At 39.8% G+C, this 530,902-nt stretch overlaps 9 protein-coding genes across 16 annotated transcripts; 4 read left to right on the forward strand and 5 right to left on the reverse strand.

Annotated features, from left to right (window-relative positions):
- Positions 1 to 751: 751 nt before the first annotated feature.
- On the reverse strand, positions 752 to 25,670 carry LOC307128525 (phospholipid scramblase 2-like; the record flags this gene model as incomplete). The annotated part of the gene is made up of 11 exons (XM_079820439.1): positions 25,649 to 25,670; positions 25,410 to 25,434; positions 11,415 to 11,506; positions 11,222 to 11,276; positions 10,932 to 11,137; positions 10,694 to 10,855; positions 9,362 to 9,523; positions 9,237 to 9,269; positions 4,770 to 4,801; positions 1,137 to 1,246; positions 752 to 1,002 (listed from the first exon to the last, which is right to left on the reverse strand). The coding sequence occupies exons 2-11, from the start codon at positions 25,420 to 25,422 to the stop codon at positions 752 to 754; spliced, it is 1,116 nt and encodes a 371-aa protein (XP_079676565.1). The 5' UTR covers positions 25,423 to 25,434; positions 25,649 to 25,670.
- Positions 25,671 to 47,555: 21,885 nt separating this feature from the next.
- On the reverse strand, positions 47,556 to 50,500 carry LOC307128526 (phospholipid scramblase 1-like; the record flags this gene model as incomplete). The annotated part of the gene is made up of 4 exons (XM_079820440.1): positions 50,301 to 50,500; positions 50,055 to 50,216; positions 47,723 to 47,884; positions 47,556 to 47,585 (listed from the first exon to the last, which is right to left on the reverse strand). The coding sequence occupies exons 1-4, from the start codon at positions 50,376 to 50,378 to the stop codon at positions 47,556 to 47,558; spliced, it is 432 nt and encodes a 143-aa protein (XP_079676566.1). The 5' UTR covers positions 50,379 to 50,500.
- Positions 50,501 to 55,246: 4,746 nt separating this feature from the next.
- On the forward strand, positions 55,247 to 69,129 carry fubp1 (far upstream element (FUSE) binding protein 1). Of its 4 annotated transcripts, none has more exons than XM_079820379.1 (19): positions 55,247 to 55,438; positions 56,026 to 56,119; positions 58,137 to 58,172; positions 58,285 to 58,324; positions 58,448 to 58,494; positions 58,606 to 58,677; positions 58,769 to 58,826; positions 58,924 to 59,086; positions 59,408 to 59,506; positions 59,597 to 59,698; positions 59,781 to 59,883; positions 59,971 to 60,213; positions 60,323 to 60,483; positions 60,918 to 61,063; positions 61,143 to 61,219; positions 61,317 to 61,460; positions 65,300 to 65,359; positions 65,647 to 65,804; positions 66,098 to 69,129. In XM_079820379.1, the coding sequence occupies exons 1-19, from the start codon at positions 55,346 to 55,348 to the stop codon at positions 66,104 to 66,106; spliced, it is 1,905 nt and encodes a 634-aa protein (XP_079676505.1). In that variant the 5' UTR covers positions 55,247 to 55,345; the 3' UTR covers positions 66,107 to 69,129. The 4 variants fall into 4 exon arrangements, with proteins under 4 accessions (XP_079676505.1, XP_079676504.1, XP_079676507.1 ...); XM_079820381.1 differs by having other exon boundaries at positions 55,258 to 55,438; positions 61,335 to 61,460; XM_079820378.1 differs by lacking the exon at positions 66,098 to 69,129 and having other exon boundaries at positions 65,647 to 65,928.
- Positions 69,120 to 92,308, reverse strand: miga1 (mitoguardin 1). Its single transcript, XM_079820382.1, has 16 exons — positions 92,224 to 92,308; positions 91,302 to 91,462; positions 87,811 to 87,979; positions 87,448 to 87,560; positions 85,433 to 85,568; positions 82,605 to 82,741; positions 81,984 to 82,104; positions 78,049 to 78,149; positions 74,969 to 75,078; positions 74,365 to 74,437; positions 72,842 to 72,928; positions 72,666 to 72,764; positions 72,422 to 72,556; positions 72,277 to 72,330; positions 71,755 to 71,871; positions 69,120 to 70,197 (listed from the first exon to the last, which is right to left on the reverse strand). Exons 2-16 carry the CDS (start codon positions 91,398 to 91,400, stop codon positions 69,979 to 69,981), a joined length of 1,770 nt encoding a protein of 589 aa, XP_079676508.1. The 5' UTR covers positions 91,401 to 91,462; positions 92,224 to 92,308; the 3' UTR covers positions 69,120 to 69,978.
- Positions 92,309 to 99,092: 6,784 nt separating this feature from the next.
- On the forward strand, positions 99,093 to 167,889 carry usp33 (ubiquitin specific peptidase 33). 4 transcript variants are annotated; one of them, XM_079819290.1, is made up of 25 exons: positions 99,209 to 99,440; positions 126,523 to 126,608; positions 128,819 to 128,872; positions 130,541 to 130,603; positions 135,869 to 136,021; positions 136,451 to 136,556; positions 136,646 to 136,715; positions 136,798 to 136,911; positions 137,024 to 137,102; positions 140,990 to 141,398; positions 141,788 to 141,925; positions 142,081 to 142,193; positions 144,243 to 144,296; positions 145,716 to 145,888; positions 148,979 to 149,049; positions 149,236 to 149,269; positions 149,354 to 149,399; positions 150,575 to 150,755; positions 153,088 to 153,214; positions 155,229 to 155,398; positions 160,849 to 160,930; positions 161,018 to 161,126; positions 163,257 to 163,359; positions 163,531 to 163,599; positions 166,221 to 167,889. In XM_079819290.1, exons 2-25 carry the CDS (start codon positions 126,525 to 126,527, stop codon positions 166,376 to 166,378), a joined length of 2,760 nt encoding a protein of 919 aa, XP_079675416.1. In that variant the 5' UTR covers positions 99,209 to 99,440; positions 126,523 to 126,524; the 3' UTR covers positions 166,379 to 167,889. The 4 variants fall into 4 exon arrangements, with proteins under 4 accessions (XP_079675418.1, XP_079675416.1, XP_079675417.1 ...); XM_079819291.1 differs by having other exon boundaries at positions 140,990 to 141,392; XM_079819292.1 differs by lacking the exon at positions 144,243 to 144,296 and having other exon boundaries at positions 99,093 to 99,440.
- A 492-nt stretch (positions 167,890 to 168,381) lies between these two features.
- On the forward strand, positions 168,382 to 215,994 carry zzz3 (zinc finger, ZZ-type containing 3). Its single transcript, XM_079819778.1, has 12 exons — positions 168,382 to 168,568; positions 185,777 to 187,259; positions 193,249 to 193,387; positions 193,501 to 193,648; positions 195,427 to 195,554; positions 197,932 to 198,003; positions 198,235 to 198,336; positions 199,473 to 199,568; positions 203,063 to 203,212; positions 205,440 to 205,574; positions 205,995 to 206,095; positions 213,996 to 215,994. The coding sequence occupies exons 2-12, from the start codon at positions 185,842 to 185,844 to the stop codon at positions 214,138 to 214,140; spliced, it is 2,634 nt and encodes an 877-aa protein (XP_079675904.1). The 5' UTR covers positions 168,382 to 168,568; positions 185,777 to 185,841; the 3' UTR covers positions 214,141 to 215,994.
- Positions 215,995 to 218,538: 2,544 nt separating this feature from the next.
- On the reverse strand, positions 218,539 to 349,174 carry ak5 (adenylate kinase 5). Of its 2 annotated transcripts, none has more exons than XM_079819387.1 (14): positions 348,793 to 349,174; positions 345,536 to 345,689; positions 344,956 to 345,123; positions 336,484 to 336,656; positions 330,012 to 330,125; positions 308,953 to 309,144; positions 266,724 to 266,814; positions 252,609 to 252,685; positions 241,668 to 241,710; positions 235,575 to 235,619; positions 232,609 to 232,772; positions 231,031 to 231,147; positions 224,964 to 225,158; positions 218,539 to 219,214 (listed from the first exon to the last, which is right to left on the reverse strand). In XM_079819387.1, exons 1-14 carry the CDS (start codon positions 348,850 to 348,852, stop codon positions 219,149 to 219,151), a joined length of 1,659 nt encoding a protein of 552 aa, XP_079675513.1. In that variant the 5' UTR covers positions 348,853 to 349,174; the 3' UTR covers positions 218,539 to 219,148. The 2 variants fall into 2 exon arrangements, with proteins under 2 accessions (XP_079675513.1, XP_079675512.1); XM_079819386.1 differs by having other exon boundaries at positions 345,503 to 345,689.
- A 1,387-nt stretch (positions 349,175 to 350,561) lies between these two features.
- On the forward strand, positions 350,562 to 409,291 carry pigk (phosphatidylinositol glycan anchor biosynthesis, class K). The gene is made up of 11 exons (XM_079819803.1): positions 350,562 to 350,716; positions 352,484 to 352,537; positions 353,943 to 354,034; positions 354,360 to 354,495; positions 354,836 to 354,947; positions 355,026 to 355,122; positions 360,849 to 360,966; positions 364,676 to 364,786; positions 368,829 to 369,001; positions 386,353 to 386,428; positions 406,675 to 409,291. Exons 1-11 carry the CDS (start codon positions 350,633 to 350,635, stop codon positions 406,789 to 406,791), a joined length of 1,170 nt encoding a protein of 389 aa, XP_079675929.1. The 5' UTR covers positions 350,562 to 350,632; the 3' UTR covers positions 406,792 to 409,291.
- Positions 409,292 to 420,931: 11,640 nt separating this feature from the next.
- st6galnac5a (ST6 (alpha-N-acetyl-neuraminyl-2,3-beta-galactosyl-1,3)-N-acetylgalactosaminide alpha-2,6-sialyltransferase 5a) lies at positions 420,932 to 499,279 on the reverse strand. Its single transcript, XM_079818469.1, has 5 exons — positions 499,116 to 499,279; positions 498,184 to 498,375; positions 441,354 to 441,766; positions 424,311 to 424,418; positions 420,932 to 423,021 (listed from the first exon to the last, which is right to left on the reverse strand). The coding sequence occupies exons 1-5, from the start codon at positions 499,128 to 499,130 to the stop codon at positions 422,775 to 422,777; spliced, it is 975 nt and encodes a 324-aa protein (XP_079674595.1). The 5' UTR covers positions 499,131 to 499,279; the 3' UTR covers positions 420,932 to 422,774.
- Between the last annotated feature and the right edge of the window lie 31,623 nt (positions 499,280 to 530,902).

Below are 530,902 nucleotides of genomic sequence, written 5' to 3' on the forward strand. Positions count from 1 at the left end.
TTGTGAAATAAACAGTTATGGAAATGTAGAAATTAAAGTTAAAGCACAAATCTCCTCCCGAAGTTCCCGAAAATGTCCGTTGGTACCTCAGTGACTAATTCGCTCAGAGAAGTTGTCAATCTCAGCTGCCAATCATAATGTCACACCCCTATTTTAGAGCATTAAATAACTAACTAAAACCAAACTTATTTAAAGAACGAACACTTGAACTAACATACTAAAATAATTAAAAACTGCCTTGAATAACAGAAACTATCTTTGAAAAAAATTTATTTGAAGTGTAAGTGTTCTTCCACACCAAACTCGCTCATCTATGTCTTTATGGAAGGGGCCATCCCCAAACTGTTTCCACAAAGTTGAGAGCATGAAATTGTCCAAAATGTCTTGGTATGCTGAAAGAGTTTCTTTCACTGGAACTAAGGGACCAAGCCCAACCCCTGAAAAACAACCCCCACACCATAATCCCCCCTCCACCAAACTTTACACTTAGCACAATGCAGTCAGGCAAGTACCGTTCTCCTGGCAACCGCCAAACCCAGACTCATCCATCGGATTGCCAGACAGAGAAGCATGATTCGTCACTCCAGAGAACACGTCTCCACTGCTCTAGAGTCCAGTGGGGGCATGCTTTACACCACTGCATCCAACGCTTTGCATTGCACGTGGTGATGTAAGGATGTTCCTCTCAACACTATAACAGAAGTTCATAGAGATGACTGAGGAGAACGCTCTACTTGCCAGCCTTGATGGCTTATGGAGGTATGCCATAATTTCCTGGAGCTTTTCCGCACACTAATGAGTTGGTGGCCTTGCCGAGCTGTATTAAAGAGGGTGGAACATCAAGCTCTTCAGTGACAGGCAGAGGATTGATGTTCTCAACTACTGTGTCAGTAACAATATTCTGTTTCGAGTAGAGTTTCCGATAGTGCTCCGCCCCTCTCTTCAGCGCCTCGGAGTCAAATGCAAGTTCACAATGTTTATTTAGAAGTAATAAAGAGAGGTCTAGGCAAAGCACATATATCACACTCCACAGAATCGAGACCACACGCGGCGTCCAACGACCTAATCCACTCTGGTGGGTGACCGGAGAGAAATCCTCACATGAAAGATGACTGACGAAATACACCGGAACACACCGGAGTCACACCGGAAAGGCAGGGCAGAGTTCTCTCGAGGACAGTTCTCGTACATCCACAGGCGTGTGAATTCCGGGCATTGACAAGCCTCCAGATGCCTGCGACCGAACCTGAGAATCGCTAAAGAGAGAAACATAAACAAGAACCTCCGACTGGACCGACAGAGTGACTGAGACCAACCAAGACAATGAGCACGCGACGAGAGACAGGACAATGTGCTATAAAAAGGGAAATAACTGATGAGATACGACAGGTGAACAATTAGCGAAACGAGTGGGAGGGGCCAGTGAACCCGTGAGGAACCACCACCAACAGGTAAGAAAATACATACACACACGATCACCCAGGAGTCCTGACAGGTTGGTTATGATGTCGCTTGAGGTGGACTTTAGGGGTGCAATCTTGATGATGTGTGGGCCGAGGGCCTTCTTTATTCCATCATAAGCAGTTCCTTGTTAGTGTGCTGATCTGCAAAAAGATTTTGATCAGAGGCAGGGATTGTCTCGTGAAGTGGTAACTGAATTCTGCCACGCACAGACTTGGCACTGCAAGCTATCAAGCAAACAGCCGCTGCTATTGGCCATTCAATGGCAGCGATGATATCCAGAGAAATAAGCATTTTTAACCAGGACACGGGCAGTATCCATGCATCGCCTATCAGTGAAGTCATACCTGCCTTACCCTCGATTTCCAGTTTCATTTTGTAGAAACCATGGAAACACCAAAGACGCTTTAATATATTATATGTTTTATTAGACAAGGGAACAACTTTTTGGGTACATTTATAGAAGGAAAACGCTTCGGTTACTAACGTAACCTCGGTTCCCTAAGATGAGGGAACGAGTATTGCGTTTGCTAAACGCTATGGGGGAATTCCTTTCCTCAAGATATTGAAGCAAATTTTTATCCAAAAATACCTTATACACGCAGTGCAGCTGCACAGCTCTCAGCAGGAAGCAGCTGCGTGCTGATTGGCTGTGCCGCTGCAACTGCAGCAACCTATGGCGAGACCGCGGGGCGGGACGGACCAATCAGGTCCTTCTAAATTCCCGCCACAAGGGGCAACAGAATTTGCATAGCCAAGGGTATATAAGACCCTGTCTCGCAAGGTTAGTCAGGTTAATCGACTGAAGCGACTCCTGAGCAAGCAAGCACGGTCAAGCAAACGCAATACTCGTTCCCTCATCTTAGGGAACCGAGGTTACGTTAGTAACCGAAGCGTTCCCTTACGAGAGTACTCTCGTATTGCGTTTGCTAAACGCTATGGGGGACCAATGCAAAACGCCGTGCTTGCTTAACGGCTCTAAAGCCGACGACACCAAACCCAGGCCAACCTAGGTGGGCCCGTAATATGATATCATGAAGTCCCAATATGAGCCAGACCTGAGTCAGGCCCTTAATGTGAATGACACATGAGATAAGTGTAGTAAAATATATGTATAGACCAGACATAGTCGGGCCAAGAATAGTGAATGGCCAGATAATTCGTGCCGTATAAGGAATGTGCTATGACTTATACAATATTTAACCCAGACCGGACTTTTCGAGCCTTAAGGGGTTAAATCTGTTACACAGCAAGAAGCCCAGCCTGTAAGGCTGGGACATCTAAATTATAAAATCTGATAAAAGTGGACGGGGAGGCCCAGCCTGCCGCCGCACAGATATCATTCAGAGAAATGCCAGTAGACCAAGCCCACGAAGAGGCCATGCCTGTAGTAGAATGGGCTTTGATGCCTAAAGGGCAGCTGAGATCTTTAGACTCATAAGCCAGTGAGATAGCATCCACTATCCATCGTGACAAGGTCTGCTTTGTAACCGCGCACCCTCGGGTGCGGCCGCCAAAGCATACAAAGAGCTGTTCAGTTTGCCTAAGCAGCAGAACGCTCTATGTATATCCTCAGCGCTCTGACAGGACAGAGCAATTTAGCATCTTCTTCATCTAACGATGATGAAAGTGCTGAAAGTGAAATGACCTGTGCTCTGAACGGAGTTGAAAGCACTTCAGGTACATATCCATGTCTTGGTTTGAGGACGACTTTGGAGTCGTTTGGCCCAAATTCCAGACAAGAGGCGCTCACTGAGAGCGCGTGCAGATCACCCACTCGCTTAACTGACGCCATCGCCAACAGAAAAGCGGTCTTTAGTGACAGGAGCTTTAAGCTCACTGAATGCAGAGGCTCGAATGTAGAGCTCTTCATGGCATCCAGGACCCTGGACAGGTCCCATATAGGGACTGAAGGGGGGCGAGGTGGGTGAAGCCTTCTAGCCCCTTTAAGGAAGCGAACAATGAGATCGTTCTTTCCCAGTGACAGTCCGTTCACTTGAATGTGATATGCTGCTATAGCGGCCACATAACTTTGAGCGTGGAGGGGGAACGACCCACGTACAAAAGCTCTTGTAAAAAAGTCAGCACTTCTGACACTTCACAATCATGCGGGGTCAGACTTCGTGCTTTACACCAGTCCGAAAAGACTGACCATTTGCCTGAATAGAGCCGCCTGGTCGCGGGGGCTCTAGCTTCAGTAATAGTATTCAATACATTTTCAGAGAGGTTCTCATGTACCCGTTGATGGGCCAGACATGAAGCGCCCATAGATTGGGACGGGGATGCCAGATCTGCCATTCCGCCTGCATGAGGTCTCTCCTCAGCGGGATCGGCCACGGAGCTGCATCTGACATCTGACTCAGTGGTGAGAACCAAGGTTGACTTCTCCAAAGCGGGGCTATTAAAAACACAGCGCATTTGCTCTCCCTGATCCTCTCTATGACCTGAGGTAACATTGAGATTGGGGGAAAAGCATAAAGAGGAAGGTTGGGCCATTCGTGGGCCAACGCATCCTTGTGCTTGGAGAATTATATTCGGCATTGAGCATTGTCTTGTGAGGCGAAAATATCTACTGTTGCCTCTCCAAACCTGCCCCAAATTGTCTGAATCGTATGTGGGTGAAGAGACCACTGTGCTGGGGACACTTTGTCCCTGGACAGCATGTCCGGACCCAAATTCAGAATGCCTGGCATATGAGTTGCTCTCAGCGAGCTCAGGTTGTGCTCTGCCCATATTAGGACTTTTTCCGCCATAGTGCAGATCGATAGATTTCAGACCGCCCTGGCGACTTATATAGGCTATCACCGACCTGCTGTCCGTTCGGACCAGGACATGGTGGTGCTTTATGTACGGAAGGAAAGCTCTTAGCGATAGCGCGACTGCTTTCATCTCTAGACAGTTTATGTGAAGGCTCCTTGTAGTGAAGGTTTGTATGTGGATGTGGGAAGGAAGAAGACAGGGGTCGGCTTTCTGGGACTCGTAAGTACGTTTTATTTACTCTTTGGTCAGTTAGCAAGCTGCTGTGCACTTCGCATCACAATATTCATTTAACTCAAAACTTGTTCTCTAAATCGTCGGTTTGGGCAGTTCCTCTCTGCGTCTCTCCACTCTCTGTACACGAGTCCCAGTGTATATCTCTCTCTCTCTCTCCACTCTGCTGTGCGGCTTTTATGCGGTCTCTCCACGCCAATTACTGCAATGAGACACAGGTGTTTGTTATCTGCACTTGACCTACTTACTCACCGCTCGGTCCCGCCCTCTCTCTCCCGCTGCAGACCTCGCGAAACCACGCCCCCTCCGCCACATACCCCCACCGCTTGTACCAGACCGGGAAGTCAGTCTGCAGAGAAAAAGGGAGAGAAAAGTTAGGAGCTTGAAGGAGCGGCCCACCACACAGAGCAGCCTTTATCTGGGTAAAAGCCTGCTGGCACCGCTCCGTCCACTGAACTGTATCTGGTACCTCTTTTTTAGTTAGATCAGTCAGCGGGCTAGCGAGGTCCGAATAATTAGGTACAAACCTTCTGTAGTATCCCGCTAGCCCCAGGAACTGTCTAACCTCCTTTTTGGTCTTAGGTCTTGGACAGGTCGCAACCGCCGCTGTCTTATCAATTTGGGGACGCACCTGACCATGACCCAAGTGGAAGCCCAGATATCTTACCTCCACCCGCCCAACCGCACACTTCTTTGGGTTCGCCGTGAGCCCCGCCCTTCTCAGCGACTTCAGAACAGCCCGCAAATGCTGCATATGTCGCTGCCAGTCCGCGCTGTAAATGATAATATCATCCAGGTAGGCAGCGGCATGCATATGCAGCGTGCGGCCGGAGAATCCTGTCCATCAGACGCTGGAACGTGGCAGGGGCCCCAAACAAACCGAAAGGAAGCGTGACAAATTGGTGCAATCCAAACGGCGTGGTGAAAGCGGTCTTTTCTTTGGACATTGGTGACAAGGGGATCTGCCAATATCCCTTAGTTAAGTCCAGTGTCGAGTAAAAACGAGCGGTCCCTAGCCGATCAAGCAGTTCGTCAATCCTTGGCAGTGGATACGCATCAAACTTCGACACCGCGTTCACCTTACGATAATCCACACAGAAACGGACCGAGCCGTCAGGTTTAGGTACTAACACAATCGGGCTCGCCCAGTCACTGTTGGATTCTTCTATCACCCCCATATCAAGCATCGCCTCTAATTCTTCCTGAACTACTTTTTTCTTATGTTCAGGCAATCGATATGGCCGGCTGCGAATCACAACTCCCGGCCCAGTCTCAACGTGGTGCTGTATGAGATCGGTGCGACCCGGAAGGGGCGAGAACATGTCAGTGAACTCCGCTTGTAAACGTTTGACGTCAGTGAGCTGCGAGGGCGAGAGGTGGTCTCGCTCTGTGAGGGGTGCACGGTTTCCACCGCTCCCTTTATTTAACCCTTTAAGACCTAAGGGTATTTTTACAATTAATTTTCCGCCTGGTTTTATTTACTAAAAAAGCTTGTAAAACATCAACCCTGTTGTGCACAGACAATTGACACACCTCTTTTTTTTCAAGACAAGTTGCACTGTCAGTATATTTGTGTTGCATTGATGTCACCTGAATGTAAAATAAGTTATGGGACCATAAAGACAAATGAAAACATAAAACGGAAATTGAATCACTCAAATATTTATTGAAAACACACACAAATAAATAAAAGCTAAGCATATTTCCTCTGGAAAACAGTTTGTTCAAGTCTTTGGAGTCCTGGAACTCAGGAATAAACATGATAACTTATACAGAACCAAAACTATTTACATTTTTCCAAAAAAAGTCCAGGCGTTTTTGGCCTCTTTGGATTTTGGATATTTACTGGTGCCAAGCCTCAAAACAGTTCCTATCAGGAACTTCTCCTCAAACTTTCTCCTCAAACTTTTTCCTCAAACTTTCTCCACAAAACTTCAGCGCGTCTCTCTCTCTCTCTCCTCAACACTAGCCGTGCGTCTCTATCTCTCCACAATAACAGAGCTGTGACGCACGCCTTATTTGGGTCGCCGTGGAAGTGGCGCATACCAAGGGGATTGTGTTTGTGTACAGGAGAGCACGTTGCTCACGGGCTTGTAGACTGTGGAAATAATGTTCCCAGCCGCCTGAGTGCAGGGGGCCGGAGAACACAGAATAGCGGCGAACACTTTAATTTTGTCGCCGGGAAATGGTGCATGTGTACAGGCGAGCGCGTTTGTTTGCGGGCTCGTCGATTGTGGGAATAATGTTTCCAGCCGCCTGAGTGCAGGGAGCTGGGGAACATAGGGAAGTGCTTGAGTGTAGGGGTACAACTTTGATGTTGGCACACTGCCTACAGATGAACTCGCAACACTGTGTTTGGATAGTGTTACTGTAAAGTGGACGCATTGTTGCGGATTAGTCCATGTGCACGTTAGCGGTAGGGCTAATGGATAGTGCGTGCTCTGCAGGCGCGGGTCTGCCTAGCCACTAGAAAGCTCTGATTCATTGTAAATAATGTGTGGTGGCGCGCACTGTATGATGGGCGCCACTACATTAGAGTACTCGCGGCGTACACCACCAAGCGAATTCACAGAGGTAAACGCATAACAGGATTAATGTGCAACCAAGCATGTTTGACCACAGGCTAGTTATTGCAATATTATATCTCCAGTCACCTGAACTAAGGGAACTGGGAGAATATCAGGTTTATTGAGTGATTTTGTGGCACTGAATTAACAGTGCTTATGCAGGAGTGCACACTATGTAGTGGACACATTACCTACAGTGTTGAACCACTCCAGCCGCCTGAATAGGGGGACTGGGAGAAGTGATATTTGAGGGAAAAAAGGCGCAGGCTTGGCAGCCATTTTACGACACCGTTATGCTCTAGACGGAGAGTGCGTGTTATAGGACGCGCTCTAGTCAGCAAACGCGCGCTGTGCAGAGAGTGCGCGCTGCCATATAAGGCTGTTTACCTTTGGCAGCAAGCGCGCGCTGCAGCGAGAACGGCTGTGACGTAAGCGGGTTCTCGATATATCCAGCAGCATGAGTTCGCTTGTCTACTCTAGTATTCTCTGTCCTCTGCCATATCAGGGCGGCGGAGCGAGAGAGAAGGAAGAGTGAGGAGAGCTTAGGTTGAGTTCACTCGTGTGCAGAAGTGCACATCTTCTGTCCGCGGCGCTATCCGTGCGGCGGCAGTATATCATTCTCTGTCCGCGGCCATTTTCAGGGCGGCGGAAGTGAGAGAGGAAGGCGAGTGAAGAGCCCCGTATGTCCGCGGCGCCATTAGCGCGGCGGGGATATAACATTCTCTGTCCGCGGCCATTTTAGAGCGGCGGAGGGGAGAGAAGAGCTCCGTATGTCCGCGGCGTCATTAGCGCGGCGGGGATATAACATTTTCTGTCCGCGCCGCTTCTCAGCACGACGGAACGAGAGAAAAGGAGAGCTCCGTATGTCCACGGCGGGGATATAACATTCTCCGTCCGCGGCGCTTCTCAGCTCGACGGAACGAGAGAAAGGGAGAGCTCCGTATGTCCGCGGCGGGGATATAACATTCTCTGTCCGCAGCACTTCTCAGCGCGACGGAACGAGAGAAAGGGAGAGCTCCGTATGTCCGCGGCGCCATAGAGCGGCGGGGATATAACATTCTCTGTCCGCGGCGCATTTCAGCGCGACGGAACGAGAGAAGAGGAGCGCTCCGTATGTCCGCGGCTTTATTTGAAGCGGCGGAAGACCAATGTTCTCTGTTCGCGGCGTAAAACACGCGGCGGACACGAGAGAAGAGAGGTGGAGAGCTAATAAGCTCTTAGAAGTGGCGTTGCCAGCAACGCACACACGTACACACATATACATAGTATAAAGGATATTTTGGCGCCGGATGGCACAGCTGGAACAGACCAGGTTGGAATCCGGCGTCCTCAGGGCTGCAGGGATTCCGCCGGTAGCGTTTCGACGGTGGGCTTCGATCCAGAGCTGAAGAAGAATTAATCTGACTAACCTTGCGAGACAGGGTCTTATATACCCTTGGCTATGCAAATTCTGTTGCCCCTTGTGGAGGGAATTTAGAAGGACCTGATTGGTCCGTCCTGCCCCGCGGTCTCGCCATAGGTTGCTGCAGTTGCAGCGGCACAGCCAATCAGCACGCAGGAATGCTGAGAGCTGTGCAGCTGCACTGCGTGTATAAGGTATTTTTGGATAAAAATTTGCTTCAATATCTCGAGGAAAGGAATTCCCCCATAGCGTTTAGCAAACGCAATACGAGAGTACTCTCGTAAGGGAACTAATTATTGTATACAGTATTTTCTCCATAAAACCCTTGACCCTTGAACCCTTGTTGCATGCGTATTGACAAATGCAGAAGCGCAGAGGATAGAGCAAAACAAATCACCGGTCATAAATTAGAAGTCTAAAACGAGATTTTTTCTCTTTTTTAAAAAAAGAGAAATGGCGGAGGATTTCAATATAAGAGAAGGGGGGCTTGGGTTTGTTGTCCATCCCTATCCACGAGAGGCGTCAAAGCTTGCGATGCTTCTGTACATCGCGTCAAAGGTTACTCTTTCGCCATAAGTCGAGCTGACCGCAACCTTATGATTTGAAATTATTTGTTTCAGTCTATTTAAGTCTATCTAAAACGAAGTATATCGTTAAGAAAAAGGTGGATCAGACTTTTCAGTTGTTTTTGTTGGTTCTCGTTAGTGGTGGTCTCGTTTTGGTTCATTAATAAAGAATGTGAATATTATGGATTTACCTTTGTTATCTTTTGTGCATGGTCACCTCAAGAAACACTTAAATAGTATACATGGTACAGGTTCTTGACTCTTTTCATAATACAGGCAGTCCTGAAAATAAATTGAGTTATAATTAATAATAATAAATAGAAAAATGTATTATATTAAAAAAACTGCAAAACAATATTTTTAACAATATTTACAATAAGTATGCAGGCCCCCAAAAGTATAGCTTTCATTTTGATTTCCAGGTTGCTTGGAAAACTCAGCACAAAGTCTGCTCCGGCATTTGGTCCACTGATTGAGAAAGGTTTGAAGATCTTGCCAAATGATCTGTCTACCGCTGCCTCATTCAAAGACACCAGCTGTGGTCACAGTACAAGACATGTATTAGCAACACACATGCACCCATTTAAGCCATTCATGCAAAGTGGGTTACTAGCTAGTCTCCTCTAAAGTATGTTTTTTGTCCCTTTTCACTTTAATATTATATTTTCACCATAATATTTAAGTATATTATTTATCTAAGATAAAGGTTTTTAAAGGAGCACTACACACTGAAAAAGCTGCTTGTTCAGCTTCCATTGCTTAATTAAAGGAGTAGTTCACTTTAAAAATGAAAATCACCCCATGATTTACTAACCCTCAAGCCATCCTAGGTATATGACTTTCTTCTGTGCATCCATCCTTCATAAACGTACTCCTCACGGCTCCGGTGGGTTAATAAAGGCCTTCTGAAGCGATTCGATGGGGTTTGTAAGAAAAATATCCATATTTAACTATATAAAATAAAACATCTAGCTTCCGCCAGACCACCTTCCGTATTCAACTCAGACTGTATTCATCAAAAGGAAGAAAGTCATATACACCTAGGATGGCTTAAGGGTGAGTAAATCATGGGGTAATTTTAACGTGAACTAAAAAAGCTAATGAGCTGTCGGGAAAATATATGAAATTGAATTGGATGAATGAATATATGAAATTTAATGCTGAATCATGTCATGGAGCCATTTAAAATTCACCTTACTTAATACTTAATTGGGTCACCTAAAATGACTAAATTCCATGATGTTGAAGTTACATGTACAAATTATGTTTGTTTAACATAATTTATTAATGTTGGACCAATGTACAAGATTAAATCATGTAAATCCAACACACTTTTTTTGTGTATTTACAACTTAAGCTTTATTCTGCTATCCTTTATAAGAATGCATGTTAGCTCTGACATTTAAAACCAAAGAAACGTGTGTGTGTGGGGCGGGGTCAGGTTGTTTCCTTCATTGCGGGGATAAAATTTCCCCAGAAATATAGCACAACCTGAAAATCACCTACAGCCAATGTGGGTCAAGCAACAAGGAAAATGGCTTAGTAAGCATACTAAAGAGCATTATAAATATAATCTAAAAATGCTAAAAGTTTTATTTGGTGGCGAATGCTATGTTTAATGTTACAGGATAGAAAATATCTTTGGTCAATCTATAAACAATAAAAGTCAATTGAATGTATATTCAATGAGTGTATATGTGCATCACCTCAAAGTTTTCATCCGTGCAGCAGGTACAAGGTACACATGGTCCCGCAATCTTAAATGCCGGCTCACCTCGTTCATTCTCAACGGTGAATTTAGGTAGGCAAATATGACAGTTGTGTCGAACATGTCCGATGGCAACGCCCGGTGGAGACTGAACCTCCAGCTAAAATATACATACAACATATAATATGCAGAACAACATATTTAAGGGCTAAACAAGATAGAGATAACATTCATACCTCATTGCTGCAGCAGTTGCAAACATATGGTCGCACCAGTCTGATGATCTCTTGATTTGAGTCATTTAAAACATTCATTATGAAGGAACGTCTTCCAGCACAGTAAGTCCTGTTACAACAATCGTTCTCCTCAAGAATACTAAAAATGTTCTTCCCAGTGTAATCCTTCACCTCGTATCTGCTGTTAGACTTAATTCCAAAGCAACCTTTAAGAAATGAAAAGGTAGCAGATAATGGCAGTGCTTGTTTGATTTAGCTGTATTTAATTTATGAAATGCTTATGAACAAACCTTCTGCAACACATTCACTCAGACTTTGTTCTTTGTGGACAAACAATTGATCAATCTAAAATAAACATAAAAATTAAATTAAAAAAATGCATGCAGGGAAATAAATGCATTTGTCATAGTAACATGACCATGATGAATTATAAGCATTAATAATAATAATGATAAATAATAAGCATCTCCAATCTTTTCTGACCCAGGTCAAGGTCTCCAGATGAGAAGGAAAGTGGTACGGGTCTGGGGAAGGTATCACTACGGTGTCCTCTAGAAGAGCATAACCATAACCATCTGTATGCATCAAACACCTTTGTTAAACAGACGAATACACACTAAAATCCATTGTGCATTATCAATGTCATCCTTCCTACACAACATTCAACCAGGTTTATTAACTTAATATCTGCAGATCACAACTTTCATGTTCACGCCTTTAAGTTTTATAATACACTGATGCATATTTTAATGCAAGAAACATTGCATTAAAACTTAATTATTTGAGTCAATGCACTTACTGTTACAAACAGAGTTAGACACGGATAACAGAGGCAGGTGAAAGCAGAGTTTATTTCGGAACCAGGAAGTGAGCAGGTGCGGTGAGAGTCTGAGTGAGAGTATCTGGTAATGCTGGATAGGTTGGTAATACAATACGTCTTGGGATCTTGAACACAGGAACAATGGATCGAAGGAGACAAGGACCAGGAGACAGGACGAGACGAGGAGACACTCAGGGTTCGTTGGGGATCAGGTAAAGAGTCAGGTGAGTCCGAGGAAGCAAGCATGAAGGGTCATGTGCAAACGATACCGGACAGTGACTGAGTGTGAGCGTGGTGCTTAAGTGCAGGTGGTGATTGCAGTGATGATGATGTGCAGGTGTGTGTGCTCAGAACTCAGGTGACAGGGATCGTTGTGGTAGTGAGGGGGTGGAGCCTGGTGTACATGTAACATTAAGCCCCCCCCCCCCCCCCCCCCCCTCCACGGCCGTCTCCTGAGGGCCGAGGACCCCGACGCCGTGGTGGTCGACCTCTACCCCGCGGTGCCGGTCGATCAGGGCGGGTAGCATGGAATGTCGCTAGAAGATTCGGATCAAGGATGTTATGCCTGGGTACCCACGATCTTTCTTCAGTGCCGTACCCCTCCCAGTCTACCAGGTACTGTAGTTGACCACCACGACGCCGGGAGTCCAAGATGTCCTGGACCTGATATGCTGCGCCGTCGTCAACGAGAAGTGGAGGGGGAGGCTCCGGAGTAACGCCAGGCTCTGGGGAAACAGAAACAGAGGGGTAGTGAGGTTTTAGGAGAGACACGTGGAAAGTGGGGTGAATCCGGTACTGAGGGGGTAGTTGGAGCCTATACGTCACCGGATTGATCTGCTGCAGGATCTCGAAGGGGCCAATGAACCTGGGACTCAACTTCTTGCACTGCAGACGCAGTCTGATGTCCCGGGTGGACAGCCAGACCTTCTGCCCCACCTGGAACGTCGGAGCGGTGAAGGTCGGCTGTCAACCTGCGTCTGCAGAGTCCCCGTTGTAGCTGGTGATGGGCTGAGTCCCAGACCCTCTCACTCTCCCGGAACCAGTAGTCAACCGCAGGGACGTCGGAGGGTTCCCCAGACCAGGGGAAGAGGGGCGGTCGATAGCCGAGTACACACTGGAAAGGTGTTAGGCCGGTGGTGGGTTGTCGAAGCGAGTTCTGTGCGTACTCGGCCCATCCTAGGAACTGGTTCCAGGAGTCCTGGTGTCCGTGACAGAAGGTACGGAGGAAACGGCCAATCTCCTGGATCTTTCTTTCCGTCTGCCCGTTCGTCTGAGGGTGGTATCCGGATGTGAGGCTGACGGTCACACCTAGGAGTGCGAAGAAGGCCTTCCATACCTTAGAAATGAATTGAGGACCTCTGTCAGATACAATATCTTCGGGAATGCCATAATACTGGAAGACGTGGTTAAACATGGCATCCGCTGTCTCTAGAGCTGTGGGAAGTCCTCATAGTGGGAGCACCCGGCAGGACTTCGAGAAGCGATCGACCACGAGGATACATGTGCAGTTCTCAGAAACGGGCAGGTCTGTGATGAAGTACACCCCTAGGTGTGACCACGGACGGTTGGGAACGGGCAGAGGCAGGAGTTTCCCAGCTGGCAGGTGTCGAGGGCTTTTTGACATGGCGCATTCCCGGCATCCCCACACATACCTTCTGACATCAGCTGACATGTGTGGCCACCGGAAGCGCTGGCGTAGCAGCGAGAGGGTTTCATTGACCCCAGGGTGACCAGTGCCCAGTGAAGTATGTGAGGAGTGAATCAGAGGGATGCGTCGTGATCGAGTGATGTATTGCAAGCCCGGATGACAGCCCGGCGGCACATTGGTGGAGACATTGGTAGAGGGCAGGGTCTCTTCTGACCATGAGATGGGACTGAGGAAGAGCTTCGTGGGGAGAATGGGTTCCTCTTCTTCTTCAGAATGCTCATCTGGGCCGTGGATGCGGGAAAGGGCATCCGCCTTGATGTTCTTGGCCCCTGGCCGGTAGGAAATGTGGAAGTCAAACCTTGTGAAGAAGAGTGCCCAGCGAGCCTGTCGGGGGTTGAGTCGTTTTGCCTCTCGGAGATACCCCAGGTTCTTATGGTCAGTCAGGACCAGGAACGGATGTTTGGAGCCCTCTAGCCAGTGTCTCCACTCCTCCAGTGCGAGCTTGATGGCCAGAAGCTCGCGGTTGCCGATGTCATAGTTAACCTCCGCCGGGCTGAGCTTGCGGGAGAAGAAGGCACATGGATGGAGACAGCTGGGGTTCCCCTGCTGCAGAGAAAGGACCCCACCCACCCCGGTGGTAGAGGCGTCCACCTCCACGACAAAGGGAATCTCGGGATCAGGATGGACCAGGAGGGGAGCTGTCGTGAAGGTGTCCTTCAGGGTCTGGAAGGCTTGGGTGGCAGATGGGGTCCAGGACAGAGACTTGGGCTTGTTGCGGAGCAGGCTGGTGAGGGGACTGGCGATGGAGCTGTAGTTTTGAGTGAAGCGTCTATAGAAATTTGCGAAACCCAGGAAGCGTTGTAGTTCCTTCACGGAAGTGGGAGTTGGCCAAGACCGGATGGCTTCCACCTTCCTCTCATCCATCCGGATGCCACTGTGATCTATGTTGTACCCGAGGAACTGCACAGTGGGCTGGTGGAATGAGCATTTCTCGGCCTTGAGGTAGAGCTGGTAGTTCCTCAGGCGTTGTAGGACCTCCGCAACGTGGTGGCGATGGTCGGCCATGCTCCGGGAGTAGATCAAGATGTCATCTATATATACCAGCACGAACTTGTGGAGACACTCCCGGAGCACCTCGTGGATGAAGTCCTGGAATACGGAGGGGGCGTTGGTGAGTCCATATTAGATTAGATTAGATTAGATTCAACTTTATTGTCATTACACAAGTACAAGTACAAGGCAACGAAATGCAGTTTAGGTCTAACCAGAAGTGCAATAGCAGCAAGTGCAGGATATATACAATGGTTGCGTAAGTGCAGGACATAAAAATGTTCTGAATATATATAAATATGTATAAGTAGAGAGATGGTTATTACTATAAGTAGAACTGAATTTACAGATGAATATATACAGTGAATAAATATACAGATGGCTATTACTATAAACAGAATTTACAGGTGAATATGTACTATGAATAAATATACAGATGGCTATTACTATAAACAGAATTTACAGGTGACTATGTACTATGAATAAATATACAGACGGTTATTACTTGAACAGAATTTACAGTTAGAGGTATACAATAATATGTTAGGCTAATATGAGGAATATAGCAGTGGATTAAGTTAGTACAATAAATTATGGACAGAGCTATCCGAAAGAAAGTGTAAAAGTGCAGTGGAAAGTGGTTGCATATTCCAGTTAGAAGTACGGTGCAAAATGCAAATGTAAACATTGTTACTGTAAATACAGTCGGCAGTGCAAATGAGCATAATCCAGTTACGGTATGGTGGTGCAGAATGCATAAGTAAACAGTTGTTACTGTAATAAACAGTCAGTAGTGCAAATAACAAAGTGAAGGCAGATGTGAGGTAGGAGAGTTATCAGTTTATGAGGGAAGTGGATCAACGGGGGTTTGAGTTCAATAAAGAGACAGCTCTGGGGAAAAAACTGTTCTTTAGTCTGCTGGTCCTGGTCCGGAGGATCCTGAAACGCCTGCCGGAGGGCAGGAGAGAAAACAGTCTGTGGGCTGGGTGAGAGGAGTCCTTGAGGATGCTGCGAGCTCGATGCAGGCAGCGTTTCCTCTGGATGTGTTCGATGGCAGGCAGTGGAGTCCCTGTGATGCGCTGGGCAGTTTTCACCACCCGCTGCAGTGCCTTGCGCTCCGCAACAGAGCAGCTCCCATACCACACTGCCACACAGTTGGTCAGGATGCTTTCTATTGCGCAGCGGTAGAAGTTCACCAGGATGGCCGAGGAGAGCTGATTCTTCCTCAGTGTCCTCAGGAAGAAGAGGCGCTGGTGAGCCTTCTTGACCAGGCTGGAGGTGTTGGTCGTCCACGACATGTCCGCCGAGATGTGGATCCCCAGGAACTTGAAACTGGAGACACGCTCAACAGCCATTCCATTGATGTGGATGGTGTCGTGTGTGCCTCTTGACTCCTTCCTGAAGTCCACGATGAGCTCCTTCGTTTTGGTGGTGTTGAGGAGCAGGTTATTATCAGCGCACCATGTGGCCAGGTGCTGGATCTCCTCCCTATAGGCAGTCTCATCGTTGTTGCTGATGAGACCAATCACCGTAGTGTCGTCCGCAAACTTGACGATGGAATTAGTTCCATACACAGGCTTGCAGTCGGAGGTGAAGAGGGAGTAGAGAAACGGACTTAGCACACAGCCCTGTGGTACACCAGTGTTGAGTGTGATGGATGTGGAGCAGGTGGATCCTGATCGAACATTCTGGGGTCTGTCAGTTAGGAAGTCCAAAATCCAGTTACACATTGAAGTGTTGATGCCCAGGTCTCCAAGTTTGGCAATTAACTTGGATGGGATGACAGTGTTGAATGCTGAGCTGAAGTCAACAAACAGCATGCGTGCATAAGTGTTTTTACTGTCCAGATGGGTGAGCACAGAGTGCAGTGCCATGGAAACGGCATCCTCTGTGCTCCTATTGCTGCGGTAGGCAAACTGGTGTGAGTCCAATGTGGATGGTATAGAGTCTTTTAGGTGTTCCAGGACCAGCCGCTCAAAGCACTTCATAATGATGGGTGTGAGTGCTACAGGGCGGTAGTCATTAGGGCACCTCGGGCTGGAGTGTTTCGGCACTGGCACAATGGAAGTGCGTTTAAAGCATGATGGTACAGCTGCTTGGGCGAGAGACAGGTTGAAAATGTCTGTAAAAACCCCAGCGAGCTGCTCCGCACATGCCCTGAGCACACGTCCAGGGATGTTGTCTGGTCCAGCAGCCTTGTGCGCGCTGATCCGGCTCAGTGCCTTGCAGACATCTGTGGTGGAGAGTGTGATTGGTGGGTGGTCAGCTGAGGGTTTGAGCTTGGTGGCAGTTTCTCTGTTGTCTCTTTCAAAACGAGCATAAAAGTAATTTAGCTCATTCAGGAAGTTGACATCAGTGGCTGCGGGGGTGGAGTGGGGGGGTTTGTAGTCACTGATGGCCTGGATGCCCTGCCACATGCGTCGAGGGTCAGAGTTGGAAAAGTGACCCTCAATCTTAAGCTTGTAGCAGTGCTTGGCCTTTTTGATGCCCCTCTTCAGGTTTGCCCTGGATGCGCTGTAGGCTTGTGCATCTCCTGATCTGAAGGCAGTATTGCGTGACTTCAGCAGGAGTCGTACTTCCCTGTTCATCCAAGGCTTCTGATTTGGGTATGTGGTGATCTGTTTCTGGGTTGTAACACTGTCGATGGTGGTATTGATATGATCCAATACTGAGGAGGTGTAGGAGTCAATGTCCGTGTGAGCGCCACTGGTGGCTTGAGAAGCAAACATACTCCAGTCTGTGTTTAGAAACCTTTCCTGGAGTGTGGAGTCTGCCCCCGCAGGCCACACCTTGATGGTTTTCATTGATGGCTTCACGCGGTTGATGAGGGGTGAATATTTGGGTCTGAGAAACAAAGAGAGGTGGTCTGACTGTCCCAGGTGGGGGAGGGGTGTCGCAACGTAAGCTCCGGCCATGTTTGTGTAGACATGGTCTAAGGTTTTGTTTCCTCTGGTGTGGCAGGAAACATGCTGGTGAAACTTGGGTAGCACTGACTTTAAGTTTGAGTGATTAAAGTCACCTGCAACAATAAACGCAGCTTCCGGGTGATCAGTCTGTTGTTTACTGATGGCTGCGTGAAGTTCTTTCATAGCAAGCTTGGCATCAGCATCGGGTGGAATATAAGCTGCTGTGATAATAGTGGAGGTGAACTCCCGCGGTAGATAAAACGGTCTACATTTAACCATGAGAAACTCCAGGTTAGCTGAACAATGACTCCCAACAATAGCAGAGTTTGTGCACCAAGCTTTGTTAATATAAATGCACAATCCACCCCCTCTGCTCTTCCCAGAGCCATCTAATGTTCTATCCGCCCGGAGTGTGTGGCGTCCCGCTAGCTCGATAGCGGTGTCCGGTATTCCGCTGTTTAACCAGGTTTCCGTGAATATTAGGACGTTACAGTTCAAAAGTTTCTTACTGTGTGTGATGCTGAGTCGAATCTCCTCCATTTTGTTCACTAGCGACCGTACATTGGCAAGGAAAATGCTGGGTAAAGAGAGCCGATGAGGAGTAAGCGTTAGCTTAGCACGCGTTCCTCCACGTCTCCCTCGCCTTTGTTTACGATCACGCCGCCGTCTGCGTGCACTTCCGCCCGGCCGGGTAGAGTGCAGAGTCACCGGTGTCTTAGCGATCTCAGGAAGGAGTTGTAGATTGTCCATAAAACTGTCGGAAATTCGCAAACCAATATCCAAAAGCTCAGCGCGGGTGTACGATGTAAAGGCACAACTGTTCTGTGCGAACAGACCCGAGAAGAACAGGAAAAATACCGCAAAATTGCAGAATCTGGAGAGACGCTGAGCCTCGCGATCTACTCGCGCCGCCATCTTGGTCATATGGCATCACTAGGTACTCGTAGTGACCAGTGGTCGTGACAAAGGCGGTCTTCCACTCGTCCCCCTCACGTATCCGGATGAGGTTGTAAGCGCTGCGGAGGTCCAACTTTGTGAACACAGTGGCACCACGGAGATGTTCCAGGGCAGCTGGGACGAGCGGAAGGGGGTAACGGAACTTGACAGTGATGTTATTTAAAGACCGGTAGTCGATACAAGGCCGCAAGCCTCCGTCCTTCTTTGCCATGAAGAAGAAGCTCGAAGCAGTAGGGGGGTAGATGGACGGATGTAGCCTTGCTCCAGCGCCTCCTTGATGTACTCCTCCATGGCCTTCTCCTCCGGGAGAGAGAGGGGATAGATTTTCCCCCTGGGCACTGGTTCACCTGGCAGCAGATCGATGGCGCAGTCCCATGGCCGATGGGGAGGCAGCTTGGAGGCCCGTTGGGGACAGAAGACGTCTCTGAAGGGGGCGTAACAGGAGGGGACATCCACCGATCGTCTCTCTACCGGACTCTCGATGGAAGTGGCACAGACGGGGATATCTTGGGGACGCGGAGAGGGACGAATCGGTGGAGATTGGAAGCAGTCCGGGAAGCAGCTATCGCCCCACTTCAGGACCTCTCCTGTCTTCCAGGAGATGACTGGGTTGTGCTGCTCTAACCACGGGCGCCCTAAGATGATGTCAGCGGTGGATTCCTCCAGAACCAGCAGGTGTAGTCGCTCCATGTGGAGGATTCCGACTTGCACTCCGATGGGACCCACGGAGCGACTTACCTGCCTCCGACTGAGTGGTCTGCCCGTTACCGACTGGACCTGGTAGATCGTCGAAGTTGCAGACGTGCGGAGCTTGAGCTGACGGCAGAGGGTTCCCGAAATGAAGTTCCCGGCTGACCCAGAATCGAGGAGGGCAGTAACTGAAAGGGAGATTCCAGCAGCAGTAAGGTTCACAGTTGTGGTGAGTGGCTTCATTTTAGAGAGTGAAGGAATGATTGCACTCACCATGGGTCTAGGAGGACGGACTGGGCATTCTGAGATGTAATGCCCAGGTAGACCGCAGTAGAGACAGAGATTCTGGGTCAGCCGTCTCTGCCGTTCAGCTGACATCAGCCGGGAGTTCTCCAGTTGCATGGGCTCGGGGTTGGGTTCTGGAGTGCTGACATCACCTGGTCGGCGGAGGAACAATGACGACTGGCCCTGGTGCTCTTCGATGCACGACTGCTACGAGAGGCGAAGCGGATGGAGAGTTGGATGAAGCGTTCTAGCCCGATGGTATCCTCGTATGCAGCGAGATGCAGCCGCACCCGAGGATCCAGACCCTGTCGGTAGGTCGTAAGCAGGGACTGCTCGTTCCATCCACTCGCAGCAGCGAGGGTTCGAAACTGTAGAGCATTCTCATTAACTGTGGAGGTACCTTGTTTCAGATGGTATAGCTGTTCTCCGATCGACGAATCCCATGATGGTTTCCCAAAGACCTCCTTAAAGTTCGACAGGAACCCCGACAGGGTCTGGATCACTGGACTGTCTGTGGACCACATGGACTCCGCCCAACGGAGCGCTTTACCGGATAGTTGTGATGTGATAAACGCTACCTTAGCGCGATTGTTGGGGTATAGGCACGGCTGCATCTCCAGGACCAGCGAACATTGCAGAAGGAATCCGTTGCAATCCTCCGCCAAACCAGAGAAGGGCGCCGGTCTGGCCATGGAACTGGCGTACTCGGGGGGCGAAGAAGTGGTTGTGTGGATCCCGGAAGTGCTCGCCGGTGGAGGTGCAGGTGCGCTGGTGGAAAGAGCTTGCCGAACGGCGTCGACGAGCTCTTGGAATGGATCCGGGGTGCTCATCCTGGTTCGCTGTGTTGGTCCGGTATTCTGTTACAAACAGAGTTAGACACGGATAACAGAGGCAGGTGAAAGCAGAGTTTATTTCGGAACCAGGAAGTGAGCAGTTGCGGTGAGAGTCTGAGTGAGAGTATCTGGTAATGCTGGATAGGTTGGTAATACAATACGTCTTGGGATCTTGAACACAGGAACAATGGATCGAAGGAGACAAGGACCAGGAGACAGGACGAGACGAGGAGACACTCAGGGTTCGTTGGGGATCAGGTAAGTCAGGGGTGTCCAAAGTCCGGCCCGCGGGCCAAATGCGGCCCGGGGATGAATTTCAAACGGCCCGCAGTGCGTCTATTAAAATTTATTATATGTGGCCCGCCACGGATCATTTACAAATCATGCAGTTTCACGATGTCGCCGCAAGGTGGCAGTACTAGACTTTAGGCCAGGGAAACGGCGCCCAAAAGCAGAACGAAACAGCGCTACTGCTTGTGCTCTGCGCAACTCGCGAGCTCTGACTCTGAACAAATGTGTTTACCTGCTGAGAGTCTCGACCACGCGGCCACTAAACAGCCTTCCGAAGCCCGTGAGAAGCGTTCGAGTTCAGCGCTGAGGTCTCCGGTACTGAATCTCTCTGTGATTTGATTTAATTTAAATCCAGTTAAATAGCGCTGACTTAATAAACAACACTAACGTGCAAATCAGCTGAGCCGATTCAAAATCATTTTCAAACAACAATTCGCATTTCGAATGTATCACGGATTTACTGTGGTAACACCTGTAACCGTGGTCATTTGTCAGAAATGTCGGTTAATATCTAATTTTATTTAATGTGTAATGTAGACATGTATTAAATGAGTAATAAAGGCCAAATTGCAGACTATTTTTTTGTCATAAACTTGCAGTTTTGTGCATTTGTATTTATGTCTACAGACTAAATACCATTCTATTTATATATATATATATATATATATATATATATATATATATATATATATATATATATATATATATATATATATATATATATATATATATATATATATATATATATATATATATATATATATATATATATATAATGCATGTATTACTTTTTGCCTTGTGTGCACTGCAAAAAATGCTGTCATTTAGTATTTTTGTCCTGTTTCTAGTTTAAATATATCTAAAAATTCTTAAATCAAGATGTTACGAGATAAGTTAAATGACATTAGATATTTTTTCTTGTTTTCTGGAAAATAAAATTTAATTGAAGTGAGTTTTTGTTTAAAACAAACAAATATATCTGCCAATGGGGTAAGAAAAATAATGTTTCTGTTTTGAATCTTTAAGGAAGATTATTTTTCTAATCCATTGGCAGATAATTTAGTTTGTTTCAAGCAAAAACTCAATTCATGTTTATTTTTCCCCCAGGAATCAAGAAAAAATATGTAATTTTCCTTAGTAAAAGCATCTTGATTTAAGAACTTTTTGATATTTGGACTGGAAAAAAGACAGAAATACAGAAAAGCATGTTTTGTAGTGTGGTTTTACCTGTGGTGATCTAAATAGAGCAATTATTAAATTTAAATAAGAATAGAGTTCTAACTCCGTAATAATATTAAAATTTCACCCATTAAAACTTTTTGGTTGATGAAAGTTTTACAGATATTGTTAAATATCTCTCTCTCCCTCTCTCTCTCTCTCTCTCTATTATATATATATATATATATATATATATATATATATATATATATATATATATATATATATATATATATATATATATATATATATATATATATATATATATATATATATATATATATATATATATATATATATATATAACAGAAAAGGGACCGGCCCCCGGGTATGTCCACAACATCGGATCCGGCCCCCTTTAAACAAAGTTTGGACACCCCTGAGGTAAGTAGTCAGGTGAGTCCGAGGAAGCAAGCATGAAGGGTCATGTGCAAACGATACCGGACAGTGACTGAGTGTGAGCGTGGTGCTTAAGTGCAGGTGGTGATTGCAGTGATGATGATGATGTGCAGGTGTGTGTGCTCAGAACTCAGGTGACAGGGATCGTTGTGGTAGTGAGGGGGTGGAGCCTGGCGTGCATGTAACACTTACATTTGTCTTTCATCTTTTTGTGAAATATTATAAAAAAGTATTTTTAAAAAGTATATTTTTACTGATATAATATTAAATAAAACTCTTAAATGTACACTTAAAAATAAAAGACATGAAACATGAACATGAACCAACAACAGACATAACAGACCCCACCCCCTCCTCTAAAGACCCAACCAAAACCAAAAGGTCCAGGAGGGTGGTAGAGTTGAGGAGATCATGGGGGAGAGAGGGTGGGCCAGGATCGTGAAGCAGAGGGGCCATGGAGCAACGGCGGACCAGGGCCATAGTGCAGTGGTGGGTCCGAGCCGTGGTGCAGTGGCGGGGCAGGAGATCAAAAGACAGCCCTCTTGATCGTGACAGTTCCTGACCAGCTTACGTGGCCGTGACAGGGGGCATGGACAGTTCATGACCGGCCTCCGTGGCTTTGGCATGAGGCACTGAAAGTCCTTGAACGGTCTCCATGGCTGTGACATGGCTCAGAGAGCGCTGTGGTGGTTGGCATCGCCTCCGGAGAAGCTGAAGTAGTCACTGCCACCTTCGGGGAAGTGTATGCAGCCCACACACAATGACGGTGGCCATTACAGGAAGCAGCCCCCCTCGAAAAAATCTCTAGGGGAGACTTAAACGGCCATTAAGCAGCCATGGTGTGACGAGGCTCTGCCGTGGTGGCCATGCTGGCTGATGGCTCTGGCTTAGCAGGCATACGCTGAAGGGAATCTGGCATGGCGGCCATGACGTGAAGATGCTCTGGCATGGTGCCATGACATGAAGAAGCCCTGTCATGGCGGCCATGACGTGAAGAGGCTCTTGCGCGGTGGCCATGAAACGAAGACGCTCTGGTGTGGCAGCCACGACGTGATGAGGATTTAGAGTGGTGGCCATGATGTGTCACGACTCTGGCATTTTGTGTACTGTGGGATTGCAGGGTTGCTCATCCACAATTCCCACCGTAAATGAGGAACCCCTCAATAACAATTCAAAGTCAATGTACAGGGTCAGATTCCACGGTACAGTGCTCTCAGGGATTAAATAAGCAATGTGCTCATTTAGTCCATAATGGAAAATGTCCTTGCGTGCCTTGTTATTAAAATCCACTTTGTCAAAAGTCCACAACACTACTCAACATATTCTTAAAGGGTCCGGTCACCTTGACGAAGATGCAATAAACAAACTGCTGGGTTCATTAGGTCTAGCTTTCTGTAATAAAGTCCACTAAAGGTGAGCTTGACGACCCCAAGTGTAGTATTTATTTAACATGAACATATACAAGATAAACAAAGACTTGGCTTGACTTGACATTCACCAAACAGTGTTTACAGGAACAAAGCTAGACAAGAGACAATGGTAACATATACAGTACACATGGACTAATGACGTAAGACACACCTGTAAACAATCAAGACAATCAACCAATAAGAACATGACACATAAGACATGGGAAACATTAGGCTTGTTTGAGATTAACTACACTAGCCTGCCACTGGCTGGCAAGATCTGCCAGTTGCAGGTGGGGGAGGAGTACAGACATGGCCTTCAGGTTGGACACTTTGTGCTTTGTGTAGTGTACTGAACCAACCTCATTCATGGCAGACCACACCAATTTTCTTTTCAAATATAAGCAATAGGTTAATCAGAACGTTTTCTTCCAAACTGCTCACTACTGTTTGGTTCATTGTTAATAATTCACATGTGTGTCTTGTTAAGTCATTAGTCTGTGAATATATAGCCCTCATGTTACCATTGTCTCTTGTCTAGCTTTGATGTTGTCCATGAAACCCCTGTTGGTGAGTGTCTAGTTCATGTTTAAGTTACTGTTTTGTCCCATGTCAAGCCAAGTCTTTATTTATTTTTGCAGCTCACAAATGGATTTAATAAAGCGACATTCCATGGACCCTTGCTGAATATATTGACTTTGCCTTGTTGCTGAGCGGTTCATCATTTACTGTTGGAATTGCGGATGAGGAGCCCTTCAATCTTGCAGTACCTGCCACACCAGAGCCATGTCCTGCAATGGCAGCTACGTCATAGTCCTGAGCCTTTGGCCAAGATGGCCACCACACCTGAGCCTTAGGCCAAGATGGTCGCTACGCTTGAGCTAAACTTCGTCTACACTCGCCTTCAGAGGACTCTATTACAATGATTAAACTTCAAAATAAAAGACATGAAACATGAACATTACAATTTCATTTTAAAGTACATTTTAAATAACTTTGTTTTAATAATCTTTAAAGAAGTACACTTATTATAGCCTAATGTGTTGACTAACATGCTAAAGTAAAGCACATGCAACGTAGGGTCAAATTCATTATAATTTGAACAGAAGTGTTATTTGATATTAAAATATATATTTTAAATGTATATTTAAAGTTAATATATTTTAAATGTACTTAATTGTAACTTCGTAATTACAACATGTAATTGCAAATATATTTAAATACGGACCCACTTTATATAAGGTGGCCTTAACTACTATGTACTAACATTTTAATTAATCATTTGATACAATGCACTTATTGTGTACATACATGTTTTTACATTGTACTTACATTTAAAAAAATACCTGCATGTAATTACATCTGTAATTAATTTCTGTAGTTACATTTGTAATTACACAGTTGACACTTCCCTTACACCTAACCCTACCCTTAAACTTACCCATAACACCACACCTGTCCCTAACCCTACCCGTATCCCATCTCAATATCAGCAAAGGTGTTTTGCAATACAATTTGAACACAGTAAGTACATTGTACTTATTTTTTGATGTAAGTACATAGTAGTTAAGCCCACCTAATATAAAGTGGGGCCTTAAATACATAACATACAAGTTTAATAGAAATTACATTATATTTTAGTTTACTATGTCAGTACATTTAACCTCACACTTTAATACTTCAAAGACAATAGAAGGAATTATGAAATTACACATTAAAGTTAATTACATTCTACTTAAGTAGGTCAAAAAAGTACTCTTAAGTTCTACTACTGCATTCAACATAAATTCAAACTAATAAATTTTCATTTTCTTTTTAAATGTTTTTTTCTTCTGTAATAAATAACTCTTTTCAAAAGGATGCTAAAGTGTACTTTTTATATATCTTGCCTTAGCCATAGTCTGAATCCACACAGTGCCTGTTGTAAACAAACAAAACAGGCATAAATAAACATTCCCCTTAACAAACTCACCTGACAATTCCATATTTGATTTTATCTGAAAAAAGAGGATAAATAAATAAATATTGTTTAGAGTTAAATGTCCTTCTCTTTCATTATTTATTTATTGTAAATACATAAATAAATGGTAAAAATGCCACAAACATTATAAAACTTTAAGACTTAATAAAGACTTTATAAAACTGAGCATTCATTTATAAAATACAAAATTCAAATCAATGATCGTATATTGTGAAATATGCCATACACACCAGTGTGATACAAATCGTCTGTTCGGCAGTGGCACTGTTAAGTAAAGGACAAACTCATGACAAACAAGTAGGCCTACCTACTTAGTTGTTGGCCTATTTTTGCCAGCATGGTGGTTGAACAGTGGTTTGAAGGTTTGACCCACTTTCAAAATCGTTACTTTTGGTTTTAACAGCTTGAAAATATTTCTATTAATTCTATTAACTTTATGTAAGTAAATACATATGCCATAAATAATTGCAGGCATTTTTCTCTTGATCCCTGGTTTGCAACTGTTGGAAATCAGTTTTGTCAAATTTCTAGACATTTCCTTGCAGCATAAGTGTCTGCATTGTTCCTGTTCCCTGCCATTTGTATGTTGAAAGATGCTGTGTCCCAATTAGTCTACTTATACTATAAGTATGTACTGTTTTTGTGAAGATAAAGTACATACATTTGAGTGTGTAGCAGAATAGTAGACAAGCTTTGGGACATAGTACTTTGTCATAACTGTGTCTTTAGCCGCTCTGTCTTTTACGTGCATCCTGTCACCGTTAAAATTGCACTGTCAATCATCTTGCCACAGTTTAAATCCTCCATTTCAATTTAATTAAATTTCCCCTACCATTTTGAAGAGAAATGTAGTATCACATTGATCTGCCAGTGGTGGGTCTGAAGAACTCTCCTCGTGTATTTGTAATTTGCATAATGATGCATTTAAAAGTGAATGACCAAACATATCTTTACAAAAGTTTAAAATGCTGTTTCAGATTAAATATAATGTGGATAACACTGAATAAATATATTTTCATCAGACTGAATACTGATATTAAATCACTCAAACCCCTTTATCTAAACGTATGTACTTAAAGGGTTAGTTCACCCAAAAATGAAAATTCTGTCATTAATTACTCACCCTCATGTCGTTGGACACCCTTAAGTCCTCCGTTCATATTCGGAACACAAATGAAGATATTTTAGTTGAAAGCTGATGGCTGAGAAAGGCTTCAGACAGGCCTCCATTGGCATTCAGTACATTGACACTTCCAAGATCCATGAAAGGCACTTAAAACGTTGTTACAAAGTCTATCTCACCACAGTGGCTCTACAATAATCTTACGATGCGACGACAATAGTTTTTGTGCGCAAAAAAAAAATCAAAATAACACCTTTATCCAACTTGTTCTCGACTTCCGTGTGTGCCTCCACGACGCATGTGCGAGAATATGACGCAGATCCGGCGTTCGGACATATGACCCAGAAGCGATTTGTTTACGAGCAGAGGAAGACGCGCGTGTCTAAGCTGTTGGATTCTACATTGATCGTGCTTTAGGTCTCGGCGTAGTGCTCAAAATGGGGCTCAAGTGTGTATTTCATGGATTCCCGCACACCGGCGCTACGTCATATTCTCGCGCATGCGTCGTGGAGGCACACACGGAAGTCGAGAACAAGTTGGAAAAAGGTGTTCTTTTGATTTTTTTTTGCGCACAAAAACTATTGTCGTCGCATTGTAAGATTATTGTAGAGCCACTGTGGTGAGATAGACTTTGTAACAACGTTTTAAGTGCCTTTCATGGATCTTGGAAGTGTCAATGTACTGAATGCCAATGGAGGCCTGTCTGAAGCCTTTCTCAGCATCAGCTTTACACTAAAATATCTTCATTTGTGTTCCGAATATGAACGGAGGTCTTACGGGTGTCCAACGACATGAGGGTGAGTAATTAATGACAGAATTTTCATTTTTGGGTGAACTAACCCTTTAACCGCGGACATCCGCCATGTTTGTAGTTTTTTATACACTTTTTTTATTTGTGTTTGTAGTTCTAATCAAATCCTCATCTTTTTATCCATTTATTTTTTCCAGTTTCGATTAGTTTTCATTGGGTTTTGCTGAAACAAACAGATTTGAACAGATTTAGTACTTTTTTATATACAGGTGCTGGTCATATAATTAGAATATCATCAAAAAGTTTATTTATTTCACTAATTCCATTCAAAAAGTGAAACTTGTATATTATATTCATTCATTGCACACATACTGATATATTTCATATGTTTATTTCTTTTAATTTCTATGATTATAACTGACAACTAAGGAAAATCCCAAAGTCAGTATCTCAGAAAATTAAAATATTGTGAAAAGGTTCAATATTGGAGACACCTGGTGCCACACTCTAATCAGCTAATTAACTCAAAACACCTGCAAAGGCATTTAAATGGTCTCTCAGTCTAGTTCTGTTGGCTACACAATCATGGGGAAGACTGCCTTGACAGTTTTCCAAAAGACGACCATTGACACCTTGCACAAGGAGGGCAAGACACAAAAGATCATTGCAAAAGAGGCTGGCTATTCACAGAGCTCTGTATCCAAGCACGTTAATAGAGAGACGAAGGGAAGGAAAAGATGTGTACAAGTAAAAGTGTACAAGTAATAGGGATAACCGCACCCTGGAGAGGATTGTGAAACAAAACCCATTCAAAAATGTGGGGGAGATTCACAAAGAGTGGACTGCAGCTGGAGTCAGTGCTTCAAGAACCACTACGCACAGACGTATGCAAGACATGGGTTTCAGCTGTCGCATTCCTTGTGTCAAGCCACTCTTGAACAACAGACAGCGTCAGAAAGCGTCTCGCCTGAGCTAAAGACAAAAAGGAGCTGCTGCTGCTGCTTTGCTGCTGAGAGGTCCAAAGTTATGTTCTCTGATGAAAGTAAATTTTGTATTTCCTTTGGAAATCAGGGTCCCAGAGTCTGGAGGAAGAGAGGAGAGGCACACAATCCACGTTGCTTGAGGTCCGGTGTAAAGTTTCCACAGTCAGTGATGGTTTGGGGTGCCATGTCATCTGCTGGTGTTGGTCCACTGTGTTTTCTGAGGTCCAAGGTCAACGCAGCCGTATACCAGGAAGTTTTAGAGCACTTCATGCTTCCTGCTGCTGACCAACTTTATGGAGATGCAGATTTCATTTTCCAACAGGACTTGGCACCTGCACACAGTGCCAAAGCAACCAGTACCTGGTTTAAGGACCATAGTATCCCTGTTCTTAATTGGCCAGCAAACTCGCCTGACCTTAACCCCATAGAAAATCTATGGGCTATTGTGAAGAGGAAGACGCAATATGCCAGACCCAACAATGCAGAAGACCTGAAGGCCACTATCAGAGCAACCTGGGCTCTCATAACACCTGAGCAGCTAGTGCCACAGACTGATCGACTCCATGCCACGCCGCATTGCTGCAGTAATTCAGGCAAAAGGAGCCCCAACTAAGTTTTATGTGCTGTACATGCTCATACTTTTCATGTTCATACTTTTCAGTTGGCCAAGATTTCTAAAAAAATCCTTTCTTTGTATTGCTCTTAAGTAATATTCAAATTTTCTGAGATACACTGTAAAAAGAATACTGTGAAAAATACAGTAACTTGCTGGCAGCAATTAGCTAGTAAGTTGCTGTATTTCATTTCACAGTATTCTTACTGTAAATGTAATCGCAGTAACTTTAAAATTACTGTACATTTTTTTACAGTAATAATCACAGTACTGTATTTCATAACTACTACTGTAATGGGGATTACTGCATTAATTTTGTGTACTGTAAAATAAAGACACTGTCACAAATGCCAATTATTTTCTCACTTTTAATTTCAAAAATTCATAAAATAAAAATAGTATAGCATCATTTTTTTCAATGTTACAATTTTTCTGTGAACATTTAATTTCATCACTTTTCTGAACATACAAAAAATACTTTTCCGAACAAACAAAACAATCAATATTTATTAAAATGTTTGGATAAAATTACTAATGTATACAAATTTTATGATTTAAAAACAGCAGGATTTCAAACCTATATATTTTCTGAACATATACATTTTTTTCAATAAGTTAACATTTCTCTGTGAACAATTCATTTCATTTCAAAACTTTTCTGAGCAAACAAAACAATCAATATGTATTCAAATATTTGGGTAAAATTACAAATCTATAAAAATTCAATGATTTAAAGGGATAGTTCACCCAAAAAGTTAAATTGTATTATTTATGTTAAAATATTTTGAAGAATGTCGGTAACCAGACAGTTGATGAACCCCATTGACTTCCATAGTAGGAAAAAAAAGTACTATGGAAGTCAATGGGACCCATCAACTATCTGGCTACCGAAATTCTTCAAAATATATTTCTTTGTTTTCAGCAGAAGAAAGAAATTCATACAGGTTGAGGGTGAGTAAATGATGACACAATTTTCATTTTTGGGTATCTATCCCTTTAAAAACAGCAGGATTTCAAACCTGAATATTGTTTTTCTCCAAGAAGTTTTTTTTTTTTTTCATAACTTTTATTCTTTTAAAACTTGACCTGGACTTCCTGGGCTGGAGTCTTCTACCTGTAGAGGAAGAAATTAATTATTAATGTAAAAGTTTAAAAGCAAGACAGATAGGTTGATGACATATACATAAAAGTTTTAAATAAATATTAGTATTTTTTATATGCTTTGTTGGTGGTTTAGTATCCCCCGGGGCTAATATTTTTTTATAGCTTGAATAAAATATTTTCGTTAACACAAACTGTAACATCTGTAAAAATAACAACCTATTTTTAAAAGATAAAATATAAATATTCTTATGGAGTTGCAACTCGACTCTTATTAGACAGTATTGGTTTCTGTCATTTGCCATTACTTTAATATTTAATTAAAGCTGCGAGCAGCGATGACGGGCCCAAGCCGGTGGCACCGCCACCCCGGTGGCATCAGTTTAACTGTGCACGGCAGGCAATAGGCATTTAAAATGGGAAAACATAAAAGGACTATGTCAAAGTCATCTGAATTCACCACATTAACAGCAGCAGTTGGTGCTGCTATGACCACAAACCACAACAGCCACATCTATGAGATCAATTAAATTTATATGAATTTCATGTCAGATTATGTCAAAGGTCAAATTGGAATGAGTTCAGAATACCATTCGAATGCTGATGTTGTTTTATTCTAACACTTCTCTTCATGTGTTTTTGAGCTACCTTAGCTACCGTTTGTGCACCAATCTTATGCACCATAAAACATGCTTTAATTTCAATATGGGTGGTCCAATAAATTTTTTTTAATAAAAAATGTATAAATGGAGCCAAATCACAGAAACTGCAAAGATGATTTTAATATCAGTGTCAGGTAAGAGTAAGATGCGTGTCTACATTTTATGGAAGTTTATTATAAATAGCCACTTTTATAAAATCATGTGAAATTTATGTTTTAATACATTTATATTATATCAGTAAATAATTAATTTAAAGACATGTGCATCATACGTGATCTTGGCAAACACATCACATGACGTTTTTATTTCAAGTGATAGTTATTTGTGATAGCCTATATGAAAGGGTTAAATTATGATCAAGAGAGAAAGTCACACACACACACACACACAATGATAGAGTGAGAGTGAGGGGGAGGGGAAGGACTGAGAGAAAGGCACACACACAAACTCACAGGGTGAGAGAGAGACCCCCCCCCCCTCCCCACACACACACACAGATAGAGAGGGGGAAGGGGAAAGACAGGCAGATGGCATTCCATAGACTTAATGGTTTGTATACTGTACAAACTGTACATTCTATCCCCCTACACTACCCCTAAGCCTACATATCGCACACACACACACACACACACCATAGCTGTCAACCCTCCCGTTTTTTCCGGGTTTCTCACGTATTTTAGCTCTTTTCCCGCTGTCTTCCCGTTTTAGTATTTTCCCGTAAAATATCCCGTATTTTTACGTTCTGATTGTGTTAACTCAGAACACGCAACTATCTGGTTTAGTGCCAGAAGACGCGAATGAGAAGTCGCGCGCACTGTGAGAAAATTTTCCGTGCACTCATCCGAGAGCGCGCACACGTCTCTCAGCGCGCAAATATTGAGTTCTCTTTCAAGTCTTGCTCTTGAATGGACAAACTCACGCAAAAAGTATGTCAACATATTGATGAGTATTCTAGCAGACATAGTCTGTATATGGCTTAAGTAAGCTTTATACAGTCCAGAAAAGACGACGCATATCCGAGGTCTTAAAGGGGCAGTAGCCTTTACTGCTGTCTGTTTAATGTCAAACAAAAGACAAGGGCATCACTCACTGCTCTTGATTGAATAACGTTTGTAAGTTTAATAGGATTAATCTTTAATTTATACAGTCATATATGCAATGTTATTTTACATTTGATCAATTTCTGTACCTGAAAACTAATGTTAGACGTACCTGAAAAACCTGAAAAGCATAGTTTATTTTATTAGTATCTTTGCTCAATAGTATTTATTTGTGCTGCTGCTTGTATTTAAATGATTTGTTCTTATTATTTTCTTTTGTTTTATTTGACAGTAGTCCTTTTTTCCCTGAACATAGCAAATACTGAACCGTACCGAAACGGTGAACCTTAAACCGTGATACAAACCGAACCGTGAGCAATCTGTACCGTTACACCCCTAGCGTAACGTATGATAAAATGACTGAAAAAAGGTTGGGAAACACTGGCTTAGGCTACTATCGAAGAAGAAGAAGACAGTTGCAGCCGCGGTTGGGAGGAAGAGGGAAAAAGTAGCGGGAAGTAAACTTCAAGGAGAGTATAGTAATAATAAATGATAATAAATGGAATAAATAAATAATAAATGAAAATAATAAATGTTATATTTACCCATGGCCTTCCCTGTTATACAGAAATGTAATAGTTATCAAACCTTCCTTAACTGTATAAATAATAAATGAAATATAGATGAATCATCATTAAAGCTACAATTTTCTCTGTTCCCGTTGTTCTTTGATGAACATTAATGACAGGCTGACTCCACAAAATGACTCTAATTTGCCTCTTTGAAAAATAATTCTCTAATTTAACCTTATTACTATACTAATTGTAATATAAATAATACAAATATTAGAAGAAAAATATTTTAAGTGGTCATTATTGACAATAAATATTGCACAACTAGTATTTAGTACCAAAAGATCTCCTCAAAATATTCAATAAATATTATTGAACTAAAATATAGAACATTTATTTAATTGAAAAATAGTTAAGGTGTGTGGTCACATTTGACCATCAATTAGTATGAGTATGACCAATTAGTATGGAATACCTGAAGGCTAAGTACAATAAAAAACATTAACATTAATGTTAACATTGTTGCATTACTCTCCATTATAAAACGATCCTGTATGGTTGATGTAATAATCAATGCACACTATGCTGTACTGTTTACCAAAACTTGCTGCAAACCCCTGTTAAGTGGAGCTGTTGTGTATCAAGCCATTCAAATGTATTGACACAGCGCTAGAAGTATTGAGATTTATGTGAAGCACGACTGCGCGCGCCGCCGGGAGATGATAGAGCATGTCGCAACTCCGTATGGTTTTTCAACACTCTGGCTTTAACTGTTATGCCATATTAGCGCCAAAACGCTATTTATTGTTTGAATTTCGCATTAAAACTTTAAAAAATGTAAAAGCTTAGACATTGTTTAATATCAAAAGCAGGTTTGGCAATTTGGCGTGAGATTAAGTTGGGCAGCGTGAGAGCGTGAGACAGAGCCTGAAAGCGTGAGTGTCACGCCAAATGCGTGAGAGTTGGCAACCCTAGGCAAAAGAGAACTCGATGTGAGCAGGAAACTGACGCGAGTCTATCTATGCATCGAGTGTGTGTGTGTGTGTGTGTGTGTGTGTGTGTGTGTGTGTGTGTGTGTGTGTGTGTGTGTGTGTGTCAGTGTCCCTTGAATAGCTGACATGAGACGCATCCACACAGACAGGACACTGACACACACACATACACATACACATACACACACACACAGACAGGACACACACACACACACACACACACACACACACACACACACACACACACACACACAGACAGGACACTAACACACACACAGACAGGACATTGGCATACAGCGCGCTCTCTTGTGTCTTGTCGCGCTTGGAAGCATGTACATGAATAGGAGCGTGATCATGTAACGCTAAGCAAAAATGGATATAAAAACGGACGCTGTGTTATTTGCGTTAAATATTTTTAATGCGTTAAGCTTCCGTTTCACGTTGACCGAGTTTGGTGGAGATTGAATAAAATCACCTACGAGGAGAACGTAAAAACTCAGACCCTGAATTATACAAATATTCACGTTCAAACAAAAACTTTCTGTGAAAAAAAGACACTTATAAACAGACACTTGTAGAAAATAATGTGAATTTTTTTTAAAAATAAATTTGAACTATGTCAGTAAATAATGAATTTAAAGACAAATGTGTCAAAAGTGATCTTTGCAAACACAGCACATGACCTTCTGTAAAGCACATGTATAGAAAACACACTCACACTCCTCTGTTTTAAAAAAAGAGTTCTGTCTGAATGAGTACATGAAATCACGGCTGTCAGATGATAAGAATTGTAACTCAAATGTGATTTAGAAAATGAGTTCTGTAGTGATATAGTGTCATAGTTCATGTCCACATTAACCACTACGTTGTAATACCAATAGCCATGTCATCATACACATTTGTGTCCTCATAAATCACATAAGCAAGCACAGAGAGAGAGAGAGAGAGAAAGGGAGTTTCAAAAATAATACAACACTGCCCCCTTTTGGTGATAGAGGGGAGGGCACACAAACAGTCAAAAACATTATTAAACTTTGACATGTTGCCATGGCAGCATTATTTGAAATATCAGGAATTCATTCATATGTCTCTATCTGTCATGTTTTCACATTATACTGATGAAGTTTGAAGTCAATCGTGTGAAAATAAGATGGTGATTCAAAGCATTTTTGAAAGTGACACACTTCCTGCTGCCAGTTGGTGGCGCTATAACTTTGACTCACAAAAGTCATATCCATGTGATCGGCCTCTTACAACGAACACACAGCTGAAGTTTCATCCAAATCAGTCAATGTTTGCACAAGTTATTACACACTTCCTGTTTACCTTTTCTCGCCATAAATTCGTTGCTTCGCCACGGCCAAACCGTTTAAGATATCAAAAATCCGTTCGCAATTTAGCATCCTCTGTGTCTTGACTTCATGCTGACCGAGTTTGGCACTGATTGAAACAATGGCCTCGGAGGAGTATATTAAATTCCAGAGCATGTGTTTTCAGAACAACCCATATTAGCTCACTTCCTGTTGGGCTGACACGTAACTTAGAGCACGAAAGTTGTTTGGCCCGATGAGGTCTATATGTGTACCGAGTTTCATACATGTACGTGCAAGTGTGTTTGATATATAGACCAAGTTTTCAGACCCCACTTTAGGGGGCGCTGTCGAGCCCCCCTGCCACGCCCGGGTACCAGCTTCAGCCCGGCTCTGATGGCCGCGCATTCCGATGTGTGTGCAAAGTTTCAAGAGTTTTTGAGCATGGTAAGGGCCCCAAAAGTGCCCGAGAAGTCGATAAAATAATAATAATAATAATAATTAAAGCTGCGAGCAGCGATGACGGGCCCAAGCCGGTGGCACCGCCACGCCGGTGGCATCGCCACGCCGGTGGCATCAGCTTAACTGTGCACGGCAGGCAATATGCATTTAAACAGGATAATTTTTTTAAATCGCTCGAATATGTCACATTTACTGCAGCAGCTGGTGCCACTATCACCACAAGCCACACCCATGATGTAATTTAAATGTAGATGATTTTTAATGTCATGGGATGAAATAGATCTCTTTCAAATATGTGAAAAGTTATCTTTTCCTGCTCAAAATGTTATAAGTCCAGAAGGCCAGTATATAATTCAAGGTATTTGTATAGTTCTTTTTTTACTTATTCACAAGTGATAGTTATTTGTGATAGTCTATGATATGAAAGGGGTAAATTATCATCATCAAGAGAGAAAGGCACACACACAAACTCACAGGGTGAGAGAGAGACCCCACACACACACACACACAGGGTGAGCCTGAGAGTGAGGGGGGAGGGGAAGGACTGAGAGAGAGGCAATCTGCACATTGAACAAGATTCACAAGATTTTAACAACAAAAAGAAATAAAATCTAAATGGTGGGAGAAAGTTTTTTTTTACTTCAATCTCTGAAAACATTATTTTGAATATATTTGAAATCACAGATGTTGGGTGATGAGAATTGTAACTCAAATATAATTTACAAAAACTAGTCCTGTCTGAATAGTGATATGTCAGTGAGATCAGCTCGGGCGCGCATACCGTCTATGGGTGATGTCACGTATTTTGCGAAATGCGCAGTTAGGTGATGTGTCGCCCTCCACACGTTGCGAAACAGACTCCGAAATGGGGAAATGTAAATTTGTGGACTCCGGGTTGGAGTAGGATGAGTTTAAACAATGACCGCAGGGTTTTTCTATGGTTTTTCCTGCATAGCGGCCGCCTCCGTCACATTTCGTGCCACCTCCGTCTGTCGACAAAACTCAAGACAGGCAGTCACTTGCTCAGATTAGGCATGTCGTGGTAATTAAATAATCATCAGAAATATATATTGTCACATGATCTTTCAGCAATCATTATTAGTATTTTATGATTTGCTAGTACAAAGTCATCTAAAGCCATTCCATAGCTGAATGTCTTTCCTCCGCTGTAGCTGTCCATCATTCTCCGTTCAGCATTCAAACTGCGCGTCATGTTTGGTTACAGTCAGTCAGCTGCTCGGTAAAGCTCACTCCAAGATGATATATTCCCGTTGTAATACTTGATATGCAGATAAAATAATTTATCTTCCTGGAGTTTATCTAGCGGTTTCTGAACGATGTTGTGCTCCCTACCCGGGTGACAACACAAGGCATCACACGCACAATAACCGGAATTTAAAACTGTGAAGAAACCGACCGATATACATAGTAGACTAGGATTTGTGCGCTCAACGCTCATCGTCTCTTTATGCCGTGAACTTTTTAATGTGCACTCGCGCTGCACTGCGCCCTCTGACTCCATGTTGCTTTAAGCGCATCATTCTGCACCCGGGATGCGCATAAGCGCATTGTGCCACGCCTTCATATATTTTCATAGTTTTGTGCACTTAAAGATGATTAAAAAAAATCTTGTTCTCACGTATCTATCATATATTTGTTGCCCCTTTACAGAGCTGCACATTACGTTTACAATAAACTATAAATCTTGAAATGTTATATTATTTGTGTAGGCCCATATAATTATTTACATTCATATATAAATTAAATATAAATAGTTTTTTTTATAAATGTATTTAATAAGAACACAAAGTAATTTGTACCTTTTCATTAACATTTTTAGATTTTATAAAATTAGTCCAGAGATGTTTTTTCAAGAATTACTTTTTGTAATTGCAAATTTTTTTAACTATCCACTCACCTAATTTAATATATATTTTTGTTATAGCTTATGATTATATATTTTTATTTTATTGCTCAACAGTAGTTCTCATCGCCGATGAGGTCTTTAAATATTTTGAGAAGGTCTTAAAAAAGTATAGTATAGTCATTCCGTTTCATGTTGACCGAGTTTGGTGGTACTTTAGTTGAGTATTTGTGCACATTTATGTGTGTGCGTGTGTGGTCAAACTGCAAACACAAAACAATTCACAATTATTATCTAGTAATGTTCACATCACCAAATACGTTTCTAAAACATTGTAACATCAGCTTTGTGTACTAAGCATTAAACTTTGTTTAACTAAATGCAACATATTTTACAGGCAATACAAACTGTAAATGTCTAAAACAAAACAAATATATAACATATAGGCGTTTAGGCGCTAATCGCAAATAGCGATCTTCATAGTGATACACAAACCATCACAACACTTAAACAACATAACACTACTCACCACGCTGGGAATATAATGTAAGATAATAGTTTTAGCTGGAATTATTAAATGTTCAAATCTTCATTTGAGATCAACATGGCTTTCTCACTCAGTTCTCTAAGTTCAGTTTGTTTTTCCCTGCACTTCTTCCTGCACGATGACATCACTTGCGCTCACCGGAACAACGTCCTTAAAGGGGCAGCACCCAACATCAGAGATTACCAGTCCACACACACACACACACACACACACACACACACACACACACACACACACACACACACACACACACACACACACACACACACACACACACACACACACACACACACACACACACACACACACACACACACAGAGACAAATCCCTGAAGAGATGGAATGTTTTTTTTTTATCCTGTTTCAAAACTAACACAATGCTGCCATCTTGTGTTCATTGAGGGGAGGGCACACACAGGCACAATACATTACAAATAAATATTTATAAAATATATATATATATTCATCTGAAAAATAGTATAGTCATTAAAAATTAATCTAAGTTCAATTGCCAAACATACAATCTTAATTTAATTGAAATCAAAATAAGATTTTACAAGATATGAGAGAATTTCTGTTCCCCTTTTTTGTCCTTATTTAATCCCTCGCCATGGCAACACCGTTTGAGGTATCCAAAATCCGTTCACATTTTAGCATCTTCCGTATTTTTGTTTCATGTTGACCGAGTTTGGTGGAGATTGAATAAATCGCCTACGAGGAGAACGTAAAAACTCAGACCCCGATTTAACCAAAAATTCACCTTAAAACCAAAATATCTGACTTCCTGTTGGTCGGAGCTAATGACTGTAAATTAGAAAGTTGTCCGGCTCGAAGAGAACAATATATGTACCGAGTTTGGTGACTGAAGATAAAACTAACCCCCCCACTTTTGTCAAAAGGTGGCGCTAGAGAGGCCCTCATCCCCGCCCATTTCTGATGCTTTGCCAATGTGTACTGACTGACATCTCTGATGTGTGTGTTGAGTTTCAAGCAGTTTCAAGCAATTTCAAGCATGCTAAGAGCCTCAAAACAGCCAAAAGATTATTAAACTTTGACACGTTGCCATGGCAACAGTATTTGAAATTTCAGGAATCCATTTCATACGTCTCTATCTGTCATGTTTTCACATTATACTGATGAAGTTTGAAGTAAATGGGGTGAAAATAAGATGGTGATTCAAAGCATTTTTGAAAGTGACACACTTCCTGCTGCCAGTTGGTGGCGCTATAACTTTGACTCACAAAAGTCATATCCATGTGATCGGCTTCTTACAACGAACACACAGCTGAAGTTTCATCCAAATCAGTCAATGTTTGCTGACGTTATAACACACTTCCTGTTTCCCTTTTCTCGCCATAAATTCGTTGCATCGCCACGGCCAAACCGTTTGAGATATCAAAAATCCGCTCGCAATTTAGCATCCTGGATATGTTCTCCTCATGCTGACCGAGTTTGGCGATGATCGAAACAATGGCCTCGGAGGAGTATATTAAATTCCAGAGCATGCGTTTTCCGAACAACCCATAATAGCTCACTTCCTGTTGGGCTGACACATAACTATGAGCACGAAAGTTGTTCGGCCCGATGAGATCTAAATGTGTACCAAGTTTCATACATGTACGTGCAAGTGTGTTTGATATGTGGACCAAGTTTTCAGACCCCACTTAAGGGGGCGCTGTCGAGCCCCCCTGCCACGCCCGGGTACCAGCTTCAGCCCGGCTCTGATGGCCGCGCATTCCGACGCCTGTGCGAAGTTTCAAGAGTTTTCGAGCATGTTAAGTGCCCCAAAAGTACCCGAGAAGTCGAAAAAAAAAATAAATTAAAGCTGCGAGCAGCGATGACGGGCCCAAGCCGGTGGCACCGCCACGCCGGTGGCATCAGCTTAACTGTGCACGGCAGGCAATATGCATTTAAACAGGAGAATATTTTAGAATCGCTCGAATGTGCCAAATTTACCGCAGCAACTGGTGCCACTATCACCACAAGCCACACCCATGATGTAATTTAAATTTAGATTAATTTTAATATCATAGGATAAAATAGATAAAAGTTATATTTTCCTGCTCAAAATTTTGTAAGTCCAGAAGGCCAGTATTTAATTCAAGGTGTTTGTAGTTCTTTTTTACTTATTCACACTAAAGTAGGGATGAAACGGTATGGAAATTTAACATCACGATTATAGTGACCCAAATTATCACGGTTATCAATATTATCACGGTTTTGTTCAAACAAGATGAAAGTGTTCAAAAAGAACAGATGCACACACTTAAAACATTTCAACAAGTTTTATATTTGAAATTAAACAAACAACAAATAACTAAAGCAGCTCTAAGCACTTTTTTAAGCTAGATTCTGTGGAATTTCTTTACTTAATGGCCGTCGTCAATAGCAACGCATAACGCATAAATAATAATAATTTGTCGTAAATATAATCTCTAATATTATCTCTGTAAATATATTCTCAAGAAATATTCTCATCAGTGTTCAGCTATGATGCATTTAAATCTAGCATATTTTGTGTTAGAGCCCAAACAGTATCCTAGAGAAATAATGCATATCCATATTTCCATATGATTTGACAGTTTATTTTATTAAATATCAAAATGTGTGCATCATACCTGACACCTAGATGATCACTTTACAGTCAGTTTTATGACTGTCATTCTCTTTAAATGCTAGTGAAGTTTGGTAACGTTATACACGTTTCAATGTTGTATGTAACTTTGCAGACGGTCCCTAACTTCGCCAGCGTTATGCCAGTCATATCAGATGCGCTGTGGTTCTGCTGTGTTTTTTTAAACCATTTTACCTAAATCACCAAAATAATAAATGTTATATTTACCCATGGCCTTCCCTGTTATACAGAAATGTAATAGTTATCAAACCTTCCTTAACTGCATAAATAATAAATGAAATATAGATGAATCATCATTAAAGCTACAATTTTCTCTGTTGCCGTTGTTCTTTGATGAACATTAATGACAGGCATCATCAGTGCTCCTGTCACTTTAAGAACAGCCGCGGATCTCACGCGCTGTCCCGCGTATCTCATTTCCTCACAACTCTTTAAGTTCATTTAAGACGTTATTTAACTAATTTAAGACTCGAATATGAGAATACTCACAATCCTCTGTGTTATGGTTTGTTCAAGAGCAAAAGAGAACTCGATGTGAGCAGGAAACTGACGCGAGTCTATCTATGCGTCGAGTGTGTGTGTGTGTGTGTGTGTGTCAGTGTCCCTTGATTAGCTGACATGAGACGCATCCACACAGATAGGACACTGACACACACACACACACACACACACACACACACACACACACACACACACACACACACACACACACACACACACACACACACACACACACACACACACACACACACACACACACACACACACAGCATACCGCAGCATAGCCATACAGTTTAAGTTCACCCACACTTTATATTAATAAAAAGGTTTACAGTGCAAATACTGTTGTTGCATATACTGTGCATAAAATTTGAAAACATTTGCAAAAAACACCACTGTATCATTAATTTTTTTTTTAAACCTTTAAGTAACCATTTTTTAAACATCTATAAACATTACTTTTACATAGATAGACGGACCAGATATTCCTAACACTTTGGGAATACTTAAGGGTTACTAGTTGTTTTGTAAACTGTCTATAAACATTATCTGGATGGTTATTATAAAGTTGCAACCGATGACTATAATACCTTGTTAAATAGTTAATAAACAGTACCAGTAAAACGTGGGCAGTACCAGTAAAACATGTAAACAGTACCAGTCAAACATGTGGGTTGTCCTGATACTGTACTTCAAAATGTAATAGTGTAAAAATTGCCACAGAATAAAGTAATTGTTCAAGATCTATTGGTAACTCATAAAAATAATGTCATATTTGCATAAACTGTCACTACCGTATATATCCCGACACTAGCACGTTAAGATAAGCTATGAAAAAAATCATGTTCCTCTGCCTCTTTCTGGTTAAATAATGTTTATAATAATTGTTAATATAGCAAGCTATATTAACTATTCCAGGTTATTTATGCATAGCATAAATAATAGTTAGTATAGCATGCTATGCCACTTTCATCAAAACATATTACAAAGCTATAGCAATCTCATGTAATTTCGTCTGTTCGAAAAAAAAGTTGCACTAACTGTTCGTTACAAGCAGCATTTGCCGTCAGGCAGGTAACGATAGCTAACATAAACATATTTTTGCTAGCCTACCTGCTGCAAACTTACACTTTTTTTGTACAAGACAAGTAGAGCTATTTTATCCAGTGTAATTTATCACATACCACTATCTTGTTTTTTCTTATCCTCCTCTTCCTTTCTGTTTTTTCTTTTCTGGCTTCCTGAAGCATAAAATTCCGCTTAAAATCCGAAGATTTTGTATTTTGCCGCAGCAGAGATCGCGTGGTTGGCTGGCTGCTGTCAGCGACTTCTGAGAGGGGCCCCTTAAGGGGGATCCCGATAACAGTGTCATTGCACTTTACTGCATTGACTATCAATGGGGCGCTCACACAGTTTGTCGTTTCATTTTATTCTTAACCTGTCGCTGTCTTGGGGCCCCAGGCCAGCTCGAGGCCCCAAGCAATTGCTTGGTTTGCCTGCCTTGTCGCGACGGGCCTGCACACACACACACACACACACACACACACACAAACACACACACACACACACACACACACACACACACACACACACACACACACACACACACACACACACACACACACACACACACACACACACACACACACACACACACACACACAGAAAGAGAGTTTAAAAAATAACACAACACTGCCACCCTTTAGTGAGGGGAGGGCAGACAGAGAATAAATATTCAGAAGAAATATATTAAATAAAATAAATATATTGATCTGAAAAATAGTATGATTATTTTAAAGCTATTTGGTTACATTTTAATAAAACATTGTTTTAGTATGTTTTTAAACACACACACATACACGTTGTAATACCAGTGTAATACCCATGTCATTATACAAATTTGTGTCCTCATAAATCACATAAACGAGAGAGAGAAACAAGTTTTTTTTTTATCCTGCTTCAAAACTAATACAATGCTGCCATCTTGTGTTCATTGAGGGGAGAGCAGCACAGACAGATACAGAATTGATTATTTAAAAAAATATTTAAAATAAATATATATATTCATCTGAAAAATAGTATAGTCATTTTAAATTAATCTAAGTTCAATTACCAAACATACAATCTTAATTTAATTTAAATCAAAATATTATTTTACAAGATATGAGACAATTTCTGTTCCCCTTTTTTTGTCCTTATTTAATCCCTCGCCATGGCAACACCGTTTGAGATATCCAATATTCGTTCGCATTTTAGCATCTTCCGTATCTTTGTTTCATGTTGACCGAGTTTGGTGGAGATTGAATAAATCGCCTACGAGGAGAACGTAAAAACTCAGACCCTGAATTACATAAATATTCACCTTAAAACCAAAATATCTGACTTCCTGTTGGTCGGAGCTAATGACTGTAAATTAGAAAGTTGTCCGGCTCGAAGAGAACAATATATGTACCGAGTTTGGTGACTGAAGATAAAACTAACCCCCCCACTTTTGTCAAAAGGTGGCGCTAGAGAGGCCCTCATCCCCGCCCATTTCTGATGCTTTGCCAATGTGTACTGACTGACATCTCTGATGTGTGTGTTGAGTTTCAAGCAGTTTCAAGCAATTTCAAGCATGCTAAGAGCCTCAAAACAGCCAAAAGATTATTAAACTTTGACACGTTGCCATGGCAACAGTATTTGAAATTTCAGGAATCCATTTCATACGTCTCTATCTGTCATGTTTTCACATTATACTGATGAAGTTTGAAGTAAATGGGGTGAAAATAAGATGGTGATTCAAAGCATTTTTGAAAGTGACACACTTCCTGCTGCCAGTTGGTGGCGCTATAACTTTGACTCACAAAAGTCATATCCATGTGATCGGCCTCTTACAACGAACACACAGCTGAAGTTTCATCCAAATCAGTCAATGTTTGCTGACGTTATAACACACTTCCTGTTTCCCTTTTCTCGCCATAAATTCGTTGCTTCGCCACGGCCAAACCATTTGAGATATCAAAAATCCGCTCGCAATTTAGCATCCTGGATATGTTCACTTCATGCTGACCGAGTTTGGCAATGATCGAAACAATGGCCTCGGAGGAGTATATTAAATTCCAGAGCATGGGTTTTCCGAACAACCCATTATAGCTCACTTCCTGTTGGGCTGACGCATAACTATGAGCACGAAAGTTGTTTGGCCCGATGAGGTCTATATGTGTACCGAGTTTCATACATGTACGTGCAAGTGTGTTTGATACATGGACCAAGTTTCTAAGTGTGTTCTAGGGGGCGCTGTCGAGTCCCCCTGCCACGCCCGGGTACCAGCTTCAGCCCGGCTCTGATGGCCGCGCATTCCGACGCCTGTGCGAAGTTTCAAGAGTTTTCGAGCATGTTAAGTGCCCCAAAAGTACCCGAGAAGTCAAAAAAAAAAAAAAAAAAAAAAAAAAAAAAAAAAACAAAGAATAATCTGAGGAAGAACAATAGGGCTCTGCGCCCTTTCAGGGCTTGGGCCCTAATAAAAAAAAAAAAACAAAGAATAATCTGAGGAAGAACAATAGGGCTCTGCGCCCTTTCAGGGCTTGGGCCCTAATAATAAGAAACAGAGGAAGAACAATAGGGCTCTGCGCCCTTTGGGCTTGGGCCCTAATAACTGTCTACATGAATAATATTATAAAATTGTACATGAATATCCCACATTTCTGCCACAATACCATGTTTACAGTTAGTGATACAACAGTGAAATTTATGATAAATGTTTGTGAGTTGTGAATGGAAAAGTATTCTAACTGGCTGGTGTTGTCACACAATGTTCCTCCTGTTTTTCATGTCAGTGTTGTTGAATCACCTTGTGTTGACGCTGTAAAACTGCATGATTTGAAAATGATGCTTGGAAGGCCTAAAGGGATAGTTCACTTTAAAATGAAAATGCTATTATCATATACTCAACCTCAAGTTGTTTCGAACCTGTATGAATTTCTTTCTTCTGCTGAACACAAAAGAGGATATTTTGAAGAATGTCGGTAACCAAACAGTTAACTGGAGCCAGTGACTTCCATAGTATTTTTTTTTTCCTACTATGGAAGTCACTGGCTCCAGTTAACTGTTTGGTTACCGACATTCTTCAAAATATCCTCTTTTGTGTTCAGCAGAAGAAAGAAATTCATACAGGTTTGAAATAACTTGAGAGTAAATTTTAAAGTGAACTATCCCTTTAATAGACAAGTTGCGGGCCACCCCTGACTTTCAACCACCAACTAATTTACCCACCCAAACTGGCTTCCAGTTATTCCAAGGTATTCAAGGTAACAATTAAAAGTCTCACCTGGTATTAGTTGTTCTGCCAGTCATACTCAATGAATTCCCTGATGAATGATGCCACGTGTGGATTGAGGCACTCGGGGGTTTTTTTGGACCACCTTCCCAGTTCGTCTGCTAATCTGGACCTTTGAATTAATCAAATAAAAGACGTTATAAATGTAATTTCGCTAGACACATATTAATACAATATGCTCCCAAAAGTCGGGAATGGCACTTCAAATTAGGCTATTAACAATCTAACGTTATAGTTTCTGCAGCTTGAAGGCAATGAAGTTCAGAAAAATCATGAAATTATAAAAAATATGTTAAGTAAAGTAGGCTACCTTAATAGCTGCTACCTCTAGCTGCGTTTTCTCGGCCCGCTTAACTTCAATGTCTGATTCCTCAGGCGGCAACAGCAAGCAAGAGAAAAAAACGAGAGATTATTAAACGGCTACCGCGCCAATAAATACAAAAAATTACACCATTTTAAATTACTGTCATTTCACAATGCTAACGTTAGTCTTTAATCAAATTAAAGACGTTAAAATGTAATGTTGCCGGATAAGACAAATCTTAATACAGTACAGCCCATGCCATGCTCCCACAAGTTTGAATAGCATTTCACCAATCTCGTTTTTGGGGGTTTACGTTCAGAAAAATCATGATGAATCACTATGAAAAATATGTTAAATAAGGCCTAACGTACCTCAGCTGCGTTTTCTTTCAGCTCGAGACCGTCGAGAGTAGGCAGGCTTGGCTCACTGCCTCACGCGCAAGTGGTGACAGAAAAAAAAGTGATCATTATGTGACGTATCTGCACCAAAAGAGATCACATACACAATTTAATTTTTATTTAACAATGCTATCCTTCTATAAACTAATGACGTTATCAAATGTTGCCAGACTAGAAAATATATCGAAATCATGCAGAAATATATATTTGTGGTAATAAAATTATAAAATACACACAACATGAGACGAGTTTACTAGGAAGTGTGCTGCTCATTACTCTTTTCTCTCTCAGTGCATTCTTAAAGTTGAACAAACAGGTGACTTTACAAGAGTAAACTTTGGAAATAAATTATGTTACCTTTCTGAAGTAAAAATTCAGATGAAAGTGGGGAATCTCGTCTTTCCTTGGCTGAAAAAAAATCTTCAAGAAATTGCTATATTGTGATTCACAGGAAAAAAAAATTACTGTAGAATTCACCCGCCGTTGAAAAAGGACCATGATGCTTTGCAGATTTACAGCAACATGCTGTATACAGGTTCTACAGTAAGTATTTGCTCATTTTACAGTAATAATGCTGTGAAAACTACAGAAATTTGTTACAGTGTACTGAATTTGGGATTTTCCTTAGTTGTCAGTTATAATCATTAAAAACACAAAATTAAAAGAAATATACGTCTGAAATATACAAATGGGATAACTTTTCTAGCGGTGAATGAGAGTATACATTAAATATAATAGCAAAAGAAAAACTCAACTTTACAGATTTCAAAAAGAGAGAAAGATGTGAATTTTACCGTCACTCCCATATACGCTGTATTAGAAACACCCTCACAGCAGCGGTAACTCGTTTTTGTAATTTGATGCAAAATTAATATAATACAAAGTATTAGTGTTATAAATGTACATACATTTAAAAAAAAAATTAAATACAAAAACCTTTGCAGGATTTACGATATTGATGACATTAAAACACATCATCACAGTCTGTGAAAAGGGTCTACTGTGGTGAGGATGGTGACGAGGGTGATGACTTGCTGGTGCAGGAGATTGATGAATGGGTGCAGGTGGTGAGCCGGAGGGATTCTGGGAAGTGTACTGTTGAGGTGACTGAGCTGCTGACTGTGACAATACTACATATACTAGAGAATATAGATGTTAATTATAAATTGTTTATGTAATGTATTACCATTTTTATACTGTAGAATATTAAAGCTGTAAACATTGCTGCAAGTACTTTACTGTGAAATGGAAAAACGGTGTTGAAACTATAAAATTACAGAGCCTGCTACCAGTATTTTACTGTAAATTTATGGGTACATTTTTTACAGTGTATCGTCTATTTATGGACTCTGTGCCAATCAGTTTGGTGCGTTGAAATAACCTGAAATAACCATAACCTGAAATGTTTTTCACATCACCAGTAGAATTAAGAACTTCAGCTAGGTGTTTGTGGTTACTGTGGTGTTTGCTTCACTTTCAGATAAAACATGTCACCTTCCTATAAGAGAGGGCCACAATCTGTAACAATTATGTGCAATTTGTAAGTTTTGAATTTAAGGATTTAAAAAAAATAAATAAGCAGAAGAGATTTATACACCAGAAAAGGAGATGATTTAATGTTAGAAATTTGCGATGTGAAAGTATGTTTTCACATCGAGAGAGATACGGGAGAGATACAATACAAAAAAATATATATTGGCCATGATTCTTCTCTCTTCAGCCTTTATTGGTATTGAAAATTTGGTCTTAAAAGTCTTTTGTTATTTTTGTCTTCCATCTTGTCTTCTTTCTGAAGTAGGCCTACTGTAACCAAAAAATAAAAAGATGTGTTACATGCACAAAAAGATGAAAAAAATGTCATAACTATACACTTACATATCTTTTGTGCAAATAAAAATACCAGAATACTCCTCTTCACACTATTATCAAAATACACCAGTGCATTTGCCACTCACAGTTTCACGTTATTGTAGCTCTTCATAATACATGCAGTCCTAAAAATGAAATGAGTTATAATTAATAGAAAATTAGTAATAGTAAATTAATAGTATAATAGATTAATAGTAAATATAAAAAGTATAAGAACACTGGGAAGTAAGTAACATTTTTAGGTATTTTTAACAATATTTACAATAAGTATGCAGGCTCCCAAAAGTGTAGCTTTCATTTTGACTTCCAAGCTTCTTGGAAACCTCAGCACAAAATCTGCTCCTGCAGTTGGTCCACTGAATGAGAACGGTTTGAAGATCTTGCCAAATGATCTGTCTATCGCTGCCCCGTTCAGAGACACCAGCTGTGGTCACAATATAAGACAGGTATTACAACACACATTTCATTTTTGGGTGAACTATCCTTTTAACAAAGTTTTGGTTGCAAGCTAAATGTTTTCAGAAAACAGCACTAGCTTTACAACTTAAACTTCACTCTGCTACTGTTCAAGAAAGCAACAAGACCATGCTATGACATTTAAAACCAAAGAAACGTGTTTGTAGGTCAGGTTTCCCGTCATTGTAGGATACATTTTCCCCAGAAATATACCTTAACCTGAAATCACCAACAGCAAATGTGGGTCAGGCAATGAGGAAAATGGCTTAAAAGCATACTAAAAATAATTTTCTAAAAATGCTAAAAAGGTTTGTGTTAAAGGTTAGAGGACAGAAAATATCTGCTCACACTTTATATTATGTGTCTTTAATGACTATGCACTATCCCCAAAAAATATTGTTAGGTAAACAGCACTAGATTGACAACAAGCCTGACTTGCTCTGTGAGGGGGGAACAGTCAAGGGTCTTGACTGCTCGTCGAACCCTATTGGTTCGCACAGATGCGTTGTCTCGCCATAGGTTCATGCGGTTCCCGCAGCCAAACCGATCAGCTTGCTTATAGCTTTGCACTATGTTGGCTGTGCAGCTGCACTGCGTTTCATGGTACATGAACAGTGTTGATCCTGGATTGATCTGCAATCGTGATGTTCGTAACATGAGGCTTCTCATGCTTGCATTGTGATCTGTAAACCCTCCAAATTAATCTTGTTACCCACCCACTCAGGATCAACTTATCCAAGAGTGTACTGTCCCCCAGCCAGCGAATAACGTTCCTGGAAACAGTTTTCGACTCTGCCCAAATGAGGGCCTGGCTTGCACCAGAACGCACTCTCACCATTCAAAGCCTAGCTGCGTGCCAAGCTGGTGTAAGTATGGGTCTTGTCTCGAGGAGGAAGGTCATTTCAATTCCCTGCACTGCAGGCACAGTCCTTTCTGTATAGTGAGGTTGGCCTCTAAAAGCCCAGACCACTAGATACTCCTTCCGTGGGCTCTGGGCCCATTTTGACGGGCTCAGCTCACGGGCAGCGGGATGCGCCCCTGGTTCGCACAGATACGCCGCCTCACCATAGGTTCATGCAGTTCCTGCAGCCCAACCAATCAGCGTGCTTATAGCACTGCACTATGGTGGCTGTGCAGCTGCACTGCGTTTTAAAATAAAGGCTTGAATATTTAGAGAAAATTTGTTTTCCCGTAGACGTCTAGCGACGCAATACTCGTTCCCGTTATTCTCAGGAAATGTGTCTTTAATGATTATGAGATTTACGTGAGTAACTGAGATGTTAGCTATTTAGGTTTGTACATAGCATGGACTCACTAACTTTAATTGTAACTTAATGAGAGTATGACACCCAGAAAATCCTCTCAGGATACCTGGAATCAGTGTTACAAGTACCCCAGGCATTTACATTTACATTTTACCATTTTTCTAGCATTAAAACCATCAAACCGATGAGAGTTTTGGATTCTTCCAATGTTTCTCTATGGCACTGAAACCTAAAGATGTCTGAGTTCCGGTCCACGTGCAACTGATACTCAACTGCCATTGGCTCATCTGCCTTTCGAGGGCAGGGGTTTACCAATAGGTCAATTCCACGTAAAACACTAGCAACACTAGCTTAATTATGCAGAACTTTAAGGCTTAATATAATTTAAACGGATGAGTTCTAAAAAAAAAAAATCACCCCCTTCACAGTTGTCATGAAGGGCAAAATTAGCTATATAGGCCAAAACCACTTTTTGTACCAGGGTTTTTTTTTTTTTGCTGTAGAGTTAGGCATTTTAACATGGGGGATCTATGGGATTGACTCCCATTTGGAGCCTGTCTCTAGCGGCCAGGCGATTAATTGCAGTTTAAGTCACTTCCGTGTTAGATTCAAGAGAGAGACCCCTTGAGTGGGAGACAGATAAGGTTAGCGACAGGTTTTGTGTTATGGTTAGGTTTAAGGGTTGGTTAGGTGTAGGGTCAAAAGTGTAATTATAGATATAATTTATTACAGCTATAATTAGGTTTTTTAAGTACAATTTAAAAATATGTATGTACACAATATGTGCATCGTATCAAATGATTAAGTGACCAAATATAATTTGGTAATTTAAAAGGCTACAAGTCAATGGAAAGTTGTGCGTTTGTAGATCACCTCAAAACTCTGATCCGTGCAGCAGGTACAAGGTACACATGGTCCCGCAATCTTAAATGCCGGTTCACCTCGTTCATTCTCAACGGTGAATTTAGGTAGACAAACATGCCAGTTTTGTCGAACATGTCCGATGGCAACGCCCGGTGGACACTGAACCTCCAGCTGAAATGTAAATACAACATGTAATATGCAGAACAACAACATAATTAAGGGCTAAACCATATAGAGATAACATTCATAGCCTACCTCATGGCTGCAGCAGTTGCAAACATATGGTCGCACCAGTCTGATGATCTCTTGATTTGAGTCATTAAAAACATTCATTATGAAGGAACGTGCTGCAGCACAGTAAGTCCTGTTACAACAATCGTTGTCCTCAAGAATACTAAAAATCTTCTTTCCAGTGTCATCCTTCACCTCATATCTGTTGTTAGACTTAATTCCACAGCAAGCTTTAAGAATTTAAAAGTAAGGAGATTAGGGTGTCGCTCATTTGATTTCACTGTATTTCATTTATGAAATGCTGATGAACAAACCTTCTTCAAGACTTTCTTCCAAAGTTTTTTCTTTGTAGACAAACAATTGATCAATCTAAAATAAACATGAAAATTACAGTCTTCTTGCAGTGAAAATCACTTTGAAATAAATGCATTTGTCTAAATCAGAGTAACATACACATGAATAATTATTAATATTAAAGGGATACTTCACCCAAAAATGAAAATTCTGTCATCATTTACTCACCCTCAAGTTGTTCCAAACCTGTATGAGTTTCTTTGTTCTGCTGAACACAAAAGAAGATATTTTGAAGAATGTTTGTAACCAAACAGATAGAGCAGTGGCGGCTGGTCAATAGAGGGCGCTGGGGCGCCGCCCCCATCAAAATTCCAGAAATATACATGTATACAAAAATTATATAAAAATGAAATAAAAATAAAATAGTTTACTCATACGACGTGCCGGCTGTTAGTAAGAGCCTCAGCATTTAATAAAAACTGGCTTTGATCGGTTAACTATTTTATATGTTCTTCAATATGTTTCATGCGGTTTCATGCGCGAGGGACGCCGGACAAATGGATGTCTATCTGAGTATAAAAATACACGGGCACCATGTGACCTGAAGCTGATCTCTAATTGGTTTCTTAAAGATCCTCCTCCGGACGCAGGTCGCTGCGTCCCTGGCGAATCAGAATTGGATGCGTGTTATTTTATCCAATCTGGGGTGCGTTTCCCAAAACCATAGTTGCTAACTAAGTTAGCATCTTTGATGGTTGCAATGCAATTTCCCATTGCCAACGACCTAAGTTGCTAACAGGTTAGCAACTATGGTTTTGGGAAACGCACCCCTGATTCGTTCTCGTCACCTGTCATTCAACTTTACGCTCTTGGCAACTAAAGCGAAAGTACTGAAGTTTTGTGGACAACAACGGGGGTAAGAGACCTCAAATATCTAACTGAACAATGCAAACGTCATGACACTACTCAGATGACTGACTTTGATCAGAGAGTCATTGAGAAATTTGCTGGCCAGAAAGAAAGGAGAGCAAAATGTATGTTTAAGTAGTTAACATGCTAGTCTGTTGTTGCTGTTTTCTTTTGTTTTTCCTTTCCTCATTCAATTATATGTGGGAAATGAATGTGTAAAAAGATAAAAGTGAAGACACTGTTTTCTCTTTAATACTTGAATTTAGTCAACGTGCATCTTGATACTGAACCATAAGTTCAACCCCCCCCCCGAAAAAAAAACGCCCACCCAAAAATAATTATCACCATCCGCCACTGAGATAGAGCAACCATTGACTACCATAGAATTTTATTCCCTATGGTAGTCTATGGTTGCTCTATCTGCTTTGTTACAAACATTCTTCAAAATATCTTCTTTTGTGTTCAGCAGAACAAAGAAACTCACACAGGTTTGGAACAACTTGAGGGTGAGTAAATGATGACAGAATTTTCATTTTTGGGTGAACTATCCCTTTAATAAGCATCTCCAGTCTTATCTGACCCAGGTCAAGGTCTCCAGATGAGAAGGACAGTGGTAAGGGTCTGAGGAAGGTATCATTGCGGTGTCTTCTTGTGGAGCATAAACAGCTGTGAATGTATCAAACAGTTTTGTTAAACAAATTTTTACAGACTGATATCTATTGTGTATTATTTATAAAAATGCATGTCATCCTTCACAACATTCAATCAGCTTTATGAACTTCAGAGAACTTCAATACACTGATGCATATTTTTTCAATGCTAGAAAATTTGAATAAAGTAATGATTTTATTCAGTACACTTTCATGGTCCCTTGTGAAAAATGCTTCATTGTATTGGATGTGCACTTGTAGTGTACTTAAAATCCTGAAAGTATAATTGTTGACAAGTTAAAATATTTTACATGTACTAAATAGCAACTTCATCATTTCAAATGTGCAATTACAAATAGACACAAGTTTAATAGAAATTAGATTATATTTTAGTTTACTATAAATGCCTGTCAATATGGCAGTACACTTTAGACAAAAGTAATTTTGAAGTAAGAAGTACAAGTAAGATGTACATAAGTCCTACTAAAGTGGGTCAAAAAGCACTCTTAATTTCAGCTGCATGATATAACTTCATTTAATTGGAAATAACATGCAATATGTAAATGCCATGTGTAAATTCACACCTTTTCTTTTAAAGTATGTTATTTCCGTGAGTACTTTAAAAATAGCTAAAGTGTGTACTTCTTATATATCTTGCTTCAGTCTGAATTCACACAGTGCCTGTTGTGGTCAAACAAATAAAACGGGTATAGATAAACATCCTCCCTTAAAAAACTCACCTGACAATTCCATATTTGATTTTATCTGGGAATTAGAAAGGACATCAATATCGTTTATACACTGTTACATTTTTTTATTATTATTTATATATAGAAAATCAAATGGTAAAAACGTCATAAACCATAAAATTGCATTCATATACAAATATTTAAATGATCGTATATTGAGAGATAAACAATACATACCAGTGAGATACAAATCTTTTGTTTCGGCTGTGGCTCTGATAAGTAAATGTTTCTCTCATGACAAACAATCTGTACCTACCTTTTTTTGTCAGGATGGTGTTTGTGGTTGAACGGTGGTTTGACACACTTTCAAGTTACTTCTGGTTTTAACAGCTTAAAAATGTTCCATTAATTCTGGTAATTTTATCTACCTATAATTGGAGGCCTTTTTTCCTTGATTTTCTTGTTTGCAACTGTTGGATATCAAATTTCTAGTCATTTTTGCAGTTTGGACATCCAGGCTGTATAGCCTAATGCAATTTACTATTATTTATAGTGTAGGTGCTTGTCTTTGTAAATGGGCGTGTGTTTCTCAGCAGCCTCTATTTGTAACTTGTCACTTCATAACACTCAACTGTGTTTCTGGAACTATACTAAGCCACAACGTATAATTGCATTTGTTGACTAGTTCTGCTTTTCATTTACATTTTTTGAATTGGGTTTTGTTGAAACAAACAAATGTTTTGAACAAATTAAGTACTTTTAAAATAATAATAAAGAATTTTACTAAGCGTCATAACCAAAGCATTGCATAAATTATTTTATTATAGCAAAAGTGTAGTAACCATGATTTTTGGTGGATTGATTACATTTGTATAACCACAGAGTTACAAATACCATGGTCAAATTATTTTTGGCAAACCATGGTTAATTTGTGGTTACCATGGTTTAACTATAGTAACCATGTTTTTTTGTAGTAGGCCTATAACCATGGTTAATTTTCATAAGGGTTTGTTCGATCAGTGACTTGCTTGTTCAATTTATATTCCAACATATAGTAATTGCTGAAACATGCTGACCTGAGCTTCATGTGTGTCTGTTTTTTTGTCTGTAGTAGGCCTATGTTGTTGTTACATTGTATAGTTTACGTATTTAGAATAATTTTTACGTTTGTGCTTTCTAAAGTACTTTGAGCACTGGAAGTGCTATACAAAGTAAAGATATTATCAGTAGTAGCAGTAATAGGCCTATCAATAGTCATGTCAACATGGTGAGCTGGGATTCAAGTCGGCAGTAGTGAGGACCCTGGACACACTCTCGACATCTTCTTCATCATCTACCTTGACACTGGCATGGGCCGGCACCGTCAGCTGGTCAATGTCACAGAGCTGGCCACTCCTCTTGGGCAGCCGTACTGCAGCACAGGCTCGGCTAAGTGTTTAGTGGTGAGGACTGTACCAGCACCTTCAAAGGCAAGGTCAAGGTGACACCGCTCTAAAAGCTCCAGAAGAACCCCAAATTTCAAAAGGCTTTCAGGTTGGTGGATAAATTTTAGACAATTGAATTTGAATGTATTGAATAGAATATTTGGAGAGAGCAAACTTAGCAATTATCCCAACAATCTTTTTCCAGTCAGCTGGGCGATGAGTGGAAGGTGAACTTGGAAGTGCAGTAGCAGCTAGAGGTCTTCAAGTGTGTGATGTAAAGTCAATCATGTGAGACATCAGTCAAGCAGGTCAGGAGCAATTAAGAAGATTGTGGGAGATGAGACCCTCAGCATTAATTGTACGTAAACCGGTGGGTAATAACTGGATATGTGTCAGAATATTATGTCCATGGATTCAGCAGCCCAATTAAATACCTGTCTGTCATTAATGTTACAGTAGCCTAGTCAAACAACTACAGATGTTAAACAAATAAATAAACCTACTGTATCTGAATTTTTTTTTTTTTTTACATTTACTATTGTTTTTGTCATTTGCTAATTTGCTTCTTTGTTCTTTTATATGGCCTAACAAAATTAACTCATATCATATTCAATTTCTCATATTAGTCTATGCTCATATTGCCCACCTGCACATACCAGCTGATACAATAGCTAGTCTTGATTTGGGTGCATGGTTACTCTGCATTTTAAAGTTGGAAAGGGTTTTAAATCTTCTAAATCAAGTAAAATTATTAAAGTCAACTTTAATCATATAAAATGTAATTTCCAAACAGCAAAATTGTGGCCAGTGAAAATGCTGACTGGCTAGTAACTTTGGAAAACCACTAGCCACAGTAGCTGGTGAGCAAAAAAGTTAATGTCAAACCATGATGATAACTGTAGTAATAATAATTATGTTATTTATTGTAGAAACAAAGTAGTAGCCACAGTACGTTTTGGGAGGAACGGACTTTTATTCTATTTCCGCTGTAGCGTGCCGACAGGAAGTTGGATCAGGATCGAGGCGGCTGCAGTCAGTTCTCTTCATCACTCTCGCGCGTAACGGCCATCTTCCTTCAACTCGAGAAGACTCTTCCTGCAGACATGGCCGACTATTCTAACGTGGCTCCGCCGTCCTCAAACTCCGGTGGAGGGATGAACGATGCTTTTAAAGACGCCCTTCAGAGGGCCAGACAAGTGAGTGATTCGAAAGAGTCTGAAAATGTTCTGTATCTTCGAGCCTTCCGCGTAAAAAAAACCAATATGAAGCTCAACGAGCTCGTTTGCTAATGCGAGGCCTCGATGCGTTGCAACAAAGAGGTTTCAGTTTCGCGTTTTTCTTCTTTACTTCCTTACTTCAAGGTTTAACGAAAGAAGAGTGTCCTTTTATAAAGAATACGTTTGTTTCACACATGTTCTTTTAAACTAAAGAGCAAACGAGTAGTTTTACCTCCACATTATTAGATATGTACGTGAGCTGTAATTTACATACACACAAACAGGCACTCATAGCTGGAATTATGCCCTATGGGATGGCCTCAATACATTCCATACTTCGTTTCGTTTCAGCCATTTCTGTAAGTAAGCAAAGTTTCTGCTAATATTTAGGAAAGCGAAACATTGTATTTCGTTTTTCGGTGCTGCTGTCTCGGAACTAGTTTTTTTCCCCCAGGACAACAGAAGGGACTCTGTGCAGGCCTCATTCTGTTAACGTAACAGCTTTGTTGTGATTACACAGGATAATCGGATACCGTTTAACTTTGTAATTTACAATTTCTTTTTAGATAGCTGCAAAAATAGGAGGTGATGGTGTACCCCCCTCTCCGTCCTCCAATGAGTTTAGTTATGGAGGACAGAAGAGACCCCTTGAAGATGGAGGTAAGTGCATAGGAACCAGGTTTTGACTTTATTGTTGTGCATGTTGGTCAGTGTAAGCCACATTTATTACTCACCTTTTCATCCCTCTCATATTCTTAACTTATTATCCCAGCTGATTGAAGTCAAATGAATGTGCTTAGTTAAATATTTTAGTTTTTGTGTATTTTATATTTTGACCCAAGCCTTCACCTTTAAGTTAAGCCCCCGCCATGTGTTTGTTTCATAAAACACAACATCAACATTTTTATACTATTTTTGTCGTAAAGTCAGTATTAAACAAAAGTTGCTGTTGCTTTCAGAGAAAACTCTGATAATTTTTATATTAGTACTTTTGAGGACTGTTTGCATCTGCTTAAAATAAAATTAACAAATATTTAAATCCTAACTACATTCGAGCACTACGTCGTGTCCACAACTTTCTGTAAAACTGCTTTGAAAGAGTTAAACCAAAAAGACGACGAATAAAGCAAATGCAAGATTTCTTACCAAGAGATGTACAAAAAAAATGTGCCTGATCCATACAAACACAAAGGGTGCTTGGATGTTCTCATCGAGCTGCTTCAAGTAACTTTTCCAGATGCATTTTCCTATCTTTTTTGTTTTGCAAGTGCTTACTCTAAGCAGTTCGGCAATTATAAATCTGTATAACTATATTATAAATCTAATAAGTAAAGCCACATTTGTGGTATTTTCCTCACTTAAGTTCAACTTTGTGGCTTTATATGTTGCAACGCTGAAAAATAAAATGTTCCATGCCAGTCGTTCAATGGCAGTTGATACAGCAATCCATTTCAACATATAAAATAAAATAAATAATATAAAATGTTCACATTCCTTACTAGTCAGTCTCTACTGTTGTATCAGTGTTCTAAAACATATGTTCATGCATACTGGGTTGTGCGATCTCTAGTTAAGAACTGTTTTTAGTTCGAACTTTTAATAGGTAATGCATTTGGATAAATATTTTTTTTTTTTAAATTCCAATCAAGCAAAAAAAAATTATTTATTTAAAATAACAAATTTTTTTGGCCTGAAAGTAGGGGTGCACCGATATTTCGGCCACCGAAAATGTTCGGACGAAAATGGCATTATCGGTTTCGGGCCGAAATAAAAAAAACTGCCGAAAATGAATGGCACCCGCCCCTCCCATCCGTGCGCAAGTGCTTGTTTATACTTTCGCCTGGCTCCGCTGCGCGAGCCTCCGCTGACTGCGTGCGCTCTCCTCCCCAAACGGACGAGGCGTTTATACTCGACGCGCTCACCGTTGTACTATTAAGTTTCACTCACGGTCGAGCTGTTATCACGCGACGCGTCTGCCTATCAAAGATTAAGCATGTCAGCGGTATGAGAACAAATAGAGACGTATCCAGCTGAACTGCCTATTGACAGAAGCGACAATCCCCTTGACTACTGGCGCGTGAACGAAGGCCGCTTTCCATTGCTTGCGCGGATTGCACGCAGGTTATTTATCTGCCCCAAGCACCAGCACAAACAGTGCACAGACAGACTATTCAGTGCAGCATCTCATGTTCTTAATGAGAACCATTCTGTGATTTTCTGTGCAGTTATTCAAATAATTGTGGATCTTTTTTGCACTACTGTTAAAAAACTATTTTATTTGATGGAACAAAACTTGAAGAATAATATTATTTGTTATTATTATTTATATTTATTGTAAAAAATAAAAATATTTTAGGTTTTATGTAACTTAATAAAAGTTTGATTATTTTATTGGTTTGTGATTTCAGATCCATTAAATTCAAGCTATATATATATAATATATATATATATAATATTTTACAATACTTTTTTAAAAGAAGCCATTTTCAGTTTCGGTTTTCGGCCAATATTTTCGGTTTCGGCCCAGAATTTTCATTTCGGTGCATCACTACCTGAAAGGACTTTTCATATGCATTTTTTGCGGTAATAGCCTGATATGTAGTAATTATATGGTTAGTGATGCTACGAAGTTGGTAGCATTGTTTTGGTCTAAACTTGGCCTTTTTTTCCTCTTCAGATCAACCAGAAACCAAGAAAGTTCCACCAAGCGATCGTAAGCATTGATTGTTCCACATTGAAATAGTTAACACATTTAATAGGTAATCAGTTCAAAGATGTGGCTGTTGTTTGCTCATCTCATAACTTCATGCTTTTATTTGCACCAGCTTTTCAATCTGTAATGGGAGGCATGGGTGGCCCACCAAGGTAAATGTATTTCTTTTTAACAAAGTATTAAATGCAACACCATTAACCTGTATTAAAAAAAAAAATCATATTAAGTACATTTATGCTGTGTGTCTTCTAATGATGGCTGTCATGTCTGTGCAGGTCTATATCAGAAGAATACAAGGTTCCAGATGGCATGGTTGGCTTCAGTAAGTTGACCAATTCGTTTTTTCAAAATTCATATCCAAGACTAGAGACATTTGAGGACTTGCTTTTAAAATTCATCAATAATGCAGTGTTAATTAATCACTCATTTACAGTCATTGGAAGAGGAGGAGAACAGATTTCAAGAATCCAACAGGACTCAGGCTGCAAAATACAGATTGCTCCTGGTGAGTGAAAATGCTGTGCCCCTGACATTGTGCAGCTGAGGCTCTTTGGGGCATAAATGAAAATACACTCTTTCTGCATTCTACCCAACAGACAGTGGTGGCATGCCTGAGAGGTCAGTGACATTAACAGGCTCGCCTGATGCCATCCAGTGAGTATCTCCCCATTTTTAAATTTGTTTTCATGGTTAAAATGGGTATGGTATTTTAGAAATGGGTACAAAACCAAATGTACATTTTCCATAATAGGGCTGCAAAGAGGTTGCTCTCAGAGATTGTAGAGAAAGGCAGACCTTCTCCAGCATTCCACCACAATGATGGACCAGGGATGTCTGTTCAGGAGATTATGGTCCCAGCCTCTAAAGCGGGTCTGGTTATTGGAAAGGGAGGAGAAACAATCAAACAGTTACAGGTAATGTGCACAGATGTGGTTTATGTAGTGTTCATTCTTTTTACATGTTTTTTTTTTTAGACATTTCAATACTAAATTATCTGAATCCTGCAGAGAGAGGGGGGAAAATCTATGCTTTCACTATTCCTTGACCTATGCTCTCACTATTCTTTAGTCCCTCCCTAGCTTGTACTATTCTGAACAATGTCTGAAACATTTCAGCAAGTTCTTGTTTATTGCCTTATTTATGAATTGCTTGTTGTATTCCTCTTTTGTGAGTCTCTTTGGATAAAATCTAAATGATACAATGTAAACTGTAATTGTGCAACACTTGTTTAACAGGAACGTGCTGGAGTCAAAATGGTCATGATTCAAGATGGACCCCAAAACACAGGTGCTGATAAACCACTCAGGATCTCCGGCGATCCTTTTAAAGTTCAGGTGAGTACACTGAAGCATTCACATTGCGACGTTGAATTATACTGAAAATAAATCTAAATATTTTTAAATGGTATGTGTTGATCTGTACAGCAAGCTAAAGACATGGTGATGGATCTGATTAGAGATCAGGGTTTCCGGGAACAGAGAGGAGAATATGGTTCTAGAGCTAGCAGTGGAGAAGGTGGTCTGGATGTAAGTACTGTTTGATGAGATGAACCTAATGTTTTGATGAATCTAATGTAATGCTCTATTGAAACTTTGGATGTTGCTTTAGGTCCCTGTGCCAAGGTTTGCAGTGGGAATTGTGATTGGCAGGAATGGTGAAATGATCAAGAAGATTCAGAATGACACTGGAGTGAGGATTCAGTTCAAACCAGGTGAATAATTTTATATGCACATCAATGTAAAAACAAAAACTAAATCGGTTTCAGATCTTTGACACAGAGGCTTGTTTTTTGCTTCAGATGATGGCACCACACCAGAGAGGATCGCTCAGATTATGGGGCCTCCAGACAGGGCACAGCATGCAGCAGATATCATATCTGACCTACTGAGAAGTGTGCAGGCAGGAGGCCCCCCTGGTCACGGCGGTGGGGGCAGAGGAAGAGGCCGCGGCCAGGGAAACTGGAACATGGGCCCTCCTGGAGGCCTGCAAGAATTCACTTTCACTGTGCCTTCCATGAAGACCGGCCTCATTATTGGCAAAGGCTAGTTGCTGATAATTACTTTACCTTTGAAAGGATATGCAATTTATGTCATTAATTGAAGAAAAATTAGAACATTTTGATAAATTTTTTTCTCTCTCTCTCTCTCTAGGGGGTGAAACAATTAAGAGCATCAGCCAGCAGTCCGGAGCCAGGATAGAGTTGCAAAGAAACCCTCCACCTAATTCAGACCCTAATATAAAGATATTCACAGTCCGTGGATCACCCCAACAGATTGATTACGCCAGGCAACTGGTTGAGGAAAAAATTGGAGTTGAGTGTCTTGGTTTCCTAACAATAATTTTTTTTGGGTGGACATGAAATTCTGCGCAGACAAATTGACAAATTTATGAGATGGCTTCAACTTAAGTTTAAATAATACAAAGACTTTATCGTTCATAACTTCTGGAGAAAAAATTAACTTTCTAATGTGCATGTTTCGACCTGCTGTCGCGCATACTATTAAATGCCGTATTCTTTGAAAGGCTACACGTTTGACTGTGCACGTTAGCGTGTACGTATACTTTGGGCTTCAGTTCCACCCTCAGTCAAATGTCATGAAGATAACAGAAGTTGTTTTGAGGGGCAGGTTAATGTTTTTGATTAAAGATTATGAGGGCATATGAATTAAGTACTGCAACATTCTGTAAAAAATGAGAATTGTCCATTTTGATTTCATACTGACTGTTTATTTTGGTTTATCATAGGGTCCAGTTAGCCCTATGGGTGGCCCTCATGGTCCTCCGGGGCCCCACGGAGGTCCTTCTCATGGCCCTCCTGGTCCACCAGGACCTCCTGCTCCCATGGGCCCATACAACCCTGGGCCCTATGGCCAGGGCCCTCCTGGCCCACAGTAAGCACTTTCTGCTTCATGGTGTTTAGCATGTATCAGTGTTTTCACTTGTTCTTAAGGAGTAAATTTGTATCCTTAGTGGTCCTCCAGCACCTTACCAGCCTCAAGGTTGGGGCAACGGATACCCCCACTGGCAACAAGGGCAGCCAGATCCCAGTAAGTGCCCATAGATATGCTACTCAGTGTTTTCCTCGTTACTAGTCAGCCATTACCATTTCAGTTGTCTGTTGGATGAAAAATTAATCTGGCCAAGGTGTTGGTTGTTCTCCAGATAAAGCAGCGGCTGATGCTAATGCTGCTGCATGGGCAGCCTATTATTCTCAGTACCAGCAGCAGCCCCAGGGCCCCATGACACCCACCTCAGCAGCCCCAGGCACAACCCAGTCCAACGGACAAGGTATGTCTTAACCTGCACTCCACAAAACCGCCACCCTTCCTTCACTCTAGACCTACAGTCTATTGTACAGTAGTACTTAGTAGCCTTTCAGTGTAGCCATCACTACACAGTACAAATTTCCTTTTTTTTTTATTTTTATAAATGGTCTTTATCCGTTGATCTGGGGTGGCCTTTTTTCGATTAGAACTCATGGACAGGGCAGTTTCTGGGACACTCAACCTGTTTGTGCAAAGTGCGCCACCTAGCCAGGTGGAGGACTTTCTGCAGCCTTTGAAAGAATGGTTTTCAATTTCTCAAATTGTACCATTTTTAACAGGTGACCCGCAAGCTCCAGGTCAAAGTGGACAGGCAGATTACACCAAGGCCTGGGAGGAATATTACAAGAAATTGGGTATAAATATTTTGCCAAATGTAGCTTCCGGTTATTTTTTATCAGGTTAAATAGCAGCAGGGCTTGAATAGCCAATCAGTCCTGTTTAACCTATGGAGTCTTGCGAGGGGAAACTAGTGGAGAATTTTGTTTTTGGTGCTTGTCCACAGATATATTGGTCTCAAACCCTGCTGTTCAGAATGAGGAGCTGTAGTGTCTCAACAGGTAGAATAGGATTAACACATTGAAAACATGAACGAAATTGTACTGCTCAGTTTTGTATATACCTATTATGGATAAATATCTGCATTTCCAAATTTTTGCCTGATATCACGGTATTTCAATGCCAGTTGCACTTATAAATGGGGCTGGGCGATAACAATTATCGCAATAAATGAGAATTAAAACGGCAGTGCAGCGTGATCTTACTAGAGCAGGTGACTTGTTTTTTTACTGATCGGTCTCGTATCATGTGGCTACTAAACAGCGCTGTGAGATCCAGTGAGAAGTGCTTGAATTCATTGAACACTCAGTGATTTAAACCAGATGAAACTGCACTGACAAACACAAGAAACATTGTGCCATGAACGATCCAGTTAGGCTTTTCAATCCACACATCACCATCTTTTACCATGGATTTACCATAGTAACACTAACCGGCCGGCCCACATTGTACAGCGGCCCACCGGGAAAATTCCCGGTGCTCCTGGTATTCACATGGCAGAAAAAGGGTATTCATATCAAATTATATTAATGTATAACACATTTGAAAAGATACACGTTCGATTGTACACATACATTATGCATTTGTGCAGTTGAATTTATAGTACAAAATGTCTTTGGGCTACTGTTTTTCATAACAAATACCATATAAACCACATTTTACCATGGTAGTGAGGTGTGTGTGTGTGTGTGTGTGGTTTTTACCCATGGTTGTCATGATCTAGAGATGAACGAATCTATGGATGACCAATGGTTAATTTTAATAAAAGTAGAGTCCTATCTCAAACAGCCAGAATATAAATTTTGCCCTGAGGTTTTTGATTTTTACAGACATGTTCTTTGTTAATGAACCAATTTGCATCATGACGCAAGCTACTGTCTGTCAAGTGTGCATTTCTAGAAGACAAAACATACTAATATTATTATTGCAGCCTGGCCTGCATACTGCACTGAAGATATGCATCAAAATATTACCCGTAGAACATGCATGAAATTAAGAAATAAGTAATAGGGGCGTAACGGAACACACAACTGATGGTTCGGTACGCATCTCGGTTTTGAAGTTAGTTTGGTACAGGTTCGGTACAGCAGGGGAGAGAACTAAATATAAAATTGCTTTTTATTTATTTTAATTAAACTGTGGTTAACTGAACAAATTGTCTGTCCTTAAATTAATTCAATTATAACTAAAAGTTTCTTAAATATAATATTAAATATAATTTAAAAATAACTATATAGGGAGCCCTTACTTGCACATTTCTATAATATTAAAGGTTAACAACAGAGCAAAACTATTAGCCTAAATTCAGTTGCTATTTATTTTTAGATATAATATCAACACTCAAAAAATAACATTGTATGCAAACATGTAAACATACCATAAGGCAGTTTTTGCATTAACTTCTAAATTATAAAATAGATTTTACTCCAATTTGTTGTTGAAATATAGTCATTTATACACAGTGGCTGTCATTTTCATGACTGATTTATTTCAACATTCATTAATCAAGACATCACTTTATATACCCGTGTTTTACACAGCCGTGTATTATGTTTTTTTTAATCCTCTCATTTACACATTGTTGCAGCCAATAAAAAGTTTGGTTTTGTTTTTAATGTCGAAGTAGTTATATTTTGTTTCTTTATAAAGTTAATTTAGAAAAATGTTTGAAGCATTTTTTTGTTTGTTAAATTAAAGTTTTTGTTTTTTAAAGTGACGACCAAGTGGCTGACAGTGAGTTAACCCAACGCTTTAGCCTCTCAAATCAACACTTGTCTTGCTTATAATAAAATCTATAGATATAAAACCCTTCCAGCATCACAATGTTAGTTTAAACATTTACTATCACCACCACCACCACCACAGTAAAAAGGCATTTTTGGCAAGCTGAGGCAGGCTTACACCTCTCTGCAAAATTAATATAAATCCGATCTTTAATTCCCGCGCTATATGCACATTTAATGGAGTTAACGTCATCGAAAGCAACAGATATGAGCTGCATTTTATTCATCAGCTCATTTCAAGATCAAAGACTGCAATATGAGAACAAGCGACCTAAGCACTGGTAAGAGCATTTAGTCTCATTAGTTTTAATGAAGATGATTGTGTTTTTGAGCATCTAAGACTTAGCCTATTTTCAGTTTCACTTGCGGCAGTTTGCGTGTTGGCTTGCTTTACTCATTTGCGGCGATGCGTTGCATAGCGCCATACTCTAAACACTGTGCGAGCCAGTCTTGACAGTCGCGGTCTCATGATGTTTCCAGCAGCGCAGCACATCTCATTGTTTCTTTTAAATAATGAATGTCTAAAATATAAAAGGCCCGAAACCCAGCCCGCGTTTGAGGTATAATGTGAAAATTGGCCCGAAGCCCGGCCCTAGGGGCGAAAAAGGCTGGGAAATTCGGGGCTCTAGTTTACAAGCTATTTTTTATGTCTTGCTGCCGTTTAAACACTGAGCGATTACATGACGCATGTTTCAGTAAGTTGTGATGTATCCTCAACATACCTTCAGCTGCCGCCGCTTGAACTGACGTGCCTATACAGTGATCTATCATATCAAAGAGCGTCAAAATGGCATTTATCCTTTGAATTTCGTGATAAAATGGACAAAATACTTGTATGTTCCGCACATAAAACAAGCCTACTGTTGACTGTTAAAGATTGCATTTCGATACCGTTCGGTACACTCATGTACTGTACTGGAAGTCATGTACTGAAACGGTTTGGTACACGTGTGTTCCGTTACACCCCTAATATTTATTAATATTTATTTTAAGGAAAAAAGACTAAAAAAGTATTGTTTTAAGGCGTATGTATTTTGATGTAGAAAACATTTTATTTTGAATATTCTACCTTAGATTTGTGAAATGTTCTGACAATAAAGAGTTAACTGCCTAGTGTCTACAACTTTCTCTCAGGAGCAAAAATATGCCTCAAAATAAAAAATAAATAAAATAAAGATTTGATATGTATCAAAAGAATTATCAGTATCGACTGATATGAAACCATTTGAATTTTGTTGCCATATCACCCAGCCCTATTTTTAATTATTAAATTTGAAATTTAATTGAACTGTTATTCTAATGACAAATTTAGATTTATGTATAATGAATTTGGTGGTAGACTTATAGTATAGTTGCATGTTTTTATCAGAATTGTCAGTAGATAATTGACCAATGTGTCATCTTCACTGTGATTGATTTGCGTAGGCTCATGATTAACGTCTGTTTGATCTTGTCTCTTCAGGTCAAGGACAGCCTCAGCAGGACTACACGAAGGCATGGGAAGAGTACTATAAGAAACAAGGTGAGACATGGATGTGAATGTAGATGCCTCGATTTTTTTAAAAGTTTTGGGCAGCTGCAACTCTTTCACAGTCCTCTGCAGTAGAGCTGCTGTGGACTCAGCTGCCCTAGAGTAAAGTTGTGGGTTTCTGTCCCGGCTATTGGAGGATGTGTGGCCGGGGTCGTTCCCCCACTTACAAACAAACATTGTCATGGACTTCATTAGCTTTAACCATGTACTAAGTGGTGATTTATTGTTCCTCAGCTTCATCTTCTATCTTTAATGCTTTGGGTTTTAATTACTCTCAGGTCAAGCTGCTCCCCAGGCAGCGGCAGCAGCGGCGACGACTCAGCCAGGAGGTCAGCCAGATTACAGTGCAGCGTGGGCAGAGTACTACCGCCAACAGGCAGCGTACTACGGCCAAGGCGCCCCTCAGGCGATGGGAGCTGCACCCCAGGCTCAGCAGGTACACTCCCGCTAAAACTCTGTTCTCTTCAGATGTGCATGTGTACGGTTTTTGTCAACCACCACCCCCCCCACCCCCTTTTTTTTTCTTTTTTTTTTTCTCTAACTCTTACTTCCACAGGTGCAGCAGGTTTCCAGACAAGTCGTCGATACAACACTTAACCAAACACTTTCCTCCTCAAACAGGCTTCTTTTATCTATTTTCTTTTATTTATTTTTTATTTTGGGAGGGTGTTGCATAAATGTTTCTGCTCTTAACATGTTGTGTATTTCTTATGTATTTCTTCTGCACAGGGCCAGTAATGTGAAGTGGACATAAAGTAAATGCTACATTGTCAGAAAAAAACCTTTGTTAAATGTTTGGATGCAGACGCCATGATGAAGATCTTAATTTCATTGGTTTGAGTGTTTAACCTAGATCGCAGACCGGCTCCAAAGTCAAGTATATATATATATATATTTTTTCCTTTTTGTTTTGCCACTCTTGTAAATGAACGGTTTGTTTTTAGTCGGGTAATATTGGTCATTCCAGCTCCTGTATCTCCTGTATCTCATGTAGTTTTGAGACTAAACTATAGTCATTTCCATGTAAATCATCTCAGTTTTAATGATATGCCTGTTGTGTTTTGCAATAAAACAATGAAACCTCCTGTGTTGGTAAGTGGGGTGCAAAGGTGGGGAATGTCTTGTGAAAATTTCATTTTGGGGGGGGTCTTGTATGCAAATTTACAGAGAGAAAATGTTGCGCTTTTTTTTTTCTTTTTTTTTTTTTTTTTTTTTCTCTCCAACTGTCTATATTACCCTTGATTTTTAGTTTGATTCCTGGTCTATTTTAAAGTCACAAGTAAGAGATCATTGATCATTTGACATTGCTTGTTTGACAAATGGACAGCTGTTTTTTTTTATTTTTACTGGTCATTGCTGTGGATGTAGGTGTAGGCAGGTTATCTAAGGCAAAGTGGCTTGGTGTTGGCAAGGTATGTGATTAATTCAATAACTCTTCAGTGCTGTAGTGTTGCTCATCCTTGTACTGCATTTCACCTGGTTTGTTGAGGTAGTCTGCACTGTTAATGAGAGACATTTCCTCCCTCACAGGCAAGATTAGGAAGGCGGTAAGCAAGTATGCGTCTTTACATAAACTGTTCCTTTTATATATATATATTGTGACTGCAATCATGTTGCAAGTATTTTAGTTTGTTCTCCAAGTTTGCTGCTTTTTTACAGGGCAGGTCAAGTGTTCTGATCAACAGTTATGCCTTGCGAAAATACTTGTCCCCATCATATATTTTTTAAATGTCTAAAATCCACCAATTGTGTACATATTTATATCAATATTGCTGGCATTTCTAAAACGTTTTGATACGATTAAAAAAAGCTCAAATGCGAACGTGGACTACTTTTTTGTCTGCCCATTGTTTGTTAGAATTTTTCCAATATAGGCCTGTAGGTTTTTGGAGACTCTGGCCTTCCACACCAGTGAAATGAGCTCTCCACTGTAAGTACAAAATGTACATGACTTTGCGGCCCAATTTGTTTTGCTGTCAATGCATTGTCTTTGACTGACTGTAGCGCAATGTATTTTAAATATCTAAATGTTGCCCTTTTGGGGTAAGTATGTCAGGGCTGTAACTTTGACTTTACATGCATTCAAGATAATGACTACCCTTTTTCACATTGGACTGTTATTTTTGCCATAACAGCATTGTGTGATATTTACAAATTGAGTCATTGCCATGTTGACACTGCTTTTAGTCTCTCAGACTTTTCATATGAAACTGTGAACTGTATCACTGTGTTTTAAGTCAGGACGTCTGTAGAAACCGCATCCTTTTTCCCATCTGACTTAACACTGATTAGACATTTTTGTGAATTGTACTGCCAAGTGTTTTGTACTGCATATAGACCCATAAAGACCCTCAGCAAATGACCTCTTTCAGATGTTAAGTAATATTAATGTCCAATATCTAAATCTGTGCCTGACCTGTTTGTGTGATTTGAGGTCATTGAGGCTGTCAATTTGATTCAAGTTCTTTTTGATTTGACTGTTCATTAGTGAGCAGTGCAATGTCTAATTTTGCAGTGTCATCCCTGACCTTGCACCTTAGGTTCTGCAGCAATAACACAGGTAAGAATATCCTAAGAAATCAAAATAATTGAACCTGTGATCTAGTGCAATGCTTTTCAAATATGAAACTGAGGTCGATATGTGCGCTTTTTCAATTAAGTATGTCTCTTGTAGTAAATAGACTGGCGTATGCTACAAATGTCGGAATTTAGGTCTGAAGGAAGTATGTTTTTGTCCATATGAATTGCATGGCATTGACCTGTAGCTCACAAAACCAATGTTTTTCCTCTTTTGACAACTTTAACTAGAATTGTTATGCTTTTCTAAATGAACCCAATGTGATAAAAAAACAAAAAAAAAGATTGCCAATTTATTAGCTTCCTGGTAAGTCTGTTTAGTGTGGTCCTGTTCTACTGTTAATACAATGCATGCAGATGCAAAATGAACCAGAGCTAGTCCTATGAATGCACTCTGATAACTGACGTATACTGTATGTATGCTCATGTTTCATTGGTTTGCAAGCTTTCTTAATGCCCCTCTGTAGTGCTAATGTTTGTCCCACATTGCTGCCTTCATTCTCACTCACAGTGTTGAAGATGCTGCAGGCGTAGTTCGTAGAATCAGGTCCTAGTTTGTCCGTAAGGAGGAATCCTTTGAGTCTGTGCCTCCGCTGAACGTAGACTGTTCAAGGGCTCCAATTATAAGGTAAAAATATATCATGAGGAATCTGTCATTGCAAAGTCAATGTTTCTGTTAGTTTAGGGTGATGCCAGTTAGTTTTGATTATAGAAATGTAGCCATGTTTCTGTATTATTGGTTGAGTAATGGTTCTATGAAATGTTCGAGTACATGCTTTGCCTTTTGTTGACAAGCGTAGGGATTTAATGTACATCAATGCTGTAAAGGTGGACCATGACCAGACCAGGAACCTTTTTTTGTTTTGTTTTAGTTTATATATTTGCCAGACTGGTTTCAGTTAGAGTTTCGTTAAACCTAGTCTTTGTCCATTGCTGCATATCTTTTCGTATGCATGCAAGATGTGCTTTCCTTTGAGCAAATTGTTCACAACAGAATTCGTGGGGGTCTAAAAACGAAGAGAAAATCGGAGGCTAGCTGAGAAATTTGGAGCATGCCTTTGAGGTAAAACAAGCTATCATGAACTGTTAAAGCTGTTGAATGTACTTCTGATTTTTGCTGAGAATTGTTGGTCTGAAATGTTGAAGATTGTTGCCAGTGTCATCAATAAAATTGTAATCTTTACAAAATGGCTTAGGTTTTTATTTATCATGTAGTGATTTCAGTGTTTCTGTATACAATACATTAATACTGGATTACTTAAACACAAGCAAGCCTTAAGCACATTACAGGACAAAATACTTGAAATTCAGGTCACAATACAATATACTCTTTGTAAGGCTTATATTGCAAGTCATTACATGAGCTTTCACAACATTCATGTGCTTCTCATGGCATCACTAAGAATGTCTAAAATTCAATAAGACAAATAAATAGCATCCTTTTTCAAATCTTATCAAAATACTTCCAATAAAGCTTTCAAGTCTCAACTTCAAGGACCTTAATTCAGATTATTCATTGTGCAAATTCATAAGTCAAATTACGGTAACACTTTATTTTGATGGTCCCTTTTGAACATTATGTTGCCTATAAGTAAATTTGCAACTACATGTCTACTAACTCTTTATTGTGATGGTCCTCCGACAGACATTCTACTGACTATAAGTAACTTTGCAAGTACATGTCAACTTATTCTAACCCTAACCCTACCAGTCTACTTATACTCTACTAACACTCTAATGAGAATTAGTAGACCTGTAGGTGCAATGTTATTTATAGTCAACAGAATGTGTTAAAGGGACCATCAAAATAAAGTGAAACCCAAATTACTACTGGAACACATTGAAGACATGTAAAAAACATCTCCCGCTTTGTCCACTTCATTTTAAACATTACACAAACTTTACACTGCATTGGCATGGCACTAATAATGACTTGGAAAACAATAGTCATACTCATGTGCTCTGGACTCAGCAAATGTAGGAGATAAGTACATGTCCATTAAAACGTGGGGGATGTGACATACGGGTGTAGCTCACTGAACCTGTGCCTCCAGCAAAGCACTGGGTACCAGGTGCAAAGGTGTGCCACTACAGCCGTTTAGGTGATTGATCATGTCGGTACCCAAGTACGACAGAAGCAGCTCAGAGCGACGGTGAAGCAGGTGAAGGATATCTTCAGATAGAGTGTCCAGACTAGAGTAACGCACTTTATCCAGGTCAAAGATGTCCTTCAGGAAGAACAGCACCTGCTCCTATGGTACAAAAGATAAACCGTTTTGTTCCTGAATTACTATATTCGATGAAGTTGAAGGCATTTGGTGAAGGTTATACCTTGGTAGTCTCACATGACCATCAGTATTGAATTTGGCTCTGCAGCGTTTAATCCATCCCTAATCAAAAACACCAGAACAAGCTAATCAACGTATTCAGCTTACTAGACGATTACAGGTAGGTGAGTTTGATCTAAACTCCTCTGGGCAGATTTGAGCAACCATATGCTACTTGGACAAAGCTAGCAGAATCTTTTATCCATGGGTGTCTAATCCTGCTCTTGGAGGGTCAAGGTCCAGTAGAGTTCAGCTTTAGCTGGTTCTGGTGTGTTTAATTCAGTGTTTCCCAACCCTGTTCCTGGAGGCACACCAACAGTACACATCTTGGATGTCACCCTTATCTGACACATTCATTCCAGATCTTGGGCTGCTTTCCAGTTTGTTCTTTTTATGCCCTTCCCTCGCTAACTTCCCTCCATCTCGTTGACTCGGATGTACGTCTTTGCTTACATTGCATGAGTGCCCAATACTGGCTGAACCCCTTCAGCCCTTGATCACTTGGAATCTGCTATGGAGTTGTTTATTTACTTTTCCCACCTTATGAATTTGTTTAATTCAGCAGTATATGTATATAGATGTGTTTGGGTTGTTTAAAAAAAAATAAATCAAATTAGTTTGTGGTGGGGTAAATTAAACACGATCTGCAGTGACGTGAACGCAAAGTGGAACGGAGCCCTAAGATGTGAGGATGCACACATGAGAAGCACCCTTGGATTCCCTCCAGGAACAGGGTTACTAGCAACTTCTAGTCAGGAAGGTTAGAGCTAAACTCTGCAAAAGTGGCTCTCCAGAAGCAAGATTGGACATCCCTGCTTTTATCCAAAGAGATTCAAGGACGATCCCTCTGGACCAGGGGTCTCCAATCCTGCTCCTGGACAGCCACCTTTCTGCAGAGTTCATCTCCAACCCTAATTAGATACACCTGAAGCAGCTAAAATGGGTTGACTTGGCCACCTAGATGCTAGCAGATGCATTACAATTGTTCTGTCAACAAATGTATAAGTTGTTTCCTTCAGTGCAACTCTTGTAAAGGTTAAAGATTCAATGCCATGATACTTGGCAAATCCATCAAGTTCTTGCTTTGTGCAGTGCAAAACTTGAGCATCCTAATTCTAGCTAGTTGCGCAGAAGGCAAGCCAAACAAACTCAATATGGGGATTTCTCACCATTTCTTCCCAACAGTGTAAATTATGGGACATTCTCTAATCACATGGTTCTTTCAATTCTGGCCCTGGAGGGCCACAGTAATGTAAAGTTTAGTTCCAACCGTATCTAACACACTTATCTGTAACTTTAAAGTAATCTGGAAGACTTTGATTAGGGTTAGAGCTAAACTCTGCTCTATCAATTTTATCATAAAAATAAATGCCATTGTACTTTAAAATGTGGTGACATATGCATCAGGCGGTCAGTGTATGTAGGCATGCCGTTTGAGACTGACATGCTTTAGGATACAGAGGTCATCAAATTGCACCTCACCTTGAAGAAGCCGCAGAAATCGTGCAGGGAATTTTTTGGACCTAGAAACCCCCAGGCCAAGACAGGACTTATGTGTTCACACACTGCATAGAAATGTGCAATGAAGCCATCTTGAACCTGCACACATAAAATTATATTTAAAATACCGGCTAAATAAAAAAAAAGTAGCTGTATGGATTTAAAATAGGCAAATGCTTAAGAGTTTATGAAAAGAGTACATTTTATTGCAAGGAATTTTATTTCGATCAAGATGTGCATCAATTTTTGGTCAAGATCTTGTATTGACAATACAAGAGCCCAGCACTCTGTAAAGTCACCTCCAGCACATCTCAAACACTTTCAATCATTGACTCTTAAGCATTTGCCTATTTAAATCCAAACAGCCAGGCAGTGTAAGATCTTACAATTTAGATTCACATTGAATTTAAAATTAAAAAAAGAAAAAAGAAGAGAGAGATGAAAGTGTGAACATATTTCAAGTCAAACTGCAGGCCTTATACTGGTTGCACGTCTCAACAATACCTTCACATGTTGCCTCTTCTGCTTCAGAACGGACCAACAACTTGATGCAACAGCCTATGAAGGTACAATAAAGTCTTATGAAATATCATTTGTAACTGAAATGTCATTATGTCGAACGATCAAATGCTAGAAATTCTGTACACACTGTCTCTTTGAAGGAATTGTTGAGCCAACGATTGTTAACCACATTTTGGATTGAGACTGGTGGATTCTCAAGATCCTCAAATGAATCCATAAGGATAAAGTCAAGAACGATGTCATAGAAGTTCAGATGTTTAACCTGAAGAGAAAAAAACCCAAACTTCTTAATCAAGATGAGGTGTGTTAAAAATTTGACTGAAAATACATTTTCAGGACAGGTCTTGTATCTCTTTAAAATGAGATCTCACCCCTCTTGCAGAAAGCTCCATTTCCGTGTTCTCCCAGTGGTCTGTTTGCTCCATGAAGCTGATCATTTCTTCAAACACCTCATCAAATCTCTTTGGGCTCTGCAAACCACATAACACAGGTCTGTTAGGTTGGGGACTGTTCATATATGATCACATGAAACAGAAAGGACACTCACCTTTCTTGCTTTAACAATTATTGAAGACAATATCCTCTTTCCTGTGTCAGCCAGAAATGCTCTAGTTACTCTTTCACATAAGATGACCTGAATAAAAATAAAAGGTACAGTTTAAAAGTTTTCCCTATGCTTGTTGACTTAATGTCTGCCACATGCACGTCTGTGAAGTGCACAAGACCTCAGGATGTCATTTTAGGTTTCAGAAGTGTCCTCTTGAATGCCCCCTTTATGGCGTCATCCTTGATGTATTTCTGCCAAGCCCACAATGAGGAGAGTGCCATGGAAGACTTCAATAAGACAGTCAATGTGGCATTATGTCACAAAAGTGTGGACTCGAAAGAAGACTGCGAGGGCTTTAGGGTTCCGTTTGGACATGACTGCAGACTACTTAAGACTTTGCCCCATGCAAGTATTGTTGGGTATCATTTGAATTTTAACGATTCCGGTTCTGCTTAATCGATTCCAATAAGGTAACAACAACATGGATAATCATTCACATTTATTCTAAGTCTTATTGCAAAACATTTAATTGTAGCTGAATACCATGAACAAAAATCAACAGGCTATTTTGCCTATAGAGCGACACATGTCATAATCTGAAAACCATGCCCACCGGGGGGAAAAATAATCCAACGCTCTCCATTGACTTTGTATTGCATGAAGCATTCCTTGTCATTTCTGACTTATAACAAAACACAGAACAATGTCTAGAAGCTGATATGTGACAAAGCGTACAACAAAAAAGCTACTGCTGTCACTTTAAGAGCTGCACAGATCCAATATACTGTTACACTGGTTATTCACCTAAGACATAACCGACTGTTTACGAGAATATTTTGACATTTCTGTGTGTATGTTTCCATTGAAGTGCAAAAAGACGCGGAAGAGAACTCAGTATTGCAAACTATACAGTATGAGGCGGCTTTCTGTGTGCACATCATTTTGGCGCAGCACAGAAAACAACGCGCGAGTCTTCTTGCAATTGAATGGTATAAAATCACATTTAAAATCACTTTTCTGTGTGTGCACTTTGGATGTGTGTGCAGGACAGAAAACTGTGCGTGGGTTCTCTTGCGCTTGAATGGTTGAAAGTCATATTACAATGCGCATGCAGGAATTGATACACAACCCCGAAATGCAAGACCATTAACATGAACTGAATTTAATACTTAAGGCTGTCAATTTAACACAATGAAACAAGCAAATGCAGTAAACCCTTCGATTTTAATCAAATGATATATATTCATGGCAACAAAAAAAAGTTAAATTACAATATAGAATTAAACATTGCAACATTACAATAAAAACTACCAGTATATAAAGTCTTCAGTTTGATATTTGATAGAAATTCCAAATTGTTCCAAAACTAAGTCTAATAACATTTATTCATTGACATTTCTGAATAGAACCACTACCTAGTAACATTAAAAATAGATAATCCAGAAAATAGTACTTAATATTCAATGGACCAAAGCCCACAAAGCTGAATTTTGGATTCAAGAGATGAGAAAGGAATCCTTTACCTGACACGCCTGCCGTATACAGTGCAGTTTGGCCAGGAAGTCAGTGTCTCCAAGGCATTCAAGCATTTCTGTTCTGATTTTAAAAGAAGATTACCAATGAACAACACAGTCTGCATGAAACAAGCTATATTTTCAGAAATAATTGCAAACTAATGCAGATTTTTTTTAAACTGATCTGTTCAGACTTCTGATTGGATGAGCCACATTCAAATAACCAATACACACGTATATGTGAACATGACTGAACTTTGTTAAAACGTCTATGTCGACAATATTATCTACAGCTAGTCTAGTGGACTATATGAATTAAATAATTTATTATTGTGATTATCATTGTTACATTTATACTTGCGCTAAAGCAATCTATTGTATAAAGTGGTAAATAAATAAACCAAGTGCAGTTCATGCAAATTTATCTCTATGATCAGATGCTGTTTTCTCACCGATTTTGTAATTGAGAGGAAAGCATGCAGCACATATTTACATATTAATCTAAACGCCACTCTCAGCAGCATGTGCGGTGTAGGGATGTTCATTTACAATATACTGCTTCAAGAATACTTTTCTGAAGAAATTCGCCATGGCCTTGACACACTTGACTCACCGTAGCACTCGACAGGAGATCTTGCCCTCCTCAGCCATCTGCAGGGCGTCCTCATAGAAGGGGTGATATGAGAGTGCATGGGCAATCCTCAACTCTCTGTGCTCAGATAACTGCAACAGATTGCAAGATTTAAGATGATTTTTGTATAATTCTTTCAAAATTGTATATATTTTATGCGTAATATGTTCGATTTCTTATATTTCTTCCAACCAGATTGAGTGTGGACTAGGGATGTGCACCATGACTAATTTTATAGTTTAAATAGACATTTTGTAATCAACTTGTCAAAAGATGGTCTATGTAAGCAATCCACTTAAAATAGCTATAATAATAATAATTAATTACATTTATATAGCGCTTTTCTAGGCACTCACTCAAAGCGCTTTACATATAGAAGGAGGGAATCTCCTCAACCACCACCAATGTGCAGCATCCACCTGGATGCGACGGCAGCCATATTGCGCCAGTACGCCCACCACACACCAACTGATTGGTGGAGAGGAGACTGAGGGATGATACCAATCGTATATATATATATATATATGGGGATGATTAGGAGGCCATGATGGACAGAGGCCAATGGGCACATTTTTTTGGCCAGGATGCCGGGGTTACACCCCTACTCTTTATCGAAGGACATCCTGGGATTTTTAATGACCACAGAGAGTCAGGACCTCGTTTAACGTCTCATCCGAAGGACTTAAAATAGCTCACTTAAATGGATAGTTCACTCAAAAATGAAAATTATCTGCTGACAGCTGGTTATTTCAGTGTATACATTTTTAAATCTTGATATCAAAAATCGATCTCTTTGCTTCAGAAGGCCTTTAACACCCTGGATATGAATGATAAGATGATAAGAATATCATGTACACCTAGGATGGCTTGAAATCATGGGGTAATTTAATTTTTTGGGGTGAACTATCCCTTTAATCAAAGAATCAAACAGTAAAAACCCACACTGAATGCTGCTGTAAAATAGGTCATATCACATGGGCAGTGTAACAAAATATTTAAGGGTATTTTATAAAATAAATACAAAAGTCACTGTTTGAAAGTAGGCAAATGCTTAAGAGATTGGATCATTATTGCAGTGATTATGTTTCAAGCATGTTATATGTTAGGCAACAGTTCTTCTCTCGCATTGTCAATACAAGATTTTAATCAAAAAAATTAATGTTGTGATTTTATTTCCATCAAGAGGTGCATCACTTTTTGGTCAAGATCTTGTATTGACAATGCAAGAGTCCAGCACTCTGTAAAGTTACCTCCAGTACATCCCAAAGACTTTCAATGAATTTAAGTCTGGACTCAATTCATGTGTTAAAATGATTCTTCATGCTCTCTCATAACCATTCTTTCACAATTTGAGCCTGATGAATCTTGACATTGTCATCCTGGAATATTAGATTAGATTAGATTCAAGTTTATTGTCATTACACATGTAATGCAACGAAATGAGTTTGGAGCAAGCCTCCGAGCCGCAGCTATTTAAAGCGCCGCATATGGCCATGATGTGTCTTCCAACATGGCTGTTTAAGAAATGAAAAGCTACACACAATTATGGTTAGAAGAAATGTTGCCAAACATATAACATGCTAGAAACATCATAACCAGGGGCGTAAATCACGGGGGGGACGGGGGGGACAGGACCCCCCCAATCTGAGGGCTGTCCCCCCCTAAAAACCATGCTGAGTATTGTAAATAATATAATGATATATATTTAAAATAAATGTGTAAATAGTAAAACAATACAAAAGCAAACGGGACAAAAAATGCGCTTAAGTTTAGAAACATTTTGAGTCCCCCCTCCCCCTTGCCCCACAGTGGTTTGATCCACCGCACCTCAACTAACGTTACCCATAGAACGTAAAAAAACTACCACCACAAGTTTGGGGCGAGAACAAAGCTCTTCAGACAGCAGTTGTGAAACTCTAGTAAGCTGTCAATGCTATTTTATTCACTTTAAACATCAGATGAGGTGACTCTTTTCTCTTTAATACAGATTAGGCAACTGCTCAATACAGCACGAGCCGAACGAGAGTCAGATTTTATTCATCACTAGAGCAAACAGCTGACAGACAAGATGATCGCGGAAGTTTTGGTTTCAAAGCGAAATGTAAAAGTGCCTATTTAAGGGAGTGTGTCATTGTACTGTTTTCTTGCTGTGTTTTTCATTAAGAATAATAGGCTAATGAACCCATAATTCAAGCAACCCGCCCTCGAATTGGCGCAAATATATGCGCACGGCGCTCTGTCAGATCTGTGTAGGGTTTTGCTCAATATGATAAGTGGCAGATCAGAGGGCTTGCTGCAGTTGAATATCTAAAGATCTGAATATCATAGTATAAAATACTATGTGGAGGATGCAAGATAATTTTATATAATATGACTGTGTGGTGAACCTTACTCATATTTAAACAACTATTGCTTTGTGTTGTTGGTCAGATAAAATGTCAGAGAAAAGAAAAACGGACATTAGATAATTTTTCAGTGCACCAAACGCCAAATAAGCACAAATTGTTTTTTTTATTTTTTGTGTGGTACACATATCCTTACAAGTACGATTTTGGCTGTATTATTTGTGTCCCCTTCAAAAATTGCTCTTGAGAAATTTCATGTTTATCGTCCCCCCCTACTGTTAGATAAAATTTACGCCCCTGATCATAACCACTGAAATAATGATCCAATCATAGACTCTTAAGCATTTGCCTATTTAAATCCAAACAAAAAAAATGGTAAACGACTAGTATTTCCCCTGGCGGCTAGTCTCGCACTTCCCTAGTGTCTAAAGATGACATGTTTCACAGGGTGATCAATGGATGGGGAAAAGGGGGGCAGATTTAAATTACCTAGGATTATTACCCTTAAATACTCTTGCAGTACCATGGTCAAGTAGTGTATGATACAGGTCCAATACTATTATACTTTATTTTTGTAGACTACACATGATGGGATGTTAATGGCATATTCATATTCATGTTGAATCCCATAACAAATGAAGGTCTGAGATGTTAGGAGGGTTCAAACTGTCCAGCATGTGCCACACGAGCTGACTGGCACAAAGACTTTCCTCTCACCTCTGCGGCAGACACGAAGGAATCTGTCGAGGCGATGCTGATTGAATCTTTGAGACAGGTGTCCTCAAAGTCCTCCCGCACGGAGAGATCCATGTGCTTGTCTGCCAGAGGAAATGAGGGAAGATTAGACTGAAGTGCCCTTATCTCACATGGATGAGCAAACTGGCATAATTCCAAAACAGCAGACAGCATAAACAAGAAAGTCACATGGAGAGATTCAATGGAATTGAAGGACAAACGTGCCAATGGGTTTACATGTGGAAGGGTGTGAATTGAGCGCATAAGACCTTGAGAGCTTGGGAGTGGGTAAGAGGTAGACCTGTAAACAGCTGTAAGGAAACTTTGGACCATGACCAGCTTCTTTATTTAGATACAGAACATGAGATGAGCCTCAGTCATATGCAGCAGCACAAAGCCGAATTTGCACATCTCCTGTGTCCAGTTCGTTGTTTGATGAAAGACTTAAGTTCACTCAAAAAAGAAAATTCATTCAAACCATCATTTGTGTTCCACAGAAGAGAGCAAGTCACAGGTTTGCGTTGACATGAGAAAAACCAAGTCACCATAGTCCATTTACACTTGCGGCTAGGGTTGCCAACTTCGGCAAAGGAAAATAAAGAACAATCTTGGTTATTTATAGAAAAATAAGTGACAGTTAATGGGACACTCAAAATATAGTTATTTACAAGGTATAAGTGTTCAACACTTGCAGTTCAGTTCCCTTGGTTCTTTTTGTTTGGACCCAAAAATAATTGATGCATTATTCCTGGTTCGCTTAGCATTCAATTCACAGGCATTTTTAACACTGAACCTAAATACACATTACAAAACTGTCTTTATGACCTACATTATGCAACGGAACTTACCGAACACTCAAAATAATGCTGTGTGCTGAACGTGCTCATTGTATTGCGCACACATTATGGTACTTTGACCAGAGGAGAACTCATGAAGAGCTTGTCACCCTGTAGCCCAAGACTGGTTTCCCATTGAAGCTAAGCAGGGCTGAGCCTGGTCAGTACCTGGGTGGGAGACCTCCTGGGAAAACTAGGTAGCTGCTGGTAGAGGTGTCAGTGAGGCCAGCAGGGGGCGCTCACCCAGTAGTCTGTGTGGGTCCTAACGCCCCAATTAGAGTGACGGGGACACCGCACTGTAACAAGCACTGTCCTTCGGATGAGACGTTAAACCGAGGTCCTGACTCTCTGTGGTCATTAAAAATCCCAGGATGTCCTTCGGAAAAAAGAGTAGGGGTGTAACCCCAGCATCCTGGCCAAATTTGCCCATTGGACTCTGACCATCATGGCCTCCTAATCATCCCCTATCCTGATTGGCTTCATCACTCGGTCTCCTCTCCACCAATCAACTGGTGAGTGGTTGGCGTCCTGCCGCAATATGGCTGCCGTCGCATCATCCAGGTGGATGCTGCACATCGGTGGTGGTTGAGGAGATTCCCTCCTTCTATATGTAAAGCGCTTTGAGTACCCAGAAAAGCATTATATAAATTTAACAAATTATTATTATTATAATTATTATTATTGTGAAATGTGTAAAGAAGTAGCCTAGAAATCTAGACGCACCCTAGCGGCAGGAAATGTATTTTGCCGCGAGTGTAGTCTAGCAACTCTCGGTAGACCTGAGAGCTGGAAAAACCAAACTCTGGTCAGGCCAATCACAGTGTGTGTAGAGTCAGTGGGCGGGCTTAACATAATGACGGCACATCACGGAGGTTCTGCGTGCTACTCGTAAACAAAGAAGCTGACGAACAGCAGTCTTTTGAATCGGCTTTGGCCGCAACTCTGGAAGACTTGGAGTTAAGCTTTCCTTTGAGAAAAGAACAAAGAACGGCACTAAAGTCATTCTTAAGAAAAGAAGATATGTTTGAAGTTTTGCCTACCGGATACGGCGAAAGTCTATCAACTAACGTTAGTTCGGCTTCACCTTCTTCTTCGCTCTGATTGGTTGTGGCGCTCATGGCGCTATCCAATTGCGTGCAGAGGGAATTTGAAAGACAACCGTTTATCCCGCCCCTCGGATTGAGCCCTGTCAATGGTGAGTTTCCAGACCCAACATCTTGATGTGGGTCTGGCTTGTCAGGCTAGTAAAGAAGTCAAAACATCACCAATAATTCCTCCGTCACACACACAAATGAAGATTTGCAGAATGAAGACGCAGTCGTACTGAACTGTAATGGCAACATCTATGACGAGGAAAAACAGGTTTGCTTGAGCATTCGGTCCTTTTTAGGGTTGCATCTTGTGACATCACATCCTGTTTTTGGGTCGTTTAGATGTCTTTGGTGCAGTTTGACTGAAATATAAACGCAACATGGACCAGAGTTCATTTGGAAGCGGACCGAGACCCATCTTTTCAGGGGTCTTGGTCCGCTTGTTTGGTTTGAATGGCACACTTAATTCAAATGAACCACACAGACTAATCGTTTTTGATGGAACCAACAGTTATGTCATCGTCCAGCTCAGTTCAGTTCTCATACAATAGTCTCAGAGTCAAATCAAAAATATTGCAGAATATTAAGTGTCCCCAACTAAGTAAGCCAAAAGGCGTCAGTGGCAAGGAACCCAAACATCGGTGACCAAAATGGAGAAAAAACCTTGGGCTCACTCTGGGGACCAGGGGCCCGTTCTTCGTACCTCGCTAACTCAGTTAGCTGGATTTGATTGTTGACGATTTGGCGTGATCTTGGATTGTTTGGTTCTTCGAAGCTCATCCTGGACTTGCTGTCATAGTAACAGGTCCGTAAGCTTAAACCTGCTCGGGAGCAGGCTTATATCATGTAAACAGGATTAGATTACATCTTGAGGTGATACTTAAAATCTGTCCCAGCCACTGCTACTTTATTACAAGAGTTAATTACTGAACCAGGGGCAATAATAATAATTTTAAATAATAATATAAAAATGTTATATTGTATATGTATATGAGAATGTATAATGTTGTGTATAATACTATAGACACAGCCACTTGATTGAGCGATTTATTTGTGATGGAATAATTACTTTATATAATTTTGTTTTTATTGGTTTACACACATGTTGTACAGTTACTCTGAGCCGTGCATTAAGTGATCAATATATTACGGGAGTGGCTTGATGCAGCGCAAGAGATGATTATTTTATCTTGACCCATAAGAAACAGTCACGTTACAAATCTGCTTCAAATTAAATTACAACATTGAAATAAAAATTTAAAGGGTGTAAAAATACTGTATAAAATCGTGAATATAAATAATTGGTAATCATGTTACCAATAAAAAAACATTTATCATTTATCTATTATAACTTTTATGTTGGTTTGGTCGTTTGGCTGTTTCCATATAACGGTTCAGAACTTCGTGGGGTTTTTTTTGTGTAATTTGTCAAGTTTTTTGCCAGGTGGCTTTTTAATTATATGATGTCATTACGGTGCTGTCTTGACGCCAGCCAATCGCTGCATTGCTGATCATGGTTTCGAGTATCGATGCATCTGCCCTCTTCAGGGAAAAAAAGAACGCTCAGTAATCTTAGATCATTTAATCCAGATATTTTAATCCAATCCGCAAATTCGTTTGAAGAACCAAATTAGCCAGAGATCAGTTATCACGATTAAAAGATCTGGGATCTGTCAAATCATCTTAGATGTATTAAGCGAGGTACGAAGAACAGGCCCCAGTTCTCCTCTCCTCTATCATTATTTTACTGCTCGTAAACGCAAATATCTAATCAGACATCACATGACAGCAACTCCATGCATTTAGGCATGTTGACATGGGCGGTTTCTTAATTCCAAAAAAACACAAAGAAAGTATTTGTACATTTGTACAAGGATAAAGTACATTTTTAGAGTACAGTCTTGGTTAACAGAGCCAAGCCCAGTAATAAATGTTGCACAAGACCATTAATTCACACTCACCTATTGACTGTCTTTAGTTTAACACTCACCGTTAATAGGACGCGTTGAAGGGTCTGTCATTCCCAGAGCTCCCTCAAACTCCTCCTGGAGCCGATATGCTCTCTGTAGCAGAGACTCCAGCTTTTGGATGAAATCTGCACTGATGATGTCCTAATAAAGAGTAAAAATCATGAATATAGAGTTTCAGCTTAGGAAACATGACTGAGTAAACTGCACATTAACAGTGCTTTTACATTATTAAGAGTTTTTAATTGAGCATTAGAGTCAAAGGTAACCTAGATGCAAAACTAGGGGAAATGAGCATGAACAATTAAATTTGCAATATCAATGAATTACAAAAATGCCTAGTATTGGCTGATGACAAATATGGTACCAATATCCAGCTTAATTTAAATATATTACACTGCCCATGAAATAAGATTATGCTGCTTGATATTGCAAACTGGAATTTGTATCATATTAGTTTAATTATTATTGTAAGCATTAGTTTGTAGAGCAAATAGTTTTACTGCACTTTGTTATTTTTCTAGTTATTTACCTATGAATCGGATGTCTCACACATTCACAGAAAATAGATTAGGTCCGCATTGCAAAATAGGGTGGATATTATGCATGCCTATTGAGCCTACACAGTGGTTGGTGAGTAATACCTCCAAGCTTTCTTCTGCGATGGCATCTCCAGCTCCCAGCTTCACAGACGCACAGCTCTCCTCATCTTCCGCTTGCCTGCTGCGGAATGTTAGTGCCTGCTCCCAGCGCCGCAGGGCTTCCTCGAATAACTCCATTCCTGTGGGAGAACAAAAATACATATATTCGACCTGTGTATTCATCTGCAAAAACTCCCACATCAGATTTTGAATGACAGTTATGATTGTGAACATACATGATTATCAATCAATCAAAATGTTATTTATATAGCACAATAACTACAACAGTAGTTGGCCAATGTGTTGTACAAGAGGATAAATAAATATAATAATGCAATAATAAAGGTAGTTTACATAGGAAACACTAATTTGAAATCTTTAAAATCAATGTAAAAAAAAAAAATCAAATACAGGGAAAAAAAATTCTCTCAACTTAGATTTAAATTCAGACTCTGTGGATACTAGTCTTAAAGATAGAGGAAGACTATTCCACAATTTTAGACCAATAATAGAAAAAGCACTGTCACCCCTCGTCTTAAGTCTAGATCTCGGAACCAACAGCAGTCTTTTATTAGATGACCTTAATGATCTAGCAGAGTTATTTAATTTCAGAAGTTCAGAGAGATATTCTTATATATAAAAACAAAAAGCAGAATTTTTAAATAAATTCTGTAACAAAACTGGCAGGTAGTGCAACACTTGTAATATTGGATGATTAAACTTCCGTGTTCCAGTCAACAGCCTGGCGGCTGCATTTTGGACCATCTGAAGACGATTAATATTGGATTGGCTCATCCCAATATAAAGAGGATTAAAATAGTCAAGTCTCAATTAAATAAACGAATGGATCACTCTCTCATTAATGGATTAAACTTTTTTTCTTTTTAAGATCAACATCAGGTGTATGTATGCTTTGTGGACAATGAGCTTTTTCTGGGCTCTTATTTGTGTCTTAAAGGCCCACTGAAGTCCCTTGAAACGCGCAGCATTATTCAATGCGTTGAGGTAATTTCCACTGAAACAGGAAGACAGGAACATATTGAACAGCTCCTCCCCTTTTAATAAAATGGCCAGTAGCATTTAGTTTATATCACAGCTCAGCCAGAGCCGTTGAGCTCGTTAAAGCCGCAGTTTCCTTCAAATCTCTAACCATTTCTCCACCTAATCTCCTCCATATCGCGCAATAAGAAGCATTCTGTGCAGAATTCAAAGGATCTGATACGTTTTCTGCCGACTTGTGCAAATGATCTGCTCTGTGCTATTGTGTCTCTGGACCAGAGCAGACTGTGTGTGAGTCAGTTCGCTTCATTCGCCCCAATGGAAAGCATATTTACACTGTCTGAATCGTTCCCTATCCTCTATATAGTGCACTATGTGCCATTCACTATTTAGAAAATATTAAATGTTTGAACAAGGGACCAATTTTAGCTGCAGCGTCTAATTATAGAGTAGGGGGCGGGATGCTTCAGATTCTAGAGAGCATTTGATTGGGCAGAAAATCTGATGCGAAGCTGTAGTGCAGAGTGATGTCATCAAAACCATTGATCCATGATGGCAGAAGTGAGAGACTAAGTTTTGAATGCTTATATCTTCTAAATGCAAATAGCCTATTGCTCAATAAGTGACAAAATAACGGCAACATTTTCCTATTAACATGTTGTGATGTGTATAGTTACGTCGTATACGAAGCGATTTTCTAGGCCGATATGGCTAGGAACTATACTCTCATTCCTGCGTAGTAATCAAGAAACGTACCATGGGTGTAGCAGGTGCAATGATATTACACAGCGCCTGAAAATAGGCTAACTTCCGTCAACATAACCAATGTGACAACCTGCTTGCACTATTTTCAGGCGCTGCTTATCATTGCTTTTTCTGTTTGTCTTAGTACACGATGTAACTATACACATCACAACATGTAAATAGGAAAATGTTGCCGTTATTTTGTTACTTATTGAGCAGTAGGCTAGCTGGAGCCGTTTACCTCCAGTCTTTGCTCTAAGTTAGGCTAGCGGTGGGTGTGTCAGACAGAGTTATGGCACGTGCGGAAATGAGAATGGTATGTATGGATTTATCTAACTCTGGGGGATACGGTGAATAAGCTAAAGTCCCAAAAAGTTGGTGTGTTCCTTTAAAGTCCCAGTGAACTGGAAGTTGCAACTGATTTTATTTCAGTGCTGACATATTTCCAAGTGAAACAGAATATTGAATAGAGGGAAGGGTTTTACTTCAGCGCTCCTCCTCTCCATCTCTCGCTCATAGCAGACAAACAGTTGGAGGGGATAAGGATAAGGATATTAAAACCCAAGCCGTCAAACTGCCGTCATCAGAAAGGGAACGCCATTCCAGAACGGAAGTTACTTTTCAGATTTTGATTAAAGATTACCACGGCAAACATTTTTCTTCTGTGTATTAACTTGCACGGATTAATTGTTCACCCTAAGACCTGTACTGTGTTCTAACAAAGTAAATAAGATCGATTTTGATTTCATGAGGACTTTAAGAAATGTGATAACTTGCTTTTATACTTAAGTTTGAAAGTAGGAGTACATTTCATGAATTCTCAGCTCTTAAGACTAAAATGGCACTTTGAGAAGCTTAATGAATACGGGCCCTGATATACTAAATCAAATATTTACATATTCATCTTAAATGCCACACAGGGTGGGCGGCAATGATATGCTCACTGTCAGTACATCGCAACAAAGGTATTTTGAACTTTTTTTGACCCCTGAGTGGAGAATGAGAAAGAACTCTGCAGTGAGTATATTGGGGCCTTAATGAGACTGAGGAGAGGAGATGCATCAATTCTGCTGGGTGCTGATTCTTACCCATTAGGTAGAGATTCTCGGGTGTGGCAACGGGGATGCTGAGCAGATTACAGACGTCACCGTCATCTCTTGCTCCGTCCCAGCAGCTGGAGCCATTAGCACAAGTGGAACTACTGGAGGAGTGCCTGCTCCTCACCTGAGAGACGATGTGACATTTTAACATCTCAATGGTGAAAAAATGCCAAAAGGCGCACACATTTTACAAGACTACTTTTTGTCAATGCAGGGCTCCAGATTAATACTTAAGAGCAGTAGCACTGGTGCCACTAAATTGGTGGTGGCACAAGCACCTGATTTGGTAGCGCTGGGGGGATTTTTAATCATAATGTTAATTTAATAATAAAAAAAAATTATTGTTTGCATTAATATGTGCAGTTACTAATTATATTACATGCTTGTTTATTGGAAATTTGACAGTAAAGAACTGAGCTTGAATTAAGATGCAGATAAAATGTACTTTTATTAACAACAGTAATGTGCAAAAACCTAATTTAAATATTCTACTCTTATTAACACTAGAACCGCCAGAGGTCGCTGTATACCTAAAACCGCCAGCGGGTAAAATTTACCCTACAGATGATTACTGTTTTGAAACGGCTAAAAAAATGTAATATATCACTGTATTATGCCACTGTCTTCACAAAGTAATGTATAGAGTCATGAAATTATAATTTTTAGTCATCAACTATGATTTTGTCCTGTTGTTTTGTGCTATTTTAAGCAGGTTACACTAATCACTTTTTGGTGAAAAGGCGAAATCAGCCTGCAATGACAACGAGAATTTGAGGGAAATAAATACATATTTGGGTGGCGTAATATTATAATAAAATGTCATGAATCTCATATTAAGATAACCCATGTTATTTAAATGACTAAAATATCCTAAATAGACAATAAAGAGCGATGATAATAATCCACCGCACTGCATGTGCAACGACAAATCGAAGCGCAGTTTCACCTAATTAATTATTCATTTGTATAGCCTAGTTATATCATTTATAATTTGAAAAAGAGAACAACACCAACATTGCTGTAATCATGAAACATTTTTTATTCATTATATTATAGATCGGAAATATATTTTTTGCAGGAAACGGGCAGACTTGAATAAAAAGCAACACGGTACCAAACAATTAGTACACAATAAAAAATAGCCAAACAAAAACGTATAATTAATCCAAAGTTTGAACATTTCTAAATAGGCTAAAACATCTTAATTTGATCGTGCGTTGTGTGACTGCCTACACGTTGCTCAAACACAGCGCGAAAATAAAGGATTTATATAGGGGTAAATTTGACCCGCTGGCGCTTATAGGTATGAATGCCCCATTTTTTAATCTGGTTTTATCTAAACAATTTTTAAGAACAGGGGATTGTAAATAACAAAATTTTAGTAAAAGTCAGTGACTGGGAGACTTGGATATTTTATTGAAAAATCTTTTATGTACATTTGAAAAACAGCCATGGGTAAATTTTACCCTGTGGCGGTTCTAGCGTTAAATGAACCATTATTCTTTTATACTGAACAGTGATTATAAAAGGAGCACTTTTTACTTGTTTTCTGCGTAATTCAGTCACAATTTGAAGAAAAGTTTTTGTTTTTCATGAGACTAAGTAACTTCCTACTTTTTTTCCATGTATTAGGGAGTGGAAATTGCCACGTCAATAAGTGCCCCTCTGCTGGTTATAGTGATTATTTCATGTTTTTTTTTTTTTTTAAATAAAAGTATTTGTTTGCCACAAAGTGTTAGTATTTCTACATCCTTAAAGTTCTTTAAAGCCCTCTATAACTTGTTCGTTCATGGCACAATGTTTCTCCTGGTTTCCACGTCAGCACTGTTTGAGCTGATATGGTTTATAACAGAATTCTGCGCTGAATTTGAATGCTTCTCACTAGATCTCGCTGCAATGTTGTTACTTCTGCTCAGGTCTGCTTCAGGTCTGGAGCCCTGCAATGGCTTTTTTGGTGCATATTATACCACCATCCAAAGATGACAATAAAAAAGGTTGCTTACGGAGACCAGGCTTTGCAGGGAGCCCGAAAGCCTGCCGTACAGGCAGCCACTGGAAACCACATTACATGAGTAGCGGTTCTTTGAGTTCAGAGGCAGATTTTGACAGTCAACATCTAAAATAAAAGAGAACAGCCACTATACAATTACACAATGTCTTATGTTCTACTATAAACATACTATTAAAAAATGTTTGGTTGGTAAGTTTCATGTTTCTTAAAATAGTCTCTTATGCATACCAAGGCTGTACTTATTCGTGATACAGTGAAAAGAGTAATATTGTGAAATATTATTACTATTTTAAATAGCTGTTTCTATTAACCAACATTCCATGTCGTTTGGAGGTGATTTGCGATCTGTTTTTACCTTTTTTCAGGGGGACAGTGGTGAGGAACTCAAATGTTTCCTGCTCAATGGGCGAACTGGCTTTTTTCTTGCCCTTCCTCCTCCTGAAGCGTCGTGCGAGGAAAATGAGGGACACTGCGCCGAAGGCAGTGGCAGCAAAGAGCTTCTTGGTGCCGGTGCTCAGACTCACCTGCTCAGAGAGGAAATGGAGAGACATAAGGCAACGTTTAACTTTGGATCAAGAGCTCAGCTCAAGGCACACAGAGATCAGAGTGACAAATGCAGACAGGGTGACAGCAAGGATTACATGACTGGACATGACCGGCTGACATTTGGCTGGCCATGTGTTGATTTGCCTGAGGGATCTGATCTACTGAGCAAGTTTAAGCTAATCACAGGCACATATTACTATTAAATAATGTCTGTGTGAAAGACGTAAACATGGCTAAAGAGCAAAATAAAACCATTTCCTCAATTCATGGCTTCCATTAGAAAACAAAGAGGAACTTTCAAAAGCATGTAACATGTAACAGGACCTATTATTAGCAAACAACTCTGTCTTATTTATCCTGGCTGCTATGTGAAGCACAGCTACCCATGTCTCCTACAGCTTTACCTACTTTGGCACCAACCCTTAGCCATACAATGAAACCATATAGTGATTATCAGGCAATCAAGTTCCATAAAAGTTCCACATACGTTTTCTGAAGGTATAAAATGGAGAGCCTGATCACACCAGGTTTGAATATGTGCAAGCCTAAATGAGATTTGAAAGCTATGGCAGAGATTTAAAATGTTTGTCTGTTTGTCACACAAAGCTATCATACAGCTTCAGATGACAGTGCTTGACTGAAATATAGTGCCACTTTTATGTGCTTTTTTTGTCCTTTTTAGAGCTTGGCAGCTTATCCACGACTGTGAGCTCATTGCATGCAACTCACGTATCCCAACACTTAAGATCAAACAGGCTCAGCTGCGAAATCCAGGACATAGTAAACATGACTAATTTGATGTTTTGCTTTCTCAAAAAGGAGATCAACACCATGAAAATGTGGTGAAAAGTCAAGTATTAAAGCTCATAAATTAAGCTGTGCATTTTCACATTTATTACTGAAATAACTAACTGAATGCCATTTTCACAAATGTTATTTTATAGGCTACATTTATGTCATCAACAATACAGTAAAACAGTAATATTGTGAAACATTATTAGAATTTAAAATAATTGTTTTCTATTTAAATAGATTTAAAAATGCTATTTATTCCTGTGATGCAAAGCTGAATTTTAAGCATCATTACTTTAGCCTTCAGTCACATGATCTTTCAGAAATCATTCGAATATGATTGATGATGATTATTATTATTATTAATGTAGAAAACCATTTTTGCTGACTAACATTTTTGTGGAAACAACGATACCATTCAAAAATTTGTAGTAAGAGTAAAAAAAGGAGAGTGAAATTAATATTTTATTCATCAAAGATTAAATATTGATTAAACTGATCAAAAGTGACAGTTAAGACATGTATAAAATGTTACAAAATATTTCTATTTAATAAATGCTTTACCACATTTAATAAATACATGTCTGTTCATTTACCTTTCTACTCAAAGAATCCTGAAAAAAGTATTTTCATATTCATATCAATAATATTTTCAACATTGACTATAATAAGACATGTTTCTTTAGTATCAAATCGTCATATTAGAATTATTTCTGAAGGATCATGTGACACTGAAGACTAGGGTAATGATGCTTAAAATTCAGCTTTGCACAACATAGAATACATTTCTTTTTTAAATATATATTTTTTTAAAAACAGTTATTTTAATTTGTAATATTTTGCAATATTAGTGTTTTTACTGTATTTTTGATTAAATAAATGCAGCCTTGGTGAGCATAAGAGGTTTGTTTCTACACACACAGAAAATAAAAAAACGTTCCCTAATATAAAATATCCCCTCTATAAAAAGCGGTAAAACTTTATAATAACTTTCAATAACGGTATCATTGAAGCTAAAGTGTGTACTTCCTGGTGTTAACACCGTTTCTGGGAAGCAACCTACAAATAGCTGGCTTATGCCGCCTTCCTGTGCTATCAGATATTTCATACTTCCCACTTCTGAAGTCGCGATTATGAGTTTATCACATTAAAAGTTTGACTAGAGATGGCGGTCATGTCCAATTTATTAACTAGGAAGCAAGTATTAACGATAATTCCGATATCTCGTGAAGGCAGAATTATAGTCCTTGAACATTTTATTCTTCTTGAGATCACAGCCATTGCAAACCACAAGCATCCAATGAGCCAATTAATTCCACATTGACAATCAAGTCCTGCCCCTTTTCTTGTTTGTAAAATAAAAATAAAGTGTATTTAAAAAAAATAATAATAATAATAATTATATATATCTGAGCCCAGGGCTGCATTTCCCCAAAAGTATTGTAAGCATGAGTAGTTTGTAGAACCATTGCCACCAATGGACTCTATGATCAACTTAAAGGGTTAGTTCACCCAAAAATGAAAATTCTGTCATTAATTACTCACCCTCACGTCGTTCGAGACCCGTAAGACCTCCGTTCATATTCGGAACACAAATGAAGATATTTTTGTTGGAAGCTGATGGCTGAGAAAAGCTTCAGATAGGCCTCCATTGGCATTCAGTACACTTATACTCCCAAGACGGATAAAAGGCACTCAAAACATCGTTACAAAGTCCATCTCACCACAGTGACTCTACAATAATCTTACGATGCGACGACAATAGTTTTTGTGCACAAAAAAAATCAAAATAACACCTTTTTCCAACTTGTTACTGCCTTCCGTGTGTGCCTCCACGACGCATGCGCGAGAATATGACGCAGATCCGGCGTTCGGACAGATGATCCAGAAGTGATTTGTTTACAATCAGAGGAAGACGCGCGTATCTCAGCTGTTGGATTCTACATTGATCGTGCTTTAGGTCTCGGCGTAGTGCTCAAAATGGGGTTAGAGTGGCATTTCATGGATTCCCGAACCCCGGCGCTACGTCATATTCTCGCGCATGCGTCGTGGAGGCACACGCGGAAGGCAATAACAAGCTGGATAAAGGTGTTATTTTGATTTTTTTTTTTTTGCGCACAAAAACTATTGTCGTCGCATCGTAAGATTATTGTAGAGTCACTGTGGTGAGATGGACTTTGTAACGACATTTTAAGTGCCTTTTATCGGTCTTGGGAGTATAAGTGTACTGAATGCCAATGGAGGCCTATCTGAAGCCTTTCTCAGCCATCAGCTTTCAACAAAAATATCTTCATTTGTGTTCCGAATATGAACGGAGGTCTTACGGGTGTCCAACGACATGAGGGTGAGTAATTAATGACAGAATTTTCATTTTTGGGTGAACTAACCCTTTAACTCACAATGCTTTTGAGAAACGCAAGCCCAGGTAAACAACCCTGTATTTAAAACCAATAAGCTTGTAAAACAGAAGTGTCTGGATTTATTTATGTCCACTGTTGGTCAGATTACCTGTGGAAGAGAGTAATAAACTGACAGTGGCAGGTCCACAAAGTGCAAAGCGGCCACCTTCATGGACACGCCTGAGCTTCTGAACACGTCTTCCTTCATGATGTCATAATCCCTCAGGACGAATCTTAACCACTGCTCATTCTCCACTTCACCAATACAACCTAGAGAAAGAAACACACATCACTTTAGTGTATGTTATATGTAAACCAGCATGACAGCATCTATCAATGGAAATGAGAAATGACCACCGGACCAGCCAAAACATACACATGTCTGGTTCACTATCTTTGTGGGGACTTTCCATAGACGTAATGGTTGTTATTCTGTACAAACTCTATATTCTCTCATCTTACACTAACCATACCCCTAAACCTACCCATCACACAAAGCTTTCTGCATTTTTACATTTTCAAAAAATATTCTGTATGATATATAAGCTTGTTTCCTCGTGGGGACCTCAATTTCCCCATGTCCCCATCGGGATAGAAAACATGTACATAAATATATATACACACAATTATTTTAATGAGCTTTAAACTATTATTCTCTATTGACCATATTATGAACTCTACGCAACAGCCCAAAACATTTAATCTTGCCTCATGAGAATCAAGTAAACACGCTTGCATTGTACAATAAAGACTTTTAAACCAACCAATAGAGGATACCGGTCATGTTAACGGCGTAATTCAATGTTTGTTAAAAAGAACAAAAAACAAAAAAACAAAGGAGCATGGCCATACAAAATATGACCTTTGTTAAAAATGACCCACATTTATCATTTTTAATGTTTTGCTCGTCTCTCGTAATGTTTAACTCTTTTAAACACACAACAAGCAACATCATACATTCTGTCAGTAATGGCACTGATGTGGACTATAATCTTAGGACAACAACACTATAAACATAGGGTGATGCTTACATTTTTTCTGTCCTCTATCAATGCGAGACCTGCGCGTGTCGTATGTGCGTTGCGTTCACGTGGAGGCGAACAGACAGACGCCGCTAGAACTCACTTCCGGTACCACTGAGAGTTTTCAAAATAAAGGTTTTCAAATTGAGTTGCTAGGGGGGGTCCGTGGAAAAGTTTAGAGAAAGTAATGAAAGCACTAGTGTTAAAAAAAGTAAGTAAATAAACTAAATATCTAACTAAATAAACAGACCAATATGATTAAAAATAAATAACATTTTTATTTAAACTAATAAATTAATACATTTGATTACAATAAGTAAATAAAACTGAATTTAAATGAATAAATAAATACATTTAATAAATATTTAATAAATGTTTTAATTAAAATGTATTTAAATAACTAAACATTATTCAAATGATTAATACAATTTGATAGGCTATAAATAATTCAAATATTAATACCTTTAATTAAAATAAATTATTAAAATAAATTAATAATAACAATTTGAGTTAAATTAAATTAAACTACATAAATAAATACAAAATTTTAAAATAATAAATTAATACATTGGATTAAAATAAGTAAATACAATTTTATTTAAATTAAATCAACAAATAAATTAAAATGTGATTTAAATAAATGGAAAAAATGAATACATTTGATATAAAAATAATGAATTAACACATTTGATTAAAATAAATTACTAAAATAAATCAAACTGGGTTTAAATAAAAATAACCTACACAAATAAAAATAAAAACATTTGATGGAAATAAATAAATGATTAAAATAAGTAAATTAATTTAAATAAATAAATAGAAATATATGATTTAAATACAAGCCTTGATGTTATTTTAGACTCAGATTTAAGTTTTGACTCCCATATTAACAAGGTAACAAAATCTTCATTTTTTTAGCTAAAATAAGACCTTCTTTAAACCAAGAAAAAAGATGCAGAAAAACGAATCCATGCTCTTATCTCAAGATGACTAGACTATTGTAATGCACTTTTTACTGCATGGTCTCCCACTGTGCTTATAATAAATTATGTCCTATGTGCTTAGCATTCCCTGTCAGATATGTTGTGGATAATTATTTTAATTTTTATGTTGGTTCATCATATATTTTGTATTTTATCCTGTATGTTGTATTTTACCTTTTTTAATCTCTTATGTTTGATGCATGTTTTTTATCGAACAGGATTTTTTTTTAATGTAAAGCACTTTGAACTGCATTGTATGCCTGAAAAGTGTTATATAAATAAATGTACTATTATTATTTTAAATAACTAAAAATAATAAATTAATACATTTGATTAAAATGACTCAAATAAATCTATCATGGCTTGGCTTTGTGAACGAAGATTTGGGAAGGACATCCACGTCTTCTACAGGCACGCTGGTGGCTGACGAGGCCTATGCGGGACAGGCAGGTCCTGCCACAGCGGCTGCAGGTCAAGGTCTGGTCCAGGATGGGTACTGAGAGGACACCTTTTTTCCTTCTTTTCCTTTTGTCCTCTATAGTGGCCCTACAGGTATCTTCAAAGAGGGAGGTGGCCTGATGGACTCCTCCAGGAGTTGCGATTAGCTGCTTGTGTTGCCCACTGACGGTGATCGATGCAGCAAGCAGTGAGGGACTTCTTAAGGGAGTCTTTGTGGCTCTTTGTGGCGCTTTCGTGGTGCCCCATTATTGCGGTAACCAGAGGACAACTCCCCGTACAGCACAATCTTTGGTAGGTGGTGGTTCTCCATCCTGGAGACGTGCCCTGCCCAGCGGAGTTGTATCTTGAGGACCATGGCCTCGATGCTAATGACCTCTGCTGACTCGATTACTTCAGTGTTGGCGACAAAGTCACTCCAACAAATGTTGAGGATTGTGCGGGGGCAGCGCTGGTGGAAACGCTCGAGGAGTCTCAGGTGATGACGGTACGTGACCCAGGACTCTGCGCCGTACAGGAGAGTGGGAAAGCACGGCAGCTTTGTATACACTGACCTTCGTGTCTTTTTTGAGGTTGTTGTTGTTCCAGACACGTCCGTATAACCTGCTGAATGCACTGTTTGCCTTGACCAGCCTGTTGTCAACTTCTTTGTCGATCCTGGCACCAGGCGAGATCACGCACCCCAAGTAGCTGAAATGGGGGACAACCTTTAGTTCTGTTTGTTCGATGGAGATGCTTGGTGGATGGTACTCTTTTTGTGGTGCGGGCTGAGGCAGAACTTCAGCCTTCTTTAAGCTGACTTCGAGGCCGAAGATCTGAGCAGCTTTTGCGAAACAGGACGTGATTCGCTACATAGCTGCCTCTGTGTGCGCAAGGAGGGCGGCATCGTCAGCAAACAGCAGCTCCCGGATCAGTAGCTCCATGGTCTTTGTGTGGGCCTGCAGACGCCTCAGGTTGAGCACGCTCCCGTCCAGACGAAAGCGGATGTATATGCCATCAGAGTCGTCGAGGTCCTCTGTTGATCATGCTGAACAAAATGGTGAACAGTGTCGGAGCAAGAACACAGCCCTGTTTCACGCCATTTGCAATAGGAAAAGGCTGCGAGAGGTTGTTGCTGTATCTGACTTGTCCAAGCTGGTCTTCATGAAGCTGGATGATCAGGAACTTCAGTGGACAGCCTAGCTTTCCCAGAATTTTCCAAAGTTCCTGCCTACTCACGGTATCGAATGCTTTTGCCAGATCCACGAAGGTGACGTACAACGCTTTATTTTGTTCCCCGCACTTCTCCTGAATCTGCCTCAGGACGAACACCATGTCTGTGGTTCACCGGTTGGCTCTGAAGCCACATTGTGTCTCTGGAAGGTGATCTTCTGCTATCGCGGGTACCAGTCGATTCAGCAGTACCCTTGCAAGAATTTTGCCGGCGACGGACAAAAGTGTTATGCCACGATAATTGGAACAGTCTGACTTATCCCCTTTGTTCTTGTACAGAGTGATGATGACTGCATCACGGAGGTCTTGAGGAAGTTTTCCCTGCTCCCAGCAGCAGACAAAGAATTCATGGAGTTTGGTGTGCAGTGCTGGGCCTGCGTTCTTCCATACCTCAGGAGGGATGCCATCAACTCCTGCAGCTTTTCCACTCTTCAGCTGTTTAATGGCTTCCTCAGTCTCTTGTAATGTTGGTACCACATCCAGTTCAGTTTTCACTGGTTGTTGTAGGATGCGGTCAATTGCTGGTTCTTGGACTGAGCGGCTAGCATTGAAAAGGGTGTGGAAGTGTTCAGACCAGCGGTTCAGGATCGAGTGCTTTTCGGTGAGCAGTTTTTTTCCGTCAGCACTCCGCAGGGGGCTCTGGGTTTGGTATGAGGGAGCATATACTGCTTTTAGAGCTTCGTAGAATCCTCTGTAGTCACCAGTATCAGCGCAAAGCTGAGTCCTTACTGCGAGGTTGGTCCACCACTCGTTTTGTATCTCTCGAAGCTTACGCTGGAGGGTGCTGCATTCCAGGCGGAAGGCTGCTTTTTTATGTGGGCAGGACGGTTGGGCCAGGTGGGCCTTTTGTGCTGATCTCTTCCTTGACAGCAGCTCCTGGACTTCTAAGTTGTTCTCACCGAACAAGTCCCTGTTTTGCTTTGTGGAGAATCTGAGGGTATTTTCAGATGTTTGCAGAACAACAGTTTTGATGCGGTCCCACAGCACTTCTGGAGCTGGAGGCGGATTCACAAACCTGTGACACTTGTCTGCGGTTCGTCTGACACTGAATCTCTCTCTGGCCGGTGAGGTTTATGGTGCGTTCACACCGGACGCGATTCGCGCGAGTGATTTACATGTTAAGTCAATGCAGAGACGCGTAATGGCATTCTGTGGCGCGATTTGCGCGAATGAGGAGGCGAGATTTGCGCGATTGAGGCGGCGCGAATGACGCGAATTGAGCGCTTTGAATGCGTGAATCGCGGGAATCGCCCAAATCGCTCAAGTTGAAAAATCTGAACTTGGGGGATATTTCGCGCTACGTTAACCAATCAGGAGCTTGCTCTAGTAGTGACAACAATGAGGAGAAAATCTGTATATTAATATCTGGTTCAGACAATATGATTATCACTGTGATAACATTAAATGACATGAAACACAACCCAGTCTCTTTTTGTTAAATGCAAATTTATGTAAGATCAATGATACAAAAGTATAAGTAAAAGGTATAATAAGCTACACATGAAATAAAGCAAACAATTCAATCAAACATTCAAAGTCAGTGCTAGTAGGCTAACGTTACAACTGTAACGTACAGTTAGCCTAAAAATAAAAAAGTTATGAAACTTCACTTTGCCCTCAGCCTAAACGATTTGCCAGGGAACAAATTATAGATCCACGAGACCAAAGATCGGCCGTTACAAGACGAATTATAGCTTGAGACACACCACAGAGACATCAGAGCCAGCGGCAGACGGCAGAAGGACTGGCAGAGGAAAGGTTGCCCTCGCCGGCGTTGACAAGCGCTGACCGCCGCTGATCTGCTGGAGCTCACAACTCTGAAAACGCCAGATAAAATGTTCAAATAGGCACTCTTTATATAAATAAACCACAGATTTGAGCTTTAAACAACTACATTATCAACTGAAAAAGTCTTAAAACTACGTTTTGTCACACATTAACAGTAGATTTTAACAAAAAAAGACATGTAAACACAGCCCATGTCAGCCATTTCTCAACGAGACGAGCCGCTGGCAGAAGCCCCTCCCATAACGCAAATTTGCATCTGTTGTGCAGTGAATGTCACACGCGATTCGCGCGAGTAAACTCAAAATGTTCAAGCGTCCACCTTCGCGCAATTAGCGTGAATTATTCGCGCGAATCGCGCCCGGTGTGAACGCCACATTAGTGTTCCTTTTAAAAAAATGTGTTACGTCCATGTTCATTTCAGCCAGTTAGCCAGTGAGCTGCGACGCTGGTGAAATACAAAAGCCCGCCAATCTCTGATGACAACGACGAAGAAGAAGATTTATATTCTTCTTCGTTAGTTTTTATTGGCAGTTGGCAGTGATGCACGATGCATTACCGACCGCCACCACACACGGTAATAGTGCTTTTGTTTCATATTTTGCCGCTCCAGTCTGAAAGACTGAGAGGAAATGAAACAACGTCTAAGTAATTTTTTTTTTACTTAATTACTTTTTTTCCCAATTAGCCACCCCCCTGCTCCGCCCATGGGTAGCAGGTGCCATGGATCGCTCATGATTAGCGCGTAGCTTTAACCTAGTAATGACGGACCCCGGTGCAGCCACAAATATCATAACTATCTATAGGCCTACTGTAATTAAGACATTCAAGAAATGTATTAAAAAGAAAGACGCTTTCAGCCTTACTCAAAGGCCGCAGAAACAGGCCAGTGGGTTTGTTACGCACGTCAATCCATTCTCCGCGTTCTTATTTCACTTCTTATGTATTAAATATAGCTACAGGCAATTAGTTTATGAAACCTTGATCAAAATTAAAATACAATTTGTAGAAAACGAAATTCACTTTAAAAAAATGATTTCTGCGAAACAACACTCAATAAAAATCATGTCTGACCCCACTCCATGTCTCCAGACATATTGCGCGTCTTATAGGCTATTGGCTACTCATGCCGACGGAAGTGCCCGTGAATTCTTTAATATTTATAATTTTTGCAGTTTTTTTTACCACTTCGTTATTTTGGCTCTGAATTTTTTTTCTTGGAAATATGAACTGAATTTAGAAATTAAATTTGAAATTAAAAACTTTGCGTTTAATAAACAAAATACATTTTTGAAGCGTTTGGAGTGGAGTAGGCTACATGCAAAACGTAGCCTATTTAGATTCATAGTTAGGCTATATGTTTAAATATTAGCCTATTATATTATTGTTTTAATTTCATATGTTGATGATGAAAAGTGAGCAGCATGAGTAAGATAGGCTATAAGACGCGCAATATGTCTGGAGACATGGAGTGGGGTCAGACATGCTTTTTATTGAGTGTTGTCTTGCAGAAATCATTTCTTTAAAGTGAATTTCGTTTTCTATAAATTGTAGCCTATTATAATTTTGATCAAGGTTTTATAAACTAATGGCCTGTATATACATAAGAAGCAAAATAAGAACGCAGAGAATGTATTGCCGTCCGTAACGAACCCACTGGCCTGTTTCCGCGGCCTTTGAGTAAGGCTGAAAGCATCTTTCTTTTTAATACATTTCTAGAATATATGTATTACAGTATAACATACAATATATTACAGTAGGCCTATTATAGATAGTTATGATAGCCTATTTGTGCACCGGGGTCCGTGATTTCTAGGTTAAAGTTATGCCACTGATGCGTCCATGGGACCTGTTACCCGTGGCTGTTATGAACTGCAGGCTACATCAATAAATTACAATACTTTCGTGCTATGGGCACTGCCACTGATACAGGCAGCGGAAGAGCCTATTTTACTCTGAGCTTGCTTCTGCTTTTCAGACATGGAAGTGTGACAAATGCACATGGGCTATATGAATTCTCTAATGTGGATACAGGCATATTTTGTAGACATTACTGTACAATGTCCTTATTAGGAGAAAATATATGTCGTTTTAACGAGAAAAATATATCGTTTTAACAAGAAAATTGTCGTTTTTACGACATAAAATCTCATTATTACGAGAAAATTATGTCGTTTTTAGGACATAAAATCTCGTTATTACGAGAAAAGATGTCGTTAAAACGACATAGTCTTGTTATTACGACATAATTGAGTGGGGAAAAAAATGGATTTGGCAGCAAGGCGTCACCGTAGAAACTAAATGTTTCACACATTTATAATATTAATTTTAAATTGGGTATTTATATATGGAAATATATAGCTTCCATTTAAATTTTAGGATGGGATTGGAGGTCTGTGGCATCTTGAAAAGCCCTGGTGTGCATCGCTCTGTGACCGCTCGGGGGCGTCTGGGCTGGGATAGATCCCGCTCTGTCTACAGGGGATCAATGCGCCTGCTTCTGTGAGTCATTCCGCTCGTGCACACTAGGCGGCGCCGCCTCTACCCGATGCTTCCCCATTCACTCTCAGCTCTGCACAACCGGAAGAAGCTGTTTGAATGTGTCATACCATGTAGCTCCAGTCTGAAGTTAAAGAGTCCGATGCCAGGCGTTTGAAAACCCGCTGTCTGCAAACGGAAGAATACTACAGTTATGTAGCTGACAAAGCCGAGAGACCGCCATCTTTCAACCGCCAGTCTCTTCATCTGCAGAATCGATCCATATTTAAACCATCGTCCATTTCCCCAGAGGTGAGCTACTATTATATCAGCGGCTGTGTGCGAACTGAAATATGGTGTATTTAAAGATTTCCATCCAGCTGAGTGAATATTAACCGGCGCATTGATTCTGTGCAGTAATAACTGTGATGTTGTGATATGAGCTGATGCAGGGGCAGAGCTGTCAGATGATATGACTTTAGCTTTAGCCCGCCGCATTCACACGCCTTCTGTCTGCTCTCCATTCACATTAAACGCCTCATTCACTGACAGTCTGCAGGGATTTCAGCTGTTCTTGTGGTTGTAACGATAGAAAGATGTGTAATCGTAGGAAAAACTGCGTTGAAGTATGTGCGTGACAGGCAGCAAGCTATTTGCTAACTAGCCTAGCGAATATTCTGGCTTATGCTGACGCGTTGCTGGAGTGACGTCACACACAGCTGTAGAGGCTCTTTACTGTACATTAATATCAGGCTACTGTAGATTTACATTAAGCCCCTCCAGTGTGCCCCCCCACCCCCCGTAACTGTTTGTTACATATATAAAGTGTTGTTTTGTATTCTTTAATATTTGTAACACTCTTTTGTTAATAAAAGACGTGACTGTACATTTAATCCACAATGCTATCTGAGTATACTGAACAACAACATAATAATAATAACAATAATAATAAATAATAATGGTATTTATAACTACTAATAATTATTCACTATCCGGAATTCCCAAACTAAATTAAGTCGGTTAATGGTAGGGATGCACCGAAATGAAAATTCTTGGCCAAAACCGAAAAAGAGGCCGAAAACCGAAACACCGAAATAAATTATGTCAATTATTAGTACCATTGCATTTATGGCTATGACTGTGTACCAACTTTACTAAAATCAAGGCATTGCAATTGCATAAATTAATATTAAAGTTTCAAAGAATAAATCAATTACAAATTATGCCAATATTTATTTAGCATATTGCAACAATGCACAGTATAAAATAAAACTCAAACTAAAATGTTTAACTTGACCCCACTCATTTGTACATTAAATAATAATGTACAGGCCTACAGAAAGGTTTTAAAATTAAATGTTCTCTCATAAAAACAAAGTGCATTTAGGTCTAGTGCATTTAAATTTTTCTCTGTAGGACCACTACAAGAAAGTGCATTCAGAACAAGTGCAACTGCTTAAAGATACAACTATTTTCTCTGTAGGCCTTCAACATAATAGTGTATCAAAACATAGACTGCCATAGCCCATATGTTAACTGTAGAATAGGGGTGTAACGGTACACAAAACTGTTCGGTACAGCAGTTTTACAAAATGGTTTTTTATTTATTTTTATTGGTTTACTGATAAAAAAAGTATCTGTCCTTAAAGGGTAACTAAACCCTAAACCAACTTTTTTTAGGTAATGATCTGTAATAATGGGGCTTTATTAATGCTGTTCATTGATTCGAGTAAATGTTTTGACATTTGAGTATAAAATGTTTTAATTCTATAAAATATGGTGTAAAACCGCCAAAGTGCTGCCCTCTTAAGGTTGAACGGTGGCTACTGCAGTTGAATTTTCCTATTGGACGTTGTGGTACATTCGTGACGTAGGATGGTACCTCCAACGGCTCTCTATCCGCGCCCCTGACACGAGCTCACCACGCCCTCAGAAATGTTTCCCCCAATCACACGATGAGAACGGCTTCACTCCAGTATGAACTGTCATATTACATGAAGTAGAAACATTATGAATGAAACTGACTTGACACTTGCTTTAACATTGTATTGAAGAAAATACGGTAAAATAATGCAGTTGTCAGTATACGTCAGGCTTTTCTTGCGATATTATTGCCGCCCGTCATGTGTACAGATCATTTTCATACATGAGACGCGCTTTCAAACCTTGACACGCAATTGGTTGCCGCGGACGCGGTAACAAACAACAATACTGTAACGTGCTGGTGTATATAGTCTAACTTATTTGAGGAAATCTGTTTATAATAGGCTTTTAGGTCTGAACTTATTGGTCCTGCGGTGCTGCGCTGATTCAGTTAATTTGAATGAAAATGCATTGTATGTATATCAGATATCTGATCTATTTTTAGTGGCATTCAGTGTAAGGGTTTGACTGTTCATAGATTAGGTCAGTTCTCTTGCGCTGCTGCTTCACTAGCATCGTCGGCATATGGAGTTAACGCAGTTTGAGCAGCGGCTCGCATTGATAAGGCTCTGGGTCTGTGTCTAAAGACAATTCACCCTTAGGGCTGCAGCTATCGATTCTTTTTGTAATCGATTAATCTAGCACTTAATCGATCGATTAATCGATTAATCAGATAAAAAAATCTGTGTTTTTTAAACCACCAAAACAAATAATGCATAACGAAAATGAAGAGGAAAAGCAATTTAATTTATTAATATGCACAACAGGTTTCATGCTGTAATCTAGCCCTGACATCAAAGTAAATATCTTTTATGTAGATTTCTACACCTGCAGCATTTACCATTAGGCTACTAACAAATAATATATCATTTCTGGGGTGAGCCTATTTGCTATGGTAACCTAGCAACCTGTGTGTGTGTGTGCGTGCGTGTGCGTGAGGCTTCATTGCAGTTTGGTACAGCAGAAATACATACATTTATTTTCAATAGAACGCTGCATTTGGCTTGCATCACTTGCATTGCGGTGCATTTTAGGTGAAGCATCCGTTCGAAAAATCGCGTCACAACATCACGTCCCGGTGTATACAGTGAACGCAAGCTGAAATTATTGTTGCGTGGCTACATAAAAGTTTAAGCATATGTGATGCATTGCCACGACTGGTCTGACTGGCGCGAGAGAGAGGAGGGTGCATGCGTGTGTATGTGTTACTGATTTTCTACTATTAAAGTTGGAATTTTTCCAACAAATGCAAAAAGTGCATTTCTTTGTGATTTTAAAATACTTGATGGAAACGGTTCACTTTCAGCTGTTATTGTCTATGGAGCAGATTTATTTTTGTTATACATCAGATACAGATACATTAACACAGTAGTAGACCTACATTACATTTATTTGGATGCATTAATGAGAGAGTGATTGTGTGTGTGAATTACTCATTCCGTCTCTATTCATTATGAAGCTGTGGTTTGTAATTACTTCAAAGGTATTCAAATGTATGCCTATAACGGTTGAGTTGAGTTTCTAAGCTACTTTAGTGACTTTACTTTAGTCACAGGACGGCGTTGACACTGCGTTTCTGCGCTGCTCTCCGCGCGCGATCTTCACGCGAAAAGAGGTCTACCTTCAGGGCGCGCGCTCCTTGTCAAAGACGCGACACGGCTCAACTCTCCGTGTCACAGGAAAAAAAGCTGAGCACTGAACGGATAAGGTTTCCGTATTGTTGTTTTTGAATAGTGCACAATCACTTCAATGTTCAAACTGGCAAGGCTTTAAAAGCATTTACTTGACAAACTTTATGAGGACGAAAGTGAAAGCGATCTGGCTTCGGGGCTTGCGCACGCCGTGTGTGTGTGTGTGTGTGTGTGGCAGCTATAAGAACGGTAATCAACTTACATAAACTGTGTAAAACATGCAGTTACTATAGTGATTCTGGGCATCTAGAATCTAAACTAAATTCAAAATGTATCACGCGCTATGGTGTGCTTCCTAAACATTGAACAGCGGTCCGTGTGAATCAGATCCCTGCGCGTATAGTGCGCATAGGAATTTAACGAGGCTTTTAGGCAGAATTTTTGCCTCGATGAATTTTTGTAATCGAGTAACTCGATGAATCGTTTCAGCCCTATTCACCCTCCTCCAATTCAGGTGACGGTAGGAGAAATGACCGCTCTGTTGCAAAGCTGGCGTCACTCCAGTCATTCTCCATCTTTGCGACTCGCGAGTCAGACAGCTGTCAATCAATCCGTCACTGCGGGTCTCAGGTGCACGCCCTCCGCTCAGCCCCGCCCTCGGTTCGTCCCCTCTGTCTTCGCTGGGCTCTGCCCACTTTTCCAGCATTTTTCAAAATTTGCCAGTGGGTGGAGTTAAGCTCTGAGCAGGGGTTTAGTTACCCTTTAAATGAAATAAATTATAACTAAAAGTTTATTGAAGATATTGCTGTAAACTATATAGGGAGCCCTTACTTGCACATTAATATTAAAGGTTAACAACAGAGCCAAAACTATTAGCCTAAATTCAGTTGCTATTTATTTTTAGGTCTAATAATTAACACTCAAATAACATAGTACGCAAACATGTACGCAAACATGTAAACTTCACATAAGGCAGTTTTTGCAATAACTTCTAAATCTAATTATAAAAGTTTTTTATCCAATTCGTTGTTGAAATATAATCATTTATACACAGTGTCTGTCATTTTCATGACAGGTTTATTTAAACATTCATTAAATAATCAAGATATCATTAACTGGTTCAGTAGAATATAATGAATATAAAGGCTAATATAGGTCATATATTTAGTGAAACAAGTTGATTTTATCTAGTGAATAAAATTCTGTGGACACTGAATGACTGCCTGAGGTAAATGTTATGCTAAAGTTACATGACATTGTTTAGTTTACAGTTAACTAAACGACTTAACGTCTTTTCGCCGTTGAAACACTGATTTAGGGCTGCACGATTCTTGCTAAAATGTGAATCACGATTTTTCTCCATGGGAATTGAGATCACGATTCTCTTTACACGATTCTCATTAGGGCCCAAGCCCAAAGGGCGCAGAGCCCTATTGTTCTTCCTCTGTTTCTTATTATTAGGGCCCAAGCCCTGAAAGGGCGCAGAGCCCTATTGTTCTTCCTCAGATTATTCTTTGTTTTTTTTTTTTTTTTTTTTATTTTTTTTTTCGACTTCTCGGGTACTTTTGGGGCACTTAACATGCTCGAAAACTCTTGAAACTTCGCACAGGCGTCGGAATGCGCGGCCATCAGAGCCGGGCTGAAGCTGGTACCCGGGCGTGGCAGGGGGGCTCGACAGCGCCCCCTAAAGTGGGGTCTGAAAACTTGGTCCATATATCAAACACACTTGCACGTACATGTATGAAACTTGGTACACATTTAGATCTCATCGGGCCGAACAACTTTCGTGCTCATAGTTATGTGTCAGCCCAACAGGAAGTGAGCTATTATGGGTTGTTCGGAAAACGCATGCTCTGGAATTTAATATACTCCTCCGAGGCCATTGTTTCGATCATTGCCAAACTCGGTCAGCATTACGTGAACATATTCAGGATGCTAAATTGCGAGCGGATTTTTGATATCTCGAAAAGTCTGGCCGTGGCGATGCAACGAATTTATGGCGAGAAAAGGGAAACAGGAAGTGTGTTATAACTTGTGCAAACATTGACTGGTTTGGATGAAACTTCAGCTGTGTGTTTGTTATAAGAAGACGATCACATGGATATGACTTTTGTGAGTCAAAGTTATAGCGCCACCAACTGGCAGCAGGAAGTGTGTCACTTTCAAAAATGCTTTGAATCACCATCTTATTTTCACCAGATTTATTTCAAACTTCATCAGTATAATGTGAAAACATGACAGATAGAGACGTATGAAATGGATTCCTGAAATTTCAAATACTGTTGCCATGGCAACGTGTCAAAGTTTAATAATCTTTTGGCTGTTCTGAGGCTCTTAGCATGCTTGAAATTGCTTGAAACTGCTTGAAACACAACACACACATCAGAGATGTCAGTCAGTACACATGGGCAAAGCCTCAGAAACGGGCGGGGATGAGGGGCTCTCTAGCGCCACCTTTTGACAAAAGTGAAGGGCTTCGTTTCATCTACAATCACCAAACTCAGTATATATATTGACCTCATCGAGCCGGACAACTTTCTAATTTACAGTCATTAGCTCCGACCAACAGGAAGTCAGATATTTTGGTTTGAAGGTAAATTTTTGGTTAAATCGGGGTCTGAGTTTTTACGTTCTCCTCGTAGGCGTTTTATTCAATCTCCACCAAACTCGGTCAACATGAAACAAAGATACTGAAGATGCTAAAATGTGAACGGATATTGGATATCTCAAACGGTGTTTCCATGGCAAGGGATTAAATAAGGACAAAAAAGGGGAACAGAAATTCTCTGTGTCTGCTGCTCTCCCCTCAATGAACACAAGATGGCAGCATTGTATTAGTTTTGAAGCAGGATAAAAAAAAACCTTGTTTCTCTCTCTCTCTCTCTCTCTCTCTCTCTCTCTCTCTTGTTTGTGATTTATGAGGACACAAATTTGTATAATGACATGGGTATTACACTGGTATTACAACGTGTATGTGTGTGTGTTTAAAAACATACTAAAACAATGTTTTATTAAAATGTAACCAAATAGCTTTAAAATAATCATACTATTTTTCAGATCAATATATTTATTTTATTTAATATATTTCTTCTGAATATTTATTCTCTGTCTGCCCTCCCCTCACTAAAAGGTAGCAGTGTTGTTCTGAGGCTCTTAGCATGCTTGAAATTGCTTGAAACTGCTTGAAACTCAACACACACATCAGAGATGTCAGTCAGTACACATGGACAAAGCCTCAGAAACGGGCGGGGATGAGGGGCTCTCTAGCGCCACCTTTTGACAAAAGTGGGGGGGTTAGTTTTATCTTGAGTCACCAAACTCGGTACATATATTGTTCTCTTCGAGCCGGACAACTTTCTAATTTACAGTCATTAGCTCCGACCAACAGGAAGTCAGATATTTTGGTTTGAAGGTGAATATTTATGTAATTCAGGGTCTGAGTTTTTACGTTCTCCTCGTAGGCGATTTATTCAATCTCCACCAAACTCGGTCAACATGAAACAAAGATACGGAAGATGCTAAAATGCGAACGAATATTGGATATTTCAAATAATGTTGCCATGGCAACATGTCAAAGTTTAATAATGTTTTTGGCTGTGTGTGTGCCCTCCCCTCTATCACCAAAAGGGGGCAGTGTTGTATTATTTTTGAAACTCCCTTTCTCTCTCTCTCTGTGCTTATGTGATTTATGAGGACACAAATGTGTATGATGACATGGGTATTACACTGGTATTACAACGTAGTGGTTAATGTGGACATGAACTATGACACTATATCACTAATAATACAGGACTAATTTTCTAAATGACATTTGAGTTATAATTCTTATCACCTGACAGCCGTGATTTCATGTACTCATTCAGACAGAACTCTTTTTTAAAACTCTTTTTTTGAGTTTGTTTGTGTGCCTTTCTCTCAGTCCTTCCCCTCCCCCTCACTCTCACTCTATCACTGTGTGTGTGTGTGTGTGTGTGTGTGTGTGTGTGTGTGTGTGTGTGTGTGTGTGTGTGTGTGTGTGTGTGTGTGTGTGTGTGTGTGTGTGTGTGTGTGTGTGTGTGTGTCTTTCTCTCTTGATGATGATAATTTAACCCTTTTTATATAGGCTATCACAAATAACTTTCACTTGAAATAAAAACGTCATGTGATGTGTTTGCCAAGATCACGGATGATGCATATGTCTTTAAATTAATTATTTACTGATATAATATAAATGTATTAAAACATAAATTTCACATGATTTTATAAAAGTGTCTATTTATAATAAACTTCCATAAAATGTAGACACGCATCTTACTCTTACCTAACACTGATATTAAAATCATCTTTGCTGTTTCTGTGATTTGGTTCCATTTATTAATTTTGTAATTTATTTTTTATATTGGACCACACATATTGATTTCAAATATATTCAAAATAATTTTTTCAGAGAGTGAAATAAAAAAAACTTTCTCCCACCATTTAGATTATATTTCTTTTTGTTGTTAAAATCTTGTGAACCTTGTTCAATGTGCAGATTGCCTCTCTCTCAGTCCTTCCCCTCCCCCCTCACTCTCAGGCTCACCCTGTGTGTGTGTTTGAGTGTGTGTGCGTGCACGTGTGTGTGTGGTGTGTGTGTGTGTGTGTGTGTGGGGGGGGGGGGGGGGGTGTCTCTCTCACCCTGTGAGTTTGTGTGTGTGCCTTTCTCTCTGGGAATGATAATTTAACCCTTTCGTATCATAGACTATCACAAAAAACTATCACTTTAGTGTGAATTAGTAAAAAAGAACTACAAACACCTTGAATTAAATACTGGCCTTCTGGACTTACAAAATTTTGAGCAGGAAAATATAACTTTTATCTATTTTATCCTATGACATTAAAATTAATCTAGATTTAAATTACATCATGGGTGTGGCTTGTGGTGATAGTGGCACCAGTTGCTGCGGTAAATGTGGCATATTCGAGCGATTCTAAAATATTCTCCTGTTTAAATGCATATTGCCTGCCGTGCACAGTTAAGCTGATGCCACCGGCGTGGCGGTGCCACCGGCTTGGGCCCGTCATCGCTGCTCGCAGCTTTAATTATTATTATTATTATTATTTTATCGACTTCTCGGGCACTTTTGGGGCTCTTACCATGCTCAAAAACTCTTGAAACTTAGCACACACATCGGAATGCGCGGCCATCAGAGCCGGGCTGAAGCTGGTACCCGGGCGTGGCAGGGGGACTCGACAGCGCCCCCTAAAGTGGGGTCTGAAAACTTGGTCTATATATCAAACACACTTGCACGTACATGTATGAAACTCGGTACACATATAGACCTCATTGGGCCAAACAACTTTCGTGCTCTAAGTTACGTGTCAGCCCAACAGGAAGTGAGCTAATATGGGTTGTTCTGAAAACACATGCTCTGGAATTTAATATACTCCTCCGAGGCCATTGTTTCAATCAGTGCCAAACTCGGTCAGCATGAAGTCAAGACACAGAGGATGCTAAATTGCGAGCGGATTTTTGATAACTCAAACGGTTTGGCCGTGGCGAAGCAACGAATTTATGGCGAGAAAAGGGAAACAGGAAGTGTGTAATAACTTGTGCAAACATTGAATGATTTGGATGAAACTTCAGCTGTGTGTTCGTTGTAAGAGGCCGATCACATGGATATGACTTTTGTGAGTCAAAGTTAAAGCGCCACCAACTGGCAGCAGGAAGTGTGTCACTTTCAAAAATGCTTTGAATCCCCATCTTATTTTCACCTGATTGACTTCAAACTTCATCAGTATAATGTGAAAACATGACAGATAGAGACATATGAATGGATTCCTAATATTTCAAAAAATGTTGCCATGGCAACATGTCAAAGTTTAATAATGTTTTTGGCTGTTTGTGTGCCCTCCCCTCTATCACCACAAGGTGGCAGTGTTGTATTATTTTTGAAACTCCCTTTCTCTGTATGTGTGCTTGTTAATGTGATTCATGAGGACACAAATGTGTATGATGACATGGGTATTACACTGATATTACAACGTAGTGGTTAATGTGGACATGAACTATGACACTATATCACTACAGGACTAATTTTCTAAATGACATTTGAGTTACAATTCTTTTCACCTGACAGCCGTGATTTCATGTACTCATTCAGACAGAACTCTTTTTTTAAAACAGAGGAGTGTGAGTGTGTTTTCTATACATGTGCTTTACAGAAGGTCATGTGCTGTGTTTGCAAAGATCACTTTTGACACATTTGTCTTTAAATTCATTATTTACTGACATAGTTCAAATTTATAAAAAAAAAAAAAATTCACATTATTTTCTACAAGTGTCTGTTTATAAGTGTCTTTTTTCACAGAAAGTTTGTTTGAATGTGAATATTTGTATAATTCAGTTTCTGAGTTTTTACGTTCTCCTCGTAGGCGATTTATTCAATCTCCACCAAACTCGGTCAACGTGAAACGGAAGCTTAACGCATTAAAAATATTTAACGCAAATAACGCAGCGTCCGTTTTTATATCCATTTTTGCTTAGCGTTACATGATCACGCTCCTATTCATGTAAATGCTTCCAAGCGCGACAAGACACAAGAGAACACGCTGTATGCCAATGTCCTGTGTGTGTGTGTGTTGTGTGTGTGTGTGTGTGTGTGTGTGTGTGTGTGTGTGTGTGTGTGTGTGTGTGTGTGTGTGCAGGCCCGTCGCGACAAGGCAGGCAAACCAAGCAATTGCTTGGGGCCTCGAGCTGGCCTGGGGCACCAAGACAGCGACAGGTTAAGAATAAAATGAAACGACAAACTGTGTGAGCGCCCCATTGATAGTCAATGCAGTAAAGTGCAATGACACTGTTATCGGGATCCCCCTTAAAAGGCCCCCTCTCAGAAGTCGCTGACAGCAGCCAGCCAACCACGCGATCTCTGCTGCGGCAAAATACAAAATCTTCGGATTTGAAGCGGAATTTTATGCTTCAGGAAGCCAGAAAAGAAAAAAGAGAAAGGAAGAGGAGGATAAGAAAAAACAAGATAGTGGTATGTGATAAATTACACTGGATAAAATAGCTCTACTTGTCTTGTACAAAAAAAGTGTAAGTTTGCAGCAGGTAGGCTAGCAAAAATATGTTTATGTTAGCTATCGTTACCTGCCTGACGGCAAATGCTGCTTGTAACGAACAGTTAGTGCAACTTTTTTTTCGAACAGACGGAATGACATGAGATTGCTATAGCTTTGTAATATGTTTTGATGAAAGTGGCATAGCATGCTATACTAACTATTATTTATGCTATGCATAAATAACCTGGAATAGTTAATATAGCATGCTATATTAACAATTATTATAAACATTATTTAACCAGAAAGAGGCAGAGGAACATGATTTTTTTCATAGCTTATCTTAATGTGCTAGTGTCGGGATGTATACGGTAGTGACAGTTTATGCAAATATGACATTATTTTTATGAGTTACCAATAGATCTTGAACAATTACTTTATTCTGTGGCAATTTTTACACTATTACATTTTGAAGTACAGTATCAGGACAACCCACATGTTTGACTGGTACTGTTTACATGTTTTACTGGTACTGCCCACGTTTTACTGGTACTGTTTATTAAACTATTTAACAAGGTATTATAGTCATCGGTTGCAACTTTACAATAACCATCCAGATAATGTTTATAGACAGTTTACAAAACAACTAGTAACCCTAAAGTATTCCCAAAGTGTTAGGAATATCTGGTCCGTCTATCTATGTAAATGTAATGTTTATAGATGTTTAAAAAATGGTTACTTAAAGGTTTAAAAAAAAAATGTAATGATACAGTGGTGTTTTTTGCAAATGTTTTCAAATTTTATGCACAGTATTTGCAACAACAGTATTTGCACTGTAAACCTTTTTATTAATATATAGTGTGGGTGAACTTAAACTGTATGGCTATGCTGCGGTGTGTGTGTGTGTGTGTGTGTGTGTGTGTGTGTGTGTGTGTGTGTGTGTGTGTGTGTGTGTGTGTGTGTGTGTGTGTGTGTGTGTGTGTGTGTGTGTGTGTGTGTGTGTGTGTGTGTGTGTGTGTGTGTGTGTGTGTGTGTGTGTGTGTGTGTGTGTGTGTGTGTGTGTGTGTGTGTGTGTGTGTGTGTGTGTGTGTGTGTGTGTGTGTGTGTGTGTGTGTGTGTGTGTCTTTCTCTCTTGATGATGATAATTTAACCCTTTTTATATAGGCTATCACAAATAACTTTCACTTGAAATAAAAACGTCATGTGATGTGTTTGCCAAGATCACGGATGATGCATATGTCTTTAAATTAATTATTTACTGATATAATATAAATGTATTAAAACATAAATTTCACATGATTTTATAAAAGTGTCTATTTATAATAAACTTCCATAAAATGTAGACACGCATCTTACTCTTACCTGACACTGATATTAAAATCATCTTTGCTGTTTCTGTGATTTGGTTCCATTTATTAATTTTGTAATTTATTTTTTATATTGGACCACACATATTGATTTCAAATATATTCAAAATAATTTTTTCAGAGAGTGAAATAAAAAAAACTTTCTCCCACCATTTAGATTATATTTCTTTTTGTTGTTAAAATCTTGTGAATCTTGTTCAATGTGCAGATTGCCTCTCTCTCAGTCCTTCCCCTCCCCCCTCACTCTCAGGCTCACCCTGTGTGTGTGTTTGAGTGTGTGCGCGCACGTGTGTGTGTGTGTGTGTGTGTGTGTGGGGGGGGTGTCTCTCTCACCCTGTGAGTTTATGTGTGTGCCTTTCTCTCTGGGAATGATAATTTAACCCTTTCGTATTATAGACTATCACAAAAAACTATCACTTTAGTGTGAATTAGTAAAAAAGAACTACAAACACCTTGAATTAAATACTGGCCTTCTGGACTTACAAAATTTTGAGCAGGAAAAGATAACTTTTATCTATTTTATCCTATGACATTAAAATTAATCTAGATTTAAATTACATCATGGGTGTGGCTTGTGGTGATAGTGGCACCAGTTGCTGCGGTAAATGTGGCATATTCGAGCGATTCTAAAATATTCTCCTGTTTAAATGCATATTGCCTGCCGTGCACAGTTAAGCTGATGCCACCGGCGTGGCGGTGCCACCGGCTTGGGCCCGTCATCGCTGCTCGCAGCTTTAATTTTTTCTTATACTTTAAAAAAAATGAATCAATTTTAAATAAAAGTAATTAGTTACAATTAAATTAAAATGTAGAAACAACAAATGTAGACAGACTAGATGTAAATATATGCTTATTACTGTTTATTTCTATTTTTATGATTATTTAATATCTTGCCTTGTGGAGAGAGGGTTTTTGTTGTCTTATTTCGTTGTTTAATTTTGTTTTTGCGTTTTTGTAAAAAATGAAAACTATAAATAAAATATTTTTAAAAAAATGTTATAAGAAAACGCTTAACGTGGCTTAATGTACTAAGACAGTGTTACAGACATCCCAACCTGAAAAAAGTCACCCCCCCCAAAAAAAAAAAAACCATGAAGGAGGAAAATTATCCCGAATTTCACCACAGAACATGACTTTACTTGTATATTATAATATAATATATCATTAATATATAATTTCTATAGGCCTATGCAATTATTTGTAAAAAAAAAAAAGTAAAATTATGTAGATCACTTTTACTATTTACATAAGCTGCTTATACTATTTATGTAAACTGCTTTTATTTATATTTCATTGCAACTTTAAACAGGTCTAAGGAGTTTGTTTTCATGTAGCCTTGGCAACTAGCCGACCTGAAAAATATGCACATGAAATGAAACTTGTTTAACTCAAACATAACATGTCAGTAACATACTGTACAGCGTGCAAGATTGTCATTATGTTTATACTTTATACTTTCGTTTTTTGGGGCACTCTCCCTCTGCCATGGCGCTCCAGTTTCTAGATGCACTAAACTGATTAATTCGGTTCGGGAGAAGAGATAAAAGCCCGTCCACACTGACAATTGATTGGTTGACTTACCGAAACAAGCCAATCAGGATGCTCTCCGTCTTACATGCGCTTCATTAGGTGCACACCAGCACACACACGCAAGGTCTCTCGCTCTCTCTCCCTCTCTGCCGTGCGCGCGTGCACAGTTTGCGGTTAATTTTTACCTCTTACCGCTACAAATCTGACTCCGTTTAGGTCTGCTCTGCCGTCTTGTTACACGTCAGTAACAGCGAAACATGGCCAATGAGGGAGAGGAGAGAAGTGGAGATTTATGATTGATTGGTTAGTGTTTTGTTATTGTGTGAGTGTGACAAGCTCTGGTGTGACCAATAACGCGTGAACGCAGCATGATCTGAGGGAAATACACGGAAGTGAATCGCCAACATTAAGAAATGAGATCGCATTTATGTTTGAATCGAGATCGTGATTTTTTTTCGATTAATCGTGCAGCCCTACACTGATTGAGCGATTACACCACATATGATACGTGACAGTAAGTTGTAATGTATCCTCAACACACCTTAGATGTTCATTCATGTTTATTCTTAAGGAAGAGATGATCAATCGCGCTCCCAGATGATCGCGCTCACACGCGCGCGCCGCTGCTTGAACTGTGATGTGATCAGCGATGCCACATTAAAGAGCATCAAAACGGCATTTATCGTTTGAATTTCGTGATACATGTTGATCTATGTTGATCTATACACTTCAACTCAGATTGAAGTGTGTTCCGCGCTTAAAACATGCCCACTATTAAAGATTGCATTCGGAAACCGTTCGGTTTCAGAGTGAAGTCTGGTCCTCTTCTCATCGAGAACATGAGCTGCTGCACTGAACAGCTCTCGCTGTCAGCGCTTGTGCATGGAGCAGACGTGGGTGTTTCTCATATATACTGAAATACGTACACACCGCAGACATGTTGCTTCAGACAAGCACGTGCAGGTCGCGGTTTCTGTTTGCGTCATCACAACATTTCGGCCGTGTTGTTTCGGTGATAAAAGTCTTTCGGTGGCCGAATATTCGGTGCATCCCTAGTTAATGGTCATGCAAGTAAACAAATTTAATATTTTATTTACAAGAAGTTTTTTTTTATTTTGATTTGAGTTATTTAAAAAATATTTATTTAATTATTATTAAGATTATTATTTATTTTATTTAATTATTTAATGGGTAGCCCCAGGGGCAGCAAGGTAATGTCAGGGTATATGTGGAAATGTTTTTAGAAAATTTGTTTAAAAAAATTATAATTAATAAATAAAAAATAAGGTAACATAAGATTTAAATAAATAAATAATTAAAATAAGTAATAAAATAAAGTTAAATAAGATTAAAATATAGAATAAAATAAGTAAATAAGTGAGTAAATAATAAATACAGTATAACAGTACTATAGTAATTAGGGAAAAAACATGATGATGCAACTTAATTGAAACACAAAAATCAATTATTAATTGTTTACAGAATAAATGGGGTCAGGAAACTATAGATGCTTTTTAAACAATAGGCTAGGGGTCCCTCACACAAAGATGATCGTATTTGGAGGTCCGCTCCGTGGCATCTAAAAGATTGCATTTCTTTTTTTCTTTTTATAAACTCATTAGCCTGGATTTCCCTAACTGGGGTTCACAAGGGAACTGTAGGGCAGTTCCCTTGTGAACCCCAGTTTGGGAAATCCAGCCATAGATAATGTAGCAGACTAGCAGTACTATTCAATAATAATGCACATGGATTTATTGTCTTATGCTTACAGGATATTTTCAGAGCAGTTAATAATATTTTCTTGGTATCTCATCTGACAGTTGAGCTATCTGGCCTTATTAAAACTCCCACCTGCTCTTTTTGCATCCATTTATCTGGGTAGTCTTGTAAACAGCCTTTTTTGCAAAACTGGTTAGTCAGTAGATTTTTAAAGATAACATTTTATGATCTTATTTTTGCTTTCGGTTTGTATAAGGTAAGAATGCTGTGAGATGGTAAATATGCGCAGGCCATACAGACCATATACACATGCTCTCTCGTGTCACATGTCATTATAGAATGAGTACTAAAGGCTCAGATAACTTTTTTTTTTTATGTCAGAAGTACAAGACATGGCAGTGTTATTTGTGTGTGTGTGTGTGTGTGTGTGTGTGTGTGTGTGTGTGTGTGTGTGTGTGTGTGTGTGTGTGTGTGTGTGTGTGTGTGTGTGTGTGTGTGTGTGTGTGTGTGTGTGTGTGTGTGTGTGTGTGTGTGTGTGTGTGTGTGTGTGTGTGTGTGTGTGTGTGTGTGTGTGTGTGTGTGTGTGTGTGTGTGTGTGTGTGTGTGTGTGTGTGTGTGTGTGTGTGTGTGTGTGTGTGTGTGTGTGTGTGTGTGTGTGTGTTAGCAAAACATGTCTTGACCTTCGCCCTGGATTAGCCTACACTCAGTAACCACTGAGACTTTTGTGCGCAGTTTAGAAAATTAGTGATAGATGATGGATGACTGCTTTTTTTTTAATCTAACATTTACAGAAAGTAAAATGATTGTATATTGTGCTTAAGTATATTGAATGTGCATTTGTATTATATTTATAGATAAACCCTAACGCTAAAATAATTAATTGGTTTGAGTAGAGCCAACTCAAATTAAACAAATTAGTGTTTACTGTTTAATTTTTTTATGCTAGTTTAGAAATCTGTATTATATTGCTGTTCTCATTCAACAAGTGCTATGCTAATGCTATCAAAGCATTGTGTAACCAATTAGCAAGGTGGCATTTATTGAATTAGCTAGTTAAAGCTAGTCATGTTTCCACTGCTAAATGTCAGATTACAAGATATTTTTAACTGTATAAATTAACTTACTCAAATATTTTAAGTTTCGAGCAATTAAAATGTATGATTACAAAATAAAAATCTGCAAGTTCTGCTTACTTAAACCTTACATTTCTTAACTTAAAAAATTGGAGGCAAATGATTATTCAGGTTTACAGTGTAGATAGATTGGTTTTGATTTGGTTTTCAAAATAAAAGTTTTACTTTAAAGTAAATTTTAGTTAGTCATGCTTTAAAGATTTTTTAAAGTTAAGTACTTGATTATATTTTGAACTCTAGTGTGTTATTTGATATTCAAAGTTTATGTATTTTAAATTGCAATTTCATCATTATGTTTAATACATGACAAATTTCAATACAAATGGCATTGCATTTTAATTTACCACTATTGTTTGTCAGTACAGTCGCCAGTAGTACACTATAACCATATTTCAAAGATCAGTAATTATGAAATTACATATAAAAATGTCTTAAATGTGTCAAGTGAGCACTCTTAAGTTCAACTATTTGCATTTAATATACAGTGAGGAAAATAAGTATTTGAACACCCTGCTATTTTGCAAGTTCTCCCACTTAGAAATCATGGAGGGGTCTGAAATTGTCATCGTAGGTGCATGTCCACTGTGAGAGACATAATCTAAAAAAAAAAAATCCAGAATTCACAATGTATGATTTTTAAACTATTTATTTGTATGATACAGCTGCAAATAAGTATTTGAACACCTGAGAAAATCAATGTTAATATTTGGTACAGTAGCCTTTGTTTGCAATTACAGAGGTCAAATGTTTCCTGTAGTTTTTCACCAGGTTTGCACACACTGCAGGAGGGATTTTGGCCCACTCCTCCACACAGATCTTCTCTAGATCAGTCAGGTTTCTGGCCTGTCGCTGAGAAACACGGAGTTTGAGCTCCCTCCAAAGATTCTCTATTGGGTTTAGGTCTGGAGACTGGCAAGGCCACGCCAGAACCTTGATATGCTTCTTACAGAGCCACTCCTTGGTTATCCTGGCTGTGTGCTTCGGGTCATTGTCATGTTGGAAGACCCAGCCTCGACCCATCTTCAATGCTCTAACTGAGGGAAGGAGGTTGTTCCCAAAAATCTTGCAATACATGGCTCCGGTCATCCTCTCCTTAATACAGTGCAGTCGCCCTGTCCCATGTGCAGAAAAACACCCCCAAAGCATGATGCTACCAAGTCAAGTCAAGTCACTTTTATTTATAGAGCACATTTACAAAACAACAGGAGTTGTCCCAAAGTGCTGTACATGACAAACAAAAATAAGAATTGGGCTAAACAATTAAAACATAAAAAGGGGCCCAAGGATACATAGGACTAACAAAATAATATTAGGAGGTAATACAATTCAAGACCACCCCCACCCCTACCACCCCCATGCTTCACAGTAGGGATGGTGTTCTTGGGATGGTACTCATCATTCTTCTTCCTCCAAACACGTTTAGTGGAATTATGACCAAAAAGTTCTATTTTGGTCTCATCTGACCAATGACTCCTCTGGATCATCCAAATGGTCATTGGCAAACTTAAGACGGGCCTGGACATGTGCTGGTTTAAGCAGGGGAACCTTCCGTGCCATGCATGATTTCAAACCATGACGTCTTAGTGTATTACCAACAGTAATTTTGGAAACGGTGGTCCCAGCTCTTTTCAGGTCATTGACCAGCTCCTCCCGTGTAGTTCTGAGCTGATTTCTCACCTTTCTTAGGATCATTGAGACCCCACGAGGTGAGATCTTGCATGGAGCCCCAGTCCGCGGGAGATTGACAGTCATGTTTAGCTTCTTCCATTTTCTAATGATTGCTCCAACAGTGGACCTTTTTTCACCAAGCTGCTTGGCAATTTCCCAGTAGCCCTTTCCAGCCTTGTGGAGGTGTACAATTTTGTCTCCATTGTCACCATGGACAGCTCTTTGGTCTTGGCCATGTTAGTAGTTGGATTCTTACTGTTTGTATGGGGTGGACCAGGGCCGTTTGAAGGAATTTGGGGGCCCCAAGCAAAATGGACATGGAGACCATTGAACATTTTCAACAATTAAACATTTGCAAAAAAACACCATTGTACCATTAACATTTTTTTTGTAAACCTTTAAGAAACCATTTTTAAAACATCTATAAACATTACATAGTTAGACGGACCAGATATTCCTTACACTTAGTTAAGGGTTACTAGTTGGTTTGTAAACTGTCTATAAACATTATCTGGATGGTTATTATAAAGTTGCAACAGATGACTATAATACCTTGTTAAATAGTTAATAAACAGTACCAGTAAAACATGTGGGTTGTCCTGATACTGTACTTCAAAAGTGTTACTACAGTGTAAAAATTGCCACACAGAATAAAGTAACTGTTCAAGATCCATTGGTAACTTATAAAAATAATGTCAAATTTGCATAAACTGTCACTGCCGTATATATCCCGACACTAGCACAATAAGATAAGCTATGAAAAAATAATGTTCCTCTGCCTCTTTCTGGTTAAATAATGTTTATAATAATAGTTAATATAGACTGCTATATGAACTATTCCAGGTTATTTATGCATAGCATAAATAATAGTTAGTATAGCATGCTATGCCACTTTCATCAAAACCTATTACAAAGTCAAGTCAACTTTGTTTATATAGCGTTTTTAACAATGCAGATTGTCATCAGTTCATACAAAGCTATAGCAATGTCATTAAATACGATAAACAGTGATTCTGGAACAGATCTGCGTCTTCCTTATCCCGTTAAAAAACATATTACAGTATGTAAACATATTCCGTCCGTTCGAAAAAAAAGTTGCACTAACTGTTCGTTACAAGCAGCATTTGTCAGGCAGGTAAGTTAGCTAACATAAACATATTTTTGCTAGCCTACCTGCTGCAAAATTACACCATTTTTGTACAAGACAAGTAGAGCTATTTTATCCAGTGTAATTTATCACTTAGGCAAGGCAAGGCAAGGCAAGGCAAGTTTATTTGTATAGCACATTTCATACACCGTGGCAATTCAAAGTGCTTTACACAGAAATGAAATAAAAATATTACAGTTATAATAGGAATTAAAAGAAATAAAAAATAAAGAAAACATTGAAAGATAAAAATAAAGAGTATAATTAAAAATAAAAATAAGAACAGGGTTAAATTTAAGCATATAAATTAAAATGCAAGCAGTTCGGACAAAGCACGTACAGTGGCACAGTGCTCATTCTGTAAATGCACAGCTGAAAAAATGTGTTTTGAGTCTGGATTTGAAAGTGGCTACTGTTTGAGCACATCTGATCTGGTCAGGAAGCTGGTTCCAGCTACGGCTGGCATAATAGCTAAAAGCAGACTCTCCTTGCTTTGAGTGAACCCTTGGTATTTCTAATTGACTTGATCCTGATGATCTGAGTGATCAAAACCTTACCACTATCTTGTTTTTTCTAATCCTCCTCCTCCTTTCTCTCTTTTCTTTTCTGGCTTCCTGAAGCATAATTCTGCTTCATGATGACTGCTGAGGAGGTTTTGTAGAGATTGCGTGATTTGGCTGGCTGCTGTCAGAGGGGGACTACTGAGAGGGGCCTCCTTAAGGGGGTTCCCGATAACAGTGTCATTGCACTTTACTGCATTGACTATCAAAGGGGAGCTCACGCAGTTTGGCGTTGCATTTTATTCTTAACCTGTCGTTGTCTTGGGGCCCCAAGCAATTGCTTGGTTTGCCTGCCTTGTCGTGACGGGCCTGGGGTGGACAGGTGTCTTTATGCAGCTAACGACCTCAAACAGTTGCATCTAATTTAGGATAATAAATGGAGTGGAGGTGGACATTTTAAAGGCAGACTAAAAGGTCTTTGAGGGTCAGAATTCCAGCTGATAGACAGGTGTTCAAATACTTATTTGCAGCTGTATCATACAAATAAATAGTTAAAAAATCATACATTGTGATTTCTGGATTTTCTTTTTTAGATTATGTCTCTCACAGTGGACATGCACCTACGATGACAATTTCAGACCCCTCCATGATTTCTAAGTGGGAGAACTTGCAAAATAGCAGGGTGTTACTTATTTTACTTTTTTTTTTTTACTAAATACTTATTTTCCTCATTGTACATTCAAACTAGAATACATTTTCTTGCAAATCCCATGCAATTAATTTCAGAGAAAATTACATTTGTTTTACACCCAACTGACCATGTATATTTATTTAAAGTGTATTATTTCCATATACAAGACAAGTACTTTTTAAAAAAGTTTTTCTCAAGGGTACACTTCAAACATGTTTTTGTTTGACGCTATGCAAATTGGCATTGTATTGTATTGTATTGTATTGTATTGATAACATATCTTTGTGCTTCCTATTGTTTTTATGGTGAACGTTATCAATAATTTCTGTTATCATTGAGATGTTTTCACAATATATAAAAAGTTTGACACATGGTCAGAGAGTGATTGATGCATTGCTGTTGATATTGTCCTGGTCTAACTCATTTCTGGCATAATAGACTACTTATTCTACCCAAGAGTGTGTAATATAGTGTGTTCATTTAGTCCGTTTAGCCAATATGGCATCTGTCCAGTGTATTTAACCCTGATAAAGATGTCTCTTTTGCGTAAAGTGACAGATCATATATACTGCAGAGATGCACCAAACCTTATATTGCTTTTTCTCTGTGGTTTTATTATGTTAAAGAACTAAACATTTATTCAAAACCTTATTGAAAAAAGTAATTTGTGTTACAGTTGTGTTGGAAAATGAACAAAGCAATTAACTGTTTTTGTTTTTGGTGAACTTTGTGTTTTAAAACTATAAAATAGGGGTGCTCCGATCGATTGGCAACCGATCTCGATCGGTCGATAATCGCTGTGGGATGATTGATCGGCGGTCTCCAAAAAGGCCGATCTCATGAACCGATCGCATGCTGACGACACATAAAACCCGCACCTGCCGTGAGAGCTAGGGCATGATATGCAGCGACACCGTCTCATTCTCTTTCCAGCGCGGGTAAAATAATTATAATGCTGAAGGTGAGGTACAATTCATATTTCTATATTAAATAACTTATGCAGTCATTTGAAAACTTTCTGTGGGACGTAAGTTCACAAACAGCACGCGTGAATCACCGCGTGCGCGCGCTCTCTCTCTCTCCCTTTCAAAATGCTCAAATGGCTTCACATCAGCGCATCGCATGTGCACTGAAATCGCTGCTCAGTTGACACAGGATTTGCCACTTTGCACAATCGAGGCAGTGTCGCATCGTCACTAAAGTTTATCATTTGCATTTATTTTTAAGTCTTGCCAGTGTTCAAACCGCACTCGCGCGCACGATCTGGAGAGACACACACACACACACACACACACACAGGCCATCTCACAAAAAGCTTGCGAGTACAAATTGTGCTGAAATGGTCAGATACACACAAATGTATGTACTAAATGACCGTCTTGACGAGTATGCACGTAAACCCCGTCGTGTCTCGCGAGTGAACGTTTGTGCAACTGCATGTAACCGTATCCGTGTTCGCTCTTAAAGTGACAGCTGTCGAATAAACTGCTGCTGTCTCTGAGTTTCTCTTTGTCTTGTGTTGTTTGATGAACCTTTTTGACACTCACTGCTCTTGAATGACTAACTTTTGCAACCTTAAGTGTAAGGATTAATCTAATTTAATTTATTTAGGGAAGACCAATATTAATTTACATTTGATTTCTTATTAAATGTCTTTAGTATTTCTTACCTCAATACTAATGTTAGACCTACCTGAAAAATTGTTTTTAAAAACAAAAATGCACTGCATGATCAAATATTTAGGTGAGATAATTATATACATTTATTATATACATTTATTTGGGAAAGATGGCCTACAGTAGCCTTAAGTTCTCATTTTCTAAAATAAAAGCTTGGTGGTTCTTCAAGATCTTGACTCAGTTAATTAAGAGTTAGTTTCATGTCTACAAATGGTTCAAACTCTGCAAGGTTATAGATAAAAGATTGCCATTCCCCTGTCATTCTGTGATCGGCAGTGATCGGCAATCGGCAGATCATGATCTTGGTGATCGGTAATCGGTGATCGGCCCCAAAAATGTTGATCGGAGCATCTCTACTATAAAATGTTTTAATGATGGAAAACGGGTTTTAACATATGAATTTAGCTATATTGCTTAAAATAAGCAATTGTAAAAGAATATTTTAACTAAAAGTGACACTTTTTTGGACTTGGTCCATGCTCGTCATTATCTGTATGCAAGCATTCATTATCTCTTTATTTGTGTGTGTGTGTGTGTGTGTGTGTGTGTGTGTGTGTGTGTGTGTGTGTGTGTGTGTGTGTGTGTGTGTGTGTGTGTGTGTGTGTGTGTGTGTGTGTGTGTGTGTGTGTGTGTGTGTGTGTGTGTGTGTGTGTGTGTGTGTGTGTGTGTGTGTGTGTGTGTGTGTGTGTGTGTGTGTGTGTGTGTGTGTGTGTGTGTGTGTGTGTGTGTGTGTGTGTGTGTGTGTGTGTGTGTGTGTGTGTGTGTGTGTGTGTGTGTGTGTGTGTGTGTGTGTGTGTGTGTGTGTGTGTGTGTGTGTGTGTGTGTGTGTGTGTGTGTGTGTGTGTGTGTGTGTGTGTGTGTGTGTGTGTGTGTGTGTGTGTGTGTGTGTGTGTGTGTGTGTGTGTGTGTGTGTGTGTGTGTGTGTTTTATCTTGTGGACATTCCTGGGCAAAAAAAAAGCCCAAAATGTCTAAACACTAAGCTTTTAATTGTCTTAACCACAAATTATAGTTCAGGAAATTAACCAAATTTAAGCAAATACACTACTTAAAAAGCCTTTGCTGTTTCAGAAAAACATCAAAGACAGAATGAAGTTGTGTGTGGAGCAGTGTTGCCACAGTTACTTTGAAAAAGTAATCTGATTACTGATTACTCATTTTAAAAGTAACTAAGTTAGATTACAAGTTACTTTATTAGTTACATTCAGCAGTTGCCGACAACACCCCTGCCGCCTCAACATAAAAATGACAACCATTTTTGCCAACACTCACTTTATTGGAAGTGCATTTTTAACATTAACAGTCAAAAATGTATCTCCTGACATTTTAAATTGAAATTAAAAAATATTTCCTGAAAAAAAAACATGTTTTAATAAAAAATTTAATAAAAAGACAGTCTTTCTTGACTTCACTTAACATAAATACTCTCCCCAAGATGCAAGGAGAAAGCAAAAATATATATTTTTACTAAGGAAAATGACAAAAATAGTAACTCACAGTGACTTGGATAAGTTACTTTAATCTGATTACTGGTTTGGAAATAGTAACGCGTTAAATTACTCGTTACTGGAAAAAAGTAGTCAGATTAGAGTAACACGTTACTAAGTAACATGTTACTGGCATCACTGGTGTGGAGTGATGAATCACGGTGTGCTCCAGAGCGATGTCTTTGAAAATCTGCTGAGAAATGTAATAATAAATGCATCTCTATCACAGTGAATCATGGAGGAAAGGAATAATCAAACATTTTCTTCCATGTTGTAATTTTAACAGTAAAGCTCATTGTGCAGCACGTTTGACAAAAAAAGTTTGTTTAATTTCAACAATGATTAAAAGTTAAATTACATTAATGTTTTATATCTTCAGGCTTCATTTGATTACCAGTAAATACACACCACATAATTTGTGAAAAAATATATATATTAAAATTTAAAATTGTTTTTATGAATTGTATTAATTAGACATGATTATTCAAATGTAATTAAACGATTAAAATGGAATCCAAAAAACTTAAAACGGAAAACAATGTAAAACAATGGTAAAAATAAAAAAACAAAAGTAATAAAAAAAGTTAAAACATATTTCATAGGGCCTTAAACATGTCCTAAACATATGTTTTTGTTAAACTTTTAATAAATTGTTGTTCAATTGTATTCAATTATTTTCATTAATTATACATGCTTTTTGATAACATTTTTTTTTAACCATTAAAATGGAGTCCAAAAAAAAAAGAACAAAACAGAATCCAGAAAAATTCAAACAGAAAAAAAGGAATTAGGAAAAAAATAAAAAGGGAATCCATAGGACCCTAAGGAAGAGACTGTGTCATTGAGCCTTTTTAGCTGCTGGTGTTGGTGAGATACTTCACTGTGTAATTCAATGCTTTGGAGTACAGGAGAATATTGCAGAATGGCTTGCTTCCCAAAAATGAAATGTTTTTATATAAAGAGGAATGATCAGACGTTATTTTTCAATGCTCCTACACAAATTGCATGCATGGGCAACCAAGAAGTGGCTTGAGAACAAGTCCATCAGGCTCATGTTTTGCCCTGGTCAGAGTCCAGATTTGAACCCTATAGCCTAGTGAATATTTGGTCTCATATCTCAAACAAACTGGGAGACCTTTTTCAACTTCTCATGAACTCTTTGAAGCCATCAACATTGAGTGGAACTGGAACAACACTTCAGGACTTCTTCCTGTAAAAAGCTGTCTGCTAGTTGGGGCTAATCCATACTAAGTTACTTATTTATAGAAAAATAAAAAAAGATTTAAGATGGTGCGAGCCCTGGTCCATACAGGTCCGAGTCTGATCACTCGACAATGAACCAACAACACCTCAAATACAAAGGATACTCCATCCGGTGACAGCGTGGAAGTTATTTTTAGTTAGACACGTACATAATCAGTAGATATCAAACGTAACCATGCAATACTATCACATATAAAAAACATTAGGGCTGTAATCAACCAAAGAAAATCTTGGTCGACTGAAGTCCTGAAATTTTCGACTAAAAATTACGTTAGTAAAAAAAAACGTTAAATTAATTAACTGCGCACTGTGCGCAGTACTTTGTAGCCTTGTTGTTTGCCTAAATTAATTATAAATAAACATAAACTAGTAGGCTATTTGCAGTATATTAAATAGTTTTTGACCTGATTAATTTGCACTGAAATGAGTCTGACACACGTGCACCTGCGCAATATCATAGTACTATATTTTCGGAAATCATAGGCAATGTTGTCAACTAGTGATATCATCACAAAAACAATTGTCTAAATTATGTTGCATATTCCTCAAAAGTTCTTGTCATATGTATTATATTAACTGACAGACACTCCGTGGCAGTTCTACATTGAGTTGCACCCTGGGCAAGACCGCATTAGATTTTTTATATATCCTCCTTTATATAGTTCACCGTAGAGATGATAAGGACACATAACCATGTCCTTCATGATGTAGCCGTTTGACAGCTTTGGCTGACGTTGTCCTTGTGGTAATGGTCGTGTAATAACTTTGGTATGCTGGCAATAAACATTTTTGTAAGTGTGTCTATAATGTGATATGCTAAACTGATTTTATTTCGGGTGCGGGTCGGGTGTCGGTTCTATTTTAAGCGGGTCGGGTGCGGATTTTAAACACAAAAGGCACGTCCACGTTAATAAAAAAGGAATATTTATTAAACAAGCCAGATCAAGAGCAGAAACGAAATAAAGTGCATAACTGAAAAATAAAGCACAAAACTAATACAAACAGTGGGCACGGAGCGCATCGCGCATTAGGCTCCAAATAAAAAATAAAATAATAGTGTCCAAATCCAATAAATAATGCTAGAAATAAATTTACAGTTTGCACCATAATAAAAGGGACGAGGCAATTCAAAACAGACGAGCCAACCTAACGCAACCTTACCGTCTTTAAGTGATATGTTTGTGGTCGAGCTGGGATATGCAAACTGTTGCTTGCTAAATTTGCATTCAACTTTTGTCCCATTTTCTATTTAAAAAAAATTCTGCCACACTGCCAATGTCTTTGTTGACATGGTAGAAGAGGACTGACTAGGATATCGCTCTCACAATTAAATAAATAATATACTGCAAAGTAGCCTACTTCAACCTGTCTCCCTTCTCCAGTGGGTTGGGCTAATCCAAAATAAGTGAAAACAAGGGGGGTGTTCTGAAGACAGACTGTTACCTGTGAAACAGGGGTGCTCTGAAAACACCCCCATTAGCAATTAGTGCATTCCACCTGATGAAATGAAAGCGGCAAAACTGATGAATACAAACGAATCCAAAGTGAAATGAAGCGAACAAATGCAATGTCTTGCAATGACATGCTTTATTGTTTGTAAGTTCGATCCGGTTTAGCTCCACGTAAGCCTATGTTATTTATCACGTCATATCATTACATGCGTGAGTCGGTGGGCGGGGCTACAGAATTAGGCATTGGTCTTGAGGTGGCATTTCACTGCACTCTGACGTCACGGGGGATGCACATTCGCCGATCGATCGTTTGCTGAGCCAGCTGTCAATAAAGCTTTTATTTGACTAACAAGGAAGTTTTCAGCTCTGAAACTTACAGGATATTCTTATATTACGATGACATTTTATATATCAAAAGCTCAAGGAAAATTTTATTTCTCAATTCATGACCCCTTTTAAAAAACAAAGGGGAAAAAAATCACTCACTGCTCTTGACTGAATAACTTTAATAAGGATTAATCTACTGCAAGACCCATGCAGTGCTATTTTGCATTTGATTGTTAATTTTCTCTACCTGAAAATTTAGACTTACCTGAAAAACATTAAAGGTAGTGTTTATTTTATTTGGATGTTTGTTCTAATGTATTTGTGCTATTGCTCTCATTTTTCTTATTTTTTCTTATTTTATTATTGACAGTTTACTTGTCTTTAACAATATTTGAAATGTATATGAGTTAGGCTAGTAGTTTATTATTTATTAAGGTTATGGGTCAAAAGCAAAGAAGACAAAACTAGGCCTATTTTATTTATTACTAAAAAATGTAACCACTGGCCCAATCGGGTCAGCAGAACAAGTCCTTGGCGTTGAGCCCTGCAGTGATTTGTGATTTAAAATCAAGAAGACCATTAAAAGACTTGCTAATTTTGGCTTGTCCTATTTTTTATGCTCAGGAGTGTAGGCTATATCTTGGTCATTTAAGATGCATTGCTGTTTTCATCAGGTTTCATTCGGGTTTCGAGGGAATGCTCTCTGGTTTCGTTTGAGAGACACACCGTGACTTTTTGTTTACACTACAAATGCAATGCGTTTATAACAACTTCTGGTGTGCTTTTTTAATAATCAAATCCTAGCTGATATTGAAATGATAGTTTACTAATGTGTTCATCTTTCTCTCTTTTTTCCAAAATAGTGATGTCTGGAACATCAGGCAATGACTGCCCACACTTGGAGTGTGTGGGGGAGATCACCAAGGAAGAACTCATCCAGAAGTCTCACGTGAGTCTATACCAAGACCCAGTCACACCCTTTATCACATCATTGCTTCCGCCCATTTCTTATAGCTCAAATGTATTGTGCATTATTGAGAAAGCAATGACCCCTCTTTTGGAGTTCACAACGTTGCACTAATAATGCGTCGCTTCCTTACAAATAAGAGCTTAGGCTATAAGCAGTGCATGCTGTCGGGTGGAATCAATGTGCAATTATACATTATAGCTGTTTAAAAGCATCTGAGGTTGATGCACCACTAATTGCTTGCCAGCAAAAGATAGAATGCATGTTTTCAGTAGTTTTTTTTTCTACGTTAATGTTGCACAGCTGTGAGCTAAAGTCAGTGAGATATTTTTTTTAATGTTTTTGAAAGAAGTCTCTTATCCTCACCAAGGCTGCATTTATTTGATCAAAATACAATAAAAACATTTATACTGTGAAATAGTATTACAATTTAAAATAACTGTTTTCTATTTTAAAAGGTAGTTTATTTCTGTAATGGCGAAATTTTCAGTATCATTACACCAGTCTTCAGTGATAATACATCATCCTTCAGAAGGCATTCTAATATCGTTTTTTTGTTCACTTTAGATTAGGGTCCAGTTCCCAATGCTCCAGTTTATTAAAGGCAAAAGTCGTAGTTAATAGTTAATTACAAATTTTGCCTTTAATAAATTCCTAATTACTGCTTATCAATAATTAGTAAGGTAGTTCTTAAGTTGAGGTATTGGATGAAAACTATGCAGAATAGGCTTTTATATGTGCTTTATAAGTACTAATAAACAGCCAATATCCTAGTAATATGCTAATACAAAACTATTTAATGGTGAGAATTGAACCCTAAACTAAAGTGTTGTCCATTTAAAAAAATGAACTGATTCTAATGTGCTAATTTGTTGCTCAAGTAAAAACAAATGTTGTTCTGCTTCATATTTTTGTAGTTATTTTTTTATTTTCTTTCAGGATTCTTAGTTTAGGGTCCAATTCTCACCATTAACTAGTTGCTTATTAGCATGCATATTACTAGGTTATGGGCTGTTTATGAGTATTTTTAAAGCACATATTAATGCCTTATTCTGCATGACCTTATTCTACACCCCCTAAAGGGTTAGTTCAACCAAAAATGAAAATGATGTCATTAATTACTCACCCTCATGTCGTTCGACACCCGTAAGACCTCCGTTCATATTCGGAACACAAATGAAGATATTTTTGTTGAAAGCTGATGGCTGAGAAAGGCTTCACACAGGCCTCCATTGGCATTCAGTACATTTACACTCCCAGGACCCATAAAAGGCACTTAAAACGTCGTTACAAAGTCCATCTCACCACAGTGACTCTACAATCATTTTACAATGCGACGACAATGATAATTGTGTTATCATCAAAATAACACCTTTATCCAACTTGTTCTTGTCTTCCGTGTGTGCCTCCACAGCGCATGCGCGAGAATATGACGTAGCGCCGGGGTTCGGGAATCCATGAAATGCACACTTTAGTCCCATTTTGAGAACTACGCCGAGACCTAAAGCACGATCAATGTAGAATTCAACAGCTTAGACACGCGCGTCTTCCTCTGCTCGTAAACAAATCGCTTCTGGGTCATGTGTCCGAACGCCGGATCTGCGTCATATTCTCGCGCATGCGTCGTGGAGGCACACACGGAAGACAAGAACAAGTTGGATAAAGGTGTTATTTTGATTTTTTTTTTTTTGCGCACAAAAACTATTGTCGTCGCATTGTAAAATGATTGTAGAGTCACTGTGGTGAGATGGACTTTGTAACAACGTTTTAAGAGCCTTTTATGGGTCCTGGGAGTGTTAATGTACTGAATGCCAATGGAGGCCTATCTGAAGCCTTTCTCAGCCATCAGCTTTCAACAAAAATATCTTCATTTGTGTTCCGAATATGAACGGAGGTCTTACGGGTGTCGAATGACATGAGGGTGAGTAATTAATGACAGAATTTTAATTTTTGGGTGAACTAACCCTTTAACCCTACCCAAAACCTAAAATGAACAACTACCTTACTAACTATTTACAAGCAGTAATTAGGAGTTTGAGGCAAAAGTCGTAGTTCATAGTTAGTTAATAGTGAGAACTGGACCCTAATCTAAAATGTGACCAAAATATTTAACATTCTAAATGTCTTTACTCTCACATTTGATCAATTTAATGCATCTTTACCGAATAAAGTATACATTTATTTGTTTACAGGGTCAGTGTCAGGACTGTAAAGTCGGGGGACCAAACCTTTGGGCCTGTCTAGAGGTAAGTTATTTTTCTATTAATTGTGTTTAAAACGGATGCAGATATTAAAATACTGCAGCTATAGTGATTTGTTAAGTATTTTGATGTTATACCTTATAAATCGCATTTAATAAATGGTTTGTGTATATATATTTATATATTTAGTGCTGTCAACGTTAACGCATGCGATTTAAAACATTTTTCCAGTTTAACATGTTAAAAATATTTAACGCAGTTACCGCAGCATCGATTTGTTTTTTTCTGTCATCCTTTGGCTATCATTACAATTTATGATCACGCTTTTATTAATGCAAATGCTTTTGAATCATTCAAGTGCGTCAAGGCAAAAGAGAACTCGCTGTCTGTTAACGTCATGACCATAGACTGTAAATGTCATGAGACAGAATGATGCGTGCCAGTAGCATGAGCACACGCAATGCACAAGAATCGAGTTCTCTTTCGTGCTTGAACAAGCAATAACACACAGAATTATGTCAAAATGTCCATTTTGTCGAGTATCCTCATAAGAACAGTCTTAAATTAGTTGAATAACGTCTTAAATGAACTTAAAGAGTTGTGAGAAAATGGGACGCGTGTGACAGCGCGTCCGATGCGCGTCATGTTCAGCAGCGGCAGATGTTAAAGTGACAGCAGCCACTAATGATGTCTGTCATTAATGTTAATCAAAGAACAATGATAACAGAGGAAATTACTCACTGCTCTTGCCTAAAGAACTTTTGCAAATGTATTAAGCATTAATATACATTTAATTCATAATTTATGCTATGCAGACTGTTTGATAACTATTCAATTTCTATATTTCCTACCTTTTAGACAGGAAGGGCACAGGTAATTATGGCATTTATTATGTTTATGTGAGGATTGTTTTAAGTTCACTTAAATTAAAAGTAGTTTTTTTTTACGCCTAATAAATGTTAAAAAATGGATAGCTTTCAATTACACTGTAATGTTGAATGGCTATAATTAATGTTTAAAAATGGGGAGAAAATCTATTTCATAGAGACTTCAGTAGCAGTATTAGTATCAGCGATACTGGCCTTCATTCATAAATAGATGCCATTAAACAAATATTTTAAATGTACTGTCATTTATGTTTGTATGCATTAATTTGGAGATTAACTGAAAGTATTACATTATAAAATATATTTAAACGTATAAAAAACTGAAGTGTTATTAGATGCGATTATTCACTGAAAAAATGTGATTAATCTAGGTAATTTTAATCGATTGACAGCACTAAAAAATATACACTGATCAGGCATAACATAATGACCACTGACAGGTGAACATCACTGCACCTGTTAGTGGGTGGGATATATTAGGCAGCAAGTGAACATTTTGTCCTCAAAGTTGATGTGTTAGAAGCAGGACAATTGAGCAAGTGTAAGGATTTGAGCGAGTTTGACAAGGGCAAAGTTGTGATGGCTAGACGACTGGGTCAGAGCATTTCCAAAACTGCAGCTCTTGTGGGGGCTCTTGTGTGTGTATATTACATTTATATTTATTTTTTTAAATAACAAAAATGACTTTAAAAATGACTATCCATCTGCCTGGGTGAAAAAAAACATGTCTCTTATGAATGGTGACGTGAAATTCTTAATTATTGAATGCTAGTTTATAATGCAGGCTGCAGAGTGTAATTTCTTTTTATGTTTATGACTCGTTCAGAACGGCTGTTCATATGTTGGCTGTGGAGAGTCACATGCGGATCACAGCACTGTCCACTCTCAGGTTAGTCATCATATTCTCTACCATTTCTTAGCTGTGCAATAATTATTCAAAATCATATTTTGAAAATGTCTAAACATTTTGTGCATGAATAACTACTTTATTTTACAGTGTCCTTGTTACACTTGTTACATGTAGTTACTAATAACTATAAATTATGCATAATTACACGCAACTAACCCTAAACCTAACCCTATAGTAAATACATGTAGCTAATTACTATTACTCAGTACTTAAATGTGTAATAATTACACTAAATAAAATATTTAGGTTTCACATTATTTTAAGGTGTCCATGTTAGTTTAATGTACTTACAGCATGGGACGTTTTCACCCATAGTGAGCTGTCATTGTACATTTCAGACATGTGTGACCCTCATAGCATTACAGCTCTAGGATTACATTTGTATGTGGATTTAGACGGGTGGATCTGATCACATTTGTCACTCTGTGTTGATTTCAAGGCTGTTATTCTGAATGTGACCTGAATGATGAAATGAACCACTGAAGTGTGTTTTGAATCCCAGCCTGGCCTGTGGCTGAACTCCTCCATTATTAATCAGCACTCCAGTGGGGATCACCTATCCCACTAAAGCCCACTCTGATTACCCATTACCGAAACCCCACAATGCTGTCTGTGTGAACACCACTGAGAAAAGAAGACAGCCATCAGACATAATTCCTTCACAGTAACCTGCATTTATTGCAGTACACAATGCAGGCCATGTTTTTTCTTCCACAAAATGGTTTTCCTCTAGCAGGGGGCTTGTGGGTATAGAGTACTGCAGTGATGATGTATTTTTGTAGACAAACTCTGAATATCATCACCCTGGTTCCCTCATCAAAAAAGCCCAATAGGATTTTTTCATTGGCTTTTGGATTATTGCAGAAAATAAGCTCTTACACGTTTGGTTCATCAAAATAATCTTCAAAAATGAACACAACTTTTATGATTTATAAAATATATAATAATTTTAAATTGGAATAATTTGCAAGATCACACTATTATAAACACAACAAGGCTGTGAATGCGGATTAGTAAGTAGATGAGTTTTCATGTTTGGCTGGGGATGTTTAATGTCCCCAGCAACCTCTGTAGTCCCATTTAGCCAATTGCAAGAGAGCACCTTTTTCAAGAGTAAAAGCTTTAAAGTAATCACATTCATAAAGGGCTATTACTGATGTATTTTATGTCATAGAATAAAACTCATCTTAACTCTATAAAGCACTTTCAAAACCATACTCTAATAGTACAAGCATAAAATAACTACATAAAACACAGCCATATCATCCATCATGATGGACTTTAGGTTGACCGATAGTGGATAGTGGATTTTACAGATAACGAAAACAAGGTTGCACCACATTGGCCGATAACTGATTAATCAACTGATAGTTTTTTAAAATAGATACTGAATAAAAACAAGACAAAAAATAGTGCTGAATTTTATTATAGATTGAAAAGCAGGTCTGTAAGAGCCAGAAATCTTGCTTTTTTTGTAGGTGACCAAATACTTATTGTCCACCATAATTTGCAAATAAATTCTTTAAAAATCAGACAATGTGATTTTCTGTATTTTTTTTTCTCATTCTGTCTCTCATAGTTGAAGTGTACTTATGATGGAAATTACAGGCCTCTCTCTCATCTTTTTAAGTGGGAGAACTTGCACAATTGGTGGCTGACTAAATGTGTGTGTGTGTGTGTGTGTGTGTGTGTGTGTGTGTGTGTGTGTGTGTGTGTGTGTGTGTGTGTGTGTGTGTGTGTGTGTGTGTGTGTGTGTGTGTGTGTGTGTGTGTGTGTGTGTGTGTGTGTGTGTGTGTGTGTGTGTGTGTGTGTGTGTGTGTGTGTGTGTGTGTGTGTGTGTGTGTGTGTGTGTGTGTGTGTGTGTGTGTGTGTGTGTGTGTGTGTGTGTGTGTGTGTGTGTGTGTGTGTGTGTGTGTGTGTATACACATTATACATTGGTCATTCATGTTAGTTCATAGTTCAACTAATGTTAAGAGACACAACTTTAAAATCGAAAAATGTATTAGTAAATGTTGAAATTTTACCTATTCTCTTAATGAAGAGAATGAAGAACTTGCAATAAACTAATCAGAGTCTCATCTCCCATTCTCTTTAAAAGCCAGTTGCGCTTGCATCATGGTGGATTCGCTATTTACATGGTGGAATTTGTGAGTGGAAAGACTGAACACTTCTCCAGAGAGGAATCCTTTTATTTTTAATATCTGCCACGTTTGTGTTAGGGATTGGCAAAAATACTGCATGTGAATATTTGGGCTAATAAAAAAAAGAATATTCGAATATTTGTTTATTAAAATGACGTTATTTTGAGAAAATGAAAAAAAAAACACATCACATCACACGTCATAATTTCTGAACAGGCTTACGATTAGGCAATATATACAACAAGCTTAAAGGGGCTATATGCGTTTTTCTGAAATTTAAACTCGCGACTGACACCTGTGGCCAAAAAACAGAACTGCTCTCATTTTCTGCTCGCTCTCGCAGTGGTGGTGACGTCACATCCGCAGACAGCGCGGGAAAAGACGACCCGCCAGAAAATATGAAAAATAGGATACAGACTTATAGGTGCACCCACTGTGAGCGGACAAGGTGTCAGTATGCTCATCAGGAGATCTTTGAGTCATAAATGGTAAAATAAAAAGGCTATTGTTACGTTTATTTTGGGGAAAAAGTTGCATATAGCCCCTTTAAGTTATAGCTTAAGGTTTTTTTTTGTTCGAAACATTAAACAGTACAACAAAAAATAAAGGCCTCAAGAACAAAAGCATTATAAGCAAGCAGCATGAGTGAAAAAACCCCACTAATAAAGCAGACTGTGCCAGTTAATGTACTCATATACACTTGAGTCGGTATATCTAGTTATCGGGTGTAGAAAAAAACGATAATATCATGTGGATGATATTATTCTTGGGTGAGAGAACACGCCCCGCTGACAGACTGACAGCACTGTGTTTTCTGTTCTTAAACCTTTGACTAAACTTAAAGGGTTACTTCAAAGATTAGCATTAAGCTTTGTATCAGTAGAAACCCGGTAGTATATTCAAATGACAGTGCTTCCCTCCCTATTGTCCCCCTGAGACGAGAGATCTCTGTATTTTTTGTCTGGAAAAAAACCTCAGATGACGGAAAAATCGTCATTTAGCTTCATCGGAGGGTTTTTTTGTCCAGAGGCTAGAGACTACAGCCAAGTAGGAGCTAGTTTCGCATTTTTTCAACCCGCCCATAGGGGTGGGATCTCACTCACAGAATGTAAAATGCGCACGGCCCATTAGGCATTCATAACGAATTCCTATGAAAGTTAAGCTTCCATAGCCATGAAATAAAAACTCGCCAGACTGGACACGCACCGTGAATGAATGACAGTGCGGCCATGAATATACAAAATAACAAAACATGTTACAGTGACAAAGAAAATAAGAACTGAAATCAAATGCGCTTCTGATTTGTTAATGTTTCTCTTCTTAGCTGCATGAATGTATCAATTTGCTTTCTCACGCCACTAACTTTAAATGTGCAACTTCGCTGTATAATGAATGCATAAAAGCGACCAGCTGGATATAAACTGATGCAAACAGATGGTAACAATCGTGACATGAAACATTTGGGTCAGACTTGCGTGTGTTTTTGTCACATTGTTTTAACCGCTTGATGTGCTAGTAATGTTAGCGTCCTCTTAGCCTCGACGGCTAACATACTGTTGTTCTCCACTAATGCAGCATCTAGTCAACAAATGTGAAAAACGCATACAGTAGCGTATTGTATACATAGTTTCATTGTCCGTTTTAAATTCGTATCTGAAATGTTCCGCTCGTCTCGCGTGTCAAAACAAACTCTGTGAGGCGTCAGTGATTTTTTTTTTGGCCTCTAGAGGTCACTCTCGTGGAAAAACTATAGGATTGTTTTTTGCAGATAACCGATAACAAACACCAAAGAGAATAACGTTACATTCACACAGGGCGTCGACGCTTGACAGAGTCCGAAGCTTGGTTCTGCTGCAACCGTTATAGTGACAACAGCCAATCACATACATTTTCAGGTGTTGTATGAAAGCAATTGGCTAGCGTCTGAGCTAGGGTATTTGCATTGATGCTTGAAAAAGCAAGCAACGCCAGACTTCCCATATACGCTTCAGAAGAGACTGTGAAAAATAAGAAAAAATAATGAGCTTGTTTTTATTTCAGGCATTTAACCAGTGCTAATATGCTAACTCGTTTATGGGTTTTGGCCTACAAAAACACTTCACCGCAGCACCGCCTGTTAATGAGAAATGCCTGATAGTCGTGCATGTGTCTTTGTAGACGCATAAAGATTATTATTATTTTTTCGATCGTGTAAATTCCCAGTGTCATCAGTCATGAGTGTATTGTACGTACCACGATTTATAATGTAGATGAGTTTTCTATTGTGTTAGCCTGCTATGCTGTGAGTTAGAATTGATATGGGCATGTGTTACATCCTGTCCGTCACTGTAATGGTCGGAGTGGCAGATGTTGGCAGGGCTTGTCTTTGGCGCAGCTCTCATAAATGTTTTATCTGCCCCTGTCTGGCTGCAGTTGCACCAGTTGTAGTGCCGCAGTGAAAGCCAATCCAGACGCATGAATAATGCAGAGAGCCTTTAGACACCGCTGTGTGCGCAAACCTTGGCCTAACGTCACCACTCTCCATTTCCCCTACTACATTTTCATTCTTGTAGCAACACACTTCTGTTTCACCCTAAATTTTGATTGTCTTTCCGTTACATTATATGTGGAGAAGGAGATCTGCACTCAAGCTGCCTTTATTTGAGGAGCAGAAAGGCTCTGATATAGTCGCTTTGGCTGAAACCAGTAGCGGATAATTGGCTGAGGCTATTCAAACATTTACTTATTATTATTGCAGATACACATTATTTACCCACCCCTTTCTCCTCCTCATTCTCATTCATCTTCTCCTCCTTTTCCTCCCCCTTCTCAAAGCTGATATTTATATGGTTACCAATATATCAATATATTGTGCATCTAGTTATTGCAATTGGTAACACTTTAAGGTGATGTAGTTACACATTACTACATGTTCTTCTTATAGTAATAACAGTAAATTATGCATAATGAGTAAGTACAATGTAACCCTTTTTTCAGGACTTTTTCTTTATATGTGGTTTAAAGTTGTGGTTTATTTTAATTTTTTTGCATTTGGAATGTTAAACACACATACATTTTATTTTCATTCACTTGTCCACCTAAACACCATGCCTTTTTCTTCCAGGAGACGCGGCACAACCTGACGGTGAATTTGACCACTTTGAGAGTGTGGTGCTACGCCTGCACCAAGGAGGTTTTCCTGGAAAGAAAACTGGGCCCACACACACACTTGCCCAGCGCTGCCAAACCCATCTCTTCAGTACAGACCCCCAGTCAGGTCAGAGCTCTAACACAGCTTGCTTTGAATGCAAAGCAGCAAAAGTAGTGTGAAAGTTTGGTTCTGCATAGATAAAATTCTACGTTTGTATATGTATATATATATATATATATAATATGTATATGTATAAACAATATGTATATGTTTGCAAGAAATACAAGACCAATCTCGGAATGCAAATAGATGTAAGACAGAAGACTAATCATAATTCAGTATGTACATTTTACAATGACATAATATTTGTCAGTTGGAATGTTCAGCATGCAAAACAACCTTTTTTTTTTCAGTCTTTTATTTTATTTTAAAAGGCACACCTGTTAATTTTTAAACCACAGATTTTCTGAACATCGTTTAGGGGCAAACCAAACTCAAGTAATCTTATTTGCCACTTTGCATAATCATTTGCTGATCATCTCTCTGTTCTCTCAGGATCCCAAAGCTCCTGGTAGCCCCACCTCCCTGAGAATTCCTCCAGCGGGAAACTGTGATGACCTGGACATGGAAACTGAGGAGGAGGACGAACTGAGGACCAGAGGTCCTTATTTTCTCATGTTTAGAGTTTTGTGCATTTGCTCTGCATTGTAAATGCTGTTTTTAGTAACCTGATTATCTGTTTCTCCTCAGGTCTGACTGGACTGAAGAACATTGGCAATACCTGCTACATGAACGCAGCACTTCAGGCGCTCTCTAACTGGTAAGAACCTCAGAAAGCGCTTATGTGTTCTGATTGTTCTCTTCCAGTCTCTTCCACTCTCGCTTTCTGGTTTCTCTTCTAGTCCTCCACTGACTCAGTTTTTCCTGGACTGTGGTGGTCTGGTGAAGACAGACAAGAAGCCAGCGCTATGCAAGAGCTATCAGAAGCTCATTACAGACCTGTGGCACAAAAACAGGTACATTCCTCTTGTGCCATTTTCCTATTTTATTCTAATTTTAAAGCATTTTTTTCCTCAAGAAGCAAGTTTTCATTATAACTTTCATTGCTTTTGTTTTGCGTGGTTTCAGGAACTCCTATGTCGTTCCCACAAATCTATTCCAGGGCATTAAGGCTGTAAACCCAATGTTTCGTGGTTATTCTCAACAGGTATGTTTTGTTACAGTGATTTGTTTAAAAGAAAATTAGGTTTTTTTTTTGTTTTGTTTTTTTTTACTCAGCAAGGATACATTCAAATTGATTGTTTATTGAAACTTGTCAGTAAAGACATTTATAATGTTTCATAATTCTATTTTAAATAAATGCTATTTTAAATAATCCTGACTTTTTAAAATTGTAATTATTACTCTATTTTTTTATCAGATAAAAGCAGCCTTGGTGAGCATAAGAAACTTCTTTCAAGAACATAAAAAAATATTACATTACATTAATGTATTTCAAAATATTGATGCTATTTTGCAAAAAAATAAAATAAAAATAAGACACTGAAAATAATTAGCTTTAAATGCTACAAGTGAATTTAGGCATGACAACATCATAATGTGTATCAAGTCATTAAAATGGAATTTATAGACGGTTTCATCGGACGCACACACGTTGCCACGTTACGCGCCTGGCCCGAAGTTAACTTTTGGTCGGCGTTTGTTTATCGGTCTGGCAAGGGGATAGTATGGCGCACTACTCAGTAGAAACACATTTTTGACATACTATTCTTGGAAAACATGATATAAATATTAACGATCAAGCCGAGAGAATATGACACCAGCGCATAAACAGTGTGTGCGACTCAACAAAAAGCCTTAAATGCTTCATAAATATCCAGTCATACGAGAGCAGCGTCTAATGTAATTTACTTGTTATTTATTTAGCTTGTTATCAGAAATAATCTACTCTAGAAGTAACTTATTCTGGATGCGTTTACACTTGACATTAACATGCGATCACTGTGATCATCAGCCAATCGACACAGCGAGTTTACATTTGTTCACATCAAGTGGTCGCCATCTGGATAAATGATCGCATTTATGTTTCCCGCTAAATATTTAAATGTGCATTTATCACGGAGTGCAAAACAACTTTCGCTTTGTCCTCTATTAATGGCAGTGCCCATAGAGCACAGGATTTTTTGTGATGCATTCATATACAATCAATCTCAAATAAGGTACTTTATCTACAAGTTAAGTTTGCCAACATTAATCGTATGTTATGAAACAAAGAAACATGTTATTCCGATGCATTGCATGATTTAAGCATTTATAGATACTGTACAGAAAACGGCATTACATGGTCCTTAAAGGGTTAGTTCACCCAAAAATTTTTATTCTGTCATTATTACTCTCCCCATTATTACTCTCCCATGTCATTCCAAACATGTAAGACCTTCGTTCATCTTCGGAACACAACTTAGGATATTTTCTTCTTCTCTACGGTCTTACGGGTTGGGGTCGACATGAGGGTGAGTAATTAATGTATGAATTTACATTTTTGGGTGAACTAACCCTTTAAGGGGGGTGTTTCCCCCACTCTATATTGCAGACAGAAATGGGAGATTATTTATAATAAACATGCTGAAACAATAAAAACATGTAAATTAAGATAATGTTGCCCAATTAAAATGAAAGATGATAGCGCAAAAGAAAGATAACGCAGCCTCTGTTGTTATTGATTCTTTGCGGACGTCTACCGGAAGTTAAGTTTGGGCCACACAAGCACGCATGCGCAGTAACGTTTGTTTATGTTGTTGCTGTTGAAACTGTCTATAAGCCAAAATGTTTTGGAATTCTGCTTTTATAGTAAAACTCTGTTAGGCAGCATGCTATGTTTTATTGTATTTTAATTTCCTCCTCCACCTCCACCTCTTCCTCTTTCTTGCTCTCCTGTTCTTTTTTCGCCTCCTCCTTTCACAAAGCTGATATTTATATGGTATTAAATTGTATTTCACAATTTTCATTGTTCATTTGATTTACATTTTAAAAGATTTATTCAATTATTCATGTTTTTTAGGGCTCTAGAATTCCTTTAGAAATATTCATAGAGGACTAGCCTCATCCTGACTAGCCCAACTTAGTCATGAGTTTGTGGCGGGACTATCCTTTCATTTCGACCAATGACAGATGAGGTCGAACTCAAACGATCCTGCTAGCAGAGGGAATTGCATCTGTTAGAGCCTCTGTTTCACTTAGAAAAGAAAAGTCCCAGTTTTATTCTTGATTATGAGAGATTGTGTTCTCCTATATGGAGCACAAACTGATTCAGAGTCTCTCTGTATGTCTGATCTCCTCCAAACTGTGGCGTACATCCATTGTCATGCCTGGCTGGAGAGGAAGGCCGTTTGGAGAATTAGAGTTGAAATGAATAGGCTATCACAGGCTTTTCAGAGATTGTAGGAAGCATTAATCTCATTCTCAGACTTTTTTAAAGCTCAGCTAGATTGTGGACATTGTTTAACACTATTATACAGCGAAGGCCTTCTGGTCTAATGTGCTGTGTACTGTTGTTGGAAACTTGTTTGCCTACAAGGATTCTTAATACCAGGATGTTAGAATGGCAGTTGGCCATGTTGCCATGTGGATGAGCTAGTAATGACTAATGTTCTCGTAAGCTTCAGCTGTTCCTATGGCGATGGGGTCCCTGGCTAATCTGTGGTTTTCCAAAGTGATGTTTCATGAATGTTGCATTCTTTAGATAATACCTGGAAATTTTTGGTCAAAGAGTCCCTGACCGTCAATGTTCAATGTGTCAGAGAACATGCCAGGATTTGAACGCCACGTTTAATGGACAGGTCTACAAAACGAATTTAATTGAACCCAGTTCACCCAAAAATTAATATTCTGTAATGTACTGGCCGAGATATTGGGACTGGCAGATATATCTGCTTATTTTTTTTCTCAGCAACCTCCTGTTATTGGGCAGATAGACTTGCAGAATAATTAATGGTTGATTATAAATTGGGACTTTCGCACCAGAGGAACATTTTCATATTTCTTATAACTGTTGGCGGAAGGACCTGTGTTTTGGCATGTTCACACATTAAACAATTTTAGTTATCAGAACGCTTTTTGGGGGGGACTAAATTAGCTCCTACTTCAGAGTAGGATCTAACCAACGCGATAGGACCATCAGTGATGTAAGTGTACGTTGACTGGCCGAGAACACCGCCACACGCCATTTAAAAAAAAAAAAACAGTGTAAACACAGTTTACATATGCTTACTTCACGAAAATGGAAAACAGCGATAGATAGGCCGACGATGAAGTACAGGGGGGGTATCGTGCCCACGAATGAAGAATTTGCTCCCACCGTTTAGTTAATTCCCTCATTTTAGTTGCATTATAGGGAACATTTTACTATATTCAAACAAGGAAACAAATTAGTACCACATGACCATGATTTAACTGAAACTAGGGAAAAAAATTATAAAATTACCCCACAAGTTAATAAAACACTGGGACATGTTCTTAATTTGTGGCCACAATAACTATTTTTCTTCCATGTGTCATGTGCAGGGCCATGTAAAATAATGTGTTTCAGGGACTGGAAATGTTTGATTTTGTGATGCTTCATCCACACCACTGGATGGCAATGTAAGTCCATGATACTGCTACATTGGCCAGGGCAACATAAACAAAAAATACTGAGTGCACCTTTAAAGGCAGGTTAACACCAAGAACAATAACTATAAAGATAACTATGATTATTTTAGCCTTCAAGCCAACGCACAAAAACGTTCTGTTTATTATAAGCATGCATCGTCTGCTGTTTCGAACTGGGTGGATTCTGGTTGTCAAGGTTTTTCTTTCATTAGCTGGAAAAAAAAGCATTCTGAAAGTGATTCTAATGATATTGTTCCTCTGTATTGTTATCAATATAGCTGTGGTGTCAACCCTATTCTTACAGAATTTTAACGATTATTACAACTTTAAAGTTATAATTATAGTTATATGCCTTAGCGTGAATGTGCCTTAACATAGATTTTGTTAAACATTCCTTATTTTACTCTTATTTTGTAAAGCATTAAAATCTCTCTCCATCCTTAGGACTCTCAGGAGTTCCTGCGTTGTCTGATGGACCAACTCCACGAGGAGCTCAAGGAGCCCATTCCTGATCCCGAGGACCCAAACCAGCCTGTGGCCATGGATGATAGTCCCGACGAGGACAACCACAGCCAATCAGATGACTTCCAGTCCTGTGAGTCGTGTGGCAGCAGCGATCGTGCTGAAAACGAAGGCCCCAGAGTCCCAGAAGACATCAACGAAGCTGAGATGCTGATGTCAGAGCAGAACCAAAACAACCGGGACTGGCAGAAAGAGAAAAATCTCATCAACAACCTGTACCGTGCTGGTTCCCATTGCGACCTGGATAAAGACGTGGACACAACCACCGAGCCAAGGCCTATTATCAGCAGCCAAGGAGCCATTAAAGCTCAGGGCCGAACTTCAGGTGAACGTAAGGCCATTAATTAAATGCAGTTAATCATACTAACATGTCAGACTGACAAATTCACTGAAAACATTTTTTTTTCATTCTTTGCTCAGAGGTAAAAAGTTTGAAATGGCTGCTCAATGGTAGACTGTTTGCGAACATCCCAAAAGCATCTGATCTCAGGGATGTGGATATGTTTGCATCAGCTCTGCAATTTGGCACTCCAGCGTTTTCATGATTTTACTTACCTCGATGTAATGAGGAATTTTTGCCAGATTTTGTTTGCAATTACATCAAATACATTCATTCTTTAATTTCGACTGATATATGTCATGACCTTACTTGGAATAAATTGTGGTCTGTGGTTGTTTTGCTTGCTTTTATTGACTTAATTCTGTTTCCTCTTTGTTCAGATTCAAACCCTGAAAACCATGTCAGCAGTACCATCAGACCGCAGAGTCCCAGTGGAAATGAGGGAATCACATCTAGACTGTCCAGCAGTCCCCCTAAATCGTCAATGTGGCCAAACCTGAGCTCCACTCATAAGAAAGGTAGAAGAAATCACTTCGGGAATATACTACTTTTTTGGGTTATGTACTAGTTTAATTAAATGTATTCTTTTTCTTGTTGTTAGCTCATTTTCATAACCTGAACTGAAAAAGATTTGGCATTGATCCTAAATGGTTGCGGTATGTTGTGTTGACAGTACCCTCGTTCACCCCACCTAAGAGCAAGCGGCAGAGGAAATATCGCAGCATCATCTCTGAAGTGTTCGACGGCACCATTGTCAGCTCAGTTCAGTGCCTGACCTGCGACCGGGTGAGTGACGTGTGTTTTTCACACAGACATGCACCCGAACAACCTCACTTTGACAAAGTGAACGCAAGCATTTGATCCTTCAGTTAGCAGGGAAAGGCATTTTAAAAATAACAGAGGACAAATTACCTGTGATTAAGCTGATATGAAGTTCCTGCAAATAAGCTGCTACACTTTAATTTAGTATGATGTTATTATTAGTGACACTAGAAAAAACAAGTTCAAGGTTTGACAGGGCCTGCATGGTTAATAAACAGAGATATAAACTAGAGGTTGTAAATTGTCAGAAAACCCTAATCATTTTGTGTAAATATTATATTAGGACGGCCTTAACTACTGTGTACTAACATTTAAATGAATAATTTGATACAATGCACTTATTGTGTACATACATGTTTTTACATTGTACTTGCATTTAAAAAAATTGCCTGCATGTAATTACATCTGAAATTAATTTCTGTAGTTACATTTAGAATTACACTGTAGACACTTCCCTTACACCTAACCCTACCCTTAAACTTGCCCATACCAGCAAACCTGTCCCTAACTTTACCCGTATCCCACCTCAATATCAGCAAATGTGTTTTGCAATACAATATAAATACAATAAGTAAATTATAATAATTTTTTGATGTAAGTACATAGTAGTTAAGGCCACCTAATATAAAGTGGGACCAATACTTTTAATGTAGTTTTGTAGCAAGTGTATTGTATGAATATTCTACCATTTTAAAGCTAATTATTCTTAAAACAGAATAGTCTTAAGAAACATATAACACATCAAATGAGAGTATTGAGCCATTGACTTGAATCATACAGTATATATATATATTAGGGGTGTAACAATATTCAAACCAAACCAAAAAAACACAATACACCACCCATGGATCGCCCCCCACCCCCTGCTGCCCCGGCCCATTGTTGAGGTTGACCTCACTTTACCTTATGTCACAAAAAAAAAATTCTTCCTTGACATTTGATTAAATAGTAAATAGGGGTGTAATGGTACACATGTTCTTCCCGCGAATACAGCGTTGTAACCTAACCACTATTTACCACCAATAATCACCATAAGCTCCGCATTTTGTTACTTAAAAAAAAATAATTCCACAAAAGCGCAGTTGGGAGTGGAAAGTTCTGCTCGGTATCTACTGACGACACACAAATTAAAGCACACAGACGCAGACAGATAATTTCCATAATGATCAACACAATCTACTAAGAGCAGCGCAAATTAGCGTTTGGTTTAAGACCTGCTTTTATTTTGGCTGTAAATAATGGCACAAATACCTGTAAATTGACTAGCTTAAACCTTAGTAAATCACCTTGCATGATTTACTTAAATACTCTCCTCCCATAAATTTTACGTCTGAAAGGGAAACTCCTACAAATGCAAATAACCAAGTCCACACCAGTGGACTAATTTCAGTGTTAATTTTTCACTGCGTGTCTTTAGTAAATACTGGCAGTAGTTTTTTTAACGCCAAAAGAGGGTTTGTCTGGTGGAAGCTGTTAGTAAATCTGACCCAAAGTGTCGAATTCTGTCCTTTTTATCACAAAATTAAAAAAAAAAATGTTTTGACGCTCTTTAATGTGGCGTGACAGATCACTGTATAATCTCTTCCTAATAGTTACAATAAACATGAATGAACATCTGAAGGTATGTTGGAAGATACAGTACAACTTAAATGTATCATATCTCGTGTAATCGCTCAATCAGTGTTGCAACTGCGGAAAAAAATCAATGAAACACCTTGTAAACATAAGCATTTACCTCAGGCAAGTCATTCAGTGTCCACAACTCTTTCGCTAAATATATGCACTATATTAACCTATATATTCATTATATTTTACTTAACCTGTTAGTGATGTCTTGATTTAATGTATGTTTAAATAAATCTGTCAGCCACTGTGTATAATGATTATTATTATTCAACAATGGATTGGAGTCGCAACATGTCCTTTTTTAATTATAATTGAATTAATTTAAAGACACAGACACAATTTCTTCATTAAACCACTGTTTAATAAAAAAAGCAATTTTATGTTTAGTTTTCTCCCCCCTGCTGTACTGAACCCGTACCGAACCGTGTCTTCAAAACCGAGGTACGTACCGAACCGTCAGTTTGGTGTACCGTTACACCCCTAATGTATAAAGTTTGTATGTATGTATATGTGTGTGTATTTATTTATTTATTTATTTGAAAGAAATTAATATTTTTAGTGCTCGAATTTCGGCGTGGGATTTTACGGGTATTGCGCATAATTTTAATCACTCTCGCAGGTCTCGCGCTTATAATGCAGGTAATTCCTACAAACATTTATTCACTTTAGCATGTAGGTTGCATGAGTAAATGAATCCACACAGATTATAAGATCAAATCAGTCATTTTAAAACTTTTCTCTCTCTCAAAATGCGCTTAACATCACCACATTACATCTGAGCAAGGGAGTTGGGACAGTTGACGGAATTGTCTCTTGCACAAACGGGGCCAGTGTTGCATCATCACTAAAGTTTATCATTTGCATGTCTTTTTAAGTCTTACAAATTTTTTAAACTATTTTAAACTATTCGGTACTCACGCACTCTCTGAGCGATGGCTTTCTCTGCGCGCATACATACAGTAAAGCCGTACCACAAACAGCACACGAGTAACAAAACGTGTTCTTTTTCACGCATTTAGTGCTTTAACAGTCAAAATTAAGGTCTTGGCGATTATCCTCTGAAACACAGTCGGTTATGTCTTAAATAAACATGTCTAACAGTATAATGTATCTGTGCATTAGCTCTTAAAGTGACAGCAGCCTAATATGTGTCTGTCATCAATGTATTTAATTTATAAAGGACTAAAAAACTCTCCAGTATTGTTTTACATTTGATTAATTTATTCAGTTTCTTTAGTATTTCTGTGCCTAAATACTAGTGTTAGACCTACCCCAAAAACTATTTTTTCTTTATTTAATTTGTATCTTTATTCTATTGTATATATTTGTGCTACCTTTATAAAACACAAATACAATGAGTGCGCAAACATTTAGGTGAGATTAATATAATTTAAAAAATTGTCTAATTGTTAAAAAACAATTTAAAATAATAACAATACTATTGTTTTTACTGTATTTGGGATCAAATAAATGCAGCATAAGAGATGACTTTTAAAGACATTTTAAAAGATCAAACTTTTGAATGGTAGTGCACATTATATGTACTTTTTTATGATTATGTTAAAACGGTTTTATCATATGAAATTTTTTTTTAATTTGTAGTATTCACTTCCTTATCTATGCAGATGTAAGTAATATTACATTAGTTAAATATTTTATTTATAATGTTGTTAATTAAATCAAGACTGCTTGCATATGAAAGAGGAAATAGAGGAAATTGGACAGTGTAACAGTTTTGTTACAAAAGAGTTATTTTCATCTCCGTTGTTTTAATGGCTCTGTTATTGTCGTGGCAGTAGTTGCAGTTACAGATTAGCATTTTAAATTAGGCTCCTCTGTTGCTCGACCTTCCTTTCTCAGGTATCGGTGACTTTGGAGAACTTCCAGGACATCTCTCTGCCCATCCCAGGGAAAGAGGACCTTGCCAAGCTGCACTCTTCCTCCCACCAGACGGCTCTTGTCAAGGCTGGTTCCTGTGGAGAAGCCTACGCCCCTCAAGGCTGGATTGCCTTCGTCATGGAATATATCAAGAGGTATTATTTGTGTGCACTTTTCTCTTATGTGAGAGTGTACACATAACACACCCACACACACACACTTTAGAACTTAAAAAGAGCACTTATTATGGAAATAGTGCGAACTGAATGTTCATTGCAATTAAAAGTGAAAATGTGTAAATCATGCATACATTATAAATCTTTAAATTATACTAAATGCAATTAGTTGAACTTAAAGTCGCCCTGCAGTCAATCATTTTATCCTTTAAAACTCATCTTTGATAATCAGAATTACATATTTAATGAATCTCTTATTTACATCGTCTACGGTTTAAAAATAAATAAATAAAACTTTAAAGGGTTAGGTCACCCAAAAATTATACTGCTGCCATTAATTACTCATTCTAAACCCTTAAAGGTCCCATGGCATGAAATTTTCATTTTATGAGGTTTTTCAACATTAATATGAGTTCCCCTAGCCTGAATATTGTCCCCAAGTGGATAGAAATGTTGATCGGTGTAAACCCGAGTTCTGGCTGTCTTTCTCTGCCTTTGAGAAAATGACAGGCCAGACGAGCCAATCCTGAAGTCTCCTGGTTTGACGTCCAAGCAGGAACGGTTACCTCCCTTTCCTCCGCCCAGAGAATCTGGCACGCCCATGCGAGCGCCATATTATTGTCCTCGGCTTGTGAACGAGTGAACGCTGGCAGTTTCTCAGTGTTTGGATGTACAAATGAAAACAGAAGTCTTTTTTCAGTTCCTTCTGATCTGTGATCAGTGATTTCTTATGTGTAGCTAATTATTTATTATTCGTGCACACGCTGCGGCTTCTCTCTCTCCAGACAGAACGGTGTTTTCGTGTTTTCTATCTTGTGAGTCAGTGTTTTTGTACGTCCTCGTCGCGTCTATCGGTTCTAAAATGTGCATACAGTCATAAGTTTCTGCTCAACATCACATCTCTTTAGAGATAAACCTCACGCACGCCGAAGCTCGGGCTGCACTGGCCGGTGGCCTTCAACATCCCCGACCCCCAGTACTGCATCTGGCCCACAGCGGAGGCACCAAACGCGGCGCGAGTTTAAACAGACGGGGGGTAAGCGTGAGCATATCCGGGCTAGCCAGCCATCCCCACAATAAACTGGATTACATTCGATTAATGCTGTTGTGTCTTTGTTTGCACTGTGTACTCAACGCGCGTCACTGACGCTTTTATTTTATTTAAAAAAATAATGCTATTATCAACACTTACTTTTAACTCGTTCATCTCGACAGCTGTAATGGTACTTTGCATGTGTTACAAAGTTGGTAATAATGATGAAGACGGACTCGGTGTGACTGGGACTCGTGTTTATTCAGAACACATATTCAGACTAATAACCTGAAGTATATGCTGTAACTAAAACAGTTCACTGAACTGAGACTGACAGAACCGATGTGAAGTGAACTCAGGTCCATCCGTCTCTCTGGCAGCAGCTCGTGCCTGCTCGTGCCTCGTAGACCTCGTTAAACCACACCCCCTCCGCTCATATAAAATGCAAAGATGTCAGCCAATCACAACAGTGGGCGTTTTTACTGAAGTCTCACAGCAGACACGCCTCTTGAAGCAGGGCATTCAGCCACAGGGCAAACAGCAGTATAGAAAAAATGCCTTTTATTTCTAAATTATGACATTTTATGATGTAAAAGTCATACTAACAATATAAGTACACCTCAGGAAACATTATAAAATAATAGAAAAATGCCATGCCATGGGACCTTTAAGACTTTCAGTCATCTTCAAAACATGAAGATATTTTTGATGAAATCCGAGAGATTTCTGCCCCCTCATTAACAGCTATTCAACTACCATTTTGACGCTTCAATTGAATTGAGTAGTGTAGCACAAATTATCTGAAGAGACGCAATCGCTTTATATGATGAACAGATTGAATTTAGGCTTTTATTCTCATTCTTGACAGAGTAATTCTAGACTATATAATCCATTCAGAATTTCAACACATATCAGTAATTGATATGATTAGCCTTTGGCTTGACTACGTTATCAAACAGCTAATAATGTGTTGCTAATGTTACACAAACCATGTTCCTGTTCGCCATCTCAGAGTCAGACAGTTGCCTTTTAGCTGCCTTTTATCTGCCTTCATCCTTAGAAATAATGATAGGAAAAGCCCCGCCACGCACGTTGACGAGATTGGTTACATGGTTGTGACGGAAAATAAATATCTTTGTGATCTTTAGTTTTTGAGACTATCTTTGGAAATTTAAAGGAGAAAATACTCTGTAATTATGTTGGCTGATGATTTTGCACATGGTTTATCAATTTTAAGCAATTTACAAACACCACACAGACAAATTAAAAACTTGATTTTCACCACAGGGGGTCTTTTAAGAGTGTTTTTTTTTTACCCACTTAAGTAGGAATTGCCAAGATGGGCATTTTGACATCATTTTGTTTGAATATGTCTGTTCAAGCACAAGAATACGTGAAAGAGTATTTGTCTGTCTGAGACACAGATTTCTAGGCTTGTGCTTCCCACGCAGCGTGCGAGTAATGAATTGAGTTCCCTTTCACGTCTTCTTGCGCTTGAATATTTAAATTGGCAAGGCTTAAACTGTTCACATTTCATGTTCTTACACCTTTGCATTGTTAGAATTCATAAAAAAAAGTTACTGGCCAACTGGCGATTGACACGGTTTCATATACTCGTCAACACAGATTTGTACTCGCATTTGGAGCTTGGCGGGTGATTAAAGGGTTAGTTCAACCAAAAATGAAAATTCTGTCATTAATTACTCCTTCGTTCATCTTTAGAACACAAATTAAGATATTTTTGATGAAATCCGTGAGCACTGTGACACACCCCTTACGGCACTGATCCTACCTTTTGTTCACACGGCACGTTCCGGGAGTAATCGCGGCAATGTTACTAGGTCCCCATGCCGGGATTGGTCCCGGGTTCAATCCCTGGACATGTTTGCGTTCACACAGAAGGTACTCTAGCAATTGTATGGCAATTTTATGGGATCAATGCTCTGTGTGAAAGGGGCTGATAATATTGTAGACCAAAGAAAATGACTTCACTTGTTTGTTTTGAATGATTGATTATTTTTGCTTCTTGATTTTAGTTGGTTCTGGGGTCCTGTGGTCACGCTGCAGGACTGTCTGGCTGCCTTTTTTGCCAGGGATGAACTTAAAGGTTTGACGTTTTTCTCTCGCGCTCAAAGCTTTATATGTCATCCAAACTAACCAATTGCTGATCTAAAAAAAAGAAGATAAATATGGAAATCTTTCACTTTATAGAACTGAGTGTTTATATTTAACACATCAATGGTGCAATTCTTACTGACTTTGTGTTTTTTTTTTTTGTGTGTGTTTCTTTCAGGAGACAACATGTACAGCTGTGAAAAATGCAAGAAGTGAGTATGAGCTTGTTGTCGAACTTCTTGAATATGATGGCTGCAGAAATTAAAGTGTTAATGTTGTCTCTTTGGTTGTTTCAGGTTACGGAATGGGGTCAAATTCTGCAAAGTTCAGAGTTTGCCAGAGGTAAGCGACCAGATGAGCTATTATGGTTATTATACATGGTTCAGAAACAACATAATTTAATTCCGGAGCTTGAAAAAACAAACACAAAATGCACCACAAATGAAGGCCACTATGTCTTGGCCTTGTATCAAGGCTGCCTGAAACGAACACAAAACTTGGACCCTTGAGAAATAATAGTAATAACAATGGGTAATAAGGTCTGCTGAGTCATCCATTTCCTACATCCAGTGGATTTATGTTTGGAGAGAGTCTAAGGATGCCTTTAACCCACAATATCTGCTGCCATCTGGTAAATATGCTCAGGGAGCTGTAATGGCAAGCGCAGCCATCTTATGGGAGTCATTAGATATGATGATTGTTCAGTACATCTGTTGAATGGCCAAAGCAGTTTGCTGATGGAAACCCTCAACTGGGTGTACTAAACAGCCATGCTGTAAAATAGTGTTGTGGTACTCAAGACTGGTCTCGAGACCATTTTTTGAAGGTCTTGGTCTTGTCTCGGTCTCAACCTTGACCTCATTTGTACTCAGCCTTGTCTCGGTCTCAGACTAAGAGGACTCAAGACTGGTCAAGACCACAACTGCAAGGATATCACAAATTGTCTGTGCATTGTCTGATTTATTTGTTAACATCATTTACGTGGTCGGATGTAAAACTTCCTGCTTTAAATGCAATCACTAACTCATTTCTAATTTGATTTCATGCTGTTGTGCCACAGTGCCAGGTAAAAAATGTCATCAAAATTATTACAAATGGCCACAAAAATCCAAGATATGATTGCAAAAAAGTACTTGTATGAGTGCTTTTTTTAATATTATAAATATGATATAATTAAGCGATATCAGCAAGAGTGCTGCTACATTTCTACATTTCTCAGGCAGTAGATATGGATCTTTCAAATGAATTTGAGGAGTGCTGGTCTGGTCTTGGTCTTGTCTTGGTCTCAACCCCTCAAAGTCTTGGTCTTGATCTCTACACACACTGGTATTGACTCGGTCTCGGTTTAGGTGGTCTTAACTACAACACCACTGTAAAAATTGCCCAGGTAGTTACATTTTTATATGAACAGGCATGGCACATTCTTGCAGATTTTTTTTGTAATTTTTTTTTACTGTAGGAAACTGACAGCAGACTTCCCTGCTTTGTTCAAATTCTCTATACTGTCTCCCCAACAGATTTTGTGCATTCACCTCAAGCGCTTCAGACATGAGCTTATGTTCTCCACCAAAATCGGCACTCATGTGTCCTTCCCTTTGGAAGGCCTTGAAATGCAGCCCTTCCTGGCCAAGGACAGCTCCGCCCAGACCACCACCTATGACCTGCTGTCTGTCATCTGTCACCACGGCACTGCCAGCAGTAAGTCAGAGCTTTTCAAGATGTTCATAAAAGTATTATTGTCATTTATAGTAGTTATAAAATGTAGTATTTACATGTTATTATTCATATTATTATCATTTTAATAATTATAGAAGCTTGTTTCCACCATGGAATAATTTTTTTTTTTAAAGGTAATTGCGACTTGGGTTCATATAACTTGCAATAGTGTTTACATCCCACAATTCTTAAAAAAAAACAAACAAACAGATTTATAGATATAAACTCTCAATTCTGGCTTTTTTTCTTGCAATTGTGAGTGTATTTCTCGTAATTCTGACTTTATTTCTAAAGTTAATTCAGAGTTGATAACTTTGTGAGAAAATGTCAAAATTGTGAGATATGAATTTGTAATTGCAAGAAAAATAATAAATACTTACCCACATAAATTATTTTACATTACTAGAAGAAATTTGTAATTGTTTTCAAGCAGTGAAAGTTGAATCTCTTTTTGATCACTTGTGTCATTTAAACCTGGAATAAATACACTACACCACTAATGGCTTGTTTCCACCGAGCGGTACAGTTCAGTATGGTACACAACTTTTTCCTTTTCTATTGTCAGAAGTTGTGAATGGTACCCTAATTCCGAATCATACAGTACCACATTTTTGGCACCCTTCTGTCAGGGTACCTAGCACAGTAGTCAGGTACTAAAGGGTGGAACTAGATTCACTGCAGAATAGGGCTGGGGTTTTTAAGTGCAGTTTTTCTCCAGGTATCAGCATGATAACAAATGTGATATTCCTTTTATACAAGTTTACTAAACAAGAAGTTATTATTAAGTGACTTGCATTTTAGAAACCATATTGCCTGTTTTCGCTCTATTTGGCCAAAAAATTATTTAAAACAAAGCCACAGCACGGTATATGCGTCTCTGTGCAACACGTGTAGTGTTTCCTTTCTGAATGAATCCGCTACTGGCAGTTTTAATTTCACATTGAAAGTATCTTTTCATGTTTTAAATAATTTCAAATATCAATATTCAATGTTTTATGTTTAAAACATCAAAACATTATTTATGCATTTTTAACTGCAGGTTATTAATTTGTCACCTCTGAGCTGCATTTAACAGTCTGTGTAAATGATCTAAATGCCACTTCAGATGCAGCTTCTGTGTTTCCTCTGCATTGCAAAGATGAATTATGTTGATACTCATTTAATTTGATTGGTAACAAATTAACTATTGTGTCTTATTATTAAAATTAAATTTATGAAATTGCCACAAAATATGATGCATGCATATAATTAGGTTTAAAAAGTAAATTTGTAAAGGTAAAAATGCCCATGAAAGGTAAAAATCAATTTTAACTTTTTGAAAAGATAATTTCTGTCACCTGCTATGAAATGACCACCAGACAGAATATGAAGAATATCAAAAACTTTAGTCAGCTGTCCTAAACTTGCCAAGGTACCACCACAGTAACACACTCAGCAAAATATCGATAAAATCCCAGAAAATATCGATTATCGATATTGTCAATATCGCACACCCCTACAAAGCGGTATTTATTTAGAAAAAAATGGATGTAATTTGAAATCTGAGACATTGTTTTCATATCAAAAGTAACAAAGCACAAAGATTATTGCGATTTATTGGATGGGAGGCACGCTATAATGTTCCGTTCATTCATCAACTGAAAACAGGATAGACTAATTGATTCTTGTGATTTAAGAATCGATATTGGTTCATAAAAATGAGAATCCATTACAATTGAGAAATCTATACATTTTTTAACCCAGCCCTACTGCAGAATCGTCACTTGTGCTTGCTTTTTCGGCTGTGTTTTTCCTTGCTGCCTTGGCTCAAATAAAGCGTGTCGTCGTCTTGTGAAAACAGCCACATGCTGAGAAGCAAGAACAAGATCTGCTGTATGTTGTCCATTGTTGTTTTGTGTGTCGCTTTCTTCTTCATGCGAGAATGACTTGGATCGCTATACCATGCATATCATAAGCATACTGTTGGCGGTGGAAACGCAAGCCTGATTAGGGTTTACGGTCCCGAATAGAACTGTACTGCACTGAACCCTACCGCTCGGTGGAAACAAGCCATAATACACAATTTTTGCAGTCTGATCGTAGATCACATGTTTATTGCTTATCGCTGTGCGCCATTCGGAAGACACACTTTCACCCAGAAAAATAAGAAATGGTCAGACAAAGAAGGGACAGTGGGATCAGGAAATGTCACCAGTCTAATTCAAACTGGCATGAGCACTACAGCTCAGTGTGTCAGTTGATGTGAGCTAATCTCCTCCAAGGGTACAGCTCTGACAGGACTGATATTTTTAATGTGCTCTTTGTTTTGTTGAAGGTGGTCACTATATTGCCTATTGTCGGAATGAACTGAACCAGCAGTGGTACGAGTTTGATGACCAGAGTGTTACTGAGGTGTCTGAGTCCTGTGTTCAAAACGCTGAGGCATATGTGCTCTTTTACAAGTAAGAACATACAGTACACACACACATATACAGCCCAAACCAGGATTTTTTTTTCACTTAAATCATATTTTCTCACCTCTGGCCAACAATATTCAGATTAAGAGACAACAAATTATTTATTCTTTAATTGTCCACTTTTTAAACTATTATCCTTTATTCATTAATCTGCCCTAACAATAATGCTACTAGCAGCACCCATCATATTCAGACTACATTATTTCATACATCACTACATTATTTCAACCCCATCACAGTAACCGAGTTAATGTTAGTAAGATCACTTAGTCCTAGTATATGTAAATATTAGTGCTGTCAAATCGATTAATCACATCTAACATAAAGGTTTTTGTTTGCATAATATATACACTATAATCCCAAACGTATTGGGACCCCCCTCCAAATTACTGAATTTAGGTGTTCCAATCAGTTCCATGGCCACAGGTGTATAAAATCAAGCACCTAGGCATGCAGACTGCTTCTACAAACATTTGTGAAAGAATGGGTCACTCTCAGGAGCTCAGTGAATTCAAGCGTGGTATTATAACAAAGTGGAAGCAATTGGGCACAGCAGCAACTCCCACGTAAAATCACAGAGCGGGGTCAGCACATGCATAGTCAATAGCTATAGACCTTCAAACTTTGTGTGGTCTTCAGATTAACTCAAGAACAGTCCGTAGAGAATGTCTTGGAATGGGTTTCCATGGCCAAGCAGCTGCATCCAAGCCTTACATCACCAAGTGCCATGCAAAGCGTCGGATGCAGTGGTGTAAATTTCGCCAGAGCAGTGGAGACGTGTTCTCTAGAGTGACGAATCACGCTTCTCTGTCTGGCAATCCGATGAACGAGTCTGGGTTTGGCGGTTGCTGGGAGAACGGTGCTTGCCTGACTGCATTGTGCCAAGTGTAAAGTTTGGTGGAGGTGGGATTATGGTGTGGGGGTTGTTTTTCAGGGGTTGGGCTTGGCCCCATTAGTGTCAGTGAATTAGTTCCACTAATGCTTCAGCATACCAAGACATTTTGGACAATTTCATGCTCCCAACTTTGTGGGAACAGCTTGGGGAATGGCCCCTTCCTGTTCCAACATGACTGCTCACCAGTGCACAAAGCAAGGTCCATAAAGACATTGGGTGAGTGAGTTTGGTGTGGAGGAACTTGACTGGCCTACACAGAGTACTGACCTCAACCAGATAGAACACCTTTGGGATGAATTAGAGCAGAGACTGCGAGCCAGGCCTTCTCGTCCAACATTAGTGCCTCACAAATGCGCTTCTAGAATTATGGTCAAAAAGTCCCATAAAAACATTCCTAAATCTGGAAAGCATTCCCAGAAGAGTTGTAGATGTTATAGCTGCAAAGGGTGGGCCAACTCCATATTAAACTCTACATGCACATGAACTTTAATAACATCCCATTCTTAATCTGTAAAGTCAGGCGTCCCAAAACTTTTGACACACACACACACACACACACACACACACACACACATGAAAAAAAGTATAACATAATGTAACGATAGAAACTAAGTATTTTCTAAATAATATTTAGACATTTATAATAACTTTTATAAAATGTGACTTTTAAATTTTACGATGACAATCATCATATTTGGGGGGCCGTTGCATCTAAAATATTGAAAACCACTGACCTATACAACCCATTAAGATTGAATGGCCAAGAATGAGAACGTGCAAATAATAAATTGTATTTATTTTTTTAATGTTGCTTTATTTTAACATTTATGTTGCATTACTAAATAGTGTGTTAAAACTATGAATTAATGTTTTCTGCTTAGTATCCTCTTAATTATCATTTTATTGATTCTTTTCCGGTATTTCCTGGTTTCGTAATGAACAAACAATATTTTAAGATGCAGCTGTCTTTTAGGCAGAAAAGCTCAAGGTTGTGTTGAGCAGGACAATTGGCCTTGAGTTTGACTGTAAATCTCTGTGCTGTGGTGAAGCGTGCGTGTTGGCAGTTGTTAAATGGCACTGATGTAATTTGTGTGTGTGTAACAGGAAGAGTAACGACGAGTCTCAGAAGGAGAGGCGGAAGGTGACCAGTCTGCTCAACATGATGGAGCCAAGCCTCCTGCAGTTCTACATCTCCCGCCAGTGGCTGAACAAGTTCAAAACCTTCGCTGAGCCAGGACCCATCTCCAACCATGACTTCCTGTGTGCCCACGGAGGTGAGGACCACTCTTATTAAAGGGTCATGAAATCCCCTGTTTCAGCAGCTGTCAGTTCTCACCACAGTTTTGAAAAATGTATAAAAGTGGGCGTGGTTTAGCAGCGGAGTGGAGGGGGACGAGGGGAGACCGGGAGACTGACAGCACATCGTCTTCTGATTCAGACAGTTTTATTTTGTTCTCATTAAAAGCATCAAAGCTTCCCACAAATGCATGCTGCAAATTACCATTAAGTTACACGCAACACAATACATATATATATATATATATATATATATATATGTGTTGCATACCTTTGATAACTTTTTTAAGGCTTTTGTGGAGTTTTTATATGCCGTTTGGTCGGTTAAATGGCCTTAAAGAACAGTTACACTCACAGTGTGGATGAATCGCATTTGTGTGAAAACTCAGGATCTATTGAAGAGAACGTAGGCAATGTAGAAACCCATACAAAACAAATAAAACACTCGTTTTTCATCCATTGCGATCTCACCGTTTGAAGTGCCAGTCAGAGGAAAATGCCTATCAACGCGTGCTGTCATGAATTAAGCAACGCGTCTTCTCATAAGACAAAGGCACGCAGACTCATGAATAATTGAGACACCGATGAGTCATCGCTGTACTATAGTACGAGAAAACATCACAACCTATGACGTTGACATGAAGACGAATTTAAACCAGGAAGTTGAAAATGGAACTAGTTTTCTCCCACATCAAAACTAACAGATGGTAACATTGTCTTCCATGATGTTCAACACACATACTTCTGTTAAAATCTCAGAAAATTTGGTTTAGGGATTCATGACCCTTTAAAGGGGTCATAACATGATAAATCAAATTTGCCTTGACATTTTTACATATAAGAGGTCTTTGTACCATTTTAACATTCAGCAAGTTTCAGAGCTTAAAGCAGCACTAGGTAACTTTTCAACCTTTATAATATATTTTCAAACCTCTTGTGATGATACATCGACTTACAATAGGTTGAATGACACGTCTGCCATAGCATGACGGGGTCTGTATCGTTTTTAATTGTACTTTTAAACTTCGGGTTTCGGGTAGTAACCCGAGAACAAAAAGAACTACAAAATTCGACTGCTTTACGGCATATACGTCACTTCCACCGACACCCCCACTTCCTTAAATTCAGACGTGCGAGAAAAACTATCATTTGTTTGCCGAATGTTATAGTCATGGCCGAAGCAGCACAGAAAAATAAGAAAGCAAAGGTTTTGTCGGAGGAAAGCAAAAAGAGGAAACGAGAAAGTGATCGGATTAAAGGCAGGACGAGAATCAACATTGGGCCAGCGTTTGCTCGTTGGCGTGAGCTGGAGGAGGAGGGGCTACATTCTTGCAAGTAAATACATAAGACGAATAAAATCATATTTTAGGATACCTAACATGTCTGTGATATTGGTTTATTTGTCTTTCCTCGAGCTATAATGCAAATCGATTTTTCAAATTTGCAGATTCATCTATGGTAGCTTGATATTATAATATTGACGATATATGGTTACTACCTACCACTCAAACATTGAATTGAAGTATCATATAGATTCTGTAAAACGGGAACCAATTGACTAAGTTACTATAATGACGCTGGCTTGTAAACGTGAGCATCGCGATCATTTGGCGTTTGAAAAAAATAAAACCCATGAAATTGTATTCATATGACATGCTGAAACATATGCCACTGTACCTGGGATGAAGACATTTCACACGCGACGCAAGCAGAACACCTGCATGTGAACTCCTCCTGCAGTGTTCAGGGCTATCATGGTTGTCATGTCAACAAATGCACTTGCGATGCATCCCCTGATGTAGAATAGTTTACGACAGTAGTAGAGGACAATACTGTTTCCCAACTGGAGGGGGACCCCGAGAGCAAAACCTACCTAGTGCGACTTTAAGATGTGGGTCCTCATTATAAACGAAGCATTTGTTTAATCAAGCTCTAAAACTCGTTTTGATATTGCAGTCACTCAGGCAAATACATTTGCATATGACTGCCTACAGAGCAAGACATTGACGAATAGTTATACATCTCTGCACCATCAATGCCCACTGACATTCAGTCGCTTAACAGCTGACATTTGCACACACTGATTGTGATCATCATGTTGCTTAAAAAGCGGATACGACCCAGTCTGTCAGCAACAGGACAAATTAAAGCGTGAATAATCGTTCGCTTTAACATGTTCAGTTTAAACCGCTAGTTTACGTCTCTGTACAGATTTCAGAAGGATCCCAGCATCAGAAACAAGTGAATGGATTATTTTAATGGCGTCCTGGATCGTGTTGGACGATTATGTTGGTTAAGAGCATTTGACTGCAGTTTGTTTTGTAAACGCGTAATGGAGCGTTCGTAAAGAAACTTTTATTGAATGATGAAGCAGCCAACTGTATTGTATTTGACAGCAGCTGCATCATCAAGGATGTGATTTTTCCGTATTGATACAGATTTCTTTATTTTTATTTTTATTTTTTAAGTTTGGGTCGCTTATAACGTGCATTTTATTGTGGCATTTCCTTCCTTCTTTTTTGTCTTTACCCGATCACATGCTCGTTCATAAAGCAAAAGTAAATGAGTTCATACGTTTTATATGGATATTTATATGGATGGTTTTCAAAACACTTTTACTCACATGTAATAGTGAGTGGGTGTTGATGCTGTTTCCTATGCAGTGATGTTAGCCAATAATAATATTGGCCGTTTACTGACAAGCCTTAAAGGAGCCGCCCCTTAAAATCTGATCATTTCAGACAGAGGGTCAGAATGAAGGTTGAAAATAATATATAATCTATATTGGTAACACTTTACAATAAGGTTTTATTAGATAACATTAGTTAACTACTTTTAGTTAACATGAACTAAGAATTAACAATACTTCTACACCATTTATTAACCCTTAAAGACCTAGAACATCTTTGGGGCGCCTGACTTGCCTCTACTTTTCTTTGATTTCCTCACCGATTCTAGCACTTAGCATCAAGTGTCATATATCATTTGAAACAGGAGAACATGTAGTTTCCATCTAGCTCATTTAAAGTCCCAATTTTACAGATATTTAGTCTGAGAATGGATTAATTTAATAGAATTTTAAGAAAAATGGCAGCAAAAATGTTTTTACTGTGAACTCAAACAGAACTGAAGTTTGGATTTTTTTTCCTTTAGAAAGTTAGACTTGGTTGTTTTAGAGTTCCAGATTAAATGTTGCCTACATGTAACAATCCCTCAGCAAGTCAGCCATTTATTATAATATTATTCTAGGTGTTTTTGAGTGAAAACAGGTGTATTTTATTTACTGACAATGTAGATGTGTCCAAAAAAGTTCAGGGAGTAAAGTAAATAGAAAGATTGTTATATAATAACAGAACACTGAAACGGTGTAAAACACAAACTGCATACAAATAGAGAAATATTCTAACTTTTGTGTGCTGTGCTATGTGAGAGAGTGCTCTTTATTAGCCTGGATGCCAGCCGAACTTAGCCCCACCCACAACATTTTTACTTGGGCAGTTCGGTCTGGAATTGATCGGTAGAGAAGTAATTATGCCCGAACAGAAACTGTTCGGACCAATGAAATTGTCAGGGCGGGCTTTAGACGATGATGGACAGATGATCAACAGTAGTGTAATCATCTACGTCATCAAAAGCCGCTTGGGTTGAGTTTGTTCTAATCCTAAACGGAGAACTTGTTCGTATATGCATTCACCTTTACTATTTCTCTCAGAAATGATGATCGTTTTGATAAGTACTCTGTGTATCCTTAAATTATTTTTTTACAACACCGGCAAAGATCGTACACTAATCTTGTTCTTCTAACGTCAGGCTACTTATTCCAGCGTGCGTGCAGACAGGGTTGCCAAGTTTTTACAACAAAACCCGCCCAATTGCTAACGTTCCTCAAAACTAGCCAAAAACAAGCCCAATAGCTTTCCAGGGGGGGTTCAAAAAAAAGGCATTTGGGGGGTAAAATATGTGTTATTTTGGCAGGGCTGGCAGCTAAAAATCGCATTCCTGGGTTTGTATATCACATAATTGGGGTCGCTTCAACCCGCGGACATGGCAACACAGTGCAGTTGAGTTCTGTTGACATTTGACAACTAACGTTATGCGTCGCTCGGTCGCTCCGTTGCTCTGATTGGTTGTAGGTCTATCCAATTGAGATCTTTCCTGGTTCGGTTGAAACACGCCCCTTAATCACAGCCCAACGGAGCAGTATCAGACTCATATTCTGACTAGAATTGAGTATGACGACGTCAGGCTAGCTCTTTATGTGTTTATTTCAGTTTATTTTCAAGGACGCAAATACACACCCACTTTCACGTTGTGTCAGAGAAACATGTGATTGGTGGTTCAAAAGACCAAACACTACAGTTTCAAAAGTTTCAACGAATCTGGGCACAGGGGGGGTGGGACTAATGATCAACAATCGATTCTGTTTGGCTCAGGGGAACAACTCACATGCGTTTCCTTGGCGAATCAATGCTGCAGATTTTGATGACGCACCCACGCTCACCACGGAGCTTCTGGATAATCAATCAGCTGAAAGGCTGAGATTCTCCTCTTTACGGTGCATTTTACAGCATACAGATTGGATTAGCGGTTTAAGAGTTATTAAACATTTTAGAACGATAGTTGTTTTTAGCCGCGGGCGGCTGTCTCAGCCTTTAAGGGTTAATCTTAGTTAATGTTAATTTCAACATTTACTAATACATTATTTAATTCAAATGTTGTATTTGTTAAAAAGATTTGGTGCTCTCTGAACTAACATGAACATACAATGAACAACTGTATTTATTAACTAACATTGACAAAGATTAATACATACTGTAACGAATGCATCGCTCATTCTTAGTTCATGTTAGTCAATACATTACCTAATGTTAACAAATGAGACCTATATATTATATCCGCATATATATTTGTTTTAGTTATTGTGCAAAAAAAACTTTCTTAACATTATAAGTGAACCTCAAGAAACAAAAAATATGTAATGACCCTTATAAATTCTGGGCCTTTCCTACTTCCTACCCATTGTAAAGTAATTTATACACCACAGACTCCCCACCAGATATAATTTCAGATTCTACCAACATTATAGAGGTCAACTGCCGCCACATCCTTTCACTGATTATGTTTGTTTTTCCTCTCTTCCTCTTCTTTTTACTCTACTAAATTTGAGTGCAGTAAGATCTTAGCGAATAGATGTGAATCTCTTCAGAAAGCATTTCAAACTCAAAGGCCTTTTCCTCCCCATGATCTCATTTGTTTGAACTGATTCAAATGAATTTAAAGGAAGGATCTGATAGAGGAGATTAATTATTTATAAATCTTCTTGAATGCAGTTTCGTGTTGACTTTTAAAGGATAGATACCCTTTTTTTGAGTAGAAAGCAGATTATTTGACTGTTATGTGACCTCTTATTTTTCTTCTTCTTCAACAGGTATTCCACCAAATAAAGCCACATCCATTGATGATCTTGTTATGATGCTTCCCCAAAGCGTATGGGATCATCTGTATAGCAGGTAAGGGTTTGTTACTGCTCTTTTCAGGGCTTCATGCGGAAGTTCAAGTTTATATTAAATGCAAATTGTCGGCATGCTGTTGTTTAGGTACGGAGGCGGCCCCGCTGTCAATCACTTGTATGTCTGCCACACCTGCCAGACCGAGATCGAGAAGCTGGAGAAACGCCGCAAGAATGAGCTGGACATGTTTGTTCGGGTAGGAGCCGCAGTTTCAACGTAGATTTAAAGGGATAGTTCATTTACTCACCCTCAAGTTGTTCCAAACCTGTATACATTTCTTTGTTCTGCTAAACAAAGAAGATATTTTGAAGACTATGGGTAACCAAAAAAGAGTCAATGGTGCCCCACAACTGTTTGGTTACAAACATTCTTCAAAATATCTTCCATTGTGTTCAATAGAACAAAAAATTTCACTTAAGGGTGAGTAAATGACAGAATTTTCATTTTTTTGTGTGGACTATCTCTTTAAGGGACATTTACAGTGAAGAATGTCTGGTCTTTCAGTTAATCTAACGCCTGGACTGTTATCTGTGCACACACCCACCATCACGACCACCACACAACCCTCTCCTCCAAAATGGTAGTCATTATTTATGCATGAGAACAAAAGTCCTTGATTTCAGCCAGAGACACTCAGCTTGGCTCAAATTAAAGGCAAACAAAGGAGGCCAAAGAAACTATAATGTGGACGTTTATGTAGGGATGCACCAATATTAAAATTCTGTCTGATACGATAAGCCTATTAGCGCTGGTTATTTTGATCATTGATTAATCTGTCATACCCATCAGCTGGATTTGTAATAAATGCATCGGGAAAACATGTGAATCATTACACTCTTAAAGGGATAGTTCACCCGTAAATGAAAGTTTTATGTTTATCTGCCTTTTACGCATACGCGAGGATCAGCGTACAAGTGCGCGTGACATGAATTTTGTCATCATTTTGTACTTTGTGCGTACCTTTTTTTTGCCAGTATTTACATGGGTTGTAACTTGTGGCGAAAGATTCCTCAAAAGATTGCCCCTCGAGGTCCACTTCCCTCAGTTTTGCTCCAACCCTAATCAAACACACCCGGACAAAATCAAGGGGCGTGTCTCAATCAGCTCCCTTGTTCAGTAGCCGGGGCACTGATCAGGGAGTCGGGCATTTTAAGGGCTGCCTCAATCACAGAATCCTTCCTGGGATGCACCTTCGACTACACTTTTAGACAAGCACTTGCGAATTTCCCTTAGCACTTCCCCTCGGGGGAATCCCCATTTTGAAGTGCGTTCCACTTTGTGAAGTGGACGAGGAAAGTTTATTTGGACAGACCCTTGCTCCCTGGATTTTGACTGAGGGAGCAAGTCTAATTCATATGTACACTTCAGGCAGCTCCATATACCTCAATGCAACACGATTGTGACGTCACCGCATATTACGTTTAATCTACCCCACCACCAACAACTCTGAAATATTCATAATTTTTTTTAAATATTTAAAACAACCCAAACGCACCTATATGCATGTAGAATTCTGCATTAAACAATTTCGTAAGGGGAAAAAAATAAATAATAAATCAACTCCATAGTGGATTCCAAGTGATCAAGGGCTTAGGACGTTCCAATTCAGTATTGGGCACTCATGCAATGTTAGCAATGCCCAGCACGGCTTTACCACACCATGTTACAGCACAGTAAGGCTCTTGCAAACAGAAACAAGTATACTACTACATTGAAATTTCAGCACCTGATTTAGCGGACTTCGCTTTTTCAATGAGCATTAGCGGTACATGGGTGGAGCGTTCACATGGGCTGTGAGCAACATAGCTCTGCACATGTATAGAGCGGAATATTGAGCAGAGCATCTCAACGTGCAGTGATGGCAGCTAGAGCGAGAGTAACACTTGAGCGCTGAACACTGAGGGGAGGGAAGGCTTATATTTTCTGCCTTTTTCTCTTCCAGACAAAAAAAGAAAATTCGGTGCATCCTTAGTCTTCAGGATTGCTATAAAGTTATAGGCAGGTGAGATTGATCAAGGTTGAGGCGAAACTCTGCAGGAAAGTGGACTTCGAGGGCCAGATTTGAGAACCCCTGGTCTAGTGCATGTTCACAGTGGAGTGGAATGCAAACACGCATTGTGTGAACGGCGCTATAGAAAGCAGTTGCTTATGTAAGCCATTGACGGCAAGGTAGCTTACTAGGATTTGGAGCAGAGCTTCTGTCTCAGTTTATCCTGTTATTGTTTAAAGGCAGTGGGGTGGGAAGATATTTCATGAAGAAACGCTCAGGTAATGGATTCTTTCTTTCTATATCATGGTCTCGTGCTCTCTTCTGTCCTTCATGTAGCTCAATAAGGCGTTTCAGGAGGAGGAGTCTCCTGTGGTGATATACTGTATCAGCATGCAGTGGTTCCGGGAATGGGAAGGCTTTGTCAAAGGCAAGGACATCGGTAAGTCATTTCTCATCCCTGCTGCTGATACTTCTGAAGTATCTGAAAGTTTGAAATTGAATATTAACATCATGTTCTGTGGTTATTGATCAATACGGAATTCTTGAAGAGCTTTTGGCCGCATTTCACTTTTGGTGCGTTTCCGATGATGGATGGTCTTGTGTCTTTCAGATCCACCGGGGCCAATTGACAACTCCAAGATTGCTGTAAATAAAAATGGACACATCACATTAAAGCCAGGTAATGTTTACCATCTGGATCTTTTAAAGTCATCATGAAATGGCGTTCCTCAAAATTATAATTTTCAGAGCAAAACTGGATAACCAATTCTGTCATTTACTCGCGCTCATGTCATTCCAAACCTATGATTTTCTTCTGTAAAACATACAATGTTGTCCAATGTGGTTTGGACCGCAACATTCTTCAGGATATCTTTTGTGACTCTCGGAAGGGAAAAAATTATAACAGGGCTTAAAGTTTTCCGACACAATGCGGTGTTTGGTTTGGTTTTGTTTTTTTCACAGCTTAGCTTTCACTGTTAACCAAACTAAGATAACCAATCAGAAGTAGAATGGAGGTGAGTCCTGTAACAAGTGTTGCTAGATTGGGAAGGTAAAAATGGGCTTGGGCGGGTGGACGGTTTGAGGTCAGTTTGGTGGTTTTCAAAAATCTAAATTTTATAGTCTAATTTTATTTGGTTATTTGTTAATAAACAACTCAAGTGTGCATGAACTCCATAAAATGACACACACTGACCCACGAAGAGTCAGCCGGCGTAGGTGTTGACATCGCCGACGAGCACGCACTTTCAGCCAACAGCGATCAGCAGTCAGACGTGCTCATTCATGACTGACAGGTTTTTAGCGTGATAATTTGTAGCAGTATATTCAAGTGATCGCTGTGCTAAAGTGGCATAAATATACAGTAAGTTGTTTCTACAATAAAGAGTGGGAGAGTAATCAAACGTGGATTACACCTGTGGTGGGAGATGTCTACTCGAAGACTCTTTATAAAAATATCCAACTCTGAGAGCACAGTTGAATGGCTTGAATTGAAATCGAATATGGAACTATATGACTCCTGTCAATCATCGTGTGCACACTGACCAGGACATTTGCAAGTTTTAAACCGTCTAGACTGCGCTCTACTCGTCCCTGACAGCTGCTGAAAGAGGTTTGAATCAACGATTAATCAGTTTTGACTGTGCTAAGTGTGTTATGTTCTATGTACTTCACGCCGTAAGGTTACTGTAGTTCTGACAAAGGTAAGCACATTGTTGTTGTTTTTTGTTGATTGGTATAGCAATACAATTCTATCACATTATTTTGGCAGTTAAAGTTTTGGCCGTTTTTAGTTAGAACAACTAACTAAAAAACTAGACTAACTAATATAAATTTCAAAGATTATTAAATACAATTATACAATCAGTATACAAGAACAAATAAGCAAATTAGCTGTAGCACAAATTATTCAAATGAACAAAGTTCAGAAATTGAAATCAAATGTAAAATAACAGTTCATAGCTTTCTTTTGGAAACATCCAAAATACACTTTTAAAGGCACAATATGTAAGGTTTGTGTATTAAATTATCCAAAAACCATTAAGACAATGTATATTTTGTTGACTTGTGTACTTGCATTATCCCAAATGTTTCCAGAAAAAAATCCAGAGAAATAAGCGATTTTAACCAGGACATGGACAGTGTCCTTGCATCCTCTATCAATGACATAATTTTACCCTCAATTTCCATAGAAACGCTTTAATATATGATGTGTTTTATTAGTCAGGGGAGCAACTGTTAGGATACGTTAATCGACAGAAAACCAATTATTGTTCATTGCTCAACACAGTTATTCTTATTGACTAACTCATTTTCTTGATTTACCGCGAGTACCATGTTTTACAATGCCTAATATTGATTGATCACACAGAGTAGCATTATAACATAACTTTTAACACACTGAAAGTATCAAATATGATAAAACAGCGTTGCATGAGCAGAAAAAGCAGAAGCGTTCATCTGCGGCATAATAAAAGCTCTGCACGTTCAAGGCATCATCAATCTGTTTTGAATAAATAAATATTACATATTGTGGCTTTAAGTGTATGTTTTATAGCACTTTATCTATTTGCGTCTGCAGATTTAAATTGCAGTACATATCTTTAAAGGCAAATCAGGTTTTTTTTGGAGTCAGAAATCTCCACTTGAGCAACATTTATATACACCAGACTTTACCGTTTATATTCTGAACGTTGTTACAGGGGGGTTTGTTAATATTAAATTTGCCTGGTTTTTATACAACATTTTATTCCATTGTATTTTCTAATTTATGGAGTGATTAAAAGAGAAATCCAAAATTCCCTCTGTAAAAACCTTTTGACACTTATATTTCAAATAAAACAAAAAAACTAATTTTGAACCTGACTTCGTCTGTTTAGATTTTTGTTCTAGAAATGTATGCATATTTAAATAGAGAGTGCCTCATTTGCATATTTAAACAACATTTCATAAAACTTGTCAAATAAAAAATGTTTGCAATTCTTCCTTCCTTGCCTCGAGACCTAATCGACTATGTTTACATGAATATTTTGGGTGAATAGGAGGGATAGAAATCTCTCGTCTGTGTTTCAAAGATGAATGAAAGACTTGTAGTTTTTGGAATGACATGAGGGTGCGTAATTGATGACAGAATTTTTTTTTGGGGGGGAAAGCAAGAACTGTGATCACGATTAAAATATGATTAATTTTTGCAGTCCTACAATAGTGTGCTTATGTTACTTGTGTCAAGTACCAAACATCTTTGATAAAAAAATAAATTAAAAAAAAACATGCATTTTGCTTTTTTTTATGTTTTAACAGGTGCTGATTCCGGCCAGATATCAGAAGAGACCTGGAACTTCCTCTATTCCATCCACGGAGGTGGGCCGGTGGTGACTGTGCGGCCCAGTGTCAGCCATCAGGAGTCGGAGAGTTCTCAAGCAGAGGAGAAGATCGAAGTGGAGACGCGATCGGTGTAGTTGTGCTGAGATGCCGTCAGGCAGCGAGGGGACCGAGACACGCTTATTATTTTGCACTTCACTTTTGTTTTCAAGCATTCTGGCAAAGGACCTTACAACATCACCTCAACTTACACACTCTCAATACCCTTTATGACTGTTCTTTATAGCAGACGGATGGATTAAACCTCCTCCAGTGTGCTTAACATTTGTATATATCGTGCTTATCCACTTCCTTTTGACACTAGAAACCAATTAGAATTGAGACACATTTTCACAGTCCATTAATGCATTAACTGCATTCATGACAGAATTTGCTTCGCCTGAACCAAATAGACCATGATTTGTGTTCCACTGCATCTGTACATATTTTTGAGGTACTGCCTCGCTTAAGAAAAATGAAAAGTTGTCTTAGTGGATGAAAACTTCATGTTTTGGGTATGAAGGGATACTAAATGCTACGTAGTCTCAGGAAAGAACATTTTTTTTGTTTTGCACTGTACTGTAGATTCAAAAGGTGCATGCTTCAGCTCTGATGTTCCATATGTATTTGAATGTACTAGTACTTAAAGAACACAGGTTCCTGCACTAAATGTTATTTATTCCAGAGGGGTATGATTATTCCGGCATTCATGGACGTTTTCTTTGTTTGTACATGATTCGACAAGCTAAAGTAGACGAAGCAGAATGCACGCTAATAGGAATGATGTGGCGCATTATGCTGGCAAGAAAATCGATTCCTCATTTTTATTTGTGTTGCATAGCTGGGTTGCATGGAGATGCAAACAATAAGGTGCACATTTGAACACATCAATGGCTGTCTTGTTTAAAAATGAAAGAAGAAAAAAAAATCTGATCAATTAAATCCTGCTGCCGCACATGTGTACATTCAAGGCATTATTTAATGTATAGAAGGATGTGATGTTTTTCAATATTAATTGTCCGCAGAGATGAAAGCTGTATCTGAGTGGCTACTATTAAACCCAAAACTTGTGCTGTCGATATCTGTCATCATTCGTATGAGATGAAATGTAAGAAATGTATTTGCTATGTGAATGGATAAATCTCACAAAACATGTCCGGGTAGTATTTCACCCCAAAATCAAAGGATAAAATAATAAATTATCATTATGCATAAAGAACATAAAGCCTTTTTGGCATTTTCATGAAAATTAAGCACATTTGCAGTTCAGTTGTTTGTGATTTTCTGTATTCCCATTAATCTCATTATTCTCATTACAGTAAAACAGTAAGTTTTTACTGAATTGTGTTAACAAATTGCTGTTACAGTACCTCACCGTTAGGAGAATTAGATGTTCATGCTTGATGTCATGAAAATGTCTGTGTTCATTTTCTTTTTGGAGCATCGATTTCTCATTTTCTTATTTTGGTTTTGGGGAGAAATATGACTTGTTTTGGCAGGGTTGGCATGATTCACACAATGTTGTAGAACAGGGTTTTTCAGACGCCAAAGACCCCAAATATGTACATATCTGTTCTAAAGTATAAAAGGCATCTATGCAATTCTATATACGCAAAAGCACTGAAGTATATTTGTCCACCACCATGTCTCTTTAGGGGCTCCGTAACTTTCTATTAAGTTAGATTATTATTATTTTTTTTTCTATTCTTATTGCTGTACTGTTAGATGTATGATTTGTTTACTCGTTTTAATCAAAATATATTTGTATTATTTATTTAAATATATTTTCTCTAAACATTAACATGGACCTCCTAGCATGCCCTGAGTGTCCCTGGACCCCAGTTTGAACCCCCCTTAGTAGAAAATGCTTGAAAAATAAATACCACTGATGGCACTGCCTTACAGGTCAAGCCATTCTTTTGACAGTGAACTTAATTCATTGACATCGGTCAGATATGAAATTAAAGTAGTTTACTGAGCCCTAAATAACACTGGTGCATTACTAGCCATTATTTCTCTGGCTCGTAGACAGATCAATAGCATATAATACTTCAATCTTCAGTACAATATGCTGCACATCATCAGGCTGAAATGGTCGGTCAGATCGGTGCTGACAGCAGAGCTCTTGAGAGCCGGTCATTATGAAAGCAGCGAGCGTGTGGGCCGCGGCTGCTGTCCTGTACAGTATCGCAGTGAGCGGGATTGTGGGATTCACATTCACAGCAGCACCGAGAGAGAAAAAAACATGGCGGCTGCCGAATGTGCAGCAAACGATTTGCGGAAGTGAGGTAAGTGTAATTCTGTAGCTTCATAAACCCTTTTACATTGAATTATCCGTCACTCAAGTCCAATTCCCCGAGTTTATCTCGAAGTTAAAGCAGACTCTGGTGCAGGAACCACTCTGAATGTAGCAGTTCGAGCGGATTTGATGGGCAAAGTTGTTGCGGCTGATCAGTTGTGTATGTGCACGCTGCCCCCGCTCCTCTGCACTGTTACGCTAGCCTGTTAGCTTCAACATTTAGGCCTTGTATTTTCAAAAGTCATTTAAACACATGCTCTGCTGGTTGGGTTTATTTGATACGGGGAAACAACACATTTTCCGTTTGTAAGCAAGTGTTGTGAATGTGCGTTAAAGGGGTGCGCCAAATTCGTTAGCATTAGCATGCTAAAGTGAGCCTCTGTCATCTTTATTAGCGCTCTTAGCCAAATGCTAATTAGTGAATGAGTTGTGGAGAAAAACCCCCGAATTGTTTGTTTCTCACTGTTGCGTGGCCGTTTACACGACAAGTGTGTTTTATTATGTATAGCGCAAAATGAAAGTGCAGTTGCGCTTCCTGTGAATGCAGTAGTTAGCAGGTGAGCTAATAAAACCCTGCGGACACATTTGTTTTGTTCAGTTAAACGGTTAGTTAACGTATGTCCATAAAACATGTTTTTATAAAATATTTTATTGAGTGTATGAAGCAAACGTGTTGCGTTTAAGACTCGTTGAGATGCGCTTAGAAATCAGCAGAGCTGGAGAAACTTGCACGGGTGTTTTGGAGAGGCACAGCCGGGCTGCACATCATGCCGAGCCGCGGATGCGGTGTTACCGCCGGAGAGGCCCGTTAAAAGCAATTTAAGGAGATAATGTTTCTTCCTACGGCTGTTCTAGTTAAATGGCGGTGAGTTAATAATCTGCAGTAGTGCTTAAGTCACTGTTTGTTTGTTAGTGTGTCAGGTTTATGAAGGCTAACCCGTTACTGAGGAAAATATCTCATTCTGAGAACAGGTTTTAAATGAGGGTTTATCATTTTTTCAATCACTGAGCCAAACTGGGTTCTCTGAAACCACTGCGACGAGCAATTTAGAAAACATGCTGAGCTGCACAGAGGGCGAGTGCTTTTCTCCGCGTTGTCATTTGGACTGAGCTGGGCTAGGTTGTGATAGTTCATTGGCGAGCACGTGTCAATTTAAAGTTCTTTACCACGCGCGCGAGTTGAAAGATTATTCAGGAAGTTTCAAATTCTTGATGCGTGCGACGAAGTATGCGAGCAGAATCACAACAACATTAATGTCTGTAAAAACAGCCTTTGACGCTTATCTCACTCCTCTGGGATGTTCCAGCTCCTTCCTTTGAGTTTCTGTTGTCACCTGCCAGTGGCTGAGGTGGTATGTCTGTTCTTGTTTTAGGCAAGGTGTGATGTACGAAACAATGTCTCGATTATAATCTGTCGATTATTTCGTCAATTAATCGGATAGTTGTAGTCATTTTAATTAAAAAAATAATTAATTTGAATCCATTCTTCCAAGATTATTTCACATCCTGCACAATGTGGAATCAAACTTTTTTTTTTTAATCGATTTTATTGATCAGTTGTTGCAGCCCTTAAAGTAGGCAATAAGGTATGAGAGGCTGTGCTGTGTCACAAATAAGTCACAGCTGAAGGGCGTTGTTAGGCACGATGCAAAGCAGAGTATTAAATATTAAAGCCAAAAAATATGTATCAATATAAAGCTGAAAGTATACTTTTTTTTATGCGAGCGCATGCACACAGTCGAACGCACAGCCTATACTTATTTTGACTCGTACGCATGCACAGATGTTTGACACGTGCAGTTTTGAGCAATTTCTCGCCGGTTATTAAAAAGTATGTGCGGTTACACGGTTACTCTTCGGATGATGGAATTCCCATCACGCACACTGTACGCAGACCTTGTGTATGCGTAAAAAATGGAGTATACCTTGGACTTAACTTTCATTAAAAAAAACGACTAAAAGCCCTCCTGCTGGAAAAAATAGTCCCTGACGTGAACAGTTACATTATCACACCGTTAGATGGCGGCAAAGACTGTCTTTGAGTGAGTCAGTCAGTAGCAAAGACTTTTATATTGAAAGGATTGAAACGTGTTGTGAACACGGAGGAACCAAGACGCAACTGACAAATGCTTTGACTAGTGCTGTCAGTGTCAGGGGCATGTCCGTCATGGATATTATGAAAATACTGTTACGAAAATTATACAAACGTGACATGAAAACATGTCTATGGAAACATGTAAAACAAAAAATAACTGCTAGATTATGATGCATCAATGTTTTTGAAAAAGAAACATCTAAAAACAAAATGACCGTCTCAAATATCCCAGTCAATATTATCGGGCATTGCATTTGAGCTGAAACGGTGGAAAAAACACCACCCTGCAGAGCTTTGCTTGCGGGTTAATAAACTCAACCAATCAAATCCTATATTAGATTAATCCGATATATACCCATTGCAACTAGGGCTGTTCTGAAAACTAGTGATTGGGCAGGCCGAGGCTTTGTGAAGCACTGAAACAGTTGAAGCAAATGTGCCATATTGTTTTGAAGCTTCGAATCAATCCAACACCCGTCTCTACGGCTACACTTAGTGGTCACTTACATGTGTTGATCTGAAATAACCTTGTCAATGATCTATGAAAAAAAAAAAAGTTTTTAACATCTCTCTGACAACATGATCTTGGTTTTGTAACCTGTAGCCTCCTCATTGTGAATAACTATAGTTTTTTTGGTCATGAAAAATTAAGATTAATAAAATAAATAAAGCCACAATGTGTCACATTTGTTACATAACATTTTTAGTCAAAAATATGATTTGCTATGCTGTTGAAGGACTTAGCCGACTTCTTTTTTTACATATTTCTCCAGCCTTTGAAAAAATCCTCTCACAAGGTTGCTGGCATGCACAAATATTTTTGCAAGTACATACAAATGAGGGAAAATAACTACTATCACAAAATCTCTCTCCTCTCACAAAAACCCACAAGGTGAAGATGGATTAACTTCACTTTTAAACTGTGTGGAATTAGGTTCATACAGATGTGTGACTGTGTGGTTTGTTCTCGCCCCTTTCAATCAAACGCAGTTTCGACATGCGCCACCTGATGAAACGCTTGAAACTTCATTTAGCCATAGTCACGTGACATGGGTGTTTCGCATCACAGTTTGGAGCAGTGTTTCGAAACATCTGCGCTTCGGGATCTCGACAAAGCGACGAAATGTCAGTTTCGCGTCAGCCATCCCTACCGAAAACCATTTTTTGAGTTTCAAAGCTTTGGTAGTAATCAACACTGAATTTTCAGAGGCAGGAATCTCGAGATTCTCAGCGGCGCGCCTCACGCGTGCAGGGTTTATATGCTCCGAGAATGATCCTGATCGTCGTCGCCACATTCGAGTACTCTTGCCTATTCCTACTTATAATGGTATAATTTTGTTCCAAACCTGTGTTGTAATTTTTTTAGCAAAATGTGAATTTGGTAAATAATCTTTTGGCCTTCATACAGTGACAGTTCAGTAACAGAGACACGACTGTCAAGCTCCAAAAAAGAAGAAATAAAACTAGTCCATATGATTTGTGCTGTATTTTTCAATTCTTCTAAAGTCAAATGAAGTCAGACTGAAGTTTAAGGGTGTGTTCACATTAAAACGAACCCTGGGGCGATTGCTCTGCTCTGTGCGTTTCATTTGAAGAAGTGTGAATGTTGCCATCCGAACCAAACAAGCGGACCGAAACCACTGAAAAGATGAATCTCAGTCCACCTCCAAAAGAACTCTGGTGCGAACAGGACAGGACAGGACAGGACAGAACAGGACATGATGTCACAAGATTTGACCCGAAAAACGACAGAATGCTTAAGCAAACCTGTTTGTTCTCATCATAGATGCTGCCCATCACAGTTCGGTACAGGTGTCAGAACTGCGTCTCCTTGCAGCAGATCTTGGTTTTTGTGTGTGACGGCAGGGTTCCTGTCACTGTTTTGACTCCTTTACGCATTTTATAAGCACATCACGCGTTCTCAAAATAGCATCATATGTAGCTACGCACACACAACAGCATTGTTTTGGATGTTTGGGAAGTTCCGCCACAAAATATGTCATAAAAGCCGACCAATCAGGTTGTGAACATGTCCCTATACTTTAGGTTTGGGATCTTTAGGTTCATTGTTAAAATGCCAGTGTGAACGGTAAGCGGACTAGGACTAAGGCTGCATTTACACTGCAGGTCTTGCATTGGATTTATTACCACATATGAGTGAGGCCTGAATCCGATCTGAGGATATCGGAATTCATGCGTTTTTTTACTGCTTACACGTTCACATGTCATATCCGATCTGTGCCACATGAGAAGGACAAATTGAAATTGGGTCACTTGAACCATGCAGTGTAAATGGGGCCTTAATGTTTTGGGGCTTTCTGGTCCGGACCAAATTATCTAAGTGAACTGAAGTACAAGTGTGAACACACCCTAAGTTTACTAAAGAGTCAAAACTAAATCTCATTCATGATCATATTGAAAAATGGTGCATTTATGTACAGTGCCAGCATTGAACTCATTGATGTGTTTTAAATGAGTAGGTAGAGCCATTGAAAACAGACTTAAATTTAAGTCCAAACCAGGGACATTTGGAATATAGTGCAGTCATATTGACTACTTTTAATGTTGCTTTCATGATGTCCTACTAAAAAGATGAACAGCTGGTTTGGAACAATATGGGGATGAATGCATAATGTGTGACCTACTCTTTCTACTTTTAACTGTTCTGTTTTGTATTTGGACAATGCCAGACAACATGAAGCGTCTCCATTGGCTGTCATAAGAACAATAAGAGCCGCTGCACAGATGGGCTGCTGGAGTCTGAGTGATTTCTCCAGTGTGTCTTCAGTGTTAACTAATGCTGCCTGTAATCCAGAGAGTCTGGTTCTGTTAAAACTCAGCAAGGCCAGAACTGAGATCTCCATTTGTGATTCTTTCTTCTTTTTTTTCAGATTGAAATTTTCCATTCATTAAGCTGATTTTATTCAGAAGAGATGTATAAGTTTTGTCTGAAAGTGCTGTTTGAAGGGACTCGTGAATTTATTTAGTCCTACTCATGTTCCAAACACTTAAGCATATAGTGACCTGTGACTTTTATACTTCAAAAAGAACCATATGACAAATTTTTACCTGAAATCTTGTCTTCTGCTGTGGCTCCTACATTTCAATTGCGCCTCCACATATTTAAACCTGCCGTGTTGCATTTAGTTAACGCCGTGAACCGATGTGACATCTTAGCATGTCCGGTTTGAATTATATACACATACGCAACTGAAATATTGTTGAACTATCCCTTTAAAACAGTGGTTCTTAACCTTTTTTTGACTTGAAGACGCCCCATTGTCCAACACAATATTCAAAGGCAGTGCAGCAGTGATGATATATCTTTGTTTGACAACCTGGAAGTTAGCATCACAGTGGTTCCCTCGACAAAAAGTTCTGGACAAGTTTTTTTTTCCAGAAAATAAGCTCTATGACCAATAAAAGTTTATGATTCTTACACATTTTGTTCATCATGATAATCTTCACAAATGAACAACTTTTATGAATTTTGAAGCCTAAATTCTATCGCCAGATGTAAAAAGCTAAATGTAGCCTTTTTCAACTAACTACACCACGGTCACTATATTTCAGCAGCACGGTCACTGTTTTTAGTCTTTATTTCAAAGCATTTTCCATGATAGTGTGATTTGATGGCTTTTAATGTCTCCGAACTCTGTTGCCCAATTTAGCTAATTGTTGGCATCCACCTTTTTCAATACAAGTAAAAGCTTAAAAAGAAAATCACAAAGGGGTAGTAGCGTTGTCAAAAGTACTGGTACTGAAGTCGGTAGTAAAATAAATAAAAAAATGTGACAATACCAGCATTTCTGCATCGAATACCAGATATATTCAGTATCTGCTCATAGGCGGCTGCTTTTAAACGCTCCCGTGTTTGTCCGTGTAAGCGCTCTGTCAAGAGTTTCAAATGTTTCTATTTACAACATGTAAAAAATAGTGATGCACCGATCATGATTTTATATGGCCGATACCGATTTTTTTTTTTCAAGCAAACTGGCCCGATTTGTTTTTTTTTTTTTTTTTTTTTTTTTTTTTTTTTTACACAATAAAATAATGAAAGTATACTACATGAACAAGATGTTTATTTGTAGGCTGTTTAACAGGCTATATTGGCTTTTGGCCAATGAAAACAAGTGCGCAGTCTGAAATCAACGGAAATTGAATTGGGTTGAATTTATGTTAAACAACACAATCAACACATATTTAACAATCCAAACAAAGATGTTACTTAAATTAGCATTTGTTTTTTAAATTCAGTGTAAAGAAAAAAAGTCTTTACCAGTGAAATTAAATAAAACCAAAGTATATAAATACATTGTTCCAAAATGTTAAATCAAATAATGTTTAGTGCAACGAAAAAAACAAAGATAGTCTTATAGCAGGTGCTTTTTAAATCAAATTAAGTCAATGTGTAATTTTAAGGTAAATTAAAAATGATCATCCTATACAGAACTGATAGTATTTAATTTCAAAAGTACATGCATGTTCTTCTTTACAAAAAGAAGCATTTTGGCTTTGTCACAAGTTGTTTTGTTTCTCATCCGATCCAACACGCGAGAAGCTGAGCTGAACAAACGCTCACTATCTACGCTTGTGCAGGGCACGGAGATGTAAGTGCCTCGTCTCTTCCCTCAGTTCTCCAGTTTCCGTTTGTAACACACAAGTGACATGTTCGCGAATGACTGCAATATAGGAGTATGTGCACGCGGGCGCACTTCCGGAAAAATCGGCAGAAAAATACAAAGAAAACCGTCCGGTTGCCGATCGCGCGCTAGAATTAAAAACCGGCCGGTTCCGGTGCATCCCTAGTAAAAAAGAGATTCATTGTGCAGTGTAGATGGCTTTTTTGATTATAGTGGGAGTTTTCGCAGCAGTGTAGCCTGGATCTCAGTGATCTATGTAGGGAGTAGGGCTGCACGATTTGGGGAAAATATCTAATTGCGATTTATTCCAGTTAAAATTGCGACTTTGCGATTTTTCAAATGCAGATTTTTTTTATACATATGAAAAGTGTGTATAGCCTATAACATTTTGTGTTTATATATTAATTTGACTATAGGGATGGAATGGTATGAAAGTTTGGGTCATTATAATCATGATATGAAATTATCATGATTATCAATATTATCACTGTTTTTTTCAAATGAGATGAAAGTGTAAAAAAAAACAGCTGCATACACTGAACACATTTCAACAAGTTTTATATTTGAAAATCAACAAATAAAACAAGCAGCTCTATGCACTTTTTTAAGCAAGATTCTATTATGTGGGATTTCCTTCCTTATAATCACCGTCGTCAATAGCAACGGCGCACATCCACGTATCACGGATGCGCTCTCTTGTCTCATTCAAATGCCACTTGTGTCTCTGTTTTTGATTGTATTGAAAATGAAATCCGAGGACTTTACTATTAATACGACTATAATTGCTAGAACTTCTTGTGATCATCTTGTCTGGACAATTATTTTGTACACTGTAAAAAATGGATTTATAAACGGGTAAGATTTAAAACATTAATCTCAATTCAATATGTCCCCGTAATTATTTATGTGGTAAAGAAAATCTGTGTAAGAAGTGTACAATTAATATATTTAAAAATGATTATAACAATATAATAAAAATAATAATTATTATTATATTTTACAGAACTTATTTTTCAAAAAAAAAACTGGTGGGTTACCTGGTAAAATGCAGACAGCCTATGACTAAAATCATTAGAAAGATCTAAGGATTTATTGTAAAAAAAAATATATATATATATATTATATTTAGAGAAGTTTTATTTTTCTTATTTTTTACCCACAAGTTTCCTTCACACAGGAAGCCAGAGGGCGCCCTCGAGCAGAAACTCCACATTTGCCTCAGAGAAGTAATAGTTTTCAGGAAATCCCTAATGTGACGCTAGCGCTGTAGGCTGAATAAAAATAAGATAGAAACGCTTTGACTAATTAAACATGAAGACAGTAGACACGACTTTATCAAGATATTGTGTATTTGAGTTATTCAAGCCTTCTTGGGTATTTTCCTAATAATAAAATATGCTGTGCTAATTGACAGACTTTATCACTGTATATAGAATACTATACAATAATGCATTGTCTGCCTCATTCTGTGATAAGAAGCCACATCAGCTCACAAACACTCGACTGACCATATGAAGTGAGTTAAAACGTGTTATTAAACGTTTTATTTTGTTGGACAACAGGTTTATGAACACTTCGCAGTACTAGTTTGACGTGTTGCTTTTTCAAATACACATTATAAAGCGACTTAAACTCGCAGTGCTTTCAGACGGAGCAGCATTTATTACTGATCACAGAGCTACTCTTCACTGACACACTGTGCATATGTTTATTTAATTAAAATCGCAGCCTTTGCATTTTCATAATTGCACATAAGCCAAATCGCGATTGCTGTTTGATTAATAGTGCAGCCCTAGTAGGGAGCGCACTTTGCTCGCTTTGTTTTATAACCCTTATATAATTTAAATAAAAAAGTATTGTTTTTATGCTGCTCAGTACACTGCAAAGTTTCTGGATTTACAACTGTATTTAAATGCACTATTGAGTCTGAAACTGCAATGTTTGACCGTGATATAATCATAGCAACAGACGGGACAAAACAATATGATACTGTATGTGTCTTAGAGTGTAAATGTAATGTGTATGTGTTTCTCTGTCCTTCAATTTTTTCACTTGATCTTTTTTATAAACAATGTTTACTACATTGGCTACAATGCTGAACCATGAAATTTTACTGGTACTGTGACACCCCTACAAATGGGTATTATTATCGATGTATTTTATGTTATAGAATAAAACGTAAGAATATCTTGAGCTTGTATTGACCACAGACCTTATTTCTGGCATTTAACCAAAAAACAATTCAAAAATCCCATTGACTTTAGTATGATGGAATCAGAAGTGCTATAATGCTAACTCATTTCAAAACACATCTCCCAGCAGCGCTCTGTTGGCTACAATGTTTTATCTGGTATGTCTGCTTTCGTTTTGACAAAGCTTTTAATAACAGAAACTGGGCGTGTTGATATTAAAAGTAATTAACCACAATTCATGTTGTGATTCCAGAAGATTTGAGATTGTAAATCTGTATGTTTTTCAAACAATATTGAGGGGAAAAAAAAGAAACCGTTTGAGAGGGGTCCCTTTTCACTGTTGCACTGTAGTGAGGACACAGCTGAGATCGCATTACAGCCTGGCTGAATCCGAAATCGCCCCCTATACCCTCAAATAGGGCATTATTACACCATTTTTCTAGTTTTAACAGCTGCTCTTCATACTCAGAATTTACACATCTTTTGAAGTATTAGTAAGTTATAGTCCGTTATCGTAAGCCAATGCGATATGCGTATCCCAATAAATACATTTACAAAATTTATATTTTCGATATCGTGCAGCCCTAATTTGAAGTTAGTTAATTTAAGGGTGTTTTCACACCTATAGATCGTTTGTTTTTTTCCGAAACAAGGACTTTTTGAAATAGTTTCGAATAGAAATTTGTTTCGATGTTTCATTTTCTTCTTGGTTTGGTTCGCTTTCACAAGGCAACATTTCAAAGCGTACCAAAATGTGTTTATGCAAGTCACATGCGCATACAACTGTCCTCTTATAGTTTCCTCTGTGTCATCCATCAAGATGATTGACAAGGTCGCTCCATGAGTTTATTGTGGCTTTATTTGTAACTGTCGAGACACACGCAAACACTATACAAATGTAGCTGTCGTTCCTGCTGTTAAATTATACATTCGTATTAATACTGCAGCAGATTCAAACACGCTCTCTCTGGATATCCCAGCGCTGTCTAGAGGTTAACTGTGTCAAGACAAACACAGTCCTGAGAACCACTGCTTTTAGAAGTCGATCTTAGTGAATTTTCTAATGTTTTCTAACACAATGAAATGCTTTGGATGCGCTCCGTTACATCACTCATCGTACTCTTTTATTTAGGGTTTTACTCCTTTATTGGGCATATCAGGAGGAGCAGCGCAACCTGCACTTACTCATATTTGAGTTCCCAGATAACCTCATTATGCACAAATGAGTCATGTCAGAGTTGTAGCATGTGTGATGACATTAGTGGTGACTCCTCCATGAGCAAGAGCTTTTCCCTCTCATTTTACAATCGTAATGACTATGAACGTTCTTCATAGTAAAAAAAAAATCTGTTTTTGATTTGAATTCTTTTCATATTAATAAATTGCAATAGAGGGAAAAGTATACAAAGCGGATTCCTTTTAATCTATGAGCCTGTGTGTGTGTGTGTTTGTGCCAGCTCAAACCACAGGTTTGGATTTGCTGTGTGGAAAAACAGGTCTTTTATTGTCTTTATAGAGAGAGGAAAATAGAATGTAGTAGTTAAACTGTAACGGAAAATTATGTTTTCTAACCATTTTAGTGCTTTTCGTATTCAGGCCTGACACCACCCCATCTGTCTGTTTTCCGTCTCGTCTTTTATATGCATGGTCAAATCACATTAGGCACTCACCAGGAGGCTTCAGTGGAGTGTGAATAAGGGCTGCGTGTAAGACTCTCCTCAGGTGCCTCTCATTTCTCAAGCAAAACTAATGTCAGCAGTGCAAAATCTTATTCAAAGCCTCTCGTCATTCAGATCACACTAATTTTACATGGCAGCGATTGTGTGGACTGGAGGAGCTGCTGTGGTCTTTTTTAATTGAAATATCTACACTGTAAAAATTTGTTTTTAAGTCGTAAATAGTCGTAGTTTGCTCAGTCTTTCCTCAAGTTACTTTTCCTTGTAATTGTGACATTTACTAGCAATTTCGAAGTGAAAATTGTTTCAAATTAAATCCTTCACCCATTTTTTTTCAGTGTTTTCTACTTCAAGGACAGGCTTTTTGAAAGTGTTCTGGCTGTAATAAACCTAAAATTATTCCCTTTCCCCCCTGCATATGTACTAGACGTATCCTCTTGCACGGCCTTAGCATAATGGAGGCAATTGAGAAATTTGATACAGAGTAATCTAATTTGTCACACACTTCGAGCTTATATTTGACTTTAGTACTGCACTAATTATTGAGTAATGCAGACGACAGTACCAGCCAGCGCTCTCTTCAGTCTCCTGTGAAGCCCCCAGCTGAAATCTGGTGTGTTTTTACTGCTGCTTTGCAGATTTTGTGGAGTTCACTGGCCCCATTATCCCATATCAATGTATCATGTTCAGTTAGCGCTGGTCTTTAGACCGACTGCATCATTAGTCATACCCAGGGGCCAAATTTGACTTTTTGCCACACCTGCCAATGGCTGGTGAATTGAGAGAATTTACCAGTAAATGTTATTTCAAATTATATTTTTTTTTTATTGTAAAAAAAAACAATGGAACATTTAAAACAATGATAGTTTTCATCAAGCATGCCGCATGCGTCCTGAAAAGTGAAGTCAAAGCGTGTCATCACCTCCAGGTGGTTGGTCCCAGTATAGGTCATAAACCCCACCCCCTCTATCTATTCTACTGGGACACGAGACAAATTAAACAATCAAATAGCACATAAAATAAATAAATTTTTTCCAAAGATGTTTTTTCTCATTTTAGGAAGTTTTTATCACGCTGATGTAGGGCTGGACGATTAATTAAACTGAAATTCAGAACCTCTAACCGACAATTTTCCCATGTCGTTTATTTCGTTCTGGATTAAAAAATACAGGATATATCTAATCTATCTATCTATCTATCTATCTATCTATCTATCTATCTATCTATCTATCTATCTATCTATCTATCTATCTATCTATCTATCTATCTATCTATCTATCTATCTATCTATCTATCTATCTATCTATCTATCTATCTATCTATCTATCTATCTATCTATCTATCTATATATATATATATATATATATATATATATATGTGTATGTATGTGTGTATTTTTTAGCACTTATATAATTTGCACGTGCTGTTCTCAGTACACAAGTCCGCACAGACACACAAATCAGAAATTAGACTGTGCTGGCGAAAATTACGTCTCGGACTGTGAGCGGAACACATTTGGCTTTATATCAGTGAGCTCTTGTAAACTTGTGCAGTTATATTTTGGTGCTCTATGAATGTTAATTTTGGACCCTGGTAAAAGGTTTCTGTGGAGCACTGACTGCTTAATTTGAGATGCCCATGATCTGCCTTTCTTGATTCAAGGTTTGTGTTGTAGTGGCCATTGTTGGAAAGTACTTTTATAGCTCACATAAGAGGCAGCTTAAATACAGACCATCCCCCTTCACATCTGCAGCTTTAGCAATGCACCAGGGAAAGCCCAGCCAGCACATGTGTGATAAGTAGATTGATAGCTTGTGGGAAACTCTCAGAAAACCTCTGAATATCAAATATATTTATAGAATATTAGATAACAGTAGATCATAGCTAGCCTGTAGGTTGTTCTGCCTTTGGTGTATGTTTGACTCTGTTTTACCAAACCCAAAAACGGCAGACAGCAAAACTGCAATGCGCGCTTAGAATAAACCGAATATGTCCACTAATATAGTTATCATTATCATTATCTTTGTAGTTGTCGCTCTTGGTGTAAACATGCCTTTAAACTAGAGAGTAGGGTTGCCAGCCGTTCCGTATAATACGGAATTGTCCTGTATTTAAGACATCAAAGTAGCATTTCGTATTAAACCCATACGGAATGCAGTTTGTCCCATATTTTGACTTATGCCTACCTGAATATGAGAGACCATGGTCTACCAAACTCTACATTGAAAGTTAATCTTCTTTCTTTTTCTTTTTTGGACAAGAATTGATTTACGAACAAAGCCCTTTGAGGAAGGCTGGTCTGCTGTCTGGTCGCTCTCGCTTATAGTGAGAGAGGGACAAGTCCCTTTCACTGTCTGCGTTATGATTTCAGCAAATCAATTTTGGCAAATGCAGACAACTTTATTATTATTATTATTATTATTATTATTATTAATGAGCGCTAATATCCAGCCACGCAAGAAAACATGCAATCTACCTGAGGGAAGACGTGAATAAGTCATCTATTTCTGTTGTAAGTTAGGCTAAATTAAGAAAAATATTTTACATTTTAGTAATTTTCAGCGTATTCTTAAATGTGGACCTTATTATTGGTAGTCTTTTTGCAAAAAAAACCCCACGAAATTATCCAAAAAGGTCTCAACTACCCCTAAGCCTATACTAATAAAGGGCCGTTTCACACAGAACGCGTTTTGCTTTGAAGAACGCGAGCAATGGAATGGAGCAAAACGCAAAGGTCTCAAGAAGCGTTTTTTTAAAAGTGGAAATTCTTTTAACTTGAGCGCCGCATTTCGGGGACGCTTCAAAAGACGCAAGTGTGATGGTCAAACATGTCCGTCCACCCCATTCACATAGAAAACCGATGGAAAAGTAGCGCAGTGGAATGGAAAAACATGTTCTGTGTGAAAGGTTCCAACAACATTTTAGTAGGGATGCACCGAAATGAAAATTCTTGGCCGAAACCGAAAACCGAAAAAGAGGAAACCAAGGCCGAAAACCGAAACACCGAAATAAATTATGCCAATTATTAGTACCATTGCATTTATGGTTATGACTGTTTACTAACTTTACTAAAATCAAGGCATTGTAATTGCATAAATTAATATTAAAGTTTCAAAGAATAAATCAATTACAAATTATGCCAATATTTATTTAGCACATTGCAACAATGCACAGTATAAAATAAAATTCAAACTAAAATGTTTAACTTGACCCCACTCATTTGTACATTAAATAATAATGTACAGGCCTACAGAAAGATTTTAAAATTAAATGTTCTCTCATAAAAACAAAGTACATTTAGGTCTAGTGCATTTTAAATTTTTCTCTGTAGGACTACTACAAGAAAGCGCATTCAGAACAAGTGCAACTGCTTAAAAATAAAACTATTTTCTCTGTAGGCCTTCAACATAATAGTGTATCAAAGCAAAGACTGCCATAGCCCATATGTTAACTGTAGAATAGGGGTGTAACGGTACACACAACTGACGGTTCGCTACAGCAGTTTTACAAAATGACTTTTTATTTATTTTTATTGGTTTACTGGAAAAAAAAAGTATCTGTTCTTAAATGAATTAAATTATAACTAAAAGTGTATTGAAGATATTGCTGTAAACTATATAGGGAGCTCTTACTTGCACATTAATATTAAAGGTTAACAACAGAGCCCAAACTATTAGACTAAATTCAGTTGCTATGTATTTTTAGGTCTAATAATCAACACTCAAATAACATAGTACGCAAACATGCAAACTTCACATAAGGCAGTTTTTGCAATAACTAATAATCTAATAATAAAATTGTTTTTTCTCCAATTCGTTGTTGAAATATAATCATTTATACACAGTGTCTGTCATTTTCATGACAGGTTTATTTAAACATACAGGAAATAATCAAGATATCATTAACAGGTTAAGTAGAATATAATGAATATAACGGCTAATATAGGTCATATATTTAGTGAAAGAGTTGATTTACTCTAGTGAATAAAATTCTGTGGACACTGAATGACTGCCTGAGGTAAATGTGATGCTAAAGTTGCATGACATTGTTTAGGCTAGTTTACAAGCAGTTATATTGACGTCTTTTCGCTGTTGAAACACTGATTGAGCGATTACACCACATATGATACGTGACAGTAAGTGTTAATGTATCCTCAACATACCTTAGATGTTCATTCATGTTTATTCTTAAGGAAGAGATGATCGATCGCGCTCACAGGTGATCGCGTTCACGCGCGCGCGCGCCGCGGCTTGAACTGTGATGTGATCAGTGACGCCACATTAAAGAGCATCAAAACGGCATTTATCGTTTGAATTTCGTGATACATGTTGATCGATGTTTGTGTGGGAACTCACAGTGAAGTCTGTTCCTCTTCTCATCGAGAACATGAGCTCTGGCTGTCAGTGCTTGTACATGGAGCTGACGTGGGTGTTTCTCAAATATACTGCTTCAGACAAGCACGTGCAGGTCGCGGTTTCTGTTTGCGTCATCACAACATTTCGGCCGTGTTGTTTCGGTGATAAAAGTATTTCGGCCGAAAACCGAAAATGCACTTTTGGGCCATTTTCGGCCGAAAATTTTCGGTGGCCGAATATTCGGTGCATCCCTACATTTTAGTTCTAATTTTGAATTTGTTCAGACGTTCAATTATACTTTTTTTTATTTTTATACTTTAGAATTAAATGCCATGTACCTTGAATTGTTTTATTTTTAAAGTGTATCTTATTGTTAAGGGAGGTTGATGGCCTATTTAAAATGTCTTCCACACTTTTCATATTGTTCCCACAGCCCTGGTTTTAACTGAACCTTTGTGCAACTATGTTTTAATATCAGAATATTGATTATATCTTGTGAATGGAATATAATTGTAATGTAAAATGTTTATATCACTGTCCCTTATTTTCCTATAAAGAACCAAGATTGTCCCCCATTTTTCTTTGCTGTAGTTGGCAGCCCTACCAGAGAAATGTTTGTGCTACAGACATGAATGATGCTTCAAATTGTGCAGTTTTACTGAGGAGCGTTGTGCTATTGTGTTTTTAACGCAAGCAACAACAAAAAAAACCCACAGACTTGCATTAAAAAAGGGGTTTTACACAACACATCTTTTTGACTTGAACCAGTAAAGAATCACATAGCAGCACCTTGGAATTCTGGCGGCAACTTTTACACAGGCAAACATCACTCACATTTTCTTCAGAGATCTACTTAATATTTTTCACTAGCATAAAAAGCTATAAATAAAGATGTCTGTCTCCTTTTCCTGTGGAACTTTTGCTTAGAAACATTCCTGATAATCAATGAATGTACTCTAATTCTTGACACATCAGTTATACTGTTCCTGCTCCATCTCAATCCATTGGTCCACTGTGAAGGAACATCCAGCAAACAGTTTAGCTCACATCTGTAAACTGCAGCTAAAATGTTTTTTACTTCATTTTTCCATTTTTGGCTCTTTAGTCCGTCATGTGTTTTTCTTTTTGATAAATCATCGTAATGTGTGTGGTTTTTTTTGTTGTTGTTGTTTTTTGACACTGAAATGAAGTTATCTAGCTGGCTAAAAATTGCAAGCTTTTACAGGCAAGAATGATTTGTGCTCAGAATGTGCTGAAAATTATAAAAAGATCACTGTATGTCACTGTGTGCAGCAAAAATGTGTTTATGAATTCATAAGTTATATTTATAGCTGAGACACTTTGAGCTTTTTTGCTTGACACAGTACATGTTGTAAATTGCTGTAACTACTTTCTCTTTTTGTTAAACTAACCAAATAGCTTATTAAAATGTAAATGTAAATATAAAATAATCTATTTCTGACATAAATATCTTGGTGTTAGTTCACCCAAAAATTAAAATTAGCCATTGATTTACTCACCCTCAAGTCATCCTAGGTGCATATGACATTCTTCTTTCAGACAAATAAAAGTTTTATTAAAAAAGTCCTGGCTAATCCAAGCTTTATAATGGCAGTGAATTTTGCTCTGTTTTAGAAGTCCATAAAAGTGCATCTATATCCATCATAACTGCTCCACATGTCTTCAGGGGGTTCAAAATGCTTATGCTACATCTGAGGAGCGTAACTGGTGTGCAATGTTGTCAGACATAGTGTAAGCATTTTGAACTGCGGGAGGCCTCGCACTTTTTCCATAAGTTGAATAGGGAAGGTGATTGGCCGGAAGCTTGATAATTTACTTTATAAAGTTATAAATATGGATATTTTTGTTACACAAACGCATCACTTTGCTTCAAAAGGCCTTTATTAACCCCCGGAGCCGTAGATGCACTTTTATGGACTTCAAAAACAGAGCAACATTCACTGCCATTATAAAGCTTGGATTAGCCAGGACTTTAATATAACTTTTATTTGTCTGTATGAAGAATGCCATATACACATAAGATGACTTGAGGGTGAGTAAATCATGGGCTAATTTTCATTTTTGGGTGAACCTTTAAGAATAAAATGTATAATTGCCAGGGCAATTAAAAATCTTGATTTGTTTTTTAATTATAAACAGTAAGAATAGTCTCAAAAATAGTTTCTAACTGTGAATCTGAATGGTTTGTAATTATTCTTCTGGTTGTGTCCCTCAGGTGCCCACATTCTGCTGCTGAGGAGAGAGCACCACGATGAGGAGACAGTAGGCACCCACCATAGTATGGCCGCGTCCCGCTCTTCGCGCGTCACAAGATCATCAGTGGGGATAAATGGATTGGATGAGAACTTTTGTGGTCGAACCCTCAGGAACCGCAGCATCGCCCAGCCGGAAGAGAGCTCTCCGCCTCCTGTGCCCAGAGCCCGCTCACCCAAGAAGAAGCAGGACTGTCAACAGCACCAGCAAACCGGAGCACAGGTCGGAAAGGTAGCCGAGAGCAAGGCGGAGGGTGAGCCCTTGCCCGCCTACGGAAAACGGGGTTTGCCAAGCTCCGAGAAGGACGAGTCGGACAAATCGGACTACTGCGAGCGTCCGAGGGCCGGGGGTGGGTCGGAAGCCTCCCCCGCCCTGAAGAGGGCCAAACGCTGCCCTCGCTCAGGTGAATCACAGGGGGTAGAGGAGGAACCTTCTCTCAAACCCGAGAGCCCTGATCCCGCTGCACCGAAGGAAAATGATGAGTGCGCCAAATCAAACGCATCCACGGCCCCTCAGCTCAGCCTCGACAAAGAGGCAGAGTGGAAAGAGGACAGCCTGGCGGAGAAGATCATCCTTCCACCACAGGCTGGTGAGAACGTCAAGGCCACCAATGGCCTCGCCGAACTCTATAAGGAGGACTCAAAAGTTGCAGCCTTACCCGCAGAGCCCTCTCTCTCCCCTGCCATGCTCAACAACAGTGTTTCACTGTTAAATGGCAGCCAGGCTGCACCCTCATCCCCCGACCCTATTGTGCCTTGTAGATCCCCTCATCCCAAGCAAGCCAATGAGTCCGACAGCCCTCAGATTGACTGTGAGAGGAACTGCACGCTCGAAGACGCTGCCGAGGCCGTGCTGTCCCGGGAACCCGAGATGGAGGTAGAGGTGGACGTCGTGGGGGACACTGGGCAGGCTCAGGACGAGCTCGCGAGAGAGGAGAGCACCAATGGTGGCTTTCAGGCTGAGCCGCAGGACCCTTCTGACAACTGCTCGATTATCTCAGGAGAAATGGCGATGCTGGCTGCCTCCCAGCTGGCCACAGAGCCCCCCTCCTTTACAGAGCCTCAAGAACACCGATATACCCTGAGGACTTCACCACGCCGCGCTGCCTTTGGTAGTGGGCTCAAAGCCAGCTCCCCCAAACCCAGTTCCCCGCACATAGACAATGGTTTGCTGAAGGAGGAGGCCACGCCGGTTCCTCTTTTCTCGGAGGACACCAGCCATAAAGACCCTCCCCATGATGCACTGGGGTTTTCTAGCGAGGCAGACAGTGAACTCTCAGAGAAAGCAGGCGTCAGTGGAGAGATCGGAGTGTTGGATAGTAGCGTGTCACGATCCACCAAAGAGCTGCTGGCCGCTCAGGCTGAGGAAGATGAGGAGGAGGAGGAGGAGGATCCAGATGTCTACTATTTTGAGTCTGATCACTTGGCTCTCAAACACAACAAAGAGTATGTTCTGGTTTATGCTATCCTGTCTGAAGTCATTATTTTCATATTTGTGCTTTATCTTTATGCCCTTTGGTTTTCATTCATTTGGGGTGTTTGCTATGGCAAGCACTATTGTTACTGTTCCTCATACTGTTCCTGATTTGAACAAACCCCAAACCCAAAGTATTAAACTTCTTAAATCTGAAGGATTAAAACAGGATTGTAACAAACATGAATCATGCTGCTTGTGGAGCCAAGTACCTTTCAGTTAACTGACAGATGGAAAAATCCTGTAGGCTTGAGGTGCGTCACATTAGCAAAGTTTTTGCTAAATTTTGTGGGCAAAAAAGGTCTATTATTCATTGTCAATGGTCTAGCAATGTATAAAGCACAGCTCACACACAAGTCATTTTCAAACCAAGCATCTTTCTGTTGGTCATCGTGGCGAATCCGCATAACAAATTGAAACCAATTGTGAAATCTCTGTGGGGAAATCGTTCACCCTTATGCAAATTTCCTAATCACATGAATAGGGGCCAACGATTGTAATCATTAGTGTGCCTGTTATTATTGTTTTTCTTCCGCTCTGGCAGCCCATAGAACCACAAACTTGGCACACAGACAGAGGACAGTCTGAACTGTCACCATAGCAAATTTGGAGTCTCTATCTCAAACTCTCTAGCGCCACCAACTTTCCAAAGTTGCACTTAACATTTATTTTAATATGTTGAACCATAAGGGCTAGAAACAAAATAAAATTTTCCTCTGATTCCTTGGCTCAAGACGATTCAAATGCTTCCCTCATGAAAATACTTTCTGCCATTTTTTTTTTTCTGAAACCTTTTTTCTTCAAACCCCTCCTAGGCCGTTTCTCTGATTTTCATGAAAATTGAACCAGATCATCTTCAGACCATGCCAACAAAAAATTAAGGAATTCAAGTTGATTTGTCAAACCGTTCTCGAATAATGTGCAAACGAATTTGACAAAGAAAACTGCATTTTTAATGCGAAGCTATATCTCCAAAGTGCATTCTGACCAAACTTTGGTGTGTGTAATGACAACCATGACCTGAGGGTACCTGCACCGTTTCGGCGTAGTGCCACTTAGTGGTTAGTACATATGAAAAAAAGGCTCTTTTTGTGTATAACTTATGAAATGTTTGGCCAGAAATCATATAGATCTTTAGAGTCGCATGCCTAGTCGAACGATACCCAGTTTTTCCAAATTGGCCATTTTTTGTACATCAGCCATTTGTGTCAATAGACAAAACCGTTTACGAATACTGCAAAATTGATGATATGCCAAAACCACTCTGAGGCTGTATCTCTGTAATGCTTTGGCAAATTGACACCAAACTTTGTATGTGTCATTGTCACCTTAAGGCTAATTTTTACTTTTGCGTCGGACCTGCGCCATATCCTCTACGTCGCAAGTTACGCGTTGGTTTTCATTTATACTTCTGCGTTGTTGTCCACCGTCAATGTGCAATTACACATGCAGACCGCTAGGAGGCAGTGTCCACAGGCATTTTGATGGTAACCCACAGTATCAAGGCAAATGCCGAAGAAGAAGCTGCTTGTTTACATTGCCATTGCATGCGTTTCAATCAGCTCCCTAGTTAATAATAATAATAATAATAATTAATCACATTTATATAGCGCTTTTCTAGGCACTCACTCAAAGCGCTTTTACATAGAAGGGGGGAATCTCCTCAACCACCACCAATGTGCAGCATCCACCTGGATGATGCGACGGCAGCCATATTGCGCAAGAACGCCCACCACACACCAGCTGATTGGTCGAGAGGAGACTGAGGGATGATACCAATCGTATATATATTTGATACCAATCGTATATATAGTTCAGTAGTCAGGGCACTAATCAGGACATAAGTCAATGAGCTGACTCCCTGATCAGTGCCCTGACTACTGAACTAGGGAGCTGATTGAGACGCACCTGAAGTATCAGCAGCAGTGATGGCGGCAGATAGCGGCTTTTCTTGCGGCTTGAGTTGTTGTATCTAATACAAATTAAGCATCTCTAGTTGATTAGTAGAGTTGCATAAGAGGCGATCTGACTCTGGAATGTGTTTGTGAAATCATGCAGAGAGCTTGTGGCGCTGTTTTCAGTATCGGTGGCTCGTGCAGACGAGCGCTTCAATCGATTGCTATTGCGGAGACTATTTATTCCGTTGAAATCACAAAACGAAATGCACCCATTGTGATGTGTCCCTGTTCTTGATATACAATCACTGATTAACATATTTGGTTTTAATGAGAAAATAAATAAATATACACAGCGGATCTATGTATTTATTCACTAACATAAAGAATCTCTACACTACATAATATTGTGTTGTATAGCAGATTTAAGGATTAATCTATCATCCCCTCCTATTGCAGATTTTTAAAATGTATTTATTGACCTGAGGGAGGACAGACCAATCACGGTGCTTGCGGTCCACGTAGAATTGATGCGTTGTTAAATTTTTGGAGAGGTGCACGTCAGGGTACGTCGTAGGGTACGCGCGCATCACACAGCCTACGGCGTACACTCGACGCAGAAGTATAAATTGGCCTTTACTCTGACCTCACCACATCAATTTCGTAACAGCACCACCTATTGGTCAGAAGTCATAAACCATTAAATCACATTACTAGTGATTTATATTTATGATTTTTCAGCCTGAAATCATCTTAATATGCATTTAATTGTTCATTATTGCAGTGAACAACAATCTGATGTTTCCAGCCATGCTGGCATGCCTTATTGTTCCTCCTTTGTGCTTTATGCTTGGCCCCTTAATGGCTGTTTGTAGTTATATTTCGCAAAACAGTGGCAAATGTGACTGCACCTTTAGATTTAAGGATGGACCTGAGCCATTTCTAAAAAACAGAATCTTTATCCGAATCTGTATACATCTTTAGATGGTGAGATCCTTTGACTTTAGCCAATAAGAAACCTCCTAGAACACCCTAGCAATCACATAGTAAAGCCTCCAGAGCCAATCAGAAAACTTTTAGCGGATGCATAATAACGTTCTGGTAACCATTCTCGGCACTTTAGAGGCATACTAGTAGGTTTTGAGAGGACAAGTACCACTAGTCCTTTTAAGGTTTTAAAATTTTTGTTTGCAGATTCAGTGTGTTTTGTAGCTTTAAAAGTAGTAGCATACTGCAGTGCTTAAACTTGTGTTGTTGTCAAAGCCAAGCAGTTCAAGTTTTGCTTTGTCCTTCTCTTGTTTTGATCTCTTGTCTTTTTAGTTTTCAAAGTGTTTGTGCTTTTGTCATTTGAAGACAGGGATGTTGTCCCAGACAAACATCTTTGTGTTTTCCTGCTTAACTCTGCATACTTGTTTTCTGTAGTGTAATAGTCGACTGCGCTAGCAGAAAATGAGCAACAGCTGCTTTAATCTCCAGGACGGTGGTTGGTAATAAGCGAGGGGAATCCTGCTGCTGGTGGACAGGTTGTCCTGGGTCGTGCTCATTCAGTGTGTGCCCATCTCACAGTGTGAGTGCAGGGATCAGGAGCAGCCAACTGGATTGGCTTGTCTGTCAATAGAAATGAAAAGAGAATGGCGTCACATCAGTTTATGAGGCCTTTCTAATTTATTATTTTTGTTGTTACATTGAATCGTTCTCATTTCTTATATTGGACAGTTTTTAATCCTCCTTTTTAATTATGATTTTTTGTGTGCTTAAATTCAAATTATAGATACATTTATGCAGATTTTTACTTTTTTGAAGAACCAAATGAGGTTTGTTGCTTATCTGTGCAAATCTGTTTTTTTTTCTTCTGGCTGCTAGGTGGTTAGTGTAAGTGTATGGCGAAACGGTACCTGGTGAAAATGGTTGTCTGATTGTTTAGAAAATTTGCACTCTACAAGTAGCATCAGATTTGAGGTCTCAATTGATGTGGAGAGTTAGGGGTTTGTTTTAAACCACAAAGTATGAGAAAAGGGGATAGAGATGATCGCCTTAACAAGCACCACTAACAAGGAAGGCACCAAACAATAAACCCCTAGGTGTCTCACATTAAAAGCTACTAAGCTGGAAAGATCTATGGAAGTTTATTGAGAGCAGTATTAGTACAGAATCCTAGTGTGTGGTATTCAGTACAGGTTAAAAGGCACAGTATAAGTCAATATGGCCTGAAGCCCATATCACTGTATATCTGTTTAGTTTTTGTCTGTTATTAGTGATCTAGCCTGCCTTTAAGATGGTTGACCCATAGGTGGCAGTGAAATGCCAGCCATATGTCAGTTTTGGGCTCATTGCCATCCTTGGCTGCTTTCCCCAACCTGCAGTGCTACATGCCTGTCTTCATTGTGCATTTGAATCGAGAGGCTGTTAACAGCTCCTCTGCGGTCTAAATTATTAGACGGCAAGGAAATTGTAGAAAAACTAGTCAGCTGCCCTCAAGTAAGGCAAATCAAATCGAGCAAGTCCTCTAAATGAATTCTTTTTTAAGATTAAATGCTTACTGTCATCAATTGGTTTTCATTCATGTTAGGCTAGACTGATTATTCAAGGTCTGTTGAGCTTCTGAATGAGATTACTTCTAAGCAGTAGGCAGAAACTCCCACTCAGAAGAGCATCTTTGTCTAATTTGCTTTTTTTCCTCTTTGCCTTTTTTTCGTGTTCCTATTTGTGGATCCTATTTTCCTGAGGGCGCACAGGGAAAAGGTCAAAGCTCTGTAGCGCGCTGGCAACGTCATCTTCATAACTGACAAGATGAATCGGGAAAAGCTCTTTCAAATGCGAGCTTCTGAATCCAAAATCATGTTTCTTCTCTTTTGTTAGACACTGTTAGACACCTATTATGTAACATGAACCTGGTACAGAATAGTGATTGTTGGCTTGTCCTACCTCTATACCCAACGATTACAGTCATACATCATCATTTAATGGTAATGTTTTATTTTCATATAGTCATATTGATATAGAATCACTTTTTGGAGACAAATTGTGCAACCCTACAAAGAAGCACTGCAAAGTTTTTTTTTTTTTTTTTTACATTTTATATTGCATTTTTTAATCAGAAAGATCACAATTAGATCAGATTGTGGACCCCTAATTCACACATACAATGACTTAATATTTATAATTCTCTTTTTTCCTCTTTGCCTTCTTTTCGTGTTCCTATTTGTGGATCCTATTTTCCTGAGGGCGCACAAGTAAAAGGTCAAAGCTCTGTAGCGTGCAGGCAACGTCATCTTCATAACTAACAAGATGAATCGGGAAAAGCTCTTTCAAATGTGAGCTTCTGAATCCCAAATCATATATTAGAGGCACAAAATCCTATGTTTTTTTTCCCTTTTGTTAGACACCTATTTTGTAACAGGAACCTGGTACAGAATAGTGATTGTTGGCTTGTCCTACACATATATATATATATATATATATATATATATATATATATATATATATATAATCTCTGTCCTTTGATATAGAATTATTGCTAGTTTTATATATATATTATATATATATATAAAACTAGCAATAATTCTATATCAAAGGCTAGCAAGTTTCTACTAAAAGGGCTTTTTAAGGCTAAATCTCCAATCTAGTTACCCATTCTAGTGTTTTTGTATTATTATTTAATTGAAGTATTTTGTTATTCTTTGTTGAAAATGATTTGTGTAATTTTTCAAAATGTCATGCTTATTTCTGGAAAAAATGCACTGCTCCGATTTAGTTTGACCTCCTGAGATGGACCATCAGTATTTTAATTTTATATTTGAATATCTCCCGCTGGAGGCACAAAGCCCGGTTCCTGCATGAAGCTGTCAGTCATCACCCACCCTCCGTGTGACAAACAGCCAATATTTCTATTTATAGAATATGTATTTCTATGGAAACCATTTACGGGAACTTTCTTTAGTAAAGCTTGTGGTTGTGCTGTACTAAAACTAAATAATGAAGGCATAACTGCTGAAAGTTTGATGGCTAGATGCATAGCATCAGCTGTTAATAATGTACGAAGCATCTCCTCTGTCCTACACGTTAGTTATCAGAGGTTGCTCCAGACCATCAGCGTACTGGAGGCCCAGCGAACCCAAGCCATCCTGGACCTAGAGACGCTGGCACGGCATCAGAAGGAAGCCCTGTCAGACCCCATCGCCTTTGTGGACCAGCTACAAAAACAGGTACAGAAGTTTCCTCCAGGCCTTTTGTTGCTGTTTTCTGAAATGGCTGTTATACTTGGTCCTGTATTCTGGTTTGCGAATGTAATTCTTTTGATCATCTGCTTTCGTTACAGGTGGAGATGAAGTTGCCTCGACCCCAGAGAGTGGTCCAGCTCCCGGACATTGCGTGGGACCAATACACCTCAGGCCGTGGCGACTTTGAAAGGGAGTTCTGCGACAAGAAGCGCAAAACACGGCAGTTGCAGTTAATCTATGACAAAGGTGTGTACCAGTTTTTTGTAAATTATATTGTGTGTGTGTGGCTGTTTTTTTTATGAATGGGTCCCAGGTCCAATGAGTAGGATGTATAATAGAAGACCTTAGTGAGCCCAAAATTACACTGTAACGAAACTGTAATATGGATTAATGCGATAATCCACTACAATTGCCAATATAAAACGGAATGTGGAAACCTAATTCATACCTAAAATTACTTAATATTACATCTTAAAGTTCATATTTTTTGTAAATGTCATGGTGGTGCAAAAATTATTTTAACAAAACTGCTTTAATTTTTTTAATTGGATTAAAAAAAAAATCCCTTCACAAGTCCTCTGTTGTGAAATGTAAAACAGCAAATAAGTAGGGTGGGGGGACCAAAGTTTTCTCTTTTGTGTTTGTTTTTTTATTTAAAGAAATTACATATATAAATGATTAAAATGGATTTAAAGCTACACTATGTAACTTTTCCGTCCACTAGAGGTCGCCTGTTCAAAACAAAGGCGTAGTTTGATGACGCCACGTTTGAGCGCAGAATCTCGGGACATGTGGTCTTCACCTCACAGCCGGTGGGAAACAGTCAGGATAGGACTCGGGCAGAAATCATGTTCATGGATGCGATTATTAACATTACTGTAGTCTGAAGCAGAGCAGGAGCGAGTGTTGTGGAGCTGAGCAAGGCCGCAGGAGCGATTGAAGAGCAGGACTGTTATTATGGCATAGTCGCTGGCGGGACTTTTATTATGACACGGTTGCCGGCGGCACTTCCTCTTCTCCAGTGCTGAGTGTGAGGTAACGCAGCTCTGTTTATCGTATTAGATATATCTGAGTGTGTTGAAAAGGAAGTTATGACGTTCGCTCGGCGGCTGATATGACGCAATCGACAGGCGACTCCCTCACACGCATAGCTCACACGTCCCGGCTCCTTGGTTAAAATAGCAATTTTCGCACGATTTACAAATAGTTGAAAACATTTGGGATATTCTAAGTACTCAACTGAACAAAATATATAACACTGGCCTAGTGGTTTCTGGATGTTTTACTGCAAAAATCCTACATAGTTCACCTTTAAGGGAATAAAGGGAAAAAGGAAGAAATATGAATGATAAAAGAAGTGCTAGATCTAATTATAGTCTATATAGTGGTGAAGTAATCCATGTAAACTCTGCAAATAATATTTTATTTAAAAATATTCACACATTCACTCTTATTAGTATGTCTAATATGTCAAAAATGTACAAAAAAAACATTCTTGTCTCAGCACATTCGGTTATGAATGACATAATTTAAGTGTTTGCATATTTTCAATTCAAAATAGCATAATTACATTATAAAATGTGAGTAGTTTGCATCACTGAATGTTACTGTGGGTCATTACACCTGTCATGGGTCATTTCATCGTAAAACAGTTGTCAAATATTAAATGTTTAGCTTCTTATATTTTACCATGAATGCACTCTTTCACTGAAAAAACTAAAAGTGCCACTTTGAAACACTCATCTTCAGTGAATTTTAAGCCCTGTCTTCTTTGAGCTGATTGGCCATCATTTTGATGCTATTAGACCCCTGAGGTCTCCCATCCTAACAACAAACAGAGTGGTGTGTAATGGAGAGCAGCATTAAGAAATATCAAATTTTGAGGGGGACAATTTGCCCATTTCCAGTAGTTTGGGGGGGACTTGTCCCCCTTAATGCCTATGGTGGTTATGGCCCTGTATGATACCAACACGTAAACTATTGGGAATTATGCCTGAATTAAAACTCTTTTTGTCTTTCTGTAGTGGGGTTGCCTGCTCGACCAAAAAGTCCTGTGGATTCCAAGAAGGAGGGAGACTCCTCATCCGTCTACTCCTCCTCCCTGCCGTCAAGTGACGGTCCAGAACATAGCATGTCCAGTAGCAGAACTCAGGTAATCTCAGATTACCGTCATTTGTATTCTGTAATCATTTGCACCATCTTGACTCTATGAACCTCCATGTTTTGTTTTGTAGAGGAAAGCCTGGTTACAGATTCTCTTTTATGCTTTGCAAATTTTTTCCCTATGACCTACGATTTCACCATGTTTCATCACACACCGCTGCATCCGATACATAATAAGATCAAGCCCTAACATTTAACTTGACATATTTCTTGTTATATATGTGCTTTAGCCCTAGGACATGAACTCAGATGTGTTCTGCATGCACAACATCTTCCCTTCCCTATCTCCATTCATATTCATTCTGCTTTAACATTTCAACATGGAATGGACTGCAAGCGTGCTGATGACAAATGACTGTAAAAACATAGCTCTTTCATAAAGCAGACCAGGAAAAAACATTGAGACACACTGTGTTCAAACAAACTAGCTTTCAAGCCAGTCAGTTATTTCCATCTATTTTGTTCAGTATGCCCATGTTCATGCATACAACCCATGTAGAGAAAAGATGGTATCTATGGAAACCAAGAAATTTAAAGCATTTCCATTGGTCTCTCGGTAGATAAAGTAATTTTAGTAGATCTCATTATTCAATCCAGTTGCCAATAGAGTGCAACAGTGTGTTTTTTTTTAGTGCTACTTAACTTTGCTTCTGGAAGTATTTTTTCATTCATTTTTCCCATAGGGATTTTTAAAAACAAGTCTCCATTAAAGTGTTACAAGCCATGAGGTTTGACAGGTTATGGGAATCATAACATTACAAACTTTGATTTGAAGCAACAAAAAAAAGGTGAAAGTCAGACAAAAATACAAAGGTACAAGATTGAGTACAGGCATTAGTGAGGGTAAGAACTACAATCCTATGAAGCATTGCGAATCACGTAATTGAATTAAAAACGATGAAGAAATTTTAAATTATTCATTAATAAGGATATAAAACATTATTTACTCACCCTCAAGTTGTTCCAAACCTGTATGAGTTTCTTTCTTCTATTGAACACAAAAGAAGATATTTTGAAGAATGTTGGTAACCAGACAGTTGTCATATTAGGGGAAACGATACAAAGGAAGTCAATGGGTGCCGTCAACTGTCTGGTTACAAACACTTTCTGGAAGTAAAGAAACTAATACAGGTTTGGAACAACATGAGGGTAATTAAATAATTTGTGTGAACTAACCCTTTAAGATTAGTTTATTGCAAAATATGCATATATCTACAAACATATAAGTATTTTGAGAGCATAGGGAGAACTACTTAATTACATTATTCGCAGTGCTTCATTGGAGTGGGCGGAGCTAAGGGCTCTTTTGGTGTAATTTGGTCACCGTGATGCATTAATTGGTGTAATTCTCTTTATAGCATCATGGGTAATGTAGTTTTCACCACAAATTCTGCTGTTAATCACGATTACCTTTCACATGTAAGTTTAAAATATTCTTGCTGACCGCCCCCACCCTCAGCGTTTTTTTTTTTTTTTAAGGCCACCATTATTTTAGAATATATCACTTTATTATTTCTATGGTGATGCATTATGCTTGTCACGTGACACACCACAGCCATATAGCAGCTTTTCTTTTTTTTATTCAAAATATTCACAGACTTGTTTGTAGTATTTCATCAACTATCTGATATTTCGATTCTCAAATACGTTTACCGGTAGTTAAATGTTTTGTTGTTTAAAAACCTTCATAACGATCATGTTAGTTGATATATAACACATGATGGGCGCCGCCATGTAAGTTTGCTCTGCAATTCAGAGAATCATATCTGTCGGATTTACAACATTCATCCACTTCTCCCGAAATACATGAAAGTAAGGCCGGTAAAGTGTGAGAAGAATAGAGTAAATTATATAGTTAGTTACCTATACAATGTGTGTCTGATAAAAATAAAACACCTCGTCAATTTACAATTGAAAGGATTGTTATTGCCACTTCCGTAGGCATCGGTGTGTATTTTACAAACTATAAATGTATTTTTTTGCTAGTACTTCTGTATATTTAAAATGTCTGAAGCCTTATGTTGTTGAAAACACTGAATAGCTGTGATATGTGTTGAGCACGTCTGTCTCTGGCTCAGCGCCAGCCAAAGCACAAAAGCTCATTTGAATTTTGCAGTTGATCATGTGATGCACTGAGCGTTCTAAACACACCGGTCTGATCGTACACGTCAAAGGGTTAATTTAAAAATGAAGTTGAAATAATGCGAACTGATGGCTTAAGCAAAAGCATAGCAAGGTTTTTAAATTGTTTAAAATCAATTTCCCTATGGAGAAAAATGGAGTTGCCATTATCATTTTAATATAACATCAAAACGTTAATGTCTATGTTTGTTTTTTGCTTTTTCTGACTGATTGTATTTGTACAGTTGATCAGAGGGAGGCTGTGCAACCAGAACAAACCTGACACATTCAACCAGCTGTGGACTGTTGAGGAGCAGGTATGAAGCTACCCAGGAGCTCTTAGTGGGCGTGAACTTTTATGACAAACAACTGAGAATAGTTTAATGTCCCAACAGTTGTTAGCACTCTTAGAAAGCTACTTGTCCATGCAATATTATCGGACTGAAGTTAATTGTTGTATACTAGATTGTACATTGTACATTTTACTGAACAGTTTTGTGTAGCTCTTGAGCTGTAAGGTTTGGCTTCACATCTCGTGAATCTTGTAGAAAAAGTTGGAGCAGCTGCTTTTAAAGTTCCCACCTGAGGAGATCGAGTCTAAACGCTGGCAGAAGATCGCAGATGAACTTGGCAACAGGACCGCCAAACAGGTGCGTCTTCAAGCCCTGCTCTACACCGTCACCCTCTCTGAAGTTTGATGGCCATTCAAGTCTCTAGTCAACTTTTCTCTGCTCAGTAAAGCAGTCATCCGATTAATATCCTTACAGCTCCATTTAATGGAGACTCTATTATTTATAAGGTTCCCACAAGTCCTTAAAACATCTTCAATTTAGTTTTACCCAATTTAAGGCCATAAAAAGTCTTAAATACCTTAAATGGTATAAGAAAATTATTAATTATATTTTCAAGAGGTCTTAAATTTGGCGACAGAAAAACAGGAATAACGATATGGCTTAATGTGATGATTAAACAAGGCTAGGATTTCATGAAATAAAAATATGAACGCTTCACAATTAAAAGTCAAAATGCTGGTGTTTTTATATGAATGTATCTCCGAGCTGTCTCCAGAAAAGTTTAATCTTAACTCCGTATAATGCTTAATTAAGTAGCTTTGTATACCGGGGTTACCAGAGTAACCACTGTATTTCTGCCATTCCATAAGCACCACCTACTGTCAGAGAATGAATTTGCATTTTCAATCAGTTTGTCTGCTGTTTTTGTTCAGACCAAAGCGAAAATCGAACCGTATTTTTACAGCTAATGTGCATTCTAAAAATCTAAACAATTAAGATTGTATGATATTGAATATAATTGATACTTTTTACTCATCCTTTTTCTTAAATCCTGGTTTAAAGGCTGAAATGTGTGGTTTATCATTTTTATTAAACGTTTTGTTATTGTGTGAACCTGTATTTGAACTGTAAATCATGTTTTTACAGTCATTTTATAGTTTAATATGTTAACCTACATACATTGCCCTACTGCTCATTTGGTAATTATTTTATTTTATTTTATTTTATTTGTGCTGGTCTTAAAAAGCCTTACATTTGATTTTGAAAATCATGCACATACCCAGTTGTCTTTTTCACTAATCTTACAAGAGACTCTGAACATGTAGTAATTGTATTTGTGCTGGTCTTAAAAAGCCTTACATTTGATTTTGAAAATCATGCATATACCCAGTTGTCTTTTTCACTAATCTTACAAGCCATGGTAGGAAAGCTTAACCAGGGAATTTAGGGCAAGCTCTTTTTGTTTACCAAATCTTTGTTCTTCTTCTTCACAGGTTGCTAGCAGGGTACAGAAATATTTCATAAAACTGACAAAAGCTGGTATCCCAGTACCAGGCAGAACACCCAATGTGTGCATGTACAGCAAAAAGGTAAATTGGTCTTTTTATAATAAATATAATGAAAGTTTTTACACAGAAAGTTCTTTAATGGATGTTTTTTCAAATGTTCCACCAGGAATAATCTGTGCATTTTTTTTATTTTTTTTTAATCAAATATTGAAATGAAAAATCGAATATAATGTTTGGGTCCCACTTTATATTAGGTGGCCTTAACTACTATGTACTTGCATCAAAATAATAAGTACAATGCACTTATTGCGTTCATATTGTATTACAAAACACGTTTGCTTCAGACTTGCACCTCTGATCCGACCAATTCCGGTTGAGTGTACGCTGGAGTGCTTGTCTGCCGCTGCTCTCCGGTGTGTTGTTTTACCGTCTGCTGTGTTTTACGGGTCTTCTGTGGGACATTCCCTGTACGACTACTTAGATGCTGTGGGATTACATGCTCTCCTCCTTCCAGGAAAGCCTGCTAAGATCAATCTTGAGGTGTTGGAATCCGGAATCTTTCTGATTATAGTTTTGTTTAATTTGAGCCAGTTTGTGTAAATGGGTTGGTTCTGGCTTTTTTGTTTTTATTTTTCCATTGTTTTAACTAACTGGCCTTTTATCTCGATATTCCCACTTGATTTGTCCGCTCGGCCGTGCATCAGCACAAACAGGATGTATTTTTATACTGCCTCGTAACTCTTACGCCTGAATTCAAACTCTCATCTGTCCGCAGAAACATATGAACTCTGTTCCCTTTTTAGGAATCACGCGTCGGCCCCATTATGTTCATCTGGGATCTCATCGTATCTACGAGAACTCTCATACCAGCCATGTCTTTAATAACTGCATCCCCTCATTCTGGTCAACTACTCGTCACTATGCCAACAAGCTAGTGGCTGGGAAGGGCGGTATCAACCTTGACCACAATCACTCGCTAGAATGCGCATTCATACAAACTGTCAACTTCTTCAACAACTCTAGCCTCCTCTCCGGTTACGTTTGCACTACTCAATGCCAGATCACTTTCAAATAAAACTTTTATTTTGAATGACTGTTTTATCTCCAGGGACTTGAGCTTTTTATTCTTGACAGAGACCTGGCTAAAGGCCTGGGATGTCGCCCCTTTTAGCAGAACTGACTTTTACATCTTTTGAAGTGCCGCTAATGAAGTTTATTGAAACCTCTCCCATGTTCTGTGCACTCATCTATAGAACACCTAAATATGATAAGGACTTCATTGCTGAATTTTCAGAGTTTTTTCAACATTGGTACCACAACATTCACATTTGCTGTTAATCACAACCTTTAGTCAAGGGATTTCTGTGTATGGTGGATTCCTGTCGTTTGATGCAGCTAGTTTCAGATCCTACTCGCATAAAAGGTCATACCTTTGATCTGTTATTAAAGGAACACTCCACTTTAAAAAAAAAATAGGCTAATTTTCCTACTCCCCTAGAAATAAACGGTTGAGTTTAATATTCATTTATATTCATTCAGCCGATATTACGCAGCACCTGAAAATAGTCCCCAGCATGCTCCCTGTCACGTTGGCTATGTTTACGGAAGTTAGCCTATTTTCAGGCTCTGCGTAATAATAATAATAATAATAAACTTTATTTTATATAGCGCCTTTAAATGTTACATCTCAAAGCACTTTACATAAAAATATGAATTAAAAAACACATAACATTGCAGGCAGTAAAAAATAAACAAAATAGACAAATTAATCACATAAAAGCTATCCTAAAATAATATGTTTTAAGTAAAGATTTAAAAACACTAAGGGATTCTGCATTCCTAATCTCAGAGGGCAGGGAATTCCACAACTTAGGAGCCAAAGAAGAAAAAGCCCGATCACCCATAGTTTTTAGCCGTGTTGTTTGGACATTTGTAATAAAATTGTAATATCATTGCGCCTGCTGCACCCATGGTACAGCAGCAGCAAAGTTCCTTGATTATTACGCAGGAATGAGAGTATAGTTCCTAGCCATATCAGCCTAGAAAATTGCAACTTTTAATTTTCAATTACAGAAGAGTCAAGTTTTAAATAGGAAAAATATCGAAACTCTTTGGTCATTTTTGAGCTAACGGTCTAATCAGATTCAATGATATATGCTTCGCTAAGTTAAAAGTGCTACCGCCAGACCCAGATATCGGCTGAATGGATTCGAAAACAGTAAAACTCGACTGTTTAACTCTAGGGGAGTTGGAAAATGAGCCTATTCTCAAAAAAGCGGAGTGCTCCTTTAACCTCAGGCTTTCATGACATGTGATCAAACTCGAGGTGTTGGAATCTGGAATTTCTGATCATAGTTTTGTTTTATTTGAATCTCTGCAGACCGGTTGCCCCCATCATTTTGGCCATAATAAATAGCGCTCTGATCAGCGGAGTGGTTAAACATGCTGTGGTGCAGCCTCTACTGAAAAAAAAACAAATCTGCACCCTGACATTCTAAATAATTATAGGCCTATTTCTAAATTGCAATTTATCTCCAAATCTCCAATTCTGGAAAAGGTAATTTATTTACAGCTTTTTTTATTTGACTGACTGTAACATGCCCGATACATTTCTATCAGGATTTAGGACATTTCATAGTACTGAGACTGCTTTGTTAAAAGTGACAAATTATATATTGTGCTCCTTGCATTCTGGAGATGGGGTCATCTTAATTCTCTTAGATCTCAGCGCAGCATTTGACACAATAGATCACTCCATGTTATTAAATCACCTGGAGAGAGTGGTTGGCATCCAGGGGGTTGCAGTAAGTTGGTTTTCCTCATATCTCAAGGGTCAAACATTTTCAGTTAATATTGGTAAGCACAACTCATCTTCAACATTGATCACATGCAGGGCTCCATTTTGAGTCCTCTGCTTTTCTCTCTATACACGTTTCCTCTTGGCTCTGTCTTTCAGAAATATTATATCTCTTATCACTGTTATGCGGACGATACACAATTTTATCTTCCTGTCAAGTCCAGCAATGGAAACTCCCATCACAAACCTGATTTCCTGTGTGGAGGAAGTGAAATTGTGGATGTCAGAAATTGTCCTAAAGCTAAATGGGCATTGAGGCGATTGCATTTGGATCTTCATTGTGTATCGCTAATATTGAAAATCAATTAGGCTCCCTTTCTCTAACATTGCACGACAGAGTAAAGAACCTAGGCGGTATCTTTGATTCAGACTTATTATTTGACAAGCAGATTCATTCTGTTGTCAAAGGAAGCTTCTTTCATCTTAGGTCCATTGCCAAATAGACCCTTTTCACAGACTGTGATGATTAATTTTAACGGTCATCAATATCGTAAGGAACAGCATTTACATGAAATGGAAATATTTTGTGATAATGTCTTTACTGTCACTTTTGATCAATTTAATGCATCACTGCAGAACAGAACAGCATTTGTTTGAAAAAAATCTTACTGATCTCAAACTTTTTGAACAGTAAACAGTAAAGTTTTATCATACAATTACTTTTAAAATGCTTCATTAGTGCATATTTAATGGCAGGGCATGTTGTCTGTAATTGCAGGCCTCCAGTAAGCGACAGCACCACCTCAATAAACACCTGTACAGGCCCTCAACGTTCCTCACCTCATACGAGCCGCCCGTCTACATGGATGATGAGGACGAGCGTTCTCACTACTTCAACAGCCTCCAGGATAACAGCGCGGATGATTCGGTCAGTTCCAGTTCAACTCCAGTTAAATCAGAGAGCTCCCACTTCAGGGTGGGCTGTTATTGATCGGTCACTAATCATCAGAGTAATGCATGTGTGATTTAACAAGTGAAAGCCAGCGTTTAATTTATCATATCCAAGCAAATTGATTTAGAAGCGGAGAATGGAAAAATAAATACGCGAAATCGATGGATGAAAAAAAAAAATGTTTCTCATTTGAAAGCCATGTTTTCTGTTTCAAGCCATTTGTTTCATCATAGTGACTTCCGTTCTTCCCCTCTGGCAAACATATGATGGCCTTTCTCAAACAGGAAATCCATTAAAGACTGCAAACTGGCATTTCCACAGTTGGGATTGCTTGATGTTTGATCATTTGATAATGATGTGCTGCCTTTTGACAAGCACTGCTGCCAAAATCATTAGAGACGACTCGATGTTTGCGTCTCCTCGGCTGAACTGTGTGTTGAGCGACTGTGAACTGACTGCAGTGGCTTGACATTTTCTCTGTCTCTGATATGTAACCTTTACGCGACACTGGTCAGCAGACCCTGCAGAGAGCATAACCAATCATCAGTGAACCTTACATGCACCAAATATAGACTTACTACAAATCATGACATCACAAGCCCTGAAGCCTGCATGGAAAGATTGGGAATTAAAGGAACACTCCACTATTTTTGAAAATAGACTCATTTTCCAACTCCCCTATAGTTAAACAGTTGAGTTTTAGCGTTTTCAAATCCATTCAGCCGATCTTAAGGGTCTAGCAGTTGCACTTTTAGCTTTTCCATTCAATAACCTAAACCCATTTAAATTGTCATTATTACATTGCAATGTTGATTTGTATTGCTGTGGTGATCATGCAGACAGTGATCACACCTGCAGTAATAAAATGACACAAATTAATTTTGAGTATAGCAAGGATGTATTAAATTGATGAAAAGTTACAGTAAAGACATTTATGATGGTACAAAATATTTTTATTTTAAATAAATGTTGTTCTTTCTATATGGAACTTTCTATTCTTCACAGAACTAAAAAAAATTAAGTTTTCACAAAAACATTAAGCAGCACAGCAGTTTTCAACATTGATGATATAATAAGAAATGCATCAAATCATCATATTACAATGATTTCTGAAGTATCGTGACACTGAAGACTCGAGTAATGACACTGAAAATTCAGTTTTGCGTCACAGGAATAAATTACATTTTAAAATGTATTGAAATAGAAAACTGTTGTTTTATATTGTGAAAAATATTTTACAATGTTACTGTTTTATTGTATTTTTGATCGATTAAATGCAGCCTTGGTGAGAATAAAAGACTTCTTTCAAAAAAAAAAAAAAGAAGACAGACACCAATCTTTTGAACTTTAGTCTATATTGTAGTTTTATTAATGCCATATAAATACTCTTAAGACAGTTAATTTCACACTATCTCTGTTGTGACTAACTGACAGTGAAATGTAAATATTTTCTAATTATTTGTCGGCTCAAAAATATTATAATTATTTGGGAAAAGTTTCTGATAATACTTGGATTAATTGTCACATTTACATTTTATTTATATTGTGACATTGAAGAGATATCAGGAAATGAGGGGAGAACCGGATCAGAAAATGTATCCCCTACCTGACCTAAAAAAAATAACAAAATGTGTCATTCACACTTTTTGTAGACCGTTATTAGTAGACTGTCTGCTTAATATCTGCTAACACTTTGTGATAATCCCTAAAAGACCCCCTAAACGGGGTCTAAAACGTTTTGAACTTTTCTACTTTCAAGCACTTCCAGAGGTAGTCGAAAACACATTAGACAGGATTGCTTTCATAGTGCAAACGCTCATGTGGTCGAATGTGTTTGAACAGCCACAAAAGACCACATTTATTCTATAATTATTCTATAATTTATTCATCCTCAAGCACCCTAGGTGTATATGACATTATTCGTTCAGCCAAACACAATCTGAGTTATATAAAAAAAATGTCCAGGCTCTTCCAAGCTTTATAATGGGAATGAATAGTAACTCAGATTTTGAAGCTCCAAAAAGCACACCATCCATCATAAAAGTGCTCCACACGGCTCCAGTTGGTTCATAAATAACTTCTATGGTGAAGTGATGCATTTATGTAAGAAAAATATCCATATTTATAACTTTATAAACTATAATCACTGGCTTCTGGTAATGGCCGTACGCTGTAGCGTTCTGACCCTGCTGTGATGTTTCAGGATGAGGAAGGGGTGCCAGTGGAGCTGAGGCACCTGCCGGAGTACAAGGAGCTGATGGAACTGAAGAAACTCAAGAAACAGAAACTACAGGAGATCCAGGCTGAGAGCGCTCTCATGCAGCACGTCGGCTATAAGGTACACATAACATTTACTAGTCCGTCTCCATGCTGATTTTTAAATAATTTCTGTTGGAAATGAAATTTACTTCACCCTCATGTCATTACAAACCTGTGACTTACTTTTTTGTGCGGAAAACAAAAAAAGATATTTTAAAGAGTGATGAAACGCTGAGAAATTATAGACAGTATCTTGTCTTGTGTTCCGCGGGAGAAAGAAAGTCGTACAGGCTTGGAAACAACATGAGGATGTGTAAATTACCTTTTTTGAGTGAATATTCTAAGCGATAAAAGCCGTCACTCTTTCACAGAGCCATAAAAGCCCTAGTTCTTCATGGCTTTCCTAGACAACTGTATAACAACATAGTGTGACTCTTTGTCATGTTCACCAATTTGTTTGTGCTGTTTTTTTTCACGTTTGCATGTAATTCTCGCTCAGTGTGACTTGTGTGGCATGGAGCCCATCCAGGGTGCACGGTGGCACTGTCAGGACTGCCCGCAGGACAACGCCGTGGACTTCTGCAGTACCTGCTCCGACTGGTGAGTTACAGCCCAACTAAATAGACATGAAGCTGGGGATTTTTAGGTACCTCACAGTGGGATTGGATTTAAATGTACAAAGCCACAATGCGATAGCTAACTGACTCTTGTTGCATCTGAATTTTTCACAAATTCTCAGTTATGTTGACTCTGTGGCTGTATGTATGTGTAGGGCTGGGTATCGTTCAAAAATGTTCAATATCGATACCGATACCTTGACTTCGATACCGGTTCCTGAACGATACTTTTTGCGATACCAATTCAGGGTTTTTCCTGGGTCAAAAATGGTCTTCGGTGGTGGCTGACAGACATGGTCATCCATACACACACACGCACGCACGCACAGTAAAAAAGTACCCTACCCACGTGATCTGCAAGCGCAATACTGACAATACATTTTACATAAATTCAAAGAAAGTTTGTAACTTTTGCTTATCTTATTTTGATCTCACATGAAAAAATACTGTAGTATATTATAGTAAAATTAGCCTACTCTAGTAAATACTATAATGTTTTTGAACCGTACTATAGTAAATATACTACAGTAAATTAACAAAGTGTAGTAAATACTATAATATACTATAGTATTTTTTCATGTGGGATACCTTGATGTTTGGTTTTGTTCCTCATTTTTACACTATTTACTGATAATTGTTTTGGTATATAATCATATCAATATTAAAAAGTAGTAATAAAAAAATGAACAAATAGCCTAATTTTCTGCCATATACAATTTCATAAAATGATCAGCTAGCTAACAACAACTTTGTTCTGGGTTCACCTCACTCCAGTCTAAACTAAATGATTTATAGGCTATTTATTTTACTACACATTATGAACATAAATAAGCTGAAAGACTGTGAATAATTACAACCAACTCTTACACCCACTCTTGCTAAATTGTGTAAGCACACGTGTTCTCTTCAGATGTGTTCTGAGTAAACGATTCAACTGATTCGTGAGTTCAGTGTTAAAATGATTCGGTTCAAAGGAGTCATTAGGTGGCGAATCGGACATTAGCAGACGCGTTGTGTGCGAATCCCGTCTGTTAGAACATCGCGAAAGATTTGTCAACACACAGAAAACACTTCATAACCGGATAGGATTTGTTTCCCGTTTATTGAAAGTATGGTTTATGTCAGCTGGTCAGAGAATCAGTCAATGTTTTTTGAGCGCATTTCACACCCAGCGGTAATGAAAGGAAAACATCGTCTGATAGCACCACGTGCAACATGGATTCGGTCTTCCGACCTTTTGATTTTGATTAACGTAATATGTGAAATATTAGAAAGCTAAGAATGCTTATTTTGAAGACAGAGAGCTCTGATCGTTCTCTCTGTCACTCAGTTACAAGCGCAGCATCTATTCTACATCATTCATAAATCCCAATAACTCATCAAATAAAGCTTTGGCGGGACAAAAATTTGTTTTGGCGGCCGCCAAAAAAATTTCAATGTAGGAAAAACCCTGCCAATTGCATTTTCCAGTTTTAACAAGATTATATTACACATTACCTAAAAACAAACTTTGGTTTTATTTTTTCAGTTTGTTGTCTTTTTTTACATACTCAAATACTCATAGGGTACTGGGGAGCAGAATGGCTCGCGCTCAAGTGCACATAAAGGTGGCCGCAATGCACTGGCAAAAGTAGCCTAATGTTTATAAATGTAAAAATATCAAGGAGACATTCATTTTAATTGATTATTAATAAACTAGTGTTTTCTGAGTCCGTGTTTGGCTGCAAAGATGAAGTTGACAATGCTGACTCTTCATCTCCGCTGTAGTGAACACGCACGTGCCTATTGAGGGAAATGCACCTTTCATTTGGATTACATAATCAAAGTATTTGTTTTAGTTTTTATATGCTGAGTTTCGCTTCATTTATGTGACGCGCTGCAGTTCTTCTTGCAGTCGAATACGGAGCAACTTTCTGCTCTTTAGTTTAACACTTTTAACACATCTATGTGGGTTGGGACGCTTACCCCCTATTTACACTGCACAGGTCTGCGGCGCATCACGGCTCCGACAAGGTTTTGTTCCGTCCTTGTGCCGCGTTTGGTATAAACACAAGCATTGAGTGTGTCCGCAATCAGCTCCGTTGGCCCGTGCAAGCCGCGTCCCTGGGCTTAAGCTAGTGTTTTTCTGCCACAGCCAATCATGCTGCATGCTTATTGGCTCTCTAACGAGATGAACCCCTTAGGTATCGAAATTTGGTATCGAACGACAAGATCTTTTTACTCGATAGTATCGAGGCAATTCGGTCTGAACCTAAAACGTAGGGAAAAACTTCAAATCTGCAGAGTCGTCTCTGTTGTACTCACTGTTGTATAGCGAACGCAAGGCAAGTTAAGGCACTTTCATCTAATTTGAACAAAACCGTGATAATATTGATAATCGTGATAATTTTGGTCACTATAATCGTGATATGAAATTTTCATACCATCCCATCCCTACAAAAACATATCTGATTTGATGTGAATGTAAACAGTCATTTTGGTCAGCATATGCTGTTTCACTAAACCAAATTATTATCAATTAACAATTATTAAATTGTGGCCTTATAAGAGTGCATTAGTGCCCGCCCACTTTTTCAGCGTCATTGGTTCCAGAAGTAGCCTGTTTTTTCCATAAATTTTTAACTACATTTAACTACACCATCCAGCTAGGAGGTGAATCACAAAGCAAAATTTTTTTTTGAAAATCAGATAAAGGTACAAGACAGGGTACTTAATCGCTTTATTGAGGGGAAAAAACTACAATCCCATGAAGCATTGCAAATTACATAAGTATTTCTATGTATATATTCCAATAAACGTAAGTATTTTGACAGCATAGTGCGACCGACTCTATTACGGTCTCACTTTTTTGGCGCAACTTGCTCGCCGCAACTCGTGATTGGTGGAATTTTCTTTGTTTCATGGGTAATGTAGTTTTTCAAATATGATTGTTTTAAAAATAAGTTGAAATAATACAAGTTGATGGCTTCATGAAAAGCATTTGGCATCGATATACCTTGGAACTCACAGTAGACTGTCTATAAAGGTTTTCAAGTTAAGTTATCCCAGCAGTCGTCACCACCAGTGTGTCCTTGAGCAAGGCACTTTACTCCATGTTGCTCCAGGGGTGATTGTCCCTATAATAAGTGCACTGTAAGTGGTTTTGGAGAAAAGCATCTGCCAAATGCATACATTTAAATGTCATCAAGCCTTGTTTATACTTTCGCCTGGCTCCGCTCAGCCTCCGCTGACTGTGCGTGCTCCTCCCCAAACGGACGAGGCGTTTATACTATTATTTGAAACGACAGAGGGCAACTGAGTAATTGTTCTATAACCAATCAGGAAACAGCGCTGAGAAAAAGTAATGTACACAGGTGGCAATGGTGCGATCCTAGGAACATCTCCATTCTTTCGCGATCCTGCTCGCCTCACTTGGAACATTTAACTATCATTTGCCGGCCTTTCTACCTGCCGAGGGAGTTTTCCTCGGTCATCTCCACTGCCGTTTATATTCCACCACAAGCAGACACGGGGCTGGCTTTATCTGCCCTCCATGATGTGACCAGCGGCTTCATAAACAAACACCCCGACGCTGCTTTCATCGTCGCGGGTGATTTTAACAAAGCTAACCTAAAGAAAGTATTGCCAAACTTTCACCAGCATGTCTCCTGTCCCACACGAGGAGCAAACACACTGGATCATTGCTACTCTCCGTTTAAGAACGCCTACAAAGCTCGTTCACAGCCAGCTTTTGGCAAATCGGACCATGCCGCCATTTTCCTCACACCGGAATATAAACAAAGGCTCGTTCAAGAGCCCCCGGTGAGGAGGGAAGTCAAACGCTGGTCATCCCATTCAGAGATCACGCTACAGGCAGCTCTTGATGACGTCGACTGGGACATGTTCCGCGCGAGTTCTGAAGACGTCAGCGAGTTCACAGAAGTGGCGCTCTGCTTTATCAACACACTGACAGAGCAAGCCACACAAACATTAACTATAACGTCCTTCCCTAATCAGAAACCGTGGGTGGACAGTTCAATTCGCACTGCAGTAAACTCGCGCACCACCGCTTACAATGCCGGTCTCCTAACGGGGGATATGAGGGAGTACAAAGCTTCATGTTACGCCCTCCGGCGCGCCGTTAAAGCCGCAAAACTCCGCTATAAAGACAGAGTGGAATCTCATTTCCAACTCAACGACTCCCGGCGGATGTGGCAGGGACTGAGAACCATCTGTGCTTTTGGAACTAAATCCTCTGCAGAGGTGAGAGCTGATCCGTTGCTGGTGAACGAGTTAAACTCTTTCTACGCTCGCTTTGATGGTAATCGCGGCAGCGCGACTCCGGCGAGTGACGCGTCAGAGAGAGTCCCTCAGAGCAGCAACGGTCACGTGATCTCTGTCTCGGAGGACGAGGTTCGGAGGGCACTCAAACGTGTGGATGTCAGGAAAGCTGCTGGGCCGGATGGTATTTCAGGTCGTGTTCTGCGGTCCTGTGCTGATCAGCTCGCAGGGCTCTTTACATCCATATTCAACGAGTCCCTTGCTACATCTGTTGTCCCCACCTCCTTCAAACGATCCTCCATCATCCCTGTACCTAAGATCAGTAAACCCTCTTGCCTAAATGACTATCGTCCAGTGGCTCTCACATCTTTAGTCATGAAGGTCTTTGAGAGACTCATTAAAAACAACATTTGCTCCTCCATTCCTGACACTTTGGACCCTCTTCAGTTTGCCTATCGTCCCAATAGATCGACTGAAGATGCCATTTCTCACGTCCTTCACTCCTGCCTCACTCACATCGACAGCAAAAGTGGGAACTATGTCAGGCTGCTATTTATTGACTATAGCTCAGCCTTTAACACCATAGTTCCCATTAAGCTAACACACAAACTCCTGGATCTAGGCCTGAATTCTTCTCTCTGCCTCTGGATAGAAGATTTCCTCACTGGCAGACCCCATGCGGTGAGAGTAGGCCAGTTCACCTCCACCTCCATCACCCTGAGTGTTGGAGCTCCACAGGGCTGTGTGCTGAGTCCCCTGCTCTACTCTCTCTACACCCATGACTGTTTGTCCACACACCGCTCCACCTCGATCATCAAGTTTGCTGATGATACTGTTGTCCTGGGTCTCATCTCCAACAACAATGAGACGGCATACTTGGACGAAGTGGAGCAACTGACATCATGGTGCCAGGACAACTGTCTCTCTCTGAACGTTAACAAGACCAAAGAACTGATTGTGGACTTCAGGAAGAGACAGCATCGGTCATACTCCCCTCTCATGATCAGCGGGACACCGGTAGAGAGAGTGAGCAGCTTCAAATACCTGGGTGTGAACATCTCCGAGGATCTGACCTGGACTACACACATCCAGACACAGGTGAAAAAAGCCAGGCAAAGACTGTACCACCTGCGCCAGCTGAGGAAATTCAGGGTTTCACCAGCCATCCTGAAAACTTTCTATCGAGGGGCGATAGAAAGTGTCCTGACTCAGTGCATCACAGCGTGGTACGGGAACAGCACCAGTCACGACTGCAAAGCCCTGCAAAGAGTGGTGCGCTTATCCGAGCGCATCTCAGGCTCAGCTCTCCCGTCTCTGCAGGACATCTACACCAAACGCTGCAGAGGTAGAGCTACCAAAATCATCAGAGACATTAATCACCCTGCAAACTCTCACTTCACCCTGCTGCCATCTGGTAAGCGCTTCCGTAGCCTGATGGCAAAAACTGAAAGACTCAGGAGGAGTTTCTTCCCCCAGGCCATCAGACTCCTGAACTCAGTCACGTGACTTCACTTCACCCCGCACACGCATAAACATACGGTTTTTTAACATTAACATCCACATACTGCAATTGCACTGCACTTTACTTTCCTATTGTTACTGCGTAACAACCTGTAATAAACCTTGCACATTATACTTCTTTATATATACATATATATATATTTTATGTTAACCACTTATTTTTAAGTCTACAGTTTATCTCACTTATCATATCCACATATTTTTTATATTTTTATTTATCTTATTTCCTATTTTTATCTTTTACTTGATTTATTTATAATTCTACTTATGTTAATACTTTTTATTCTAATTTTATTCTATTTCTATTTTAATTTCTTGTAACTGTTATTTGCACTGTCCATGGAGCGGACCTGTTTACATTTCACTGCCAGTTGTATATTGTGTATATAACTGTGTATGTGACAAATAAAACTCTTGAATCTTGAATCTTGAATCTTGGCAATATTTATTTTAGTACACTCAGTAAACCTTGATATTATTACTTGTGACATTAGAACAAAATGTATGTACACATGTACATTTTGTAGGCTCATTTTGTAAATATAAGCAACTAATTTGTACGTGCAAACTGGGTGCAGGTGTGATGAGACGTCATGCTCGGCTAGATTCACCTCAAACTCGTGCATCTTCAAATGCAGAGCCGTGCGGGAAGTTACAAAAAATTTGCTGCTCACCGCTACGAGAAATGGGGTCTTGCGCACTACCACCCACTCCGCAATGACATCATTTTTGATGCGCGCTTGTGCGGAAGCGGCGAGTATAAACCAAGCTTTAAAGACCCCTGTTGTGAAAATGTGTTTATATGTCTATGCGGTATTTTTAATATGCTTTAAGACAAACCATGAGCAAATTCATAAGTCAACATCATTGATAAGATTTTTCTTAAAACTGCAGTGAACCAAAGACGCAGTTTGAAATGGCAGTTCTCTGACACAAATGCTGTCATAACCTATTAACTATGTTGTGAAGCAGTGGAGTCTCAAGAGGAGCCAGGTTATCCTGGTAACTTCTCACTTTTTGCTGACAATACAAAGGCAGAGTACAGTAACTTCAAAATAGGGGTCAAAAGTCAAGTTTGAGCTCAAGATGTAGATGATTTTCATTATTAAAACATCTAATTGCCAGATTTCCAGTGTCCTACCTATAATTAATTTGGCTGGACAACTAAACATCTTTTAAGTCATTTTTCTCAGTTCACTCTAGTTAAGGTCTTTTTCCTTTGTAGGGCAGAATATTACGATGTTATGTTGAACTATAAGCCTGTTGTTCAAAGGGTTTCAGACTGAGATGGCAAACGGGAGCGATACATTCTTAGCTGTCTGATAACGTAGTCAAGCCAAAAGCTAATCATATTAATTACTGTTATGTGTTCGACGTAGAGAGCGATACATAAGACACATTACATAATACTGATATACATCGACTTGTAGACGAGTCTGTAGAATTCACTCTTCCACTTCTTCTTCTGAATCAGTTTCTGGTTAAAACATATATGGCTGAATCAAACCAGTATTTCTATTTGTCATTGTGCAGAGTTTACTACAGTAAAATTGAGTGAGTGTATCAGGTAGTCTGAGCTGGGGCTAATTTGGGACTATTGGGATTATTCATGGATCTGCGTATACTAAATGAAGCAAGGGTGTAGAGTTAAAAGCTATTTCAAGGCATGAAGAATTTTTTTCAATGGGAAAAAAAACCTTTAAAATATGTAATTTTGATGATCAAAGATGACTTTTGTGGATAAAATTATTGAATACAGGGGGACTTCAATTAAATCAAAATCAATTACCTTATGGAGAAAATGAATGAAGTTTTTACTTCTGGAACCCTAGTGTTGAAAATGTTGTGGCCTGATAAGTCAAGCATTGTTAGGAAAGAAAGACTTGAAAGACAGTGATGGTACTATTTATCCTCTGTTTAATGACTTGTTTTCAGGAATGTTTTATTTGAAATTCTCTTGAAATCTCTTCCATTTAAGATTCCATTGAAGAACAAAAGGCGGCTTTGCACAATTATTTTAGTTTGTGCACAAAATTTCCACAGTTTTTACGTTGGCACAACGGTCTTGTCCTAACCACACACCTTTCTGTTTGCCCTTTCAGTTTGTTCAAAACCGAGACCCACAAGCCCACACACCGACTGGAGCCAGTCTGCCAGGCTGAAACCTTCCTGGACAAAGACTACTGCTTACCGCAGAGCACAGGCTACAACTACCTGGACCCCAACTACTTCCCTGCCAACAGATGACAGGGACGAGCTCCAGCGTTAGTAACCAGGGCTGGGCCACAGCCCCCAGGGCATTCTGTGCATGGCTCCATCATCCAAGTCAAAGAAATGCTTAAGTCTGGGCGAGAAGGTACCGTAGATGTGCTGCACCTCGCCCCGACCCGCTGCTGGAGGGGGGTGGGGGAGGGTTTGTGGGGGGGAGGGGGCAACACCCTGCCGCGGTTTTCAAACCTTACCAGGTCTCGTCAAGTAACACTATCTCAAATCAAAAGAAACGAAAGGAAAGAATGAAAGGAAGAAAAGGCGCACCGACATTCCCAATCCCAGGACATTTAGAAGGCAACTCGACGTCTCCCTTTGTTCCGACCGTTTGAGTGACAGGTGTCAGTGACGCACCTCTCAGAGGAGTGTTCGGCTCTGGAATCATCGGCGGGAGGGCGGCTCGCGTTAAAATGCAAAATGTCGTCTGTAGTTGAAATATTTATAAGTGAAGCTTTGTGTGTGAGCTCTTTTTGTGAGGCGGGAGAACAAGGAATGGAACTTGGTGCTGAGACTGTCGTCTTTGATTCATACCAGGTTTTTAACCAATCGAGGAGATTCGCTCACAACTCCGACGTTCTAAGCGGAGGGAAAAAAAATCCCAGCTGACAGACCCCATACGTGTCTCTTGCCATGGGCTACCATTTTCACTAGAAGCTGCTCTTTGTTTCCTCTTACGACCGTTACATGATGTTGTCACTTTATTTACGTTCATTTCCTGTTTTTTAAACGCCGAATTGGAAAAACCCACTCCACTTAACCCGAAGCACTACAGCACGGAAAAGACCAGCTGAGATCCGAAAGGCGATATTCACGCTCTCTGCGCTCGTGGAGAGCTTTCTTTTCTTTTCTCTCAATGTGTACTGTTGTTGATCATGTGGAGTATTCAAATATATGGTGAAAAGTAGCCAGTGGTAGTTGCCGTGTGCCATTTTTTTTTTCTTCCCTGGCCACTTGTTTTAGAAGAAGAAAATAAAGAACTTGTGGCACGTTTGATCTTTGTGAAAAACTGCCCAACCATCATCACGCCTTTAGATCCCTCTAATTTTCGCAGTTTCCTCACGGTCCATGAAAAGATTGTATTTTTATTAATCTATTTAAAAGACAAAGAATAACAAGAAATCGAGTCGGTGGTAGTTGTCGCGCGCGCGACACTCCCACGTTATTTTATACACATACGTTTTGTTGTGCTTTGAGTAGACCATTTTGTATTGGGTTCTGTTCTGTTCACCTCCCCTCCCTTGACCTGCTTCAGTATCTGTGTATAACAGTCTGTTCTTAAATAATGTAAAAAATGTTAGAGGAGAACTGTGGAAATAAAAGTATGTGAAAAGTCTTTCTACACCACACGACTCGGGTATTATGATTTAACTTTCTGGTTCATTGCTGTTCTTAAACTCTTATATGGCGTTATATTACACGGTTATGAAGTTGTTCCTGATTAATGAATATTGGAATATCAAAATATTCACTTCAGTTATATGAACTGTTCTCTGTTAGTGGTCCACTAATATCTTAAAAGAGCAGGGGTCTCATTTATAAACGTTGCATACGCACAAAAGAAGGCGTACGCCGCTCTCTACGCAATAATTGCAAACTTGATGGGAAAATGTGCGGTCCTTCACGCCAGCTCTGACCCAGGCATACGCACAAAAACGGGTGAAATGAGAAACGGCGACACCGTCGGCAGATGGAAGAAACACGTGAAAGTGTGAAACAGTAAACCATTGTGTAAACGAAATGGCAATACTGCCTCTCATAAATAACATGTAGACTTCACAAAGCAAGTCTTACAATTAACAGCCTACTAACACCCGTTTGATCGATCTGCAGTGTAAAACAAACAAAATCAAACGAAAATTACAACAGAAATGCAAACACATATTTGCAAAAAGAAAAGTGAAATATGTTCTGCAATAATATTGGCATGTTATGCAATTCATCCTCATAAATAATATGGTAAACAGAACGAAATAATGTACAAAACTGATATTCTCGTCAATGTGTCCGTCTGACGGAGCAGATATAGGCTAGATGCAATTAGATCGACAGATAGATAGATAATTAGGGAGATAAATAGATAGATAGATGTATTAGTTGCCCACTGGGGAAAGTTGTTTTCATAATAAAATGTATTCATCAGCTACAGAATCATGGTATTCATGCTTTTAGTTTTATTTTTGATAAAATAACGTATGTCTCAACCATTCAGAAAGCTGCAAGACATTACATTTGCACGTAGATAATCGGGATAGGGATTAATAGGGATTCCCGCCAGTCTCTCATCAAGAGGGGTCAGCTCCGCTGTCCCCTTTCCCCCACCCGTGGCAGACACACTCTGGCGATGGAGCGCTAGATGCTTTTTTTGCCTCGACTTTGATGTCCGACCATTTCTTTTTTATTTCGTCCACGGTCCGAGGTTGTGAGGCTACAGCATTTACGGCGTCTGCAACCTTTTGCCACTCAAGTGCCTTTTTGGCATTAGTAATGCCCACACTGTGCCCTCCAAACAACATTGTTCTCCTCTTTTCCACCTCGCCAACAATAACTTCTACGTCACATTGAGTGAAGTTACGTTTTTTTTATTTCCTCTCTGTGTTTGCCATGATTTCGCAATCAATGAATATTAACTTGTGGGCGTTTCACAGACTATTTATGGGCAACTATGGGCGTGCCGCAAAAGCTGCGCTACAGTAAGAATTGATTCTGACTTATTTAGGGAAAACTGCGTAGGATGTGCGTGCGCACGGTTTTATAAATCCGAATATTTCTGTGCGTACGCACGTCCTATGTTTCATCCGTACGCCACTTCTTACGCAAAGTTTTATAAAAGAGGCCCCAGGATGGCCGATATAAAGCTAATATAGTATGACATTACACTTTAATGAAATCAAAATTGACAATCCCTATTTTTGTATGGAATATTGCAGTTTTTAGCATATTGTCGATTAATTTGTGTCCTCGTAATCTGTAATCAAAATAACTTCCCCTTCCCTCTTGCAGTGCTTCTCTTCTCTGATGATGTGTTTACTGTGAGGGCGGGACAACCTTATCACTCACATGACATCACAACAATAGCAAACCACAACCATCCAATCAGCTGAGGTATTGTGCCAAAGTTGAACTCCCTGTCAAACACTGCCTAATCCTAAACCTAGGTATACCTGGGACTCAGGGGAGTAATAATCTAGACGGAATCAAAATTCGGCACAGCAATGGCAAATTTCACATCTTTCTCTTTTCTGACCGTTGTAATCATTATATGTTTCCCGCTTTTGAGAAAGTCAGGGAAACACTATCATGGATTTTTTTCTTTTACTATTAGCAAATGGAAACACAAAAGATATACCGTATTATTCTGAATATAAGACTTTATATTAGAAATAAGTCTTAGAAATACATCTAAAAAAACGGGTTCGTCTTATGTTCAGGGTCTAGACTTTTACATGTCAGTATTACAACTGCAACAATAGGAATAGGTGGCGGAAAATGCGTGTAAAACGAGTGTACCAAGAAATACAGTGTGTCAGAGTATGTTAGAAGATTGCGAGCGCAAAAACGCAAACAGTCAAAGAAAAGCTTTACCGTCATGTTTGCACGCCTCGCTGATGGGACCACACTTTCCACGTATGTGATTTATAACACAAGACTGTACCCAGATTTCACACACAACTATGATAAGATTTCGCTTCTACTGTCAATGAAATTTTGGTAGGCTTCATGTTTTTTTGAGATGGATAGCCTAAATCAGATACAGGTTATTTGTATGGTATGTCAAAAAGTGTTTTTGAATGTGATCGTGGTACGTTTTACCAATATTTACCATACTTTCAATACAAAAATGAAACGTATGCAACATCAACATTTTCAAATAAAAGCATTTTCTTTATCAAAAGCCTTTTCCCAAAAGGCTTGGAAAAGGGGGGTTGTCTTATTCTGAACAATATGGTATTTCTTCTCTCGTTCACCATCATAGAAGTTTACCTGGCAACTTCCCCTTCTGAGAACCCCGAAAATGTGAAAAGGGTCCATTGTACTGCCCTCACGTCTGTGCGCACGTCATCAAAGACGAGATGTCGAGCTCTGAGGATTGCATTGGTACCGATTTTGAGTTGGACAAGACCAATTCAGTTAATTGTTAACTTGAGACCTTCACCTGGGTCATTGAATTGTGCTGCAGCAATCAGATCAGTCAAATTCGCTAATGAATCTTGTAAACTAGTTCACGTAAAAGACCCGCCTCGAAAATAATTTGTTTATGAAATTGCTTTGAACACTTAATTCTTTCCCCTTCAATGATTTGTGCATTCTTCATACCCACACATACATTTAACTCAAATGAAGACCTCATTCTAGCACACGGAAGAAAAAAAAATCCATTAAACATATGAAACGTCTTTATTTCACGCTGGTTGATAAAGAAGAATACAGTTATCAGACCTCATTGTGAAATTCATTGATTCATTGCACCTGTGAAATTCAAATTATTTCCCTTTCCAGCTCATTCATTTCTGCTTCAACTACAGTACATCACTATTCTGGCACACTTAGCACGATATAATGCATGAAGTTACAATAGAAAAAGGCTCTCCAGCAGCCAATCCTTCATGCTTCCCAGTTTTGCTGATTTCAGTGCTCAAGGATACTGATTGAGTCCAAAAACACCAAAACGGCACCGGACTGTAGTAAATAACCCTCGTTCCATGTTTTCTGAAGCTGAAAGCTAGCTTAAGCATAAGCAAACAGGTTTGATACCAAGAGATAAACACTGTTAAATTATTGGGCTGATATTTACAGTGAACAACAATGGTGTGAAATGAACAGGCGCCAGTTGCTGGCTGGTAGTTTTCCACGTGGACGTGCCATACAGAAGCTGTAATCACAGGCGGGCGTGTGTACGAAGAACTGTAGTGTGTAAATGTGAGTCAGTCTGCAGTGAAGCTGTAGGTGATGGGTTTGTCCTCCAGGGGGCAGTGCGAATCCAAGCTCTCTAGCAGGAGTCCAAGACGAGGCAGATCTGCTCAAAGACGTCTTCTGGGGGCTGCTCGGCATCAATCTACATAAAAGCACACATAATACGGCTGTTAGAAATCATAAGCTGAAAAGTAGGGCATCATCCCACAGGAGAACTGTCATACAGTGCTAATAAATCCTACAAACATGCAGTTGCTGTGAATGTGTTCAATCTTAACATATATAGAGACAGATTCATGTCATCTTCCCCAGATCATCAGATATGATTATAGTGCAATACATTTTGTTCTATTAAAAGTGTTTTCCACCAGTAAACATATTATTAATAAATTATTATTTAAATGTTTTGTGGTAATCTGGCATGAACTGCAACCTTTTCTTTTGTCACAATAATACACACACAAAAAAAACATTTTATGATATTGCTGGGGTGTAATTTACCTTTGTACTAATCCTTTGAATAACTAGATTTGAAAGATTATCTTTAAATTGCTCAGTGAACGAACTGCTCAAAGAGCAATATCTCATTGAAATATTTTCGAGCATAACTAGAAAAATAACTCTTCGTTATAGGAATCTCACGTCTTTTAAAGGGTTAGTAAAAAAAAATATAGTCAAATCAAATAGTTTTAATGAAATCAGAGATTTCCGTCCTTCCATTGACAGCTACGTAACTACTTTAACGAGTCAAAACGTTCATGAAGAAATCATAAAACTAATAGACCTACATATGAATTGAACGGATTGGTCCAAACTTTTTCAAGAGAGACACCAGATTGAATTTAGGCTTTTATTAATATATAAACATTGATCAGAGAACACAAACAGAAGCTCATCCATAACTGCTTTACACGCGAGAACAAACCTTATTGAACCTCATTGGTTCTTGAGGAAGCTCAAACGTGCTGTGTAACACGAGACTGAACCTCATTGTTCTTTTGGACAGCCCGGTTCCAGAATCAAATCACTGAGGGTGCTTCTGAAATTACTGGGGGTGCTCTAGTAAAGTGCAGATGTAGGCTAAGCGACGGCTCCACCATAGCAGTGGTCAGTGAGAAATGTATGATGATTTAAAAGTCATCACTTTTACCAATAATTGGAATTTCTAAAATATTTTGCTACAAATGTTTGTCTATTAATCTATTCATCTGCCTTTACATTGCTTTAATGCGTTATTTATTGCACTTTTTTTTTTGGAGCATAAAAAACTAATGGATATTTAAAAAAATTAAAAAAACATCCTATGTTATATGCTACATCCTCTGCTCTGTAGAGGACACCAGAACTATTTATTGAAAAAATTAAAAGACATGAATAGAGAAAAACTAAAAAAATCTAATTCACCAATTTTTATACTTCAAGCTTTTTTTTTTTTATCCAAAATTTGTTTAAAGATGATTCTTAATGTTATGGAAGATAACAGAATAATTTGAAAAACCATTTTACTTTATGCAATGTGTGTGTAAACATGGCCATAAATGCCATTCCCATTCTATGCAATGCATCTATACATTGTATCTAATTTGCATATTAATATGTTTTGGGACAATAGGTCATGTAAAAAGACGTGTAATAATATTTTCATAAAAATGTCTCATATTTCATAAGAATATCGCTAAATAGCCATTTTTTCTTCTACAGAGGAAAAACCTCTATTCTGGGTCAGGAGGATATTTCTGTCTCGTGCAGACTAGTGGCATTTGTGTTTAGATGTCACTTCCGAAAACTTTGGCCGTTGGTCGTCTTTGCAACAATAGTTTTATTCAATGATTTTTATAGACTGTAGCCTCAAAAGTAAACCAAGATCGCTATACGATCACTAAAATGCTTTTGCTTGTCAATTCATCACGATTTCACAAAGTTACGTTACAACATTGCCAACAATAAATCTCTTACTTACATCGTGTCTTGACTTTGTTTGATAATGAGAGGTTTCACGAGCCTGCATTAACTCTGCCGTTTTGAGCGGTGAGATTCTGACTAACTTAAACACCCCTGATCGCGTTCAAGAGATCAACTGTGATTGGCTACATTACTCACCGCTGCAAAAACACGCTGTAAATAGATCCATTTGACGCACTCCAGAGCTCGGACACAAATTTGCAAATCTGCCAAATCTGTTTCAACAATATTCTTACAGTATCAACTGAGGGTGCTCTTACTTGTGTTTGAGGGTGCTTAGCACCCTCTAGCACCCCCGTAGAAACCGCTTTTGGAAACTCAAATGTGCTGCGTAACACAAGAATGAACCTCATTGTTCTTTTGGAAGCTCAAATGTGCTGCGCAACATGAGAATGAACCTCATTGGTTCTTTTGGAAGTTCAAACATGTTGCGTAACACGAGAATGAACGTCATTGGTTCTTTTGGAAGCTCAAACGTGCTGCGTAATGCGAGAATGAACTTCATTGGTTCTCGGTTCTTGCGGAAGCTCAAACCAGCTGCGTAACACATGAGAGAGAACCTCATTGGTTGTTTTGGAAGCTCAAACGTGTTGCTTAACACGAGAATGAACCTCAATGGTTCTTGCAGAAGCTCAAGCGTGCTGCAAAATGCAAAAATGAACTTAATTGGTTCTTACAGAAGCTCAAACGACTGCGTAACACAAGAATGAACCTCATTGGTTCTTGCAGAAGGTCAAATGTGCTACGTAACACGAGAATGAACCTCATTGGTTCTTGCAGAAGCTCAAACGTGCTGCGTAACACGAGAATGAACCTCATTGGTTCTTGCAGAAGCTCAAACGTGCTGCGTAACACGAGAATGAACCTCATTGGTTCTTGCGGAAGCTCAAACGAGCTGCGTAACACGAGAATGAACCTCATTGGTTCTTGCGGAAGCTCAAACGTGCTGCGTAACACGAGAATGAACCTCATTGGTTCTTGCGGAAGCTCAAACATGCTGCGTAACACGAGAATGAACCTCATTGGTTCTTTGCTGTCAAGCAAGCATGCTTGAACTTCCATTTGCCACAACTGATGTGTGAGTTCAAATGTTTTTATGTAAATAAAAGTCTAAATTCAATCTGTTCATCATATAAAGCGACCGTGACTTCAGAAATGTTTGACTAAAACGCTTAATTCATATGGATTAGTTTTACTCCATTAACTTTTTGTAGAAAAAAAAGTGGCAGTTGTATAAGAGTAGACTGTCCGAAATATCTCGATTTCATTAAATATCTTAATTTGTGCTTTGAAGATGAACAAAAGTATTACGGGTTTGGAGCAACATAAGGGCGAGTAAATTATGACAATTTTCATTTTTGGCTGAACTAACCCTTTAAGATTGTAATATTTCAATGAGTTGAGGTCTTGAAATGACTACTTTAAAATCCACATATTGAAATGGACCATGGTGCTATTAAAATCTACATGTGCGTGTACCACAATAGTATCAATGTATTACCTTTGTGGTATAATACAAATGTACCACCTTTGTGTACCATGATTAAATAAAAATGAACATTCTGTCATTGTTCCTAACCTGCATGACTTTCTTTCATTTGCGACACAACACGATATTTTGATTAATGTTGGTAACATTGATGACTATTGACTTCTAGTGAATGGACAAATATCAGCAATTTCTCAAATTATCTTCTTTTATGTTCCACAAAAGAAAGAATGGCATTTGGAACAACAACTAAATCTTTAAAAGACTGCTTGCCTTTTAGAGAGATCAGATGATGTTTTAGCTCATAAATCAGATTTATATGATATCTGAGTGATAACACGACAAACCCAAATCTGGTTAATATGTGCTTTGTGTAAGTAAAAACTCAAGATTGGGGACATATTTTAATAATGAATGTAAACTACACTCCGCTGATCTTAACCCTTAATCGTCCCTCAAGTAGGGTTTACGTTTGAGTCCCTTGGGGTCAGATAAACCCCAGATAATAAGGAATAAGGAAATATAATTTTTTTACATGGAAAACTATATATCATTTTTTTAATTTACTTCTCAACTATACATTTATGCTGTGTTTGTGTGGGTATTTGGTAGTTTTTTACCCATTTATTGCACAAATACTTAACTATGTCTTAAATTGGCTCATACATTTTTTTTTTTTTATGAAAAAATCACTTGAATGAGGATCTTAAATAAATATAAATAGTTTTTGGACATTGCTCTATGTGTTAGGGATATAATACCGCCATCTGTAGGTTTGTGGAAAAACTTTAGGAATTATAGTTAAAGAGAAAGAGAGTGCAATGACCACATTATCCACTAGAGGTCCATAGGGAAGTTATGCAAAAGTTAAGCTGCCTTTCATCTTTCTTTTATTTGCCCTTTTCCTTCTCTTTCTCATGATTGTTCCATGTTGCATTTGTGCTCTAGTATTTGTCCTTCATTTATGTATGGAATTTTTTCAGATTTATGCCAGTTTTGTTGATTTTATTTGCCAGTTTCTATAAAAATGCTCTCTGTTGCAGTCACACACGTGTGTGTTTGTGTGTGTGCGTGTGTGCATGAGACAGAAAGTTCGTTCCACTTTGTGTTTATGCTCTAGGACCAGATCTTGATATAAATGTAGACATTTTCAGATTTATACTGGATTTAGTTGATTTTTTTTTTACAAACAAAGTAAAAAAAAAGCATTTTTTACATTTTCCCATTCATTGCCAAAATAAAAAAAAATGCTCCAGACACGTGTGTGTGTGTGTGTGTGTGTGTGTGTGTGTGCGTGCGTGCGTGCGTGCGTGCGTGTGTGTGTGTGTGAGTCATTTGTGCTCTAGTATTAGTACTTCATTTATGTATGAAAATCTTTCAGATTTATGCCAGTTTTGTTGATTTTATTTGCCAATTTCAATAAAAATACTCTCTGTTGCAGTCACACACATGTGTGTGTTTGTTTGTGTGTGTGTATGAGATAGAAAGTTCGTTCTACTTTGTGTTTATGCTCTAGGACCAGACCTTGATATAAATGTGGACATTTTCAGATTTATACTGGATTTAGTTAATTTTTTTTGACAAAAAAAGTGATTTTTTTTATTTTTTACACTTTCCCATTCATTTTCAATGTGGGGTCAATCTGACCCAGAGGGACTTAAACGGTCATTTTTTTTACACACCTTTAGAACAACCAAATCAAGCCCAGATTTTTTGTGCATGTTTAGATAGATTATTTAGGAAAATTCACAGAGTCTCATGGCCCTGAGATGAAGGGAACACTTTTAAAAAATGGAGGAAAAGTTTAAGGGAAAAGAGGACGATTAAGGGTTAAGAGGTTCTCCTTAAATTGCGGTCAAAATGCTCTACTTAAAGGATTAGGACATTTCCAAAATGAAAATGTCCTGATAATTTACTCACCCCATCTCATCCAAGATGTTCATGTCTTTCTTTCTTCAGTCGAAAAATAAATTAAGTTTTCGGAAGAAAACATTCCAGGATTTTTCATCATATAATGGTTTTTAATTGCAACCAAAATGCTGAAGGTCCAAATCAATGTAGTTTCAAAGCGCTTCAATGGGCTTCAGAGGCTCTGCGTGATCCCAGATGAGGAATAGGGTCTTATCTAGCGAAACGATCGGTCATTTAAAAAAAAAAAATATATATATATTATACTTTTGAACCTAAATTGTTCATCTTGCGCAGCTCTGCGAGGTGCTAAGGATGACGTAATCACATAGGAAAGGTTTACGCCAGACGTAGACAGAAGTACCGCCCCGTGTTTACAAGCGCTTGTGCGAAGACCAATCCAAACGTGAATGAGATGGGGGTGAGTAAATTATCAGGAAATGTTCATTTTGGGGTGAACTAATCCTTTAACCATCATATTAAACGGAAACATCACAGCTCACTAATTATAGCTTAGCTTCTCTACACCCACCTTATGCAGAACTTCCCTGTGTTCGTAGTGGCCGATCACGGGATTGACCAGGCTGCAGAATCCATCCACTCTACGATGAGTGTCTCTGTCTCGGGCTTCTTTGGTGTGCAGGCTGCAGATGGCCCTCTGCTGCAGCCGTTGGTTCATGATGTCTGCAGAACATTCCAGGAACAGAACAATGTTGGGCTGCCCCATCTGAAACACGAACCCGCACATATACTGTCAGATCAGGTGCAGTGACACAGTTTACAGTGATTGATATGAGGTAGAATTCTGCAGGATTAAAGGTACAGTGCACCCAGAAAGTATTCACAGCGCTTCACTTTTTCCACATTTTGTTATGTTGCAGCCTTATTCCAAAATTTATTAAATTAATTTTTTTCCTCAAATTTCTACAAATAATACCCCATAGTGACAACGTGAAAGAAGTTTGTTTGAAATCTTAGCAAATTTATTAAAAATAAAAAACTAAAAAATCACATGTACATAAGTATTCACAGCCTTTGCCATGACACTCAAAATTGAGCTCAGGTGCATCCTGTTTCCAATGATTATCATTGAGATGTTTCTACAACTTGATTGGAGTCAACTTGTGGTAAATTCAGTTGATTGGACATTATTTGGAAAGGCACACAACTGTCTATATAAGGTCCCACAGTTAACAGTGCATGTCGGAGCATAAACCAAGCCATGAAGTCCAAGGAATTGCCTGTAGACCTCAGAGACAGGATTGTATCGAGGCACAGATCTGGGGAAGGGTACAGAAACATTTCTGCAGCATTGAAGGTCCCAATGAGCACAGTGGCCTCCATCATCCATAAATTAAGAACCACCAGGACTCATTCTAGAGCTGGCCGACCGACCAAACTGAGCGATCAGTGGAGAAGGGCCTTAGGGAGGTCACCAAGAAACCAATGGTCACTCTGACAGAGCTCCAGCGTTTCTATGTAGAGAGAGGAGAACCTTCCAGAAGAACAACCATCTCTGCAGCACTCAACCAATCAGGCCTGTATGGTAGAGTGACCAGACGGAAGACACTCCCCAGTAAAAGGCACATGGCAGCCCGCCTGGAGTTTGCCAAAAGGCACCTGAAGGACTCTCAGACCATGAGAAACAAAATTATCTGGTCTGATGAAACAAAGATTAAACTCTTTGGCCTGAATGACAAGCGTCATGTCTGGAGGAAACCAGGCACCGCTCATCACCTGGCCAATACCATCCCCAGGGCCGGATTTACCACCGGGCCGATTGGGCCGGTGCCCGGGGGCCTCCGACCTCTAGGGGGCCTCCAAGACCCCACTAACTGTGTGGCTTCATCCCTTTTTTTTTATTTAAAATTAAAATAAAATGAATGAATGAGTGTGTGTTTGTGTGTATGTGTGTTAACAATAATTTATTTGCACACAAAAAAAAGTATCATGACCAGTGTCGGCTGTGTCTGATGAGCTTACTGCGGAAACTGTTGATAGCTGCAAGACAGGCGGTAGAAGTGTGAAAAAAAGAGAGTTGAGGTCCGGACATCGAAAAAACAAACGACATGGATAAAAAAAACGGTGAAGCCACAAAACGGAAAGTATAAAGGGAGAAGGATACCAGAGAGGATTTAATTAGCATTATTCCAACCATCTCCACTTTTTCCAAAAGTCGGCTCGACGCAGATAAAGAGCCTGCTGGTGACTGGTAGGTTAACGTAGACTACATTACCGTAGGCATCTATTACTTTTCCCCCTTATTAAAAACCCTGATTAAATGCCCGGATCGGTGCAGAAGCCTTCCGAATCTGCGTCCACCGACCCACCTCCTAAATAATTTATTTTTTTTCTGATTTAGCTAGAGCGAGCTAGAGGCAAGCCCAGCACCTTTCATAAACTAAACTTTTCATAAGATTTAACCACCCATCTGTCCCCGTACGATAGGTTGCTTTTTAAATCATGTAACGTTGTTGTATTAATGTTGACTGTTCGTTTGTATGACCAGATACGCGTTCGAGGCTTATCAATGCAAAGCCTAATATGTGGGACTCATTCTCTAGTTGAGGGTACATTCACGTAATATTTCACTTTTTTTTTTCTTTCTATAATTATATAATTATATCTTTTGTCTTTCCTGTCAGATCACTGCAGAAGTATCGCTTTGTTGTTTTTAATCTTTAAGCTAATATTTAATCGTTAGGCTGATTAAATCACTATTTTATGTGATTAAAAAGCGCTTATTTATGCATTTTACATAAACTATTTGCTCAAGTAGCTACTAATAATCATATAATCTAACTTGCAGGGCTATTATTGGGGTTATAACTTAAGTAACTAAGTTAACTCAAACTAAAACTAAGAACATGAAAACATGTTAACTCAAGTAAAATAAAATATATATTTTTTTCAGCTAGTCATTTGTCATTTCCATTTAGTTTAACTTGATTTAACAAAATAATTAAAACGGAAATAAAAATATTTTAAAAATAAAATCTGTATTTATTTGTAAAAAACAATGATTATTTCACATGATCATGCCCAATGATATCCTAAACAATGTTGATATTGAATGATATGGAAACAAATATAGTGAATGTAGGCTATGCAATATATTATGTGCAAAAAGGTGGTTAATGCTTTTGTTTTTAGATTCACTAAAGGCTAAACTTTAGTAAAAATTAAAATAAAAGCACAAAATATTAGCCTTCATTTGAATACCCCATTATAATGGTCACTTTTATAAAAATATACATAAAATTCTCCAACAAATAATTTAGTAATATGTAGTCTATATTTTAGTCCTTTTTAGGGGGGCTTCATCCCCCCCAAACTTCTGCCCAGCCCCCCTAAACAAATGTGTGATTAATCTTTCAAACATATGAAACTGACGGAGGCTTCGTCCCATCTTTAATCAGCGTGTTCTTCAATCCGCAACGGCCCCGAACAGAGCGCACGTCAGAAGCAGAGGTGTGTGTGTGTGTGTGTGTGTGTTGATCTGAGCCTCATTGGTCTGTCACCGCTCGTCAATGTCAAAATATTTGAGAAAACCAATCACATCAGAGTAGGCGGGCTTTATGTTCACACAGAAGCTGCTGAGGCTGAGAGCAAATTTTGGCAGCACGACTCAACGTCAAGTGCGAGATATGAAGCTAAACTAAACATTTCATATTTGTCAGCTGCTTCTGTAAGTCAGAAATGTTCACTCAAATGAATAAACTTTTGTCTCATTTCGACATTTTCAATTGAATTGGCCAATGTCATTTAAAATATAGCTAATTAACAAATAAGAAATATTGACAAAGCCGTTTTCATCCAATTAGGCGTAAGATTAATAGTAATGAATGTGTGCATATTGTAAATTAATAATTCCATTTGTAGCATTCAGTAAATAAAAAAGTTCAGCTTTTTTCACAGCCTGTATTGGGCAGATTAATAATAAATGTGTGCATATTGTGAATTAATTTAATAAATTTAATTACCTAGCTTTCCTAGTAGCGTAAATTAACATGTCTATAAAAATGATTCATAAAACATATAAATATCAGTAAAACATATGTTTTACTGTCTTCACTGACGAAAATGGAAAAACTTTATCATTCATATCTACCCACTGACATGGTTTTCAAGGTATTGCTATATCTAATTTTTTGGCGTTCAGAACAACTTAAAATGCACATTAGGTAGATCATAGAAATCAAAATTCTCTCGGGGGAGCAAGCCCCCGAACCCCCCTAACTACCTCACATTTGGGATCTCAGTGATTATAAACCTGCCTACATTGTATGATTAAGGGATGTACAATATGGTCATGCAGAATATGGCATTAATATTTGCTTTATAAGTAATAATAAACTGCCAATATCCTAATATGCAGTTAATAGTAAGAATTGCCCGTTTTAGTCAGAATGATTGCACTAGTATTCTATTGTGCTTCGTTTGATTCTATTCAATTGTGCGCGCTCATTCACGGAAGCTTGAATTTTAGCGGAGATTCACTTGCAGAAAGCTCGTCCTCTCCTAACAGGGCTGCACAATTGATCGAATTTGTAATCGTGATTACAATTACGGAGGCCACAATTATGTAATCGTTCAATAAAATGTAATCACAATTAAAAAAAAAAAAGTAACTTAGGCTATAGGCCTATTATTCTGTGTAGCTACTTTTCTTCCTACGGTTATATTAATTTTCTTATATATAAAATTATATATAGCCTACATTTTTTATTTTATTTTATTTTTTTACTTTTTTTATTTAATGAAATCAAACAAATGTAGCCTATATTTGAATGTACTTTTGAGGCTTTATGCTACAGAAAATCAAAAAAAAATTATCAAACGCATTAAACAGCACAAATCTTTTACACAGGGCAAACTGCTTAAAACTTGTTAACTGTGTTACCAGTTATTTTGAAGCCCTTAATATAAGCGTGTCATGTTTAGGACAAATTGTTTTTTAAGCTGTGTGAGTTTGGGCCTTGAGTTCTGGGGGGCCTCCGATTTTGTGCCCAGGGGCCTCTGCTTTCTAAATCCGTGCCTGACCATCCCTACAGTGAAGCATGGTGGTGGCAGCATCATGCTGTGGGGATGTTTTTCAGCGGCAGAAACTGAAAGAATAGACAGGGTCGAGGGAAAGATGAATTCAGCAATGTACAGAGACTCTGAGAAAATCTGCTCTGGACCTCAGACTAGGGCGAAGGTTCATCTTCCAACAGGACAACGACCCTAAGCACACAGCCAAGATAACAAAGGAGTGGCTACAGGAGTGGCTAACTCTCTAAATGTCTTTGAGTGGCCCAGCCAGAGCCCAGATTTGAACCCGATTAAACAATTCTGGAGAGATCTGAAAATGGCTATGCACCGACGCTCCCCCTCCAACCTGATGAAGCTTGAGAGGTCCTGCAAAGAAGAATGGGAGAAACTGCCAAGCTTGTAGCATCATACTCAAAAAGACTTGAGTCTGTAATTGGTACCAAAGGTGCTTCAACAAAGTATTGAGCAAAGGCTGTGAATATTATGTACATGTGACTTTTTTCGTGTTTTATTTTTAATACATTTGCAAAGATTTCAAACAAACTTTTTCGCTATGTCATAATGGGGTATTGTTTTTAGAATTTTGAGGAAATTAAATTAATTTAATTAAAAAAAAATGCATTAAGGCTGTAACAAAATGTGGGAAAAGTGAAGCGCAGTGAATACTTTTCGGATGCATTGTATAGCCCCGGGACACACCAAGCAGACGTCAAAGAGCTAGCGGTGAAGAAAGCTGACTGCGTCTCAAAAATCTGCGCTTGAACACACCAAAAGGACTACTGATGACTGTCAACAAGCACATGTCTATATCAGCATATGTCCAAAGAAGATAATGCTGTATCATTTACTCATCATTTACTCAAACCAGAAACCTATATGGCCAATTTTTTTTTCTGCCTTTAAGCAGGTGATCGTTGTGTGTTCCAGCGGGAAAGTTATGTCAATGCAGTAAATGGAAGCTCAAACTTGCTTGCTTGACCGATGAACAAACCTCATTAGTTGTTGCTCATCATGCAATCCTGTTTCTTCTGTGCTAATGAACAAGTAACATTAGTGTGTGAAACAAATTAAAATTTAACTCAATAAAAATGTAATATAAGTGAAATATTGCCCTCTGAAGTAGCTCTCAAATCTCATTTGTGCACATTCAAACTGATGTTTGGTAACAACGTGACTGGCATCACTGATGTTAAAACTGGTTATACTCAAATGCAACTGACATTTGAGAGCTGTAGTGGAGGGAACATGTTTAACACGTGACACCAGATTTTCCACCTGTATCTCAAAGAACACTATCATATGGCTTTGGAAGACCTGGAATATGCATTTGTGGGTGTAAAAACTTTTCACAATGTCAGGTCATATGGCTTTAAAACAACAGGAAGGTGAGTAAACGATGTCCGAATTTTCATTTTGAGAAACCTATTCCTTAAGATTAGTGTTCTTATTTCCATAACAACTTCCTGTCTTTGTGCCCAACATACTGCAACAACTGTGTTATGATGTTTGTCATTGGTGACCAGTCTCATTCCCAGTGATTCCGTCCTTTCCTGAAGAGCACTGACCTTGGCTTCATACTCTTGCGCCTGCTTCACATTCTTTGGGAAGCCAGTTACCAGGAAGCCCTTCCCCTGACGCACAGTAGACCCCATGGCCTCGCACAACAGATCCAGCAGTGTGTCCTTAAACACACCCAAACAGAAGAGAAAAACAGATGAACACTCTCATACAGATATACAATAAATGAGAATGGATGGATTTACAAGAACACGCACATATTAGATGAGAAGTGTCTGAGGCGAATAAAAGTAGTTCACAGCAAATGTTAATGACAGTCATGTTGCTAAGCAACACCACTGTAACGTAAATCATCCGATTAAGTCTGAATCTCTGAGTCACAGGCTAAACCTCAGTAAATAAAACTCACAACAAGAGCCTGAGCTGTAAATGATGAAACAAGCGTATCATCTGACAAAAAAAAGAAAAGAAAAGCCGCTTCATTAAATGTGTTTGTAAATGTCTGATGGTGGAAATATGCTATATAATGATGAAGCTACTAGTTCCCATGTAGTGGAAAAACCTTCCACTAAAAAAGATTCTTGACATAGCACAGAATCTGAATCTGATCATAATACCTCACTCTAAAAAAAAAAAATGGTGCTATATGGCACTAAAAGTGGTTCTTTCAGGGCTGTGTTTGGATGGTAAATTGCTTGCTGGTTCAGAGGAGTTTCACTACCAACAAACAACAGTTGGTTAAAACAGTCAGTTATACAATACAAAAATTACAAACAGCAGGACGAATACAATCGAAAAAAGATACAAATTAAATAAACAATAATCAAATAATATAATGTAAAAATAAAACACTGCATAGTCTTCACCGAATGAATTAAATGTACATTGATTCTTATTAAAGTTATTTAGTGAAGAGCAGTGAATGATTCTCTGATTTTAACCCATAATAATTTAATATAGATTTAACAATAAATTATATTTTATTATATGATATGATTAATATCATATTTTTAAATATGATGGTTTCATTATAAATATGGTGATTATCTCTAAGGTGGACACCCAACTTGGTATATGATATTTCCCATCTGAATCTAACCATGTCATATCAACAAATGGAAAAGTCAGCCGGCTGTTTATTATCATGTTAATTATTGTGCCGTTTGCCCCAACAGCAGTGGCTCCTTTTACCCCAAATACCACACTTTTTCATATTCTTCCGTTATTGAAAAACTGTTACTTTAATTACCTTGAACAAAACTAAAAACCATTAAGAAGACCTTTGCCTCAAAATATAAATGTTGCTGCCTGCGATCGCTTCAAGGATCAACCAAATTTCCAAGTGCATCTTGAAAAGTGGATGTTTTAGAAAGTGCAAATTTTAGTGCTATCTAGTGATTTAGAGGAAAATAAAATCAAAGGTGCCTTTTTCCTTAAGCCCCATTGTGCCCAATAACAATTCATGCAGTCATTTTTGTACACGTCCTCTCCTTTAAAGGTTAAAAGCACTGGTAAGAGTTATGAAATAGTGTGTCTTCCTGTATTTGTTCCACAAGTGCTAAATCCAGTGAAGGTGAAGCTGAGTGTTGTAATTCTCGCTAATAAATTTTAACAAGATTGTGAACCTCGGGAAGTTGCCCTCCCCTTTCCAGAAGGTCTCGGAGAAACCGTCCTCTCTCGCTGTGAGACTGCAGCTCGCTGCACAGGATGTCCCCGGGACACAGACGCTTCAAACTGTACCGCTCCTCTATTTTCTCTGACTGGAGAGCTTTCCCCGCTCCCGGCCCACCTGGTCAGAATGAGAAAGTTGAGAATAGATCTATAAGGAAAAACTGTATTGGCAGAGATTGTTCTAAATACTGGGGAACAAGGGCCACATCCTCAGTAATTGACTGTCTTGGGAGATGTGAGATGGGAGATCAGCAGATATCTCACGGTTTGTACCTTACACTATGTGCTGGCTCTCCCCGACCCTGCCATCTGACTGAAATTCCCCCAGGCCTTCATTAAGATTCAGCACACAGCTCAGGGCAGCCCTTTTCTATCCAAAGTCCACAGCCAACAGCTGCTGACTATAACACTGATGACGAGGATGTGGCAGCTATTATTTGCAAAACTTGTAGGAATGCTTCTGAAATATCCAAGCGTCACAGCAAAAAGCAAATTTTTTTTCCCCAGACCATCCAAAACAATATGTAGCAAAACTACCTGCAGCCATATAGCCCTCTAGCCAAAGACTAGTTGCCCACTGAAGCTAAGCAGGGTTGAGCCTGGTCAGTACCTGGGGATTGGAGACAACCTGGGAAAACTAGGTTGCTGCTGGAAAAGGTGTTAGTGAGGCCAGCAGAAAAGAGCTATATAAATGTAACAAATTATTATTATTAGAACTTTGTTTATTGATTGGACTCAACTTACTGGATGACCCCCGGGTTTGAAAACGAGGTGTGTTCAGGCACATTGTTGGTGCGTTTCTATTTTGAGGCAACTGAAAACTACTGCACCATTGACCCACAAAAACCTGGTCTAAAGTCAATAGCGCAGTATTTTTTGTGTTATTGTGTTACACTCTGCTTATTACACACACAGGGAGGGCAGGGCAGGGCAGCAGCACACAAAGATTTTTAAATATTAAAAATAAAAAAGGGATTCCTCTCTGGAGAAGCATTCAGTCTTTCTGCTCGCAAATTCCGTCATGTAAATAGCGAATCCGCCATGGTGGAAGCGTAACTGGCTTTTAACTCTTTTCCCGCCAGCGTTTTTAAAAAAAGTTGCCAGCCACCGCCAGGGTTTTTGATCATTTTCACACAAATGTAATGGCCCATAGAATATTTTGTTGTATGAATATCTTAGCATGTATAATATATCAAAAGAAAGAACAGACCCTTTAAAAAAAACAAAACAAAAACGTTTTATTCTAGCATGTATTCCTTTTTTATCAACACTTAAATATAAGTTTCATAAAAAAGCAACATTTTGAACAAAAAGCTGAGAAAATCATGTTTTTGTCAAAGACTACATCCAGATCAGATTCAGAGCGATGATCAAACACAGATGGAGTAGATCAAGTCCATCAACATCCCCAAAGCTTCACAGTCCTATAGCTCATTCTGGGTCGACATTTCATTCAGTAACATTGGGCAGTTTTGATTTATATGATGTTTAATGTTGATGATCACGTTATTTTACATATGCATATGCTTACATACGATTGCTTGTTATTTTTGCGTCTTCTTCGCCTGTGTTTTGATCAGGAGATTCTGAACGCATTCAGAAGATGTGTAATAGCGCCCCTGAGTGGATAACAATGAAAACATGGAAACCCCGTAAAATTCCGTGTTTGGCAGGGAAAGAGTTAAAGGGAATGGGAGATGAGACTCTGATTGGTTTATTGCACGTTACGCTTAAAACACACCCATTACTCATTAAGAGACCAGGTACAACCCTTTTGGGCCATGCACTTGGTGTGCCGACCATTTTTTCCGTTGTTGAACTAGCAAAAGTGAATTCGGACACACCCTAAGTGCACCATGTGCTTCAGACCATGCACTTAGATTGTTAAAATAGGGGCCCACACATTTTTAGCATCTCTAATGTATGATAAAATGTGTCAGATCTCACACAATGCAGTCCTTAAAAAAAATTCCCGACCATCCTTCCCAGCTGTTTCTCAATTTTTTACAACTCAATCAGGCTTGGAGTTGTCTCTTTCTCCCTGCCCCTCCATTGTGTTTTTTATACACCTGCGAGTCAGATAATTGTGCTTTTACCCAGTCAACGTTTTTGCAAAACCTACTGTGAATTTTTCTATTCTATTCTAGACTTATGAAAAAAGCACACTTTCAAAGGACTAGTCTGACTATTAAATCTAATCAATTTTTTTTCTTGACAGGTACCACAGTGCAAACACAGTGCTGATAAAATCTTTCAGCAAGTCTTTAACGTGTCAGTTAGGGTGGTCAAATGCACTCCAGAGCGTAATTCACTCATGCTATCAATCTCAGATCTGACTATCGACAGCCAGCATGTCCAAAGTAACATTACAGGCAGAACCACTGTACCAATCTGCTGATGCGACAAGACAGAAACACAGGCCGTATCCACCAGGCTCCTTTCAAAGGAACCAAACTGTTTTCTTCAGATGTAAAGCTTGGCCTTTAGTTCACTATGTCCCAGTAGCTAGACTAGAGCTTTTGAACAAACATGAGGGGAAGAAAGCCTCTAACACACAAAGCCTTGTACCAACTTGACCGCCTGCTTTCCATTTATCCAGAACATGAGTCATTTTCAGATGAAGACTGTTTCAATTAGGAACCTTATTAAGACACTTCAGAAGCTTTCACCTGCCCCTAATTTCACAGTTCATTATGTTGCTTGTGTGTTTGTGTCGCAAAATAAACTTGGTTGGTGTGTGTTATGTCTGATCTAGCTCTGATATATGTACTCTGCATCAAAACATTGCTTCCTGACCTGTTCTTCTGGGGGAAATGAAGGCCCAATAAAACATTCTGTGTTTGTCTATAATGAAAATAATGTGCAATGAATTATGAAAGTAATGTATGATGTGCTAATGCAGTTTTATCAGCTCACATACCAATCACAAAGATGACCTTTTGTTTCTTGGTCTCCATGGGAAAACCTGGTGGCATTTTGGAAAGAAAAAAACAATTATATTACAATCAGATAACAGCTTTATCATGTCAAAAAATATAGCTTTGTCACGTCATGTGTTCCAATCAATGCTGGAAATGAATGATAATCACAAAACACTTAAAATGCAGGGTTACCAGTAACAAATAATAATATAATTAATATAATATAATATAATATAATATAATATAATATAATATAATATAATATAATATAATATAATATAATTAATATAATATAATAAATATAATAAATATAATATAATTAATATAATATAATATGATATGATATGATTAATATAATATAATATAATATAATATAATATAATATAATATAATATAATATAATATAATATAATTAATATAATATAATATAATATAATATAATATAATATAATATAATATAATATAATATAATATAATATAATATAATATAATATAATATAATATAATAAATATAATACAATATAATTAATGACTGGAACTACCTGTGCATTAAACGGTTTTATTGCACACCTTCCAGCAAATCAGAATCGAGTATTTAAACAGACCAAGGTATAATATAATATAATATAATTAATATAATAATATAATATAATATAATACAATATAATTAATATAATACAATATAATATAATATAACATAATATAATACCAGTAATACACTAAGCCTTGAATAAGAACAAATAAAAATACACTTATGGTCTTGACAGAAAGATTTGCCATAATTTGGTATCACTGAAAATTAAATTTTGGAATCTTAAAAATGTGAAAATATTTTGTGCACAGGTTTTTATAATTGAAGTGGAAAATTCAACTCTCTCTTTGCCAATCGCATTGCTGTTCTTGTTGCTCATTTTTTAACCTGAACTTAAATTGTATACTTTAAATTCCACTATACGTAAATATTAAGATTGATTTTGAAAGCTGAATTCACGCAAAATAGTTACTAATATGTAGGTTTCACAGGTACAATCTTCAATAACATCATATTTTCTTCCAAGATCAAAATTTTAAAGGCCCGTCCACACCAAAGGACGATAACTATAAAGATGATGATAAAGATATAGTTCTAAAAATCTTTCTCAATATAAAAAAATAGCTGAGTTCACACCACAGCTATAACAAAAATGGCACACAAAAACAATGTCGTAAGAATCACTTGCAGAACAATTTTTCCCCCCAGCTGATGAACGATAGAAAACGTCTCGGTTACGTATGTAACCCTCGTTCCCTGAGGAGGGAACGGAGACGTACGTTAGTGACTAAAGAATGGGGGCTTCGCCTAGAAGCCTATTACCTTTGAGGTATTTAACAGCGCCCAATGGCAGTGTCAATGCCATGGGTATGCGGAATTTGCATGCGTAACTCCACCCCACCTCGTGGGTATATAAGGAAGTACGCTGGCAACATCGCATTATGTATCTGCTGCGGAGCCAAGTTCTGAACTCCAGCAGCACAGCTGACGTGGCAGAGGAACGTACGTCTCCGTTCCCTCCTCAGGGAACGAGGGTTACATATGTAACCGAGACGTTCCCTTTCGTTCAGTCACTACGACGTACGTTAGTGACTAACGAATGGGGGTTCCAATATAACAGCGCCACTCAGCTGTCATCCAGTGCCCTGCGTAAGTGTGAGATCCCGCAACTTAAGGCTGTAGGACTCCCACTTAACACAGGAATACCAAGGTACACTGGGAAGCATATCCCAGTGAGGGAATGCCAAGATGCCTACCCGTGGGGAGGACTTAGAGAGTACACATATGACCCGCTGAGGGCTGCATATGGGAAACTCTAGGGTACCAGCCGAAGGTGGATTTTTAACCCTAGGGGTGGCAGGGGCTTGCCAAGGGAAAGACACCTGCTCACTGAGGAGGCTTACGGTGGAAATACTCATGTGGGGGTCGCCGGAGGGGAACCATGCACACGGGGCACCTGGCCGGACATGAGGGTCTGGGCTCGAAAGGGCAGACTGAACTAATGTCGGCGTCGACAGTGCTGGAGGAGCTCAGGGCTCTCGTGGAGCTCACCTGAGGAAAATATTGCACGTATCCCGTCCGTGGAGAGGAATGGCGAGCAAGCGAAGACACCTGAGCCTGGCCCATTACCGGCCCCTCGGGGGGGCGAGTACATAGTCGGACACTGGCTCCACTCGGAGATTGTAGAATCTGGTGAATGTGTTAGGTGTCGCCCAGCCTGCAGCTCTGCAGATGTCTGTTAGTGAGGTGCCATGCGCTAAAGCCCAAGAGGAGGCCACACTCCGAGTGGAGTGTGCCCTCAAACCAAAGGGACATGGTCGACCTTGCTGCTGGTAAGCCAAAACAATGGTGTCCACTATCCAGTGAGACAACCTCTGCTTTGAGAGATCTCTTCCCTTCCGCTCTCCACCATAACAGACAAAGAGCTGGTCTGAGGTCCTGAAACACTGTGTCATGTCTACGTAAGCGCGGAGAGCGCGTACTGGACAGAGCAATGCCAAGGCCGGGTCTGCCTCCTCCAAAGGCAGCGCTTGCAGGTTCACTACCTGATCTCTGAAAGGGGTGGTAGGAACCTTGGGCACATTTCCAGGCCGGGGTCTCAGGATCACGTGAGAATTAGCCGGCCCGAATTCTAGGCACACTTCGTCAACCGAAAATGCCTGCAGGTCCCCGACCCTCTTAACGGAGGCCAATGCGGTCAGCAGGGCCGTCTTCATCGACAGGAACTTAATATCGACCGACCGCAAAGGCTCAAAGGGAGGCCTCTGCAGAGCACTTAGAACTACTGAGAGGTCCCAAGAGGGCACGAGAGGAGAGCGAGGAGGATTCAGTCTCCTCGCCTCCCTCAGGAACCTGATGATCAGGTTGTGCTGACTTACCTTCTTGTCCCCCAAGAGGTCATGATGGGCAGATATTGCAGCCACATACACTTTCAGGGTGGAGGGAGACAGCCTTCGCTCCAGCCCCTCTTGGAGAAACGAAAGCACGGACCCGATCGGGCATTTCTAGGGGTCTTCTTGGCGGGAAGAGCACCAGGTGACGAAGAGGTTCCACTTCAACGCATAGAGGTGTCGTGTAGACTCTGCCCTAGGGGAAGTGATGGTGGCGACCACCGTAGGTGGCAGGCCACCCAAACCTGCCGCGTCCCGTCCAGAAGCCACATGTGGAGCTTCCAGAACGCTGGAAGTCGGTCTCAGAGGGATAGGCCAGGGAGGGGCTGTCGCAAGGAGTAGCAGTTCTGAGAACCAGGTCTGGCCATGCCAATACGGGGCAATCAAAATTACCTGCTCCTTGTCCTCCCTGATCTTGCACAGAACCCGTGCGAGAAGGCTCACTGGGGGGAACGCATATAAGCGCAGGCCCCATGGCCAGCTGTGCGCCAGTGCATCCGTGCCGAGCGTGCCCTCGGTCAGGGAATAGTACAGGCTGCAGTGGGAAGAGTCGTTGGAGGCAAACAGATCTACCTGTGCGTCGCTGAACTGTTCCCAAATCAGCTGGACCGTCTGGGGATGGAGTCTCCATTCTCCAGGAAGTGACTGAATCCGTGAGAGCTCGTCGACTGCACGGTTCAGTTCTCCCAGGATGTTGACAGCACAAAGGGACCTCAGGTGCTTCTGACTCCATAAAACGAGATGGCGGGCGAGTTGAGACATACGGCGGGAGCGTAGACCGCCCTGGTGGTTGATGTACGCTACTGTGGCCGTGTTGTCTGTCCGGACTAGTACGTGTTGACCCCTCAGCAACGCTCGGAAGCGGTGCAGGGCGAACCGTACTGCCAGCAACTCGAGGCAATTGACATGCAGAAGGCGCTGGGGTCCTGTCCAGGAGCCCGCGGCTGCTTGTCCATTGCACATGGCACCCCAGCCCGTGGTGGAGGCTGCTGCTTGGACCGGGCGGGAGGGACGGGAGCCTTAGGAGGGCGTCCTCGGCAGCGAGCAGGCTGTGCCGGCGGCTGGGTGGAGGCAGCAGCTGGCCGCCGGGGCAGTATATGTTTAATAGCCTCAGTCTGCTTCTGGGTGGTTGAAAACTGTTGGGCAAAGTTTTCAACCGCTCCGCCGAAGAGGCCAGCCTGGGATATGTGGGCATCGAGGAAGCGTCTTCGCTCGCTGTCCCGCATATCGGCCAGGTTTAGCCACAGGTGTCGCTCCTGGACCACATTTGTGGTCATCACTTGACCCAGGGAGCGTGCGGTCACCTTCGTCGCCCGGAGGGCGAGGTCGGTGGTGGCACGCAGCTCGTCCACGAGCCCCGGATCAACTCCACCCTCGTGCATGTCCTTGAGGATCCTGGCCTGGTAGACCTGGAGGATCACCATGGCATGCAAAGAGGCAGCAGCCTGCCCCGCAGCTCTGTGCGATTTCACCACCAAGGTTGATGTGAATCGACAGGCTTTGGAGGGGTGCTTAGGGTCGCCACGCCATGTTGAAGCGCTCTGTGGACACAGTTGCATCGCAACAGAACGTTCAACTGGGGGAACCCCAGTGTACCCATTGGCCGTGGCCCCATCAAGGGTGGAGAAGGCGGAGGTGGTTGCCGAACGGTCACGGGAAGACAGCGGGGACTTCCAGGGCCGCGCAACATCCTCATGCAGTTCGGGAAAGAAAGGTATTGGGGGCGGGGACTGACATGTGTCAGCGCGGGTCCCCAAAAACCAATCATCGAGCCATGAGCGTTCGGGACAGGGCAGAGGGTTCCACTCTATCCCTAGACTCGCGGCTGCCCGAGACAACATGGCTGTCAGCTCTGGGTCCGACTCGGGCAATGCTGGCGCACCCGAAGGCGGCAGCACAGCTGAGTCATCATCCTCAGAGGACTCGAGCCCACCTTGTGATGCGGTGACCGACATCGCATCGTCCTCCGGAGCGCCAAACGAGATGCGCGAGGGTGCCGGAGCAGGCCCCGCGATCTCCGCCTGAACGCTCACGGGTTGCGGAGCGCAAGAGGGGGGTGTGGCCCGAGGCATGAGCGTCGGGGCTTTGTTCCACACAGTCACCCTCAGATCACCCTGACCACCAGCCGAAGTACCGCCCACGGGGGGAACGGTAGATCGGGGTGTGGTAGAGGGGACTCTCACTTCATTACGAAGATCCTTGAGTCTTGATCTCAGCACCGCGATGGTTATGTTCTCGCAGTGGGAACATGACTCATCCACAAACGCTGCTTGAGCATGCTGAACGCCCAAGCATACCAAGCAGAGATTGTGCCCATCGGAAGGACTCAGCAACCGGCCACACCCAGAAGTACATGGGCGAGACATCCTGAAAAGGACGTGCCACGTGTAAGCTCTTTTATGAGAGGAAGCTTCGCAGAGACGCCGAAGCGCCCAGGGACCACACACCAGCTGTCAGACGGACCACTGCGCAGATCAGCAGGCAGGCAGTATGCGATCACTGGAACACGCCGTAGACACCAACGCCTCTGGAAAGCTGTTCATCTCGAAGGCTGACAAAGACTCAGTTAGCAGGCTTGAAGGAGTGAAGAGATACTCTTGGCTCCAAAGCAGAAACATAATGCGATGTTGCCAGCGTACTTCCTTATATACCCACGAGGTGGGGCGGAGTTACGCATGCAAATTCCGCATGCCCATGGCATTGGCACTGGCATTGGGCACTGTTAAATACCTCGAAGGTAATAGGCTTCTAGGCGAAACCCCCATTCGTTAGTCACTAACGTACGTCGTAGTGACTGAACGAAAGGGAACATCATAATCCATCCTGTTGTAACGAGCTCGAGCATTTAAAGTGACCAGCCCGCGCTTAGAACAAACAGAATGATATCGTCTGCTGGTGTGGATGCTAATATAATTATCTTTATAGTTATCGTTCTTGGTGTGCACAGGCTTTAATTCTAGTGAAACTATTCTGCCATTACAGAATGTGTTTCTGCACTGCATCATTATTTATGATTAATGTCACTGTACAGACATGCAGACTTTAGAGGCCTATATTAGACATCTTGTATTGCTTAAACAAGCACATATTCATTCCAGTATCAACAATATAACAAGAAATGAACACACAAACACAGTACACAAAGATCAACTAAGAGATACTAGGCTCACTTTCTCCAATCGCCTCTCCATATCCAGCCACCTCTTCATCGGTCTGCCATAGAGAAAGACATAGAATAAAAATTATTTAATTTACTTTTATAAAGACCACAGACGTGTACAGGAAGACAGTGACTTAATGATCAAATGAGCGATACTCAGTATAACGTGACATCCAAACCACACAATCTGACCTGCAATGAAATTTCATGTTTTATCAGACCTGAGAATGCTTACTTTTCAATTATATAGCTGGAATTTATGATTTAAAAGTGTCTGAACTCACAAAACATTGGGCGATATTTCACCCTAAAATAAATAGGCCTATATTAATCATATTTGCCTTTTTTTTTGCATTGTCATTTTTTTCAAACAAATAAGCACCCCCCACAATTGCATTTAATTATCATGACAGAAATATCAAAATGCTAAAACTTCAATGATCCTAAAAATAGGCTCTGTGTTTTTGATGCAAAAGTACCTTTTTATTTGTATTTTTGGGTGAAAATATGATGCTTCTTGACAGTTTCATGAGTTTCACGGAGCTAATTAAAACTAAAGCTGTGAGGTTTCAGTGTTTGAACATAAGCACAGCAGACAACTGGGAACTTGACAGTTTGTGTCATGATTACTGTGATTAAAAGAGTTCTGGGCTGTTTAACAGGAAAACCTTAGGTGGTAACTTGCCACTTTTTACAGCATTAGAGAAGATGAGATGAAAGAGAGAGAGAGAGAGAGAGAGAGAGAGAGAGAGAGAGAGAGAGAGAGAGAGAGAGAGAGAGAGAGAGAGAGAGAGAGAGAGAGAGAGAGAGTGTGTGTGTGTGTATGTGTGTGTGTGTGTGTGTGTGTGGGAGGAGTGCAGGGTGCTGCTTATAAGCGTGTGTTTGTGATGTGGGCAGGCCAGCCGGTCCGATGAGTCACTGGCAGAAAGAGAGAGAAATGATACACATACCCACAAACCTGCAAACAAGCTCAAACTTGAAATGTTCAGGCCACAAATCCTGCGCCATAGATAACGAGGGGTACATGTCCATCCCAATATTCCCCTTTCTTTCAATAACAGATTCTTGCATGTTTATTTTAGGACCCTCAATCTTAAATATTTAGATACATCCATGGCCTACATTACATTAAGAGCTTTAAGATGTCAGTTTCTTTTCAGCACGTCGTAAGCATAACATCCTGATACAGCACCAATTCAAGCATGATTTTACCCTATGGCAACATATAAAGCCCGATTCTAGCAGCTGTCTACTATCTAACCCTTCAACCGATATGCTGGCAATGATAAAACAAACTATGAAAGCTGATTGGCTAGAAGGTTATTTCACCTGCAAATGCATAAATCTAACAATATTTAGTGAAATTTGTACTTAAAAAATGCTAAAAAAAATTACTTTGAGGTATACAACGATAAGCCAAAACATTATAATACCCGGGTATACTGTTAGTCCTCTGCGTGCTGTCAAAACAGCACCGACCCGCAGAGGCATGGACTCTACAAGATGGAGCCACTGTGGATTGAATTTGTTGGTCCAGCACATCCCACAGACGGTCCATATTATTGAGTTCTGTGGAATTTGGAGGCCAGGGTAACACCTTGAACTCTTCATCATGTTCCTCGAACCATTCATGAACAATAGCCCCATTTCCACCGAAATTACCCAGAAACAATTTGTACCAGGAACTTTTTTTACAGAAACTTTTTTTCCCCCAGACCTGCTTCTGTCTGCGTTTCCACTGCGGTCTAAAGTACCGTGAAGATTAGGCAAATTAGTCCAGAGACATGGGACTGCGCGCGGCTGCTCCTCCCAATGACCGACGGACAATAATAATTTTTGTTAAATAAAATAAAAATTAATGTCTGCAACGATAAAACGGGGAGGAGATGCAAGCAGCGCTGCTTTTGCTTGTTATGAATTGGTTTACTAAATATGTAATTAACAAAATAGCGTAAAAGAGACGAGCACTAATACTAAAGCGTATTCTGAAAGCTTGTAAAGCTAGATTTAAAATAAGACAACGTATGTTATTATCAGCTATTACGGACATTGACCGTGCGATTGCTGAGACAAAACGCGCCATCGGACAGAAAGAGCAAGACTGATATTTACTGAACGCAGAACGAACCTCGCAAGACTTTTAAAAATGCCGGTTGAAACAAAATGCGGCGTGAGCTCAACCGATCAGCATGTTCAGCGGCCAAGTCCCACCCCCGAAAGTTCCAGAACTTTGAAAAAGTACTACCTCGGGAGCAGGGCCGTTTGGAGGGGGAAATATTTACCCGGAACTTAATTTAGACCCTGGTTCCTGCGGTTGAAACACACTGAGTACCACCCCAAAGTTCCTGGGGAAAGTTCCTGCGGTGGAAACGTGGCTAATGTGTTCAGTGTGGCAGGGTGCATTATCCTGCTGAAAGAGGACACTTCTACCAGGGAACACCATTGTCCTGAAGGGTTGTACCTGGTCTGTAATAATGTTTTGGTAGGTGGCACGTGTCAAATGGCCAGACCCTGGGTTTCCCAGCAGAACATTGCCCAGAGCATCACTCTTCCTCCACTGGCTTATAATCGTCCCAAATCATCCCATCACTTCCCCAAGTAAATGGTGTGCACGTACGTTGTGTGGGGTAGGGGTAAATTAAGCGTGATCTGCTGTGACGTCACAATCATGTTGCATTGTGTTCTATGGATCTGCCTGAAGAGTACATGATTAGTAGACTCCCTCCCTTTGTAAAAATCGAGGAGTCGAGGGTCTGTCTAAACAAACTTCCCTCACCCACTTGACGAAGTGTAACGCACAATCAAAATGGGGCAGAGATTCCCCAGAGGGGAAGTGCTCAGGGATGTTTACGAGTGTATGTCTATAAGTGGAGATAAACTCAGCCCCTGTCACTGGTTTGTGGTTCGTTCCTCCTCGGACCACTGTTGGTAAATTCTCACCACTGCTGACCTGGAGCAACCCACAAACCTTGCCGTTTCAGAGATACTCTGACCCAGACGCCTTGCTATAACAATTTGGCCCTTGTCAAAGTTGCTCAGCTCTTTATTCCTGCCCATTTCTCCTGCATCCAACATGTTGATTATGAGAACTGATTGTTTGCTTACCATCTAATCTACCCAGACCTTAATATGTGGCCTTGTTAGGAGATGGTCAACGATATTCACTTGAATATTCATTTAAATATCTTAACTATTTTACATCTGAAGGAAATTTATCTTAGGATGTTTAGATAATTTTTTCCACTGAAAAACAAGAAACATTTTGATTAAGATTATTTTGCAGTGAAGACCTCAGAGTCAAAATCTCTCTCTCAATCTTTACTTTTCACTTTGTATAGAAAGACTACGTGCCCACGCACATGCGCATTCACGTGCATATGCCTATAGACTAAACACATAATAGCGGAGAGTGGGGCACAACTTAACACGGTGTTAGTTGTAACACACATGGTTTAAAAATGTCCACACATGCCAGGATGACGAAACTTAGTGTATTTACTAGTAGCCATATCAACACTATTAAAAAATGCACCATAATTAAAAAATCTTAGGAAGATATCACTGAACATTTAACCATAGTAAAAGTAAATGTCTTACTTAAGTTTATTTTTCATCTCTGTTTTTTTGTATTTATTTAATATAAGACAAATCTGATATTACTTTAATCTTATATCTGTCATTTAACAGTTGAGATAGTTCTTTAATCTAACCAGCAGAAGACACGAGCTGGGGTTAAATCCCAGTTGTGCAGGTTGGGCACGTTGTAACACTGCGTTACAATCAGCCCCTATCAGAACTACGCTATTATATTAAAACTTGCACTTTGAAAGCTATTTCAAAGTTTGCATTCTCAGGCCACCAAAATGCTTGTTGTGTAAATGAATGGCCAGAATGCTTTAAAAGTATTTTGTTTTCAGTTGAAAATGGTGTGAAAGTGTCCGCTAAGTTCATAACTAATGCTTTTTACAACAGAAATGAATCAATCAAAAACTTGCTTAAGCTGGAAAATGTATTTCTTCTAGAGCTGCTGTACAGCCAAAACAATGTTTGTTGCATTCATTTTCTATTATCACTGTAAAGCTGCTTTGAAACAATCTGTATTGTAAAAAGCGCTATATGAAGGTGACTCGACTTGTTTTCTCTCTCTCTCTCTCTCTCTCTCTCTCTGACCGGTATAGGATATTTTCTCATGAATATCAGTCTGCCTCTCATTCATTAGCTGTCCAGACTGAACAGCCGGCGAAGGTCGGCCTGATGTGCCGTAGACGTTTGCCTTGTTTTTGTGTGTGGAGGAGCTGTGGGCGCTGCAGGAAGTGCTTGATGCATGATTTCAGCAGACACCCCCGGTCTCATAAAGCAGCACAGACCGCTATATGAGACACTCGTTCTATTGTGCTGCCATCTCATCTACATTGTCTTCTGTAATTGCTGGTAAAAATATCATAGTGAGGGTACAATGGTATATAGTGATGTAACAGATACCATATGCTTTAACATATAGTATGTTACTGAAAGAATACCATCTTTCATTCTATGGAAAATAATGCCATATACTATGGTATTGTCCTATTACTTAAAGGCACTTCAAAGAATTCAATAGAATTACCAGGGTGCGTGTTAATAAGTGTAACCACTGATGAGACCGAAGAGAGAAGTAGAGGATAATCTGATACCTCTTGAGGCATTTTGCTTTAAAGCCCCAATTATGCCATTTTAAAGGTTCCTAATTTTGTTTTGGAGGTCTCCTACAATAGGTTTACATGCATCTTCTTCTTTAGCTCTGTCTGTGCTACAGGGCACACAGGGCAAGCATATTCCACTGGTTGAGATTGGCTGTATGGGATTCAGCTTCTTCCCATTTAACCCTGGCCTGCTTTAAGTCCTCTTTGAATGTACTTTGTCATTCTACATGCATCAAAGGTCAAAAAACACTTTCATTTTCTCATAATATACATTGCACATCACCTAATTTCTCAAAGAGACTAAAAACGGTTCATTTGAAGATTCAGTCCCCTCCTTTCCAAGAGCTTTCTCTGCTCTGATTGGTCAGACGGCCCAGTTTGTTGTGATTGGTCTACCACTTACAGCGCATGTCGGAAATGAAACATTCATTACCATATCTGAATTTCAGCACCGGAGGCTTCCCCAGCATTTGATACAGAGTGACATTGTTTTTACCGCGTCAGTTCCAGCGTGAGTCTGCATCCTTTTGACGTGGAATCGCAGTGCTGAAAAAAAGTGTCTTCTCAACATGTCGACAGCATAAACCAAAGGCCTCAGCTACACATACAGTGTTTGAGGGTGGGTCAAAGTAGACGTTGTCCGCAGGCAACAACTGAAGACCATACTGGAATTATGCATATTTGTTACATTGTTAGTAGGTATGTAACAGGAAGTGAGACAGGAATTGCAGACGACTCGTTTCGGCAGTTCAGAGTCAATACTTTCTTTTAGGAGACAAAATTATTTGTTGTGCACTTAAACTTTGCAGACCTTTTACATTCACAAACAGCTATATTACTTTTCGCATGAAAGGTAATTTAAATACAGTAGATTTTAAATGTACTAAATTGCAACTTCATATATTTAAATACGTGGCATACAAGTTTCAATAGAAATAACTTGCAACAAATGTCCGAAAACATTACATTCAGTTACCTTTCTTCTTTTAAGACGGCACGTGATGAACCAGGACCTCACTAAAGGGGCTTTCGCACCAGAGGAACCTTTTCATAGTTCCTAAAACTATTGGCGGAAGTACCCGCTTTTTGGCATGTTTGCACAGCAGGAACTAGGAATGTTTTAAGTTCTAGGAAAGTCCTTTGGAGGAACTAAATTAGCTCCTACTTCAGAGTAGGGTCTAACCTAGCACAATCGGAACTACCAGTGACGTAAGTCTACGCTGATTGGCTGAACACACGCGAAACACCAGCACCCGCCATTGTTAAAAAAGCTGTGTACACACACAGATTATAGCCTATATATTTACTCTACAAAAATAGAAAACAGTAATAGAGGGACCTCTTAAGCTGGACGTCTTAAGCTTTACGTTAAGGAGAAAATCCAACGCAACTTTGGACCAAGCTAAACATGAATATGTATTTCTGTTTAGCTAGCGACATTGGGCATCATGGCAAATGGATATACTTTTTCATACACTGTCTGCTTTCTTTGTATAACCGTTCTATCTAGTAACATATTAGATAGGATGTTAAACAGATCATAAACGAATGGAGAACAGAAGCTCTGTGTGCTCAGGCTCTGGTGTTTCAGACGTCCTACTGGCAGTGCGAATGCTACCAGGAAAATGGCACTGGGGGAACTATTAGTTCTCGGGGAACCACCCTGGTGGCTAGTTCCTATAACTAAAATCCTATAACTACCCGGTAACGAAAGTCCCCAAGACACTTTGGGCCAGATTTACTCAATAGGGCAAAATAGCATGAGAGCGCAATTCCAAAAAAGCGCCGATGGGAGTGGAAAGTTATGCGCGTGATCTACTGACAACACACAAATTAACGAACACAGACGCAGCCGGATCATTTCCATAATGACCAACACAAACACATTTTTTGTGGCTGAAATGTAAACTCCTATAAATGCATATGCAATAAGGTCAGCCGGTAAAATAACCCTGTCCACACCTTTTCAGCACTAATTTGTTCACTGCGTGACAGTAGGTGTAGAACAAGTACAAAACTGTCCTGAAGCTTTTCTGCACTGTAGATGGGACGTCTTAATCCAAGTGGCTGGCAAACAGTCATAGTACAGAACGAAGCCAGCGTGGCCGGAGCCAAAAACCCACTGAACATTTCGCACACTGAGCCGAGGACTGCTCTGAGATCTGCTCTCATCTACAGAAGTGTTTTTCCCTGTGTGATGCCGACGGCACAGAGAGTTTGCTGTCAGCAGCAACGCTGATGGACACAGATGAAAGGGTCACGGTGGGAATGTGGGCTGATCCACATTCATAAACACTCTTCACACTATCCTCCACGAAGGAGCCTCACTGACGGCTTTTGTCTCAAGCAGACACGATTTTAACCAAATATAATAGAGAAAGCATGACAGCCTCTCCATGGAAATGCACAGATAAGCAACAGATTCAGGAATTCAGTTTGACAGACATCTAGCAACAGGGAGGGTCTAATTGCTTGGCCTCTTTCATGTAACCCTGTCGTATCCATTGGTAGATAGCGAGAACCCTCTGAATAGATGATAATACGTGTGTGTGTCTGTCTCTGTGTGTGTGTGCATGGCAGGAGACGAGGAGAAAGAAAAAAGCAAGTGAAGAGAACAAGATGCTCCCAATAAGAGAGCAAAAACAATCCATGGCAGGAGCACTAAGGATTCCTGATAGTTTTGAGCTTATTCTGAATTGTGCATGAATCTGTGAAGCTTGAGAATATAAGAACACAATGCACAGCATGTATAAAATAATAATGATGATAAAACCAAACTGTACAATCTATTTCACCCAAAAATAAAAATATGTTTTGAAGGATATTGGTAACCAAAAAGATTTAAAATGTTTGAATTGCGCATGTTATCTATTGGGTACTGCATGCATTCTGGCACATAAAATCTGAGAACATGCATGTACGGAACTCCATATGGGATAATGCAATACTAAAATAATCTCTCTTTACAAGCTTCAGTGACAGAGACAGAAGCTTTCAGAGACAGTATCCGAGTGGGGATTACATAAAAATCTACTCTATAGCACATTCTTCCTGACCTTGAGAAAAGAAATGGTCTCTAACAAACCCTTTACACTCATATCAAGCTATAGAGCGGTCTCATTGTATCTGTATTATACACACTCAAAGACTCAGAGACATTGATTACATTTCCATATTGAAGGTCAGCGGACCAAGTATTAATACAATAAGGTACCAGGTATTAATGCAATAATGATGTGAAATACCCAACAAATACACAGGGCATTATTCTCTGGCGTTTCTTTAAAGAGGGCCTATTATTCCCCTTTTTAAAATATGTAATATAAGTCTCATGTGTCCCCATAACGTGTCTGTGAAGTTTCAGCACAAAATACCCCACAGATAATTTATTATACCATGTTGTAAATGCCCATTTTTGAGTGGAAGGAAAAACATGCTGTTTTCGTGCATGTATCTTTAAATGCAAATGATCTGCTGCTCTCCTGCTTTCCAGAAGAGCCTTTACAGCTCGTGCCTTGGATACTCAGCCAAAAACGAAACATCTGTTTGGTTTTGATTATCATCTCTGTTGCAGTCACGCTCACTTGACATTGCAGTTCTTCGTCATCTTGAAAGTTTATCTGCACGTGTTTTAAAGCCATAACAAACTTCTGATATATGGTTTTCTGAGCCCACACACCATAAACACATGTTGAGAAAGCTGGATGTCAGACGGCTCGTTGTGTGAGTATTGAACTAATTTCTCTTTCTTGACTTATTCCTTCTTAAACTGTCAAATACACACAAGTTTATGTCAAAAACACACATAGTTCACACAAACACAGTCGGTTATGTCTGTGAACGTAAACAGCATGTAAAGAAATTGCATGTGTGTATTAGATCTGTGTATGTGAAAGTGAAAGCAGCTTAATATACAGGACCTACTGCTGAATATGCTTTTAATATGAATCAAACAACAAAAGAAAAACAGAAAATCACTTACTACTTTTGACTGAACTTAAGTAACTTCAATAAGAATAAATTTCTTACATGAATGCTGCTGTTAAATGCTCTGGCAAGGAGAAAAACATTGGCAGACTGTGTACAGCTCACTCAATGCGCTGTCTATGCTAATAGGGCGGATTCCGTCGCCAGTCGTGGGTGGGGCCTGTGCAATGAGACGCCACATTGGAGCACATTCCTGAATGGCCATTTTGAGATGCTGGTTCAGATTTATATGGAAAATAACGAACGGAATGGATAGATTTTTACCAAAAATAGGGTCATAGGTCGAGCGTGTGTAAAGGCCTGTACACAACGGGACGAATATCGCGCGCGCTTATCACCTTGTCACACAGAAGAAGAAGAGAGACAGCATTTACGTGCTTGCCAAAACCATAGATATATTATGTCTATGGCCAAAACCATTCACACACACTTTTTGCTAACTGGCAGGCAGCATTGGGAGCTCATCTTCTTCTTTGTCTACTTACTAGTTCTTCGTCGTATCAATGTGTACTCGGCAAGACCGTTTTGTGCTTGAGCGCCACCAAGACGTGTTTTACTGTCACTTCAGCAGCTCCAGGCACATGAACAAAAGCGCTGATCTCATTGCAGTTTTTAAAAAAATGACGCTTTTACGCCTGGCGTTTTGCGCACTCACATTGGCGGCCTTTGTTTAGTCACGAGGCGTTAAACGTCGGAGATAAACGCGCGCAAAAATCGTCCCGGTGTGAACAGGCCTTAAGGCTGGGGAAGGCTTAGCCTTTAAATAAAATGTACGGTGACTTGGGAAAAAAATGCACCTGCACATTTATACTAAATCAATTGAAAAGTGGTCGACTGCGGCATTAAATTTAGATCTGCACATGTTGCATCACACATTTTACGCGTTTTACAGCGTTGTGCACTATAACAAATCACACACGATATTGTTGATTAAGAATGCAATGGAAATGTTTTGCAATGTTTTGTTCAGTGCGTGATGATAAACATAAACATATTTGATGATTGTGCTCTTGAGTGCGTCAAAATGTGAAAAGCTTTAAATAAAATAATTTATAAAAAAATAAAATAAATCGGTTTCTATTTACAACCTATGTTTGCAGCGTTGAGCAATGGAGCCAATCACAAACATATCTGATGATTTCTTGAACACAATGACCAATCAGACGTGTTAAGTTAGAATCCCCTCACCACTCTAGTTTTTGTCCAGTGCTGAGATCTGCACACTCAAATCTTCTCGTTATAATTTAACTTGCAACAAAAAAGTGTTGACATCATGTAGGCTAAATAACATTTATTGTACAGTTGCCTTAATCGATTAGCAGAACGCTCTCTAGGCGATAATCCAATCAGAATTGGAAGAAAACATGTATGTTCTGCTGCATAGACTTATGGTTAGACTATTTATTTTTCTAACTGGCTGCCATGCCAAATCACGTATATGCTTGCCTGTTCAAATTATAGTGGTTTTAATTGTAACCACTTTAATAGCAAGTGCATTTATGTTGGGATGTGTAGGGTTGTTGATAGGCTACACGTAACTATTTCATGTGTTTTTAAGGAGGAATATAGCATTTAGCCTTACCCTAGAATTGGTTCACCCTCTGCCTATGAATAGGGTGGTTGTGCACACACACTGCGGACACATACACATGCTCAAAAACCATATAAAAGTGAAATTTGCATTATAGGACCCCTTTAAAAGATTATTCAAAAAATAGTTCAAATAACATACTAATGAAAGTCAAGGACTATGGCTTAAGCTTCATCCAGACAGAAGCTAATGCAGGAGATAGAGTCATTCATAAAGGCCATCCGCTAATGCAGGACTGTCACTCAGCAAGTATTTCCATTAAATACAGACTCAATCTGCCTATAATAGCCCTTCAGCAGTCTCATCTGAGCCTAATCTGAGACTCCAATAACTTTATAATGAATTAAAGAGACCAGACAGATGGGACATTTTCTGACAATAAAGGCTGCAACTGATAACATCAAACCATTGTGTTACTGGATAAAAATTTTGCAGTACACTGTAAAAAAATATTTTACAAATATTACTAGTGTATATTTTACAAGAAATTACTATTTCAGACTTTGTGTTTAATTCATTATTACTTGTCAGTTCTTTGTAATTATTTGTAAGATTTACTAGCAATTTCTGAGTGAAAATTGTTTATAATACACAAAAAATTATTTCAGTGTAGCCATCAAAGAAAAGCAAAGAAAAAAGTGCTTAGGAAAGAACAGAAAATATGTTAAAGAGGTAAAAGACATTCTCATACCTGTTCGTCAAATTTGATGGGCACATCTGCCAGACTGCCGCTGTCTGCTAACAGACTGAGGTCGAGTTCGCTGGGTCCTGCGGAGAAAAACAATAGATACAATCAAGTTCTAAGAAAAGACATTGAAAGAAACATGTATTGAGGTCTGTGATTCAAAGAGGAAATACAGCAATTACAGCAAAGCCTTGGTTTCTTAAATAGAAACACTCTTGTACCTCTAAACTACTGTCCGTCATTTAAATGAAGCCCTGATGGTTCTTTATTGTTCTGTACCAGTAATTGCTAAAGAAACCCTGGTGTCCTTTCAGTAGCGTGGGCAACAGTCACAAAGGTTTCATTTCCTATATGTTAATTAGTCATCCATTTGTGGCACAAGTAGATGTTTCACCAGAACAAAAGAAGGGTTATTGAAACTGATATTGAATTTGCTTCTGTCTACACAGATACTTAGATGTTTTCATTGTTGAGATGTTATACCCATCTGAACATGCAATAATTCTCTTGATATGATGTTTTATTTGTTAAATGGCAACCCTTTTAGCACTTTTAGCAAGGAAAGCCTAGCTTAGAAAAATCATACTGAGGGTATGTTTACACCACAAGTATGTACTAAAAACAGAAAAGTTTCTCCTTTGTGTTTTTCGCATACAGATGACAACTTTGTCAAAACAATCCCCGTTCACATGGATCCACAAAAACGATAAAAATCGCTGTATTCTGCTGCTGCCAGGCCAGTATGGTGATGTCACTTTGTAAAGAAACACTACGCGCCTATAGACTGAACAAGTAATATGCACATGACGTCAAAAAAGTTTGCATTTTCAGGCCCCCAAAACAAAGTTGTGTAAATGAACAGTCAAAATGCTAAATGTTTTACACATTGAAAATGTGTAAACGGCCCTGAAACTGATGTATCAGAGTATTTGGAAACCTCAAAAATATCACCAAAATATCCAAAGTAATGTTATCAGAGACTTCTTACTTGGAAATGTACCTTATTTTTTGCAAATTTGGGTGCTTTCACATTAGCACTTTTGGTGTGCCCGGGTTCGATTGACATCAGAGTTTGGTTCACTTGGATGATGTGAACGCTGTTTTCCAAACTTGGGTGTGCACCCATGAACCGTACCCAAGTCTGCATAAAAAGGGTGGTCTGGGGAACGGTTTATGTGAACTCTGGTGCGGTTTCGCTGCTGATATGAATGCAATTGTACTAAATCACAATGTGAACTGCTATTGATGAGGTAGGATTCAATAAAACTGTTTATTTGTATGCATCTCACTCACTTTCCTGACAAGCGTGACTGACACACTGCAAGCAGAAAGTGTTCGCCTTCAGCAGAAATGAACCCCTGCGTTCTTTAGAACATTTGCAGTACATTCGCAGCAGATAGACGCAAGTGCTGTTATGTGCTGACGCTTTGAATACAAAAGCAAAGATTCAAAACATTAAATATAACAGTGAGGTGAGCAATGCTATGTATTTTGCCACCTTCTTCTGTGTCATAATTACCAAACAACAGGGGTAAACAGTTGCTGGTTTGATGATGCAGACACACCGCGGTTCAGACACAAATAATATAATGTGAACACAATCCAGCAGGGGCAAGAGGAGGGGGAGCAATCCAACTCTGGTTCGGACAAGGCAATCGAACCAAGTGTGCAAGCATACTGGATGGATGAGATGGATGGATGGATGGATGACGGATAAATAAATAAATAAAATAATAAATGGGCCAAGCCAAAATATTTAGTGGTCTTTTAATGGTCCTAGGGCATTTTCACACCTATAGATCGTTTGTTTTGTTCCGAAACAGGGACTTAATTTGTTACAACGTTTCATTTTCTTCTTGGTTCGGTTCGCTTTCACAACTTCAAACCAAATTGTGTTTATACAAGTCAAATGCCCTTACAACTGTCCTCTTATTGGTTAGAGTTTCCTCTGCGTCATCCATCAAGATGATTGACAAGGTCGCTCCATGAGTTTATTGTGGCTTTATTTGTAACTGTCGAGACACACGCAAACACAATACGAATGTAGCTGTCGTTCCTGCTGTTAAATTATACATTCGTATTAATACTGCAGCAGATTCAAACACACTCTCTCTGGATCTCCCAGCGCTGTCTAGAGGTTAACTGTGTCAAGACAAACACAGTCAAGGCTTCATCGGGACAGCATTCTCACAAAGAGAAGCGCAATTACACAACATTTTAAGATGAAGAGGGACTGTTTTGGTTTTCAACAGTGATAACTAATGTGCTCACTCACAGAATCAGTGACTATTGCTATTATAGCACATTTCCTGTTATGAATTATAATACCACTTGGTTCATTGGGTCAGATTGCTTACACATCTCAAGCGAACTGCCCCAAGTTAATTTGCAATCGGGCCAAGACCACCTCGTTCAGGTGGTCTCTGAGCGATTGTTTTGGTGCAGATCCAAGCACGATTGCCGTGTTCACATATGCCTAAACTAACCAACCCAAGGGAGAAAGGTGTGAAAGCACCCTTCACCCTTTTAATCACAAATCACTGGACAGGAAATTAGCAAGAATTGCACAAATACTGTAGATAATGTAACTGCATGGAATAGCCTTCCTCAACATGCTTTAATTTAGCAAATTTACGGACCAATCATTTGTGGTTAAGACAATTCAAAAATCTTTGGTGCGGTTCGTTTGGTCAGGTGTGAAAGCAGCAATCACACTCGGGTGCGCACCAAAAGCGGACCAAACAAGCGTACCGAGACCTCCTTGAAGAGGTGGTCTCGGTACGTTTTCAAAATAACTCTGGAGCGGTTTGTTTGTGGTGAAAACGTGATCCGACCTCGAACAGACCCAACTGCAAGTACTGATCATTTTTGGACTAAACCAAAAACCTGCGCTGTACATCATGTGATGAGGAAGTGTTTGTTACAGTTTGCACTTTAGCATGGCAGCTCGCGGATAAACTTGGAGTAGTGAGGAGGTGCGGAGCCTCATAGAAATTTTGTCTGATGACCATATTAGGTCCCAACTTTCAAAAACTCACAAGAACAGCGCGATCTTCGCTTGAAGTGACGAGCGATGCGTGCTCGCCGTTTGCAGTGCATTAGAACGTTGTTTTCAAGCTGCATCCGCGCTTCATTATAGAAATGTGTTGTCTGCATATTGTGGTGTATACAAACAATGTAATAGATTATGGCCAGGGACAAAACCAGTCCACGCAGTCGCAGTTTAGGAAATACGCCATGGCCAATGAGTGATGTGGATGTTGTCAAGTGACTGCATTTTGGTTAATTTCAACTGGTTCGGACCAAAGCAATCAGTGTGGTGTGAAAAGGAACCAAAAAAGCTGAAAAATGCTACAATGTATAATTGTTTGCCCTTGGTTCGGACCAAATGAACCGAACTAGAGATGTGAAAGCACCCTAAGAGAGCTTTATTTATTACAATCTATAGACAGTTAAACCACCTAGACATTTTTGACTTTTGAATAATGTAACACATCAGGGGGGGGGAAATCACTGAGATTTCACTGAAAAAATTGCAAGTGTCCAGACGAAAATATTTCACGAAGATTCTGACAGATCAGTGACTTTGACGTGAAGCCTTCGTCACAGAGGTCTGGCTTCAGCCATTTAGTCATGTTTTCTGTAAAAGCATCTGTTCTGAGTTCTGATTCAGCTCAGTGCTGCACTAACACAGGCTGGAAGAGGCTGATGCCTTCTGACATCAGTCACCTCCCTTATAGATCATACACTGTAGCATCCCCTGACAGCTCCATTCCCTGTCCTCCAGCGCTAAACCAAAAGTGACAGCCTCTTCTCATACAGAAAGAACAGGCTGTTTCATCCCACTACCCCTATTCATACTGCTTTTACCTGAAGTCATCTGAATAAGTCTTAGGGGAAGAGCAGCTGTCTGACCGACTGTTCCTCGTACTATGAAGGACATGTGGTGGGATTATGTATTAAGGCTGAGACTTTGCACCTGAGACCACAGGAAGTAATGGAACATTTCTTGCCCCAGTATGATTGTGAGTCACAGGTATTTGTTGATACAGACGTGGCATTATTAGAAGAGTGTTTGAGGGATTGTGTGTGTGGGCGGCAGGGTCATTCCTGTGATGCAGTACCTTTTGAACTCTGCCACTTTTAATAAATGAACATGCCTGAAGTATTTCTTTAAAAGGGTAACAGACTTTAGAAATATGCTCTGGTCAAGATCAGACACCACTATGTGAAGAATCAAACTTGATGAAAACCAATTCAGTGAGGGACTGGGAGTTAGTTTACATGAGGGGGTGAACTATACGACAACCAGTAGGGGCTTTCGCACTGGAGGAACCTTTTCATAGTTCCTAGAACTATTGGCGGAAGTACGTACTTTTTGGCATGTTCGCACTGGAGGACCTGGGATTTCAGTTATAGAAAGGCCTTTTCCCCACGTCCGCCCAACGTTGGATGTTGACGTCAATCTGACGTTGGGTTCTGACGTCAACCTGATTTTCATTTTCAACCAAACTGCAACGTCACTACACTGATTTGAGACAAATTTGTTAAAACCAACAAAATATCAGCGTCTAATGATGTTAGAGTTTCTTGTTTCATGTTAGAGTTTCACAACCTAAAAATAATAAAATATCAACGTCTAATGATGTTAGAATCTGACGTCAATATGATGTTGACTTGAGACGTTGGCTCAACGTTAGATTTTGGTTAGTTAATACCACAACCTAAAACCAACAAAGGATCAATGTCTGATGATGTTAGAATCTGATGTCAATATGATGTTGACTTGAGACGTTGGCTCAACGTTAGATTTTGGTTAGTTAATACCACAACCTAAAACCAACAAAGGATCAACGTCTAATGATGTTAGAATCTGACGTCAATATGATGTTGGCTTGAGACGTTGGCTCAACGTTAGATTTTGGTTAGTTAATACCACAACCTAAAACCAACAAAGGATCAACGTCTAATGATGTTAGAATCTGACGTCAATATGATATTGGCTTGAGACGTTGGCTCACATTAGATTTTGGTTAGTTAATACCACAACCTAAAACCAACAAAGGATCAACGTCTAATGATGTTAGAATCTGACGTCAATATGATGTTGGCTTGAGACGTTGGCTCACATTAGATTTTGGTTAGTTAATACCACAACCTAAAACCAACAAAGGATCAACGTCTAATGATGTTAGAATCTGACGTCAATATGATGTTGGCTTGAGACGTTGGCTCAACGTTAGATTTTGGTTAGTTAATACCACAACCTAAAACCAACAAAGGATCAACGTCTAATGATGTTAGAATCTGACGTCAATATGATGTTGGCTTGAGAAGTTGGCTCAACGTTAGATTTTGGTTAGTTAATACCACAACCTAAAACCAACAAAGGATCAACGTCTAATGATGTTAGAATCTGACGTCAACATGATGTTGGCTTGAGACATGGCTCGATGTTGGATTTTGTTTACTTTACAACACAACCTAAAAACAACTAAATATCAACATCAGCTGACGTTGGTATTGGACGTCAAATTAACGTTGGCATTAGATGTTGAGCTGACGTTGAATTTTGGTCACCTGACGTCACAACCAAAATGTAACCAAATATCAACGTCTTATGACGTTGTGTGTCTGCTGGGTTGGGGGGACTAAATTTGCTCCTACTTCAGAGTAGGGTCTAACCTAGCAAGACAGGAACTACCAGTGACGTACGTGCATGTTGATTGGCCGGATGCATACGAAACACAGGCAGCCGACATTTTTTAAAGCTATGTAAACACAGTTTATAGCCTATATATTTACTCCACGAACATGGAAAAAAGCAATATATGGTCCGACAACGAATTTTAGGCACTTCTCAATTTTTACACTAAGGAGGAAATACTTTGCGACTTTGAGGGGACCAAGCAAAACATGAGAATGTATTTCTGCTCACTTAGCTACATTGGGCATCAACCTCACGGCAAACGTTATAATAATTTTTCGTAAACTGTTTACTTTGTTTAACAGTTCCAACTGGCGGTGTGAATGCAACCAGGAAAATAGTCTTAGGGGAATATTATGCCCTGATGGCTAGTTCCTATAACTACCCGGTGCGAAAGCCAGGGTAGTTGATGATTAAGGTTTATGATTAAAATGATTAAGGATAGCAAAAAATTTATCAAAAAATGTTGTGCCACAGAATTTTTTTTTTGTTAAAGTCAAAAAATTACTTTACTTTTTACTCATACACTAAGGGTCCATGTACAATGTGCATGGTGCAAATTTTGTCATTAGCACAGTATGCACATACTGTACGCACTCAATCTGATTTTTCGAAAAGGCCACATACTTGGTCACATATGCGCATTACATTTTGGACTAATCAGTTTATTCACAAGATAGCAACAGCGCTCCAGGGCCGCTGATTCACATGGTAGTCAAAGAAAAAGAAAAAAAATGGAAGAGACAGAAACATGTGGAACCTACAACAACAATGGATGGACACGTGGATGAGAGATTGTGCGAGGAGATTAGAAAGTACCCACATTTGTACAACTCTAGCCTTAAAGATTATTAAGATGCGTATATGGGTCATAAACTCAAGAGTTTGCACAGGCACTGGAAGTAGTGATGAGTTGGCCATGAATGATTCGTTCATTCTGTCTCAGAAAGTGATTTGTTCATTTTGTGTTGATCGCGCATGTGCAATAACCCATAGGTTCTGTACAGGAAACAGAATTGATTAGTTCATGTCTCGAGTCTTCGAGTTCGAGTCGTTCGTTCATCCAGTGACATCCCCATAGAGGCTATGCTGTCTGTACCGGAAAGAGAAATTATTAGTTCACCTCTTGAGTCTTCGGGTCTGACTCTTCTGAGTCACTTGACGTGACAGCTGTATTTGGATACAGAAATAGTTAATAATTCCCTAACATCCTTACAAACAAGCGTATAGTCTTTTTTTGTATTTTTTACTAGTAGGATACAGTTACATAATGTGTTTCTAGTCTCAAATTGTAGCTTTTTTATTTCTTACAATTTATTAAAAAAAAAATTCATAACGTGGTAATAATAGTGCTTTAAACAAACTGTATCCGTATGATGGGGGAAATCACTTTGATAAAGCAATACTTACAGTACAATAACAACATAGTTACGTGACAAAAGAACGAACAATTAGAACCCATGACTCGAGAGATAGATGAATCATTTCTGTATCCGGCATCGACTGCGCTGTCACATGATGAACGAATGACTCAAACCTGAAGACTCGATATGTGAACTAATCATTTCTGTTTCCGGCATCGACTGCGCTGTCACATGATGAACGTATGACTTGAACCTGAAGACTCGATATGTGAACTAATCATTTCTGTATCCGGTACCGACTGCATAGCCTTACAGCTTATGTGGCTTTCACGTGATGAATGAATGACTCGAACCCAAGACTCGAGAGGTGAACTAATAATTTCTCTTTCCGGTACAGACAGCATAGCCTCTATGGGGATGTCACGGGATGAACGAACGACTAGATCGGGAGGTGAGGTAAACTGACTGATATAGCCTGAATGAAGACCCAGATAAGCAATGAATAAATCGTTTATGTTTCGCATTATTTGGCCTTGTCCTTGCATTGCATTTTAATCTTATTCTAGATGTGATCAGTTGATGTGTTGGGGAATTTGGCCATTATATGTAACATTTTAATGTGTTGGGGAATTTGGCTATTAACATGTAACATTTGAATTATATTATGCTGAAATTAACGAAATGACTTTAAAAAATATTAATTCATTTTGATGAACGAGTCAGTAAAATGATCCGAACCTCCCATTACTAACTGGAAGTACAAATTCTGTATGTTGTCATAATGCGCACGAGGCGGCCGCCTCACACATACATATTACGTGTTCGCAGGGTGTTTCTTGACCAAGTGACATCGCCAACTACTGGCCTGGCATGCATCATACAGTCTTTTTAGTCACTTTCGCAGATCTATGTTAACTGCGATCATTTTGACAACATTGTATTGGTTGTTGCAGGCAAACAGACGATGAATAACGTTCCAACAAGTTTAATAGCATGAATAGTTCTCAATAAAACAGGCAATACCCGACAACCAGAGAATGAAACAGAAGAACATATATCTGGTGCTGGGGTGATGAGGTGATAGAAGACAGCTGGTGGTGATTGAAGAATGCGTGCAGGTGGTGGACCAGGAAGGATTCTGGGTAATGTAGTGCTGAAGGTGACAGATGATCGTGACAAGTATATTGTTGTTGTGTAAACATACCCTAAGAGGCTAACAACTCAAATAATTGTATTAAATTGTAATAATATTTCACAATATTATTGTTTCATTGATTAAATAAATGCTGCCATGGTGAGTATAAGTGACTTTTTTTAAAAACATAAACAATCTTACTGACCACAAACTTACGGTAATGCATATATGTTTATATCCAATCCAGTAGCCTATATTATGTGAAGTCTACACAGCACAACACAATTCTGCACCAGAAAGCTTGAGTTATAGGGCAATATTGGCTAGTACGACCAAATACACACCATGACAAATCAGAGGGACAGTTTGATTTGAAGCATTAAAATGCATTGCCGCTGGAGTTCTCTTATTAATATCACAGTTCAATGAATAATAGGAGACGCAGAACAGTGGGTTCTCAAAACACCATCCAATCACTGACCGATTTTTAAAGAGGCCTCAGATCAGTCAGCATGAAATATATAATGACACAAGAATCATTAGCAGCAGGGTGAACATGGCAGGGGGTGGAGGTGTAATTAACCTATGCTCGATTTGATTGGCAAACACCACAGCCCTGGCCTACAAAGCTGCCGGCTAAAGCTTGACCAAGCCTCATCAGTCTCTGATGCAATAAAAATTGAAATTGCCCTGGTTTCCTACTGAATCCCACAAGCGCGGAATGCCATGTAATTAACACTAACACTATTATTATGCACTGTCGGTGTAATGTGCTATGCACTGCAAATTGTTGCCTTCACTAAAATGGACACTTGTTCATTATCAGTGAAGATGATCTTTTTTATATATAGGTTTAAATGTGTGCCAAAAACATTGTGCATGCACTAACATTAGAGAGTTAAGAAATTCATATTTTTATTCAGCAAGAATGCATTAAACTGATAATTATGACAGTAACATATTTTATGTAATTCATAATTTTAAATAAATGCCATTTTTTAACCTTAAAACCTCAAAAAAGTATCACAGTTTCCATCAAAATATTAAGAAGTACAGGTGTTTTCACCATTAATAATAAGAAATGGATTTTGAGCAGCAAATTATTATTATGATTATTTCTGAAGGATCATGTGACTGAAGACTGGAGTAAAAAAACCTGAAAATTAATTTCCATCATAGGAATACATTTTATATATATATTAGGGCTGTCAAAAGATTAATTGCGATTAATCACATCCAAAATAAAAGTTTGTGTTTACATAATATATGTGTGTGTACTCTGTTAATTATTATTTATATATAAATACACACACAAGCATGTATGTATTTAAGAATTTTTTTTTATTTTTATATATAAAACATTTATATTTATATATATTATAGATTATATAAATGTATACAGTATATACATGCAAATATTTCTTAAATATATACATGAATGTGTGTGTATTTATATATAAATAATAATTAACAGAGTACACACACATATATTATGTAAACACAAACTTTTATTTTGGATGCGATTAATCGCGATTAATCTTTTGACAGCCCTAATATATATATATATATATATATATATATATATATATATATATATATATATATATATATATATATAAAACAGTTATTATTATTAAATTAAATAACTGCTCTCTCTCTCTCTCTCTCTCTCTCTCTCTCTCTCTCTCTCTCTCTCTCTCTCTCTCTTTATATATATATATATATGAAGAGTTCAGATGCAAAAGCCTCTAAAAGCCACTTCGGTCAAAAATGAGATAACGATACTGAGTGAATACTCTCCGCATATAGTGTCAGGGTGCCGGTCTGATCTGCTTTAGGCTTGTTTGTGTTTGTCTGGTCCACTTGGTTATTTGTGTTGCCATGCCATGTGCTCTGTCTATTGTTACTCCGCCCCTCTTGTTACCTTGTTATCTCATTATAGCTCACACCTGTTTTTGTTCGTTTGCCACCCTTTATATTCCCCTCTTGTTTTCTGTCCTGTGCCAGATCGAATCTCTGCTCTGCTGAGTTAACTGGCTTTTGTCTATGGTCTCTGAGACTTAGCACTTCTGCAATAGTTTTTGTCTTGAGTCTAAGTCTAGTCTTGAGTTCCTGTCTACTTTCTTCAGTGTTGGTTATTTCTTTATTTTCTTTATTTTTCCCTGTTTTCCTAAACTAGTTTTTGAGCTCCCGTCTGGCTAGTTTTTGTTTTTGTTTTTCCCCTCTCCTTTTCTTTTTGCTCCCAGCTCCCCTGTCTGCTTTGGCTGCCAGATCCAGGCCTCCCTCCTTTTTGGATCTTCCCTGCCTGCCTACCACTAAGGATTTCAGCATCCACTGCCAGGACCCAACCTCCACCCTTCAGGTTTACTCATCTCTCTCTCTTCCCCCTGCCATTGTGACGTTACGTCACCAGCTGATCATCTGTGAACTCTCCTACTTCATTGTCTTTGGATTGCACTCATTTCTACCTCCACTCTCCAGTGTTGCAGCTTGGGCCTGCTCTGCCATTCCCTCTGAGAATCCTTTCTCCAACGCCCCCTGTTGAGTCGACATAGTACTCCCTTGTACCTGGCTGGCATCATCCCTGTTTGCTCTTCTGACCGTGGACTCTCTTTTCTCTGTGTTCCTGATTTTGTCTGCTTTTGTCATTTAATAAACAGTTATTCCTGCAACTGGTTCCTCTTTTACCACCCTGACATATAGTATATGCTCATAAAATACTTTCACTTCAAACCCACTAAATCCCAGCCTCAGCCCATTCAGAAGTACCGGTACTTGGGTAGAAACCTACATAGAAGCCTGACAAAAAACGTCAGATGGACTTAGAGGCTTATCACTGTTTTTACTGTATTTTTTTATTAAATAAATGCAGCTTTAGTGAGCATAAGAGACTCAAAACCATTTAAAAATATATATATTTTTTAAGATTTAAGGGTTTTTGGCTGTGTGTGTTCACTTCTGACATTTTCTGATCAAGTGCTCCTGTTCATGATTAACTGGCAGTAGATTTAAACATCAGATTCCACAGTAAATCCTTCTGAAGGTGGTAGGACAGATTGGATCAGGCCAGATGTAGGACACTATTTTCTCTGGCTGTTCTGACTCAAGTTTGACAAGCTTTGCATGTGTTTGATCAGCTGGGTTGGGTAAGCAGTGAACTTATAAGTAGAAAGCATGCAAATCTTCTCAAATTGTATTGGCCGATCACACACTACAGGTTTCTGCGTTCCATCTGTGCCATCATTCAACTGTTTATACTGCAATTTTTTACCTCTTATCTTACTGTTTTTCAGAATCTCACATCATCAGTGTCACATTTTTAGAGTTGCCATGTCCAATTAAATGTTGAATGCATTTTGTGCAAAAGCAATGGAAAACTTTCACATTTCAGCCCACATACATTGCTGTTGTGTTCACTGTGTGAAGTTTTGAAAAAGTGACCTAAGTATTGAGAAATTGGTCCTAGCAATTAAAAAAAAAGATGTTAAATCGACAGTCTGCTAGGAGCATCAGAGCAACTGCAGCAATAAGTAATTAAAGAAGTTTTTTGATTATTTTTGAGAAAATATGAATATATTGGTGGCGCTGGCATGGTCAGTGTGAGGTATGACATATGCAAAGTTTGGTGTCAAACTGTCAATATGCCAAAGTGTTGCAGAGTTACAGCCTCAGAATCAGCTTGGCACCATGCCATCAAATTCAGTGATGACGGTTTGGTCAATCAAAAATCAATAAAGAGTTTTGTAATGATATGCGAATTTGTTCATAAAATACAGCATTTTATGACAAAATTCAAAATGGCTGACGCCCAAAATGGCCAATATGGGAAAATTAATTATCATTCGACTAGATATGTTGCACCGAAGATACCAGATTGTGTTTTTGGGCAAACCATTCAGAAGTGATAGCCATTTTACATATCTCCTGACCAGTTTGGTTGCGCTGTTCTGAAATACTGCATGTAGCCTCAAGTCATATTTGTGGTGCTATGAGCTGTCAAAGACTCAAGAGTGGAAGAACAAAAACAACAACAACATGAACATGAACTCTAACGGATACAACAAATGCCCACGCACCTTCAGTGTTTGGCCCCTATAATGACTATATCTAGGGTTAGTGCCTATGCTGGACTTTTCAAATATTTCATTTTGAAAATTGGTATATAAGACTTCAAATTAGAGATTTTTGTTTTATACAACACAGCTGTATTTTTATTAACTAATCTTAAAGGCACAATATGACATCATACCCGTGTTACCCTCAGTTTTATTTTGTAGAAACGCTCTAATATATGATGTGTTTTATTAAGACAGGTGAGCAACTGTTTGGATACAATCCTCAACAGACAACGAATCATTGTTCATTGCTCAACACAGTAGTCTTATTGTTTAAATCTTGTTTTCTTGATTTACCGCGAATACCCTTGTTTTACCATGCCTAATATCGATCTAACTTACTGCAATGTGCAACCAGTGTCTCATAGTAGCCGCCGAGCGAACACACAGAGTAGCATTAAAACATAACACACTCAAATCGTCTGCGGTATAATAAAAGCTCCACTGCTCTCGAGCCGTGTGTCGCGCTTGTCTGTCATTAGCAATCGCTCCAGCGGCCTTGTTCCGCTCCAACGGCTTTCAGCCCCACCCTGCTACATACTACAGTAACGTTAATAAATCTTTAATACATTAGCTCATCCATTAATATGATTTCTGTTGAAGTCCTGTCAGATTCTTTTCCACCCCTGTAGAGGTGAAGACAACAACTCCCATGATTCCACGAAATCAAGGCGTCATCAATACATTAACTAATTTTAACAAAGGAAACCTAATTGTAAATGATTACCAAAAAGATCATACAAAACCATACACTTCTTTGTTTGTTTATGTATGAATGTTTTTTATCTTTTATAACTGTCCTAATTCCAAAATGCTGTGCTATATAAGCTACAGTAGATACATAATGTATAACATCAACTGCTGTTTCCAGTGTGAGATGGCAGGGCCCTGACACTCACGTTAATAATTCAGCAGCAAGTGAAGGACAAAAGTTTAATACAACACTTCACCTCTCTGTGGCAGTCTGTCACTTGCTCACCTGAAGGTTACAGGGCCCAGAGAGACTGATACCAGCATTAATGCCTGCATTATCACACAGACCCTTCTCTTCCACCGACCTCCTTATTCATCCTCTAATCTCTCACTTGTAGATAAACAGCAGTTTCAACAACAGTTTCAACTGTCAATGACACATGACAGCATGGGGAGCCATGGATAGTCTACTTTGAGCTTTTACGGGAAACTTTCTTGCAGTGACTTTGCAAAGACCTTTGTGAGAAGATCAAATTCACATGGATGCTTTGGTGTCGTTCAAGGGCATGAGATCAAGAGTTCTGTGATGTGCTTCCTGTCAGGCAGAGGAAATCTTGACAAGATGATTAATTAAATCCAGCGTCAGGAAAACTTTAATTTGTGGGAAGTCGAAATCTTTTTCACTACTCTGAAAAAACTTTTTTTTTCAATTTGAGTTTCTGCTACTCTGAATAACACAGAAGAGAAAAACAGCCTCTGAAGTATGTTTATAGACTTTGATGGTAGACTTCTGAAGTTCACATCTTAATCTTTGTAAAGGAGACTCTGATTTTCCATACAGTCAATTACAATTATCTTGAACTAATTTATCCTGACCACCACCTCAGCTGAAGCCACAGTCGCAGTGTAAAATTGTCTGAGAAACACTACAAACACAAAATTTCTTTCCAGTTTTGACATGTTTCCTATTGAAACAGAGAGTTGGAATTGGACAATTTTTGTTTAAATAGTTATTGCAAAGATGGCTTCTCTCAAATGTTTCATGAGGTCTTCAAGCTTGAGAGACAAACTCAATGTTGATTTTACAAATGAATTAAGTATCTTTACCTGCCACAGGTTCTTTGGTGGGGTACACTTTGTTGTCGACTGTCATGCTGATGTCACAGAAGACTTCCTCTTCATCTCGATCTGCATCAAGCTGTATAAACAAGAAAGCACCTGTGTCAGACATTCCGGGGTCTTGAGGGTAGACAGAAAACACTTTTTAAATACATTTTACTGTATCAAATTGAAGACTTTATTAGTAGGAAGATGGTGCACTCCGATTACTTATGAATGGGAGAAAGTGCAATGCCCAATATGGCGAATAAGCCTCGCCTTCTAAATGAAAGAGCCAATTGTTGATTAGTAAGTCATCGCGTCACTACAGCTGCCATTAGAAGCTCCGTTTGCTATAGAAACAGGCAGTGTTCTGAAACGCGTGTTGGGTTCATGATTCGAGCATTTAGAAACAAACTTTATGAGACCGTTGTTGTCAGATTTCATCTGTGATTTCATATATGAAATTTAATCGTAAGCTTGGCGACCAGTTTTGGAGAATTTGATGTTTCCCCATTCAAAGAGACAGGAGCTGCACTTGCATGCCCGAGAGGAGTTTCAAAGATGGCCACTGAGTGAAATGACTTGTCTTAAAGGTGCACCATGTAAAAAAAAATCAGTAAAATATCCAAACTCTACTAGGCCAGTGTTACATATTTTGTTCAGTTGAGTACTTACAATATCCCAAATGTTTCCAACTATTTGTAAATTGTGAGAAAATTGCTATTTTAACCAAGGAACGTGTGAGGGAGTCGCCTGTCAATTGCGTCATATCTGCGCTCCCCTCGGTTTCAGGTTTTATTTTGCAGAAACGCTTTACTCTTACTGCAGTGTGCAACAAGTGTCATAGCAGCCGCATAGTCAGTGTCTGGACAAAACCCTTTAACTGTTAAAAGGACCTGACCTGAAGGAAAATCCTGTATCTAAATTTCTCTCACAATACTCTAGATCAGGGGTGTCTAAAGTCGGTCCTGGAGGGCCACTGTCCTGCAGAGTTTAGCTCTAACTTGCCTCAACACACCTTCTTCTTCTTCTTCTTTGGTGTTTTAATGGTGGTTGGCAAACCAGCTTTGAGGTGCATAATCGCCACCGACTGGACTGGAGTGTGGATCAAGATATATATATACATTAAATAAAAAATAAATAAAAAATAAAAACATATTATAATAATATAATCTATATCCTCTTACTTAATTCATATTCTTTTATAAACTTAATAATATCATCATATATCTTGTTAGCTGTTTTCCCCAATAAACTTGATAAAGAAAAGTCATGCTGATTTACTTTCTTCATTGACTGAATAAGGCGATACCTCTCATTGTTGTATTTAATACAGTGAAGTAATACATGTTCGACTGTTTCTTGATGATTACAGTGCATACATTCTCCAGTTGGGTGCTTACTAATTCTATATATAATGTACTATTTAGTCCAGTATGTCCAATTCTAAGTCGTGTAATGATATTTCCTTCCCTTCGATTCCTACTTTCATTTCTCCCAGCATCAACAGTTTTTTGTATATTATACAAGTGTCTACCTGTTTCGTGGTCATCCCAATATATCTGCCAAACTAATTGTGTATATGTTCTAATGTATACTTTAGCTTCTGCTTTACTTAATGGAATATGAAAATGTACTTGCTTTATTCTTAGAGTTTGTTTAGCCAGAATGTCCACCTTCTCATTTCCCTCCACACCAGTATGAGCAGGAACCCAAATGAATTGTGTACACATCCCTTAACATTTATATCATGCATCTTACAGAAAATTTCATTTACAATATCCATCCTAACTGATGACCTGCCAGATTTTATACTTTCAAGTGCTGAAAAAGTATCAAATGCAATGACAGTGTTACTTATTTCCTTCTCTTCTATCCACTGTAGGGCCAATAATATTGCCAATAGCTCTGTAGTATATACCGACAAATGGTCGGTTACTCTTTTCTTAATATAAAATTCACACATTGGAATATATACTGCTGCACCTGCATATCCTGTATCGGGATCCTTGGATCCATCTGTATATAAAACCATTGATTGTGAGAAATGTTTCTCAAAATGCTTCAGGACTATATACCTTATTGGAAATTGATTAAAATTGTCTTTCAACTCCTGCTGTATACTAAGGTCAACAGTTGGCAAAGGGAATAACCAGGGAGGAATGGAAGAAAGTGAGACTGTATTACTGTACTGTAATTGATGTAATCCTATATTTCTTGCTTTCGCATCACCTATCCACCCAAAACTTGTAAAATGTGTTTCGTTGTGTTCCCAGCATTCTTTTCCTCAACACACCTATCTGGAAGTTTCTAGTATGCCTAATAAGACCTTGATTAGCTGGTACAGGTGTGTTTAATTGGGGTTGGAGCTGAACTCTGCAGGACAGTGGCCCTCCAGGAGCAGGACTGGACACCCCTGCTCTAGATAATACAATAAGTGCCAATTAACTACAGTTGTGTTCAAAATAATAGCAGTCCAACATCCCTAACCAGATACATTTTTTGGTAGAAATTATATTTCTACATGGCAAATATTTTACTAGTAGGTGTAGTAAAAGAAAACCAACAGATCCAACAGTCATGACATGCATGCTGCTGATTTTGTGTAATTGAATCATTAATTGAAAAGGGCGTGTTCAAATTAATAGCAGTGTGGAGTTCAATTAGTGATCAATTAGAGGTTATTCATTCTGTGAAAAAACTGGCGTCAAACAAGTGGCCCTTATTTAAGGATGAAGGCAGCAAATGTTGTACTGTGCATTTCTCTCTGAAAATCGGAGTAAAATTGGTCGTTCCAGACATTGTTTGGAAGAACAGCGTACTTTGATTGAAAAGTTGATTAGATAGGGGAAAACACATAAAGAAGTGCAGAAAATGATAGGCTGCTCGTTTAAAATTATATCAAATGCTTTAAAATGGCAACCAAAACCAGAAAGACGTGGAAGAAAACGGAAAACTACCATTCAAATGGATCGAAGAATAGCCAAAATGGCAATTTGCCAAAGAACATTGACTGGCCTAAAGAGAAATAGCGCAATATTTTGTGGAATGATTAAAACTAAATTGTTCTTTTTGGGTCTAGGGGCCACTGACAGTTTGTCAGACGACCCCCCAAATACTGAATTCAAGCCACAGTACACTGTGAAGACAGTGAAGCATGGTGGCGCAAGCATCATGATATGGGTATGTTTCTCATACTATGTTGTTGGGCCTATTTATCGCATTCCAGGGATCATGGATCAGTTTGAGTATATCCAAAATACTTAAAGAGGTCATGCCGCCTTATGCCGAAGAGGAAATGCCCTTGAAACGAATGTCTCAACAAGACAATGACACCAAATACACCAATAAGCGAGCAGCGTCTTGGTTCCACACCAACAATTAACGTTATGGAGTGGCCAGCCCAATCCCTGGACCTTAATCCAATAGAAAACTTGTGGGGTGACATCAAAAATGCTGTTTCTGAGGCAAAACCAAGAGATGCAGAGGAATTGTTGTATGCAGTGCAATCGTCCTGGGCTGGAATACCTATTCACTGGTGCCAGAATTTGGTTGACTCCATGCAACACAGATGTGAAGCAGTTCTCAGAAACCGTTTAAACAACTAAATATTAGTTCACTGATTGAAAAGAAAGCAAAATCTTCAAGCATTTTTTCAGTTTATACAGTAAAAGCTTGACTTTGTAAAGAAAAATGCAGACACTGCTATTTTTTTGAACAGCCTAATATTCTTTTTTCTTCACTTTCTGTAAAGTAATAACAAATTTGATACATATTGCTTCATGTTTTGATTTTGAATAGAATGTGCAGTGTTCCCAATGCATTTGCGTGCATTGGAATAAAAGTTATTATAAGGAGTTTGAGCTTTACTAACTTTTTTTAAACACACTGCTATTATTTTGAACACAACTGTATATCAATGAGAACAAAGCATATGTTTACGTTGCTAAGGTTGGTGACCAATCAGAAACAAGGACTGAAAGAACTAGCCATTTTGAGACAGTCTATATACAGTTTAGAATGAATCCAACAGATAGCATGCATTTGGGTTCAGTATAATGATTTTCAGTAGTTGGCTCAACACAGTCACATAAACAAGATAACAAGATTTCAGACAGCAGGGGTGCATCGATCTAAGGCTTGGGCAGAGATTCATTCATTTGGATCCATGCTGTGATTCATCAGTGAAAGCAGACTTCTTTACAATCTAACCATTCACTTCCTAAACATTGTAAAAAGGATAAGAGCAGAACATATACCTACACACGCAGTTATAGTGCTTAGTGCTGAACTGCAGACTGAAAAACCTTTATGAGACACTTCACAAGAACCTTGTCTAAGTAAAGCACTGTGACAAAACAAAACCCAAGAAAAAAAATGAAATCGGGAGGCAAAGCAACGACCCCCTCCAACCTGTCTGAATGTTTCCATGACAACAGACTATAACGGGCCACAGCGTAGCAGGTATTGCGTGGGAGTGTCCCTCGAGCTTCAGAAGACTGTGTACCTGTCATATCATTATTGGATACACAGGTGTTGATTATAAGAAATGAACTCACATGTATAGGGTTTTCCGACCTTTCCCACCTCAAACATTGTAGGCTAAAATGTTACTGTCTAGCCCTTCTATCTATTTTTGTATTTATTTATCTTTTTCTATCTAAAAGTACTGTGGTTGTCACATTTTACTGATTTAATTCCATATTCATATACCATGGTATTTATCTGGTATTCCAATGATATGGCACATGTTCAGAAAACGTGTGGTACTTAGTGTTAGATCAAGCATTGCATTTGTTCTTTAGGCATTTCTGTGCATATACTGTAAGTTAGAACAAGGAATTGGAACAATTCATTTGGATTCAATTCCGATTTTGCATTATGAAATCTGTCACAGTCCGATCCGATTATTATTTCCAAAAATATGCTGAAGACATAAATGTAACTAAAGACAATTTGCACTTTAGTCAAACATTGACAAAATAATACATCAGACTTTACAAACACAGTGTAAAACTCCAAGTTATGGTTAAGAAATTAGTCAAGAAATACATTTATTATTGATCTAATAAAAAATTGTAATGTCATGTCAGCAAACTAACACAACAATAAGAAATTAAACAAATAATTAAAATGTTTATGTCTGTCATGTATAGGGAATTAAAGCAAAATTCGAAGTATTCTTACAAATATTCAAACTATGCAATTGCAATTGGGAAGGAAACAACAATATTTCACTTTGCTCATATGGAGACACACGTTATAGAAATCCATAACCTTTTTTTTTCCATTTAAAGCATCCAATTGTTTCTAATTGTTTTTCAATTGTTCAACAGTGCAGGTATACAGCCTCATTATAGCACACTTTCTTAGGGTGACCAAACGTCCTGTTTTCAAGTTCCATACTGGCCCTAATATAACAATTTTCTATCCATACAGAGGGGGGCATAATTTAAATGTATTGATATTAATAAGGAATCTTTGAGTAAACTTCGAGTATCATTTGAGAATCTCATTGCCAGGCCGAGTGTCCTGGTTTTCAGTAATCAAAATATGGTCACCCTACGCTTGCTGTCCTCAAAATTTATTATTACATTATATTATAAGTGCACACATCTTGTGTTCCCTTTCAGTCGGTCAAGTTCGATGTACGCCGTTTGTACCGACGAATTGGGATCACTTCAGAGAGCCCCTATCAGCTTCGAGATATAGAGAACGGGCCAATGGGCGTTCCGCCCCGCGCCGCGGGTATAAACAGGAAGCAAGAGCAACGCACTGACGTCAATCACTTCGGAGCCGAACGGCGTTGATGAAGCAGACTGCTTTTCCTGTTCATTCAGCGAAAATCATCAAAGAGATTACCAGAAAACGAAGAGGGACTCTGTGCTGGTGTGACGGCTTTATCCAGCGCGACCGCGAAGACTCTGCTGCATTTATTGAAACAACTGCTGTTTTCACTTCAACCAGTTGATAACGGTGGGCGCTTCCTTGAGTGCAAACACAGGCTGCACTATTCCCTGTGTGTTGCCGCGGTCTTCCCTGGGTGCTTCAGCACTTCTGAAAAGAGCGTTTCCTCACAAAAAGAACAACACAGTGTGAAACTGCGTCTTTTTCAAGATGTCATTCCACCCGTGCGTTTCTGGATGCGGTTGTTCCCTGTCGCCCACTGACGGTCACAATCGCTGTCTCACGTGCCTGGGCGTTCAGCACGCTGAGGCAGCTTTTGTCGATAGCTCATGTTCTCACTGCGGGAACATGACTATCTCGGCGCTTAGGTCGAGACTCGCCTACCTCCGGGAAGGTGGAGTCCCCCTCCCCATACCTCGATCTAGAGCTATCTCCCAAGATAGACCTGCTTCGATGGATGGCCAGGGTGACCTGAGGATCACGTTCAGGGCAAACCCGCCGAGCGTACCTCCGCGGGCCCCTGATCCCTCACAAGCGCTGCAGCCGGTGGTGCATCCGGAGGAAACCACTGGCCCCTCCCATGGCCGGCCGGCAGTGACCTTCGGGGCACCCGCGAACGAACAGATGTCGATCGCTGCATCGGAGGGGAAGTTCCAGTCCTCAGAGGATGAAGACTCGGCTGTACTGACTCCCTCTTCGAGAGTGGCAACGGTCGAGTCGGACCCTGAGTTGACGGCTATGCTTTCCCGGGCCGCCGAAAAGGTCGGGCTTGTGTGGAACCCTCCACCACGTCTCGAGCCTTCTAGGTTGGGGGATTGGTTCCCTGGGGGGGGGGGGGGGGGCTTTTCTCTGTCCAGTTCGCGCCCTGCGCATCTATGTAGACAGAACGCAAAGCTTTAGGACCTCAGAGCAGCTCTTCGTCTGTTACGGAGGCCAGCAGAAGGGAAAGGCTGTCTCCAAGCAGAGGATGGCCCACTGGATAATGGATGCCATCGTCTTGGCGTATGAATACCAAGACATGCCCTGCCCGCTCGGGGTAAGAGCCCACTCCACCAGGGGTGTAGCTTCTTCCTGGGCGCTGGCTAGTGACGCTTCACTGACAGACATTTTTAGAGCTGTGGGTTGGGCGACACCTAACACGTTTGCTAGATTGTATAGCCTCCGTGTAGAACCGGTTGCTTCTCATGTGCTCGCTTCCCATAGTCAGCAACACTGAAGTGCCCGTTCTAAGTGTCAGCTTGCTGCGCCATTCCCTTCCCCGTGGAACGTATACGTGCGCTTATATTCTCCAGTCGAGTTCTCCATGAAACGGCGAACCCTGTTGAGTCCTCCGCAACCGGCGGCAGTCGGATGTGGCGGAGCGTCCGACGGCAGGTCTGGCACTTGTATGCATTGGTGGAATTTGTGTCAGGCTGGGTTCCATATGTTGCGACCCCTGCGGCGGTCCCATATGTGTATTCTCCACGGTACCGCTCCCTTCGGTGAGCTCGTGTCTTTCCCTCGGCAGAGCTTCCTCTGCCGTTTCAGTACGGTGTTGTTCCCCCGCCTGCAACAGGCCGGGGGCCACCCCTGGGACTTCCGTATGTTGCACTGCCCAAGGCCAGTCCATACGTGTATTCTCCACATGGTAACTCCCTCCGGGCATTATGTGGCTTCCGCAGCGTCCCTCCGGGACACGCTTTCCCAGCGTTATCCAATAGTCTGCTGAGTGGGTCTTGTGGAACAGCAGTGTGACTCTCCCTGCGTGAATTTTCCCTGCCCGGTTCAGACGGGGTCTGAAGGGCTCTCGCTGGGCGCTGGAAGTGATAGTATCTGTGGTGTTTTCCAAAGGGATCCCAATTCGTCGGTACAACCGACGTACGCCGAACGTGACCGATTGAAAGGGAACGTCTCGGTCTCCGTTAGGGAACGGAGACGTACGTCCCGTCGCCACAGTTCCTTACCATCACTGCATGGCCGAGTCACTAGTTCGGCTCCTCAGTGAAAAACGTCAGTGCGTTGCTCTCGCTTCCTGTTTATACCCACGGCACGGGGCGGAGCGCGAGATGCAAATCTCGCACGCCAATGGCCCATTGGCCTGTTCTCTATATCTCGAAGCTGATAGGGGCTCGCTGAAGTGATCCCAATTCGTCGGTACAACCGACGTACGTCTCCGTTCCCTCCTTCAGGGAACGAGGGTTACCATACGTAACCGAGATGTTATTATGTGTGCATTTTATATAGCCTATATTTCAATAGTGTCAGAATGAACTCGCATTGAAGCTGTGCTTAGGCTTTAGTCACTCTCTCCAGCTTCACACAACAGTCTTTTATTTAGGTCAGCCTGATGGTAATTGTAGCCATTCTCTTGTTTTGTTTCTTAGCAAAAAATGCATAAATGCCCCAACACATCTGAACCATGTGTGTCAACACTGCTTAGTGAGAGAGCAATCCCATTTCAGAGTGCTAAAGGGGTGCAGGGTAGTCATTTTATACGGTCGTAGAAAGATAGAGAAAACCATGACTCAAAATCCATCTCTGAGGTCTGAGCTTAAAACTCATGAAAATGAAATGCCAGCTCATGCAGTGTGACCAAACTATTCCAGACTGCTAAAACTGCTGTTTACTTTTCTTTTTTGACCATCTAGATGTAGACTCAACAAAATATACTATACTCAACAAAACACTCTATTGCTGTTCCAAGGTAGATCCACGGTGTATCTTTATTATTTCTTCCTAGATTTTTTTGCTGCAACTTGAAGCCATATTATGCAGTTATATTTAGACGTCACTAGTCAAAATACCAGCCACATGAAATTCATTCAACCTTGATATTTTCATAATAGGTACATTAATAAAAATAAAAAAACTAAACTAAACATTTGAATACATAACATATTGTCATGGTGTTGGGTTTTGTTTCATGTTCATGTTTTCTGTTTGAGTTTTCCTATCTGTCATGTTTCCTGGTCTTGTCATGTGTTCCTGTTTTTCATGTGATCATTGTCATGTGATTCCCTTGTCCTCATGTGTTATGTTCTCATTAGGTGTGTTCGACACTAGGTGTGTTCGACATCGGCTATGGCTGGATGCAACTGATCATCGAGAGTAGCCGCGTGCAGGCAGGGAGGAGCTACTAACGGAGACGTGAAGTCGGACACTTTCTGCTTCCCGCAGTGACGCTCGCGCTGTGTTTGCATACTTTATCAGCTGAAGTGAAATAAATGCAATATTTGGCAATACACAGATGTTTCAGAGACATTATTGTCATGTAATACTTTATGTACTGCTTAATACAGCGTGTGTTTGTACAAGAATAAAGTTCAACATATAAGCCTACACTATCAATGAAGTGGGGTCTACGTTTTTAATCAGTTATATTTTGATAAACATGACAATATAACATCGCGACTACATGAAAGGAGGTTTTACTGTTGTAAAAAACATATTTGTGCGCATTAGTGGAGCTGAAGGTTTTAGAATAAACACGAAACACGTGATCGCTGTCATGCGGTGAATCTGGCCAATCGTGGAACAGCTGTGTCGTCATCAGAGTCCGTGCAGCCTCGAGCAGCCGCTCTGGAGAAACTGCACCGGCTGTGTTAGCCGGCTTCTCTCGAATCGCTCTCGCGGTGCTTTGTTGACATACGTCACTGTCACGTGGCGTCGACGCTGCCTCAAGTCAGACAAAATTTCTAACCGGCATGCATTACTTCAAGTCAGCCGCCGGTCGGTCTGCGCATCGCTGGGTGAAGTCGAACAAGCCTATTGGCTGCGGCTGGATGCAACCGATCGGCGAGAGTAGCCGTGTGCAGGCGGGGAGGAGCTGCAAACGGAGACGTGAAGTTGAACACTTTCTGCTTCCCGCAGTGACGCTCGCACTGTGTTTGCATACTTTATCACAGCTGAATTTGTCAACACACAGATGTTTCAGAGACATTATTGTCATGTAATACTTTATGCACTGCTTAATACAGCGTGTGTTTGTACAAGAATAGAGTTCAACATATAAGCCTACACTATCAATGAAGTAGGTTCTACGTTTTTGATCAGTTTTATTTTGATAAACATGACAATATAACAAAAATGCTATATTTTCAATGTGTATATGTGTAATGTTAGATCCACTGGAGGCAAGTTTAAATGCAATGCAATGCAAGGCTTAATTAATCTAAAATCAATGCACTTCAATGCAATGCAAGGCTTAATTAATCCTTAAAGGGACATGGTGGTGATGGAAAAAAAATATGCGATAGGAGGAAAAAAATTCAATGCTTTTGTGCTCTTTCGCAAATTTTTCTTTTTCTTTTTTGGGCTCGTACAATTATAATCAATGCAATGCAATATAATTTGATTTGATTCAATTCCATTCACATAGCCAGTGAGTCACTGATACTGTATTAATGAATGTCCAAAACCAATATTTGACAGTCTACGGGCCGTCAAACTAAATATTGTGTTTTGTTCACTTTTATCCATTCGCATGAAAACAGAGGGGAATTGGTACAATAAAAAATCACAGAGGACTACAGAAGTATCTGTTCTAGAGTAAAAAAATGTATTCTAGCTTTATGCATTATTTTTTTGTCAACACTTGAATGTGGGTAAGTTTCATAAAAAAACAACATTTTGAACAAAATCAAAATGTTTTTTTTTTTTTCAAAGTCTACATTGTGAATAAGCAATGATTTTATCGCTTGTTTAGGCTCCTTTTTTTCATGTGTTTTGATCCGGAAATTCTCTTTCAGAAGTTGCGTAATAGTGCCTCTCTACAATATAACAGTAAAAACACAGAAAGCCGGAAAATTCACTGGCTGGGGAGTGCTGTCTCATAAATGATGGAAAATTCTTTCAATGGCAAGGAAAGGGTTAAACACATACCTCAGGTCTTTATCAAATGTAATAATGTAAGCACTTTTTTTCAGCGCAATAGTTGAATCTCTGATGACTCAATAACTGCAATTAGCCTTTATTCCACAATGATGAAGTGACATTTCCCTCATAGTTACCGCAGGCAGAAAACAAAAGAATAGGAAGTATCATCAGCAAAACTTGAAATGGCTCAGTGATTTACTGCAGAGCAAGTACTGAACGCAATCAGATATTAGTGTCACTGTCACTTGATTGTGGATCTGGTGAAGAAGCTGTCACAGAGAACAAAATATTGATGATGTTGAAAATTATAGTTTTGAGAATATGTTTTAGATGGCAAATATGAGCCAGATGCTGAATGTACTGGGAAATGGACTGCATTTATATAGCGCTTTACATATCGCCTCACATTCACCCATTCATTGACATTCATGGCAGTGTCAGCCATGTAAGGCGCCATCCAGCTAGTCGGGAGCAGCTGGGGCTAGGGGTCTTGCTCATGGACACCTCGACACTTGGTCAGGTGGAACCGGGGATAGAACCACCAACCTTCCGGTTAGTAAACAACCTACATGAACCACTGAGCCACTGCCGCCCCGAAATGAGCTTTGACGTGGACAGTAATGATGTTATAAAACATTTGTTTAAACTAAATGCTTCCAAGTTCCAAATGATAACAAAATATGCTTTATTTTATTCTTCTGTAATTGTTAATCAAATCAAGAAAGTTTTATTTTATTGCGACAGGTAGAGATCCATCCATAGTATAAATAGATCCGGGTCGCTAAAGACCCTGAATATGTAATAAAGATTGGCAAAACATTCATGCATTTAAGGGTTAATTTTTTTCAAACCCTCAAGCAGCAACATGTGAAAGAATATCATATTATATTTACCCTTACGCCACAACGTGACGAGAACAAAATTTATTGTATCAAAATAATTAGTAAATTAACCTGAGACATCAGCACACTTTTGTTCAACAATCATTTCAGAGCAAGGTTAAAATTATTTTTTTTCCAGGAAATCACAACAAATCCCATGTGACGACACCAAAGAAACTCACCACCAAAGCATTACAGATGGCTAATTAAATCTGTCTATTTTTTGCTATGAAGGGATGAACTTCAATGAAAGCTCCACAATCAATTGTCGCTCTCTCTCTCTCTCTCTCTCTCTCTCTCTCTCTGCAGTTACACTTAAAAAGGTTAGAGCAGCGCCAGAGCGCTCTGCTGGAATGCAGGATTTGCTCACATACAAGATCCAAAGCAAAGAAAACAAACAATAATGTTGCAGTTTGATTCTAAATTTGTATGTTGTTTCTGAGTGATATCTTTTTTCTGTAATGCATGCAAGTCAGGGCTGTGTAATTACTGACCTCCAATTACATAAATCAAAATTTGTTGCAGGACAAAAGCCAGATAACGAGCAAGATATTGAGGGCATTTCCAATCACTGAGGATTGTTTGTCAGGTCATTGATTCTGGCAGAATTAAAAGTCAACTGGTTATAAATTATTTTGGAAATATCATTTGAGAGGCGTCAGCCAGTCCTTCCTCATGGTGAGGCTCTTCAGAAGGACACACAGCCAGGAACAGCACATTTTTATTCTTATAACATTTAGAAATAATAGTATCTATCCTTCTTCTTCCTCATTACCTCACTGTGACTGGGAGGACCAAATTGCTGACATGCCAATAAATTATTGAGGTGCAAAGTAAGTGCACTAAGTCTAGCCTGATATGGATGAAGAGAATGTTACTGATAGTCTGTAACAAATCACGAACTGCGGGATTCCTGCGGAACACGCACTGTACTTTTAACAGTGCTCCCACCAACACCAAAGGTAAAACCGCCTGCTCCCGCTAGATTTGCGTAGGGTCCCGCAAGATTCTGATCCCAAATGCAGCCCTCTAGTTTTTAGTAGATACTTATTTTAAGTAAAATATAAAAATGGTCCGCACTTTAATTAGTCACATGGCCTTCTTTCATACATACAGTGGGGAGAACAAGTATTTGATACACTGCCGATTTTGCAGGTTTGCCCACTTACAAAGCATGTAGAGGTCTGTCATTTTTATCATAGGCACTCTTCAACTGTGAGTGACGGAATCTAAAATCCAGAAAATCACATTGTATGATTTTTAAATAATTAATTTGCATTTTATTGCATGACATAAGTATTTGATCACCTACCAACCAGTAAGAATTCCGGCTCTCACAGACCTGTTAGTTTTTCTTTAAGCCCTCCTGTTCTCCACTCATTACCTGTATTATCTGCACCAGTTTGAACTCGTTACCTGTATAAAAGACACCTGTCCTCAATCAAACAGAATCCAACCTCTCCACAATGGCCAAGACCAGAGAGCTGTGTAAGGACATCAGGGATAAAATTGTAGACCTGCACAAGGCTGGGATGGGCTACAGGATAATAGGCAAGCAGCTTGGTGAGAAGGCAACAACTGTTGGCGCAATTATTAGAAAATGGAAGAAGTTCAAGATGACGGTCAATCTCCCTCTGTCTGGGGCACCATGCAAGATCTCACCTCGTGGGGCATCAATGATCATTAGGAGGTGAGGGATCAGCCCAGAACTACACAGCAGGACCTGGTCAATAACCTGAAGAGAGCTGGGACCACAGTCTCAAAGAAAACCATTAGTAACACACTACGCCGTCATGGATTAAAATCCTGCAGCGCATGCAAGGTTCCCCTGCTCAAGCCAGCGCATGTCCAGGCCCGTCTGAAGTTTGCCAATGACCATCTGGATGATCCAGAGGAAGAATAGGAGAAGGTCATGTGGTCTGATGAGACAGAAATAGAGCTTTTTGGTCTAAACTCCACTCGCCGTGTTTGGAGGAAGAAGAAGGATGAGTACAACCCCAAGAACACCATCCCAACCGTGAAGCATGAAGGAAACATCATTCTTTGGGGATGCTTTTCTGCAAAGGGGACAGGACGACTGTGCCGTATTGAGGGGAGGATGGATGGGGCCATGTATCGCGAGATCTTGGCCAACAACCTCCTTCCCTCAGTAAGAGCATTGAAGATGGGTTGTGGCTGGGTCTTCCAGCATGATAATGACCCGAAACGCACAGCCAGGGCAACTAAGGAGTGGCTCCGTAAGAAGCATCTCAAGGTCCGGGCGTGGCCTAGCCAGTCTCCAGACCTGAACCCAATAGAAAATCTTTGGAGGGAGCTGAAAGTCCGTATTGCCCAGCGAAAGCCCCGAAACCTGAAGGATCTGGAGAAGGTCTGTATGGAGGAGTGAGCCAAAATCCCTGCTGCAGTGTGTGCAAACCTGGTCAAGAACTATAGGAAACGTATGATCTCTGTAATTGCAAGCAAAGGTTTCTGAACCAAATATTAAGTTCTGCTTTTCTGATGTATCAAATACTTATGTCATGCAATAAAATGCAAATGAATTACTTAAAAATCATACAATGTGATTTTCTGGATTTTTGTTTTAGATTCCGTCACTCACAGTTGAAGTGCACTATGATCAAAATTACAGACTTCTAAATCCTTTGTAAGTGGGCAAACCTGCAAAATTGGCAGTGTATCAAATACTTGTTCTCCCCACTGTAGGTAGGTCTATCTAAATGTAAAAATAATAATAGCCTGATAAAAAATCTGTTATTACCTTTTAATATTCATTTCCAATTGGGCTCAGCTGATTAAATATTTTATTTATTCATGCATTTATTTATTTATTTTAATTCTCAGACACCACTGCTTTGGCTCTCATGACCCAGTATCCTCATCTTTGATCTCTGAAAAATCATACTCATCAAAAAATCTTAATGATGACATAAAAAGCCATACTTATGGCATGCAGTCAATGAAATTATAAGATACTACTTCATTATTATGACATTAAAATGATGACATAAAATTAAAAATGATTGGGTAAAATGTCAAAGTTATGACAAAAAAAAACATAATTATGACATTTTAAGTCCTAATTATGAGATAAAAGTAAATTGTGAATTTAGAATTACATGATACAACCATAGACTGTAAAAAAATATGGACGTAGTGTCAGTGACGTCACCCATAGGATTCTGATGAGCCGTTCTGAAGCGCAAAGCTGGCCGTTGCCATCTTGGCAGCGCGTCATCGCGCGTCACTCCCGGATAACAGAAAATGGGCAAAAAGGCGGGATGTGGGCGGAGCTTCAGTGACACGATGACTAACAGACAGCAGATAAATGGCTATCCACCTCTCACTCGAAGTGGCCACGCCCTTAATTATGCAGAATTTTAATGCTTTATATGATGTAAACGAATGAGTTATAAAAAAATTCACCCCCTTCACAGTTGTCATGAAGGGCAAAATGAGCCGTATAGACCAAAAGCACAATTTGTACCAGGCTCTAAACATGTTTTATTCTGCTCTAAAGTTGGCCATTTTAACATGGGGCTCAATGAGATTCTGCTCCCTTCTGGATCCTGTCCCTAGCGGCCAGTCGATGAATTGCAGTTTGAGGCACTTCCGTATTGGCTTCAAGAGAAACTGCGGGAGGTTGCCGCTTGGATACAACTTAAAGGAGCTGTATGTAGGACTGTGGCCAAAACTGGTACTGCAATCACTTTCAAATTAAGGCCAATTTATACTTCTGCGTCGAGTGCACGCAGAGGGTACGGCGTACCCTACGCATAGACGCGTTGGATACGCCGTACCCTACGCCATAGCCTGACGCGCACCTCTCCAAAAATGTAACAACGCGTCAATTCTACGCGGACCGCAAGCGCTGTGATTGGTCTGCCAGAACCCTTCCCTCAGGTCAATAAATAAATAAAAAATCTGCGATAGGAGTGTGTGTGTGTGTGTCCAGAAATTGGATGATAGTTTCTTACGTCTGCTATAACACAATATTTTGCAGTCCAGCGATTCTTTATGGTAGTAAATAAATACATAGATCCGCTGAGTATATTTTATTTATCTCATTCTCATTAAAACCAAAGATGTTAATCAGTAATTGGATATCAAGAACAGGGACACATTAGGGTATATTTCGTGAATGAAGTCTCCGCAACAGCAATCGATTGCTCGAGCCACCGCTGCTGAAAACAGCGGCCACGAGCACCGCATGATTTCACAAACACATTCCAGCGCCAGATCGCCTTATTTAACTTTACTAATCAACTAGAGATGCTTAATTTGTATTAGATACAACAACTCAAGCTGCAAGAAAAGCCACTCTCTCACTACTGCTGATATTCCGACATGAATGAACAGATTCTACACAACAAGCTGCTTCTTCTTCGGCTGTTCTCTTGATTACACCAACATGCCCGAGGACACTGCCTCCTCGCGTCTGCATGTGTAATTGCACATTGACGCAGACAACAGCGCAGAAGTATAAATGCTCACGACGGCTACGCGCGTAGCCTACGCGCGTACACTACGGCGTACACTCGACGCAGAAGTATAAATTGGCCTTTACTGTAGAGCAGTGTATCCCCTCTCCCCCTCCCCCTGACTCGAGGTTGCCAGATAGGCTGCAGGATCCAGCAGGAACGTAGGCTGCTACACGGAGCTATCAATGGCAAGTGATGAGTCGTACACAGTAAGTTTTTTTTTTTTTCTGTTAATTATGTTTATGCTTCAAGAGCGATGTTTTGTGAAGTAATTATGAATCGCAAAAATGTATTTATGGCGATTAGCCAAATATAATCTTAAATATGAACGCTTGTATGTGACAGTGCATTCCCACATGAAAAAATACTATAGTATATTATAGTAAAATTACAGCAAAGCTAAATAACATTAGCAATGGTCATACAGGTCAACTTGCAGCATGTTTTGTCCACTATATATGCGAAGAACGAATGAGGAATAATTTTTACCGAGGTAACGTTAGGCTACTGTCTCAAATACGTTTTCACATTGCCATAATAGGCGTGCTAATGTTGATTTCCTCAGCGTCCCAGCATAATGACAGAGAAACGGGCTCTGATAATGCATTACTAATGTTAGCAATGACGACTCGCCATTTTTATTTACCAAACAATTCCTTAACGTTACCTTTTCAATTCAATGACCCACCTCCTCCATCTGCGCTAACCTAACGTTACTTTGCACGAACATGCATAACTTTGTTCGACTGTCATGAATATTTGAAATGTCCATTTACATTAAGTACAAGTTAGCCAAACATGAACCTTACCTGTCCAGGAAAAAATTAGCAACGTTGGCATCAGTCTTCAAATTATTCTCCGTTTTCAGCCGTCTCCATCTTTCAAAGGCATCTCTTATACAAATCCTTGTTTTATTTCGGACTCTGTCACGACGTTTTTCTGATTCATAACGAGGTCGTTTAGGTTTTGTAAAGTTAGACATTGTTTATCCAAAAAGTTTATAGCTGCAGCTGTGGTAACTAGAGCATAGCTGGCAACCCAAATGCAGAAACACTACTGACTTCGTGATTGGTAGATAGGTGGAGGGTGGCGCTTCAGGCCAAAACACAACATGTCAACATCAACATCAGTTGAGGGCTGCAACTTCACTTTTAAAATGACAATATCTTGGCCGGACAACCGTTGTCAGTGATATAAGTATTTGAAATTAACATGATTTCTTAATGTCTAGTGACATATCAGGGCCATTTTATGATTAATTGAAATACATTTCTTACATACAGTTCCTTTAAAAGTATGACATAAAATCAAGATAAATCAATAAGAGATAAAAGTCATAATCATGACAAAGAAAAGTCAAAATTATATCATACTAAGAATTACAAGATAAAACAGTTGAAAGTATGGCATTATTATGAGATAAAAAGTCATAATTATGACAAAAAGTAAACGTTTCAGGGCCAGATTTCAGTGCATACCCTCTTTTGGCATTAAAAAACTACTGTCAGGATTTTATAAAGACATGCAATGAAAAATTTGTGCTGAAAAGGCGTGGACAGTTATTTTTGCGGCTGACCTTATTGCATATGCATCTGAAGGAGTTTCCCTTTCAGATGCAAAATTTATGGGAGGAGAGTATTTAAATGAATCACGCAAGGTGATTTACTAAGGTTTACGCTTGTCAATTTATTGGTGTTTACCCCATTATTTGCCGCCCCAAAAAAAGCATGTCTTAAACTAGACGCTAACTGGTAGATTGTGTTGGTCATAATGGAAATGATCCGACTGCGTCTGTGTGCTTTAATTTGCGTGTCATCAGTAGATGACGCGTGACACACAGAACTTTCCCCTCCCATCATAATTATAATTTTTTAAATGATTCTTTTTATATAAGAATTGTTACTTACCAAACATGATTTTTCTGTTATGTTGCTTTTATAGATATGTAGATGTATGGGCAAATACAATGTTTAATGATGATACAAGGTAAAATGTGTTCATAAATATTAGTTTGAAAGCATGAATGTCAAGTATGAAAGTTCCAACAGTTCCAACATTCTACAGAGACTGAACCCCCCCCCCCCCCCACAACATCTGTTTTCCACACAACATCTGTACCTACAACATCATTCTTTCCCTCCCAGTGAGTTTAACACTTCGCTAAAAAAATGAGGTATTCAAATATCCAGCCATCTTAACAGGTTGGGCTCAGTCACAGTGACATTGAGTCATACTCTGCCACACACACATTCACTATCAGCGCACATGATGCCCTGCTGTTCAAAACAAAATCTGCTAAACTCTGTTCTCACTTGGGATGTGTGTGTGTGATCATGTTTGTCTGATTGTAATCAGATATTATTAATTTTAATAATCCAAATGTAAAAAAATGATTAATTTAAGATTAAGAAATCAATTTTTAAAAATGCTCTCTATTGCAGTCACACCTCTTTTGTGTGTGTGTGTGTGTGTGTGTGTGTGTGTGTGTGTGTGTGTGTGTGTGTGTGTGTGTGTGTGTGTGTGTGTGTGTGTGTGTGTGTGTGTGTGTGTGTGTGTGTGTGTGTGTGTGTGTGTGTGTGTGTGTGTGTGTGTGTGTGTGTGTGTGTGTGTGTGTGTGTGTGTGTGATCATGTTCGTTCCACATTGCATTTGTGCTCTAGTACCAGGCCTTCGTTGTGATGTTGAAATTTTCAGATTTATGCTGGAATGTGGGCCTTATCACTCTTGACTGGCAGATACATGCCATTTCCATCAGTAAGAGATAAACATAGGCCGTGTGTGCGGAGTAATTTGGTTCTTTATGACAGCTGATGTGAAGACCATCATCACAGCCTAACTGATGAAGACTGAGTGAAGCAATTTGTATTACACACAACAACACAATAATTCCTAAGTCCACCAAACATAACAGTTTCCATTATAATTTCTGGAAGGTTCATTATAATAAGTGTTTTCCAAATCTTACACCTGAATCTGAAAAGCACCATTCATACCCCAGGAATCATTCTGAGCAAATGTAATTAAGAGACATTATTAAGAAAGTCATTAGAAAATCACTCAGAGGTGAAAGCAGCAAAAGGCAAATGTTGAGACCCACTCGAAAAAAAGGTGACAAAGAAAGAGGTTAAATATAAGTATTTGGATGGAAATTGGTATTGCTAAAGACCCCCTGTGGTGAAAAGTTGTTTAATGTTGTTTATATGTCTATGCAGTATTTTTTAATATGCTTTAAGACAAACCATGCGCAAATGTAAGGAGTATTTTCTCCTTAAAACTGCAGTGAACCAAAGACAGTCTCAAATATGTGGTTTGAAATCGCCCTAGTTCCCTACGTCACAAAACATGTAACCAATCACGTCAACATACGGGGCGAGCTTTAGCATATCATTAACTAGGAGTAAAACTAAGCTGGGAAGTCTCAAGAGAAGCCAGGTTATCCCGGTATATTTTTCTGTTGATATGAAATATCGGGTACATTTAGCAATATAGCGGGTGAATTATGTATATGATGTATATTATGATGTTATGATGAACTATATGCCTTTCTGATGTTCAAAGCATTTCTAAGGATGCTGATTTATTATAAGGCAGCTGCTGACTCTGAGATGGCGAACGGGAGCATGGTTTGTGTAACATTAACAACACATTATTAGCTGTTTGATAATGTAGTCAAGCATAAGGTTAATCATATTAATTACCGTTATGTGTCCGATGTTGTAGAGAGAGATAAGCACATTACCATTCTGATGGATTGACTTATAGATGAGCCTATAATTCACTCTTCCACTTCTTCTGAATCAGTTTCTGGTTAAAACATATATGGCTGAATTAAACCAGTATTTCCACTTGTCATTGTGCAGAGTTTACTACAGTAAAGTTGAACGAGTGGATCAGGTCTGAGCTGGGGCTAATTTGCATATGCATGGGTCCGCGTATAATGAAGCAAGGGTATAGAGTTACATTCAAGTTATTTTAAGGCATGAAGAAATTATTTTCACAGGGGGAAAAAACGTTTAAATACGTCATTTTGGTGATCAAAGATGAGTTTTAAATTATTGACTACAGGGATACTTTAATCTTTCCCAATAAACACCTCAACAGTAAAAAGGAAAAGGCTATCAAGCTCCAAAAATAACTTCATTACAAAGTAGTGCAAGTATGCATATGATTAGTGCACTATATTTTAAGTCTTCTGAAGACATATGATAGGTATGTGAGAGTGGCAGATGAAAATGCAAATCTCTGAAGTGCTTTGTTTGGTTATGACATGTAAAAACCAATGTTATTTTTTACTCTAAATCTGACTCACTTCAGGGAAGAGCGGCGCATAAAATGTATTTTGCACTGGTAAATAACAGCATACAGATTTGGAGCAGCATGAGGATAAGTAAATAATGACACAATTATTCTAAAGTGAACTTTTCTTCAATATTACAGAACGAAATGTCTGAAGTTTTCACAAACTTCCTACCACAAATACACAGCACATAAATGTTTAGTTTAGCATTTGCTTTTGCTGAGAGCAGAAGCCTACTTGATATTCTCACAGATCATTCTGGGGCTTTTTCTAAATAAGAAGGTTTTTATGTACACAGAAGATCAGCAGGAAGCAAGATGAAGAGTTATTATTATAGATCTTCACAGCCAGCGCTCAACCAATGCAGCTTCTCAGAATCCCGTTTGAGATATAAATAGGTCCCAGGACTCTCATGTTCATACAATATATGAGAGCAACATGGCTTATTGCAATTAGGTTTGGCTTGTTGTCCGCAATGGGGGTTTTAAGAAATGACTCAAACTGTTCAACAGAATCATAAAATACTGCATTTAAACGGAATGAATTTGACGTGCCTTGGATTTCCTCTAAAAGAACATATCTTTCAATTTCATTAAGATTAATACAATCGTCCTTTCATGCAAAAAAATTACAGAGGAAAAAGACACATTTTCAGATATGTAATCTACTTTGTAAGTGTTGACAGCTTTTTCTTAACAGATTGATTCAATATTTCTTGTCTTTGTTTGGTAAAGAATGTGAATCTACAGGTTAATGAGCTAGTGGGATGATCAATGCGATGAATCAGATGTGAGTTTCCATATAAGATAAACACAGATTTTGCCTGTATTTTCATGAAAAAAATAGCCTGTCCTGAATCAACAAGAATTTCTGAGGGCTTAAAATAGTTGACTATGCAGACAAGGCTAGAAAACAGTAGCACCCTTTAACATTCCGGCCTTTTCAAACCCATGACATAGCAGATGTTAAAATGGAAAAAATGTAATTCATGTTAAAGGGACACTGAATTATCTGCTTAAAAGTTCAAAATTCTGGGTTACTGTTTATTTTAAGGTGTCCTTACTGTGCAGTTTAATTTTAGTACATGTAACGTGTAACAAGGGCACAAAAATGTTTCCAAATTCTGTAATTTAACCACTCATTTTGTTCCAAACCTATATGGGCTGTATGACAAAAAAAAGGAGAAAAAACAAAATATTTTGAAGAACGTTTCAACTGTATTTCCATATGATGAAAGTCAATTGACTTTTATTGTACGAACAAGAAACAGACCTTTTTAAAAAAGGGTACAAAGGGGCTAAAGGCACACCTTAAGAACAATGTGCTTTTTACAACTCCCAAAGTGTATGATTGCAGAAAAATATGTTTGTATTGAACATTCATGGAGCAACATATTTTGTATGAAAATAAATAATAAAAGTGAGTTGTTAAAAAAAATAACTCAGACACATGGAGCAAAACCAGCATGGGGCAAAAGGCACATTGTGTTGATACAAATACTTTAGCTAAAATTTTTTTTATAATAATAAATATTAATTAATAATTAATATTAATAATGTCTAAGTTAATACTTGTTCAAAAGAAATCACTTTGAACTATTTTCTGTTTATTTTGATAAATAAAATAATTTAACATTTTTGTTCAGTAAATATACTGTCATTAAAATATGTTAATATAAAATAATATTTTAAAGACAGAAACAAAATTATTTAAAAAAAGTATAGATTCTGAAAGCATTGAATGAGATCCCATAATAATTTAATATAGATTTACAGTTGAAATTTGAATCTAACCATGTCATGATAACAAATGGAAAAGTCAGCCAGATTATAATATATATATATTATCATGTTAATTATTGTGCCTTTTACCCCACCATACTTTTACATATTCTTCTGTTATTGAAAAACTGTTGCTTTAATTACCTTGAACAACACTAAAAACCATTAAGAAGACCTTTGCCTCAAAATATATTCAACATTTTTTACGATTCTCGTTTGCTATACTTAAAGTCAAGTCAAGTCAAGTCAACTTTATTTATATAGCGCTTTTAACAATGTAGATTATTTCAAAGCAGCTTTACAGTGTTAAACAGGAAAATAATGCAGCATAATTTTATTCAGCTGTATAGCCATTCTGGAAAAATTTCAAGTATCATACAGTGACAGTGTGGGCTTTAGATCAATAATTTGATCAGCAATTTAGTTTAAATGGTTAATTTAGTTTATTATTTAGATGTATTGTAAATCTACAAATTTTTTAAAAACATCCAATATTAGATCAAATTAGATCAGAATCAATGTTGCGCTGCTGCACGCAATCGCGTCAAAGATCAGACAAATTTTCATGTGCATCTCGGATGTTTTTGTGCAATCTAGTGGTTAAGAGGAAAATAAAAATCAAAGGCGCCTTTTACTCCGGTGAGCCTTTAGCCCCATTTTACCCTGTATATGTTCTTTTATGTTTCACATAAGAAAGAAAGTCAAATAGGCTTGGAACGAAATGAGGGAAAGTAAAACATGACCTTTAAAAGAAGACCGTCCAAAATTTCAAGAGGTCACAGTGAAGAACTGAGAGGCAAACACTTTGGATACAAAAAACCCCGGAAAAGTGTTTTCACTTGTGCTGTATGTAGTTCATTGTTCGAAATCAGTTTTTTTTTTTTTCCCAATACAACTCTAGCTCTCAGTTTAGATTTAATGAAAGTGGCTTTGTAAAGTTCCATTCTAGGGTCATTCTATGTATAAAAAGTTTAGCAGTAAGCAATTTCAGCCCTGAAGTTGCTTATACAGTGCCTGCAGGCGGAATGAGACATACTGCAGCAAACTAGCAAAGTTGAGCAACACTAACAAACTGAAGATGACAATCTGACAGCCAGCACACAAACTCTACTGCATGTAGGTGACGTTAAGCAGGTAAATGGCACACTTCATTCATCTCAATGGAACCTGAAATTTCCTATATATGACATTACGATCTTTCCTGTCTCTGTAACAGTGTTGCATCACCAGTATTTGCAACATCCAGTGACAAGATGATGTCTGCTAAACCAATTCTGCTAAACTAATTCCGCAGTGCTTCAGCGCCTGCAAAATGTGTCGGTGCCTCATGTATGCATTATAAATTTGTTGAATTTTCCTCCTAAATAATGAGTCAGATGTATGTTTCTAAACTTGTTGCATATAGGATTTACCAGTGGATCTAAAAGAGGCCATATTATTTATATCAGTTTCACCTGCAACCCACAGGGACCCCGTCGCCATGGGAACTGCAGAGGTGATTGGGAAAAGATTTCACATCTTAGGCTTATCCAACCTGAAACGCAGGCAGTTGTGTTTCATGAGATGCCAGACTCAGCCCAGTATCACTGACATGCAAACATATCTTCTCAGAAGGGAGCGCAGCATAAATTCTCCTCACATCACACTGGCCACATCAGCTGATTGGGTTTCCCTCATATACGGTACAAGAGAGGAAACCTCATCCATCAGTTTATTTATGTAATAATTACTTATTATTATTTTTAGGTTAATACAATGACATGTGTTCTATTGTCTAAATAATCTAGCTCAGTCATGAAACTCATCTAGAGGGCGCAGGCTGATGGGTCCTTCAAGTGCAACCTGCAAGCAATCACATCATTACTGCAAGGCACAAGCTGATTGGCCTATGCTGATCCTGCAGCCAATGAGATTGTTTGCTCAACATTTAAATAGTCTGTTTCAGTGTTTGCTGAGTACCTCTTAAACACTCCACCTCCCCCAGCTCCACCTGTATAGATCTGCCAAGGGATTTATCTATGTCTATTTAAACAGTTTTTAAGTCCTAATATTGTGTTGGTCCCTCTTTTGCTGCCAAACAGCCCTGACCCACCGATGCATGGACTTCACTAGACCCCTGAAGGTGTGCTGTAGTATCTGGCATCAAGATGTTAGCAACAGATCCTTTAAGTCCTGTTAGTTGCGAGGTGGGGCCTCCATGGATTGGACTTGATTGTTCAGCACATCCCGCAGATGCTCAATTGGATTGAGATCTGGGGAACTTGGAGGCAAAGTCAACACCTCAAACTCATTCTTGTGCTCCTCAAACCATTCCTGAAACTATTTTTGCTTTGTCGTATTATCCTGATGAAAGAGGCCACAGCCACCAGGGAATACCGTTTCCATGAAAGGGTGCATGGTCTGCAACAATGCTTAGGTAGGTCGTACATGTCAAAGTAACATCCACATGGATGGCAGGACCCAAGGTTTCCCAGCAGAACATTGTCCAAAGCATCACACTGCCTCCACCGGCTTGCTTTCTTCCCATAGTGCATCCTGGTGCCATGTGTTCACCAGGTAAGCGACACACATGCACACAGCCATCCACGTGATGTAAAAAAAAAAAAACGTGATGCATCAGACCAGGCTGGTTCTGATGCTCACGTGCACACTGTTGGTGGTTCCAGCGATGGAAATGGGTCAGCCTACGCTCCCCACATGCATCAATGAGCCTTGGTCGCCCATGACCCTGTCGCCGGTTCCCCACTGTTCCTTCCTTGGACCACTTTTGATAGATACTGAACACCCCACAAGAGCTGCAGTTTTGGAGATGCTCTGACCCAGTCGTCAAGCCATCACAATTTGGCCCCTATCAAAGTCGCTCAAATTCTTACTCTCGCCCATTTTTCCTGCTTCTAACACATTAACTTTGAGGACAAAATGTTCACATGCTGCCTAATATATACCACCCACTAACAGGAGCCTTGATGAAGAATCAGTGTTATTCAGTTCACCTGTCAGTGGTCATAATATTATGCCTGATCGGAGTATTTGAGTGTTTTATGACACATGTAGCAACTTATAATGCAATAACTGCACATAATGTAAAAACTGCACATAACGTAATAAGTATTACATTATTATTGTAATAAAATGTTTGCTAAAAATTGTTATTACATTATGAGCTCAAGATTTTTTTACATTTTGAGAAAATTACAACATTATGAATATTTTATTACAATAATAATGTAATACTGATTACATTATGTGTAGTATTATGTGCAGTTATTACACAATGAGTTGCTACAACACATCCATTGTTTTACACTTCATGGAGGACATCACAGTCAAACAACCTGAATGATCTACAAAGACATATCAACTGATCAGAATCTGAATGCAAAACAAATCTCAAAATATAAATTAAATGACAACCATCATTTGATTAGTTCACCCCAAAATTAAAATTGTCATCATCTACTCTTTCTCGTGTCAATCTAAACCTGTATGACAGACTGTGGAACACAAAAGAAGGTAATCTGAAGAATGCTTCAAAAAATTTACAACTGTTTTGTCCATGTAACAATAAAAATCAATCAATCAATCAATCAATCAATCAATCAATCAATCAATCAATCTTTTTTTTTTTTTTTTTTTTACTATATCTTTTGGTTTGTTTCCTCTACAAAGATTTCTGGAACGACTGCAACAGTTTAAAGCACACTGACAATCTGACAACTGACATATTCCATTATCCTCAATATAACACAAATTTCCTTTATAAGATCACTCAGTTGTCTCTCTCTTCTTTTCCCCTGTGTTCCTGCCCTGGTGTGATTTCTTCTTGTGTTCCACTGCCATGTAATTTCACTGAGCTTTGGGGGGTCAGTTCTCTGACAGCTCAGATTGACGTGAGGTTAATGGTCTGACATGCCAATGACCTGGCAAGTCATTTTCTCACTTCACTTGCTTTAAATGTGATCTCAGAGTATGTGAAAATAGCTCCATGTGGAAAATTCACACAAGGAGAATGTAACTTTGAATATCAAGATTTTGCTTAACTTTTATATTTCCATCTTCAGGTGGCATCCAGTATTTTTTTTTAAATCTACAAAACTTTTAAGAAGATTCAGAAGTAATAATCAAAAGTTTTTTTCACTGTAAATTGCATTTTCAGCCACATTCTATAAAAAAATAAATTAATGAATTTGCTAAAAGAAAGAAAGATCAGAAAAGATCAAAGACAATAAAAGTAATAAAATGACATAAAATGTACTCAAGTCCCACTTAAAAGCAGTCTTAAGTTCAACTAATTGCATTAAATGAATTTAAACTATAATACATTTTCATTTAATTGCAAATAACATGCAATTAAGTGTCCAAAAACATTCACACTTTCTTTTAAAATATATTAGGGCTGTAAAGCGATTACATTTTTTAATCGAATTAATCGCAAATTAAATCGCACATCAAATTTGGCTGAGAAATTACCCCCAAAAGATAATTTAGTCATTATTGTGTAAAAAATCAAATAGACATTACAAAAATTAGCTGAACTATACATTTAATGTTTGTTTTTATTAATATGGAAATATGAACACATTTTTTATGAAATTATACTCTAATAAGAAACTGCCAGTAGGTGACGGTAAATGCGGATTCAGAAATGAAACGCCATGTGTATTGCTCGCAATCGGACGAACAGTTCTACTTTGTCTTTATATTTTTTTGACAAAACTGACCAAAACAGACTAAAAATAACACAATGTTGTCTAAAACAACACAATGTTAACGTATTTATTGTATTAAACTGTTGTATAAGATAAATATCGCATTTGCACTCCATTCTGGCCGCGACTCTGGAAGACTTGGAGTTAAGCTTTTCTTTGAGAAAAGAACAAAGGACGGCACTGAAGTCATTCTTAAGAAAGCAAGATGTGTTTGGAGTTTCGCCCACCGGATACGGCAAAATTTTAATCAACTAGCTCCGCTTCACCTTCTTCGTTGCTCTGGTTGGTTGTAGCGCTATCCTATTGCGCGCAGATGGAATTTGAAAGACAACCGTTTATCCCGTCCCTCGGATTGAGCAATGCCAATGGTGTGTTCCCAAACCCAACATCTTGATGTGGGTCTGGCTTGTCAGGCTAGTTTTATGTTCCACTGAAGAAAGAAAGTCATACAGGTTTGGAATGATATAAGGGTGAAAAAATAATTACAGACTTTTGTGAAAAAGCATCCTCTGGGTAATCAAACATTCTTTTGGGATGGAATGGCATTCTCTCTGCTCTCTGATTGGCTTTTGGCCGTGAAAGGTAATGAATCCCTTTCAGCACAGTAATAAGCACATCCTCATTTACACATGCACAGACTGATGAGAAGACCATTCCTCATCTTATAGACATCAAACATGTTATACATCACATAAACAATGCCACTGAAAATGCAATATATGCAGTGTGCACTCCAGCTGTGACTTGAGATATGAGAAAGTATGGAAGCCCTTGTGATTTATGTTGCTTGTAAAATTAGATTTTGCCAGAAAAAAAACTTCTGAATGACAAAAAAATGAAGCCCCATGATATTTATATTTATTTATGTTGAACTGCCAGTGCTTGGTTTGAACGAGGTTTGAAAAATATCTAAACATTTAAAATATGAACTGTTAGGCTTTCCTGTGATGAAGAAATAATTTCATATTAATAAGAAATGACATACAGCTTATTCCACCTGATTATTGCTGCGTGGTTGTGGTACCGCAGATGGACGAGATTAATTAAGTCATCTCGCCTGAGCCGTGTCTGAATTACATCAGCCATCTCAAATGCCAGAAGAACACAAGCCTCTTCACTTATACCAGATCAACACATTTTATTAAAAACTAACTCACCTATAGAATTAATTAAATGTTTACACTTATTAAATTCAAGTACTCCATAATTAATAATAAACCTTAATTTGCAACCCAAAATAGCTCCTATTATGAGAAATCACATTTTCCATAAAAGTGGTACGTGTCAAAGTAACATCCACATGGGTGGCAGAACCCAAGGTTTCCCAGCAGAGCATTGCCTAAAGCATCACACTGCCTCCGCCGGCTTGCCTTCTTCCCATAGTGCATCCTGGTGCCATGTGTTCCCCAGCTAAGCGACGCATACTTACAGGACTGAAAGGATCTGCATCCATGTGATATAAAAGTAAACATGATTCATCAGACCAGGCCACCTTCTTCCATTGCTTCGTGGTCCAGTTCTGATGCTCACATGCCCACTGTTGGCACTTTCGGTGGTGGACAGGGCACAGGGGTCAGCATGGGCACCCTGACTGGTCTGTGGCTTTGCAGCCCCATATGCAACAAACTGCAATGCACTTTGTATTCAGACATCTTTCTATCAGAACCAGCATTAACTTCTTGAGCAATCTGAGCTACAGTAGCTCTCCTGTTTGATCGGACCACACAGCCTTCGCTCCCAACGTGCATCAATGAGCCTTGGCCACCCATGACCATGTCGCCGGTTCACCACTGTACCTTCCTTGGACCACTTTGATAGATACTGACCACTGCAGACCAGGAACACCCCACAAGAGCTGCAGTTTTGGAGATGCTCTGACCCAGTTGTCTAGCCATTTCAATTACTCAAACTTGCCCAAATCCATACGCTTGCCCATTTTTCCTACTTCTAACACATCAACCTCGAGGACAAAATGTTTATTTGCTGCCTAATATATCCCACCCACTAACAGGTGCTGTGATGAAGAGATAATCAGTGTTATTCACTTCACCTGTCAGTGGTCATTATGTTAAGCCTGATCGGTGTATAGTTACCTATTAATGATGGAGTCTTTTAGGGTGAACTACCCCTTTACTGACCTGAATCTTTTAAAAGATGGTAAATATATTTTAAAAGGAGCAAAAATAAATAAAGTCATGGTAAAAAAAAGGGGGTGATATGAATCCATAGGCTTCAATCAGTGTTTAAGCTCATGTTGTGAAATGTGCCCATCCTCACATCACACATCCCAGCATCCACACGAGCAAAGGCAGTGCAGCAAACGCTGAAGAATGTACTGCCTGAGCTGACAGCCATACTGTCAGAATCTAGCTTTATTTATGCTCAGCTGCAATGGCCTTGCAAAGCGTCCGCACAACACTATGGCTGTCAATCTACCATAAATTAATTAAATCTATCAACTCACTGCAGCTCTAGACAGGAAGTGAATATAGAATTGATGTCAAGGAAAAAACTAGTACATCATTGTTTTTTCTTTTTCTTTTCTTTTCCCCCCTCCTACTTCCAGGTCCAGTTGGCTTCCCAATGGCAGTATGATTATGAAGAGTAATATTTGTGTCATCTCCACCACTAAATGCTTCAATTGAGGGTGAAGTGGATCAATGCAGGCTGCACACTGTGAATGAGAACTGTGCTCCTGTGAGGTGTATCACACACTTGCATCCCCAAACACCTGCTCATTCTGGCATTTCATCTGAAATGAGAGAGAGGACATCCACTCTTTTTAAATGAGTATGGATGCTTTGCTCTCTTGTTTTCGTTATTTCAAGATTAAATGTAATTTTTCTCCAGTTGCTGTGGTATGCCAGTCCCAGCTGGCACACAAGCGGCTGACGTGTGAGCTAGTAGAGGCACTGAAGAATGCATAAGCAGACAGATTCGGCTTATCTCAAGCTCATAAGCTTGATTATTCTTTAGCTACAGCTCAGTGTTTCACTTTTAAAAGGGTCAAGACAACAGAAAGTAATTTTTCCTTGATGCTTTCATTAAAGGTCCCATGGCATGGCATTTTTCTATTATTTTATACTGTTTCCTGAGGTGTACTTATATTGTTAGTATGATTTTTACATCATAAAATGACATAATTTAGAAATAAAAGGCATTTTTTCAATACTGATGTTTGCCCCGTGGCTGAATGCCCTGTTTCAAGAGGCATGTCTGCAGTGAGACGTCAGTAAAAACGCCCACTGTTGTGATTGGCTGACATCTTTGCATTTGAAATGAGCGGAGGGGGCGTGGTTTAACGAGGTCTACGAGGCACGAGCTGCTGCCAGAGAGACGGATGGACCGGAGTTCACTTCACATCAGTTCTGTCAGTCTCAGTTCAGTGAACTGTTAGTTACAGCATATACCACAGGTTATTAGTCTATTTCTAGTCGGAGGGACTGTCACTCATGTCAGAAAGTTAGTAACTTTAGTAAATTATGGATCAGTGCTGACTGGAGACGCGAACCGTTTAGAACGATTCAATCCGATTTGGTGAACTGATTCGGTTCACTAAAAAGAACCGGTTCAAAAGAAAGATTGTTCGCGAACCGGACATCACTAATGTACCAGAGACGGAGCTCAGCGATTGCTAACAAAGTTATTTATAGTAACTACTGAGTTATGAGAGCGCTGTCAGTCAGCGCAAGTTTATTGTGTTTGTATCTGAGAGTTCTGAATAAACACGAGTCCCAGTCACACCGAGTCCGTCTTCATCATTATTACCAACTTTGTAACACATGCAAAGTACCATTACAGCTGTCGAGATGAATGAGTTACGAGTAAGTGTTGATAATAGCATTATTTTTAGATATGTTCCTATCATATGAAAAGCGTCAGTGACGCGCATTGAGTACACAGCGCAAACAAAGACACAACAGCAGTAATCGAATGTAATCCAGTTTATTGTGGGGATAGCTGGCTAGCCTAGCCCAGATACGCTCACGCTTACCCCCCGTCTGCTTAATCTCACGCCGCGTTTGGTGCCTCCGCTGTGGGCCAGATGCAGTACTGGGGGTCGGTGATGTTGAAGGCCGACCGGTCAGTGCAGCCCGAGCTTCGGCGTGTGTGAGGTTTATTTCTAAAGATGTTACTGATGTTGAGCAGAAACGACTGTATGCACATTTTAGAACAGATAGACGCGACAAGGACGTACAAAAACACTGACTCACAAGATAGAAAACACGAAAACACCGTTCTGTCTGGAGAGAGAGAAGCCGCTGCGTGTGCACGAATAATAAATAATTAACTACACATCAGAAATCACTGATCACAGAACTCGGGTTTACACCGATCAACATTTATATCCACTTTGGGACAATATTCAGGCTAGGGGAACTCATATTGATGTTGAAAAACCTCATAAAATGAAAATTTAATGCCATGGGACCTTTAAAACGTACAGCAAGTTTTATAGCTTAACGCATTCTCCACATTATAAACAAAGCATTTATTTAACCAAGCTTCAAAATTTATTAATTTAGATATTGTGGGATTTGTGACGTCACACAGGCAAATAAATGTCCATATCACTGCCTCTAGAGTAAGACATTGACAAATAGCTATACATTATTGCATCATAAGCCCCGTCCGCTGGCATTCCGTTGCTTAATGGCTGACACCTGTCTGCACCAGATGCGAGTGACATGTACTAGAAGCAAGGCAGCTTAAAAAATGCTGCATTCGGAGGGTGCATTCCAATGTAAAAAGGCATCAGGGCATGCCCTAATCCAACATTAGCTTCAATCCTGTCTCCTGAGATACCTTCATCTGATCGATATTTGAAAGCAGCATAGATGTATCCTTTGCTGTCTTTGATATCCCACATTCTTGTGAGTTCCATTCTGTGACAGACAGATAAGCTAAAAAATAAAAAGGGGGCAACTGAAAGTCATGGTTTATGTGTAAATGTACATTTTTGACCAATGTTTTTCACTTTTGATGTAATTTGTAGTGGGAAATGGCTAAATATTTGCTTAGATATTACCAAAGCTTGCTCTAATTTGTTGTAGATCATTAAACCATTATACTGTCTCAGAAGTCTTTCCATAATTATTTGTGTGAGGTACTTTTGTGTGCAAACGCTGCCTGCAAAGTCATTGCCTGATAGGGCACAGAGGCAACAAGTCAGATGCCTAAGCTTTCAGACGCAGCCCAAACAGAACCTATTATAAATCACTGACTCTATCTAGACTGGATACAAAAAGATGCCCGTTTCATTTCTGATATACTCAATGCGCTTGAGTCTGCTGACAATTGAACAAACTAAGGAGTTAATGTCACGTTTTGAGTGTTTGGTCTTGTTTAGAGTTTGTTTTTGATCTGTTTCTCTGTTCAGGGGTCCGTTCTTCATACCTCGCTTAATACATCTGAGATGATTTGACAGATCCCAGATCTCCTAATCATGATAACTGATCTCTGGCTAATTTGCTTCAAACTAATTTTCAGATTGGATTAAAATATCTGGATTAAATTGTCTAAGATTACGGCACGTTCCTGTGTTCCCTGAAGAGGGCAGAAAGGCGAAAACTTGATTTTTTTTTTTTTTTTAAATGAATAAAGACGAATTTCGGGACCTTATAAGGAAACAACCAAAACAACATAAAAGTTATAACAGATAAATGAAATGTGCACTTTTTTTTAAACATGACTCCCAATTATTTATATTCACGATTTTATAGTATTTGTATACCCTTTACATTTTATTTTAATGTTGTAATTAGCAATTCATTTAATTTTTAATTCAATTTGAAGCAGATTTGTTACGTGACAGCATTAATTATAGTTTCTCAAGGGTCAAGATCAAGTTATTTGCCTCTCCTGCGCTGCATCAAGCCCCATAATATCCGTCATCACTCAAATTAATGCACGGCTCAGATGTTCAGAGAGTGAGTTGCTATGGCTACATACCCTGAAAGTTACCTTTGTTTTTGGAACCAAAAGTTGAGGTTATCCGCTTACTGTGTATGAGGGGCTGATGGCTGGTGTAGCAGCCCCACGGGACCTAGAGCAGCAAGAGATGAACCACTTAAATGCTGCTGACTGGTGTTTCGCCTCCTGAAACCTCCCGACGACTGAATTGATGGAGTTGCTGAAAAGGCCAGAAGGTGAGAGCAGAAAGTTCTATACCTCTCATTGATGCTGCGAGGTTTAACCACAAATGTCTCTCAACAACCACTAATGCTGCCATGGAGCGGCTGATGGCATGGGCCGTCTCCTTACGTCTCCTTGCTGGCACAGACGCTATTACACAGAGGCTTTCCCCTATAGTGTCTTTGACGCAGCGCAAGTTCCCTCAAAAGTAAACAATTTTGCTTTTCATTATTCCTTAAAAAAAGTTATGCACCTTTCAAAAATAGAAAAGTATCAAACTTCTTAATGTCTGTTTAGGATTTTTAAAAACAATGTTGTTGTTTTTTTCATGTTTTAGCTTCAATCAAATTTTGAGCAAGAACCTTTACCCTGCAGCCATTTTAAGACCGAAAATAATAAAGTACAAAGTGACACATTTGGGAAATACCTTGGAACAAAACTTTGATTTGAGGTTTATTGCTTTTCTCCTTTCTAAATTCCCTTGTTCGTGTAATTTTATAGACGTCTCCCAAATCGTATCTTATTCCTGTAATTTCCAGGTTGAAGTCCTGAATAAAAAATGTAATCAGTTTCTAATAGCACATCCTCATCACCTTTGTTTAGTAACTGAAAAGAGCTCCAGCATGTTAAATAAGTGGCTCCATTGGGATCCTGACACATGCTGGATCTAACTGCCTTTTAATTTCCGGCCTGTCCAAGATCACCATATTTGTCTGTATTAATTACTCAGAGTGATAAAGAGCATGTCTTAATGAAACTGACAGCACTGGGACGATGTGGTGGTCTATATTCAGCTGGGATTTCCAGAAATCAATCGTGACATGTGCGCAGGTGCCTTATACAGTCACTTAATCACAAAGGTGTCAAAATGATACCAGTTTAATATGCAAGATAAATGCACATAATCCACTTGATGCATGTCATTATCTACACCATAGCCTGAAATTATGCATTTTTATGAACATATTTATAAGGTGTCCACTATTTATATAGGAATAATTTATGGCTCTATTTTCGCATATTGCTTTGTTCATCCTTCATTGCAAAATGCATTAAATGGTATTCTACAAATTGCAAATGTTTAAAAACGGGTTTAGTTTTTCCTATCCTATCCTATCCTATCCTATCCTATCCTATCCTATCCTATCCTATCCTGTCATCAGTTACTCACCCTCATGTCATTCCAGGAACATTATCTGTATGTTAATAGGACGTATGTGCATAAAAGCCTAAATTAAATATAGTCATCATATAAAGCGACCATGTCTCTTCAAGAGCCTTGGATTAAACATAATTCATTACTGATTAATACATCATTAATTAATTACTTTTACAATGTCAGTATGAACTTTTGTAAGAATGTAAGTTTAGGTGGAATGGACTTTGACTGGAGGGAAAAAAATTAAAATGTCTTGTTTTGTTTCAAAGATGAACAAAAGTCTTATGGCTTTGGAGCAACATGAGGGCAAATAAATGACAGAATTTTTGGGTGAACCAATTTTTAGATTATGAATTTGCTTAATTGAACTGTATTTTAAATAATTTGCAGTTATTATAATATTAGTGAATTATTAGGCTACTTCAGTGTACTTAGAGTATACTTTCATGACGGTTTTACACCCTTAAGTACACCTTTAAAAAGTTAAGTTAAAGTTGAGTAAATTTTAATTCATAATGTTTTAATAATCTTTTGTCATGTTACAAAGAAGTATGCTTATTGACTAACATTCTAAAGCACATGTAAAGTACTTGCAAATTATGTTATACTTTTTTTATTACATGTAAAGTTAATATATTTTAAATGTACTACATTGCAACATCATTACAAATGTGTAATTATACAATTATTTCTGTAATGAGAACTCTTTTTTAAAAGTATGCTAAATTGTACTTTTTTCACAATAAGGGAACCCTTAAAATTCTGCTGTTGAATGCTTGAATCTGATTGTCTGACAAACATTCCAAGTTGTCCAATTATTTTCAGGGATACAAGTTAAAAAAAGTAGTTCCAGGCAGGTCTTGACTGCATTACGGTTTCATATCACTTCACCAAATGATTTCAGTTTCAAAAGGTCTTTACAGCCTACAACAGCAAAAGAAGCACAACCCACAACGACACTGACCAAGCAAATAAATATAGTAAACAATAGGATAAAAACGACAAATTATTTCCATGTTTTTCCCCCCACAAAATTAAGCTTAATTATGTACGAAAAGCACATACTCTCTTTCTCCCGCTCTCTGTTCTCCCACTCAAACACACACACATACACTACGGACACACACTCGCACAGAAACGTTTTGTCAGTGCTGCTCTGATGATTTTATCAGTAAAATAGTTAAGCAACTTAAAAGCTACATGACATTTCTCATTAGCGAGGTAATAACATCAATGTTCTTTAGGGCTGTAAACGAATATTCTAAATTCGAATATATATTCGAATAGTTTTTAAAAAACGAATTTCGAAGGTGAAAATTAATATTCGAATAAATAAAAAAATGGGGGGAAAAAGCGGTAGTAGAGCATAGACCGTAAAAAAATATGGACGACGCGACTTCATTGACTTCCGTTGACCATAGTTGAAGCTTTCATAGGCCCGCTCACGCCGCTGACATCTTGGGACCGAGTCTGCGCAGTAGCGATCTCGGGACCGGAGTTGCGCAGTAGAGAACAGGAAGTAGAGGCGCGATTATCAAAAGCCCGCCCACACTCTCGCAGATGTAGAATAATTAATTGTGTTGGTGTGAAATAAACAGTTATGGGAATGTAGAAATTAAAGCTTAAGCTCCAATCTCCTCCCAAAAATCCAGAAAAAAGTCCTTTAGTGCCTCGCTCTCCATTCAAATACATGGAGAGGCGGGGTTTAGGAGCTATACTGGGACCGGCCACCGGGGGGGCGAGCGAGGCGCGGAAGCTTCAATTTCTGACAGGAGCACTACAGGCTTGTAGTAGAGGCGTGGCTGTCTGCTTAGCGAGTGGGCGCGCTAGCGCGCCTGAAGCCTTGTGTACTTTGGCCCGTCTCCAGAGCGCGAGCCCCCGCTGACTGCGCGCGCTCCTCCCCAAACGGACGAGGTGTTTATATTTGACACGCTCGCCGTTGTGCTTTTCTTTGAAACGACAGATGGCGACTCGGAGTAATTGTTCTATAAACTATCAGGAAAAGTGTCGAGAAGAAGTGGGCTAATGTACACAGGTGACGATATTTATTTTAGTACACTTCACCGAAAACCACACCACAAAAGAATCATGTAAAACAGATCAAAATAAACCTTGATATTACTTGTGACATGAGAACAAAATGTATGTAGAAATGTAACGTTAACTTATACAACTCAATTTATGATATCTAAATGTTTCCTAATTTCACTAAACACTTTAGTGAGTTTTCACTTAGTTTCGTGAACTTTTCTTTATTCAACAAGCTTTTTTATGCTTTTGTAGGCTCGTTTTGTACATATAAGCAACTAATTTGAATGTGCAAACTGGACCAGCCTTACTTTGTATCGCCCGCCACAAGCTCTCTGTCTGCAACACGCGAGAGGCCCTAATGGAGAAATTAATTTTGTTAATTTGTAAGGACATGAGAGCGATCAGTGTCGTGGATGGGGCAGGCTGGAGTTCTGTCAAGCAATGGAACAGGTACTGACTGAATAGATATTGCATGAATGAAGGATAAATGCACTGCTTCCACTGGTTTGATTATTTTCCGTTTCATGTCAAGGAAAAGTTCCATGTTTACCACAGCACAGCTCGCTCGGAGCGTTCAATAATATGCTGTAAAACTTATATTAATATTTGTTTCAATCACTGAATGAAGCCTGCTATATTTGGGACAAGAGTCGCGACCTTGAATTGCTTGCACAAAACTCTTGATCAGCTCTCAAAATGTGTGTGTTCATTTAAGCCGTTATGAGCAGAGAGTGTGAGGGCGAGAGAGAGTGAGGTCTGCTGTCTTTAGCCATTAGTTGATTTACTTGTTTTTGTGTAGGTAATACGTTGTCAAATATGTTTAAACTTAAATAGACTACCTATATAAGTAGTTATGTGTCTTTGTATTCATTTGTCCTGTTATTGACGTAATGCGCGTCATTGATAAAATGCGCAACCAGATGTTCGAATAGTTCGAATATTCGTGCTTTTTTTAGAGGGAATATTCAAACGTCATTTTTGAGCAATTTTGACAGCCCTAATGTTCTTACAGTTTCGAATTGGTAGACGCTGCTGGCAAACACTGTTGAAAGAGACGCACAAACTGAGGTAATTCACATACGCTCTCTCTCTCTCTCTCTCTCTCTCTGTCACACTCTCTCTCTCTAAAAAATTCAATAATAACTGCATTCGTCTGCTATCAGTGGCTCAAGCCTCCGTTACTAGCTCTAAAATTACATTTTGGAATTAGCAACGGAGGCCGGGGGATTAGATAGTCCTCCAAACAAGTGTTTTAAGGACAAAACCTGAAAAATTTTGTGAAATACATCATCTGAACAATGTTTGAAGTGTGGTAACCATAGTACAAGCGAAATAATTGACTCTGGGCTGTTGAATTACTGAAAAATAATGCACACCCGAGGTGTAACTCCACATCGCATCGTGACCGGTTAGGGGGGGATGTGGGACTAATGATCATCAATCATTTCTGTTTGGCTCAGGGGAACAACCCACATGCGCTTCCTTGACGAATCAATGCTGCAGATTTTGATGATGCATCCACGCTCAATATGGAGCCTCTGAATAATCAAGTTATTAAACATTTTAGAACTATATTTTTAGCCGCGGACGGCTGTCTCAGTCTTTAAGGGTTAAGTGAATAACACTGATTATCTCTTCATCATGGCACTTGTTAGTGGGTGGGATATATTAGGCAGCAAGTGAACATTTTGTCCTCAAAGTTGATGTGTTAGATGCAGGAAAAATGGCCAAGCGCAAGGATTTGAGCGAGTTTAACAAGGGCCATATTGTGATGGCTAGACGACTGGGTCAAAGCATCTCCAAAACTGCTGCTCTTGTGGAGTGTTCCCGGTCTACAGTGGACCCTCAAAAGTGTTCCAAGGAAGGAACAGTGGTGAACCGGCAACAGGGTCATGGGCGCACGTAGGGAGCGAAGGCTAGACCGTGTGGTCCAATCAATCAGATAAGTTACTGTAGCTCAGATTGCGCAAGAAGTTAATGCTGATTCTGATAGAAAGGTATGGGTCTGCATAGCTGCAGACCAGTCAGGGTGCCCATGCAGCGTGTCCACCGCCGAAAGAGCCAACAGTGGGCATGTGAGCATTAGAACTAGACCACGGAGCAATGGAATAAGGTGGCCTGGTCTGATGAATCACGTTTTCTTTTACAACACGTGGATTGCTGGGTGCATGTGCATTGCTTGCCTGGGGAACACATGGCACCAGGATGCACTATGGGAAAAAGGCAAGCCGGCGGAGGCAGTGTCCTGCCTTGCATCCATCTGGATGATACTTTGACATGTACTACCAACCTAAGCATTGTTGCAGACCATGTACACCCTTTCATGGAAACGGTATTCCCTAGTGCCTATGGTCTCTTTCAGCAGGATAATGCGCCCTGCCACAAAGCAAAAATGGGTCAGGAATGGTTTGAGGAGCACAACAACGAGTTTGAGGAGTTGCCTTGGCCTCCAAATTCCCCAGATCTCAATCCAATCGAGCATCTGCGGGATGTGCTGATCAAACAAGTCCAATCCATGGAGGCCCCACCTCGCAACTTACAGGACTTAAAAGATCTGCTGCTAACATCTTGGTGCCAGATACCACAGCACACCTTCAGGGGTCTAGTGAAGTCCATGCCTCAAAGGGTCAGGGCTGTTTTGGTAACAAAAGGGGGACCAACACAATATTAGGAAGGTGGTCATAAAAAAAGGAAGGTGGTCATAATGTTATACCTGATGGGTGTATCACTCAATTAACCCTTAAAGGTCCCATGGTATGAAATTTTCATTTTTATGAGGTTTTTCAACATTAATATGAGTTCCCCTAGCCTGAACATTGTCCCCAAGTGGATAGAAATGTTGATCGGTGTAAAACCGAGTTCTGGCGGTCTTTCTCTGCCTTTGAGAAAATGACAGGCCAGACTAGCCAATCCTGAAGTCTCCTGGTTTGACGTCCAAGCAGGAACGGTTACCTCCCTTTCCTCCACCCAGAGAATCTGGCACGCCCATGCAAACGCTCGAGAGATCATGGCTTGTGAACGAGTGAATGCTGGCAGTTTCTCAGTGTTTGGATGTACAAATGAAAACAGAAGTCTTTTTTCAGTTCCTTCTGATCTGTGATCAGTGATTTCTGATGTGTAGCTAATTATTTATTATTCGTGCACACGCAGCAGCTTCTCTCTCTCCAGACAGAACGTTGTTTTCGTGTTATCTATCTTGTGAGTCAGTATTTTTGTACGTCCTCGTCGCGTCTATCTGTTCTAAAATGTGCATACAGTCGTTTCTGCTCAACATCAGCAGAGTAACATCTTTAGCCCTTAAAGAGTTTCTGTATCTTGGAGGATACAGACATTTAACAGGCTGTAGGGGGAAGGGCCATGGGGGGATGGGCATTATGTGGTTGCAGTTGATGAGAAACACTAATGGGAGGATGGGTCATGTAATCAGGGTCATGTGACTTTATGCCAACATTCCAAACATTTGTATCAAAATCCAAAATGGCAGCATACGTGGAAAAAGACACTGGCCATGAGGTAAGTGTTTTTATATTTGCACAATTATGATATTTTAGAGTGATTTTGTTTTAGAAAATAGTTTTTTAAGGATAGTTTTACATGTTCTTGTGCATATTTTTAAAATAATCGTCTCACAACTTTGATTATCAGCCATTGAATGTCTGTATCCTGGGGGATACATTGCCCATATAAGGGTATTTAACAGGGCTGATCACTCACAGATATTCTTATGTTTTGAGGCCTAAATGTTAGTAAATGAGTGGAGGGAAGAGGGAAGGAACCCCCCTTCCCAATACTTTATTTCACACACACACACACACACACACACACACACACACACACACACACACACACACACACACACACACACACACACGCACACACACACACACACACACGCGCACACACACGCGCGAACACACACACATACACACGCACACACACACACACACACACACACACACACACACACACACACACACACACACACACACACACACACACACACACACACACACACACACACACACACACACACACACACACACACACACTCAGACACAAATGTATACCCTGCATAGGCATCTTGGGAGAAAAAGTTCAGTTTTTTCCAATTTTTCTAATGTTGCATGGATAACATGAAAAAATTTAGCTAAATAATTGTTCATTCAATGTTTTAAAAGTTTTCATATGAACTATAATAAAAAAGAATACATGTTACAATGTAACCCTAAATGGGCAATGTATCCTGGGAGATACAGACTGTAACTTTGAAAATAAAGGTCATATTTTGGAAAAAATGTATGAACTGTGTCATTTTAGTCTAGATACATACAAAAATAGCAATGAATCATTTTTCCATCAAATTTATTTATGCTTGCCCCTTTAAGGGTTAAAGATAAACCTCACACACACCGAAGCTCGGGCTGCACTGATCGGTCGGCCTTCAACATCACCGACCCCCAGTACTGCATCTGGCCCACAGCGGAGGCGCCTTACGCGGCGCGAGATTAAGCAGACGGGGGGTAAGCATGAGCATATCCGGGCTAGGCTAGCCAGTTTTCCCCACAATAAACTGGATTACATTCGATTAATGCTGTTGTGTCTTTGTTTGCGCTGTGTACTCAATGCGCGTCACTGACGCTTTTCATATGATAGGAACATATCTAAAAATAATGCTATTATCAACACTTACTCGTAACTCGTTCATCTCGACAGCTGTAATGGTACTTTGCATGTGTTACAAAGTTGGTAATAATGATGAAGACTGGGACTTGTGTTTATTCAGAACTCTCAGATACAAACACAATAAACTCGCGCTGACTGACAGTGCTCTCATAACTCAGTAGTTACTGTAAATAACTTTGTTAGCAATCGCTGAGCTCCGTCTCTGGTACATTAGTGATGTCCGGTTTTTCCGAATCAGTTCACCAAATCGGACTGAATCCGGTGACAGCCCCTCCGACTAGAAATAAACTAATAACCTGAAGTATGCTGTAACTACAACAGTTCACTGAACTGAGACTGACAGAACTGATGTGAAGTGAACTCAGGTCCATCCGTCTCTCTGGCAGCAGCTTGTGCCTGCTCGTGCCTCGTAGACCTCGTTAAACCACGCCCCCTCCGCTCATTTCAAATGCAAAGATGTCAGCCAATCACAACAGTGGCCGTTTTTACTGAAGTCTCACAGCAGACATGCCTCTTGAAACAGGGCATTCAGCCACAGGGCAAACAGCAGTATAGAAAAAATGCCTTTTATTTCTAAATTATGACATTTTATGATGTAAAAATCATACTAACAATATAAGTACACCTCAGGAAACATTATAAAATAATAGAAAAATGCCATGCCATGGGACCTATAAATGCATACCTCGGGTCTTTAGACAATTGAATCTTTAATGACGGAAAAAGTGCAATTCAGCTTTATTCCACAAGGTGGCAATGTCTGATACTGATGATGAAGTGATGTTTCACTCATAGTTATTGCAGACTGAAAACAAAATAATAAGTATAATCTGCAAAACTTGAAATGGCTCAGCGATTTACCGCAGAGCAAGTACTGAATGAAATCAAATATTAGTGTCACTGTCACTTGATGGTGGATCTGGTGAAGAAGCTGCCAGTGATCAAAATATTGAGTTTGAAGATGTTGAAAATTATAGTTTTGAGAATGTTTGAAATCGTGAATATGAGCCAGATGCTGAATGTACTGGGAAATTAGGTATAAACATCTGCTCAAACAGAACCCTTCAAAGCTCCAAAAGGTCACGAAATACACTTTATTTTATTCTTCTGTAATTGTTACACTAATATCAGGAGAGTTTTATATTGTCGCGGCAGGTAGAGATCCATCCGTGCTAGATATAGATCCGGGTCGCTAAAGACCCGAATATGTAAGAATGATTGGCGAAACAGTTATGCATGTAAGGGTTAAAGAGTCCTATTCAATTCCAAGTCTTCCATTTGAGTCTCACTAACTTTTGAATATACTCAAATTATTCCTTACTGTGACGATGAGGCCTTTTTCTTGGAAGTATTTGACCAGAGGGATGGCATTCTGTTTGAAATTAGTCAAGCGTCGATCGATAGCTTTAGGGTTGTCATCTGGGCGACCCTGCTGCTCCTCACGCTTCTCCAGACGCTCCTTCAGACGTTGATTAGAGCAGGCCAGAAAGACCACCAGGTCTGGAGTGCAGATCTACAGAGACAGAACAAAGGAGGTGAGTGTCTCTTAACTAGTAATGTCTCAGTTCAAGTTGATATTCATTGGTTCCTTCACCTTCTGGCAGTCAAGTTCAAAGTGACTTGTGGCTGCAGTGATCTGTGAAGATATAGCTATTAAGTGCCACTCTGCATCTAACGCATCTTTAAGCAAGATGAGTTTTAGCCCTTTATATTATAATAAATGAGATTGGATGTGGACAAGAGGCAAATAAGCATACATCAGGTGTCTTAGTCGTAACATTCACATATGAAACCACAAGAAATGCTTAGCATTTTGTATGACTGAGGCTTTACAATTGTAGGCTTTATTGTGCACAACAATATTGTTCAGTTGCAAAGAAATCTGCTAGAGAAAGTAAAAAACAGAGTTGGTTGCTATGGTTACTGACACAGTTAAACAGTTATCAAAAAATACTGTGATAACACAGCTAATGTTCAATATACACAATGTACTGTACAATATACACAATATACACATATCAGCTGTTAAAACAATGCTAATGTTGTGATCTGTCATCCTCTTAACCAGTTGCCTGCTGGGAAGCCTTTTGGGAATGTGTGCTTAATTAGTCAGTGTAGAGAAAAAAGACTACAAATTTCAGTTCATAAATGCCTTAGAGCCTGTCACAAAACAGAAAAGCATGATGATTATCTCAACAGAAGCATTGCAGGCGAAATGTCAGTGAAAGCTAAGAAGCAGAAATTAATTTTTGCCATTTAAATGAGAATCTGTTCCTGCCATTCACTCCAAACTTTCCATTTAATGAAATGTGTGAATATATATATATATTTATTATAAATTATATTTAAATTATAATATGTAAAAAAATTGCAATGCTATATGACAGGTATATTGAAAACTTATTCACTTATTCACCACTTATTAAAAAAACGCAACTTGATCCTACAGAATTAGTCAATTATAGACCAATCTCAAATCTACCCTTTCTGTCAAAAATACTTGAAAAGGCAGTGTCTTCACAATTATGTTCCTTTTTAGAAAGAAATGGTATCTGTGAGGATTTCCAGTTGGGATTTAGACCGTATCATAGTACTGAGACTGCTCTCATCAGAGTTACAAATGATTTACTCTTATCACCCGATCGTGGCTGTATCTCTCTATTAGTGTTACTCGATCTTAGCGCTGCATTTGATACTATCGACCACAACATTCTTTTAAAAGAATCGAAAATTATGTAGGTATTAGTGGAATTGCTTTGTCATGGTTTAAATCATACCTATGTGACCGTTATCAGTTTGTAGCAGTACATGAAGAGATGTCACACCAATCACAAGTTCAGTATGGAGTACCTCAGGGCTCAGTGCTAGGACCTCTGCTCTTCACCCTGTACATGCTACCACTGGGAGATATCATTAGGAAGCATGGCGTTAGTTTTCATTGTTATGCTGACGATACTCAGCTCTATATTTCTTCACGCCCTGAAGAAACTTACCAATTCACAAGATTAACGGAATGCATAGCTGATATAAAACATTGGATGACCAGTAATTTCCTGCAACTCAATTCAGAAAAAACTGAATTTTTAATTATTGGACAAAAAAGCTCCACAAGTAGTAACCTAGAATACTGTCTAACACTTGATGGCTGCTCTGTCAAGTCCTCGTCGTCAGTGAGGAACCTGGGTGTGCTCTTTGATACCAATCTTTCGTTTGAAAGCCACGTTTTTAGCATCTGTAAAACTGCATTATACCATCTTAAAAATATATCTCAATGCAAAATGCTGAACAGTTAGTTCATGCGTTCATGACCTCAAGATTAGATTATTGTAATGCTCTACTGGGTGGTTGCCCTGCTCACTTAATAAATAAACTCCAGCTGGTCCAAAACGTAGCAGCTCCAGTTCTTACTAGAACCAGGAAGTATGACCATATTAGCCCAGTTCTGTCAACACTGCACAGGCTCCCTATTAAACATCGCATACATTTTAAAATCTTGCTTATTACTTACAAAGCACTAACTGGTTTAGCTCCCCAATTCTTGAGCGAGCTCTTAACATATTATACTCCATCACGTCTACTGCGGTCTCAAAATTCTGGCCAGTTGATAATACCGAGAATATCCAAATCAACTGCAGGCGGTCGATCCTTTTCCTATTTAGCACCTAAACTCTGGAACAGTCTTCCTAACATTGTACGGGAAGCAGACACACTCTGTCAGTTTAAATCTAGACTAAAAACACATCTCTTTACTATGGCATACACATAAAACACTTTTTCAATGAAATTATTGTTAGGCTGCATTAACTAGGTCAGCCGGAACCGGGAACACTTCCCATAACACCTGATGTACTCGTGACATCATCAGAAGAATGGCATCTACGCTAATGTAAGTTTCTCTGTTTTATCCCGAGGTTTACTGCAGTCAGCCGGATCCGGGCCATATCCAGATCAGATGGTGGACCTGCACCCAGAGAAGACCAACACATGACCCTGAAGTGTCTGCAGAGACAGTGTCAATTAGACTCCCCTGAAACTGCCTCATCGACACGGCATCCTCAATAAACCCGTCTCCAGCGTGATGACACCGATTGTTCGAATATTACAATTTAATAATACTTAAATCGATATGTCATCCTCAATAAACCCGTCCCCAGCGTGTTGCCTCCGATCTTTCGAATATTTATTTAATCAACACATCAACCTCAATAAACCCATCTCCGGCGTGTTTCCTCCGATCCTTCGAATATTCCGATCTATTATGACCTCTGACCTGTAAATTTTCTATAATAATAATAATACGCTGTTTGTTAATTCGCCAGAGGAGAACTGGCACCCCGACTGAGCCTGGTTTCTCCCAAGGTTTATTTTTCTCCATTAGGTCACCTGATGGGGTTTTGGTTTCCTTGCCACTGTTGCCTCTAGCTTGGCGTGCTCAGTTGGGCACACTACATTTTTCTAAATTTTTCAACTAAATATTGAAATAAATCTAATTATTAAACTAAATTAACCATATAAACTAAATTACTGATCTAATTACTGATCTAAAGCCCACACTGCCACTGTATGATAATTGAAATGAACTGATGACATAACCGTTTTCTCCAGAATGACTAGACGGCTGAATAAAATTATGCTGCATTATTTTCCTGTTTAACACTGTAAAGCTGCTTTGAAACAATCTGCATTGTTAAAAGCGCTATATAAATAAAGTTGACTTGACTGGACTTGACTATTGGTTTTCTTCTATCTTTTCCAAACAACCAAAGCTAATAATGATCATATGTAAATGTGGAAATTATCAAAATTGTAGAATTGTAGAAAGTGTTTTATATGGCTTAAAAAATAATTAAGAAATGTTTTATATTCTGCACAATTTCTAAGTCACTTTTCACATTTGTGACATTGAGCATGTGAACTTTTTATACAAAAGGTCTTTATACAAAAGGTCAGATGTTCTGGATTCCTTTGAAGCGCATATGTTTCATCCTGAATCAATTCATAAAACAGTGCAAGCTAAATAGAAATAAGCTGGATGAGGTCTCATGGGATGCCGTGAACTGAAGATAAAAATGGCATTGTCCCTCAGGGTTGTCAAAAATGTCTGACGTGTTGTTTTAAAGGGTATTACACCTAGAAGAACCCTCAAAGCCCTCATCAATTATACCTCCCGATGTGTAATACACATGACAGACTGCCAATCTACCTAACCCTGATCATAACCCTCTGAGAAATCCTCCTGTCCCGCTCTTCTCACTCGTCTCTCTGTGGAATAAGCCTTTTGCTAATCTTCAAAATCTATTAATAGTGTTCTTTTTTTATCTTCTAGTTTCACTTGTGTTTTACCGCCTCATTCATTCCAGTCAGTCATTATCATGCTTCTGTAAATTCAACCAATTTTCCACCTATTTTTAGATCCTGTAGTAAATACAGGAATTAAAATTTTTTTTGCGGGGGTGGGGTGGGGTTGGGGGGGTTTGGGTGAATTACTATTCTTTACAATAGGAGTATTGTAAAGAATAGTCCCCACCTGATTTGGACCCTTTGGACCCTACATGATTAAGATCGGACGCCGAAATGAGAAGAGATGGGGCATAATATTCAAGTGCCTTACAACCAGGGCAGTGTAGATCTGTTGGCGAGCATAGATTCAGAGTCAAGATTGTGTTCAATCCACCAGGAGCAACTCACTTTGGTGGATGCTGGGAGAGGGAGATCCGTTCAATCAAAACCACTCTCCAAGTTACCATCGGAGTGCAGACTGGGACGGAAGAAGTCCTGAGAATAGTCTTAACTGAAATTGAAGGGATCCTTAACTCAAAACCTCTACACCCATCAGATATCTCTGACATTGACCCAATCACTCTGGTTCCTTATTGGACACAGAGATGCCTCCTTGCCCCAGGTAGTGTATCAAGACTCCGGGGTACTGAGCCGTCATCGCTGGAGACACAGCCTACCGCTGGCTGATCACTTTTGGAGGCATTTCATAATTCATATCTGCTCAGTCTTCAAGTTCGACAGAAATGGAAGACAGACAAGGAAAATCTCCAAATTGGAGATGTGATGATTGTTGACTCTCAACTCCCTCGAGCTTTGTGACCATTTGGGAGAATCACCAAGGAGTGTACCCAGGAGCAGATGACCGAGTAAGGTCAGCCACTGGGGAAGTTGAGAGAAGAACATATACTCGACCTGTAGCTCATCTTGTTAAGCTACCAGTCCTGTCTGATGAGGAGAAATCCACTTAAAGGGAAATACATTTTGTCAAGATGTGCAAATTCTATCACTGAATTCGGGGGCGGCTGTTCAAAAGGCTGCTTGACCCTTCTTCATGTGACCAATCAACTTTTTCCAACGTCACCATCATGTGCATCACGGGCCGTTAGTGGAGCAGGTGCTCTGAGTAGACATGCAGAACGCAAACTCTTTTCATGAATAATCCACGTCATCTCACGGTTGTCTGCAGTACCCCGAAGTTACTGATGTAATATAGTTGTGCGTGCATATAAAAAACACAACTTTGCTGTCAGTTAACACTTTAATGAGATTTGGAGTCTGGGTAAATTCTTCAAAGTAGATGTCATCATACAGTTCTGACCGACTGTCTGAAGGGGTTTGAATCCACTGAATCTGTACTAAAATTTAAACCCTTAGTTATATAGTCACTCTCCTGTAATGCTCATCTAGGGATTTGGCTGAGTCAGCTCATGCTACCTTCTCCAGGACTGACATACTGGAATAATATTTAGCTGACATTTAAAAAGGCTGGGGAGACAGTGTCTCTCAGCTTTGCTCACAGTGTAGATATTTGGTAATCCTGTAATGATCGCTGTTAAAGCTGTGGTCTGATCCCCTCTGGTTCTGTGCTCATCTCATAATTGGGTTTTAAATCCCTTCATTGCTGCTGCTCGTCTCTATTCTGTTAAAGTCAAAGCTAATTCAGTTACTGAGGTTAGCTGTGGTGACACTGTTATTGGTTGCCTGGTCACGGAACACACTGTCACACAAAACACAATGTAGGGACTGTGCAAACCTTACTCTATCCCACAAACACACAATACAATGACTCATTGTTATTCATATCTATGCTTTCATTAAATCTATGCTAATCTCACACCCTTCATATTTGTTCCACCAGGATCCCTCAAAATAAATTTTTTTGCCATCAGAATCAAATGAAAACCTTGTTTGTTCAGTTTTGTTGTCAATATATATTGCTAAACTTGAAATAAAATCAGAATTATTTTGTGATGCCTTTTTGGTAGTTGATACTGCTGATAGTTAATCCAAAAAAATATTCTGTCTTCATTTACTCACCCTCATGTTCCAGACCTGTGACCTGTGAATATATTTTGATTAGGGCTGTCAATAGATTAAAAATTTGAATCGCGATTAATCGCACCTTTGTTAATTTGCTATATCCAGAGTAAACAATCAGATTGAAGGGTGATTCTCACAAAACTGTATTTTCTGCAAGCTTCAATGATCACTGGAGACTCCAAAATGACACCAAATAACCAAATATAAGGAGTCCATATACATACTTCTATTATATAATACATTTATACACACCTAAGCACCCATGAAAAAAACATTACACAGTGTATATAGTGTGTGTACAGAGCAACAACAACGCGATCGTTTTCATTTTAGACGAGTAAAGTTGTGATACCGAACAGGACCACACGGAGACGCCAAAAAAAACCCTAAATCAACTGCTTTGACTGAATAAACGTACGATTACTAATCACAACAACGTACATATGACAAATAAAAAAATTATCCTTCCTGAGTGTGTGGAAACAACGCGAATGTACTTTGCATCTGTACATGAATGCAGCGTGAGATCAGTGATCGCATAGCCTACACGGTTTGTTGCATCAGACTCTCACTCGCTTACTGTATATCACCAAAATTGCACTCTTCAGAAACAATCGCAGAATACGACAGAGCTCGTGTTTTAAAGCAAAGCACACACTGGAACGAACAATTCACTAAAAACGCAATGTGAGTCTCTATTCTCTCTGATATGTCTGATGTAATCAGCCTGGCCTTACATTAGCGCTGTTTTGACTGTTTGAATGTATTCGATTACTGGATCACTGAACACTTTCCCAGAGTTTAAAGGCTTAAAATGGCCTGATCACAAACAGAGAAGCTGAATCGAGTTAAAGAGTTAGAATGGAAATGTCCTCCTACCAGGGTTACAGGTGCTGTAGATGCTCAGTGTGATTGCGATAAACTCCTGACTTCTAACTGCGTGACAGAAATTAAGTTAATGAAGCAGCTTCTACTTCTGTAATTTATTTGCGTTAATTGCGTTTAATTATTTTAACGCGTTAAGGACTTTAAATTAATCTCATGCGTTAACGCGTTAACGTTGACAGCCCTAATTTAATATCGTATAAAGCAATATTTGCATATAAAGTGGTCCATTTAAACATAATTTAACCAAAAAGAATGGAATATTTTTCCGATTCGAGAAACTAACAATTTCTCCTGTAATTAATTTAATGTTTTCACGTTACTTGTATAAAGCCAAACTGAGTGAATCATTAACATTTATCTCACACACATATACATATATATATATAAACCTACCAATCCATCAATCAAATATAGTTATATCCATCCATGTGAGGATGTCACAGAGTAACCTACTTAATATTTGATTTAATCTGTCATTAAAATTTTGTGCATTTGCATATTTAAAGGTGTCATGAACTGGCATTTACATTTTTTTTTAAAAAGGTCTACTTGTGACGTTCACATGGTTTTTACATTCAAAAACATCATAATGAATAAGTAATAGGCTATTTTCTACCCTGGTTTTGAGCCTCTCTCAAGACACGCTCAGTTTTAATGGGCGTGCCACACTGAAGATTTGGAAGTTAACGCCCACGGCTAGGATTGGATAAGCGTTGCATATTTAATGAGCTTCGGCTCCTCCTTAAGTACGCGCGAGAGATTTTTTTTAAAGCAGCAATGATTCGTCCCTCAGAGCTCGCAAAATGTCTTTATCAAACAAACACAATGATTTATCTCTCATCCACCCGCAATTAATATGAATTTTATTTTATATTACTTGGCCCGCCCGTTCGGTGGATATACATGCGCGCCAAGTACGTTGCAGACAGCATGATCAAAACTTCCGCGATTGTATTTTTCCTTCAAATATCAAGTCAAGAGAGTGAACAACGCACATCAAGAAAGGAATGTTATTTCACTATTTAAGATGATACGTATTGGTAGCCCATGTGGAAAACACAATTGCGAGCCCTGTGACAGTGGTAAGTTATGTTTAGTTAGACATGTACACATTAACATTGTATTTGATCTGTAACAATGGAATACTATCACATATTAAATTTTTTTTTTACTCAAATTAGTGTGTTGCTTCATTCATTAATGTAATCTCATCCTGTCTGCAAATCCAGTTTCTTGTTCACAAATCCATAGTGAAATGAACATACGTACAATGTCTTCCCCACATGAGCTGGATATTCATTAAAAATAAAGTTAAACCACTCATTCCTAATATTAGAATCCAAGGAAGCTTATGCAGCGACTGTGTTCTTCCACAACCAGGCACAGCGCAATATCTTGCCACCTTCGGCATGTTTATTGCTCAGTAGCGCGATCAGTTTAGCTCCACGAGTCGGTGGGCAGGGCTACAGAATCAGGCGTACATATTTTATCTGTTGAGGCGGCGTTTCAGCATTTGATGACGTCAAGGGTCGACATATTCTGAGATCAAGCTTTTTCTGGGCCTGGTGTCAGTAAAAGCTTTTCTTTGACTAACAAGGAAGTTTTCAGCTCCAAAACTTGCAGGATATTCTTATATCACAATTAACTTTTATAAATCAAAGGCTCAAGGGAAAGTTGATTTCTCAATTCATCACCCCTTTAATAAAAAATTTTGTGTAATAAAGTGAAAAGCTAAAAGACTGTGCTGAATGATGGCTGTTGTGCCGGCCGACTTTTTTTTGGGGCATGCCTTCACTCATAAATTCTCTCACTGATTGTGCCGGCACCTGCAGGAAAAGGCAGAGATAGAGAGAATAAGGATACTCACAGGGGAATCTATGCCTGAATCTGGGTCCCCATTTAACCGTGACCTCAGCAGACAGAAAGTAAACTAAACTATTTAATGGAACAGTAAAGCCAGCCATCACTGAATATTTACTTTGGTAATATACAAGAATGTGTCATATGTGAGCTTTTATCGTGTAAAAATGCCAGTGACAGAAATCACCTTTCCATAAACTGATTTCCAGAGGGCTATTGCACAAAGGTAGAATTAAGAAAGCCAGGATAACAGAAAAGGCGCGGCTTGACCTAGTTTAATCAGCATATCCCGGCTTAGTCTGTTGCACGTTTGCTGAGCCAGGATGAGTTTGTGCAGCTATGTCAAGCCAGGTGTAGATAGCTGGGATAAGTGCATGTTCACGGCATTCTTAAATAGACCACGGGATCGATCACAGAATCAATGATGCAAAATTGGTAAATCCCGTGCAGCATACTTCTCGCCAATTGAGCAACAGAATATAATGGAAACATATGAAGAGGTGAAACCAATAATATGTAAAAAGGAAAGTACGGCTGCTACAATAAAACAAATAGAAAAAGCCTGGCAGACAATTGCCATTTCCACAAATGAACAGTTGTACACTTTGCCTTAAATGTGACCAGTGGACATGCATGTTACTCGGGAAATGTATCATGAAGATTAATTGCAAACCCTTATCCACTATGCGCATCTATTTTATCTATTTAGTTTATTGTATCTGTATTTAATCTCTTATCTATCTACCCTTATCTATATTTTATTATTTTCTATCTTATTGATTTTATCTAATCTATAATCTGATGATTTGATAATTTTTTATTTATTTATCTATTTTAACTCTATATTCTATCTATCCTTCTTAAAGAACAAACATATGTGGCCATAAAGGACCTGGCAGCAAGCCAAGATTAAATACAAGAACATTTTGCAGGCTGGTAAGTGACTTATAATTGCTGGGGGGAAAAAGTACAAATTAGGTGAATAGTGTATGCTGACATATTTTATTGTCTGTACTGATTTTAGCATTAAAAAAAGGCTAATTTATCTGGTACGGGGGTGGCCCTCCAACCCAAGACTTCACCACAGCAGAGGAGCTGGCCCTGGAGTTGAATAAAGGGAAGCCAGTGATGGAAGGGATCCAGGGAGGGACAGCCACTGACTCTGGCCCAACAAGAGAAACTGGCCTTTTCATACAAGGTACATTATTGTTGTACAACTGCATATGGAAAACAATCAAATAATTCGATTTTGTTATATGGGCTGTCTGACTTTGCCTTACCTTGCAGTGTCTGGTAACACAGTTACACTTCTGGAGCCACCAGAGTTGATCCGCCAGTGAGTACTCTTTATTAAAATCATAGACTTGAAATGTCCTGTCAAAAACTATCAATACAAGTTCTATTGAATATGGCAGAGGGAAGGCACATCTGCCGATGATGAGACTGTCGCTGGACTCCAGAAGGCTTGAGGTATCATGTCAATTTTTGTGGAAATTTTTAGTCCATAATCAGCGATGTGGTGCTAATAGAACATATCATATTTGTAACAGGATCCCTCACTGTGCAGCCTGATAAGCAGTCTGGTAACATAGTGAGTATTGCCTAAAGTAAATCTACATTATGCACAAATCCAGCAAATTGCTAGATGTTTTACAGAATTCACAAACTGTCAGACGTCTCTACACAATGCATCTTAAGAGACAGATTGAGCTGGCAGAAGTAAAGATCGGAGTGAACAAGAGAAAGCAAGACATGGACAGTATATCTAGTATTTTAATGCAGGATAGTTAAAATGATACAACAAATTTACAGAAGACCATGGAGTGACTGTAAAACACATTCATTTCCTAGTAGGATTGACAGCAGAAGTAACAGATAAATCACTTTGAATAATCTTAGCCTGGTTGTTAGCCTAAGCCTGCTAAAGAAGCTGACTCAAGAAAGGGGAGGCCCTGCAGGGCATAGAAAACGTCCCCTACAGGAGCCCGTCCTGGACCGACTAGTAAGGTCCAGGAGACATTGCGAACCTGCTCCATCTCTTCCATCTCAGATAGGGGTACCCCGAATTTAGAGAATCAGGCAGTTAGGGATCTATTAATCATCATTTATTTTTTTAAATTCTCTTTACAACTGTTTTAATTATCCTTGTTTCTATTTTTAATTCTTATACATGGTATTTTTATTTCTTATGCATATGTTATCCCTATTTTAATAAATGTTCTATGTAAAGCACTTTGAATTACCATTGTGTATGAAATGTGCTATATAAATAAACTTGCCTTGCCTTGCCTTGCCTTACAGCCAATCCGTATATTTTGTGAAATGGTGATGTCATCACACCACGTCCTGCGTGGTAAACACTCGAAAGGGATACAACTACGGGCACTGGGCATGCGCACATCAATATTTTGTCATTTAATTACTGTATTTGCATTATTGTAAGGGTAGGTTTAGGGTGTAGGCGTTAATAAAACACATCTGGTAAGTAGCACATTTATTTATTGTTATTTTACTGTGAGATTTTGCCTCACTTCAGGGGCGGACTGGCCATCGGGAGCACCGGGAGTTTTCCCGGTGGGCTGCTGGACAATGTGGGCCGACCCGTTGCTACATAAATATATATGAAGAATGAATATATCCTTCCATCAGCCAAGACGAATGGCCCACGCGGCTCACTTGAGGGAAAAACTCTAATCTATTTTGCCTGATCAGCAGCTATTGAAAGCGTCAATGTCAAAATGTTTGAGATATCCAATCAAATCGAAGGAGGCGGGATTTATTGTCCACACAAACCAAGCAGCACTTGAATTAGTAGTGGGAAGTTCGGATCATTTTACTGACTCGGATCTTTGAGTCTCGTTCAGCAAAATGAACTAATCTTTTTTCGAGTCATTTCGAGTCATTTCGTTCATTTCAGAAAAATATAATTAAAATTACATGTTATATAGCCCAACCCATCTAGTACTTATGAAAATGTTGATTACATTTGTAAAACTAAATAGAAATAAACTATAGGGTACTGCAACCAAAGCCAAATGATAAGAAACTGAAACGTTTAATTAATTGATTAGTTGTTGGGTCAGGCAATTGCAGTCTAACTCTGTTAGTTCACCTCACCTCCTGATCCAAGACATTCTTTCTTTTGCAACTTCATATTTATCACGTTTGTTCTCCGCCTCTCGTGTCTTCGAACTCCTCGAGACGTTAGTTGTCGACTCGTCTGTGTCTGACTCTGATGGGGCTGGGCCGGGCCATGTAACACAGGTCCGGGAACAGAATGATTAGTTCATCTTTTGAGTCTCGAGTCTCGAGTTCGGGTTTGAGTCTTTCGTTCTTCCTGTCAGTCCCATAGAGTCTATGCTGTCAGTAGCGGAAACAGAAAAGATTTGTTCTTTCGAGTTCGGGTTTGAGTCTTTCGTTCTTCCAGTCAGTCCCATAGAGTCTATGCTGTCAGTAACGGAAACAGAAAAGATTAGTTCTTACGAGTCTTTCGGGTTTGACGTTTGAGTCATTCGTTCTTTTGCCACGTGACTTGACTAGTATTGAACACTAGTTCACAACCTTTTTACTAACAAGCACGTAGCTATTTTTTTTTATTTTTATTTTATATATAATTCTCAGTTAATATCAGACATAAACAAATATGGGAAATATATTGACTATTCAAGTCTAACATCACAAATTCAAGTCAATTAGACTATTACTCATTTTGAATCATATAGCACACACACACACACACACACACACACACACACACACACACACACACACACACACACACACACACACACACACACACACACACACACACACACACACACACACACACACACACACACACACACACACACACACACACACACACACACACACACACACACACACACACACACACACACACACACACACACACACACACACACACACACACACACACACACACACACACACACACACATAGATATATAGATATATATGTGTGTGTGTGTGTAATATGTTTTTGTTTAGGTGCTATAGGCCTATAAGATATGTTACAAAGGTTTAGGTAACATTTTTAAACTGATTTTTATTCATTAATAACACAAGGACAAAAAAAAATATATATAACTCAATAGAGAAAAATAAAATACAGTTGATTCAAAACTTGACTTGAATTTGTGATGTTAGACTTGAATAGTCAATATATTTCCCATATTTGTATATGTCTGATATTAACTGAGAATTATATATAAAAAAATAAAAATAAAATAAAAAAATAACTACGTGCTTGTTAGTAAAAAGGTTGTGAACTAGTGTTCAATACAGTGACAAGTCACGTGGCAAAAGAACGAATGACTCAAACGTCAAACCCGAAAGACTCGTAAGAACGAATATTTTCTGTTTCCGCTACTGACAGCATAGACTCTATGGGACTGACAGGAAGAACGAAAGACTCAAACCCGAACTCGAGACTCGAAAGATGAACTAATCATTTTTGTTCTTTCCAGTACAGATTCAGTGTAATGCGCATGCGCGGTCAACACAAAATTAACGAATCACTCTCTGAGACAACTCGGTAGTCCTGAGTCATATTAAAGATTCGTTCAAAATGAACAAATCGTCACATCACTAACTTGAATGCGAGTCGAGGTAAGATAAACAGCTGAACTTGAGGAGTCAATACAGAAATGTTTCCCGACTATTTACGATTAAAAAAATGTTAAACAATGGACATTGATTTCCGGGGATGCAAACGACTGCTGACCTTTTCAAATTTCTCAGATTGTAATGCCATTTACGTTATTCGACACACAATGCACAAAGAAACATTAACGTTGCAGTTTTCAGCATCAGAGTGAATTATTGTGTGTCTGTTTCCAGGCTTTCTTCAGTGATATCAGTCATTTGAAAATGATTCATAAAACTCAAAATAGCCTATGTCCCGTGAAAGAACGTGTCATATACTAAAATAAATATAGGCTATAATTTGCTAGTTAGTTCACATTATTTTACACACTAGCAATCAACAGGTTGAAATAATTAAGACTTGTTAATGTTTTTGAAAGGAGAAGAATTTATTTGATTAAAAATACAGTAAAAACACAATATTAAGAATTATTAATACAATTTCTAATAGCTGTTGTGAATATATTGTAAAATGTATTTTATTCCTGTGATCAAAGCTGAATTTTCAGCATTAATACTCCAGTCTTCAGTGTCACATGATCCTGCCAAACATGATCCTTCAGATATGATGTACTTTTCATTAAAAAAACAACTCCAGGACCAATATAATTTTTAAACTTTAATTTTTAAACAATTGGAGCTCTAATCCATAAAATGACAGATGTTAAGCTCCTGAAAGGAAAAATATTATAACCACTAGAAAGGCACCATAAAATAGTCCACAGCATTCTGCACTACATAGGCCTACTAGTCTTCTAGACCATAGCATTGCTTTATATGGACTGGTTTTATGGTAGGTATTGAACTTTAGTGATACTAAACTACACTGTATGGAAAAGATTTCAAAATGTTTTCCAAAAAAAAAGAAAAAAAGAAAAAACTAAATAATTTATTAAGTCATTCATTAATGTTAATGATAAGCATTTCAATAAAAAAAATGCATTTATATTTCTGTATAAATAGCATCTATATTTTTATGTTAGTAAGTGGTGTTTAAAATTGCTCTGTGCATAATGAGCAGGTGAGTTTATGGTGAGATGTGTTGGGAACCGGTTGTTATGGGCTGCTTTGTGCCAGAAAGTCCAGGGCTACTTTTTTGCCCCAGTCTGCCCCTGCCTCACTTCCTACCATTGCTGTACCCCTTCTAGCCACAAGTCTTCTTCTCCATTTTAGTGTATTTACAGAACCACATACTGGCCTGGCATGTATACTACATTGTATTGAGTCGTTTTCATTGATCTCGTGTGTACGCAGATATTTCTTGAAACAAGGGAGAAAAAAGATCGGATAGGGAAAGCTCTGGCTTCGTGTGGACGGGGCCAAAATCTCCATAGTAACTTTAGCTTAATTTAGCTTGCTTTCATGCAACTGAGTCAGGGCTAAATTCAGCCAGGATAACTGGAAAATCCCAGGTTAATCCCTTCTCTTGCTTTTGTGCAATACCCCTCAGGGCATCATCTTTTGTGTCAAACTAAATCAAGTTTTGGCAATTGCAATAATTAGACACTGTAACTTTAAATACATTTTTTATTGTATTAACAAAATCCATCTTTGCACTTCAGTGGTGACAGAAGCTGAATCTGAAGTGGCTTTTAGTCTGTTTTTAAATTAGACATGTTAATGATGCGCAGAGGTGCCATGAATGCATTTACATTGCAATTACAATTGGATCAATAATGTAATGAGACTGATGTTTTAAATATTACATTTTAAATATAGAAATATGAACAATTTAATAAAATTGAAACATTCACTGAATCATACCTGCTGATTCTTTTGAGAAAGGAGTGACTGTCTTTTTGAATGGGTCATTGAATAATTCACTCAACCGATTCATTCGTATATAAAGCAAGTGAAAGTCTTAATGAATGGGTCATTGAATCATAATTAAACCAATACGTTAAAAACGCATATTCATTCAGTAATAAAACACTAGCGTGTTGTTTAGAGATGTGCAGCAGTTCTCCTGTAGCTTTGCTTTTAACTATTTTTGTTGACAAAACAGAGCAAAAACTGACCATATTATGTTCAAAAAGTAATCAATTTCGTATTAACGTCTTGTTTATTGTATAAAATCAATATCACATTTACAATAGAGCTGATATTCAGGAAAAACAACACTTCCCCCCATATGATGTTGCTTATGTTGCTTTATATAACTATATCATTATAAAAAAATTATGGGGGCATTTTTATGTAGCCATTAATTTCTGACACTAAAAAGTGTGAGAAACTGTATCATTTTATTAATCAAATGAATCAAACTTTTTAGCTTAAGGGTCTATTTCTACATCATCTGACTGGACTGAAAAAGTACTATTAAAATTAAAATAGGTGGTGTAACAATGTAATTGTAATGTGAAGTTCTATGTCTGTTTAGTTCCATTGTGTTTTGGTTCCATTTCCCCTGTTCCCATTTTGCCTGTGTTCCGGATCATTATTAGTCTCCCTGGTGGTTAATTAATTCCTGCACCTGTTCTGTTTTACCTGATACTGTTCTGTTTTACAGGATTACTCCTGTATTTAAGCCTCTCAGTTTCCTTGGTTTCATTTTCTATCATCTTTGCTTGATATGGTTGTTCATTAGTTTGCTCCTGTTATCTCTTGTATGCTACTTTGTGGATTCATAAAGATGTGTTTGTTTGAATTCTCCTGCGTTGTGTGATTTCTAAAGCTGCCTAACTTTTGAACACACTGCAGACGAGAACATTGTGATAAACTCCTGAATGTGATTGTAGAAAAGCTAACTTGTTAACTAATGCACTGAAGTTATTCATGCTTTAGGCTTAAGCCATGACAGAAATAGCAGAAGCTTTGGTTAATAAACCTGGACTGATTTTCTTTGACAGTGTAACTTATCCACATAGTTGCTAAAAAAAAAAAAAAAAAAATGCTATAAAACCACTTTAGAATGTTTTAGATGCTAGCACAACACATTTTTGCCATAGCAAAGTGATACGTTTTTGCTCTAACCAACTGCAACCATGCCTACTATATAGCTCATATTTTACATCAAATATCAACTTATTGCCTGGTGATTGTGACATTACACATCATTTTCACATGGAAACAAGCCTGTTTAGGACATGGTTTTCTGCTAGTGTGATCGGCAGATAAGACAAAATTACCCGCCACTGCAAAAATACCTGCATGCCATTACATGCAAAAGGAAATCAACAGATAATGTGACATCATGAGTTCATTTCTGAGATAAGCAGTGTTGCAAATCTATTTTCTGGTAGCAGAAAGTGCACACCTCACAGCTCTCTGCCTGTTAAAGCATCTATAATTGGTGTGAAATGAGGAAGGAAACAAGGAAACAAGCATGAGGAATGGAATGAGACGGAGAGAGAGACAGAAGAATAATTATCTGATTCTTGGTGCTCATTTAATTTTACTGCTCATGTCGACAGAACTCGGCGATCACTTCATTCACAGCCTGGAAACTGTACTGTGTGACATTTGGAGGTGGTGACTTCCTCAATTTTCACATCCGGACTAGCAGTTGTGTTTATGTAGAAACTTAAAGGTTAATTCGAGATCGACAGCAAGTGTGAGGTAAGGTGCAGCCGAGTTTCGAGTTGGTCGTATTAGCTAACATACCATCTCCTAAGCCCATTGTCTTAAAGGAAATAAATGTGAGAAAAAGTGTGAGAGAAAACTAATTAGCCATGATGAAACATGATGGAATAGGCTTTTAGAGATGAGTGTGCATTGAGACCTGCAATTGAGAATTGTCACATGATTTCCTTTTAGCGAAGCTGACATTAGCTCCTTTTTGACAGGTTTATAGACATTAATATATGCCTGTCACTGCCCAAGATGAGCTCTTGAAGGTTGTCAAGTGGTTCCTGTCAAAAGCACAGGAAATAGAGAGTTTCAAGTATACATATGAGATCTGATGTGTGTTATATGGACAAGTCACTGACACAGATGTGAATCAAGAGGGTGTGAATTATTAGCTCTCAACCCATTCTCCCATCGCAGGTTGACATTTGTCCCAATGTTTTGTCAGAGGTGGAGATCTCTCTGTAAACACTCCCCATTCACAAGCTACCCCTTGTGAAAAATAAGCGCATTTAATTGTATTGAATGTGCACTTGTAGTCTACTTAAAATCTTAAAAGTATATTTTTAAAAACTGTACTTGCAGATAATACAATGTTAATGAAATAAAAGGCCACTTAAGAGTACACTTCCATAATTGTTTCTTCACAAAATTAGGTACACTTTTAAATAAGTGCACTTTGTCATTGTTCAAATTAAAGGTTTTACTTAAAAGTAAGAACAATTAAATATAAATTTACACCTTTAAATTTAATTGTAAATAACATGCAATTAAGTGTCAGAAACATTACATTCAGTTTGCACTTTTCCCCCCATAAGTTCTCTTTTTAAAAGTATGCTAAAGTGCACTTTTTTCCACAACAAGTGAACTACTAGTCCAGCAGATGTTTTTATTTTTCATAAAGAGTCTTTTTAAAAGCTAAAGAAAACTTCAGCAGTGTAAACACAGTAACGGCAGCCCTGTCTTCGCAACTGTATCATCCACTTGCGCAATTACCCACTCGACTGTGAGAATCTAGTCCATTAGCTATGTGCTTTATTCTGACATGTTATATTGCGTCTTCAGGGCTGCCTTACTTTTAGACGAGAGTGCTGAGGCAAGCCCCTGAACATAATTGGAGAAAAGCTAAATGGTTAACTAATGCTTCAGAGTTATTCATGCAGTAGGCTCCAGTCGTGACAGAATTGGCTTTTGAAGTTAATAAATCTGGACTAGATGGCTTACAGTGTTCTTCTTAAACAGTGCAACTCATCTTTAGGAGGTGTGCTTATTTATACATACAGTACAGTATGTAACCAAGTTTTTAAATTGCAAGATTACATTTATACATTTTCTAAAGAATGAGTTTGGCCATGCAAAACTTGTTTCTAACTCACCTGTTGCCAATAAGTTTATGGGTTATGGGAGTTATAGGTTGTTAGGGTGTTATGGGTGGTGGCTAGGATGTTGCTAGAATGTTCTAGATGGTTGAAAGCGCATCGGTAGGGAGTTATGGATGGTTGCTAAGGCATTGTTAGGATGTTATGGGTGGTAGAGTGTTAAAGGTGGTTGCTAGAGTATGTCTATGGCATTCTTGTTGTTGCTAGGGTGTGTTGTGATGTTGCTATGGCATTACTAAGGTATTATTCAGTAGGTGGTTGCTAGATTGTTATGAGTAAGGTGTTTTGGTGTTTGGTAGAGTGTTGAGGTTGGTTGGTAGAGTTTTGCTAGGGTGTTCTTGTTGTTGCCAGGGTGTGTTGTGTGGTTTCTATGGTATTATAGGGTGTTATTCATTAGGTGGTTGCTAGATTGTTATGAGTAAGATGTTATAGGTGGTTGGTAGAATGTTAAGAGTGGTCGCTAGAGTACTTCTAGGGTGTTCTTGTTGTTGCTAGGGTCTGTTGTATGGCATTATAAGGGTGTTATGAGAAGGGTGTTATTCAGTAGGTGGTTGCTAGATTGTTATGAGTAAAATGTTATAGGTGGTTGCTAGATTATTCGGGGTGGTTACTTCTTGCTATATTGCTAGGGTGTTCTTTTAGTTGCTAAGGTTATTGTGTGGTTGATATGGCATTGATAGGACAAGGGCATTTCTAAGGTGTTATGAGAAGAGTGTTATAGTTGGTTGATAGTGTGTTCTGAACGGTTGCCAGGGCAAGTGTTTGTGTGGTTTCTAGAGTATTGCTTGGGTTTTCTGGGTGGTTACTAAGGCATTGCTAGAGTATAATTGCTGGTTGTTTGCAAGGGTATTTCTGTGGTTTGGATGGTTGCTTGGGTGTTATGGATGGTTGCTAGGGAATTGCTGGGATGTTCTTGGTCAGAGATGTTCAACCCTGCTCCAGGGGACCCACTGTCCTGCAGAGTTTAGTTCCAACCCTAATCAAACACACCTGAAGCAGCAAATCAAACTCTTCAGGATTGCGTGGGAAACATTGCATGACAGTGAAGCAGGGTTGAAGATCTCTGCACTAGGTGTTTGCTAGGGTGCTGTTGGCTGGTTGTTACTTGCTAGGTCATTGTTATTGTGTTCTGAATAGTTTCTAGGGAATTGCTAGGGTTTTCTTGGTGGTTGCTAGGGTGTTCGTGGTGGTTGCTAGGCTGTTGCTATAGTGATATTGGTTGTTGTAAGGCATTTCTTTACAAGTCAAAACAGCCACCCCCTTGTCCAGTGATATTCTGGTCTCTAGTCCCTGCTTCAAGTTCATAAACTTTTGTACCTGCTTTATAGTCTGCAAGGTGTACAATGTGGGGTTTTGACATATAAGAGGTCATCATACTTTAAGAATATCCTGTAAGTTTCAGAACTGAAAACGTCCTTGTTAGTCCAAAAACAGCTTTTATTGTTACCAAGCCCAGATAATGACTCATTATTGAATGTGCCTATCTATAATAAATAGGTGAAAGCTTCTACAGAAGAAAATCAAAGCCTACTTCATCATTGCAACTTTGGTCCCTCCCACTGGTGTGTTAGTGAGATGACGAGGAGAGACGAGCAATACAGGATTACTGGAATAAAAATAGCATTACCTTTCAAAGGATCCTAAATCAAAATGTTTGTTCTGTACATGTCACTGTGGATTATCTGGTAAATCAGTCGTAATTCGGTGCAGGCTTTGCAAACAGACTTTTACAATATGGACTTGACAGTAATGCCACTAAATGTAAGTAAATGTGTTAATTCTAATGCCTTCTGTGACCAGTGATTTCTGATATGTGATTAATGTACAGTCAGATGTTCTTTGTCTAGGCCTATGTGTTAGTAAATCAAACCAGTGACTAAATGGTCAACTTCACATTGTTTCTCTTAGTAGGATGAAAATATTTCAACTGGTTAAATTATATTTAGAAAATTATCAAAGAACGCTCCCTTTAATCAAACAGCACTGATAAACAGAGTTTATCAATGACTCTTTCCAAAACTCCTATTATAATAAACAAATCTCTTATTTACATCGTGTTTGCACTGTTAGTTATGATGAAAGCATTCGTGAGAGTGCAGAAATCGAGTTGCAATGACAAACAGTGCCCTTCAAACAGAGCGTTCAAATCAGAGGGCTAAAATCAGGGTAGGGAAAATGCTTTTTATTTCTAAATTATGACGATTTTGATGTAAAAATCAAACTAACATTATAAGTCCACCCCAGGAAACATTATAAAACAATGCAGTTAATGACCACTTTACTTAGGGGTTTATTCAGATCCCTTACCCCAAGTATGAACACTAATTACCGCATTCACTGGCGCAAGGTAAGATGAGAGGGTGTTTTCAGTTAATTTGCTATGGGAGCTGAGTGGCAGATCTTACACAGGTGATTGTGGGAAAAATGTGAGAAATTTTCAATTTCATGCAAATGAGAGGCATAAATACAGGTGGCAGCCAGTTGCTGTGGTGAAGGCAATGAGGTTTGTCATAAACATTTCAAAACTAGCCAATAGTACTGGAGCATTGGTGGATTTTGTCCTTTAATCACATCATTGCATAGCAGATTACTATTTTAATTTCAGAACTCAAGTTAATAACTCTATATATGCATTTCTACCATATTAGTGGATCCACAATGAATTAGTCTTGCACAAGCACCACAAGTAAATTGCACTCACTTGATCCTCAAAAGAAAGCGCTTGTCCCACATCTCGAGGGAAGCCGTCTATAACTATACCGCTGGCATCTGGAATCTTCATGATCTTCTGCTTGATCTCAGTTATGGTAGTTTCCTAATGGGAATGAATAAACATACTCAGGTCAGAGTAATATGCTCGACCTACAAAGTAAAATACTGTAGCAACATTGCAATTTTTACAGATTGAAACTAAACTAGCAGTAATAAAACTAATTTCTGTAGAAATGTTGTCCTCGTAGATCATGTACCTGCAGGGAAATGTGCTTTGTAATGCTGGGATATTTTAAACAGCATACCGAATCACTTTGGATAAAAGACGGTTGCATGACGTCTCAGATGAGTTGGGCTTCAAAGTAAATCATTCCAATTCACAAGAGTATTTTAGAACATTCCTTGAATTTCTTTAAGCATCTTTCTGAAAAGGTTAAATAACTAAATAAAGGATTGTTTTTTGTTTTAATGGAAGAGGTAATGCACTTCACAATAAAACTGTATCAAAAACCCACACACATCAACGTGGCGAAATATCCCATTTTGTGTGATTTCTAATGTAATTGAGGAGTGCAGTGGCATTTTCTCATCATTTTAATGTTCCTAAGCGCTGGGGGGAGAATATATTCAAGCATAGCAAATCTAAAGATTTGGATGGCATAATTTACGACAGAGATCAAACATCATACCAGATTGTTATAAAAAAATAAGTCTTACATCAGTTAACATTTGTTGCTCATTATGGAATGTAATTTGCATGAACAAATGCTATTTTTTTGAAGCGATCCAGGCATGGTTCAAAGCTGAGGATATTTTTAGAATGCAAGGAGACCGCCAACCACGATATCACATCAAACGTCAATGTCCAATATCTTACATCAAATCCAGATATAACATTGGCCATCCTAATTTGCAAATCTGTACGTGGTTTTGATAAGAGTTGATGATAAAATGTATTCAAATTCTGAATCAATAATTGAGTACATGATATGTGTTTGTGTTGCATCAAAGGTAAACAAACTGTATATTTGCTGCTCTGATTCACCATTTACACAATTTAAGTAAAATTGCCCTGAAAACTATCTAAATATGACACCTTTAAATGGGTTATACCATAAATGTTTAAACTTGCAGTTTTAGTCAAGTATGATCAAGTTTCCCCCTTTGACTCAATTCAAATAAAACTGTCAATTTTCCCCCCCCTTTTTTTTCTTCTGCTGCTAAACCACTACGATTTCAATAATTGCCCATGAAATGAAAAAGAGAACACAGTCACAATTTACTCACAGTTGATTCTTAAAAATGTTTCTTTTTTTTCTTTTGAATATTTTATAGGATTTAACTGCTTCATCCTTTGGAAAGCTGTAGTGCATTGTGACAGAATCATAAAACAATCAATGATGAAATGTTTCATACAAACTGTTAAAATATACATGTAACCTCCCTTGTGACATTGGGATCATTCAAAAGGACGTGCAGAGTGGCAAGTTTTGCAGTCTTTCCTATATTTCCATCTTATCATTAGTTTTTTTCTGGTATTTGGTATATCATCCCAGCAAACACAGAACATTCCCCTAATGTTATTGTCACAATCTGGCCAGATGATGAGGAACACGGATCTAAATTCAATAACATGAAGTATTTATGAAACAGATAAAATAAAACAGAAAAAAGTAATCCACAGAAGAGAATGGCCAGTGTAACAATGGCTGTTTACATGCACAACTTTTGTTTCAATCAGACTCAATTCATTCTAATTGATGACTCTGAATGTAGTGTTTACATGAATGCTAAAAGTGATCGGGTTGATGTGTGCGTTTACATGTCACAATCTTCAAATCGGAATTGTTTGACATGTGCACACTGCACAAAAATGCAAAGTTTCTAGCTGTTTGCGCATAATAACTATTCTCCAACATTGGTTCTTTATTTGTTTTAAACAGCAGACCATTATCCATTTCTGGTCATAATTTGGAGACAATGAGCATATTAACCGTTTTGCCATGCTGCTAATATTTATCACGCAGTAAAAATGCCCCATCCCACTCCCAAAACCAGTCGTATGTGCAAATCCAAACAAGGACTGGTTGGACGTTGATAAAGGTGCGGCCTCATGCAGTAACAGATCGACAAAGGGATAGGGAGGGTGGGGGCTCTGGAGGCGGACAAGGGGCTGGCGAAGAACTAGGCAGGAGGAACTGGGCCAGAGCAGATGGAAGAAGGACTCCTAGAGAAACGGACAGTGGAAGTTCCCCTGGAGGAGCTGTGGACACAGCAATGGAGGATCTGACAGTGGAAGGAACTAGGGGGGAGGCAGTATGGAAAAGGTGGGTGCCCAGAACACAGGTTGTACGAAGCCCTGCGGCAGAATTAGTGTAGCCAAGAGGTCTGGAGACCCTGGTGGAGCTGGAGGGTAAAGGTGGAGGCGGAGCCGAAGGGGAAGGGAGCTGAAGTGCAGAGGAAGGCTTGAAAGTCTGTGGCACAGGCCACAGACTTTGGGACGAGGAGGCATGGTGGAGCCGAGAGGACGATGGCGCCATGTGGAGCCAAAGGGAGGAAGGAGCCAAGGCAGAGTTGACTGCTTGATGGGTCGAGTCGGAGCTACGGGCCAGAAGGTCTGAGGTGCAGTCTGCCGTGGATATGAGCAGGTTAGAGCCGATAGAGGGGCTGAGGGACTGAACTGCACCAGCAAAGATGGGGCTGAGGGACCAACTAGCCTGGGCAGAGGAGGCAGGAGAGGAATACAGGGTGGGTACATTATCAACAGCATATAATTCTTTGAGATGGGCAAGGTCAGCGGTGATGTAGGCTTAGGAATGGGTGGAATCAGTAGAGGGAGGCTGTCATCCTCTTAAGGCTCTTCTCTATTTCCCACCGGCTCGTAGGTAGAGGTCAGCACACACACCTGATCAGACTTGGCAGCTACTTTCGGCTCTGCGGTAGGTTCGGGCTCCTTTCCTGCCATGGGCGAGTGCTCTGGCGCTGCAGTGACTGTTAACGCTGGAATCAACTGAGGGTAGGCACACAGCAGACATCAGAGGATCACCTCTCTCCAGGTTCCTTTCTTCATATTTGGTAGTTCCAGGGAGCTACAATAATTTGCCCCTGTCCAATAAAGAGACTTTAGGGTCTCATCGTTAAAGTCTGTTTTTACAGCCAGTTGACAGAATCGGGCAGAGTACTCCAAGATAGAGATTTTCTCAGGCAAGTTCAATAAACTGGGCTGCAATATCCATTTTCTTATTTAAATTGAGGGTCCGGTATTCTGTCACAATCTGGTCCAATGATGAGGAATACAGATCAGAATAAGTTCAATAACAAAGTATTTATTAAATAAAACAGAAACAAGTAATACACAGAAGAGAATGGTCAGTGTAATAGTGTGTGTAAAACATAAAAATACCAAACAAAGACTGAGAACTAATGATGGACTTATGCTGCGTTCCAGGCAGGTTTTTGAGCCCGTAAATTACGACTTCAAACCACGAGTCACGACTTTATAGCGTTCCAGGCAAAGTCACGCCAAACTGCCTGAGCGCTAGGAATTGTGGTAGCTAGATGTAAACAAAGCATGGCGGACCGTACGGGGCTTATGCTCATTTACAATAATTTTTTATCTCCAAAGGTGCTTATTCCATGCTTATTCGAGGGAAACGGAGGAGAAAAAACGGCGCATAAGGCAAGAGAAGCTGTTATACCTTTTATTTTACGTTATTTGTATATTCCCACCGCATCCGTAGGGACTGCCATTGTTGTTCCGCGGGCTATGTGACGTCAGAGCTCTTAACTGGGAGTACATCAATCTAGTACGAGTTCACGGGTGGGAAGTCACGGGTTTGACTGTCATTCCAGTGCACTTTCACAGGTAGAAGGTTGGAAAAACAACGGGTTGCCTGGAACGCAGCATTAAATACACAGTGCTGATGAAGCAAATGCAGACAGGTGTGCTCGTTAAAGGAATGTATATGACAACTGATAGCTGACAGGAAACTAGAACAAAGGAAACAGGTAACAAAAAATGTCAAACTAAAACGAACATACATAAAAACGAAACCAAAGCTAAACTGAACATAATGGTGATAGCTATAGCGTATGATTCCCTTTTTTTTCCCACCAATTCCTTACATTCTAGCAGATTTTTTAAAAAGGAACATTCAATTTATGTAAAAAAAACTAACAGATATGTTAGGATATCTATTCTGTACGGTGGCCCAGTAGTGCACAACACAACGCAATATAAAAAGCAAACATATGTTCACAACACAACGAAATAAAGCCACAACACAATGCAAACAAGCCACAAGACAACGGAAACAAGCCTCAACACAACGAAAAAGCCACAACACAACGAAAAAGCCACAACACAACGAAAAAGCCACAACACAGTAGAAATACTCCCGACCACTAGGGGGCTGAGACTATACTGGCAAAGTAGGCACTGCGTAAATGTGTTTGGTCAGACGTTCAGTACAAATATTTTTTCGTAGTTTTGTTTCAATACATTTTTGCAGTAGTAAAGAAGTTTTGAGATTTGAATGAAATCTTTATCATGATACAACCAGTACAGTATGTCTGATCTGATATGTTTCTGCTTATACGTTCCCCTTTACAGTCTGGGAAAAGTCTCCTTTGATTCCCTAATCCAGGATGTCATTAGTGAAAAGTGGCTTTATTTCTCTGGCTGTGTCAGGAAGCTCGACTCAACCTGTGTCTCAGTACAAAGGTGCATTTAATGCAGCTAAGGATTAAATGACATGGGTTGGTCACTTAATCCCCTGGTCAATAATCTTTGCAGATAGACTGCCCCCTCTAAAAGCGTACAAAGCATTTCTGGAGTTCTTCAGGGAATCAACACCCAATAGGAGGTCTTCTGTTTCTCTTTCAAAAGCCTCCTTGCTAAAATATGGTGCCCTCATTTCCAGCGCCACACTTCTGTGCTCAGTTATCAAATGGAACGTTAATATGCAGGAAAGGGTGTGTGGGATATATTTCTTTAGGAAGAGAATTTAGGAAGTGTTGCCATTGTCAGGTCTGGTAATATAAACAGACTGAAGAAATACAGTAATCTCTTGATTGTCACTTCAAAAACAGTCACTTTATTCATAAAGAGTAAGAAATTAGCTTTTCAAATAGCTATTTTGGAGTTGTGTTAAAAGGTCTACAAGCCATTTTAACCATTCAGAGTGTGATGTTATATCCAAACCTTTAACCCTTAATTATGATTCTACCGTTATCTATGACTAACAAATGCAGTATGGCTAAAACACTATTTTTCAAAAAAAAAAAAAAAACACTTTACGTAACTAAATACATTGCATTGGATACTGCATTGGACACCATGTATTAAGGGGTTAATTGGGTTGTTGACATGTGGTGTGACATGCTGTAATTTATCTAAAACTATTTTCCAATTTGTCAATTTTTGTACATGCAACTTTTCTAACCATTAATTGAAAGGCTATATGGCAGGACTATATATCATGAATTAAAGCTTTAAGGTGATTAAATGGTGAAAACAGGACCTATAGGTCCTAGCCATATCGGGCTAGAAAATTGCAACTTTTCATTTTCCATTGGTCTTAGTACACAATGTAACTACAGAAAGTCAAGTTTTAAATAGGACAAATATTGAAAGTCTTTGGTCATTGAGTGAGATGCTAATGATCTAATCAGATTCAATGATCTATGTTAAACTTTGCTAAAAGTGCTACTGCCAGACCCGGAGATCGGCTGAATGGATTCGAAAACGGTAAAACTCAAATGTTTAACTTTAGGGGAGTTGGAAAATAAGCCTATTTTCAAAGAGAGTGGCATGTTCTTTTAACAAGAATGACAGTTCTCTATTGTTAATAATTCACTGTATGTTACAGGATCTATGTTTACATTACAGTACAAAATGATTCCTAAGTTTCCCCTTTTGTATCGATGGTAATGAAATCGAAAGAATAACACTTGTGTTGGTGCTCATCGAATTGATTTGATAGTATATAATTTGGATTCAGAATATATTTCAATATACTATTACTGTGGAAATGTAGCAGATTGCTGTCTTATTCATTTTTGTATTATGCTAGATTTTCAACTTAAGTTTAACAGTTTTGAAAAGAGTATGTAAACGTGCAAATTGGCCCGTAGGTTCATAGAGTTTTGGTGGGGTTTGTGTCAAAGTGAGAAAAGAATTCATGAAAATTGAAAGATGTCGTCAGTGAATGCATTTCGTGCCAAAGCAATGATAATGATTCACAGTTTAGCCCACATACACTAGACTCACTCTGTGAAGAGTTTTGAAAAAGCATTGAGAATGTGTCCTAGCGATTATATGCATATAAAAAAACAAACATTACAAGCCTAAATATATAGTGTCCACTACAGTGGACAGATGTGTAACCCTCTTAATAAAATATTTAATTACTGGTATGAGCCTTTGACCTTTACATACTGTCTTCATGTACAGTACGTACCTGTGGTGCCAGTTCCCCATTGGTGATGATCCTGGCAATCAGACTCCATTTCCTGTTGCTGGTGGCGTTATGGATCATTTTCTTCCTGAGTAGCTCACCCACTGAGACATATTCAAAGCCATAGCGCTCTGCAATCTTCAGACACTGTGTACCTTTACCGCTGCCCGGGCCACCTGTTTGGGAAGACCGCAGCAAGACATTTGAACCTGTACAGACTCACTTGCATAAAGACACTCCAGAAAATGTAGCTATTTGCAAGATACAATCATATTTGGTATACTAATATCATATTTGGTATACTAATATTCAGACAAGCAACACAATTTCATTTTGCTTTTATACTACATTTCATTAAAGGGGCACTTCAGCGCTGGGAAGATGAATGTGTATTTAATCTGTATCATTTATGTAGTAGAAATGTGAAATTATTTTTGAATTTGGTGCCTTCTAGACTGAGAAAAGAGAAAATTTATCTTAATATGCGGAACAGCTCCCTCTACTGGCTGTAGTTTTTAGCCTCTGGCCAAAAAATCTTCTGATGACGCAAAATGACGATATTTGAGTCATCGGAGGATTTTGTCCAGAAATAAAATGCATAATTCTCTCGTCTCAGGGGGATATGAGGGGGGGAAAGTACCATAATTCAAATATACTACGGGGTTTCTACTGATACAAAGCCTAATGAATCACTGAAGTGACCCTTTAAATGTTTAGTAGCTAACTTAAATTTTTGTGTTTTTTGTTTTGAACAAATCAGTTGAGTGAATAATTCAATGACTCACTCATATTGACATTCAATTGTTTTGATCCTAAATGAATCATTGCTTTTTTAACAAATCTGTTGAATGAACGATTCAATGACTCATTCATAGAGACTTATCGGCATAACATCATTGGCATAACAACGTAGCCTGCAGAAACAGTCACTAAAAAATATTCCCACCAATACACAGGCTGACAGTCTGTCTGTAACGCCTGCACATATTCAATTTGCAGTTTGTATGCGGGTAAGTATGTGGACACTACATTTTCAACTAAAATATCCAAATAAATCTAATTACTAAACTACATTAACTATATAAACTAAATTACTGATTTGCCCACATTGTCACTATGATAATGGAAATAAGCTGATGACATCACCGTTTTCTCCAGAGCGGCTGTACAGCCGAATCAAATTCTGTTGCATTATTTTCCTGTCTAACACTGTGAAGCTGCTTTGAAACAATCTGCATTGTAAAAGCTTACATTGTAAAAGCTTATAGCTCTCCTATAGCTCAAACAGTAGAGCATGGCGCTAGCAACGCCAAGGTCATGGGTTCGATTCCCAGGGAAAGCAAGAATTGACAAAATGTAAAATGTGAACCTTGAATGCAATGCAAGTCGCTTTGGATAAAAGCGTCTGCCAAATGCATATACGAAAAATAAATGTAAATGTAAAAAGCGCTATATAAATAAAGTTGACTTGACCTGGTGCAGAAGCAGGATGAGCTCATTGTGCTTTCACATAAGATGTGTTTGCAGAGCATCTTAGTAAGGTGTAGTTTTCCTTGCTTTACCCAGGGCAGAGAGTCAAATGTTGACTGTAGTAGATGGTGAAATTACTACATTTTCATGCCAATCCATGTTCATTTTGGCCACAAACAATGTGCTATCACTTTGCCGGGGACACACGATTTCCGGCTGTCCCAGACAAAAGATTGCCATTGTGAAACAAATGCGCCGATAGGAGCTCTCAAAAAATTCTGATCTTACAAGCTGTAATTATGAGCTCTAAAAGGACCGGAACGCTTTTTACAAGCAGGAATCATGTAATTGTGGTAATTACGACATGGCGAACTTCAGCTCGAGCCCCAATTAAATACACCTGAACCAGCTAATCAAGGTCTTACTAGACATCTTAGGAACTTCCAGTCTGGTGTGTTGAGGCAAGTTGGAGCCAAACTCTGTAGGACAATAGAACTAATAAACCAATAACAATAAAACCAAGTTCTGTACTGCAAACAGAGTATGTGTAAAAAGGTGTTTGGTTTGATTTCCCCCCCCAAACCAGTTCAGCAAAAATCCCTCCCTGCAGCCAATTTCAATGGGTAAGGTTAGGGTTTAGTATTTGTTGTAGCATTTGAGATGAGCGAAATCTGCACAGAACACAGCTGATCACTGCGAAATGCATGACAGTTAGAAATGTGTCAGAGAGTGTGCCGCTTAGCTCTGATGTCAAGCTGACGTCCATCAAAAAACTCTCTGCGGCGAGGCAGCCTTGTCGGATTCTGCAGTCAGACACAGTTGCTTTACACCGACTGCGCTGGTCAAAAGCATGAATGGAATAAATCTTTTGGAGTCTCTTTCATATTTATTTTCATATAAAAGCAACAGGCTGGTGTTATAATGATTCCAATTGCAGGAGCTTTATTGTACAAGACAAGTTGATTCACAGATTCGTGGAAGCTGCATAGGAATACCAAAAACAAGTATTCAATGGTAAGTATGATGACAGTCTTTAGTATGCTGCAGATGACATAACAGTAAGTGTTCACAGGATGGGCTCATCACAGTCTGGAAACGGGCCGTGGAACATAACTAAGGAGTAGTCTTTTCAGTGTGTCATCCACATCTAACAGAAAGCTGCATCAACGGAAGGACATCCACCCCCAACTTAACTCAGGTTAGTATCTGCAGATTAAATAGGTCACAGACATTGGCACACAGCTGAAAGCATAACTCAGGAGAGTATTCACAGGTAGATTCTTTGACTTTGAAACACAACATCAAATCTAACTCAAGGCAGTATCTGATGTTGGACGAGAAGGCCTGGCTCACAGTCTCCGCTCTAATTCATCCCAAAGGTGTCCTATCGGTTTAGGTCAGGACTCTGCAGGCCAGTCAAGTTCCTCCACACCAAACTTGCTCATTCATGTCTTTATGGACCTTGCTTTGTGCATTGGTGCGCAGTCATGCTGGAACAGGAAGGGGCCATCCCCAAACTGTTCCCATAAATTTGGAGTTAAGAGTTTCTTTCACTGGAACTAAGGGGCTAAGCCAACCCCTGAAAAACAACCCCACACCATAATCCCCCTCCACCAAACTTTACACTTGGCACAATGCAGTCAGGCAAGTACCGTTCTCCTGGCAACCACCAAACCCAGACTCGTTCATCGGATTGCCAGACAGTGGTTATAAAACCACTAAAAGTTGACCGTGGAATATTTAGTAGTAAGGAAATTACACGAATGTACTTATTGAACAGGTGGTAACCAATTACGGTACCATGTGATGGACAAAATGCATAAATAGTTTTCCATTTTCAGTTGAAAATGGTGTTGTGTAAACTAGGGGTGTAATGGTAATTCTTGGTAAAAAAAATCGAACCGTACCATTCTCCAACCACGGCTCGACACGCACTTGCACTTGCACCAAGGTTAATCTCAAATCTGACGACCCGTCTTTATGGTTTGTTAAAAATAACAAAGCGTAACAGTCGATGGATACACATGCTGGCTCCCCAATGATACGTTACTACAGGGATAGAATCAAAAAAAATTTTTTGGCTTGTGCACAGTCTTCACACACAGACGAGCGCGACAATCTATAGCCTTAAGGCCTGTTCACACCGGGACGATTTTCGCGAGCGTTTATCGCCGTCGTTTAACGCCTCGTGACTAAACAATGGGCGCCAATGAGTGTGCACACCGACGCGTAAAACGCCAGGTGTAAAAGCGTCATTTTAAAAAAAACGCCTCGGGTTCGTTTTTTTATTTTGATGCGGCGCGTTAAAAACTGTCCGACCAATGAGATCAGCGCTTTTGTTCACGTGCCTGGAGCTGCTGAAGTGACAGTAAAACACGACTTGGTGGCGCTCAAGCACAAAACGGTCTTGCCGAGCACACATTGATACGAAGAAGAAGTAGTAAGTAGACAAAGAAGAAGATGGGCTGCTAATGCTGCTTGCCAGTTAGCAAAAAGTGTGTGAATGGTTTTGCCATAGACATAATATATCTGTGGTTTTGGCAAGCACGTAAATACTGTCTCTCCTTTTCTTCTGTGTGACAAGCGAGTGTCAGAAGCGTAAGTGCCGCAGCACCACCTTGTGTACCGGGAGCGCATCTACTGAATGTGCACGTTCACTCGCCGCATCGCCAGTGGAAATCGCTTGGGTGTGAACACTCAAGACGCGCCGAAAAACGTCACGAAAAACGCTGGCGATAAGCGTGTGCGATATTCGTCCCGGTGTGTACAGGCCTTTAGCCTAATGCCGTGGCGGAGAGAGACTCTATTCTTTCCGGTGAAATCACAAAACAAAATGCACACAAATGTGTCCCTGCTCTTAATATACAATCATGGATGAACATGAGACAAAAAAAACGATATGAGAGCGGATTAGAACCCAGAACCTTTGACACGGTTTACAAAAAATTTACCACCAGATCACTAGGGAATTCTAATATTGATAGCGGATCTATGTATTTATTCACTCATGCAAAGAATCTCAGGACTAATAATATATTTGACGCAAATTAATGCAAATATTATTTGCAAATAGTCCCAAAATGATTATTTCCCAACTAGAATTAGACCTAGAATTTCGTTCACTGTTCAGTTTGACCTGGTTACTGCCTTTCTTTGAATTAGTCTATTATTTTTAATTAAATTGAAATCATTCATTATTTCATAATGATTTAATTTCTATAGGCTATATTTTAAAAAAATAGAGTAGGCAAGAGAAGCCTACATTCTGAAGAACCGTTCATGTTCAGAAGGAAAGTTCATGAAGAACCGTTCATGTTCAGAAAAGAATGTTCAAATTCAGAGGAACAGTTCATGTTCAGAAGAAACATTCAGGCCCCCAGGCAAATTGAGTTTGAGACCCTTGCTCTATTGTGTTTATTTGTGCCGTTGCAAGTAGTTAGATTATTTTTCCTTATTTTCTTCATTTTTATTTGACAGTAGTAATTTTTTCCCCTGAACATAGCACATACTGAACTTTGCCAAAACCGTGATACAAACCAAACCGTGAGCAATGTGAACCGTTACACCCCTGGTGTAAACATACCCTAGGGTAAACATACCCTTAGTTTCAGTCTTTATATCTGCTTCATATAATCTCATAACAAGCGTGAGGTGCGGCTTTTTAAATCTCTGGGAAGTGCTAGCATGTGAATGACGGAACAGAGTCCAGGGTAATTGTGAAAAAGGTGTCTGATCCAGAGAGAGAACATCTTATCCATATTGGTTGCTTTTTTCACACCTCCGCTCACTGCAGGCACCCACTCTCGCCTAAATTTCAGGCGAGGCGTATCTCAAACAAGCCTATTGTGTAGGCAATCGGCACTGTGATTGACATGACGAATAAAATCTTTAAATTCAGCTGCGGGGTGGAATTTTCACTGAACTGGTTTGGCAGGGGAAAAAAAAAAATCACACGTCTCTAACATACTCCAATACAGACAGGCGGAGTGCACAAAATAATGAAATCAACTAATTATAGGACTAGAATTAAAGGGATAGTTCACTCAAAAATGAAAATTCTGTCATATTTACTCACCCTCAAGTTGTTCCAAACCTGTATGAGTTTCTTTGTTCTGCTGAACACAACAGAAGATATTTTGAAGAATGTTTGTAACCAAGCAGATAGAGCAACCATTGACTACCATAGTAGGAGGGGGTGGGGGGGGGGGTGGCTATGGTTGCTCTCTCTCTGCTTTGTTACAAACATTCTTCAAAATATCTTCTTTTGTGTTCAACAGAACAAAGAAACTCATACAGGTTTGGAACAACTTGAGGGTGAGTAAATGATGACAGAATTTTCATTTTTGGGTGAACTATCCCTTTAAACGGATATAACAATAAATATGAATAAACATCCCATATTAAACTATTCTACCAACACCAATGTGGAGACTGAATGCCCAACAACTGATATTGGTTATCAGTCTCAGCTTTCAGCTACTGAAATCCATATTAGTTGACCACTACAAGAAACAGTATTAAAACCTAGAAAATGTTCAGAAACGAAATTGGGGATAGGAAACAATTACTACAGCTAATATCTCAATAAGATAATACTGCAGGTGGGTGGGCACTTGACTGATGGGATATGCACATTTATCTGCTTGTGGGTTACACTCAGCACAGATAATGTTTCCCCCACAAATGACACCAGTTAACTTAAAGAGACATGCATGCTGTTCAGGGAAGTCTGATAAGGCAGGAGGGAAATGTACGACTATCAGATATCTGTCTGAACTATTAGCATCCCTACCACTCAGCGGCCATGTTTATAGCAGGTATCCATCTCAAATGCATCCCCACTGACCTCATATAATTGGATTTTGACGAAGGGAGGGTATTTCATGAACACATCATTTACTACGTCCGTGTGTTTCAGCACACTGAACAAAAAAGCCAACTTCTGTTCCCAAATATAGCCTACTTGAACTCAAACTAATCAACTAATCAAAACTAATCAAACAAACACAACATTTTAAGCGGAAGCTCGGTTATTTTAGTCCAGCGGTGTAGATAAACTAGATATGCACCAGCATTAAACTTCTGAACGGTTATGCTTAGTTTTGGTTTCATTTTCACTGTATTCTATTCCTGTTCCTGCATTCCTATGGCCTGACTTAGTAGTTTTCATTTGTTCTCATTTTCCCACCACAAGTTAGTTTTGATGGTTATTAGATAAATGACACCTGTTTTAATTCAGTACCTTATCTTGTGTATTTAAGCCCTTCAGATTTTTCTGTTCACTATTCTTTCTGTTTGTTTTGTTTTATTACAGTTATTTTATTATTTGCATGCTAAACTTCTTCCTCGTTTTCTTTGTGGACCTAACTGTGACACAAATAAAAAAGCTGATAATTATTTTATAGCCAATATTAAAATATTATTTTGTTTAAATGAAAAAAAAATAAAAATAAATAACCATTACAAGATAATTTATGTATCACAACATTATAATGTACATTATGAAAAAAAAAATTTCATTTAGAATTTTCTAAACTTCATTTAAAATTATCTTTATCTAGCCTGACTTAGTAGTTTTCATTTGTTCTCATTTTCCCACCACTAGTTAGTTTTGATGGTTATTAGATAAATTACACCTGTTTTAATTCAGTACCTTATCTTGTGTATTTAAGCCCTTCAGATTTTTCTGTTCACTATTCTTTCTGTTTGTTTTGTTTTATTACAGTTATTTTATTATTTGCATGCTAAACTTCTTCCTCGTTTTCTTTGTGGACCTAACTGTGACACAAATAAAAAAGCTGATAATTATTGTATAGCCAATATTAAAATATTATTTTGTTTAAATGAAAAAAAAAAAAAAAAATAACCATTACAAGATAATTTATGTATCACAACATTATAATGTACATTATGAAAAAAAAAAATTCATTTAGAATTTTCTAAACTTCATTTAAAATTATCTTTATCTAGCCTGACTTAGTAGTTTTCATTTGTTCTCATTTTCCCACCACTAGTTAGTTTTGATGGTTATTAGATAAATAACGTCTAGCGTGACCTTTTCAACGTATTTGCGTTTTACGTGACGTCACGAGCGCCCATCACTGAACAGAGCAAGGCGAACATTTGTGCTTATAAAACTTAAACTTTATTTATTTAAAAAAAAATGACAGATCGTTTCGCTAGATAAGACCCTTATTGATCGTCTGGTACTGTTTGATGTGGTTTAAAGCCCTTTTGAAGCTGTACTGAACCTCTCATTTGGACCTTGAACCATATGGAGTCTATTGACTTCCATTTTATGGAGAAATATCCTGAAATCTTTTCATCAAAAATCTTAATTTCTTTTCGACTGAAGACAGAAAGACATGGATATCTTGGATGACAAGGGGGTGAGTAAATTATAAGCAAAAGTTTATTTGAAAGTGAACTAATCCTTTAACTCCAAGTCTTCCAGAGTCGCGGCCAAAGCCGATTCAAAAGACCGCTGTTCGTCAGCTTCTTTGTTTACGAGTAGCACACAGAACCTCCGCAACTATGCCTTGACGTGCCGTCATTTTGTTAAGCCCGCCCACCGACTCTACACACGCTGTGATTGGCCTGACCAGAGTTTGGTTTTTCCAGCTCTCAGGTCTACCGAGAGTTGCTAGACTACACTCGCGGCAAAATACATTTCCTGCCGCTAGGGTGCGTCTAGATTTCTAGGCTAGTGACACTGAAGACTGGAGTAATGATGCTGAAAATTCAGCTTTGCGTGACAGGAATAAATAACATTTTAAAATATATTCAAACAGAAAACAGTTACTTTAAATTGTAATAATATTTCACAATATTTCACTTTCTACTGTATTTGATACAAATAAATGCAGCCTTACTGAATAATTAATTTATTTCAAAGAAACCCACCATTTTGAATGGTTTTCATAGAAATTCCAACATGAATTTCAAGCACACATACACAGACACCAGCTTGTTATCAGTGATGACGTACCCAGTCTATGGTCTTACCTATAATGAGGATGACTTTGGGTCTGGGTCTAGACGGGTCAAACACTTCATATTCCTCTATGAGCTCCGCTGTCTCAGACAAGTCTGAGTCACTCTCTATGGAAAACTGGTTGATGGGTGGGAGGCGCTCGTACCTCCGATAGGGAAAGTTGGGGCTATCCGGGAGAACTGTGTGGAAAAATGCAAATAGTCATGAGAGCTTCTGATGTTCTTAAATATATAATGCAAAAGGTTCAGAGGAAAGTCCACCGATAGTCTATTATTGGAAGAATAGTTTTTTTTAGAGGGCATGTTTTACTGTAGAGGTACTTTGCATTCATTTGCCTTTTTTCATTGCCTCAAGGTGGGTAGAACAATGTTGCTCAGCACAAAGACAGGAAAACCCCTACCAATGGTCGCCATTTTATAACAACATCCAAATAATGAAAAAAGGGCCTTCTGTGCTAAACAACAACACAGCAGTTTGTGGCCAGTTCTAGTTTGCATGAATTTCAGCATCGCCTACAATTTAGAGTTACATCGGCTGAGGACAACACCTCCTACTCACCATTCCGGAAAAAAGAGCGGCGTGACTGCCCACCATTGAGAGGCGGTAATGACTTCTTCTCCTGTCCGACGAACGTGTCCCACCGAACTTTGTCAGTCCCACCGATCTCCTTCACCTTCTTAAGGCAGGTCTCTAGATAGTCTAGAGGGTCATCTGGTCGGTAGTACATCAGACCAGTCAGGAGACTCTGGGAAATCAGTGACAGATCAGGGAAATACTATGTTTATCCATAATTACCATTGTACATTCCGGCAGCATGCAATTTTTTATTATGTTCTAATCAAGTTTTCCATTGGATACTGCAGCCGTTTTGATATGAACAATAAATATAAAAAACATATAAACAGTATGAACACTGCCTACAAGAAAAAAAAGTCGCTGTTTAAATTTAAATAGGCAACTGCTTAAAGAGTCTATTATTAGATAATTATTGCAGTGATTATTATGTTTCCAGCATGTTATATGTTTGGCAACAGTTCTTCTAACCCTAATTGATGGAGTGTGTAGCTTTTCATTTCTTAAACAGCCACGTTGGAAGACACATCATAGCCATATTCTAGGATGACAATGTCAAGATTCATCAGGCTCAAATTGTGAAAGAATGGTTGTGAGGGAGCACGAAGAATCCTTTTCACACATAAATTGGCACCTCTGAGTTCAGACTTAAATTCATTGAGAGTCTTTGGGATGTGCTGGAGGAGACTTTACAGAGTGCTGGACTCTTGTATTGTCAATAAAAGATCTTGACAAAAAATTGATGCACCTCTTGAAGGAAATACCATCACAACTTTTATTTACATCAAGAGCTGCATACATTTAATTTCCATAAATTATATGTGAATATAAGCCTAAATTAAATCTGTTTATCATATGTCTCTTTAGGAAATTTGGACTTAACCGCTCAATTCATATGGATTACACACAAAAAAAAGGTTCTATATGGCACCAAAAATGGTTCTTCGTCGTAATCATAGAGGAACCACTTTTGGTGCTATATAGCACCATATCTTAAAGAGCACCTATCATGGAATTTTGAAATTTACCTTTCATGTAGTGTGTAACATAGATCTAAGTGAACAAAAACATCCTTCAAAATTTTGAAATATGACAGTACACCGTATATATAGTTATTTTCTTTCAAAAGTAAGAGTCGACTCTGAGTCATTTTTAAGAATCGTTAGAAGACCGAAGCTTTTTCTCTGACTAGATGACGTCAACTTGTCAAGTTATTTGAATACGATACGCCCACTTATTGCGCTCCAAGACGCCAGTGAAAACTAGAAAACATCATGGCGACGAGACGCGGTGTTCTGAAGTGCCACTCAAAAGCAAACTTTTTTCATCTGCCCAAGGATGTGCATTTGAAGACTAAGTGGCTTGAAGACAAACCATACATTGTCGCGATTGTGTGTTCATTTAATCGTCAAATGTCTCTATTTGCATGTTTCGCGATCTCAGGAAGCTTTTATTATGGACTTCTATTATGGCACATGGTATCTTCTTCGTCTGTCTGTACCATATATGGACTACATGTGCACAGAGCGCCCTCCGGCTGCCAGTATGAATTGAAAACAACACATAAGAGACTCGATCGCTCATGATTAGGCTACATCTGCGCATTTTGAGGAAGTATTGAATAAAAAATACTCCTCTGTTTAGAAATTTGACACAGACGAGAATCTATCAATATGTCTCCTCATCTGCACACTTTTGAACTAAAAGCCCTGAGGGATGTTGATTTGTCGCGAGTCTTCGTGAGGAGAATAGGAGTTTTTTTATGAATGAGATCAGCTGAGGCTCATATTACAATCAAACGGTTCCGACGCGGTTTTCATATTCATAACTCCTGACACATATTAACAAATTACTGTCACTATAAGACTTTGATGGGCGTTCCGTTTCCGAAAATATCTGCACAGACTATACCAATCACAAATGACTGGGTCATCGGACCAATCACCGCAGATTGTCACGTAAAGGCGAGGTTTTGAAAAGTGAATCACTAAAGGAATCATTTGAGAATCGCTGTCAAAACAGGTAAAAATAAATACATATTATAAGAAAACTAAAGTCTTTTTTTGTCATTGCATGCAAAAACTGTTGTTGGGGACTTCTAAAACAATATTTGGAACATTTTAAATGCCATGATAGGTGCTCTTTAACATGTTCTGTATATGGTAGCGGTGCTATAGCACCTTAGTTAGCGGTATAGCACTTAAAAAGGTTCCCTTATGATTAAGAGCCAAGAACCATTTTTGGTGCCATATAGAACCTTTTTATTTTAGAGCGTAGTTTTATGATCTCTTATCAACCTTTTTTTGACGCATCCTGCAAAATTCTACGCATTCTACAAAATAAACTGGAAATCGAGGGTAACGCAGGTAACATTCTTGGAAATATCTGGGATAATGTAGGTAGGCCTACTCAAGTCAACAAAATATATAACATTGTACTAGTGGTTTTTGGATATTTTAATCCAAACATTGTGCCTTTAAAATGAAGTGTAACCAAAATATCTTATTTGTGTTCTGAAGATGAACGAAAATAGGCTAATTAATATATGTAATTAATGACAGAATTTTCATTTTTGGGTAAACTTATCCGACATCCGTAAATACACTTTCCATTAGATATAAATACCCTAATGCAAATCATCATTGTCATCATGGCCAGGATATTACAAAACCAAGTTGGACTAAACTCTAGTTGACATGAAGCACTAACTGTATTGACTCAGAATTATCCTGCACTCAAAACAAAATAATAAGGTCACTGTAAAATTCCGTTGGAAACAGTTATTAAATAACCCTGTCATAACCTGTTATTTTCTGTAAGACTTGACTTTGACAGCCAGCACGCCTACCATAATAAACAACGATTGACAATCTGCGATGTCGGTTTCACGCGATCGACAGCTTTGTGCGTAAAAACGCTACACACACATACACACACAGTAGCAAACGAGGGCGTAAATAACCCTCTCTAATTGATAGCCTATAACATAATCTAATGCAACACTCAGCAACTCAGTCAGTTTACATTATTCACAGTAGGTTATGCAAAGCAAAAGCCTACATTAAAATGAACAATTGCCTTTTAATTATGAATCATCAACTTTATATGACATTTTGATAATCGAATCAACAATACAGGCATGCACTTTTCAGTATTTCAATACTGATTCCCAGCAGTGAGACATCCCGATCCAAGTAACTTCGTGTTATTTTCAGAGCGTATGTGGAAATATCTTTAGGTTTCACCACAACAAAAGTTCAAACACAAATTCTCACCTCAAACAGCTGAGGTATCTCTCTTCTGGAGAGGTATTCCTTCGCATCGTTGGTGTTCATATTTGTTTCGGGAAAACTATCGATGCTGTTGAGTTGAGTCCGTGTAGAATGTATTCTGTTGCAGGTTCACGAATCCGTGATGCTGTTGCGATCTTAACGCATTCTCCAAGTGCCGACTAAACTAGATGGACAAAGACAGCTTCACTCTTAGTAAATCGTTGTGCATGGTACATGCTTGATCCAGCCTCTCCTTTAGTCTTGCTCTTAGTATCTCACTTCAGTGTTTGAAACCGCCAACAAAACGCGATACACCTGCACGCGGCTGGAGTGACTCGTGTTTGGGCAGCTGATGCGCGCGTCCTGACGACTGATGCGCGTCTCTGGAGTTCAGAGGAAGAAAATAGAGCATGTTAGCGAGCGAGAGATGCTGTGTGTAAAAAAAAGAGGGAGAGAGAGAGAAAACTAAAAAAGTTTTTGTGGGCATCTTGAATTGTGTGGGCATATGTTTAAAAAACGTTTCAAGCGTGTAGCTATATAGGCTACATAATGTAGGCTATGCTGTAGGCTATTAATTAATAATTAATTGTTTAAACATTAATATTTTACATAATACAAAATGCAGTGTACAATATTTTAACATTTATCTATAATATTTCAAATTATAATATGATATATTATAGATAAATGTTAAAACACATATTTTTGTACAAAATATTGTACAGCATCGGAATTGATCTAAATGTTAAACTATATATAGATATATAGTAAGAAGCCTATACACAGTATAGGCTACATATGTATATATAGTCAATCTTTGACTGTTAGACAACTTAATAGGTATTAATTGTTTTGAATTTTTGAAAATTGCATGAATTCAATGGCAGGTAAAATTTTGCAGAGGACAGCAATGGATCTCATGTTGGTGTGTTTCAGATTTCATCAACTAATACAATCCTATATTATATTAGTATGTATTAACCTATATAACTCTGACATCATTTTCACTGTAAGTGTAATACAGGCACCAAATGTTCCATGATGGATTTTGACATTTTTAGCCTCCATCTGTCCTACAATTTCCCTTAATCCAGCGTCAGTGTTACAGTGCCTGCTGATAAACAGGTCCTAGACCTAGCCTATATTATCGCGTAAAGTGGAATTATCAAGCACCCATCATGTGATGAGATGTGCTGCTGCTCTGGTCTGAAATTATAGAGAAAATGAAGCCTGTTGAAGAAATTTCAATTTAATCTGGTGCAGCCTATCCTTTTTGCCATGCTCTTTAAGGCAGTTGGCTAATTGTGGGTATAATAATGGTATAGGCTATAAATACTGAACATTTTAGAAAAAAAAAATATATTTTTCAATGGCTCATTATTTAAGGTTTATAATAATTCTGCTATTTACAGTAAACAAAACCAGGGATGTTGCTTATAAATGTATGCGATCTGGGACAAAATGTGGGTCTCTTAGGTCTATGGGTCCAATTTGTAGCTATGATAGCCAATATTTTCTATGCGAGAAAAATAAATCTGTTTATCACTGCAAATACTGTATATATATATATATATATATATATATATATATATATATATATATATATATATATATATATATATATATATATATATATATATATATATATATATAGCCAAATGGATTGCTAGAAATTTCTATTTTTGTTTAAATGTATTTCTAATACTTTTATCATTTATAAAATGTAATGCACAATGTAATGACTTTTAGTTCGGAAAATGGGACTTTTAATCAAACCGGAAGTAAAGCGCTTCCTGGTTGCCGTTGTAAATCTAGCTAGTCACTAAACCGGTGACGAACTAAAATGGAATATTACAATTTAATGGCACTATGTGCATGTATTCATTTGCTTGTTTTCATACCACATGTATACAGTAACTATGTTGAGGTAAGTGTCTTTATTAATAGCTGTTGTAAAGCGTCTCTTTGATTTATTGAACTGGCAGTGAAGCTTTCAGCAGTAATATTCTCAGCTCAGCATTAAGGTTTCTTTTTTTTAATGTTTATTTAATTATTTTATGTCTGTCTTATCTGTTAAATATATACACACACGGATACATGCACATATATAAACATACACTGAGTTTAATTGATTTTAAAGCGTGCTTATGATGCCCAGACATAAGTTACACACTGTCTAGGTAGGCAGCTTACCAGGTTTTGAAACACAGCCTGTGTGTTACATTATGATGACCAGTTTGTTCTAAACAGCACATTTCTGTGGCCATTTGGATTTGTTTAATCAGTCATCTATTTATGACATTACTTTTTAAGACGTGTCTGTATTTCTTTGTCATCTTACATGCACTTCGGTAGAGCATTTTGAATTAACAAATGTAAAATATAATGTGTATTGTTCAGAAATAGTTGTTCATTATTCATTGCAATATATTGTCAGTGTTGTAATTCACTCTGTGCAAGACAAAATATCTTATCTTCAAATGTCATCTATCAAGTTCTTTCTTATATTGCATTTGATGTGTTCAAACATCCACACAAGTTTATCAATTTCACAATATAAATGGAAGCAATATAAAATATATTTACAATCTAAATGGCAAACAATATATGATAAAACGGTAATTTTGCTTTAGATTCAGTGGCCTCCTAACAAAAATCTTTTTTTGACATGCCCAACAAACGGGTTTCTTTTGTGAAAAAGAAGTGCACTTCTTTATTATTCTGTATTGAATGTGCATGTGTAGTGTACTTCAAACCTTTAAAGTGTATTCTCAAAAACTGTTCTTGCAGATAATATAATATTATTGAGCTAAATGTCCACTTAAGTCCACTTTTAAAAAGTGTAATAATTAACATTTTTACTTCACACACAGACAGTAGATTTTAAATCATTATGTTTTGATAATGTTTTGTTATGCTTTTTTATTTTGATGTGTTAACCAACATAATAAAGCACATGTAAAGTAATTGATTATAACTTTAAATGTAGTGTTATTTTATTCGACGGTACACTTTAACCATATTTCAAAGACAATAGAAGTAATTATGAAATTACATATTAAGATTAAGTCCTACTTAACAAAAAAAACCCCACTCCAACTAATTGCATTTATTATAAATTTAATCTGTTATACAGTTTAATTTCAAATAACATGCAATTAATTGTCTGAAAACATTACATTCAGTTTGCACTTACAGTAATTATGTTATTTTAAAGTATAGTATTTCCATAATGGTTTGATATTTTATTATATAGCCTAATTAGCATTGACTATTTGGCTACTTTTAGTTTTAACTAGTTTTAAAGCTTCACCAGTTCAAAACTTATAATGTTTTACATCACATGACTTTCTGATACAGACAGTAATTTTTGCTTTTAGCGCTTAGCTACCATATTACTTCCGTAATATCAGTACCTCTCATAAACTTTCATTCAGTGGCTAAAAAGGACAATGTTTCTATGTATGGCTTACATTTGCTATTCTTTTTTCCTTGGATTGACCTGAAAGAGAGAATTTTCCTTAGATTGATTAAATTACTAATGCAATTAAGGAGACACAATACATGCATGTACAAACATACCAAAACAAATGAAATTGAATTACAATCAAATGTTTCCAATTTACTTAATGTCTTGGAGTCTTGCTCATCTCTATTAATTGTGTAATGATTTTATTTTCTGATTGTTGTTTAGACAAAAGCTGGACAGTTTTTCAGCAGTGGCCACACCAACAACTGGGCAGTTCTCGTAAGTTAGATTTTTGAGAATTTATAAGGATTTTTAATGCATAAATTTTTAAAAATGTACTTTTGTTACTGAAACATAGCAACAAAACAACATATTATTAACAAACTGTTTTCAAATAGCCCTTAATTGCTCAACATGGTAGGAGACATATTCGAGCTGTGGTTCTCAACCTTTTTGACTCCAAGGCCCCCCATTGTCTACAACAATATTTGAAAGCATCATGACTTTTCCATTTGTCTGTGATTTACTGGATACGGAATAAAGATGGGCATTTTTATGAATATACTTTTTTTTATTTTTATAAAAAAGTATATTCATAAAATGCATAAAAATGTCAATCGAGTTACATAATTTTATTTATTTACATGATATTTCACGGTCTAGAAATTTTAAAATCAGACTCCTCATTTATCCAGGGTTTGCAAGACAGTTGGAACCCTATCTCTTCAAAGGAAAAAAGGGGGGATTAAAATAAATATCTTATTTTTTAATGTTTTAGCATTTTTTAATGTTGGTTTTGTTTTTATTTAAATAATTAAGTCATCTTAAAACTCCCTTAGAAGATCAGTGTCGTTAACTAAAACTATTCAAATTTGTTTTCAGTAATTTAAAATAAAGATTTAAAAAAAATGTATATTAGATTAAAAAAAAAAACGTAAAGGATTAGTTCACCCCAAAATGAAAATTTCCTTATTATTATACTAAGAAAATGTTCCAGGGTTGTTCCATGCTTTTCAATTGCAACCAAAATGCTGAAGCATGCGTTTCAATGGGCTCCAGAGGCTCTGCATGATCCCAGATGAGGAATAGGGTCTTATCTAGCGAAACGATCGATCATTTTCAACCTTTAGCATTTTGGTTGCAATTGAAAAGCATTATGTGATGTACAGTACAACCCTGGAACGTTTTCTTCAAAATACTTAATTTCTTTTCGACTGAAGAAAGAAAGACATGAACATCTTGGATGGCATTGGGGTGAGTAAATTAGCAGGAAATTTTCATTTTGGGGTGAACTAATCCTTTAAAATGAAAATAAAAACTTAAATGAAAATGAGAAATGTTGAATATTTTACAACTAATTTATATGTATAAACTTATTTATTTATATTAAATATGTTTAAATTGAAGTTTAAAGTATTTCTGAATAAACATACATTAAAGCGAAATATATTATATTAGGGCTGTCAAATATTATACTGTACATACATACATACATACACCCACTATTGGTTAATGCTGTTTACTCAATGTTTTAGTCTGCTTTTGTAGGTTTTGTAAAATATTGGTCATAGTTAATGCAGATATTTTGTACTGTATATTTAGAGTATACTGTATTTACAGCATGCTTTCTTAATTGCTGCCTTTTCCATGATTTTTGTAGTCTTCTAATCATGCTTATGTTTAGGTCTGCACATCTAGATTCTGGTTTAATTATCGGCATGTGGCGAACACGCTGTCAGTATACAGGAGCGTAAAGAGACTGGGCATTCCCGACAGGTAAACTTCAGGTCATTTACTTCAATTATGCTGTAAAGCATCTTACCTAAACACAATTAAAAAACAGTTAACTGGCTTATTGAACCACATAGGTGGACCAATCCATTGTATATCAACTGTTTTTCCACACCTGGCATCCTCATTATAGTGACACATTATTTAAATGGTCTTTTACCCACTGTTTTTCCATTGCTTAATTTGTGTTGTCCAGAGATAGGTGCATGTGTGCTCTTTTGTCACAATGAGGCAGTGATATTTGTGCCTCTAGCTGCAGTAAAAGTCTTCCTGTCTGCTCTGATTAGATGTGTTTGCTCTGCTTTCCCAGTCACATTGTGCTGATGCTAGCCGATGATATGGCCTGTAACTATAGAAACCCCAAACCAGCCACTGTGTTCAGTCATAAGAACATGGAGCTCAATGTGTATGGAGACGACGTGGAGGTGGATTACCGCGGATATGAGGTGAAGCTGCTCTTGGTTTAATATCGGATTTTGAAAGCTTGTCATTGTTTTCAGCATAAGATTTTTTTTTAAATGTAATAAAAATAGTTCTAAACAAAGTCAAAGCAGAATCAACCATTGCATATTTCTGAGTAACACACAAGTGTTTCTGAGTTAATCAGTTGAGTGAATGAATCAGTTTGTTATCGACTTGTTGCCACAATGTAACCTGCACTGTCACTATAAAATCCATATAGATCTACACAAAGTCAAAGACATAAAGTTTTGAGACCCAAACCTTTTTGCTAGCCTTTTGTGACAGTTATTTCTTAGTTTAAAGGCATTTATTTTTGTTTTGCAGGTCACAGTAGAGAACTTCCTGCGAGTCCTGACGGGACGTCTCCCCCCCAGCACCCCTCGATCCAAACGTCTGCTATCAGACGACCGCAGCAACATTCTCATCTACCTGACAGGTCAGACCAGTAATGGCCTTACTGTTTTCTGTTTTTCCCCCTCCTTTTTCCTGAATCTGAGACTCTCCGTTTTCACAGGTCATGGAGGAAACGGCTTCCTGAAGTTCCAGGATTCTGAGGAGATCAGCAACATGGAGCTGGCTGATGCATTTGAGCAGATGTGGCAAAAGAGGAGGTAATTATAGAAAGAGCTACAGTGGAAATGCAGTAACGCTCATATATTTGGCATGATTTAATCATTATATACTCAGTTTTTACCACACAAAATCTCATTGACGTGATCGGGCATGGTGTTGGCTTTTGGTGAAAGATCTTGTCTGATACTTGAATGTTTACAGGTTTGAATCCCATCATGGATCCATGGATATCACTGTTATGCCCTTGATTGAGCCACATAACCTTTGTTTGTTTCAGCCATTGTAATGAGTATATAGGGTTGGGTATCATTTGAATTTTCAATTCCGATTCTGCTTATCGATTCTGCTTCTTATCGATTCCTAAATTTGAGTGAAAATAGTAGATATCATTCACATTTATTCTAAGTCTTATTGCAAAACATTTAATTGTAGCTGAATACCATGAACAAAAATCAACAGGCTAAAGAACACTTACACAAGGAACTTTTGTCTATGGTTTAAAAATACCATAGCAAAAATTAGCCTATACATTTCAAGCATTGTTAAAGACAAGTAAACACTCAGTAATTTCAAAAGAACAAATAAATACAACTGAACAAAGATACTATTGAAATAAAAAGAGTATTCAAATATTTAGGTATTCAGGTACAGAAACCGTAATCAAATGTAAAATAACACTTTACCTTATAAATAAAATGTACACATATAGTTACATTTATTCAGTCAAGAACAAGGGCCAGATTTACAAAACAGGGCAAATTAGCATGAGAGTGCAATTCCATAGAAGTGCAGATGAGAGTGGAGAGTTCTGCGCGTGATCTACTGACGACGCGCAAATTAATGAACACCGACGCACTATCCGTTAGCGTCTGGTTTAAGACGGGTTTTTTGGGGCAGTAAATAATGGCACAAACACCAGTAAATTTAGGAGCGTAAACCTTTGTAAACCACCTTGCGTGATTAATTTAAATACTCTCATCTCATAAATACTGTGTCTGAAAGGGAAACTCCTATAAATACATATGCAATAAGGTCAGCCTGCAAAAAAACTGTATCCACACCTTTTCAGTGCAAATTCGTCACTGTGTGTCTTTATAAAATCCTGCCGGTAGTTTTTTAACGGCAAAAGAGGGTTTGTGCTGGTGGAAGCTGTTAGTTTGATTTACGTTATTATAGAGACGACAGCAGGGAGATTAGGCTGCTGTCACTTTAAGAGCTGCACGGATCCAATATACTGTTACACATGCGTTTTCTTTGTCAACAGTTTACATTCACTTAAGACACAACCGACTGTGTTTACAAGGATATTTTAACATATTTTTGTGTGTCTTTGTCCGTTCAAGTGCAAAAAGATGCAGAAGAGAAACCAAGTTCAGTATCGCGCAGTATTCATTATGAGAGGCGGCTTTCTGCGCATGTTTTGGATGTGTGCACAGCACAGAACATGCCCGAGCGAGTCTTCTTGTGCTTGAATGGTTTAAAATCAAATTTGATCTGATAAACTTTATTAATCCCCAAGGGGAAATGTACACGTCACAGCAGCACATACCACACAGTATTTAAATGTGTGTGCAGCACAGAAAACAGCACGTGGGTATTGTGCGTGAATGGTTTACTTTAAAATCATATTAAAATGCACACAAAGCAATCGATAAGAGGTATTTAAATTTTAATTGTATAACAAGTATCCCATTCCTAACCTTAAGTATTCGATTCCGGTTTTCGCTTCCCAACCCTTTGAGAGTACTGTAAAATGATTTGAATAAAACTGATTTAAATTGGCATAGAAACTAAATTAGTAAGACAAATGAGCAAATAAGAACCAGCACCCATCCACTGGCAAACACCAATATGGAAAAATCTTTTAAAAAACTGTTAGTTCCAGTCTTTGAATTTGATTGACTGAGCATGGTGTACATTTAGGACATCCTCAGACCTAGCCATTGAACGAAATGGCATCGCGCCTCAGACTGAAAGGCTTCAGGTCTCAGGAAAAGCAATGTTATACAATCTCATACAATTAGGCATTGCGCTGAGGTGAAACATTCTCAGACATAAAGGCATCGGACAAATTGGCCTCATACAAAATGGCATCAGATATAAAGGCATCAGATGAAACAGACTCCGGTGGAAGCAAGTGTGGATGATTCAGATTACCCTGCCTCATTGTGACGTCATATGCACGTGGTTCAGAAGTGGTACAGAATAGATTCAGAATGGCAGAGACGGGTAGAGTGAAGGTAAGCTGTACCTGTGCCTGAATATATTTTATTCTTACTATTTTAATACAATTTTACACTGGTTAAGTTGTATAGAACATGTCCCACTGCGATTAAATAACACATTGCAACATTAGGGCATTTGTGGCCTAATGGTTAGAGTCAGACTGATAACCCGAAGGTTGCGGGTTCGATTCTCAATACTGGCAGGAAATGACTGAGGTGCCCTTGAGCAAGGTACTTAACCCCCAATTTCCCACTGCTCTGGGTGTGTGTGTCCACGGTTTGCTGTGTGTGTGTGTGTGTCAATGGTTTGCAGTGTGTGTGTGTTCACTACTCACTGCTCCTAATGTGTGTGCATTTGGATGGGTTAAATGCAGAGGACAAATTCCAAGTATGGGTTACCATACTTGGCCTTCACATATCACATTCAATGTACACTTTCAACTAGCTAGCTTGTATGTTGACAAAATATAGTGAAGTTAAAGAGATATTTCGAGCTGTTAGACTGCGTTATTATTAGCACAGTGCTGCTTTGTGCAAAAAGATAATTGGGGAAACGGCTCTTTCTTACAACAATTTGAATATATTTACAATTAAATATCAAAAAAGGGGCAGAAAGTAAAAGAAAACGGAAGAATGCCGACAGAATATAGCAGTTATACAATAAACATAGCTTTATCAACGTTATCCACATCGCTATGATCAGATGCTTTCTTAACTGCTGGTTTGTCACTACTGTCATTTTGTTGTGTGTTTTTGCTGTTATTGAGAGGAAAGCATGCAGCACATATTTACATATTCATCTAAACTCCTCTCACAGCAGTGTGGACGGCGCCTGGATGTTCACTAATAGTATACACTATGCAAAGGTATTTCCTACTTTGTTTTACCCCCAAGCAGAAAACAAAAAAGAGCTTTGCAATGAATATTTTGTGGCCTTGAGTCCATTCCATCCGATGCCTTTTTGTCTGAGGCTGTTTCGCACAATGTCTAATTGTTTGAGACCTGGCACCTGACATTGTTTTTCCGGAGGTCTAAAGTGTCTTTTAGTCTGAGGTGAGATGGAGTTTTATTTAATGGCTGAAGACTTAAAGGGCCAGATTTATAAAACGGGGCAAATTAGCAATTTCAAAAAAGTGGAGTGGAAAGTTCTATGTGTGATCTACTGACGACATGCAAATTAAATACACAGACGCAGCCTGATAATTTCCATAATGACCAACACAATCTACTAAGAGCAGCGCAAATTAGCGTCTGGTTTAAAACATGCTTTTTTTGGGCTGTAAATAATGGAGAAAAATACCAGTAAATTGACCAGCGCAAACCTTACTAAATCACCTTGCATGATTAATTTAAATACTCTACTCCCACAAATTTAGCGTCTGAAAGGGAAACTCCTACAAATCCATATGCTATAAGATCAGCTGCAAAAATAACCCTGTCCATGCCTTTTCAGCGCTAATTTTTCACTGCGTGTCTTTAGTAAATCCTGACAGTTGTTTTTTAACAGCAAAAGAGAGTTTGCGCTGGCTCAAACTGGCCCTTGGTCTGAGGAATGATGTCTTTTCGTCATATGATGTGCCTGAGGTCTGAGGATGTCCTAAAATGTACACCGTACAAGCGGGATTCCAAGAGTGCTGATATAACAGTCTAAAAGCACTGAGACTTCACTGTATCACTCTGCTTGTCTACGCTTGTGCGTTCCTGACGTACTGTCAGTCGGCATTTGTGATGGAGATATTAAAGTGAATCTCTTCTCTGCAGGTTACATTCTTACGACAGCAATGAAGTCAATGAATCATTAATTCAACTGATTTGTCTACATTATTATTATTATTATTAAATATAATAACAATAATAATGCTTATTCCATAAAGACAACAGTGTGAATGTGGTGTGAGACAACTAAAGTGGAGATATTTTAAAAATTTCTTTTAAAGAAATATTTAGCATCTAGGTTTTTTTTCCACCGTATCCTCATGCTAAAAACAACTATAAGTCCACATTTTGAAGCCACAATATGTAATTTTTCACTGCTAGAGGTCGCTTATTCAAAACAAAGGCATAGCTTGATGACGCCTGGATTTTGCAAAGCTTTTATAATGCCGCAGACAAGTGCTTCCATATGCGCGGTCCTATGTAAGCTGCGCTGTTTTATCATATTAAATGCATTATTTGAGTGTGTTGAAAGTTATAATGAAAGTATGAAAGTTATAATGCTTCTCTGTGCGTTCGCTCAGCGGCTGCTATGAGACACAGGTCTAACACGGGTATGATGTCATTGATAGGCGACGCACGGACACCGCCCGTGTCCTGGTTTAAATTGCTTATTTCTCTGGATTTAAACATTCTTGGAAACATTTGGGAAAGTGCAAGTACAAAAGTCAACAAAACATTGTTCAAGTGGTTTTTGGATATTTTAATCAAAAAATCTTACATATTGTGCCTTTTAAAAGCGATACATTTTGAAAATGAGGGTTTGCATCTTTGATACTTTTCTCACCCAGGTTAGTTTGCATTCCTGATCCACTCAGGAGTAAAACCACTGACTATGCTTATGAGTGAGTCATTGCCTTTCATTCATAACCACTGATTCATTCAGTAACAGCACTACCTGTTGTTTGATTCTGCTTTGGTTTTGTTTGGAACTATTTTTGTTGTTTGAGGAAAAGTTAAGTAATTAGCAATTGTGTGTTTAAAATGCAAGTTACTCAATATAAACATTACTTGAATGCTTATTCAGCATATCAGCAAATGTATTAGTTCAGCTTATTAGCTTAATCATTGTGTAATTGCTGCTTTTGAGAACAAATTGCAGAAATTAACTTAAACAAATCCAAAAGACATTAAGTACGATCAAAGTGAAACATGAATAATGCATTCTAGTCTTCATTGTGCAGGTCCTAGAAACAGTATTGATGTACATGGCTGAAGCACTGCAGCTGCCTAACGTATTAATTGCGTGTTATAAATGCTCTAATAGGCTGTTTAGGTTCCAGCGCTGTGTAAATATTGTAGTCTGGTGTGAGGTGCAATGAGAGCTTCCTCTCTTCCTGTAGAGCACTACAGCACAGGATGTTTTGTCCCTGTCAATGTGGTAATTGCAGGCTTGATCCAATAAATTATTAAAACCCCTTTTGTGCTTCATTGCTCCCCCATTACATTTCAGGTTCATGCGATTCCAAGCCGTCTCATTCTCTCGCTCTCACTCATCTGCGATGGCCAGAAGTGGTTTCAATTTTTTTTTACTATATATGTATTTATTGTATTTTATTTATTTTATTATTTTTTTGTGAATGGAGCATAAATGGGTGCCGGGGTCTTGGTTACCGTGGCAACAGCTTGTAGAGAGTGCTGTGTTGGTTGTATAGTGAGCATGGATCAGACAGCTTTTGAGCCCTGTGCTATAGGTCAGATCTATCTTTTATTACTTCACAACCAGCTTTAATTACAAACTATATTAGCCTGCAACATTATACATGGAAAGTGGTTTAAGGCTGACAAGATTCGACTGGCTCTAAAATGGACTACTTTCTTTGCAGGTACAACGAGTTGTTGTTCATCATAGACACGTGCCAGGGGGCCTCCATGTATGAGAGGTTTTACTCGCCGAACCTCATGGCGCTGGCCAGCAGCCAAGTGGGAGAGGACTCGCTCTCAGTGAGTCAAACTTGGTGCACCTGATCTTCTGCACACCTGAAATTAGCTGCATTATAGCTTTTGAATAACATTTAATCTCCTTAGCTCTGGGACCATTTTTGGGGATTTCTGCATGGATTTGGCTTACCCAAATTAAAATGCTTCCCATACCCACATACAGTGGTACATGAAACCCTTTGGAGTTACATAAAACACTGCTTAAAGTGATAAACATTTAATTAACATGTAATAAACCCCCCCAGAAAGAGGCGCTTTTTGGTTAGAAATTCATTTTTGAAAGCATATAAACAGGCCCTGTGTGCTCTAACACCCTGCAGACAGTTTTGGCTGTTTCCACTAGATGGCAGCATATCTTACAAAAAAAATATTTTGTCTGTATCATGTTGTATGCGAGATTTATTCAAATGGATCTGAAGGGAGGAATAATACCTTTTTTTAATGTAATTTCCGCCTGCACAAAGTCTCCCCATACACAGTGGTATAAATGCAATATCCCAGTGTCACAAAGTTCTTTTTTCCAGTGTTTGCTGACATATGCTGGAAACAAACAAAACTGTCTGCAGGGTGCTAGAGCACACAGGGCCTGAGATATACACTTTCAAAAATGAATTTATAAAAAAAATAAATAAATAACAATTTATAACAAAAAAATCAAAAAGTGCTTATTTTTGGGGGATGGGGGGTTGGGTTGGGTACAGCTCAGACAGCATATACTTACATGTGTATCAGTGTTTCCTGTAAAATGACAATTGTGTATTTAAACCACTGTATGTGGGTATGGAAAGCTTTTCAATTTGGGTAGGCCAAATCCAGGCGGAAATGGTCCCAGAGTAATTTAGTGTAAATAAGTTACTTTGTGTAAAACAAATGCCAAAGTAATGTAATCTTTCAAATGGTACCACATATGAGGTCAGAGCTCCTCCACAGAAATTTAAAATGTAAAGTATATACTTGATGACGCCTTATCTGGGTCCTTGTAGCCCAAGAGGTTAAAAACATTTACATGAAAATTATAGACAGAAAGGATTTTGGGGATTAAATGGATAGGAAATCACAGGGATTCAGGATGTGATGAGGTCTGGGATCAAACTTACACCCTCCCAAACAAGCACCAAGGCTTGGTTTTTCCCTATAACATATGCTAACTGCTAGATCACATCTTGGATTGATTCAATTCATTCAAACACAGTTTGGGGTCAAAAATGACAGTAACAATAATAATGTAACAGGATTTCTACTTCAAATAAATGCTGTTCTTTTGAACTTCGTATTCATTAAAGAATCCTGAAAATTTTTTATTTCCACATACATTATATTTAGCTTTACCATCAGATTTAATAAATGCATTTTAAATTGCATATTTAAATGTATTAAAACTGTTATTTTAAATTGCAATAATTTCTTATCTAAAAAATATCTCTTATTCTAATCATGCATGCATTAATTTGTTCAAAACTAAGGTGAAACTAATTTTGAACAAATAAATGCATGCATGGTTAGAATAAGGGACCTCTTTCAGAAACATTAAAAAAATCGAACCGACCCCAAACTTTTGAATGGTAGTGTGTCTGAAAATTTGCATCAAACAAACTACATAAACAGTGTTAATCTTTTTAACGAAATTATTGATTAAAAAAAAGTATTGTTTTACTGAGGCATTGAATTCATTTGAATGAAATTGTTAAAAAAAAAAGTAAATGTTTTTTACAAGGAGATATCTATATTTGTATACATTTTATTAAAGGGATAGTTCACCCAAAAGCAAAAATTTTATGTTTTTCTGCTTACCCCCAAGGCATCAAAGATGTAGGTGTCTTTGTTTCTTCAGTAGAACACAAATGAAGATTTTTAACTCCAACCGTTACCGTCTGTCAGTCGTATAATGCATGTGAATGGGGTCCAATTCTATTAGAGTAAAAAAAACATGCACAGACAATTTCAAATTAAACCATGCGGCCCGTGGCGACACATTGATGTCTTAAGACACGAAACGATTGGTTTCTGCGAGAAACCGAGCAGTATTTATGCTATTATTTCACCTATTATCAGACGAATGTCATCAGCTCTCCAGACCGCCATAACTTCCTGCGAATAAGGTCAAAATACTGGCGCGGTCATAGATATATACATTGATGCCTCATTAGTGCCTGCACAGATCCGTCAAATGAGGACTCTATGTATATATTTATATGATTGTGCCGGTATTTTGACAGATCGTTTCGTGTCTTAAGACATTAATGTGTCATCACGAGCCACAGGGTTTAATTTGAAGTTGTCTGTGCATGTTTTTTTTACTCTAATAGAATTGGACCCCATTCACATGCATTATACGACTGACAGACGGCAACGGTTGGAGTTAAAAATCTTCATTTGTGTTCTACTGAAGAAACAAAGACACCTACATCTTGGATGCCCTGGGGGTAAGCAGAAAAACATAACATTTTTGTTTTTGGGTGATCTATCCCTTTAACCAGTATTTTCTTAGGTAAGTACACTATAATAACACATACTCTAAAAGAAAGTGCAACCGTTGTGACTAAATTTGACTAAAATGATGTGCCACTTTATTAAAGGGTAACTTCAGTGATTTAGCATTAGGCTTTGTATCAGTAGAAACCCGGTAGTATATTCAAATTATGGTACTTTCCCCCCTCATATCCCCGTGAGACAAGAGAATTATGCATTTTATTTCTGGAAAAAATCCTCATATGACGCAAATATCGTCATTTTGCGACATCGGAGGATTTTTTGGCCAGAGGCTAAAGACTACAGCCACTAGATGGAGCTGTTCCGCATGTTATCAACCCGCCCATAGGGGAGAGATCTCACGCACAGAATGTAAGCCACAGACGGCCGCACGGACAATTATAACGGAGCGCGGTGCAGAGTAAAGTGAGTGTTTCAACTTTTCAATGAATCCCTGCAATAGTTTAGCTTCCATATGCGATCTTAAAATGTGCCAGACTGGCGCTTTACGTTACCTCAGTTCTGCTCAGCTCTTCGTGATGAATGAAATCTGACACTGCTGCGTCTGTGCTGTGACTTTCGTTCGGGTCACTCACACTTTATTGAAAAGTCACGTTCAGTTTTTAATTGTAGTGTTTATTCTCTAACTGAACGAAATGATTGTATTACTATGAAGATCAAAACGACAGTGTATGGAATGGCCTAGTAGGGCAGCGAAGCAAGTGCATTCTGGGAGTTGTTGTCTTTCATCCACATGAGACAAAAATACATTTTCTGTCTTTTCTCAGTCTAGAAGGTACCAAATTCAAAAATAATTTCACATTTCTACTACATAAATGACCCAGTTTAAATACAAAGCTTAATGCTAAATAACTGAAGTAATCCTTTAATATAGAATTGCCTAAAAGTAATGAATAGAACATTAAAAAATATTGAGTAAATTAAAGGTAATTTTTGCTAACAGACAGAATCTTTGATCAAACCACTGTTAATAGTTTTTAATGCAAAAATTTGTTGCAAAAAGTTGACACTTATTATTATTATTATTATTATTATTATTTTTGTCTAGTCACATTAGACTTGGTGTGAACAGACTGTAATACACTAGACTATACTAGATTCTACATCTGTACAACACGACTCTCTTAAAATCCCTGAACATGAATAATTAATATAAGTTTTAAATCATTAAAGAAGTATAGAAGACTGGGATTAGTTCACCTTTATTGTTTTGTCCTTACAGCATCAGCCAGATTTGGCAATAGGGGTCCATTTGATGGACAAGTACACCTTCTACTTACTGGAGTTCCTGGAGGAAGTCCACCCTGCTAGCCAAGCCAACATGAATGATCTGGTAAGTGTCTGTGTGCCTTTGTGTTTTGTATTGGTGCCTGTTAATAATTCCATCCAAATAATATGGAGAATGTAGATGCTTTGTGAATTGTTTGGCATTTTGATTGGAAGCTAGTTGTAAGGTCCTATAGGAGCATTTCCCTTATCCACAATGCTGGTACAAATTTAACTTAAAAAGTGGCGGCCATAAAGATGTCCTGTCGCCTCAGATGAAAAGAACGGCCTTGCGGACCATAGGTCTCATAACACAACACTTTAAACAGAGCGACTAATACAGGTGTAGGTCAAACAGCTTTGAAACAGTCAGGAGGGAGACCTTTTCTCTGAAGGCCTGGGCGAGCTTTAGTTTCTCTTCCATTCATCTGAGTGGTTGGAGTCCCACCAACTCCCACATATCATTTTGATCTCTCCTGCCCTCCACATCCTCTCTGCTTGGCACAGTGCTTTCCCAGATCAAACAGGCTCAACAACAGCCTCTTTTCTGGTGCTTTTTTGTTCCCTGTGCTCTACTTACTCTCTCTCTCTCTCTCTCTCTCCATTCTACTGCATTAGCAGTGATATTATTGATTTCCCGTGGGAGAAAGAGAGAGGTTTTAATGTGTATAGAAATGGGCCACTTGATCTTTCATGAATGATCTCTCACATGAATGATCTCTCTTTCACGCTCATCATCAGAAAGATTGCAGAATGTCTTTCTGGCTGTCACTGTGCACTGGGAGTTGTGATAGAAAATAATGCCGTTTTGTCAAAGTTTCATTTGGCTTAATTCTGAAATTGTGTCAAGTATGTATTGAAACTTGCCTCTGAACTGAATGTTCAGGAAATGACATTTTGAAATTAAAAGTCATGTCAGTTGATTTGTCATTCCAGCCATGAATACACTTTATGGACAAGTGTTAGGACACCACCTGACCATTACACCAACAGGGACTATTATCACATTACATTCTAAATACATACAGTGGGATCCACAAACATTAAAAACTTACTGTGAAATTTCTTTTTGCCATTTCTCCTCTTAGTCTTATATTCAAAATATTCACAAAAAACTAACCTTTGAAGTTAATTTACACAAAATATAAATGTGGAATAATTTAAATAAATCTGGTTTTCTCCAAAACATGTGTGCCAAAATTATAGCCTGACGTTGTCATACTCAATTCTAGTCAGAATATGAGTCAGATACTGCTCCGTTGGGCTGCGATTATGGGGTGTGTCTCAACCGAAATGCCTCTGCACTCAATTGGATAGACCTTCAACCAATCAGAGCATACCAATCATATGTTGAGCGATGCATAGTAGTAGTGGGAAGTTCGGATCATTTTACAGACTCGGATCTTTGAATCTCGGTCAGCAAAATCTTTTTTCAAGTCATTTTGTTAATTTCAGCAGAATATAATTAAAATGTCACATGTTAAATTCCCCAACACATCTAGTATTTATGCAAACTTTGATCACATTTGGAATAAATTATAAATGATAAGCTAATGCAGCCAAGGCCAGACTTTAAGAAAGAAATGATTCATTAATTGCTTAGCTGGATATTCAGGCTATGCAGTATGTATATATTTACATATTCATCTAAACGCCACTGCTCACATATTTCAAACTTTGTTTTACCCCTAAACAAAGAACGAAAAATAACTTTGCTGTGAGTATATCAGGGCCTTAATATGGAGTTGGTGTCCCCCCTTTGCAGCTATAACAGTTTACACTATTCTGGGAAGGGTTTCCACAAGATTTTGGAGTGTTTCCATGGGAATTTTAGCCCATTCATCATGTCATTTATGAGCTCAGGCACTGATGTTGGATGAGAAGGCCTGGCTTGTGGTGTCACGTCACTTAAAACAATGCTTACCTCACTTAAAATGTACTTTTGCTATGGTCAATTATTTTTATTTTTTTATTTTGGCACATTTCTTTCTCCATATATTGTTGATATGTCAACTAGTAAATACAGTTTTATCTTGTTAGCCCTTAACTGTCACCCCCTTTTTGAGAATACACATGAAAATGCACTATCCACTATCCATAGACCTAAGTTTGGTCTTGTTTTAAAGCAGACACTCGGCAGATTCAAAATATGAAAGTATGAAAAAGTTATGGAAGTTTAAATTTACTGTAAATAAAAAATACTGTACTAAATATTTTTTATTTTATATAAAATATATATTTTACAAAAAATGTTTAATCTAAAATTACTATAAAATCAAAGCCATATGTCTAAACAAGTTGTGTTCCAAATTTGAAGTTGATATCACAAAAATTAAAGATTTTGTTTAGGCGCTATACCAAAAATAGCCACCGGGTGTCATTGAAATTCCATTGATTGTTTTTTCCTGTAAATTTCTCGATGATCACAAAATGGTCACCAAATATGGAACCTTGAGACTCAGACCTTTCCGACGATATGTGTTTTGTCAAGATTAGAAAAGATTTTGATTATAAAGTAGTTAAAATAATTGTTGTAATATGAAACATTACACCGCCCACTAGGGGAGGAGCCCGCTAGAAGAATTTAAAGTACCATTTCCATGGTAACGCAACGTCCAATTTAAAAACGGTTTACACAGGATTAATTTTGAGTTCGTAAGCTTTCGAATGATACCTAATTTATGATAATTACTCAAATATATTAAACGAAAAAAAGGCGATCAAAAAAAGAGTGCCAGGTGTCCCGCCAGCGGGACAGTGACAGTTAAGTTTAAACCATATGTTTTACAACTAGCCCCGCATTGTGTGACTCGCTCACCCCTAATGATGCTGAAAAATCAGCTTTGCCATCACATGAATAAATTACATTTTAAAAAATATAACCAATTGAAAACAGTTATTTTAAATTATAATATTTCACAATACTGCTGTTTTTACTGTATTTTGGATCAAATAAATGCAGCCATGGTGAGCATTAGAGACTTCTTTCAAAAACATTTATATACAGTATCTTGCCAACCTCAAACTTTTGAACGGTAGTGTACTGTCAGACGAAATATCACAATTTCCGCAGTGCTCACATTAATTATATTAATATATTTGCAGTTGCGGTTAATTAGGCTGTTAAAAATGAAATGACTGCACGCAGATTTTTTTAATTTATAACTCTACTTTCTTTCGATTGACAAAACTATTGTTGGCCTTTTTGTTGATTAGGAGCTACTGCTTATAAATTTCATAAGCTTGTTTCATTGCATTAATTCTCTAACGTTTTAATTTATCAAACATTTTCAAAAGTTCAAAATTCTTCCTCTTATTCATTTTAAAACAGTTTACAGTGATGCAGCCTAAACTATGCAGTCCTTATGCTTAGCTGATATGATGCACATATTCTTAAAAAAACAACTTCTTAGTCCACATTACTAGTTTTATTGTGCATTATTCATATGTGTATATGTGCAGACAAAATGCCTCCATTTCCCAGTCAGGAACGTGGTTCCCAGCTCCCACAATCAACTGCAAACCCGCATTCAGGTCTGTCTCCATTCTGATACAGAAAGCCAGGCATTCTTGAATCTCATTGAATATTCAGTTTCACTCTGAAATATGTCACGTCATGGAAGTAAAATGTATTGTGAATGCAATTTAATGTCAACTTAAAATGCGAGACCTGTCATGCACAAGACGCTGTAAAAGATGCGAGAACTGAGCTCAGCGGTTAAAGACGTCCATCTAGCGCGTTTACATTGAAAAACAAAAAGTAGCGCAGTGGAATGGAAAAACCTGCTCTGTGTGAACGGCCCCTTACTGGTTACATTTTCATGCCTGTATTTCATCTACAAGCCCATTTTCATACATTTTCGGAATAAGAATTCACAAGATCACATATTGATGACACGTTCCTGCACCCCATAGCTGGATGTGCGGGAACAGATGTTATTTAAATGGTAATTTTTGTTATTTTTCTTTTGTATTCATTTCTGACAGCTTCTAATAATCTGCAAAAGCATTTGGGAATGAATGCGCTCTTAGAACTTGCCAAACCGTAATTAATCTCTTTGTTTGTGTGTCTCAGTCTCGTTTGACTGATAGTTGCGTGTTTGTTTCAGTTTAAGGTCTGCCCGCAGAGTCAGTGTGTGTCCACTCCTGGTCACCGTACCGACCTGTTCCAGAGAGATCCGGGGAGTGTCCTCATCACTGACTTTTTCGGAAGTGTTCGTAAAGTGGAGATCACCAAGGACACTATCAATCTGACATCTCCTTTAGAGCCGCCAGTGCAGAGGTAAGTGGAACACAGTCGTTAGTCTCTAAATTATCTTGAGTATTACCGTTTCCTGGAAAAATACACTTCATCTACTGTAGTAAATTGAGTAAATGAGCCCATTCAGTGTTGGCTTTTATGGGGCACAATGTACGCTTATATAATGGAGTTGGCTTATACTGCCTTTATAGTCATTGAAGGCTTAATACTAATAGAAATTAGTTTGTGATATAATGTGTGTGGGCAAGAGGATCATGCTACATCCTATTCATCAGGTCTGTGCATTTAAGTGACAGACTAGGGGTCCTATTTTAATGATCGAGCACATGGTCTCATGCGCATGGCGCAGGTGCACTTAAGGCGAGTCTGAATCTACTTTTGCTAGTTTAACACCGCAAAAAGCGGTCAGCGCATGGTCCAAAAGGGTTGTACCTAGTCTCTTAATAAATCATGGGTGTGTTTTGGGCGTAACGTTCAATAAACCAATCAATTTACATGACAGAATTTGCAAGTGGAAAGACTGAACGCTTCTCCAGAGAGGAATCCTTTTTTATATATTTAAAATATGTTGTGTGCTGCTGTGCGTTCCTGTGTGTGTAATAAGTAGGGCTGGGCAAAAAAATAGATTTTTCGATTAATCTTTTTTTTTAAATGTGGTCGATTCAAAATCGATTCTCAAGGCCAAGAATCGATTTTTTTCCCCCGGGGGTTTCCAGTCGATCCTGCCCGGTATCGCATATATGCTTGTCGTTAAGATAAAATCGAATGGCAATCGCATCTAAGGAAGGCACACAAATAACAGAGATAGTGTCGAAATATAATGCATCATCCGGGGCATAAATCAAAGCACAGACGCCCCTGGAGGAAAAAGCCTCCATTAAAACGGACAGAGTCTGAATGGCGGTCGGCTAAATAAAGGCCTACCCAAGTGTACCTAAAATAAAAAGAGTTTAATATACAGGTTTGTGGCTCTTCATTTCTTTTTAATTACCCACTTGTAAACTCATGTTCACTGTTCTTTTTTATAAATATAGTAGGCTATTTGAATTAAATCTATATTCATTGAGTTGAATCGAAATTGAATCGAGAATCGAAATCGAATCGATTTGAGAGCTTGCGAATCGAAATCGAATCGAATCGGAACATCTGAATCGATACCCAGCTCTAGTAATAAGCAGAGTGCACACGCATTATTGTGCACCTGCCTATATGCGCATTACTAACACGCACTTTAAGTAACACAAAAAATACTGGCCTTTACACCAGGTTTTTGTTAGTCAATGGTGCAGTGGGTTTCAGTTGCCTCAAAATAGCAACGCGTCAACAATGCGCCTGAACACACCTCGTTTTCAGACCAGCACGCACATGGGTGAACAGGTGGGCGCGAGTGCATTTGCTATTTAAACAACGTGGCACTGGGTGTGAAAATGATAAATGCGTTGGGCTGAAACAAGCATAAAACACTTGCGTCGCGCCAGGTGTATGAATGGGCCCTAGGACTTGCATAGACTAGTCAGGTAGGCAACTACTTAAATCCCTAGTCGGCGCTGTTGCAAGCTTTGAGTATTTTAGCGCGCAATTACCATAATTTTACATGTCGATGTGCTTGTTTTTGGGTGGGTAAGTGTGGATATCGGCAGGTTGGAGTAATGGGCATGCCAAAAGGTAGAGGGCGTACCGAAAGGTCTTTACAATTGGTCGCGAAAGCTAATAACAGTGAATAGAGTACATGAATTTTGTCTCTACCGGTTGAGTGAAGATGTAGATAAGTGATGCGAGTTCAGATCTGTTATTGTTTTTATGTTTTATAATACCCCTAGGCTAACTGATAAAAAGATTTTTATTAATTATGCAGTACACATATTGTTCAATGTCAAAGACACGGATGTTAAAGGGGTCATGAACTGCATTGTTTTATTGTTTTTTAATGTTTCCTGTGGTGCACTTATAATGTTAGTATGATTTTTACATTTAAAAAAATGGTCAATTTAAAAATGAAAGGCATTTTTCCTACCCTAGTTTTAGTCCTCTGATTTGAACTCTCTGTTTTAAGAGGCGTATCTGATGTGAGACTTCAGTGTAAAAGATTTTGAGAGAGTTAAACATGTAATACTTTGCTATTTCATATACAAAGATGTCAGCCAATCACAGCAGTGGGTGTTTACACTGAACTCACATAACGTCTCGGTTACGTATGGTAACCCTCGTTCCCTGAAGGAGGGAACGGAGACGTACGTCGGTAATAACCGACGAATTGGGATCACTTCAGAGAGCCCCTATCAGCTTCGAGAACTTAAGAACAGGCCAATGAACAATTGGCGTGCGAGATTTGCATCTCGCGCTCCGCCCCGCGCCACGGGTATAAACGGGAAGCGAGAGCACCGCACTGACGTTTTTCACTGAGGAGCCGAACCAGTGACTCGGCCAAGCAGTGATGGAAGGAACTGTGGCGACGGGACGTACGTCTCCGTTCCCTCCTTCAGGGAACGAGGGTTACCATACGTAACCGAGACGTTCCCTTTCAGTCGGTCACTACGACGTACGTCGGTAATAACCGACGAATTGGGATCCCTATGGAAAACGCCACAGTTACTACCACTTCCAGCGCCCAGCGAGAGCCCCTCAGACCCCGTTCTGAAGCGGGCGGGAAGATTCACGCTAGAAGAGTCATACTGCTGTTCCGCAAGACCCATTCAGCAGACTTGATTGGATAACGCTGGGAAAGCGTGCCCGAAGGACGCTGCGGGAGCCACATCATGCCCGGAGGGAGTTACCATGTGGAGAACACGTATGGGCTGGCCGTGGGCAGCACAACATACGGAGTCCCAGGGGAGGCCCCGGCCTAATGCAGGCGGGGGACGACACCGTACTGAGACGGCAGAGAACTCTGCCAAGGGAAAGACACGAGCTCGCCGTAGGGAGCTGTACCGTGGAAATACACGTATGGGACCGCCGTAGGGGTCACGACATACGGAACCCAGCCTGACACAAGTTCCACCAATGCATACGAGTGCCAGACCTGGCGTCGGACGCTCCGCAACATCCGACTGCCGAGGGGTGCGGAGGACTCAACAGGGTTCGCCTATCCTGGGGAACTCGACTGGAGAAAATAAGCGCACGTATCCGTTCCAGGGGAAGGGAATGGCGCAGCAAGCCGACACTAGAACGGGCACTTCAGTGAAGCTGACTATGGGAAGCGAGCACACGAGAAGCCACCGGCTCTACACGCAGGCTATAAAACCTAGCGAACGTGTTGGGTGTCGCCCAGCCCGCAGCTCTACAAATGTCTGTCAGCGAGGCGCCACGAGCCAGCGCCCAGGAAGAAGCTACACCCCAGGTGGAGTGAGCTCTAACCCCGAGCGGGCAGGGCACGTCTTGGGATTCATACGCCAAGACGATGGCATCCACTATCCAGTGGCCCATCCTCTGCTTGGAGACAGCCTTTCCCTTCTGCTGTCCTCCGTAACAGACGAAGAGCTGCTCTGAGGTCCTGAAGCTTTGCGTTCTGTCCACGTAAGTCCGGAGAGCACGGACGGGACAGAGCAAGCTAGGGCTGGGTCTGCCTCCTCCGAAGGCAGCGCTTGCAGGCTCACCACTTGGTCCCGGAAGGGAGTAGTGGGAACCTTGGGCACATATCCAGGCCAGGGTCTCAGGGTCACCTGAGAATCACCCGGCCCGAATTCCAGGCACGATTCGTCGACCGAAAATGCCTGCAGGTCCCCTACCCTCTTAACTGAGGCCAATGCAATCAGGAGTATTGTCTTTAGAGACAAGATCTTAAGCTCTACTGACTGTAAAGGCTCGAAGGGCGCCCTCTGCAGTGCGGTCAGCACCAGAGACAAGTCCCAAGAGGGTATAGAAGAAGGGCGAGGAGGATTTAATCTCCTCGCTCCCCTTAGGAACCTGACGATCAGATCATGCTTGCCTAAGGACTCACCATTAACGAGGTCATGGCTTGCGGCGATGGCGGCAACATATACCTTGAGGGTGGAGGGAGACAGCCTTCTCTCCAACCCGTCTTGAAGAAAAGATAGCACAGATCCGATCGAACATTTCCGGGGGTCTTCTCGGCGAGAAGAGCACCAGTCGACGAACAGGTTCCACTTCAACGCATAAAGCCGTCTCGTAGAGGGGGCTCTGGCGGAAGCGATGGTGTCGACTACCGCTTGCGGTAGGTCACCTAGAACCTCCGCGTCCCGTCCAGGGACCAGACATGGAGTTTCCAGAGGTCTGGACGCGGGTGCCATAGGGTGCCCCGTCTCTGAGACAGAAGGTCCTACCTCAGAGGAATGGGCCAAGGAGGTGCTGTCGCGAGGAGCACTAGTTCCGGGAACCACGTCCTGTTGGGCCAGTACAGAGCTACCAAGAGGAGATGCTCCTCGTCCTCCCTGACCTTGCACAGTGTCTGTGCAAGAAGGCTCACTGGGGGAAACGCATATTTGCGCAGAGCCCGGGGCCAGCTGTGTGCCAGTGCATCCGTGCCGAGGGTCCCCTCGGACAGGGAATAAAACAACTGGCAGTGGGTCGTGTCGTGGGCGGCAAACAGATCGATCTGTGCGGCCCCAAAGCGACTCCAAATCAGCTGGACCACCTGGGGGTGGAGTCGCCACTCTCCGGGAAGCACTGGCAACCGTGACAGCTCGTCGGCCGCACGATTGAGCAGGCCCGGAATGTGGATAGCACGAAGGGACCTCAGATGCTTCTGACTCCACAGGAGGAGATGGCGGGCGAGTTGGGACAAACGGCGGGAGCGTAGACCACCTTGTTTGTTGATGTACGCAACGGCCGTCGTGCTGTCCGTCCGGACCAGAACGTGCTTGTCTTTGAGCGACCCTTTGAGGCGGCTGAGAGCAAGACGAACTGCCAGCAACTCTAGGCAATTGATATGCCATTGCAGTTGGGGCCCCGTCCACAGACCCGATACTGCAAGCCCGTTGTACGTGGCCCCCCAACCCGTGGGTGAGGCATCCGTGGAGACATGATGCCTGGACACTTGTTCTAGAGGCACTCCTGCCCGTAGAAATGAAGGGTCCGACCACGGGGTGAGGGTTTGGCGGCATCTCGGCGTCACTTGGACACGGAGGGACCCGCTGTGCCACGCCCATCTCGGGACTCGGTCGTGTAGCCAGTGCTGAAGCGGTCTCATATGGAGCAGCCCTAGCGGCGTTACTGCCCCCAGGAGCCTCTGAAAATGTTTCAGTGGAACCGCTGTACTGCGTTTGAGCGTACTCAATCAGCTCAGCACCGACTGGACGCACTCCTCTTTGAGGCGCGCAGTCATGGCGACCGAGTCGATCTCCATCCCGAGAAAAGAGATCCTCTGTACGGGACAGAGTTTGCTCTTCTCCCAGTTGACCCGAAGACCCAACTGGCTGAGGTGCCGGAGCACCATGTCCCTGTGTTCGCACAACTGCTCCCGTGACTGGGCAAGAATCAGCCAGTCGTCGAGATAGTTGAGGATGCGAACACCACGCTCTCTCATGGGAGCAATGGCCGCCTCCGCGACTTTCGTGAAGACACGGGGTGACAGGGACAGCCCGAAGGGCAGGACTTTGTACTGGTATGCCCGTCCGTCGAAAGCAAAGCGTAGAAACGGTCTGTGTCGAGGGAGAATCGAGACATGAAAGTACACGTCCTTCAGGTCGATCGCTGCAAACCAATCCTGGGGACGGATGCATCTGAAGATGCGTTTCTGGGTTAACATTCGGAACGGCATCCTGTGGAGGGAGCGGTTCAGGTAACGCAGGTCCAGGATCGGTCGTAACCCGCCACCTTTCTTGGGTACAATGAAGTACGGGCTGTAGAACCCAGACTTCATATCGGCTGGAGGGACCGGCTTTATCGCGTCCTTCGCCAGTAGGACAGCGATCTCCGCCCGAAGCACGGGCATCCACCCACGCAATAGACGTGAAGTGAACGCCCCCGAACTTGGGCGGACGCCGGGCGAACTGAATCGCAAACCGAGTCTGATGGTACAGATGACCCAGCGAGACGGGCTGGGGAGCGCTAGCCAGGCCCCCAGAGACCGAACAAGCGGGGTCATCGGTACCACAGACGTACCCGCAGCAGGGCAGCGAGGCGGAATGCAGGGACCCCAGGACGACATGGGAGTGGTCCGTGTAAGGGTCTGGGTCTGACACACGACCTGCATCCGCTGAGGGGGTGCGCGAGTGTGGGAAGGCCGCTTGAGTGCGTTCCCACAGCCGGCACCCCCTGCTGGCGATTTGGAGAGGCACCAGAGGCTGACAAGGCATGGGAGCGTTGTACACCGCCCAGCGCGCTCTCCAAATGAAGGAGGGGCTGAGCGTGGCAAGGCTTTGTGGCGTTGCACACGGTCTGCCTCACCTCCTTCCTCAGCGGGGAACAAGAGCGGCGAGGCATAGCGTCGCGCACTGTCGTCCACACACCGCTGAGAAGAGGGGAATGAGAGTGGCGAGGCTTGTAGCGTCACACACTGCCATTCTCGCCCTCTTGTGGGGAGGGGAATGAGGGCGGCGAGGCTTGTAGCGTCACACGCTGCCATTCCTGAACTCCTGAGACCCAGAGATATTGGAACTGTTCTTCTCTTTTTTTTTTTTTTTTAGATATATATTTGGGTACCACTGGCTGTTTTTAACCCCAGTGGCGGAACAGAATTACTAATGGTTTTTACCCGGCCCTCCTCCGGGGGAAGAACAGTCCCGAACCAAATCCGGGTCAATGGTGTTTCTGGACATCGTCTAGCCAAGGGCCAGCGCTGTGCGCAGCTCAACCTCGGCTGAGAACTACCCTCATGCCCTAAGCAGGGCGGAGGTGGCCTGCCAGTGGCACTGCCACCCCACCGATGAGGGTAGTGAGAGAGAGGAAAACTTTATACAGATTATGGCCCTATTGGTGTTCCATATTTTGCCACCAATAGTTCCATAATGCAAAAGCCTTCCAACGCACATCCGGGAAAGGCAAGAGGCAGGCAAGGCGAATTATGCGTTGCACTATGCCTCAGCCACCCGGGAAAGCATGGCTGTCGAGCATGAATCGGATTCAGCACGAGCGCCCACTATTATAGTGGGAATCTCAGCATCATCTTCATTTTCAACACATAACAGCCCTCTCTCCGATGCAGCGATTGACATCTGTCCTCTGCTAGAGCCCCAAACGAAACGCTAGGTCCTTTTTTTTTTTTTTTTTTTTATTATTTATTTATTTATTTTTTAGGACCAGCAATCCCATCTGTAAGCTACCGGCAGACATGTGAGACAGTGGGCGTGGCCGTGAGACGGCACACGGCGCGCTGAACACTCAAGCCCTTATGAAAAAGGCAAGATGAACAGCGCGCCGACGTGGCCATGCTCTCATTAGAGAGCATAGACCACCCACAAACACTGTCTCAACATGCGTAGCCGCCGAGTGACGCGCGCTGAGCTGCCGTGGCAACCCGCGCTGTCACTCGGCAGCTAGACGGCACACGGCGCGCTGAACACTCAAACCCTCACGCGGAAGGCGAGATGACCAGCGCGTCGACGTGGTCCCGTTCCCCTGAGAGAACACGGATCACCCACGAACACAGTCTCAACATGTTTATGCGAGAGGGATCGTGGCCGTCAGGACAGGAAACAACCGCATCCAGAAACGCACGAGTGGAATGACGTCTTGAAAAAGACGCAGTGTCACACCCGTGTTGCTCTTTTTGTGAGGAAACGCTCTTTTAAGAGAGTGCTGAAGCACCCAGGGAAACCGCGGCAACACACAGGGGATAGTGCAGCCTGTGTTTGCACTCAAAGAATTGAACGCCCACCGATACCAACAGATTGCTGTGATAACAGCAGTTTGTTCCTTCTAGCAGCTTGAGTTCGCGGTCCCGCTGGAAAGCGCCGTCACACCAGCACACGATCCTCTTCTCTGTTCTGATGAATTCTCTTTCGCTGAAAAGACAGGAAAGCAGTCTCTGCAACTTCAAACGCCGGTTCGGCTCCGAAGTGAATGACGTCAGTGCGGTGCTCTCGCTTCCCGTTTATACCCGCGGCGCGGGGCGGAGCGCGAGATGCAAATCTCGCACGCCAATTGTTCATTGGCCTGTTCTTAAGTTCTCGAAGCTGATAGGGGCTCTCTGAAGTGATCCCAATTCGTCGGTTATTACCGACGTACGTCGTAGTGACCGACTGAAAGGGAACCAAAGATCAGCCGTTAGATCTATACAAGATGAATCATATCTCAGAGATCTCAGAGACATCAGAGCCTGCGGCAGACGTCAGAAGGACTAGCCGAGGAAAGGCTGCTCTCGGCGGGGTTAAAGAGCGCTGAACACCCAGTGATCGCCTGGATCTCACAACTCCGAAAACGGCAGATAAAATTGTAAAATAGGCGCTCTCTTTATAAATAAACCACAGATTTAATCTTTAAACAAGCACATTCTCGCCTGAAAAAGTCTTTGTATTGGTATTTAAGATAGGTTGGAGGTTATCCTAACTTTTAGAAGTTATTTATGATGATTTTAAAGAACATTCTTTTCGTGAATATGAATGCTTCTAAAATTTTATCTTAAGAGCAATCATAAGAAAAAAGATAAGAACATTCTAAGGTAATGTACCCATAACCTATACCTAAAATCAAAGGGAAATGACAGGTGAATAACACCGATGTAGAAGCACCTGACCCTGGTTGTAAGCCTAAACTTGATTTAAAAACTGTAAACTTGTCCCTCAAATCTGGTTGGTTGATTGGAAAGTTGATCCAGGAACATGCCGGACGTGGTGAAATCAGGTTCTGCTATCATCCTAAACACATTTAGCATACAGTCCCCTTGTGAACACTAGTGAGCAGAATTATTCACACACCATTCAGAACCTCTCTGTGAATAAAATAACCATAAAACTATGAGCTGAGGAAAGCATTTTGAATAGGTCAGACTGAGAAATAATAATGACACTCTTCCCCATCTTAGTTTTAGCAAATTCTTTGTAAGCCACCATAATTTCTTGCCCTCACTAAAAGTCTACTCTTTGTGAATAGAATTACTATGACTGGAGTAAACAGAAACCGAAACTTCAATGATTGACATTATCATATGATGAATAAATAAATTATTAATTAATAAGTAACCAATATATGAGAATTTACTTTGTTCCACTGACATGCAGCAGAACACTGGTCATTTTCACCAGGTATCACGTGAATTGTCCTTCTGTTGTTTTACATTTTCAGCATTGATTCTATCCATCTATCCGTGTAATAAAATAACCACAAATGGGTCCAAACAAAATGCTCAAATGAGAGGAAATGCACAAGAGGGTTGAGGCCAATGAGAACATTTGTCTTAGAAGAGATCTGCGCTACTGCAGTTGACCTTTTCTGAGGCGAACTGGAAGGAATATAAAATGTGAATATGAGCAGGAATTTTGTGCGAGCAAATAAATCACTGGTTCAGAATAAATGGGATTTTTGTTTATTATTCATATTATTTTACATTCATCATACAAAAGATATTTGTCTTTCTGGTGTTGATTTAATAATTTAGTGAAGTTTTGTTTTGGTTTTAAGATATTTGTATTTTTCATGATATAGTCTTAGTCTTCCTAGTAATTACATTTTAGTTTTTTCAAATTATGCCCCTTTTTCCCCCCAAAGTAAGCACACTTGGACTTACACACTCAGACACATTTCCTAAAACTATACCCACATGATCAAAACTACAAATCTTAAAATTATACACTATTTAAAATATATATTTTCAATTAAATGTAGGCTTTTTAATGTGTATATATATATATGTATATATATATATATATATATATATATATATATATATATATATATATATATATATATATATATATATATATATATATATATATATATATATATATATATATATATATATATATATATATATATATATATATATATATATATATATATATGTATGTGTATATATATATATATATATATATATATATATATATATGTATGTGTATATATATATATATATATATATATATATATGTATGTATATATATATATATATATATATATATATATATGTGTATATATATATATATATATATATATATATATATATATATATATATATATATATATATATATATATATATATATATATATATATATATATATATATATATATATATATATATATACACATTAAAAAGCCTACATTTAATTGAAAATATATATTTTAAATAGTGTATAATTTTAAGATTTGTAGTTTTGATCATGTGGGTATAGTTTTAGGAAATGTGTCTGAGCAGTAGCATAAACTTACATGTTATTAGCATTTGCAGGATTGTGTTGTGAAACATGTTGGCCACAAGATGGCAGTAGTTGGTTTACAAATCTGAAATAAAAAAAATATATATATGACAGGTTTTCTCTACTGTCAAACTAATCTGTAATGCAGTCAGTGTGTGGATGAGACTAGATAAACACATTAGATTCCCCAGAATCATATAAAGTGAATTAATTTTATCTACTGTTGCTCTATATGATTAAAATCACATTGCATTTGGACCTAAATATGAAACTACAATACATTTTTGTGCTTTTGACCAGAAACCCCGATTGCATAATTATTTCATTATTCATTATTGTCAGGTTACAAACCAGATTATGTAAACATAATTATACCTTTTTTTCTAATCTTCAAAGAGGATTTATCTTATTAGTGTATAAAAGCGTTTCTGTCTATCTGTCTATCTATCTATCTATCTATCTATCTATCTATCTATCTATCTATCTATCTATCTATCTATCTATCTATCTATCTATCTATCTATCTATCTATCTATCTATCTGTCTGTCTGTCTGTCTGTCTGTCTGTCTGTCTGTCTGTCTGTCTGTCTGTCTGTCTGTCTGTCTGTCTGTCTGTCTGTCTGTCTGTCTGTCTGTCTGTCTGTCTGTCTGTCTGTCTGTCTGTCTGTCTGTCTGTCTGTCTGTCTGTCTGTCTGTCTGTCTGTCTGTCTGTCTGTCTGTCTGTATGTCTGTCGTCTCTATCTATCGTCTCTGTCTGTCTGTCTGTCTACCGTCTGTCTGTCTGTCTACCGTCTCGGTCTGTCTGTCTGTCCGTCCGTCCGTCCGTCCGTCCGTCCGTCCGTCCGTCCGTCCGTGCCTAGTTTGAGGGGAAGTAGTCCCATCAGACTGAACTATCTTGCTATATTTATTTTACTGGTTGTAAAACAAAATTAAAATCTGCTGCAGGCATACACATTTAGATAAGTTATTCTATCGGTGTGACACAAGCTGAATTGCTTGTATCGACTGCAGATTTCCTCTCCTCCCATACTTGTAACAAATCCTTCCATCGCAGGTTAGAAGGACCCAAAGCCCTAAAATTATATTTATAAAAAAAATGTCATTCAAAATCAAAATTCAAAATCATTTAATTTGTATATATATATTTTTTTAAATATTTAGATTTTAATATTTAATAATTTTAATATAAATAAACACATTCTTCAATTTATTTTACTTAAATATAAAATAACTATACAGTCTCACATTGGGTCTCTGCCAACCTCTTGTGGAAAAAAAATATATAAGCATTTTTATTTATATTGGTTGGCAGGAGAAAGAAATGTTTTATTTAAAGTGCAAAAAAGCACAAAACAAGTTGTAGGCATCTTTTTCTTACTCTTCATTTATAAACTATGACTATGACCAGCCAATCAAAAGAAAGCAGACATAGCAGATTCTTGTGATTAGCATTTGTACGTAAAAATGTTCAAAATGTTTAAATGCTAAAGGTTCATCCATGCATGTTTACAATATAATTATTCATTAAAATGTCACTCCAATTTCTGGTGAAACAACTCTCTGGTATCTCTCCATTTGCAGGACTTCTTCAATCATTTAGTCCATTAAAACCCCGCCTACAATCAAATGCAAGCCCTCATTCAGATCTACTGCAACAACTGATGCATAGAACCAAGTCATTTTTTTCTTTTCTTTTCCGCTAATCCATTTCACTCAGTATGTCACAATACAGAAGAAAACATTTGACACTACTTACGGTACATTGCAAATGCACTGCGAACGTGTTGCGTCAGGCATGACAGTTAAAAAAATCACACTAATAATGGTGAATTTGAATTTTTTTCTTAATAACTGACATTTCATGCATGCCAAAGTAGGTTATGTCATGGGTTCGTCAGCCTGTGCACTGAACAAGCTGTCAACTACAGTGCTACTGTCAACAGTGACTGTTTCTTTGAGAAATGGAAGCATTATCTTTTTTCCCACTGTCACGGCCTGTCATGACTTACTATACTGGCACATCTCTTGGTGAAACGGCAGCATATGCACCTGGGGGAAGGTCTCTGTCCCCTGTCTCTTGCTGTCTTACAGCTGTCATGCATTGCTGGCTTCTCCTGCTCTCTTCTGCCATCAGACTGCCTTGACAAGGACATGTGTCCGCTCTCTAATGCCTGGTCACCTTGCACTCACTGTCTGGGCCTGTGAGAGAATGGACTAGTTGTGTCACATCTGGAGCAATGCATGTCTGCAGGTGGCTGCAGTGTGCTTACGTGACGTTAGGGGTGGACAGCTTTCACTTAACCTTCTTTAAAAGTGTTAAATATACTGATTACCCCCTTTGACTTTCTTTATTCTATGGAACACAAAGGGGGGGACTTTCAAGTCAAGTTTCAAAAGAAAATACCTTGACAGTATCATATATGGGTCATGAAATATTTATATACACTCACTGGATACTTTATAAGGTACTTAACCCTCTGAGCACTGAGCTCTTTTCTGGGCCCTGGAGGTTTTTTGACATACCCTGATATTTGAGCTTAGTTCTGTTACTTGTAACATTTTCATGGCTAAAGTCTGAGTACACTGTTTTAAGCACAAACTCTACTACAATAATATGGGAGCAGCATTTCTCGGGTTCAGAGGGTTAATATATATAGCAGATGACCGCATTATTTGGTGAATCAGATAATTTAGGGTGTGTTCACACTTGTAGTTCAGTTCGCTTGGTTTGGACCAAAAAAAAGAAAAGAAAACTGGTCCGCTTGGCGTTCACGTTGGCATTTTAACACCGAAAGGAATAGGGATATGTTCACAACCTGATTGGTCGGCTTTTATTACTTCTCAAAACAGAAAATCCGAAACAGTTCTGTTGCTTGGCAAAATGCGCTTGTTGTTTGTCAGTAGCCTATATACTAAGGTATTTTGGCCAGCTGAGAACTTGTGAAGAGCTTATAAAATGTGTAAAAACAGGAGTCAAAACAGTGACAGGAATTCCTCCGTCACACACATAAACAAATGTATGCTTGAGCATTTTTAGAGTCGCATCTTGTGACATCATGTCCCGTTTTTGGTTTGTTTACATGTCTTTGGTCCATGTTGCGTTCATATTTCATTCGAACCGCACCAGAGTTTGTTTGGTTTGGTTGGTTTGAATGGCAGCGTTCACACTTATTCAAATTAACTGCACTTACAGAGCAATCGGACCAGGGTTCGCTGTAATCTCACCAAACATGCCAAGTGTTAAAACACCCTTAGAACAGGTCATCTATATCAGTTTTGTGAACCAAAATAGCGCATGGACGATTTTATAAAAAAAAGAATCATTTTGTAATTTGACAGCCCCATGCCATTTATATATATATAGCGATTTATACAATACTGATTGCTTCAAAGCAGCTTAACAGTAATAAACAGGAAAATAACAGTGTTAAAAAAATACTATTTCAATGATAAAGCAACTGTACAGAAGACAATAGTGTCATTATTCAGCTCAAATCAGTTTAGTTTAGTGTCAACCCCAGCATCAAATTATAATACAAATTTAGCAAAGATGGTCTTCAAAAACCTTCACTGAAAGTCATACTGGTATGGAATGGCATGAGGGAGAGTAAATGATGACAGAATATTCCCTTTTGGGTGAACTATCCCTTTAAGTTTTAGCGTAGTAGAACATCATGTTCCCCAGTGTTTAAAAGCAACACAACTCTTCTTTTTCCCCTCCATGAGACATCTCTCTGTAGTGTGACAAGTAGAGGCGTGATGACGCTAAATCATTCTGTAGCCATCCTGTTTTCCGCCCCCTTTCCTCCGCAGTCTTTGCTGCTGTATCAGAGGGCTTCCATTAGGTAAATTAAGTTTTACAGAGGAGGCTGGTTTAATAGACTCCCCACTCGTCTTTATGATACGTGCCCACTCTTTACGAGATTGTATTGTAATTCAGGTTTGCCCAGGGTGATGATGTTGACTGCCTAGCGCAGGTCTCAAGTCTCAAAGTAATTAAATGTCAGGTGATGTTACGAAATGAAAAATAAATCTGGAGGTGTGGTGTGGGCATAAAATAAATGAAAGTGTGCTCTCAGTACACACTCGCCCCCTCTCTAGACACCATCTGATGGTTTTTCATATGAATTTCCCAAAACTCTTTAAATTGAAAGTTCATTGTGAAAATAGTTGCACAATTGCAGTAACAGATGTTAAATAATGTTGAGTCTCTTGATTCATTAGCTGCATTGGAACATATTTCCAAGCTGCTTTAGTGCTTAGTGGTGTTTGCTAAGGAAAGCATCACTGCTAATGCTCTTGCTTGGGGTTTTCAACAAAAATCTGAAGGTGCATTCAAGCTAACATCAATTTCCAGTGGCAAATCGACAGAAGGTCATGATATTTTAGTGAGAGTTGCCGATTTCCAGTGGCATTAACAAGGATTTTAAAGTCCACATGAACCAGCAGTTGCGACCAACATTATGGTATTTTTATATATTTTTAAGTGAAACAGAATATTCAATTATAAATAATAAAGGACACAGAGTGAGTTCCTGCCAGATAAGTGTACAATCCAAGTCGTCATAAACTTGTGCTTTACGTTAAGCGTTTTAAGTCATTAAAGGGTTAGTTCACCCAAAAATGAAAATTCTGTCATTAATTACTTATCCTCATGTCGTTCGACACCCGAAGGACCTCCGTTCATCTTCAGAACACAAATTAAGATATTTTAGTTGTAATCCGATGGCTCAGACAGGCCTCCATTGGCACAATGCACTTTACACTCTCAAGACTCATAAAAGGTACTAAAGACGTCGTTACAAAGTCCATCTCATTACAGTGGTTCTACAATAATTTTATGAAGCGACGAGAATAGTTTTTGTGCGTAAAAAAACCCTAAATAACGTCTTGTATAGTGATGACCGATTTCAAAACACTGCATCATGAAGCTTCGAAGCGTTATGAATCAGCGAGTCGAATCATGATTCGGATCGTGTGTCAAACCGCCAAACTGCTGAAATCACGTGACTTTGGCGATCCAACCCGCTGAATCGACTCATAACGCTTCGAAGCTTCATGATGCAGTGTTTTGAAATCGGTCATCACTATATAAGTCGTTATTTAGGTTATTTTTGCGCATAAAAACTATTCTCGTCGCTTCATAAAGTTATTGTAGAACCACTGTAGTGAGATGGACTTTGTAACAATGTCTTTAGTACCTTTTATGGGTCTTGAGAGTGTAAAGTGCATTGTGCCAATGGAGACCTTTCTGAGCCCTCGGATTTCAACTAAAATATCTTAATTTGTGTTCCGAAGATGAACGGAGGTCTTACGGGTGTCGAACGACATGAGGGTAAGTAATTAATGACAGAATTTAAATTTTTGGGTGAACCAACCCTTTAACATGTATAGCTTGCCCTACTGTCAGATGCTTGTGTTTAATGTGTTTGAGATGCATTTTCCTTGGCGCACAACTTGCATGCTACAGTTGTATACTTACTAATTCACGCTCCATTTCGCATAAAGGATTGTCCTCTATATGTTTGCGATTATATGTTTAACTTTACAGACTTCAATGAACGAGTGCCGGCGACACGTGTAAAATAGATGGTGCGGATCAGAATGGGAGTGCAATAATTCTAACGTTATCCTAAAATATTTTGCTAACCACTATAAACCACTGTTTAATAAAAATAAATGTACCAAAAACATACCAAACATGACTTCAAAACCAAGGTACATACCAAACCGTCATTTTTGTGTACATTACACCACTAGTCACTTATCACACACCGTTTGGACTACCGTTTGGAGATTTTCAACAAGGATTTGAAGGATAGTTCTGAGATCTTGTGAGCAGAATGTCAAAGAACGTGGGCTCTTTTGAAACCACGAAAAACAATCACTTCAGAACACCCTAGCAGCCACTTAGAAACACGCTAAAACCAATCCAGAACATATTGCCAACCTCGTTGCTGAAATTGTGGAGTTTTGCATGGGTAAACACCACTCGCATTTTTTTTATGAAAACCCAAATGAAAAAATGTAGTTCATATTAATACTTGTTAGAATTAAACTATTTGTTACATTGCTACTGCAATGTTTTATTGTGGTTTCAATGCTGGTGTGCAGATGTTGTAGCTGGCAGGCTCACAGTAAATAATCTTGCTGTTTTCTTGTTGCTTTTCCATTTTGCAGTATTTCAAGTCTAGCCATTTAAACTGAGACCAAAAGTGGTTCAATGTGCCTATACCATACACATGGCTAGAGTGACAGGCCATTTTGTCACCTAATAGAAAAAGCCTCATCCCGATGGGCCATGAATTTGCTGGCCAGCCCGCTCATTGAAATACAGGAGTGATTTGTCAGCTGAAATGCTGTGCCCAACTATAGATTACCAATTGCCTCCGCTCTCCAACATATATCTGTGCTCCCCTTGTTTTGTTAACCTCCGTTCCTCATTCTTCATGCAAACACTTTTCAGTTTGTTTGCTGTTTGTTCAGTGAATAGCAAAGACACCTCTAAAATTAGCTGTCAGTCACCACACCCACGTCACCCAACGAATATTTGAAAAGCTTGATTTGTTTTATAACCGTATAATAGTGTTGCTCCAGCTAACTCTGAGTGCGGAAAAAAAAAATCAAAAATGTAGTCCAGTGGGATTTCTCAAAGGTTTTCTATCGCTTTCTCTTTTCTTCCCTTTATTCATTATAAAAGAAAGTTGTTTTTGTTTTGGAACCTTCCTCTCCAGATCATACTCTGTCTCAGTCAGTTGTGTGGAATTGAGAGCTGCATCCTGAATTCAATTTCAGCAGCCACTCATGTATGAAGCCGCAGACAGACGGGCTGAAGCAGACTCTTTCGTCTGGTCCTGTCTCTGAGCTTTGCTGGCCCACAAGAGGGCCAAAACATCATCCCACCACTCAAACGAACAGACGGTGGGCAATTTCGGAAGGGAATGGCTGTACGTTGCAAGGCTTTGGCTTCTTCAGCCCGCTGCATAGTAATGTGGTTAGATTTGAGGGTGCTTCAATTTTACGGAAGACAAAACAGGCAAATTGTTTAGTCTGAAAATACGGTTTTGTTGTTTTACCGCAGACAAAGTTTGAAAACATTAGATTTAAAAAGGACTTGTTTTTTTCAGGTCTGGAAGTGGCGATCTACAGCTCGAATCATTGACGTATGTGGACCAACTTCCAGTGGCTGAAATTATTCATCAGGTAAGTCTAAATGTTAAATGTTGTTGGAATATGTAAATGAGGAAATGGTCTAAATGATCCATGATTGTGATCGTTCTACAGGGAGTGCAGAATTATTAGGCACGTTGATTTTCTGATCATATTTTTTTTCCAGGCACATTTGACCAATTCCAAACCACAGTAATCCTAATAACTACTATTAATTTAGTATTTAAAAATGTATAAGTGATATATAATTGTTCATGAAGGCTGGAAATGAAAATCACCTTATATTCAGGTGTGCAGAATTATTAGGCATGTTTTCTTTTACAGATAAATTGAGCCAAAAAAGAGATTTAACTCAGACTGAAAAGTCAAAAAGTATTAAATGCCCATGAGAAGGATGCAATACTAATGCAATACTAGACATTGCAGTTAAGGCTTGACCATTGGACAGTGAAATGCTCGTTGGGTCAGCAGGGTCAGACAAAAACAGGTGGTGAAGAAAAGACACCTGTTAGCAGCAAAAGAATTAAGAATTAAGGTGAAGAATTAAGGGTGAAACCATCAGGAACCCTTTAGTCTCCAGCGCCACCATTTTCCAAAGCTGCAACCTACCTGGAGTCTCCAGAAGTGCAAGGTGTCAGGATCTCAGAGATTTCAGTTAGGTAAAGAATCCTAAAAAATGACCCCCACTAGATAAGAATCACAAGCTGAAGTGTTGTAAAATACATGAAGGTTTTTTTATAGGCTTTATGGACAGATAGGTTGAGAGTGACTCTTGAAGGACCAGCACCACATCCTTTAGTACCACTGTTTGAAGAATTCATCTTCCAGAATCTGGCAGTACGTTTTGGGAGTTCATTTTTAGTCCATCTCTGCAAAACGGACTTCAGGATGGACTAAAATGAACTCCCAAAACGAACTGCCAGATTCTGGAAGATGAATTCTTCAAACAGTGGTACTAGAGGATGTGGTGCTGGTCCTTCAAGAGTCACTCTCAACCTATCTGTCCATAAAGCCTATAAAAAAACCTTCATGTATTTGAATTGGTCAAATGTGCCTGGAAAAAAAATATGATCAGAAAATCAACGTGCCTAATAATTCTGCACTCCCTGTAAACATACAATTAATTATTCATTAGATACGCATTTCTTCTTCAACTTCGTAAATCTACCCAGCCTTTTTTTCCCTATGTACATTTATTTCACTATACTTTTGTGTTATATTACTCTGGCATGACATTACAGGAAATTAGTTAACACAGCTGCAGTGTGGTTAGAGCTTCTAGGGGAGTGACTGTAATTTTGACATCTGCTTTCACAATCCATTGTTTTATTTTAGTGTTGTAGCAAATGCGAATAAAAAAAATTATATTTGCTATGCTACACACCTATAGCACGTGCTCATAAGCCAGTACTCAATACTTCCAGTAATTTAGCAGTATACCATTCTAAAGTTTACTTTTGAGTGTTATTTGCATATCATTTACATCTGATTATTTATTAAACGGTTAGTTCACCCAAAAATGTTGTCATTAATTACTCACCATCATGTCGTTCCAAACCCATAAGACTTTCGTTCATCGTCGGAACACAGACACAAAAAAGATATATTAAATAATATGTAATCTGAGAGATTGCTGTCCTTGTATTGACAGTCTATGCAACTACCACTTTGACACTTCAAAAAGTTCATAAAGAGATTGTAAAACTAATCCATATGGCGCGCAAGAGCAAACCTCACGAAAATGAACCTCATTGGTTCTTGAGGAAGCTCAAATGTACTGCGTAACACGAGAATTAACCTCATTGGTTCTTGAGGAAGCTCAAATGTGCTGCGTAACACACGTAAATGAACCTCATTAGTACTTGAGGAAGCTCTAACGTACTGCGTAACACGAGAATGAACCTCATTGGTTCTTGAGGAAGCTCAAACGTACTGCGTAACACAAGAATGAACCTCATTGGTTCTTGAGGAAGCTCTAACGTACTGCGTAATATGAGAATGAACCTCATTGGTTCTTGAGGAAGCTCAAATGTACTGCGTAACACGAGAATTAGGGTGTTTTCACACTTGGTCCTTTTCAGGTCTGAGCGCGGTTCACATGATTTTTGGCCCATATGTGAACACTCCAAACGATCTCAGATCCCTTTAAAGCAAACCGAATCTCGGGAGGGTGTCCCGAATGTTATGAGCGCACACACCTATAGCGCATGCTCATAAGCCAGCTGTCACAGCGCGTGTACTAAACGGAATCTTTAGCGTCCTATTGCATCTATTTTAAAGTGTCAAAAACACACAAGTTTCACATAAACAAGTGGTTTTGTTTTAAGTAAATGTAAACATCTGCATTACTAGCCTTTGCAGTTTTCCATTTCCATTTCTTACTTGAATGCTGTTTTAAGGCATACCTACTTTACCTGGAAATTTTAAAGCAGTTTATTTAATTTGCATCTCTTTTAATTATTTTATTGTGTTGTTTATTTTTTGTATGCTGGTGTTATCATTGCCTTCTGCAATAAAATAAACATGATTCAAGGAAAACAATTCAAAATGTTATTTACAAAGGTGGACGTGTGATATAGCTAGAGCAAGAATATGTAGTATTGCAAAAAAAAAGGTTTTTGTGTTAAAAGATAAACAACTCAATTAATTTGTAGCAATGTCATTTAAAAGAATTGTGGTTACCGAGGCACAAACAATGTAGTGAATGGGATCAAATGTTGAAGGCCATAGGGTCAGCCATCAAACACTGAACTGGACTAGATCCAAAAAGCAACAGTGTGAACACAAAGGGGTCTGAGACCTCATTCCTACTAAAGTGGACCAAAAAAGGATCTGAGTCCTCTTTCGGGTACAGGGACAGTGTGAACGTGAAGAGAACTGGGTCCTTTTTCACTTGGTTCACCTTTTGGTCCACTCAAAGGAGTCTGAGTTTGGTTCTTTTAAAGAGGACCCAAGTGTGAAAACACCCTTAACCTCATTGGTTCTAGAGGAAGCACAAAAGTGCTGCGTAATGCACGAGAATGAACCTCCTTGGTACTTGAGGAAGCTGAAATGTACTGTGTAACACGAGAATGAACCTCATTGGTTCTTGAGGAAGCTTAAATGTACTGCGTGACACGAGAATGAACCTCATTGGTTCTTTTGGAAGCTTGAACGTGCTGCGTAACACGAGAATGAACCTCATTGGTTCTTGAGGAAGCTCAAACGTGCTGCGTAACACGAGAATGAACCTCATTTGTTCATGCGGAAGCTCAAACGTGCCGCGTAACACGAGAATGAACGTCATTGGTTCTTGAGGAAGCTGAAATGTACTGCGTAACCTGATAATGAACCTCATTGGTTCTTGAGGAAGCTCAAACGTACTGCGTAACATGAGAATTAACTTCATTGGTTCTTGAGGAAGCTCAAATGTACTGTGTAACACAAGAATGAACCTCATTGGTTAATGTGGACGCTCAAACGTGCCGCATAACACGAGAATGAACCTCATTGGTTCTTGAGGAAGCTGAAATGTACTGCGTAACACGAGAATGAACCTCATTGGTTCTTTTGGAAGCTTGAACGTGCTGCGTAACACAAGAATGAACCTCATTGGTTCTTGCACGTCAAGCAAGCATGCTTGAGCTTCCGTTTATGATAACTGATGTGTGCGTTGATGAATGTTTATATGTGAATTAAAGCCTAAATTAATCTGTTCAGCGTATAAAGCAATCATGTGTCTAAATATTTTTTTTTACTAAACCAATTGATATGAATTAGGTTTACAATCTCTTTATGAACTTTGTATTACTGTTAATAGAGGGACAGGTTTGGAATGACATGAAGGTGAGCAATTAATGACAGAATTTTTTTTTTTTGGGTGAACTAACCCTTTAAATCACTTTATTCTCGTCTCTGCATCTGTCTAATTTCATAAAATGTTTTAGAGAGGTCTGAATTAATTTCAAGCATTCACATATCAGCCAAAATCCTTGCAAACTACCTTGAAGTGAAGCAAATGTTTGAGGTGGACACTGTCTGTCGTAGTACTTATCTTAAATTTATGCTTAAATCTACAACATATTTCTGTATCCTTCTTTTTTGATACTTCCGGATATTTTCCAGGATGTGATATATGGATTTCATATTCAATTGTGAATGAAAAATTCAATGTCAAATTTTGATACAGTGGTTTTTGCTGTCCAAACCCCAGTGGCTTTAAGATATCATCTGGAGGACTGCAGCATATTGCTAAGGATTCAGAACTGTCATGAGTCATGACTGTTTTTAGAGTGATGATATCGGACTGTCATAATGGAGCTTTGCAGATGACATTCATAAATATGTGAATGTTCTATTCTGGATAAAAAGACAGTGTGGTAATGAAGGCAGTGTGTGTATGTGTAGCAATATGTAGAGGGATGAGCCGTCCCTCTAGCATTCGTTCAATGTGGAATTTGATGATTGGACGCTCTCACTGTGTGCTGGACTCTATTACTGGCCTCATGCAGACTACATCAGAACCTTTGATCTCTCTATATATCCATCTCTTTTTTTCTCTTCATACATTTTTATTAGTGAGAATGTTAAGCAGAGACTCTCTTAACTAATTCCTTTATTAAATATTACTTCTGGACAAAGTGCCCAGGCATTTGAAGACCAAATGCTATGATCTCAAATGCACTTAATGTCTCAATCTCATTTAATATCTAAATCTCAATATTTCTGAAATCAGTTCTTTATTTGCCATTCCCTGTATGTCCTAACACTTTCAATTTCTCTTTTTACTTTTGTATCTAAATCCACAGCCTCACACTGTTCAGATATGATTTTGGCCCATTCTTCCTGGCAGATTTGCTTCAGTTGGATGGTGTTTGTGCGCCACAATTTTCAAACAGAGCAACAGATTCTTCCTAGAAAATGAGTCTTTTATAGGGTGCTATTTCGTATGAATAACCAAATATTGTAAAATAACAACTATCTCTGGGCCAATTCTGCTCGGCTACATGGTTATTTATGGATAGTAGCTAAGGCAAAAACCTCATTATTTCTAAAACTCATACTTTAGGTTAAGAATAGGACACTGTTGGGTTGCAGTGTGCTAACCAGGCGTAATGCAATATAAGCTTCTTTTTTCCCTAACCAGCCACAATAGTGAGAAAACAAAAACAAAAAACAAAGCAGTAAAAAACAGTAGCAGGACATTTTGTGGTGTTGTGCTTGGTAGACTCTTACAGGAAAAAAAAAACATTAATTATTTTAAAATGTAAATTTCACATGTGCAGAATAATGACGTGAAATATGTTGGAAAACATTGGAAATTCATGCGTTTTTAGTTTTTTTGGTTTGTTTTACCTGCCCACAGTGAAACGTAGGGGCCAAAATCATGCAGTTGAATATTAAACATCAAATATGTTTTGATTGGCACTGATTTTGTCACATTGAAAAATATATGAATAAAGAACTTGTTGGTTGGTAAGGACATGGTCAGGACGTGCTAACCTTAACCCTGTATTTTAACTTTGGTGTGTATATCCTTCTGGACTTATATATATTTTTTCTAAGGAATTTCTAAGACCTAAAATAATAATAAAAAAGCCACACACAAAAAATCCTTTAGATTAACATTGAAGAAAAGTCCCAAGCCATTATCATATCATAGAGACTATGATTGCAGAACTTATTGCAAATTAGCCGTGGTGTGATGCAGGGACTGTTTTGTGAAAATTTTTAAAAACTGAATAAATATAATGCTCAAAAATGTGTGGTTTTCAGGTCAGATTCTCCTGTGGCCACTCTTCACAGATAATAAAGGTGTTTTTCTTGCTCCATTTAAAAAAATAAAGAGAGTTTTGTAGTATTATAAGAGTGCTTAATGGACATCTTTCTTTATCACGGCCATGATGCTGTCACTATTACGCCCCGCGTCTAGGGGAATAGAGAAAACTCTGAAAAGGGCATACTAAAACTGGGTTGTTTGTAATGGAATCTCAGCACAAAATCACTCTGGTCGATAATCAAACAGGAATAAAAAAATTAAGCAGTGTTACATTTATTAAGAAATAACAAGTGAAATAAATGGCATCTCTTCAGGGTGGCCAAAGGCCAAAATAACAAACAAAATGGGGAGAAATGTAATAACCTAACCGCATAGCAAAATAAAATACATTTAGCTTACCTAATTCCCTAACAAAAAAGAGCACAAACAAGTTTCCAAATAACAATAATACATTTGATGTACGATTAATTTGTGATTTTATTAAGTGAATTACTTAAAACTATTGTGTAATTAATTGCATTAAAATTTGTAATCGCTTGACAGTCCTAATTATTTCTAATCCTCTTATGCTGGCTAAAGATTGTTCTGTTGTTCCCCAAATCAGATATTCATCCACCCCTCTCCATTCAGGTTCAACTTACATACATGTTTGATTTGCAATGTAGCCATGGGACCATTAAAATTGTATTATGACTGATATACTTTAACTGGTAATTCTTTGCAAGCCAACATCAGTTTAAAGTTTTCAGATATTTTGCAGTTTAAGATGTCTCTTCTTAGATTAAAAATGTTTAATGAATCAAAGTTGAGTTAAATAACTTTATCTTAAGACAGACACATTAAAGAGCATTTTTAGAACAGCACAGAATTATTTAAGATAGCCAATGCAACTCTGCACCAAAGATGATAATTATACCTCAAATTGCTCTGATACTATTTGCATAATTCACTGAATAGTTGCATCACTTTTGTATGAAGTAACATCTGCATCATGTTAACTAATCACCCGCAATCCAGTTTAACCAGGCAATATTTGTGCACCAGACATAGTTCAGTTAAGTCATTCTAATTCTTTAAAATATTCTTAAATATGCCTCCTTTCTACGTAAATTGACTTTAAAGATTGCACCTAATTTTACTGCCTGTTTTTTATGATGTTCTTTATGTAAATGTTCTATTGATCAAGGGCAGTATAACTCCATACATACAGTAACACAGTGTTGTCGAGCTCATTTTCAGAATTTTAAAGAGCTTATTCTGGTCTCTGGAGCAACGTGGTGGAGGAATAATATACAGTCTCAATAAGTATGCCAGATCACAGTAATCTGCTGTATCCTCTACCATTGAGCGAAATGGAGACACTAAGAGTCAAAAGCTTTCAAAAAAAAAATTTGTTTTATTGTTTATTCTCACAAATTTGATCAAAAATAAAGTAAAACTTTAGTAATATTGTGAAATATGATGGATCCGCTTTCTGTTTTAATATTAATTCATTTTAATGTTCTTATTTTAAAATGTAATTTATTCATGTGATGGCTAAGCATATTGAACTTAAACATGCTTATTTGGTGTTCAATTATTATTAATTATGCTCATTTATTAGTAATGGGTCTAATATTGAGTTTTTGTTGCTTAATATTTTTGTGCAAACTGATCTGTTTTCAGGATTCTTTTATAAATAGAAAGTTCAAAATAACATCATTTATTTCTCATAAAAAGATGCAGACTTAGAAAAAACTTTTATTTTTATTTGACCAGTACACAATTCTTCTAATGAATTGGCTGCTAAAACTTAGTGTTCTTAGGGAAATCCCCTATGTTTAATTTATTTAACAAATCTAGTCAGTGGACTAGGTCATAGCAGTGGGAACACTGGTCCGTAACCCCATATTTTCTTCCTAGAACACTTGTTAGCCGTGCTGTCTCCTGCGTCAAACCGTCTATCTCCGGTTGAGGATGAGGTTATCCCCTTTGTGCCGCGATCATTCTTGCTTCTAAATCAGGCTTTAAATGTCAGAGACTAATCACAGTGTACTCAGCTGAATGCTTTTCTCAAAACTCAATTACTCTGCTTGTTGCAATGATTTTGCTCTGAGGATGCTTTCCTTCAGCTTTGAATAGTTATTTGTTGTCTTGACAGTTTGATGCCTCAACACTATGGCTTTAGGGAATCAAAGCTGGAGGAGGAGGATGCATGGCTGTACTCATTTTGTCCTTTTTGGCTGGGTTGTGAACCAGTCAAATCAAAAATAATTTCCTCGCTGAATAGCATGAGGTTTGATGGCGGAGTTTCCATTCCAGCAGAATGGAGTACAATTCCATGCATAAAGTATGATTTGCCAGAGAACTTAAAGGGATAGTTCTGTCTTCTGCAGAATTGCTAAAGAAGAGATTTTAAGAATTTGACCAGTTTTTGTTCATGTTATGAACCTCAATGGGACCCAAAACTTTCAAGCTTCTACCTGTGTTTTGCTTCATATCCAGAAGAAATGTATTGAGAAATTGTACTTAAAGTGCCCCTATACTTTTTCAGGTACCTTTCATGTAGTGTGTAATATATCTGTTTGCGAACTTAAAGGTTCTGCAAAGTTTCAAAGATCAAAGTACACGATAAATAAAGTTATTGTCTCACAAGAGAAAGAACCAATTCTGAACTGCCTGAAATGAGTCGTCAGTAATTCCTACGTAGGTTTGAAACACATTTGCATAATGCCAGCCTAAGGTCTTCATTAACTTCCCGTGAACAATATCTACTTTGAGATGCCATCAAACTCTGTAGTTGTAGCTGAGGCCTGGTAGAATTTGGTTCATGTTGTCAAATTCCAAAAAAGGATGAGGAATCGGGCTTGAATTACTTTGGTAAAACTGACTGCATTGTTACTGTTCGTATCACTGTGTATCAAGAGCTGAGGAAGCCTCCGGAGCTGAAAGTCAGATATGGTAATGGGCTTTTTCGTTTCCAACACGTGCTATAAGCAGTAGATCAATCACAACAGACTGGGCCGTCTAATCAATAAGAATAGAGCAATCATGACAGACTGGGCCATCTGACCAATCAGAGCAAAGTAGACCAATCACAACAGACTGGGCCGTCTGACCAATCAGAACCAGAGTATGTGAGCTGAGTGTAGCGGCAGCAATTTCCCCTCCGTGCACTGAGCATTTGATAATCACTCCGCTCCGGGTTCACCATTTCCTACTCCCTGCTCCACTCCTCGCTCACTGATATCAGAAATACCGCTCTGTCTTTGCTCCTAGGAAATTTGCGGCTAAAGTATTTAAGTAAACTCTGAATATCACAAAAGTTCGGTTTATAGCATACATTAAATGAAAAAAACAATAGGAGATAGTTTCAATGTGGTTTATTGGAACACTAGTGTGTGAAGATTTATTCCTACGACATGCCAAGCTTATTTGGCTTTATCAGTATTAAAAGATAAATATCATTGCTGCTTTTTGCAGTGCAAATTTTGTTTGGAAAGATGAAAATAGTACGTTTTCATCAGTTATTTTATCTACGGGTAACAACATTACAGATTTCTGCTCATTCAAAATCAGATACAGAGAACTGTAAGCAGATAAGCACTGTAAGATGTATTTGAATGCATTAGAGAGAGTGATTGCGTGTGTGAATAAGTGCTACCTGTTTAAAATATACTTTCACCCGATTATATTCAGTATAGAAGGTACAATAACATCCCGCTCATGTCCATCGCCGGCATCATAAACTTTACATTCTTTCTGATTTGCGTGATCCATCTGTATCAAGCTAGTTAAATGTGTTTAACGTGTGAGTTCTGGATAAAAATGCTGTTATATTATGGGCCATTGGCATGAATTGTACTCATGATGGAGCGGTAGTGGAGCTTTTAAAAAATCCGCTCCTCACTCCATTCAAAATCACGTCGCTCCACTCCTCGCTCCGCTCCCACTCCATTCCGCTCACATACTCTGATCAGAACAGAGTAGACCAATCACAACAGACTGAGGCGCCATCTGACCAATCAGAGCAGAGTAGACCAATCACAACAGACTGGGCTATCTGACCAATCAGAGCAGAGTAGACCAATCACAACAGACTGGGCCCAACAAACTTGTTTCCACATAAATATGATTATTTTATCATTCTTATGTATTATGGTATTATTAAAGGTGTCATGAACTGGCTATTTTATTTTTTTTTATACTGTTGTCTGAGGTCAAGTTATGACGTTTACAAGGTTTTTACATTCAAAAACATCATAATGAATAAGTAATAGGCTATTTTCTTTAGCCCACGGCCACGGCTAGGATTGGATAAGATTTGCATATTTAATGAGCTTCAGCTCCCCTGTCAGTACACGTGAGGAATTGTTTTGAAAGCGTGTGGGAAAATGCTCACAGGGCTCGAAAAATATCTTTATCAAACAAACATAATGATTCATCTCTCATCCACCCACGATTGATTGGAATGTTATTTCTGTATTACTTGGTCGGCCCGATCATCAGTGAATATAACCGCGAAACCCACACACACACACACACACACACGCACGCGCGCAAGAAAGGAATGTTATTTCACTACAGCCCGTCGGCAGGCCGTTGATAGCCCGTCTGAAAAACACATAGCCCCGGGACTTTGGGCTTTGCGAGCTGGCGTTACAAGTCCGAGTCTGATCACGAATGTGCCGCTGTGAAATGAAGCGAACAAATGCATGTCTTACGCATGTGAGCTGGAACTGGCATCGTTTAGCTCCATGAGTCGGTGGGCGGGCTTGAGGCGGTGCTTCTGCGTCCTATTACGTCAGTGGTCGACATATTGTGAGATCTCTCGTTTGCTGGGCCTGGTGTCTATAAAAGCTTTTCTTTAACTAACAAGGCTGTTTTCAGCTCTGAAACTTTCAGGATATTCTTATATCACAATGAACTTTTATATACCAAGGGCTCAAAGGAAAGTTGATTTCTCAATTCATCACCCCTTTTAAGGTTTTTTTTTTTCAATAGTCACTTCACAGAGGGATTCGTGGTTTTAAATGCCTTCGGATTATTAAACATTATTACTCAGCTTTCAACATTAATACTCAATTCTGATTGGTCAGTCGCAGCACTTTGTTTTGCATTCAACAGCCCCGTTGTATAAAATATAATATGTATGCACTTTACTGATTAAGTAGCAGGGTGTTACTGACTGCAAGATTCTGTGTTGTGTGTGTGTGTGTGTGACAGAGAAAGCGAGAGGGGTGATGTGCTTTCCATAGATAAAAGTAATTTCGAAAAAATGGAAATTGTTTATTTGCTTTGGCCAATATCTTTGGTCTTTTACTGTGGTAGACTACATAGCTCTTTGAAATAACTGATATTATTTGGCAAAGTGAAATGGAGCTGTAATGCGGTCCAGATCAGGAACTACTTCCCAGCCAAACATGTCGAAACATGTGTCAGAGAATCAGAATCAGGCATTCTAGTGTGCTTTGTTATCAGTTCGTGTGATCTTCACCATTCTAGTTCCACATCTCTCATAGCACCCTCATTGTTCTCACTTCACCTCATCAAATAAGTAAATGGGCATGAAGTATTAATTTGGGATGAAATTATTTATTTATTTATTTGGTAAGTAAGCATATAATAAGCAGGACAATATGAGCAGGGTTTGAGGGAACTGCAAGAGGTTTGTAAATTGATGAAAAGCTAATGATAATTAATAAAATCCAATGTAAAATTAAAGTGAAATAAATTTGGCTAAATTCGATTGTCAAATCAAAGGCTGTGATTTAATTAAATAACTAATTAAATAGGTCTGATCCTCCTGTGCATGTTTCAAAACGTGATTCACATTAAATGCAGTAAATCGCTGCATGTTCTGTGAGTTTAATGTGCATTTGGGAACTCAACATGTGCTATGTTCACTTTATTTACATATTTGCATAATTTCCAACATTTTTGTGGGCAGAAGTTTAAAGCATTTCAGCAGTACCCACCAAATAAGATCTCAAGGATTTTAAATGTTCAAAGTTTGAGGTTTTGAACGTTTGAAAGTGCAGAATTATTATTGTAAATTAATACAATTATTATTATAAATAATATCAAATTGTTTTCATTTTACAGTACAATCATAATGTATAACAGATTTTTGAAATTAGAGTTAAAACTACAATAATTATTATTATTAATGTTATTATTATTCATTTTGATTGCGTTCCTAAAACATCACTGTGTAATGTGGACTAAGACACTACCACAACTAAAAGGAGGTTTGAGTTTCTCTTTAAGTCCAGCTACAAATTCAAAATACAACACTAGCTAAAAAATAAATAAATAAATAAAATAAAATAAAATGTATGTATATATACTGCATTCGAGCAGTACAATGGGCTTAAACAGCTCGCCCTTTTACAGCAGATTTAGTTCACAAACAACTTACAGTCATGACTTAAATATGATTTTCATTTACAATAATAAATCCTAACATTTAGAAATAGTAATTACTTTTTGCTCCATCAGTCGAGCGCACAATCAAGCTAAGGATCTCATGGTTCTCGGCTCATTTTGAGACAGACTTGTGAATTCAGTGAATTGTTAACTGGAGATTCGCTCTGAGCGGATCATTTGAATCAGTGAGTTGTTGACTCGAGAACAATGCAATCCGATTGGTCTAATTCACGAATTAATCGCACAGTGCCATTTGCAAACAGATTTAACGGGTTCATTGAAAAGAATCAGCTTGTTCATGAATCAGACACCTCTATCGTGTCTCGTAGCAGGTGACGATTTATTCAGTTCAAAATGAGGAATGACATGTTTAATTTCACCGGATTTGTTTGTAAATTAGAGACTAGATTTGCAGACAGGATGATATTACATGAATGAATGAAGCTAATCACTAATGTCAACTCTGTCCTGTGATTTATCAATAAAGTAGCTTAGAAACTCTAAAGTTATAGCATATATCGTTCTGCTTTTAAAGTAACTACAGTGAGGAAAATAAGTATTTGAACATCCTGCTATTTTGCAAGTTCTCCCACTTAGAAATCATGGAGGGGTCTGAAATTGTCATCGTAGGTGCATGTCCACTGTGAGAGACATAATCTAAAAAAAAAATCCAAGAAATCACATTGTATGATTTTTTTAACTATTTATTTGTATGATACTGCTGCAAATAAGTATTTGAAAACCTGAGAAAATCAATGTTAATATTTTGTACAGTAGCCTTTGTTTGCAATTACAGAGGTCAAACGTTTCCTGTAGTTTTTCACCAGGTTTGCACACACTGCAGGAGGGATTTTGGCCCACTCCTCCACACAGATCTTCTCTAGATCAGTCAGGTTTCTGGCCTGTCGCTGAGAAACACGGAGTTTGAGCTCCCTCCAAAGATTTTCTATTGGGTTTAGGTCTGGAGACTGGCTAGGCCACGCCAGAACCTTGATATGCTTCTTACAGAGCCACTCCTTGGTTATCCTGGCTGTGTGCTTCGGGTCATTGTCATGTTGGAAGACCCAGCCTCGACCCATCTTCAATGCTCTAACTGAGGGAAGGAGGTTGTTCCCCAAAATCTCGCAATACATCCTCTTTCATCCTCTCCTTAATACAGTGCAGTCGCCCTGTCCCATGTGCAGAAAAACACCCCCATGCTTCACAGTAGGGATGGTGTTCTTGGGATGGTACTCATCATTCTTCTTCCTCCAAACACGTTTTGTGGAATTATGACCAAAAAGTTATATTTTGGTCTCATCCGACCACATGACTTTCTCCTATGACTCCTCTGGATCATCCAAATGGTCATTGGCACACTTAAGACGGGCCTGGACATGTGCTGGTTTAAGCAGGGGAACCTTCCGTGCCATGCATGATTTCAAACCATGACGTCTTAGTGTATTACCAACAGTAACCTTGGAAACGGTGGTCCCAGCTCTTTTCAGGTCATTGACCAGCTCCTCCCGTGTAGTTCTGGGCTGATTTCTCACCTTTCTTAGGATCAATGAGACCCCACGAGGTAAGATCTTGCATGGAGCCCCAGTCCGAGGGAGATTGACAGTCATGTTTAGCTTCTTCCATTTTCTAATGATTGCTCCAACAGTGGACCTTTTTTCACCAAGCTGCTTGGCAATTTCCCCGTAGCCCTTTCCAGCCTTGTGGAGGTGTACAATTTTGTCTCTAGTGTCTTTGGACAGCTCTTTGGTCTTGGCCATGTTAGTATTTGGATTCTTACTGATTGTATGGGGTGGACAGGTGTCTTTATGCAGCTAACGACCTCAAACAGGTGCATCTAATTTAGGATAATAAATGGAGTGGAGGTGGACATTTTAAAGGCAGACTAACAGGTCTTTGAGGGTCAGAATTCTAGCTGATAGACAGGTGTTCAAATACTTATTTGCAGCTGTATCATACAAATAAATAGTTAAAAAATCATACATTGTGATTTCTGGATTTAAACAACAGGGTGTTCAAATACTTATTTCCCTCACTGTACATACAACGCACATACAATGCACAGCTTCACAATTAATAAAGAGACGGTATGACTAATTCACACACGCAATCTGTTTTTCATTTAATGCATTCATATAACTGTACTCTCCTGGTGCTATTTTATTTAAAAAAGAAATATCCCTCCTTTAATAGTCAAACATATTTACAGTACATACCTTACCAGTGAACTATGAGGGCAAAAAACAAAACAAAATAATCGTTGATTAATCGTAATCGAGGGAAAGTGTTAAATTAATCGAGGTTTTGATTTTAGGTCATATCGTCCAGCCCTAGCCCATCGCATTTGGCAAAGTCTAGACCCTGAATATAAGATGAACCAGTTTTTTCAGATGTATTTCTAAGAAAAAGACAATTATATTTGTATATTATAGTCAGATATTTCGTAACGATACGGTAACTTATAATTTCATGCGGTACTTCAAGTAAATATTTTATGTCTAAGGAGCTAAATGTTTTTGAACCCCTGAAACAGAGTCAGTTGTGATTGTCAACAACAACAACAAAAAAAAACCTCAGGACCCATCCTGATCATCCTGTCCAGGTTTATTTTTCAATAATGACCAGCTCACCTGGCTGATGCAATGCGGTTCAGGTGTTCTGAATGTTTTAACTTGTTGCTATGAAGTCGCGCTTGTGTTCTTTCGGGTCTAAATTTTCAACTAAATATTCAAATAAATTTAGAACTAAATTACTGATCTGCCCACATTGTCACTATATGATATTTGAAATTAGCTGGATAACATCACCGTTTTCTCCAGAGCGGCTGTACAGACGAATCAAATCTGTTGCATTATTTTCCTGTCTAACACTGTGAAGCTGCTTTGAAACAATCTGCATTGTAAAAAGCACTATATAAATAAAGGTTGACTTGACTTGACTTCTTGGTAGTTACTTCCTGGTACAAGTCAAAAGAGTCCACACTCAAATCTCTTTGATATTCTGGTCTCTCACGTTCCTTCTGCAGTGTCAGAAATGTTTCACCTATTATTTCATCATTCGCCAGGTAAAAACGTCTGATTTCATAACTGACTATCAAAGCAGTCGCTTATTTGTGAGTGCAGTCCCAAACATGATCTAAACCATTTTTAACTTCACAAATGCTAATAATCCCCATTTTCCTCTTCCTCATTATCGTGGCTCCAGTTAACTCCAGCTCAGTTCCTCGACTGCTCCCGGAGGTAGACTGAGCAGTCTGTCAGAGTCAATCCATCAGTCGCGTTCAGCCATGTGAGAAGCCCCCTTATGTACAGTCTTCACCCTCCCATTTCCCTCTTACTTTCAGAGGTTAACTACCTCAGCACTCAGGACGTCTCCTCCGCTATCCTCCACACTCAGCTGCAATGTATTATGCAGATCAAGGCCACTTATTATTGCTGTCCTTACTGTCTGATGCAGCATGTGAATACGCTGAGTGTAAAGTGAAAAATGTTAGGTATTAAGACAAATTTTTGAAATTGAAGAAAGCCATATTGAGTAGTTTTGCATAATCCAACATTATTATTTCTTAGAGAAAAACAGTTAGGTCTTGTTAAAGCGGCCATATTATGCCCTTTTATAAAGTCTTGATTTTGTATTTCGGGTTTACTAAAATAGGTTTTCATGTTTAATTGTTCAAAAGAGGCATTATTTTTCACATATTTGACAGTTACATCACCTCTTTTTCCAGTCTGTCAGTAACGCTCTATTTTGTTTCGGTCTCTATGAAGCCACTTCTTCCTAAAAGCGTAATGTTCTCTGATTGGTCGACTGGGTCAGTATGTTGTGATTGGTCAACCGCTTTGAGCGTGTTTTGGATATGTCACACCCCTTACCATTACCGCGAGTTTCAACACACTACTAGCACAACTCAACCAGGCACCGCCCCTTTATTTTGCTTATGCCTTTGGCGGGAATTATTTAAATGAGTAATATTGTGACGTGTTCGTTCCCAGAAGAAAACTCAAGACTACAATCGAGGCGTTTCAGGAAACAAGCCTTTGAAGTGACTTTGTGCTTTGTAATTTTGCAAACATTTTTAATGTTCAAACAGCAACATTACACATAAAGAAAGATGAAAAAGGTAAAACAAGCATAATATGTCCTCCTTAAAATATTATATATATATATATATATATATATATATATATATATATATATATTTTATATATTTTATATATATATATATATATATATATATATATATATATATATATATATATATATATATATTTATATATATATATATATATATATATATATATATATGTGATTAGATGTGATTTGTCAAAATTCAATCAATGATTTGTGCAACCAACAAAGTCTTGTGGTGCGACTGGCATTCAGAAACATGCAGGGAAAAAAAGCATGTAACAGGAAATGATATAGAGAGACACTTTCAGACCATCATGATTGTGTCAAGCAGGGTGATTTATTGTTAACTAAAACTATTATACACATTTTTGTTAATTAAAATTAGGCTGAAATAAAATAAATATAAATGTTAGATAAAAAAAACCTGAACTAAAGTTAGAAATGCTGCTTTGGCAAATAACTGAAATAAATGTTTTCTTGAAGAAAAGTGGAGAAAAAACAAAACAAAAAATAAATGAACCCTAAACAGTAATATTTCATTTTTTTTATATAATTACTGAAAGTTAAAATTCAAATAAAAACTGAAAATATAAAAAGCGAATTAAATATATTAATAAACACTAGTATATAATAATAAAGTCAATAAAGTCAATAAGCCTCTTAAAAAAGCAGATCATTTGACCTTATGAAAGGGCAAGGTTAAAAAGATGGTGCGATTCCCCAACATAATGATATTTATGAATAAATAATTCATGACGTTTGTAATACATTCTTTTTATCTTAAAAATATAAGAAACTTAAAAGATGTGTACACACATATTCAAGCTGTAAGTGAAATGTTCCTTTTACTTGCATTACATTTTTTGAGTAATTAAATACATTTCTGTTTAAAAAAAAGAAGTAATAATTATGTTAAACCAACATGAATATCAAGAGCACATTTCTAATAACTCATCACTGTTTAAACTACATTTTTGAAAATTTTTCTTCATGTATTTAGGAGACTCTTATTTTGTCATTGACCCCATGATAGGCATGTTAGAATGGGGGGACAATATTATCCAACATAACACATTTTAGCCAGTTCATTGCACAAAGTTATTTTATTGCTTCAGAAGACTTAGAATATAGCGCACAGTGGACATGGACCACTTTTATGGTGCTTTATTTATCTTTTTAATTCACTTTTAGTATATGGAAAAGAGTAACAAATGCATTCTTCACTCTTTTTCTGTTTCACGGAAAAGTGAAACTGGCTCGAATTTTCACTTTTGGGTTAATTATTTAACCCAAAAATTATTTAACTTTAAAAGTGTGTATCCACCCCAGCTGTGATGGGAAGGACGGTGAACACGCATATACTCCCAGGCATAAACAACATCCTGGGACAACTTTCCCCGAAGCTGTATGTCTCACACAAACCCCCTTTTCCGGGTTCCTGTGGGTGGCGGCATCCGTGAGTCAGGTTATGTGCACTCTGGTGGTCAGTGTAGATACGTTACGTACTTCCGCCTGATTTCTAGGTCAGTGTTGAGTCGGGCCTGGGGCTGTCGCTCTATTGTGGTTGATAATGAAGGTCTGCAGTGAAACACAGTCATGTTCAGCTACAGTGCAGGCAATGAGGAGAATGTGCTCTCTCACAAGCCCCTGGAACAGAATTAGAAAAGTTATGAGCACTCTCTTTTTAGAGGTTAAACTTTTCTTTTCAGTAGAATATTCTGTCCGCATTAGCATATAAATGCACGTCTGGTGATGCATGTTTAATGGTGGGTGATTTAAATGTATAATATTCATACACAAAGTGATGATGTAGCTGTAAATGTGCAAACACTGACTGAAGCAGATGAGCTCTGATGCTGAAGTGCATTACGCTCTGTGAGTCTGCATCTTTCTTTCTTTCTTTCTTTGCTTGCAAGTGCTCTTTCTTCCATTTGCTTGATCATTCTTTCCTTTGTGCTTTCATTGATTTAGATTTGTTTGCCTTTTCTTTCACTCTTGTCACAATTCTTTCTTTTCTTCTTTCATTCTTTTTCGCTTGTTTAATCTTTGTTTGCTGTCATTTCGTCCTGATTTTTTGCAGTCGTCCGATTAGTCTTTCTTTCTTTCTTTCTTTCTTTCTTTCTTTCTTTCTTTCTTTCTTTCTTTCTTTCTTTCTATTCTTTTATTTGCTTGCAAGTGCTCTTTCTTCCATTTGCTTGATCATTCTTTCCTTTGTGCTTTCATTGATTTAGTTTTGTTTGCCCTTTCCTTCACTCTTCTGTCACAATTCTTTCTTTTCTTCTTTCATTATTTTTCGCTTGTTTAATCTTTTTTTGCTTTCATTTGGTCCTGATTTTTTGCAGTCGTCCGATTAGTCTTTCTTTCTTTCTTTCTTTCTTTCTTTCTTTCTTTCTTTCTTTCTTTCTTTCTTTCTTTCTTTCTTTCTTTCTTTCTTTCTTTCTTTCTTTCTTTCTTTCTTTCTTTCTTTCTTTGTCCTTTCTTTCCCTCACTCATTCTGACTTTATTTATTTTCTGTATTTCATTCATTCTCTTTCATTTGTTGATTCTTTTTTCTGTTCATTAATTTTTTCTCTTGCATGTTCTTTGTTCCATTTGTCTGATCAGTCTCTCTTTCCTTAATTTCTCCGTTCTTTCTTCTGTTCAATTTTTTTTGTGCTTTCTTTTACTCACTCATTGTCTTTTCCTCTTTCATAATGTAGTTTATTTTATTTTTTTGTTCGTTCACTTGTTTGCTCACATTCATTGTATGATTTGTTTGATTTTTTTACATTTAATTATTTATCCATTCATTCATTTGATCATTCACTTTTTTGTTAGTTTTAACTAACAAAAAAATTTGCTTACTTTGCTCTTTCTCTTTCACTTTTTCATTTATATTTATTCTTTAGTTAAAAAAAAAAGTCTGACTTTATTTCTCAGAATTGCCAGTTTTCGTCTCGTAATTCTTTTTTTAAAAAAATTGTGAGAATGTCAATTGTGAACTAATATTTTTTTTCAGTATTGAAGTTGTGTGGTAATAATTTTTGCCATCCCGAGTTTGCAATGCTCTATCTAAGAGCCTCTCTGTAAACATTAGCTGCTTTTCCACCGCCGGGCCGAACGGAAGTTCAGTCAAGAGCAGTGATTTTTTTTTTTTAGGCTGCTGTCACTTTAAGAGTGAATGCATGGATCTAATATACTGATAATGTACACATGCATTTACTTTCTCAACTGTTTACATTCACTAAAGACATAACCATCTATGTTTACTAGTATACTCACTATTTTATGACATCATTTTGTGTGAATTTGTCCGCTCAAGTGCAAGATGATGTGAAAGAGAGCTCAGTTTAGTATTTGCACGCTGTCTGAGACGCAGCTTTCTGGGCGTGCACTTCAGATGTGTGTGCACAGAAAACTGTACGCACAGCACATGAGTAACAAAATGAGCTCCCTTTCGCGTCTTCTTGCGCTTGAATATTTATATTTGTCAAACTTCCGTGACAATGTAGCACTGGCCCACCAACTGTCCCAAGCGTCGTTCAGGTTCATGCATTGTTAGAATTCATAAAAATGTTACCGGCCAACTGGCGAGTGAGACCGTTTCATATACACGTTAATGCAAATTTTTCTTTCAATTGGCGTTTGGAGAGTGTTCATTTAAGGACCTGGTTCTAAGAATGGCAAGGAACGGTTTGTTATATTTCCAGTTGAGCTTTTTGGACCGGAATTCACGGTTGACTAACTGCTGAACCATGCTGGTAGAATGCGTGTAGTGCTGTTTGAGTGCCGTAAACACAAATGAATAATAATGTTAAAAGAAATATCTTATCCTCCATAATGCAGACGCTATTAACATTTCATGTCATCTGTAAAAGGAAACGTCTGACACACTTACAGTGTTTACACAGTGCATCCAGTTCTTATATCTCAGTAGAGCAAATGAAATTCAGTTGTTCATACTATTAAACCGACTCACCAGAGTTCTCACTACATGTCTTCACAGAAACCCAAGCAGAAAAACTGGCACCCTCCTGATGGCTTCATTCTGGGGCTCTGGACTCTAATCCTGCTGGTGTTCTTCAAGACATACGGCATCAAACATCTCAAACACATCTTCTGATCCCACAGAGGTCAAAGAACCTCACGCTTGTACGTCTTCTCTGGCATAAGAAAGTCCACCATAACTTTCGTCATCATAGGTTATTTATTTTTTGATGCAAGTTTGTTTTCTTTGGGTTTTGCTGTGTATCATTTTTTGAAAGTAACATGCACTGACTTTCATTGGAACGCTCTTTGTTGTTTGTAGCTCTGTAGTGAAATCCATTTGAATTTCACACAGAGACTTTCTTTTGAACTAAACACACACTTACAGCTTGCAGGGAGAAGCATACTTCTTGTTTGTTGGTTTGTGTCTCTGTTTTTTTTTGGTTTTTTTGTTCTTTCATTTTCAGTTATAGTTTCATCTCTTCAGTATGGAAGCCTGTTTCTACCACGGAATAAAAAAAAATTAAGATAATTATAACACAACTTTTTTCTCGCAATTGCGAATTAATATCATCCAATTCTGAGAATAAAAGTCAGAATTGCGAGATGTAAACTCGCAATTGTATGGAAGCTTGTTTCTGCCACAGAATAGAAAATAAAAAAATAATTACGACTTTTTATTTTATTTTAAAAAGTCAGAATTGTGAGATGTAATCTCGCAATTGTGAGAAAAAGTCAGAATTGTTAGAGGAAAAAGTCGCAATTACTTTTTTATTCAGTGGAAGAAACAAACTTTCATACTTCGCCCCTGGCAGAGTTAAATTATTTTCTTACATTTATTATGACACATGGAATTGTAACCATATTTCTTCATTTTTTTTCTCAGTGGGATGAGATTTTTAGTTAGCTAAATACTGATATTCTAAATCTATATATGAAGAGTTCAGATGCAAAAGCTGCTAAACGCCACCTCTGTCAAAAATGAGATAATGATATTGAGCGAATGCTCTCCGCACATAGTATACGTTTATCAAATACTTTCATTTCAAATCTGCTAAATCCCAGTGTCAGCCCATTCAGAAAAACTAGGCTGTTGGCAGAAACCTCTAAAACTCCACTTCCCTTTGTCACAGAAGAGTCCACAGAAACCATGAATCGAATCATATGATTTCAAGATGAATGACGCTGTGCGAAAGAGCCGTCTTTCATTATCCAAGCATCCATCGTTACAGTTGCAATGACAGGATTTTGCGAGTTGCAAGTAAACACAATAGTGTTTCTTGTGCTTCTGTAAAACCCTGACAAAAACGGACGTGGCAGTCACTTTGCATCACATCTCCCCCTACTGTGTGGATCAGTTTCTTCATTGTTGTTAGATTTTGAATTCTGCTTTCATCATTTGCAATGTTTCCAGTTGCATCTTTAGTGATTTTGCAACTGTTTGCTATTTCTTTTTGTCCAAACAGGTGGACTTAGAGGCTTTTGCACAAAAAAAGCATTAATGGACTTTTTTGCAGGAAAAGACAGTTAAATTAGTTAAATACTCATGAATTGACTAATGTGACATTTTTGAAAATAAGGCATTTCAATAACTGACTAATAACCTTTTAATTGCCATTAAAGTGAAATTACTGAACCTAAACATAGGAGCCTGAAAAGAAAATGCTAATTTAAAATAAAACGTCAGATGGACATCAGAGGTTTTTTGCATCTGAACTCTTCATATGCAATTGATGGCCTGTTGTTTCAGTTGCAATTTATAATTTCCTTTCTTAGTTTTTAATGGTTATGAAGTGGGAAAAGACAGTAATGTTCAGGGTAGCTCTGAGAAGAGTTGTGAAAACCAACTGTAAGCATGTGAAAACCGCTTATTTATGTTACTCATATTTTACCACATACTTAAGACTTTTTTTTTATCAGCATAAATAAAATAAAATACAACAAATTCTAACATGATGTGTAACAAAACAAAAACAAGCCCATTCTCAGTACTGTAATTTGGAAATAGTTATTATTTAAATTAAAGACTATTTTAATTTAAATAATGTAACTTTATTTCCAAATTACAGTAATGAGAATGGGATTGTTTTTGTTTTGTTTTGTTATTGGTCCTAAAATAGGCTTCTTCTTCGTTTTTTTTTTTTATATATAATTTTTTTGGTGACCTATACATTTTTCATGAGATTCACCCAGCAACAAATGTGAGGAATTAATGGACAACAAACACATTTCCATGTACAGCAACCAAACCACTCCATTTGCCTTTGGCTGTGTCCTGTATCTGTCCATTAGCGTCTCCGCTCCACTTAAACTCTGTTAAGAACATGCTCTAAAAGGGGTCGACCGAATTCACCTCCAGCTACACAGTAAGTGTGAATGAGAGTTTGACAAATTGGACGAAATTTTTTCTGTCTGTCTGTCTAATGCATCATTAACTGTTGGTAGGTCAGACATCATGAATTGTTCAAGAGAGCCCACATCAAAATATTCACTGTAAATGCATTATGAGAATTTCTACAGTGCCATTTTGCCTTTTTTCTCCATTTATGTTCTAGCATTTTGCTGTGTGCTTTTTTTTTTTATTATAAAACTGGCTAAAGGTGACTTTTTGAATAAAGCCTACAGAGAAAAGACTGAAAGCTTTTCATGTTCTGTTCCTTTTAAAACTTGAAGGAAAGTAACAAAGCCGAAAAATAGCGGAGAAATTGTTGGAAGCAGGAGCAGGAGCTCCTTTTTTGCTGCGTGAAATGAAAGAGAACAAAGAACTCACATTTTACAATGGAGAATCATTATGAAAATGAATCCTTGTAACAGGATGTTAAGTTATAAGAACGCTGTGAATTATTTACTTATGTTGTCTTAAAAATCTATTTAATACATATTTATTAGGCAATGAAATGGTTAAAATGTAAATTATAGGATGCCAGCTCTCTCAACTCATAAAGTCATTATTAATTACGCTAATTGCATATTTCAGTCATGCAGACCAATTGAAGCTCATTAGTGCCCATTAAAAGGCTTATTTTTTTCAGAATCCAATATGTTGAAACCTGTTTAAGTACAATCAATAAATATAGGTCAACATTGATTCACCCTACTTTCAATGAATTATATATTTAGACATAATTTTCCAAATTAGTTGAGAGCATATTAATGACATCCAAAACATCCAGGCTTTTTTGTGCAAATAAAATCTCACGCACAGAAAAATCAGAGGTATTTTTTATCCTGCATTATATACATTCAATTATTTAGCATGTAATTCCAGGTTTGGTTAACTTCTGGTTAACAAACGGCCATATTTTGGGTTTAATCAGCTCAGCACTCTGTAATCTGTCTGTTTTCCCAGAACAGGAGACTTTTGTCTCTCAGTCAGCGACTCGCTGTTTGGAAAATAGCTGAGCCACAATGGATCAATACACGACAAGAGATTCTAGACTATACCGCAGTAATCTGGTCTAGCTGCAGTGGCCCATATTACTTTATTTCTCACCAATTCTCTCTTTCAGTGTCATACCATAGTTCAACACTTGAGCTATTCTGTTCAAAACAGTTTTCTCTATAGACAGAGTAACCTGCTTTCAAGGAAAAAAAGTTTGTGGCACAAACGGAAGATGAGGAAGTGGTCTTGTATTTCCACCACCAAGAACACATGCACACTTTACCAATAAAGGAATATTCTGGGTTTAAAGGTGCAATATGTAGGATTTTTGCATTAATATATCCAAAAACCACTAGGCCATGTGTTATATATTTTGTTTAGTTGAGTACTTGCATATCCCAAATGTTTCCAACTATTTGTAAATCGTGAGAAAGTTGCGATTTTAAGCAAGGAACCGGGACATGTGAGGGAGTTGCCTGTCAATGGTGTCATATATGCGTTACCCTCGGTTTACGCTTTTACTGCCGTAGAAACCATGGCAACAGACATGGACAACGACGTAACTTCTAGCGACACGCTGTTGTAGTGCCGTTCAAACATGGCAAGCAGATTTTGGAACAAAATGAGAAATCAAAAGTGGACCAGCATTGACGTGGCATTTTTCTAGATGACGAGAGATTCACAATAAATTTTGACTTGACAGAGATGCCGTTCTTGCATGTGCTTTATTAGACAGGTGAGCGAATGTACATAAAACGAATCAATGTTATGTATCTCTACACAATGACATATTAGAATATCATCAGTATGATGTTCTAATGTTGATGTAGCTTACAGCTAGTCTAATACAGCCAACAAACTAACATACAGAATAACATAACTTTCAACACACTCAAATGCAGTTTACATAGTGTAGACCAAGTGAAACAGCATTGTGTTTCCTCACAATTTCAGTTTGTCAAATAAACTGACCTGTATGAGTAGTAATTTAGCACTCGCGGGTAGTTCGGTAGAATGAAATGTCCTCATTTCTTTATATCCCCCGGGTCTCACGCGTGTGGCGCTGATATATCTCATATCATATTAGTAATCATGCCCTCATTCATACCACGGCCATGTTAAAAAATATGAATGCATTCACTCATCCATAAACATTATTTCCCCACAAACATTATTAGATCCATCGGTATGACAAGGTTTTTTTTTTTTTTTTTTTTTTTTTTTGGTATGACGGCAAGTTGATTCCATGATTCCACGCTCATTCACTGCATCATCAATACTCCTTTGTTATTGTTTTAAAGAGGTTAGTGACCCATAGCGGCAAAAAAAATACATATTGTTGCTTTAACTCTTTCCAAGCCACCGCCAGCGTTTTTGATCATTTTCACAAAAACGTCATGCCCCCCAGAATATTTTGTTGCATGAATGTCTAAACATGCAATACATCAAAAGAAAGAACAAACAAAACAAAAACGTTTTATTCTAGCTTCGTGCATTCTTTTTAATCAAAACTTGAATATGGGTAAGTATCATAAAAAAAGCTCAAAATCACGTTTTTGTCAAAGACTACATCCGGATCGGATTCAGAACGATGATCAAAACATAGATGGAGTAGATCGAGTCCATCAACACCCCTAATGCTTGTACGGTCCTGTAGATCGTCCTGGGTCGACATTTCATTCAGTAACATTAGGCCAGGCATTATCATGGGCCCACTGCACCAGCATAAAGTCTGACAACGGCTCTGAGGATTTGCAGTAACAGCAGTAAGGGAACAATTGGCTAGCATGTGGAGGTCTGTGCCTCCAAGGATATTCTTCCCCAGACCATTACTGACCCACTGCCAACCGGTCATGCTGGATGATAACGTTCCCCACGGCATCTCACTGCAAGGACGTCGGGCCCTTTTGTCACCCTCATGAAGTCTGTTTCTGACAGTTTGGTCAGAAACATGCACACCAGTGGCCTGCTGGAGGTCATGTTGTGGGACTTGCTCCTCCTGTTCCTCTTTGCACAAAGGATCGGATACCGGACATGCTGCTAGGTTGTTGCCCTTGTATGGCCCTGTCCAGCTCTCCTCATGTAACGGCCTGTCTCATGTAATCTCCTCCGTGCTCTTGAAACTGTGCTGGGAGACACACCAAACCTCCTTGCAACGGTATGTATGGATCTGCTGTCCTGGAGTAGCAGGACTGCATGTGCAACCTGATCGGGTTGCAGGTGTTGCCTCTACCCTAACAAAACCCAAAACGAAAGACAAATCAGCCAAGAAGAATAAGGAGAGAACAATTGTCTATGGCCACCACCTGCAAAATCATTCCCTTTGTCTTGTTGTTGCCTCTCCTGTGCACTTGTTGTCACTTTCATTTGCACCAAAGCAGTTGAAACTGACTCCCAATCACTTATGCTTCCTAATTGGACAGATTGATATCCCTGAAGTTTAATTGACTTATTATTATACTGTGATGATTAAGTGTTCCCTTAATTTTTTTGAGCAGTGTAGATTAGATGGTAAGCAAACAATCAGTTATCGTAATCAACGCATTGGATGCAGGAGAAATGGGTAAGAATAAAGATCTGAGCAACTTTAACAGGGGCCACATTGTAATGGCAAGGCGACTGGGTCAGAGTATCTCTGAAACGGCAAGGCTTGTGGATTGCTCCCAGTAAGCAGTGCTCAGAATTTACCAGCGGTAGTCTGTGGAGGGACAAACCGGCAACAGGGTGTTGGGTGCCCAAGGCTCATTGATGCATGAGGGCAACGAAGATTATAACGTCTGGTCTGAGCCAACAGAAGGTCTACTGTGGCACAAGTCACAAAATTTGAATTATGTTATGGGAGGCAGGGCCGTAACCACCATAGACATTGAGGGGGACAAGTCCCCCCCCCCCCAATAATTGAAATTCTTGCACTGCTAACATTTTAGTCTGGTTTGTCTCAGTGGTCTGGTCTAACAGCGCTCGTCAATGTCAAAATGATTGAGAGGGCCAATCAAATCAAAGTAGGAGGGATTTACGTTCTCTTTTGGCTCGTGCAGTCTTCACACACAGACGAGCGCGTCAATCTATCGCTTAATGCTGTTGTGGAGAGAGACTCTTCTTTCTGGTGAAATCACAAAACATAATGCACACAAACATGTCCCTGCTCTTAATATACAATCATTGATGAACATCTTTGATTTTAATGAAGAAAAAAACGAAATGAGAGCAGATTAGAACCCGGAACCTTTGACACGGTTTGCAAAAATTTTACCACCAGACCACTAGGGAATTCAAATGTTAACAGCAGATCTATGTATTTATTCACTACTGCAAAGAATCTCAGGACTACTAATATATTTGACGCACATTAAGGCAAATATTGTTTGCAAATAGTCCCAACAGGATTATTTCCCAACTAGAATTAGACCTAGAATTTCGTTCACTGTTCTGTTTCTTTATGCTTTATAAAAAAATTAAAAAAATGGGCCCCCCCCCCCCAATGTTCAAGACATGGTTACGGCCTTGATGGGAGGAATGTATCACAACAGAGTGCATCGCACTCTGCTGTGTATGGGGCAGTGTAGCTGCAGACCAATTAGAGTGCCTATGATGACCCCAGTCCACTGTCGAAAGCGACTACAATGGGCATGCGAGCGTCGGAACTAGACCTTGGAGCTGTGGAAGAAGGTTGCCTGGTCCGATGAGTCCCGTTTTCTTTCACATCACGTGGGCGGCTGTGTACGTGTGAGCCGTTTACCTGGGGGAGTGATGGCAGCAGGATGCACTGTGGGACGATGACAAGCCAGTGGAGGGAGAGTAATGCGTTCATGTGGATTCAAATTTGACACATGCCACCTAACTAAACATTGTTGCAGACCAGGTAAACCCATTCATGCCAATGGTGTTCCATGGTGGAAGTGTCCTCTTTCAGCAGGATAATTTACCCTGCCACACTGATCAGGAATGGTTTGAGGAATGATGAAAGTTCATGGTGTTGACTTTAACTACAAATTCCCCAGAACTCAATCTGACTGAGCATCTATGTATAGTTATCTTTATAGTTATCGTTCTTGGGGCCAGATTTACTAAACAGGACAAATTAGAGTGAAGGCACAATCCCATAAAAGTGCAGATGTGAGTGTTAGTAGCTAAATCTGGCCCTTGGTGTAAACAGGCATTTACAGTGAGACACTTTACATTAAACCTTAAAATACTCACTGTTTCAGTAGTATAGCCTCACAATGCATGTCATCAAAATTACTGTAAAAAAACAACTGTACAACTCGTATAATACACATTAAGAGAACCTAATTCAAATGATAAGCTTAATGTTTCCGATATTTTAAATCCTGCATAAGAAAAAAAAAACTAACTTGATCGAACAGCTTCTGAACCCAAAATATTCCTTTCATTAACCTTTTTAGCTATGTCATTTAAAGCTGCATCATTCCTCTGTTTTCAAAATAGACTGAATTATTGCGTTCTGATCAATTAAGATAACAGCCCTATTAATTATTATAGGAATGACTTTATCTTGCACTTTTCCTGCTTGCTGTTTTTTAAAGTGACATGATTTCCTTCACAGCTGTTAGCAAGCAGAAATAAATCTCACAATTCAAGTGCCTCTCCTCATGACGGACAGGCCTATATCAGCATTTATACAACGAACAGGCGCTTTTGCAATAATTCACGCTATAATAGGCCGACCCATCACTCATAGCTGCACGGTGTATCTGCAAACATTTGTGCATTCAACAGTGATGCCAACTTGTCAGTCATTTGGGGCGCATTAATGTGACGGCTGCTTTAGCAGTCCCGACGCGTGCGTACATTTGCATGACTGACAGGCGAAGCTCGGTCATGGTCAATGATGCGTGGCCTCCTGCTGTGACGGGCATAATTACACCTGTATGCGTCCTGTACACCTCTGACACGCGCCTCTTCACACTGACCACAAAAAAATAATGCATGTTGGGTTTCTATTTCATTTTAATACGCTCTGTGTTGCCTTCATACTGCTGCATTTCTTCTGGGATTTCGAGATGCCGTTTTACTGGATCCGAAACCTGGCACCAAGACATCATATCCTTACGCATCCCATCTGGAGTCATCTTAAATGTTCCAGTTTTGATAAATGTTAGAACACTAGATCAAAACTGCAGTAGCACAGTGCTTATTAATTGTCATGTTTCCGTTTTAACAAACAAATTGTTTATTGTCCATGTTAAAACATTTGAAATCAATCTCACAATCAAGTACAATAATTTGCACCATTTATCTTCTGTGTAACGGTTACTGCAGTCCGCAACTAGATAGATAGATAGATAGATAGATAGATAGATAGATAGATAGATAGATAGATAGATAGATAGATAGATAGATAGATAGATAGATAGATAGATAGATAGATAGATAGATAGATAGATAGATAGATAGATATTGTCAGTGGGGATGATAAAATAGGTATCTAAATATTATAGTGGTCAATAATACACAGGACATTATTGGATTTGTTGATTATTTAAAGCAAGACACTACAGGCAAAAACATATTTTTTATGTTTAAGTGTTTTTTCTTCATAGCATGTAATTTCAGACTAGTGTAAAGGAAAACTCCAAAATACACTTTTAAGAGTGTATTATTGCACTTTATATGTTGCATCTGAAATGTCTCGGTTACGTATGTTACCCTCGTTCCCTGAGGGTTTCCGCCTAGAAGCCTATCATCTTCGAGATCTTAGAAAACGCTCAATGGCAGTGCCAATGCTATGGGCATGCGGAATTTGCATGCGTAACTCCGCCCCACCGCGTAGGTATATAAGGAAGTACACTGGCAATATCGCATTAAGTTTACCTGCTGAGGAGCCTAGACTGAACTCCCTCCTCAGGGAACGAGGGTTACATACGTAACCGAGACTTTCCCTTTTGTTCAGTAACTCTGAGTAACGTCAGTGACTGACGAATGGGGGTCCCAATGCAATCACGCAACTCGGCTGTCTTCCAGTGCCCTGCGTAAGTGCGAGTACCCTGTCGTAAGACTAGTACGGACGAAGGACTCCCACTGAACACAGGAATACCAAGGTACACTGGGAAGCATGTTCCAGGTGGAAATGCGCCAAAACGACTACCCGTAGGGAGGACTTAGGAATACAAATATGACCCGCTGAGGGCTGTATATGGAGATCTCTGGGGAACCAGCTGAAGGTGGATTTTTAACCCCAGGGTGGCAAGGCTTGCCAAGGGAAAGACACCTGCTCAAGGAGGCTTACGGTAGAAATACACGTGTGGTGGCCGCCCAGAGGGGGAACCATGCACACGGAGGCACCTGGCCTGACACGAGGCTCGAGAGGGCAGACTTACTGGTGTCGGCGTTGACAGTGCTGGAGGAGCTCAGGGTTTCCGGGAAGCTACCTGAGGAAAATATCGCACTTTCCCTTCAGCTGCCCACCATAACAGACAAAGAGTTGGTCTGAGGTCCTGAAACAGTGCGTCCTGTCTACGTAGGCGCGGAGAGCGCGTACTGGACAGAGCAGTGCCAAGGTTGGGTCTGCCTCCTCCAAAGGCAGCGTTTGCAGGTTCACCACCTGGTCCCTGAACGGAGTGGTGGGAACCTTGGGCACATATCCAGGCCGGGGTCTCAGGATCACGTGAGAATTAGCCGGCCCGAACTCCAGGCACGCTTCGAGACAGCCTTCGATCCAACCCTTCCTGGAGAAACGAGAGCACGGATCTGATTGGGCATTTCCAGGGGTCTTCTTGGCGAGAAAAACACCAGGTGATGAAGAGGTTCCACTTCAACGCATAGGCAGGCCGTGTAGACTCTGCCCTAGCGGAAGTAATGGTAGCCACCACCGGAGGTGGTAGGGTACTCAAACCGGCCGTGTCCCATCCAGGAGCCACACATGGAGGTTCCAAAGATTAGGACGTGGGTGCCAAAGGGTGCCCTGTCTCTGAGAGAGAAGGTCCTTCCTCAAAGGAATCGGCCAGGGAGGGGCGCAAGGAGTTGGAGTATACTTAGAACCAGGTCTGGCCGTGCCAGTACGGGGCGACCAAAATGACCTGTTCCTTGTCCTCCCTGATCCTGAGAAAGCTCACTGGGGGAAACGCATACTTGCGTAGACCCCGCGGCCAGCTGTGCGCCAGTGCATCCGTGCCCAGCGTGCCCTCGGTCAGGGAATAGAACAGGCTGCAGTGGGAAGAGTCGTGGGAGGCAAACAGATCTACCTGTGCGTCGCCGAACTGTTCCCAAATCAGCTGGACCGTCTTGGGATGGAGTCTCCATTCTCCAGGAAGTGGCTGAGACCGTGAGAGCTCGTCGGCTGCATGGTTCAGTTCTCCTGGGATATGGACTGCACGAAGGGACCTCAGATGCGTCTGACTCTATAAAACGAGATGGCGGGCGAGTTGAGACATACGGTGGGAGACATACGGTTATGTACGCTACAGTGGCCATGTTGTCAAACCGGGCTAGTATATGTTGACCCTTGAGCAACGCTTGGAAGCGGTGCAGGGAGAACCGTACTGCCAGCAACTCGAGGCAATTGACATGCAGGAGGCACTGGGGTCCTGTCCAGGAGCCCGCGACAGCATGTCCATTGCACATAGCACCCCTGCCCTGTTGATTCAACAATATGCCTGGAAACTCGTTCTAAGGGCACACCTGCCCGTAGAAAGCTGAGGTTCGACCACGGGGTGGGGGTCTGCAGGCATTCCCGAGTCACTTGGACCTGGAGCATGCCCGACTGCCATGCTCATCTCGGGACTCGATCGCGAAGCCAGTGCTGAAGCGGTCTCATATGAAGTAATCAGAGCCGCGTTACCGTGGCTGCAGATGCCATATGCCCCAGTAGCCTCTGAAATAACTTCAGTGAAACCGCACTCTTGCTCTCGATTTGACGGAGACAAGTCAGCAGTGACTCGCTGGTAAGCTGCACGCACATGGCGACTGAGTCGATATCCATACCGAGAAAAGAGATCCTCTGCACGGGGCAGAGTTTGCTCTTCTCCCAGTTGACCCGAAGACCCAGACGGGCTAAGTGCTGGAGCACCAGGTCTCTGTGTTCGCACACCTGCTCTCGAGAGTGACTCAGCCCGAATGGGAGGACCGCATACTGATATGCCCACTCCTCGAAAGTGTCGAGGTAGGATGGAGACATGGAAGTAGGCGTCTTTCAGGTCGATCGCTGCAAACCAATTGGCTGGACGAAGGCATTAGAAAAGGTGTTTCGCTGTCAACATACTGAACGGAAGCCTGTGAAGGGATCCGCACAGATCCAGGATTGGTCGTAACCCACCAGTTTTCTTGGGTACAATGAAGTAGGGGCTGTAGAAGCCGGACTTCATTTCTGCTAGAGGGACAGGCTCGATCGCACCCTTCGCCAGTAGGGTGGAAACCTTTGCTCACATGACAGAGCCGAGAATGGGAACATGACTCATGCACATATTGGACTCCCCGGAAGCGGGGAGGAGCCTGCGCAAACTGAATTGCGTAGCCGAGCCTGATGGTCTTCGCGACCCAGCGGGGCAGTCCCGGAAGCTGTAGCCAGGTTCCCAGGAACTACACCAGCGGGGTCATTCGGACCACAGACGTACCCTGGGTGGGGCAGCGAGGCAGCGTGACTGGCCCAGACGTGGGAGGCGTAGCGTCCCGGTGTGGGGGCACAGTCAGCAGCTGCATCATGACAGAGGATACCAGGGAAGGACGCACGTTACACTGGGGTCTGCTCTGAGAAGAGGCTGGCGACAGAGAGGGACGAGAGTGGCATGACCCGGGGGCAGCGCACACTGCCATCACCGGTCTCTGGGGGCTCATTGATGGGGGTGACAGTTCTTTCTTTAACCACATTAGGGTTCTGCTGACTCGGGGGCCAGCAGCAGAACAAAAGATTCTCCCCCGGCCCTCCACCAGGGGAAGGAGTGGCCCTACTGCCATCTCCCGGAAAGAACTGCCCTTTCCTGCTGCATCCTTCACAGCGCAGCCCAGGTGAAGGCTGCTGCTGTAGGGCTCCCTCTGAGGCGAGCAGACCGAGGTAACTGTGCCGGCGGCTGGGTGGAGGCAGCAGCTGGCCGCCGGGGCAGTATTTGCTTGATAGCCTCAGTCTGCTTCTGGGCGGCTGAGAACTGTTGGGCGAAGCTCTCAACCACGCCACCAAATAGCCCATCCTGGGATATGGGGGTGTCGAGGAAACGTGTCCGCTCGGCGTCCCGCATATCGGCCAGTTTGAGCCAGAGGTGTCTCTCCTGGACCACACCTGGCCCAGGGAGTGTGCGGCCACCTTCGTCGCCCAGAGAGCAAGGTCGATGGCGGCACGCAGATCATTTCTGAGCCCTGGGTCAGCTCCAGCCGCGAGCGCTCAGGTCGGGGCGGAGGGTTCCACTCCAACCTGAGACTCGCGGCTGCCAGGGAAAGCATGGCTGTCAACTCCGGGTCCGACTCGGGCAATGCTGGCGCACCCGAGGGTGGCAGCACAGCCGAATCATCATCCTCGGAGGACTCCAGCCCACCTTGAGATGCGGTGATCGTCATCTCGTCGTCTTCTGCTGCGCCAAATGAAACAGTCGGGACAGCAGGAGCCAGCCCCGATGTTTCAACCTGAACGCAAGGCAGGTACGACGTGCTAGAGGGGTGTGTGGCCCGAGGCATGAGCGCCGGGGCTTTGTTCCACCCCGTCACCCTCAAGTCACCCTGGCCACCAGCCAAAGTGCTGCCTCTCGTGGAGACCGCAGATTGGGGTGTGGCAGAGGGGACTCTCGCTCCAGGACGGAGTTCATTGAGTCTCGACCGTAGCACCGAGATGGGCTTGTTCCCACAGTGGGAACATGACTCATCCACAAGCGCTGCCTGAGCGTGCTGAAAGGCCAAGCACGTCAGGCAGTGATCGTGCCCATCAGAAGGCGGCAGAGACCGAACGCACCCAGAAGCACACGGGCGATCCTGAAAAGGATGTGCCACATGTGAGCTCTTTTAGGAGAGGAATCAAATCAAATCAAATCAAAGTTTATTTATAGAGCACCTTTTTAAAACAGCAAGTGTTCACCAAAGTCCTGTACAAGTAATAAAAATAAAATACAATAATAAATAAAATAATAATTAGTAACACACACTTAAAAAGAAACTCCTAACAGGTAACTCTCATACTGCGTTGTATGCTGCACTATACAAATATGTTTTTACATGTGATTTAAAAACAACCAGTGAAGGAAGCTTCGCAATCGATGCCGAAGCGCCCAGGGAAACGTACACCAGCTGGATGCAGACCACAGCACAGATCAGCAGGCAGGAAGTATGCGATCACTGGAACGCGCCGTCACACCAACACCTGGAAAAGCTGATCGTCAATAACTCAGAAGGCTTGAGGAGTGAAGAGTAGATGCTCTTGGCTCCGAAGCAGAAACATAATGTGATATTGCCAGCGTACTTCTTTATATACCCACGCGGTGGGGCGGAGTTGCCATTGAGCGTTTTCTAAGATCTCGAAGATAATAGGCTTCTAGGCGAAACCCCCATTCATCAGTCTCTGACGTTACTCGGAGTAACTGAACGAAAGGGAAAGGCTGTTTTCTCAAAATGTGTTTTTTTTTGTTTGTTTGTTTTTCTTGCGCTGACTCTTCACTTCAGTAGCACTTGCATACATCAAATGTTATAGTCACCCCCCCCCCCCCCCCTCTATATTCTGAAGGTTTTTACTGAGGGGTTTGTTCATATATCATTTTCCTGATTTTAACATTTTATTCCTAAAAGCATTTTTTTTTTCCTGCCAGTTGACAGTAGGCCTATTTTCTGATTTATGAAGTGTCAAAAAGAGAAATCCAAAATCCCCTCTGTAAAACCCTTTAACTCTAATATGTCAACAAAGCGAAACAAGATTTTTGAAACTGGCTTTATCATATGTTCAGATTTCTGTTCTGAAAATGTAAGTAAATTAGTGCATATTTATTAGATAATGCCTCATTTGCATATTTAAACATAACATTTCATAAAACTTACATATAACACAAAATTGCAGTTTTTAATGTAAACAATCAGCTGGGGAAGTTTTTTTTTCTTTTTCTACCTATTCACCTGGGGTGTCTTGCTTTAAAGACTACATGAATCAAAATTTACTTGTTTACTTTCTTAGGGTACGTTTACACGACATTTTCAAAATGTAAAAAGTTTTTGAAATTTCATGTACAGACAACAACAACGACAAAACAATCCACTTGAAACAATCCTTTCAAGAATCCCTGAAAACAACTAAAAACTCTGCATGTATTATTCATGCCAGGCCAGTAGATGGAGATGTAACTTTGTAAAGAAACACTACACGTCTATAGACTGAATACGTAATAGCCTACACATGCACATGATGTCACTGCTTTACGTTAATTGTATCACTTTCAAAAACATGCATACTTTTGAAAACGTGTTTCAAAGTGTTTTCAGGCCCCCAAAATGCCATTGTCGTGTAAATGAACAGCCAAAAGACTTACGTTTTCCGTTTTAAGTTGAAAATGGTGTCGTGTAAATGGCCCCTTTGTGCACATTCGTGGTCTCATTACGAATTGTTTATCACTTCACGTTATTCCAAATTTTATCCCCATAATTAAAATTAATCAAAAAAGGTCCCAAACCACTCCCTCCAGTCACGTTTCACAGTCAAATCAATTGCAACTGGATTAAATGAAGTAGCATCGTTTTCTTATCTTATTGAATTATAAACTGAAAATTACTTTTACAACTGACTTTAGCACACATTTTGTTGCAAGCAGATCCTCGGCACTCCAAAGCTTTTGGATTAGCCATCCTTTTTCTTTTTCTTTCACACTGTATAAAAGGCCCCGATATACTCACGGCAAAATTCTTTTTCTTTTTTGCTAAGGGGTAAAAGAAGTTTGACATGTGAACAGTGATATACTGTTATCGAACATCCGATGCCTCTCACACTGCTGAGAGCGACAGTTAGAAGAATATGTAAATGTGCTGTGCGTTTTCCTCTCAATAACAAAATAAACACACTACAAATGAGAAAACAGCAAGCATTTTTTAAATAAATCATAAGAAAAGCATCTGATCATAGCAACGTGGATACGTTTACACACGCTCTGCAATTCGACACTCTAGTAAAATCACATCGCGTTTATTTATATATCAATTTATACAATAGATTGCTTAAAATCAAGCACCATATTAAACATAAAAATCGGTGTCAATGTCTCGTTTCATCAGAAGTACAACTTAATTTTCTACTATAAAGCAGCTCTCCAGTGTGTTCATGTTTTCACTCACGGACGTCCGACCTCGACGGACTCAACAGAAGAAATGAACTAGAAAAGATTTCCATGTGAAAGAAGGTGGAGCCTCTGCTCACACCCACCAATTATGTAATTGCCAAGGACCAAGGGAAGTACAAAGGTGTTTACCAGCCAAAGCAAACTTTTCCGGAAAGTTCGCTTTGGCAAGCAGTTTAAAAAATAAGTTCATTCATTCGCTTGAAGTATATCGAGGCCTTATGAACTCCCAGTGAAACTCAAGTAGTTGCTGATGAGGAATTCTGAAATATGAATGTGTACAGATCGCTGGAATGCTTTTCACACCTAAAAAACAATGAATGTGCAAAAGAATAGGTTTAAGCATCAGTTCTCCATGAATGGCCATCCTCCCAGAGCTTCCTCTCCTAGTCAATCCAACACGTAAAGCTCCTTCCACATGGCAACAGGAATTAGCCAGTGATCTGTTTGAGGCAGTTTGAGATCTTTTGAAGGCTCTGGTAAGAGTCACGTCTTCTGCGATCGTGGAAATGCTGTGGTTGCCGTGTTATTTCTCGGTAACGGCGGAGGACTCCAGTCCGGCTGGTAGAAATGGATGTTGAATGTCCGAGCCCAGTTAGCAAAGACCCGCTTCTCTGTGATGAAGCGATGGTGGCTGCCTCGACGGCCTCGCTCATGGGAGATGTACATGGCACATTCATCCGGACCCGTGGGTTCATAATAGTGATATGGGACAGAGGGGCGCTGAGACTCCCTGTACACAATGAGAGCAGAGATTAAAATGGGGACCGTGTCATTACATTTCTCGATTCCCAAATTAATCCTGAGCTAGATATTCGTTTTCAAGGCAATTAACCTGATTTGGTTCAGAGAATAGTGTGCTTTAAAGGGAATAAATTGATTTTATGTAATACATTAAGGTTGCAAAATGGCTGGGGGAAAAGGTCATGCCTCAGCGGGGAATCACAATGAATCATTTAATTTTTTGCTCTCGGTTATTTTTCCTGTAGCTCTGGTACAAAGCAGGGACTGCTGTGACAATATTACAGACTATGCAGGGAGAAAATCAATCAATAAATATATAGAAAGATCGGCAACAACATGGGGAAAACATATTCACTATTAACTACAACTTTTGCCTTTATAAACTCTAATTTACTGCTTATTAATAGTTAGTAAGGTAGTTTTGCAGCGTTTAATTTTAGGTGTTCGGTAGGATTAAGGGATATAGAATATGGTCTTGCAGAATAAGGCATTAATATGTGCTTTATACATACTAATAAACAGCCAATATCCTAGTAATATGCATATTAATAAGCAACTAGTTAAAAGTGAGAATTGAACCCAAAAACAGTGTTACCGAAAGATCTGATCTTTGGCCACATTGCAAATCTGCCATTCACAATATAATTTAAACATTGATTTTGAAACACTGTAAACAATGTAGCATTATGACGGAAAAAAAAATGCTTAGTTGATCAGTGACCTATTTCTAATAAGAATGCAATATACATTGATAACATATCAGTTTTCAACTCAACTTGATTTTTTGTATTTATCATCTGCCAAAAATAGATATTTAATTGTTTTTACCTTTAGATTGCATTTGACGTCACCTATTAATTACTCGAAGTTAATCTTTAAAAACACCAATAATTGAATAACAGTGTTAAATGTAATCCTGATATCAAAAATTTCATTTTTTACTAGTAGAAATCTAATTCCTGATATCAAGAATTATAATTTTAACTAGTAAAAATGTTATTGTTGATAACAAGAATAAAAGTAAAAACAGCTTTGCCATCACAGGAATAAATTACATTTTAAGATATATTAAAATATAAAACTGTTATTTTAAATTGTAACAATATTTCATCAAATACATGCAGCATTGATAAGCATAACTTGAGAGATCTTACCGACCCCAAACTTTTGAACGGTAGTGTATATGTTAAATCAGAAAAACTTTTTCACAGGTGGTCTAAGATTTTGGACCTCACTGTATACCGAAACCCAAAAACAATGCATTGAAATCTGACTTACCTACAGAAATCTGGAGGCACCATGCCATAAACATTGATTCTGTCACAAAGCTCTAAGGCAATAGTCATTGTGAACCAGCCTGTGCTTAACCACGAGTTAGAGATTCTCCTGAAAAGAGAAACAGAGAGAGACTGTCTGCTGAAAACAATACAATGCATACCAAACTGTGAGGTGTGCTGTAGTTAACATTTTTAGAAGACATTCTTATTAGAAATTCCGCACACACAAACAGCAGATTTTGTTGCGTTTAGAGTGCCGTCCAGCTGTCAGGATCATTTCTACAACTGAACGTTATCATCAACTGTTCATCAGTTCTGCCAACCTGCCGTCTGACATGAAAGCCCTGGTGAATCTTTGACAAATAACACATTAATAAAGGAAAGCAAACAGCATTAGTGAACAAAAGCCGGACGTGAATTATTAGAAGCCTCTGATTACTGTTAAATTACCTCAGACAACAGAGCATCCACTTTCTGGCAAATGCAATGTAAACAATCTCTTGTGCATGTGCTAGAATATACAATGGAATTAATCAACATCTAGACTATAACCTCTGCACAGTTATGGTCTCTTTACACAGAACATGACTTTGCATGCCACTGCAATGCTTTCCTTTCCTTTTTCTTTTATTTTTTTCTCATGATATGGTATTCCAAAAACACAGCACTCAAGATAAACAAAATTAATTTTTTAAAAGTGCGTCTCTGGACTTTAAAAAAAAAAATCATTATTATTTCATTTCACTACCTTGCCTCTCACTCGGAACATGATTTTTTTGTGTTCCACTATACTGATTTTTCATTGTTTTTCTAGGTAAACATGCACTAGACCAATGTTTCCCAACCCTGTTCCTGGAAGAACACAAACAGTGCACAGTTTGGATGTCTCCTTTATCTGACCCATATATTTCTGGTTTTGGGTTTTGTGTCTGCACCCCCTATATCCTATTTGAGGAGTCCACAATATTGGTTATAGAGCGCACTCATTTAATCCCATAATGCGTCGCAATAATGAGTGTACAACTGACGTACGCTCAACGGCTAGAGAATACCCATAATGCACTATGACGTTGAGTCGAATGAATTCCTGCATCTTGCCGCAGCTGAATCATCCAACCATCCTTTTTCCAAACCGCTGGTCCAATGTGGCTACAGCGTAATATCATACAGGTGTAAATTCATTTTTACTTGATTATTAAATCATTTAATTAAAGTTTATACATACTAGTTTCCATTACAGAGTTCAAGATAAATCATTTCATAGGAGCTGCCAGTTTGCTACGTTTCAAATGTTTATTAAACAGCAAGCACAAACGTCTCGGTTACGGATGTAACCCTCGTTCCCTGAGGAGGGAACGGAGACGTAACGTTAGTGACTAACGAATGGGGGTTTCGCTTAGAAGCCTATCATCTTCGAGCTTAGAGAAAACGCCCAATGGCGTGCCAATGCCATGGGGCATGCGGAATTTGCATGCGTAACTCCGCCCCACCGCGTGGGTATATAAGGAAGTACGCTGGCAACATCGCATTATGTATCTGCTGCGGAGCCAAGATCTGAACTCCGCGTTCCAGCAGCACAGCTGACGTGGCTGAGGAACGTACGTCTCCGTTCCCTCCTCAGGGAACGAGGGTTACATACGTAACCGAGACGTTCCCTTTCGTTCAGTCACTACGACGTACGTTAGTGACTAACGAATGGGGGTTCCAGTATAACCGCGCCACTCAGCTGTCATCCAGTGCCCTGCGTAAGTGTGAGATCCCATCACTTAACCCTTGTGTTATGTTGCGGGTCAATTTGACCCGTTTTGATTTTTAAGTTGTCAGAAATATCAGTTAACCTCTGTTTTTTTTCTTTAAATTTTGTGACTTTTTCTCATTTAGGGTCATGAAAATGCATGCAAAGTTTCAGCACGCTGATGTGTTTTGACATATACACACACATTTACTGTTACGTTCGTGATGTTCACGGGTCAATTTGACCCGCATATTTTAATGTTCTAAGGCAATTGTAGAGGCCCAAAATAATAACATTTCTTGGTTATATTTTGTTATTTTAGTTTTTTACTAACCTATGAAGCTAAAAAAATTCGCTTTTCCCCATTTTTTCAATACAGAAATGTTTTTTGTATGCCACAAATGGTAAAAATGAGCTATAATTTCTTTTTTCAATCTATCTGAAATACTATCTAACCTACATTGTTTTTCTTGAAATTGTGTGACCTTTTCTCATTTAGGGTCATTAACATGAATGCAAAGTTTCAACATGATAATGCGTTGTGAAATGTGCATATCAAAATTTTATACACTCTTTCTGTTTGTGGGTCAATTTGACCCATATAGGACAGCTGTTCAAAAGCAACTGAACAGACACAAAATACAAAACACTTTGTTGTATCTCAGAGCTCTTCAACATTAACAACTTCATGAAGCAGTGTTTTGAAATCGGCCATCACTGTATAAGTCGTAAAAGTAAAGTTTAAAACAAGTTATAGAAGTTTATGAACATGAAAATATATAACATATATATTTTTATATTTTATATAAAATATACATTTTACAAAACATGTTAAATTCTTAAACCTCAAGAAAATCAAAGCTAAATATCTGAACAAATTCTGTACCAAATGTTAGGTTGATATCTCAAAAAAAAATGAAAAGTTTTTGTGCGCAGTACCAACGTTTTCCACTAGATGACATGTAGACTCTTCGATTTCCATATATGGTTTGAGTGATCTGAACGTTATATTTTCATACTTTTCAAAATATCTATGAAGTAGACATCCTATTGAGAAGTAGTTTGGGCAGTAATGTTAATATTTGATTTGAATTCAATCTCTAAAATGCAAAAAAAAACATATGGAAAGAGTCAAAACGTGCGTTATAGTTTGGTACCACATCACAAATGACGAATCTTTTGCTATTTATCTCCTGCTCTGTCATCTCTTTTGAAAATCAGTCACCAATTATGAAAATTAGAGTCTGAAAGCTTTAAAATGCTATATAGTTGGTCAAGATTACTTTAGGTTTAGACTAAGATCGTATTGTTCTAAATGTATAAAGGCAAGTGTCCTGAGGGCCAATCTTAAAAATAAAAATAAAAATGGTTAAAAGTATTTTTATAAATCGTAAATTCAGATATTTATTCTTAGTAATGTGTGAAAAGTATTGATATTAAAAGTTAATTGTTTGTACCTGATTGTATGTGTTTTTTCATAGTGTGATTTTTGGGGAATTGTATTGAATCCAATTAGGGTCAATTTGACCCGGACCATAAGGGGTGTAACCAGAAATCGAACAGTGCACGAGGGTTAAGGCCGTAGGACTCCCACTTATCACAGGATTACCAAGGTACACTGGGAAGCATATCCCAGTGAGGGAATGCCAATGATGCCTAACCGTGGGGAGGACTTAAAGAGTACACATATGACCCGCTGTGGGCTGCATAAGGGAAACTCTAGGGTACCAGCCGAAGGTGGATTTTTAACCCTAGGGGTGGCAGGGGAAGGGTAGGAACGGTCTGTGTCGAGGTAGGATGGAGACATGAAAGTAGGCGTCCTTCAGGTCGATCGCTGCAAACCAATCGTCGGGACGAACGCATTTGAAAAGGCGTTTCGCTGTCAACATCTTGAACGGAAACTTGTGAAGGTAACGGTTCAAGATGCGCAGGTCCAGGATTGGTCTCAACCCACTGGTCTTTTTGGGTACAATGAAGTAGGGGCTGTAAAACCCGGACTTCATCTCGGCTGGAGGGACAGGTTCGATCGCACCCTTCGCCAGTAGGGTGGCAACCTCCGCTCGCATGACAGGGGCATTGGCCCCGACCATAGTAAAGCGGACTCCCCGGAAACAGGGAGGAACCTGCGCGAACTGAATCGCGTAGCCGCACCTGACTGTCTTCGCGACCCTGCGGGACAGCCCTGGAATCTAAAGCCAGGCTCCCAGGAACTGCACCAGCGGGGTCATTCGGACTACAGGTGTACCCGGTGTGGGGCAGCAATGCAGCGTTAACGACCCGGACAAGGGAGGCTGTTGGGCGTCCCGGTGTGGGGGTGCGGTTAACTGCTGCGTCCTGACAGAGGAGACCAGGGATGGACGCACCATCCACTGGGGTCTGCCAGGAGGCTGGCGACAGAGTGGGATGCGAGTGGCGGGACCCGTGGGTGGCGCGCACTGACATCACCGATCTCTGGGGGCTCAGGGATGGGAGTGTTAATTCTTTCTTTGACCAAATTAGGGTGCTGCTGACCCGGGGGCCAGCAGCTGAACAAAGGATTCTCCCCCGGCCCTCCACCGGGGGAAGGAGTGGTCCTGCTACCATCTCCTCGAAAGAATTTCCCATCCCTGAGCCGTCCGTCTCAGGAGCGCCGCTTGGCCTGGCGTTTAGCGGGGTGCGGGGCGGCCTGAGGGAAATTGGACGCCTTCCTACGGCTTCCTCCGCGACCCGGCCCGGGTGAAGGCTGCTGCTTGGACCGGGTGGGAGGGGCAGGAGCCTTAGGAGGGCGTCCTCGGCGGCGAGCAGGCTGAGGCGACTGTGCCGGCGGCTGGGTGGAAGCAGCAGCTGGCCGCCGGGGCAGTACATGTTTGAGAGCCTCAGTCTGCTTCTGGGCGGTTGAAAACTGTTGGGCGAAGTTTTCAACCGCTCCGCCGAAGAGGCCAGCCTGGGATATCGGGGCATCGAGGAAACGTGTTCGCTCGGTGTCCCGCATATCGGCCAGGTTTAGCCACAGGTGTCGCTCCTGGACCACATTTGTGGACATCACTTGACCCAGGGAGCGTGCGGTCACCTTCGTCGCCCGGAAAACGAGCTCGGTGGCGGCACGCGGCTCATTTAAGAGCCCCGGATCAACTCCACACTCGTGCATGTCCCTGAGGATCCTGGCCTGGTAGACCTGGAGGATCGCCATGGCATGCAAAGAGGCAGCAGCCTGCCCCGCAGCTCTGTGCGATTTCGCCACCAATGTAGATGTGAATCGACAGGCTTTGGAGGGGTGCTTAGGATCGCCTCGCCAGGTCGAAGCGCTCTGAGGACACAGTTGCATCGCAACAGAACGTTCAACCTGGGGGACCCCAGTTTACCCGTTGGCCGCGGCCCCATCGAGGATGGAGAAGGCGGAGGAGACTGCAGACCGGTCAATGGAAGACAACGGGGACTTCCAGGACCGGGCAATCTCCTCATGCAGCTCGGGAAAGAAAGGTATTGAGGGCGGGGACTGACGTGAGTCAGCGCGGGCCCCCAGATACCAATCATCGAGCCGCGAGCGTTCGGGACAGGGCGGAGGGTTCCACTCTATCCCTAGACTCGCGGCTGCCCGAGACAGCATGGCTGTTAGCTCTGGGTCCGACTCGGGCAATGCTGGTGCGCCCGAAGGCGGCAGCACAGCCGAGTCATCATCCTCAGAGGACTCGAGCCCACCCTGTGATGCGGTGACCGACATCGCGTCATCTTCCGGAGCGCCAAACGAAATGCGCGGGGGAGCCGGAGCTGGCCCCGCGATTTCAGCCTGGACACTCGCGGGTTGCGGAACGCTAGAGGGAGGTGTGGCCCGAGGCATGAGCGGCGGGGCTTTGTTCCACACCGTAACCCTCAGGTCACCCTGACCACCAGCCGAAGTACCGGCCACGGGGGGCACGGTAGATCGGGGTGTGGTTGAGGGGACTCTCACTTCATTACGAAGATCCTTGAGTCTTGACCGCAGGACCGCGATGGTCATGTTCCCGCAGTGGGAACATGACTCATCCACGAACGCTGCTTGAGCATGCTGAACGCCCAAGCATACCAAGCAGAGATCGTGCCTCAAAAGAATTCAGCGACCGGCCACACCCAGAAGTACACGGGCGAGACATCCTGAAAAGGACGTGCCACGTGTAAGCTCTTTTATGAGAGGAAGCTTCGCAGAGACGCCGAAGCGCCCAGGGACCACACACCAGCTGTCAGACGGACCACTGCGCAGATCAGCAGGCAGGCAGTATGCGATCACTGGAACGCGCCGTAGATCCAACGCCTCTGGAAAGCTGCTCGTCTCGAAGGCTTGACAAAGACTCAGTTGTAGGCTTGAAGGAGTGAAGAGCTTCTCTTGGCTCCAAAGCAGAAACATAATGCGATGTTGCCAGCGTACTTCCTTATATACCCACGCGGTGGGGCGGAGTTACGTATGCAAATTCCGCATGCCCATGGCATTGGCACGCCATTGGGCGCTGTTAAACACCTCGAAGGTAATTGGCTTCTAGGCGAAACCCCCATTCGTTAGTCACTAACGTACGTCGTAGTGACTGAACGAAAAGGAACTGTATTTACTGACGGTTCTTTATTTTGGTAGACAATAACTCCATTTATCATACACTTTGATTTTTGAAACTTTGCAGACCTTTTACATTCACAAACAGATATATTACACACTACATGAAAGGTAATATCCGAAAAAACATAACAGGGGCACTTTAACAGTCTGCCTGGAACGCACAAACACAGACACTGCACTCTTGGAATGCCACTCAGCCAACATAACTAATTGTTTTGGGCCATAATAAATATCAAATAAGTTCTGGGGCCAGATGCACGAAACATTCTTAAGAAAAAAAATCTTCATAACTCTTTCCCCGCCATTGACAGAATTTACTGGCTTAAAAAACGAAATATTCTTGGGGCCATGACATTTTATTTTTAATTATCAAAAATGTTGGCCGTGACTGGCAACTTTTTTTTTTTTTTACGCTGGTAGGGAAAGAGTTAAATGCCAATTTTTTCTTATTTCCTAACTTAAGAAAAACAAAAAATTATTCCCAAAAATCATCGTAAACAACTTCTTAAAGTTAGGATAACCTCCAACCTGTCTTAAATAGGCTACCCAAATGTAAGATGTTTAATGAATTCAATGGGTTGTTTCAAATATTAAGCATTACAACATAACAGTAGCTAAATATAATACATATTACTACTGGTAACATGAATGTGGACAAATACTCTGAAGTGAAACCAATCGATAATTTGCGCGCATATGATGCGCTCACTCAAGCTAGAACTAGCGAGACAGCACAACACACACAGATACAGGACGCATTCACTCTAGAGAGAGAGCAAGAAAGACAGAGCGCAAATGAATGGGAAAGACCTGCCTTTCAATGAAATACACCAAATAACAACTTTAATTTTCTAAAAAAAAGTAATTTTCATTCTGTTCTTCATCATCCTCTAATCAAAGACTCAGTGAGTGGTATAATGACGTGTGCATTCCAGAAATAATCCCCAACACTCAGGAATATTCTTACAAACTTAGAATTTATCTTAAGAAGTATCTTTTTATGAATCCGGCCCCAGATGGGCTGTTATTGTGCCACTTCACACAGCAATTTCACTTTTACTGTGGATATAAAAATTGCTGAAAATATGCCGTGCAGTCACTCTTTTTTGCACTTGATAGTTTAGTAATGCTTCATTTCTTGGTGTACTGGCCATTTTACTAAGACATGGGATGGTGCATTCAAAATGCTCAAAAGCAAAAAGATATAGAATTACTCATGCATTATGTACAGTGACCGGAAGGGGACATGTTCGGTTCACTTAGTTTTGTCATGGCCACAACATATTAACTCATGGAAGTCATGGAACTCATGTTCAGCCACGCGATGTAAGGTCATGGCCTCGAGATTCTACGTTGAGGCAATGACATATTAATATTTATCTTAAATGAAAAATGTAATAAAGAAATGACTATTTTAACCTATATTAGGCCTACTATTATATTATATTGTGCACATGAATCATGTATCTTTTTACCTAATTAACGTTCTGTATATTTTGTTACTTAAAGTATATGTTTTGTAAATACTGTAAATGGCCGACAATCATGCCAATAAAGTTTTGACTTTATGACTGTATTTCTGTAGGCTACTCCAGTATGTGATGATAAAAGAGCATCTGTTTTCATTTATAAGGCTATAGATCGATTACATTATTGTGCCTGTGACAGCACTTGAATGAAGTTTGAATACTTTGTTAATATTAATAGCCTATTAATTTTTTTCACATACATTTTTTTAATAGGCTATTTCCCGGTTTCACAGACAAGGCTTAAGCTAGTCCCAGACTAAAATGCATGTTTGACCTGTTTTAACTGAAAGCAACTCGCACTGACATATCTTAAAATATGTCAGTCCCATTGTTTTGTCTCATGATTCACAAGGCCTAATCCTGGCTTGATCTAAACCCTGTCTGTGAAACTAAATATTAAAAGAATATTTAGCTAAAAAAATCTCATCCCAAAGTCTTTTAAATATATTCACTGATATGAATTTTGTCATCCTTAATTAAAAATAAAATATTCATTTATTAATAATTTCAATTTCTGATAATCCCTGGTTGCATATGTTACTCATTATTACTCATACATATGTAAATGTACACTAAATGTGATTTCCGTTACTTATATTTGCTCTTGTGGTCTATTCTGTGTTTTGTTAAGTTTAATAAAGACTTTATATTCTTGGAATTCTCCTTGCATCTTCATCGTCGTGCATTCTAGAAGCCACGCGTTACAATCATGTTACCACAAGTTGATGGCTGCATCCAAAATCACATACTTCCCTACTATATAGTAGGTGAAAAACAGTATGTGACAAAAGAAGTATGTCCGAATTCACAGTACTCATAAATGACTAGGCAAAAGGTACCCGGATGAGCTACTACTTCCGGCAAGATTGTGAAGTGTGCATACGTTGGACACTTTATTATCTCATGAGGCCATGGGAGATGATTTGTGAATGGCAGTGAAGCGACGCAACCGACGCTGTAGGTAACGTGATAAGGACAAAATGGCGGATGTAGTACGTTCAGATTACATTCATAATACACACATTCATACTATATAGAATTTATATATGAAATACTATATACTTTTTTAGCGTGAAGTAATTATATTTTTTCAAAATAAATACATACTCAAGAGGGTATGCGATTTCCGACACTGCCAATATGTCATGGCCACAACAAAGCTATATAACATGTGCCCTTATGGTCACCATAATTATGGAGATGGAATTAATAAAAATGAAAATTATTATCTGTACTGGACGTGTAGATTTTCTGGAATTTCAGCCGTACTTGAAGTGCTAATAGAGGTTGTTTGACTCATTATTAAAAAAAAACCCTGTATAACTCTCATTTGAAGGTTGGTTAATTTAGATTATAATCTCAGGAAAATATCCAAGGATAAAGATGCCCCCAAATACATTATTGTATTGTGTCATTTGAGGGTTAAATGAAATCAATAAATGAATACAGTGCAATTTTTGTGCTAGTTTCTTTCAATGATTCTTCAGAAGAAGTAAATTATTTCTGGAATGCACACGTCATTATACCACTGACTGAGTCTTTGATTAGAGGATGATGATATCTGACAATGTTCAGTACATGAAGAGCACTTACAGAAATGTGTGTGGTACAGTATTACATGAGACTGATCATAAATTCAAAGAGGCAGAGAGGATGACCACAGCCTCTGCATTCCAATAGCCAAAGAATTCAAGTGGGAGTTTGTGTTTTAGCAATTAAAGTCACTACAAAAATTAGTTACCAAACATTCAATATCTGGCAAGTGCTATCCAGATATCATGGAAACATACCACTTAGATTTACGTTCAGAATCCCTGAGAACACATTCTGACAGACCGTATTCTCCAGAGCAGGGTTGTTTTGAAGCCAATGTGAACAGATGCAGGAGAAAACAACAGAAGAAGAGACAAACAAACTGCTAAGTCGTGGAAAACAAAATGCCAGAACATTGGTCTGTGTTTGTGCCACAGGGCTGTCTGTCACTGCCAGGCCAGAGAGCAAAGGCACTGCATCCCGACTACCAAGTGTTTCTGCATGACTATTTACATGACCTACAATGCATGAATTATAGCACCATCAGCCTGAATTATTTTAAAATAAGTCTTGGGGTCTAACTGTAAGAGCAGCATCAGAAGGGCCGAGCAGATTGCGGCTCTCAGGGCCCTATGATTTTTAATAAAGCAATAAGCCATGAGACGCCATGCGTTACAGTGATTTTACCGCGGGTAACGGGTGTCCACTACTAGGGTGGCTTATTGCTTTTGTAAAAAGGCAGCTATATGATGAAAGACATCACTTTTTAATAAAAAGTTTTATATGTTTAACATTTATGATTAATAATCTTGAGGAGGAAAGCATGGACAAGATATTTATTATATTGCATATAAATATATATATGAAGACTTCAGATGCAAAAGCCTCTAAGTCCGTCTGACGTTTTTCTTTAAAATAAGCATTTTTGTCAGGCTTCTATGTATAGGTTTCTACCTAAGTACCGGTACTTCTGAATGGGCTGAGGCTGGAATTTAGTGGGTTTGTAGTGAAAGTATTTTATGAACATATATTATCTGCGGAGAGCATTCACTCAGTATTGTTATCTCATTTTTGACCGAAGTGACTTTTAGAGGCTTTTGCATCTGAACTCTTCATATATATATATATATATATATATATATATATATATATATATATATATATATATATATATATATATATATATATACAGTGTATATATACATATATTATTTCAGATTTCAACAAAAAACTAATTATTTGTATTGAAAAAATGTAACAAAAAAATAGAGTCCCCCTAACAGATCTGCAAAGTTGGAACTGAATGATGGTTCTCGCGTGGGCATTCTTCCTTAGATACAGATGGAATACTGTAGTAAAATACTCTTGACAGTGTTTCATGCACTTCTTATTCAGTTACTGAATATACAGTTACAATGACAAAAAAATAAGCATGACCTGTGTAGTCCAATTTGGGAAATAATGACAAGCTGGTTGTTTTTAGTGACATAAAGGGGTCCTATAATGCCCTTTTTTACAAGATGTAAAATAAGTCTCTGATGTCCCCAGAGTGTGTATGTGAAGTTTTAGCTCAAAATACCCAACAGATAATGTTTTATAGCATGTTAAAATTGTCACTTTTTGAGGGTGAGCAAAAATGTGCTGTTTTTGTGTGTCCCTTTAAATGCAAATGAGCTGCTGCTACCCCTTTCTAGAAAAAGAGTTTCAAGAGCTTGTGTTAGCAGCTCCGATTACCTCATGCAGACTCGCACTGAAAAGGTCAGAAACTGTTCAGCCTTTTATGTTCAAACCGCAGTCGTACAATGACAGAGAGACTCGAGAAGATATGACAACATGTAGAATGCAACTGGACATTTCTGGATGGTTAGTTATGTAGTTTATGTAGCTGATGTGGAGTTTACTATCTTCAAGTAATTGATTAGCATATTCTGTCATGATAATCTATAAATCAGTCGTGGGAACTGTTGTAAGATGCCTTCAGAGCCAGGCCTTTGTTGCGTGTTCCCGGGGGCAGGGTTTATGTACATTTTAGGGTTAGTGATGTCACTAACCCATGAATAAGCTTGTTGTAGTCCCTACCAGCCGTTAGGGTGTTGTAGGGCTGTTAGGGTGTTGTAGTCTTTAAAAAGTGATTTCTTTAAAAGAAAATATCTCCCTTTGCTTTGAACTTTGAGCGTCGTAACTTTGCAGATGTTGTTTTCGCTCAAGCAGCAACATTACACAAACTAAAGTTAAAAAAGAGAAATCATAATCAACCACCTCTTTAAAAACATACAGTGCCACCACTTTAGTTTGATTCCTGAACAAAATCCTCTAAACAGCCAGTTCCCTTTCGTTCAGTCACTCCGAGTAACGTCAGTGACTGACGAATGGGGGTTTCGCTTAGAAGCCTATCACCTTCGAGATGTAAAAAAGCGCCCAATGGCGATGAAACGATGAAATGCCATGGGCATGCGGAATTTGCATAGCGTAACTCCGCCCCACCGAGTGGGTATATAAGGAAGTACGCTAGCAATCTCGCATTACGTTTCTGCTTCGGAGCCAAGAACTTCTCTTCACTCCCCAAGCCTGATTACTGATCTTGTCAGCCTTCGAGACGAGCTGCCTTCCAGTGGCGTTGGTGTACGGCGCGTTCCAGCGATCACATACTGCCTGCCTGCTGATCTGTGCAGTGGTCTGCTAGTCAGCTGGTGTGTGTTTCCCTGGGTGCTTCGGCGGTACTGCGAGGTTTTCCTCTCACAAAAAGAGCTTGCATGTGGCACGTCCTTTACAGGATGTCTCACCCGTGCGCTTCTAGGTGCGGTCGATCGTTGTTGTCTTCTGATGGGTACAGACATTACCTGGTGTGCTTGGGCTTTCAGCATACCCAGGCAGCGTTTGTGGATGCGTCATGTTCTCACTGCGGGCTGGTGGCCAGGGTGACCTGAGGGTGCCCCAAAGCCCCGACGCTCAAGCCTCGGGCCACAGCCCCCTCTTGTGCACCACAACCCGCGAACGTTCAGACTGAGACCGCGTGACTGGCTCCGGCCCCCCTGTCGGTTTCGTTTGGCGCTCCAGAGGACGACGCGTAGTCGGTCGCCGCGTCACAAGGTGAGAGTCCTCCGAGGATGATGACTCGGCTATGCTGCCGCCTTCGGGTGTGCCAGCATTGCCCGAGTCGGACCCGGAGCTGACAGCCATGCTGTCTCGGGCAGCTGCGAGCCTCGGGCTGGAGTGGAACCCTCCACCCCGGCCTGAGTGTTCGCGGCTAGATGATTGGTTTTTGGGGGCGCCGCACGCTGCCGTCCGTCAGTCCCCGCCCCCAATTCCTTTCTTCCCCGAGCTGCATGAGGAGGTTGCACGGTCCTGGAAGGCCCGGTTGTCTTCCCGCGACCGTTCGGCAACCTCTTCCCCCTTCTCCGCCCTCGATGGGGTGGGGGCTAAAGGGTACACTGGGGTCCCCCAAGTTGAACGGTCTGTAGCGATGCAGCTGTGTCCGCAGAGCGCTTCGACTTGGCGTGACGACCCTAAGCACCCCTCCAAAGGCCTGTAGGTTCACATCAACCTTGGTGTCGAAGTCCTACAGAGCTGCGGGGCAGTCCGCCGCCTCTCTGCATGCCATGGCAATACTCCAGGCCTACCAGGCCAAATTGCTGTCAGACATGTACGAGCGCAGAGCTGATCCAGGGCTCGTGGATGAGCTGCGTGCCGCCACCGACCTCACCCTCCGGGCTACGAAGGTGACCGCACGCTCCCTGGGTCAGGTGATGTCCATAGCAGTGATCCAGAAGAGACACCTGTGGCTTAACCTGGCCGATATGCGGGACGGAGAGCGGACCCGGTTCCTCGACGCCCCCTGCGAGGCTGCCCTCTCCGGCGGCGTGGTTAAAAACTTCACCCAACAGTTTTCAACCGCCCAGAAGCAGACTGAAGCTATTAAACATATACTGCAGACGGGCAGAGCCGTGGAGGACGCCGTAGGAAGGCGCCCCAGTCCGCCCCATGGCCCGCTAAACGCCAGGCCAAGCGGGGCTCCTGATGCGGACGGCTCAGGGTTGGGAAGTTCTTTCCAGGAGATGGCAGCAGGGCCACTCCTTCCCCCGGTGGAGGGCCGGGGGAGAATCTTTTGTTCCGCTGCTGGCCCACGGGTCAGCAGCACCCTAAGTTGGTCAAAGAAAGAACTCACTCTCCCATCCTTGAGCCCCCAAGAGTGTCCTGATGGCAGTGTGCGCTGCCCCCGGGCCACACCACTCTCGTCCCCCTCTGGCGCCAGCCTCCTCACAGAACAGACCCCAGTGGAACGTGCGTCCTTCCCTGGTCTCCTCTGTCAGGACGCGGCTGCTGACTGTGCCCCCACACCGGGATGCTACGCCTCCCACATCTGGGCCAGTCACGCCGCCTCGCTGCCCCACCCGGGGTTCGTCTGTGGTTCGCATGACCCCGCTGGTTCAGTTCCTGGGAGCCTGGCTAGAGCTTCCCAGACTGTCCGTTTCCGGGGAGTCCGCTATAGCATACTGGGCCCCAATGCCCCTGTCATGCGTGTGGAGAAAAGGTGCTGGCGAAAGGTGCGATCGAGACTGTCCCTCCAGCCGAAATGAAGTCAGGCTTCTACAGCCCTTACTTCATTGTACCCAAGAAAACCGGTGGGTTACGACCAATCCTGGATCTGCGCGTCCTGAACCGATCCCTTCACAGGCTTCCGTTCAGGATGTTGACAGCGAAACGCCTTTTCGAATGCTTTCGTCCAGCAGATTGGTTTGCAGCGATCGACCTGAAGGACGCCTACTTCCATGTCTCCATCCTACCTCGACACAGACCGTTTCTACGGTTTGCTTTCGAGGGGTGGGCATATCAGTACGCGGTCCTCCTATTCGGGCTAGCTCTGTCCCCTCGCGTCTTTTCGAAGATTTTCGAGGCAGCCCTTGTGCCACTCATGCAACACGGGGTTCGCATCCTGAATTACCTCGACGACTGGCTCATCCTCAGCCACTCTCAAGAGCAGCTATGCGAACACAGAGATCTGGTTCTCCACCACTTAGCCCGTCTGGGCCTTCGGGTCAACTGGGAGAAGAGCAAACTCTGCCCAGTGCAGAGGATCTCTTTTCTCGGTATGGAGATCGACTTGGTCGCCATGTTCGCGCAGCTTTCAAGCGAGCACGTGCAGTCACTGCTGACTTGCCTATGTCAGATCGAGAGCAAGAGTGCGGTTCCACTGAAGTTATTTCAGAGGCTCCTGGGGCATATGGCATCCGCAGCCGCGGTCACGCCGCGCGGTTTGCTTCATATGAGACCGCTTCAGCACTGGCTTCGCGATCGAGTCCCAAGGTGGGCATGGCAGACAGGCACGCTCCGGGTCCCAGTCACTCGGGCCTGCCTACAGACCCTCACCCCGTGGTCGAACCTCAGCTTTCTACTGTCAGATGTGCCCTTAGAATGAGTTTCCAGGCATATTGTTGTATCAACAGATGCCTCTACCACAGGCTGGAGTGCCATGTGCAATGGTCATGCCTCAGCGGGCTCCTGGATGGGACCCCAACGCTGCCTGCATGTAAATTGCCTCGAGCTGCTAGCGGTTCGGTTCGCCCTGCACCGCTTCCGAGCGCTGCTCAAGGGTCAACACGTTCTAGTCCGCTCAGACAACACGGCCACAGTAGCATACATCAACCACCAGGGTGGTCTACGCTCCCGCCGGATGTCGCAGCTCGCCTGCCACCTCCTCTTATGGAGTCGAAAGCATCTGAGGTCGCTTCGCGCCATTCATGTTCCGGGGGACCTGGATGCTGCCGCCGATGAGCTTTCTCGGCTTCAGCCACTCCCAGGTGAATGGAGACTCCATCTCCAGACGGTCCAGATGATTTGGGAACAGTTTGGCGATGCACTGGTAGATCTGTTTGCCTCCCAGGACTCTTCCCATTGCCGCCTGTTTTATTCCCTGACCGAGGGCACGCTCGGCACGGATGCACTGGCGCACAGCTGGCCGCGGGGCCTTCTTGCACAGACACTGTGCAAGATCAGGAAGGACAAGGAGCAGGTCCTCTTGGTCGCCCCGTATTGGCCCGGCCGGACCTGGTTCCCCGAACTCATGCTCCTTGCGACAGACCCTCCCTGGTCTATCCCTCTGAGGAAGGACCTCCTGACTCAGAGACGGGGCACCGTCTGGCATATAATATATGGGTAGGGCCAATGATTTAATTCTGAAAGACTGAAAGATCTTTAAAAAGTCTTTGTAAACACCTTTGGCAATAACTCTTTTAAATTAATTATCAAAATATTCCTTGAAGTGGAAAGTCCCAGATGCAAATCCTTCTGTGGTAAAAGCATGGCTCATTGAATATTTTTGTTTGTTTTTTGGGTCTTAAGGATCCCTGATTATTGTTTGTGATTAATGCATTTTTTGCATTTTAAGACAGAAGCAGTTTCTTACTTTCTGTTTCTTGAAGTAACTTTTGATAGACCAGCTCTTTGAAATTCTCTATGCAAACAAACATGGGAAAACACTGATCAAACCAATAAAGTGACAGTAGCCATCCTTCTCCAGTCCAAGTCTGACATCTAACAGTGGCAGATTTTTGTTGAGCGTGGTTGGTATGATTCTCACAGCAATCTTTTGTCGTCTCTGCTTTTCATTTGCCACTTTGGAGAATAACACCAAAGAAACAGATACAAGATGAAAGAAAGACACACTTTGACTTCTGCAACACGACTGCTGTGGTAATAAGGGACAGAAGCTACAAAACACTCCTGGATAATTCTAAGCCAGTTCATTAGGGGTAATATTTGCATTTCTTACTAACAAGCCTCCAAAGAGTTTTAAGAACTACACTCCATAAAAAGAAGAGTTTTTTTAAACCCACATGAAAAGACATTCACTAATGAGAGCATCAGGATGACATATTACCATAAATATATTAGTGTTAGTTTGGAGGATCAGAATAAAGGTTAAGGTTCCAGAAAGGGGTTTTCACAGTGAGGCCATAGAAGAACCATTTTGGATTTTTATGCATTTGGGAAGATCCATGGCTGTTAAAGGTTCCTTGTGGAACCAAGAAAGGACATTTATTTTTAAGAGTGTACAAAATTACAATCATGACAAAATCATGTTCTGTGGACAAAAATGACTATATCCAGCTCCATACACACACACCCACGCACGCACGCACGCACGCACGCACACACACACACACACACACACACACACACACACACACTAAGCTCCTTTTTGCTTTGATTAAGTGGAGATCTTGGCTTAATGTTCAAATCTAGAATCCCACACAAACTGATTTCCCATGTGATCCTGGAGTTGAAAGGGAAAAAGAGGTTGGTCTTCTCAGAGAGCAGTAAATGTGGAATAAGAATGGCCTCTGCAGAATCTATTCTAGGACACTTATCATCTTTTCCTTAACACCTTTTTAAAATAAAAAATAGGTCACAAAAAATTAGGTCATGCCACATGCATAGTATTGGCAGGTTAATGAAAACGTCTGCCATCGCAATCATGTAAATGCACGCTTTCGGTTAATCATCTTCTGCAGACCCATTTCAGTTCAGAATTGGGTTTGAAAAATATTTAGCTTTATAGACTGTAACATCAAAGTACTATATCATCACATATTTAAGCTTATTTTCTGGTCCGTATACAATGACAAAATTGGCCTCATATCAAATAATACCATTTGAAATTGACTATAATAATGTGCCCATTACCTGTCTTTGCCGGTCTCTCTCTTGAATAGCTCATCAAACTGGAGCATTTTCTGCCATGAGATGATGTAGACCTTGAGTTTGGGCAGCACTTGGTTCATAAGCCGCAGGTTGTTATAAACCAGCCCTTTCCCGTCACGTCGCATGTAACTGCTGGGTCCCCAGAAGATGAAGACTGTGTCCTGACTGGAGTTAAGGAGTTCATGGCGGCTACGCAGCACTCTCTGCATGCTTGAATGAGCGATGACCCTCAGGCTCGTGCGGTGACCCACGTCCACCCCATAGCCACGTGCCGTGGGCGCGTCATTCATTCGGATGACGCACTCCGCCTGATCAATCTCTTTTCCACGACCCCCACCGGTTAGATGACCCGAGCTGGTGACCAGCGCACAGCTCCTGCAGTGCATCTTCAGAGGCTGTGGGGAAGAGAGCGAAAAGATTAGCTGTATGCAAGCATAAAATCATAGTCAGTACTTCATATCGAGTCTATAATATATGCAGTGGTCATTTAAATAATGTATATGTTGCTAAGCAAATGTGATCACCAGTGTACCAGTTCATGGCAAACAAGATCCAGCTCAATGCCTTATTGGTGGTTGAGTTTTAAGATGAAGAGATTTAATATTTTTTTCTTTCCTTTTTGTTATATAAAGGTCAAATTAAACCTTTTCCCCATGCAACCCAGACTTTTAATCTGAAGGCAGAACAAAATAGGCAAAAGCATTGTTTTTTCATTCATGCTCAATTTTGATATTTCGGGCTATTTGGCTTTTCATAATGTGTAGTTTCAGATAATTTTGTTAACAAAAACTATTTGTCATTTTGCAAAATGTTTGTCGACAAGCTTTTTTCCCCATGACTAAGACGAGACGATGACAAGACCAGAATAAGGTCATTAAACGATAATACTATAATAACATGCAATATCGTTGACGAAAAAGACAAGACTAAAATGTAGTTCAAAAAAAAAAAAACTTTACCAAAATCTCTCTTTATTTTTGTCAAACAAAAGGCATAAGACCTTACAGACTACTGTACAAGCCTCTACTATGAGCTTTCTTGTTTGCGGTTGCCAGATGTCAAGAGTTTAAATCCAATCAGAGCTTTAGTGCTCTATCATACACCTGGCGCAATGAGACGCCAGGCGCGCACATCCGAAGCACGCGGACAGAAAGCTGGATGTCAGACGATCTAAAGTCAATGGCGCAGTATTTTTTGTGTTATTTAAAGGGCGCGTTAGTAATATGCGCCTATCGGTGGGTGCAAACCGTGCGTACACTCTGCTTGTTACACACACAGGGACGTGCAGCAGCACACAAACATTTTTAAATATTAAAAACAGAAGGATTCCTTTCTAGAGAAGCGTCTTTCCACTCGCAAATTCCGCAATGTAAATAGCGAATCCACCATGGTACAAGCGCAACTGGCTTTTAAAGGGAATGGGAGATGAGACTTTGATTGGTTTATTGCACATTATGCCCCAAAAGGAGGCGTAGGGGGGCGCTATTACGCATCTTCTGAATGAGTACAGAATCTCTTGATCAAAACAAAGACGAAGAAGACGCAAAAAAAACAAGCGAACGTATGTAAGCAGATGTGTATGTAAAATTACTTGATCATCAACATCAAACATCATATAAATCAAAACTACCTAATGTTCCTGAATGAAATGTCGACCCAGAATGAGCTATAGGACTGTGCAAGTATTAGGGGTGTTGATGGACTCGATCTAGTTCATCTGTTTTTGACAAAAACTTGATTTTCTCTAGCCTGACGTCGTCATACTCAATTCTAGTCAGAATATGAGTCTGATACTGCTCCGTTGGGCTGTGATTATGGGGCGTGTTTCAACCGAACCAGGAAAGACCTCAATTGGATAGACCTACAACCAATCAGAGCAACGGAGCAACGCATAACGTTAGTTGTCAAATGTCAACAGAACTCAACTGCACTGTGTTGCCATGTACGCGGGTTGAAGCGACCCCAATTATGTGATATACAGACCCAGGAATGCGATTTTTAGCTGCCAGCCCTGCCAAAATAACACATATTTTACCCACCAAATGCCTTTTTCCCCGGAGAACCCCCCTGGAAAGCTATTGGGCTTGTTTTTGGCTAGTTTTGAGGAACGTTAGCAATTGGGCGGTTTTGTTGTAAAAACTTGGCAACCCTGTCTCCACGCACGCTGGAATAAGTTACGTTAGAAGAAAAAGATGAGTGTAAACGATCTTTGCCGGTGTTGTAAAAAAAGAATTTAAGGATACACAGAGTACTTACCAACACGATCATCATTTCTGAGAGAAATAGTAAAGGTGAATGCATATACAACAAGTTCTCTGTTTAGGATTAGAACAAATTGAACCCAAGCGCTCTTTGGTGAAGTGGATGATTACGTTACTGTTGATCATCTGTCCATCATCGTCTAAAGCCCGCCCTGACAATTTCATTGGTCCGAACAGTTTCTGTTCGGGCATAATTACTTCTCTACGGAGAAAGTCCAGACCGAACTGCCCGAGTAAAAATTTTGTGGGCGGGGCTACGTTCGGCTGGCATCCAGGCTAGATTTTCTCAGCTTTTTGTTAAAAATGTTGCTTTTTTTATGAAACTTACCCATATTTAAGTGTTGATAAAAAAGGAATGTGTTTTTTGGTTGTTGTTTAAAATCAGAGGGTCTTGCTCTTTCGTTTGATATATTGCATGCTTACATATTCATACAACAAAATAATCTATGGGCCATTCAATTTTTGTGAAAATTATCAAAAACCCTGGCGGTGGCTGGCAACTTTTTTTAAAACGCTGGCGGGGAAAGAGTTAAAGATGAAACTACTGCTTTCGCGCAGGTGCAGTGAGGGGAAAATAGGGCAATCAGTTCGTAGCTCTGCTTCAGCTGTGATACCCGCACGAGGGGCGACCAGAATTTCTGACATGATCGAGGTTTGGAAAAAAAAAAAACTTCTGTCCTGTGTGTTCTGTGCTAGATTAACTGAGACTTGTTACAGCACTTGCATACTGTTGCCCTTGACTGTTCTAGTTGCTTATATTGCTCTCATTTGTAAGTCGCTTTGGATAAAAGCGTCTGCTAAATGACTAAATGTAAATGTAAATGTTTGTCGCTTCTCGTTTCCCCCTGTACACTGCGCAAACGCCTCACAACAAATCTCTTAACTACTTTTCTAGAACTTGAAAGTGGTAATTAAATTGCTGTCTATGGGGGGTCAGAGAGCTCTCGGATTTTATCAAAAATATCTTAATTTGTGTTCTGAAGATAAACAAAGGTCTTACGGGTTTGAAATGACATGAGGGTGAGTAATTAATGACAGAATTTAAATTTTTGGGTGAACTAACCCTTTAACCATTATTCAGCATGACGTAAGTGTGACTAAGTTTTCATTGACTAAAACTAGACTAAAATGGCCAAACATTTAGTCGACTAAAACTTGACTAAACAAAAAAATAAAAAAATAAAACATGGTTCACTAAATATAATATAATAATAAAAAATAAAAAAATGTTAATTTGACACAGGACGAATATAAAGACTAAATTAAAAAATAGCTGACAAAATACACAGTTTTCAAATTCAGTTTTTTTTTTTTTACATGGAGATGATAAACTTTGAAACCCTTCTTTAAAAGGTTTGCATTTTCAGGCCCCTAAAACGCTGTTATCATGTCAAAGGACCGGCCAAAAAAGTTTAACGTTTTCAGTTTTTACTTGAAAGCAGTGTTGTGTTTTTGGCACTCTATAATTTTTATATAAATGTTAATTTCATGTATAACATGTATGAATTAAAGTGTTAAATTATGCAAAAATATGAAAACATCATTTAATTGTGTGCATTGAGGATATCTAAAATACTAGCTATGAAAATTAGCCATAGCAAGATAAAGATAAAAAATTGCGTTTTTATCAAATAATGTTAAAGGGATAGTTTATCCATTAGTGAAAGTTTGGAACAACATGAGGGTGTGTAATAGCCTAGAAATCTAGACGCACCCAAATCTAATTTGCAGCCAGGGTAGTCTAGAAACTCTTCGTTGGCTTGTGAGCTGGAAAAACCAAACTCTGGTCAGGCCAATCACATCGTGTATAGAGTCGGTGGGCGGGCTTAACATAATGACGACAGAGTTGCCGCGGTTCCGCGTGCTACTTGTAAACAAAAAAGATGGCGAACAGCTGTCTTTCGAATTTGCTTTGGCCGCGACTCTGGAATACTAACTAGAGTTAAGCTTTTCTTTGAGAAAAGAACAAAGAACAGCACTGAAGTCATTCTTAACAAAGGAAGATGTGTTCAGAGTTTTGCTGACCAGATACGGCAAAAGTTTAATCTCCGCTTCACCTTCTTCGTTGCTCTGGTTGGTTGTGGCGCTATCCTATTGCGTGCAGAGGGAATTTGAAAGACAACTGTTTATCCCGCCCCTCGGATTGAGCCCTGCCAATGGTGAGTTCCCAGACCCAACATCTTTATGTGGGTCTGGCTTGTCAGGCTAGGTAAGTAAATGATAATGACATAAGTTTTATTTCTGGGTTAACTATCCATTTAATATACATCATTGACATGTGGTGGAAATTATATGTGTTGGTTTAGAATTTTTTTTTTTTATATATATATATTTTGCTGATAGTAGACAAATTACAGTAACTCCCTCATTCTTCCCTCGCACTTTGTAACAAATATTTGCTGACCTTATAACATGATATTTCATGACTCTTGCCACTAGATGCCATATACACTATATTGCAAAAAGTTTTGGGATGCCTGCCTTTGCACATGAACTTTAATGACATCCCATTCTTAATCCATAGGGTTTAATATGGAGTTGGCCCACCCTTTGCAGCTATAACAGCTTCAAAGGTGTTCTATCGGGTTGAGGTCAGTACTTTGTGCAGGCCAGTCAAGTTCCTCCACACCAAACTCGCTCATCCATGTCTTTATGGACCTTGCTTTGTGCACTGGTGCACAGTCATGTTGGAACAGGAAGAGGCCCCACAAAGTTGGGAGCATGAAATTGTCCAAAATGTCTTGGTATGCTGAAACATTAAGCTTTCCTTTCACTGGAACTAAGGGGCCAAGTCCAACCCCTGAAAAACAATCCCACACCATAATCCCCCCTCCACCAAACTTTACACTTGGCACAATGCAGTCAGGCAAGTACCGTTCTCCTGGCAATCACCAAACCCAGACTCGTATATCAGATTGCCAGACAGAGAAGCGTGATTTGTCACTCCAGAGAACACGTCTCCATTGCTGTAGATTCCAGTGGTGGTGTGCTTTACATTGTGCTGCATTGCACTTGGTGATGTAAGGCTTGGATGCAGCTGCTCGGCCATGGAAACCCATTCCATGAAGCTCTCTACGCACTGTTCTTGAGCTAATCTGAACGCCACACAAAGTTTGGAGGTCTGCAGCTATTGACTGCAGAAAGTTGCCGACTTCTGCGTACTGTGCGCCTCAGCATGTGCTGACCCCGCTGTGATTTTACGTGGCCTACCACTTCGTGGCTGAGTTGCTGTTGTTCCAAATTGCTTTCACTTTGTTATAATACCACTAACAGCTGACCGTAGAATATATGGCAATATAGTGTAGCTCTACACTCACCTAAAGGATTATTAGGAACACCTGTTCAAATTCTCATTAATGCAATTATCTAATCAACCAATCACATGGCAGTTGCTTCAATGCATTTAGGAGTGTGGTCCTGGTCAAGACAATCTCCTGAACTCCAAACTGAATGTCAGAATGGGAAAGAAAGGTGATTTAAGCAATTTTGAGCGTGGCATGGTTGTTGGTGACAGACGGGCCGGTCTGAGTATTTCACAATCTGGTCAGTTACTGGGATTTTCACGCACAACCATTTCTAGGGTTTACAAAGAATGGTGTGAAAAGGGAAAAACATCCAGAATGCGGCAGCCCTGTGGGCGAAAATGCCTTGTTGGTGCTAGAGGTCAGAGGAGAATGGGCAGACTGATTCAAGCTGATAGAAGAGCAACTTTGACTGAAATAACCACTCGTTACAACCGAGGTATGCAGCAAAGCATTTGTGAAGCCACAACATGCACAACCTTGAGGCAGATGGGCTACAACAGCAGAAGACCCCACCGGGCACCAATCATCTCCACTACAAATATGAAAAAGAGGCTACAATTTGCACAAGCTCACCAAAATTGGACAGTTGAAGACTGGAAAAATGTTGCCTGGCCTGATGAGTCTCGATTTCTGTTGAGACATTCAGATGGTAGAGTCAGAATTTGGCGTAAACAGAATGAGAACATGGATCCATCATGCCTTGTTACCACTGTGCAGGCTGCTGGTGGTGGTGTAATGGTGTGGGGGATGTTTTCTTGGCACACTTGAGGCCCCTTAGTGCCAATTGGGCATCGTTTAAATGCCACGGCCTACCTGAGCATTGTTTCTGACCATGTCCATCCCTTTATGACCACCATGTCACAAAGCTCGAATCATTTTAAATTGGTTTCTTGAACATGACAATGAGTTCACTGTACTAAAATGGCCCCCACAGTCACCAGATCTCAACCCAATAGAGCATCTTTGGGATGTGGTGGAACGGGCGCTTCGTGCCCTGGATGTGCATCCCAAAAATCTCCATCAACTGCAAGATGCTATCCTATCAATATGGGCCAACATTTCTAAAGAATGCTTTCAGCACCTTGTTGAATCAATGCCATGTAGAATTAAGGCAGTTCTGAAGGCGAAAGGGGGTCAAACACAGTATTAGTATGGTGTTCCTAATAATCCTTTAGGTGAGTGTATATGGAGCAAATTAGCTGTTCTGCTGGGTCCTAAAGTCAGGTTCAGTATAGATTCAGATACACGTGTAGACATTATAAAATCATTTTTTGGTAAAGTTTTAGCATTTTGTGCAGTTGGAATTTTGTGCACTTTTAGGTTTTTCTATGTGTACTGAAGCATTCCTTGTGTTCTATTCATTCCTATGGGAGTCAAATTGACCCGTGAGGGAAGGATTTGTTACTTTTTGAGTTTGAGAAAATGAGTTTCTGATCAAAATGACACGAGGGAAGGATGAGGGCTAAGAATGTATTAAGAGTGTATAAACTGTGTTTTCAGAGAATTTTTTTTAGAGAGTAGGTAATTCCCACAAGGCTCAAAAGTGTGAAGAACCGTATGACTGAACAACAGTTTAGTGTTGTCTCTAGACCTTGTTTTGGTACTCTCAGTTATGGGTCAGGTAGAATGCACCTAGAATCAAAGGAGGCTCTTCAAATTAAAAGATCTATTAAAAGGAAAATGTCCCAATTTCAAAGATATTTTTGACATATTGCACTGCAATTTTTCTTAAGGATGTATTTATTCACAACATGTTGCTGGTCAGAAATAATTGGAGCAGTTGGAAATTCAGGCCTCCAGACCTTGAATAGTTCTAAAATCCGTCCAGCTTCTCCTGCACATCTCCACATTCATACCACATACTATTCCACTGCGTGTCTTTCCATTCTCTACAGCTTTCCATGAATTATTCCAAGCCGACATAAAAGCACCATTGGTATTCTTATAGTGATAAGGGCACAGTCCCTCCAGCCCCATCCTTGGGGGATAAAGTGTTTCAGGAATAAAGGCCCATCTCCGCTTCTCAAATAAGTGTCGCATTTACGGTGAATTTCCTCTTCCCCATCCTCTGTCACGCTCTTTAAATCAATAATATGCAAAGAGCGCAGCCAGCAATGTGTAATTTGTCCTGGATGAAGGCATCTGCTGTGAGAGAAATAATAATAACAAATTGTGCCATGTATTCTGCAGGCAATGCTGCAGCATTTGCATGTGTCTCGCCTTGGCGTCCGTTGCTCTCTAGGTAATGAAACCGAGCCGCAGGTCAAAGAAGACACATGTGCTGCTCCACTGACATAATGTTTAATGAGGCCAGGAGCAGCTGAAATCCTTGTGGGCCGCATGAAATTCCGGTGTCGCCCAAAACCCTTCATTTAACTGCTGAAAAACGTCCTATAGCCGATACTTGCACAGGAGACTTTAAGATCTGTTCCACACAGTGGTGGCATTAGTGAGGGTTAAACGAACACAATAGCAGTTACTCAGAGTTATTGTCTAACAAATCTTAACATGTGGGCATTTAAATCTGCCAAGAGATAACAAAAAAAATCGATTTGTGGGCAGATCCAACTCAAATCCCTCTGTAGTCTAAACAACACAAAAACATGAAATTGGATAAACCTGATCCAAACCACATTTATACATGGTTTGCAATCTGTTTGCAATATATATATATTTTTTACAATATGTCTCATGCTACCTCAGGATACAAGTTAAAATGCATCATGTTCACTATATTTTTTCCTCCCATTCACACTGAAATAGCATTTTTGTCCTGCGAAAACTCTCCCAAGTTTCATTTGAAAATGCTGTTTTGTACAAGTTTGCACTAACATCTTATCAAATATACTACAGAATATGCATATTTGGCGTGCTGTTTGAGGGGAGGGTTCCGAGCTTGGAATTTGGCCTGAACCCAGAGTACTCCTCCCTCCATGGGGTGGAGGGATGTTGGAAAACTGTTGTGGAACAGAGGTAAGTCGGCTATATATATATATATATATATATATATATATATATAAATATATATATATATATATATATAAAGTATATATTAGAGCTGCATGATTAATCATTTAAAGATTGTGACCTTGATTCAAACACCCATGCGATATTATTCCTAAATGTTAATGAATTCCTACCCATGTTAATGAATGACGGGTGTCCACTGTTGCGAAGCAAGCGGAGCAGAGCGAGCGGTTTCAGTTAATTCCTATGGAATTTGAGCTTCAAGCTCACGCGTGAGCAAAAAGGCTGATGCATACTTCTGTGTCGAACCAAGGCAGTAGCTATGTCGTAGGCTGTGAGTAGCATACGTAGCCTATGGCGTAGCCTGATGTGCACCTCTCTAAAAATCAAACAATGTGTCAATTCTACGCGGACCGCAAGCACTGTGATTGGTCTGTTAGGTAGTTATCAAAATAAGAGTAAATAATCTTTTGAAAGTATTTTGACTTGTATGTATTGTATGGCTTATCGTTACGCCCGGAGGTGACGACAAGTGAATGTTTGTCACTGAATCTAACCCTTAAATGCGTGAATGTTTTGCCAATCATTATTACATATTCGGGTCTTTAGTGACCCAGATTTATATCTAACATGGGCGGATCTCTACCTGTCCCAACAATATAAAACTCACCTGATATTAGTTACAATTATAAAAAAAGCACATTTTGGGGAGTTTAGTGCCAATTGGGCATCGTTTAAATGCCACGGCCTACTTGAGCATTGTTTCTGACCATGTCCATCCCTTTATGACCACCATGTACCCGTCCTCTGATGGCTACTTCCAGCAGGATAATGCACCATGTCACAAAGCTTGAATCATTTCAAATTGGTTTCTTGAACATGACAATGAGTTCACTGTACTAAAATGGCCCCCACAGTCACCAGATCTCAACCCAATAGAGCATCTTTGGGATGTGGTGGAACGGGCGCTTCGTGCCCTGGATGTGCATCCCACAAATCTCCATCAACTGCAAGATGCTATCCTATCAATATGGGCCAACATTTCTAAAGAATGCTTTCAGCACCTTGTTGAATCAATGCCACGTAGAATTAAGGCAGTTCTGAAGGCAAAAGGGGTCAAACACAGTATTAGTATGGTGTTCCTGGTAAATGGTAAATGGTATGGTAAATATCATATTACATTTCTGCAAAGATGACAGAACATTTACTCCCAATTGCTGTCCTGTGGTAAAACATGAGGCGTTTTAGACCATGCATGGAATGGCAATTGATTGAGAACTGGAGGCACAAGTAAGTGGTGGGATATTTTGCTAATACTGTAAAATGATAGTGCCAGAAGAATAGCAAGAAAAATCATGTCTGGTCTCTCTGTACAATCTCTGTGAGCTTTTATTATGTCTTACACGTGGACAAGAAAGTGCTTGAAACCCCAAGTGTGTACAGAAAATGCTTTGAAATGAAAATACTGTTTTCAAATGTATCTGCATTAATGTAGATGTAGCCTCAGTCTAAACAGTCTCAGATTTTCAGATCATTTGGGATGTCATATGGAGCTAGTCCAAACTTCATTTATATGACTTGTACCACCACAAGTGTGACTGAGTCAGCAGTTTTAAACAGAGTATACAGATGAATGCATAATATGTGTCTGTCATCCATATTGAATCATGCGGGTCATGATTTTCCATCTTCTCTTTCCACAATGACAGCTATTCGCAGTTTTATAAGAACGTTTCTTGGCATGCTGCTGACACTTACATCATTACTGTAGTAACCGTTGTAAATACACCATATATTGATTACAATGTCTGAACTAACGGATCAGATTTCATCAAGTGCCGAGAGTCAATCGTAAAGATCGATTTGAAAACCAAATTGGATTTTTGTGCAGTGTGAACAAAATACCTTAGTGTCCTGAGTGTTTTTTACTTCACACTGTGAATTACATATGGCAGAGAGAGCAAGACTCTGTCCATCAAGCTTGAGGAAATGTCACTGGAAAATGGCACTTTCAGATTGACAGCCATCTGAGAAGCAGATGACAAGAGTAATCTTACAAAATGGCACATGAATGCTACCCTGGCATGACGACTTGAGAATTGGAGCATTTTGTGTAATTCTGTGAAAGGTCAGCTAAGAGTGTTAGAGTGCTATACTGTGAAGGTTCGAAATAAAAATGTGCATGAAATTCGTTATTTGTTTTATTATTAGCATTAGTTATTTGCAGCATTAATAAAAAATAAAAATAAAATATTGTGTCAAATGCAGCTGCAATCTACAAAAATGTCCCTTTTTTTGCAATGTCACTGCATCTCTAGACGTGCTGGGGGCAAAATGTGCTCCTGATAAAAAGTTCCTGCTGCCCTACTATACATTTCACTGTTATTAAAGCACATGGCAGTCAGATTTTGCCTTTTTTGATATATGGATTATGTAATTATCCAATTATTTAAGAGCGTTGTGCTTGGGATCCAATGGATTTTCTGCAGTGTCCATGAATATAACCTTGATCATGCATCACTAACGTACAGTACGGTATTCATTTTGTGATTTGTTAAAGATAACATTTAAATGTTATACATTTATTCAACAAAAGCTCAGTGGAAACATTTGGCATAGCTTCTTGCACCTTAAGTGACACTAAAAGTCATATGTCCATTTTTTTTAAATGAACATTTGAATGTTAGTTTCATTAAAAGCAACATTTTGAGCAAAAAGCTGAGAAATTTGCGTTTTTGTCAAAGATCCAGATCGGTTTCAGAACGATGATCAAAACACAGATGGAGTAGATCAAGTTCATCAACACTCCCAAAGCTTCACAGCCCTCCTGGGTCGACATTTCATTCAGTAACATTAATGATTTATTTGCAGTTTAATGTTGATGATCGCGTTATGCATCTGCTTACATATGTTATCACTTGTTTCTGAATCTTCTTCGCCTGTGTTTTTATCAGGAGATTCAGTAATCTTTCAGAAGATGCGTAATAGTGCCCCCTACAACTGAATGTTTCCCAAAACATGGAAAGCCAAAAAATTCTGTCAATGACAGGGAAGCATTGTCTAATAAATTACGGAAAATTACGCCAATGGATAAAAGTGTTTTGCTGTCATAGAATTATTGTGCAAGGAACTGCACAGTAAATAAGTCTTTATGAATGAATCATCTTGATAGGTCAGAGCACTGCAAAGAAAACAACAATGGAGCCCTGATTTTGCATTGAGAATGAGAGAATTGCATACCTGAATGCAAGTTTGATAACTAGAGCATAATAAGAAAATAAACATATTAAGTAAGTAAGTTGGGTCAATTTTGATGTCATGTTTATTTTAACACCCCAACAATAGATCTAATACAATCTGCCCAAGGCTTCTGTTTGGCAAGCTTCCTTTGTTCAGACAGCTTTCTGAATTGAGTTTCCATGATGTTTAGTCGGCGCTTCAAGGAACTCACGGAAGAGAATTAAGAATGAAGGCAAAAAGACACAGGGAGGGAGGGAGAGAGTAATTAGTCTCAGTGTACATGCTGCAGGCAATTCTCAAATTAAAAAACAGATATCTCCTTCAAATCAGGGCAGAGAGAGGAAATAAAACAGCATTTGCATTGTGGGAGGAAGTGGCTCTGGGGCATCATCGATCAAAGGCCCTGCCGAGAGCGCTGACTCTCTGCAAATCGCTCTGCTGACCCGAACGGCCCACGGTGAGCATGATATACGGAGCTAACAAAGGAGACGCGATGGGGCGCACCAGGCATAACGAAACAAGCGGCAATTAGCCAAATCCCATCGGCGTCCCATCATCACCCTGCTGATGGTCCAAGCTGCATGTTCCTGCATGCTCTTAATTAGACAAAAGCTTTTATTTTTTGCCACGTATCCACTAAAAAAAGAATTTTATCCCAATTATTTGGAGCTTCCAATAACAGCACAGAGGCCAGATGATGGGAAAGGGATGAGGACAGAGGAGTTTTATTATGTTTCAAACAGAAGCAAATAGCTGTAGATGAGGGTACACGTCTCTTTCACGAAAATGAAATGTACCGAAGCGTCTAGTGATGTTCTTGTCTGTGATGGTTCGATGGAAGTTTTAAGGAAACAAGTAAAGTCATCACCCCACAGACTCATAATAGAACAGCACAAAACATTAATCTCAAAATGACTGTTGTGGCTGCGAGACTTTCTGACAAAGTTGTTTTGTTTCAGAAAAAATTAATATTAGTATTTTTACTGAATGCTGTTATTGTCAGAGGGCATTATTCTTAAATCTCTACTGGTGTGTGTTTTTGCCAACCCCGACTCATTGGTAAAACATGTCTGCGGTGACATTTCTGTAAAATTATATTATGTGGCTACTTGCACATTTCGCGGCACTTTCAAAGTGAAATATCCAGTGAGTGGTGCTAAAAGCATTTTATCAGAAAAACAGATTGACATGAATCTGGCAATATTTGTTATATTGGTTGGTGTACACTGTAAACCATAACGCTCAAAATAATAAATTGGTTGAGTAGAGCCAACTCAAATTACAGATCAATCAAATTAATTATTCAAATAAACTTGTATGGGCCATATCATACACCAGCGCAATGTGACCACAGGCGCGATGTAAGTGTTTTTTGCTAGTTTCAACCCGACGCAGTTATCATTTTCACGTCCAGCGCCATGTTGTTTAAATCGCAAATGCACTTGCGCCCATCTGTTTACCCATGGGCATGATGGTCTGAAAATTAGGTGTGTTCAGGCAATAGTGCAATAGGCAATATTTTTTGTGTTATTTAAAGGGCGTGTTAGTAATACGCACCTTTAGGCAGGTGCACAACGCGCGTACACTCTGCTTGTTACACACACAGGGCAGCAGGAGCACACAAACAACTGTTTTTTCCATTGTTAAATAAGCAAAAGTGGATTCGGACACGCCCTAAGCTATGCGCTTCAGACCATGCGCTCAGATCATTAAAATAGGGCCCTATGAGTATTTCGAACACTCTTTTTCTTTTGAATTCACAAAACTGACACATTTTAAGTAATCTGATTTGTTTCATTGTTTTGAGTTTTATGAACTTGTTTCTTTTAATTTAGACAAACTTAAATTATTACATGTATGAATTAGCTTACTCAAATATTTCAAGTTAAGAGCAATTCAAATGTACGAGTACAAAATAAAAATCTGCAAGTTCTAATAACTTAAACTTTAAATTTCTTAACTTAAAAAATCTGATGAAATTTTTTGAGTTTTGCCAACTTATTCGGGTTTACAGTGTATGTATCATAGTTGTATGGAAATCAAATGTCCTGCGAGTGGAGCTAAAAGGTTAATGCTCTTTAATTGTTTTTGAAAGTAATGTATCACCTACGCTAAACTGTTTTAGCTTGATTCTACAAGTCTTTGAGGTCTTTTATCGAGTTGTTACCAGTGTTGTGTGTAACACGTTACAAAGAGTAACTAAACAAGAGTTGGACAAACTTGTCGCTTTGGTCATCGTCAAAGAAATGTTGCCCATCAATACTGTTGAATCTCCCAGTTTCAGAAAGATACTTGGCAACTTCTACCTTCTAACAGGAGACAGGCGCCCATGGTCAGATCGTAAAACTTTCACGGGCTATCTGGATGAATGTTATCTAAAAATGGAGAGTGAATTAAAGAAAGCTTTCGAGAATTTGCAGTATGTGTCAACCACTGCGGATCTATGGAGTAGCCATAACAGAAGCTTTTTGGGAATCACTGTGCACTGGATCAATCCACGCAACTTTAATCGTGAGAAAGCTGCTATCGCATGCAAAAGAATAAAGGGCAGGCATACATATGATGTTATATACAGGTAAGCCAATTCTTAACTCTTTCCCTGACAAAAATTGAATTTTCCGTTATTTGTGAAAAAACGCTTCCTAATTTGCCAAACACGTAATTTTCTGTTATTTGTGAGAAAACGCTTCCCTGCCAAACAGCATTTTCCGTGTTTCCGTGTTTTCACTGTTATTCGCTATACCTTCTGAAAGAGTGAAGGTGACAGGCGAAGGAGACACAGAAAGGAGCGACTGCATATGTAATCATATTCATATGTAAAATAACGCGATCATCAACATTAAACAGCATATAAATCAAAACTGCCTATGTTACTGAATGAAATGTGGACCTAGAACGAGCTATAGGACTGTGCAACATTAGGGGTGTTGATGGACTCGATCTACTCCATCTATGTTCAGATCATTTTTCTGAATCAGATCAGGATTAAATCTTTAACAAAAATGTGATTTTCTCAGCTTTTTGCTCAAAACGTTCATTGTTTTATGAAACTTACCCATATTCAAGTGTTGATAAAAAAAAGAATGCAAGAAGCTATGATAAAACTTAAAACTTTTTTTTTTTAAAGGGGGTCTGTGCTTTCTTTTGATAAATTGCATGTTCAGATATTCATACAACAAAATATTCTGGGCGCCATGACATTTTTGTGAAAATTATCAAAAATGCTGGGGGTAGCTGGTAACTTAAAAAAAAAAACGCTGGCAGGGACACTGCCACACCATCCAGTGCACCGGTGGAAAGGCTGTTCAGCCTGGGAGGTCTTGTGCTTACCCTCAGAAGAAACAGACTTTCAGATAAATGTTTTGAAAGACTGCTCCTGATGAGGTATAATTACCCATTTGGTGCTGATGTGGAATAGGTTGCCTGCCACCCATGCTATAGACATAGCTCAAGCCTATGCCTAATATACTCTTTTCTATCTGCCATCATACTGTGAAGAAGGGCCAGTATATTCAGTTATCTTAGCCTTTTTAATTCTGAGGCTAGTCATGCTTTAACACTAGAAGTCCCAGGGAGCAGCCATTTGGCTTTTCTACCTATAAAACCCGCAGGACAGCCGATGGGCTGGAAGGCTTAAGGCTAATATCCTTAAGTTGTGCTTGATTTTATTTTGGCTAAAATGTCTTTGCCACTAAGCTGTATTATGCACAAGCCATTGTCATCAAGCCATTTTTAAGTTATTATTTTTTCTGCTGGATTTGGATGAGGCATGTTTTATTTTGAGACATATGACCAATTTTGAGGTTACCATGTTGTTCCTAAGGAGCCTATTGATACTATTTCTAATAATAAAGAGCACAAAATAAATACCTGTTATGTCTTCCATAGTAGAACTTTATTTAGGCCTACACATTTAGGAACAGATATTGGGTTCTGCCCAAAGTCAAGCAACATAAAAGTAACAAGTAACGTAAAAAAAAGATACTTTCCATAGGGGGTAACAAATTAAAGTAACAGATAATTTTTTTAAAGAAGTAAAGATTAACGAGCAAACACTACTTTTTAAAAGTAACTTCCACAACACTGGTTGTTATATTTTCTACACAGGACTCGTACCTGAGTGCTCTGCATCTCAAGTGCAATGTAGCAGGTGAGCTACCTAGCAAGTTTAGAAAAGCCAAACATATGGAGCTGGTTATGTGACGCAAATGTTAAAATGTAAAAGTTAACAAATCATTTACTGGTAAAAGTGTTTTTGAGGTTATAACACAGTATTGTGGAACCGCACAAATATAAGTCTTTTATTTTGTAATCGATTATCTGCCCCTGAAATCATAAATTGTTTGAAAAGGAATACAAGTTGATGGTGTTTTACTGCCACTAGTGTAAATTTCAACTGGACACTGCAGTGAATTGTATGAACCGTTTTGGAGTTTTGCAAAAGTGTAGGTAGAGGACCAGCTTTCCATTAAGCCTAGATTTTGTTTTCTTGCAGGTTATGAGAAGACCCACATAGAATCTGTACTCAGGCAAAACATTTAGCAAATATTGCAGACGTGGAAAATGGAGAAGTGTCTGAAATTTATAAAATACTATCCCCTACTCCGGTCATTTATTAAATATTTAAGCTAATCTTATTGTCCTTTCAGCTGCCAATAAGAGACTAATACTCTCAGTATATTTTTTAACCAGATTTAAATCCATTCCCAGGGAAGATGCAAGGCAACAATTCTGTCTGCGTCTATTATAATAATGTTCACTTGGATCATTATCCGCTGTAAGTTTCAAATATTTCTTAAATATAATTTTTTTAATATAATGTTGTGTGCTCACATTATATTTGTGTATATCAAAGTAAACTTGCAGATCCCAGCAAAAGAAATGATGAATTAGTTCATTGAGTTAGCAGTCTATATTGAATGTGATTAAACTGACTATGCACTGCAAAATAATGGCAAGAAAACACAACTTTCTATTGAGTTTTTCTCATACAGTGTCACAGACTCTCTAACAGATTACTGTGTTCTTTTAAAACCCTCTGTGGTACGCCGTTGCCATATGGCAACAATTAATTTCTACTCATTTCCTTGTTATTCTGAAAAAACTATAAATTGCAGTATGGGAATTAAAAGGGCAGGCCTTAAGGTAGCCAAAAACGTCCGGTTACGTATGTAACCCTCGTTCCCTGAGGAGGGAACGGAGACGTACGTTAGTGACTAACGAATGGGGGTTTCGCTTAGAAGCCAATCATCTTCATCGTATTCAACAGCGCCCAATGGCAGTGCCAATGCCATGGGCATGCGGAATTTGCATGCGTAACTCCGCCCCACCTCGTGGGTATATAAGGAAGTACGCTGCGAACATCGCATTATGTTACTGCTGCAGGAGCCAAGACTGAACTCCTCGCGTTCCAGGCAGCACAGCTGACGTGGCTAAGGAAACATACGTCTCCGTTCCCTCCTCAGGGAACGAGGGTTACATACGTAACCGGACGTTCCCTTTCGTTCAGTCACTACGACGTACGTTAGTGACTAACGAATGGGGGAACCTGTAAAACAGCGCCACTCAGCTGTCATCCAGTGCCCTGCGTAAGTGTGAGATCCCGCCACTTAAGGCCCTAGGACTCCCACTTATCACAGGATTACCAAGGTACACTGGGAAGCATATCCCAGTGAGGGAATGCCAAGGTGCCTACCGTAGGGAGGACTTAGAGAATACACATATGACCCGCTGAGGGTTGCATATGGAAGATCTCTAGGGTACCAGCCGAAGGTGGATTTTTAACCCTAGGGGTGGCAGGGACTTGCCAAGGGAAAGACACCTGCTCACTGAGGAGGCTTACGGTGGGAATACTCGTGTGGGGGTCGCCAGAGGGGAACCATGCACACGGAGCACCTGGCCGGACATGAGGGTCTGGGCTCGAAAGGGCAGACTGAACTGATGTCGGCGTCGACAGTGCTGGAGGAGCTCAGGGCTCTCGGGGAGCTCACCTGAGGAAAATATCGCACGTATCCAGTCATGGGAGTGGAATGGCGAGCAAGCGAAGACACCTGAGCGTGGTCCATTACCGGCCCCTCGGGGGGGCGAGTACAAAGTCGGACACTGGCTCCACTCGGAGATTGTAGAATCTGGCGAATGTGTTGGGTGTCGCCCAGCCTGCAGCTCTGCAGATGTCTGTTAGCGAGGCGCCATGCGCTAGAGCCCAAGAGGAGGCCACACTCCGGGTGGAGTGTGCCCTCACACCAAGGGGACATGGTCGACCTTGCTGCTGGTAAGCCAAAACAATGGTGTCCACCACCCAGTGAGACAACCTCTGCTTTGAGAGAGCACTTCCCTTCCGCTCTCCACCATAACAGACAAAGAGCTGGTCTGAGGTCCTGAAACACTGCGTCATGTCTACGTAGGCGCGGAGAGCGCGTACTGGACAGAGCAATGCCAAGGCTGGGTCTGCCTCCTCCAAAGGCAGCGCTTGCAGGTTCACCACCTGATCTCGGAACGGAGTGGTAGGAACCTTGGGCACATATCCGGGCCGGGGTCTCAGGATCACGTGAGAGTTAGCCGGCCCGAACTCAAGGCACGCTTCGTCAACCGAAAATGCTTGCAGGTCCCCGACCCTCTTAAGCGAGGCCAATGCGGTCAGCAGAGCCGTCTTCATAGACAAGAACTTAATCTCGGCCGACCGCAAAGGCTCAAAGGGAGGCCTCTGCAGAGCACTTAAGACTACTGAGAGGTCCCAAGAGGGAACGAGAGGAGAGCGAGGAGGATTCAGTCTCCTCGCTCCCCTCAGGAACCTGATGACCAGGTCGTGCTGACTTACCTTTTTGTCTCCCAGGAGATCGTGGTAGGCAGATATTGCGGCCACGTACACTTTCAGGGTGGAGGGAGACAGCCTTCGCTCCACCCCCTCCTGGAGAAACGATAGCACGGACCCGATCGGGCATTTCCAGGGGTCTTCTTGGCGGGAAGAGCACCATGTGACGAAGAGGTTCCACTTCAACGCGTAGAGACGTCGTGTAGACTCAGCTCTAGCGGAAGTGATGGTAGCGACCACCGCAGGTGGAAGGCTACTCAAACCTGCCGTGTCCCGTCCAGAAGCCACACGTGGAGCTTCCAGAACGCTGGACGCGGGTGCCAAAAGGTGCCCCGTCTCTGAGTCAGAAGGTCTGGTCTCAGAGGGATAGGCCAGGGAGGGGCTGTCGCAAGGAGTAAGAGTTCTGGGAACCAGGTCTGGCCGTGCCAAAGCGGGGCGACCAAGACGACCTGCTCCTTGTCCTCCCTGATCTTGCACAGTACCCGTGCAAGAAGGCTCACTGGGGGGAACGCATACTTGCGTAGCCCGGACGGCCAGCTGTGCGCCAGTGCATCCGTGCCGAGGGTGCCCTCGGTCAGGGAATAATACAGGGAGCAATGGGAAGAGTCCTGGGAGGCAAACAGATCTACCTGTGCGTCGCCGAACCGTTCCCATATCAGCTGGATCGTCTGGGGGTGGAGTCTCCACTCTCCGGGGAGAGGCTGAAACCGTGACAGCTCGTCGGCTGCACAGTTCAGGTCTCCAGGGATGTGGACAGCACGAAGGGACCTCAGGCGCTTCTGACTCCACAAAACGAGATGGCGGGCGAGTTGAGACATACGGTGGGAGCGTAGACCGCCCTGGTGGTTGATGTACGCTACTACGGCCGTGTTGTCTGTCCTGACTAGCACATGTTGACCCTTCAGCAACGCTCGGAAGCGGTGCAGGGCGAACCGTACAGCCAGTAACTCGAGGCAATTGACATGCAGAAGGCGCTGGGGTCCTGTCCAGGAGCCCGCGGCTGCTTGTCCATTGCACATGGCACCCCAGCCCGTGGATGATGCATCTGTTGTCACAACAACATGCCTGGAAGCTCGTTCTAAGGACACTCCGGTCCGTAGAAACTTGAGGTTCGACCACGGGGTGAGTGTCTGTAAGCAGGCCCGAGTCACTAGTACCCGGAGCGTGCCAGACCGCCATGCCCATCTCGGGACTCGATCGCGTAGCCAGTGCTGAAGCGGTCTCATATGAAGCAATCCGAGCGGCGTTACCGCGGCTGCAGATGCCATATGCCCCAGGAGCCTCTGAAAATGTTTCAGTGGAACCGCACTCTGGCCCTCGACTTGTCGAAGGGCAGTCAGCAGAGACTGCGCGCGCTCGCTCGAAAGCTGCGCGCACATGGCGACCGAGTCGATATCCATACCGAGAAAAGAGATTCTCTGCGCGGGGCAAAGTTTGCTCTTCTCCCAGTTGACCCGAAGGCCCAGACGGGCTAGGTGATGGAGCACCAGATCTCTGTGTCCGCAAACCTGCTCTCGAGAGGGACCCAGTATGAGCCAGTCGTCGAGGTAGTTCAGGATGCGGACCCCGTGCTGCCGAAGGGGCGCAAGGGCTGCCTCGGCAATCTTCGTAAAGACGCGAGGGGACAGAGATAGCCCGAATGGTAGAACTGCGTACTGATATGCCCGCCCCTCGAAAGCAAACCGTAGGAACGGTCTGTGTCGAGGCAAAATGGAGACATGGAAGTAGGCGTCCTTCAGGTCGATCGCTGCGAACCAATCGTGTGGACGAACGCATTCGAAAAGGCGTTTCGCTGTCAACATCTTGAACGGAAACCGGTGAAGGTAACGGTTCAGGATGCGCAGGTCCAGGATTGGCCGTAGCCCACCGGTCTTTTTGGGTACAATGAAGTACGGGCTGTAAAACCCGCAATTCATCTCGGCTGGAGGGACAGGTTCGATCGCACCCTTCGCCAGTAGGGTGGCAATCTCCGCTCGCATGACGGGGGCGTTGGCCCCGATCATGGTGGAACGGACTCCCTGGAAGCAGGGAGGAACCCGTGCGAACTGAATCGCATAGCCGCGCCTGACGGTCCGTTCGACCCAGCGGGACAGCCCTGGAAGCTGAAGCCAGACATCCAGAAACTGCACCAGCGGGGTCATACGGTGTACAGACGTACCCGGTGTGGGCTTGCAGCGATGCAGCGTCACCGGCCCGGACATGGGAGGCTGTGGGGCGTCCCGGTGCGGGGGCACGGTTGACAGCTGCGTCCTGACAGAGGAGACCAGGGAAGGACCAGCGTTCCACTGGGGTCTGCTCTGCCAGGAGGCTGGCGACAGAGTGGGATGCGAGTGGCGGGACCCGTGGGTGGCGCGCACCGTCATCACCGGACTCTGTGGGCTCAGGGATGGGAGTGTTAATTCTTTCTTTGACCAACATAGGGTGCTGCTGACCCGGGGGCCAGCAGCTGAACAAAGGATTCTCCCCCGGCCCTCCACCGGGGGAAGGAGTGGTCCTGCTACCATCTCCTTGAAAGAATTTCCCATCCCTGAGCCGTCCGTCTCAGGAGCGCCGCTTGGCCTGGCGTTTAGCGGGGCGCGGGGCGGCCTGAGGGGACTTGGACGCCTTCCTACGGCTTCCTCCGCGACCCGGCCCGGGTGAAGGCTGCTGCTTGGACCGGGTGGGAGGGGCGGGAGCCTTAGGAGGGCGTCCTCGGCGTGGAGCAGACTGAGTTGACTGCGCCGGCGGCGGGGTGGAGGCAGCAGCTGGCCGCCGGGGCAGTACGTGCTTAATAGCCTCAGTCTGCTTCTGGGCGATTGAGAACTGTTGGGCGAAGTCCTCAACCGCCCCGCCGAAGAGGCCGGCCTGGGATATGGGGGCATCGAGGAACCGGGTTCGCTCGGTGTCCCGCATATCGGCCAGGTTCAGCCACAGGTGACGCTCCTGGACCACATTTGTGGACATCACTTGACCCAGGGAGCGTGCGGTCACCTTCGTCGCCCGGAGAGCGAGGTCGGTGGCGGCACGCAGCTCATTTAAGAGCCCCGGATCAACTCCACCCTCGTGCATGTCCTTGAGGATCCTGGCCTGGTAGACCTGGAGGATCGCCATGGCATGCAGCGAAGCGGCAGCCTGCCCCGCGGCTCTGTGCGATTTCGACACCAAGGTTGATGTGAATCGACAGGCTTTGGAGGGGTGCTTAGGATCACCACGCCAGGTTGAAGCGCTCTGAGGACACAGTTGCATCGCAACAGAACGTTCAACTGGAGGGACCCCAGTGTACCCTTTAGCTGCCGCCCCATCGAGGACGGAGAAGGCGGAGGAAGTCAGTGAACGGTCACGGGAAGACAACGGGGACTTCCAGGACCGCGTGAGTTCCTCATGCAGCTCGGGAAAGAAAGGTATTGAGGGCAAGGACTGACGGGTGTCAGCGCGAGCCCCCAAAAACCAATCGTCGAGCCTTGAGCGTTCGGGACAGGGTGGAGGGTTCCACTCGATCCCTAAACTCGCGGCTGCCCGAGACAACATGGCTGTCAGCTCTGGATCTGACTCGGGCAATGCTGGCACGCCCGAGGGCGGCAGCACAGCCGAGTCATCATCTCCAGAGGACTCGAGCCCACCTTGTGATGCGGTGATCGACATCGCATCCTCCTCTGGAGCGCCAAATGAGATGCGCGGGGGGGCCGGAGCCGGCCCCGCGATCTGCATCTGAACACTCGCGGGTTGCAATGTGCAAGACGGGGGTGTGGCCCGAGGCATGAGCGTCGGGGCTTTGTTCCACACCGTAACCGTCAAGTCACCCTGACCACCAGCCGAAGTACTGGGCCTCTGGGACTCAGTAGATCGGGGTGTGGTAGAGGGGACTCTCACTTCAGTACGAAGGTCATGGAGTCTTGACCGCAACATTGCGATGGTCATGTTCCCGCAGTGAGAACATGACTCATCCGCGAACGCTGTCTGAGCATGCTGAAAGCCCAAACATATCAGACAGTGTTCGTGCCCATCAGAAGAGGAAAGCAACCGACCACACCCAGAAGTACACGGACGAGACATCCTGAAAAGGACGCGTCACGTGTAAGCTCTTTTTTGAGAGGAAGCCTCGCAGAGAACGCCGAAGCGCCCAGGGACCACACACCAGCTGTCTAGCGGACCACTGCGCAGATCAGCAGGCAGGCAGTATGATGATCACTGGAACGCGCCGTAACACCAACGCCTCTGGAAAGCTGCTCGTCTCGAAAGCTGTCGATGACTCAGATCAGGCTTGTAGGAGTGAAGAGATCCTCTTGGCTCCAAAGCAGAAACATAATGCGATGTTCGCAGCGTACTTCCTTATATACCCACGAGGTGGGGCGGAGTTACGCATGCAAATTCCGCATGCCCATGGCATTGGCACTGCCATTGGGCGCTGTTGAATACGATGAAGATGATTGGCTTCTAAGCGAAACCCCCATTCGTTAGTCACTAACGTACGTCGTAGTGACTGAACGAAAGGGAATGTGCTTTTTTTAAGTTATATGAAATTGGAATATCCCACAAAAAAACATTTTCCCACTGTCACCCTCACATGGAAGCCGCCTGTTGAAGTGCACCAGAAATGGCTCAATTAACCTAATTTCTAAACATCTCTTCTCAAGTGGGATTTTTTTGCAGCTTCATTGGCAAGTCATTTTTTATTCACAAATCAACTTTGTCAAACATAGTTTTACTGTAAATTGAGAAAATATCAACGTTGCCATATGGCAACTCTGTACCACTACGGAAAATAGGTATGTTGCCATATGGCAACGCTGTACCACAGTGAAATTGCAGTAATGTAATTCCCCATTAGATTTTTTTTTTATAGATAGTAGCATCAATAATACAATAGCATTTATTTATTTATTTGAAGTGTTTATCGTAGTATACAGTAGTTGTATTTATGTTTAAATATTTTTTTTTAAATTATGTTTTTTCAGAAAATGAATACGGAAAAAGAGTAATAGGAAAGATTTCATGAGATGCCATGAAATGTGCTATGAGTTGAATGAGACAGTAAAGTAAAGCCAATGGGTACATGGTCAGAGATAGCAATAGCATGAATGACTGTATCAATAATTTTGTGTGTTATGGAATTGTTTGTCCGAGATTAATGGAAGAACGATGGTGTGTCCAAATTTGGTCCATATATATTTGCAAACGTGATATTGTCTTTTCCTATAGTTCCATTGATAATGATATAACGACCTTCAGTGTCCATTAGTGTTGATTTATGAGAAAACGGAATGTTGTCTGATTAGAATGGATACTCCTCTTTTCTTGGATGAAAAGATGTAATGAAAAGTGGAGCCATTCCATTTGGCCGCTAGTTTCCGAGATTCTGCCTATGTTAAATGGGTTTCTTGTAAGAAACAAATGTCTGTATTTATACTATGCAAATTATTTAAGATCTTTGTTCTTGTTCTTATTTAAGATCTTTGTCTCTTGACGATTACACGTATGAATACAAGTGAATGATGTAAAAGGGTAGTGAAAAAAAAAACACAGCTCCATGAGACATATCAATTAATGTAACAGAAAATGGGAAAAAAAAAACTTTAACACAAAAAGAAAGACAATCGAATACTGTGACCTTTTAAAATAAAAGTAAATTGGGGGGGAGGGGGGTATTAAGGGGCAGATGAAGATTTATACATCATGTTTGTTTTTTTCCCTTGCTTTCTTTCATTGCTTTACACATGACTTAGATGAGCCAAGGAGTAATTTTGGAATCTATGTACAATTGTCCATTTATGTATAGTTTACCCACCACAAGCGAGGCCTGGCTGCCGGCTGCTGGCTTGCCTATGCTGCTTGAGAACAGGATACAGAATTGTTGGCGTTCCATTATTTCCTGGGGAAAGTGGTCCTTTATCCCAAAAACGGTGCCTTTTAATTCTCTTCCTTTGCTCTTTTTTTTTGTTGTTGTAATTTTCAAATTTGGTTATTATGGGATGTGGTCTATCTTTCAAACGTTTTCCACACGATGGAAGGTGATCTCGTTAACGGTATCAGCTGGTAGTTTCAGTTCATTGAGAATTACATTTTTGATTGCGGATTCTGGATCATTTTCAGGGATGACTGAAAATATGAGATTATCTCTCATATTTCTTGAGTGAATGTCCAGAATCATTTCTTTCATTTGAATGTTTTCTCTTTTTTTTATTATTTCAGTTTGTGATGTAAATGATTGCACCGAGGTCTTGAGTTCTTTGTTGTCTTTACGGAGATCATCGATTTGTTGGTACGCAAAGTCAAGGCTAGACCGCAATTCTTTGCTGTCCTCATGAATTATTCCAAGTATTTCCAGTTTATTGTTTATTGAATCCAGGACATTAACCTTTATTTCAATAGTGAGCAGATCATCTGTGTCGGTGGATGAATCTATTTGTTTTTTCTTCTTTTTGCCGGTTTCGTTGCCCTTGGTCCTTCTGAAAGCTGTTTGTCAGTGATAGAAGTAGTTGTCGAGGAATTCCTCCTAGTTATCCGTGGTTATATGACAGGGTATGATCCAAAAGTGTTCCTCTGTTTAGACCGTTTGCACTGTATTACAGTTTGTACAGTATCGATTTTGTGTTAAACAATGTATTTTTTTTATTTTCAATTGCAGCAGTGCGCCGCCATGTCACATCTACCTCCGTGCTCACGTGAGCTCACACCTGACGCGTGCTCCTTGCCTGTACTCAGCTCCCTGCCTGTACTCTGCAAGTTTTCATTACTTTCCCTCATGTCCATCTCAAAAAAAGGTTTACTTATGGCCAAGTGAAACTCATCACTATATATGACTATATATTAATAAATATATTATTACTTTGTCATTACTATGTTATTACTAGTGAAATCAAGGATGCTGTTGCTAACCAGCAACTAACAGGTTTAAAATCAGTCACCATTACAATAGAGTAGACTATGTGTACTAGTATTGAATTTTTGGCAAATGAGTCTAAATGCATTTAAATTATCACTCCACAACCTACAACAGTTTAAGCCAGGATTGTCCAATTCTGCTCGTGGAGGGCCACTGTCCTGCAGAGTTCAGCTCCAACCCCAATTAAACACCTGAAACAACTATTAAGACTAGAAAACTAGAAAACTAGAAAGTCCCTGACAACACATTATTCAATTAGTACTGGCATACCATAAAAGTACACAAAAGCATTGCAGGAGAGACACGTTTGTCAGGGCCATTTGGATGTAACACTTCCAGCATCATCTGTGTGTGTTTGTGAAAGGTTAAGCCTACAGATTCATCTTCATCCTCCAACTTAATCTGTGAGCCGCAGAGGCTCGTCTGACTTCATACTGAGTGCTCATCGCCTCCTCAGCAGGGAAAGAAACAGAGAATGTGTCTCCAATACTTCTGCTCCTCTTAGGTAATATGACTGAATAGAAAATGGAAAGACAGAGAGTGTGTGTGTGTGTGTGGGGGGGGGGGGGGGGGGGGGTAGAAGAGAGAGAGAGAAAGAGCAGTAAAACGAATAAAAAAAAAAGATCCAGGAGACACTGTCAGAATTGAGATGAGACGAAGACGCCTGTTGGGATGATTGCTTTGCCCTGAATACAAAAGGTGCTTCCCTGCAAACACTTTGTGTTGTTTGCGAGCACAGATTAGGTCCGGCCGCAGACATCCACAATTCTTTAAAACAAGCCCTCAGGGAGGAATTAGCATCCATCCCCGGGCTTATAAACCAGAGATGGGCCGCAATGATAAAAAGCTCCTCTCAAGTAGAGCATGGCGGGGGTATAGAAAGGAGAGATGCACAGTAGAAGGGGCAATCATAGTAAAAGTGTGAGGAGGGGGTTAGGATCGCAAGAACAAGTGCTTTGAAAGGGGGGAGGGTGTTCTGGGGGGTACTGCAAGCATGAATCATGGGAGTACTTGAAAGAGCACTTTTCTGAAGTAGACGATGACATTTTATAATAACATGCAGGTCTCACTGACCCAGAAACACCCAGAATAGTATATTTTAATAGGTAAAAAAAACATGTTATAAATATATTTATGCAGTTAATACTATACGTGTATACATTTTACAATGGTACAATTTTAAGCTATTTTGATTTAGCAATAGAGTACTGCAATGATGATTTATTTTTGTAGGACAAAACCTGAAAACAAGTTAGCATTTTAGCACTTACGGTTTCATTGTTCTTGAGTTTTTGATTTCACAAGGCCTGTGGTTAACACAAGCTCAACATATTTTCATGTTATGTTCTACACCATAAAATACAGCAATACTAATATTGATGCTTTTACTTGTCTTCAAAAAGGTGGTTGCTAACAAGCAGTATTGGGGAAAGTTACTTTAAAAGTAATGCGTTACAATATTGCGTTACTCTTTAAAAAATAACTAATGGCATTACTTTTTATGGAAAGTAATGTGTTGTGTTACTTTTTCTCACCTGGGATGGGCTTGCTTATTTGTTTTTTAATAATAAAAAAGTGCTATTTTTGGCAAATGAATAGCCTTTCACACCAAAAGTGAACTGAAAAATAAATGCAAATGCACGCCTGTACAGTAGAGGGCACAGCCTAAACAAACCTTTCAGCTGTTTTTCAGTTCTGGATTGCAGAAGAATAGGATGAAGGAGAAGAAATTAAACACAAATGTGATGTTTAGCTAAAGTCATGTTGCTTATTTGTATGGTCGAATTGTGTATATATATATATATATATATATATATATATATATGTATATATATGTATGTATATATATATGTATATATACAATAGCACATAGCACTATATATATGGAGGTGTTGACCAATTCCACAGATCTCAATCAAATCAAGCATCTGTGGGATGTGATGAACAAACAAGTCCGATCCATGGAGGCCCCACCTCGTAATTTACAGGATAACACTTGCTGCTAACATCTTGGTGTCAGATACCACAGCACACCTTCAGGGGTCTAGTGGAGTCCATGCCTCGATGGATCAGGGCTGTTTTGGAAGCAAAAGGGGGACCAACACAATATTAGATGTCATAATGTTATGCCTGATCGGTGTATATAACACAAATTGTTTACTTCTGTTAATAACCCATTTAAGCCCATCGGCAACTATAGTTGCCGCAGTGTATAGTTTTTATTTTCCTTATGTAAGTATTTTTATAGGTACTATCCATGTTTTTAATCTCAATGACACACAAGAAAACAACCAAATAAAGGATTTCAAGAAAGAAAAAAAGGTTGACTTCCTTCCTGTCACATGAGACTGCCAACTTCCTACCCCTATTTCCAGGAAGCTTAATGAAGGCAAACCCTCCCAAACAAAGGTTATTTTCATGTTACTAATAAGTATTTTTTTGTTGACATATATATATATATATATATATATATATATATATATATATATATATATATATATATATATATATATATATATATATATATATATATATATATATACATACTACATACTCGTGAAGGTCTCTAGAATCATCCAAACAAAACAAATCTTACAAGAGATCTATAGTTTTTTGTACACTTAGTCAAAAGTCCAAGCGGCAACTATAGTTGCCGGTGGGCAAATGACTTGTAAGTACATATAATGGGGAAATGGGGTATTCTGTGTTAACAGGTTAATAAATCAAGATTTTTGGTCTTTAGTGCTTTTTACTTTCATAATATCCCACCTAAAACATAACTTAACCCTTTAACTGACATCTCTACTGTACAGTAGACCTTAATTCGATAGGGAAAAATATCATATTTTATGATATCATGTTTTGTAAGGGCCCAAATATTGAGGACCCTTCATCCAGTTTGGAATGAATGCGTTTCATTCTAATCGGTCAAGGACCCTGATTCTTTTTATGACTAGTAGCTTACGATTCCATTATAATGTGGAAATTCTGAGTAGTGAGTTTACATTTACATTATTATATGAAATCACCTACTACAGTTAGCCATTGAATACTATGGGACTATTTATTTATTTTTGTTATATAGATGTAATTTTTTCGTCATTATAATAATTTATTTTAATTTAACTTTTTGATACACAATGCCCTGTTAGGGCATCTTAATGGCTGCACTTTGTTCTGCACTGTGTTCCACCACTTTAAGACAAATGTATTTGTTGTTTGTTGTATTTTCATATTCAACAGATTATAAAATAGATGCAGCTTTTTTGAGTTTGCATCGAATGTTCTTCGACTTTTATTCCCAATAAATTTGTTTATGAATAAAGATTGATTTGTTGAAAGCAGCTGTTTTGAGTTAGATGCCAAATGTTCTCCTCCTAGTCAAATTTGACATTGAAGGGGTGCATACAACATATTTGCCCACCGGCAACTATAGTTGCTGCACATTCAAATACGATTTTCAAGAGAAAAAAAAAATTAAACCTGGGGAAAATAAATGCAGAACATGTTCACATAGGACACTATTAACATGACTATATGCATGAAACCATTCAGAAAAATTTGGGCACAAATGGGTTAAATGTCCCTTTTCAGGTTGCTGTTAAAAAAAAATGTTTCCATCATTTGCTGATAAATAAGAGTCTGGCTATGGGATTGCAGAAGTTGTGCAACATAGAACAAAATTAAATGGCTTTAATGTACACTGTAAAAAAAAAAATCAGGTCTCCAATTGAACATTTTCTAGTGACTGATCACATCAAAATTTTTTAGTTGGCCAAATTGAATTTCTGTGAAATAAATTGCATCAATTCACAGAATTCAATTTGGCCAACTGAAAAATGTTGATGTGATCGGTCACTAGAACATTTTCAATTGGAGACCTGAATTTTTTTTTACAGTGTAAAGTGTGTATTAAATGCATGGCTATAATGTAGGCAAATGTGTATTAAATGCTTTCACAAATTGAACAGCATTAAGCCCTAATCAGATGGGACTTGCTTTTCTTGAGGAGGTCAGGTAAATTTGTGTTTTTAATCCATCACACAAATTCTGTAAAAATATGGAGCATATTACCCTGTTCAACGAATTCAGAGGTCCTCTCAGAAATCGAATGCTGTTTAGATTGTTGAGGAATTGCAGAATTTTTATTTTTTTCACAATGCTTCTCTGTATGCATTATGACCTTAATACCATAAGACCAAATGTATTTCTGCACCTTTATTATGGATTTAGACCTTTATGCAAACTTTTTGAGAAGAATAACAGTTGGTTCAGCTACTGCTGGCATTCCATCTGATGTAAAAATGGATTAAATCAATAAGGAGAGTTCGGCCACGAACTGCACACCACGACCAGCATCAGGTTTGATGATCTTCTTAATTAATTACTTCCTTTAACCCTTTCACACGCAAGTTTAAAAAACTCTAGCTGACCCCCCACATATCTCCTTATAAACCTCTAGTGGGGTTCTTTAAAGTCTTGCCAACATCAAGAAGTGCCAATGTGGTCAAAGCCAACTTTGCAGAGTTGAAAGAAAGATTAGAAAAGTTCACAAACTCAAACAAGAAAGTAAACAACTCTAGATGAGATGCTTCACAGAATAAGAACCCATATGCGTGTTTCTATTTGACATTCTATACACATGCTGTGTGTTTTTGCTGGATGAAATCAGTAGAAGCGTGTAACAATAATAAAATACATCTCTAAAGGTACACGACGTTACCCATAATGACACACAGTATTCATTAGAGACATCCTATCATCTCCATATAAAACACACGCTCTGCCAGTCATTAACTTCTCTGCTCTTTATCAGATAATGATAATGATCCTAGGCTTCTGCTGAGCTACTGAGACTCTAACCTTGTGTTGATATGATAATGCTCTGAATTATGCCTCATTTCTCCATGGGCTGTTGAGCGGATAGTACTTGTTTCATTGGTTGCACACTCGTGTCGCACAAGTTGAACGGCAAATGATCTTATCACATTCCACATTCAAACATAACCACAGACAATACAGCTGTTTATAGATCAGCAAAACTTAGGCACTATTGCAGAACGGTATAATAAATTGTGCATTATACTTTTTTTTTGTAATGTTAACATTTACGAAATGTTTTTTTTTTTTTTTATTGCTATAGTATAACATTAACTGGTTTTATTTTTATGTGCTCTATAAGTACTGATCTGATAAATAATATATATATATATATTAGTGGTGGGCGTAGATAAATTTTTAAAATCTAGATTAATCTAGATTAATTCCAAGATTAATCTAGATTAATCTAGAATAAAATGGCTCATTTGAATTCTGCCGAAGGCATTCAGAATATGTGTGCTCGTAAGTGATCGTTTGTCTTTTTGTAGTTTGAATAATAAATAACTTCTGTCCCTTTAAGACCTGACGCACGAATGGATCCCAAACATTGTTCCTGTGAACTGGTTACGACTGTGTTTACGTTAAAACTCAACAAGATGGGCATTGAGACATTTTTGAGTGTATTTGACTATTAATAAGCTGGAAAAAGGAGTTAATTTTTGCACTTGTATGTCAGAGGCGGCTTTATTACGGTATTTGTGTGTGCACTTCAGATGCGAGCACGAAATCTGCGGGAATTAGTAGAATTAACGTTATGTGCAACCCCTCGCGAAATTCAGACCGGTCACACCAATACTAACAAAAGTCCAGCAGAACACCAGTTCGCAATGTTCAGAGGATTAAACGGACTGAATGAGAGGAGGCGGGGGTGCATGTCAACTCGCTGTTGTTCGGAGAGGAGAGGAGAGCGCAGCTGATATCGTTACTGTAGAAAATTAGTATTGTATCGTTTCAGATATTTCAGTATCGATACATAGCGAAATATCAATATTTTTGACAACACTAGTTGGCATACACACAGGTTCGAAGACTCGTTCTCTCGCCCCCTACAGTGCAATTTGGCTAGGTATACATCCACGCTAAAATATCAAGGTGAAAGTCATCATAGCTAGCGTAGTATAAACCCAGCTCCCAACCCAACTTTGAGAATAGATTAATTAACGGCGATATTTTTTTTATCGCCCGATAAGAGTCTCACGTTAACGCAGCACGTTAACGCCGATAACGTCCTATATATATATATTAGGATATATCTCAGTACATGATATCAGTGTATAGTAATTCAGAATTTTTATTTCCTGATTTTTATGGAGTTATGTGGAGTATATCTGCTAACCCATAGGGCCGCAATACAAGGAGATTTTAGGGTGGCTCCAGCCTTACCAGAAGGGGGCTCTCCTAAGGGAAAAACACAGGCTTCCATTTAGTAGCAACCGTGGAAGAAACATGTGGGATCCCCGCAGAGTCACTCATATGGTACCCAGCCTAATACCGGTTCTCAAGGATTCAGTGGGAATAGGCCTGGTGCCAGACGCTCCGCCACGCCCAGCACCGGGGGTGATGGTGGACTCGACAGGATTTGCCCTGGAGAATATAAGCGCCACAGTTCAGGGTGCAGCAAGAAAAAACAAGGAGCCTGGGTCTCTCAGTGCTTCTACCTGCTGAGGTGAGAACACAGGAGGACACCGGCTAGGAACTTTGGGCACATGGTCTTAGTACCATGTGGGTGTCACCCGGCCCGAACTCTAGGCATTATTCGTCAACCGAAAATGCCTGCAGGTCCCCTAACCTCTTGATAGAGGCCAGTGCAGCCAGCAGCAAAGTCTTCATAGACAGAATCTTTAGTTCTGCTGACGGCAAAGGCTCAAAAGGGGCATTCTGAACTTCTCGGAGCACCAGAGCAAGATCCCAAGAGGGTATGGAGGGGGGGTCGAGGAGGGTTTAACCGTCTCGCCCCCCAAGGAACCTGATGACAGGGTTGTGCTTCCCAACCAACTTACCTCCTTTGGGGTCATGATATGCAGATAGTGCAGCAGCATAGCCTTTGAGTCTGGAGGGAGACAGCCTTCACTCCAACCATTGTTGCAGGATGGAAAGCATGGCACCGATTGAACATTTTCAGGGGTCTTCTCGGCGAGAAGAACACCACTCAATGAACAGGTTCCACTTCAAGACAAAAGCTGTCTCGTAAACGGTGCTCGTGCCAAAGTGATGGTGTTAACTACCTCTTGGGGTAAGTCACCTAGAACCTCCACGTCCCATCCAGGGACCAGATATGGAGTTTCCAGAGGTCTGGACGTGGGTGCCACAGGGTGCCCCGTCTCTGAGAAAGAAGATCCTTCCTCAGAGGAATCTGCCAGGGAGGGGCTGTCATGAGGAGCATTAGTTCTGGGAACCAGGTCCAGTTGGGCCAATATGGCTCAACTAACAAGACCTCCTCATCCTCCCTGACTAGGCTCCCTGGGGGAAAGCATATTTGTGCAGGCCCCGGGGCCAGCTGTGTGCCAGTGCATCTGTGCCGAGTGTTCCCTCGTCACGGAGTAAAGCTGGACTGCCTGGGGGTGGAGTCGCCACTTTTCCCGGGAGTGCAGCTTGTGAGAGCTCATTGGCCACACGGTTGAGCACACCGGGGACATGAATGGCCCGTAGTGACCTCAGATGCTTCTGACTCCAGAGGAGAAGACCACCTTGATGGTTGATGCACACAACGGTTGCATGTTGTCAATATGGACCAATACATATTTTCTCTGTAGCTGCTTTTTTTTGAGGCAGCTCAGTGCAAGATGAACTGCTAGCAACTCGAGGCAGTTGATGTGCCAATGCAGGTGCGGGCCTATAGTACCCTATAGTAAGTACATGTAGTTAATTAATATTACTCAGTACTTAATTATATAATTACACTGTAAAGCAAGGAACACACCAAACCGACGCTGACCAACTAGTGGCAACGAAAGCAGACGGCTGAGTTGGCTCCCGTTGGCTCACGTCGGCAGCGTCTGGGTCCAAAGTTGCCCTGACACACCAAGCAGACGCTCGACATCCGATGGCCAAGTAGCACGTCCGTTCTGCGCCTGCATAAGAGTAAATAGCTTTCTGTACCAGCTGGTGGCAGTAGTCTGTTTTTGTTATTCAAAGTGGGAAACCGGAAGAGCTACAGGGATATAAACAAAGCACCTCATAATCTCACTCACCACAGACGATCACTTCTGTTTTTTTTTTCTCGTGCACCGGTTCGCTAGTTGAACAGGCAATCAGAATGATCAGATGGCCCGACTGACCGACAAGCGCCGACGCTGATTCAATATGTCAATCCAACATCAGCCGACGGCGCGGAACACACCAAGAAAAGTTGGCAGACGCACGAAAACAACGTTCCAGGCTTAACAATAAAACCTTAAAATACGGTGTAACCCGAAATTTGACATGTTATATAATAATACCACCTGTACTGGTTTTTCTCATATTTTATATTTATTTGTAGGTATAAAGCTGTAGTTCGAGTAGACTGCTATATTACCTTTGTATCAGTAAATTAAATACAGCTTATGGTTATGAACTGTAAATTTCACATACCTGAAACACTGTCAAGTTTTTGCAGTGATCTTCTGGCAGCCACAGCTTAACCAGGAGTTTAAAGAGGCACGTTTAGTGCAATTAACCCTGAAGACTCGGTTCAATTTAAAAGTGATTAATGCAATATGATTAGACTTGATAACATAGTCCATTGTCCCTCTATAGGGCGTATTATCATTTGCAATTCACCACTCAGACCGCTCTTTAAACCCCTGACCTCCATAATAGCGCTTAAGAAAGTGCGTTCATATCTTTATTAGCTGGCAGATATCAGAAGGAGTCATTAAAGCTTGCAGATCAAGGAGATGTTGTCAAAAACGTTCTCCATTCATCTCCCACATTCTTGCTTATCCTTCAGCAACAAGACTGATCCTGAATTACTATGGAGTCCCAGTGGGGACCTGAATATGCATAAAAATGAATGATTATGCTCTATCTGTACTATAGTGCTGAGGAAGTCTCACACAATGGGCTGTCAAGTGTGTTTGGGACCAAACTATTGTGCAATATTTCAATCTGTCGTGTCACAAGCGCTGATGAGAGCTGTCAACAGCATCCATCACAGTCGTGAAGCTATGCTATTAGTCAATGTTGAGATGTGGGTAAAACTGGCAAATTCCTCTTGGAATACCACTTTAGTTTAAGCTTGCAGAAAGTGTCAGCTTGTTCTCGGATCGCTGTGATTTGAGTCCAGTGGGGAAACTAAAGGATAAATTGATGTAAGAAATCATTTTCCTTTGCTGCTATTGTGGTTTGATTAAACCTGCACTGCTTTGAGTCCTCAGGATTTTATTTAAAGGGCCTGTATTATTCTCATTTACAGGTTTATAATTTAGTTTAGAGGTCTACTAGAATATGTTTACATGATTTAATGTTCCAAAAACATTATTCTTCTTATAATTTGCATTGTTGTAGCACCTGTTTTGACCCTCTGTCTAAATGCTTTGCTTTAGGTTTAGATTCTTTAAAACCTGCCTTCTGAAATGCAATGTCTGTTCTGATTCATTAGCTGGCCCCAGCCTGTTGTGATTGGTCTACCTCCTACCTATCAGCTCGATAATGACAGTCAGGAAGAACAAGATGATTGACCCGAACCACCATCGCAAGCATGACTTGTGCAGGATGTTTTGCAGTAGTAATTTTTTATTTTATTCCGCACTTACATTTCACATGTGATAACTGTGTCATTTACATCACAGAAAAAAAAAATTTGATGACTGAATAAGTGCAATTCAATTCAATGTCTGATACACAATGATGAAGTGATGTTTCACTCAGTTACTGCAGGCAGAAAACAAAAGAATAGGAAGTATCATCAGCAAAACTTGAAATGACTCTTGCAATTTACTGCAGAGCAACAACCCATTCTCACTCCCAAGGCGTCAAAATCCGAAGCATGGTCAAGTGCCTTCCGCGTCACAACGAAGACACCAAAGTCACCCCTAGGCGTCACTATATTGACGCGCTGAGTGCTCCATTGATTTCAGTTGTTTACCCAATGCGTCAGATCAAGACGCATTTTATTCTTTGCATTTGTAAAAGCATACATGATTTTATTAATATTTTATTCATATTTAAAGGTTACTTTTATATTTTGGAGCAGCTAACCCAACTCCTACCCTAAACCTACCCACTCCTAAACAATATAGAAACACATAACAGGCAAATAGAAGTACAGTCACATCTATTTATTGCAAAAACTGACCAAAAACAGTATAAAAGTATTAACTCATGTTGCATTCCAAGTCTTCTGAAGTCCCACGATGTCTTCATGTAAAGAACAGAGTTGATCTTAATGTTTTAATCGCTGAGATGATGATCCCGCCGCTCCGTTAACGCACTCATTCATATCTCATTCAAATAATACACACGCCTCTTTAGCATGACGCATTCGGTCACAAGACACAGAAGAGCCAATGACATTTTACAATCAAAGCTGACGTAATGACGCAATTGGTCACGAGACATACTAGAGCCAATGCAATTTCACTATGAAAACTGACGTAACGGGCGGCAATATTTGAAATTGTATGTGTTCGTGATATTCTGCGGATGGAGACGCTGATCGCTTTTGGGGATTTCCTTCACACAATCAATCGCTTGGCCTCGGAATATTTGTATTTTTTGAATAAATTGTGCATGCAGTCGACTCTGTCTGTTATATCTGAGTTTTATACCACACAAATGGGTAGGTTTAGGGATGGAATGGGGTTGGGTTACATGTTAAAACGTGTCTAGATAGCGTAAATAAAATTATGCTGGCCGTGTCAGGACTCGGGTTTGATCATTGCTCTTTCTGTGTTTCTTTCTTATTTATGTTTCTGTGTATTTTTCCACTGCACCACAGCTGTGCTCTATTCGTAATCAGCACCACTGCACACCACTCTCACCTGTCTCTCCATTTAAGTTTCCCGCACTTGATTTCTGTGGCAGCTGTGCTGCATTATGATCAGGGCTCTTGCACACCTCTCACCTGTTTCTCCTCTCATTTAATTTCTCTCACTATTTAGCTTCCTTCCTTACCTGCCTTCTCTGCCAGAGTGTTTTGTCTGTTTTTCTGTCGTGCTCTAGTCTTTGAATTGAGATTCTATTTTTGCCTTACCAAGTTCTGATCATATTCTGTTTGTTCCTAGTTTGATCCAGCCCTGCAGCTCAGTTTTCCCATCTCCTGTTTTGATTTTGCATTTTGCTATTGACTCTGTGCCTGGATTGTTGACAACGGATTGCTGTCTGCCCTGCACCTTGGACTGTCATTTCGCTGGTACTGAGTCTGCCTGCCTGTTGCTGACTTTTGACTTTTGCCTGCCCTTGGATCACGTCTTCGGCTATTTCCCCTGGCTTGGCAGCTCGGCTGCCCCATTTAAATATTGTTTCCTTTTACTTTGCTTTTTGTCCTAATAAATATAGTGTGAACTGATCTGCTCTTGGGTTCTGTTTTCCCGTCCAGCCCTCACAGGCTGATTAAATTGAGAATCACAGTCCAACATGTCATAATGGCAAAATCATAACCCAATATATGATCATCATGATGATAACTTTCCCATGCCCAACGCGTCTGTGTCTGACGCCAAAGGTTTCTCATTGAAATGAATGGAGCACTCGGTGTGCGTCAATATAGTGACGCCTAGGGGTACCTTTAGCGTTTTTATTGTGACGCGGAAAGCACTTGACCATGCGTCGGAATTTGACGCCTTGGGAGTGAGAACGGGTTGCGAGCAAGTACTGAACGCAATCAGATATTAGTGTTACTGTCACTTGATGGTGGATATGGTGAAGCTGTCAGCGATCAAAATGTTGATTTTGAAGATGTTAAAAATGATTGACTCGTCAAGAAACACCTGTTTGTAGAAACGATTACAGCAACAAAAGGAACAGCAATCGTTCAGCTCTGAAGCAGAAAGCAAAGATGCGGTGCATTAATTTCCTTATTTATACCTGCACGGTGGGGAGGAGCAAGGAATGTGTGAACCGGATGCCAATGTTCATTGGCTTAGTTTACACTCAAAGTTGTTTACAGTCTCTGAAAGCGATCCCCAATTTGTCGGTCAGAGTATGCCGAATGTGACCGACTAAAAGGGAATGAAAGTTTTGAGAACATGTTTAAGATGGTGAATATGAGCCAAATGCTGAATGTACTGGGAAATGATCTCTGAAGAAGACAGTGATGATGGTATAAAACATCTGCTCAAACTGAACCCTTCCAAGCTCCAAGCTTCTTTATTTTATTCTTCTGTAATTGTTACTATAAGGAGAGTTTAATATTATCGCAAAAGGTAGAGATTCATCCGTGTTAGATATAGATCCAGGTCGCTAAAGACCGGAATATGTAATAATGATTGGAGAAACATTCATGCACTTAAGGGTTAACTGCACGATTCAGAAAGCAGTTGTTAGCCCAAAGGTTGTGATTGTACTGCTGAGGAATAGTGTTAAAAATAAATTTAATAGATTCTTCTCTACCTTTGGAAGTCCATGTAATGAGGTTTTGCCCTCCCAGAGGGAAAAAAAACCAGCTTTTACTTGACATAGTGATACAACTCTTCTTGGCGCGTCATAACTACCTTTGTTTGATGGCGAGCCAAAGAAGCCAGCAGATATGCAAAACTGTTACATGGTGACGTAGCTATAGTACTTTACATAAATAATGGCAGGACTACAGACGAGGAAGGTGTTTTCTGTTGGAGAGATTCAGTACCTTTGCTGTAGACTTTTTGCTTTGTAACTACAGATTGTTTTCATGCACAAGCTATTATACACTAAAGGAAAGATAAAAAGCATACTAGGTCCCCTTTAATGTTACTGGTTCATAGAAACCTACTTTAATGTTTAATCCCTCCTCTACTTTTTTTCTTTTAACTAAGAAAAGCTCATTTGGAGCGACTTTATAAGAATGATTTGACTTGGTGGAGCTATAATGGATTGCTCCATGTGGTTCATGCAATATGTCCCGACTCTCCCGGGAAATGTTATCGGCATACAAACTTATCAAGGCCAGATTACATAGAAAACACAAATAACAGCTTGATCGCTCTTTTCTGAGGCTGAACGACAAACTCATCAATCACTGCTAAATAGATGCATAATGCCCTGGGCTTCTAGAGCACTATGGGGCAAAAAAAAAATTAATATCCAATTCATCTGCTGCATTCTCCTCTAAATTTCTCACCAGGAGAATAGCCAGAGGAAGATCAATCCATCTGTTATGTATACACTTGCTGCAGACCGTAGCGAGAATCTGTCGTTGTGTAGCAGTTTGTGTTTTGCGCAACACCTCTTGAGAATCAACTGGCAAACATCATTCCCTCAAGCTGACGGATCAGAAAAAATAAGAGGTTAAACATGAAAAACATAAAATCATCATTCTGTACAGACAAGTGCTTCTCAAATCCCCCTGTTTCCTGCTTTATACTGAAATATCTAGAAGCAGTTTCCTGACCTAGAATCCCCAAACGGCCCGGTGCACAATATTACATTCATGAAGGAATTCTAGTCTAAACACATACATGCACATTTGTAGTGCTGCCCACCAGGTGCTACCAAGAGTGCTTTTGTTTAGTATAAAAGGACCTGTGATGTCTCTATGGCAGAGGTGAGCATTCAACAGAGACCGATCACGCATAATCATGAAGGACTTTCTCATATGACCTCAGCTGAAATAGCTAAATAATTCAAAAGATACGCTAAGGAAAACCTGCTTGATGCTTGCCCGTGCAGAACTAAACGCTGGAATCGGAATATCACAATAAAGCAGCAGTTCAATCCCATGTGTTCAAGAGTACAAAATCTTCACTGCCAATGTGGCTCTTTTATTAAATGTAATGGTTTCACTTTATTTTTGTGGTCCCTTTAACACATTCTGTTGACTATAAGTAACGTTGCACCAACATGTCTACTAATTCTCATTAGTGTGTTAGTAGAGTATTAGTAGACGTGTAGGGTTAGAATAAGTTGACATGTAGTTGCAAAGTTACTTATAGTCAGTAGAATGTCTGTTGGAGGACCATCACAATAAAGTGTTAGCAGATAGCCTATTAAGCAGACAGTTGAGTGGGCATGTAGTTGCAAAGTTACAGAATGTTCAAAAGGGACCATCAAAATAAAGTGTTACCAATGTAATAATTTACTTGTGGGTTAGAGTGCACAAACAAAAGAATATGATGAACTTCATATTTGCTATGCAACCGGTGGAAGATTCCTTAAGGCTAGGAGTGATAGTATGCTTCAAGTCAGACGTTAATCGGTCTGCGCATCACCGCATGAAGTTATCCTAATTATATTATTCAGAATGACTTGCGGAGGCAAAGTCACATAACTTTTTTTAATGTGCACATAGGCATTTATTAGGAAAATACAGTCTGTTTCTATCATTATTTACGAATGTTTTCTTGGAATAAAAGGGGTTAGATATGCACAGACATTAAAATTCTAGATGATGCGGATACGCCGATAATTAATGTCATGTTATGGATGACAAGTGATAAATGTTATTAAATTATACATGATTTATATATAAAAAAGTGTGCAATATGATGCAAAGGTAATCTAAATGTAAAAATATTGGAAATATTGATCAATACCCGATAGATATCAAATATTAAAATCTTACATTTAAAACAAATACCTAATAACAACAGAAACCAAAAATGCTGGAAATATTGTCTAATGTCTGATATACTGAGCCAAAGCATTATGACCAGTCAGGTGAAGCGAACATTGTTGACCATCTCCTAACAAGGCCACATCTTATGATCTGTGTAGATTAGATGGTAAGCAAAAAATCAGTTCTCATAATCAATGTGTTGGATGCAGGAGAAATGGGCGGTAATAAAGAACTTTGACAAGGGACAAATTGTTATGGCAAGGCAACTGGATCAGGGTATCTCTGAAACGGCAAGGCTTGTAGGTTGCTCCCGGTCAGCAGTAGTGAGAATTTACCAACAGTGGTCTGAGGAGGGACAAACCACAAACTGGCAACAGGGTGTTGAGCGCCCAAGGCTCATCGATGCACTAGTCACACAAAATTTTAATGATGGTTATGGGAGGAATGTGTAAAAACATACAGTGCTTATGATGACCCCCAATGTTGAAAGCGCCTACAATGGGGACGCTAGCATCGGAACTGATCCCATTCTCTTTGAATGAGAATTAAACACTGTTTACCTGGGGAAGTGATGGCAGCAGGATGCACTGTGGGGCGATGACAAGACGGTGGAGGGAGTGTGATGCTCTGGGCAATGTTCTGCAGGGAAACCCATCTGGCCATTTGATATGTGCCACCTACCTAAATATTATTGCAGACCAGGTAAACCTCTTCAGGACTGGCCTCTTTCAGCAGGACAATGCACTCTGCCACACTTCACACATTGTTCAAGAATGGTTTGAGGAAAATGATAAAGAGTTCAAGGTGTTGCCCTGGCCTCCAATTTCCCCAGATCTCAATCCAACTGAGCATTTGTGGGATGTGCTGGACCAACAACTTCAATCCACAGTGGCTCCACCTTGCAACCTACATGGCTTGAAGGATATGCTGCTAACATCTTGTAGCCAGATAACACAGCACATCTTCAGGAGTCTTGTAGAATCCACGCCTTGACAAGTCGGTGCTGTTTTGGCAGCATGCTGAGGACCAACAGTGTATTACACACATTATCTGATATTGATAAATGAAAAAAAAAAATTAAAACACCAACAGAAACTGATATGGTACCAAGATTTTGTTGTTGTTGTTCAGTCTCCAGTCGTGCCCAACTCTTTGCGACCCCATGAATTACAGCATGCCAGGCCTCCCTGTTTTCTACTATCTCCTTGAGTCTGCCCAATTTCATGTTCATTGCATTGATGACACTATCTTACCATCTCTTCCACTGCCTTCCCCTTCTCCTTTTGCCTTCAATCAATCCCAACAACAGGGTATTTTCTAATAAGTCCTCTCTTCTCATTAGGTGGCCGAAGTATTTGAGCTTTAGCTTCAGTATCTGTCCTTCCAATGAACAGTCTGAGTTGATTTCCTTTAGTACTGACTGATTTGATCTCCTTGCAGTCCAAGGGACTCTCAAGAGCGAGGCGATTCGAAAGCATCAATTCTTCGGCGCTCAGCCTTCCTTTTTATCCAGCTCTCACAGCGATACGTTACTACTGGGAAAACCATAGCTTTCACCATTATGAACCTTTGTCGGCAAGGTGATGTCTCTGCTTTTTAATATGTTATCTACATTTGTCATAGCTTTTCTTCCAAGTATCAAGCGTCTTCTAATTTCATGGCTACAGTCAGCCAAAGAAAACAAAATCTGTCACTACTTCCATTTCTTCCCCTTCATTATTGCGTAGTCCTAAAAATGTTTATGAAATATCCTGAAATTCTCTCAAAAATATTTTCTCATCTCAACTTTTTCTTATTCAAAGGAGTGTTTCTTAAAGGCACAGAATTAAGATCGGCTTAAAGGGATAGTTCACCCAAAAATGAAAATTAGCCCATGATTTACTTCTTTCAAGTCCATAAAAGTGCATCTACCCATTATAAAAGTGCTCCACGTGGCCCTGGTGGGTTGATAAAGGCCTTCTGAAGCGAAGAGATGCATTTGTGTAAGAGAAATATCCATATTTAAAACTAACATCTAATGACAGCCCTAGATGGATAGATTCACTTTTAAGGACTTCAAAACAGACACAGCAATTTACTGACATTATAAAGCTTGGAAGAGCCAGGACATGTTTTAATATAACTCAAGAACAAAGTCATGTACACCTAGGATGGCTCGAGGGTGAGTAAATCATGGGCTATTTTTCATTTTTGGGTGAACTATCCCTTCAATTCTTTAGGTTAGAGAGAAAACTAACTTTACAAACATTATAAATATACCTCAAGGAAAAAATAATTAAAAAATAACCCATTTACAATTTTTTCCAAATCCATAAAAGAAAGTAATACCAAGCACCTTGCAAATAACTTTAAAAGTGTTGAATGAATTTTAGCAGCCACTAGGCCATCATAGAAGTCAAATCTGCGTGACAAACAAGCTTTGGGAAGAACAGACTTTCAGCACCTAATGGAAATGAGGAATCAGGCACAGAGTAACATCTGAACTGGCAGATACTGTAGGGGAATGACATTCACAAGCCTCCCTTCCCAATACCCTTTAAATTGTGTTCCTGAGGTGTACATATCAGTACGTATTTTAAGCTCCCCTATTGGTTACATCCACAGGTTGTGTGTTTACAGAGTGAGCGGAGAGGATGTTTTCAGCCCAGAGCTGAGAGCCGTGTAAATCTTCCATCACTGGAGACATCAGCCCGGCTTGGTGAGCTGAGGGAAGACCGTTGGGATCTCTCGCTCTCTCTCGCTCGGCTTCTCTTCCCTCTCCACAGTCGAGAGAAGAGCTGACACTCATCTCGTCCCACACTGGGAGGATTCAAAGGAGCAGTCATCCAGCAAATGAAATGCAGAGAGCGCTCAGCAGAGAGCAGGCGGACCAATCCTATCACTATCCACCTTTCGGAAACTGTTAATTGCACAGGCTGGGATAAAACCCTTTCCGAATTGTGACTGACAAAATTAAATGATCATTGTACCTCTAATATTTGACTGTGCTATGTCAGCATTACTTGATCACAGCTCGAGAAAATAATGGTGCTAAGTTAAACAATAATTATTTTGAGCATCAGAGTAGTTTATTCACTTACACTGATTGTGTTATTGTAGCACACAATTCACTAAATAAACTATGCAAATTAGGTAATGGTGGGAACTAGGTCTGTCACGGACAATAATGATTACAGCATATTTTACCTTCTGTAAAAAGGTCTGGAAAATTTTCCTCAGTTAATGCTAATCACGTGAGAATATAGCCAGTTGTAAATATGTTTGTAAATATTGCATCATTTCCTGTTTAAAAGTAGTTTTCCGTGGTTTTTCAAGCATGGAGCCGCTTGAAGAAGCATTCAGTTGCATTCTAGGCGGTAGCACAAGTCTGTGGCAAAACTTTTTCTGCTTACCATTCAGATCAAAAAGAAGGTCGAAAGCACTTGTTAGAGGCACAAAACTTATTTTAGCTTTAGGTAAGTGCCTATTACCAACAGAATCCAATGGGAATTTAATTAATTTAATTATTAAAAATCATTTGACCGGACATGACTGTGTTTTCAACCAGACCTAACATGATGGATACTGTTGTATCTTTTACTTTATCTTTTACTTTATTTTGTGTTTACCCCAAAAAAACAAAAACAAAAATCTCACTCAAAATACAAGGGAGGCAAAGAGTGAATTTGTAACCACGACTGTACAAAAGCATACAAAAAGACCTAGCTCATCTTCCTGCACATAATTCTTTTTCTGGAATCCAAAAGTCTCCCACACTAGCTATGTTTCCATCCAATGTTGCGAATTTAACTTGTGCGCAAATTTGGAATAGCGCATAAAAAAATTTGCAAATATAGCACAGTTTCCATCCAGTGAGTCGAAGAGAGCAAAATTGTCACTTCCTGATAAACCGGCGCTAAATATCACTAAGCAAAAGTAGGAGAAGCGACTAGCTGGGTTGCCATCCAAACATGAAGCGAATCTTTTCAGACTTCGTAAAAAAAAACAATAACAAAACAAAAAAAACACTTGTGATTTAGGTGTGCTTCCATCAAGTTGTTCGAGCAGAACGGTGGCATTGGTAACCTTGTAACCAACAGTAAATAAAACACCATCAGTGGAAACAGCCGACAAGTCACGTGGGTTTAATGTTTGATGCGTCAGAATTTATTTGGCAAAAACGTTTCCATCTCTCATTATTCGCATTAACTCTTTTTCGCAAGTCAAAAACCACCTCAAACTCACGTTTCCATCACTCATTTCTGATGCGATACTTCAAAATGCATTTAAAAACAGAGCGAAGGAAAAATACTCTCTATAATAATTTTAATAAAAAAGAGGCGGTTGCCTGCTGTTTGGGAACACAGTCACGTAAGACAGTTCTGGAAGGTAGGTGATTATACCAAACCACTTTGATGTGACTCTTTGCTCAGGCATTTCAGATCAACCAAAACAGCATTTCTGCTGTGCAAAAAGCTGTTTAGTCCAGTTTTGCCGTCCCATCGCGCAAAATCAAGTTTTTTTATACGCATCGAGGAATTTATTCAGTAAATGTGTTTTCATCATAGTTTATGCACTTTTTTTATTGGATAAAAATGTGTCCAAATTAAATGAGCGCATATGTTTTTTATGCACATTTTTAGAATTTATGCGCATCTTGGCGTTTCCAACAAGATTCACATCGGGCGGTTCTTTGCCGCCACGTCATGCATTACGATTGTTTAATGCACAGCTAGCTGTGGATTATGCTGCTTATACCATGGTCATTTGCCAGCATTGACAACTTAAAGTTGTTATTGATATTTGCAGCGCAATATTTGACCGGAAGGGTTATTTTAGATCTAGCATTATGCCCGCTTTGAGTCAGGCATAGAAATAAAGTAGTGTGTAAGATTACATTTATTTGAATTAATGAATTCAAGCATTTATTTGAATAATTATCGAGAGATATTAACAATGAAGCTGAATGAGTGATCAAAATAGCAATTTAATCCCCTCGTTGCTGAGAAATATAATGTGTGCGCAGTGCAATCTCCGCTCTGTGTGTGACGTATGTGTGTGCGCGCTTCGATGAAAACAGCGCATTAATATAGAAAGGTGATTCAACTGACTTGGAACTACCTGTGCATTAAATGGTTTTATTGCATACCAGAAAATCAGAATCGAGTATTCAGACAGACCATGGTATGATGAACATAAATCCTTTGATGCCCACATACATGCTACATTTGTACACGTCCTTTCAATTATTGAACACTCAAAATACAGATCCGAACCTGTGTGCAACTAATGTGCTGTGTAATGAGGAATTATAAGAGCTATGGACTTTAAAATCATTTTCTGTTATCCTAATAGTTCATGGAAAATGAACATTCTGTCATAATTTTCTCACCCTACTGTCATTCCTAACCTGAATGCTAAAAGTGCATCTACCCATTATAAAAGTGCTCCACGTGGCCCTGGTGGGTTGATAAAGGCCTTCTGAAGCGAAGAGATGCATTTGTGTAAGAGAAATATCCATATTTAAAACTAACATCTAATGACAGCCCTAGATGGATAGATTCACTTTTAAGGACTTCAAAACAGACACAGCAATTTACTGACATTATAAAGCTTGGAAGAGCCAGGACATGTTTTAATATAACTCAAGAACAAAGTCATGTACACCTAGGATGGCTCGAGGGTGAGTAAATCATGGGCTATTTTTCATTTTTGGGTGAACTATCCCTTCAATTCTTTAGGTTAGAGAGAAAACTAACTTTACAAACATTATAAATATACCTCAAGGAAAAAATAATTAAAAAATAACCCATTTACAATTTTTTCCAAATCCATAAAAGAAAGTAATACCAAGCACCTTGCAAATAACTTTAAAAGTGTTGAATGAATTTTAGCAGCCACTAGGCCATCATAGAAGTCAAATCTGCGTGACAAACAAGCTTTGGGAAGAACAGACTTTCAGCACCTAATGGAAATGAGGAATCAGGCACAGAGTAACATCTGAACTGGCAGATACTGTAGGGGAATGACATTCACAAGCCTCCCTTCCCAATACCCTTTAAATTGTGTTCCTGAGGTGTACATATCAGTACGTATTTTAAGCTCCCCTATTGGTTACATCCACAGGTTGTGTGTTTACAGAGTGAGCGGAGAGGATGTTTTCAGCCCAGAGCTGAGAGCCGTGTAAATCTTCCATCACTGGAGACATCAGCCCGGCTTGGTGAGCTGAGGGAAGACCGTTGGGATCTCTCGCTCTCTCTCGCTCGGCTTCTCTTCCCTCTCCACAGTCGAGAGAAGAGCTGACACTCATCTCGTCCCACACTGGGAGGATTCAAAGGAGCAGTCATCCAGCAAATGAAATGCAGAGAGCGCTCAGCAGAGAGCAGGCGGACCAATCCTATCACTATCCACCTTTCGGAAACTGTTAATTGCACAGGCTGGGATAAAACCCTTTCCGAATTGTGACTGACAAAATTAAATGATCATTGTACCTCTAATATTTGACTGTGCTATGTCAGCATTACTTGATCACAGCTCGAGAAAATAATGGTGCTAAGTTAAACAATAATTATTTTGAGCATCAGAGTAGTTTATTCACTTACACTGATTGTGTTATTGTAGCACACAATTCACTAAATAAACTATGCAAATTAGGTAATGGTGGGAACTAGGTCTGTCACGGACAATAATGATTACAGCATATTTTACCTTCTGTAAAAAGGTCTGGAAAATTTTCCTCAGTTAATGCTAATCACGTGAGAATATAGCCAGTTGTAAATATGTTTGTAAATATTGCATCATTTCCTGTTTAAAAGTAGTTTTCCGTGGTTTTTCAAGCATGGAGCCGCTTGAAGAAGCATTCAGTTGCATTCTAGGCGGTAGCACAAGTCTGTGGCAAAACTTTTTCTGCTTACCATTCAGATCAAAAAGAAGGTCGAAAGCACTTGTTAGAGGCACAAAACTTATTTTAGCTTTAGGTAAGTGCCTATTACCAACAGAATCCAATGGGAATTTAATTAATTTAATTATTAAAAATCATTTGACCGGACATGACTGTGTTTTCAACCAGACCTAACATGATGGATACTGTTGTATCTTTTACTTTATCTTTTACTTTATTTTGTGTTTACCCCAAAAAAACAAAAACAAAAATCTCACTCAAAATACAAGGGAGGCAAAGAGTGAATTTGTAACCACGACTGTACAAAAGCATACAAAAAGACCTAGCTCATCTTCCTGCACATAATTCTTTTTCTGGAATCCAAAAGTCTCCCACACTAGCTATGTTTCCATCCAATGTTGCGAATTTAACTTGTGCGCAAATTTGGAATAGCGCATAAAAAAATTTGCAAATATAGCACAGTTTCCATCCAGTGAGTCGAAGAGAGCAAAATTGTCACTTCCTGATAAACCGGCGCTAAATATCACTAAGCAAAAGTAGGAGAAGCGACTAGCTGGGTTGCCATCCAAACATGAAGCGAATCTTTTCAGACTTCGTAAAAAAAAACAATAACAAAACAAAAAAAACACTTGTGATTTAGGTGTGCTTCCATCAAGTTGTTCGAGCAGAACGGTGGCATTGGTAACCTTGTAACCAACAGTAAATAAAACACCATCAGTGGAAACAGCCGACAAGTCACGTGGGTTTAATGTTTGATGCGTCAGAATTTATTTGGCAAAAACGTTTCCATCTCTCATTATTCGCATTAACTCTTTTTCGCAAGTCAAAAACCACCTCAAACTCACGTTTCCATCACTCATTTCTGATGCGATACTTCAAAATGCATTTAAAAACAGAGCGAAGGAAAAATACTCTCTATAATAATTTTAATAAAAAAGAGGCGGTTGCCTGCTGTTTGGGAACACAGTCACGTAAGACAGTTCTGGAAGGTAGGTGATTATACCAAACCACTTTGATGTGACTCTTTGCTCAGGCATTTCAGATCAACCAAAACAGCATTTCTGCTGTGCAAAAAGCTGTTTAGTCCAGTTTTGCCGTCCCATCGCGCAAAATCAAGTTTTTTTATACGCATCGAGGAATTTATTCAGTAAATGTGTTTTCATCATAGTTTATGCACTTTTTTTATTGGATAAAAATGTGTCCAAATTAAATGAGCGCATATGTTTTTTATGCACATTTTTAGAATTTATGCGCATCTTGGCGTTTCCAACAAGATTCACATCGGGCGGTTCTTTGCCGCCACGTCATGCATTACGATTGTTTAATGCACAGCTAGCTGTGGATTATGCTGCTTATACCATGGTCATTTGCCAGCATTGACAACTTAAAGTTGTTATTGATATTTGCAGCGCAATATTTGACCGGAAGGGTTATTTTAGATCTAGCATTATGCCCGCTTTGAGTCAGGCATAGAAATAAAGTAGTGTGTAAGATTACATTTATTTGAATTAATGAATTCAAGCATTTATTTGAATAATTATCGAGAGATATTAACAATGAAGCTGAATGAGTGATCAAAATAGCAATTTAATCCCCTCGTTGCTGAGAAATATAATGTGTGCGCAGTGCAATCTCCGCTCTGTGTGTGACGTATGTGTGTGCGCGCTTCGATGAAAACAGCGCATTAATATAGAAAGGTGATTCAACTGACTTGGAACTACCTGTGCATTAAATGGTTTTATTGCATACCAGAAAATCAGAATCGAGTATTCAGACAGACCATGGTATGATGAACATAAATCCTTTGATGCCCACATACATGCTACATTTGTACACGTCCTTTCAATTATTGAACACTCAAAATACAGATCCGAACCTGTGTGCAACTAATGTGCTGTGTAATGAGGAATTATAAGAGCTATGGACTTTAAAATCATTTTCTGTTATCCTAATAGTTCATGGAAAATGAACATTCTGTCATAATTTTCTCACCCTACTGTCATTCCTAACCTGAATGCTGTTTTTTTTTTCTTTCTGTGGAAAACGAAAGGAAATATTTTGAAGAATGTATGCCTCTATTTTTCATTGTATGGCAGTTCTCAGTAACCATGAGCTGTCAAGCTCAAACATCACACACAAAAAAAACATAACAATAGATTTGTGTGAGGAACACACGAGATTTAACTGAAAATTTTCTCTTTGTGGAGTATATATCACAAAGTATATATCACCGATATGGTGAACTGGTTCGACCGGTTCACTAAAAAGAACCTGTTCACTAAAAAGAACCGGTTCAAAAGAAAGATTTGTTCGCAAACCGGACATCACGGACCAGAGACGGAGCGACTGCTAACAAAGTTATTTATAGTAAATACTGAGTTATGAGAGCGCTGTCAGCGCAAGTTTAATTTGTTTGTATCTGAGAGTTCTGGATAAACACGAGTCCCAGTCATGAGTCCGTCTTCATCATTATTCTACCAACTTTGTAACACATATGTTACAGACCATTACAGCTGTCGAGATGAACGAGTTACGAGTAAATGTTGCTCATAGCATTATTATTATTTTTAAATATTTTCCTATCATATGAAAAGCGTCAGTGACGCGCATTGAGTACACAGCGCAAACAAATACACAACAGCGCAGTAATCTAATGTAGCCTGGATACCCTCACGCTTACCCCCCTTCTGCTTAATATTACGCCGTGTTTGGTGCCTCCGCTGTGGGCCAGATGCAGTACTGGGGGTCGGTGATGTTGAAGGCCGACCGATCAGTGCAGCCCAAGCTTCGGCGTGTGCGTGAGGTTTATCTCTAAAGATGTGACTCTGCCGATGTTGAGCAGAAACTCTCGACTGTATGCACATTTTAGAACAGATAGACGCAACGAGGATGTACAAAAACACTGACTCACAAGATAGAAAACACTGTTCTGTCGGGAGAGAGAGAAGCCGCAGCGTGTGCACGAATAATACAGTTCTGTGTGAACTTGAATAATTAGCTACACATCAGAAATCACTGATCACAGATCAGAAGGAACTGAAAAAAGACTTCTGTTTTCATTTGTACATCCAAACACTGAGAAACTGCCAGCATTCACTCGTTCACAAGCCATGATCTCTCGAGGACAAATATAGCGTTTGCATGGGCGTGCCAAATTCTCTGGGCGGAGGAAAGGGAGGTAACCGTTCCTGTTATGAGGTTATAACAGGAAAATTCAAGATCAGCTCGTCTGGGCTGACATTTTCTCAAAGGCAGAGAAAGACAGCCAGAACTCGGTATACACCGATCGAAATGTCTAGCCACTTGGGGACAATATTCAGGCTAGGGGAAGTCATATTAATGTTGAAAAACCTCATAAAATGAAAATGTCATGCCATGGGACCTTTAAACATGTTTTAATGCATGTTTTGAATATACACAAATGTGAATGAGACTTGGGAGCGAAGACACTCATTGAATAACTCAAATTGCTATCTGCACCTCACACAAACTATCAAATGAGTCTCTAAGATATATGCAAATATAGTGCATAAATGTATTGACTACTTTTATGGTGCTTTTTTGCTATTTTGAGTTTCCCAGCCCTTGGTCATTGACTTTATTGTATGAAAAAGTGTTTGAACATTGAGCCAAATTTCTCCTTTTGCATTCTGTGTAAAAAAGAAAGACATATGAGTTTGAAATGAAATGAGGGTGAGTAGGTTTCTTGTTCTTATTTGGGTGAACTCTCTTTAAGTTCTGCGAAACAGCAGCATACACTGGCATACGTCTCTTGGCATTTCAAAGAATTCAGCTGGGTTTAAAAGCATTTTAAATAGTATTTCATAATTCTATTTGCGTCCCTGTGCGGTTGTTTCAATCTGAGTCCTTCAGTTATCTTCAGACCACATTAGCAGGCTGTACATTCTGTAACATGCTCTTGAGAATTGTTTTCTTTGAACTGGCAAGTCTGAATATGGGGCAGTATAATATGCATTCTTTCTATACTGTCAGCCAGATATCACTGATGTAATGGTGGACTTTCTAATCCACCCACATAATCCCGTGGCAAACAAAACAATAAGCAGCACTTGGCATCTACTTTAAAAATGTGCAGGGGTTTAATCTTTAAAGTCTTAAAGCAGCATAAATGCATGTGCACTCTGCCGTCAGTTATACCACCAACTGCTTTTAAGCAGATTCATGCACTTTGCTCTCATCTTTGACTGTACTGTCCTGAACAAATCACAAATGTTAAAATCATGCATTGCTTTCACCCTGTCATCCACTGATATAATGCAGAAACCCACAATTCAGATGCTGAAAGAAACAGACCTCACAGACATCCACTGAGGCGGAGGTACTTAAATAGTACTTGAGAAGACATGCGCTGAATTCTGATCCACTGAACTTGAGTCATACAGTCAGAAACAAAAGTTGAAACATCATTCATTAAACCACACATAATACTGCATATACAAACACTGTCTGTCTGTCTATCTGTCTGTCTGTCTGTCTGTCTGACTGTCTGTCTGTCTGTCTGTCTGTCTGTCTATCTGTCTATCTATCTATCTATCTATCTACCTATCTATCTATACATTTTGTGAATTTTGTCTTCTACAATAACATTCAAATATCATAGACAGATCATATATTTTTGATAGATAGATAGATAGATAGATAGATAGATAGATAGATAGATAGATAGATAGATAGATAGATAGATAGATAGATAGATAGATAGATAGATAGATAGATAGATAGATAGATAGATAGATAGATAGATAGATAGATAGATAGATAGATAGATAGATAGATAGATAGATAGATAGATAATTCCAATAACAAACTTCCAATATCATCACATTTTATTAAAGCACACTTATATAAAACGTTTAATAAACATAATGTATATATAATGGATTTTATTTTTTAGAGGAAAGAAATTACAAAAACATTTTAGTGGTTTTAGTGGTAACTTTTACTAAAATATAGTACTTGTGACAACATTGTGAAATACAGTATATTGTATACCAGTGGCGAGTGGTGACTTTTTTACCTGGGTATTCTGGGTGACACGTTATGTCAAAAATGGACCTGCACGTTGGATGAGTTTATAATAAGCTTGTTCGTTTTCTCTAGACAAAGTGTTAGCTGCTCAGTTGCCTACTCTCATGACACATAGCAACACAGCTAAAATGTCCTAATATATTTGATCATTTGTTGAAAGTAGTCTACATTTACCTTTGGATGCCTTCACAAGCACCCGTAAAAGCTGGTGAGTTGTGTTTGAGTTGAGTCAGGCGCGAGTGTGAAGCGCAAAAGGGGCATTTGCAAATGATGCTGTATTTTTGTGGCACTAATGGTGCATAAACTAAATGCTTTACCGTTAAATGGTACAGCACATCGGCTGAGGACACATCCTACAGTCAAATAGGACACACATCTAAATCAGAGACGACAAATAAGTAACACCATGGCAGGCGTCAATTTAAATGTATGCCAGAAGTGATTTTTTTATTTTTTTATTTTATTTTATTTTAAAATAAGTCTAATATAATATATATTAAAAAAAATAATTATTATTTTAAAAAATAAGTCAAAATAATGCAAATTGATGACTTTAACAAACACATAGACTATGATTAACAGCCTCGGATAGTTGCAGGTCTGCTGACAGTAGGTCTGTATTTAACAGTTAACTTAATAAATTTGCTTATGAAGAAAATAAAATACTATGCAAATTGTTTCAGTTATTACTTTTTTTCACTTGATCAGTCTATTTAGTTTTGTATCAAACACAATGTGAAATTTTTGGGTTATTGAGATCTGGCAGCAGCAGCTCATTTTTTCTCTTCCGATCCGCTCAAAGCTTACCCTGCTTGTGAAATCCAGCATATGCCAGCAAACCAATGAGAACGTGGGACAATGATGACGATACATAACAACAGAGCGTAGACGCCAAACCTGCTGTGGATCCGCATACCCGGAACTATAGATTTGAAGAAAATTACCGTTGTTTGGCAAATAAATAATTGACAGAGAGTTATATACGTATTCCTAACATTTATTATAAGCTTGTAAACTTTATGGTACACTTTAAAAAAAGGAATTTATTGTAATTTATAGTCTTAATACTAATCAGCGAGTCCACAAATGGCTTGGGTATGCAGAGCATCTGCAGCTTATATGGACCGCATTCCACTGTTGTGTACATATATTATTAATTAATCATCAACATCCTCACAAGTAGTCAGTCATTCACAAAGGCATTAACACTCTCTAAGATCATTGAATATTACAAAGCATCTGCTGTCTGCACTTGTGTTCTGCTCGACAGCAGTTATTCCACCATAAAGACGGCAACAATGCTGATCTCAACAGGCCGGAAACAGCAACATGTTTAATGCATTATTAAGATCAAAGTTCAGGGTGTTTGCATGCAACTACTGTAAAAATGCTCAGTCCTAGCCAGCATTGTTTATACAACATTAGTTTTAATTAATATATTATAGCTAATGTCATAAATAAATGAATCATTCAATAAATGTAAACTCAAGCCATCAGAGAGAATTTGCACTGGAAGACCAACTCACAGACAGCCGTCAAAGTAACTCAGCAATCGATCACAGAGTCATTTGGCTTTGTCAACAGCTCCTCTGTGACTTAAAGTGCACCGCGACTAGCACAACAGTACATTTTCCATCAGCCCTCATGTGAACAACAATGGCAGTCATTGGCAGAGGCATCAGAAAACCGGTGTCAAATCTCATCAGAAAAATTGCTTTGGGTTTATCAATAACAGATAGAAGAGTGCAGCGAGGGATTTCGCTCTAGTTGAAGCTGATATTGCTGAAGGCAGGTGAGTATTGAACCGCCCGTCTGCCTGAGCCAGGGGTAAATAGTGATTAATGAGCGATGGAGGAAGGTTTCACCATGAAATGTGCGAGTGCCTGCGATCTGATTCTTCCCTTCAGCCCTCCTCTGTAGAATCTTAAGCTCATGCGACACAGACGATTTGAACAAGAGAAATTAATTCAGTGACAGAAGTGAAATGGAAATAAGTTTTGGACCGAAACTGCTCCAGTTAACCAAAAACGAGATTAGAGAACATCAGCACTGATGTTATGATTCTCCAAACTAATCTGGTTTATTGATTAGCAGTTTTAGCAACTGAATGAGCTTTAAATCAGTCAGAACGGCTCAGGCATCATTGACTGAACGGGCTCAAACATCGGAAAAGCTAGGATAAATATATCTGTCTGCAGACATTTTAAATGCACAGTTGAATTTTTAACCACAAGACCATCCAAGATCATTGTTTAAAAATGTATTGAAGCACTTTACTATTGCATGTCCTAGATTAAACTAGTTTCCACTATCTAAAATAATAATAATAATAAAAAAAAAAAAGAAATCTCAAGCTTAAAATTGGTGTTGAGCCATGATAATTTAAAAACACCAATCAGACAAAAGAGATGATGCATAAGCTTTTAATTCATTGCTAGGATTATTTTGAAAGTCAATTTCTCTAAAAGCTATTGAACATTTTCTCCTTTATTGCAGAGAGAAACATTTGGTGATGTGAATTCATAGTATATTCCTGGTTACTATTTGCTTTAATTAACCAGTAGTTCTAGAATTTATTACAATTTCAAGGCAACAGATTTCAGAGCAAACATGAGCAGGAAATGATGTCGCACAGTGATTAGCTGTGTCTGAATTTCAGTAATCTCTTGAATATAAACGGATTAATATTATATAATATCCACCATTCAAAACAGTCACTATTCTTGACTTTTCTATGCTGAGTGTTAATATTAAAAGTATATATTAAAAGTTCCCCAAATATAACAACCAATCAGAACACAATACTATCACAAACTCTCTCCCCCATTATAATTGGACTGTTAAGCACAAAATTGCTACAGGACATAAAGTGCAGATTGCAAGTTATGATCAGGCTTACAGGTCAGTCATAAAGCTTAAACTGTTTTCTCCATGTAACCGAGGAAACAATTGTAACACTATTACGGGCTGAGAGAAAATGAAAGGCAGCCAGCAGGTACACTAATCACCATAATGGCTTCAAACATAATGTACTGTTGTTATCCCACAGATATCCCGCAGTTTGTTGTACAACCACCTACATTGTGTACTCTCACATTCTGTACAGTGTATTTTATTGTAGGGAAATTTATATTTAACCTTACACAATTTACTTTATGTAAAATATATATATTAGGGCTGTCATTATTACGCATGTTTATCTAAATTATGCAATACATTTTTTTCAGTTTAACGTTAACAATATTTAACGCATTTACCACAGCATCCGTTTTCTCTATCATCCTTTGGCTGCCGTTACACGCTCTTATTCAAGCAAATGCTTTTAAACCATTCAAGCGTGACAAGACAAACGAGAACGCACTGTGAATGTTCTGTTTATATGACACACATAGACTGTAAAAAAAAATGGACAACACCCCTTCACTATTTTCCACTGTAGAAAAGTGAAGCCGCCAATGTCGAATATGGCGCTGACATCTTGCGCTGATTTGGGACCTGCGTGTGCGCAGTAGTGACCTTGGGACCTGAGTCTGCACAATAAAGATCAGGAAGTAGAGCCGCGATATCAAAACCCCGCCCACACTCCCGCAGTATCTGTTAGTATTTACTGCAGAACAACTCATTATGTTGGTGAACATTTTATTTGAAATGTAATGTGATTGTTTAGTTTGTCTCGCGTCCCATCAAAATACATGGAGAGGGTGGGGTTTATGACCCATACTGGGACCAGCCACATGGGGGGGCTATCGAGACGCTTTGGCTTCACTTTTCAGGATGTGTGCAGCACACTTGGTGAGTCACACACACAACGTACAGATAGACACACACCAGTATCGTGCACACAGACAGCACGCCAGAAGTTCTCTTTCATGCTTGAACAAACATTAACAGAATTTTTCCAAAATGCCCGTTTTGTCGAGTATCCTCATAAGAGCAGTCTTACATTAGTTGAATAACATCTTAAATTAACTTAGAGTTATGAGAAAAGGATATCTGCATCATGTGCGGCAGCGGCAGATCTTAAAGTGACAGCAGCCTAATAAACCAGTTGCTGTGATGTCTGTCATTAATGTTAAAAGAACAAAGGTAACAGAGACAATTAATCTATATTTAATGTATAATTTATGCAGTTAAGACTGTAAAGTGTTTGATAACTTTATTCAATACCTGTTTATTTCCTACCTGTTAGACAGGAGAAAGGCCACTGGTAAATATGACATTTATTATTATAATTGTTTTCTGTGAAGATTGTTTTAAGTTCACTTAAAAAATTAAAAAATAAACTAATAAATATTGAAATTGATAGCTTTCAGTCTATAATTGTTATATTTATTATAATGTTGAAAGTCTATAATTAATGTTTAAAAAAACATAAATTTCATGGAGACATCAGTAATAGTATTAGTATCAGTGTTTAAGGGTATACGGTTAGGTGTAAGGGAAGTGTCAACTGTGTAATTACAAATGTAGCTACAAAAATTAATTACAGATGTAATTACATGCAGGTATTTTTTAAAATGTAAGTACAATGTAAAAACATGTCTGTACACAATAAGTGCATTGTGTCAAATGATTAGTTAAAATGTTAGTACATAGTAATTAAGGCCACCTAATATAAAGTGGGTCCAAAACGTCCGTAGATATATATATATATATATATATATATATATATATATTCATATTTAGACCTGGTTTCTTAAACAAGCTAATAATTGGGCCACTTATAAACTTGCAATCTTCTTTCAATAGGCTACACAGCTGGATTTTCCAGCAGGACATACAAATGTGCTTCACTCCGGTAATAATATATTGTTATGATAGATATTTGTTTTTTCAATGGTTACAGACAACTTCACATGATTAGATAAAGTACAACCATTTACCTTATGCTCAATGATGCTGCTGTATCCCTGCAGTGCCGGAGGCGCGCGCGGCGCTCTGGTGGGCTCCACTTTCTCACCTGACGCGCCCTTAGACGCACTGGATGCTGTAGTATTATTGTTGTAGCTGACGCTGTACACGAACAACAGACTGGTGCACATGGTGATCGCGAGAAAAACGGCTACTCCATGACGCTGGAAAACAGGAGGGCAAAAGTTCAAATCCACCACAGAGCGCAAGGTCATAAATCATCACAAATTCATGCCCTTGGCACAGTCAATTATAGGATACAAATCACATTTCCATGCTCAAATATTAATTAGATTGAGATTATAAGAACTTGCAGGTTCTAACTAAATATTGATGCCTAAAACTAATGCATCAGATTATGCAATAATGGTTTTGCAATAGCAACATTAAACAAAGTAAAATGTTGTATAGGGTATTTTATATATTTTATATATTTGATCGTGTCATAGCAAAAAAAAAAAACTCCATTATTTCAAAGAATGTTATTTATTTTGCCATACTAAAATTAGAAAACTGTTTGCATCCTTCTGCAATGCATAGAAATAGCCTACATAATGGAAAAAAAAAAAAAAAAATATATATATATATATATATATATATATATATATATATATATATATATATATATATATATATATATATATATATATATATATATATATATATATATAATAAATTCACAAAAGCAACGTCCTTTCCACAAAGCAAAATTTCCTGTCTCCATAAATTTAATTTCCGACAAACTCCTCATTATTCAGAAATGGGGATTAAGGTTTTTTTTTTTTTTTATTGTCTTTAATCTTCTTTCATTCAGCATGTGAAAGCAACAGAGAGCCGCAGTACTTCAGCAACAATGCTGCACAGGAGAGATGCGAGACATTCAAACTGTTTTCAATACAATTACCATCGGTGTCTTCATCCTGAAGCCAGCTGGAATATTCCTGGGGATGTTCGCATGAAGATCCACTTTTTTCCCCCGGTTGTTGCTACTTCATCAGATTATGTCGTCATTAAATTGCCGCGCTCCGCTCGCGCTGGGAGATGGCAGTGTGTGTGCTGTGCGCGCGGACTGAACCCATTCTTGAGAGCGGAGAGCACAGACCGTTGTGACACCGCACGGTCCTAAAGATCATTGGGTTTGAGTGCGAACTCTAATTCAGCGTTTAGGACAAATTGCACATTTTGCATGGAAATACAAGACATGTTGTAAGAGGCTGATATTTAAATTGCACCTAATTTCAATTCAATTCATTTGACATGTATTTGTATAGCGCTTTTCACAATACCTATGGTCTCTCAAAGCAGCTTTACAGAAAATGCATGCGTCTGCATTACAATTTCGAGTGATTTGTTATCAGAGAAGACTGTGTCCAAGTTATGGTTTTCAGAAAATATACAATCACACAGTTGGCTAACAATGTATTAATAAACAATGTAATAATTTAAGGCAATGGGCTCATCGAAGTAAAGAATAGGCCTACATGTTGTTAACAATGATTAGGGTATATAGAAAATGTTTGTTGGTGGTAGAGTTGGAGTCTTCTCTTCACAGGTGTTGTTGGACATCTGAAGTCTTCATGACAAGATGGATCCAGACTGGAGCTGACGGACTCTAGTTACCTAGCGTTGGTCGTCCCGAGATAAAACAGAACAGGAAAATAATTAGCGTAGCTGCTGTTTAAAACATGAAGCAAAGACAATTATGTTCACTGATATAACTGAGTACAAGGTTATGATATGCATTATGTGAATGCTTGGCTAAAGAGATGCGTATTTAATCTAGATTTAAACTGGGAGAGTGAGTTTGAGCCCCGAACATTATCAGGAAGGCTTAGTAGTTTAGAAGCCAAATGTGAAAACGCTCTCCCTCTTAGATATAAGATATAGGACTTAGATATCCTAGGTATTACCACCCAGATAACAATTTTTGGTTCCCAGAACGTTCTGGGAACGTTAGTTTCTGGTTCCCAGAACGTTCTCAGAACGTTCCCAGAACAGACATCCTAACGTTCTCTATTGGTTAGCCAGGAAAGTTTTCTTTACGTAAATAGAACGTTCCCTGTTGGTTTGGAGAACGTTCCCCTAACCTTCCCAGAACGTTCTCAGAACGTTCCCCTAACCTATTTACTCCGATATAATTTACCCTGCTGTGCGTCAGTAATCGTCCAGCAATGCCCGCGTCCCATATGGTATTAAGCGGCATGGAAAACGGATGAATGGACGTCAATAATCAGTAGCCTACTACAAACCATGTCTTGTTTTGAACTTATTTAATCAATAGAAATAATTCAAGCACATAAACCTTCATATGGAGGATTAAATAAGATTGAATTATGCATTTCGTAACTTGTATCACTGACGACACCTACTACCACAACCAGGTACGTTTGTGCCAAATAACGATGACTTCAACACAATATGTGGTTTTAAAATATGAATTTTATTCACAGACATTAATAATGAATAAAGATTACTTTAACTGGGATAACTGCATTATTTTCTTACCACTGAATTAACGGAACGTAGCCTACTCTCTTTTGGTCAGTAAACCAAATCTCCTCGGTTAACATCATGTTGTCTTCAATTACTTGTCAAATCTCTGTGAAATCACACTATTTACACTGGTATATTTATTAATTATAACCCATTATTAAATAAAGATCGATAAACTAATGTTAGTTAGTCGGTAAAAACGAAATGACCGTTAATTTTTAAATTACACGAGTGCCGTCTTTCTGTGGATGACGAAAGAAAGCGCGTGCTGGAGAAGCGCGCACAGATCAGAGGCGCGCAGTAACGAAATATACAAATAAACCTGCGTATATATTATAAAAAAATGTAATCTAAAAATAACCTGCAGGGAACGTTCTGGGAAGGTTCTCTTTAGGTTATAAAATAAACCCCAAAAATAACCTGCAGGGAACGTTCTGGGAAGGTTCTCTTTAGGTTATAAAATAAATCACAAAAATAACCTGCAGGGAATGTTCTGGGAAGGTTCTCTTTAGGTTATAAAATAAATCACAAAAATAACCTGCAGGGAACGTTCTGGGAAGGTTCTCTTTAGGTTATAAAATAAATCACAAAAATAACCTGCAGGGAACGTTCTGGGAAGGTTCTCTTTAGGTTATAAAATAAATCACAAAAATAACCTGCAGGGAATGTTCTGGGAAGGTTCTCTTTAGGTTATAAAATAAACCCCAAAAATAACCTGCAGGGAACGTTCTGGGAAGGTTCTCTTTAGGTTATAAAATAAACCCCACAAATAACCTGCAGGGAACGTTCTGGGAAGGTTCTCTTTAGGTTATAAAATAAATCACAAAAATAACCTGCAGGGAACGTTCTGGGAAGGTTCTCTTTAGGTTATAAAACAAATCACAAAAATAACCTGCAGGGAACGTTCTGGGAAGGTTCTCTTTAGGTTATAAAATAACACCTCAAAAATAACCTGCAGGGAACGTTCTGGGAACGTTTTCTTTTGGTTACAAAAACACAACCAATAGAGAACGTTCCCAGAACGTTCTTATTTGGTTCCCTACAAAAATAACCAAACGGGAACCATATGGGAACGTTAGGGGAACGTTCTGTGTTTATTGGGCAGGAGCCCTGAGGTTTTTTTTTTACTGTCGAAAATGTTAATGACTTTCATATAAAATGTAAAAGATGACAGAATGTCTAGTGTTGGAATAGACAAATTAAATAAATATTTTTTCACCCAGTGTAATCTTCATCAGTGTTAATTAATATGTTGCACTGTAGGAACTGTATGCATTGAGACAACAATAACTCAGTGATTGACTCCAGATACTCAGATTCTGAGCATAACTGGCAATATAATATTTTAGGGAACAGAAATGTATTCTGAACAATTAAGTGAAAATGGGATGTTTGTAATGCTATTAGCAGAGAGGTTGTTACCACTGGTGAACATTAATTATCAATAATTAATAACATTATTGATTTTTTTGTTGTTGTATAGATAGTTATATTTTATTTGAAAACTACCGTATATGTCACATGCTGGTCTGTTTGTGTTGTCATCTTGTTTCCGTGTCACATGTTCCTTTGTTCATTTTCCCACCACTCCTGTGTTTCCTTGGTTGTTAGTATAGTTCGGTTCAGCTGTGTGTAGTTAATAAATCTCATTAGTCCTCTGTTTGCCATGTATAAATGCCCTGAGTTTCAGTCTGTTCTTTGTCTTGCGTTGATGTTATTGAAATGCGGTAAAGGTATTGTGGTTTGTTCAGTTTTTCTCCAAGTTATCTCCTACGTGTCTCCTAGTTTGATTCTTCAATTAAAAGACTGTTTGTGTATCTCAAGTCGTGCGGTTTATAACAGCCATACCAACTGTGACAGTATGTCAAATGTGCTCATCTATTATTATTATTATTATTATTATTATTATAAAATTCATTCGAATTTCAGTTATTTTATTTTGTTATTCTATATAATTCTATATTCTATTATTGTTAATTTATTAATTTAGATTCATGTATTTGTATTGTTATTTGTTAATTTATATTATAATATGTTGTGTATTTTTTGTATTTTTGTTTTTCTAAATTATTATTATTATTTGTAACTGTATATTAGTGTAACGGAATCACAGACTCAAGATAGATGGTTAGTGGAGAAACAGAGATATTAAAGCAATGATCAATGGGAATTGCAGGTGAGCAAACCAGAGTGTTAGCAGTATGGATAGAGATGATGAATGGATGATGTATGATAACTTTTTTTACAGAGTTTACAGTCTTTGCAGAGATTGCGGACCGGGGATGCAGACAGGCAGACAGGTAATCTTTAAACACACAATCCTTCGTCGGACCAGGCTCTGTGGGGAGACAGAAACAAGTGAGTGATAGGGTTTGAGCAGTGAAACGTGGAAAGATGAATAAATTCTATAGTGTTGTGGTAATTGGCGCTGGTAAGTGATGGGGTTGACTTGATGGATGATGGTGAAGGAGCCAATGTATCTGGGACTTGCAATTACTTGCAGGGCTGGTGCATCTTGATGTCCCAAGGGGAGAGCCATATGTTTTGCATTTCTGAGGTATTCCAAGTTCTTATGATCTGTGAGTACTATGAAAGGGTGTTGCACACCTTCCAGCCAATGCCTCCATTCTTCCAGATCGAGCTTGATGGCTAGTAGCTCTCTGTTGCCAATATCATAATTACTCTCCATCGGGATAAGTTTTTGGAGAAGAAGGCGCATGGATGGAGTTTGGCTGGGCTCCCCTGCTGCTGAGACAGCACCCCTCCAACATGCATTGACCTCTACGATGAAGGGCTTGTTGGGGTCTGGGTGAATCAGGAGCAGCGCATTGGTGAAATTTGTCAGACGACTGGAAATGGCAATGAAATTCAAGATGAAACGCTGGTAAAACTTAGAGAAGCCTCTGAAAAGTTGCAGCTCTTTCACAGTAGTAGTGTGGAACAGTTGCGGACAGCCTCTACCTTCCCCTTGGCCATTTACATGCCGTGTTTACTGATGTTATAGCCAAGGAACTGCACTGAAGTTTCACGGAATGAGCATTTCTCTACTTGCATGAAAAGATGGTATTCAGATGGCATTCATGAAAAGATGGTAAACATGGCTGCGCCACAAAGCTCGTCCAAGGCCGCAGGGATGAGGGGAAGTGGGTTCCGGAACTTCACAGTGATTTTGTTTAGTGCTCTGTTGTCAATACAAGGCCGCAAGCCTCTGTCCTTCTTCGCCACAAAGATGAAGCTCGAAGCAGCAGGGGAGGTCGAAGGGTGGATATAGCCTTAGAAAGCCTCCTCGATATACTCCTCCATGGCCTTCTACTCGGGGATGGACAGTGAATATATTTTGCCACTGGACACTGGCTCACCTGGAATGCAGTCTATGGTACAGTCCCATGGTCAGTGTGGAGACAACTGTAAAGCTCGTCTTTGGCAGAATACATCTCTGAAGGGGGCATAGCAGGAGGGAATGTCCACTGATTGCTGCTCTACAGGACTCTCGATGGATAACCCGTTCTCAATACCAAGGCGTCAAATTCCGACGTATGGTCAAGTGCTTTTCGCGTCACAATAAAGACGCTAAAGGCACCCCTAGGCGTCACTAAATCGACACGCTGAGTGCTCCATTCATTTCAATGAGAAACCTTTGGCGTCAGAAACAGACGCGTTGGGCATGGGAAAGTCATGATTATCATATATTGGGTTATGATTTTGCCATTATGACATGTTGGACTGTGATTCTCAATTTAATCAGCCAGCATCATTTTATTTACGCTATCTAGACACGTTTTAACATGTAACCCAACCCCATTCCATCCCTAAACCTACCCATTTGTGTGGTATAAAACGCAGATATAACAGGCAGAGTCGACTGCATGCACAATTTATTCAAAAAGTACAAATATTCCAAATATTCCGAGGCCAAGCGATTGATTTGTGTAAAGGAAATCCCCAAAAGCGATCAGCGTCTCCATCCGCAGAACATCACGAACACATTAAATTTCAAATATTGCCGCCCGTTACGTCAGTTTTCAAAGTGAAATTGCATTGGCTCTCGTAAGTCTCATGACCAATTGCGTCATTACGTCAGCTTTGATTGTAAAATGTCATTGGTTCTCGTGTGTCTTGTGACCGAATGCGTCATGCTAAAGAGGCGTGTGTATTATTTGAATGAGATATGAATGAGTGCGTTCATTGAGTGGTGGGATCATCATCTCAGCGATTAAAACATTAAGATCAACTCTGTTCTTTACATAAAGACATCGTGGGACTTCAGAAGACTTGGAATGCAACATGAGTTAATACTTTTATACTGTTTTGGGTCAGTTTTTGCAATAAATAGATGTGACTGTACTTGTATTTGCCTGTTATGTGTTTTATATTGTTTAGAAGTGGGTAGGTTTAGGGTAGGAGTTGGGTTAGCAGCTCCAAAATATAAAAGTAACCTTTAAATATGAATAAAATATGAATAAAATCATGTCTGCTTTTACAAATGCAAAGAATAACATGCATCTTGATCTGACGCATTGGGTAAACAACTGAAATGAATGGAGCACCCAGCCCGTCGATATAGTGATGCCTAGGGGTGACTTTAGCGTCTTCGATGTGACGCGGAAGGCACTTGACCATGCTTCGGAATTTGACGCCTTAGGAGTGAGAATGGGTTGCGATGGACATGATGTGGAAGAACTTGAGGCGGACGAGGTAGTACTCGAGGAAATTTGAGGAAAGTATTCTGGGAAGTCACTTCAGGATTTCTCCAGTTGACCAGGAGATCACTGGGTCATGTGTCACTAGCCACAGGTGCCCTAGAATTATACCAGCGGTGGAACGCAGCAGAACCCGGAAATGGATAAGCTCACTGCGCAGTAATCCAATTCGCAACTGGATGGGATCCACACAAAAACAAACATGACTACGACACCGACTGGACTTTGTAATTGGTTTCAGTGGCCCTCTTCTGGAAGTTGAGTTGGTGGCAGAGGTCCGAGGACATTAAGTTTCCGGCTGACCCAGAGTTGATGAGGGCATGTCCTGAAAGGAAGATTTCAGAAGCAGGAAGGCAAACAACAGTAGTGAGTGGTTGAGTATTGATGGTAGGAGTGTGAACAAAACTCACCGAAAGTGTTTCAAAACTGACTCGACATTAACTCCCAGGACTCACGATCAGATCCCTTGCGCACCCCACCATTTCCGTCTCTGGCCTGTTCGTGTCTTATTGTAAAGTTCTTGACCAGCGTAAGTCGATCAGACTCTATGCCGCTAGCCAAAAGTCTGGCTCTGAGAGACTACCTATATTCCAGAGTCCTACTGATAGAACATAATTTCCCCTTAAGCAGTTAACTGCTCAAACTGAACTGCAACTTCAATCAGTGTTCTGTACACCAATTTAGATAAAACGCCTCTGCTAAAAGATAATGTAAAACTAATGTAAAATCTACTGGGTTTTTTTTTCAAAGCTTATTTAAAAGAGGAAGGTCAGATTGGTCCTCAGACGCTGTCTGATGCTAGAATGAAGAGGTGTGTGCAAGACGGTTCGCTTTAGATCCTCGCTGATATTAATTTCTGTGAGGACCACTATGCCGAATGAGTCTGCCAAACCACACACCATGCACGCACTGCATGTGCTCACCTCATTACATTTGCTGCCAAAAGGCACATGTGTGGATGTTGCTATGACAGCCACATTAGGAGAGAGAGAGAGAGAGAGAGAGAGAGTGCTAGGGAGAGGCGGAGCGCCTGATTTGCTATATATCGTCAACATCATGCATTTATTTAATAATTCTTTCATTTTTCAAGTTCCTTTTGAGAAGTTGTGAAACATAAAAAGGGTTAGCGACACACATGCAGTGCAGTGGGATGTTTGTCCTGAAGTGGTAAAAGGCAGACAGCACAAAAATGCTTTCTTTTATGCTTATTGCATTGTGATTTTTATCCGATAGTCTCTAAGTTATGGCTCATCTAAAAGCAAAATTTGAAAAGCAGCATTTCTCGCCTCCATTAAACAGACTAATGGTGGTATTGGTGTTATACACGTTCAGTAACCAAGAAGTTTTGAATGACTTACAGTTTAGACAATATTGTCAGTTAACGCTGGATTACAGTACACAATTTTAAACATATGATCAGATTTTAAAACACTAAGCTTCATTCAATTGCCAACTTTGTAAATAGCTACAGAAAAAAATAGGCATTGATTCGTACACTAAATGACAGGATCACAGACTAACAGATTTTTAAGTCGTCCAAAACATCAACCTCAATCTGGATTTTTAAGTAAAATGCAGTTCTACCACATATTTATTTACGTTTATTTACGTTTTCATACACACTGAAACATAGACGTATCGACAGTACTAAAGCGTAAAATATTTACATATTGACAGCACTAAAACGTAAAATTCTTTACAAATGAACAACTTCACCAATGTACAAATTTGTACGTATTTACTATTTATGAATATAAAAATCGTGGCATTGTTTTAGCTATTGTATTCAATTGTCATATCAATAACATGTTTTCAGTCGCATTTATCAATACAGTTTACTCATCTACATAAGAAATAATTTCACTCTGTACGTGACTTCTGCTGCAAACTCATTTTGGAGGATAAAATAATGTTAAATAAGACTACACTTTAAAACCTTAAAATGAATATCATTTATTTAACCATTTAACCATTTGTAATATTTAGTTTGTTTGCCGTGAGACACAAAACGTTTTTTAACCTTTACAGCAACTGCCAATAGAACCATAAAATACACCAAAACACAACATTAATTCACAAAAGACATACATTTTATCAGCTTGCTATAATCCAAATCTTTAGAATCCATACATTTGCAAGGAACATATTCAAATTTAACCCTTTACCCAGAGATCTTCATCTCCATTCTCAGAAGCAACTGTAAATGCCAAATCCCACACTCATTATGATGAATTCAAATAGAGTGGTGCAGGTATGACATCATTTTGTTAGCCAAACACAGAAGCGAAATTCAATGTCAATACAGTGAAAGTCAATGGGTTTTAAGAATGGGTTTTTGGTTAAATGGCTGAAGGTCTGTGGTGAGCATAAGCTCAAGACACTTTCACGTCATAAAAAACATCAGTATTACCACAATCGTGATTGTTTGAAGCTGTTACGTGTCTTGAAAAAGGCAGTTGCTAACAAGTGGCTAAATGGGACTACAGAGGCTGTCGAGGAGATTAAACGTTATCACTCCGAACAGGTAACCTTAGTCCGTTTTTACAGCCTCATTATGCCTCTCCTGTCTTGTTTGCCTTTTTGGACTGCTTGCCTGTGTATGACCTTTTGCCTGTTTTTGACTACGATTGTGGATTATCCTTTAATAAAGCTGCGTTTGTATCCTCAGCCTTCGTGTCTCAGAGCAGTACATTACAGCAATATTTTTATTTTCTTATATTCAGTATAAAACAAAGCAAAATGTAGACCAATATTCCCAATAAGATTAGTTGTGTGTCTCGCACATACATAGCTTCCTTACAAGTAATCAATAGACAGGTGTTTAAGACAGCAAAACAGATTTTTGACAAGTCATCAACAGACAGATGGTTTGAGCTGTGAAATATTAAAGAGAACCAAATTAAAGATAAAGAAGAGCATAAAACAGGAAAGTAATAAATGGCACCATGGGTCAGAGCTGGAGGGGGTTAGGAGGGCACCAAGGCAATAAAATCTAAATGGGAAACGTGAGGCGCAAGCTATTATTTATGTTTCATACAATCTTTTCATTAAAGGAATGGCCATCGCTAAGGAGCTTTCCTGGAAAAGGTAATCAAGAAATGTGTTACCAAGAAACAGTGGGATGTGAGCCTTGTAAAGCACAGCGTGTGCTCAGATCTCTCAGAGGTGTCAGAATATGGATTCAAAAAGCCTCTTTGCAACAACAAGCATGTCGACATCCATGAGAGACAAGTTAAAAGCTTTAACCTTTTTGTGGTATTATAGGCGGTATTACAGATAATAAGGCCTAATTATTTCAAATAATCATTGATGGACCTTTTTATGGCCTATTAAAGGGAAGGGATCAAAATGACAAGAAAATAGCTGGCTTGCAAGCTCATACAAAGATATATGTCCATATCTTCTTGTACTAAAGCATTAAACTAAGAGCCAGACTAATGATGTGAAATAATGATGTGAAACTGCCAGTGATTTTGTCGGTGATGTGTTCTCACCTGGATCTAAAAACACTGCTGAACTCCCACATAGTGAATAGAGCTAATTGGGATCCTTGTGAAACTTGATGATTTTCACAGAAATGCAAATGATCCTTTTATTTCAGAGCTAAAAGTACTCCTGCTACTGTAATGGGTCTTACATCATATTTCAAAATCAACATATCTAGCATGTTCCTTTTTATATGATACAGTCTTAGAAACTGGAGCTCAAAACAGAAACAGGCATAGGCCGGTTGCGATTGATTAATCTTGGTTATTCAATCTAGTCACAATTATTTGAGATAACTGCAATAATTGTGCAGTATAAATTTCAGTTTAAAATCACATAAAAAAACTGTTATAAAGTACACAAAGATAATTAAGGGTCTTCCGTAAAATGAAAGTTTGTGGGTTTAACTGCATTATATTGTATTATATTATATTATATTTATTACATTGCATCACATTACATTATATATTATAGTAACGGAATACCAGACTCAGAGACTAGAGTCAAACCCATACAGGTATTTATAGAACAGATGGAATGCACAGATGAAGCAGGTGAATAATAGCGAAGTCGGAGTTGGAGGTTTGGAACAGGTGTGTGGAGCAGGGAACAGGTGATGAAACACAGGTAGGTAATTGGAGAGTCTTAGGAGAACACTGGAGGACTATCAAGCGTAGCGTTAGTTCTGGCAGGTCACGTTAGTCAAGCTCGCATCAGCTCCTTGAGTACTATCAGCAGCTGTCGCGTTTCTCCAGAGCTCATTTACCCCCCTCCATCCCCAGCTCCTCCTCTCGTCAGTCAGGATTTGGCATTCTGATTCCCCTTAATCAGACTAAATTCCAGATGTATGTTGTACATTAAATATTGACATTAATGATATCTGCAATACATTATGTTGGTTCTGTTCTGTTTACCCTTAGGGGGGTTTTCGTTGCTCTGCATGGATGCGCAGGGAGTTCTTGCCAAGAACAAAACCATACCGGCAATCCAAACTGCTAATTGTAAATCATCTTGATGATAGTGGTCCTGACAAAAATGAGGAGATCTCAGGAGTATGACTGGGAATCCACAGGAGACAACTTAAGTTAAGTAGAGCGGGTAAGTAGATCAGCTAAGGAGTCGGTAATCCACATTGGAAACCAGACAATGAGTGACTGAGAAGTGTGTGATCTTATACTGTTGGTGATGGTGCAGGCTGATGGGTCCTTGGGATAGTTCACTCAAAAAATTTAAATTCTGTCATTTATTCACCCTCAAGTTGTTCTAAACCTGTATGAATTTCTTTATTCTGCTGAACACAAAAGATGATATTTTGAAGAATATAGGTAACCAAACAGTTGATTGGCCCCATTGACTTCCATAGTATGAAAAAAAGTAACACTTTATTTTGATGTCCCCTTTTATACATTTTGTTGACAATAAGTAACGTCGCAGCTACATGTCAACTAACTCTAATTAGACTATTAATAAAGTATTAGTAGACTGTCTCCTCAATATCTGCTAACTATTTATTGTGATACTCCCCCAACTGATTATAAGTAACTTTGCAACTACAACTTATTCTACTAACCCCACCCCTAACAGTCTACTCATACTCAACAAATATTCGAATGAGAGTTAGTTGGCATGTAGGTAAAATGTTACTTATAGTCAACAGATATGGGACCATCAAAATAAAGTGTAACCAAAAAAAAGAAAATACTATAGAAGGCCCATCAGCTGTTTGGTTACTGACATTCTTCTAAATATATAATTTTGTGTTTCAGCAGAAGAAAGAAATTCATAAAGGTTTGGACCAACTTGAGGGCAAGTAAATGACAGAATAAAAATGTTTGGGTAAATGATCCCTTTAAAGGGGCTACATGCAACTTTTTCCCCAAAATAAACGTAACAATAGCCTTTTTATTTTACCATTTATGACTCAAACAAACATCTCCTGATGAGCATACTGACACCTTGTCCGCTCACAGTGGGTGCACCTATAAGCCTGTATCCTATTTTTCCTATTTTCTGTCGGGTCGGATTTTTCCCGCGCTGTCTGCGGATGTGACGTCACCACCGCTGCGAGAGCGAGCAGAAATTTCAGAAAAACGCATATAGCCCCTTTAACTCAATCCGCTTGTAATCACATATTCTCTACATGGCACAAGCTGATTGGTTCCAGCCAGTGCCCACATGAAAAAATACTATAGTATACTATAGTATATTATAGTAAAATTACAGTAAAATTACTCTAGTAAATACTATTGTGTTTTTGAACCATACTATAGTAAATATACTACAGTAAATTGTAGTATATTATAGTATTGACTACACTTTGTTAATTTACTGTAGTATATTTACTATAGTACGGTTCAAAAACACTATAGTATTAACTAGAGTAATTTTACTATAATATACTATAGTATTTTTTCAAGTGGGTGAGCTTGCTGCTTAACATTCAAATACTTGGTCAGTGTTTCCTGTAGCAGTTGCAATGTTCTTTCAGAAACCCTTCACCTTCCCCAGCTCCACCTGTATAGATCTGCTACGGCTAATTTAATGTATGCTAATGTACAGCAGCATGTTTGTGTTGACAGAAGCAAGACCTTTACTTGCTCTGTAGCAGTGTAGCAGATCTATTCCGCCAAGACCAAATAACATGGTCATATGCATACCATGCCAAAAATGAAGGTTTGTGGGTTTATTTTCATTATATTTTACTATGTTACATTATATTCCGTTATATTATTGTCAGGATATATCAAACTCGGAGACAGAGTGTTAATTCAACCCATACAGGTATTTATTGACAGATGACATGCACAGTTAAGCAGGTGAGTAATAAAGCAGTCAGAGTAATGAGTAGATAAATACTGAGAGACAGAGTCTCTTTCTCTTTTACCAAGGAAACAGAGGACCGGTGGTTACTAGAACATGAAGAAAGAGAGCACACCTCTTTGTGGAGTATGGCGATCATATACAGGTAAGTATAATGTTCCAAACAATAGCTTACATGAGATTGTTGGAGTATCAGAAGGAGATATCAAAGCTAAGTAGAGCATGTAAGTAGTCTGTAATCCGTATTGGAGATGAGACAAAGAGTGACTGTCAAGTGTTTGCTCTTATCCTGGTGCAGATTGGACTGCTGAAGGGGAACAGGTGCGGGTGATGGTAAGTGCAGATGAGGGGCAAAAGGGGTGCTGGGAAATGTAGTTTCTGCCACTTCCAAATGTGGTTTTAAATCAGATACATACATACATCTAACGTAAACACAAATATCAGATTTCCCTTTTAATTCCAAGCCACCAGGCGAAGGCAACACGTTTGCCCACAAAGATTACTTTGTTGTATTATGAAGTAGACATGCCTGCATGCACTCACTTGCAGGTTTTTTTTATTGAGGTGGAAACTTTATAATGGAAAGAAAGTGCTAAACCCTAACGCTCAAAATAATTAATTGGTTTGAGTAGAGCCAACTCAAATTAAACAAATTAGTTATTATTATTAGCGTATTTAGAACTTACTTTATTTAGAAGTGCTATGCTATGCTAATGATATCAAAGAATTGTGTAAACAATTAGCAAATTAGCATTTATTGAATTAGCTAGTTAAATTTAGCCAAGTTTCCACTACTAAAATAGTTGAGATTACGTGATAATTTTAAGTTAAATTAGCTTACTCAAATATTTGAAGTTAAGAGCAATTAAATCTGCAAATTCTGCTTATCAAATTCTGCTTATAGTTCACCCAAAAATGAAAATTCTGTAATTAATTACTCTCGGGTCATTCCAAACCCGTAAGACCTTCGTTCATCTTCAGAAAAAAAATAAAAAATAAAATAAAAAAATATATATATATATATATATATAAATACAAATTTTTGTCTCTTTTTTTTGTCTCTTTTTTTTATTATTATTAAATCATGAAAACATATACCAATCCACCCACCCTCCCTTCCTCCCTTCCACCCACCCACAAACACCCACCCACGTAACCCAGCGGTCTCTGTACAATGGGGTACATAATGCATGGAAATATAAAATATTAACAGAAAAACAAAGCCACAGGAATCATAAAACTAGAGTACACAAATGAAAATATTTTTGATGAAATCCGAGAGCTCTCTGATCCTTCTATAGACAGCAATTTAATAATAATAATAATAATAATAATAATAATAATAATAATATATTTTATTTGTAACACACTTTACAACCCCAAATCAGAAAAAGTTGGGACAGTATGGAAAACGCAAAAAAAAGAAAAAAAAGAAGTGATTTCTAAATTTACTTTGACTTGTATTTCATTGCAGACAATATGAACACAAAATATTTCATGTTTTGTCTGGTCAACTTCATGTCATTTGTAAATGTGCATCCTTTCCTGTCATTCAGACCTGCAACACATTTAAAAAAAAAGTTGGGACAGTAAAGCATTTACCACTTTGTAATGTTGCCATTCCTTTTCACAACACTTAAAAGACGTTTAGGGACTGAAGACACCAAGTGATGAAGTGTTTCAGGTGTAATTTTGTCCCATTCTTCCTGCAAACAAGTCTTAAGGTGGGCAACAGTACGGGGTCTTCGTTGTCGCATTTTGCGCTTCAAAATGCGCCACATATTCTCTATTGGAGACAGGTCGGGACTGCAGGCAGGCCAGTCAAGTACCCGTACCCTCTTCCTCCGCAGCCAGGACTTTGTAATGTGTGCAGAATGTGGTTTTGCATTGTCTTGTTGAAATATGCATGGACGTCCCTGGAAAAGATGTCTTCTTGAAGGCAGCATATTATGCTCCAAAATCTCTATGTACTTTTCAGCATTAATGGTGCCTTCACAGAAGTGCAAGTTACCTTTGCCAAGGGCACTGACACAACCCCATACTATGACAGACCCTGGCTTTTGGACTTGTTGCTGGTAACAGTCTGGATGATCCTTTTCTTCTTTGGTCCGGAGCACACGGCGTCCATTCCTCCCAATGGAAAGCTGATGTGGAGTTAACTATCTTCAAGTCATTGATTAGCATATTCTGTCATGACAATCTTACCCCCTTTGTCGTGTGTTCCCGGGGGCAGGGTTGATGTAAATTTCAGGGTTAGTTATGTCACTAACCCAGGAGGAAGCTTGTGTAGTCCCTACCAGCCGTTTGTTGTAGTCCTTAAAAAGCAATTTCTTTAAAATAAAAAATCTCCCTTTGCTTTGAACTTTGAGTGTCGCAACTTTGCAGATATTGTTTATACTCCAACAGCAACATTACACACTTTAAAGTAAAAAAAAGTGAAATCATAATCAACCACCCCTTTAAGACTTGCAGTGTCCAGCCTAGATGACTGGACTAGTGAAGATGGGCAGATGGAGAGTGTACGTGACAATTATAATCAATTGTATAAATTTACATTTTCACATAACTAAAGTAAATCATATTGGCCTATATTATCATCATTTTAATTGTATATTATGTTATAAATGAAATTATCATTATAAATTATCAAAATTAAATGAATACGTTAAACATGATTATTTACATGACAATTCATCATCAGCCCAAAATTCATGATTGTGACAGGCCTAAAGGGGAATGATGAAGACAATCGTCTCGATTACGGATGTAACCCTCGTTCCCTGAGGAGGGAACAGAGACGTAACGTTAGTGACTAACGAATGGGGGTTTAGCTTAGAAGCCTGTCATCTTCAAGCTTTAGGAAAACGCCCAATGGCGTGCCAATGCCATGGGACATGCGGAATTTGCATACGTAACTCCGCCTCACCGCGTGAGTATAAAAGGAAGTACGTGGCAATATCACATTATGTTACCTGCTTGAGGAGCCAAGACTGAACTCCTGCATACCAGGTAGCACAGCTGATGTGGCAACGGGACGTTACGTCTCCGTTCCCTCCTCAGGGAACGAGGGTGTAGCGTCTTAGGGTTACATATATATATTTAGATTAAAAATTAGCTCAATAGGGAATTGTGGGTATTAATATTTAGGGATTTATGATTAATCATAACGGGTTATAACTTAATCACAAATCTCCAAAATCACCCAAAAGGGGGATACCTAACCTCGGTGTTTATACAATATATAATATATATATGGTTAACAACAATTTATTGCAATTAACTACAGATATATCCATATTAAATAATCACTGAATAACCTAGGGAGTTGATTCAAAATTCCCCTCCGTTCCGTTTAAAGAACGAGCGGTAATTCTTTATCCACTCACCAGGTCTTTTCTTCCTACCCAATTTTCGGGAAGTTTATCCCTCTGGCCACAAAGGACAAACTTTCAGAGTTATGGTATTAATTAAAGCATTCAACGATGCTTATAAGAGCTCGTAGCTTAGATCTGACATTAAAGGGACTCGTGTTCTGTGAGCAAAACAATGACAATCAAAACGTGAATATCATGGTTTTAATAAAGATTAATACTACGATTACATATGACTACATAAAGAATACATGTATTTACAGAATAGTGGAAGGTAAAGAGGAGGATGAGGGGAAGGGAAAGGAAGAAGGGTATGATCGTGTCCGATCCGACACCTTCTCAGACATAACCACTAGAGCCAGCAAGAACCATATCACCTTAAACAGGGGTACAATCCTAAAACGCATCTAAATTTCGGTAGAATTGATACTTGCATGGTTTCTTGGTGTTGTGTAAAGCAAGATGCGTGCGTTGGCGTTTCTCAGAGTGTTCGCTTCAGTGCTCTCTCCGATTGGTTCTTCCGGAGCTTCGTTGGTCCGCGGGAGTTTTAAAGGTGTTTGGGAAGGGAGCGTCTTGGAAGGGAAAGTTCATCTCGTCCAAGCTAAGTTCCTCGGTCTGGTGGAGCGCGCCACTGACTGCGTCGCGGAGCGCTTCGATCTTCAAAGGAAACAACAGCTTGGCTGGACCGCGCCGGCTCGCAGGTCGAAGCCCGCGAGCCGCACTGATGAGATGGGAGGAAAAGGAAATTTGTCTCGTCGGGGTACTTGCAAGTCGACTGAGCCCAGATATGCTAGTGTTACTGTCTTTTGAAGTCCACTAAACTACGCCCACTTTCCCTGCGGCGACCAATCGTTGGTGTGAATTTCAGGCGGGAGAGAGTTTCTTTGTTCGGACTTTATTACTCAATGGAATGTTCTTGCTGGAAGCCAGAACTAGTAAAGTTTCACTCCAAAAGGACTAAAACATACTAGCGGTACATCTCATAATCATATACTTTGTACCATTGACTAAGACAAAGAAAAAGGAACATTTAGACATCAGACATGCCTTGGTTTAAAGACATGAAGGCAGTGCATCTTCTATACAGAGCAATTTTGAGCGTTTAAGATAGCTCTTACATCACGCAAACATAAGAAATATGGGGAGCATGCATATACTTAAGAAATCATCATATATGTAATTTCTGGGATAGTTTAATTAAAGGCTCAAAGAGAGGAATTCTGGTGTGTGTGTGTGTGTGTGTGTGTCATCCCCCGGCCGTTCTCCGAATGAAGGGTGAGGGAACTGTCCTGGCTGATTAGAATCTGATTGAAGCTCAGAAAGGGCCATCATAGTACCTTCTGATCACACTCTAGCCGGTCATTAACCAGTTGTAGTGCAATCTGACTCAGACTCGTTGGAGCCAGTGGGGCAGGAATTTAATTTATATGCAGAGCTGTTTGGAGGAAAGCATCTCTGATTGTTTCTCCAAACGACTCATCTCTTTGATCCTAGTTGAGAGACACTCCAGACGCTACAGTCCCCCTTTGTCATGTGACGAAGTCCGGGTGACCTCGTCGGATGACAGTTGTCATTTCGGTCGGATGGCAGGTGGATCTTGGTAGTCGAGCGGCAGGTGGATCATGATGGTCGGATGGCAGGTGGATCATGGTGGTCGAGTGGCAGGTGGATCATGATGGTCGGATGGCAGGTGGATCATGGTGGTCGAGTGGCAGGTGGTCTCTACTTGTTCTCAGCCTTTGGTTCCTCAGGCTGAGAGTCCATCTCGATGAGATTTGGCATTGTCTCTGTCTTGGTACCTCCCTTCCGTGGGTTTCGTTTGAATCCTAGGGGGAGAGAGGCCTTGTTCTTGGTCATGGACTCTCGCATCTCGTAGACCCTCTTGAATAGGATGAAAGCCAGGCCCAGTGTCAGGGTGTGGCCTAATGCTATAGCGAGGTAAAGAGCTGTGTCGATGGTGGTCCGCGCTTGGCCAACAGGGGAGTTGGTCAGGATGGGCAGCCGGGACAGTTCTTGGAGGGCCGTGTCGATGGGAGTGATGTCAATTGGCTAGGACCCCCCCCCCCCCCCCTTTCTCAACCTTTAGTTCCAGTTCTGGATCTAGAGTGAAGTTGTGATTCTTGAAGAAGGATGGGGTTTCCAGCCCTGACCAGTACTCTTCACTTGGGAGGTATTACGATGCCAGATCATCAAGGTGGAGGATGGCACCCTTTGGTACGTGAATCCACACACTCTGGTTGTTTGTGTCCCCTGGAGTGATGGTTGCTCCACGGCAGATAAGGCAGGCAGTAGCCAAGTTCAGGTCTCTGACCTTGTGCAACAGGTGTCGAGGCAGCAGGTGCCATGACGGTGCATCACCTGACATCCTGAAGTCTGTCTGTGTGGCGCAGGTTTCTGCTTGTGGTCTCAGGAAGTGGTAAGGGGTCTGTGTGGCCTGAAGAGGGTTTCAGACTCGTCTAGTGCTGGTGACAGGAGGGAAGCGGGTAGTTGTTAGCCTCTCAGTCACGAGAAGTCCGAAGGATCGGAGTTCTGCTCTGCTTCTTGTGGCAGTGCTGTTGTGAGCTTGCCTGAGCTGTTTGTGGCAAGGAGTTGGAAGCTTGTCCTTTGCAGTACTCATCTGGTGAGTCCTGTTCAGGGGCTATTTTGCTGGTGTCAGCAGCTCCTGTGACCCTGAGATAGTAGTGTCCAGCTGTCCTTGTGCAGCCTCCGCTTGACACCTGCGTGAAGGGTTTGGCAGAGGGCGTTGTTGTCGACGGCTGTGGGGCATCCTGTGGTGTGCGCAGGTTGGACGCGCTGTCTTCCATGGCTTCGCCCAGTGGCTTGTCTGGTACTTGGCGTTTGCCATAGTGACAGTTCTGTATGGGTCCTGTGCTTGATCTGTCCGGCTGCTCTCATGGTTCAACAGCTGTCTGAGCCGCTTCAGGTGTAGTTTGTCAATGTGCTGGTGAGCAGTGTAAGTTCTGACAAAGCTAGAGTCTCTTGTTTGATGCAGCAGGGTCGTCTGACACCCAGTCACAAGTTCAAAAGTAGACACATGAGTTGATTCATGCGGGGTGGCTCTGATGGTCATGAGCACCAACGGACGTTTCACATCCCAGTCTTTCTGGTTGGCAGACACATACTTTCTCAGCATGCTGGCCCCAGCTCGATTGGTTCGTTCAACTTGGTGTCGTTGGGTGCTCAAAGACATTCTACTCACTTGGAGAACTGGTATACAACTGTGAGGAAGTACTTGTGGTCCCTCGTCGATCTGGGAAGGGATCCTGCCCAGTCTATTTGGAGGTACGACCACGGGACTGTGACTCCTCTGCGTTGCAGGGGCTCTGGGGTTTGGGTTTGCCGGTTAAAATTGTCAGCAAACCAGACACTTCTCTGACATACTCTGACACGACTTGCTGCATGCCAGGTCAATATTCCACTTGCTTCTGTGTCTTGTGGCTCTGGTACCGTGGTGTCCGGCACATGGTGCATTGTGGGCATACATTTAGCATTACCCCCCTTTTGACACTGTGGCATCACAAGCTTTAGCGCTGTGAGGGCGTCAGAGGCATACCACAGAATGTTTGTTTTCTCACGCAGCATGTGTTTGCCGTCATGCGGTCGTCTGAGGCCTGAGGAAGCAGTGAAGTCAGACATCATGACAGGGTGGTTGGAGGGGTCTGAGAGGTGGTTACTCATAGCTTGTATGGCAGTGTCAGAGGCTTGCATGTCAGCTGTGTCATTGATGGAAATTGTAGAGCCAGCGTAAGCGGCTGTGATGTTGGAATCTTCGCAGGAATATGTTTGTTTGCTGCGGGTTATCGCAGCGCCATCACGGGTGGTTGCGTGGGTGGAAGGTGACCATAGATTGCCGTGAAGTGTGCCAGTCTTGGGAATCAGTTTGGTCATTCAAGTCTTTGTCAAGGCCGGGTTGCCTTGAGTGTCCTGTCACCTTTTCCCGGTGGACAGTCATGTCGTGTGTTCTTGTGATGTCATCACACGCTTCGAACAGGTGTTGGGCATGCTTCGTTTCGGAAGATGTTGAACTCGGCTGGTGAGTTGGCATAGCCGATTGGGCACCTTGTGAAAGTACGCTGTCGGTTGCAGAAGGTGAAAGACAGCTGGTGCTGCAGTATCCTGTTCGTTGATTAAAGTACAGACTCTTGGAATGGTCTGGCCTGGCAGGAGGTTTTCAGGCTTGGCAGGAACCACAGGGGGCTGTGATGTCAGTGGGGCTCACACTACCTCATTGGTAAAGTCCAGATGAGCCTTGAGGCGAATCAAGGGGTCTGCTTCTATGTAGACGTTATGCAGTGGATCTTGAAGGACCAGGATGTGGTGTGTGGGGCACTGATCATTCCATTTCAAGTTCAAAGTGCAGGTGCCCTAGACAGTTACCATGGTTGTTAGGCAGGGGTCCAACGGGCAGTGGGTGCGCTTGCTTGCAGAGGGAAGGTTGGATGTGTCTTTCATGAGGGCTTTGAACAGTGCTAGACTGATGGCTGAGTTGTCTGCCCATAGTGAGAGTATGATGTCTGTAGTTGTTACATCATTCAGCTGGAGGTCGGTCATGACCTTGGGGCAGTGAAAGTCAGAGTCTATGGTAAGTTGAAAAGTGCGGAGTAGCGAACTTGAACTTTGCTCTGGTGCTGAGACAGTGTTCTCGCAGCTGGTTGCAGGATTTCTAGTGACCTCTGTGACCTGACAGTCTGGCTCAGGTGATCTGGGTGGCTGGAGAGGCAGAGGTTCTCGTACTTGAGCCCAAATCTTTAGCTGTTTGAAGTCTATTAGGGGCTCAAAACAATCTAGCAGATCTTTGCCGACGAGAAAGGGGTACGTGTTCATTGGTTAGATGTACCCTGAGTGTACCAGACTCATTAGGCCCATCGTTAGCTGGATGGGAGCTATTTGTTCAAGTTGGATCTCATTTTTGGCTGTATGACTCCACATTTAACTCACATTTTGGGATTTCAGAGTTCGATTGTTCATGAAGTGCAGCTGTCAGCTAAGGGGGTTGAGCGACGCTGTCACTTGGTGATGAAGTCTCTGGATCTTTGGACTGTGGTTGGTGCACAGTGCTTGGTTCAGTTGGAGAGCAGTCAGGAAGGACTTTGGGTGCCGGTCTTAGTCACAGTCGTAAGGTGTCTGGCCTGTCCTTCTTGTCTCCCTTGCGAGAAGTTCTTTCAGAATCCTCAGGATCTCTGCTGACTCAGACGAAGCTGCACCGTCTGGCTTTGGTGAGTGCTCAGACTTGGGTTTGTTTGGGGCGAGCCGTCCCACCACTGGCTGTTTGGGCTAGGTGTGCTGCCGATGAGGATCGTCCATTTCTGGGCTGTCGGCTGGCATCTCACGTGGCTCCACCTTTGGGTGGTTAGACAGACGTGGCTTGTCTCAGAGTCTTTCAGAGTGCTCGGACAGGTGCTTAAGACGGGCACCATGCCGGTTGCGCTGCTCTCTGCTGGCTTGGAACGGTCTTGACGGTTACAAAGTCTGTCACTGCGTTGTTGCAGGGCGCCCCCTGGAGCCAGCTCTGAACGGTGATCAGAGACAGGGCAAAACATTGGGTTTCTCACAGTCTTTTCAGAAACAGTCTTTTTGGTCGGCAGTCCCGTAGCTGTTGGTAGTCCAGCTCTACGGTCTCAGGTTGCCGATCGAGGAAATGCCACGCCTCAAGGCTGGACGTACCTCGGAGTAGACCTAATTGGTTCCATGCGGTCACGTTAGCCACAGGTTGCAAGTGAAAGTTCATGTCCTGCAGGTAGGTGTGTGCGTCTTGGCTTCCTGCAGGGTTTGGGGGGAAAGTTGGGATGTTTCTGGCCAGCTTGTAGAGTTCTTGGGAAGCCATGGTGTGCCTGAGCACGATTCTCTGGATTGGCTCCCACCCCCTTTGCTGCTGGTTGGTGACAACTTGGGCAGTCGGCTTTCACCCCCCTTTTGAGCTTGGAACTCTTGGCTGGGGGTTTCTTGGCCCACTTGTCAGGGGAAACTGTGTGGTGTGTGTTTCCCCTTGCTGTTCACTGTGCAGTGTACATGTGAACTTCAGTTCTCTGTGAACAGTTTCAAGTTCTTTGTCTTGAATAGTCTTTTTGTTGAACCAAATCTTGGACTTTGGCATGGGCTGTTTGCAAGTGGGTTTCACAAGCTTTGGCCTTGCTGTCTCTTTCTTTCAGTTCAATCTTTGCTCTTGTTTGGAGAGCTTCACCTCGTTGGAGTTTTTCTTTTGGTTCCTCTTCTGATTCTTTCTCCAACTGCTCTCTGTGCTTGTCTCTACACGAAGTTCTGCCAGGGCATTTTGGAGTCTCTCAACTTCCTCCCGAAGTTGTAGGTCCGTTCCATCCTTCCGTCCGCGTCGGTCCTGGGTCTCGAGGAGTAGCTGATCTAGTCGACTCGGCCTCCTCAGCCTGGAGCTTCAACGCTGCCGTTCTTGGCTCAAGGGCTGCAGGTCACCGTGGCTTTAGGCAGGAACGCAGTCGTCATGGTGCTCGATCAGGTCTCGACGTGATCCCAGTGGCGGTGGGGCTGGATGAACGGGACACACCGCTTACTGTGGGCAAGAGGAAGACAACACAAAAGAGGCCAATGCAAGTCCGTATAGGGTTTAGTGCTTATAGCCATATGTGACTATGTAATTGTGTGTGCAATTTTGGACTAACTGGTGCAGACAGTTAGTGGAATCTAGGCCGTGCACCTGTTGTCTTGGCCGTGAGCGGCCAGGTGGGGCCGATTTGTGTGGGTGAGTGTGGGATTTAAATAACAATTTTGACAGTGCGGTAGCCTAGTGGGTCATTTACTGACACTGGCTGCTGATCGTCAATCTATTATTCAGCTTTCCTTGATGGCTTTCATAGGTTCTGTCTTTAGGTGAACTGGAAGAAACAAAACAACAGAACGGTAGAGTAGAAAAGCGCAAAATAACCAAGAATACCAAGAAGGCACGAAATAAAACAAAATGAGAACATGAGAAGAGATAGATATGGAAAGGCTCTAAGCTTAATACCAATGCTAGGGTTTATGACAGGGCCAACGAGTGAGGGGGCGCTGTTGAGCTATAAAGCCTAGGGGAAAGGTATGGTTTACAAAAAAAGGAGAAAGGTGTGGCCGAACACTTAAATGACCGGGAATATGTATATTCTAGGGCTTGCAATAAGTGAATGGGCTTATTTAACTTACTATGCCTGGGGTGAATCGGGGTCGCTTCAGGTGAGAACCGATGGTGAGGTCAATCTCGCCGGCGGTCCCTGGACACTCGACTGCGGTGTTCCCAGATCCTCGTCCCTTGGTACCACGGTGCGCCCACTCAAACAGCGTGTGACTTTTAGCATGACTGGGCAGCACTCAGGTAAGTTTGGTCAACGGCCAGACTGAAGGGTTGAAATTGGGTTTCCTCTGAAATCCCTTTGGAGTCCAAACGGAGGATCAGAGTAATTAACCAAAATGCCCTTGAGCGGTTCAGTTGGACTCGTTGACTTCTCCCTGGAGTGCCCGAAATGCTTAGTCTGCTGCGTGCCGCCGCCAATGGTACGGAGACAGAGGTGTCTGCGATTCACCCACGACCGGTGTCAGTTACGCAGGCCAGGTGACCCCACTCACCGGAACCCAGCCAGAAGACAACCGGAAATTCACCACAAGCACTAGGGGAGGTACTACCTGTAAATATATAAATGGCTAACAAGGAAAACGTGACATCAGCTTAAGCTTAAACTTGTTTGAACCAAATTCAAATAATTTTGTAAAGTGAGTGAGGTAAAAGACTATTCAATAAATAGTACTAAAATATAAAATGATGATAATGTTGGTAATTATCAGAACAACCTTGAAAAAGGGAGAAATAGAATTAATTAAATTAATCTATTCAGAAATGGAGCCAAAGGAGAAGAGAGAGAGGAAAGCTAACTTATGAGAGTGCCCAGCAGGGGGCGTGCTACTGATAAGTGGCTGTCACAGGCTGAAAAGAGAAGGCTTAATTTAAATTCAGGTTCAAACTTGTTTAAACCAAAATTTAAATAAGTGCAGGGTATCAGACTGGTATGAAATGGAAGAAACCAATTGATAAAAATAAAAATAAAAAGGAAGGAAAAGAAAAGACAAGCAAAAATAACTCAAATTGAAACAATGAGAAAGAAAGGGAAACTGACTTAGCAGAAGATGTCACAAAAGGGGCTTATTCCCCTTAGGTAGCCTCACTGGCTGAAAGGAGAACTTAATTTAAATTCAAATTCAAACTTTGTTTAAACCAAATTTAAATAGGTGTGAGAAGTCATTGAACCCGAAAGATTGAATGATATCAAACAATAGCAATAAATGGAAATAAATTAAAATAATTATAATAGTAAACAAATAAAATAACGAGAGTTCGCTTGAGAGAGTTTAATAAGGAAAACATCTGCAGACGTCCACAAGATGGCGTAGTGGAGTCAGGCGTGGGTAATTTGAGAGGTGCAGCACACCTAGCGGGCTGCCCCCTTGTGTTACTCTGAGGTATTACATTACCCATAAATTAGGTGATTTGAAGCTTGAGCGTCCGACAATGGGGAGGGTCTAGCTTCCTAACGCAGCGATTTAACTGCAATCACAAGTGTGAAGGGAATTTGTTTTCAAATTTCCTTTGTGCCAATTTGAAGCACAGAGTGTGCGGCCGGATTTATTTACCGCATATACACACAAATGTAGAACAGAGTATTTTCTCTGCAACAAATTTTAACGTGATCAAGGTTAAAATAAAATACTCCCATTCACACATCAAGCAGATACTGGCCAGCAGTTTTTTTCTGGTTGATTTGTGCAAGGTGTGTGTTCTGGTTAGCTATGCCAAAACTCCACCTAAGGGGGTGAGATCGCTCAGTTGAATAATATTGGGACACGCAATATTTCAAATCTAGCGATTGATAAGGCCTTTTACAAAACGAATAAGAGGAACACGCTCAAATCGTTATATCATCACGCTGAAAGAAGACTTCTTCGTTCTAACAGGTGGAATTTTTCATATCATCACGCTGAGAGAAGATTTCTTCGTTCTAACAGGTGGAATGTTTCATATCATCACGCTGAGAGAAGATTTCTTCGTTTCTAACAGGTGGAATTGATAATACTAAAATGTTCTGCAAAAGAAGTTTCTTTCCCTTTGCAGAGACAGTTTTAATATTATGAACTGCAGTTTATTTTTAACAATTAACAGTGACTAAAATGTTTGACCAAAATAGACGCTGTTAACATAGGACTAACTGAAATGAGCTTTGGGCTTTTCAGTTACAGATACGTGAGTTCGCGATTGCGACTTGTCTCACTGAAGCGCGCGTACAAGACAACAGTTAACACAAATAATATACACATAAAATTGACAAAGTTGCTCACAAAACAGAGTTTAAAATGTGCTCGATATTATCTCCACCAAAATATGTAGCGTCTTAGGGTTACATATATATATTTAAATTAAAAATTAGCTCAATAGGGAATTGTGGGTATTAATATTTAGGGATTTATGATTAATCATAACGGGTTATAACTTAATCACAAATCTCCAAAATCACCCAAAAGGGGGATACCTAACCTCGGTGTTTATACAATATATAATATATATATGGTTAACAACAATTTATTGCAATTAACTACAGATATATCCATATTAAATAATCACAGATTAACCTAGGGAGTTGATTCAAAATTCCCCTCCGTTCCGTTTAAAGAACGAGCGGTAATTCTTTATCCACTCACCAGGTCTATTCTTCCTACCCAATTTTCGGGAAGTTTATCCCTCTGGCCAAAAAGGACAAACTTTCCGAGTTATGGTATTAATTAAAGCATTCAACGATGCTTATAAGAGCTCGTAGCTTAGATCTGACATTAAAGGGACTCGTGTTCTGTGAGCAAAACAATGACAATCAAAACGTGAATATCATGGTTTTAATAAAGATTAATACTACGATTACATATGACTACATAAAGAATACATGTATTTACAGAATAGTGGAAGGTAAAGAGGAGGATGAGGGGAAGGGAAAGGAAGAAGGGTATGATCGTGTCCGATCCGACACCTTCCCAGACATCACCACTAGAGCCAGCAAGAACCATATCACCTTAAACAGGGGTACAATCTTAAAACACATCTAAATTTCGGTAGAATTGATACTTGCATGGTTTCTTGGTGTTGTGTAAAGCAAGATGCGTGCGTTGGTGTTTCTCAGAGTGTTCGTGCGCTGAAGCGCTCTCTCCGATTGGTTCTTCCGGAGCTTCGTTGGTCCGCGGGAGTTTTAAAGGGGTTTGGGAAGGGAGCGTCTTGGAAGGGAAAGTTCATCTCGTCCAAGCTAAGCGGAGCGCGTCGATCTTCAAAGGAAACAACAGCTTGGCTGGACTGCGCCGGCTCGCAGATCGAAGCCTGCGAGCCGCGCTGATGAGATGGGAGGAAAAGGAAATTTGTCTCGTTGCGGTCCTTGCAAGCCGACTGAGCCCAGATATGCTAGTGTTACTGTCTTTTGAAGTCCACTAAACTACGCCCACTTTCCCTGCGGCGACCAATCGTTGGTGTGAATTTCAGGCGGGAGAGAGTTTCTTTGTTCGGACTTTATTACTCAATGGAATGTTCTTGCTGGAAGCCAGAACTAGCAAAGTTTCACTCCAAAAGGACTAAAACATACTAGCGGTACATCTCATAATCATATACTTTGTACCATTGACTAAGACAAAGAAAAAGGAACATTTAGACATCAGACATGCCTTGGTTTAAAGACATGAAGGCAGTGTATCTTCTATACAGAGCAATTTTGAGCGTTTAAGATAGCTCTTACATCACGCAAACATAAGAAATATGGGGAGCATGCATATACTTAAGAAATCATCATATATGTAATTTCTGGGATAGTGTGTGTGTGTGTGTGTGTGTGTCATCCCCCGGCCGTTCTCCAAATGAAGGGTGAGGGAACTGTCCTGGCTGATTAGAATCTGATTGAAGCTCAGAAAGGGCCATCATAGTATCTTCTGATCACACTCTAGCCGGTCATTAACCAGTTGTAGTGCAATCTGACTCAGACTCGTTGGAGCCAGTGGGGCAGGAATTTAATTTATATGCAGAGCTGTTTGGAGGAAAGCATCTCTGATTGTTTCTCCAAACGACTCATCTCTTTGATCCTAGTTGAGAGACACTCCAGACACTACAAGGGTTACATCCGTAACCGAGACGTTCCCTTTCGTTCAGTCACTACGATGTAACTTTAGTGACTAACGAATGGGGGTCCCAATATAATCCCGCCACTCAGCTGTCTTCCAGTGCCCTGCGTAAGTGTGAGTACCCTGTCGTAAGACTAGTACGGACGAAGGACTCCCACTTATCACAGGAATACCAAGGTACACTGGGATGCATATTGCAGTGAGGAAATGCCAAGATGCCTACCCGTAGGGAGGAGTTAAGAGTACACATATGACCCGCTAGGGGCTGCATATGGAAAACTCTAGGGTACCAGCCGAAGGTGGATTTCTAACCCTAGGGGTGGCAGGGACTTGCCAAGGGAAAGACACCTGCTCACTGCGGAGGCTTACGGTGGAAATACACGTGTGGGGGTCGCCGGAGGGGAACCATGCACACGGGGCACCTGGCCGGACACGAGGGTCTGGGCTCGCTTAGAGGGCAGACACAAAGGTATCGGTGTAAGCAGTGCTGGAGGGACTCAGGGCTCTCGGGAAGATCACCTGAGGAAGATATCGCACGTATCCAGTCCGAGGAGTGGAATGGCGAGCAAGCGAAGACACCTGAGCCTGGCCCATACCGGCCCCTCGGGGGGGCGAGTACATAGTCGGACACTGGCTCCACTCGGAGATTGTAGAATCTGGCGAATGTGTTAGGTGTCGCCCAGCCTGCAGCTCTGCAGATGTATGTTAGCGAGGCGCCATGCGCTAAAGCCCAAGAGGAGGCAACGCTCCGAGTGGAGTGAGCCCGAACCCCAAGGGGACATGGTCGACCTTGCTGCTGGTAAGCCAAAACGGTGTCCACTATCCAGTGAGACAGCCTTTGCTTTGAGAGAGCACTTCCCTTCCGCTCTCCACCATAACAGACAAAGAGCTGGTCTGAGGTCCTGAACACTACGTCATGTCTACGTAAGTGCGGAGAGCGCGTACTGTACAGAGCAGTGCCAAGGCTGGGTCTGCCCCCTCCACGGGCAGCGCTTGCAGGTTCACCACCTGGTCTTTGAACGGAGTGGTGGGAACCTTGGGCACATATCCAGGCCGGGGTCTCAGGATCACGTGAGAGTTAGCCGGCCCGAATTCCAGGCACGCTTCGTCAACCGAAAATGCCTGCAGGTCCCCGACCCTCTTAACGGAGGCCAATGCGGTCAGCAGAGCCGTCTTCATCGACAGGAACTTAATATCAATCGACCGCAAAGGCTCAAAGGGAGGCCTCTGCAGAGCACTTAAACTACTGAGAGGTCCCAAGAGGGTACGAGAGGAGAGCGAGGAGAGACTCCTCGCCCCCCTCAGGAACCAGATGATCAGGTCGTGCTGACTTACCTTTTTGTTCTCCAAAAGATCGTGGTGGGCAGATATTGCGGCCACATAAACTTTGATGGTGGAGGGAGACAGCCTTCGCTCCAACCCCTCTTGGAGAAACGAAAGCACGGACCCGATCGGGCATTTCCAGGGGTCTTCTAGGCGAGAAGAGCACCAGGTGACGAAGAGGTTCCACTTCAACGCATAGGCATGCCGAGTGGACTTTGCCCTAGCGGAAGTGATGGTGGTGACCACCGTAGGTGGCAGGCCACTCAACCTGCCGCGTCCCATCCAGGAGCCACACGTGGAGGTTCCACAGATCGGGACGCGGGTGCCATAGGGTGCCCCGTCTCTGAGTGAGGACTCTCAGAGGAATAGGCCAGGGAGGGACTGTCGCAAGGAGTATGAGAGGCTGAAACCGCGAGAGCTCGTCGGCTGCGAGGTTCAGCACTCCCGGAATATGGACAGCACGAAGGGACCTCAGACGCTTCTGACTCCATAAAACGAGATGGCGGGCGAGTTGAGACATACGGCGGAAGCGTAGACCGCCCTGGTGGTTGATGTACGCTACTACGGCCGTGTAGTCTGTCCGGACAAGCACATGTTGACACTTCAGCAACGCTCGGAAGCGGTGCAGGGCGAACCGTACTGCCAGCAACTCGAGGCAATTGACATGCAGAAGGCGCTGGGTCCTGTCCAGGAGCCCGCGGCTGCTTGTCCATTGCACATGGCACCCCAGCCCGTGGCAGAGGCATCCGTCGATACGACAACATGCCTGGAAACTCGTTCTAAGGGCACACCGGCCCGGAGAAAACTGAGGTTCGACCACGGGGTGAGCATCTGTAAGCAGGCCCGAGTCACTTGGACCCGGAGCGTGCCAGACTGCCATGCCCATCTCGGGACTCGATCGCGAAGCCAATGCTGAAGCGGTCTCATATGAAGCAATCCGAGCGGCGTCACCACGGCTGCAGATGCCATATGCCCCAGGAGCCTCTGAAAAAGTTTCAGTGGAACCACACTCTTGCTCTCGATTTGATGGAGGCAAGTCAGCAGAGACTGCGCGCGCTCGCTCGAAAGCTGCGCGCACATGGCGACCGAGTCAATGTCCATACCGAGAAAAGAGATCCTCTGCGCTGGGCAGAGTTTGATCTTCTCCCAGTTGACCCGAAGGCCCAGACGGGCTAGGTGTTGGAGCACCCGATCTCTGTGTCCGCAAACCTGCTCACGAGAGTGGCCCAGTATGAGCCAGTCGTCGAGGTAGTTCAGGATGCGAACCCTGTGCTGCCGTAGGGGCGCAAGGGCTGCCTCGACAATCTTCGTAAAGACGCGAGGGGACAGAGATAGCCCGAATGGGAGGACCGCGTACTGATATGCCCGCCCCTCGAAAGCAAACCGTAGGAACGGTCTGTGTCGAGGAAGGATGGAGACATGGAAGTAGGCGTCCTTCAGGTCAATCGCTGCAAACCAATGGTGAGGACGAACGCATTCGAAAAGGCGTTACGCAGTCAACATGATGAACGGAAGCCGGTGAAGGGATCGGTTCAAGATGCGAAGGCCCAGGATTGGTCGTAACCCACCGGTTTTCTTGGGTACAATGAAGTAGGGGCTGTAGAACCCCGACTTCATTTCGGCTGGAGGGACAGGCTCGATTGCACCCTTCGCCAGCAGGGTGGCAATCTCTGCACGCATGACGGGGGCGTTGGCCCCGATCACGGTCTGGCGGACTCCCCTGTAGCGGGGAGGAGCCTGCGCGAACTGAATCGCGTAGCCGTGCCTGATGGTCCGCGCGACCCAGCGGGACAGCCCCGGAAGCTGAAGCCAGGCTCCCAGGAACTGCACCAGCGGGGTCATACGGACGACAGATGTACCCAGGGTGGGGCAGCGAGGCAGCGTTACCGGCCCGGACATGGGAGGCTGTTGGGGCACGGTTAACGGCTGCGTCCTGACAGAGGAGACCAGGGAAGGACGCACGTTCCACTGGGGTCTGCTCTGAGAGGAGGCTGGCGACAGAGAGGGATGCGAGTGGCGGGACCCGAGGGTGGTGCAACTCATAGAAGAGCCCTGGGTCGACTCCACCCTTGTGCATGTGCAAAGGGGCGGCGGCCTGCCCCGTAGCTCTGCAGGACCACGCCACCAAAGTAGACGAGCCCACCGGCTTTGGGAGGGTGCTTAGGACAGCCACACCACGCCACGTCAAAGCCCTCTGTGGACACCGTAGTGCGCAACAGAGAGTTCAACAGTGGGGGGAGGGGGCCCCAGTGTACCCTTAGGCCGCGGCCCCATCAAGGGCAGAGGAGGCGGAGGAGGCCACCAAACGGTCGCGGGAAGCAGGGGACTTCCGGGGCCGCGTGATCTCCTCATGCACCTCGGGAGCGAAAGGCATTGGGGGCGGGGCCCAACAGCTGTCGGGTGCCGCCCCCAAAAACCAATCGCGCAACCACGAGCACCCGCGACTGGGCGGAGTTCCACACCAGCTCGAGACTCGCGGCTGCCCGAGATAACATAGATGTCAACTTTAGGTCGGATCAGGCAGCGCTGACACACCCGTAGGCGGAGCACAACCTAATCGTCATCCCCAAAGGACTCCAGCCCACCTTGGGATGCGGCGATCGACATCTCACTGCTATCTGGAGTGTGAACGAAACGAACGAGGCGTCAGAGACGGGCCGCTGTTTCAGTCCAACACTCACGGGAAGCGATGTGTGAGAGGGGGCATGGCCCGAGGACCACGCACCGCCCTCAGGTCACCCTGGCCACCAGCCAAAGTACCATCTCACTCGGGGACGGTAGATTGGGGTGTGGCAGAGGGGACTCTCTCTCCTCACGGAGATCATTGAGTCTCGACCGCGACATCGCGATGGTCACGTTCCCGCAATGGAAACATGACACATCCACAAACACTGCCCGAACGTGCTGAAGCCCAAACACGTCGAGCAGTGAATGTGCCCATAGACAGCAACGAAGATCGATCGCACCCGGAAGTGCACGGACGAGCCGTCTTGAAAAAGACGTGCCACGCGCAAGCTCTTTTTGTGAGAGGAAGCCTCGCAGTCGATGCCGAAGCGCCCAGGGAAACACACACCAGCCGTCTAGCAGACCACTGCGCAGATCAGCTGGCAGGAAGAATGCGATCACAGGAGCACGCCGTCACACCAACACCGACTGGAAAGCCGCTCGTCTCGAAGAGGCTGACAGAGTCTCAGAAGGCTTGTGAGGAGTGAAGAGGTAGGTACTCTTGGCTCCGAAAGCAGAAACATAATGCGATATTGCCACGTACTTCCTTTTATACTCACGCGGTGAGGCGGAGTTACGTATGCAAATTCCGCATGCCCCATGGCATTGGCACGCCATTGGGCGTTTTCTTAAAG

This window comes from Gobio gobio (assembly GCF_949357685.1).
Source record: "Gobio gobio genome assembly, chromosome: 6".
In the NCBI taxonomy this organism is placed as follows: domain Eukaryota; kingdom Metazoa; phylum Chordata; class Actinopteri; order Cypriniformes; family Gobionidae; genus Gobio; species Gobio gobio.

What these genes read in the sequence shown, in the direction of transcription:
- ak5 (XM_079819386.1), bottom strand. Translation starts at nt 348,852, where the DNA reads ATGAACACCAACGATGCGAAGGAATACCTCTCCAGAAGAGAGATACCT. An exon ending in AAAAAGGCCTCATCGTCACA is followed by an intron (nt 266,815 to 308,952) that starts GTAAGGAATAAT and finishes TTGTTTATACAG; the next exon opens with CTTGATGCAGATCGAGATGA. An exon ending in CGCAAGAGTATGAAGCCAAG is followed by an intron (nt 225,159 to 231,030) that starts GTCAGTGCTCTT and finishes TTCGTGTTTCAG; the next exon opens with ATGGGGCAGCCCAACATTGT.
- miga1 (XM_079820382.1), bottom strand. Translation starts at nt 91,400, where the DNA reads ATGAAGGAAGACGTGTTCAGAAGCTCAGGCGTGTCCATGAAGGTGGCC. An exon ending in ATCTCCTGTCGAGTGCTACG is followed by an intron (nt 74,438 to 74,968) that starts GTGAGTCAAGTG and finishes TTTTAAAATCAG; the next exon opens with AACAGAAATGCTTGAATGCC. An exon ending in TAATTGTTAAAGCAAGAAAG is followed by an intron (nt 72,765 to 72,841) that starts GTGAGTGTCCTT and finishes TGTGGTTTGCAG; the next exon opens with AGCCCAAAGAGATTTGATGA.
- usp33 (XM_079819290.1), top strand. Translation starts at nt 126,525, where the DNA reads ATGTCTGGAACATCAGGCAATGACTGCCCACACTTGGAGTGTGTGGGG. An exon ending in TGTCAAAGGCAAGGACATCG is followed by an intron (nt 163,360 to 163,530) that starts GTAAGTCATTTC and finishes TGTGTCTTTCAG; the next exon opens with ATCCACCGGGGCCAATTGAC. An exon ending in ACACATCACATTAAAGCCAG is followed by an intron (nt 163,600 to 166,220) that starts GTAATGTTTACC and finishes ATGTTTTAACAG; the next exon opens with GTGCTGATTCCGGCCAGATA.
- pigk (XM_079819803.1), top strand. Translation starts at nt 350,633, where the DNA reads ATGGAATATTACAATTTAATGGCACTATGTGCATGTATTCATTTGCTT. An exon ending in CATTCTCATCTACCTGACAG is followed by an intron (nt 354,948 to 355,025) that starts GTCAGACCAGTA and finishes CCGTTTTCACAG; the next exon opens with GTCATGGAGGAAACGGCTTC. An exon ending in TGGCTGAAATTATTCATCAG is followed by an intron (nt 386,429 to 406,674) that starts GTAAGTCTAAAT and finishes ATGTCTTCACAG; the next exon opens with AAACCCAAGCAGAAAAACTG.
- fubp1 (XM_079820378.1), top strand. Translation starts at nt 55,346, where the DNA reads ATGGCCGACTATTCTAACGTGGCTCCGCCGTCCTCAAACTCCGGTGGA. An exon ending in GAGGATTCAGTTCAAACCAG is followed by an intron (nt 59,884 to 59,970) that starts GTGAATAATTTT and finishes TTTTTGCTTCAG; the next exon opens with ATGATGGCACCACACCAGAG. An exon ending in AACCCAGTCCAACGGACAAG is followed by an intron (nt 61,461 to 65,299) that starts GTATGTCTTAAC and finishes TTGTCTCTTCAG; the next exon opens with GTCAAGGACAGCCTCAGCAG.
- st6galnac5a (XM_079818469.1), bottom strand. An exon ending in AGAGAGACCGGCAAAGACAG is followed by an intron (nt 424,419 to 441,353) that starts GTAATGGGCACA and finishes TTCTCTTTTCAG; the next exon opens with GAGAATCTCTAACTCGTGGT. An exon ending in GTGCCTCCAGATTTCTGTAG is followed by an intron (nt 423,022 to 424,310) that starts GTAAGTCAGATT and finishes CATTGTGTACAG; the next exon opens with GGAGTCTCAGCGCCCCTCTG.
- zzz3 (XM_079819778.1), top strand. Translation starts at nt 185,842, where the DNA reads ATGGCCGCGTCCCGCTCTTCGCGCGTCACAAGATCATCAGTGGGGATA. An exon ending in TGGACCAGCTACAAAAACAG is followed by an intron (nt 193,388 to 193,500) that starts GTACAGAAGTTT and finishes CTTTCGTTACAG; the next exon opens with GTGGAGATGAAGTTGCCTCG. An exon ending in TGCAGTACCTGCTCCGACTG is followed by an intron (nt 206,096 to 213,995) that starts GTGAGTTACAGC and finishes TTGCCCTTTCAG; the next exon opens with TTTGTTCAAAACCGAGACCC.